This window comes from Mustela putorius, unplaced genomic scaffold (genome assembly GCF_011764305.1).
Source record: "Mustela putorius furo isolate JIRA1106 unplaced genomic scaffold, ASM1176430v1.1 tig00003853_pilon_pilon_pilon, whole genome shotgun sequence".
Taxonomy (NCBI): domain Eukaryota; kingdom Metazoa; phylum Chordata; class Mammalia; order Carnivora; family Mustelidae; genus Mustela; species Mustela putorius.
This window is the reverse complement of record NW_025422005.1, coordinates 34,719,438-35,202,393: the sequence shown is the minus strand read 5'-3', so window position 1 is coordinate 35,202,393 and position 482,956 is coordinate 34,719,438. Positions and strand designations below refer to the sequence as shown.

The window sequence follows — 482,956 nt, the reverse complement described above, 5'->3', positions numbered from 1 at the left end:
TGATATTGGGCCAATGGAGTATCAATATACAAAGTAATTAATTTGGACCCCTAGCTCACCATATAAAAAGATTAATTCAAAGTGAATCAAAGATCTAAACGTAAGAACCAAAACTATAAAACTCTTAGAAGAAAACATAAGTCATCTTGATGTTAGATGAGACAATGATTTATTGGATAGGACACCAAGAGCCCAAGCAACAAAAGAAAGAAAGATACATTGGACTTTATTAAAAGTAAAAACTCCTGTGATTCAAATCACTTTACCAAAAAAGTGAAAAGATAACGCACTGAATGGAGAAAATACTTTTGAATAATATATCTAATAAGTATATAATATCTAGAATAAACAAGAACTCTTTTAAGTCAACAATAGAAAGACAAATAACTCATTTTTTTTTACATGGACAAAAAATGTGAATAGATATTTCTCCAAAGATACATAATATCATTTGTCATTAGGGCACTGCAAATCAAAATCACAGAAGGATCCCTCTTTGTACCAACAAAATGGCTATAATAATATTTTTAAGTGGAAAATAACAACTATAGGTGAGGGTATGGAGAAATTAGAATCTTCATACATTGCTGGTGAGAACATAAAATGGTGCAGCTGCTGTGGAAGACAGTTTGGAAGTACATAAAAAAAAATAAATAGAGTTACCATATGACCCAGCAATGCTACTCACAGGTATGTGCTCAAGAGAAATGAAAACTTAATATTTACACCAAAACTTGTACATGTATGTTCATAGCAGTATTACTCATAGTAATACTATGAGTATTACTTCCAAAAAGTGGAAGCAACCCAAATATCCATGAACTAATGAGTGAATAAACAAAATTTTACATTATTAATACAATAGAATATTATTCAGCCATTAAAACAAATGAAGTATTGGGGCTCCAGAGTGGCTCAGTTAAGTGTCTGACTCTTAGTTTTGACTCATGTCATGATCTCATGGGTTTTGTGAGATCAAGCCCTGTGATGGGCTCTATGTCCAGTGGGAAGTAAGATTATCTCCCTCTGCTCCTCACCCTACTCACACACTCTCCCTCTTTCTCTAAAATAAATAAATAAATCTTAAAAACGAACTACCGTTACATGTTACAGCTTGGATGAACCTTGAGAACATTATGCTCACTGAAAAAAGCCAGACATGAAGGTCATATATTATATGATTCCATTTATAAGAAATTTTCAGATTAGGCAAATCCATAGAGACAGAAAGTAGCTTTTTGTTTGCTTCTTGATTGAAGGAGAGGCTGGGTCTCTTTGCAGAAGAATCATACAGTGTTTTCACAAGCACATAATATAAATCTTCCTCTTGAGCCTTTTCTAAAGATAACCTGATGTCATTTACTAGAGTGACAGCACAGGAGAAAAGGAAATACTCAGAACTTTGGCAGATGATTAGACAATGCCTTTGAATTGATGTTAATTCCTAGGAGCCCAAAATGCCATTGTAGCCCACTAAAGTATGGGACCAGTGGGTCAATGGTTCTACCCTGTAGTTATTTCTCTAGTTCCTGAAGAAATGATTGTGATAGACATGCTTGGCCACAGTAGAAATAGCTAGGTGGAAGGTCCTGGAACATCTTCCTACCAAGATAGTAAACCAGAACCAATGGTGCATTTCTGGGGGGAAATGCAGAGATTAGTGCAACATTAAATACTATAATATCTAGCATATATAATATCTAGCATATCTCATGTAATTCACTTATTTGGTCTGGGCAAAAGTAGAATGATTGGAGAATGATTGTAGATTTCAATAAACTTATTTCGGATGTGACTTCAATTGTAGCTCCTTTTATAAAAGAGTTTTTTTTTTTTTAAAGATTTTTATTTATTTATTTGACAGAGAGAGAGAGATCACAAGCAGGCAGAAAGGCAGGCAGAGAGAGGGGGGGAAGCAGGCTCCCTGCTGACCAGAGAGCCTGAGGTGGGGCTTGATCCCAGGACCCTGAGATCACAAACTGAGCCGAAGGCAGAGGCTTTAATCCACTGAGCCACCCAGGCACTCTATAAAAGAATTTCTTTACTGGAACAAATCAAGAACCCCTAGCACTTGTTATGTGACTAATATTTTCTTCTCCATACCAAGTTGTAAGAACAACCATAAGCGGTTTACTTTTTTAAATTTTTATTTTTTATTAACATATCAAGTATTATTTGTTTCAGGGGTACAGGCCGGTGAATTATCAGTCTTACACAATTCACAGCACTCACCATAGCACATACTCTTCCCAATGTCCATAACCCAGCCACCCTATCCCTACCCCCCACCCCCCAGCAACCAGTCTGTTTCATGAGATTAAGAGTCTCCTGTGGTTTGTCTCCCTCCCAATCCCATCTTGTTTCATTTTTTCCTTCCCTACCCCCCACAACCCCTGCCCTGCCTCTCAAATTCCTCATATCAGAGAGATCATATGATAATTGTCTTTCTCTGATTGACTTATTTTGCTCAGCATAACACCCTCTAGTTCCATCCATGTTGTTGCAAATGGCAAGATTTTGTTTCTTTTGAAGGCTGCAGAGTATTCCATTGTGTGTGTGTGTTTGTGTGTGTATGTATATATATATACATATACATATACCACATCTTCTTTATTCATTCATCTGTTGATGGACATCTAGGCTCTTTCCATAATTTGGCTATTGTGGACATTGCTGCCATAAACATTTGGGCATATGCGCCCCTTTGGATCACTACATTTGTATCTTCAGGGTAAATACCCAGTATTTAATAGTGCAATTGCTGTATTGTAGGGTAACTCTATTTTCAACTTTTTGGGGAACCTCCATACTGTTTTCTAGAGTGTTTGCATCAGTTTGCATTCCCACCAAAAGTGTAGGAGGGTTCCCCTTTCTCCATATACTCACCAACATCTGTTGTTTCCTGACTTGTTAATTTTAGCCATTCTGACTGGTGTGAGGTGCTATCTCACTGTGGTTTTGATTTGTATTTCCCTGATGCTGAATGATGTTGAGCCCTTTTTCATGTGTCTATTGGTCATTTGGATGTTTTCTTTGGAGAAAGTTCTGTTCATGTCTTCTGCCCATTTCTTAATTGGATTATTTGCTCTTTGGGTGTTGAGTTTGGTAAGTTTTTATTTTTTTTTAACTTTTAAAAATATTTTATTTATTTATTTGACAGAGAAAGAGAGATCACAAGCAGGCAGAGAGGCAGGCAGAGAGAGCGGGGGAAGCAGGCTCCCCACCAAGCAGAAAGCCCGATGTGGGACTTGATCCCAGGACCCTGAGATCATGACCCGAGCTGAAGGCAGAGGCTCAACCCACGGAGCCACCCAGGTACCCCGATAAGTTTTTATTTTTAAGCGATCTCTACATTCAGCAAGGGGTTTGAACTCATGACCCTGAGATCAAGAGTCACATGCTCCACTGACTGAGCCATCCAGATGTCCCTAAGTGGTTTACTTTTACTTGACAATGTCAACAGTACACATTTACTGTCTCAGTGCTATGGCAGCTCTCAATCTCTGCCATATTTTAGTCAACAGAGATCTTGATTGTCTTAATATTCCATAAACCATCACACTGTCCATTACATTGATGATATTATGTTGATTAGATCTGATGATCAGAAACTAGCAGTTAATTTAGAAGCTTTATAAGATATATATAAACATGAAGTGTGGGAAAAACCATGTGGCCTGCCACCTCAGTGAACTTTCTGGGAATCCAGTAGACTGAAACGTGTTGAGGTATCAACATGTCACCTTTCCATGACAGAAGAAAAACAGTGATCTGTAGGCCTTTTGGATTTTGGAGGTAATATACAACATATTTTGAACTGGAATCATCTAAGGAGTCACCCATAAGGCTGCCATTTTATTTTATTTTATTTTATTTTAAAGATTTTATTTATTTATTTGAGAGAGAGACAGTGAAAGAGAGCATGAGAGGGGAGAAGGTCAGAGGGAGAAGCAGACTCCCCGTGGAGCTGGGAGCCTGATGCCAGACTTGATCCTGGGATTCTGGGATCATGACCTGAGCCAAAGGCAGTTGCTTAACCAACTGGGCCACCCAGGAAGGCTGCCATTTTAAAATGGGGAACAGTGGGCGCCTGGGTGGCTCAGTGGGTTAAACCTCTGCCTTCGGCTCAGGTCATGATCTCAGGGTCCTGGGATTGAGTCCCGTATCAGGCTCTCTGCTCAGCAGGGATCCTGCTTCCCTCTCTCTCTCTCTCTGCCTGTCTCTCCATCTGCTTGTGATATCTCTCTGTCAAATAAATAAATAAAATCTTTAAATTAAAAAAATAAATAAATAAAATGGGGAACAGAGCAAGAAAAGGCTCTGCAACATGTCCAGACCATAGAATAAGATGCTTTTCTATTTGGCCCATGATCCAGCAGATCCAATGATCCTGGGAGGTGAATAGAATATTAGGTAAGCACCAGTAGGAGAATCATAGTATGGACCTCTAGGATTTTGGAACAAATGTATGATTTTTCTTCATTTACTCCAGCACTTGTTTAATGAACTCATAGCTAACGTGGCTATGATGTTAGAGATGAAATATCTTCATGGGTTCAAAAACATGAACTTCTCCTTAAGGAAGTTGACTTGACTATTGCTACTTTTGAGTACATAATTGGCTAACGTGATGTCAGCACTGAATCCCCAAGGTGGCAGCCTTCCCTAGGGGGAAAAGTCAGCCCTCTGATGACAGGCTGAATATGTGATACCTCTTCCATCATGGAGAGGTTATAAATTCATCCTCAGGAGAATAAACACAGTATGGATTTTCCAACCCTACCAGAAATATTCTGTCTGCTCCACCATCTGTTAGCTTCTTCAAGAATGCTTTACTCACTGTCATGGTATTCTGTCCATGAACAGTGGACTCATGCCCAAGAAATTAACTGGCCTTACTACATATGCCATTACCTAGAAGTAGATAGTCTAATAAAAACGTAGAATGGATTACTAAAGATTTGGTTTTGTTACCAGTTGGGAGACAACACTCTGAAACAATGGGTTCTGTCTTACAGGATGCGGTATATGTTCTAAATCAGAGATAATTATATGGTACTTTCTCCCCCATAGCCAGAATACATGGGTCTAGCAATCAACGTATGCAAGTAGAATGGTCCCTTTCACTCTTATACCCCAAAACCCACTTACAGCACTTTTGTTTGCCATGTCGTTGACTTTTAGCTTTAAGAGTTCAGAGGTATTATTCTCAAGTGAAAAATGCTTCTGCATGGGGTTCCTGGGTGCCTCAGTGGGTTAAGCCTCTGCCTTCAGCTTGGGTCATGGTCTCAGGGTCCTGGGATTGAGCCCTGCATTGGGCTCTCTGCTCAGCAGGGAGCCTGCTTCCCCTCCACCCCCTCCTGCCTACTTGTGATCTCTCTCTTTCTCTGTCAAATAAATAAATAAAAACTTTTAAAAAAATGCTTCTGCACAGGAGGGTTCTAGTTCTTCTGTGTGCTAGTACCGGTCATGATGCCTCATGGAGCAGTGGTGATGACTTGAGCATATTTGAGACTCCCTCAAAGCTAGAAGTGCTTATTGTTGGGACATGATATTCTGTGCCAGAAGTTGTGTGTGGGAAGTCTCCCAGCCAGCAATGGGCACCACACTGTTGTAGGTTGTTTCTGGGTTGTTTAAAGTTGATGCTGGTTATGGTTTGGGTTTATGACTTGGTATTTTCCTTATTATGTTCCTTAATATGTAACTTGGTATTATTGGGGAGAACTGGGTGAGTAGGGAGAAGAGGAGATGGTACATACTGGGGAAGAGTTTGTGGTGCCTTGTTGCAATTGGTTAGGCTGAACATTTGTTAAAGTTGGGTTGTCTGAACCATCAGGATCTGGGTATCACAAAAGAGGAACTGCAGGAAATTGTCTTTCTGCATTGTTCCAACATAACCTTAAGCTTAAACTTCCCCTAACCCCTCATGTGGCAATGTCCATGCTTCTGCCATCATACTCAGTTTTCTGTTGCCACTTTTGTTCCCATTGTAACCATTTAATAAACCAGCAAGTTCAAAGGTAACCCAGTCTTCCAGGTTATCTGTCAGTCTAGCTGCTCATGGACTTATATGTGGGCCTGAGCCATACAATGTGGGTTATATTTGTTAATGTAACCTAATTTGTACCTACAGGTTGGTGAGGTTTAGGGAAATTCTGGTATAAAAACATTTCCAAACTAAAAGTTTTTCTGAGAAAGAGAAAAACAAAAACAAAACAAAAACAACAACACCCAACCCAATCAAAACAAGGATTTGCAAATACTGGCACATGAAATATATATCCAATTTACATTTGAACGGTTATAGGCCTCATGTATTAGTGCTGACTGCACACATCAAGAATCCTTCATGGTGGGGCACCTGGGCACCTCAGTTGGTCACGTAACTGCCTTGAGCTAGGGTCGTGATCTCGGGGTCCTGGGATTGAGTCCCATCAGGTTCCCTGCTCTGTGGAGAGTCTGCTTCTCCCACTCCCTCTGCTTGTGCTATCTCTCTATCAACTAATTGAATAAAATCTTAAAGGAAACAAAAAAGAATGCTTCATGTCTATGAACATGATGTTCTTGCTCTTGCTAGCATTTTCTGCCCAGAAGTCTCCTCTGCTCCTTTCCACCACCATCATTAAAAAGCATTGCCCATTGGGACACCTGGGTGGCTCAGTTGGTTAAGCAGCTGCCTTCAGCTCAGGTCATGATCCCAGCATCCTGGGATCGAGTCCCACATCGGGCTCCTTGCTCAGCAGGGAGCCTGCTTCTCCCTCTGCCTCTGCCTGCCATTCTGTCTGCCTGTGCTCACTCTCTCTCCCTCTGATAAATAAATAAAAATCTTTAAAAAAATAAATAAAAAGCGTTGCCCATTAACATCCTAAGATGAATAATTGTTTCAAAAACTATTAGTGGCATTAACTTTAGAAAAATTGCCAAAAGAGCAGAAGGGTAGTTCTTGACTTACCTGCAGGCTGTACTTTTGTATATTACACTGATATCACTAAATAATACATTTTGAATGTTTGCACATCTGCAGATAAGTGAACATTTTTGCTCTATTACATGCATCAAGCAACAGTTTGATTTTACCATCTTTGTGGGTATAGCACTATGAGTCCAACTTTGAATTTTTGTGCATTGTACTGATATTTTACATAAGTAAATGAAAACGGAAAGGTGAAATTGCTGACAGTGGTGGTCAAATGTATATGTCTTATAAACATATTGCAGCTACCATTTGGTTAACCTGAAAGTGCTGACTTTTTATTTTCATTTGGATAGTATTAACTCAGTTCATTTTGTGTTGATTTTAAAGGGAAAAAAATTAAAGAATAGTTTTCTTTAAAGATTATTTATTTATTTATTTGAGAGAGAGAGAGAGAGAGAGAGAGGGAGAGAGAGGGCATGAGAGGGGGCAGGTCAGAGGGGGAAACAGACTCCCTGCCAGGAGGGATCCTGATGTGGGACTCAGTCCCAGGACTCCAGGATCATGACCTGAGCCGAAGGCAGTTGCTTAACCAACTGAGCCACCCAGGTGCCCAAAAGAATAGTTTTAAAATACTGGAAATATATAATCAGAGATATAATTAGAGATTATATATATTTATACATATATATGTATATTTACATATACATATAAACATATGTGTCTACATATGTATTTGATTATTGAGAATAGATCTCTTTCCCTGCTTGATAAATGTAGTTAAATTTTCATATGTTTGACTTTCATGCAAGATTTTATGAACAAGTCATGTATGAAAGTAGGCTATTTACTGCTTACACATTTTTCTGGGACACCACTGATCAAAACTGACAAAGAACCTTAAGGGGAATAGGAGAATTTTTCAGATTCTAACAGTACCACAATAATATGAGAAGATAGAAGTTAGCTGAACCTACTGTGGTAATCATTTCATAATATACATAAATCAAACCATCTTGCTGTATGCCCTAAACGTACACAGTGATGTAGGTCAATTATTTCTCAATAAAACTGGAAAAAATAGGGCACCTGGGTGGCTCAGTGGGTTAAGCCGCTGCCTTCTGCTCAGGTCATGATCTCAGGGTCCTGGGATCGAGTCCCGCATCAGGCTCTCTGCTCAGCAGGGGCCTGCTTCCTTCCCTTACCTTCTCTCTGCCTGCCTCTCTGCCTACTGTGATCTCTCTCTGTCAAATAAGTAAATAAAATCTTTAAAAAAAAAAAACTGGAAAAAATATCATACAGTTAATAAAATTGCCTGACAGGGCTCAACATTGACAACAACAATGATGACAACAACAATGATGATGACAACGATGACAATAGCAGCAGACGTAGTAGTAAATCCTGTACTTATTGTGTTTGCTGTATTTCAGGTTCTCTCCTTGCTATGTCACAAATTCAATCCCATTTGATTCTTAGTCATTCACTGACGTCGCTAATATGCTGTCCCTCCGTCTCATGATATAGCATCCTAGAGTTCAGGGAATTAAAATGACTCATCCAGGGACACCTGGGTGGCTCAGTTGGTTAAGCAGCTGCCTTTGGCTCAGGTCATGATCCCAGCGTCTTGGGATCGAGTCCTGCATCGGGCTCCTTGCTCGGCGGGGAGCCTGCTTCTCCCTCTGCTTCTGCCTGCCATTCTGTCTGCTTGTGCTTGCTCACTCTCTCTCTCTCTCTCTGATAAATAAATACAATCTTAAAAAAAATAATAATAAAATGACTCATCCAAAATCACACAGCGGGTATGCAGAGGCATTGGCTGATTCCAAAGCCCATGCACTAATCATACCTTGTATTATTCTCCTGTGTGCTCAACAGTCCAGTTTGAATAAGCCTCTTTTAGAGTCAGATTATGACTAGATAATAAAATATGTGTAAGAAAAAAGGCAAGAATCTCTGTGTCTTGTGGGACAGATAGAGAGAATATTTTCAGGAACAAGAAATAATGAACTTATTGAAAATAGACATCTTTTCCATTTATACCATATTGAAAGGAGAACAACAGAACACCCAATACATTACAGCTTATTGATAGGACATTCTGTAGGAGACTGAGCCTGATGAAACATTGGTTTTGCTGTATCACTGCCATATTGTATTATCTGTCCCACCTTAAGAATGAATCTGAATGAATGTGTGCATTCCTTTCTCTAATCTGCTTCTTACTTACATTGTAAAAGCAGCTCTTTTCTAAACAATCTAGACAAGGATGTTTAAGAAACTGAAAGCGTTGTGTTAGCCAATAGCCCCTGTTGGAGCTATTCCACTTGCAGAAGCAGAAATGTAAACCTACAAATGTTAACCAAATGACAATATGCCAGAAGGTCTTAAAAAAATGTCACGCAGACCACAGGGCAGCAGCTGGATTTCTGACAAGCAGCATACTCCATTCTGGAAACACACCAATTAAAGGAGTAAATGAATGTGAAGAAGGAGGAAGGAAAGAAAGAAAAGCATGTTCCAGTCTTGGCTAATCTTCAACTTGGAGCAACCCATAAAATTTTTAGAGACAAAGCAGAAAAAGCAGAAACTGGTAGCAATGATTGCTTAGAATATAAGTCCCATTAGATTAAATCTGAGTAAATTTTGCTCTATTTTTCCTGAAGATCTTTTCCAGAAATGAATGCCCTTTGTATTTGAGAGTTGAGAAGACATAATTAATGTATTTATTCAGTCAGCAATCACATACCAGCTGCAGGACATATGATGCTTGAGTGAGATTCGAAGTTGCATAGGATGTGTGGGCCATGAGGAGGATTGGGGAGGATTGGGGAGGGAATGAAGTATACTGAGGTACACAGGAGAGGCAAATGTCGATGTTAAAAGAACAATATTCTCTGTGTATGGGAAAAATTGCTCTTAAAAAAAAAATCATGGTTCATTTTCACTTTCAGGACAGGAATAGTATCCATAGTACAGGTTCTTATTTGTTGAGGAAAACAATCTGTGAGATTTGGGAGGGCCCAGAAATGCCTGGAGGAGAGGAGAACTGGAGAGAGCAGAACTGCTCTGCCAAAGAAAGCAAGAAGGGAGAAGAATTTGGAGTTTGGGGGCATCTGGGCGAATAGGCCTGGGCAGTTTGGAGAGAGTAGAGCAGTGAAGAGAAGAAATGAAAAGATGGGAAGGCTAGGTCCAAGGAAGAACCTTGGGCAAAGGAAGTCTTCGTGAGCTGGAGAACAGGAGAATCAGTGAGAAGGAAAACATGAGTCATTCCCTAAGGGTATACAAAACACTGGGAGGGCACAAATTTCTACAATCTGTGGGACAGTGGTTTGAGTAATTTGTATTTGGATATTACAGAGTAACTCCAGTAGAATGGGGGGACTCAGTGTGATAGTTGAATTACATTTATTTTGCTAAGTTGACATCATCTTTTATTTGTGAGTTTTTTTTTTTTTTTAAAGATTTTATTTATTTATTTATTTATTTGAGAGAGAGCAAGCATGAGCAGGGGAGGAGCAGAGGGAGAGGGAGAAGCAGACTCCCTGCTGAGCAGGGAGCCCAATGTGAGGCTCAATCCCAGGACTCCGGGATCATGGCCTGACTGAAAGGCAGACACTTAACTGACTAAACCACCCTGGGGCCCCTTTTATTTGTGAGTTTTGCCTGGTTTTACTAACTGGCAAACAATACTTTGTTCTTAAGGTTCTGCGGCTTATTGGCTCCGTTTTTAGATATTTTATTTTATTTTTAAAGATTTTGTTTATTTATTTAACAGAGAGAGAGCGAGATAGGGAACACAGGCAGGAGGAGTGGGGGAGGGAGAAGCAGGCTTCCTGGCGAGCAGGGAGCCCAAGGCAGGGCTCGATCCCAGGACCCTGAGATTATGACCTGTGCTAAAGGTAGGCGCTTAACAACTGAGCCACCCAGGCGTCCCCTAACAGGTGTCTGAAACTTTGTTTTGACTTTTCTCTGTATTTGACTTTATAGAGTTTTCCATCCATATGCAAAAATAATAAACAATATAAATATAAAAATATAAACAAGTAAAAAATATAAACAAGCCAGCATAAATATTTGACCCTTGAAAGATGGTGTTTAACTGAGTGATGTTAGTACAAGGAAAGATTAATTATATTTGCATTTCCACAGCATACTACCAAAGATTGGTTGGCATAAAAGCAAAGCAGACAAGGGAGACAAACCATAAGAGACTCTTAATCTCCGTAAACAAACTGAGGGCTGCTGGAGGGGTGATGGATGGGAGGTATAGGGTGGCTGGGTGATGGACACTGGGAGGGTGTGTGCTATGGTGAGTGTTGTGAAGTGTGTAAGCCTGATGAATCACAGACCTGTACCCCTGAAAAAAAAAAACATTATATGTTAAAAAAAAAAAAAGCAAAGAAGACAAGACAAAATTATTAAGGATCATCAAATAATGGTGAAATTTAGGTCAAATGAAGGGTTGTTTTTTTTTTTTTAATCTTAAATCTGGATTTTTACCCAGTTTTTAAGGCAATAAAGTTGGCCTACCTGTTATTGCATTCTTTGACCAAATGTTTGTACCTATTGGGTTTAAAAGGCTAAATATTGAAGGGCCATCCACCAATGCAATTGTTTTGTCTTTGCCTCTGTCAACAGAACCTCCTGAATCCTTCCAGTCTCACAGAGGATGGAGGAAATTTTCACAGGGAATCTTGACCTGGTAAGATGTAATCTCCTTTGTTCCCTGTTGTGGCTGCAGCACAGAAGAATGGCTGGCACTTAGCAGCATTCAAAACATATTTGTTGCATAAATGAATGAATGAATAAATCTCTTTACTCATCATAATCATTCAGATGTTAAAAGCTTCTCCAGATGCCTAAGTAGGAATAAATGCATAACTAACACTATCTGGCAAAAATAGGGAAAGTCTGAATTATGCTAGCATCAGCCTGACAAATGCAATGAACTACTGTGTTATTGTTTGTTTGCTCATGTTTAAATTTTCCCCACAAAAATATAATTTTTGTTTTACAACTATGTGGTCAATTAGGGGTGTGGCTGAATCTGGGGACTGGCTTACTCAACATCTGTTCCAGTCTTATTATATTGTGTGTCTTCTGGGAATGCTGAAAACTGAGAAACTTAAAACTACATTTTCGAGACTCTTTTGCTGCTAGGGTTTTGAATGAGAACAGGGCTCCTTCAATCAAATGTGTTCACCTGGGATCTGAAAAAGGAACTGAGTTAAGAAGGGAAAAAAAGGGAACGTTTGAGGTGTCTATCTTGCTGGTCCTGATGTTTAAAGGGAAGCAGTTTGGTCTAGACCTGGAAGCAGAGGTGATGGCTCCTTCATTTGGCAGGTAGCTTCCTGATGGGAAAGTGGCATGATTCTAGAGCTTGTAGCTACTAGGTGAGTCCTGGCTTCAGCGGGTGGTCTCCTGTTCTTGCCAGGAGCAGCAGCCGCTCCCATAGCTCAGTTCTGCAGTGTGGCTTAGAAACTGTGCCTGGAAGATCAGCCTAGAGTCTGTTTCTTCAGTCCGTATAACAATATTGTAAGCCATTCGATACCTTGCAATAAACCCTTTCTTCTCCAAGGTTGTTATTTATTTATTTAGTTAGTTAGTCCCCTCTCTGTCACTGAACTTTAACCGAAGAGTAAGGGGCTGAGAATTACTATACAACTGACAAAAAAATTTTTTTTTTAAAGATTTGATTTGTTCATTTGACAGAGAGAGATCACAAGCAGGTTGAGAGGCAGGCAGAGAGAGTGGGGGAAGCAAGCTCCCTGCTGAGCAGAGAGCCAGATGTGGGGCTCGATCCCAGGACCAGATCACGACCCGAGCCGAAAGCAGAGGCTTTAACCCACTGAGCCACCCAGGCATCCCGACAAAATTATTAAAAAAAAAATTTTTTTTTTTTTTTTTTTGGGATGCCTGGGTGGCTCAGTTGGTTAAGCGGCTGCCTTCGGCTCGGGTCATGATCCCAGCGTCCTGGGATTGAGTCCCACATCGGGCTCCTTGCTCGGCAGGGAGCCTGCTTCTCCCTCTGCCTCTGCCTGCCTGTCTGTCTGCCTGTGCTCACTCGCTCTCTCTCCCTCTTTCCCTGACAAATAAATAAATAAAATCTTAAAAACAAACAAACAAACAAACAGCTTTTTTTTTTTTTTTTTTTTTTTTTTTTTTCATTAGAGACAGAACACATGTGAGCAGGGTGGGAGCTAGAAGCCAACACAGTGCTCAGTTTCACGACCTGAGATAGTGACCTGAGTCAAAACCAAGAGTGGGATACTTAACCAACTGAGCCACCCAGGCATCTCCACCCAATTATTTATTACTATGTAGATCATTAGAGTATAGAGGTATTTCAGTATTTATGAAATTTCACATACTCTATCGTCAGGGAGATCCAATTTGAAACAAAATTATGTCTCCTGAAATAATCTGTATTTTGATTTAAAAAAAAAAAAAGCAAACCCTACCAAACTTGAATTCTATTGAAGTACTCCTTTGTTGTTTGCTAATGGTATTAGGACTGCTGTTTGCATGTAACAGAATTATTTTGGTTTTAAGCAAAAGAAAAATGAATTTATATAAGGGTATGGGTCCTTTCATAGAGCCCAAGGGCAAGGATGCGCCTGGAGCTCAGAAAGGGCCTAGAGCCAAAGACTGCAGTGCTACAGAGAACCCGAGAAACCCTCTCACCAGCTCTCACCATTGTTTCTCTCTGAATATCTGCTTCATTCCTTTTCAGTACTAACTTTCTGTGCATCCCAATCAACAGGGTTAATCAAGGGGTTCCATCTCCACTTACATACCTTCTCTTTCAGAGGACAGAATCTCCTAGACTCGATTCCAGAATCTTGAGGAAAGACTATGAGCAGCCCACTTCAGTCAGGTGCGCAGTTCAGCTAAGTTGCACAGCACTAGAGGTTGCCAGTCACCTTGTCTTCTATGCAAAAGGCATCTGCAGAGTGCATTTTCTAGACTAGGGTGTGAATGGTGCCTCTTTGAGTTGTGCCACTACCTACCTTGAACCAATCAGCTAGAGTCTGGAGTCAGAGAGTCCTGCTGTGTGAACCTGGCAGTGGGTGCTCTGCTCCTGAAATCATGTAGATTGTGGGGAGGGGGAAGGTGGTCTGTAGGAAGGGCAAGTTATCATGTATGGGGGAATTATTGGGAGCTCAGGAGACAAGCTCACCGAGGTTCATTATAAGAATGATACACTGATTTGGGGCACCTGGGTGGCTCAGTGGGTTAAGCTTCTGCCTTTGGCTCAGGTCATGATCTCAGGGTCCTGGGATCAAGCCCTGCATCGGGCTCTCTGCTCAGTGGGGAGCCCGCTTCCCCTCTCTCTCTGCCTGCCTCTCTGCCTACTTGGTGATTTCTCTCTCTGTCAAATAAATAAAATCTTTAAAAAAAAAAAAAGAATGATACACGGATTTTAACTATATTAGATCAGCAATAGCAAACTACAGCCCATAGGCCAAATCCAGTCTGCCCCTGGCTTTGTAAAAACAGTTTTATTGGAACACAACCAGACTCATTTTTTCCATGTTGTCTATGGCTGCGCTTGTGCTACACTGGTAAAGTGTAGGGGCAGCTGAGAACATACATTTCACAAAGCTACCATATTTACCACCTGGCCCTTTATAGAAAAAGTCTGTTGACCTCTGTGTTGACCTCTGTGTTAGACCCTTGCTGCTCAAATGAAGCCAGACATCTCAGCTGGGAGCTTTTCTGACCTCCACTTAGAACTATTGAGTCAAAGCCTGCTTTGTTTTCTCCCCCATCGAAGCATTCATTTGCATGTATATATTACATCCCTAGGTAAAGAACCCCAGGATTTTCCCTCCTGTGTGTTTTCATCTTGCATTTTTATGGTCCATGATACCAACTATCAGTATAATGAAACCAAGACGAGGGGATGGGAGCAGTATATTTTGCCATTTTTCTAGATCTCTGAGCCGTATATCGTATTCTAGATCACTGCACATTTGTTTAACCTCATGAAGTCCACAACAACTTTCCCAGTTCTGTGATCATCAATGAATTCAAATTCACCAAACGTAACCACGCTTTAGCATTACAGCTAGACATCGGACAATGACTTTGGAGCATGCCCTAATAAGAACCTCGTGTTTGCCTCTCTTCAGCATTGTTGATATTCTTGAAAGCATCAGTCAGGACATTGATATGCACCATTATGACAGCATGGAAAGATGGCATAGACAGAGTCTGCTTTTTAACAAGATCTCAGGGTGATTTGGAGGCACATTAAGGTTTGAGAAGCACTATATTAAACTCCTTGATGGGCACAATCAATACTATTGAAACTTTTGTTTCACACAAGCCTCTTTTAGCCCATGGGACATGATGCAATCCCCCATGTACATTAGACTAGTGTGCTACTATCTCTGGATTTGATGTAGCGATTTTTTTTTTTTTTAGGCTGTGTCAGAGAAGAGTATCTTACTATCAGCCAGAATCAGCCTGGACAAAGGGATAACCAGGTACCACTTATTAAGTGCCTACTCACTCACTCAGTTCTGACAAATATTTATTGAGGACATACTCTGCGCCAGCCATTGGACTACAAATGGGGAAAAAATTGGCACAGTCTCAGCCCTCATAGTGTTGTGAAGCCTTCATACATCATCTCATTTAATTCCTTCTATAGCCTATAGTGCAGGTACTTTAGTTTTCATGAGAAAACTGAGGTGTGGGGAAACTAACCAACTTGCTCCAAGTCATGCGGCTGCTGAGTGGCAGAACTGAAAATTGAACCCATGTCTATCTGATACCATGGTTTATGCTTTTGTCTATGTAGCATTGCTAAACACGATTCTAGGAAATTATAATCTAAATTAGATCTATAGCCAGAGAGCCAGTGTTTTGTAGATAAGAAACAGTATTCTTATCTCCTACTTCGCAGATACAGCCAAGATGATGCCACAAGATTAGGGCCGGCTAGAAACGAGAGGAGCTGAGCTCTTCTCCCGAGACCTTCTCTCCAGAAGTGACAGACCTGCCAGCTTTGTATGTGAGAAAGACAGATGACTCTGGTTCAGTCTCTCCTTCCAGACATTTGAAGTGAGAAATTTACCTGAGGTTCTAGGGTAGGATACAAACAAGCACTGCTTGGAGGAGAATAAGAACCAGGGTTAATGCTGCTTCCTCCATGGTACTCTCAGAATGTATCCCATTTACTGGGATCAACTTACCTTTCTGAATTTCCCTTCTACCTGTTTTATACATCTCCTCAACGGACCCTGCCTTCCCTCCTTGCCTTGCTCCTCAATCATTCCATCGTACCCTCTTAAACTTCCATTCTATGACCTACAAATATACTTCCCCCACATATCTCTATCTTCAACTGGAAGAGACAGATGAAGCAGGGAGAGGTGTGAGAATGTGTGGTGACCAGGACACAAGTGCATGATGAAGAGAGAAATATGCAGGTGAAAATGGAGTGAAAATGGCTAAATCTGTAATGTGAGCATCACTGGATAAAAAATTTTATTTTTTTTATTTTTTCAAGATAATTTATTTAGTAGAGAGTGAGAGAGAGAGCACACAAGCAAGGAGAAGGGCAGAGGGAGAGGAAGAAACAGACTCCCTGCTGAGCAAGGAGCCTGATGCCTCGATGCAGAGATCAATCCCAGGACCCCGGATTCATGCCCTGAGCAGAAGGCAGATGCTTAACTGACAGAGCCACCCTGACACTCCCTGGGTAAAAAAAAAATTTTTTTTTAAAGATTTTATTTATTTATTTGACAGAGAGAGATTACATGTAGGCAGAGAGACAGGCAGAGAGAGAGAGGAGGAAGCAGGCTCCCTGCTGAGCAGAGAGCCCGATGTGGGACTCAATCCCAGGACTCTGGGATCATGACCTGAGCCGAAGGCAGTGGCTTAACCCACTGAGCCACCCAGGCACCCCCCTGGGTAAAAAAATTTTAAAGCTAGATCAATTCTCATGAATGTAACATTACAAAATGGGCATCAATTTCCCTTTGCCAGCTGCAGTGACATATAATTAGATATTTCAATCCTATGCCTAAAGCATTACTGTTCAGAAAACATAAGGCAGGTAATGGAAAAGTTGCAAAATCCAGCGGCTAGAATCAGAAGTGCTCTTGTTTCAAGAACTGGATCTAAAGGAGACGAAGAGTCGAGCACGGGCGAAAGGAGAGGCGAGGCACAAAAGGGAGGAGAGGAGGGTAGAGATGATGTAAGACTAAGTAGAAGAAAGTCTGGCAATTAGGAGAGAAAGGAAGTCATTTGACATTGGAAAGTGCCTGGCATGGAAGATGAGAACCTGGCAAGGGATGGACAGGTGACGAATCAATTACAACAAATCTTGCCTGCCATTATCTGGGCTTTGGAAATAAGTTGATGAGGCTTGGATTTAATAAATATTAAAATTCTAAAAACACTTAACTGCTGAGGGAGGCTATGTAGCAATCACCATATGAATAGATTTCTAAGGCTAGACTAGACACCCATCTATTATGGATGGTTTGAGACTAACACATCCATCCTGCTACCACAGAGAGAATTTAATGACCCCGCAGGCCTTCCTTCCAAACTCCTAAAGCGCTGGGGTGGGTGGAGGGAGGTAGGTTAAATGGTGCTAACGTTCATTCTGCCGTTTTATCACAGATTCCCTGCCATTAATTCAGATAGAATTGACGAGCATTTTCTCTAAACAAAGAAAAGATTTAGTTGTTGATCTTTTCATGAACATCGCTGTCCAATCTTTATACACCTTTTTATACAGTTATTGCCCTACTTTTATAGACTCCTAAACACAGTGACGTTCTACTAGGTAAGTTTATTTGGAATTTACAATAACTTGAACAGGGGCTGGGTTAAGATTGAACTTTGCCTAACAATCTCTCCATCATAGATTAAAATTCATATTTTTAAAAAAAATTTGGGATTGAGAATGACAAATTTCCTTGAAGACCTTATTTGTTTATTTATTTACTTATTTATTTAAAATATTTTATTTGTTTATTTGACGGTGAGAGACACAGCAAGGGAGGGAACACAAGCAGGGGGAGTGGGAGAGGGAGAAGCAGCTTCCCGAGGAGCAGGGAGCCTGTTGTGGGGCTGGATCCCAGAACCCTGGGACCATGACCTGTCCAGAAGGCAGATGCTTAACAACTGAGCCACGCAGTCCCTATTTATTTATTTTTAAAAAGATTTTTATTTATTCATTTGTCAGAGAAAGAGAGCACAAACAGGGAGGCAGCAGGCAGAGCAGGCAGAGGGAGAAGCAGGCTCCCTGCTGAGCCAGGAGCCAGATGTGGGACTCCATCCTAGGACCCTGGACTCAATCCCAGGACTCTGGGATCATGACCTGAGCTGAAGGCAGACTCTTAACTGACTGAGCCACCCAGTGTCCCTCTTTAAAGACTTTAAAGCAGTGTCTTGTGACAGGAAATTAAAGTGATGATTACTCTCTGCAAAAGCATTTTTAGGAGAGATTGTTCCCAAGTTTATCTCCCCACTAGACTATGAACTTCATAAGGGCAGGGGTTTTTTTGGCTTGTTTACTATGTGTTCCCACCATTTAGCCCAAGCTGGCACAGAAAGGATATACAATGAATTTTCTTACAAAATCAGTCAATGGAAAACTTGGGATTTGGAAGCCCTGTCTTGGGACATGATGAGAACTATCTTATATTAGAAAGTTTTACTAAAGTTTTTATCTAGGTTCTGTCAATTACTGATAAATGTGTGATCTAGGACAAGTCACTCAAAGTTGGAGCCTCAGTTTTCTCATTGTAAAGTAAGGATAGTGATAGTACCTATCACTATCCTTACAATAACTAGAGTTATTGTAAGGATTCAGTGAGATAATGTACTGTCCTATTAGATCCCAAGTCTTCTATAAAGCAGGGCTCTCTATTATTTATAATAGCCAAGGAATGCTAGGAACCCAAGTGTCTAGCCTTAGATGAATGGATAAAGAAGATATATATATATGGAATATATATGGCATATATATGGAATATATGAATATATATATGGAATATTAGAATATTACTCAGGCACTCAGCCATGAAAAAGAATGAGATCTATTGTTCCATGTGGAACAATATGGGTGGACCTAGAGGGTATAATGCTAGGCAGAATAAATTAGTCAGAGAAAGACAAATTCCAGTGATTTCACTCATAAGTGGAATTTAAGAAACAAAACAAATGAGCACACAAAAAAGAGATATACAAAAAGACTCTTAAAATACAGAGAACAGGGGTGCCTGGGTGGCTCAGTGGGTTAAAGCTCCTGCCTTCGGGTCATGATCCCAGGGTCCTGGCATCGAGCCCCCCATCGGGCTCTCTGCTCAGCAGGGAGGCTGCTTCCCCTCTCTCTCTCTCTGCCTGCCTCTCTGCCTACTTGTGATCTCTCTCTGTCAAATAAATAAATAAAATCTTAAAAAAATACAGAGAACAAACTGGTCATTGCCAAAAGGGAGGTGGGTGAGGGGGTGGATGAAATAGATAAAGGGGATTAAGAGTACACTGACTGAGATGGGTACTGAGTAATGTACAGAGTTGAATCATACTGTACACCTGAAACTAATATAACACTGTATGCTAATTATACTTTAAAAAACCAACCTCAGTGCTATTTACATTTGGGGTAGGGTAGTTCTTTGCTGTGGGGGTATTGTGTACTGTATATTATAGGATGTTTAGCAGCATCACTAGCTTATACCCTCTAGATGCCAGTAGTACATTGCTACACTCAGTATATAACAACCAAAAATGTCTCCAGATATTGCCAAATGTCCCCTTAGAGGTAAAAATCACCCCTGGTTGAGAACCAGTGCTATAAAATTATAGTAGTTAATGTGTTATAGGTACAAAGATAGACAAATAGATCTAATGGAACAGCAGAAAGAGACCAAAAATGGACTTCTTCCAATATGGAATGTGATAAATGATGAAGATGAAATTGCATGTCAAGGAATAAGCAGTTTATTAAATGGTGCTGGAACATTTGATTAAAACATTACAATCTTATACTATTCCTAAAAACCTTTATTTTTTTTTAAAAGATTTTATTTACTTATTTGAGAGAGTGAGAGAGAGACAGAGAATGACGGGGGGAGGGTCAGAGAGAGAAGCAGAATCCCTGCTGAGCAGGGAGACAGATTTGGGGCTCCATCCCAGGACACCAGGATCTTGACCTGAGCCAAAGGCAGATGCTTAACTGACTAAGCTGGCCAGGAGCCCCCATAAAAACTTTTAGGAGAAAATATGGCTGAATATCCTCATCATTTCAGGGTATAAAGGATTTCTTAATTTTATTTTATATATTTTTAAAAAAGATTTATTTATTTGAGAGAAGGAGCAAGCAGGGGGAGGGGCAGAAGGATCTCACGACTCTGTAATCATGACCAGAGCTGAAACCAAGAGTTGGACGTTTAACTGACTGAGCCACCCATGTGCCCCAAGTATGAAGGATTTCTTTCTTTCTTTCTTTTTTTTTTTTTTAAAGATTGTATTTATTTATTTGACAGACAGATCACAAGTAGGCAGAGAGGCAGGCAGAGAGAGAGAGAGAGAGAGAGGAGGAAGCAGGCTCCCTGCTGAGGAGAGAGCCCGATGCGGGGCTCGATCCCAGGACCCTGGGATCATGACCTGAGCTGAAGGCAGAGGCTTTCACCCACTGCGACCCAGGTGCCTCTGAAGGATTTCTTAAACAAGACACAAGAAGAAAAGCACAAAACACGAAGAAAAAAGTTTATCTCATTTTGTGTTAAAAATCATGTACATCAATGACTTCATAAAGTGAAAAACTAAGTGGCAATTTGGAGGAAATTACTTGTGACTCAAATATCCAACAAAAGATATACATTTAGATAATGAAGAATTACCAATCAACACCTAAATGCTGACTGTGTTAGTTTCCTAGAACAGATTGCCATAAACCGAATAGCTTAAAAAACAGAAATTTAGTTTCTCACAGTCCTGGAGGCTAGAAGTTCAAAATCAAGGTGTCAGCAAGACTAATTCCTTTTAATGTCTCTAAGGGAGAATCCTTCCATGCCGCTCTCCTACCTTCTGGTGGTGGCCATCAATCCTTGGCATTTCTTGGCTTGTAGTTGCATCACTCCAATCTCTGCCTCTGTCTTCACCTGGTCTTATTCCCTGCGTCTCTGTCTGTATCTTAACATGAGCTTCTTAGGACACCAGTCATAATATTTGGGGCCCATCCTAATCTAGTATGATGTCATCTTAAATTGATTACATTCTGCAGTCTGTACTTCCAAGTAAGGTCTCATTTTGAGGTCCTGGTGGGACAATAGTCAACCTCCTACAGTCTGCCATCTGAACCCTCAAATTCACATCCGTTCCATATGCAAAAAAAATTTATCCCATCTTAACATCCCCCAAAGTCTTAACGTATTCTTGTATCAACACTAAACCTCAAATTTCATAATATAAATAATCTAAATCAGATTTTAGTGAGACTCTGGGTATGGTCTACTCTGGAACAGAATTCCTCTCCATCTATGGACCTGTGTACTTAGAAAATAAGTTGTCTGATTCCAAAATACAATGGTGAGCCAGACATAGGATAGATATTCCCATTCTGAAAGGGAGAAAATAGAAGGAATAAGAGAAACTAGTTGTCTCAAGCAAGTTCAAAACCTAGCAAGGAAATTCCATTTGGTTTCAAGACCTGAGAATCATTGTTTGTGGCTTGACCTTCCCTCTGGGCTGCAGGAGGCCTTTTTAGCCTGTGCCTCTGGGTCCATCTCTTTGTCCTCTGCCTCTGTGTCTACAGGACTGCACTTGGAGTCATTCTTCCTTTTACTTAAAGCATAGCACATATTTGCAGTTAAGTACAGCACATTTCCTGCTGGTGAAATCTTTGATGTCTGACAGCCTTTCTTCATTTAGTTCTGTCTCTGGCCCCTTCAGTCCAAACTGACAGCATTTCTGCTGATATACTATTCTCAAAAAACTGTGTTGATCTTCCATATATGTCAACGGGATCCACACCGTTACATAAGAGGGTTCTCCAAAGATTCTTCTCAGAGAATTCATTTCTATTCCTGGATTCTGCTGAGATGGTTGATTATATTCATAAGTCACAAATTTAATCTCCTCAGCAAAAGTTTATCCAGCTACACTCTTGGTTCTGTTTCCAGGACACACTATCTGGATAGGCTGAGAAATCTCCAAATCATCAAGTGCTTGTTCCTTTTTGTTTAATATTGCCTTCCTCAATTTATCTGTTTCCTCTCACATTTTACTATATAAGCAATAAGGAGAGCTCTGGCCACACCTTCCATACTTTTTTGGAGATTGTTTGAATTAATATCTAAGTTCATTGCTTACAATTTCTACTTTCCACCCAACAGTAAAACATAATCTAGCCAAGTTATTTGCCATCTTATAACAAGGCTTGCTTTTCTTCCAGTGTCCAGTAACAGGTTCCTCATTTCCTCTGAGATCTCACCAGAAGCACCTTAGTCTCTAGATTTCCAAAACAGTCTCTTCAAGGCAATTTACCTTTTTTACCATGTGCCTCAAAATTCTTCTAGCCTCTACCCATTACCCAATTCCAAAACTACTTCTGCAATCTTAGGTATTTGCTATAGCAGCGCTCTGCTTCCTAATACCAAAATCTGTATCAATCTGTATTAGTTAAGGTTCTCCAGAAGTATAGAACCAATATGGGAGATAGGGGAGAGGGGAGAGAGAGAAGCAGGCTGGAAACATAGGCAGGAGTTGATGCTGCAGTTTTGCATTCTTGAGACAGAATTTCTTCTCTGGGAAGCCTCAGATTTTGCTCTTAAAGACTTTCAGCTGATTAGATGATACTCACTACATTAATGGGGGTAATTGACTTAAAAAAACTGATAGTTAGTGTCAACCACATCTACAAAATATCTTCAGAACAATACCTAGATTAGTGTTTGATTAAAAATGTAGTACAGTACTCAAGTTGACATATAAAACTAGTCATTACAGCAACCACAGAATAATGGACAAATAATAACAATAGCTAATTCATAAAAGAAGAAACCCAAATAGTGAATAGCACAGTAAAGTTTTACAATCACTTAGAAATTTAGATATCTGGGGCTCCTGGGCAGCTCAGTCAGTTAAGCAACTGCCTTTGGCTCAGGTCATGATCCCAGGGTTCTGGGATTGAGCCCCACATTGGGCTCCCTGTTCAGAGGAGAGCCTGATTCTCTTCCACTCCCCCACCACTTGTGGTCCCCCCCATTCCATCAAATAAATAAATAAAATCTTAAAAAAAAAAGAAATTTAGATTTCTGTATAAGTAGGTGATGGATCAGAAAACAGGAACCATTTTATGTTTTCTAGTTATGAAAGGTTTAATATATGAATTAGGGCCTTATACAACCATTGGAAGAGCAGGAGAGTAAAGGTTGGAGAAACCACCATCAAAGATCAGGTCCTACCAAGAAATTAGTAGTTCTTAAGGGCTTGGTGAGAAGGTGCCATAATTCTCAAGAACCTGAGAGCCAATTGTCCTAGTCTGCAGAAGTGAAGCAGAAACAGGTAGCATTCAAGAGCTTTCTGGGAAGCTACTATGCTTTCATGCCTTCCCACATATCTGGCTGTAACTGACTTCAGAGAAGAATGGTATCTTCTTTGCTACTCTCCATTTCATCTTGGAGAATATATCTTTACATGCCTCAGATTACTAGACCCCTGGAAAATTCATCAATGCAACAGTTTCCTTAATTTTTATAATGTTTATTTTCTGCCCTCTGGCATGCATGTGTCTTACAAGGGCTTCTAAGGTAATTGCAAAACAATTTCCTGTTCATTAGGTATAGTCAGCAAGATGTTATCAAGGTAGTGAAACAACTACGTATGGAAGTTGGTTATATAATACAGAAAGATGATATGTTCAAAGTCTTTATACAGTCTAGATTATGACGGAATTGGAGAGTTGACACAGACTTGAGACAAGATAATGAAGGTGTATTGTTTCTGCCAAGTAAAAGTGCCCTGCTCTGGTTATCTTTGCCCATGTGCACCCCCCAACCCCCATGCACACCAGAACAAAAGAGATGCCTGCCTTATCTCTTAACAGTGAAGAGCTCCATTTGGCCTCTAGCACTCTTATCACACATTGAATTCAGGAAGTGCATTGCAATGACAGCATTTCCCACTGTCTTGCAGAGAATGGCAATACCGTGCCTTTCAGGGATGCTAGTGCTTCCTTCTCAGTGCATTTTTCAGTCTGGTGAAAGGAGTGTATTTTTTTTTAAAGATTTTATTTATTTATTTGAGAGAGAGACAGGGAGAGAGAGCATGGGAGGGTGGTAGAAGGTCAGAGGGAGAAGCAGACTCCCCATGGAGCAGGGAGCCCAATGCAGGACCTGATCTTAGGACTCTGAGACCATGACTTGAGCGGAAGGCAGATGCCCAACCAACTGACCCACCCAGGCACCCAAAGGAGTGTATTTTTAAGACTGCTGTAACTGATCATTTTGCCATCTTCAAACCAGAAGTCCTATCCCTTGCCCTTTTCAAACCACTTAATCTGGCTTTCATTGCTATCATTCCAGTGCTCTTATTAGGATTACTAATAATCTCATGTTGCTAAATCCAAGGGACACTATAACCTTTAGCAGCGATAGCAGCGCTATAACCTTTAACAACTTCTTTTCTTGTCTTTAATATTGCCATTCTTTTTTGGAGTTCCCCGTACATCTCTGCTTCTCTGTCTTAAGCTTGGCTCTTCCGCCACCATTCATTCTTTAATGTTAGGGTGCTCTAGGACTATTTCCTCAGCTCTTTTCTTTTCTTGTCACATAAACTATTTTCCTTGGGTCGTCTAATGCATCTCAGATTTTTTTTTCAAGTTTTATTCATTCGAGAGAGAGCGCACGCACAAGCAGGAAGAATGGCAGGCAGAGAGAGAGAAAGAAGCAGGCTTCCTGCCAAGCAAGGAGCCTGATGTGGGACTTGATCTCAGGACCTGGGATCATGACCTGAGCCAAAGGCAGCTGTTCAACCGACTGAGCCACCCAGGCGTCCCCACATCTCAGGTCTTTACTTGGGTTGTACCCTCCTCCTAGAATACTCTTCATCCCCTTGCTGTCTAATTAATTTTTGCTAGTCTTTAGATGTCGACTTAAATGTCACCTCCTGACTCTAAGACTTCCTTGATGCCTTGTACAAGGTTAGGAACCCTTTTGAATACTCAGAATTTTCTCTTTACAATAACTACATTTCTAATGACTTATTCATGTCTTATTTCCCATTAAATTGTAAGCACCTTGAGAGCAGGAGCAGTGTTAATACCTAACACAATGCCTGACATGTAGGTGGTGCTCAATAAATATTTATAGATTGTTCATAGATGTATATGTAGCAGTAAGGGTCAAGTTGGATTTCTTTTTCTTTTTTTTTTTTTAAAGATTTTATTTATTTATTTGACAGAGAGAGATCACAAGTAGGCAGAGAGAGAGGAAGGAAAGCAGTCTCCCCGCTTAGAAGAGAGCCTGATATGGGACTCGATCCCAGGATCCTGAGATCATGACCTGAGCCGAAGGCAGTGGCCAAAACCACTGAGCCACCCAGGCGCCCCGTCAAGTTGGATTTCATCTCAAATTGCTGAACAGCTGTGGTCCAACCTTATTTGTTGAATAATATATATATTACCCATAATTTATAATACCTTCTTTTTCTTATATTCTTATATACTAAGTCTATTTCTAGGCAATATCTTCAATCTCATTGCTCTATTTACATGTAAATATGCCAACATCATGCTATTTTTTAAAATAAACTTTTATAGGTTGCCTGGGTGGCTCAGTGGGTTAAATCCTCTGCCTTCAGCTCAGGTCGTGATCTCGGGGTCCTGGGATCGAGCCCCGCGTCGGGCTCTCTGCTCGGTGGGGAGCCTGCTTCCTCCTCTCTCTCTCTGCCTCTCTGCCTACTTGTGATCTCTGTCAAACAAATAAATAAAATATTAAAAAAAATAAACTTTTATTTTAGAATAATTTTAGATTTTCAGAAAAATTATAAAGAGAGTACAGAGAGCTCCGATATAACCCTCACTCAGTTTCCCCCATTGTTAACATCTTATGTTAATTACCATGGTACATTTGTCAAAACTAAGAAACAAACATTGGTACATTATAATTAGCCAAATGCAAGACTTTGTGTTTCACCCATTTTCCTATTAATGTCCTCTTTCTGTTTCAATCTAGGGGATTTAGTTGCTATGACTTTTTAAAAATTTTATTTTTTATATATATTTTTTGACTTTTTAAAAAGATTTTATTTGGGGTGCCTGGGTGGCTCAGTGGGTTAAAGCCTCTGCTTTCGGCTCAGGTCATGATCTCAGGGTCCTGAGATTGAGCCCCACATCAGGCTCCCTGCTCAGCAGGGAGCCTATTTCCCCCCCTCTCTCTGCCTGCTGCTCTGCCTGCTTGTGATCTCTCTCTCTCTCTGTCAAATAAATAGACAAAATCTTTAAAAAATATATTTAAAAAAAAGATTTTATTTATTTGACAGAGTGAGACACAGCAAGAGAGAGAACACAAGCATGGGGAGTGTGAGAGAGAGAATCAGGCTTCTGGCTGAACAGGGAACCCATGCGGGGCTTGATCCCAGGACCCTGGGATAAGGACTTGAGCCAAAGGCAGAGACTTAACTACTGAGTCACCCAGGAGACCCTATTTTTTTTTTAACTTTTTAAAAAAGATTTTTGTTTATCAGAGAGAGCGCATGAACATACACAAGCAGGGGGAACAGCAGGCAGAGGGAGAAGCAGGCTCCTTGCTCAGCAGGGAGACTGATGCGAGACTCTGTCCTAGGATCCTGGGATCCTGACCTGAGCCAAAGGCAGCTGCTTAACTGACTGAACCACCCAGGAGTCCCTAACTTCTATTAGTCTCTCTGGTCTATTGTAGTTTCTTAGTCTTTCCTTGTTTCTCATGACTTTGATAGTCTTGAGATGTACTGGCTAAATATTATGTAAAATGTCCCCAAATCTGAGTTTAATGTTTTTCTCATGATTAGACTGGGCTTATGAACTGTTGGAAAAAATATCACAGAGGTGAAATGCTCTTCTGCATATCCCATTGGGGTAAATGATAGACAATATCACTGATGATGTAAACTTTCATCACTTGGTTAAGGTCATGTTTGCCAAGTTTCTTCACTGCAAAGTTACTATTTTTTCCCTTTCCTTGCCCTACCCTTTCATAGAGAGTTAGTAAGTATAGCTGACACTTGGAAGGGAGAAGGCAGAAATTAAGTTATGCATCCTTGAGGTGGAATCTCTACATATATTATTTGGAATTCTTCCTGTTTTATAGTTTTTAAAACACTTAAAGTCTCTGTGAAGAGAGAATCATCACTCATTTTTTATTTTATATTCTTCCAGAAGATGCTCAAATTATCTTTAAATCATGTTATAATTAAAAACTTAATTTGATGATGATTAGAATTGCACTTAGAAATACATTAATTGGGAAAGGATTGACATCCAGGAATATGGTAATATCTCTGTTTAGTCAAATCTTCTTTTATATCTCTAGGAATTATTATATGCTGATAATAAGTTCTGGAAGCACATAAATAGATATGCAAGAATCTGCTTTGTAGTTAGACACTGCAATCCTGTGGCTTCAGAGTCTGTCTGAAGACCGAAATAATGTCCAGGTTGCCCCAGGGAAGAAACTTATCAGAGATAGAAACTTGAGGTTGTTACTCAATTTTGCTACATCAAAGTAAATTATACAGGGGTGCCTGGGTGGCTCAGTGGGTTAAAGCCTCTGCCTTCGGCTCAGGTCATGATCTCAGGTCCTGGGATAGAGCCCCGAGTTGGGCTCTCTGCTCAGCGGGGAGCCTGCTTCCTCCTCTCTCTGCCTGCCTTTCTGTCTACCTGTGATCTCTGTCTGTCAAATAAATAAATAAAATCTTAAAAAAAAAAAAGTAAATTATACAGAAAACACAATTATAAAACCTGAATGAGGTTTGGGGAAAAGACTGATAAAACCCATAACCCATATAGTCCTGAGGTCAGGGACAAGTTTTGATTAATCTTTTTATTCCCCACTGCTAGGACACACTGGCACACAAAAGTTCTTGTTGAATGTCTGTTGAATAAGCAAATAAATCAGTGAATAAGTATTCACTTAAAGTCTTGGCCTTGGGATGCCCGGGTGGCTGAGATGGTTTAGTACCTGCCTTTGGCTCAGGTCATGATCCCAGGGTCCTGGGATTGAGTCCTGCATCAGACTCCTTGCTCACCGGGGAGCCCGCTTCTCCCACTGCATGCTGCTCCCCTTGCCTGTGCTCTCTCTCTCTCTGACAAATAAATACATAAAATCTTTAAAAAAAAAAAGTCTTTGGGGTGCCTGGGTAGTTCAGTGTGTTAAGCCTCTGCCTTTGGCACGGGTCATGATCTCAGGGTCCTGGGATAGAGTCCTGTATCGGGCTCTCTGCAAAGCAGGGAGCTTGCTTCCCCCGCCTCCCCGCCCCCCCGGCCTGCTGCTCTGCCTACTTGTGATTTCTGTCTCTCTGTCAAATGAATAAATAAAATCTTAAAAAAAAAAAAGTCTTACTCTTAAACTCTTGACCACAAAAGATGTGGTTTTTCTTTTTTTCAGCCTTAGCGATAACTGTTTTTTTTTTTAACTTGTTTCTTTTAAAATTTCAGTATAGTTAACATTTAGTGTAATATTAGTTTCAGGTGTACAATATAGTGATTCAACATTTCTATACATTACTCAGGACTCATCATGGTAAGTGCACTCCTTAATCCCCACCAGCTATTTTACCCATCCCCCACTCACCTCCCCTCTGGTAAACATTATTTTGTTCTCTATAGTTAAGAGTCTGTTTTCTGGTTTATCTCTTTCTTTCTTTCTTTGTTCATTTGGTTTGTTTCTTAAATTCCACCTATGAGTGAAATAATATGTGTTTATCTTTCTCTGACTGACTTATTTTGGTAAGCATAATACTCTTTAGCTCCATCCATGTGGTGGCAAATGGCAAGACTTCATTCTTTTTTTATGGCTGAATAATAGTCTATTGTATATATACCACATCTTCCTTATCCATTCATCTATCCATGGATTCTTGGGTTGCTTCCATAATTTGGCTATTGTAAATAATGCTGCAATAAACACAAAGATGCATATATATTTTCAAATTGTTTTCTTTCTTTTTTCTTTTTTTAAGATTTTATCTATTTATTTGACACACAGAGAGATAAAAAGCAGGGGGAGCAGCAGACAGAGGGAGAGGGAGAAGCAGGCTCCCTAAGCAGGGAGCCTGATGCAGGGCTCAATCCCAGAACCATGGGATCATGACCTAAGCCAAAGGTAGAGTGAGCCACCCAGGCATCCCCAAAGATGTATTTTGATCATTGTATGTATCATTTTGATCATTGTATGTATCATGATCACTGATTATTGATACAACAGCTTCCATGGATGATTAATTTTACATGCTTATATTATTCGAATGATCTGTCACTAGCTTTTTCATTAATGTCAACAATATTTACATTCAAGTTGAAATGATGACAGAGTCACTAGAAATGGCATAAGTCTAACAGCATTGAAAGTATGCTTACTGGGGCTCCTGGGTGGCTCGGTGGGTTAAAGCCTCTGCCTTTGGCTCAGGACATGATACCAGGGTCCTGGGATCGAGCCCCAAGTTGGAGTTGGGCTCTCTGCTCAGCGGGGAGCCTGCTTCTCCCTCTCTCTCTGCCTGCTGCTCTGCCTGCTTGTGATCTCCATCTGTCAAATAAATAAATAAAAATATTTAAAAAAAAAGAAATATAGGGGCACCTGGGTGGCTCAGGGGGTTAAAGCCTCTGCTTTCGGCTCAGGTCATGATCACAGGGTCCTGGGATGGAGCCCCGCATCGGGCTCTCTGCTCAGTGGGGAGCCTGCTTCCTCCTCTTTCTCTCTCTGCCTGCCTCTCTGACCACTTGTCATCTCTGTCTGTCGAATAAATAAATAAAATCTTAAAATATATATATATATATAATTCTGTAGAAGATTACATTTAGAAGGCAGAATATAAAATCACATTCAGGCTGTGATTATAACGATAAAACAAATTAAGCTTGCCCATGGTAACAGGCATATATTGTTTAGTAGCATCCTTTCTCTATTTTTCCTAAGAGCACTTTTTTTTTTTTTTAAAGAATTAGGTATTTATTTGAGAGAGAGTGCAAAAGCACATGCAGGGGTGGGGTGGAGGGAGGGACAGAGGGAGAGGGAGAAAGAGTGTCAAGCAGGGTCCATGTTGAGTGCAGAGCTCTACATGGGGCTCTATCTCACATTCCTGAGATCAGGACCTGAGCAAAACCAAGAGTTGGACACCTAACCAACTGTACCACCCAGGTGCCCCTCCTCTGTTTTGTTTTTAAAGAAAGCAGTTCTTACCAGTTCTCAGCCATGTAGTGGGTCCTGATAATTCAGGTCAACTGAACTTCATCTCCCTGGCCATAGTGGTTGGTTCATGGATGAGGAGGTAACCCAATCACAGCCTACTTGCTAGGGCTTGATGAGGTGTCAGGATGTAGGATCTAGACCTTTGCAGCTATTTTGCTATACTGGGAGGTACTAGAACTCCCTTACCATGTGGGACCTGAGGATAAAGCAACACAGTGGTAAGCACAACAGAGTAGATGAAAGAAACTTGGTACTTACTTGGTGATTTAGTTTGAGCTGCTAGGTCAAGCCTCATCTGAAGCAATACTTTTAATCAATTCTTTTATCATTTAGTTATTTGCAAGTGAAATATCTAATAGATATAGAGACAGGACAGGAAATGTGGGAAATAAAAAGGGTTTTGGTTTGTTGCATTGGTGGAATTGAGAGTAATTTTTTCCTTTTTTTTGATTTCTGCTAATATTGTTTTTTTTTTTCCCCCTGCTAATATTGTTTTTATGACTCATACCTGACAAAGGTTCCTGGATGTTGGTAAAAACTCTCAGAAGACAAAAGTCTCAATAGGCATAGTATTAAATATTTACAACATAGCTATATATTTTCAAAGATTTTATTTATTTGACAGAGAGAGATATCACAAGTAGGCAGAGAGGCAGGAAGGTGGGGGGCGGAGATCCCGAGGTGGGGCTCAATACGGGTCTTGATCCCAGGACCCTGAGATCATGACCTGAGCAGAAGGCAGAGGCTTAACACACTGAGCCACCCAGGTGCCCCAATTCTCTTCTGTATTAAGCATGAATAAGTAGAGGGCTCAGTGTTGGACTACATGCCTTCAGAATGGAAGCAAGGCCACTTCACAAGTGCATTTGGTAAATACACAACTTACTGGTGGTCTAGTTTGTGGCACTTTTCAAATCTTTTTTTTTTTTTTAAGATTTTATTTATTTATTTGACAGAGAGAGAGAGATCACAAGTAGGCAGAGAGGCAGGCAGAGAGAGGGAGGTAAAGCAGGCTCCCCGCTGAGCAGAGAGCCCGATGTGGGGGGCTCAATCCCAGGACCCTGAGATCATGACCTGAGCTGAAGGCAGGGGCTTAACCCACTGAGCCACCCAGGAGCCCCTTTTCAAATCTTAACAGAAAAAAAATGGAGACTATAAAAATTAAATCTAGGTTGATTGATTTTACATAGTGTTGGTACACTAGGAGAACAGAATGAGACTGCACAATAGACATTTCATAAGGAATCGTACTTCTTCATTTTCCTCTCAGATCCCTGCATTGCTGCCAGCTCTGTGGAACACCAACCCTACCTCTTAGGAGTCAAGGCTGAGCCTCACTCTGTGGCATCCTCCTTTATAAAGTATGATGAAAGGTAGTACCTTACCTCCTTCAACTGTCAAAAAGCTGCATCTCAAAGATCCTTTGGTTTTTGATTACTCAGAGAAGAGGGGGAATACAAGACAGAAGAAAGACTCTAGGGACAGAGAGAGGAGTGATAGTGTCAAGAGCCACTTCAAGTAGAAATGCTTAAAGTGAAGGGAACTAAGAAATGACAAAAATGCGTTAAGCCTTCATAAAGACTGTTTACAGTTTGTAAAGGAAACACAAACATCTTTAAAACGTTATTGGAGGGGTGCCTGGGTGGCTCAGTGGGTTAAAGCCTCTGCCTTTGGCTCAAGTCATGATCCCAGGGTCCTGGGATCGAGCCCCACATCGGGCTCTCTGTTCAGCGGGGAGCCTGCTTCCCTCCTCTCACTCTGTCTGCCTGCCTCTCTGCCTACTTGTGATCTCTGTCTGTCAAATAAATAAATAAAATGTTTAAAAAAATAATAAAAAAAATAAAATGTTATTGGGGTATGTTTCCTAACTGAAATTTAAATAAAAGCTTGAAAAATGTTATTGCGTTTTGTTAATACTGTCCCCAAAATACAGTACAAATACATTCAACTAACAGAGTAACTATATGGGTGATGACAAGATAAGACCTTGTAATTTCAATTCCTCACTTTGTATGCGGACATTAATCAAGGTGCCTTTTGGGTGTGCTGAGGAGCAGAGCCACTCTACCCCCTCTAAGGGCTCTGTGTTCATCTCGTTTATAACCTTCATACTGGGCACTTTGAGGTTGTATCTTTGATTCAATCAGTTGATTCCATCACCAAAGCCTTTATCACTTCTCAGTGAATCACTATCTCTATTAATATTCACGTTTAAAACACTTAAATATGTAGGCTCTATATAGAGACCACAGAGCAAAAACCTGCATCTGCTTGAACTAAAACCCAATAAATAGTTTTAGTGAGTCACAGAATTTGTAGGTTCTGAAAATGTGAGGTTTCTCTTGGTTTGTTTACAGAACTTTCATGTTTTTAACAACATAAATTATGTCATTTATCTCATGCCTCCCTACTGCCCCTCCAGCACCCAGATTTTCCCTCTCAAAATAACATATAACAGCACTTTGATTTTATTTAGGTATGTGAAAAACATTTTTTGAGTGCTCCTTTTATTCAATCCCTGACTTCTAAGTCTTGAGCCTGCTGAAGGGTATGGATAGTAAACAGACAATTTCCATACAAAGTGACAGTGATAAAAACACTATGCTGTTTTAGCCCAGGAGAGGGAAAGGTTTCCAGGCCATAGGACAGGACAGAATACACGGGAATTACTCAAGAAAGGAAAGGGCGGAGGGCCTTTTGAGGAAGCAGCTGTACAGACTTGAGAATTAAGTTCACAGAACTAGGTACTTGTTGTTAATTTAGCAAGGCTGTATCATAGCTGGGGAATGGAGACGGGGTCAAGGAGTAGTGGAAAAAACATCCCTTTACTCATTGTTTTTTAAACTGGACAAGACTCATGAACGAGTCATTAAGACAATGTATTTTCTGAAAAAGGAGAGAATAGAATAGAAAATACCAGAATGCTTCATAGGTAATAAGGCTAACTATTAGCATGTCAATCTGTTGTTTTATAGTTGCGTATATAGTATATAGTGTGTGTGCACCAAGTTACAATGTAAAATGCATTTCTTAGTGCAGGACACCGTGAAAAAATTGAAAGTCACTGTTAACAGTACAGAACATATTATTTATATCTGACAAGGTAGTTTTAGGCATTCTATGCTTATTACATGGTCCTGCCTCCATTTTTTTATTTGTCATTTATTCATTCATCAAATATTTATCAAATACCTATTTTATACTCAGTGCTAGTAAATTCCCTGAGAGAAACTCACAGTCGATGGTAGACAAACAGCTACTGTTTTTTTTTTTTAATTTTTAAATTTTTTTTTTTAAAGATTTTATTTATTTGACAGAGATCACAAGTAGGCAGAGAGGCAGAGAGAGAGAGAGAGAGGAAAGCACGCTCCCCGCTGAGCAGAGAGCCCGATGCGGGGCTTGATCCCAGGACCCTGAGATCATGACCTGAGCTGAAAGCAGAGGCTTTAACCCACTGAACCACCCAGGCGCCCCAACAGCTACTGTTTATCACAATCCTTAAGGTGTGTGTTGTAAACCACCTACTTTGAAATCCTCAGGGGAAGTACTTATCAAAACACAGGTTAAGGGGCGCCTGGGTGGCTCAGTGGGTTGGGCCTCTGCCTTTGGCTCAGGTCATAGTCTTGCCGTCCTGGGATCGAGCCCCGTGTTGGGCTCTCTGCTCAGTGGTGAGCCTGCTTCCCCCTTCTTTGCCTGCCTCTGCCTACTTGTGATCTCTCTCTCTCTGTCAAATAAATAAATAAAATTAAAAACAAAAACAAAAAACCCCACACCGGTTAGGACTCTGCACCAGACCAACTGCATCAGAATCTCTGTGTAGGACCCAGGGCCTACACAGGGCCTGCAATTTTAAAGGCCTGCAATTGTAAAGGTCCTGCAATTTTATTTTATTTTATTTATTTTTATTTTTTTATTTTATTATTTTTTAAAGATTTTATTTATTTATTTGTCAGAGAGAGAGAGAGAGCAAGAGCAAGCACAGGCAGAGTGGCAGGCAGAGTCAGAGGGAGAAGCAGGCTCCCTGCGGAGCAAGGAGCCCGACGTGGGACTCGATCCCAGGACGCTGGGATCATGACCTGAGCCGAAGGCAGCTGCTTAGCCAACTGAGCCACCCAGGCGTCCCTATTTTTTTATTTTTTTAAAGATTTTATTTATTCATTTGACAGAGAGAGATCACAGTAGACAGAGAGGCAGGCAGAGAGAGAGAGAGGGAAGCAGGCTCCCCGCTGAGCAGAGAGCCCGATGCAGGACTTGATCCCAGGACCCTGAGATCGTGACCTGAGCCGAAGGCAGCGGCTTAATCCACTGAGCCACCCAGGCACCCAGGTCCTGCAATTTTAATTAGAAATCCCCCCAAAATCTTATATACATTCAGTTTGAAAAAGATGCATTTCTTGAGTGAATGATGGAACCAACATTGTGCTCAACACATTGTTCTCAGCCACATGGGTCCTTTTTCAGTTCCTTCAAGAATCCAACACCTTTGTTCCCACATATCGTTGTTCCTAGGACTGAAATACTCTCACTCTTCCCTGGTCTATTTTAATTTACCAAATAGGCCTCAGTTTAGGCGTTACTTCCTTAGGAAGTCTTCCCCAAAATCCTAGGCTTCAGAAGGGGCTATTGTTACATGCACCCTTGTGGGAGACAATGAAAATGGCTATTCCCCCTTCAAAAATAAGGGGCTATTAAGGGTCCCTTCCATGGACCTCCAGCTGTTAATGCCTTCAGTTCCACCTCAGCTTTTGAGAGGAGGTTATGCTCTTCTATAGCCTCAGCCAGTGACTAAGATTGTGGTTTAAGAGCCTGGCTATTTCTGTCTAATATGAAAGTCCTGTAATTCGCAGTCTTTGTTCTAGAGCTCCCCATTGGACTGGCAAAGAATTTGACAGATCTGTATTGCGATCTTCATGGCTCCTCTTGCCCAATCCTTATTTCTGCCTTTTCCTTTTGTAGGTCTTACTCCCAATAAGTGTTTTGCCTTTCTGACTCCATCGCAGCATCCCTTCTCAGGGGATTCAACTGCCATTCTTGTCTTGGTATTGTTGGAAGAAAGAGACTGAAGGAGAGAGGCATAAAACTAGGTTGTAGAGCTAGACAAAGCCACAATACACAGGACTTGATAGGCCATACTGAGCATTTTTCACTTTGTCATTAGGGCAGTTGGAAGTCAAAGCATATTTTTAAGCAGACTAGGGAAAAGTGGGGAAAGTGATCAAAAGTAAATGTAGGAAGACCGCTCTGGCTATTGTTAGTTAAAAAGGCTAGAGGCCTGTGGGACTGAAGACAAGAAGATCAATAGTCATGCTGTAACTGGAGTCTAAGAAGAGGGAATAGTGTCTTGGACAAGGATGAACCAGAGACAATGAAGATTTGGAAGATATTTAAAAGTAGAATTTCCAAAATTTGGTGATTTATTGGATATGGGTGGTGAGGGAAATGTAAAAGTCAAGGATCTCTGGTTTGAGTTATTGTGCGGAAAGTAGTGCCAGACACTCATACAGGGAGTCTTGTGGAAAGCAAGTATGGGAGTTCAATGTTGGACATGAAGAGTCTGAGATGCCCCTGGGATGTGAAAGCACCACAGAGAGTTAAATATATTGTTCTGGAGTATGAAGTGAAATTTAGCTGGAGAAATCCATTTGGGAGCCCTTAGCACATAGATGAGAGCGAATGAGATCACTCAGGAGAGGTACGATGTGTTGAGAGAGGTCCAAGACATTGACCTAGGAAAACTCCAGCATATGGGGTTCTGGTAGAAGATAAAAGGTTAGCAAATGAGATTTAGGCCAGGGAATATGGAGTCATAGAAACTTTGAGAAGCTTTTTGATAAGAAGGGGATATTAAATGCTACTTAGTGTCCAGGGAAGATAAGGACTGAAAACTATTCTTTTGTTTGTGATATGGAGGTCATTGGTGATCTTAGTTAAGAGCCGTTTCAAATGAAGTGGTGGAGGTGGAAGCCAGACTGGAGTGGCCAAAGAGTGAGGGAAATGGGAAGAAGGTGACAAAATTAGTGTCTTTTTTTTTTTTTTTTAAGATTTTATTTATTTATTTGGCAAAGAGAGATCACAAGTATGCAGAGAGGCAGGCAGGGGTGGGGAAAGCAGACTTACCGCTGAGCAGAGAGCCGGATGTGGGGCTCTATCCCAGGACCCTGAGATCATGACCTCAGCAGGAGGCAGAGGCCTTGAATCACTGAGCCACCCAGGCACCCCTGGTGTCATAATTCTTCTAAGAAATTTGTTTCTGAAGGGGAGGGCAATAAGGCAGAGTTAGGGAAAATGTGTAATAAAGATTTTATATTTTTTTGTTTTTAGGACAAGAGATTTTAGTGCGGTGAGTTGATGTAAAGGAGCCAGCAGAGAAGATAGAAAAGAAAATGATAATCAAAGGCAAGGTGGGACCGTGGGGGTAGAGGGCAGGACTCTAGGACTCAGGCAGAGGGACTGACACTGGAGAGAAGAAATGCCACTTCTTTCTTTGGAACAGGAGGGAAGAGAAAGATGTGGATGTGGATAATAGCAGACCTGCAGGTTTAGTGGTGGGAGGAACTCTTTGTGATTAGGAGACAGGGAAGGTGGAAGGTTAGAGAGAGTGGAGAAGGAGGTTTTAAATAGTCTTTTAGGTAGTGGGGAAAATGAGTTTTTTGACAACAGAAAATGTGGTGGGCCCAGCTAATTTTTTAAACTTTAAAAACATGTTCTTTAGGGCACCTGGGTGGCTGAGTTGGTTAAGCGACTGCCTTCAGCTCAGGTCATGAACATGGAGTCTCAAGATCGAGTTCCGCACGGGCTCTCAGCTCCATGGGGAGTCTGCTTCTCCCTCTGACCTTCTCCCCTCTCATGTTCTTTCTCACGGTCTCTCTCTCAAATAAATAAATAAAATCTTTTTAAAAATGTTATTTATTTATTTATTCTTGAGAGAGGGAGAGAGAGTAAGAGAACACATGTTTGGGAGAGCAACTGGGAGAAGGCGCAGGGAGAAAAGGAGAAAGAGAATCTTAAGCAGGATCCATGCCCAATGAAGGGCTCCATCTCACAACACTGAGATCATGACCTGAGCCCAGATCAAGAGTTGGACACTTAACTGACTGAGCCACCCAGGTGCCCCACCTGTTCTAGAACGTTTTATAAATGTAATCATACAACATGTAGTCTTTTGTGTATGGCTTCTTTTGCTTAGCAGTATAATCATGACATTTATCCATGTTGGTTTATGTATCAGGAGTTTGTTTCTTCATACTTCTTTCTTTTTTAAAAAAGATTTTATTTATTTATTTATTTGAGAGAGAAAGAGAGAAAGAGACCTGGGGGAGCAACAGAGGGAGAAGGACAAGCTTGGCCTTTGTGCTGAGTGCAGAGCCCAATGTGGGGCTCGATCCCATGATCCCGAGATCACTACCTGAGCTGAAATCAAGAGTCAGACACTTAACTGAGCCAGGCATCCCTGTTTCTTCATATTTCTGAGTAATTATAGGAATATTCTATAATTTGTTGATTCATTCAATTGTTGAAGGCTATTTAGGTTGTTTGCTGCTTGATGCTATTATAAATAAAGACTCTATGAACATTTTGTACGGTCTTTTTGTTGCTATGTATTTTTCGTTCTTTTGGTTAAACACTTAGGAGTGAAACTTCTAAATAAAGAATAGGTTTATGTTTGAAATTGCCTAGCCTTTTCCCAAATTGTTCCATTTTTTATTCCCACCAACAATGAGAATTCTGTTTGCCCCACACTTTTCAATATTAAATGATGACAGTTTTAAAATTTTTAACCATTGTACTAGGTGTTAGTGGTATTTCATGGTGGTTTAGGTTTGCATTTTCTTGGTGAGAATGGTGTTGAATACTTTTTCTTGTGCATATTGGCCTTTCATATATCTTTCTGAATGGTCTGTGTCAAAAATTTTGCCTATTTATTAACTTTAGGAATCCTTTATATATTTTGAATATAAATCCTTTGTCAAATATATGTTGTATGAATATACTCTTCCATTATGCAGCTTGCCTATGATTGACTTAATGATATTTTTTGAAGAACAGAAGTTTTATATTTTGATGAAGTCCAATTTATCACTTGTTTTCTCTTCTGATTACTTCTTTCTGTGTCATGTCTAAGAAAATTTGTCTGCTCCCATGTCTCCTATCTTTTTCTAAAAGTTTTATAGTTTTATGGGGTGCCTAGGTGGCTCACTTGTTAAGCATCTGGCTTCGGCTCAGGTCATGATCCCGGGGTCCTGGGATGGAGCCCTGTGTTGGGCTCCCTGCTCCTCCGCGGGAAGCCTGCTTATCCCTCTCCCACTCCCCCTGCTTGTATTCCCTCTCTCGCTGTGTCTCTGTCAAGTAAATAAATACAGAAAATCTTTAAAAAAATAAAAGTTTTATAGTTTTAGATTTTCCATTTAGTCTGTCATGAATAAATTTTTGTATATGGTATGAAATAGGGGTTGAGGTTTAGTTCCTTTATATGGATAATCACCTTTTTTGAGGACTATTTATTGAAGGGATTTCCTTTTCTTAATGGATTCTTTGGTACATTTGACTCATCATGTTCATGTGAGTCTATTTATGGGTTTGCTATTCACTTCCATTGATTTATATGTCTTTATGTCAGCAACACACTGTCTTAGTACTCAAGTTTTTTTTTCTTTTAAAGATTTTATTTAAATGAGAGAGAGAGAGTGAGCAAGAGAGAATAGGAGTGAGAGACAGAGGGAGAAGCAGACTCTCCGCTGAGCGGGAGCCCAACATGGGGCTCCATCCTGGGACTCCAGGATCATGACCTAAACTGAAGGCAGGTGCTTAGCTAACTAAGTCACCCTGGTGCCCCAATACTGAAGTTTTATAGCAGGTATTGAAGTCAGGTAGTATAAGTCCTCCAGCTTGTTTCCTTTCCCAGGATTGTTTGGCTCCTTCTAGGTCCTTTGCCTTTCCATAAACATTTATGAAACTGCTTGTCAGTTTCTAAAACCACCACCATCAACAACAAAAGACACCCTGTGTGAATTATTTGAACTAATTTGGGGAGAATTGTCATCTTAACAATATTAAGTCTTCTGATCCACAAATATGATGTATCCATTTATTTAAGTTTTCTTTAATTTTTCTAGTTTTTGTAGCTTCCAGTGTACAGGTTTTTCATACTTTGTTAAACTTATACTTAAATATCTGATGTTTTTTGATGTTACTGAAAAGTAAATTATTTCACATCTTATTTTTGACTTGTACATCATGCATGGCATTGATCAGACATTCTGAGTAACTATGGGACTCATACTATGGGGCTGTTCTAAGGTCCCATGGCTAAGTCCCAGTTTCAGGAAGGTGGCCTGGAGATTGGATACTCCCTAGTAATCAAGGTATTCTTTTTTTTTAGGATTTTATTTATTTATTTGAGAGAGAGAGAGAGCAGGAGCAGAGGGAAGGGCAGAGGGACAAGCAGACTCCCTGCTGAGTCTAGAGTACAAGGCAGTCTGATCCCAGGACCCCGAGATCATGACCTGAGCTGAAGGCAGATACTTAACTGACTGAGCCACCCAGGCGTCCCCCCAGTTTTTTTCTATACCTGAATTCTATAGGGGCAGCCCTGACTAGGACCGGGTTGTCCTTCTTCTTCTTCTTCTTTTTTTTTTTTAAGATTTTATTTATTTCTTTGACAGGGACAGATCAGAAGTAGGCAGAGAGGAAGGCAGAGAGAGGAGGAAGCAGGCTCCCTGCCGAGCAGAGAGCCCGATGCGGGACTCGATCCCAGGACCCTGAGATCATGACCTGAGCCTAAGGCAGAGGCTTTAACCCACTGAGCCACCCAGGCGCCCCATGGGTTGTCCTTCTTAAAGGAGGAGAAAAATAGCATGTCAGAGGAGTTCTCTTCTCTCCTATGTGATATCATTCATTGGCAAGAACCACTACTCTGTATCTTTCTGAGACCCAAGACAAGGGTAGTTACTACCCTTTGTTCTCCACCACTATTTTCAGGGAAGCCTCTGAAACAGGTCATCATAGTAAAAGAATTTATTCCAATGTTACACTGCATCCTTGGTCAAAAATGTATCCCTTTTTTCTATTTAAGTACACATGATTATATGGCCAATATACATTTCAAGGAAGCTGATTCCTTACCCCCCGCAGCCTGCCGTCTGTTGCACTCATATATCTAAAGTGTGGTTAAGCCCTGTTGAGCTTTATTCTGACTGTGTCACATTAAACTTTGGAGATGTTTTAAGTCTGTGAAGTTGAGATGGGAACCATTATGAAAAGCTAATGTGAATGTTCTGTTTACTCATGGCTTTTATATAATTTATTCATGCTCTCTTAGGCTAGCAAAATAATTCCCATGTTATTTTAGTATTTCTAATTAACCAAAGTGAACATCACTGATGAATGACAGGGTCTCTCAACTGAAGGATGCCATTATGCTGAAATCAGCACCACTCTGGCAGCAAAGGAAAGACTCTAAGCCTCTTCTTGTACCCTGATGAGTAACTTTCCAGATTCTTAATCTGCTCGTAGTTTTTGTTCCTGGGAGAAAAAAAGATAGCAATTTTTTTTCTAATATGTCTTCAACCTATATTTTAAAATGTTTACTCTCAAAAAAACTGTTTACTCTTGTAAGAACTTGTGGCCTAAAAGGCAATTGCATTTGGTGTAACTACAAAGTGATTAGCTAGCTAGATAGTTTCCATAAGGAATCCTGAGGTCATCATGGACAACACTCTACTCACCATTTGAATAATTTGTAAAAAGGGGATCTGCATGGGCATCAATGGAAGAGTTATGGTTTGAACTTAAAAAAAGATAACTAATTAATAATTTAGTTATAAATAGATGCGGAAAGCTGAATAGCATGGTTTAGGGGCCCCCAAAAGATTCACCTTCTAAAGTGTAAATCATAAAGTGTAACATTAGCCAACACAAAGGTATGAACTTACTCAGTTCATTGATTCTAGGTGTACCTTTTATGCCAAAAGTTTTTTTTTTTTTAAGATTTTATTTATTTATTTGACAGAGTCGGAGAGACAGAGCGAGAGAGGGAATACAAGCAGGGGGAGTGGGAGAGGAAGAAGCAGGCTCCCTGCCAAGCAGGGAGCCCGATGGGGGGCTCAATCCAAGGACCCTGGGATCATGACCTGAACAAAAGGCTGAGCCACCCAGGTGTCCCATAAAAGTTTTTGATATATTCTTTGATGAATATATTACTTGTCTATTTCTCTTTCTTCAGATCTTCCACTTTAAACCAAGAAGAATAAGCTTACTGTAAAAACCTGATTTTTTCGAGAAGCTCCCCATGATTTATGTGACTCAATCATGTTTCTAATGCTGCTTTTCTCATAGCACTATTTCTCCCTTTCTCTTTGGACCTAAAGTATCTATTATCACTAATAATGACTGCTAGTGAATTTTAATAGTTGTTATTTCATTAAAAATAGTTGTTTGTTCTTTAAACCCTCTCCTCAACATTTTAGCTTAGTCCAACATCAGTGTTTTTCCTAAATGGTTGGTAACTGAAACAAATTAAAACCTACTAGGTTCCCTCTTCTCAAATAAACTCCATGTCCCCTTATATTTTCAGCATTTAAAAGTCATATTGGCTTGAGAAAGTGTAACCTGACACTCGTGGAGACAACTGGTGAGTGAGGGTAGCATGTTTAAGTGACAGTGAGAGACTACTTTGTGCTGCCTACCTGGTTTAGGTGGTGGCAGCAACCCAGAAGGAAGGAGTAGAGGGGAGAATTTCCCGAGCAGTGGTAAACCTCTTACCATCCCTTTTTACCCTCTAGTAGAGGGATGGGCAAAACCTAAGACAATATAGTTCCTTTTTTTTCATTTAAAATTATATTTATTTTTAAAGAAGATTTTATTTATTTATTTGATAGAATGAGAGTGAGAGAAAGAGAGAGAGAGGACAAGCAGGGGGCAGAGGCAGAGGGAGAAGCAGGCTCTCCACTGAGCAGGGAGCCCAATGCGAAGCAAAACTTGATCTCAGGACCCTAGGATCATAACCCGAGTTGAAGGTAGCTGCTTATTGACTGAGCCACCTAGGTGCCCTAAAATTTCTTTTTTTGAAGCTACATTATGGATTTCAAAAAGTGACTGACATACAAAAAGCTGTACATATTTAATGTATACAGCTTGATGAGTTTGGAGATAAGTATACATCAATGAAACAGTCATTATAGTTTATGCCATAAACCTATCCATCATGTCCAAAAGGCAGGACTTTGAGGAAACTAGCCTTGTTTTGCTTGAAAACCTGACAATAACCTGACTAATGATAGAGGCCTTGCAAGGGGTGTGCATCTTCTGTAAGAAACACCACAATCATACTTGGTTCCCACTAGAACCATAGGTAGGGTCAAATTTCAGTCTACTCTAGGGGATCTGATATACAATATGGCCTAGAAAGGAGTAGATAGCATATTAAATGAATTACCACAAGATTTATCTAATATATACATTGTTAGCAGAAACCTGGAAATGTATTGTAGTAGATTCTAAGGGTATCAGACCAAAGAAGATATAACATAACTAGATTAGGAAGAATTCATTGATATGGGGCTACTTACTAGAGAGTCCAGATTTAATGTATTAATTTATGCAAATAGAGTGGCTCTAACAGCTTAATGGGCTGGTTAACTAAAATTTTCGCTCACTGGCAGCCTGTTGAATGAGGTGGGTACCACAGCTTCACTGGCCTGGAGTAAAGATGGGTATCCAAGACTTAAGGTGACAGGAAGGTTAGAGTGGATTTATCTTATACAAATGAAATGCTCATCCTCCATATGTAACTCCTGGGGAGGCCTGGATGGCACTTCTGCCACTAGGAGATTGAAAAATACATTAGTGAGAAGAGAAATACTAAGTATTGAGACATACATTAGAGAGATTTGTGGTTGCTCTCCTTTGTGGGAAAGGTATGACCATGCAAGATGCTGCCATTGTGATGAACTCCCTGATTTCACTAGAAATGGTAGAATTCCAAGTAGCAGAGTTCGAGTGGCAGCACTTAGCCATAAAAGACAAGGTGGGTATGTTTACTTTAAAGGACAGGAGAGATGTGGTAGGAATAAGAATGCTCTGGCCCATAGTGACCTTTGGTTGTGGCTAATTGATCATGATATCCCTTGAAGTAAAATGAACAGCCTGGTCTTTACTGGGTGGCCAAAAATCTGACTTGAGTTACCACAATGGAGAGTCATGGCCTCTCACTCAGTTTCCAGACTTAAGTCAGTTCACAAATGTAGAATCCTTTGATTGAATGGGAGGTTTCCTTCCTATGAGGATTGATCTTACAGCATTGCTGCATGAACACATCATAAATCTTCCTCCAGGCCTTCTCCAAAGGGATATTTACCCACTTGCTAGAGTGTCTATGCACTGGAAAAAAAGGAATATCTAGATCTTTCAGGTATTATTAATGTTAACCACAGGGGATCCAAAATGACACTGTGGCTCATAGTGGGGACTATGATTGGGAGGTGATGGATGAGAATCTTAGCATAAGTTAAGGTTGGACCAGTTTGTCCATAAACATATCCAATAGTTATTTCCCCAGTTCCTGAAAGTATAATTGGAATAAACCTGCTTATGAGAGCCATTGTGGTAGAAAGGCTAACGCTCTCTATCAAAACAACAAACCAGGTGTAATGCTGCATCCCTGTAGGAACTATAGACATTGGTATCACTGTCAAAGACTTGACATGTGCTGGGATGCTGATACCTATCACATCTACATTTTACATACCCGTTTGGCCTCTGCAGAGGTTGGATGAATCTTAAAGACTAGACTATCTGGTTAGGAGAGGACACCATGAGAGGATAGGATTTTGACTTACAGTATGCAGTGTATTGTTGAATCAGAGACCTTTATATGGTGCTGTCTCCTCCATATCCAGAATCTACAACCCAAGGGGAGGAAGGAGGGATGGTTCCTCTCACAATTAATACCTAGTAACAAACTCAGGATTTTTGCTTCCTCTTTCAGCTACTTTGAGTTCTGCTGGTTTGGAGATCTTTGTTTCTAACAGGAAATTCACACAATAATGTTTCCATTGAATTAGAAGATGAAACTCCATTTGGCTATTCAGACCTTTTATGACACTCAACCAGCAGGCAGATAAAAGAATTACTCTACTGAATGGTTATCCCTGATTACCCTGGGTAAATCAAGTTGTTGCCACATGCAGTAAAAGAGTGATTCTGGAACCCAGGGATCTCCTGGGGCTACTTTTAATACTCCCAAACACAAAGTAAAGGTTATAGGAAACTTTAGCAATCAAAGGCAGGACTATTGGAGGGTAATTCCAAAATGAAGGATCAGATCACCCTAATGTATAAAAGACCAGAATGGTTACCATGGTTAACAGAAGAAGGAAGTCACAGATATTAACTATGGCCTCAGGACCAATTGCCAAATTGAGGATTTGTGGTAGCTTTGCCTGTTTTCTCTTCACTGATTATGTGTAGTATATTTATTTGTATATTTAACTATTTTCTCTTTCCTTTTTCTCTTTAAATTTTCTATACAAACTGATGTTGGCTAACTTGTTAGGTAGAAAGAGTTATTTTATTGTTTTATGGAAGTTTGAATGTATGAAGAAGGGTGTATATGGAAATTAAAGGGATGAACTGGGTAGTTATTAATTTATTGTTTCTTAGTTCCAAATGCGCTCTTTGTTGTCACATTTTTGATAACAGAGCCTGTAAACTTTGTCAGTTAGCTTGATATTAGACTTTGTCAATAGAGTTCTGGAGGGACACTGTAATTCATAGGAGAAAGGTACTTGATTTCCCGATTCGAGTGAGCTGTTTTTTGACAACACGAAGGAAGCCTAGTAGTACTCACCTAGCAATCATCATGGACTAGCTGTGACCTGCACCCCCTCAGCATATTTCTTGTTCACCCAACAGATCTGTATCTGATTTGAAACTGATTTGTATCTGATTGATACAAAGGGAGTTAAATTCTTGTGCCCAAATTATCAGCTTGACATGAATTCCTCAGTCTTAGTTTAATGTAAGTTTTTGGGTTTTTTTTAAAGATTTTTAATTTATTTATTTGACAGACAGAGATCACAAGTAGGCAGAGAGGCAGGTAGAGAGAGAGGAAGGGAAGCAGGCTCCCCGCTGAGCAGAGAGCACGATGCGGGCCTCGATCCCAGGACCCTGGCATCATGACCTGAGCCGGAGGCAGAGGCTTTAGCCCACTGAGCCACCCAGGCGCCCTGTAAGTTTTTTTTTTAATGTAAGATTTAAAATTGCTTGCCTCTATCATCATAACTGATGTTTGATTCTCTTTTTATAACTTGTTTTATGTATTTGGCTCTTATGCTTCCCTGACATTTCCTTTATTTACTTTTTTGTCCTTTTATTAAACCAGACTTCCAATTAAAAATGGATAATTGGGGGCAGACACAATGTACTTGTGTTGTTTTTATTCAGTTTAATTCTTTGCCCTTAATCTAGCAAGAACTCTGGACTAATACTGCATAGGTTCAAATAGTATCTCTGCTATTTAACAACTACATTAGTTTGTTACTTTCTGAATCAGTTTCCTTACCTGTAAATATATATGAAGAATTTAGTTTAGTGTCTGATGCATAGTAAATGCTCAATTTATGTTAGTTATGAATATTTTTCTCCTTATCTCTTACCTATCTCCAGCCTTTTATTTGCCATGGGACTTTTGAAGATATTGAAAAATATTTCCAGTGAAATTCTGTGGTTTGCTTCAAGTCCAGGAATCTGAGAAAGAACCTGAACTCGGCTCATGTTTGAATTCTGGCATATACATATTTGTTTGCAGGACAGGATTTGAGGGAGAGTTCATAGAGCACCTGAGAGAAAAACATCACGAATGAAGAAATCTGGTGCAGGGGCTAGACGACATGACAAGTCCCGGAGAATGGTGGCTGTAGGGTGCCCTGGGTGGCTCAGCTAATTAGTTGACTGCTTTCTGCTCAGGTTATGATCCTGGAGTCTCAGGATTGAGTCCGCATCAGGCTCCCTGATCAGCAGGGAGTCTGCTTCTCCATGTGACCCTCCCCCCTCTCCTGCTCTCTCTCTCTATCTCTCTCAAATAAATAAATAAAATCTTAAAAAAGAAAAGAAAAGAAAAAAAAACTCAAAAGAGAGAAAGAGAATGGTGGCTGTAGAAGTTGCAGGTGTGGGGAAATTGTACTGACCATAATTTCATCTAGCCCTTTCCACCCCCTTCTGGAGTGCCTGTGTGTTCTAGAAAGAAGAGAGCTGAATGGAAGAAAATCTTGAGTAGTAGGGGCCCATCAGTTCTGCTGAGCTGCTGGTTCTAGGAAGTGGAATGTGCTCTCCTGTTGGATCGGCAAGGGGAGGAGTATTAGAGGTTGGGGTAAGGCAGCATTGTCTGTGTAGTATGGAATCCAGCAGTCTGAAGGAAGGCAGCTACCATGTAGACAACAGACCATGGGCAGCAGACTACTACTAACAGAGTAGAAGAATATATGCTTATGTTCTTTTTTTTTTTTTTAATTTTAGTTATTTTAGAGATGGGCAGGGAGTAGAGGGAGAGGGACAAGCAAACTCCCCACTGAGTGCAGAGCCTAGTGTGGGGCTTGATCCCACGACCCCGAGATCATGACCTGAGATGAAATCAAGAGGGGGACACTTAACCAACTGAGCCAGGCATCCTTATATGTTTCCCTTCTAACATAATACACATACTGCCTTGTATTACGGTTTCTTGTGTTTACATGTCCTCATTTCTTTCTCTCCTATTCAATCCTTAAGAAAAATCTGGTGTATGAACCACTACAATGTTAAAACTTAATCTCTTAATGGTCAAACACAATTTTTTCCCTATCTTCATTTTATTTTGCCTCTTCAATGTTTTTTTTTGTTTGTTTGTTTGTTTTTTAGATTTTATTTATTTATTTGATAGAGAGAGAGATCCCAAGTAGACAGAGAGGCAGGCAGAGAGAGAGGGGGAAGCAGGCTTCCCGCTGAGCGGAGAGCCCGATGTGGGGCTTGATCCTAGGACCCTGAGATCATGACCTGAGCGGAAGGCAGAGGCTTAACCCACTGGGCCACCCAGGCACCTTGTTTGTTTTGCCTTTCCTTTTTTTTTTTTTTTTTTTTTTAAGATTTTATTTATTTATTTAATAGACAGAGATCACAGATAGGCAGAGAGGCAGGCAGAGAGAGAGAGACAGGAGGAAGCATACTCCCTGCCAAGCAGAGAGCCTGATGTGTGGCTCGATCCCAGGACTCCAGGATCATGACCTGAGCCTAAGGCAGAGGCTTCAACCCACTGAGCCACTCAGGCGCCCCTTGCCTTTCCTTCTTAACTTTCATTCTTCATTTGGCTTATATGATTTCATTCTCTGCTTCTTTTTCTCCACTCTCCTTTGTTCATTTCTTCCTGTGCGTCCACCTCTTAAATGTTCGTGATCATTTGATTTTTCTAGGTCTTTCCCGTCTGCCCCACTCCCTAACTATACATTTGCTCAGGGTGATCCCATTTCTTCCATAAGATTCCAACTCCCACCCTAAGCCGGACCAAATTCTCCCTTGTCCTAAGTTACTCTCTTGAGCTTCAGTCCATTTATACCTAGATGTTTCACAAGCACTTCAAGCCTAATATGTCCCAAAGTGAACTTGTAATCCTTTCCTTTAAATCTCTTAATCCTGAATCTTCTATTTTGGTTATAATTTTTACTATACCATACAAATTAGAAACCTGGAAAACATCTACTTTAATGTCTTTCAAATTTTCTTAATTGCTCCAAGTCTGCCTAGTCCACTTCCTAAATAGCACTTAAATCTGCTTCAACATTTCTTTCCTAACCATTTTAAATCGCTTTGGAACATTCTCTTTGCAATTATTTTCTCTCTTCTCCACACCATTGTTCATCCTATTGCTCTCCCACCAACCCCACCCAGCTCCTTAATATACAATCTAATCTGGTCATTCCCTGCTTAAAAATCTCTGCTGTGTCTACTGGATAAAATTTAAGCCCCTAGGAATGGCTTAAAAGGTCCTTTACCAAGTGGTCCTAACTTCCTCATGTTCTAGTCAGTTCAAACTTTTTGCCTTTTGGCTCTTTCAAATCTAGAAACCTCAATTCTGGGAAATTTTCTTGAAGTATTTCATTAATGATTCCCTCCCCTCTGCTTTTCCTAATTCTGATGTTGTAACATTTGGAGTGGTCATCTAATTTTTCATCTTTTCTCTCTTCTTTTCCACCTTTAACTCATTTTGCAGTACTTTTAAGGGATTTCTTCAAATTTATCTATTAACATTTGGATTTCTGCTATCCTGTATTTAATTTCCAAGAGTTTTTTAAAGTTGTTTTTTTATTGAGGTATAATTGACATAATACATTATATTAGTTTTAGGTATACATGATTCATATTGCAAAATGATCACAATAAGTCTAGTTAGCATCTATCACCATACACAGTTACAGAGTTTTCCCGTATGTGATTGTTAAGATTTTGTTAAGAATTGTTAAGATTTACTCTCTTAGCAACTTCCAAGTGTGTAACAAAGTAGTAACTACAGTCAACAGGCTGTACATTACATCACTATGACTTATTTACTTTACAACCATAAGTTTATACCCTTTGATACCCTCAAACCCAAGAGGATTTTTTTTTCTTTCTGAATGCTCCTTTTATTGATTTATTTATTAATGACATCCTATTCTTTTTTTATAGATGTGTTCTCTCTTTCTCTGAAGAATTCTCTTTTTTCTTTTTCTTTCTTTTTTAAGATTTTATTTATTTATTTGTCAGAGAGAGAGAGCATAAGCAGGGGGAGGAGGAGGCAGAGGGAAAAGCAGGCTCCCTGCTGAGCAAGGAGCCCACTGCAGAACTTGATCCCAGAACCCTGGGATCATGACCCGAGCTGTAGGCAGAAACTTAACTGACTGAGCCACCCAGGCATCCCGCCCTTGAGGAATTTTCTTCTCCATAAAGAGGCTTTATTTCCTCAGAATATTTTTCTTTTTTAAAAATTTAAATTCAAATAATTAACATATAATGGATTATTAGTTTCAGAGGTAGAGTTCAGTGATTCATCAGTCTTATATAATACCCAGCCCTCAATATAATATGTGCCGCCTTAACATCCATCACCTTGTGATCCTATCCCGCCACCCTCCTCCATGCCAGAGATTTTTGTTGTTGTTGTTTATTGTTTGGTTGTTTTGATCTATGTCTTTCATATCAGAGGCTTTCTTCAGAGAGATGATAATTTTTAGTTGTCTGTTCATGATTACATGTTAAAGAGCTCATTGGAAGCTTTAGCATGAGGTGGGGTTTATTGACTTTGAGTCTCCCTGTGGACAGACCTGGACAAGCTGTTTGTTAGGAAACCCCTGATGTTGTGTCTTTTGGTTCTTCTCTTAAAATAGTAGACTCCTCAGAAAGGAGTCTTGCATTTCCTGCCTGAGGAGTAGCGGTTAAGCTGCTTCCATTGCTCTGGAAGCAGTGTTGGGAATGAGTTAGAGACACCTCAGCGTTTCATATACATGGTCATTTGATCTCCCTGTTTTTGCAAGGCACCCCAAACCTTAACTTTACCTGGAATCCCCTAATCCAGAGGGCCTCATCACATCTCCAGAAAACCAGTTCCAGACTTCTGCGGTGATAACAGAAGGACAGTTATACAGCCGCATGGAATTTGGGAGAAGACCTAGGGAAGGAGTCACTTCTCAAACAGGTTTTTACACAATCTTTACTTCAGCCACTGTCCTTTATCCCTAGTTACAAAGGTACTTGGTGCTGCGGGTTTTCCTTAATAAATGGACTTCAGGGCATTAAGGATATAGTGGTGAGGAATGTATCACATTTTTCAAGAAGTGTGATAATGAAGAATGTGAAATAGAACAGAATTCAGGGATAACTGAGGAGTCAACTGGATGGATGCTCCTTTCCCCTCAGTGTGAGAGATTTTGTACATACTGGAAAGCAGAGTGCAAAGACCCAGTGGAGAGAGAGAAATTGAGAACACTTGAAAAACTGGGGATAATTGTGGCAGGAAGATCCTAAAGGACCTAGAGAGGTTAAGATTGAGGATATAGGCAAAGAGTTAATTTTGGTAGGAAGCAAGATGAAAAGAAGGCGGAAAGGAAGGTTGTGATTTTTAGAGATGGAAAGGAGGACAGATGAAGACTGGCCAATGGCTTATTGTTTTGTAGAACAGGCAGACAGCTTATCTAATGAGGACAGGTTGAGAGCTTTAAGTAGTCTTTTTTTTTTAAGATTTTATTCATTTATTTGACAGCGAGAGACACAGCGAGAGAGGGAACACAGGCAGGGGGAGTGGGAGAGGAAGACGCAGGCTTCCTGCCTAGCAGAGAGCCCCGTATGGGGCTTGTGCTCAACCCCAGAACCCTGGCACCACGACCAGAGCTCACGCCCAACGACTGAGCCGCCTAGGTGCCTCTTTAAGTAGAGTCCTGATGAAGGTATGGAATACATACTGTGGGAAGTAGGTCAGAGAATTAACCAAGTTAAAAAATACTTTAAAGCAGAAATTAGGGATAAGAGGTTTTGCTTAACATATCCGTGCAAACTTCCTTAACATATGGAGTATAAAAGAAATGCCACAAATTCCCAAGATTCCACAACAATTGCCATCTTTCAAGAAGACTCACTGTGATAACTATAGTGACAGTTCTTCCTGTTATCTCCTTGCGAGAAAGATTCTATTTGAGAAGTAACCAATTTAAAGACAAGATGGTTAGTTTAGCAGCAGCTACACTATAGTCCAAAGCAGAAACACAACCTATCTACTCCACAGGTATATATATTTTGGCTGAATGATTAGAAGAAAGAAGAAAGAAATTTGAGATCAAGTTCTTTGGCTCCTAATTATACCCTGTAGAATGGAAGAGGCAAGAAATGGCAAGAAGAAGCTGGCATCCTTGGCTTTATCCTGGATAAAGGACTAGTTCTGGGTTCTTTGCCTTTGATATGATTGCTCTTCCCTTGGATCCCTCCTTGACCTGCTTTCTATTCTTAATCTGCTGAACAGTATTCTCGGGCTGCCCTCTAGGCAGAGTCCTCACTATAATGTGATTTCTAAGGAAGCAATGCTGTGAAAAGCTGAACTTTTTCACAAAGCCTGTGGAAACTGAACTTGTAATGAATAGGTGAAAATTTGGCATAGTACTTCTTTTTTAAATTGTTTTGTTTGAGTATAGGTGACACATAATGTTACCTTAGTTTCAGGTGTACAACATAGTTATTCAATGTCTCCATACATTATGCTATGCTCACCACAAGTGTAGCTACCATCTTTCACCATTCAACACTATTACAATATCATTGACTACATTTCCTAGACTGTATCTTTTATTTGCACAACTTCCACATTCCCTAACTGGAAGCCTGTATCTCCCACTCCCCCTCTCCCATTCTGTCCCAGGACAGTATTTCTTTAATGATGTTGATTCTCATTTGGCTTCTAAAAAAGTCAGTGACCCATCACAGGCAAACTCTCAGTGGAATTTAAAATCACAGTGTGGTTGAAGTGATGTAAGTGCTGTTGCAAAGCAGAGGGAATTGAGTAAAAGTCTTTCAGATGCTCATCACAACAGTTTTTCACAGCATATTTTAGAGGGTGATTAAGAGCAAAGGCTTGAAGTGAGACGTGGTTTTGAATTTTAATGTACCTTAACTGTGTGTGATCTTGGGCAGGTCAACCTCTTCAAACCTGTTTCCTCATCTGTAATAGCTGAAATGTTGTGGAACCTGCAAGGTCAATAAGGTTAATAAGTGAGATAATATAGTGATTGCATAGTATATTGTGTGGCACATAAAAAGAACTCAACAAAAGCTAGTTAATATTATTATTTTAACCCTGTAGTAGAGTCTTAACTAAACTAGCTAACCTGACTTTAACAAGGTGACTTTCTGCTTGGTTCACTTCTTACACATCTACATGACAGGGGGCTCCTTTAATCCACCTGTAAGTTCACTTATGTTCCAGATCTTAAGACCTATCCAGTTCCTAGACATGGTCAGATCAGGAGCCCCAGGGCTAGGAGCTCAGTGACTCAGGTCTAGAAGTCTTGTTCTTGATCTCTTTTTGTATATGGTTCTGGTGATTATTCTCTTTACTTTTCAGAAATAGGGGCAGATCTAAGTTTTGTGTGGCTAGGAATCTACAATCTTGGGGGTTCTTTTTATGAAAAAGCATACAGGGTGGCGCAGTCAATTAAGCGTCTGACTCTTGGTTTTGGCTCAGGTCCTGATCTAAGGGTTATAAGATTGAGCCTCACACTTGGCTCTGTGTTCAGCACACAGTCTATTTGAAACTCTCTCTCCCTCTCCCTCTGCCCCTCCCTTCTGTGCACATGCTCTCTCTCTCAAATAAATAAATCTTAAAAAAAAAAAAAGAAAAAGAACATAAAATTACAAATAATAAAATTAAGTATAAAAACAAACTGAAGTCACTTCAATTAAAAGTAATGCACTTTAAAAAAAAGATAAATAATGATCTTTTGCCTTGTTTCTAGAGCTGAGCCAGTTTCCAGACCTGGAACCTATTGAATGAAAGATGACTGAATTCCCAGGGAGAAGGGCCCTACCACACCACAGCAAATCCATGTCATAACGATTTGCCCAAAAACCTCTGGCCATTTATTTGAATAGCTACATATTGAGGAAAGGGGACTATCCAGACATTTTGAGAACTTTTGGAGACAGGATTTGAATTGATATTGATTGATACCCAGAGATCTGAGATGTCACATGATCCCCATGGTAGAGAGTAGGGGCACACGGAGGCCGGGTAATAAATGGAATCCTGGACAAGTTCTGAAGTACAGTGGGTCCACAAGAGACCATCTGGTCATTTCTAGTTACCTCCCTGGTCCTTAACATGCAGTTGGGTTAACTCCCACATTGAGTTCTTAGCCTGTGGGATAAATTTTCGTAGTGGGAAAGGCCAAGTGTAAGCCTCTGAAAATGCCCCACCTCTGTGCATCCTTAGAGTGGGAGTGCTGGGGGATAGAGATTAGGGTCACATTTAAAGATCAAAAGGATCAAAAGACGCACAGGATGGTGATCCCTAGTATAACTCCATGTAATTTGCCAGTGTGACCCTTCCAGAAACTAGAGGGATTTTACAGGATGCCTGTAGATTGCCACAAACCTAGGCTGGTTGTTAGATTACTCAACCAAGTAGCAGCCCCAATTGCAACTACTATACTCGACATGGTATCATCGCTAAATTGGATTAATAGAGGCTTAGGTTCATAGTATGTAGCCACTGAGTTGAGAAATGTATTCTTTTCTATTTTAATCAAGAAAAAGGATCAGAATATGGAACATAGTTCATGTATTAGGGTTCTTCAGAGAAGGAGAACCATTAGGATATACATATATACACATTAGGAGACATATATACACACTCTGGTATTCCTTTTCCCCTGTAACTGTGAACAGACACATGAAAAAATTCTGGGATTACTAATTGCTCAGAACTCTAAGGGTTTGGGTCACACTATTTTTTTTTTTATATTTCTTTTCTTTTTTTTTTTTTAAGTTAGGTTATTTACTTAAGGCCTTTTTTTTTCCTTAAAGATTTTATTTATTTATTTGACAGAGAGAGATTACAAGTAGGCAGAGAGGCAGGCAGAGAGAGAGAGGAGGAAGCAGGCTCCCTGCTGAGCAGAGAGCCCGATGTGGTACTCGATCCCAGGACCCTGAGATCATGACCTGAGCCGAAGGCAGCGGCTTAACCCACTGAGCCACCCAGGCGCCCCATTGGGTCACACTATTAATCAAGTTCAAAGACCTCCTGAGGTGAGAGCTAAGAGTGAAGGGAATTCAAAATAGGTAAGTTGAGGATGAAAATGAGTATACTTTTGGCCCCAACACCAACTTCAGCAATGACGGTTGTAGTTCACTCCACCAACCTTCCTCTTCTGAGTTTCCCCTCAATTACAGAACCACAGAGGGTCTGTTTCCTGATCCTGCATGGAGAAGTAAATCTGTGAGGTACAAGGATGGACTGTGGTAGTCATGAAAGTGTTCTTAGATCTCTGGCTATGGGTGTGTGAGTGTGTGAGTGTGTGAGTCTGTGATACTTTATTGGCCATCTTAGCTGCTATGCTCTAAAATCCATCCCTGTATTCACCCAGAGGCCATGGTTTCCACAGGTTGCTCCACTGACAAAATGTAGAAGGAGTACTAAGGCAGGCCTGTTCCTGAGAGATGCAAGACTCTTCTGATGGGTGACTTTGCTCTTGCCTAAGTTTCTTAGAACTGCACTGCGACCTAAGACCCTTTCACTCAACCTTCCTTCCTTTTCTTTCTCCTCCACCTGCAATGAGGCCTGATGGCTCTTATAGGATTCCCTAGTTCCTAACTACCTCTCCATGTTCCCCATCAAGCATAACCTCTAATAAATGCACATCTAATCTTAACTAACACACACACCAAATGTCCATCACAGAGAGAAGGGATAAGCAATGTGTGCTACATTTATGTAATGAAATACTACTGAGAATTAGAACAAACTGCTGATACACAGGAATAACAAAGATGATTTTCAAAGACATGCTTAGTGAAAAAAGCCATATATAAAAGAATTCATACTTTATGATTCCATTGAACAATGGTTCTCACTGGGGGAATGGATATTGACTAAGGAAGGCATATGAGGGAAACTTTGGAAATGATAGAAATGTTCTTTAAAAAAAAATGTTTTATTTATGAGAGAGAGAGAGTGAGTGAGCATGAGTTAGCAGGGGGAGGGGCAGAGGGAAGAGGCCGACTCGATGCTAAGCCGGGAGCCTGATGTGGGGCTTGATCCCAGGACCCTGAGATCATGACCTGAGCCTAAGGTGGACTCTTAGTGGACTGAGCGACCGAGGCGTCCCTGATAGAAATGTTCTATATCTTGATCTGTTTGTTGGCCCCATGAGTGTGTACATATGTAAAAAGTCATCAAGCTGTATGCTTAAGATTGGTTCATTTTAACACATATAAATTATATCTTAATAAAGTACTGAAAAAATAATAACGTGATTTATTAGCTCATATAACTGGATGTCAACAGGCATGGGGGCTTCAAGTAGGTTTGATTCAGCTGTTCAGCAGCGCCATCAGAAATCTAATTATTTTCTGTCTTTTCCATATGCCTTCTGGTATGTCAGCTCCAACCCATTTCTAGCTTTCTCTCTGTATACATGACATGCCACCAACGATCTCCTTTCCTATGGCAAGACACAAGAGAATTGCTTCTACAGGCTCTCATAAAAGAGTGAGAACAATTTTTTCTGGAAGTTGCTTGCAAGCCACATGTCTCATTGGCCCCAAAGAGTTACGCTCATTCCTGAACCAATTTCTATGACCATGAAAATGCCATTCACTGATTAACTTGTATCTGCTTATCTCGGAGTGAATCCCTTTAAAGTGGGGTACGGGATTATTCCAATCATTTAGACAAGTTGGAGCTAACCCTTGGAGCTAAATTCCTCTAATTTTATGGCTGCTCCACAACTGAAGAGGGGTGTAATGGGTGAGGAGGACAACCACAACGTCTACTGTTGTGAAGAAGAAATATGGCAGAGTTGGGTAATAAGTCCAATCGGTTCAATATTGTTTTAATCATGGGTTTCCTTTCCATTTCCCAAATACCTTTCCCTAACCCCAGTCCATCCAGTATTGAATATATACCCTATCAAAGTTAACATTATTAGCAAGCACAGGTGTTTACTTCTACTTCTTAAATGGAAACTAGAATAAATTCCATTATTAAACAAATGACTCTGGATTGCTTATGGTTTGCTTGCTGGATGCCCCTCACCCTCATCTTAGCACTGATTTTTGTTCCATTCCTGAGGGGCTGAGGACGTTTCATAAATGCAACTTTAAAAGATTTGTTTTAAAGGTTGGCTCAAAATTTTCCTCACATCAAAAGAGCTGTTTTAAGATGTCATATATTCTTCTTGGTCATTGATTTTAATATTTTTGTTTTTACCCTGGACATTGCAATGCTGTAAAAGAAGTATTTTAGACTCTCACAGTCTCTTTGAAATGGGTCAATTCTCTCACTAGAGGAGAGATCAAACAGAGTAATACAGGCCTGGAGCCACTGCTTTATATGGCCCCTTGGTGAGAAATAGAAAAAGGCACCCAGATGCAACACTTTAGGTGCAGAGCTGGGCAAACGGACTGCAGGCTAGATTTCAGTCCCTAGGTCTAGATGCCCTATGCCCTCTACAGGACTGTATCATCTTCATCTCACATATTACCATAGCCTCCTAACTTATCTTCTGCCTGCAGACTGTTAATTCTCTTCCCCATTCATCCTGCACACTTCTGTCTGATTAATTTTCCTCAAATACTGCTTTTATCATGTTACTCTCCTGCTTAAAACATCTTTTTTAATATCCTTCAGCCAACCTAAGAGAATTCAGATCCTTTTTTTTGGTCTTTACCTTTTTTTAAAAAAGTTTTTACTTTTTTATTAAAATATAATGTATTATTAGCCCCAGGGGTACAGGTCTGTGAATCATCAGGTTTACACACTTCACAGCACTCACCATAGCATACACCCTCCCCAATGTCCATAACCCAACCACCCTCTCCCTGCCCCCCACCCCCCAGCAACCCTCAGTTTGTTTTGTGAGATTAAGAGTCTCTTATGGTTTTTCTCCCCCATGATCCCATCTTGTGTCATTTATTCCTTTCGTATCTCCCAAAGCCCCCATGTTACCTCTCAACTTCCTCATATCAGGGAGATCATTTGATAATTGACTTATTTCACTCAGCATAATACCCTCTAGTTCCATCCACATCATTGCAAATGGCAAGATTTTATTTCTTTTGATGGCTGGATAGTATTCCATTGTATATATATACCACATCTTCTTTATCCATTCATCTGTTGATGGACATCTAGGTTCTTTCCATAGTTTGGCTATTGTGGACATTGCTGCTATAAACATTCGGGGGCACATGCCCCTTCAGATTACTACATTTGTATCTTTAGGGTAAGTACCCAGGAGTGCGATTGCTGGGTTTTAGGGTAGCTCCATTTTCAACTTTTTGAGGAACCTCCATGCTGTTTTCCAGAGTGGTTGCACCAGCTTGCATTCCTACCAACAGTGTAGGAGGGTTCCTCTTTCTCTGCATCCTCGCCAGCATCTGTCATTTCCTGACTTGTTACTTTTAGCCAATCTGACTGGTATGAGGTGATATCTCGTTGTGGTTTTGATTTGTATTTTCCTGATGCCAAGTGATGAGGAGCACTTTTTCATGTGTCTGTTGGCCATCTAGATGTCTTCTTTGCAGAAATGTCTGTTTATGTCCTCTCCCCATTTCTTGATTAGATTATTTGTTCTTTGGGTCTTGAGTGTGGTAAATTCTTTACAGATTTTGGATACTAGCCTTTTATCTTATATGTCATTTGCAAATATTTTCTCCTATTCTGTCAGTTGTCTTTTGGTTTTGTTGACTGTTTCCTTTGCTGTGCAAAAGCTTTTGATCTTGATGAAGTCCCAATAGTTCATTTTTGCCCTTGCTTCCCTTGCCTTCGGCGATGTTCCTAGGAAGAAGTTGCTGCGGCTAAGGTCGAAGAGGTTGCTGCCTGTGTTCTTCTCAAGTATTTTGATGGATTCCTGTCTCACATTTAGGTCCTTTATCCATTTGGAGTCTATTTTCATGTATGGTGTAAGGAAATGGTCCAGTTTCATTTCTCTGAATGTGGCTGTCCAATTTTCCCAACACCATTTGTTGAAGAGACTCTTTTTTCCCATTGGACATTCTTTCCTGCTTTGTTGAAGATCAGTTGACCATAGAGTCAAGAGTCTATTTCTGGGCATTCTATTCTGTTCCATTGATCTATGTGTCTGTTTTTGTGCCAGTACCATACTCTCTTGATGATGACGGCTTTGTAATAGAGCTTTAAGTCTGGAATTGTGATGCCACTAACTTTGGCTTTCTTTTTCAACATTCCTCTGGCTATTCGAGGTCTTTTCTGGTTCCATATAAATTTTAGGATTATTTGTTCCATTTCTTTGAAAAAAAAAATGGATGGGATTTTGATAGGGATTGCATTAAACTTGTAGATTGCTTTAGGTAGCCTAGACATTTTTACAATATTTGTTCTTCCAATTCATGAGCATGGAACATTTTCCCATTTCTTTGTGTCTTCCTCAATGAGAATTCAGATTCTTTAATTAGCATTTTAAAGTTTTGTGTGATCTCTCTCAAGTCTCCTTTGCAGTCTTTTTCTGCTACTTCTCCCCACAGTCTTGGTGTTTCAATCAATATAGAGTACTTGCTGTTCCAAAACACATTTTACATATTCACAAATGTCTTATACACCTCATTATTACCACCTGCATTTATATATTTATGTGTTTGTTTAATGTCTGTTTCCCAAACTGGACTATAAACTCTACATTGACTTTTGTATTTAAGGCAAGAAAACAATAACGTTAACATACACAAACAAATATTGTTTTAATCTGAACCAGTGTTTAGACTGATCTTGAAAAGAACGGGCGGGTGTCAACAATGGCCTCATATAGCTCTCAAAAACACTACTGACCTCTCTTTACTCCACACAAGCCAAGTATCAACAAGGTCTTACTTTAGGTCTCACTATTATTCCACCTGCTGGTATTTCCAGTGTATTATCGTCTAAGTCACCGCTGTTTTCCCTTTTCCTTCTCACCTTCCCCATCTCCTTCATCTTATTCTTGGCCTCTTTTCCTTTCTTCCCCTTAAGTTTCACTATTTGACTATAGCCAATGGAATGGTTCTCATGCTTCACTGAGAAATCTGATTGCTTATTCCCTTTTAAGTAAATCAGTCTGAGAGCTCCTTTCTGACCAAATTTGAGTCCCTGTCCAGGAAACAGAATATATGTTCACTTTGATGCTATCCTTACAAAATCCTTTGGCTCTTGGTAAAGACAAGAATGTGTGGAAATGAAATTTTACTGGGCTCAGAATTCAACAACATGGATTTGAGTTCCATCACTCACTTGCTATAAAATTGATTAACATACAACTTTTTGAGCCTTTCTTCATAGGTAAAATGTGGATAAAGGTCCTAATGGGTTAGGGATGAATAATAGAGTTTACTAACCAGCATTTAGGGCTTTAATTTTGATTTGAAATAAGTATTAAATTAGTATTTTTGGTTAACACAACTCTGTGAATTTTCTTCAACACTGCTTTATTTCTCAGCTGAAAGTGTAAAGCACTGTATCCATTTTAAATATCATTATTATTAGATGTCCTTGCTTCCTTATCTTTTGGCAGCTTGCTCTGTCAATTTCCAGTCCCAAATCAGGGCCAGACTATCTTAACTAACTTAGTATGCTTTGTTACATTTAACTTCTAATGCCTCACAAATAATGGCTTATTCATTTTATTTGTTTCAAAATGGCAAAAATGTAAACAAAGATGTATCTTCATAGTTTGTCAAAAAGAAAATAATCTTGCTACTCTAAGGTATAGCGTTGATATTAATAAATATTCATTGTATCAATTTTCAGGAACAATATACAGGAAGAACTTTATTTATTTAGAAGCATTTTATTCAGCAAAATTTTTCTTTTCCTACTGTCATGTGAATTGAGGTCACTAACAACTAACTCATGATGAGATTATTGGAATAGGTTCCTGAGAATTTTCGATGTTTTCCATTTTCCCCCTTCAAATAGATTCTCTACATTATAGCCAGGTCATTCACTCATTCATTCATGGAATGTTTACTGACAATCTATTATGTACTAAGTACAAAGCACAGACTAATGGGAGGAAAGATGTGAAAAAACAGAAAATAAGTTATATTCAGTTTTATAATGTTATATAGATTATTTAAAAACCTTGGTTTCCCATTCCTCATTCTGTATACTCAACTTCAAACTCCTTACTTGGCATTTAAGATTATCCAAATTTGGCTTTCAAAGACCCTCTAATCTTTATTTTCCATTTTTATAGTCAAACATATTTTAAAAAACTTCTAAAAGCAAAACAAAACAAAACAAAAAAACCTGTTCCATTAGAATGTTTTGTATTGGGATGCCTGGGTGGCTCAGTGGGATAAAGCCTCTACCTTCAGCTCAGGTTGTGATCCCAGGGTCCTGGGATGGAGCCCCACATCAGGCTCTCTGCTAGGCAGGGAGCCTGCTTCCCTTCCTCTCTCTCTGCCTACTTGTGATCTCTCTCTTTCTGTCAAATAAATAAATAAAATCTTTAAAAAAAAAGAATACTATCACTTTCTAAAAAAAAGGAAGAAATGTTTTGTACTTTTCAAAGCTTTTGGGTTTCCGTTGAAGTAGTTCAACCCAATTTCAATTCCTTCTGTAAGTCTTTGGGCCTATTTGAATCCTACTTATTCTCCAAGATCAAGATGAAAGAAGACTCCAAGTGATCTCCTCAAAGTGATCCTTCTTCTGGTTCTCAAAATAATCACTCTTTCTTCAAGTCACCTGACAATCCTCTGAGGCTTATTGTACCTATTGCTTTTTTATAATCTTTTAGTCTTTACTGTTATTTGACTTTTCCTGTGTTTCACCTTATCTCACTAACTGGATGTTAAGGTACCAGAGTGAAATTATTTCTTGTTTAATGATATCTTGGAAAAGATCTAGCAATCACTAAGTCCATAAAATAAATATGAGTAATAGTAAAATATTTAGTTTTTAAAAAAAGATTGGCAAAGAAGACCCATATTAAATGAAGAGATTAGTACATTTATGAAGACTGAATTATAAAGACATTAGCTGTCCCCAAGTTAATCTAGAAATTCAATGTAATTCCAAGAAAAAAATCCCTTTAGGATTTTTTTTGGAACATAGTAAAATTGATTATAACGTTCACAGGAAAGGATAAGAATGTGCATGGACAGCTAAGACAAATTTGAAAAATAAGGACAAAGAAGGGAGAGTCATCCTACCAGTTTTCTAAACATTTCCAAATTTATAAAGTTACATATTACCAAATTAAATTATTAATTAAAAATGTACTGTTGTAATAGGAAGGGGTAAAAAGGTAGTGAAACAGAAAAAAAAGGCCCAGAAACAAACCTATAAATATAAGATAATTTGGCACATCACAAATCAATTCAGGAAAGCCTGAACTATTTTGACAAATGGCTTTAGAGAAATTACCAACTCTCCCCATAGGAAAAAGAATTAACATTATATCCATAGTAAGAAAAAAAATTCTACATGGGAAAAAAGGCCAAAAAGTGAAAAAAATTTTAAAACTAGAAGAAAATATAGACTAGGTAAGGCTTTCTCAAATAATACAAAATACATGCAAAACTTAAAAGAAAAGTTAGGTAATTTGATGTGATCAAAATTTAAAACATCAGTATAGCAAAATATAATAAACATAATAAATTTAAAAGACAAAACACATACTGGAAGAAGATACTTGCCATACATATAATAAGGAATTTCTATCCAGAACATATAGAGTACTACAAATCAAAAAAGTATTAAACAATCTAATAGAAGAAAATGATCTAATTAGGCAATATACAGAAGGGGATGTATTATGGCCAAAAATACATAAAACGATGCTCAACCTCACCAGTAACCACAAAAAATAGAGCAAAAACACTTTTTGTTAATGAAGCTGTTAAAAATTACGTCTGACAATATTGTGTGCTGCATATCGGTGAGAATATAGGGAAATAGTATTCTTACTCAGTGCTGGTGGGAGTTGGTTGTGGTAGCTAATACACAACACGCCTTTCAGTGATCCTTTCCTCTTCTTTGGTGTTCATGCTTTTGTAGAGTCTTCTCCCACACTGAGTCAGAAGTGTTCTGAGAGAATAGAATATGGTAGAAATGATGGTGTGTGACTTCTGAGATTAGGTCATAAAAAGCATTGCAGCTTCTAGCTTGCTCTCTTGCTTAATTGCTTTGGAGAAAACCAACCCTGTCAAAAGGATATTCAAGTAGCCCATTGCAGAGGCTCCCATGGAGAGGACCAAGGCTTTCTGCCAAGGGCCAGCACCAATTGCATACATCAAATGCATAAGAATCAAACTTAACTCTTTAAAAAATATTTATTTATTTATTTGAGATAGCGAGAGAGCACGAGAGTAGGGTGGGGCAGAAGGAAAGGGAGATGGAAACTTTACCAGATTCCATGCTCAGCAGAGCCCCATGCATCACCCTGCGATCATGACCTGAGCCGAAACCAAGAGTCAGACACTTAACCAACTGCTCCTTCCAGGTGCCCCTCAAACTTAACTTTGTTTAAGTAAGTGTTTAAGTAATATTTCTTCCTATGTTCCAACTTCTATTAACCATCTTTATCAGCAGTTGATTAAATCAGAGTAACATATTCATTGATTCAAAAAGCAAGTACTTTTTGAGATCTTCTATGTATAAAGCATTATGGCAAGTGATAGAGATAGAGACAGAGATAGGCCCTTCCTTACAAAGAAATGGTTTCTGCCATTGCATGTCTCACACATGTACTCTAGTCAGGCATTTAAGATATACTCAGTGCTGTCCTCCCCCCCAAAAAACTGTAAGTTCTAGGAAGGAAAAGAATAAGTGCCATAGAAGTCTATAATTGTGGTACCAGATTTAAGGAGTAGAGATTATGCTATTTCACAGCAACCAAATAAGGTATCTCTAGATGTAAATCCATTTACACATATAAATAGATAAGAGTACTACATATATACTCAATTTGGAATATTTGTAATTCTTACAAAAGTTAATATGGGCATTATTACTAGCTCCCTTTACAAATCATTTAAGTGAGTCATGACTAGGATCACACAAGTAGGAAGTGTAGGAAGTGCAGGAAGTGCAGGAAGTGACTGACAGCCAATTCTGCCTCTCTAGCCTGTGCTCTTTCATTCTGAGGTTATAGCAAAACCAAACTACTTTGGCTCCTTTGTCTCCAATCATTTACTCTCTTCTTATTCTTACTTTATACCCTAGAACTCGTTCATTTTAAAGGGAGGTAGCAATTACAGGAACTCTTTTTTTTTTTTTTAAAGATTTTATTTATTTATTTATTTGACGGAGAGAGAGATCACAAGTAGGCAGAGAGGCAGGCAGAGAGAGAGAGAGGAGGAAGCCGACTCCCAGCCGAGCAGAGAGCCCGATGCGGGACTCGATCCCAGGACCCTGAGATCATGACCCGAGCCGAAGGCAGCGGCTTAACCCACTGAGCCACCCAGGCGCCCCAGGAACTCTTAATATAGTTCTTGGAACATTTTAAAGTTGTAGAGATTAGTCTGTCAGCAAATCTGAAATGAGTTTTTCTTGCTGCTTACAACTCACCGTTGTTCATGGAGAAGTTAGCGATGAAGGTGCCATTCTTGAGCACCCACTTGAGGATACATTATAGTGAAGAAAATAGAAATGATCCTGGCTCTCATGGAGTTTACTCTCAGTTGGGCAGTCAGACATTACACAAATATATAAAAATATGTGTACAATTTGTTATAAGTAATATAAAGGTGTAAACAAAACAAAACAAAACAAAAACCGAGTCAGTGAGGGAACCATGCAAGACCTAATTTAGACTGGAGGCAGAGGACCAGAGAATTCTACCAAAGCCACGCAAAAAATTGTTTTGTTTCCTAGGACGCAAGGTGCTAAACCCGCCAAAACCTGGGAGGGAGCAGCCGCCTAGGCGGTGAGATCTTGGCGCCCCACTGTCCAGTCACCGGCTGGTGCAACTTTGCCCGGCTCTGGAGGGGACCGCCAACTTTATTCTACATTATTGTGGCATGAGGAAAGTTTCCATCATTCGAACACTTGCTAGTGTTTTCCTAGCATCTTTCTGCCGGCTCCTCGGCTCGGCCGTGACAGTCTCCTGTCTTGTTAATTCTACCATAGCAGCCTGATTTTGAACTTTCCCTCTGCCTGTGCCCGGTAAGCCTAGAACTTCACGGAGGCGGCTCCTCCGAGGGCTCGCGGCCTGGCCATTTCACTTGACCACACAGTGTACTCCTCTTTGGCCAGGCAGGTGGGTTAGAGGCGCGCGGGCCGGCGACTGTGCCCGGTGCTCCTCGCCCCTAGGTGGCCGTCGGCCCCGCGCAAGCGCTCCGCGCGCGTTCTGGGCTGTCGGCGCCTGGCGCGCGCCGCCGGCCGGCGCTCGCTCCCGCCCCTTCTCGCGCCCGTGGCGGCCCGGACAGCGCGCGCCACCTTACGCTCGTTCTCAGGACGCCCTCGCCGGTCCTTGCGGCGCGCGCACGGGGCCGGCCCAGGCTCCCCACTCGGGCCGGCCGGCTCGCGGGTTTGCTCGCCCCGCCCCTCCCCCGGCGCCGCAGTTGGGCGCTTGCGCGGGGCGCGTGGCCGTGGCCGGGGTCTCCGCCGCAGCCGGTGCCGCCGCCGCTGCCGCCGCCGCCGCCTCAGTCAGTCAGTTCCCAGCAATGGCGGAAGGAGGTGAGCGAGAGGAGCTGCTCTCTCCGTCGCCGGTCTCTCCGGCTAAGCGCCTATGCTCGTGGCCCAGCCCGCAGGCTCACCACCCTCGCGGTTCGCCCGGGGCGGCCAGCGGTGGGGTGGGGGGCGTCGGCGGCAGCTGCCTGGCCCCCGGGGCCCGCCCCCACCTGCAGCCCGAGTCCTTGCTGGACTGCGCCGCCAAGACGGTGGCGGAAAAGTGGGCGTACGAGAGGGTGGAGGAGCGCTTCGAGCGGATCCCGGAGCCCGTGCAGCGCCGCATCGTCTACTGGTCTTTCCCGCGGAATGAGCGGGAGATCTGCATGTACTCCAGTTTCCAGTACCGTGGCGGCCCCGGCGCCGGAGCGGCTGGCGGCGCCGCGGGGGCTTCGCCGGCCGAGGAGGGGCCGCCGCCGCCCCCCGGGGCCGCCGCTCCGACCGGCTCCGCCCCCGGGGCCGCCGCGGCGGGGGCGTCCGCCGGGCTGGGCACAGCGGCGGGAGCGGCGGGCGGCGGCGGCGAGGGGCTGCCGTTCCGCCGGGGCATCCGTCTGCTGGACAGCGGCTCGGTGGAGAACGTGCTGCAAGTCGGTAGGTAGTAGCCCGGCTCCTCTCTGGTGCCTGGCCTTCTTTTCCGCAGGTGCCTTCTCTCTGCAAGGAGCCCGGGGCCAAGATTCCAGCTTTCTGCCCAACTCTTGTTCCCCTGCTGAAGGACACACTAGTCACATAAAAAACTTTTCTCAGCATTTCATTCAGGTCCACTGCTGCTCTTTCCCCCACTCGCCCTCTACCCCATTTCTTTTTGTTCGAAGAGCGAATAGATCTCTTTTTTACTCTCACTTCTACACCCCACACCAAAGCAAAGGGATGGGGGAGGAATGCCTTTTTGGATGTAATGATTTCAGAAATGCGTTTTTCTAATTTAAGTTTAGAGAGAAGAGAATTCTTAGTGAATCTGGAGCAAGCAGTCTTACAGGCTGTTTGAGGGACAGGCTGTCAAAGGCAATCTGTAGTCTTTACAGATTGAAGCTGGGTATAATTAACTTTAAAATCGGAAAAACATCAACAAAATATTGTGCATTTCAAACAAGTAGAATTATACGCTTTAATTTTTTTCCCCCTTAGACCAGTGGTACTTGGGAATCTAGGCTGCGGACTTAACAATAACCGAAGATGGAAATGTGACAGCTCTCTTCTCCACACCCCCACCCAAGGAAAAAAAAAAAAAAGCCACACAATCTGGAGTGGGGGTGGGGTCTGTCTTCCTTGTCAGACTAGGGTAAATCAAAAGCTGGTCACGTTGGGTTTTTCAAATGCTTCTCATTTAACAAGTCTTCGGATTTGCTTTTGTTTTATCTTTTTGTTGGTGGGAAAGTGAAAAATTATTTTTTTTCTTTTACTCCTCCAGATCTTCTAGTCAATTTGTTAATCTTACTAAATACATAAATACAGTAGTAGACCTGTTATGTGGAATGGTTAGGGAGAAAGGGGGAAAAATGACATTGTTTAACATTGAATTGCTGTGTGGAAAATTAAAACACTGATTTTTTTTTTCTATTCGGGTTATTGTAGCTTTCTGGACATGCACATTATGCATTTTATTGTACAGTATATGCTTATATTTATTGAAAAAATACTGATTTTTGAAAGGAGTTGGAGAAAGGTTGTTTTTAGAATTAAATAAGTACTGAACACATACACAGGCATGCCAAACATCTAGCTCTCTTTTCCCCAGGTAAAACTAATATATTTGAGATTTTTTTCTTTTAAAGAGTGGTGCATTGTGGTGTTTCATATAAAGTAATCTACTTATGGTTATTGAGAATCATTGAATCTTCTGTTTCTTTTTAAAACAACAGTGTACCACAATTTGTTTTGCAAATGTGAAATGTAAATTTATCTAAATTTATCTTGTGTCCGAATACAGTGACAATGGATTGAGAAAGTTTTATTTGGAAAGGCTAGCTAGTGCTTTGTGCATTCGTATTTTTGAAAGAATGAGTTGAATAATCAGATAATTAAAGTGTACAACTTGAGTACTGAAATACTGAAAACATGAAAGTGAATGTAGACATTATTAATCTGCAAACTTTATTTTTATGAGTTTAGATAAGTTAACTTTTAAGATTCTTGTTTAAGATATCTTAAATTGAGAAGTGTCAATTTAAGTGGTTGTTTTATAGTAAGGGATGGATTTGAAAGAATTTTTAAACTTGAGGGGGCAAATGAGGGACAGGAAGAGTTTTAAAGAGATATATATTTTGTAAATGACTATAATTGTCAAATTCCATATAAAATCAGATTTTGTGGGTGATGCAGGTCATGTTTAAATCAGATATTTTTCTTTCATGGTATGATAGTTGGCATGCTTATTGGGGTAATGAGCTCTTGTATGAGAGTTTTGGGGTCTGGAGAAAAGACACATAAGCACGTTTTCTGATTCTTACTGTGGATTTCATAGATGAAGATAGGAGAATTAATTACTTACTTTAGTAATGCTATTTGAGAACCATGAGCTGTGTAATCTTTATTTTTCTTACTTTAATTTATGCTAATGAGTGTGAAAAAGGATATTCCATTCCTCACATTTTGAGTTCTGTATCTTAGCATGAATCACCATTTATTATGTGAAATTAAGACTCATCCCTCATTCTTAAACTTAAAATATGAGTATGTGACTTAATGTACATGATAGGTTTTATAAAAGTATTGCCAAGAGACTGGTGAGGAAATGATTTAGATATAGGAAGATAGTAATAGTGTTTTTCAGTTTATAACTTCAAACTCAGTTTAATTACTCAGTGGTCCTAATTTTAAAATGCTACATATTTCCTTGATGTTGGTAAGGCAGAGTTATAACCTCAGAATTGGGAAGTTACTGAAGTCTGATGGTTTAGAAAGGAAAGGAGTTTAGGGTATTTTTATAACAATACTCTTTTTAAAGGAAACGATTCATAAGGAGATTTAAATGGAAAACAAAAAGACCTTAAAATTAAAAAATGTAAATATTTAACAATGAAGAAAACAGCACAACACAAAACAAATTTTGAAGGAAAATAGACAATAACAAAAAGACCTGTGCAAAGAGTAGGTATACTACGTTCGGTAACTTCTGATTACTTTCTACATGGAATCCGGTAATGGGAAGTCATGGGCTTGTTGAAAAGCAAGTACTCTGTAGAAAACGTCAGATTTTGAATCAGAACTGAAACTTTCCCAGCTTGATGTAAACAAATTGGAGAACTATAGGCTATTATGCTCAAAGGATGCATTTCTTCTACATAACAGTACTGAATCAGAAGTATTGTTCCTTTTAAAAAGGGAAAATTGTAAATTAGTCTTTTCATGTACATCTGTAAATTTACGGCTGTGTGAAAGACAGTCTGATCTCTCAGTTATTATGAAGGTAATAGAGTTCAGATGTTTTAGGTATTTGCATTTTTAACCTGTTTAAGAAGTCCATGGAAATTATCAGTAGTATAGACTTTGGAAAAAAAATACTTATTCAGGAGTCTGTAGATGGTATAAGAATGGGATGATTATAATTTACTAATAGTTTTAAGAAGTTGACCTTTTTTTTGCAATTCATCATATCTTAAGTAATTTATCTGCTTGGTAAAACTTAAGTAGGTTTGTGACTTCTCAGGGAAATCTGGATTGATTCAGGGGAAAAAATCATTAACATGACTAAGAGGAAGTATCCAGGGGTCTTTGGATGGTCTGACAATGCTCTATCACTGAACCTAGGTTGTAGCTGTTGGATATTCACCTTATACTAATTCTTTTTGCTGTTCCATTCCTTTTGTTCAGTACATTTTCTTATGTCTGTTATATCTCACAAATGCTGTTAAAAATAAATGCAACTGTGTTTTTTTTTAAAGCTTTTTTTAAAGCACTAACAGTTTTTCTCTCTTAAATGCAGAAATATTTATTTGGATGTTTAGATTTTAAAAAATTAGGTAAGAGCATTCAGTGACCTTCTGTGCTGGTATATCTTAATGATATAAATTCTTATATATTGTTATGTATATTCTTATGTTATATCTATTATATATTATAATTTACATATGTATCCAAAAATTTTCATAGATTATGACTGTTGATGTCAACAAAACCCCATATTTTTAGTCCCTACATTTTCTATAAGTATAATTTGCCCTTGGATAGTCTTCAAGACAAGAGCCACAATGCTATGTACTACCTTACATGGAAGAAGTATAATTACAAAGACAATAATAATTAGAAGATCCATTTCATAGCTTAGATATCAAATAATAAGTTTATAATTATGAGAACTTGTACATTATCAATAAACTATGAAATTTTTCTGTAGTACAGCTTTTGTGAAGTACATTGTGACAAGTATTACAGTTGTTGATTTTTTTTAAAATTTATTTATTTGATAGACAGAGATCACAAGTAGGCGGAGAGAGAAGAAGGGAAGCAGGCTCCCCGCTGAGCAGAGAGCTTGATGCGGGACTCGATCCCAGGACCCCGGGATCATGACCTGAGCCAAAGGCAGAGGCTTTAACCCACTGAGCCACCCAGGCACCCCTAGTTGTTGATTTTCGTATATGATTTGTTTTGATCTGTATTTTTTGGGGGAACAAAAGATATTCTCATCTAAAAAGCTTTATAGCATTGTATGTAAGTTAAAGTAGTTGTAAAATCATAATAAAATTCATGAGGAAAAATGAATTTATGTTTAAGCTGTTTGAGCACAGAAGGTAGCTGCATACTTTAAGGGATATGTGGAAAAATTTTTTAGAGTAGAAACTTACCAAATTTTAAAATCACATTACTTTTTTTAAGCAATGAGTTCTCTCCTTTTACCTCCCCCTAACACATCACACAAACATCTTAATATTTAATAAATATTTGTTGAATAGGGAAGGTTAAGAACAGAGGTCTCAGTGTTATAAGACTTAAAAAAAAGAGCGAAGCTTAAATTTTTAGTATTTGTGTGTTATTAGAGGATATGGGGAAACTTCATACCTGTGCATATTAATAAACTGATAGCATTAAGTAGTATCAATGTTACATTTGTGTGTCTTCTATGTTTACTGTTTTGTGTGAAGGCTATGACTTAGCATTTTCTTTAGTTGAAAGCTTTAGATGAATTATTATTGAAGGTAATTTTCTCAAAGAGCTTTAGATTTTCAAAATTTTTAAATTCTAGTTAATTAATATATAGTGCAGTATTGATTTCAGGAGTAGAATTCAGTGCTTAGAGCTTTTAGATTTAAAAGATAATGAGTAAACTAAAAGATAGTGGATTTTATTTTAGAGGTTATCTATTTTAGAAATTAAAAAAATATATATTATTGAAGTATGAATACAAACTCTAAATTTTGAAGTGAAAATGCTAGAAATTTATTTATGCCTATGTGAAACAATTTCATTTCTCTTGTTTCAACAGTGGCTGTTAAAAATTAAGATGTTAACTGTCAGTGTTCTACTATGGTGATGGTTGTATGAATATAAGTAAATGTTAAAATATATAGAACTATTCCCAAAAAGTCAAGTTTACTATATTATACCTTAGAAAATCAAGGCATTAATGTATCTATAAATTAATGAATATACAAGAAAGATACTGAAAACGCTGTATTAGTATCCTATGGCTGCTGTAACAAAGTGCCACAAACTGGGTGACTTAAAACAGCACAAATTTATTGGCTCACAATTCTGGAGGCCAGAAGTCTGAATCAACATATGGAAAGGCCATGCTCCCTCTGAAACCTATAGGGGAGTCCTTCCTTGCTTTTTCTGGCTTCTGGGGGTTTGGAACTCTAATCTTTGCCTTTGTTGTCATATGGCATTCTTCCTATGTGTCTCTGTCTTCACGTGGCCATTTTATAAGGATAGCAGTCATACTGGATTAGGGGCCCACCCTGCTGCAGTGTGACCGCATTTTAACTAATTACATGTGCAATGACCCTGTTTCCAACTAAGGTTACATTCTGAGGTACTGGGGGTTAGGAATTCAAACATACCATTCTTAGAGGGACACAATTCAACTCATAACAGCTTCTCACACTTACTTCTTGTTGCATAATAGTTTCATGTGAATTTTAAACTTTTTTATATTGGCTATGGTTTTATATTGGTTATGGTTTAAATTAGAAATTACCACATTCATTTTATTAGGTAAGCATTATTTCAATTTAATTGATTCAGTTTGCATGATTGATATTATTTAATATTTTTAGTACACGTGAAACTTTTTTGTTGAGTAGGTGGTTATTTAAAGGTTAAACCTGTCATTTTTAAATAAAAAATGATGATTGTGCAGTACAGCAGTCAGGAAATACATGCAAGGATGAACAGATTACTGTGAGGGTTTTTTTTTTTTTTTTTTTATGTGTATCCTTTATAACTTGTCTTTGGAAATAGGTAACCCTCAAAGCATATGAACCTTTTCTTTTCTTTTTTTAAAGATTTTATTTATTTATAAGAAGCAGGCAGAGAGAGAGGGAAGCAGGCTCCCTGCTGAGCAGAGAGTCCAAAGTGGGGCTGATGGGGGCTTGATCCCAGGACCCTGAGGTCATGACCTGAGCTGAAGGCAGAAGCTTAACCCACTGAGCCACCCAGGTGCCCTGCCTATGAACCTTTACTTAACCTGTTTCCAGACCTCAAGTTAATATGGTTTAGAATTAGTGTTTGTTATTAGAAATAGACTACAATCCATTCCAGACCACTTTTTTTTTTAATTTTTATTTTTTAAAGATTTTATTTATTCATTTGACAGAGATAGATCACGAGTAGGCAGAGAGGCAGGCAGAGAGAGAGAGAGAGAGATAGAGAGAAGCAGGCTCCCTGCTGAGCAGAGAGCCCGATGTGGGAATCGATCCCAGGACCCTGAGATCATGACCTGAGCCGAAGGCAGTGGCTTAACCCACTGAGCCACCCAGGTGCCCCTCCAGACCACTTTTTAAAAAAAAGATTTTATTTATTTATTTGACAGAGAAAGAGAGACGGAGAACACAAGCAGTCAGAGTAGAAGGCAGAGGGAGGAGGAGCAGGCTCCCAGCTGAGCAGGGAGCCTGACACACAACTTGATCCCAGGACACTGGGATCATGACCTGAACTGAAGGCAGTTGCTTAACCAACTGAGCCACCCAGGCACCCCAGATCACTTAAAAAAAAAAAAAAAGGTTTTATTTAATTCATTTGTCAGAGAGAGAGCGAGCAAGCGCGCGCACAAACAAGGGTAGCGGCAGGCAGAGGGAGAAGCAGTCTCCACACTGATCAAGGAGCTCGATGCAGGACTTGATTCCAGGATCCTGGGATCATTACCTGAGCTGAAGGCAGACACTTAACTGACTGAGCCACCTGGGTGTCCCTTTCCATTCCAGATCACTTTTATGTGAATTTTCTACCTTGTAGTTTATTCATAGGCTTATTTCTTTCCTGATAGAGGCAGCATGCTTCTTGGCCACTTTTAACGTATCATTGAACTAGTATGCCAGGGAAATTATACTCATTTTAATACTAACTTTAGTATTGTATTATAGTATGCTAAATTACTCTGGTATTTTTCATGATCATACATAGCCAACTGATTAATTTTTGGTTTTCAGTATTGAAAAAATTGTTTGTCCCCTTAATGTATAATGGGATATGCTGTAAGTTTGTGTTCGATAAATGTTTATTGAATAAATGAGTAAATTGCTATATGACTTTTTTATATTTATATTTTTTATATTTTTATATTTTATATTTTTAATGTATTTTATATTTTATACTTTTTTATATTTATGTAGTATGGACATCTCTCTTCATTGATTTGTATGTAATAGGAGCCTAGGCGATACATTGACAATTTGTAATTTCTGATTTCTGAAACATTACATAGATTTTAAAAATGCCACTTATTAACTAATTCTTGATTCATTCATTGAATTTTTTGGTAACGATTATATTTAGTTTAGAGAGAGTATGTGTGTGAGAATAGGGGGAGGAATACAAGGAGAGAGAGAGAATTCCAAGCAGTCTCTGTGCTGAGGGTGGATCTTGATGTGGGGCTGAATCCCACAACCCCAAGATCACGACCTGAGCCAAATCAGAATCCCACACTTAACTGACTGAACCACCCAGGCATCCCTCATTCATTGACTATTTAGTTACTTGTTTTGTGTAAGGCTCAATAAATAACCATTTTCCTGATTTTAGTGGACCTCATTCCAAAGTATTTTGTATTTTCCTGCCTTAGAATATAAACCCAAGTTGGACACTAAAGCCTAAGGGTCTAGGGACTACATTATGTTGACATTTATGTAGGTGGGGAATAATAAACTGAGTGGGTACTTGACTCTAAGAGATTCTCTGAAACCTATTTTGAGGGTTTTTTTTTTAAAGATTTTATTTATTTGACACATAGAGATCACAAGTAGGCAGAGAGGTAGTCAGAGAGAGAGCAAGGGAAGCAGGCTCCCTGCTGAGCACGGGACTCGATCCCAGGATGCTGAGATCATGACTTGAGCCGAAGGCAGAGGCTTTAACCCACTGAGCCACCCAGGCGCCCTATTTTTGAAGTTTTATGTGTGTGGTTTTCTTGGTCATTTGCTTGTTTCCCATTGTAATGGAGTGACAAATGTGGTATGCAAGGCAGTATAACATTGTTACCCTCTTTGAAAATAGTTGAATCAAAAAATGAAATACCTGTTGGGGCACCTGGGTGGCTCAGTTGGTTAAGCGACTGCCTTCAGCTCAGGTCATGGTCCCAGAGTCCTGGGATCAAGTCCCATATTGGGCTCCCAGCTCCATGGGGAGTCTGCTTCACCCTCTGACCTCCCCTCTCATGCTCTCTCTCACTTTGTCTCTCTCTCTCAAAATAAATAAATAAAAATCTTAAAAAAAAAAAAAAAGAAATACCTTTAACCCTTGTGCTTTTCTTGCTTTAGAACAGTTATTTGTGTACTTATTTTCATTTAGTCCTCAGGGAAATGCAAATTATAACATAAGGAGATACTACTACTACCACTACTACTACTACTATTACTACACACACACACCCAGTAGTATGGCTAAAAATAAAAGACTGCCAATATCAGTGCTGGCAAGGATGTGGAGCAATTAAGAACTGTCTTACCGTATTTGTAAGTATGCAAAATGATACAGTCACTTTGAAAAACAAGTTCTTATAAAGTTAATCATACACTTAATCGTAAGATTCAGGAACCCTATTCCCTTTTATTTTTTTTTTAAAGATTTTTATTTATTTATTTGACAGACATAGATCACAAGTAGGCAGAGAGGCAGGCAGAGAGAGAACGGGAATCAGGCTCCTTGCCAAGCAGAGAGCCCAACGTGGGGCTCAATCCCAGGACCCTGGGATTATGACCCGAGCCGAAGGCAGAGGCTTCAACCCACTGAGCCACCCAGGCGCCCAAAGGAACCCTATTCCTAGATATTACTTAGAGAATTGAAAACATCTGTTCATAAAAAGACTTGTACTTGAATATTCAGAGCAGCTTTATTCAGAATAGCCTTAAGCTGGAAACATCCCAAGTGCCTATCAGATGGGTAAATAAATAAATTGTACATCCATACAATAGAATACTATTCAGCAATAAAAAAGAATAGACTATTGATAGCCTAGAAGCATGGATGATTCTAAAAAGCATTAAGCTAGGAGCACCTGGGTGGCTCAGTCAGTTAAGTGTCTGCCTTCGGTCAGGTCATGTTTAGTCCCGTGTTGGGCTCCTTGCTCACAGGGAGCCTGCTTCTCTCTCTTCTTCCAGCTCAGTGTGTGTGTGCTCTCTCTCTCAAATAGTAAAATCTTTAAAAAAATAAAAAATAAAATAAAAAACATTATGCTAAATAGAAGAAGCTAGACCAAAAAGAGTACATGTGACACAGTTTCATGTATATGAAATTTTAGAAACCGCAAAGCTATAGTGACAGAAAGTAAGTCAGGGGTTGCTAGGGTACAGGGGAATGGGGTATGAGGAAACCTTTTTGGGTGATGGAAATGTTCCATATCACGATCATAGTAGTGGTTACATGACTGTACTTGCTTGTTGAAATGGTGAATTTCATACACTTAAAATTGGTAAATTTTATGGAATGTAAATTATACTTAAAAAATTTTTATTTTAAAGGAAAGAATAGTGGGTTTCAACCACAGTTTCACACTAAAATCACTGTGGCAGATTTTTTTTTTTTTAAAGATTTTATTTATTTATTTGTCAGAGAGAGAGTGAGTGAGAGCGAGCACAGGCAGACAGAGTGGAAGGAAGAGTCAGAGGGAGAAGCAGGCTCCCTGCGGAGCAAGGAGCCCGATGTGGGACTCGATCCCAGGACGCTGGGATCATGACCTGAGCCGAAGGCAGCTGCTTAACCAACTGAGCCACCCAGGCGTCCCTGTGGCAGATATTTTTTAAAGACAGTGTCCATCCAGGACTCACCCTAAATTAATTAAATGAGAATGAGGATTCAACTTCAGAGTTTTAAAAAAAGTTTTTAAACTTACTGTACGCAATCAAAACATTATGTCATATTTATTACACAAATGTTACGGACCATGTCATCTTTCTTTTCTACTTCAATCTATTCTGTTTTACCAATTTTTAGGTTTATTTATGGACTTCAAGGAAAATTATTCTCTTACCACTTAAAGAATTTGTGCCTGTATTTTGGAAAGGTCTCATGCAAAATTATATAAATTCTTTGTCATTATCACCATCAGAAGACACTTGTCTAAATGTAATGCCAATGTATAATTTTCTTCATGTTTGTTCACTTATTCATTTGTGAAACATATTTAACATTTTATTAGAAAGATTATTTATTTATTTATTTATTTGACAGAGAGAGATCACAAGTAGGCAGAGAGGCAGGCAGAGGGAGAGGGGGAAGCAGTCTCCCCGCTGAGCAGAGAGCCCGATGTGGGGCTCAATCCCAGGACCCTGAGACCATGACTGGAGCAGAAGGCAGAGGTCCAACCCACTGAGCCACCCAGGCGCCCCATATTTAACATTTTTTAATGTTCTGTGCCACATAGAACATAATTTCTAGATTTAAGGAGAACATTGTTTAATGTAGGATATACATGTGAAATGACATTTAACACATTTCATAATAATAGAGGTAGTTAATATGGAGGCAAAGAGTAGGAAGTGATTAACTGAAGAAGTGGGGACAGCTGGATGTATTGCTCTATTTTTTTTTTTTTAAGATTTTATTTATTTATTCAACAGGCAGAGATCACAAGTAGGCAGAGAGTCAGGCAGAGAGAGAGGAGGAAGCAGGCTTCCCACTGAGCAGAGCGCCTGATGCAGGGCTCAATTCTGGGACCCTGGGATCACGACCTGAGCCGAAGGCAGAGGCTTTAACCCACTCAGCCACCCAGGCACCACTATTGCTCTATTTTAATAGAATTCCAGTTATAAGAAACATTGAAATTATATCTTATATTACAAAAAAGTTTGAAAGCAGCATTTATTGCTTATAAGTTAGATTAACCCTTCACGAAATTTCCTCGGTATTGACATTTCTATGCCCTGTAATACTCTAGTCCATAGTGATTCAAAAGAGTAACATCGGCAGGAAGGAAGATGACAGAAAAATACCAGCTGTTAATCCTTTTTTCTCAGAATAATTTTACAGATTTCTGTCTTTAGAATAGCTTTGTTATCTTCATATAATCCCCCCTTTTCCTTTGTTTTTTAAAAAAAGTATTGCTTCCTTTAAGTATAACTATACGATAGAGCCAATCAGCAAAATGGATTTTGGTCTATCCATTCGTTATCGGTAGTCTGTAAGCAACAGAGAATGTATAATATCTTTGAAAGCCTTGGAGATAATTATGTTTTTTTCCCTATTCATTCATGGTTTTATTGAATGGAAGCCCTCAGCATTAATACATTCAGGAAAAGCCAGCCTGTCAACACCTGATAAACTGACATGACTGGCAAGCATCATGTACACAGTTGATGTTAGCAATATAAAATTCTTTCTCACACTATTGTTCCCTATTGCAAAAAAAAAAATTTTGCTGATTTTTTCTCTCACTCAATATTATGTTATTATATTCTTTGCTACCATATATATCTATCATATATATTATTATATATATTACCTAATATGATACAGGGTATATATTATATAACATGATAATATTATATATTATCACATATATGCAGGGTCTATGCAGTAGGTAGCCTCAGAATTCTGGCTTCTTGCTCTATCTGTTTCATTACCTGTAGATGGACAGAATGATGATACCAACCATTGTTTTGAGGATAAATTATCTTCTTTTTTTAAAGAGAATGCCGTGTGTGCACCTTAATCAAGGAAGAAGGTGAGGGGAGGTGGGTGGGGGAGAGGTAGAGAGAGAATCTTAAGCAGGCTCCATGCCCAGGGCTGAGCCTGAGGTGAGGCTCCATCTCACAACCCTGAGATCATGACCTGAGCCGAAATCAAGAGTCAGACATTGACCGACTAAGCTACCCAAGTGACCCTCAGGATAAATTAATAGGTAAAATAATTAGAACAGGGCCTCGCACTTATTAGGTGCTATGTAAATATTTGGTATTATTAATATACTACAATTACTGAAAATATTCTGTATTTGTTACCTTTCCTTCTTCAACATTCCCCCGGCTTCTGAAGCCTTTTCAGTCTGACTTGTGCTTTCATTCAGTGTATTAAAATTGATCTCTTAAAGGTCACCAGTGACCTCATGATTGCCAAACACAGTATCCTTTTTCCAGTCTTCATCCTTCACTACCTCTGTGTAGAGTTTTCTGTAGTCTACTGGATCTTCTTCTTCTTCTTCTTCTTCTTTTTTTTAAAGATTTTATTTATTTATTTGACAGAAATCACAAGTAGACGGAGAGGCAGGCAGAGAGAGAGAGGGAACAGGCTCCCTGCTGAGCAGAGAGCCCAATGTGGGACTCGATCCCAGGACCCTGAGATCATGACCTGAGCCGAAGACAGCGGCTTAACCCACTGAGCCACCCAGGTGCCCCATGCATCTTCTTCTTGAAATACTTAGACTTCACTATTTTGGCTTTCTTTTCACCTTCCTTCTTTTTTCTCTTATCACACAAAATTGAGATGTATGTTGGGGTGCCTGGGTGGCTCAGTGGGTTAAAGCCTCTGCCTTGGGCTCAGGTCATGATCTCAGGGTCCTGGGATCAACCCACCATCACATTGGGCTCCTCTGCTCAGCAGGTTGCCTGCTTCCCCCCTTTCTCTCTGTCTGCCTCTCTGCCTACTTGTGATCTCTGTCAAATAAACAAACAAATGAAGAAACCAACAAACAAAAATCTTAAAAAAAATTGGGATGTATGTTTTGCCCTAAGCTTGCTTGCTTGCTTGCTTTTTTAATTTTTTTTTTTTAAGATTTTATTTATTATTTGGGAGACAGAGAGTACGAGTGGGGGTTGGGGGAAGCAGGCTTCCCGCTGAGCAGGGAGCTCAATGCCGAGCTCAATCCCAGGATCCTGGGATCATGACCTGAGCTGAAAGCAGCCATGTAACCTCCTGAGCCACCCAGGTGCCCTGCCCCAAACTTTCTAATTTAGCAATTTATTTATTTCTATAGCTTTAATTACTGTTTTATGAATGCAAGATAGCATCATATAATGTAGTGGTTTAAATTTTGTTTAAAGTAACTCTACTACTCATTTTCAAAATTAAATCTTAGATGGTATTTCAGGTTTTGCAGCAGAAAATTTGAGCAGTTGGAGGATTGGGAAGGGACCCCCAACTCAGTCAGCGAGGCCAGCTTCTTTTTGCCCCTGTGAAGCACTTCTAAATAATAGTGTTGGGATTTGAAGTCAGGAGATCTGCCTTGGTTTTCTTTTCTTTTCTTTTTTTTAAAAAAGATTTTATTTATTTACTTGAGAGAGAGAGACACAGCAAGAGAGGAACACAAGCACACAAGCAGGGAGGTGGGGTGGGAGAGGGAGAAGCAGGCTTCCCATCAAGCAGGGAGTCCGATGTGGGCTGATCCCAGGACCCTGAGATCATGACCTGAGCTGAAGGCAGACACTTAACGACTGAGCCACCCAGGTGCCCCTCTGCCTTGGTTTTCTCAGATATAAATGTGTCAGGATTTTTGTGAGATTTTAAATAAAGTAATATATGCGGAAGCACTTTATAAATGTCATTGTGCAAATAATATAACTTTTAAATCTATGGTGTTTCTCCCTCTGGAATTCAAGATCAGCATATATATTTGCCTGTTAGATATTTCTAAATGATTACTCTACTAGCCACTGAAAATCAACATGTCTGGTAAAGGATTAACATCCAGAATATGTATATATATATATACACACATTTATACATATGTATGTATACACACACACACACGCGTATATATGTATATATCTATACACACACAATATACATATATATATTTTAAGACTTTATTTATTTGAGAGAGAAAATGAGAGACAGCATGAGACGGGGGAAGGTCAGAGGGAGAAGGAGACTCCATGCGGAGCAGGGAGTCCAGTGCGGGACTTGTCACCACATTGAGTCACCCAAGCATCCCAAATGTTCAGAATATATTAAGAACTCCTACAACTCAACGACAAAAACAATGGGCAAAGGAGTTGAATAAATATTTCTCCAAAGAAAGTAAGCAAATGATCCATAAGCACATGCAAAGATACTTAACATCACTAGTCATTAGGGAAATGCAAATGAGAACCATAAGGGACATCCCTTCATATCCATTAGGATAGCATATATAAAGAAAACCAAAACACAGAAAATAACAAGTGTTAGTGAGCATATAGAGAAATGGAAATCTTGTGCATCACTATTAGGACTATAAAGGAGTGCAGCTGCTGTGGAAAGTGGTATGACTGTTTCTCAAAAAATTAAACATAAAATTATCATGTGATCCAACATTCCACTTCTGGGTATATACCAAAAGAACTGAATGCAAGAACTTGAATAGATGTTTGTACATTCATTTTTTTTTTTAAAGATTTTATTTATTTATTTGACAGAGAGAGATCACAAGTAGGCAGAGAGGCAGGCAGAGAGAGAGGAAGGGATGCAGGCCCCCTGCTGAGCAGAGAGCCGGATGCGGGACTCGATCCCAGGACCCTCAGATCACGACCTGAGCTGAAGGCAGCGGCTTAACCCACTGAGTCACCCAGGCGCTCCTGTACACTCATGTTTGACAAAAGCATTAGTCTCAATAGCCAAAGGTGGAAGCAACCCAAGTGTCCATCAACAGATTAATGAATAAACAAAATGTGGTATAGACATAGTATGAATATTATGTAGCCTTAAAAAAGAAGAATCCTGATAGATACAACATGGGTGAACCTTGAAGACATTATGCTGCTTTTCAGATGTATAAACTTGGATGACAAGTTACTTAACCTCTTTGTGCTTCAGTTTCTTCATCTATAAAATGGAGATGCAATACTATCTCAGAAAATTTATATCACAGTTAAATGTGTTAGTGTATTCAAAGTCAGCTTGGAATTTCTTACACATTTTAGGGGTATTGTGAATCTTAGTTCTCTATCTTTTCTCCTTTCCTGCTTCCTAATAGTCTATACCTCTATTTTTTGTTTTAAAGATTTTATTTATTTGATAGAACAGAGAGACAGAGCATGAGCGGGGGTGAGGGAGAGAGGGAGAGGGAGAAACAGACTCTGTACCTCTGTTCTAAAAAGTGCCATTTCCGTATCTACTTAGTTGAAATTAAACATTCCTTCCACTTTAGTCCTATGCATTGATCAGCAATTGTTTGAGTTCCTATTATATTCTAGGCTCTGGTGTAGCCATTGGAGACATGGCAGTGAATAAAACAAAGTTCCTGCTTTCATGGAGCATACATGTTAGTGAGGCGACAGACAACACTTTCCATTTTCAGTTTGTGTTTTAATTGTTACAAGGTGTTATCTTTCCTTCCAGTCTGCAGGTGTTTCCAGGTAAAGGACTATATCCTGCAATATATTTAGCATCTAGCACCACACCTAGTAGGTTTCAAAATGACCTTTTAAGAGGTCTTTGTGGAAATGAATTGCAAACATTATCTTGTTCATTTCTATGACTTCCTTTTTTTTCCCCTCAAGATTTTATCTATTCTTTTACTGAGAGAACGTGCATTTACATGCATTAGTCAGGGGAGGGGTAGAGGAAGAAGGAAAGGGAGAATCTCAAGCAGACTCCATACTGAGTGCAGAGCCCATTGTGGGGCTCAGTTGCACAACCCTGAGATCATGACCTGAATCAAATCAGGTTTGTTTCCTTTCTTTTTTTTTCTTTTCTTTTCTTTCTTTCTTTTTTATTTATTTGACAGAGAGAGAGAACACAAGCAGGAGTAGTGGGAGAGAGAGAAGCAGGATTCCTGCTAGCAGGGAGCCTGAGGTGGGCCTCGATCCTAGGACCCTGGGATCATGACCTGAGCTGAAGGCAAACACTTAATGACTGAACCACCCAGGAGCCCCAAGAGTGGGTCGCTTAACTGACTGAGCCACCCAGGCACCCCCTATGGCTTTCATAATAGTGATTTCCAGCACTGGCTGCTTTACACTTTACTCAAGTCACTTGAGGAGCTTTGGTAAAATACAGATTTTGTGCTTCCACCCTTGGAAATTCTAGTTAAGTAAGATTGGAATGGGATCCAGGAATTTCTATTTTTGATAAGCTGTCCAGGTTTAAATGTTTGGGAACCATTGCTCCATAGCATTTAGTACAGTGATTTACATAGAATGTGCTTAGTAGTGTTGTTTGAATTGATATATTGATTGACTTATACAGTAGCTTGTTTCAAATTATGTTTGAAACTTGTGGGTCAAATCGATTTAAACAGACTGGATTCAGGAAAGAGTTACATGAAAAGTCATTAAGCTCAGTAATACTACAATTTGCTGTTAGGAAAATCACCAGTATCTATCCTTTTGTTGTTTTATTTTTTTAAATTATTTTTTATTTTTTTAAAAGCTTTATTCATTTATTTGAGAGTGGGCACAGGGCAAAGAGAGAGGGAGAGAGAAAATCTCAAGCAGCCTCCCCAACTGAGTGTGGAGCCAGTACAGGGCTGGATCCCATGACTCTGAGATCTTGATCTAAGTCAAAATTAAGAGGACACTTAAGGGATTGAGCCACCTAGGCACCCCCTTTGTTGTTTTTAAATGCTAGTTCTCAACGTATTTACCCAAAATAATTCTCTACATTTTAATAGATATGTAAGTTTCTGAAAAGCATTGACAAATATAAAAGGATTTGAACAGTTGTCTTTCTCCGATTGACTTATTTCGTTAAGTATAAGTCAATTGGAGAAAGACAACTATCATATGATCTCCCTGATATGAGGAAGTGGAGATGCAACATGGGGGGTTAAGGGGGTAGGAGAAGAATAAATGAAACAATATGGGATTGGGAGGGAGACAAACCATAATTGACTCTTAATCTCACAAAACAAACTGAGGGTTGCTGGGGGGAGGGGGGTGGGAAGAAGGGGGGTGGGGTTATGGACATTGGGGAGGGTATGTACTATGGTGAGTGCTGTGAAGTGTGTAAACCTGGCGATTCACAGACTTGTACCCCTGGGGATAAAAATACATTATGTTTATAAAAAATTAAAAGAAAAAAAAGGATTTGAACAGAACTGTTAAGTTATCTCTGTGAAGAGGAAGGGGAATGAGTGGTGACCAAGAGGAAACTTAGTTAATCTATATTGCTTGAATCATTTTATGATGACAACCTATTTGTATATTTCTTATATAATAATATAATTAAAATAAGTAATAGATAATATGATTTTTTCAGTTGCTTTTTTTTTTGTTAACCATTTTTAGACTTTTAAGTTTAATGATTTAGAGAAATGTTATCTTTTATAAACGTCATTTAGGTCAGGGGGTTCTTAACTGGGCATCTATAAATAGCTTTCAGAGATCCATAAATTTTTAAAATTCTTTTTAGATTTTACAAATGGTTATGAAAAATCCCCCCGCTTTTTAAAGTTTATTTATTTGGGACACCTGGGTGACTCAGTCAATTAAGTGTCTGTCTGCCTTCGGCTCAAGTCATATTCCCAGGGTCCTGGGATTGAGTCCCACATTGGGATCCTTGCTCAGAGGGGAGCCTGCTTCTTCCTTTGCCTGTTGCTCCTCCTGCTTGTGCCCCCTGCACCCTTGTCTCTCTGATAAATAAAATCTTAAAAAAAAAAAAAGGTTGGGGCACCTGGGTGGCTCAGTTGGTTGGACGACTGCCTTCGGCTCAGGTCATGATCCTGGAGTCCCAGGATCAAGTCCCACATCGGGCTCCCAGCTCCATGGGGAGTCTGCTTCTCCCTCTGACTTTCTCCTCGCTCATGTTCTCTCTCACTGTCTCTCTCTCAAATAAATAAAATCTTAAAAAAAAAAAGTTTATTTTTTTAGAGAGAGTGTGGGGATGGAAGGGCAGATGGAGAGGGAGAGAGAGAGACTATCAAGCAGACTCCCCATTGAGCATGGAGCCCAAAGCAAGGCTGGCTCCCATGACCCTGAGATCACAACCTGAGCCAAAATCAAGTCAGATGCTTAACCGACTGAGCCACCCAGGTGCCCCTAGATATGAACATTTTTCGAAGAAGACAGTTCGTAACTTTCATTGTTCATAATATCCCTCAAGGGGATCCATGACTCAAGTAAGTTCAAGTGGTTCCAAAGTAAGGAACCACTAATTGTTTATGTAGAAGAATCTGCTTTATTTGATAAAAATTCTGTGATTAATTCTTCAGTTGCCTTTGAGTCCCGATGTATATAATATGGGTGAATGTGAGTTAATAACTTTTTTTTATTCTACCCATTTTCAGATTATGAATAGAATAGTTTATTTTCTTAAAAGATTAACATGGCTCTGCTGTTGCTACTTCTACTAGTTAAATATTTCAGTTTCCATATCTCTGACATTTCATCTTTTTCTACTCCTTTCTAATGCTGCTGTATTAAGTTACTTTTTTGTTTGTTCGTTTGTTTCAATAGGATGATGACTGGGCATTATTATACCACAGACAGCTGAAGTTTAGTGATTTGCGCTTGCTGAAATGAAGTAATATCCTATGAGGTTACTGAACAGAGAGGCTATAGCTACTTTATGGAATTGGTTTTTTTAGATTATATTTCCTGGGAAGCAGACTCTGAGATGGAGATTGGCTTGCAGGAGGTTTACTGAGGAGCAACACTTGTAATGGAGTAAGGGATGCAAGATTTGGAGGGCAGAGAGACTGAACTAATGGAATTGCCTCAGAGACTTTAGTCAATCCTTTGGGGAACTCTGGAGCTAGTATGATATTTAAGAGTTATTTGGAATTAGATGTAGGCTGACCTGAGGGGAGAGGGCATAACCTTCGGTGGGGCAGTTTCTGTGGTAAAGATGAGATGAAACTACAGTTTCCTTTCCAGCTTCGGGAAGTGCTTTCAGCAGATGGTTTCCAACTGTCACCTGGTTCAGATCTGTCTACAGCTACAGAGAGCTGCTTTACCTAAGATCACAGTTTTCTAGGGGCAGCTTGCAAATGCCAAACAAGGTTGGATAAAAAGGTCCAGTTAATTTAGTCTAAAATGAAGGGGTGCCTGGGTGGCTCAGTGGGTTAAAGCCTCTGCCTTCGGCTCAGGTCATGGTCTCGGGGTCCTGGGATCGAGCCCTGTGTCGGGGCTCTCTGTTCAGCAGGGAGCCTGCTTCCCTTCCTCTCTCTCTGACTGCCTCTCTGCCTACTTGTGATCTCTGTCTGTCAAATGAATAAATAAAATCTTTAAAAATAAATAAATAAAATGGAGCTCCCTGAGAAGCAGTACTTGCTGTAAGAGCTGTACCGGATGGTCAGGCCTGCATTGTAGTTTGACTTCTTCTTAGTCCTGCTTCTGCTGCCTTTCCTTCATAGGTAATTGATTTCTGTTAAGTGTCTTGCATCGTAAACTCCATCTCAGTGCCTGCTTTCAGAGAACTTAATCCCTGATGCTTTGGTTGAGGGCAGTTTATTGAGCAGGATTTAGTTGTGAGCTGCTAGGATCCTGGAGTTGGAGGAACACTCCAGGCAGTTAGAGGAATGAATGTCTTGGTCTTGAAGGGGGTGTCTGGTCACTGCACTCCTTGTACCTCTTGTATTCGTTTCATATAGCAAATTCACACCATGTGGAAACAGCTTCTTGGCATTCTGTTTGGCTTCTTTTTCTGAGAACTCACAATAGTAAGGTTAGTGGCTTAATGAATTACAACTGCTGCCACTACAGCTTGTCCCTAGATCACACTGATACTTACTGTCTCCCTCTAATCTCCATTCTGGATTCTTGGCCAATATCTCCACTTGTCTAGACGGCATACCAGATGGGTGACTATCATAATTGAAGAGTCTGAGCCTCGTTACCATGCCTCTTTAAGGCCTTGACCACTGTACTTGTTCATTTACTGTCACAGTTGGACAGGGAAATACCAAGAGATACCCCGGTGACAATCCAGGTGCTAAATGTCATCTGTTCCTTTATGCTACTTTTCTTTGTGTTGGTGACTCTATTTTATTTCACAAATACCATATGTTGCTAAGGTAGCATATTATGTGATTAAAATCAGGTCTGTTATTTTGGTTTTACAGATCAAATATTATGTTGAATTTACTTTATTAATGTTTCTTTGATATATTATCAGGGTGCTAATTGCAGAGGTTTATAGATTGTCACCTCTTGTGTTGCCCCTTGCACATATTACTAATATATTGTCAGAATAATGAGCAACAAAAGAACTCACACAACCAAAATCTTAAGTTTTTATTTCTAGTATTTTAGCATAGTTTCATTTAGAACTTTATTTAGTAGTGAGTGGTTTTCTAGCACCTACTCCCCATTACCACTTAGAAGTTAGAATTGAAAAACTATGGAGGAGTTGGAGTATAATTTACTGCAGTTTTATAGCCTTATGATAAACATGCCATTTTTAGTGAACCATCAATACAAGATCATGTTGCTAACTTGTGATAGGGAAGGCAACTAGTAAGTAACAAGTAGCACTGCTAACCTTTTTTAGGAAGCTTTAAGCCCCATGGGTGCCTGATGAGGGCTTGAAGACAAGAGTGTCGGCAGTGTCCTTGAGAAGACTCAGTATGTTGGAACTGGGGGCTCTCACAGCAGGCTTTCTGTCTTTTTTTCCTTCACACTTTTAGTAAGATATAATTCACATAACCACATGACTAACCATTTATTTTATTTTAAAGCCTAAAAAAAATTATTTATTTATTTATTTTTAAAGATTTTATTTATTTATTTGACAGACAGAGATCACAAGTAGGCAGAGAGGCAGGTAGAGAGAGAGGAAGGGAAGCTGGCTCCCCACTGAGCAGAGAGCCAGATGCGGGGCTCGATCCCAGAACCCTGGGATCATGACCTGAGCTGAAGGCAGAGGCTTTAACCCACTGAGCCACCCAGGTGCCCCAAGAGATTTTATTTATTTATTTGGCGGAGAAATAGAGACCACAAGTAGGCAGAGAAGCAGGCAGAGGGAAACGGAGAAGCAGACTCTCTGCTGAGCAGGGAGCCTGATGCAGGGCTTGATCCCAGGACACTGGGATCATGACTTGAACCAAAGGCAGATGCTTAACTGACTGAGCCACCCATATGCCCCAAGACTCACCTATTTTTAAGTGTAAAATTAAATTAAATTAAATGGTTTTTAGTATATTTTGCAATGTGGGCTGCCATCGCCAATTTTAGAATATTTTTATCATCTCAGAAAAAACCCTGTACCCTTCAATATCACTTTCCAATCCCCACCCCATCTGCAGCCCTAAGCAAATACTACTTTCTATCCCTATGCCTGTTGTGGAGATATCATATAAATAGAATTATATAATGTATTGTTTTTTATGACTGGCTTCTTTAACTCAGCATAAGGTTTTCAAGGTTCATGGATCAGTATTTCATTTCTTTTTATGGCCAAATAATACTCCATCATATGGATATAGGTTATCTATTCACTAGTTGTTATACTTTTTAAAAAAAAAAGATTTAATTTTTAAGTAATCTCCACATCCAGCTCAGGGCTCAAACTTACAACCCCGAGATCAAGAGCCACATGCCGCCCTGAGTTAGCCAAGTGCCCCAGTTGTTATATTTTTGAGTTTCCCTTTTTGTTATGAATAATGGTGCCATGTACATTCATGTATAAACTTTTGTGTGGACATGTTTTAATTTTTCTTGGGAATAGAATTGTTGGGTCATATGATAACTGTATGTTTAACTTTTTGAGGGACTGCCAAAGTGTTTTCCTAAGTGGACTACCATTTTACAATTCCACCAGCAATGTATGAGGGTTCTAGCTTCTCTTCATCTTTGCAACACTTGTTATTATCATATCTTTTTTTATTATTGCTATTCAAGTGGAGGTGGAGCAGTATTCCATTGTGGCTGGTTTAAATTTGCTCTTCATTTCCCTGATGACAAACGATACTCAGTATCCTTTCATGTGCTTAATGATCATTTGTATATCTTCTATGGGAAATGACTATTCAGATTCTTTGCCTATTTTTATTTTATTTTATTTTTTAAAGATTTTATTTATTTGAGAGTGAGAGAGAGAGAACATGAGTAGGGGGAGGAGAAGAGGAGGAGGGATAAGCAGCCTCCCTGCTGAGCAGGGAGCCTGACACTGGGGCTTGATTCCAGGATTCTGAGATCATAACCTGGGCCAAAGTCAGATGCTTAACCAACTGAGCCACTCTGGCACCTTGCCCAGTTTTACATTGGATTATTTGTCTTTTTATTGTTGAGTTGTAAGAGTTTATTACTTATTTTATAGATACTAGTCCCTTTTCAGATACGCAAACGTACTTTCCTGTTTTTTTTTTCCCTTTTTTTTAAAAAAAGATTTATGCCTGAGAGAGGGAGAGAGAGAGAGAGGATGGGGGAAAGAAGAGGGAGGGAGATCTTCAAGGAGACTCCTTGCTGAGTGCAGAGCCCCACGCCCATCTCAGTCTCACGACCCTGAGATCACGACCTGAGCTGAAACCAAGAGTCTGATGCTTAACCAACTGTACCACCCAAGTGCCCCTCCCTATTTTTTGAGTTACCTTTTCAGTTTATACTTTTTGAACCACAAAAATTTTTAATTTTGATGATATATAGTTTACCTTTTTTTTTCTTTTGTTGCTTATTTTTTGATAACATGTCTAAGAAACTGTTGCTTAACACAACGGTTTACTCCTATGTTTTCCTTGAAGAGTTTTACAGTTTTAGCTCCACTTTGAGTTGATTTTTATATATGGTGTTGGAAAGGTTTTGAACTTCATTCTTTTTGTGTGTGGCTATCCAGTTGTCCCAGCTTCATTTGTATAAAAGACTGTTCTTTCTCCACTGAATAGCTTTGGCTCTCCTGTTGAAAATTAGTTGACTGTAGGATGGGTTTATTTCTGGACTCTTAGTTCTATTCCATTAATCTGTGTGCCTGTCTTTATGCCAGTACTACACTGTCTTGATTACTGTTGTTCCATAGTAAGTTTTCAAATTGAGAAGTTTGAGTTTCCTACTTTGTTCTTTTTCTTTTTGCAGTTTTACTGAGATAATTGACATACATTACAGTGCAAATTTAAGGTGTACAATGTGCTGATTTGTTACACATGTATATTGCAAAGCATTTACCACAGTAGAGTTAGTTAACACATACTTCACCTCATCCAATTAACATTTTGTTATTGTGATGGTGAGAACATTAAGGCTGTACTATCATAACAACTTCCAAATATACTGTACAATATTGTTTAACTATGATCATCATGATGTACATTAGATTCCTGGAACTTATTCATCTTATAACTGAAGGTTTGTAGCCTTTGAGTGATTTCCCCATGTCCCCACCTGAGCCCTTGGGAAGTACCATTCTGTTCTCTATTTCTACGGTTTGGTATTTTTATTTTTTATTTATCTTACTTAAAGATTTTATTTTTAAGTAATCTCTACACCCAATGTGGGGCTCAAACACACAACTCTGAGACCAAAAGCTGCATGCATGCTCTACTGACTGAGACAGTAAGACACCCCTCTATGAGTTTGCTGTTTTTAGATTCCATATAAAAGTGAGATCACACAGGTGTGCCTGGATGGCTCAGTCAGAAGAGTATGTGACTCTTGATCTCAGGGTCATAAGTTTGAGCCCCACATTGGGTGTAGAGGTTACTTTAAAAAAAGAAATAAACTATGGTGAGTGCTGTGAAGTGTGTAAACCTGGTGATTCACAGACCTGTACCCCTGGGGATAAAAATATAATGTTTATAAAAAATAAAAAATTAAAAAAAAAAGAATTTTGGTAAAAGTAATCTAAAATTTGATTATGTTTCAATAAAATAAAAATATCCTTTAAAAAAAGAAATAAACTTAAAAAAAATAGTGAGATCATACAGTATTTGTCTTTTTCTGTCTGACTTATTTTACCTAAAATAATGCCCTCATGGCCCATGTTGTCACACATGGTAGGATTTCCTTTATTTATGACTGAACGATACTCTTTTGTATATATGTACACAGACCATATTTTCTTTATCCATTCATACCTTGATGGACACTTAGGTTGTTTCTACATCTTGGCTACTGTAAAATGCTGCAGTGAACATGGGAGGGCAGACATTTCTTTCAGATAGTGATTTCATTCCTTTGAGTTCCAGAAGTAGGATTGCTGGGTCAGATGGTAGGTAGTTCAGTTTCTAATTTTTTGGTGAATCTTCATACTGTTCTCCTAGAAGCTGTACCAATTTACATTCTTACCAGTGGTGCACCAGAGTTTCCTTTTTCCATATTCTTGATAACATTTGTTATCTCTCTCTTTCTCTCTTTTAAATAATAGCCATTCTTTTATTTATTTATTTACTTATTTATAAAGATTTTATTTATTTGTTTGACAGAGAGAGAACACAAGTAGTCAGAGAAGTAGGCAGAGGGAGAGGGAGAAGCAGTCTCTCCACAGAGCTGGGAAGCCTGATGAGGGGCTTGATCCCCAAATCCTGAGACGATGACCTGAGCTGAAGGCAGCCACTTAACTGACTGAGCCACCCAGGCACTCCTTGATAATAGTGATTCTAACAGATGTGAGATGATATCTCATGGTGATTTTGATTTACATTTCCCTGATGAAGTTGAGCTCCTTTTCATGTACTTGCTGGTCATTTGTATGTCTTCATTGGAAAAATGTCTGTTCATTTCCTCTCTCCATTTTTTAAAAACTGGATTGTTTGTTTTTCTGCTATTCAGTTGTATGAGTTCCTTATATATTTTGGATATTAATAGCTTATCTGATATATAGTTTGCAAATATTTTGTGCTATTCTATAGGTTGTCTTTTCATTTTGTTGATTTTCTTTTGCTGTGCAAAGCATTTTAGTTTACTTATTTTTGCTTTTGTGTTTGTATTTTTGGTATCCAAAAGATCATGCCAAGAACTATGTCAAAGAGCTTTTTCCATAAATAAATAAATATAATTTTTCTTTTTAAAAGTAGGCTCTATGCCCAGTGTGGAGCCCATTGTGGGGCTTGAACTCACGACCCAAGCCGAGATCAAGAGTCAGATGCTTAACTGACTGAACCACCCAGGTGACCCTCCCTGTATTTTCCTCTAGGAGTTTTATGGTTTTGGGTCTTATGTGTAATTTCTTTAATTCATTTTGAGTTAATTTTTGTAAGTGGTATAAGATAGGCGTCCAGATTTTCTTTTGCATGTGTATATCCAGTTTTCCTAACACCATTATTAAAGAGACTGTCCTTTCCCCATTGAATATGTTTGGCTCCCTTGTCAAATATTAGTTGACCATATATGCGTGGGTTTATTTCTGGCTTATCGATTCAGTTCCATTGGTCTATTTTTATGTAATACCGTACTGTTTTGGTTACTGTTGTTCTTGTTTTTCAAGATTGTTTCGATGTTCTGGTTCCCTTAAGTTTTCTTATGAATATTAGGATTAACTTGCCAATTTTTGCAAAAAAAAAAAACAAAAAACCAGTCAGCTGGGATTTTGCTAGGGATTGCGTTGAATCTGTAGATATATTTGTGTAAGTGTTATTGTCATTTGTATTAGTTGTTTGTTGCTGCTTAACAAATACCACAAACTTAGTGGCTTAAGGCAACACAGTTTTAATATTTTATAGTTCTGGAGGTTAGAAATATGAAATTTGTCTTGTTGGGCAAAAATCAAGTTGTTGATCAAGTGTCCATTGATAGATAAATGGATAAAAAAATGTAGTAAATATATAAAATAGAATATTATTCATCCATAAAAAATGCAATCTTTCCTTTTGCAACATGGACGGACCGAGAGGATGTTATGTTACGTGAAATAAGTCAAAGAAAAATACCAAATGGGGGTGCCTGGGTGGCTCAATGGGTTAAAGCCTCCACCTTCAGCTCAGGTCATGATCCCAGGGTCCTGGGATCGAGCCCCATGTCGGGCTGTCTGCTCAGCAGGAAGCCTGCTTCTTCCTCTCTCTCTGCCTGCCTCTCTGCCTACTTGTGATCTCTGTCTGTCAAATAAATAAATAAATAAATCTTAAAAAATAAGAAAAATACTAAATGATTTCACTTATATTTGGAATCTAAAAAACAAAGCAAACGACATACCGAACAGATTCTTAAATACAGAGAACAAATTGGTAGTTGCCAGAGGGGAGGTTTATTGGGGGGGGGGTGAGTAGGCAAAATAGATAAAGGGATTAAGAGTTACAAACTTCCAGTTATAAAATAAATAAATCATGGAGATGAAAATTATAGCATAGGGAACATAGTAATACTGTAATAATATTATACGGTGACAGACGGTGACTATACTTAATGTAGTGAACTTTGAGTAATGTATAGAATTGTTGAATCAATATGTTGTGTACCTGAAACTAATATAACATTGTATGTTAATTATACTTCAATTAGAAGAAAAAAGATGTTAGCAGAGTTGTGTCCCATCTGGAGGCTCTAGGGGGAAATCACTTTCCATGGCTTTTTCCAGCTTCTAAAAGCCACCTACATTCCTTGGCTCATGGCTCTTTCCTCCATTTTCATAGCATATCACTGCAACCTCTGCTTCCATTGTCACACTTGGCCTCTGACTTTAAGCCTCTTGCCTCCCTATTATAAGGACTCTGTGATTACATTGGGCCCACTCAGATAATCTGCACATAAAAAAAAAAAAAACCAAAGGGAGGGAGCGGGGAAGAGAGAGAGAGAGCGAGCAAGTGTCTGCACACACAAGAGCAAGGAGAGGGAGAGAAGCAGGCTCTCCGCTGAGCAAGGAGCCTGATGCAGGGCTTGATCCCGGGACACTGGGATCATGACCTTAGCTGAAGGCAGACACTTAACCAACTGAGCCACCCAGACACCTGGATAATCTGCACATTTTAAGAACCTTAGTTTAATCATATCTGCATAGTCCCTTTTACCAGATTCTGGGGATTAGGACGTGGACATGGATATATTTGAGTGGAGGGCATTATTCTGTCTACCATACTATTTTAACAGTGTCTGGTCTCTGATTCATGAACATTGGATCTTTTCCCATTTACTTGGGTCCTCTAACTTCTTTCAAAAATGTTTTATACTCAGAACAATACAAGTCCCATACTTTCTTGGTTGAATTTATTCCTCAGTGTTTTATTCTTTTTAATGCTATTATAAATGGAATTATTTTTTAAAAATATTTTTTATTTATTTGAGAAAGAGAGCACATGGGCTGGGGTAGGGGGAGGCAGAGGGAGAAGGACAAGCGGGCTCCCCACTGGGCAGGGAAGTCCCATGCGGGGCTCAATTCCAGGATCCCAGGATCATGACTTGAGCCAAAGGCAGATGCTTAACTGACTGAACTACCTAGGCGCCCCAGTGGAATTGTTTTCTTGATTTCATTTCTAGGTTATTCATTGCTAGTGTGTTTAAATGTAATTGATTTTTATATAAATAGATCTTGTACCAACCTTGTTGAACTCATTTATTAGTTCTGTCAGTAGAGATCATTTTTTTTCTTTCCAATCTGGAACGTGTGGTCCTTATTTTTGCAGGTCACAAAACTCAGTGTTGTTAGTTCCATAGAATGCATTGGACTAAGGGAGATTTCTTGCTTTTCAGTGAACTTGGAAATGCTTCTTTTTTTAAAAAATTAACATATAATGTGTTATTTGCCCCAGGGGTACAGGTCTGTGAATCATTAGGCTTCCACATTTCACAGCACTCACCATAGCATAATCCCTCCCCAATGTCCATCACCCAGCCACCCTATCCCTACCCCTCACCCCCCAGCAACCCTCAGTCTGTTTCATGAGATTAGGAGACTCTTATGGTTTGTCTCCCTCCCAATCTCATCTTGTTTCATTTTTTCCCTCCCTACCCCCCAGACCCCCCACCTTGCCTCTCAAGTTCCTCATATCAGAGAGATCGTATGATAATTGTCTTTCTCTGATTGACTTATTTTGCTGAGCATAACACCCTCTAGTTCTATCCACATTGTTGCAAATGGCAAGATTTCATTTCTTTTGATGGCCGCATAGTATTCTATTGTATATATATATACCACATCTTCTTTATCCATTCATCTGTTGATTGGCATCTAAGTTCTTTGGCTAGTTTGGCTAGTGTGGACGTTACTGCTATAAACTTTCGGGCGCACGGCCCCCTTTGGATCACTACATTTTTATCTTTAGGGTAAATATCCAGTAGTGCGATTGCTGGGTTGTAGGGTAGCTGTATTTTCAACATTTTGAGGAACATCCATACTGTTTTCCAGAGTGGCTGCACTAGCTTGCATTCCCACCAACAGTGTTGAAAGGATCCCCTTTCTCCACATCCTCGCCAGGATCTGTCATTCCCTGACTTGTTAATTTTAGCCAATCTGACTGGGTGAGGTGGTATCTCATTGTGGTTTTGATTTGTATTTCCCTGAGGCGGAGTGATGTGGAGCACTTTTTCATGTGCCTGTTGGTCATCTGAATGTCTTCTTTGCAGAAATGTCTGTTCATGTCTTCTGCCCATTTCTGGATTGGAGTATTTGTTCTTTGGGTGTTGAGTGTGGTAAGTTGTTTATAGATTTTGGATACTAGCCCTTTCTCTGATGTGTCATTTGCAAATATCTTCTCCCATTCTGTCAATTGCCTTTTGGTTTTGTTGACTGTTTCCTTTGCTGTGCAGAAGCTTTTGATCTTGATGAAGTCCCAGTAGTTCCTTTTTGCCCTTGCTTCCCTTGCCTTTGGTGATGTTCCTAGGAAAAAGTTGCTGCAGCTGAGGTTGAAGAGGTTGCTGCCTGTGTTATCCTCAGAGAGTTTGATGGATTCCTGTCTCACATTGAGGTCCTTTATCCCTTTCGAATCTAATTTTCATGTGTGGTGTAAGGAAATGGTCCAGTTTCGTTTTTCTGCATGTGGCTGTCTAATTTTCCCAGTGCCATTTGTTGAAGAGACTTGTCTTTTTTCCATTGGACATTCTTTCCTGCTTTGTCGAAGATTAGTTGACCATAGAGTTGAGGGTCTATTTCTGGGCTTTCTATTCTGTTCCATTGATGTATGTGTCTGTTTTTGTGCTAGTACCATACTGTCTTGATGATGACAGCTTTGTAATAGAGCTTGAAGTCTGGAATGGTCTTAAGTGTTCTTACCCCTCATATACATGTATACAAATGGTAATTATATGATGTGATGAATATATTAATTAACTTGATAATGGCAAGCATTTCACAATGTATATATATATAAAATCATACTGTACATCTTAAAAAATCACATTTTATGCAGCTTAAATATATAGAATTTTTATTTGTCAATCATATTTTAATAAAGCTGGGGAAAAAGTGTTCCTCCCTTCAAAGAATTATTTGAAATGTACTTGCAACTTTTATGCAAGTGTGATATTGTTTCAAAATAAAAAGAAATATGATAATTAATCTTGTATGAATTTTATTTAATAGTAAGTGCTTCCCCATTATCTATTTACTTTGAGCTGCTCACGAGAATATTTTTTGTAGTCATGGAGATAAAAAATACAGCATGAGGAACATAGTCAGAGGTATTGCAGTAATGTTGTATGGGGACAGATGGCAGATATGCTTGTGCTAAGCATAGCATGATGTATAGACTTAATCAAATTACTGTGTTATACACCTGAAATGAATGTAACATTGTGTGTCAACTATAGTTGATTCAATTTTTAAAAAAAGAATATTTTTTTTTGTTTCTTAGCTTATAATTCAAATTTCCAAAGTTATTTGAAGAAGAATTACTCTTTAATGTTTTAGTTTCATTTCATGTTCATTTTATTTTTATTTTTATTTATTTATTTATTACATAAATTAACCCATTTATTATAGGCTAGCAATGTTTCAAATGGTGGCGCTTCTACTGGTTTTTAAACTCCTTCAGTCTTCTGATGGCAGACTTTACTGTGACAGCAGAAGTGGTGTTAAAGGTCCAGTGATGGTTTTCATGCAGGAGCCACAATGCCATATCCCCACAGTTTGTCTTTTCATCTTGGTTTTGCCACAGAAGGAGCAAGCGTACTTGACATGCTGACTTATCTCAATCTTCTTCACCATCTTTCTGAGGGAGGCACCATAATGGGTCCCATATTTGCCCACGATTCCGACCTTCTTGGTGCGTTTAGCCGTGTCGCTGAAAACTAGGTCTGAGAGCTCATGTTCATTTTAAAGGTTAAATTATCAACAGTATGAACTTATCATTCATTTTAAGTAATAGTTGGTTATTTCTTATTCAAATTATAATCTAAATTTTTAAAAGATTTTGTTTATTTGGCAGAGAGAGAGCATACAAGCATAAGCAGGGGCAATGACAGAGGGAGAGGGAGAAGCAGGCTCCCCACTGAGTAGAGAGCACGATGTGGGGCTTGATCTCAGGACTCTGGGATCATGATCTGAGCCAAAGGCAGGCACTTAACTGACTGAGCCACCCAGGCGTCCCTAAATTTTAAGTTTTTGTGTCTTTCCTGAATGTATGAATTTATAGTCTTCTAACTTACATATGTATCTATTTTCCCCTCCCTCTCTAGAGAGAGAGCACAAGAGTGTGTGAGCCGGAAGGAGGGGCTGAGGGAGGGGGATAGAGAGAATCCTAAGCAGGCTCCACACCCAGCATGGAGCCCAACACGGGGCTCAATCTCATGACCCTGAGATTATGACCTGAGACAAAATAAAGAGTCAGGCAGATGACTGAGCCACCCAGGCACCCCAGTCTTCTAATTTTTTAGTTTTGTGAATATTGGCATTTAATGTAATCTCACTTTTTTGCATAACAGTGGCAATAACAAGAATATTAATAGCTAATACACAGTAAACATTTACTGTGTACTAGCACTGTGCTAGGTCTTTAAGATGTTTTGCGTTAACTTAACTTTTTTTTTTTTTGAGAGAGAGAATGCATGCAGGGACCACATGGAGGGTTGGGGGGCAGAGAGAGAATCTTAAGTAGGCTCCAGGACCAGTGTGTAGAGCCCATGTGGTGCTTGATCATGACTTGAGCCAAAATCAAGAGTCAGATGCTTGACCAACTGTGCCAGCCAGGTGCCCCTTAATTTAACTCTTAAAACAATCTTCTGAGGTATGTACTGGTATGATCCCAATTTTACAGATGAGGATATAATGCCAGCATAAGCAGCTCATGAAAGTTCCCATAACTGGTTAAGTGGTGGAACTGAGGTTAGAATTCAGGCATTCTGATGCCTGGGTTTAAGATCTTAATCATTATGTTATATTCAATTATATATATAGTGAAAAGTAAAACAACCAGTTTAAATCCAAAGAGTGATTGCGAAGGGGGAAAAAGTCAGTCAAATGAAGACAGTATATATTGAACTTGTTTTCTTTGCTGTCCATAAAGAAGAAAATTCAGGCATAGATTTTATATAGTGCATTGCAAATCTTTATTACCTTTAATAACACACAATCTTGCCTTTTGTATTATATCACATATTTAATGTGCAGACCTTTTAAAAAAAACTAGGTGGTGTTGTACTAGAACCGTAACTCTACTGTTGAGCCCAATATATTAAATTCGTATAATCACAGACCTATTATGTATTCATTTAAATTGGATGTTTATAATTTTAATACAAGGAAATAATTCACTTTGTAGTATAGATAGAACAATCAAACAGGTAACTTCATAAATGGAGAATATGTTATTGATTTTATTCACTTTATCTTTATTTGGCTTTATGATTTACCCATAGCAATTTAAATATTCTCAGTCTTTCTTGTGTTACAGAATTTGTTAGAAAGCAGTAGGTTTTTACAGAGAACAAGAAGAGGCAGAACATTTGGAAGTTTTACTGAAGAGTGGTTTATAAAACTAACTTTAAAAAAAAGATTTTATTTATTTGACACAGAGAGAGAGACAGACAGACAGTGAGAGAGGGAACACAAGCAGGGTGAGTGGGAGAGGGAGAAGCAGGCTTCCTGTAGAACAGGGAGCCTGATGGGGGGGCTTGATCCCAGGATCATGACCTGAGCCGAAGGCAGGTGCTTAACCAACTGAGTCAAACAGGCGCCCCTATAAAACTAACTTTAAGAATGATTTGGATGGCGGTTGTAATCTAAATATGTGGCTCATTTGCTAATGGCTCCAAACCCTGTGATTCTAGGAAGATTATAAGGTCACATTGTGGGAGAAAAAATGTAAACCAGTTTTTGTAGCTCCTTTTGTGGGAGGATAGTTTCCCCCAGAGTTCAGCTGTAGGAGATAATGTACCTGAAGGTGGTTGTTAAAATATACAGTTCTGTACTGATATAAATAGTGAATTTTCTAAGATCATATGTGGTGAATTTGCTGCAGAACTGTACATTGGCATTTTTTTTCAGTTTTCTGAATAGTAAAATATTTCATTTTTTAATAATATATTTTGGTTTTAGCTCACTGCTCTAAGAGTGTATTTGGAGTACTAATTTGGCACTCACTTCTTCAGATATATTCTGTTCCCTTTAGCCAACATATATGCTATTTATTTTCAACTGGATTTTATCTTCTTTTTTTGAACAGATTAATTTTGGGGGAGGGAAAATACAACTATTAATATCTGTCAACAAATATGGTCAAAATAAAATATATGAGCACAACCTGAACAGGATCCTGTTGATCCAGCGTCACAACCATTGAGCTACATTTTGGCTCAGTCATTGAATGGATCATCTTTTCTTTCTTTCTTTTTTTTTTTTTTTTTTTGATCATTATATCTAAGTCCACACCTATGAGCATTCTTACAATATGATTTGGTTTCCTTCTGAATTTTGGATATTATGGATTGGGAGGATTTTAGAAGAATCTTTAGGCTGAAAAACTGGTATAGTAAAATTTTTGATTCTTTAAAGCAGCATGTGAGTGGAAAAGGTGAACTGTTACTTGAATACCTTCATTTATTTATTTTTTTAAATAGCTCCATTTAAATCTCTAATATCTTTTGCCTTTATAAAAAGGTTATAGATACCATTGGATTTCCAAATAATTGTGTAAGATTTTGCTAAAATAATTGCTAGCCAGTAGGTTAAATAACTTTTGAAGTGTATTTGTTGAATTACTCTTAATAACTGAAAAGTGGTTACAGGGATGTAATGCTCCATGCAGTATTCCCTCAGCTTTTTCTAGATAGAGTATAGGTTAATGTTCATTCTCACAAAGCCCCTTAGATCATGCTTTATATCTTTTTAATTATACGTTTGTGCGTTTGTGATTCTTTTGGGGTTATGGAATATAATAATATGAAATATCCTTTCATCATATGAGAACAGACTGAACTATTTCTGTAAGAAGTGTAGCAGTCAGCAGAGCTGCAGCCAGAGAGGCTTTCACACTTCTGATAGGCTGTGAAACTGCTCAGTGGATTTTGGTTTGAGAGACAATATCCGTTTTAAGTTAATCTTTGTGAGATACATGTTATTGTAGACAATTCAAATTCAATTGACTTTCTACCCTTAGAACAAAGAAATACCACACATTAATTTTTTCAACATAAAATTAAATGTTTTTTTAAAGGGATTTTTATAAGCCAGGAGGAGAGGCAGAGGGAGAGCAGACTCCTCACTAAGCAGGGATCCCGATGCGGGGCATGATCCCAGGACCCAGGGATCATGACCTGAGCTGAAGGCAGATGCTTAACCGACTGAGCCACCCAGGCGCCCAAACATAAAATTAATTTTTGAGTCTTAGCTGCTGTGGTATAATCCTGAAGCTTGTTGAAAAAGCAACAGAGGAGGGTATTTGGTATTTTATTAAAAAAAATTTTTTTTAACAAAGCTTGATTATAGGGAATTGAAAATGTATATGCAGGAACATGGGACATTCTAGAAGCCAACATGAAGTAGTTGTGTTCCATTGGCAGAATTTTTCAGTAAATGATATAACGGTTAATTGAATAAATCCTTGTGTTGTAATTTCTTAGTTCTACACTACACTGTTAAGTGATTTCCCCCCCCAAAATTACATTTAGAGTAGATATGACAAATGAGTGATTTCTAAATAAAACCCAGATTGCTATGTTGTAAGTTAAATTAAATACTTTTTAATAATCATGTGAAATAGGGGCGCCTGGGTGGCTCAGTGGGTTAAGCCGATGCCTTCGGCTCAGGTCATGATCTCAGGGTCCTGGGATCGAGTCCCGCATCGGGCTCTCTGCTCAGCAGGGAGCCTGCTTCCCTCTCTCTCTCTGCCTGCCTCTCCGTCTACTTGTGATTTCTCTCTGTCAAATAAATAAATAAAATCTTTAAAAAAAAATCATGTGAAATAATGTAAATTTGATACTGTGCTAAATATTGGTAGTTCTCCAATCATTTTTTTAATAATTTTTTATTTTTTATAAACATATAATATATTTTTATCCCCCGGGGTACAGGTCTGTGAATCACCAGGTTTACACACTTCACAGCACTCACCATAGCACATACCCTCCCCAATGTCCATAACCCCACCCCCCTTCCCTCAAACCCCCTCCCCCCAGCAACCCTCAGTTTGTTTTGTGAGATTAAGAGTCACTTATGGTTTGTCTCCCTCCCAATCCCATCTTGTTTTATTTATTCTTCTCCTACCCCCTTAACCCCCCCTGTTGCAACTCCACTTCCTCATATCAGGGAGATCATGCTTAGCGAAATAAGTCAAGTGGAGAAAGACAACTATCCAATCACTTTTTAAAAAAAATATTTATTTATTTGACAGAGATCACAAGTAGGCAGAGAGGCAGGCAGAGAGAGAGGGGGAGGCAGGCTCCTTGCTGAGCAGAGAGCCCAATGCAGGGCTCCATCCCAGGACCCTGAGATCATGACCTGAGCCAAAGGCAGAGGCTTAACCCACTGAGCCCCCCAGGCACCCCTCTCCAATCATTTTTAATTTAATAAGTTATTTCATGTCCTTTGTTTGAGTGTATAAGATGCATTTCTTTCTTTCTTTAAGATTTTATTTATTTATTTGACAGGCAGAGATTACAAGTAGGCAGAGAAGCAGGCAGAGAGAGAGAGAGAGGAGGAAGCAGGCTCCCTGCTGAGCAGAGATCCCTCGATCCCAGGACCCTGGGATCATGACCCGAGCCGAAGGCAGAGGCTTTAACCCACTGAGCCATAATTTATGTATACATAATTTATGTATCTGCCTATTCTTACTTAGGACTTCAATATTTACTTCCCAAATGTGATTCACTGTGTTTCTGAATGAGGTGGGAGGGATTATGATTAATTCCATTACTGCTGAGGATGCAAAAAGAGTTATTTTTCAAAGTAGTTTAAACAGCTTGGTTTCATTTTAAAAATTACATACTAATTAATTACAACAATATATCAAAGTTCAGAGGAAAAGGTAAAAATCATCTGAACATTTATCCAGACAGCCTTATCAGTAAACAGGCGCAGAAATATATGCATATAATTTTATCTAAATAGGCTCATAATAGTATGTACAACCTTTGTGTTGTTTTAGATCATTTGTTTAAAATGAAATAAATAGTTTACATACACATACACATAGATATTGCTGAGTTTTAGTATTTCATCATTTTAGAGGAATAATGTTATCTTTAGGAAGATTTAAAAATTTCTAGTGCTTATATGTATTACAGGTTTTAAGTTTTTTTTATTCACTACATACCGTGCATTAAGATTTGTGTTGTGGGGGCACCTGGGTGGCTCAGTGGGTGAAGCCTCTGCCTTTGGCTCAGGTCATGATCCTAGGGTCCTGGGATCCAGCCCCACGTCAGGCTCTCTGCTCAGCGGGAAGCCTGCTTCCTCCTCTCTCACTGCCTGCCTTTCTGCCTACTTGTGATCTCTGTCAAATAAATAAATAAAATCTTAAAAAAAAAAAGATTTGTGTTGTGGGAAATGCTTAAAGTATTCAGTTCCTATCATTTAATATGGATTATCAGTACAGTAGAACTTTTCTCATTCATTTATTCATTCAGTAATAGGAGTTGAATTAGTTGAAACTATATATTAAGCTTGTAATGTGGGCTGAACTGTGATAGGCAATAGGGATATAAAAAGAGAATGTCTTGGATTTGTTGATGGTAGGGAACAATTGGAGGTACCTGATGAGAAAAGTTACACAAAATATATGAGGAAAGAATCCGGGAGTTCTGTGTCATTACAGTCAAATAAAAGAAGACAGTGTAGCCTGGTGATAAGATTAGGGCTCACATTCCAACTGTTTGTGTCACTTACTAGTTCCTTGGTTTTGAGTAACTAACTCCTTTAGGTGACAACATTCTTTTCTCTAGTATGAGGCTATAATATCAACTTTTTCCAGTTGTTAGGACATTGAAAGTTATTATATGCTAGGCTCTGTGCTAACTGCTCTCATTTATATGTTTTCCTACTTACTTGTATGGTTGGATTTGAAGGAGATGTAGAGAAATTCTTCAGATGCTGGTGGGGTGGGGAAGTGAATGTAAGAAGAACATTCCAACCAAAAGGAACTAGATGTTCAGCTTGCAAGTGTAAAAGGATGTGTAAAAGAACATCATGTTTGAGAAATGATGAGCATGTGTGTGAAGGCAAAGCATAGAGAGAGGAGAGTTGAAAGTGGAAATTTAACTTGTGATGATCGAGGGTCTGTCTTTCTAAGCAGTTTGGGCCTTCTCCTGTAAGGCAGTTTGTGCAAATTCAGTTGTTCATGGGGAACCAAGCAGCTAAGGTAAATGAGTCAATTGGACTGGGTAAGGACTCCAGTAAACTCTGGGAAATCTCAGATCATATATGCGCTGTCCTACCTAGGTGTCCTCTCTCCTGCTCCAGCTGAGTTTTGCTATGTGCAGATTTGGGCCCAGTGTTGCTAAATTTTCTAATTTTTTGAAGTGAAACCAGATATCTATGTTTTTAGCGTGAAATCTTCCTGTGTTCAAAACACCTGTGTATGGGGGAAAACCCTACAATTTATGGGTTCTGCTATAGAAAGCTGGGAAGCCATACTAGCTTTTTAAAATAAAAAGGGTAATTGGGGGGCACCTGGGTGGCTTAGTCTTTAAGCATCTACCTTTGGCTTAGGTCATGATTTCAGGGTCCTGGGATCGAGCCCCGCATTAGGCTCCGTGCTCAGCGGGAAGCCTTACTTCTCCCTCTCCTAGTGTTCCCTCTCTCACTGTGTCTCCCTCTGTCAAAGAAATAAATAAAAATCTTTTAAAAAGGGGAGGGGGTAATTGCCATGGCCAGATCTGATTTTGAAATAGATTATTCTCATCTCAGTGTGGAGGGAGATTGGGTTATAATGAATGAACACAGAATGGCACAGAATGTAACAGAAAATGTGAGAGAAAAGAAGGGGCTAACCTAAGGCAGTGGCATTAGGGCTAGAAGAAGAGATGAATCAAAGTCAGAATTTCAGTGCAGTGCTTCCCTGTATTTTCCCTTTCATGGACTATTGTGGATTTACCATTTGGAAAGGTTTATGTCTTACAAGCAAACTGTATTTATTAGCAATCATATTACCATAAAATTTAATTGTCACTTACAGGTTCCTATAGGCACAAGATGACTAGTGCATACAACATTGAGTTGTGCAATCCTAGTTCATAGTAAAAAAACAAAATGAAACAAAAACAAAACAAAACCCCGAAATGTAAAAAATCCAAACCCTGAAATTGTAATTAGCTTTTGTAGCCTTACTGTAAGTATGAGCACAATAGGGAAAAGTGAATGTGTACAATTCCTAATTACTACTCAAATTAAATCTAGCTAAAAAGGAAATATAAATGAGTTTGACAGGCGGTGTTACACTCTGAATGAGAATACACATCTTCTAAACAATTCATTGTATCAGTCTCAAACATTTTGGTCTCATGAGCCCTTTACACTGTTAAAAATTACTGAGGACTCCCACAGAACATTTGCTCATGTGGGTCATTACTATCAATATTTGCCATATTAGAAATGAAAATTTAAATAAGGGGTCTGCTTTGGAGTTAGATCTCTCCAAGAAAGTGTCATTTATTTATTTGAGAATTTACTTATTTATTTGACGGACAGAACACAAGTAGGGAGAGAGGCAGACAGAGGGAGAGGGAGAAACAGGCTCACCGCTGAGCAGAGAGCCCGATGTGGGGCTTGATCCCAGGACCCTGGGATCATGACCTGAGCTGAAAACAGCCGCTTAACTGACTGAGCCACTCAGGTGCCCCAGAAGGTGTCATTTAAGCTGAGATCTGAACTTGATTAGCATACTTTAGCAACAACAGTAATAACTAATATTTACTGATGACTTACTATATTTAAAACTGGCAATGATAGCAGTGATATAAGCTACATAATATGATTATTATTTTACAAATGAAGGAAGTGATATTTGAAAAGTTAACTAACTTGACTATTAAATTATGGGAACAGAACTTGGATCCACAACCTGAAATTTTATAACAATAAATAAAATAGGAATGGCAAACAATAAAGCAAGTTCTGCACTATATAATAAGTCTTATTTTTAGTAAATAAGTAAATAGGTAAATAAGTAAATAGTAAATAAGTGAATAATAATAATAAATAATAAATGCACTAACTTATTTATACTAAGTTATTAGTATAACTCAGAGTTTTATTGACATGTTGAAATTATTCCTAAAAATGCTTTTGTGTTAAACCTTTTTTTTTTTTTTTTAAGATTTTATTCATTTGAGAGATGGGGAAAGAGAATACACGCACAGTGGGAGAGGGCAGAGAGGAGCAGAGGGAGGTGGGAAATAGAGAGAGGGAGATAATTTCCGGCGTACTCCATGCTGAGCACCCGAGCCCAATGTGTGGCTTGATCCCACAACCTGAGATCGTGACCTGAGCCCAAACCAAGAGTCCAATGTTTTTTTTTTTTTTTTTAAAGATTTTATTCATTTATTTGACACAGAGAGATCACAAGTAGGCAGAGAGGCAGGCAGAGAGAGAGAGGAGGAAGCAGGCTCCCCGCTGAGCAGAGAGCCCGATGCGGGACTCGATCCCAGGACCCTGAGATCACGACCCGAGCCAAAGGCAGAGGCCCAACCCACTGAGCCACCCAGGCACCCAAGAGTCCAATGTTTAATGGACTAAGTCACCCAGGTGCCCCTGGGTTAAATCTGTTTTTATGTGAATTTTTATAAGAGATGAAATACTACTAACTGGCATAGATAGGAGTCAGTACAATTGTATTTGCAATGCCATGTCATTTAAATATTCCATGTAGTACAGCAGATACTGTTAGCACAACACAATTTGGATTTTTCACCTTTTTCTTTACAGTTTCACTTCCAGATGAATTTCATTTGATTCTACTACTTTTAGATTAAGTTTTATTTTGAATATGTTACTGAACTCAAATAAAAGAAAAATACATTATTCTTTTCGCAGGAGCCCTTATTCTCTATGTCTTCCACTATTACCATGATTTTTACTGATGTGAAAATTCAAATTTTAACAGTTTTGCAGTGTAAAAATTGCCACTCAGCTCTTTAAGGCAGCAACTGCCATATTATCATAGAACTTAAATCAGAAAAGGATTTTAATTTTTTTGAAGGATTTATTTATTTATTTGTCAGAGAGACACAGCACGAGAGGGAACGCAAGCAGGGGGAATAGGAGAGGGAGAAGCAGTCTCCTTGCTGAGTAGAGAGCCCGATGCAGGGCTGGATCCCAGGGCCCTGGAATCATGACCTAAGCCAAAGGCAGATGCTTAAGGACTGAGCCACCCAGGCACCCTGAAAACCTTTTATATGACAGATACAACATTAAAGCCCATTGTCTAAATCACCATAACAACCCTGTAAAGGTATTTTATAGATGGGAAAAAATGCCCCCCTAAATTAAATACCTCATTCACATTCCAACAACTAGTTTTAGATAGAGCCAGGATTTAAACCCAAGCGTATTTGATTTCAAAGTTCTGTCACATTAGTTAAAAACTGTAAGCAGTTTGGTCAATAAATACTTGTCACTTGGGAGATAACATTTGCCAAATATGTTTGACAAAAGATTGGTTTTAAGATATATAAAGAACTTTTGCAGCTCTATAATAACAAGACCCAACATGATACGGGCAAAAGGTGTAAATAAACACATCCTGAAAGTTTATATACAAATGGCTAATGAACCGGGTTACCTGGGTGGCACAGTGAGTTAAGTGTCCGACTCTTGGTTTCAGCTCAGGCTGTGATCTCAGCCTTGTGAGATCATGTTGGCTCCATGTTCAGTGCCTAGTTTGCTTGAGATTCTCTCCCTTTCCCTCTGCCCCTGCCCCTGCTCGTGCTCCTCTCTTTTTCTCACTCTTTCTTGCAAATAAAATAAATAAAATCTTTTTAAAAAACCCAAATGACTAATGAAGACATTAAAAAACACTCAACATCATTAATCGTCAATGAAATGTAAGCTAAAACCACAGTGAGACGTTACCGAATTCTTGTCAGCATGGCTAAAATTAAAAAGCCAAATATTGGCAAGGATGTGGAACAATCCCAAGTCTTATACATTGTTTTTGGGAATATAAAATGTTATACCTGTTTTGGGAAAAGGTCTACACATTCATCTATGCAATCATCCAGAAATTCTACTCACGTATTTACTTAAGATAAATGAAAGCACATTTCAACAGTATCAACAAAAAACCTTGTACAAGGATGTTTATAGCAACTTCAGTCATAATAACCCCCAAATGGAAACAGCCTAGTTGTACATGAACAGAAGAATGGCTAAATAAACTTGATATTTATATATGGACTACTACTCAGCGGTACAAAGGAGCAAACACCTGGGACATCTGCGTGGCTCAGTTGGTTAAATGTCTGCCTTCGGCTCAGTTCATGGTCCCAGGGTCCTGGGATTCTGTTTTGCATCTATCTCTTGATCGGTAGGGAGGCTGCTTCTCCCTCTGCCTGCCCTGTACTTCCTGTTTGTACTCTCTCTCTCATTCTCCCCCTCTCTCTGTGACTAATAAATAAAATCTTAGAAAACAAAACAAAATACATGATACATGCAGAAGCATGAATACACTTTAAAAATATTAAGCTGAGTAAAAAAAGCCTCACTTAAAAGAGTATATGTTTGTTTGATTTTATTATAGGAAGTTCTGTAACAGGCAAAACTAATCAGTAGTTTAATAAAATTAGGACACTGGTTGCCTAGAGGGGATTGGCTGGTAGGAGGCATGAGAACATTTTCTAGGGTAATGGTAAGGTTCTGTGTCTTGATTTTTTTTTTTTAATTAGTTTTTGGATTACTCATTGCAAATGCATGTAAGTACAATTAATTTTGGGATGTTGATCTTATAACCTTATTTTTTTTTAAGATTATTTATTTATTTATTTGACAGAGAGAAATCACAATTAATTGGAGAGGCAGGCAGAGAGAGAGAGAGGGAAGCAGGCTCCCTGCTGAGCAGAGAGCCCAATGCGGGACTCGATCCCAGGACCCTGAGATCATGACCTGAGCCGAAGGCAGCGGCTTAACCTACTGAGCCACCCAGGCGCCCCGATCTTATAACCTTATTGACCTTGGTTATTACCTCTCAGTAGTTTCTGTGTAGATTCCATAGGGTTTTCCCTGCATAAGCTCATGCCACCTATGAATAGTCTCAGATCTTCTTTTGCTCTTCTTTGCTCACCTAACTCCTACCTATTCTTCAGTCTTGACTTAAATAGAATTCCTCAGAATCTAACTTGGAATCCCTCTTCCCATTTCTCTAGGTGAGGTCTCCCTATTATATACCCTGTACTTCAGAGCATTTCTCATAATTATGTAAAAGTATGTAATAATACTTGTTTAATGTCATCTTTTCCCCTAGACTGTAGGCTTCATGAGGATAGGGACCATGCCTTTCTTGTTCACAAATATATGCTAGGGATATATTATAGGCACATATCATATTAACAAAAAAATATGTATCCATCTTGGACAGCCACATGCAGAAAAATGAAACTGGACCATTTCCTTACACCACACACAAAAATAGACTCGACATGGATGAAAGACCTCAGTGTGAGATAGGAATCCATCAGACTCTTTGAGGAGAACATAGGCAGCAACCTCTTCAATCTGAGCCGCAGCAACTTCTTCCTAGGAACATCACCAAAGGCAAGGGAAGCAAGGGAAAAAATGAACTATTGGGACTTCATCAAGATCAAAAGCTTCTGCACAGCAAAGGAAACAGTCAACAAAACCAAAAGACAACTGACAGAATGGGAGAAGATATTTGCAAATGACATATCAGATAAAGGGCTAGTATCCAAAAGCTATAAAGAACTTACCACACTCAACACCAAAGAACAAATACTCCAATCCAGAAATGGGCAGAAGACATGAACAGACATTTCTGCAAAGAAGACATCCAGATGGCCAAAAGACATGAAAAAGAGCTCAACATCACTTAAGCTCAGGGAAATACAAATCAAAACCACAGCGAGATACCACCCATACCAGTCAGAATGGTTAAAAATAACAAGACAGGAAATGACAGATGCTGGCGAGGATGCGGAGAAAGGGGATCCTTTCAACACTGTTGGTGGGAATGCAAGCTAGTGCAGCCACTCTGGAAAACAGCATGGAGGTTCCTCAAAAGGTTGAAAATACAGCTACCCTATGACCCAGCAATTGCACAACTGGGTATTTACCCTAAAGATACCAATGTAGTGATCTGAAGGGGCACATGCACCCAAATGTTTATAGCAGCAATGTCCACAATAGCCAAACTATGGAAAGAGCCTAGATGTCCATCAACAGATGAATGGATAAAGAAGATGTGGTGTGTGTGTGTGTGTGTGTGTGTGTGTGTGTGTGATGGAATACTATGCAGCCATCAAAAGAAATGAAAACTGGCCATTTGCAACGAATGCAAATCTTCTAGTTTGTGGATGGAACTAGAGGGTATTATACTGAGCGAAGTAAGTCAATCAGAGAAAGACAATCATCATATGATCTCTCAGATATGAGGAATTTGAGAGACAGGGCAGGGGGTTTGTGGGGGATAGGGAAGGAAAAAATGAAACAAGATGGGATTGGGAGGGAGAGAAACCATAAGGGACTCTTAATCTCATGAAACAGACTGAGGGTTGCTGGGGGTTGGGGGTAGGGATAGGGTGGCTGGGTGATGGACATTGGGGAGGGATTGTGCTATGGTGAGTGCTGTGAAATGTGTAAGCCTGATGATTCACAGTCCTGTACCCCTGGGACAAATAATACATTATATGTTAATAGAAATAATTAAAAAATATGTATCCATTTATTCTGTAGATATCCATTGAGCTTTGCCATGAACCAGGTACTCTTTTTAGTTATGGAGTTACAGTAGTGAACAAAACAGGAATAAAAAAATCTCTGCACTCGTGGAATTTATATTTAAGAGCTGAGACACAGACAATTAAATAGTCAAGTGGTGGTAAATGCAATGGAGAAAAATGAAGTGGGGGAAAGGAAGATGAATAAGTAGTGCTGAGGCATATAGTGAATTTGTCTCTTTGCCCATAGAGACATAACAGGGATTTAGAGTCTGGGCATTGAGGGATAGCCTAGGAGCTCTAGACTCCTTGGACAGGTGGGGCATAAAGGATATTACGAGATTAGTCCTGAAAGTTTCAAGGCAATTAGTGAAGCTATATGAGTGTTGAGCAAGGGAAGGATGGGGAATCTTGCTAGGATCACACAGAATCCTGGGTTCCTTCTGTTTCTCTTGCAGATGGTGGTATGGAAGTTTTTTTTTTTTTTTTTTTCCTGCTGTTGTTGTTGTTGAAGATTATATTTACTTACTTGATAGACAGCCAGAAAGGGAACACAAACAGGGGGAGTGGGAGAGGGAGAAGCAGGCTTCCCGCTTAGCAGGGAGCCCTTTTTGGGGCTCAATCCCCATGACCTGAGCCAAAGGCAGACACTTAAGGACTGAACCACTTTGGCAACTGGGTGGTATGAAAGTTAAACTGATTTTTAGATAGAGCACATAGAGCTCTGGGTGTTTTCCTTGATTGCTGCTGATAGATTTAAAGTACGAACCGTCAGCAAAATCCTATGGGACAGTCTGCTTAGCTTTAATCTCTCTCTGCTCTTGAGAAACTCACAATCTGGTTGACAAGACATATATGGGAAAAATAATTGTGATATAAAACAATGTAATAAAAGTGATAGAAATGTCAATTGCTACAGGATGGAAGAAAGTCAGAATAATTGCAAGAAGGTGTGGGGGCAGAAAGGAAGCTGGAAGGTGAAACAGGGTAGAGGAAGGTAAGATTTCAACTAGCAAAAGTGGTAGAAAGTACATTTTTTTTAAAGATTTTATTTATTTATTTGACAGGCAGAGATTACAAGCAGGCTGAGAGGCAGGCAGAAAGAGAGGAGGAAGTAGGCTCTCCGCTGAGCAGAGAGCCCAATGCCGGGCTCGATCCCAGGACCCTGGGATCATGACCTGAGCCGAAGGCAGAGGCTTTAACCCACTGAGCCACTCAGGCGCCCCTAGAAAGTGCATTTTTTTAAAAAAAGATTTTATTTATTTATTTGACAGAGATCACAAGCAGGCAGAGGCAGGCAGAGAGGAGGAAGCAGGCTCCCCGCTGAGCAGAGAGCCAGATGTGGGGCTCGATCCCAGGACCCTGAGATCATGACCTGAGCTGAAGGCAGAGGCTTAACCCACTGAGCCACCCAGTCGCCCCTAGAAAGTGCATTTTTAAGCAAATGAACATTTCTATTTGAATGCCTTTCTTCTACCTCAAACTTAGCATGTGTAAAGCAGATGTTTTCCACAAACTCAGATCTCCCACCCATTTCCTTACTTGTAATTATTCTCTCCAGAGAATAATTTAAACTGTGAGCCTTGTGACAGCTCTCTCCTTCTAAAATAATAAAAGACTACCATTTATTTATTCATTGCCATATCCAGACTTCGTACTAAATGGTTTACATTATGCAATTTGTATGGTCTGCTTTACAAAACTCTAAGTGAAAATGCAGTTCATCTCTTGTTTCCCTAATTTAAATTATGACCAGCCCAAGTCCCTATATACTGTACTTAATAGAAAGATCAATAGCATCCTTTCCCATAATGTCTGAAATACAGACACTTCCCTTTCCTCTGTATTGTCTGAAAGCATCAAAGTGTTTTTTCACTCCAAACAGAAGGTATAACTGATTTCCACTTCTAAATAGGGAGGAATCTTTGTGACTCTCATTTGGCTATTACAGATGGTACAGATGTCAGGTACCTCCATAGTCTGGTGCTGCCTATCCCCACACAGCAAAATTTCTTTGGGACAGCTTTTGGTGAAGTCCTTTCAAATGAGGATGATTTCATGGACAAGTTTACTCTCTTAGTTTTCCAGTTGACTCAGGGTGTTCCTTTCTATACACTTTTAATTCCTAGTCTATTCGGGCATAAAACACAAACTCTTCTTTTATAAGGCCCTGTTGTAACAGAGAGGTTGTACTCAGGTAAGTTCAGGTATCCTCTCCCTGTAGAGCCCGCAACCAATGTCTCTTGATGAGAATCCCCCAAGAACAAGGCAGTTTTTTTTCTACTACCAAAATGCAAAATGTGTCATATTGTGTCGCTCCCAGAGTCTTTGTTTGTTTGACAATTAATCCTCCCTGGTAACCAGGAATGGAGGGATCTATAGTGTCGTATCTATTCTTTTCTTTTTTCTTTTTTTGAAAGAGAGAGTGTGAGCATGCATGTGCAGTTGGGGAGGGGGTAGGGAGAGAGAGAATCTTTTTTTTTTTTTTTTTTAAGAGATTTTATTCATTCATTTGAGAGAGAGCACAAGCAGTGGGAGCTGCAGGCAGAGTGAAAGGGAGAAGCAGGCTCCCCACTGAGCAGGGAGCCTGGGATCATGACCTGAGCTAAAGGCAGACACTTAACTTCTTAAATGCCTGAGCCACCCATGCGCCCCCAGGGAGAGAGAGAGAATCCTAACCAGGTTCCATTCCCAGTGTGGAGACTGTTGCATCAGGCTCCATCTCATTACCCTGAGATCATGACCTGAGCTAAAATCAAGATTAGGCACTTAACTGACTGAGCTGCCCAGGCAGCTCAAGACTGTGGGATCTATTCTTTCTTTCTTTCTTTTTTTTTTAAAAGATTATTTACTTATTTATTTGAGAGCGAGCAGAGCAAGCAAGAGAGAACACAAGTGTGGGGGGTGGTGCAGAGGGAATGGGAGGAGCAGGGAGTCTGATGCTGGGCTCTATCCCAGGACCCTGGGATCATGACCTAAGCCAAAAGCAGACGATTAACCGATTGAGCCACCCAGCATTCCATATGGTATCTATTATTGACACATAATGTTGTGAGCCCAAATAAAATTGGTGAACCTAAACTTTTAGTAGTACCAGTCAGCCTGATTATGTGATATTTAACAGTGTCTTGTCTGGTCTGTATAGCAAGATGGATGAATCTCAAAAACACTATGCTTAGTAAAAGAAATTTTAACCAGAAGAATATACACAGTATGGTTCCATTCAAATGAAGTTCTAGAATGGGCAAGGCTAACCTATGGCAAATAAATAAATAATAAATAAAATTAGTATAGTTATTGTCACTGAAGCAGTTAGGGTGGTAGAGATTGACTAGGAAGTGGCCTGAGGGAACTTTCTGAGATGTGTTTACGGTACCCCTTTGAAATACTGTTAGGGTCATTTGTTCCTGTTTGCATTCAATTTTATAGAATCTACCCCCCCATCTTTGTTGATTCAATTTTATTTTATTTTATTTTTTAAAAGATTTTTTAAATTTATTTGACAGAGAGAGAGAGAGAAATCACAGGTAGGCAGAGAGGCAGGCAGAGAGAGGAGGAAGCAGGCTCCCTGCTGAGCAGAGAACCTGATTCGAGGCTCAATCCCATGACCCTGGGATCCTGACCTGAGCCGAAGGCAGAGGCTTTAACCTCCTGAGCCACCCAGGCACCCCAATTCAATTTTATTTTTTGAGGTTGTAGAACATTATGAACATGTTTGTGTAGTCAAAACTATGCAAACATGCTCAAGGGTTGTTACTTTCCATCATATCTCTCTACCATTGTAGTTAATTTCACTGTTCTTTTTTTTTTAAGATTTTATTTTTTATTTTTTTATTTGACAGACAGAGATCACAAATAGGCAGAAAGACAGGCAGAGAGAGAGGGGGAAGCAGGCTCCCTGCTGAGCAGAGAGCCTGATGGGGGCTTGATCCCAGGACCCTGGGATCATGACCTGAGCCGAAGGCAGAGGCTTTAACCCACTGAGCCACCCAGGCGCCCCTAATTTCACTGGTTTCTGGTTTGGTCTTCCTCTATTTCTTTTATCAAAAATAAGTAGCTACATTTATGTAGTTTTATTTCCCAATTCTTTATCACATTTTTATGTGATTTTTATTTTATTTTTCTGAGTAGCATGCTTTATTTTCATTAAAAAATTTTTGCTATAGAAATATGGTGGACATACAATGTTAGTTTCGGGTGTATGGTATATCATTTGGACAATTCTGTACATTATTTAGTGCTCACCATAAGGGTAGTTACCATCTGTCAACATGCAATGTAATTACAATAATATTGACTATAATCTTTATGTTGTATTTTCATCTCTGTGACTTACTTATTTTATAACTGGAAGTTTGTACCTCTTAATCCCCTTCACCTATTTTGCTCACCTTCCTCACACTCCTGTTTGGCAACTATCATTGTTCTGTGTTTATGACTCCGTTTCGATTTGTTTATTTATTTTGTTTTTTAGATTCCACATGTAAGCGAAATCCTATGGTAGTTGTTTTTCTTTACCTGACTTATTTCACTTAGCGTATACCTTCTGGGTCCATTCATGTTGCCACAAGTAAAAAAATAACATAGTTTATGTACTCTTTGGAAATTTGCTTGCCCCCCCCCCCTTAATATATGCTGGAAATCATGCCCTATCAGTTAATAGAGATTTAAAAAAAAAATAACTGCACAGTTCCTTAAGGAATGTACACATTATAGTGCTGTGGTTTATTCAGTCAACCTCCTATGTTTGGGTATTTTTTGCTGCAGTGCGTAACCTTGCACATGATTATGTAGGTATTGTTGTAGAATACATTCTTACTAGTAGAATTGCTGGGTCAAAGGATAAAACTGCATATGTAGCTTTGTAGTTATTGCCAAATTTTCCTTCAAAAGGGTTATACCAGTTTCCATTTATATTGACTAAATACTCAGGACTAAATACTCGGAATAATAGCAGCAGTTAATGAGTGCCTATTTCCACATGGACTCACCAAGAGAATGAGTTGTCTTACTTCTAAATTTTCGCTCATCTAATGGGTGAGAAATGGTAGTCAGTATTTTTTTAATTTGTATTTTTTAAATGAGTAGAGTTGAACATCTTTTCATATATTTAAAGATCATTTAAAAATTGAACACATTTTTATATCTTTCTTTGTAAATTTTCTGTTCATGTCTTTTCCCATTTTTTCCTCAGTATTTCAAAGGGCTTGTGAGGGACATTTGCTTCAAATTTTAGAAGGGTTTTTGTTTTTTTTTTTCTCTCAGTTTTAATTTTTTTTAATTTTTAAAAATTTTTAAAAAGATGTTTATTTATTTATTTGACAGAGATCACAAGTAGACAGAGAGGCAGGCAGAGAGAGGAAGAAGCAGACTCCCTGCTGAGCACATTGGTCCTCCCAATGTGGGGCTCGATCCCAGGACCCTGGGATCATGACCTGAGCCAAAGGCAGAGGCTTTAACCCACTGAGCCACCCAGGTGCCCCTCCATATGAATTTTAATACAACTTGTCTAGCTCCAGAAAAAAAAAGTTCATTGGTATTCATTAATTTAGGGCAATTGTGGGATTGGGCATACTAATTTAGGGCATACTAAAATTTTGATGATGTTGAAACATCCTAACCAAGAGGGAGAAGCAGACTTCCCACTGAACAGGGAGCCTGATGTGGGGTTCTATCCCAGGACCCTGGGATCATGACCTAAGCTGAAGGCAGGCTCTTAACCAACTGAGCCACCCAGGCGTCTCTGTTTAATGGGTTCCTTTATATAGACTCGAACATTTCTTAAGTTTATTCTGAGTATTTAGTCCTTTTTGCTGCTGTTGTAAAGGGAGTTTTATATTGTCTTATTTTGTTGACTTTTTTCAGAGAGCCAGAATTTTAATTTATTAATTTCATCAACTAATTTCTGTTCTCTTCCTCATTAATTTCTGCTTTCATCATTATCTGTTTACTTTTTGTTCTTTTTCTAGATTTTTGATATAGAAATTTAATTAATTTTCATTATTTTCTTTTTATTGGTATAGATATTTAATGCTCTGAATTTTTTCTTTTGATCACTGCTTTAAGGGGATGCCATAGATTCTGCTATATAGTGTTTTTGTTGTTATTTTTCAGAAATCCCATCATTTCTGTTTGTATTTCTTTCCCATGTCACTCAAGAGTTATTTAATAGAAGACTTTTTCCATTTTTAGGTCAAAGGGTCTTTTTGTTTCTTTAATTTTGTTGCTTTATAATCATAGCATGCTGTTTTAACACTCCTGCTTTCTGGAATTTACTGGTGTTTTCTGATCAGTTTTTGTGAACATTCTATGTGCACTTGAGAAAAAGGTATTATTTCTATTACAAGAGTGTTTTATTTATACTGATATATCTGTATCTATCTTTGTGGGCTCTCATTGATAGATCTTCCTATATGCTCCTTCTTTTTTTAAGAATTTTCATTTTTTATTTTTTCATTTGCTAGTGGGAGAGAGCACAAGCACCTAGGAGGGTGTGAGTCAGAGGGAGAAGGAGAAGCAGACTCGCCGCTGAGTAGGGAGCCAGACACGGGGCTCAATCCCAAGACCCTGGGACCATGACCAGAGCTAAAGGCAGATGCTTAACTGACTGAATCACCCAGATGCCCCTCTATATGCATTCTTTTTTTAAATTAATTAAAAATTTTTTTCTATTAATATATATTATTTGTTTCAGGGGTACAGGTCTGTGATTCATCATTCTTACACAATTCACAGCACTCACCATAGCACATACCCTCCCCAGTGTCCATCACCCAGCCACTCCATCCCTCCCAACCCCTTTCCCTCCAGCAACCCTCAGTTTGTTTCCCGAGATTAAGAGTCTCTTATGGTTTGTCTCCCTCTCTGGTTTCGTCTTGTTTCATTTTTCCTTCCCTTCCCCTATAATGCTCTGTCTTGTTTCTCCAATTCCTCATATCAGTGAGATCATATGATAATCGTATTTCTCTGATTGACTTATTTCACTTAGCATCATACCCTCTAGTTCCATCTATGTCATTGCAAATGGTAAATTTCATTTTTTGATGGATTCATCATATTCCATTGTATATATGTACCACATCTTCTTTATCCATTCATCTGTTGATGGACATCTAAGTTCTTTGGCTAGTTTGGCTAGTGTGGACATTGCTGCTATAAACATTCGGGTGCATGTGCTTCTTCAGATCACTACATTGGTATCTTTAGGGTAAATACCCAGTCATGTGATTGCTGAGTCATAAGGTAGCTGTATTTTCAACTTTTTGAGGAACCTCCATGCTGTCTTCCAGAGTGGCTGCACCAGCTTGCATTCCCACCAGCAGTGTAGGAGGGTTCCCCTTTCTCTGCATCCTTGCCAGCATCTGTCATTTCCTGTCTTGTTAATTTTAGCCATTCTGACTGGTGTGAGATGGTATCTCATTGTGGTTTTGATTTGTATTTCCCTGAGGCCAAGTGATGTTGAGCACTTTTTCATGTGTCTTTTGGCCATCTGGATGTCTTCTTTGCAGAAATGTCTGTTCATGTCTTCTGCCCATTTCTGGATTGGAGTATTTGTTCTTTCGGTGTTGAGTGTGGTAAGTTCTTTATAGCTTTTGGATACTAGCCCTTTATCTGATATGTCATTTGCAAACATCTTCTCCCATTCTGTCAGTTGTCTTTTGGTTTTGTTGACTGTTTCCTTTGCTGTGCAAAAGCTTTTGATCTTGATGAAGTCCCAATAGTTCATTTTTACCCTTGCTTCCCTTGCCTTCGGCAATGTTTCTAGGAAGAAGTTGCTGCGACTGAGGTTGAAGAGGTTGCTGCCTGTGTTCTCAAGGATTTTGATGGATTCCTGTCTCACATTGAGGTCTTTCATCCATTTTGAGTGTATATGTATTCTGTTGTTGGTCGGCTTCACCTTTTATTCTTATTATTGGTCTCCTTCACCTATCTTTTATTAAGAGTGGTATGTTAAAGCATTCTACTACTAGTGTTTCTATCGATTTCTTATTTTTTTCTTTTGGTGTTTTGCTTTATATGGATGGGTTTTGTCTTCATTTTAATTTTGGCTTTTAACATTGTAAAATATCTTCCTTTGTTATATTTAATAATTTTGGCCTAATTCTGCTTTGATAACAGAATTGCTTTCTTATTGTTTCCATTTCCTCATTAGTTCTTTGCTTCTTCTTCTTTTTTTTTTTTAAGTATTTCTAAATCTTGTTTTAGATGTATACTTATATGCAACATAGATTTAGATTTTCTTATGAGGCCGTTGAAAATCTCTTTCAATAAGCAAATTAAGCCCGTTTTCAAAAAAATTTTTATTTAAATTCAATTAACATATAAGGTATTGTTGGTCTCAGAAGTAGAGGTCAGTGATCATCAGTCTTAAATAATACCCAGTGCTCATTACATCATATCCCTCCTTAATGTCCATCACCCAGTTACCCCATTCCACCACCCCTCTCCCCCGAGCAACCTTCAGTTTGTTTCCTATGCTTAAGAGTCTCTTATGATTTGTCTCTCACTCTGCTTTTGGCTTGTTTTATTTTTTTTCTCTCTTCCCTTATGACACTCTGTTTTGTTTCTTAAATTCCACATATCAGCAAGATCATATGATAATTATCTTTCTCTGACTGGCTTATTTTGTTTAACATAACACCCTCTAGTTCCATCCACATTGTTGTAAATGGCAAAATTTCAATTTTTAATGGCTACATAATATTTCAGTGTGTGTATAAATACCACATTTTCTGTATCCATTTATCTGTCGATGGACATCTGGGCTCTTTCTATACTTTGGCTATTGTGGATGTTGCTGCTATAATCATTGGGGTGCACATGGTCCTCTGGATCACTACATTTGTATCTTTGGGGTAAATACTCAGCAGTGCAATTGCTGGGTCATAGGGTAGCTCCATTTTCAACCCTTTGAGGACCCTCCATACTGTTTCCAGAGTGCCTTCACTAGCTTGCAGCTTCTCCTTTCTCTGTATCCATACCAATATCAGTCATTTCTGGAGTGGTAATTTTATTTATTCTGAGGTACCACCATGTGAGGTGGTACCTCATTATGGTTTTTTGGGTTTTTTTATTAACATATAATGTATTATTTGTTTCAGGGGTACAGGTTTGTGGTTCATGAGTCTTACATAATTCACAGCACTCACCATAGCACATACCCTCCCCAGTATCCATCACCCAGCCACCCCATCCTTCCTAACCCCCACTCCTCCAGCAACCCTCAGTTTGTTTCCTGAGATTAAGAATCTCTTACGGTTTTTCTCTCTCTCATTGAGGTTTTGGTTTATATTTCCCTGATGCTGAGAGATGAGGAGCACTTTTTCATATGTCTGTTAACCATTTGTTTGTCTTTGGAGAAATGTCTGTTTATGTCTTCTGCCCATCTCTGGTTTATTTGTTCCTTGGGTGTTGAGTTTGGTAAGTTCTTTATAGATTTTGGATACTAGGCCTTTATCTGGTATGTCATTTGCAAATATCTTCTCCCATTCTGTCAGTTATCTTTTGGTTTTTGTTGACTGTTTCTTTTGCTGTGCAAAAGCTTTTGATCTTGATGAAGTCCCAGTAGTTCATTTTTGCCTTTGTTTTGTTTGCCTTTGGAGATGTGTCTAGCAAGAAGTTGCTGTGGCCTATGTTCTCCTCTAGGATTTTGATGGATTCCCGTCTCACATTTAGATCTTTAATCCATTTTGAGTCTATTTTTGTGCCTGCCATAAGAAAATGGTCCAGTTTCATTCTTTTGCATGTGGCTGTCCAATTTACCCAACGCTATTTGTGAAGAGACTTTCTTTTTTCCATTGGCTATTCTTTCCTGTTTTGTCAAAGATTAGTTGACCTAATTGCTGAGGTCCATTTCTCGGTTCTTTATTCTGTTCCATTGATCTATATGTCTGTTTTTGTGATAGTACCATATTGTCTTGGTGATTATAGCTTTAACCCACTGAGCCACCCAGGCACCCCGGTGATTATAGCTTTGTAAGAGAGCCTTGAAGTCTAGGATTGTAATGCCACCAGCTTTGGTTTTCTTTTTCAACATTCCTTTGGGTGTCCGGGGTCGTTTCTTGTTCCATACAAATTTTAGGATTATTTGTTCCAGCTCTGTGAAAAAAGTTGATGGTATTTTCATAGGGATTTCTTTGAATATGTAGATTGCTCTAGGTAGCATAGATATTTTAACAATATTTGTTCTTCCAATCCACGAGCATGGAACATTTTTCCATTTCTCTATGTCTTCCTCAGTTTCTTTTCTGAGTATTCTGTAGTTTTCTAAATACATATCCTTTGCCTCTTTCCTTAGGTTTATTCCTGCATATCTTATGGTTTTGGGTACAGTTGTAAATGAGATCAACTCCTTAATTTCTCTTTCTTCTGTCTCATTGTTAGTGTATAGAAATGTAGCTGATTTCTGTGCATCAATTTTATATCCTGCCACTTTGCTAAATTCCTGTTTGAGTTCCAGCAATTTGGGGAGTCTTTTGGGTTTTCCACATAGAGTATCCTGTCATCTGCAAAAAGTGAGAGTTTGACTTCTTTGTTGATTCACATGCCTTTTACTTCTTTTTGTTGTGTGATTTCTGAGGCTCAGACTTCAGGTACTGTGTCGAACAGCACTGGTGATAGTGGACATCCCTGCCATGTTCCTGACCTTAGGGGAAAAGTTTTCAGTTTTTCCCCACTGAGAATGATATTTGCTGTGGATTTTTCATATATATTGAGCCCATTTCCACTTACTGATGTTACTGACACATTTGATCTCAAAGCTATTGTATTATTATTTATGTTTTAATTTGCTGTATTATATACTGGGAGCTTTTCTTTTTTCTATGCCTTTGTTCTGTTAAGATTTCTGGCATGTGAAAATGTCTGTTTTTTTATATTCTAGTGGTTATCGTTATATTTATACTTTTTTTTAAAAAGATTTTTGTTTATTTAACAGAGAGAGAGATCACAAGTAAGCAGAGAGAGAGGCAGGAGAAGCAGGCTCCCTGCTGAGCAGAGAGCCTGATGCGGGACTCAATCCCAGGACCCTGAGACCATGACCTGAGCCAAAGGCAGAGGCTTTAACCCACTGAGCCACCCAGGAGCCCCTGTATATTTATACTTTTTATCATGCCTACAATGTTGTTTTAACTTAGTCTTCTACTTTTTGGTTTGTCAGTTTTTTAATTTTTTAAAAGACTTTATTGTTTTTAGTTTATTTTTTAGTTTTTATATTTATTATGTTATGTTAGTAACCATACAGTACATCATTAATTTTTGATATAATGTCCCATGATTTATTGTTTGCATATAACACCTAGTGCTCCATGTAATATGTGCCCTCCTTAATACTGACCACCAGGACTACCCAAATCCCCATCCCCCTTCCCTGTGAAACCTTTAGTTTGCTTCCCAGAGTTCATAGTCTCTCATGGTTTGTCTTCCCCTCTGATTCCCCCACTCTTCATTTTTCCCTTCCTTCTCCTAATGTACTCCATACTATCCCTATGTTCCACAGAGGAGTAAAACCATATGATAATTATCTTTCTCTGCTTGAGTTAGTTTACTTAGCATAATGTTCTGCAGTTTGATCCATGTTGATGCAAATGTTGGGTATTCATCCTTTCTGATGGCTGAGTAAAATATTCCATTGTATGTATGGACCACATCTTCTTTATCCATTTGTATGTTGAAGGGCATCTCCGCTCGTCCACAGTTTGACTGTTGTGGACATTATTGCTATGAGCATTGGGGTGCATGTGGCCCTTCTTTTCATTACATCTCTATCTTTGGGGTAAACACCCAGTAATGCAATTGCTAGGTCATAAGGTAGCTCTATTTTAATTTTTTGAGGAACCTCCACACTGTTTTCCAAAGTGGCTGGACCAACTTGCATTCCCACCGACAGTATAGGAGGATTCCCTTTTCTCTACAACCTCTCCAACATTTGTTGTTTCTTGCTTGTCAATTTTTGTCATTCTGACTGGTGTAAGGTAGTATCTCAATGTGGTTTTGATTTGAATTTCCCTGATGCTGAACATTTTTTTCATGTGTTTGTTAGCCATTTGTTTGTCTTCTTAAAGACTTTATTTGAAATAATCTCTACAACCAATGTGGGGCTTGAACCCCCCACAACCCTGAGATCTAGAGTCACATGCTCCACTGACTGAGCCAACCAGGCACCCCTGTGGTTTGTCGGTTTTAAATACCCTTTGAATTTCAGTGTTACCTTTACCATAGTTAATGATCTTATTTTACTTTCCACTTTCTCTCTTTTTCCTCCTAGAGCATAAAGTGTATTACATTTTTATACCATTTTGTCCTAACTTTTAAAAATATAAAAAACTTTTACTTATTTTTATTAAGATGAAATTCATACAGCACAATCATTTTATTACTTATTTATTTATTTTTAAAGATTTTATTTATTTATTTGACAGATCACAAGTAGGCAGAAGCAGGCAGAGGAGGGTGGAGGGAAGCAGGCTCCCTGCCGAGTGGAGAGCCCAATGCAGAGCTTGATTCCAGGACTGTGAGATCATGACCTGAGTCGAAGGCAGAGGCTTAACCCACTGAGCCACTCAGGCACCTCAACACAATTGTTTGAAAGTATACAACTTAACGGGAATTTGATACATTCACAGACTTGTGCACCACTGCCTTTCTCATATTATAATACTTCTTTATCACCAAAGGAGAATACCGTGTATTTATTAAATTATCATTCCTATTCTCTGGAACCCTCTAATCTGCTTTGTATCTGTGGATTTGCTTATTCTGGGTATTTCATGTAAATGAATCATCCCATATGTGACCTTTTGTGTCTGGCTTCTTTCTCTTAATATTTTCAAGTTTACCCAAGTTGTAGCATCATACCTTTTATTTTATGATTGAATAATATTCCATTGTATGGACATACCACAATTTTATTATCCATTCATCAGCTGCTGAATATTAGGTTATTTCTACCCTTTGGCTGTTATGAATAACGCTTCTATAAATATTTGTATACAAATTTCTGGGTGGTCATATATTTTTATTTTTATTGGACATATACCTAGGAGTGTAGTTACTGGGTCATATGGTAATTTTGTGTTCAACTTTTAAAGGAGCTGCCAAATTGTTTTCTACACTGGCTGCACCATTTTATATTCTAACCAGCAATGTAAAAATGTTTCTCTTTCTTTACATTGTTTTCAACACTCCTTATTTTCTGTTGTTTTGATTATGGCCATTATAGGGGGTGTGAACACTGTGGTTTTGATTTACATCTTCTTAATTATCAATGATGTTAAATGTCTTTTAATGAGGGGCACCTGGGTGGCATAGTCAGTTAAGTGTCCAACTCTCGGTTTCAGTTTGGGTCGTGGGATCGAGCCCTGCATTGGGGTCTGCACTCAAGTGTGGAGTCTGCTTTGGACTCTCTCCCCCTACCCCTCTGCTCCCCCATCCCCCCCCACTAGCTCGTGTATGTGCTCTCTCTCTCTCTCTGTGGAATAAAGAAATAAATCTTTAAAAAAATATTCCAGTTTTTTAAGATTTTATTTACTTATGTGACAGAGAGATAGAGCCCAAGAGCACAACTGGGGGGAATGACAGAAGGAAAGGGAGAAGCAGGCAGGGAGCCCCAGGCAGGGCTTGATCCCAGGGCCCTGGGATCATGACCTGAGCAAAAAAGCAGATGCTTAATGGACTGAGCCACCCAGGTGCCCCAACCCAAACATTTTTTAATGAGTTTCTTTATAGCCGCTTTTTTTTTTTTTTTTATCGTAGTCTAAAAATATCATTAATTTGTGTTTTTACATGATTATTTTTTACAGATTTTATTCATTTATTTGACAGAGAGAGACACACAGTGAGAAAGGGAACATAAGCAGGGGGAGGGGGAGTGGAAGAAGCAGGCCTCCTCCCAGATGCGGGGCTCGATCCCAGGACCCTGGGATCATGACCTGAGCCTAAGGCAGATGCTTAACAACTGAGCCATCCAGGTGCCCCTTTCACATGATTTTAAGGGGGGAAATGGACAGAATATTGTTTTGTAAAAAAATGTAATAAACTTTAAATAGATTTATTACAATAATACATGTGATTTTTGGGGGCACCTGGGTGTCTCAGTTGGTTAGGCGGCTGCTTTTGGCTTGGGTCATAATCCTGGAGTCCTGGGATCGAACCCCACATCAGGCTCCCAGGTTAGCAGTCAGCCTGCTTCTCTCCCCTCTCTGCCTGCCACTCCCCTGCTTGTGTGCTTTCTTTCTCTCAAATAAATAAAACCTTTAAAAAAAAAACATGCAATTTTTCAAGATAATTTGTGTTCTGTACTCCCATGTGGGTGTCCTGGGTGATGCACCTGTCACTGATAAATGAAAGGAAGATTGAACTCATGTAATATTATTAATGTATGTTCTTTCGGCTTACATCTTTGATTTAAGTTGGTTACCTTAGTGAATTTTGTTGTAAAGATCTTAAAAGTTTATATGTTCAGTCTTATACTTACGTAGATAATACTATATAATGTGTACCAATATGTAACATTACTTTCACCTATAAATCATAAATTTAATGGTGTGGTATAGGGTTTATATATACTGTATGTTGGCATAGTAACCCCATAAAGATCTATGCTAAATTGTATATTCAGTTGATGGCATTTATCATTAAGTCTGATAAGGTAGTATTATTATCTTTCAGTTAGTACTTCTTTTTTTTTTTTTAAAGTTTTTATTTATTTGTCAGAGAGAGTGAGTGAGAGCGAGCACAGGCAGACAGAGTGGAAGGCAGAGTCAGACGGAGAAGCAGGCTCCCTGCGGAGCAAGGAGCCCGATATGGGACTCGATCCCAGGATGCTGGGATCATGACCTGAGCCGAAGGCAGCTGCTTAACCAACTGAGCCACCCAGGCGTCCCTCAGTTAGTACTTCTAGATTACTGCGTTTTTAACGCTTAGGTATTTTGAAGAGTTGGTTTGCTTTTGTCACTCTCCTAAGCAGCTATGATCTTGTGGTATGCTGGTACAAAGTGACAGGAGAAAAAGCTAATATAAATATTATAGAACAAGTATTGTAAGTATTAAAAGTGTCTATTTGGTGTATCATAAAAGGTTTCAGTGTCTACCTTTGAGAAAGGAGGGGCCACTGAACATTAGCTGTCCAAGGGAGGCTATCACTGTATATAGCTTTGTCTGCTCCTTTTAGAGAAACTTCATATGCTCTAGAATATGCAGTTATCAAAGCTTTGGATCTCACAAAAGGCTGAATACATCTTTGATTGGTTATATATTAAAGGAAATAGCCCACAGCATGGTGCCAGACAAGTGTAGAGCCCAACCAATTTGATCCTTAAGCAGGGAGAAGAATTCTATTCATCATTAAGAGGTTGGATTGTAAAATGTTGTAATTATTTCAGCCAAATTGGTTTAAAGCTGTTTTTTTTTTTTTCAATAAAACTTCTCTTCAAATTGCAAGGCAAGAAGACAGTTTTCATTTTGACGACCTTTCCTGCATTGTGTTTTTCTTCAAGTCTTCCCACCCTACCCTGTGGCCTACTCTGTTTACTGTTCAAAGCTGAATCATAATGTGCATCTGGAGGGATCCTGAATCATGTGACTGACTGAAGTGTCTCTTGTCATTTATTAACATTCTTTGAATATCTAATTTTGACATACTATTTGGTCATATCATGAAGAAACTTGCTCCTGCTCTTGACTGTTTCAGAGGTGGGTGCATATGTAAAATCATTTTTTCTCTTTTTTATTTATATACCTTTTTTTTTGGTTTTTGTTTTTAAATTATAAAATGGAACAAAGAGTGACATCACATTAGGCCTTGACAGAGATCTTTTTACTTGAAGGACTACTCCTATAATGAATGATTTTTTATTCAAGTGAATATTCATATATTTCTCTGACTCTAATTTGTATGAAATGACAGCCTGCAGACCATTTTGTTTGATTACAGTCCCTTCACCTTCATTATCTTTTATGTCTATTTAAACTCTGGACTTGCCATATCCATCTTGACCCTCCCCCACATTTCTCTGTTTGTATTTTCTTTCATTGCAATTTTCCTCTTTTCTCTTCTGTGGGCATTCACAGATTGTTTTTGGAGTTCATTAAAAAGGGAGTGTGTTGTCTGGGTAGAAAATTACATTTGCATGCCTGAGAGAGGCCTAAGGGTTTTTGTGGGGTTTGGCAAGGGTCCTGGTCCCCCCCCCCCTCCCTTTAGGGAGGGAGGAATGAGAAAAGGGTAATAATAAGAAGGGATTTTTGGAAAGGAGAAAAGTAAGAGTTGTTAAGGTGATTTTTTTCTGTCCCCATTTTTTTCTTTCCGTATTATATACATCTAACTGATTTTCCTTTCTCTTTTTCTGCATGTATAAACCACTTGACTAACAATGGAACAGATTAGAGGCCTTTCTTGGAACTATTTTGAATGCACATAGAGTTCTGCAAAGCAGAGACCTTTCCTATGATGGTAATTGTACATTTAGTAGTGAAGCTGGCAAGTTGCTATATATATATATATATATTTTTTTTTTATCCTCTTTTCTTTGTAGTAATTGGAGTGGGCTTTATATAGGAAGATTATTTCTTCAATGTGACATTTCATCTAAACTGGCCGGTATTTACATAAAAAGTTTAGCCATTTTTTAAATTTTTATTTTTTAAAAGATTTTATTTATTTATTTGACAGACAGAGGTCTCAAGTAGGCAGAGAGGCAGGCAGAGAGAGAGGAAGGGAAGCAGGCTCCCTGCTGAGCAGAAAGCCTGATGGAGGACTTGATCCCAGACCCTGAGATCATGACCTGAGCCCAAGGCAGAGGCTTTAACCCACTGAGACATCCAGGCGCCCCTGGCCACGTTTTAAATTAGGATTTCTCACAGAATTTAGGGTTTTAGGTATATTTAACTCTTTCTGAAGTTGGTAATGTTCATCTTTTTAAATTAAAGGTAATAAAACCTTTATTAATTAAAAAAAGACATCGTCTTATCCAAAACTTTTCATTTATGCCCAAGGACTCTATATTACAGCAGTGGAAACTCAGAACAAACAATTCAGCAAGGTTGATCGTTAATACCAGAAATTGGGTGGTGTAAGACCAAAGATGATCATATTGTGGGTCAGGAGTGGGCAGAGAAATCAGGGAATTAATTTGGGCTATATCAGATATTCAAGGGAAAGTAAGTTGATTTATAATAGGGCTGGCCAGTAGAGCTAATTCCCTTTTTTTTTTTTTAAGTCTGACTGACTGACTACATACTTTATCCATTTAGCAAATATTTTTAATTGAATTCTGACTGTTCCATATACTCCCCTAGCTACAAGGACTACGGAGATAAGTAAGACATAATAGCTGTCCTTAGGGAGCTTATAGTCAGTATGAGTATGTAAGTATGAGTATGTAAGAGTATGTAATGCCCATGAAGTCTGGAAATAGATATTTTTATGTATATTTAAAATCGAAGAAGTCCTTGGGGCGCTTGGGTGGCTCAGTGGGTTAAAGCTTCTGCCTTCGGCTCAGGTCATGATCTCAAGGTCCTGGGATCGATCCCCACATTGAGCTCTCTGCTCAGCAGGAAGCCTGCTCCACCCCCACCCCCACCCCGCCTCTCTGCCTACTTGTGATTTCTCTCTCTCTGTCAAATAAATTAATAAAATCTTAAAAAAAAAAATTGAAGAAGTCCTTGATGACAGGTATATTTGCCTGTGTTTCCAGACTTTTTGGTTACCATATGGTATGTGGGTGTGTGTACAAAATTAATAGTGTAAGTGCTTATTAGAAAAGCTGTATGCCAATGGACTACCATGCAGCCATCAAGAGAAATGAAATATTGCCATTTTCAGTGACTTGGATGGAACTAGAGGGTATTATGCTGAGCGAAATAAGTCAATCAGAGAAAGACAATTATCATGATTTCTCTGATAGGAGGAATTTGAGAGGCAGGGTGGGAGGGTTGTGGGGGATAGGGAAGGAAAAAATGAAACAAGATGGGATTGGGAGGGAGACAAACCATAAGAGACTCGTTATTTCGTGAAACAGACTGAGGGCTGCTGGGGGTTGAAGGGTAGAGATAGGGTGGCTAGGTTATGGACATTGGGGAGGGATTGTGCTATGGTGAGTGCTGTGAAATGCGTAAGCCTGATGATTCACAGTCCTGTACCCCTGGGGCGAATAATACATTATATGTTAACTAAAATAAGAAAAGCGGTATGCAGAATAATTTGGACTGCATCATCGACTTCATTCTTTGTTGGATGTTCACATTATCGGTTAAACATACTTTTATTTTTGCCTCTTAAAAATATCTTTTTTAAACTCTGTTAACTTCTGTCAGCTATTGTTCTATTTCTTTATTAACTATAGCAAAGCTTTAAGAGCTTTCTCTACTTGTTAATTCCTAGTTTCTCTCCTCCAATTTTCTCTTAAACCCATTTCCGCCAGTGTTAACTATACTATTCCTGATCTGTCCTCATTGAAGTCACCAATGACCTCCACATTGCTAATTGGCATTTCTTAGTCCTTGTCTAATTGCACTGTCAGTGGTACTGATAACTGCTATCAGTAGTAGTGTTTGATCACTCCCTCATCCTTGATTTATTTGCTTCACAAGGTTTCCAGGATATGATGTTCTTTTACTTTTTTTCTTACCTCACTGGCACCTACTTCTTAGTCTCTTTCACTTACTTTACTCTTCTCTTTTTCCTCTTAACTTTTACTGACTTTACTTTACTCTTCTCTTTTTCCCCTTAACTTAAAACTTTTTTTAGAAAATATCACAGTAAAAAAGGTGGCTGTTTTTCTTTTGATGCACAGTTCTGTGAATTTTAACATGTAAATAGATTTGTGTAACTGGTACCATAATCAAGATATAGAACAATTCCATCACCTCCAAAGCATCCTTCGTGTTATCCCTTGTATAATCACAACTTAGAAGTCACCTGGAACTACTGTTCTCCATCATTATAATTTTGTCTTTTTGAGAACATTATGCGGTGTGTAACCTTTCTAGACTGGCTTCTTTTATTCAACATAATGTATTTTCTCTGAAATGTTACATGTATCTATTGTTTGTTTCTTCTTATTGCTGACTAGTATCGTTTGTGTGGATGTACCACAATTTGTTTATCCATTTGCCTGTTAAAGGACATTTAGGTTGTTTCCAGTTTGCGTTGTTTTTGGCAATTATGAGCAGAACTGTTATATATGTTGATAACCAGGTTTTCATTTCCCTAGGGAGAAATCCCAGGAGGAGGACTGCTCAGTAATACATTAAGTATGTATTTAGCTTTGTAAGAAACTGCAAAATACTTTTCCAGAGTGCCTGTACCATTTGGCATTCCCACCATCAACACATGAAAGTCCCACTTGTTATATATCCTCACCAGCACTTAGTATTGTTAATATTTTAAAATTTTATCCATTCTCATTAGTATGTGGTAATATCTCATCATAGTTTTAATTTATATTTCCCTAAGGGCTAATAAAGTCAGCATCTTTACTTGTGGTTACTTGCTATTTGCATATTTTCTTAGAGAGGTATCCAAATCTTTTGCCTATTTTTGAATTGAGTTGTTTTTTCATTGTGGTTTTGAGAGTTCATTATGTATTCTGCATGTAGGTCCTTTGTTGGATATGTGTTTTGCAAATATTTTCTCCCTCTCTGTGTCTTGTTTTTGCATCTTTTTAGTGACATCTTTGGTAGACCAAAGATTTTTTTTTTTTAAAGATTTTTATTTATTTGACAGACAGAGATCACAATTAGGCAGAGAGGCAGGCAGAGAGAGAGGAAGGGAAGCAGGCTCCCTGCTGAGCAGAGAACCCGATGCAGGGCTCAATCCCAGGACCCTGGGATCCTGACCTGAGCCGAAGGCAGAGGCTTTAACCCATTGAGCCACCCAGGCCCCCACAACAGAGAATTTTTTTTTAACATTAATGAAATCCAACTTATTGGTTTCTTTTTATGTATTGTGCTTTTGGTGACATGTCTAAAAACTCTCTGTGTAACTCCAGGTCACAAAGATTTTTAATATTTCATTCTAAAAATTTTATACTTCCACATTTTACATTTAGTCTATAATCCATTTTGAATTATTTTTTGTACAAAAAGTGAAGTTTAGGTCAATATTCTTTTTTTTTTCTTTCATATAGATGTTCAGTATCTAACCCTGTATGTTGAAAATACTATTCTTTTTTTTTTAAGATTTTATTTATTTATTTGACAGACAGAGATCACAAGTAGGCTGAGAGGCAGGCAGAGAGAGAGAGAGGGAAGCAGGGTCCCTGCTGAGCAGAGAGCCCAATGTGGGGCTCGATTCCAGGACCCTGGGATCATGACCTGAGCTGAAGGCAGAGGCTTTGACCCACTGAGCCACCCAGATGCCCCGAAAATACTATTCTTATTTCATTGAATTCCTTTCGCATATTTGTCAAAATTCAATTGACTGTATTTGCGTGGATCTATTTCCAGATTCTCTGTTCTGTTTCATTGATTTATAGGTTTATCCCATTACCTTGCTGTCTTGATTACTGTATTTATAGGAAGTCTTTTTTTTTTTTTTAAGGTTTTATCTATTAGAGAGGGGGAGAGAGAGAGCATGCCCACGCATGAGCAGAGGGGAGGGGCAAAGGGAGAGGGAGAAGTAGATTCCCCACTGAGCAAGGAACCTGATGTGGAACTCAGTCCCAAGACTCTGGGATAAGGACCTGAGCTGAAGCAGACACTTAACTGACTGAGCCACCCAGGCACTCTATTTATAGTAAGTCTTCAAATCAGTTAGTTTGATTTTTCTAACTTTATTATCTTTCAGAATTATTTTGGCTTTTCTGGTTCCTTTTAGAATTGGATTGTCTAAATTAAAAAAAATTTCTGCTGAATTTGACTGGTATTATATTAAACCTATATATCAATTTTGGGAAAATTGAAGTCTTTTCTATGTTGAGTCTTCTGTCTATGAATAGAATAGGTATGTCTATTTAGGTCTTTTTGAATTTCTTCATCACTCTTTTGTAATTTCCAGCATATAGATCCTGTATATGTTTTGTTAGACTCATATTTATATATTTTTCCTTTTTTGAAGTTTTTATAATTGGTTATTTTTAAAAATTTCAGTTTCCATTTATACATTGCTAGTATAAGGAAATATTTAATTATGTATGTTCACCTGTAACCAACTCCTTGCTATATGCAGTTATTAGTTCTAGGAGATTTTTGTATATTCCTTGGGACTTTCTATATAGACAGTCGTGTAATCTTTGAGAAGTGATAATTGTATTTCCTCCTTTTCAATATGTAGGCCTTATATTACTTTTTCTTGCCATGTGGCACCAGCTAAGATTTCCAGGATGATACTGAGTAGCAGTGGTGAAAGTGTATACTTGCTTTATTCTGGGTCTTAGGGAAGGCATTGAATCCTTGATCAGCTAGGATGATATTGGCTGGAGAGTTTCTGTAGATAATACCTTTTATCAGGTTGAGGAAATTTCCTTCTATTCCTAGTTTGCTAAGAGTATTTTTTGTAACTTTTCTTTCCCATTTTTAAAAAAGATTTTATTTATTTGTCAGAGAGAGCACAAGCAGGGGCAGTGGCAGGCAGAGAGAGAAGCAGGCTACTCACTGAGCAAGGAGCCTGAGTGGGATTCAATTTCAGGACCTGGGGATCATGACCTGAGCTGAAGGCAGACTTCTTCTTCTTTTCTTTTCTTTTTTTTTTAAAAATTTTTATTTATCTATTTGACAGAGAGAGAGAGAGACAGCAAGAGAGGGAATACAAGCAGAGGGAGTGGGAAAGGGAGAAGCAGGGTTCCTGCCAAACATGGAGCCCGATGACATGCGGGGCTCCATCCCAGGACCCTGGGATCATGACCCTAAGCTGAAGGCAGATGCTTAACAACTGAGCCACCCAGGCGCTCCTAAAGGCAGACTCTTAACCAGCTGAGCCACTCAAACTCTTGAGTCCTAAGAGTTTCTTTTTAACTTATTTTTTAAAATCACAAATGGATGTTAATATTTTGTCAAGATGTTTTTTCTGTATCTGTTCATAGGATCATATTTTAATATATAGATCATTAATATGGTAGATTACATAGATTGATTTTCAAATATTGAGCCAGCTTCACATTTGTAGGACAAAGCCAACTTTGTCGTCGTGTGTTATTCTGGATTCAGTATGCAGACACTTTGATGAGAATTCTTGTGTTTGTGATCATGAGGAATATTAGCCTCTTGTTTTCTTCTCTCCTTCTTTTCCTTCTCTTTCCTTATTTTGTTTATCTGTTTTTGTCTGGTTTTAGTACCAGGGGAGTGCTGGCCTCATAACAAGAACTTGGAATTGTTTCTTCTACTTCTCTTTTCTGGAAGAAATTATATAAAACTGGCATTATTTTTTTCTTTAAATGTTTGGAAGATTTTGTCTGTGAAACCATCTGTTCTTGGGAGATTCATTTTTCAGAAGAATTTTATTTATTTATTTTTTGGGTGGGGGTGAGGAATAGGGGGCAGAGGGAGAGAGAGGGAGAATCTTAGGCAGTCTCCATGCTCAGCACAGGGCCCGTGTTGGGGCTTGTTCTCAGAATTGTGAGATCATCACCTGAGCTGAAATCTAGGCAGCTGCTTAACTGACTGATCCACCCAGGTGCCCCCAGAAGAATTTTTAACTGCACATTTAATTTCTTTAATAAATATGGAACTATTTAGATTACCTATTTTAATGTCTGGTGAGTTTTGGTAGTTTGAGTTTTTGAGAGATTCATTTAATCCAGTTTATTGGATTTGTGTGTGTAGTTTTATCTCTATTCTTCATAATCCTTTTAATGTCTACATGGTCTGTAGTGGTATTACCCCTTTCATTCCTAAAATTGGTAATTTGTGTCTTCTCTTTTTTTCTGCCAGTCTTGGTAGAGATTTATCTTTTTTATTAATTTTCTAGAGAGCCAGCTTTTGGCTTGAATGATTTTTCTCTATTCTGTTTTCAAATTCTTAAAAAGTTTGGAGATTTTCCCATTATGTGTTTTTTTTTCATATTTAGTTGAAGTATAGTTGCCATATAATAGTATATTATTAGTTTCAGGTATACAACATAGTGATTTGACAATTACAGTTGATCTTTCAACAACCTGAGGGTTAGGGGTACCACCAACCTCTGCACAAATATCCACTTAAAGCTTTTGACTTTTCTAAAACTTGACTACTAATAGCCTACTGTTGACTGCAGGCCTTACTGATAATATAAATAGCTGATTAACATATATTTTATATATGTATTATATCCTATATTAGGACTGAGCCACCCAGGTGCCCCATTGTTACATTTTTTAAAAAACCAGTTACCAGGGTCGCCTGAGTGACTCAGTGGGTTAAGCCTCTTCCTTCCACTCAGGTCATGGTCTCAGGGTCCCGGGATCGAGCTCCGCATTGGACTTTCTGCTCAGCAGGGAGCCTGCTTCCCCCCTCTCTCTGCCTGCTGCTCTGCCTACTTGTGATCTTTCTGTCAAATAAATAAATAAAATCTTAAAAAAAAAAACAGTTACTGTGATGATAGGTGATACAGTTTCCCCAATTTGGAGGGGGTGGAGGGAGATGTTTTATACTGTATGTTAATCTTGAAAGTAGTTTTAAAACAGTAAGAAAACCAACACATTATTAATTTTTTATTAAATATCACTCACCTTATGCCTGTGTAAGTATAGGCTATTTCCATACAAGTCTTACCCAGGACGATTGTTCCATGTAATGACTACTTAGGCATTGCTGCTAACACAAAACCATCTCATACAGTTCCTTCTTTTTTTTTTTTTTTTTAAGAGTTTATTTATTCATTTGACAGAGAGAGACACAGTGAGAGAAGGAACACAAGCAGGGGAAGTGAGAGAGGGAGAAACAGGCTTCCCGAGGCACAGGGAGCCTGACGCAGGGCTCGATCCCAGGACCCTGGGATCCTGACCTGAGTGAAGGCAGATGCCTAACGACTGAGGCACCCAGGTACTCCTCATATAGTTCTTTCTGTACAGTTATTAGATGTTCACACAAAGAAACACACATACACAACAAATAAGTTTATTAATTGTACGGCATGATGATTATTTACTATTCATTAACTGGAATAGTGGATCATCATAAAGGCCTTTATTTTCATCTTCATGTTGAGTAGGCTGAGGAGAAAGAGGAGGAAGTGTTGGTCTTGCTGTCTCAGGGGTGGCAGAAGAGGTGGAGGAGGTGGAGGAGGTCGGGGAGGGGGCAGGAGAGGTATGACACTTGGTATAACTTTATAGAAATACATCGTAATTTCTGACTTTTTTGCTTTTTCATTTTTCTAAAAATGTTTCTATATAGTACCACTCCTTTTTCCACCATTTGCTTTATTTCAATGCTTGTATCCTACAAGGGTCCGTGACATAAATGAAATCAAAGCTGGCCCTTCAGCCAAATTGTCTAACTTTAGTTTGTTTTCTGGAACTGCTTCTTCTACATCTTCTTCCTCATTGTCTGGCACCGGTTCAGTAGCAGTCATCTCCATTAAGTTACCTTTTGTTAATTCCTCTTGTGTGGTGTCACATAGCTCTTGAATTTCTCCAAGAAACATATTTTGAAACTCTTCACACGCCGCCACCCCCCAACCTTTTCTTTTTTGCCATATCCATGATTTCGTTGATTGGCCCTGTCGTAAATTCTGTGAAGTCATGCACAAGATCTAGACATAGTTTTCTCCAGCAAGAATTTTTGGGCTTGATGCCTTTCATGGCTTTTTCTGTAACAACAATGGCATTTTCAGTGGTGTAATCCTTCCACACTTTCATGATGTTCTTTCTATTGGGGTTCTCTTCCTTCGTGTTGACAATCTTTTCCATAGGATACTATGCATAACAAGTCTTAAAGGTCCTTATGACCCCTAATCCAGAGGCTGTATTAGAGACGTTGTATTTGGGGACAAGTAGACTACTTGGATGCCTTTGGTGTTGAACTCATGGGGTTTTTGTTGACCATGGGCATTGTCCAATATCAGAAGAACTTTAAAAGGCAGTCCCTTACTAGTAAGGGACTTCTTGACTTAAGGGATAAAATATTGATGCAGCCAGTCCAGAAAAAGGGTTTTCTTGTCCAGCCTTCTTGTTGAATAACCAAAAGACTGGCAGCTGGTGTTTATCTTTTCCAACTTCAAGGCCCAGGGGTTAGCGATTTTATAGGTAAGGACAGTTCTGATCATAAACCCAACTGCATTTGTGCAAAATTGTGGAGTTAGCCTATCTCTTCCTGCCTTAAATCCTGGTGCTTGCTTCTCTTTCTAACTTATAAATGTCCTTTGTGGCATTTTTTTCCCCCAGAAAAGGCATGTTGTCTGCATTAAAAACCTTTTCAGGCAGATATCTTTTCTCCTTTGTGATTATTTTAGTGGTGTCTGGGAACTTGTTGCTGCTTCTGTTATCTTGACATTTTTTAGGTAAAACCTCTTTCTAAAATCAAACCATCCTTTGCTGACAATAAATTCTCCGGGTTTAGATCCTTCACTTTCCTTTTGCTTTAGGTTGTCCTATAACGACTTCACTTTTCTGGAATCATGTTAGAGACAGTAGGTATGCCTTTCTTATAGCAGTCCTGCACTCACATAAAAGCTGCATTTTCAGTAGGAGATAAAAAGGTATTTTGCAAGAAGTGCAATGTTTTCGTCCCTGCTGGTATAGCTGCAGCTACAGCTTCATGAATTTCCTTTTCTTTTTTCTACCATGGTCCTTACACTGGATTCATTTACCTTGAAGTGAAAGATAATTGCAGCTGCTGGCCTCATTCTATGTACATATTAAGCAATTCAACTTTTTCTTAAAACGTCATGACTTTTCTCTGCTTCTTGGTAGCACTTCCAGCATCACTAGTGTTAACTCAAGTTTTATGATACTGCACTAAACACAATGAAAAATATGTTGAGAACCACAAGAAATCACTTTTTACTGCAATACATGCAATTTACTAGAGAAACTGTCACATGTTGTTTTAAGTAGGTGCTTGCAACACCTGAGCTCACCACAAAAGCAACAGGAGGTGGCTATGAAATTATTACAGTAGCACATATGCACTATAGTTAATTTTATGCAGTTATGATGTAATACTATATCTTTACAGTTGCTTACATTTCTCTAGACTGCAAATGGCACCATGTATAGTCTGTAAGTGTGTGCTTAAGGTTTGATAAGTTTTAACTTTCTTTCCTTTTAAAAGGTTTTTATTTATTTATTTGGGAGAGAGAGAGTGTACAAGTTTGGAGGGAGGGGCGGAGGGAGAAGGAGGAACAGACTTCCCACTGAGCAGGGAGCCCAACCCAGGGCTCCATCCTAGGACCCCAGGATCTGTAAGCAGATCTGAGCTGAAAGCAGACACTTATTACTTGACTGAGCCACCAAGGTGCCCCAGCTTTGATGATTCTTATCACCACTGCTTATTACCACTTACTGCTGCTGTTCCCTTCAGTACTGCCACTGTAGGATTGCCTGGGGGTCTGGGTATGAGAGAATGGAGGAAAGAAAGAAAACATGGGGGATTTTCACACTTCTTGAGTATTAGGAGTTACTGTTCCTGCTCTGAGCCAGAAAAGGGGCTTCTCTTCGAGCTGTCTCTAGGTGTACCCCATTTTTCACATCGGGATTTTTTTGATGTATTAAATTCAGGCTTTAGGATCCTCGAGGGAGGGAAAACCCAGATATGATGGAATTCGGGTCTTCCCCTGTCCACCTGCTAACAAGGACTTTTCAGAGTCCTCAAATACTACTCCTAGCATTCTGTCCAAGGTTTTGTAGTTGCATTCAATAGGAGTGATAGAATGAACTATGCTTACAGCTCCAGAATCCCTATCATTTTGTTTTAACCTATTTCTGTCTATATTTTTTGTGGATTTCTTAAAGGTAGCATATGGTTGGGTCTTACTTTCTTTTTTTTTTTAATTTTTTATTTTTTATAAACATATATTTTTATCCCCAGGGGTACAGGTCTGTGAATCACCAGATTTACACACTTCACAGCACTCACCAAAGCACATACCCTCCCCAGTGTCCATAACCCCACCCTCCTTCTCCCAATCCCCCTCCCCCCAGCAACCCTCAGTTTGTTTTGTGAGATTAAGAGTCACTTATGGTTTGTCTCCCTCCCAATTCCATCTTGTTTCATTGATTCTTCTTCTACCCACTTAAGCCCCCATGTTGCATCACCACTTCCTCATATCAGGAAGATCATATGATAGTTGTCTTTCTCTGCTTGACTTATTTCGCTAAGCATGATACGCTCTAGTTCCATCCATGTTGTCGCAAATGGCAAGATTTCATTTCTTTTGATGGCTGCATAGTATTCCATTGTGTATATATACCACATCTTCTTGATCCATTCATCTGTTGATGGACATCTAGGTTCTTTCCATAGTTTGGCTATTGTGGACATTGCTGCTATAAACATTCGGGTGCACGTGCCCCTTTGGATCACTACGTTTGTATCTTTAGGGTAAATACCCAGTAGTGCAATTGCTGGGTCATAGGGCAGTGGGTCTTACTTTCTTATCCAACCTGATAATCTTTGCCTATTTAGTAGGATATTTAGACCACTTATTCAAGATTATTGATATAGTTGTGATCAAATCTACCAAGTACTATTTGTCCCATCTATTATTTGTTCTCTTTTTCTTATTTTCCTGCCTTCTTTTTGGATTAAATATCTTTTATGTTTCCATTTTATCTCCTTTTTTGGTTTATGAGCTATAATTTCTTGTGTGCCTGTCTGAGGGTTTATAGTATACATGAGAGACCAGCAAACTTTTTCCATAAGACCCATGTAGTAAATATTTTAGATTTGTTGCACTATACTATCTTTCTCATAACTATTTGACTCTGCCATTGTCATACAAAAGCAGCTAGACACAATATATAAATGAATGACTCTGGCTTTGTTCCAATAAAACTTTATTTTAAAGATTTTATTTATTTATTTGACAGAGATCACAAGTAGACAGAGGGGCAGGCAGAGAGAGAGAGAGGGAAGCAGGCTTCCTGCTGAGAGAAAGCCTGATGAGGAGCTCGATCCCAGGACCCTGAGATGATGACCTGAGCTGAAGGAAGGGGCTTAACCCACTGAACCACCCAAGCACCCCATAACTTTATTTATTTATTTTTTAAGATTGTATTTATTTGTTTGTCAGAGAGAGAGAGAGCACAAGCAGGGGGAGTGGCAGGCAGAGCAGGCAAATGCTCAGGCAGTCTGAGCAAGAAGCCCAATAGGGACTTGATCCCAGGACCCTGGGATCATGACCTGAGCTGAAGGCAGACAACTTAACCAACTGAGCTACCCAGGTGTCCCTCCAATAAAACTTTATTTTTGAAAATGAGGAGTTGGCCATATTTGGCCTGCAAATTATAGTTTGCCAACATCTGGTCATATCTTTAATTTTAACACAATCTACTTTCAAGGGATATTATGCTACTTTGCTTGTATAACCTTTCCACAATACACTTCCATTTCTGGGGCGCCTGGGTGTTTTGGTCTATTAAGTTTATGCCTTTGGCTCAGGTCAGTCTCTGGGTGCTGGAATCAAAACCCATGTCCTTAGGCTCTCTGCTTAGCAGGGAATCTGCTTCTTCCTCTCCCTCTATCCCGCCCCCCCCTGCCATGCTTGCTCTCTCTCTCAAATAAATAAATTAAATCTTTAAAAGAAATACACTTCCATTTCTTCCCTACCAGCCTTTGCAGTATTGTTTTCTTGCTTTTTATATGTGATATAAATTTTATAGAATATGTATAAGTAATATTGCTATTGTTTTTACTTTGAGTAGTCAGTTATATTTTCTGGGATCATGGGATCCCTGGGATCATGACCTGAGCCAAAGGCAGATGCTTAACTGACTGAACCACCCAGGTGCCCCTATTTTCAGGAGATTAAAATAAAAAATGAAGGAAGAGATTATGCTGAGTGAAATAAGTCAAGTGGAGAAAGTCAATTATCATATGGTTTTACTTACTTGTGGAGCTTAAGAAATAACATGGGGGGCATTAGGAGAAGGAAATAATAGTGAGATTGGGGGAAATAGGAGGGGGAGACGAACCATGAGAGACTGTGGACTCTGAGAAACAAACTGAGGGTTTTGGAAGGGAAGGGGCTGGGGGGATAGGTGAGCCTGGTGGTGGGTATTAAGAAGGGCACATATTGCATGGAGCACCGGGTAAAAATAAAAAAAAAATGTAAACTATCTTATCACCCTAAAAATAAATAAATAAATTTATCTACATTGTTACAGTTTCCAGTGCACTTCTGTTTTTGTGTGTGTGTAAATGCAGATTTCCATCTGCTATAATTTTCCTTCTGCCTGAAGGAGTTCATTTAAAACTTTTGCTGCTGCTGAATTCTTTCAGTATTTTTAAGTGTGTGTGAAAGTATTGCACTTTTATTTATTTATTTTTAAAGATTTCATTTAGTCTTTAGAGAGAGAATGCATGAGTGGGGAGAAGGAGAGGGAGAAAGAGAGAATCCCAAGCAGGCTCCATGCTCAGTGTGGAGCCTGATGCAGAACTTAATCCCATAATCTGAGATCATGACTTGAGCCAAAATTAAGAATTGGATGCTCAACCAACTGAGCCACCAGGCACTCCTCACTCTTATTTGTGAAAGATATATTTTTTTTGGGTGTGGAATCCAAGTTGACAGGCCCACCCAATTTCAGTACTCTAAAGATGTTTCTCCATTCTTTTCTGGCATGCATAGTTTCTGTCAAGAAAGCTGCTGTCATTTTTCTCTTTATTTTTCTGTATATAATATTTCTTTATTTCTCTGACTCATGTTAAGATTCTCTCAGTTAAAGTAACAGCTTTTTTGAGATGTAATTGAAATACCATAAAATTCACCTTTTTACTTTTATTTTTTAAAAAATTTTGTTTATTTATTTGACAGACAGAGATCACAAGTAGGCAGAGAGGCAGACAGAGAGAGAGAGGGGGAGGCAGGCTCCCTGCTGACCAGAGAGCCCAGTGTGGGGCTTGATCCCAGGACCTTGGGATCATGACCTGAGCTGAAGGCAGAGCCTTTAACCTACTGAGCCACCCAGGTGCCCCAAATTCACCTTTTTAAAATGTATACTGCCTGCCTCTCTGCCTACTTATGATCTCTGTCTGTCAAATAAATAAATAAAATCTTTTAAAAAATAAATAAAATGTATAATTTATTGGGTTTAAGTGTATTCACAAAGGTATACAACTGTCATCACTAATTTTAGAATTTCGTCTCTCAAAAATGAAACCCAGTGCCTATTAGCAGTTACTCTCAGTATTCCCCCACTGGCAACCACTAATCTAATTTCTGTCTCTGTGCATTTTCTTTTCTAGACATGTGATGTTTACGGAGTGATACAGTCTGTGTAGTCTTCTGTGATGGACTTTTTCTTGGCACAGTGTTTTTAAGGCTCATTCATATTATAGCAGTACTTTATTCCTTTTTTGTGTCAAATAATATTCCATTGTATGAATAGATCACATTTGTTTATTCATTCATCAGTTGATGGACATTTAGCTTGTAGCCATTTCTTGGCTTTTATGAATGATTATGCTGTGAACACTTGTATGTAAGTTTTCTTATGGACATGTGTTTTCATTTCTCTTGGGTAGATACCTAGGAGTAGAATTGCTGGGTGAATATGGTAATTCTGTGCTTAACATTTTCAGAAGTTGCCTATATTTAGAAGCAACTACAGCATTTTAGATTTCCATCAGCATTGTATGAAGTTCCAGTTTCTCCCCATCCTTGTCGATACTCATTATTGTCTGTCTTTTAGTATTTGTCATCCTAGAAAAAAATTAGTCATCCTACTGGGTGTGAAGTGACTGTGATTTTGATTTCTAATGACTAATGATGTTCAGCATCTTCCCATGTACTTATTTCTCCAAAGATACACAAATATCTGATGTCTATTCAAATCTTATGCTCATTTTTAACATTGACTTGTCTTTTTTTTTTTTTTTTTTAAGATTTTACTTATTTTAGAGAGAGAGAGAAAGCACAAGCAGGGGGAGGGCCAAGGAAGAGGAGAGATAGAATCTCAAGCAGTCTACACCCAGCATGGAGCCCAAGCAGGGTCTGAGATCATGACCTGAGACAAAAATCAAAAGTAGGACATTAACTGACTGAGTTGCCCAGCTCTTGCCTTTTTACTGTTGAGCTGTAAAAGTTCTTTACATATTCTTGGTACATTTTCCTATCAGATATATGATTTACAAAAAATTCTTCCATTCTGAGCCTTGTCTTTTCACTTTCTCAGTGGTACCCTTTGAAGCCAAAAGGGTTTTGATTTTGATGAAGTCCATTTACTTTTTTTTTTCTTTGTTTTTGCTCTTGGTGTTATATCTAAAATATTATTGCCTAACCCAAGGTCACAGAGACTCTTTTGTTTTCCTTTAAGAGTGGTATAGTTTTAGTTCTTGCATTTAAGTCTATGGTCCATTTTGAGTTAATTTTTGTGTATGGCATGAGGATGTAGTTTATAACTTTTTTTTCTTTTGCATGTGACTATCCCATATTCCCAGTATCATTTGTAGAAAAAGATGCTTTTTTCCCCACATTGAATGGTCTTGGCATCCTTGTTGGAGATCAGTTTAGCATAAATATAGAGACTTGATTTCTATGTTCTCAATTCTGTGCCATTTATATATATGCCTTTATATATTTATATATTCTGTCTTCATGTCAGTATTATACTGTCTTGATTACTATAGCTATATAGTAAATTTTGAAATTGAGAAGTGTGAGTTTTCTAATTTTGTTAGTTTTCAAGATTGTTTTGGCTATTGGGGTGCTTTGCATTTCTGTATGAATTTTAGGATCAGCTTGTTAGTTTCTCCAAAAATGATAGCCAGGATTTTGACAAGTATTACAATGAATATATAGATCAATTTAGGTAGTATTGCCATCTTAACAATACAGGATATAAGCAAAAATCTATTTATACTGCCTTTTGTATTTATCTATATAGTTACCTTTATCACTGCTCTTTTTCTTTGGTTCATTTGAATTAATATCTAGTGTTCTTTCATTTTAGTTCGAAGGACTCCCTCTGCTAGTCTTAACAGATTTGCTAGCAGTGAGTTCTGTTTTTTTTGTTTTTTTGTTTGTTTGTTTTTTATCCATGACTGTCTTAATTTCTCCTTCCTTTTTTTGTTTTAAAAATTTTTGTTGTGGTAAAATACACATAACATGAAATTTACCAAGGAATTATTTTTAAGTATACAGTTCATTGGTATTAAATACATCCATAATGTTGTATAACTGCCACTACCATACATGTCCATAAATTTTTTCAACTTGTAAAACTGAAACCCTATAATATAATTATGTATTATATATTTATAACATAAACAAAGTTTATATATTATATAATTATAATATAAACAAAGTCCACCATTTCCACCCATCTTTCTAGCTCCTAGCCACTAGTTTTCTTTTCTTTTTTTTTATTTTTATTTTTAAGATTTTATTTATTTATTTAATAGATAGAGAGCACAAGTAGGCAGAGTGGCAGGTAGAGGGAGAGAGAGAAGCAGGCTTTCCATTGAGCAGGGAGCCCAACGTGGGTCTTAATTCCAGGACTCTGGGATCATGGCCCAAGCTGAAGGCAGCTGCTTAATTGACTGAGCCACCCTTTTTTCTTTCTTTAAAGATTTTATTTATTTATTTGAGAGACAGAGAGAGAGAGAGAATGGGGAGGAGCAGAGGGAAAGGGGGGAAGGGGACTCTGCTGAGTTGGGAGCCCAATTTGCATCTTAATCCTGGGACTCTGAGAACACAATCTCAGCTGAAGGCAGAACTTAACTGACTGAACCACCTAGGAAACCCCCCACAGTTTTATTTTCTGTCTCTGATTTTGAGTACTTTTAGTATTCCTATTAGTGAAATCATACAGTATTTGTCTTTTTGTCACTGGTTTACTTTGTTTAGCACAATGTCTTCAAGCTTCATCTATTTTGTAGCATATCGCAGACTTTAATTCCTTCTTAAGACTGGTTAATATCCCATTGTATGTATATCTACGTTTTGCTTGGTGATTTTTTGCTTGATGGACTCATGGATCATTTCCATATTTTAGTTATCATGAATAATACTGCTATGAACATGAGTATACAGATACCCTTTGAGAAGTGCTGGATCATGTGGTATTTTTTTTTTTGCTCTCTATAAAAGACTCTCTATTTGAGACAGAACTGTTATATAATATGCTAGTTTTGTTTTTAATTTCTTAATTTTTATTTTTTATGTTCCAGGTTTTTATTTAAATTCTAGTTAGGTTAAATACAGTGCAATGTTTTTCAGTAGTAGACCTCAGTTGATTCATCACTTACATATAACACCAGTGTTCATTACAAGTGCCCTCCTTAATACCCATTACCCATTCCCCATCCACCACTCCTCCAGCAACCCTCAGTTTATTCTCCATAGTTAAGAGTCTTGGGAGAAAGACTTTCCTTTCCATCCATTGTCAGCCATCAGCTCAAAGGTAAGCCAAGATGGACACTTACAAGTACATCCAGGAGCAGTGGAGGAAGAGGCCATCTGATGTAATTTGCTTTCCTCTCAGGGTGTGCTGCTGATAGTACCCCAGTTTTCTGTGCTCCACAGGGCCCCCTGCCCAACCAAGCCTGATAGAGCACGCAGACTGGGTTACAAGGCCAAGCAAGGTTATGTCATACGTCGGATTCATGTGCGACATGATGACCACAAATGCTGAGTTTTAAGGGTGCTACCTATGGCAATCCTGTCCATCATGGTGTTAACCAGCTGAAGTTTGCCCCAAGCCTTCATCTGTTGTAGAGGAGTGAGCTGGACACCACTGTGGGACTATGAGAGTCTTGAATTTTTACTGCATTGGTGTAGATTGCATGTACAAATTCTTTGAGGTTATCCTTATTGCTCCATTCCATAAAGCTATCAGAAAAATCCTGACACCCAGTGGATCACCAGACCAGTCCACAAGCACAGGGAGATATGAGGGCTGACATCTGTAGGCTGCAAGAGCCATGGCCTTGGAAAGGGTCACAAGTTCCACCACACTACTGGTGGTTCTCACTGTGAGATATAAGAGAAGACACAATACTTTCCAGCTCTACCGTTACCACTAATATAAGTAATGTTTGTAAAATCCTTACCTAATAAACAATTTAGGATAGTTATGGCTGCTTAAAACTGTTCTTTAATTTGTCTCTTAAAATTTGTCTCTTAAAAGTTATTTGCAGGGGGCGCCTGGGTGCCTCAGTGGGTTAAGCCTCTGCCTTCAGCTCAGGTCATGATCTCAGAGTCCTGGGACCGAGCCCCACATCAGGTTCTCTGCTCAGCTTGGAGCCTGCTTCCCTCTCTCTCTCTGCCTGCCTCTCTACCTACTTGTGATCTCTGTCTGTCAAATAAATAAATAAAATCTTTATAAAAAATTAGTTATCAGCAGATTGTTCCATGAATGCATTGTCAAATTATTAAAGTTAAAGTAAAATAATGTTTAAAGACTATAATTGAGGGGTACCTGTGTGGCTCAGTGGGTTAAAGCCTCTGCCTTCAGCCTGGGGCATGATCCCAGGGTCCTGGGATTGAGCCCCACATTGGGCTCTCTGCTCAGCAGGGAGCCTGCTTTCCTCACTCTCTCTGCCTACTTGTGATCTCTGTCTGTCAAATAAATAAATAAAATCTTTAAAAAAAAAATACTAAGCGATAGTGTATCTTGTTTCTAATAAGATAAATGCTTTTGTCTTTGCTTTATCTTATTAAGGAGTTTATATGTCAGTGTTTAAAATGCCTTTTGGTACAGGAGATATAAAATAAATTCTGTAAAAGTAGAATGCAGAAACTGGCCATGTAGATTTGTTGGTACGTATAATAAAAACTATAACTTTTGGGGGGGTGATGCAATGCCCCAGTTTACTCCCAAATCGTTCTTTTTAGGAGTTTGGTAAGAACAGGCTTTTAAAATTGGATTTTCTTGCAAATGTGAAGACCATCCTAATCTTTTATCATTATGGTATACAGAATAATGTTACCTTGGAACCACATTTTTAGGTTGAATCCAGTATTTTTCAGTATTTTTTAAGCTCAGTTAAATGATTTTCAGAAAACAGTATACTGAAAGCCTCTTGAGACCTAAGTTTCCTTCCACTCAAAAAGATCCTAAACCATATATATTTTGTGTGTATAGGTTGTTCAACTAAAGGAGTAAGTGTTTATTAAATTAAAAAAAAAAAAGAGTCCTTTATGGTTTCCCTCCCTCCCTTTTTAAATTTTTTCTTAAAGATTTGTTTATTTGGGAGAGAGAGCGCACATGTAAGCATGGGGAGGGGCAGAGGGCGAGGGAGAGAGAGAATCTCAAGCAGACTCCCTGCCCATCACGGAACCCAACACAGGGTTCAATTTCAGAACCCTAAGATCATGACCTGAGTCAAAATCAGGAATCAGATGCTTAACCAGCTGAGCCACCAGGGTGCCCCAACCTCTTCTTTCTCTTTTTTTCCCCTTCCCATATGTTTATCTGTTTTGTTTATTTTATTTTATTTTAGTCTGTTTCAATTTTTTTAAGATTTTATTTATTTGGGAGAGTGAGAGCACGAGAGGGGGGTGGGTCAGAGGGAGAAGCAGACTCCTTATTGAGCAGGGAGCCCAATGCAGGGCTCGATCCCCCAACTCTGGGATCATGACCTGAGCTGAAGGCAAACACCAACTGACTGAGCCACCTAAGTGCCCCTCAAGTTTTTATTTAAATTCTAGTTAGTTAAAATGCAGTGAAATCTGATTTCAGGAGTAGGACTCAATGATTCATCACTTACAACACCCAGTGCTTATCCCAACAAGTGCCCTCCATAATACCCAACACCCATTTAGGTCATTTCCTTCCCTCCTCCCTTCCATTATCTCTCAGTTTGTTCTCTGTAGTTAAGAGTCCCTTATGGTTTGCCTCCCTCTATTTTCTTTTTTCCCCTATGTTCATCTGTTTTGTTTCTTAAATTCCACATGAGTGAAATCATATGGTATTTATCTTTCAGACTAACTTATTTTACTGAGCATAATACACTCTAGCTCCATCCATGTAGTTGCAAATGAAGTTTCATTCTTTTTGATGTCTGAGTAATATTCAATTGTGTATATATACCACAGCTTCTTTATCTATTCATCAGTTGATGGACTTTTGGGCTCTTTCCATAATTTGGCTGTTGTTGATAATGGTGCTATAAGCATTAGGGTGCATATGTGCCTTCAAATCAGTACTTTTGTATCCTCTGGATAAATACCTAGTAGTGTAATTGCTAGGTTATAGGGTAGTTCTGGTTTTAACTTTTTGAGGAACCTCCATACCGTTTTCTAGAGTGGCTGCACCAGTTTGGACTTCCACCAACAGTTCCCATTCTCTGCATTCTCACCAATATCTGTTGTTTCCTGTGTGTGTGTGTGTGTGTGTTTTGTTTTGTTTTTTTAAAGATTTTATTTATTTGAGAGAGAGTGAACAGTGGGAAGGAGTAGAGGGAGAAAAGCAGACTCCCTGCTGAGCCAGAAGCCTGATTTGGGGCTTAGTCCCTAGACCCCGAGATCATGACCTGAGCCGAAGGCTTAACCTACTGAGCTACACAGGCACCCCTCCTGTGTTGTTGATTTTAGCCATCCTGACAGGTGTGAGGTGGTTTCTTATTGTAGTTTTGATTTGTATTTCCCTAATGATGAGTGATGTTAAGCATCTTTTCATGTGTCTGTTGGCCATTTGTATGCCTTCTTTGGAAAAATGTCTGTTCAGGTCCTCTGTCCATTTCTTAACTGGATTGTTTATTATTTGGGTATTGGGTTTGATAAGTTCTTTATAGATTTTGAATTCTAACCCTTTATCAGATATGTTATTTGTAGATATCTTCTCCCATTATGAAGGCTGCCTTTTAGGCTTTTTTTTTTTTATTGTTTCCTTTGTTGAACAGAAATTTTTAGTTTTATATAGTCCCATTTATTTAGTTTTGCTTTTGTTACCTTTACTTTTGGTGTCATATCTGATAAACCTTTGCTGAAACTGGTATCTACCGACAACTAGGGACTCACCTTCATGTTTTCTTGTAGGATTTTTATGATTTCAAGTCATACATTCAAGTCTTCATTTCATTTGAGTTAGTATTTGTGCATGGGATATGATAGTGGTCCAGTTTCCTTTTTTTCCATGTGGCTGTTCAGTTTTCCCAGCACAGGTTTTCACCTTCCTCTCTTATATGAATGCCTTTTATTCCTTTTTCTTGACTGTTTACTGTGGCTCTGACTACCAGTGCTAGAACAATAGGAGTAGCAAGAGTTGGGTATACTTAGGTTTTTCCTGATCTTAGAGGAAAATCTTTTAGTTTTTCGCTTTTGAGGATGATGTTAGCTGTGGACTTACCATAGATAGCCTTTATTTTCTTGAGATACAGTCTTTCTAAATCGATTCTGCTGAGAGTTTTTATCAGGGATGGTTGTTGAATTTTGTCAAATGCTTTTGCTGCATCCATTGCAATGAAGTTGGTTAAGCAACTGCCTTCAGCTTAGGCCATGATCCCAGAGTCCCAGGATTCAGTCCCACCCACATCAGGCTCCCTGCTCAGCGGGGAGTCTACTTCTCCCCCTGCCCCCCACCCTGCTCTTGTGCTTTCTCTCCTTTCTCTCTCATCTCAAATAAATAAATAAATAAATCACAAGCAACTCTTAATCTCACAAAACAAACTGAAGGTTGCTGGGGGGAGGGGGGTTGGGAGAAGGGGGGTGGGGTTATGGATGTTGGGGAGGGTATGTGCTATAGTGAGTGCTGTGAAGTGTGTAAACCTGGCGATTCACAGACCTGTACCCCTGGGGATAAAAATACATTATATGTTTATAAAAAAATAAAAAATAAATAAATAAATAAAAGTAAATGTTTGGTAGAATTCACTTTTGAAGCCATCTGGACTTTTGTTTGTTGGGAGTTTTTTTTGGTTCAGCTTTGTTTCAGTTTTATTACCAGTAATTTGTTTGTTTAGGTTTTCCATTTCTTCCTGATTTATTCTTGGAAGATACTATGTTTGTTGGAAGTTTTCATTCTTCTATTTTGTCTAATTTGTTGGCATATTGTTTTTTATAGTAGGCTTTTTTTTTGAAGATTTTATTTATTTATTTGACAGAGAGAGAAATCACAAGTAGGCAGAGAGGCAGGCAGAGAGAGAGGAGGAAGCAGGCTCGCTACTGAGCAGAGCGCCCGATGTGAGATCCCAGGACCCTGGGATCATGACCTGAGCCGAAGGCAGAGGCTTTAACCAACACTGAGCCACCCAGGTGCCCCTTATAGTAGGCTCTTATAATCCTTTGTATTCTGTGGTATTGGCTCTTTTTGTGGAAGAAAGCTGTGCTAGGAGTCGTGGTAAGAGAAGGCAGAGGTTGAGATCAGTAGTACAGATAAGTTTAGTATGGTACGAGACATCTAAGTGGAAACAATCTAGTAGGCAGTTGAATCTAAGAATTTCAAATAAAAAAAACAATTTCAACTGTAAAAACTAAGTCCTAAACTATAAATTAAACCACAAATTTGGTATAGTCTGTATACAACCTTCAGTTTAGATTTTGGGTAGTAACCCTTTTTCCAATATGTCATTTACAAATATCCTCTCCCATTCCATCAGCTGCCTTTTAGTTTTGTTGATTGTTTCCTTTTCTGTGCCCAGGCTTTTTATCTTGATGAACCCCAGTAGTTCATTTTTGCTTTTGTTTCCCTTGCCTCAGGAGATGTGTCTAGTAAGAAGTTCCTGCGGCCAACATCAAAGAGGTTGCTGCCTATTTTCTCCTCCAGGATTTTGATGGTTTCCTATCTTACATTTAGGTCTTTCATCCATTTTCAGTTTATTTTTGTGTATGGTCTAAGAAAGTGGTCCAGTTTCATTCTTCCTGCATGTCCAGTTTTCCCAACACCATTTGTCAAAGAGACTCTTTTTATATTTTTTCCTGCTTTGTGGAAGGTTAGTTAGCCATACATTTGTGGGTCCAGTTCTCTATTCTGTTACATTTATCTGTGTGTCTGTTTTTGCTTGCAGCTTCAGTATAAAACACATAATGGAGAGCACAATTGAATAAGATACTCCAACATAGTTGTGTACTTCATCATAAGAAAACTTCCACTGTTGTGATTCGACCTTGGGTTTACTTGGGCAGAACAAGAATTCTAACTTTTCTTCTCACTGGTAGGGATGAAAAGCTAAGAGAAAGCACTGCTCTTAGTTGTTGTTATACTACTGAGTCCCACTAGAAGCTGTATCTGTTCCACCATCGTTGCTCAGGTTTTGCTTCCTTCCTAGCATCTTTCAACTCCTGCTTTTTTTCCAATCTAAACCAGAAAGAAAGGAAATGATTCTGTTTACATATGCACAATTTTCCTAGGATTATCCTCAACTGCTTTTTTCCAGTCTGGATGGAAATTCTTTCTTGAATTCTTCTCTGCCGCTTCCTGTTCTTTGAGCCTGGAACTGTTATAAAAGCTAATTGGCATCAGACACAAAAGATTATTCATTAACTTTTCTCTAAGACCCACAGCTCCTTCCAAGCCTGATTCTAATTTTTTAAAGAACTATCTCTTTCTTTTCTTCTGAGCTGACATATTAGAATACATTTGAACAGACTGCACAGTTTTCAAACAATTGCTTTATATGCCATATTTAGTTTGAAAGTTATTTTCCCATAGAAACAATAATATAAATGATGGTTTTGTTTCCCCAGCTAACTCCCAACGCCTTTTAAACTCGTGTTAAGTGGTATTTCATTTATAATTGACAACAGCTATACTCTTGTTTTTGGACACACAGACACATTGCCCGTAAGTTATTCTAGTACAGCATGGAGACAAGAGACAAGGACCGTACTTACAGTGTCCCAGTAATTTAACTTTCTACATTAATAGCATAAAATCACAGACTCTAGGAGTTAGGAGGGACATTAGAGATAGCATCATCCAAGCTACTTATCTTATGAGGGAGAAGACTGAGAGCCAGGGAACTTAAATGACTTTTCCTTAGTGGCATTTTCTTACCTCACATCACTGAAATTTGTATATATTGATTCACCTGTTTAAATGTCCAGATAAACTCCTTAATATCTATCAAGATTCAGTTCTTCTGTAAAACTTTTTATATTCACCCTTGACTTTGGATATAGTTGGGCACTCCAGGTACAGGTTGTGTGACCTTGTACAAGTCACTGAACATCTCAGTACTTCAATTCTTTTCCATCCATAAAATAATAATAATAATAATGCCTACTTCATAGGTGTGTGGTGAAAATGAAATGAGTTAATGTAAGTAAAGAGCTTATGACAGTGTCTAGTACATAGTAAACTATATAATTATGAGATATTATCATAATGAATTATGATTTTTGACTTGAATACTTGTTTTCCCTACAAGTCTGTGAGCTTATTAGCTCACCAAGGCCAAAAACATTATATACCACTCATCTTTGGGACCATTATGTAAGTTTTTAATGAAAATTTTTCTTTTGAGTTGTGCCTGGGTGGCTCAGTTCAGCATCTGCCTTCAGCACAGGTCGTGATCTCAGGGTCCTGGGATCGAGCCCCACTTTGGGGTCCTTGCTCAGTGGGGAACCTGCTTTTTCCTCTCTCTCTGCTCCTTCCCCCACTCTTGCTCTCTCTCAAATAAATAAAATCTTTAAAAAAAAGAAAATTTTTACTTTTAAAATCATTATAAATTTACATGCAGTTGAAATAATACAGAGATCCCCTGTATGAGATACCTCATTTCCCCCAGTAATAACACCTTGCAAAACTAGAGTACAGTATCACAACCAGGATATTGATATTGATACAGGCAAGATTCAAACCAGTTCCATTACCACAGGGATTCTACATATTGACCTTTTACAGCCACACTGATTTCTTTCTCATATTCTTCCTCCATCCAGCATGTTTAATTCCTGGCAACCATGAATCTAGTCTATAGATTATTTTATATATATATCTTTATATAATATCTATATACAATATAAAGAATATTATATAAATGGGGTAACATAATATATAACTTTTGCTGATTGTCTCTTTTCAGTCAGCATAATTCTCTGGAGATTTATTTCAAGTTGTGTGTATCATTTTTTAAAATATTTTATTTATTTATTTGAGAGTGAGAGAGAACATGAGAGGAAAGAAGGTCAGAGAGAGAAGCAAACTTCCCATGGAGCTGGGAGCCTGATTTGGGACTTGATCCCAGGACTCTGTGATCATGACCTGAGCCAAAGGCAGTCACTTAACAAACTAAGCCACCAAGGTGCCCTGTTCGTATCATTTTAAAAAATTATTGTTGAATAGCATTCATGGTATGAGTGTACATACTAAAGTTTAAGTGTTCACCCATTGAAAGACATCTGAATTGTTTCCAGTTTTTAGCGATTATGAGTACAGCTGCTTTGAACATTCATGTACAGGTTTTTGCGTAAATATATGTTTTCATTTCCCTGGGATAAATGCCTAGGAGAGCAGTTGCTGGATCATATGGTAGTTCCATGTTCAGTTTTTGAAGAAATTGCCAAACTGTTTTCTATAGTGCTATACCATTTTACAAAATGTAAAATTTTACATTTTACAACTACTTACAAGTGATCCAGTTTCTCCCCATCCTCACCAGTATTTGGTGTTATTGCTAATTAAAAAAAAATTGTATCTGCTCTGATAGGTGGATAGTGAGATCTCATTATGGTTTTAATTTGCATATACAGTATTGAACATCTTTTCATGTGCTTATTTGCTGTTTTTGTATCCTTTCTGATAAAATATCTTTCCATGTTCTTTGCCCATTTGCTGATATATTGTTTTTGAACTGGTGAGGTTTTTTTTTGGTTTTGTTTTGTTTTCTCTTTTCTTTTTAAAAAAATTAATTAATTATTTTTTTAAATAAACATATAATGTATTTTTATCCCCAGGGGTACAGGTCTGTGAATCGCCAGGTTTACACATTTCATAGCACTCATCATAGCACATACCCTCCCCAATGTCCATATCCCCACCACCCTCTCTAAACTGGTGAGTTTTAAGAATTCTTTATATATTCTAAAAACTAGTGCTCATTGGCAGTGTCGTTTGCATATATTTTCTCCTAGTCTAGATTGTCTTTTCATTTTATTAACAAGTTCTTCCACAGAGCAAGAGTTTTTAATTTTCATTAAGAACTCTATGCCTAATTCTCAATCCTGAAGATTTTAATATATTTTTTCTAAAAGTTGTATAGTTTTACATTTTGCATTTAAGTCCATGACCCATTTTAAGTTAATATTTATCTAAGACATGAGGTTTAACTCGAAGTTTATCATTATTACTATCTTTTGCCTATGGATGTTCACTTGTATCATTTGTTAAAAAGATGTGCTTTCTGATGAGGAGGGGAAGATGATGGTGAGTAGGACTCTAGGTTTGCCTTGTCCCATGAATACAGCTACATAACTATCAGATCATCCTAAATACTGCAAAAATCTATCTGAAGAGTGGAAGAAGAAACTCTACAACTAAAAGTAGAGAAGAGGCCACATTGAGGAAGGTAGGAGGTGCAGAGAGGTGGCTTTGGAGAGAAGCAGATCCTGGGTGCTGTGTTGAGGAGGAAGCCACAATCATGGAGAAGGGTGAAAGACAGATTGGCATGCAGGGGAGCACACAGGGAAAACAAATCCCCATAATAACTGGCTTGGAAAGTGAAAGGTCCAAATTTCATGAGTTCTTGCAACCAGCAGGGCTTAGAGTTTTATAGGTCAGTGTGCTTGGCACTGGGGCTACTCTTGGAGAAAAGGTGGCACAAATAGCTTGCAGACATACATGGAAATAGCAATATGAAGAGCCACTGGGGCCCACAGTGGGGAGGTTAGTGGTTCATCTTAGAATTTGTCCCAGAGAAGCAATGTTCACAGAGAGAAACCTCTGGGAACAAAAGGAAGTGGCCATTTCCTTCTCCTACCCTTTAGTATAAACACAGAGCCACCTGTAGAAACCAGTGCAGCACCAGCACTCCCTACTTAACTTATTTACACCAAGTCCTACCTCCCTATTCTCTGGAAGAACTGCCCTTTCCAGTCACTCTTGCTTCAGTCCCAGTGCAGTGTACCCCCCCACCCCCGCCAAAAGACTGGCTCAAACCCCTGCCAACATGGCGTCTCCCAACCCTGGAGTTTGTAAGGCCTCCATTCAAGTCATAGCAGAGATAGGTCTCAACAAGCAGACCAGAGCACACCTAGTTAAAATGTGCCAAATCCAGGCCAGGAACCAAACACAGCCCACAACAGGCAAAGAGAGCCTCTGCAGATAACTGGACTAAAGGATAAAGTGACCAGGACACCATAGCAGAGCACATGTAACACACTCTGGAGACACTCCCAGAAGCATCAGGCCCAGGGCACCTCTGTTTGGTCACTACACTGCAGGGCACTACAGGACCTCTCCTTCATAAGGCTGTTACCCTTGAGATCAGAAGATGTAGCTGACTTTTCTAACACAGAGAAACAAGCACAGCAACTTAGATAAAATGAAAAGACAGAGAAATTTATCCCAAATGAAGGAACAGGACAAGGCTCTGGACAGGGATCTAAGTAAAACAGATATAAGTAACATACCTGATGGACAGTTTAAAGCAATGATCATAATGATACTCACTGGACTTGAGAACAGAGTGGGGGACATCAATGACACCCTTAACAGAGAGATAAGGAATAACAGCAGAAACAAAGGACTCAATAACCACGATGAGCAGAATGCTTGATAGAATGAACAGCAGGCTGGAAGAAACAGAGGAATGAATTAGTGACCTAGAAGACAGAGTAGGGAAAGTAATCAAGCTGAACAAAGGAGAAAAAGAAAAAGAATTATGCAAAACAAGAATATACTTAGGGAACTCAGTGAATCCATCAAACATAAACAAATTCATATTTTGGAGTCCCAGAAGTAGAAGAGAGAGAAAAGGAGGTAGCAAATTTATCTGAAGAAATGATAGCTGAAAACTTGACTAACATGGGGAGGAAACAGATATCCAGATACAGGAAGCATAGAGAACTCCCATCAAAACCAACAAAAGAACATCCACATTAAGACATATTATAATTAAATTGGAAGAATATAGTGATAAAAAATTTAAAGAGCAACAAGATAAAAGAAGACAGTTACATACAAAGGAAATCCCATAAAGCTGTTAGCAGCTTTTTTAGCAGAAACTTCACAAGCTAGAAAGGAGGCATGATACCCTCAAAGTGTTGAATGGGAAAAACCTCCAGCCAAGAATACCCTATCCAGCAAGGCTCTCATTCAGAATAGAAGGAGAGATAAAGAGTTTCCCAGACAAAACTAAAGGAGTTCATGACCTCTAAAGCAGCCCTGCAAGAAATATTAAAGGGAAGTCTTTGACTGGGAAGGAAATACCACAAATGACAGTATGAAGGCAGGAAACACAAAAGACGTAAAAATGAGTATTTCTGTAAAAAAGAATCAGTCAAGGAACTCACAAAAGAAAAGGAAAATATATACCTAAAACATGGGGAGGAGAGAGAAGTAAAGAATGGGTTCAAACTTAAATGACTCAATTTAGTATATACTGCTATATGCAGAAGAGGTTATATACAAACTGTATGGTAACCATTTATCAAAAACCACTAAGAAATATGGAAAGAATAAAGAGAAAGAAATTCAAATATGTCACTGAAGAAAACCCAACAAACCATGAAAGAGAGACAGAAAGGATTGGAGAAAATCTTCAGACCAACCGCAAAGAAAATAACAAAATAGCAATAAATACCTATCTATTAATACCTATCAGTACCTATCCTTATTTTTTTAAGTAGGCTCCAAGTCTGGCATGGAGCCTAATAGAGGACCCAAACTCAAACCCCAAGATCAAGATCTGAGCTGAGATCAAGAGTCAGATGCTTAACCTACTGGGCCACCCAGGCACCCCAATCAGTAATTACTCTGAGTGTAAATGGACTAAACGCTCCAGTCAAAAGATATAGGGTGACAGAATGGATAAAAAAACCCAACCCCCCCCCCCCAAAAAAAACCCAAGACCCATCTATACACTGGCTACAAGAGGCTCATTTTAGACCTTAAAACAGCTGCAGATTGAGAGTGAGGAATGGAGAAACATCTGTCATGCAAATGGATGTCAAAAGAAAGCCAGAGTGGCAATACTTCTATTGGACAAAATAGACTTTAAAGCAGAAACTGTAACAAGAGTCAAGAAGGACACTATCATAATAAAGGGGACAATCCAACAAAACTATATAACAGTTATAAATATTTATGGGCCCCACATGGGAGCACCCATATATGCAAAACAGTTAAGAACAAACATAAAGGAGCTAATTGATAATAATACCATAGCAGTGGCAGACTTTAACACCCTACTTACACCAATGGACAGGTCATTTAAACAGAAAATCAACATGGAAACAATGACTTTGAATGACACCGTGAACCAGATGGATTTAACAGAATACTTAGAACGTTCTAGCCCCAAACAGCAGAATACACATTCTTTTCAAGTATACCTGGAACTTCCTCCACAATAGATCACCTATTAGGCCACAAAACATTATTTATTTATTTGACAGAGAGAGACCACAAGTAGGCAGAGAGGCAGGCAGAGAGAGAGGAAGGGAAGCAGGCTCCCTGCCAAGCAGAGAGCCCGATGCGGGACTCGATCCCAGTACCCCGAGACCATGACCTGAGCCGAAGGCAGCGGCCCAACCCACTGAGCCACCCAGGCGCCCCGTGAAAGACAGTTTTAAGAGAATGAAAAGACAAGTCACATACTTGAAGAAAATATTTACAAAACGTATATATGATAAAGGACCAACACCCCCCAAATACAAAGAAGTCTTAAAAGTCAAAATTAAGAAAACAGTAACCCAATTAAAAAATGGGCAGAAGAAAAAAAATGGGCAAAAGACTTAATTTACTCCAAAACGAATCATGTACTGTATGTTGGCTAATTGAATTTAAATTTTAGGACAAAAGATCTGGACACTGTGTTAAGAAGATATACAGATGGCAGATAATCATATGAAAGCATGTTCAACATCCTTTGCTATTACGGAATTGCAAATTTTAATAACAATTAGATTCCACTACACACCTGTTAGAATGGCTAAAATCCAGAACTCTGACAACACCAAATGCTGACAAGTTTGTGAAACAAGAACTCTTATTCATACTTACTGGGAATGCACTTCCAACCACTTTGGAAGATAGTCTGGAAAGTATTTTTTTGTTTTGTTTTTTGTTTTTGTCTACAATGCAAAACACAATTTTACTCTACAATCCAGCAATTGTGCTTCTAGGTATTTAATGAGTTGAAAACTTACTTCCACATAAAAACTAGCATGGGGATGTTTATAGCAGGTTTTTTTCCCCCCATAGTTGCCAAATTTTGGAAGCAAACAAAATGTACTTCAGAAGGCGAGTGGTTAAATAAACTGTGGTACATCCATACCACAGAATACTATTTACTATAAAAATGAAATGAAGTTTTGAAGGTTGGAAAGACCTGGAGGAACCTTAAAATGGTCATCATTAAGTAAAAAGCCAGTCTGGAAAAGCTTAAACTATATGGTTCCAAGTATATGACATTTTGGAAAAGGCAACTCTGATAGAGACAGTAAAAGATATTAGTGGTTGCTAGGGGATTGGGAATGGTGGTGCTGGGAAGGGGGAATTACTAGAGAACAGGGGATATTTATAGCAGTGAAATGACTCTTTATGATGCTATGATAGTAGCTACATGACATTATGTGTTTGTCAAATTTAGAGTGAATCCTAAACTATGAACTTTAAAACAAATATCATCTGGGCATATTTGCATAGGTCTATGTTTGGGTTCTCTATTCTTTTCCAATGATTTTTGTGTCTATCCCCTAGTAACACATAGTCTTGATTACTACAGCTATATAATTCCTAACAGTGGGCAGACTGTTTCCTCCCAATTTATCCTTTTTTAAAGAACATTTATTTGACAGAGGGACTGTACACTTGTGCACATTGTTGAGGGGAGCAGAGGGCAAGAGAAACTGAAGCAGATTCCTCACTCAGCATGGAGCCAGACGTGGGGCTTGATCTCACAATCCTGAGATCATGACCTGAGCCAAAACCAAGAGTTGGACGCTTAACTGACGGTGCTGCCCAGGTACCCCTCCCAGTTTATCCTTCTTTAAAAAAAAATGTTTTAGCCCTCCAGTTCCTTTTCTTTACATATAAAGTTTAGAATAATCTTGTCAGTAACCATAAAACATCTTGCTGGGATTTTAATTTTAGTTCCAGTATAGTTAATATACAGTGTTAAATTAGTTTCAAGTGTTTCAACAATTCTATATATGACTTGGTGCACATCATGATATATGTACTCTACCTTCACCTATTTCACTAAACCCTTCCCCACCTAACTGCCCCCTCCAATAGTCTGGTAACCATCAGTTTGTTCTCCGTAGATAAGAGTCTGGTTTTTGGGGGGCGCCTGGGTGGCTCAGTGGGTTAAAGCCTCTGCCTTCGGCTCAGGTCATGATCCCAGGGTCCTGGGATCGAGCCCCACGTCAGGCTCTCTGCTCAGCAGGAAGCCTGCTTCCTCCTCTCTCTCTCTGCCTGCCTCTCTGCCTGCTTGTGATCTCTCTCTCTGTCAAATAAATAAATAAAATAAAATAAAATAAAGAGTCTGTTTTTTTTTTGTTTGTTTGGGGTATTTTTGTTTTGTTTATTTGATCTCTCTCTCTCTCTCTTTAGAAAATCTTGCTGGGATTTTGATAGGAGTTGCATTAATTGCATTTGGGGAGAATTGACATCTTTACTCTGCTATATTTTCCAATCTATGAATAATGGGATCTCCATTTATTTAGATCTTCTATGTTTTCTTTCATTAGTGTTTTGTAGTGTTCAGCATACAAGTCCTGCATATATTTTATTAGATTTACACCTAAATGGGTTTTTTTGTGTGTGTGATTATAAGTAATATTGTGTTTTAAGTTTTAGCTTCTAATTGTTCATTGCTAGTATATAGAAATACAGTTGATTTTGTATGCTCACCAGGTGTAGTATGTGAACTTACTTAGTACCATTATTTTATTGAATTCAAGTTATGAAAGCTGACATCTTGCATTGTTTCCTGTCATAGGGGAAAGCATTCAGTCTGTCCCCTTTAAGTGTAATGCTAGCTGTAGGTTTTCAGTTGATTATTACATTGAAGATGTTCTCCTTTATTCCTACCTTTTTTTCTAAGAGTTTTATCATGAATGTATGTTGAATTTTGCCAAATGCATTTTCTATATCAATTGAGGATTGTCATTGTTTTTTAGCCTGTTATATGGTGGATTATACTGATTGATTTTCAAATACTGAATTGTTTTCAAATACTGAATCAGTTTGCATTGCTGAAATGAGCTCTACTTGTTCATGGTGTATAACTCTTATCATATATTGCCAAAATCTGTGTGCTCATGTTTTGTTAAGCATTTTTGTGTCATATTTATAAGGGATAATGGTCTTTAGTTTCCTTTTTTGTTACGGTCTTTGGTATAATGATATTATTAGTTTAGTAAAATTTTTTGAAAATTGTTTCCTTTACATTTTCTGTAAGAGATTATATAGAATTTATGTTAATTCATTTTTAAACATTCAGTAGAATTCTCCAGAAAAACTGTCTGGGCATAAGTATTGCTCCTTTGGAGCTTTAAAATTATGAACTCATTTTCATTAACAGGTTATGGATATTTCAGTTATCTATTTCATATTGGATGAGTTGGGTTAGTTCGTGCTTTTTGAGGAATTAGTTTATGTCATCCATCTTGTCAATATTATGTGTAGAGTTTTTCTTTCCTTTTTTTTTTTTTAAGATTTTTAAATTTTATTTATTTGCCAGAGAAAGAAAGAGACAGCAAGAGAGGGAACATGAGCAGGGGGAGTGGGAGAGGGAGAACCAGGTTTCCCACTGAGGAGAGAGCGCATTGTGGGGTTCAATCCCAGGACTCGGGGATCATGACCTGAGCTGAAGGTAGAGTCTTAACGACTGAGCCACACAAGTGCCCCATGTGTAGAGTTTTTTCATAGTATTCCCTTATTATCCTTTTGTTGTTTGCAGGTTTTGTGTAATATCCTGTTTCCATTTTCATATTGATATTGTGTCTTCTCTGTTTTTTTGTTGTCAGTCTTGCTGGAGAGTTGTCAATTTTATTGAACTTTTCATGAATCACATTTTTATTTCATTGATTTTTCTTTATTGTTTTTCTGTTTTCAGTTTCATTGATTCCTGTTTTTATTTCCTTCCTTCTGCTTCTTTTGGTTTTATTTTGCTCTGTGTTTCTTAGATTCTTGAGATTGAAGCTTAGGTTATTAATTTGAGATTTTTCCTCTTTTAAAAAAATGTAAACACTTCATGCTATAAATTTCCTTCTCAGCATTGTTTTCACTGCATACCACAAATTTCTGGATGTCATACTTTCATTTTTTAAAGTATTTTATTTATTTATTTATTTTAGAGAGATAGATAGTGAGAGAGCAGTTGGGGCAGAGGAAGAGAGTCTTAAGCACACCCCATACCCAGCACAGAGCCCAACTTGGGGCTTGATCTCACAACTCTGAAATCACGACCTGAGTCAAAACCAAGAGTCAGATGCTCAACTGACTGAGGCCCTCAGGCATCCCTGTTATATTTTTATTTTTTTTAAGTTTGGTATATTTATAATTTTCCCTTGAGACTTCCTTTTTTACTCACAGATTGTTTAGAAATATGTTGTTTAGTGATTTTCCTATTATCTTTCTATTTGCTTTCCAGCTATTTATTTCATTGCAGTGATAGAGTACACTGTTGCAATCATTTTAAATTTGCTTTATGGCCTAGATAGGGTCTATTTTGGCATATGTTTCATGGGCATTTGAAACAAAAGTTTATTCTGCTTTCTTTGGGTATTTTACATTGATTATATTCTGTTGATTGATGATGTTACTATTTTTCTAGATTCTTGTTTATTTTCTTACTCGTTCTATCAGTTCCTGGGATAGGGGTGTTGACTGTAATTGTGGATTTCTCTGTTTGTTCTTTCTATTCAGTCAGGGATTGCTTTACATATTTTGCATTAGTTTGTTTGGTTCATTCAAATTAAGGATTGCTATGTGTTATGGATGGATTTACCCCTTTATCATTAGGGGTATCATTGCTCTTTGGTTCTGATAATTTTCTTGGTTATGAAGTCTATCTGATACTAATATAGCTACTCCTGCTTTATTTTGATTAGAATTTGCATGGTATATCTTTTTCCATCCTTTTATAGTCAACTTACTTGTTGTAAGTGAGTTCCTTTTACAGGACTTTTCCAGGGGCGCCTGGGTGCCTCTGTTGGTTGAGCATCTGACTCTTGGTTTTGGCTCAGGTCATGATTTCAGGGTTGTGAGATCAAGACCCAAGGGTATACTTGGGTCCTGTTTTTTAAAAAATACACTACCTATTTCTGTCTTTTAATTAACTTATTTAGATAATTTATATTTAATGTAATTATTGGTATGTTATGACTTCATCCTTTCATTTTATTTTTGTCTTTTGTTTTTTTCTTACTGTTTTTTATTTCTGTTTTTCTGAACATTGAACATTTTTTAGAATTCAGTTTTTATAGTGTCTTTGAGTTTCTCTCTTTGTGTAGTTTAATAGTAATTGCTCTAGGTTTTGTATTATAACTAATAACTTGTTATAGTTTACTGATGTTGACATTTTATCACTTCAAGTGAAATGTGGAAACTGGGGCACCTGGGTGGCTCAGTTGGTTGGGCGTCTGCCTTCAGCTCAGGTTATGATCCCAGTGTCCTGGGATAGAGCCTCACATCGGGCTCCCCACTCAGTGGAGAGCCTGCTTCTCCCTCTCGCTCTGCCTGCTGCTCTGTCTACTTGTGTTCTCTCCTTGTCTCTCACTTAAATAAATAAATAAATAAATAAATAAAATCTTAAAGAAATAAAGAAAGAAAGAAATGGGGAAACCTTATTCTTCTTTACATTTCTTACTTTTCCTCATTTATATTACAAATTGTCTTAAATATTCCCCCTATACATGTAGAAGCACATCAGTGTTATAATTTCTTTCTTTCTTTTTAAAGATTTTGCTTATTTATTTAAGAGATAGAGACAGAGCACAGAGGAAGGGTGAGAGGGAGAAGTAACTCCCTGCTGAGCAGAAAGCCTGTTGTGGGGCTTGATCCCAGGATGTTGAGATCATGACCTGAGCCAAAGGCAGACACTTAATGAACTGAATCACCCAGGTACCCAATAATTTTTTTTCTTTAAGCAGCAGACATAATTTAGAAAATTCAACAGAAGAAGGAAAGTCTTTTGCTTACCCATATTTTTGCTTACTGCCTTCTTCATAGTGTTCCAAGATTTCTCCTGTTGTCATTTTCTTTCTATTTAGAGAACTTCCTTTAGGTATTCTTTATAAGTAAATATGCAGGCAATAGATTTCTTTTGGTTTTGCTTCATCAGACAGTATCCTGATTTCTCCTTCATTATTGAAGGATATTTTTACTGAATATAGAAGTCTAGGTTTAACAATAGAACAAACAGAAAAAAAATAGAACAAGTTTTCTCAACAATGGAAAAATGTGCCACTTTCTGCTGACCTTCATGATTTCTGATGATAAATCTGCTATTATTTGAATTGTTTTCCCCTATAAATAATGTGTTGTTTTTCTTGCTTCTTTTGTTTTTGTTTTTGTTTTAAGAACTTTGAAGTATCTTGTGGATTTTGGGGGGCATATTGTTGTTTGGAGTTTGTTCAGCTTCTTGAATATAGGTTTATGTCTTTTGCCAAATTTAAGACATTTTCAGACATTATTTTTTCAGGCCTTATCTTCTTATCTCTCCCTATGGGGCCCCAATGATGTAAGACTTTTTGTTACAGTTCAACAGTTCCCTGAGGCTGTTTGGTGTGTTGGGGTTTGTTTTGTTTTGATTTGTCTTTGATAGGTTGGGTGATTTCTATTATTCTGTCTTCGAGTTTACTGGTTGTTTGCTCTGTCCCCTTTATTCTGCTGTTAAGTCCGTCAGTTGATTTCATTTCAATTTTGTATTTTCTAGTTCAAAAATTTCTGCTCAATTCTACTCTATGTCTTCTATTTCTTTCCTGAGAGTTTTTATTTTATAAATTTGCTTCAAGGGTGTTTGTTATGGCTCACTGAAGCATTTTTATGTTGGTTTGTTTAAGATTGTCAAATAAGTTTAATATTTCTTATTTTGGTGTTGGTGTGTAATGGTTGACATTTTTCATTCAAATTGAAGTTTTCTTGGTTCTTGGTATGAGTAATTTTCAGTTGAAACCTGGACGTTTGAAATGTTGTTTTATGACATTACATTTTTTTGAAGTCTTGTAGCAGGTTTCTTCTGACACTGCTGTGGCAGTGGTAGGAAGGAAGCTGCCTCATTACTGCCAGGTGTGAATATGATTAATAAATAAGACAGAATGTAATTTATCTATTGTATAATATAGATAATAAATGTCAGACAAGTTAGCAGAGGGAGGAATCAATATAATTTGATATCATCAAAAAAGATACCTTAGAATTAGTGGAATTTGAACTTGTCAAAATGGATAGAGAGGAAGACAGTGATTATTTTAGTATGATCAAGGGCACAAAAATAGCAATGAGCTAGTCTGTGTTTAAGGGGAGCAGAAGGATACTAAAAAGATAATAACCATATTTTCCTAACTTGACCACTTAGACCACTATCTGACAAAAAATTAAAAATTACAAAAAATTAACTCAAAGTATATTAAAGACATGAACATAAGACCTGAAATTGTAAAACTCCTTGAAGAAAACATAGGTGTTAAGATTTTGACATCAGTCTTGGTGATAATTTTTTGGATTTGACACCAAAAGCAGAGGCAACAAAAGCAAATAAAAGTAAGTGGGACTACTAACAGACCAAAAAGTCTCTGGATAGCAAAAGAAACCATCAACAAAATGAAAAAGCAGCTTACTAAATGGGAGAAAATATTTGCAAATCATATATCAGATAATTGTTAATATCCACAATATATAAAGAATTCATACAACTCAATAGCAAAAACAAACAAAAACTCAATTTGATTTAAAAATGGACAAAGGATCTGAATATACATTTTTCCAGAGAAGACATACAGATAGCCAACAGACACATGGAAAGATGTTCAGCATCCCTTATCATCAGGGAATTGCAAATCAAAACCACAATGTGATACCACCGTATGCCTGCTAGAATGGTTGTTATCAAAAGTACAAGAAATAACAAGGTTGGCAAGGATGTGGAGAAAGGGGAACTCTTGTGCTCTGTTGGTGGTAATGTAAATTAATATAGCCACTGTAGAAAACAATATGGAAGTTTCTCAAAAAATTAAAAATTGAAATACAGTACAATTCAGTAATTCTATTACTAGCTATTTACCCAAAGAAAACAAAACATTAATACACTAATTCAAAAAAGTTTATGCACTCTTATGTTTATTGTAACATTATTTTTAATAGCCAAGTTATGGAAATTAAGAAAGTTAAGGAAGACCTAAGTATCCACAGATAGATGAATGGATAAAGAAAATATGTGTGTATCTATATCTATCTATCTATATATTTATATATATATAAATAATTAAAATGGACCATTACTCAACCATAAAAAAGAATGAAATCTTGCCATTTACAACAACATGGCTGGACCTGGAAGATATTATGCAAAAAGAAATAAGTCAGATGGAGAAAGACAAATACCTTAAGATTTCACTTATATGTAGAATCTAAAAAACAAAACAAATGAACAAACAAAAAATAGAAACAGACTTATAGCTACAGAGAACAAACTGGTAGTTGCAGAGGGGAACAGGTGGGAGCAAAGGCAAAAATAAGGTGAATGGGATTAAAAGGTACAAAATTCCAGTTATGAAATAAATAAGTCACGGAGATGAAAAGTATAGCATAGGAAATATAGTTAATAATATTGTAATAACATATAGTGACAGATAGCAACTATACTTATCATGATGTACATAGTATAATATATATAATTGTTGAATCATTATGTTTTACACTTAAAATTAATATCACATTGTATGTCAACAATACACGAATTTAAAGAAAAATCTGATTACCATAAAAATAGCTCAAGTGCCAGGTGCTAATTATATCTTCTTTGTGCTCTTGGAGAAAAATCTGAGCAATTGAAACTAGTTCCTTATTTTTAATTTTCTATGTCATGAAAGAAATAAAACTCATTGCTATCGTATGGAGAAGTTCATTGAACACAGTGATATAGGATTAATATGTTTGGCTACAAAAAAGAAAGCATGGAATACAAACTGTCAGTTCAAAAGAGCAGAACTTTATATACATTCTTGTTCTATCAGTTATTGATAAAAGAGCATAGAAATCTCTAACTCTTAACTCTAAATTAATTATTAATTTACCTTTATCTTTTCACTTCATTCAGCTCCGGCTTCATATACTTTGGAGTACTGTTAATAGGTGCATCTACAGTTCTAACTTTTTTATCGTCCTATTGTATTGATTCTTTATATCATTATAAAATTTCCTTCTTCTGATCCTCTGAACTTTCTTGATTCTGGGCTTTCTCCTCATTGCAACCAAGATAGCATAGAGAAACAGGCTTTCCTACACTCCCCCGAGGGAGTGTAGTTGATGTCAGTCAGGGGAAATCCCAGTCCTGGAGTGCCAACACTCCATTTGTATCCTTACTTTTAAGGATGTATAGTGGCTTTTGAATATTTCTTCACTGTTGATGTGAAATTTTTCCATAATTAATACCACCCTTGACTTGACTGACCTCCCGAAAACAAGGTTTGAATTCTTTTGGATACCCTATAACATATCTTTAAGGTACTGATGGTCGTTATTACTTCTTCCTCTCAACTTTTCCTGTCCTAGAATACCTGAAGATATTTGTAGATGGATATTTTTAGAATTCCAGGAACAGCAACTCTTTCAGAGGACTTCCAGAGCAATGACCTACTGCCCCTTGTATACTCCTCTCACTGATATGACTGAAGTCATTTATTCTCAATCTATCAGATATAATATTCTCCTTTTAAACAAGTTTTTATAAGGTTCCCTTTACTCTCCTATAATGAAATTCATAGAAACTCATAACCTGCTCAACATATAATGTCTAAAAAAATAAATATATCCTAATAATGTGTAAAACAAAAAGGAATAATTTATGAGATGACATTTTATATGCGAATGCATGAGCATTTGAAATGCATTAGAAAACATGATAATGTGTCACATATTTGTACCTATTTATAATTTAATTCATCAGTATATTAAGCACTGTGTGCCATGCTGCCAAGCACTAAGTGCTAACAATACAGCCGAGAACAAAACAGATTTTCTTAAAAAAAAGAAAGAAAGAAAGAAAGAAAAAGACAAAACAACTTTATACTCATGGATCACATGTTCTACTGGGGGTAGATAAAATAAGCAAGAAATAGGAGGTGGTAAGTGCTAAAGAAGCCATAATAAAGAAATTGAATTTGTAGTTAAAAATCATTCTACTAAAAAATGCCAGGCTCAGATGGCTTCACTGGTGAATTTCAGAAAACATTTAAGGAAGAAAGAATACTAACTCTACACAACAATTCCAAAAATTTGAAAAGGAAGGAATACATTCCAGTGCATTCTGTGAAGCCAGCATTACACTGCTATCAAAACCAAAGCATCATAAGAAAACTATAGATCAATATCCCCCATAACTAAAGATGCAAAAATTATAAACAGTATTTTAACAAACCCAGCAATATATGAGGATAATGATTCTCTACCAAGTGAGATTTTTCTCACTCAAGAATGCAAGTTTAACATTCAAAAATTAATAAAGTTAATTCATAGTAACAAAATTTAATGATGCAAATAAAGCACTTAACAAAATCCAACATCTTTTCTTGATAAAAAATAAAGAGGCACCTGGGTGGCTCAGTTAGGTGTCTGAGTCCTGGTTTTGAGTCAGGTCACCGCCTCAGGGTCATGAGACTATGGAGCCTATTTAAGATTCTCTCTTTCTCTCTCTCTCTTTCTCCCTCTCCCTCTGGCCCCCCAACCCCTGATGGGGCATGCTGTCTGTCTCTCTCAGGGGAAAAAAAAGGCTATTAACAAAAGACAAGAAAAAAGTGTTGTAAAGATGTGGAGAAAAGGAGCTCTTGTGCACTGTTGGTGGGGATGTAAATTGGTACAGGCACTGTGGAAAACAGTATGGAGGCTTGATCCTCAAAGAATTAAAAATAGAACTACCATAAGACTGAGTTCTAGGGAGGTTAGTAGAGTAAGAGGACCCTAAGCTCACTTCATTTCAGAGATATAACTAAATAACAGTTTCATCAGTGTAAATAACCCAGAAAATGACCCCAAGGACTGAAGAACAAACTCTCCACAGCTAAATGTAGAGAAGAGGCCACATCAAAGAGGGTAGGAAGGGTGGAAGCAGGGTAGGGAACTATACGGACCTGTGGGACTGTAGCAGGAAGTAGGGCCACTGAAGGCACAGAGAGGGGAGAAAAACAGACTCTCACACAAGGCAGTCTGCATGGGGAAGATGAATCTCTGTAAACATTTGGTTTTAAAAACAAGAGGGGTTGAATTTCAAAAGTTCTTATACTCAGTGGAGGTTAAGATCTAGAACTTTAAAAATAGGCTCATGGGAGAGCAGGGAAAACCAGAAGAAACAGAGTCCCTGCCCTTAAAGAGTCAGCTCAGCAGCCCATGGCAATATAGCATAGAAACAGGAGTTTGAAAAAAGCTTTGGGTATACATAAGGGGGATTTGTTTACTAATTGCAGAGCGTGCTCTGGAGGGGCAGGAATTTTGGGGCAAGTTCTCCAGGAACAGAAGAGCTGGAACTCAGCACTTCCTTCTCCAGCCCCAGCCTCGACACATAGGCACCTGCAGGAACCAGCCCAACTTACTAACAGCGTGCCCACCCCTGAGTTCTCCTGTGGACACACCCCCTCCCACCAGGCCTGAGCTCCAAATCCCCTCCTAGTGACAACATCAAGCATAATAACATTCACATTATAGAGATCTCAGAAGGAGAAGAAAGAGAAAAGAAAATGTATTTGAAGAAATAATAGCTGAAAACTTCCCAAATCTGGGGAAGGAAACAGAAATCCAGATCCAGAACTCAGAGAGAACCCCTAACAAAATCAACTGAAGGAGGTCTACACCAAGAAATATAGTAATTAAAATGTAAAAAGCACTGATAGAATTTTATGAGACTGAAGGAGCCAAGTTGTCCTTTTATAAAGAAGAATGGATAAAGAAGATGTCATTCATATATATGGTGAAATATTACTCAGCCATCAGAAAGAATGCATACCCACCATTTGCATCAACATGGATGGAGCTGGAAGGGATTATTCTAAGTGAAATAAGTCAAGCAGAGAAAGACAGTTATCCTGTGGTTTCACTCATGTGGAACATAAGTAGTAGTGTGGAGGACCACAGGGGAAGGGAGGGAATGGGAAGAAATGGGAAGAAATCAGAAAGGGAGACAAACCATGAGAGAGACTCTGGACTCTAGAAACCAAATTGAAGGCTACAGAAGGGTAAGGGGTGGGCAGACAGGGTAATGGGGTGATGAGCACTGGATGTAATACACAACTAATGAATCAATGATCCCTACATCAAAAACTAATGAGGGTACTATATGCTAGCTAATTGAACATAAGAATAATAATAAAAAATCACACAGAGGTCTCATTGGCTAAAATCAATACATCAACAGGGCTGCACTAGAGGAGAATTCCTTTCTGGAAGCACTAGAGGAGAATCTCTTTTCTTACCTTGTTCAGCTCATAGAGGCTGCTGATATTCCTTGCCTCACAGCTTACCTGCTCCACCGTTGGAACCAGCAACATTGCACGGCTATGACCTTTCTTCCATAGTCAGGTGCTCTCTTTATTCTCTTCTGATACAGTCTTCAACTTTTTTTTTTTTTAAGATTTTTATTTATTTATTTGACACAGAGAGAGAGAGATCACAAGTAGGCAGAGAGGCAGAGAGAGAGGAGGAAGCAGGTTCCCTGCTGAGCAGAGAGCCGGATGGAGGACTCGATCCCAGGACCTTGAGATCATGACCTGAGCCGAAGGCAGAGGCTTTAACCCACTTAGCCACTCAGGCGCCCCTACACTCTTTAACTTTGAAGGACCTTTGTGATTACATTGTGCCCACCTGGATAATCTCCCCATTTCCAAGAGAGTCCCTTGTGTACCATGTAAGGCATATTCACAGGTTTCAGGGATTAAGAGATAGACATTATGGGAGGGGAGCATTGTTTTTCCTACTATAACATTTGTCACTATCCTTTCTCTTATTAATGTCTTAGACACCACCTACTTTCACCTCTAATTCATTCCATTTCAGCCACCCACTTCCATATCCATATCTCAACTTTTCCTCTGAAATCTTAAAATTTTAATAATTGTGCTTTCTAGGGGCATCTGGGTGGCTCAGTGGGTTAAAGCCTCTGCCTTTGGCTCAGGTAATGATCCCAGGATCCTGGGATCTCTGCTGAGCAGGGAACCTGCTTCCCCCTCTCTATCTGCCTCTCTGCCTACTTGTGATCTCTGTCTATCAAATAAATAAACAGAATCTTTAAAAAAAAATTGTGCTTTCTAGCTATTACCCCTTTTGTCTTTTCTATTGTTCCTTCCCACTATATATGTTGTGTATTTGGTTAGAGGCACAGAGTTGTGGGGAAATCACAGGGTTATGGTTTCCAGGGCTCTGAAAGAAGAGATTCCTTTGCAGAATTTTGAAAAGTTGCTTCAGGTTTGATCCAAGCTCTACTACTAATGAATTATGTAGGAAAGTCACTTCCTAAGTGAAATTAAGGAGTTAACTTCTCAGGGCACCTGGGTGGCTCAGTCAGTTGGGCATCTGCCTTTGGCTCAGGTTGTGATCCCAGGGTCCTGGGAACAAGCCCCACATTGGGCTCCCTGCACAGTGGGAAGCCTGCTTCTTCCTCTGCTACTCCCTCTGCTTGTGTGCACTCTCTCTGTGTCAAATAAATAAATAGCATTTTTAAAAAAGAGTTAACTTCTCTGAGCCTCAAGTTATTAATGTGAAAAATGACATTAATTATCATGAAGTTGTTGTAAAAAAATATATAAAAGGTGTCCTCTTGAAGGGCACTCAATATAAGGGAGCTCTTACTATTTTTTTTACCTTATCAAGTGCTCCATTTTATCTCTATTGTAAGGATGTGCTGTCCCATTAAGATATGTGGTTTTCTGAGAAAATACTGGATCAATCAGATGATAACATGGTTTTATAATCATTCCTTTAGAGTCCCAATATTTGGTATATTTTACTTTGTATTAGAACCACCTGATAGGCTTATTTAAAATGCAGATTATAGGCCATTGTAGCCAATGAGACTGTATGTGGAATGGAGCTTAGAAATATGCATTTTGACAAGCACCACATTCTTGAAACTCTTAGTAATGGTTTTCAGCAAAACAGCCTATTTGGGGGGGGCGCCTGCGTGGCACAGTGGGTTAAGCCTCTGCCTTCAGCTCAGGTCATGGTGTCAGGATCCTGGGATCGAGCCCCCCATCTGGCTCTCTGCTCAGCAGGGAGCCTGCTTCCCTTCCTCTCTCTCTGCCTGCCTCTCTGCCTACTTGTGATCTCTATCTGTCAAATAAATAATTAAAATCTTAAAAAAAAAAAAAGCCTATTTGGGGAACTTGGATGTGGTCATTGATTTTCTTAAATGAAGTATTCTGATTTTTTTTTTATCCTAATCAAATAAATTGTTAGCTAAGGTGGGGAAAGATTAGTAAATTTTGGTCACAGATAGGAGGAAGCTAAATTGAGACTGGTCTTAAGTTGGAGTAAATCTGGCTGAACAAGAATAAAGCTGCCTTAATTGAGACCCAGAGTAGAATCTATTTGATGGGCAGCATGCCAGTTCTTTAACAAGAGCTTGAGTTTCATTCTACTTCTGAATGGCCATTTATCATCCAGAGCTCCCTCTAGCCTGCTTTCCCTAATGTCCTTCTTTCCTCCTTTAGTATTTTTTTTTTTTTTTTGTATTTGCAAGATGAAGAAGAAACAGTGCTAACCTGCTAAGTTCACATTCTGGCTCTGCTTTTTACTAACTGTAAAGTTAGTAAAGTTAGTAAGGACCCCAGGAAAGTTCTTTAATCTCTATAAACTTCAAATATTTTATTTATAAGATGAAAAGAAAAATAACTTTGCAAGTGTTTATTATATTAGTCCCCTTCTTTTATTTCTGCCTTGCCTCCCCCCCCCCTTTCCTTTTCTATATACTTCCTAACCTCTTCCCAATGGCTGTGGGTCACAGCCATCAGTTTAGTCTCCAGCTTGACATGTCATATATCACATCTTGATTTGTGGAGAAACAAAAGAACCCCATATTTAGAAGAAATCTTGGAGGTTGTCTCTACCAACTCCATCGGCATCACTGCTACTACTAATTTTTATGCTCCATAAGAGTAGAAGTTGTTTCTGTCTTCTTTACAGTTATATTCCCATGGTGCCTGGCACAGATTAGGCAGTCAATAATGTAATTTAAATGAATGAATGAATGAATGAATGAATGAATGAAAAAATGAACCTTATCATGTGATTCAATAATCTTTATAGGTGTACCCCCTTCAACTATTAGATACTGAGATCAATGTTAGGGATTATACCTTACTCATTACTATATTTTTAATACTTTCCATGGGATCTTGCATGCAAATGGATGATTAAAATGAATAAAATAGGTGGTCGTATTTTCTTTATTATTTCCAATGACAGAGAACTTTTTAAATGTAATCAGATAAAAGGCAACCAACTATTTCATTCATTTAGTCTGGCATTTCAAACGGTGATATAGTGATGCATGAGTGTCTGAGTGAAATATTATGAGGTTTATCCATCATCATACAATTTCAAGAGCCCTAGTCCTCTCCTTTTACCTCAGAGTTGATCCTGGTGCGTTCCACAGGTTATGCAGAAAACAAGTTAAAGTAAATAAAAAGTCAGTGTAGCAATTGATCATAGGCCAAAAATGGAATTGGCCAACTAGTCATCTGCTGCCGCAGAAATGAGGTGCTTCATTAAGGCTCTTGGTCAAGAGCTGCCACTAGGCCTAGAATTATGATGATTATTAAAAATTTAGAGAATGCTTGGGGTGCCTGGCTGGCTTAGTCAGTCATGAGGTTTGGGGGTCATGAGTTCAAGCCCCACATTGGGTATAGAGGCTACTTAAATGTTTTAGAAAATGCTTAATAATGATATAAAGTAGAAGACATCTCTGACTTTTAAGGGCTTAGTATTAAATTGGGTTTTAGAATAGAAAGATGAGAAATTGTAGGAAGAATGGAACTAAAATAGCACCTATAACTCTTGATTGCTTTTATTTCCCCACAGTAGACTGTGCCCTCCTTAAAGGCTGAACTGGCTGGCCAAGTGCCAGGCACAGCATAAGCACTTAGTGGATGTATAGATGATTAAGCAAAGCACCTTGATAAGATGACGAATTTAAGGGGCGCCTGGGTGGTTCAGTGGGTTAAGCCTCTGCCTTCAGCTCAGGTCATGATCCCCAGGGTCCTGGAATCAAGCCTCAGATCACATCGGGCTCTCTGCTCAGGTTGTGATCCCAGGTTCCTGGGATCGAGCCCCACTTCGGGCTCTTTACTGAGCAGGGAGCCTGCTTCCCCCTCTCTCTCTGCCTACTTGTGATCTCTCTCTCTGTCAAATAAATAACTAAATTCTTAAAAAAAAAAAGATGAGTGAAGCAAGCCACCCTGCAGTTCTTATTCTTTGTTGTGTCTCACCAAGTGTTAAGTGCTGTGATACAATTGCAATAATGAGGAATACTTTGCCTCAATTAATAATAATAACAGAAACAACAACAATAGCTAACATTTCTGTAATGCTTACTATAAGCTAGGCCCTCCTCTAAGTGTTTTTATATGCATTAAAACTGTTTTAATACGTATTACAACTCTGTGAGATAATTATTACTTATCCCTGTTTTACAAGTGAAGAAACTGAAGCAACAGAAGCATAAATAATTTGCTTAGGGTCTCACAGCTAGCAAGTAGCATGGAATAAATACAATTTAGCCTTCCTTATTCCAGAGTCTGTCCCTTAATCACCCTTAACTACTACTTTATACTTCCCTCCAGTTGTGCTCTTTGCCTGTCCAGCATACTTTCCCTTACCTCTTTTGGAAATGCTGTCCTTTGTTCTTGTGAGGAAATCATTTCATGTGATTCAGGTAGGTTTGACCACTCTCTTAGCTCCACATGAAGGTACATGAGAGGCCTCGCTGACTCAATACACGACCTCTTCACTAGGATGATTGATTCAGGATTCAATCAGATGCATGTGCTTTTGGCTGATGATATTAATGATAAGGGTGCCATGAGCTTAACATAAACAGTAATAATCATTTTACATTTCATAAGTACTAACTGAATGCGAAACATTCTAGGCACATGAGATACATCAATGAGCAAAGCAAAGATCACTGAGCTTTTACTGTAGCAAAAGAAAGCAATGATAAACATAATAAGCAAATACATTACATAATGTGTTAGTAAGTGTTATTGAAAAGGGGAATGAGAGAATAGGGTTTGAAGGAATTTAGAATGCAGGAATGGCAGTAGGGAGATAGAACAGTTTCAGTATTTAATGGGGTGATCTGGGTAGACCTTAGGGAGATCTACTGAGACTTACTTAAAGGCGGGAAGAAACAGCTAGACCAGAAGCTCTAAGGTTGGACTCTGCCTGGTATATCTGAAGAGCAGCAAAAACTGTAAGGGACAGAGTAATAAGAAAAAGAAGGCAGGGAAGTAAGTGGGAGCCAATGCATAGCCTATTTAGGCCATTCTAAGACTCTCAGCTTTGAATGAAATGGGAAACCACTGGAAGTATTGAGTAGAGGAGTGTCAAGATCCGACAGATTTTTAAAAGCTCACTCTGACTGCTGTGTGGAGAATAGATAGAAGAAGGAGTAGAAAGAGAGCAGGTATATCTGTTAGTGAAATAATTCACGCTTGGACCAGAGTTGAAATAGTGGAAATGTTGAGAAATTGTTTTGGAAGTATTTTATAAGTAGGGCAAGTACAATTTCCTGATGGATTGGATATAGGATATGGAATCAAGGATGATTGCATGGTTTGGGGTCTGAGCAACTGAAAGGATGAGATGGGGAAGGCTACAGGTGAAACAGGTTTGGGGTTTGTTAAGTTTGAGATATTTATCAAGACCTCCAAGTGTTTTTATAAACACTTGGGGGGAGTTGGATGTGTGAGTCTGGTTTTTGGAAGAGAGATCTTTATCTGAGATCTAAATTTGAGGTTCATTGGCATAAAGATGTTATTTAAAGCAAAGGCACCTGGACATTGGGGAGGGTATGTGCTTTGGTGAGTGCTGTGAAGTGTGTAAACCTGGTGATTCACAGACCTGTACCCCTGGGGATAAAAATATATGTTTATAAAAAATAAAAAATAAATAAAAAAAAATAAAGCAAAGGCACCAGTTGAAATAACAAAGGGAGTTAAGTAGTATAGAAAAGGATCAAGGACTGAGCCCTGGGGTATTCTGAGCTTGAGAAATGGCAATAGGAAGAGGAGCCAACAAAGAAAACTAAAAAAGGGGAGTCCAGTAAGATAAAATGAAAACCAAGACAGTGTGTTGTCCTGGAAGCCAATGAAGATAGTATCAAAGATGTAGGAGTTGTTAACTGTGTGAAATGTAAGATAAGGACTGAGAAATGGTGATTGAATTTAGCAATACTAGACTTCTTGTAAAAAAATAATAATTTGCAGTTTTACAAATTGAAAATAAAATTGTAATAGAGAAACCTGGAAAATTAGCTTCTATCCACTTTTTAGTTAAAACGTGCTATTTTTACCATGGCTTTATTTTGTATAACTCAGTGTTTTATTACAAAGCAAACCACTCACTTAACCACCTCCAGAACAAGAAATAGACCAATGCCAACACCCTTTAACACTTATTCATGCTGCATCACAATCACTGTGTGTGTCCTCCTTGCAAATATAACTACTGCCCGAACTTGATGGTAATCTAATTCTTGCTTTTCTTTCTTGTTCCTCTTAAGTATATATCTCTAAATACTATACCTTAAAGTTGCATGTTTCTTAACTTCATATAATCATGAATTAAGTATATTTTTATCTGATATATTTTATTCAACATTACATTTATGATGTTCATCTATGTTGCTAAGTATTGTAATACTGTAATACTGTAGCGTAATCCACAATTACATGATATAGAGCATTTTCTCCAAAAATTTATTTCAGGCAGCTTCTTGTGGCAATCCCCAACCTGCAAGAGGTAACCACACTTTTAATATTTTCCACCTTAGAGTGGTTTTCCTGTTGGAGAATATCATATAAGTGAGATTATTTTTAGTATATATCTATGCTGGGCATTATGGTTATGAGAGTCATTGTATTATTAGGTGTATCAGTAGTTCATTCCTTTTTATTTTTTGGACTATTATAAAAGTTTGTTTAACAAAAAAGTTCAATATGAAAATGCACACGACCTGATTTTTATATTTGTAGTGAAACAGGCACTATGGAGAAGGGGACATGTGGAAGCAGTTGCTTTCTTCTGATGAACACGCCCATTGTTTATACTCATTCCAGGGCTTCTAACATGATACTATTTCCTCATATTACCACCATTCCAATATTGTTCTATTGCCCACTAGTTGCTCTCTCCACACATTCATCTATCACAAGATTCATAAACAGATCGAACCCCCACAATATTCCTTGGACATGTCTGCCACCATTTCATTTCAATGATAATTTCTTGTCCATAAATTTTTTCAACTTGGGAGGTTGAGCTTTGCTCTTGGTGTCTACTCAGTGAGCTCAAAGATGCCTCCAAATGGAATTCGTCCAGTAGTTCATTACTTTTTAATGCATACAGTAGTATTTCATTGTATGAATATACCACTTTGTCCACTCTTCTTTGAATAATATTTGAGTTTTTCCAATTTTTTGCTATTGTGACTACATCTGTTATAAATATTCTTTGTAAGACTTTGTGTGGGCTTTTTTTTTTTCCATTTCTCTCAGCTAAATACATAGGGGTGGCATTTTTTTTAAATATTTTTTTTAGTTTTTTAAAGATTTTTATTTATTTGGCAGACAGAGATTACAAGTAGGCAGAGAGGCAAGCAGAGAGAGGAGGAGGCAGGCAGGCTCCCTGCTGAGAAAGCCCAATGTGGGGGGCTCGATCCTAGGACCCTGGGATCATGACCTGAGCCGAAGGCAGAGGCTTTAACTCACTGAGCCACCCAGGTGCCCCAGGGATGGCATTTTTGTGTCAAAGTGTACCTATATGTAAATGATTGTGTGATTTTGGAATTCATCACCTGATTTATGGGATTCTCACTAGCAGTATATGAAAGTTCTGGTTGCTCCACTTTTTGGCCAACATTTGGTGGTATCGTTCTTTTAAATTTTAGCCATTTCAGTACATATGTAATGGTATCTCATTTTGGTTTTAACTTACATTTCTATAGTGATTAAAGTTGTTGAACACTTTTAATCAGTTCATTAATCAGTTGTATATCTTCCTTTGTGAAGTATGTTCAGTTTTCCCCCCCTCATTTAAAAAATTGGCCTGGGTGGGTTTTTAAATTTTTTTATTATTTAAAAAAAATTTTTTTTTAAAGATTTTATTTATTTATTTGACACAGAAAGACAGAGCACAAGCAGGGGGAGCAGCAGGCAGAGGGAGAAGCAGGCTCCCTGATGAGCAAGGAGCCTGATACTGGACTTGATCCCAGGACTCTGGGATCATGACCTGAGCCAAAGGCAGATGCTTAACCGACTGAGCCACCCAGGTTCCCAAATTTTTTTTAGTTTTATTTAAATTCAAGTTAGCATACTATTAATAGCATACAATTAATTTTGGGGTCAAATGTAGTGTTTCATCAGTTGCTTTTTTTTTTTTTTTAAGATTTTATTTATTTGACACAGAGAGACAGCAAGAGCGGGAATACAAGCAGGGGGAATAGGAGAGGGAGAAGCAGGTTTTCTGTGCCCTCATCAGTTGCGTTTAACATCCAATGCTCATTACATCAAGTGCCCTTCTTATTGCCCATCACTCTATTACCACATCCCCCTACTAACTTCCCCTCCAGCAGCCCTCAGTTTGTGGTCTATAGTTAAGAGTCTCTTATGGTTTGTCTTCTTCTCTGTTTTTATCCAATTAATTTTTCCTTCCCTTCCCATATGTTCATCAGTTTTGTTTCTGAAATTCCACATAAGAGTGAAATCATATGGTATTTCTTTCTCTGACTTACTTCACTTAGCCTGATACCCTCCAGTTCCATCCACATAGTTGCAAATGGCAAGATTTGGGGCTTTTGATGGCTGTATAGTATTCCATTACACAGATAAATATATATCTATATATTGATATTGATATATATCTCTATCTATCTATCTATCTATATATATATATATCATAGATATCAATATCGATATACAGATATCACATCTTCTTTACCCATTCATTCATCCGTTGATAGATATTTGGGCTCTTTCCATAGGTCGACTATTGTGGACATTGCTGCTATAAACATAGGGGTGTATGTGCCCATTTGAATCAGTATTTTTGTATCCTTTCTATAAATACCTAGTTGTGCCATTTCCTGGGTCATAAGGTAGTCTCTTTTTAACATTCTGAAGAACCTCCATACTGTTTTCCAGAGTGGCTGCACTGCTTGCATTCCCACCAACAACCCCATTTCTCTGCATCCTCACCAACATCTGTTATTTTGTGTTGTTAATTCTATTTATGTATTCATTTATTCTGTGTTGTTAATTTTAGCCATTCTGACAGGTGTGAAGTGGTATCATTGTAGTTTTGATTTGTATTTCCCTGATGATGAGTGATGTTGAGCATTTTTTCATGTGGCTCTTAGCCATTTGTATGTCTTCTTTGGAGAAATGTCTGCTCATGTCTTCTGCCAATTTCTTAACTGGGTTATTTATTTTTTGGATCTTGAGTTTGATAAGTTCTTTATAGATTTTGGATACTAGCCCTTTATCTGATATGTCATTTGCAAATACCTTCTCCCATTCTGTCAGTCTCCCATTTTAGTTTTGTTGATTGCTTACTTTGCTATGCAGAAGCTTTTTATCTTGATTAAGCTTTTTATCTAGCTTTTTATCCCAATAGTTCATTTTTGCTTTTGTTTCCCTTGCCTCTGGAGACAAGTCTAGTAAAAAGTTGCTGTGGCTGAGGTAAAAGAGGCTGCTGCCTGTGTTCTAGTCTAGGATTTTGATGTTTTCCTGTCTGACATTTAGGTTTTTCATCCATTTTGAATTTACTTTTGTATATAGAGTAAGAAGGTGGTCCAGCTTCAGTCTTCTGCATGTTGCTGTCCAGTTTTCCTGACACTATTTGTTGAAAGAGACTGTCTTTTTTTCTATTGGATATTCTTTCCGCTTTGTCAAAGATTAGTTGACCACAGGGTTGAGGGTCCATTTCTGGGTTATCTGTTCTGTTCCATTGATGTATATGTCTGTTCTTATGCCAGTACCATACTGTCTTGATGATTACAGCTTCATAATACAGCTAGAAGTCTGGAATTGTGATGCTTCCAGCTTTAGTTTTCTTTTGCAACACTACTTTGGCTATTTGGAGTCTTTTCTGGTTCCATACAAATTTTAGAATTGTTTGTATCAGCTCTGTGAAAAATGCTGGTGTTACTTTGATAGGGATTCTGTTAAATCTGTAAAATGCTTTGGGTAGTATAGTATTAACAGTATTTGGGTACTATAGTATTGACAATATTTGTTCTTCTAATCCATGAACATGGAATGTTCTCCCATTTCTTTGGGTCTTCCTGAATTTCTTTCATAAGCATTTTATAGTTTTCAGAGTACAGATCTTTTACCTCTTTGGTTGGGTTTTCTCCCCAACAGAAAGGTCAGGAAGATATTACACTTTCACTCTATTTAAGCCTCATTGTAATCCAGTAAATAGATACAAAATATAGAATACAAGTAAACAGATTAATATCCTTAAAGAGGATGATGATGTGATGTAAAGACCAGCTCTCTGATTTGAGCTCGCCTAAGATAACCCAGCTAATGAGTGTCAGGACCCAGATTTATATATTTTTATTTAAAGTGTAATGTATTCTTCATTATACCCTAGCTACTTCTACTTGTGCCTGAGTGTTGGTTAGTTTGGTGAAAAGAGACTAGCTTATAGACCATTGTAGGAATGAGATCCTGAACTAAAAAGCAGGGGTAAGAATGAAATAGGACATAGCATGCAAATTGTATTTGCCATTCTCTTTGTTATTTTTCTTCTTTTAATATTTTACTTGATTTTTATATTATTATTTTTTAAAGATGTTATTTATTTAAAAGAGAGAGACAGCATGAGCTGCCAGGGCCGGGGCAGGATGGGGTGAGAGAAAGGAGAGGGAGAAGCAGGCGTCCTGCTGAGCAAGGAGCCTGATGGGGGTTGGAGCCCAATACCCAGGACTCTGGGATCATGACCTGAGCTGAAGGCAGATGCTTAACCAGCTGAGCCACCCAGGCTTTTTGCTATTTTTCTATAAGTCTGATATTTTTCTATAAGTTTTACTCAGTTCTATCACAGGAGTTCTTTGCCCATCACGTATCATAACTACCTATTTACATGTCTCTCTTTCTCTTCAGATTATAAAATAGTCAGGGGCTGTGTCTTTATAATAATCTTCAATATTAGCACTTAATTCAAAGATGTTATTTGATTGCTTGCTTTGCTGAGTGAATAAATGATTATAGAACCATTTTTAGAGAAGGTTCAACATTGAATGACCAGGATGTTTTCCTTAATAGGGTCTGGGAAATCAGGAGGAGCATAATTTTTAGGGGAAGATTGATGAGTTCAGTTTGGAACATGTTAAGTTTAAGTGACTTCCTTAGGAGATGTCCAGCATGTAGTTGGAAATGTAGATCTGGAACCTAGAAGACTTTTAGAGGTGTGTGTGTGTGTGTGTTGTGGTGTGTATTGCCAGCAAAAAGTAGTCTTTGAAATTACTTGAAACTATCCTACTTGTCACCGTCATTTCTCTCCTATGAATAACTTTAACAGCCTCCTAGCTAATCTCTGTGCTTCTGTTCCAGCCTCTCTCATTCAATCCATTCTCCACATTCCTATCAGAATGATCTTTCTAAGATATAGAATCTAATCATGATATTACCTTATTTAAAATAATGTTAATGATTTTTTCTTGTTTTAAAAAAAGAATTAGAGCTCTTTATCTGTTTCCTTATAATCTCAAGCCTTCCTACATCTTCAGGCACATATCTACCATTATCTTCTTTATACTGTACCTTTCAGCCATACAGGATTACTTGCAGTGCTCTCTATAGGCCGCCATCATAGTGGTAGTGGAGGTGGAGGTGGTGGTGATACTGATACTAATACCAGTATTTTTCCAATAAATGTTAGGATTGTGCCAGCCCTTCTTGTATGCAATTTATATGTAATAGGAATAGCTAACAGTTAATATAGCACATACTGTGTAACAACACCTTCCTAAGAGCTTAACACTTTGCCACACCCGGCAGGGAAAGGTGTCTTCTTAGGTTCAATTAAACATTCAGGCTCACAAGACTATGTAGTAGGCCACACTTGACAGTAGTCTACTCAAAATTAAATAGGACATTTTAAAATCTGCTGTAAAACTACAGTAATCAAAACCATGTGGGGGCGCCTGGGTGGCTCAGTGGGTTAAAGCCTCTGCCTTCAACTCAGGTGATGATCTCAGAGTCCTGGGATCGAGCCCCACATCGGGCTCTCTGCTCAGCGGGGAGCCTGCTTCCTCCTCTCTCTCTCTGCCTGCCTCTCTGCCTACTTGTGATCTCTGTCTGTCAAATAAATAAATAAAATCTTTAAAAAAAAAAACAAACCATGTGGTACTAGCATAAAGACAGACATATAGATTAGTTGGAGTGGAACAGAAAGCCCTGAAATAGGCCCTTGCATGCATATATATATATATATTCATCCCCCCCACCACCACCACCAAGTGATTTTGGACAAAAGTACCAAGACCACACAATGGGGAAGGGATAGTCTTTTTAACAGGTGGTTCTGGGAAAACTGGATATTCCCATGCAAAAAAATGAAGTTATTAGACTCTTACCTGACACCATATGCAAAAATTATCTCAAAAGAATCAAGAACCTAAATGTAAGATTTAAAACAATAAAACTCTTAGAAGACAGCACAGGACGAATCTTTATAACATTGGATTTGACATGATTTCTTAGATATGATGCCAAAGGCAGAGGTAACAAAAGAAATTGGATGTCATGAAAACTAAAAATTTTTGTACATCAAAGATACTGTCTACAGAGTAAGAAGTTAACCCATAGAATGGCTGAAAATATTTGCAAATCATAAATCTAGTAAGATATTAATATGCAAAATATGTAAAGAACTCTTGCATGTCAACTACAAAACCAAAGAATTTGATTCAAAAATGGTCTTAGGACTTTAATAGACATTTCTCCCAAAAAGATAAATAAATGTCCAATAAGTACATAAAAGATACTCAACCTTACTAATCACTAAGGAAATGCATGTCAAAATGATAATGAGAAACCAACTCATATTTATTAGAATGCCTATAATCAAAAAACCAGAAAACAAGTGTTGAGAAGGATGTGGAGAAATTGGAAGCCTGTGCACTGTTTGTAGGAATGTAAAATGGTATAGTCACTATGAAAAACAGTGAGGAGTTTCCTCAAAAAATTAAAAATAAAATGACCATATGACCCAGATATTCCACTTGTGGTTATGTGCCTTAAAGAACTAAAAGCCTTCAAAGAAATTGTACCCATGTTCATAGCAGCATTATTCACAAAGCTAAAACATGGAAGTAACCCACGTGTCCACTGATAAATGAATGGGTAAGCAGCATCTGATATGTATATATAATAGAATATTATTCAGCCTTTAAAAGGAAAGAATTTCTGTAATAAACTACAACATGCATAAACCTTGAGGACATTACACTAAGTGAAGTAAGCCAATGACAAAAAGACAAACATTGTATGATCCCACTTATATGAGGTAATTAGAGTAGTTAAAATTACAGAAACAGGAAGTTAGGATGTGGTTGCCAGGGAGTAGAGGAGGAAAGAATGGGGAGTTATTGTTTAATATGCATATTCTTTCAGTTTTACAAGATGAAATGAGTTATGGGGATGGCTCGTGGTGTTGGCTGCACAACAATATGAATGTGTTTAATACCACCGGATTGCACACTTAAAAATTACTGTGATGGGGCGCCTGGGTGGCTCAGTGGGTTAAGCCACTGCCTTCGGCTTGGGTCGTGATCTCGGGATCCTGGGATTGAGTCCCGCGTTGGGCTCTCTGCTCAGCGGGGAGCCTGCTTCCTCCTCTCTCTCTCTCTGTCTGCCTCTCTGCCTACTTGTGATCTCTCTCTGTCAAATAAATAAATAAAATCTTTAAAAAAAAATTACTGTGATGGTCAGACCTGTATCTCTGGGGCAAATAATATATGCTAATTTTAAAATTAATTTTAAAAGTTAATGTGATGGTAAATTTTATGTTATGTGTATTTTAACACAATAAAAAAAGAAAAGGAAATAGACAGAACAGGAACCAAAGATTGTTAGCAAGACATCAGGCATTCTTCTTCAGTGAGAGCTTGTAGCAGTTCATAGAGTCATCTGTGCAACTGCTCAGGAACTACTCTTTGCCTCCATTTCCCCTAGGTGATTCTCAGGTATAAAGAAATGAGATCCACATTGGACATGTGTAGGAGTTGCCCTGACTTAATGGGCTTATGTCTCACAGGAGTCAATATCTCTTATAGCAATTATATAGGCATAGTATCCAGAGTCCCCAAAAGGGTCGTGCCAAGTTACATGAGTCATCAACACTCAGGGCAGCCTGAAGATTTGGCTTACAACTGGTATTTACACTTCTTCCCATTATTACCAGTCAGGTGTTATTTTTAACATAACACTGCTTAAGAATATAGTTGACAGGGATGCCTGGGTGGCTCTGTTGGTTAAGCAGCTGCCTTCGGTTTGGGTCATGATCCCGGCGTCCTGGGATCGAGTCCCACATCGGGCTCCTTGCTCGGCAGGGAGCCTGCTTCTCCCTCTGTCTCTGCCTGCCATTCTGTCTGCCTGTGCTTGCTCTCTCTCCCTCTCTCTCTGACAAATAAATAAATAAAATCTTTAAAAAAAAAAAAGAATATAGTTGACATTTTACCTTTATCAGGTTTTCAGGGAAACATAGTTAAAAATTTAATCAAAAAATAAAATTAAATTAAAAAAATAAAAATTTAATCAAAGGCCAAAGTCAAAGAAACAAAAACAAAAAAAACCACAAAAGGCCAGAGTCTCATGAAGAAAGGGAAAGAATTTTGTTAACCCTTTACCCACTCACACACATATTAAATTATTTATTCCTCACTGCAACAGAATGAGGTAGTTATTATTATTCCATTTTACAGATAAGGAAACTGAGGTACAGAGAAGTTATGTTACTTCTTCAAGGTCACACAACTATTAAATAAGATGGTAAATATGAATCCAAGCAGTGTGATACCAGCATGTGCACTCTAAATCACTATGTTAGCCAGAGATGTCCACATACTGATCCCTGGAACCTGTGACAAAGTTATGTTAACAGTGGCAAGGAGGAGGGATGCTTGGGTGGCTCATTCAATTAAGCATCTGCCTTCGGCTCAGGTCATGATTCCAGGGTTCTGGGATTGAGTGCCAACCAGTCTCCTAGCTCGTCATAGAGCCTTCTTCTCTGTCTGCCTGCCGCTCCCCCACTGCTTGTGTGCACAAGTAAGTAAGTAAATAAGTAATAAATAAATAAATTCATCTTTAAAGGAAAAAAAAAAACAATGGCAAGGAAGAATTAATGTAGCAGCGGGAATTTACTAATCAGCTGACCTTGACATAGCAAGATTATCCTGGATTATTCAGATGGTCCCAATGCAACTGCAAGGGTCTTTATAAGTGAAAGAGAGATAAATGAGTTTCAGTGTCAGATTGATACAGTGGAGATTTAGCCATTATTAGTGCTAAATGGGAAAGGGCCACAAGCCAAGGAATACAGGTGAGCACTTAAAGTTGGATAGGGGTGCCTGGGTGGCCTTGTTCGTTAAGTGTCTGCCTTTGGCTCAGGTCATAGGGTCCTGGGATCGAACCCCGTGTCTAGCCCCTTGTTCGGCTCCCTGCTCAGTGGGGAATCTGCTTCTCTCTCCCCCTTTGCCCCTCCCCGCTGCTTGTGCTCTCTCTCTCTCTCTTGCGCTCTCTCTCAAATAAATAAATAAAATCTTTGGGAAAAAATATAATAACTGCTGAATAAAGCAAGGAAATGGATTGTCCCTTAGAATCTCTTGAAGGAGTGCAGACTTGCCAGCACTTTAATTTTAGCCCAAAGCCATTTTGGACTTCCAACTTTTGGAACTGTCATTCCTGTTGTTTTAAACCACCAAATTTGTAGTAATTTGTTACAGTGTTGTTTTAAACCACCAAATTTGTAGTAATTTGTTACAGTAGCAATAGGAAACTAATACAATCACTATACTCTATTGCATGTCATATTGTACTACATGCTGCAAGGCCTTGCTTTTGCTTGTGACATTCTGCCTCCTTTCCCTACTTCTGGCTCCTTCTTCGGCTTAGATTGGTTGTTTCACCTGTGTTTTCATCTCCCTGTATCGCACCTCTCATATTACATGTCTCATAATGTAGATTTTTTGTTCACCTCCTACTCACCTTTCAAAATTTAACTCAAATATCGCTACTTGCCAGAAGTCTTTCCTGACCTGCAGACCCTCAGCCTGAACTAGGTGTTCTTGGCTCTGTCCTCCTATAATACCACTTGCTAATCTTTGTTATAACATTTATTTCCTCAACTATCAGTGTTTACTTATCTGTCTCTCCCAGTAGACACTGCTCCTTCTCCATTTAGTATCCTTGATATTTAGCTTAGTATCTAATACACAGTAAAGGCTTAAATTATGTATGATAAATGAATTAGTCAGTGATTCTATCACTTAGAATTGCGGTTGGGATATTATATTCATTCTGAAGTTGAAAATCACTTTTTGTTCTCCAGCACAGTACAAAAAATGAGAGAAAGGATTCACTGTGGTGTATCCATTTCAGTGTTCATTTTCTCAATTGATCATTAAATTTTAACACCATTTCCTTAGATAATAGCCTGATTATTGTTCTTTTTCCCTCTAATTTTGCATCAGAAAAAAAAATATTTTACCTGACATAATGTTTTGGTGCAGAGACTGGGATTCCACTGTGTGGTCCTAGATTTGTTTGTTTTTTAAGATTTTATTTATTTATTTGAGAGAGCGAGCACAAGCACAGGAGCAGCAGGCAGAGGGAGAGGGAAAAGTCGGCTCCCTGCTTAGACGACAGCCTGGTGTAGGGTTTGATTCTAGGACCCCGGGATCATGACCTGAGCCAAAGGCAGACGCTTAACTGACTGAGCCACCCAGGTGCCCCATGTCTTAGATCTTTGAGACAAAGAAAGCAACATCTTTGGCTCTCAACTATATGGACTTTGTAGATTTTTATCTTTAAGCAACCTCTCCAGTAAGAGTATTTCTGTTCCCCCTTCAGGACACTGCACTTTTTTACCTATAAAAACAGCCTTCTTCACCAGCATTCTTGATCTTGAGAATCCCTACATGACCACAGAAGAACTCCTCAATCTAGATCTGGATTATATGGGAGAAAGCGTCATAGCTGTTTTTTCCTACAGGCTACTCAAAAAGCAAGTTTGCTTTTTAGGACTGACAGAAGGAAGCTTGTCTTTCATATATATATATATATATATATATATATATATATTTTTTTTTTTTTTTTTTTCCTGAGTTCTAGTCTGCTGTAATTCTGAGACCAGGCCAGGATAAATTGAGCTTTGGTTCAGTTGATGACTATTTTTTTTTAATATTTTCTTTATTTATCAGAGAGAGAATGCACACACACACAAGCAGGCAGAGTGGCAGGCAGAAGTGGAGAAAGAAGCAGGCTCCCTGGTGAGCAAAGTGCCTGATGGGGGACTCGATCCCAGGACCCTGGGATCATGACCTGAGCTGAAGGCAGCAGCTTAACCGACTGAGCCACCCAAGCTTCCCATGACTTTTGTTTTATACACAAATTTTAAGTCAATTTAAAGAAGAGAAAAATAATTATATCACACAGCATGAGAACCTATAAATATATAATTCAGTTTAGATAATCTAAAGATTTTCAGGGAGTCTTTCTAAACAGGATGTATACAAGGTGAGAAATATTCTGTTTAGCATATTTATCCCCTGCCTTTGGGGTTAGAGGAGCAAAGAAGTTAAAAGCCATATAAGAACAGTGTGCACAAGGAGTTGCTGGCCAATTAATGGAATGGTACAGTAAGAATGTAATTTTGATTCAGAAGAGTTGCTGACCCTAGAAATTTTTCCTCTGAAGAACTACTCAGATCCAGGGGATGATGTGGATACATTTAGAACCCTGACTGAAGATATAATGAGAATGTCTTCTATTTGATTGGTGTTTGTATGGAATCAGGTTACTCTAGAATGTGGAAAAATGGTTTTGCTCCAGTTTCTAAACAAAATGAAAAGCATTGTCCTAATTGAATTTGTTTTGACATTCTTGCTGCCCCACACAGGTCAAGTTGCCAGACAGAACAAAAGAATAAAGCTAGAGGGTAATATGAGGCCTTGTCCAAAATGCTGTAAATGTTAGGAATGGCGTTCTTACTAGTGTATGAAACCTTTAAATAAAGAATATTATGTGGAATATGCATTTATCTCCATATTAAAAAGGCCATGTTGGAAATAAAATGTCATGGAGTTAAGAAAAGATGAGGATTAAGATTGCCTGAAAATGAGTCTTTTGATTGCTATAAGAATTTGATTACAGTTCATTTGATATTTATGCAGAAGCATAAATATAGCATTTTTCTTTAGCCCATTTGAGGTTAGACTTTGCTTTAAATGAGGGTTCTTTAGATATTGGAATGAGAGAGCTAGCCACAGTTGTAGTCAGAATCCTAATAACATGGTACACAGACACTAATATATATATTAACTCATTGAAGTATAATTTCAAATAGTCTGCTGACTCAAGTCAGTATACACAGTCTTGGAGAAGTAGCCAGGAAATCTTTTTCTTCTAGGAAAAAGGTTATCTGGGTAATATTTTAATGTTTTAAAATGAATGCTATTTTGAGGACTCTTAAAAATTAACATTGGATCACACAATACCATGGTTAATCAAAAATAGCTATGTGTGTCCTTTTCCTCTGAAAAACAGTTTATTATTTAGTTTTTATTTCCTCCCATTGATGTAGTCTACTAACTGGAATAGGGTATTTTCTGAAGTCATTTTACAATTACGTGGTTTTTTTTTTTTTAAGATTTTATTTATTTATTTGACACAGAGACAGTGAGAGAGGGAACACAAGCAGGGGGCAGTGAGAGAGGGAGAAGCAGACTCCCCATTGAGCAGGCAGCCTGGTGTGGGGCTCGATCCCAGGACCCTGGGATGCTGACCTGAGCCAAAGGCAGATGCTTAATGACAAGCCACCCAGGTGCCCCTGTTGTTAGGCTGTAACATCCATTTTGGCAACATGTGTACCTTGTATGTATGCACATTGTTTCTGCTGACTAGTGCTTAAGGAGTGTGGTATTTTTTTTCTCAGTCTGTGTTCAAATCTCTGAACTGAGGAGCAGGCATCAGATCTGTAGTTCTGTATAGATTGGTTATCCATCAATGTACAAGACAACTTGTGCTCTAAGTCTTAAACTCCAGAGAATGGTTCAGGGAGAAATGAAATTACTATTTTTAAATTGATTATATTTTATGCATATTAGATTTTTAAGTGAATTTTCCAGAGAGATTCTTGCCATTTTATTTTTTCTACATAAATTTTTTCTAAAATAACAGAAGAAAAATAACTCAGTCATCTAAACTATATACCTAATCCCCTTATAAAGATCCAAGTAAAAGAATACTGGAAAATAGGTAATAGAAGAGTTATATCTGTAAGTGAATGAATACTTGGGTTTGGGAAGCCTCATTGTTCTTTAACTTTGGTTGCTGGCACAGATGGAGAGCAGAGGCCATTGCCTGCTGAAGCTGGTGCTGAGAAGGCCTGTGGCTGCTCTTCAGAGGTTAATATAAGAAAAACCTCTTGATTTGCGGGAGGAGTCTGGGAGGGGAGCAGATGGCCACAAGAAGGGCCCCCCAGCTTACTCAGCTGCTCCAAGAAGCTTAGACTGACCTCTCTAATACAAACAAACCAAGTAGCTCTCAGAGTAACTGGGCGTCATCATTTGTATTCCTGAATAACAATACTGCTCCTCACTTTGCAGTCTCTCGCACCCTCACCCAGTGTGCAGGTGCCATCTGCTTCTTGTGAACTTATGTAGGCCCTGGTCCTGGCCAGTTGGGATTGCTATTGAATGATATCTCTGGGAAATGTGTTCTTTACAAGTTACTTTCACATGAGTCTGACAGGCATGTAAGTATTACTATGTCCATTTGCGTCATTAAGAAACTGAGGCAGAGGAATTGAATACTGGAATTAGAACTCAAGTACCCAGATTCCTGAGCTCCTTATATCCTAATATGTGTCCACAAAGCCATCCCAGTGCTCTTGGTTTGGCAGTAGTTATCCAGCTTTTGAATAAGACTTTCTGGAAAGGAAAGTAGTTATTTTGAGGATGTCACTTTCACTGTTTTAAGCCTTCTTGTGGCTACCGTTTTGTTAGATCACAGAAAGGAGAAAGAGTGGCTGCTGATACATTGTTATGGGCATCCAGGAGACAGGAATTAAGTGAGAAGGTCTAATTTACACTATACAGTTTCAACAAAACCACATTTATTCAAGAGGAAAGTATTGTCATTCAAAGGAGCTTCGTAGTTTATATATACATACTCAAAATGACTATAAGAAAATTTATTCTTTTTATAAACCACAGCTCTCCTTTTCTCTGCCATTGGCTGAAACTACATTCATTTTCATGCATTAGCACCTGCTCACGGATCTTGTGAATCAAAAGAGCAATGAGCAAAGTGGTTTTAATTGCCCAGGCTTTACTAGAGCCTTTCTTGCACTCAAAAACACAAAGACTTTGAGTGGTGTCAGAGGGCTGTACTGAGAAGTGTTTTCCTTTAGAACTCTCAGCAGATAATTCACTCACTGTGCAGAAACATTGTCTTGTATAGATGAGTTCACGAGTCCATCTTCATTCCAACTGTGAAAGCATTGCAGACCACTTGTCAGTTTTAGTTGCCTTGAACAATTGCCCAGGAAACAGGGAAACAGAGTTTACTGACTTATCATCAGTGTATCTTTGTAGAATTGTACTTGCTGATAACTTTTATAAAGTTTTGTATATATAATTTAAACTGCATAGTCATATTGATGTATGTAGTAGTTAAAAGCACATGTATTATAGTAGTTAAAAGCTTTAAAGCCAGACTACCTGTGTTCAAATCCCGACCCTACCTCTTAGAGGCTGTGTGATTTTAGACAAGTTTCCTTGTCTGAGCCTCAGTTTCTTCATCTGCAAAGAGGATAATAAATGAACCTATCTTTTAGGGTTGTTTTGAGGATTTAGTTAATACATGGAAAGTAACTAGAACACTGATACACAGTAAGTATCCAGTAATTGTTAGCTAATAAAACTGCTCATATTTTATATTTTGGGTTAAGAATTGGCAGAAGCATAAAAGCTATCCATTTGGACTATAAATATGAATTATGGAAAATAATATTGGAGCTTTACTATTTTTAGCATTATGTAAAAATTATTGTTACTATGCTCAGCATCCCAGTAAAATTGTTTAATTCTTCACTGATTTCACTTTAATCATAAAATCAGGAATTTTATCATTTTATAATTTATAATTTTATAAGCATGCTTTTTATGATTTTTATAAATTTTATAAATTTACAAATATAATTTTATAAATTATAATTATAATAAATTATATATTTTTATATAAATATATATTTATAAATTTATAAATGCAATTTTATAATAAATTATATATAATTTATAATTGTAATAAATTATAAAATTTATGAATTTATCAATATAATTTTATAAACATGCTTAATTCTCTATTAATCATGGATATGGATATGTAAATCAAAGATTCAATTTAGTGTTCATTTATTCATTCACATATCAACAAACACTTACTAAGCCTTAGTAGTATGCCGTGTGTATGCCCTTAGTGGGCCTGAGATGAAAATATAAAGATGAAAAAGACATAACCCCTGCTTTCAAGGAGTTTACAATCTAAAAAGAAAAGACAAATATACAATCTGTTAATTACACTGATGTCAAGGGCTATAAGAGAGATAGCACTGATTTAAAAATGAGAGCTAATGAAATAACACTTAATTCTCCAAAGAGATCAGGGATCAGCAAAGACTTCCTGAAATAGGTATCATTTGAGTGGAGAATTACGGATGAGAAAGTGAGAATGTGCTAGTCTTCTCTTCTGTTTTTTTAATATTCCATCTTCCTCTCATCCTTAGTACTACTAGCCTTAGCATAGCCTTTTTCTTCCTCCTGCCTCAGCACCTCTGTGTATATGCTTTTTTGCCATCTGGAGTACTCTTTACCACTATTCTTTCATCTAATTAATTCTTATTTATTCTATAAAACTTTGCTCAAATTCCATTTTCTATCAGTTTGATAATTATCATAGTAGCTGACTATATGTAAACAAAAGATGAAAATTGAATTAGGATGATTTTGCAGTGTCTTAGTTAAAAAAAAAAAATTAAGAGGCAATACCAAACATTACTCTGATTTTCCTGAACTAGGAATATAAGGTTGATGTTTGGGCAACATTCTAAAATAAGTAAAATATAGTTCTTAGGAGCTTAGACTCAGAAGCCAGACTACCTAGGTTCAGTTCTTAACTCTGCCACTTACTGGTTCTGTAAACCTAGGCAAATGAACTACCCTAAGCCTCAGTTTTTTTGCCTAAAAAAAATGGAGGTAATAATAGTGCTAAACACATAACATTGTGGTTAGAATTAAATGAAATAGTGCTTACAAGAGGTCTTAGTGTCTAGCATACGGTAAGTGCCAAAAAATATAATTAAAATTATTTTCTTTTTTGATAAAAGAAGCAATTTGGCTGTATTTAGGAAGTATATTAACTTAAAGGAGACTTTTACCAATTTATTTTTTATAGTTTTTAAAGCCCAAGATGTTTCAGAATGTGAATTTATGGTCATTTTAAATTCTGTTTTCGTGACTGTAATCACTCAATGAATTAGGGTCAAATTGTGTAACTTTTCTGGCCCCGTTCTTCATCTGTGAAATGAGTCTCTCTTATTATCTAATTCTGGGTAAAATCTCTCTCTTGTGAACAAGATTATAAGCTAGCTCCATAAGCATAAATGTTAAAGCATCTTCATTTAATATGACTGAATCAGGATAAGGGCAGCAGGTAGAATTTCATATGAAGGTGATATTTGAGCTAAGCCATGAAGAACATAGGATTTTCTTACTTGGGGAAGGAAAATTTTATTTATATTTCCCACAAGTGCAAAACTGATCTTTGGTACTTTCTGATTAGTCCAAGTTGGGGTCCAGCCCATGCCCTGAATTCTCCCACCTTGATTCTGGGCAAAGAAAATTACTAAGTAAACAATTTCAGACATTTCCATTTCCTCTGGGTCATTATTTAGTTTATAAGGCAGGAGAATAAGAACTCTTAATCCATGAGCCATTCATGGGTTATTCCTGGCGAATCATGAGGTTCTTAGAGCTCTTGCTGCACATTTAAGCATGGCAGGCTCTAGCAAGGACCACGTGCAAATTATTTGGTTGTTAGGAGCCTATGAGGCCATTTCTGCACAGTGTTTGAGTCTTGCCCCATTCCTCAGTAGTAATTGGAGCATGTTGGAGGCAAGGAAAACATGGCATACTATTAGGATAACATGCTGGTAGGGGCTTACTTCATAGGAGGTGTTCATAGAAGGCCAGAGGTTTTCCTGGAAACAGATGTCAGAGCCATTGTGATATGTAATGGAGAAGGGACTGTGATTCAATTTTATTGTTAAATTTCTAAACAATGTGAAGACTATGTGTGGAGGCTATCTCAGGCCTAGAACAGAAAGTTGAAATGAAGTCTCTCTTTTCTCAAGGCAAAGCTCACTTTATGATTTAGGGATGGGTCGAGGTGGGGATGTAATGTTTGCAAAACGAAACAGAACTCCTTAAAAGTATTTGGTACATTTTCAGGGCTTGCTTGTGTTAAAGCACTTGAGGTTTCTTTGTTTTTGTTTTTGTTTCTCCTGTATGAAGTGATAGGGCCATCAGGGGAACACCTGCCTGATGGCCTCTTTCCTTCAAAAAGCTAGGTCTCCACCATACCCACTGTCCCTGATGGCTTTGCATCAAAAAGATATGCTGTATGAAGGAAGGAAGTACTGGGACTTGGATCATTATGGCCTGCTGGAGCCACTATTGAAGCAAACATACATTGATTGCTTTCCTGTGTGTCTGCCTATGCCTTTTCCCACCAGCCCATCCATTATCTTAATCATTTCAAGACTTATAATTGACAAAAGAGACTGTTTTTAAAAGCCAGTAGTTCGGGGCGCCTGGGTGGCTCAGTGGGTTAAGCCGCTGCCTTCGGCTCAGGTCATGATCTCAGGGTCCTGGGATCGAGTCCCGCATCGGGCTCTCTGCTCAGCGGGGAGCCTGCTTCTTCCTCTCTCTCTCTCTCTGCCTGCCTCTCCATCTACTTGTGATTTCTCTCTGTCAAATAAATAAATAAAATCTTTAAAAAAAAAAAAAAAAAAAAAAAAAAAAAAAAAAAGCCAGTAGTTCTTGCACATTTGAATATTGATAAGCTGGATGGTTTCATAATATATGCATTTTCTTTTTGCATTTTAGGAAAATGTGATTGATGGATCATCACAAAGATGATGTTCTATAAAGTAGTTGTTTTTCCCATGAATTTTAAGCAGTTTTTGTGTTTGTCATTTCTGTCACTTTTTTTGTTAAAAGCCTACCGTGTTCTAAATGCTGAATTGGGCACTTTACACGATTCTTTCCTCATTTTACAAATGAGGGTGTTAGGAGCCAGAGAAGGTAAGAGAGTCAAAATTGAAATAAAAAAATAGAGCCATTCTAAATGAAATAATTGATTGAGGCAGTGATCATCAATGACTGTAAAACTATTTTAGGTAGAAAGTTTATAGGGAACTTAAAAATGAATGAATCAATTGTGAGTGCTGTGAAGTGTGTAAACCTGGAGATTCACAGACCTGTACCCCTGGGGATAAAAATACATTATATGTTTATAAAAAAATTAAAATGGACGAATCAGGCTAACAACACTTGAACACACTGACCAATCCTAAAAGCACAAAAAGAAAAACCATCAGGCATTATGTATCTCCTGATGTGATGTATTAGAAAATATGCAATACAGCCTGTGAAGTAATTTTACCAGAAAACCTGAATCTGGTCAAGTGCATTTAGAGCTACCTTACTATTTTTCAGTAAATAATAGGGGGTGGAGGCAGGAGAGGAACTTAGAGCTTAAGAGACAAATCAACCAAATGTAATGGCTGGACTTTGTATCCTGATTTGAATAAACCTCCTGTTTTTGTTTGTTTGTTGTTTTGGGGGCTTTTTAAAATATTACTAATGGCAATCTGAACACTGGATTTTTGATTTTGAGGAATTATTATTAATTTTAAATTCTTATCTTTAGATAGGTATACAGAGGTATACAGCAATGAAATTTTATTTCTGGGATTTACTTCAAAATAATCTATTGGAGAGGCTAGAGAAGGAGTTGGGAAAGGGTGAAGATTAACCAGTGTATGTCTCTTGAAAATTATTGAAGCTGAGTGAAGGAAACATGGGGTCTCATTATACTAAGCTCTGTCTAATTATTTGTTTGAAAATGTCCGAATAAAAGAGTTAAAAAGTAAAAACTCAGCATACAGTGGCTATTCCATAAATACATGTTGGATTCAGTAGAGATTTTGAGGCTTCTACAAATCAATGGACATGTTTATGGCAGTTAGGTTTGCAAGGTGAAAGAAATTGATGGACAGGTTTATGGCAGTTAGGTTTGCAAGGTGAAAGAAACACTATATTGAACCTATTCTACATAGTTTTATTCTCAGGAGTAATTAAAGGTTGAAAAATGTTACTATATTACAATAAGGCAAGAGGAACAAACATGTGAAACTGGCTTTCAATTTACATTCTAAGATACATGAAAGGAAAAAGGAACTCACAGCAAGGAAACTTCCAGAGAGCCACGGACAGACTTCTGCCTTTCAGATGGGCCTAGGTCTGGAGCATGAACTATACCAGTGGAGACAAAAGATTTACCAAGTTCAAATAAACATGTTCTCGAGAGCATCATGGGTCTTAGCTAAAGCCTCTAGAGAGTCATGCTTGACTAGCTTTAAAAAAATATTTTGTAGAAAGTTTCTCAGTTATTCAGCTTGACCTATTGTGGAATCTAAATTGATCGTCAACATTTGTCTCTAATTCCAGATTAACAAAGAGGGTTCAAACCATTACTAGTGCTATAAAAACTGAAATTTTAGAATTTTTTTTAAAGATTTTTATTTTTTTTTATTTTTTTTTATTTGACAGAGATCAGAGGCAGGCAGAGAGAGAGGAGGAAGCAGGCTCCCCATGGAGCTGAGAGCTGATGCAGGGCTCGATCCCAGGACCCCGGGATCATGACCTGAGCCAAAGGTAGAGGCTTTAATCCACTGAGCCACCCAGGCACCCTGAAATTTTAGAATTTTGATAACCTGAGTAAGGGTTTTTGAGCCATACTGCCTGGGTGTAAATCTTGGCTTTGCCACTTACTAACAGAACGAACTTGAACAAGTTACTTAACCTTTCTGTGCTTCTTTCCTCATACATAAAATGGGGATAATAATAGTAATCAGGGTTTTCCAGAACAGAATCAGTAGGATATATGTATATACACACCCATAATGTTTATATGTATCTATGTGTATATATTATTTCTTTCAAGGTAAGGGTCTACACAGTTATGGGAGCTGGCAAGTCTGAAATCTGTAGGGCAGGCCAGCAGGCTGGAAATTCTGGGGCAGAATCTGATTCTACAGTTCTGGGGCAGAATTTCTTCTTTCTAAGAGAAACCTTAGTTTTGCTCATAAGGCCTTTTAACTGATTGGATGAGATCTACCCACATTATTGAGGATAATTCCCTTTAGTTAGAGCCAGATGACTCTATATGTTAACCACATATATAAACTACCTCTGCAGCAACATCTAGATTAGTGTTTGAATGATGGGGTTCTATAGCCTAATCGAATTGATACATAAAACTTAGATCACACCTATATCAGATTCATAAGAACTGTGAAAATGTAATGAGTTAATGGCATATAAAGCACTTAGAACAGAGCCCAACACATGGGAGGCACTCATAAAGGTTATCTATTACTACACATTCTTTAAATCCCAAAAGTAACCTGGTTTAAGAAAAAGAATAATAAATTCTGTGATAGTCACCATATAGTCAATTAATATTCTTGCTAGAATGAACTTTGGAGGTCTTTTAGACCAGCCTCTCATTTTAAAAACCTGGAAGCTGAGGTCCAATCTCTTATTCATATAGCCAGAGTGATTATGGTTTTTATAGTGATAAACACACACAAATAAAGCACTGCCCTACTGGGGCTTACATCTTAATAAGATACCCATTGCTTCTGCCCCAAATCTCACCAATATTCTTACTCATTTTCATGCAGGAAAGGAATTAGAGATTTGGGTTCAGAGACTGTGCTGTAGGCCAGGTATCCCAAAGCATTCAACTGATGAAGTAAAAATGTTTATATTCAGCTTCCAGATTCAGAACCTAAGCTCTTCCTACATTGACATTACTATCATATTTGAAATTTTAAAGTTACCCTTCCATGGGGTCTCTTTTCATTAGGACTTAAGTCATTTGTCACGATTGTTCTAAATGCTTCTGAGTAGCCTAAGTGAAATTAAGAGTGTACTTTCTTAACACCTGTCTTTTAAATTTTTTTTTCTTTTCTTTTCTTTTTTTTTTTTTTTTTGAAGATTTTTATTTATTTATTTGTCAGGAGAAAATATGCAGGAAATGATCCCAATCTTTTGATACCGGTTGAGTCCTGATTTAGGACCGAGGATGTGATCTATTCTGGAGAATGTTCCATGTGCTCTAGAGAAGAATGTGTATTCTGTTGCTTTGGGATGAAATGTTCTGAATATATCTGTGATGTCCATCTGGTCCAGTGTGTCCTTTAAGGCCTTTATTTCCCTACTGATCTTTTGCTTGGATGATCTGTCCATTTCAGTGAGGGGAGTGTTAAAGTCCCCTACTATTATTGTATTATTGTTGATGTGTTTCTTTGATTTTTGTTATTAATTGGTTTATATAGTTGGCTGCTCCCACATTGGGGGCATAGATATTTAAAATTGTTAAATCTTCTTGTTGGACAGACTCTTTGAGTATGATATAGTGTTCTTCCTCATCTCTTATTATAGTCTTTGGCTTAAAATCTAATTGATCTGATATAAGGATTGTCATTCCTGCTTTCTTCTGATGTCCATTAGCATGGTAAATACTTTTCCACCCCCTCACTTTAAATCTGGAGGTGTTTTCAGGCTTAAAATGAGTTTCTTGGAGGCAACATATAGATGGGTTTTGTTTTTTTATCCATTCTGATACCCTGTGTCTTTTGATTGGGGCATTTAGCCCATTAACATTCAGGGTAACTATTGAGAGATATGAATTTAGTGCCATTGTATTGCCTGTAAGGTGACTGTTACTGTGTATTGTCTCTGTTCCTTACTGATCTACCACTTGTAGGCTCTCTCTTTGCTTAGAGGACCCCTTTCAATATTTCCTATAGAGCTGGTTTGGTGTTTGCAAATTCTTTCAGTTTTTGTTTGTCCTGGAAGCTTTTAATCTCTCCTTCTATTTTCAATGATAGCCTAGCTGAATATAGTATTCTTGGCTGCATGTTTTTCTTGTTTAGTGCTCTGAAAATATTATGCCATCTCTTTCTGGCCTGCCAGGTCTCTGTGGATAAGTCAGCTGCCAATCTAATATTTTTACCATTGTATGTTACAGACTTCTTTTCCCGGGCTGCTTTCAGGATTTTCTCTTTGTAACTGAGACTTGTAAATTTTACTATTAGGTGATGGGGTGTGGGCCTATTCTTATTGATTTTGAGGGGCTTTCTCTGAACCTCATGAATTTTGATGTTTGTTCCCTTTGCCATATTGAGGAAATTTTTCCCAATAATTCTCTCCAGTATACCTTCTGCTCCCCTCTCTCTTTCTTCTTCTTCTGGAATCCCAATTATTCTAATATTGTTTCGTCTTATGGTGTAATTTATCTCTCGAATTCTCCCCTCGTGGTCCAGTAGCTGTTTGTCCCTCTTTTGCTCAGCTTCTTTATTCTCTGTCATACGGTCTTCTATATCGCTAATTCTTTCTTCTGCCTCATTTATCCAAGCAGTGAGGGCCTCCATTTTTTATTGCATCTCATTAATAGCTTTTTTTATTTCAACTTGGTTAGATTTTAGTTCTTTTATTTCTCCAGAAAGGGCTTTTATATCTCCTGAGAGGGTTTCTCTAATGTCTTCCATGCTAGAACCTTGAGAATTGTCATTCTGAACTCTATATATGACATGTTACCAATGTCTGTATTGATTAGGTCCCTAGCCTTCAGTACTGCCTCTTGTTCTTTTTTTTGTGGTGAATTTTTCCGCCTTGTCATTTTGTCCAGATAAGAGTATATGAAGGAGCAAGTAAAATACTAAAAGGGTGGCAATAACCCCAGGAAAATATGCTTTAACCAAATCAGAAGAGATCCCAAATCGTGAGGGGGGAGAAAGGGGGTAAAAAGAGGTTCAAAAAGAAAGAAAGAAAAAAAAGAAAAGAAAAGAATTTAAAAAAAGAAAACGAATATAGAAAAATATAAAAAAGAAAATATATATATATTAGATAAACTAGTTAAAAAACGTTAAAAAAGAAAAGGGTAAAAGTTAAAAAATTTTAGCGGAAGAAGAGAAAAAAAATGAAAAAGAAAAAAATTATATTAACTGCAAGACTAAAAAAAATCACAGGGAGAAAGCCCTGAGTTCCGTACTTTGCTTTCTCCTTCTCTGGAATTCTGCTGCTCTCCTTGGTATTGAAACTGCACTCCTTGGTAGGTGAACTTGGTCTTGCCTGGATTTCTTGTTGATCTTCTGGGGGAGGGGCCTGTTGTAGTGATTCTCAAGTGTCTTTGCTCCAGGCGGAATTGCACCGCCCTTACCAGGGGCTGGGCTTAGTAATCCGCTCGGGTTTGCTTTCAGGGGCTTTTGTTCCCTGAGTGCTTTCCGTAGAGTTCCGGAGGACGGGAATACAAATGGCGGCCTCCTGGTCTCCGGCCTGGAGGAGCCGAGAGCCCGAGGCCCCACTCCTCAGTGCGCCCTCAGAGAACAGCGCCCAGTTACTCCCATCTGCCTGACCTCCGGTCACGCTCTGAGCTCACCGAGCCTGAGACGGGTTCAAGGTAACACCGACCTGTGAGCTTACTGTCGGCTCTGTCTTTGTAGCCAGCTTTCCCGTTCCAATACCCGCAAGCTCTGCGACACTCAGACACCCCCATCCTTCTGTGACCCTGCGGGACCTGAGGCCACGCTGACCCTGCGTGGGCTTCACTCCGGTTTAGCTTCTGGAGCGATGTCCCTCAGCAGAACAGACTTTTAAATGTCCTGATTTTGTGCTCCGTTGCTCTTCCGCTTGCCGTGAGCCGGCCCCTCCCCCCGGGGTCTATCTTCCCGTTGCTTTGGATTCACGTCTCCGCCAGTCCTACCTTTCAGAAAGTGGTTGTTTTTCTGTTTCCAGAATTTGTTCTTCTTCTCTTCGATCTGCCGATGGATTTTCAGGTGTTTGCAATCTTTAGATAAGCTATCTAGCTGATCTCCTGCTAGCTGAAGTAGTCTCAGCCTGCTACTTCTCCGCCATCTTGACTCCTCCCCCCTATTTATTTGTCAGGAGAGCAAGAGAGTGAGCACAAGCAGAAAGAACAACAGACAGAGGAAGAAGCAGGCTCCCTACTGGACAGGGAGCCCAATGTGGCACTTGATCCCAGGACCCTAATATCATGACCTGAGCAAAGGCAAACTCTTAATCAGCTGAGCCACCCAGGCATCCCATTAGCACCTGGTTTTCAACCACTCTTAAACTTGGCCATTGGAGAAGTTCTCTCTGATGCCCTTGACATGGAAACTCATTTGAAAAATAGCATAAAAGTATGACATTTTACAGTTTTATAAACCACTTTTGAGAGAAGGGCAAGTATTATTATCCCCACTTTACTGGGGAGGAACCTGAAGCTCAAAGTTCTAAAGTGAATCTCCCAAGACTACATAGTTAATAACAGATCCTCATTGCTTAATCCCAGTATAATATATGCTCTTCTGTATAACCCTGCTGTCTATATCCTATGGATGTAGATTGGAAAATAGCTGCTTTTCAACTCTGCAGTTCTTTTCCTTAGTTCTAAAGTGAAGGCTATCTTGGAGACACTCCCAGAAGAGTCAGGTCCTGGCAATAGGAGACACTAATTGGCAGGGCTCTACAAGGCCTCTTCTGTGTACAGCCATTACCTTCAAGAACAGGAGACCTAGCTGACTTTACTAACACATAGAAACAGGCACAGAGACTAAGACAAAATGAAAAGACAGAGAAATTTATTCTAAGTGAAAGAACAAGACAAGGTCATGGACAGGGGTCTAAGGAAAAAAGATAAAAATAACATTCCTGATAGAGAATTTACAATAATGATCATAAAGATACTCATTAACCTTGAGAAAACAGTGGAAGACATCAGTGAAAACCTTAACACAGAGATAAGGAATAACATAGCAGAGAGAAACACACTTAATGGCATAAACAGGAGGCTAGAAGAAGCAGAGAAATAAATTAATGGTCTAGAAGGCAGAGTAAAGGAAAATAATCAAGCTGAATGAAGAAGAGAAAAAAGAATTATGCAAAACAAGAACTTGGTTACTCCTTCAAACATAAACACATTCCTGTTATAAGAGTCCTAGAAGAAGAAGAGAGAGGAAAGGTGGCAGAAAATTTACTTGAAGAAATAAGAGGTGAACTTTCCTAACATGGGGAAGGAAACAGATATTCAGATGCAGGAATAACAGAACTCTCATCAAAATCAATAAAAGTAGATCTACACCAAGACATATTACAATTAAATTGGCAAAATATAATGATAAAACAATATTAAAAAGTAGCAAGATAGGGGCACCTGGGTAGCTCAGTCAGTTAAACATCTTATTCTTGATTTCATCTAAGTCATGATCTCAGGGTCATGGGATCAAGCCCCATGTCAGACTCCATGCTCAGGATGCAGTGTGTTTATCTGTCTCCCTCTGCTCCTCCTTGCTCCCTACCATGTTCCCTTGTTCTCACTCTCTCTCTAAAATAAGTAAAATATTTAAAAACAATAAGTAAATAAATAGCAAGATAAAAGAAGACTGTTACATACAAAGAAACCCCAGAAAGCTAGCAGTAGATTTTTTAGCAAAAAAACTTTCCAAACCAGAAAGGAGTGGCATAATGTATTCAAAGTGCTGAATGGGAAGAACTTGAAGCCAAGAATACCCTATCCAGAAAGGCTGTCATTCAGAATGCAAGGAGACATAAAGAGTTTCTCAGACAAAAACTAAAGGAGTTCATGACCTCTAAACCACCCCTGCAAGAAATACTAAAGGGAACTCTTTGAGTGGAAAGGAAAGACCACAAACAACAGTATTAAAGTAAGAAACACAAAAGAAGTAAAAAGTGAATATTTCTGTAAAAAGAATCAGTCAAAGAATTCACAAAAGAAAAGGAAGTATATACCTAATACATAGGGAGGAGAGGAGTAAAGAATGGGTTCAAACTTAAATGACCATCAATTTAGCATAGACTGCTGTATGCAAAAGAGGTTATACACAAACATTATGGTAACCATTTATCAAAAACCACTAAGAAATATGGAAAGAATAAAGAGAAAGAAATTGAAATATGTCACTGAAGAAACCAAACCATGAAAGAGAGAAAGACAAGAAAGGATTAGAGAAAATCTTCAGAACAACAAAAAAACAAATAACAAAATGGGATGGAGCCTAATGGAGGACCTGAACTCATACCCCAAGATCAAGATCTGAGCTGAGATTAAGAGTCAGATGCTTAACCTACTGAGCCACCCAGGCACCCCAGTCTGTAATTACTCTGAATGTAAATGAACTAAACGCTCCAATCAAAAGATATAAGGTGACAGAATGAATGAAAATAACAACAACAAAAAAAAACAAGACCCATCTATACACTGGCTACAGGAGGCTCATTTTAGACCTAAAAACAGCTGCAGATTGAGAGTGAGGAGTGGAGAAACATCTGTCATGCAAATGGATGTCAAAAGAAAGCCAGAGTAGCAATACTTCTATCAGACAAAATAGACTTTAAAGCAGAGACTGTAACAAGAGTCAAGAAGGACACTATCATAATAAAGGGGACAATCCAACAAGAATATATATATAACAGTTGTAAATAGTTATGGGCCCCACATGGGAGCACCCAAATACCCAAAACAGTTAAGAACAAACATGAAGGAACTAATCGATAATAATACCATACCAGTGGCGACTTTAACATCCTACTTACACCAATGGACAGATCATTTAAACAGAAAATCAACATGGAAACAATGACTTTGAATGACACCATGAACCAGATGGATTTAACAGAATACTCAGAACATTCCAGCCCCAAACAGCAGAATACACATTCTTTTCAAGTACACCTGGAACTTCCTCCACAATAGATCACCTATTAGGCCACAAAACTAGCTTCAGCAAATTCAAAAGGATAGAAGTCATACCATGCATCTTTTCTCACCACAGGGTTATGAAACTACAAGTCAACCACAAGCAAAAATTTGGAAAGACCATAAGTAACATGCTGCTGAACGATGAATAGGTCAACCAGGAAGTAAAAGAAGAAATTAAAAAGTACACGGAAACAAATGAAAATGAAAACCTTTGGGATGCAGCAAAAGCGGTTCTCAGAGGGAAGTTAATAACAATACAGGCCTGCCTCAAGAAGCAAGAAAAAACTCAAATAAAGAACCTAGCCTTGCATCAAAAGGAGCTAAAAAGAGAGTAACAAATGAAACTTAAAAGGTTTCATTTGAAGGGACGCCTGGGTGACTCAGTTGGTTAAGCAGCTGCCTGGTGAGCAAGGAGCCCTTTGGGAAGCTAATAAGCTTAAAAATGCTTCCCATTGGGATGCCTGGGTGGCTCAGTTGGTTAAGCAGCTGCCTTCGGCTTAGGTCATGATCCCAGCGTCCTGGGATCAAGTCCCACATCGGGCTCCTTGCTCAGCAGGGAGCCTGCTTCTCCCTCCAGAAACTTCCAAAAAACCAAAGTCCAGGACCAGATGGTTCCGCGGGCAAATCCTATCAAATATTTAAGGAGCACCTGGGTGGCTCAGTTGGTTAAGCCTCTGCCTTCATTCAGCTCAGTTCATGATCCCAAGGTCCTAGGATCAAGCCCCACATTGGGCTTCCTACTCAGTGGGAAGTCTGCTTCTCCCTCTGCCCCTCCCCCTCATTCATGAGCGCACTCTCTTTTTCTCTCTCTTTCTCAAAATAAACAAAATCTTTTTAAAGAACAACAAAAAAATATTTAAAGAAGAGCTAATGTCTTTTCTTCTCAAACTATTCCAAAAAATAGAAAAGGAAGGAAAACTTCCAAGTTTATTCTGTGAAGCCAGCATTATCCTGGTATCAAAGCCTGTTAAAGACACCTTGAGATGGCGGGATGCCTAGATTGGGCTCTGTGGGTTAAGTCTCTGCCTTTAGCTCAGGTCCTGGAATTGAGCCCCACATTGGGCTCTCTGCTCAACAGGGAGCCTGCTTCCCCCCCACCCCCCGCCTGCTTCTCTGCCTACTTGTGATATCTCTCTCTCTCGCTCTCTCTCTCTCTCTCTGTGTCAAATAAATAAATAAATAAAATCTTAAAAAAAAAAAAACTACAGGAAAAGAACTACAGGGCAATATCCTTGATGAACATAGATGCAAAAATCCTCAACAAAATACTAGCAGACAAAATCCAACGATGCGTTAAAAACCTCATTCCCCACAATCCAGTGGGATTTCCTTCAGGGTTGCAAAGGTGGTTCAGTATTCACAAATCAATCAACGTGATACATCACATCAACAAGAGAAAGGATAGAAACCATGTGATCCTTTCAGTAGATGCAGAAAAAGCATATGACAGAGTACATCCATTCATGATGATGCTCTCAACAGAGTAAGTTTAGAGGGAACATACCTCAACATAATAAATAGCCCACTATATGGAAAACCCATAGCTAATGTCACCCTCAGTGGGGAAAACTGAGAGCCTTTCCTCTAGGGTCAGGAACAAGACAGGGATGTTCACTCTCACCATTTCTATTCAACATCATACTGGAAGTCCTAGCCATAACGATCAGACAATAAAAAGAAATAAGAGGCTTCCAAATCAGTAAGGGGGAGGTGAAATATTCACCATTTGCAGATGACATGATACTCTTCTACACAGGAAATCTGGAAGAATCGCACCCCCACCACAGCCCAAACTTCTGGAACTGATAAACAGATTCAGTAGAGTTGCAGGATACCAAATCAGTGTACAGAAATCTGTTGCATTTGTGTATGCCAATAAGGAAGCAGCAGAAAGAGAAACTAAAAACACAATCCCATTTACAATTGCACCAAAAATAATAAGATACCAAGGAACAAACCTAACCAAAGAGGTGAAAGACCTGTACTCTGAAAACTGTAGAGCACTTATGAAAGAAAGTAAAGATGACACAAAGAAATGGAAGGACATTCCATGCTCATGGATTAGAACAAATGTTGTTAAAATGTCTATACTGCCCAAAGCAATCACACATTTAATGCAATTCCTATCAAAATACCACCAGCATTTTACACAGGACTGGAACAAATAGTCCTAAAACTTGTATAGAACCACAAAAGACCCTGAATAGCTAAACAGTCCTGAAAAAGAAAAGGAAATCTGGAAGCATGATTTAAGACTTCAAGTGATATTACAAAGCTATAGTCATCAATACAGTGTGGTGCTCACACAAAAACAGACAGATAAATGGAACAAAAAAGAAATCCAGAAATGGGCCCACAACTATATGGTAACTAATCTTCAACATATTAGGAAAGAATATTCAATGGAAAAAAAAAACAGTTTCTTCAAATTGTGTTGGGAAAACAGGACAGCAATATGTAGAATGAAACTGGACTACTTTCCTACACCATACACAAAAATAAATTCAAAATTGATGAAAGACCCAAATGGGAGACAGGAAACCATCATAATCCTAGAGGAGAACATAGACAGCAACCTCTTCTACCATGGCCATACCAATTTCTTACTTCACACATCTTTAGAGGCAAGGGGAACTAAAGCAAATACGAACTGTTGGTATTTCATCAAGATTGAAAGCTTCTGCACAGCAAAGAAAGCAATCAACAAAAACTTAAAGGCAGCCTACAGAATGGGAGAAGATATTTGCAAATGATGTATACGATAAAGGATTAGTATCCAAAATCTATAAAGAACTTATCAAACTCAACACCCAAAGAACAAATCATCTAATCAAGAAATGGGCAAAAGATATGAATAGACATTTTCCCAAAGATGACGAACAGATGGCTAACAGACACATGAATAAACGTCCAACACCACTCATTATCAGGGAGATACAAATGAAAACCATGATAAGACACCACCTCACACCAGTCAGAATGGTTCAAATTAATGCCAGAAATAACAGGTGTTGGTGAAGTTGGGGAGAAAGGGGAACCCTCTTGCACTGTTGGTAGAAATGCAAACTGGTGCAGCCACTCTGGAAAACAGTATAGAGTTAAAAGGAAAACTACCCTATAGCTCAGCTATTGTGCACTACTAGGTATTTATCCAAAGGGTACAAAAATACAGATTCAAAGTGGTACATGAACCCCAGTGTTTATTGCAGCATTATTAACAATAGCCAAAAAAAAAAAATATATATATATATATATATACACAAAACATATGATGGGATATTAGCTATCAGAAAGAATGAAATCTTCTCATTTGTAACTGCATGGATGGAGCCAGAATGTATAATGCTAAGCAAAATAAGTCAGCCAGAGAAAGACAAATACCATATGATGTCATTCATATGTGGAATTTAAGAAACACAACAGGGCGCCTGGGTGGCTCAGTGGGTTAAGCCACTGCCTTCGGCTCGGGTCATGATCTCAGGGTCCTGGGATCGAGTCCCGCATCGGGCTCTCTGCTCAGCAGGGAGCCTGCTTCCCTCTCTGCCTGCCTCTCCGACTACTTGTGATTTCTCTCTGTCAAATAAATAAATAAAATCTTTAAAAAAAAAAAAAAAAAAAAAAAAGAAACACAACAGATGAGCATATGGGAAGGGGAGGAAAAAAAGATAGAGAGAGAAGGAAACAAACCATAAGAGACTTTTAATGATAGAGAACAAAGCGAGGGTTGATGGGGGGAGGTGGGTGGGCAATGGGCTAGATAGATGATGGGTATTAAGGAGGGCACTTGTTGTGATGAGCACTGGGCATTGTTTATAAATTCTACGCCTGAAACCTGTATTGTACAGTATGTTAACGAAATAGAATTTAAATAAAAACTTGAAAAGTCAGTCAGAGAAAGATAATTATCATATAATCTCACTGATACGAGGAATTTAGAAACAAGACAGAGGATCATAGGGGACGAGACTGAAAAATGAAACAAGATGAAACCAGAGAGGGAGACAAACCATAAGAGACTCTTAATCTCAGGAAACAAACGGAGGGTTGCTGGAGGGGAGGGGGTTGCGAGGGAAGGGGTGACTGGGTGATGGACATTGGGGAGGGTATGTGCTATGGTGAGTGTTGTGAATTGTGTAAGACTGATGAATCACAGACATGTACCCCTGGAACAAATTATACATTGTATGTTAATTAAAAAAAAAAAAGGAAAATAATACCAACTTCATCATGTTGTGATAAATTATTAAAAGCACCAATTACAATCCTGCTACATGATAGATGCCTTACAGATATTTGATATTCTTCTCCTGTTTCTTTTAATAATATTCCTAGGCCTAGCAGAGTGATATTTAAGGTCTCATTAAACTTTGGTTTGAATGACTGAATTATTCTCCTTACATTTCAAAATTATCAGTGCTATGTGCTAGTAAATAGATGCGTAACACTGCTAATCTCACTACAGCAAGCTGTGCTTTCCATATTTTATGAAGTTTCTTGCCTTTTATGTGTTCCACATGGCCACCATTTTGGAATTGTATGCTTTGAGGAATAAATGTTGTCATAGTCTCCTTGTTCTTACTCCTGTCCTTTTTCATGGCATTCTTTTGGTTTCTCTTGCGTTTATAGCACTCACCTTAATCTAGATTGTACTGATGTTATTTGTAGACTTGTCTTTGCCCCCAAAGAGCTTAAAATCTGCCTGAGTTTCTTAACTTATTTGGGATTCTTTGATAACCTTTTGAGACTATAATGAAAGCTTTGAACCATCTCCATCCTCAGCAAAAGTACACATATAGAAACAAAAGTTTTCAGAATTAGTTCAGGTTTGTGGACTCCAGAGTAAGGACTTTTTTTCTAGATATTGTGTTCCTTATGAGCTATATCTGAGTTTCATTGACCTGTGTATTATGGCAGAGCCTACTACAAAGATAGAGATACTCAGCAAAAAGTTTCTGAATTGATTAATTGAAATGCAAAATGAAAATATTCAAGATTCTTACTACAGAATCTCTAAACACACTTTCTTTGTTTCCTTAGGCTTCCATCTCAGTGGCACAGTAACTGAGGCAGCTACTCCTTCTGAACCAGCAGTGACTTACAAAGTTGCAATCAGTTTTGATCGATGTAAAATCACTTCAGTGACATGTGGCTGTGGGAACAAAGACATATTCTACTGTGCTCATGTGGTAGCGCTCTCACTCTACAGGATCCGTAAACCAGACCAAGTCAAATTGCGTCTTCCTATCTCAGAAACCCTTTTCCAGATGAATAGGGACCAGCTACAAAAGTTTATTCAATATTTAATCACGGCCCACCACACTGAAGTTCTTCCTACTGCACAGAAACTGGCAGATGAGATTCTATCCTCCAACTCCGAAATCAACCAAGTGCATGGTAATTATACAGATTTTTACAAAAGCCTACTTTGTTGCTTCATTGCATATTTGGAGGTTCAAATTTGGGGGGGGATATTTTTGCAGTTGTAATCACTTATACCTTAATGAGTTCATTCTATCTAAACAACTATTTAACTCTTAGTTTCTTAAAGCAGTCCAATTGTCTACCTTATAAAGGTTTTGGCAAAAGGACAGAGAATGTTAGTTATATACTGATCTAGTTTATGGACTTTATTTGTCTATATAATCCCTGTGCCCAGGAGCCTGGAATATTCAGGAGTGTGTGAATGCCTGAAATAGTTTGTGTCATTCAGTGAAATTAGATGGATATGAGAATTTTCTTAATATTTTAGGATCCCACGTAACATCAGGGTTATTCTAAAGAGCATCTATTAGCCTTGTGCTTATGAGCTATATATAATGGGAGGGTGCATGGATGAAGAAAGATACAATGTTCACTTTTTCTTTGGTTATATATTGAATACCTGCTGTGTGCAAGAAATAGTGCTGATTATTGAAGGCATAAAACAGACATGATTCCTGCCTTCAAGTAGCTTAAAATCTAGTAGAAAAGATAGCTAAGTTGAAACAGATGCTAACGAAGCCAGATTGTAAGGACTTTATCATAGGAAAGAATTTTGAGAAGGCATTTTGTTTGTTAGATTCTACTATGTTCCAGGCACTACCCAAGGGACTCTATATATGTCAATTCATTTAGCTTTCAAAACTGTGAAATAGGTGTTTTAACCACTTCCATTTCATAAAATAGGAAATTATTTATAACCCAGGCTCACCTGACTTCAGAACTCAAGGTTTTTATGCTTCTTTATAGTACTTCTTTATTTTTAGAAGATAATTGTGGTGCCAGCATAAAAGAGGCAAGGAGACCAGGTGGATGGCCTGTATAATACTGTAGTCTGTGTGCTAGAGGGTCTGCCTTTCCCATTTGTCCAATAGAACTAATCAAGTCCTACACACAACCTCCGCACTCCTCAGAAACAAAGATACTCAGACGAGCTTCCAGGAACTCTTGCTACCTAGCAGAAATAATCTTCTGTTGCTTTATACAGAAAGTTGTGGTGTATATGTAGTAACTGAGCTCTCTCTATTTATAAAGAGTAGCTTCACCTATCTCTTATCCCACACAGGGAGGCTGTTCTACTTATGTGGCCTCCTTAAATCCAGAGCTCTTAGAGACCTGAGTTCTGCCTCATCACAATGTCTATAGCATTAAAGGGAAGTACTGCTCTGTACCCCAATAACTAGGTTATGATCTCTTATGCTTTATTCCCATTAGCTCTTTCTCAGAATTGTTGCTTATTTCCAAACTCTCTTGCCTTTTTTCTTTTAATGACCACCTTGGTTAAGGAGGTATATTATACCTGTCTTGTTTATACCACTGCTGTCACCAAAACAGCCCTCTTCTCTTTACCACTGGGCTAAAGCAATTTTTATCTTTCCTTGACCCTCCCATCTCAGTATCCTATTATGTATTTGTCTGAAATTGGGCTTACATTACCACATTGACCTTGAGATATGATTCTTAACCTTCCCCAGGAACTACTACTTCCATACTTGTGTTTATTCCATACTAATATTACTTTTCTACACCCAGCTTCCTAGTATTCCACAAGGCCTTTCCTAATCTGTTTCTAATAAGCAATGTTGATAATCAACAATGATACTGAAAAAAGGGGGACAGAGAATAAAAATATCTTAGAGGTAACCTGGACTCGTCAGCATTCAGGTGTATAGGTTGTATCAGGAGTAAAGAAAAGAATAGAAAGATGGGAGAAAACTGAATTCTAGAATGTTTAGCTAGGATGGTATTGATGAATTTGATGATAATGTTGCTGTTCACTGAGGGAACATAGGAGGAGGAATAAATTTGGGAAGATGATAAATTAGAGGGGCTTATAGAACATTTAGGAAAAGATCTGTGATGGATAGTTGGATATGTGGATCTGGAACTGAGGACAAAATTCAGAATTTTGGAGTTATTAGCATAGTCACATTTCTTTTCCCTGCTAAATCTTTAAACACTTAGACCATCTTCCTAATTCCCTTTCCCAAACCCTCTTCCCCACCAAAACAGACTTAAAAAGCAGAAATAAGATTTCTAAAACTGGTAGCTGCCTGCTTTTAATCCCAAGAATGGATCCAGGCATTGCTGGGCTCTTCACTTCCTTGAAACCCCTTTATTTCTCTTCTGTGTTTTTCTCCTAGGAAGTAGAAGCTAGGTTTTGCCTTGTCGCCTTTGGTAGACTGTTTTTCTACCTCGATCACTGCTCAATGCTCTGTGATTTGTTTTTCATTTTGTTTTATTTTGTTTAAGATTTTATTTATTTATTTGCCAGAGAGACAGTGAGAGAGGGTACATAAGCAGGGAGAGTGGGAGAGGGAGAAGCAGGCTTCCCGTAGAGCAGGGAGCCTGATGCAGGGCTCCATCCAGGGATGCTGGGATCATAACCCAAGCTGAAGGCAGACGCCCAACGACTAAACCACCCAGGCGCCATCCCCCCTTTCCCCGCCAATGCTCAGTGATTTGATTTGGTAACTCTATACCCTGAGATTCTCTGGTATAGAATCTAATCAGGGATTCAGTTGCTACTTACCCATGAAGAGAGATTGGATACCTTGAGAAAAGCGAGGTAATTGAGGAGTAGGGTCAGGAACCATGTTTTACTAATTTCTGAGTCTCTGTCACCCAGCATGGTACCTGGAAATTAATAAGGGTTTATTGAATGAATACAGCCATGCATATACAGTGATGAAAACAGAAGTCATTGTAGGAATGAGAAAGGTAGAATGAGAAGTGAGAAAAAGATAGCTAGAAATTGTCAAAGTCATTATAGAACTGAGGGAACAACTGAGTTGTTTCAACAAGGGAATGGTCAACAACATTGAATATTGTGGAAGATACACACCAAAGTTAACAAACATAGAAAGGCAATTTGGGGGAAATAGAAACTATCCAGAGAGAAGAAAACCTTGAGAAATTATTAATAACATTATCATTAGATTAGAAGAAGATATTGCAACCATGAAATGAGAACGGGATGCTGTAAAAACAAATTCACACAACAGGAAGAACTAATGAAAATTACAAATATAATGGCAATTTTTTTAAAAACTAAGTGATGGAAAATAAGGGTAAGGAAATTTCCTGTAGAACAGAGCAAAGTATATTTCATCCAAAGTATGTATTTCATCATTTTCTCCTTCTTTCTATTGATACTACAATCACCCTAAATCAAACTACTATAATCTCCCACCTCGAGGTCTAATTTATCTTTCTTTTTCCATTATTGCTCCCTTCTATTCCAGTCTCCACACAGTTATCCAGAGTTACTTTTCTATAACTACAGATTTTGTCATGGGTAAAGTCCAGATTTCATATGGCCTATAAAACCTGTATCATCTGGCTTTTGCTTACATTTTCATGAGATTTTCCCTCTGGAAATACTCTTCTTACTCTTCTTATGCTTCCCACCTTATTATGACTGTACTTAATTACCACCATAATTTATGACTTCCTGCTTCTTTGAGCAAAAAATACACACAGTATTTCCTCCACTCTTTGCTAGACTAACTCCTAATTCATTCCTTGGGTGTTCACTTAAATGCCACTTTCTCAGGGAAAACTTTGACCTATCTTTCTGCCCACACAAATATGTCCATATGTAATTATTTGTTTAACGTCTCTTTCCTCAACTGGTCTACCGGCTCCATGAGGATAAGAACTATATCTGCTTTGTTTACCACTGTACATTAAATATTTGGCACATATCCTGACACATAGTAGCCTCTCAATTAATATTGGTTGAGTAAATGAAAATATCTTAGAAAATCCTCCTTGGGGCCTCATGCTCTCCCAGGTGACTTTAATTCCTTCAACAGTCACACCAACTCCTTATAGTAGTGTTACCTGGATGCCTCAAATATTGACTCTCCCCTTTTTTTTTGCTGCAACCAGCCATTTTGGCAGCCCTCTTTCTCATCTCCTACATTCATTATAGATCAGCAAACATTTACATGGTTTACCTTCCTTTTTTGCCTATCAAATAAGTGAACCCTTCTAAAGTTCTAGTTGAAATTTTAATGTTAGTAACTTCCAAGGCTTTGCCTTATCCAAACCCTTCCCAGCAGTTTTCTATGGTTCGTATACTGTGCATTTATAAACTGTGCCTTATATAAACTGCCACTACCACCACCTAGGCCCAAAAGATTCTCCAGTTTTCTCCATACCCCTTTGAACTTTTTTTTTTTTTTAAGATTTTATTTATTTATTTGGCAGAGAGAAATCACAAGTAGATGGAGAGGCAGGCAGAGAGAGAGAGAGGAGGAAGCAGGCTCCCTGCCAAGCAGAGAGCCCGATGCGGGACTCGATCCCAGGACCCTGAGATCATGACCTGAGCCAAGGCAGCGGCTTAACCCACTGAGCCACCCAGGCACCCCCCGCTTTGAACCTTTATGGGGGTTTATCACTCCCACTTCCAGCCAGTTAATTAAGGCCATTTCCCCTGGGAGATTGGGTCCTGTTCCTGCTTTTTTACATCCTAATCAAACCACCCAAGAGTCAGAATTGGTATTCAAACCATCTCTGCTTGTTTTTGGAGCACCATTTCTGTTCTTCCCTCATCCCCATCCTTGGCAACAAGGTACTCAAAGGTCCAGTCCTTGGTTTATACCTAATATACCTCATTTTATCTCTGTTATGTCTTTATTGAACTACTGACAACTAGAATCATTAGAGGTGAGACTATAATCTGCATTTTTAACACAAATCCCAGATGATTATTCTATGTATTAACATTTGAGAATCACTGTACTGGTGAGAACTCTATCATCTTCACTAAGTGGAAAATGCCTAATCCTATATTCTATATAATGGAATAGGCCAAGAAAGGATTTGACTATCTTCATAGACACAATCCAACTTTATGTTCCAGGGCCTGAAACCAGCTTGTGGCTCTCCATGCTCAGGCCTATGAGGCTAGAGGCTGAAGTTCAGTGTTGTAGTGAAAAAACAGACTTTGAGGGGTGCCTGGGTGGCTCAGTGGGTTAAGCCTCTGCCTTCGGCTCAGGTCATGGTCTCAGGGTCCTGGGATCGAGCCCCGCATCGGGCTTTCTGCTCAGCAGGGAGCCTGCTTCCCTTCCTCTCTCTCCCTGCCTGCCTCTCTGCCTACTTGTGATCTCTGTCAAATAAATAAAATCTTTAAAAAAAAAAAAAACAAAAAACAGACTTTGAAGAGAGGCCAGCATATAGATACTGGCTGATATTATATATGTTATATTACTTATATTACATATGTTATATGTATGTATATGTATATCATATATGTTATACTTATAGTACATATTATTATATATGTTATATTACTTACCTGTATAAGCTTTAGGTTTTTTTCATTTTAAAATTAGAATAATAATACTACCTTATGGAGTTATAAAATTTCATTGGAATTTACTTACCAAATAATCATTGAGCACCTACTGTGTGCCAAGTATTGTTCTACAGGTTGCAAATATACCAACAAATAAAACCAGTTATGCCCTCAAGGAGAGTATGTTCTAGTGAGGATATATGTAAAAAGTTCTTAGACTCTGGTATACAGGAAGCACTAAAAATATGGCTCTTATTAACCAATATTTAAGAATAAGTAGTATACTTGTTCTGCTTTGCCCCTTTAGGGATACAAAAGAAGTATAAGATATATTATTTGCCCACCTGGAGCTTAAATCTGGACGGTCAGTGAGACATGTATTTGTTTATTCTATAAATGCTAACTCAGTGCTGTAATAAGCCAGGCACTGCGAGGTACAAAACTGAACACTTACTCTTTAAAAACTTCAATTTGGGGAATATATGAGAAATTCACAATTCTGATGCAGAATAAAATGCAACAGGTCTTTAAGAAAACTAATAATAAAGTGCTAAGAGTATTACTCCTTTTATATGTATTTTGAGCATAAAATGGACATACTTTTGACAGGTGGCAATGGGTTATATAGCTAATTTAGTGAGGGGGTAAAAAGAGCCTCTCCTGCCAAGTGAACTAAGCAGTGCATGAAGCATGCCAGTGTTGGCCTTTCTCTATACTTATTTCATGGTTTCCATTGCTCATTGCAGCCCTGACTCTAGAGCCCAGGCAATGCTGTCAATAAGAAGTATCATTTGTTTGGCTGAAGAATGGGTTGCAGGAGAGGGAGGGAAAAAAAGGAAAAAGCAGAGGTGAAGTCATAAGGAAATGTGGTTGATTTCTGAGAACACTAAGTTCCTAGCTGAAACATAGCATAAATACAGGGTAGACAAGACTATAAAAAAAAGATAAGGCCTGAGCTTGGAGAACCTTGAATACTAAGCTAAGGCATATGGACTTAATTTAATAAAAATGGTGCATCACTGAAGACTTCTAATCAGAACTATCTAGAACAATACATTCGAAGAAAAGTAGTATATGGTAGATAAGCATAAACTGGACAGTCATATGTATTAATTAGTACTTATAGAATAACAGAATGTGTGAACCCTCCTGATTTCTTGGAGAAAAAGATAGATGCACTACAAAAGCTTAACTAAAGAGCATCTTCTGGGTAGACCTGAATTTCATTTAATCAGGGCTTTGATACAGGAAGACAAGAGAAAAAGTAGACTGACAGATGAAACATGACATGAATTTCTTATTTTTTTCCTCCTTCCGAGAAACTTTATTTATTTATTTTTATTTTATTAACATATCATATATTATTTGCTTCAGGGGTATAGGTCTGTGAATCATCTTTCTTACACAATTCACAGCGCTCACCATAGCACATACCCTCCCCAATGTCCATCACCCAGCCACCCCATCCTTACCCCCCACTAGAAACCTTCGGTTTATTTTCTGAGATTAAGAGTCTCTTACGGTTTCATGACATGAATTTCTGATCTATTGCATGGCCACACCTGGAGAGCGTTTGATTTTTAGCCTTTTAACACTTGGAGGCGGGTTTCTAAAAACTTAACACAGGACTCTGTCTTTGAGAAAGTGAGAGAAGATTCAGTTTTCATTCCATAAATATTCCCTAGGTGCCTGTCACATTACCAGCACAGTGCTGTGGCTGATTCAGCTGTGAGCAAGCAGCTAACAGGGCATGAGGGGAGAGAGGTGTGTGAATAACCAAAACTGTTTGAAGGTGGTGTGGTGAGTCCAGATATGAAAGATATTTTGAGTATAAGTTTATAAAATTTTTCACCTTGCATGCAACTCTGACTTTGCCTTAAGGGGCAAGTTTCTAGAGATTTAGAAGTGTTGACTCTGCTGAGAAGCTACAATTGCATAATGACACAGAATTTTGTGACCTGTACTTTAAGGTTTATTTGAATGTCATAGGATGGCAAATTGAAGGGAAAAAAAAAAAGTCACCCTCCTAGGGAAAAAATAAATCACTTTTTCATGTTTGTGCATTTCTTCTGGGATTTTTTGCTCCCCCCCCGGAATGGTATTTATAGACCTTGGAAGGAGATAAGACTGAGACATAAGTGAGTATGAAACTAGCATTAGCCCTCTTACATTTATTTAGGACCACACAGTTGACAAAGCTCCCAAATAAGGCAGAATAAGCCATCCATTTTTGAATATACTCACAAAGTACCCCTTCTGCCAAATGTGTAGCATATGAATTCAGGGGACTCATTTCACCATTGCCATCCTTCACAGGTGCCCCTGACCCCACAGCTGGGGCCAGCATTGATGATGAGAACTGCTGGCATTTGGATGAGGAACAGGTGAAAGAACAAGTGAAACTCTTCCTCTCCCAGGGTGGTTACTATGGCTCTGGGAAGCAACTCAATTCAATGTTTGCCAAGGTAAGATATGAAGGGTATTTTTTTTTTCTTTAAGTAAACTGGGCTCACCATACTTCTGGCTTCATGCATTGGATCTAGCTCACTTGACCTATCTGTACTGAATCCTCGGAAACTAATGGGAAGGCTGATCAGAGCAGATCTGGTAAGAGCAGGTGGCATCCAGGGATCCTTACTGCCTCACCCTGGTAGTCCTCTTCCTTCTGCTCCATTCTAAATCAATTAACATTGCTGGGGTTTTCGTCAGGAAGACACCATCCCTCTGCTTGGAACCCAAAGCTGCCAGATAAAGCCTGAAGAGATGTAGTACTTTAGAACTCTGGGCTCTCACAGCAGGTTTTCTTTCTTTCTTTTTTTCTTAACGCCTTTAGTGTCAGATGATTCACCCATTTAAAGTGTGCATTTCAGTGGTTTTTAATTTTTCACAGATATATGTACCCGTCACCATAGTCAATTTTAGACCAATTTCATCACCCTAAAAAGAAACCCCATACCCTTTACCTGTCACTTCCCTTATTCCTCACTCCCCCTCCTCCAGCCCTAAGCAATCACTAATCTACTTTCTGTCTCTATAGATTTCCCTATTCTGGGCTTTCCTAGGAGTAGAATAATATCATATATAATCTTTTGTGACTGGCTTCTTTCATTTAACATAGTATTTTCAAGGATCACCCATGTTGTGCATGTATCCATACTTAATTCCTTTTTATGGTTGACTAATACTCTGTTGTATGGCTAGACCACTTTTGTTTATCCATTCTCTGTTAGTGGATATTTGGATTATTTCCACCTTTTGGTTATTATGCATAATGCTTTTATAAACATTCTCATACAAGTTTCTGTGTGGACATGTGTTTTCATTCTCTCTACGATAGGAACTGATAGGTCATGTAATTCTACATTGAATCATTTGAGGAACTACTATACTGATTTCTAAAGTAGCTGCATCATTTTACATTCCCACGTCAGTGTGTCAGAGATCTGATTTCTCTATATCCTCGCCAACACCTGTTGTTATCTGACTTTTGATTCTAGCCATCCTAGTGGATGTGAAGTGGTATCTCATTGTGCACAGCATGCTTTCTTGATATATGCAGAGAACTTGCTTATAGAACAAGAAACCTTCTTTTTGGCTCTTTGGGTGTGTTATGTTTAGATACTTCATCTTCTCCTCCCCTTCCTTCTCCTGCTTTTTTATGATGTGCAGTCACCAACCCCTGGCCCCTCCTTATGTGTCAGGTTCGAGAGATGCTGCGGATGAGGGATTCCAATGGAGCCAGGATGCTGACGCTGATAACTGAGCAGTTTATGGCTGACCCACGACTCACACTCTGGAGGCAGCAAGGAACAAGCATGACAGATAAATGCAGGCAACTCTGGGATGAGTTAGGTAAGTCCCCATATCTCAGAGAAGTGCTCTGTCTGTCCTTCCAGTCTGCCCCCACCCCCCGCAGAAGTGTTAGCGAACGCTTGCTGTCAGTCATTATGAGGGTCTTGCTAAATGAACTTTAGCCTAGCTGTGAAAGATGTAGGCTCTAGGCAGGCCACCCAGAGTATTCTGAGCTCATTTGTGTTGCTTCTTCAACATTGTACATTGCTACTGACATCAGTATTCTGTTCCAGATATTACCTCATAGAAGCCTTTGCTGAGGGAAAATGTCTTCCCTTGGCTTCTTCTGCCTGGCACTAACCTGGCTTTCCAGATACTTATCAACCTTACTTTTCTTGCTTTCCCTGGGTTTGCTCTTCTGTATCACTACTAGACATACCTCTTAGACATAGGGCAGTTTCCAAGACGTGGGCCTTGGACTTCTTCTTCCTCTATAGCCCCCCCACTGAGAACTTTTTTTTTTTTAATGTCATGACTCCAGAGCTTACCTTTCTGTTGATCTCAGCCTCATCTTCTTTCCATTAATCTGAGTTCCAGTCCTGTATCAACATTGCGCTATAACCACTTCCACTGAAAAATCCCCTGATCACCTCAAGTTTGAGAAATCCAAAAATGAATTCGGACCTTCAACCGAAACATGTTCCCGTAACTCTGGCAGTGGCACCACCATTCCTCACTCTACCGAACTGTCAGGCACTCATTTTTCTTTCATTCCCAACATTCAGTCACCAACTTTATTTGATGCCTTGACCTTTAAAATGCAATTCAGTGTCCACTCACACTTTTTAATTTCCTATCACCACTGCTCTGGTTGAGGGCATTGGGAACTTCTAGATTAAATTAGACCTGTGGCCTTCCAAATGGCCTCTCTGTTCTAGATTCTCCTTATCAAGGCCATCATCTTTGGTCATCATTTCTCTGTATCATTCCAGTGCTCCAAGGCCAGTTTTGCAGTGCTAATACTCAGCTTCTCTTCTTATTTTCAGAATCTTCCATACCCTGAATCCAATCATAGCCCCACTTTCAGTTATACCGGAAAAGTTCTGTGTAACATATTCTAAAATTTCTAATATAGCTCCTCCATAGTCCCTCCATGCCAGAAAGCAACAACAAACTTTCCACTCATACAGAGTAATACAAGAGAAAGCTGCAGGTTAGGAGTTCAGTGAGTTCTTCTAGACTAAAGCCCCAGGAGCATATATTTCATAGCCTCAGAGCTAAAAGCCTTGCAGAGTGAGGCTTCATGACTCTGCAACTATACTCATTTACTTTGGGGTTTTGTTTTGGATGCTGAGACTTTTTGATCTCACCTGTGACACTAATGGCTTTGGAGCTCTCATTACTATGAAGAACTACATTTTTTAGTTTTATGTGCCAGACTCTGTGTTATAGATTATACTCACATTTTTTCACTTAATTCTCAAAACAACCCTATAAAGTTATTGTGTGTTTACTGCAAAGAAACAGACAGCTCTGGTTACTTCTGGATACAAAATAAAATTATAGAAAACTGTCTCTGCCATGACATAACCACATTTTCTGAAGTATAGGAATGTTACACTATTGGTCTAAATCTACTGGTCCAAACTGTTGTGACCAGGGTCACATGATACAATACATGGAAACTTGGGCACTACTTCTAGACTCTTTACTCAGACAGGATTGTAGTGACGGACTCCCTTCCAAGGTAAGATATTGGCACCTTCATATTTTTTAGATGAGAAAACTGAGCTCAGAGAAGTTAAGTGTTTTATTCAGGTTCACACATGGTGGTTCTACCCATGGAACAGCAATATGTTTGACTCCAAATCAAGCATCCCTCTGCGACACCTCCCTCAATTCTATCTTGTTACGTACTTTTTTCCTCTACAGTGCATGTTTTTAAATTTAAAATCAGCCTTCCTCAGTGAGTCAGTTTCATCTGAGGCCTGAATCTCATGGAGTAATTTCTATCATACTCATGGGATTATGCTGTGGACCTGGGCTTGGCCTTTGAGGCAAAGGTATGTGTAAAGAAGTTAACACAGCTGACTGCCAGTACTTTTAAAGCGTTTGTCATATACTTAGTTTCATTATGAAAAGCTCTTGCTGCTGACATTTTTGTATCTGAGAAATTGCTATTTCAGTCTTCCAAGAAACCCTCCGCATTCTGCAAAGACAGTGGTTCTCAAACTTCTCAAAATCACCGAGAGTACTTATTTAAACTTGTTGCTGGGCCCTGTCCCCAGAGTTTCTAATCCAGTAGGTTGGATTAGGGCCTGATAATTTGCATTCCTAACAAATGTCTAAAGAATGATGTTACATCTGTTCCAGAGACCACAATTTGAGAACCACTATACTAAGAGAAGCCTTATTAGGTCGAACACTAGACTATGGTGCATGCTTCCCCTTACTGCTGTGAGGGCTCCTTACTGTTCACCAGGCCTGCTCACTTGGAAGGGCCTGGGGAGGGTTTATAGGAATTCAGAGGAGTGGACTTACTGCTTTCAGATCCTGAACCAGAGAAAACAGAAGTGGTCAGACGAAGTTTGCTCATCTCCCCGTATCTGCACACATATGCTTTGCTTTATATTATGTTAATATCTATAAGTATCTCTGTTCCTGTAACAGGGCAGTTCTTACATATTTGTTCTGGGCCTATACTATCTCCTTTTCTCAAGAACTTTGCTTCTGCAGTTACCTCCTTTCTCTGGCCTTTTAGTTTCTCCCTCTCTACTGGACCAATCCCATCAGCTACAATGGACTAATACTGTCCATCTCAAAAAAAAAAGTGCCTTTGATATTCCCATCCCCCTCCAATTATTACTGCATTTCTCTTCTCTTCAAAACAATATTTCTTTATTTTTAGGTTTTTTAATTTAAATTTTATTTATATTTATTTATATTTATATTTATAGATATTAAAATTATAATTTATTTAAAATTATTACATTTTATTAAAATTTTTTAAATTTATTGAAATTTAAACCTGTTGGTTAATATTAGTGTAATATTAGTTTCAGATGTGCAATATAGTGATTCAGCGCTTCCATATAGCTCCTGGCGCACATCACAAGTGCACTCCTTAAACCCTATCACCTATTTAATCCTTCCCCCCACCCACCTCCATTCTGTTAACCATCAGTTTGTTCTCTATAGTAAAGTGTCTGTTACTTGGTTTGCCTCTGTCTCTTTTTCTCCCCTTGCTTGTTTGTTTTGTTTCTTAAATTCCGCATCTGAGTGAACTCATATGGTATTTGTCTTTCTTGACTTCTTTCACTAAACATTACACTCTCTAGCTCCATCCATGTCATTGCAAATGGCAAGGTTTCATTCTTTTTTGTGGCTGAGTACTATTCTGTTGTATATATATGCCACATCTTCTTTGTTCCTTTCATCAGTCAGTGGACATTTGGGCTCTTTCCGTAGTTTGGCTATTGTTGCTAATCCTGCTGTAAACATTGGGGCGCATGGTTCCCATTGAATTAGTATTCTTGTATTCTTTGGCTTGTAGTACAATTACTGGATTGTAGGGTAGTTCTATTTTACTTTTTTAATATTCTTTTTTTAAAAGATTTTTTTATTTATTTATGTGACAGAGAGATCACAAGTAGGCAGAGAGGAAGGCAGAGAGAGGGGGGAGGCAGGCTCCCTGCTGAGCGGAGAGCCTGATGCAGGGCTTGATCCCAGGACCCTGGGATCATGACCTAAGCCGAAGGCAGAGGCTTAACCCACTGAGCCACCCAGGCGCCCCAGGTAGCTCTACTTTTAACTTTTTGAGGAATCTCCATACTGTTTCCCATAGTGGCTACACCAGTTTGCATTCCTACCAACAGTGTAAGAGGGTTCTCTTTTCTCTGCATTCTCACCGTGTCTTGTTTCTTGGATTTTTTATTTAAGCCATTCTGACAGGTGTGAGATATCTCATTTTAGTTTTGATTTGCATTTCCCTGATAATGAGTAATGTGGAACAGCTTTTCATATGTTTTTTGGCCCTCTGTATGTCTGTTTTAGAAAATGTCTGTGTCTTCTGCCCATTTTTTAACTGGATTATTCAGATGTTGGGTGTTGAGTTTTATAAGTTCTTTATATATTTTGGATACTAATACTTTATCAGATATGTCATTTGCAAATATCTTCTCCCATTCTGTAGGTTGCTTTTTAATTTTGTTGATTGTTTGCTTCACTATGCAGAAGTCAGAGCAATATTTCTTTGAAAAATTTGTCTGTAGTCACCTTTTCCCCTGTGTTCACCTCCACTATGTCTTGAGTCCACTATAATTGAGCTTCCATTGCTCATTTCTGCCACTTTATTGAAGTTGCTCTTGTCAAAATCACCAGTGATTTCAGTATTGTTAAATACAATGGTTACTTCTCTGTTGTTATCTCATTTGACCTCTTAGCAATTTTCAATAAAATTGACTATGCCCTTCTTGACACTTATTCTCTTGGCCCCTATAACCCCATCTTCCTGTTTTTCCTCCTGTATTCCTGGCTGCTTTCTCTCAGTCTGTTTTGCAGGCCCTTCTGCCTTTCTGCAACCCTTTTGAATATTGAGTACTCCATAGCACCCACTGCCCTGTCTACATTCTCTACCTAAGTGATCGCATTCAGTCCCATGGTTTTGTTTTGTTTTTAAGATTTACTTATTTGAGCGGGGGGGAGGGGCAGAGGGAATCTTCAAGCAGACTCCCCACTGAGCACAGAGTCCAGTGAGAGTCCAGTGATCCAGTCCACAACCCATGAGGTCATGACCTGAGCCGAAACCAAGAGTCAGACACCCAACTTACTGAGCCACCCAGGTGCCCCTAAGTGCCATGGTTTTAAATAGCATCTAGATATAGGTAAGTCACAAATTTATATCTCTAGCCCTGACCTTCCTTCTGAGCTCTAGGCTCAGTGCCCACCTACCTACCACTTCTAAGAAACATCTCAAATTTAATAAGACCGTTATTGAACTCTTAATTTTCCTGCCAGAGTCTGATTTTTCCCTTGTTGTCCCCATCTCGGTATCAACACCAAGATGTATCTAATGGCTCAAGAAGAAAATCTGAGTCATACTTGGTTCCATTTTCTACCATCTATAGCCAACCCAAGACCTGCTGATGCCCAAAGTTGGAAGACTAAATGAGATAATGTATATAAAATGTTGAACATAATGCCTGGCCCATTAAAAAATAAATTGTAGCTATTATTTTACTATTGTATTTACTATATAATAATTATATGTGATTTTTAATTTTCCATGCTAGCTAACCTTGGGTTAGAGTTTGTGACACTTTTTTTAAGTTGCTGGAAAATATGCTTTTGGATACTGGTTACACAGTCCCATGAATGCTATTATATGCAAACATCTGCAGAATTTTTTGCTTTGGCTCTTTCTTAGAGATGTGATCGTCTCTGAATGTTTTTGAAACAACTTCATAAGGACTTAATTAGACCAAAAACTTCTTTTTAACTTTCCAGGGAAGATACATGTACTCACTTTCTAGGGATCCCCTTTTTAATATCTAAATGCCTAGGAAACAGGAACTCTTTGATGACTTGAATGAGCACCCTGTTTCTTTACCTCTTGAGCCTCTCTCAACTCACCTGATCCATTTTCCATTCCTATTACTTATTGATCTTTGCCATTCATAATGTCCTTAGAGTCCCTTAGTTGCTAAGTTTAATGGCTTTTTTGGGTTTCTTACTTTACTTGTAAAGGTTAAATGTGAAAAATCTTTGACTTCACTATAAATGAAAAAACACTTTGTAAACTGTAAAGTAGATGTGTGTTACTAATATTGACATTCTACTGCATTAGACATTGCTAATTGGCTTGTGTGTCACAGATTTCTCCTGGTTTTTTCTCTTTTCTCTTTCTCTTTCACTTATTCCTCCTTCTCCTCTGCTCATGACTTAAATGTTTCCTCAATTCTGTTTTGAGCACTCCTCTCATCCTAAATGATCACATCTTCATCTTTATTCCTTGGTAGGTGGGCCATATCACTCCCTACATCAGTTTTAGAAGAACCAGCAAATAGTGTAACACAGATACCATTGGGGAGCTACAGTGTAAAGAAAAAATTCTTTCTTGTTATATTTATACAGGCCTTTAGGATTCTTAAATCCTAAAAGTAGAGAGGGGCATGTGGGTGGCTCAGTCGGTTAAGCATCTGCCTTAGCTCACGTCATGATCCTGGGGTCCTAGGATTGAGCCACACATCTGGCTCCCTGTTCATTGGGGAACCTTCTTCTCCCTCTACTGCTCCCCCTGCTTGTACTCTCTCTCTTTCAAATAAATAAATAAAATCTATGGGAAAAAATGTAGGGATAGTAACTTTTTTATGACTTGAATATTTGTGCATCTTTTTTTTTTTCATTTATTTCTTTTTTTTTTTAATTTTTTTATTTTTTATAAACATATATTTTTATCCCCAGGGGTACAGGTCTGTGAATCACCAGGTTTACACACTTCACAGCACTCACCAAAGCACATACCCTCCCCAATGTCCATAATCCCACCCCCTTCTCCCAACCCCCCTCCCCCCAGCACCATCAGTTTATTTTGTGAGATTAAGAGTCACTTATGGTTTGTCTCCCTCCCAATCCCATCTTGTTTCATTGATTCTTCTTCTACCCACTTAAGCCCCCATATTGCATCACCACTTCCTCATATCAGGGAGATCATATGATAGTTGTCTTTCTCTGCTTGACTTATTTCGCTAAGCATGATACGCTCTAGTTCCATCCATGTTGTCGCAAATGGCAAGATTTCATTTCTTTTGATGGCTGCATAGTATTCCATTGTGTATATATACCACATCTTCTTGATCCATTCATCTGTTGATGGACATCTAGGTTCTTTCCATAGTTTGGCTATTGTGGACATTGCTGCTATAAACATTCGGGTGCACGTGCCCCTTTGGATCACTACGTTTGTATCTTTAGGGTAAATACCCAGTAGTGCAATTGCTGGGTCATAAGGCAGTTCTATTTTAAACATTTTGAGGAACCTCCATGCTGTTTTCCAGAGTGGCTGCATCTTTCTTAATGCACACTGTTCCAAATTTTTTACCTGCTGCACTTACATATTAAGGATTTCCTATCACCTGGTGTTCATAAAGGACTCTGTAATTGGTAGGAGCTCACAGTCCCTGGAGAAGGAAAAAACATCCAATAGACTAAATATCCAAAGGGACTAAAATGACTCCAGAGAGCATCTTTGCCTTAGCTTATATCCTTCCCCTTGTTTGGGATACACCTTTCTTCCATCTCTGTGCCCAAAGAACTCCTATTTATCACTTATTCTCCTTAAAAATTAAATAATACGGAAGGAGGAGTCAAGATGGCGGAGAAGTAGCAAGCTGAGACTGCTTCAGCTAGCCGGAGATCAGCTAGATAGCTTATCTAAAGATTGCAAACACCTGAAAATCCATCGGCAGATCGAAGAGAAGAAGAACAGCAATTCTGGAAACAGAAAAACAACCACTTTCTGAAAGGTAGGACCGGCGGAGAAGTGAATCCAAAGCGACGGGAAGATAGACCCCAGGGGGAGGAGCCGGCTCCTGGCAAGCGGCGGAGCAACCGTGCACAAAATCAGGACTTTTAAAAGTCTGTTCCGCTGAGGGACATCGCTCCAGAGGCTAAACCGGGGCAAAGCCCACGCGGGGTCAGCGTGGCCTCAGGTCCCGCAGGGTCACAGAAGGATCGGGGGGTGTCTGAGTGTCGCAGAGCTTGCGGGTATTGGAATGGGAAAGCCGGCTACAGAGACAGAGCCGACAGTAAGCTCACAGCTCCGTGTTACCTTGAACCGGTCGCAGGCTCGGTGAGCTCGGAGCGTGGCCGGAGGTCAGGTAGACGGGAGTAACTGGGCGCGGTTCTCTGAGCGCGCACTGAGGAGTGCGGCCCTGGGCTCTCGGCTCCTCCAGGCCGGAGACCAGGAGGCCGCCATTTGTATTCCCGTCCTCTGGAACTCTACGGAAAGCGCTCAGGGAACAAAAGCTCCTGAAAGCAAACCCGAGCGGATTACTCACCCCGGCCCCGGGTAAGGGCGGTGTAATTCCGCCTGGGGCAAAGACACTTGAGAATCACTACAACAGGCCCCTCCCCCAGAAGATCAACAAGAAATCCAGCCAAGACCAAGTTCACCTACCAAGGAGTGCGGTTTCAATACCAAGGAGAGCAGCAGAATTCCAGAGGAGGAGAAAGCCAAGCACGGAACTCATGGCTTTTTTCCTGTGATTTTTTTTAGTCTTGCAGTGAATTTAATTTTTTCTTTTTCATTTTTTTTTTTTCTCGCCTTCGGGTAAAATTTTTTTTTAACTGTTACCTTTTTCTTTTTTAACGATTTTATACTAGTTTATCTAATATATATATTTTTTCTTTTTTACATTTTTCTTAGGTGTATTCTTTTTTTAAAAATTCTTTTCTTTTCTTTTTTTTCTTTTCTTTTTGTTTTTTTTTTTTTCTTTCTTCCTTTTTGAACCTCCTTTTATCCCCTTTCTCCCCACTCACGATTTTGGATCTCTTCTAATTTGGTTAAAGCATATTTTCCTGGGGTTGTTGCCACCCTTTTAGTATTTTACTTGCCCCTTCATTTAGTCTTATCTGGACAAAATGACAAGACGTAAAAATTCAACACAAAAAAAAGAACAAGAGGCAGTACTGAAGGCTAGGGACCTAATCAATACAGACATCGGTAATATGTCAGATCTAGAGTTCAGAATGACAATTCTCAAGGTTCTAGCCGGGCTCGAAAAAGGCATGGAAGATATTAGAGAAACCCTCTCAAGAGATATAAAAGCCCTTTCTGGAGAAATAAAAGAACTAAAATCGAACCAAGGTGAAATCAAAAAAGCTATTAATGAGGTGCAATCAAAAATGGAGGCTCTAACTGCTAGGATAAATGAGGCAGAAGAAAGAATTAGTGATATAGAAGACCAAATGACAGAGAATAAAGAAGCTGAGCAAAAGAGGGAAAAACAGCTACTGGACCACGAGGGGAGAATTCGAGAGATAAGTGACACCATAAGACGAAACAACATTAGAATAATTGGGATTCCAGAAGAAGAAGAAAGTGAGAGGGGAGCAGAAGGTATACTGGAGAGAATTATTGGGGAGAATTTCCCCAATATGGCAAAGGGAACGAGCATCAAAATTCAGGAGGTTCAGAGAACGCCCCTCAATATCAATAAGAATAGGCCCACACCCCGTCACCTAATAGTAAAATTTACAACTCTCAATGACAAAGAGAAAATCCTGAGAGCAGCCCGGGAAAAGAAGTCTGTAACATACAATGGTAAAAATATTAGATTGGCAGCTGACTTATCCACAGAGACCTGGCAGGCCAGAAAGAGCTGGCATGATATTTTCAGAGCACTAAACGAGAAAAACATGCAGCCAAGAATACTATATCCAGCTAGGCTATCATTGAAAATAGAAGGAGAGATTAAAAGCTTCCAGGACAAACAACAACTGAAAGAATTTGCAAATACCAAACCAGCTCTACAGGAAATATTGAAAGGGGTCCTCTAAGCAAAGAGAGAGCCTACAAGTGGTAGATCAGAAAGGAACAGAGACCATATACAGTAACAATCACCTTACAGGCAATACAATGGCACTAAATTCATATCTCTCAATAGTTACCCTGAATGTGAATGGGCTAAATGCCCCAATCAAAAGACACAGGGTATCAGAATGGATAAAAAAAAAACAAACCCATCTATATGTTGCCTCCAAGAAACACATTTTAAGCCCGAAGACACCTCCAGATTTAAAGTGAGGGGGTGGAAAAGAATTTACCATGCTAATGGACATCAGAAGAAAGCAGGAGTGGCAATCCTTATATCAGATCAATTAGATTTTAAGCCAAAGACTATAATAAGAGATGAGGAAGGACACTATATCATACTCAAAGGGTCTGTCCAACAAGAAGATTTAACAATTTTAAATATCTATGCCCCCAATGTGGGAGCAGCCAACTATATAAACCAATTAATAACAAAATCAAAGAAAAGACACATCAACAATAATACAATAATAGTAGGGGACTTTAACACTCCCCTCACTGAAATGGACAGGTCATCCAAGCAAAAGATCAGCAAGGAAATAAAGGCCTTAAACGACACACTGGACCAGATGGACATCACAGATATATTCAGAACATTTCATCCCAAAGCAACAGAATACACATTCTTCTCTAGTGCACATGGAACATTCTCCAGAATAGATCACATCCTCGGTCCTAAATCAGGACTCAAACGGTATCAAAAGATTGGGATCATTCCCTGCATATTTTCAGACCACAATGCTCTAAAGCTAGAACTCAACCACAAAAGGAAGTTTGGAAAGAACCCAAAATACATGGAGACTAAACAGTATCCTTCTAAAGAATGAATGGGTCAACCGGGAAATTAAAGAAGAATTGAAAAAAAATCATGGAAACAAATGATAATGAAAAATACAACGGTTCAAAATCTGTGGGACACAACAAAGGCAGTCCTGAGAGGAAAATATATAGCGGTACAAGCCTTTCTCAAGAAACAAGAAAGGGTCTCAGGTACACAACCTAACCCTACACCTAAAGGAGCTGGAGAAAAGAACAAGAAAGAAACCCTAAGCCCAGCAGGAGAAGAGAAATCATAAAGATCAGAGCAGAAATCAATGAAATAGAAACCAAAAAAAACAATAGAACAAATCAACGAAACTAGGAGCTGGTTCTTTGAAAGAATTAATAAAATTGATAAACCCCTGGCCCGACTTATCAAAAAGAAAAGAGAAAGGACCCAAATAAATAAAATCATGAATGAAAAGAGGAGAGATCACAACTAACACCAAAGAAAATACAAACTATTATAAGAACATACTATGAGCAACTCTACGGCAATAAATTTGACAATCTGGAAGAAATGGGATGCATTCCTAGAAACATATAAACTACCACAACTGAGCCAGGAAGAAATAGAAAGCCTGAACAGACCCATAACCAGTAAGGAGATTGAAACGGTCATTAAAAATCTCCAAACAAACAAAAGCCCAGGGCCAGACGGCTTCCCGGGGGGAATTCTACCAAACATTTAAAGAAGAACTAATTCCTATTCTCCTGAAACTGTTCCAAAAAATAGAAATGGAAGGAAAACTTCCAAACTCATTTTATGAGGCCAGCATCACCTTGATCCCAAAACCAGACAAGGATCCCACCAAAAAAGAGAGCTATAGACCGATATCCTTGATGAACACAGATGCGAAAATACTCAACAAAATACTAGCCAATAGGATTCAACAGTACATTAAAAAGATTATTCACCACGACCAAGTGGGATTTATTCCAGGGCTGCAAGGTTGGTTCAACATCCGCAAATCAGTCAATGTGATACAACACATCAATAAAAGAAAGAACAAGAACCATATGATACTCTCAATAGATGCTGAAAAAGCATTTGACAAAGTACAACATCCCTTCCTGATCAAAACTCTTCAAAGTGTAGGGATAGAGGGCACATACCTCAATATCATCAAAGCCATCTATGAAAAACCCACCGCAAATATCATTCTCAATGGAGAAAAAACTGAAAGCTTTTCCGCTAAGGTCAGGAACACGGCAGGGATGTCCATTATCACCACTGCTATTCAACATCGTACTAGAGGTCCTAGCCTCAGCAATCAGACAACAAAAGGAAATTAAAGGCATCCAAATCGGCAAAGAAGAAGTCAAATTATCACTCTTCGCAGATGATATGATACTATATGTGGAAAACCCAAAAGACTCCACTCCAAAACTGCTAGAACTTATACAGGAATTCAGTAAAGTGTCAGGATATAAAATCAATGCACAGAAATCAGTTGCATTTCTCTACACCAACAGCAAGACAGAAGAAAGAGATATTAAGGAGTCAATCCCATTTACAATTGCATCCAAAACCATAAGATACCTAGGAATAAACCTAACCAAAGAGACACAGAATCTATACTCAGAAAACTATAAAGTACTCATGAAAGAAATTGAGGAAGACACAAAGAAATGGAAAAATGTTCCATGCTCCTGGATTGGAAGAATAAATATTGTGAAAATGTCTATGCTACCTAAAGCAATCTACACATTTAATGCAATTCCTATCAAAGTACCATCCATCTTTTTCAAAGAAATGGAACAAATAATGCTAAAATTTATATGGAACCAGAAAAGACCTCGAATAGCCAAAGGGATATTGAAAAAGAAAGCCAACGTTGGTGGCATCACAATTCCGGACTTCAGGCTCTATTACAAAGCTGTCATCATCAAGACAGCATGGTACTGGCACAAAAACAGACACATAGATCAATGGAACAGAATAGAGAGCCCAGAAATAGAACCTCAAATCTATGGTCAACTAATCTTCGACAAAGCAGGAAAGAATGTCCAATGGAAAAAAGACAGCCTCTTCAATAAATGGTGCTGGGAAAATTGGACAGCCACATGCAGAAAAATGAAATTGGACCATTCCCTTACACCACACACAAAAATAGACTCAAAATGGATGAAGGACCTCAATGTACCAAAGGAATCCATCAAAATCCTTGAGGAGAACACGGGCAGCAACCTCTTCGACCTCTGCCGCAGCAACATCTTCCTAGGAACAACGCAAAAGGCAAGGGAAGCAAGGGAAAAAATGAACTACTGGGATTTCATCAAGATCAAAAGCTTTTGCACAGCAAAGGAAACAGTTAACAAAATCAAAAGACAACTGACAGAATGGGAGAAGATATTTGCAAACGACATATCAGATAAAGGACTAGTGTCCAGAATCTATAAAGAACTTAGCAAACTCAACACCCAAAGAACAAATAATCCAATCAAGAAATGGGCAGAGGACATGAACAGACATTTCTGCAAAGAAGACATCCAGATGGCGAACAGACACATGAAAAAGTGCTCCATATCACTCGGCATCAGGGAAATACAAATCAAAACCACAATGAGATATCACCTCACACCAGTCAGAATGGCTAAAATCAACAAGTCAGGAAATGACAGATGCTGGCGAGGATGCGGAGAAAGGGGAACCCTCCTACACTGTTGGTGGGAATGCAAGCTGGTGCAGCCACTCTGGAAAAACAGCATGGAGGTTCCTCAAAATGTTGAAAATAGAACTGCCCTATGACCCAGCAATTGCACTATTGGGTATTTACCCTAAAGATACAAATGTAGTGATCCAAAGGGGCACATGCACCCGAATGTTTATAGCAGCAATGTCCACAATAGCCAAACTATGGAAAGAACCTAGATGTCCATCAACAGATGAATGGATCAAGAAGATGTGGTATATATACACAATGGAATACTATGCAGCCATCAAAAGAAATGAAATCTTGCCATTTGCAACAACATGGATGGAACTAGAGCGTATCATGCTTAGCGAAATAAGTCAAGCAGAGAAAGACAACTATCATATGATCTCCCTGATATGAGGAAGTGGTGATACAACATGGAGGCTTAAGTGGGTAGAAGAAGAATAAATGAAACAAGATGGGATTGGGAGGGAGACAAACCATAAGTGACTCTTAATCTCACAAAACAAACTGAGGGTTGCCGGGGGGAGGGGGTTTGGGAGAAGGAGGTGGGATTATGGACATTGGGGAGGGTATGTGATTTGGTGAGTGCTGTGAAGTGTGTAAACCTGGTGATTCACAGACCTGTACCCCTGGGGATAAAAATATATGTTTATAAAAAATAAAAAATTTAAAAAAATTAAATAATACATGTATACAGATTAAAATGTCAAATACTGCTACAAACTTTAAAATAAAAAACAGTATTCCCTTGCCCCATTCCTTCACATTGCCAATTACCACTTCATACAGTTTTAAATGCAATTTTAAATCCTTTAGGTGTTTTTTCTAATATGCCTTCATATTTCAGAATGACTATTCTTTCTTGATTTTTACATTCTAGATATTATCTTTTATCTTCCTACAGTAAAATCTCTCTAAGGATCAAACCCTTAGTATTCTTTCCCAGATAGGGCTTCTTTTTCTTTTCAATATGTATAGGCTGAGAATGTTGCAAATATTTAAGTTCTGCTTCATTTTAAACAATCCCATCTTTAAATTATTTCTCTCTTCTCACATTTAAGTAGCCAAGAAGAACCAAGCTACTCTTTCAATACTTCACTTTCATATTTCCTCAGCTAATTTAATCACTCAAAAGTTCTACCTTCCACAAAATGCTAGGGCATAAACACAATTTAGCGAAGTGCTTTGCCCCTATATAACAAGGGGCACCTTTCCTACAGTTTCCACTAACATGTTCCACATTTCCATCTGAGACCTCATCAGAATGGTCTTTACCTTCCATATTCCTACCAAAACTCTGTTCAGGATTACTAAGGAGATTAAAACTTTACAAGTCTCCTCTTCTTTCTGAGCCCTCACCAAAATCATCTTTAAAGATCTGTTCACAGCAGCATAGGCTTTTTTAGCATGCAACTCAAAATTCTTCCAGCCTTTAGCCAGTTCCAAAACTGCTCTCACACTTCCACATATTTGTTATAGTAGCACCCCACTTCTTGTACTAGTTTCTGTCTTGGTCTGTTTGGGGTGCTACAACAGAATACCCACCAGGTGACTTAAAAGCAAAAGAAATTTCTCAGGGTTCTAGAGGCTGAAAAGTCCAAGACAAGTGACCGGTAGATTTGGTATCAAGCGAGGACCCACTTCCAGGTTTATGGGGAGCCATCTTTTCACTATATCTTCCCACAGCAGAAAGAACAAGGGTTCTCATGAGAGATCTTATTCTCGTTGAGTCTATAACTCCCAATTCATACACACACACATACATACATACATACATACCATGAACCTTTCCCTCATTCTCTCAAATAATGATATTATGAGGTTAGATCAAAATTAAATGTTTACATTATTATCACTAAATAAATATTTGTAGCACAGTCATGTAGTATACTAATTCTGCATTTACTTTCTTATACAACTTTTCTTCCCCTTCAGGAATTAATACTTTCATTTGTTTTCTGTTTGATTTTTAGGGAGGTTGCAGATTTTTCTGTTGTGATCATTAATTTACACCCAAATTGTCTAGCAGTAATTTAAAATCTTCATATAATATATTTGGTCACAACAAATAATCTGTCAATTTTATTATCTTGTTAGAGACATTTCTTCTGGAACCATCTATTTTTCTATCCCTGTTTTAGATTGTTTCCTTTCTTTTTTTTTTTAATTTTTTATTTTTTATAAACATATATTTTTATCCCCAGGGGTACAGGTATGTGAATCGCCAGGTTTACAGACTTCACAGCACTCACCAAAGCACATACCCTCCCCAATGTCCATAACCTCACCCCCCTTCTCCCCACCCCCCTCAGTTTGTTTTGTGAGATTAAGAGTCACTTATGGTTTGTCTCCCTCCCAATCCCATCTTGTTTCATTTATTCTTCTCCTACCCACGTAAGCCCCCATGTTGCATCACCACTTCCTCATATCAGGGAGATCATATGATAGTTGTCTTTCTAGATTGTTTCCTTTCTAAACCTGTTGCAGAGTAGTAAACCTGCTGCCCTTCACTATCATTCTAGGACTTCTCTTTTTCTTTCTCCAGTGTGTATTCCCTGTTTTCTGAATGCAACACCTTCCTCTCTGTGAATTTACTTTCTTGCCTTGGTGGAGTACACTTTCCAGTAGCTTCCTCAGATAGGAATTTTCCATAGTTGATAAACTTTGTATTGCTGAATGTCTGGATTTTACCCTCATTTTGATTGATACTTTGATTGGTGTATATTCTAGGTTGGAAATCATGTCCTTTTCCCTTAGAACTTTGAAGACATTTCTCCAATGTCCTGCAGCTTCCACTTGCCATTGTGAAGTACCAGGTCATTCTGGCTCAGAAGAATGTCTTATCTTTTCTTGGCGGAACCATATGTTTTATCTTTGTCATCATTAATCTGAAGTTTCACACTGATATCACTTACTGTTCTAAATTTTTTTCCAATCTAAGCTGCTTGAAGGAATTAAGATGGAAGAGTGGTAGGGGGACCTTTTTGAACAACTGGGAAATTTATCAGAGGATTAAGAAGACAGTCTGGGGCGCCTGGGTGGCTCAGTGGGTTAAGCCGCTGCCTTCGGCTCAGGTCATGATCTCGGGGTCCTGGGATCGAGTCCCGCATCAGGCTCTCTGCTCGGCAGGGAGACTGCTTCTCTCTGTCTCTGCCTGCCTCTCCATCTACTTGTGATTTCTCTCTGTCAAATAAATAAATAAAATCTTTAAAAAAAAAAAAAAAAGACAGTCTGCACAATTGCAAGGTTTGGAAACTTGAATTGAGGGAGAGAAAAGCCACAGTGCTGTGGTGGGGAGGGAGACTTTTCAGGGAGAGAGGCTGTGAGCGGGAAAGAGACCAATGAGTTGGGTTACTGCAAGACAACAAGATGCCGTGGTGTGGGGATCTCCGGGGTTTCACTGGGAGATAATGTTCCCCTTCCTGAAGTACATTTGGAAAAGGGTATATTGCCTCTCTAAAGACAAAAGACCTGCCGGGCACGTTGGAACAGCCATTCAACAGCAGGGGACAGAGATGGGTGCGGAGGGCAGGTGACCTGGTTGTAGCTTTTGGCGGTGCTTCACAGTAGACTCCAGGCACCTGCACAGCTGTGGGACTGCTTTTCTGGGAGAGAACAGTGTTGGCCACAGCTCTGTGAGGCTCTCCTCTGAGGGAGGGGAGTGCTCTGCACTTTGCCGAGTCCTTTAAGGTCTGAAGTTTTGAATGCCAGCCTCCAGTGAGAAATGAAACACAAGAGAACTCTAGTGCTGGGAGTTCCTTTTCTTTTCTTTCTTTCTTTCTTTTTTAATTTATTTTTTAAATTTCTTTTCAGTGTTCTAGAATTCATTGTTTATGCACCATACCCAGTGCTCCATGCAATACATGCCCTCCATAATACCCACCACCAGACTCATCCAACCTCCCACTCCCTGCCCCTCCAAAACCCTCAGATTGTTTTTCAGAGTCCATAGTCTCTCATGGTTCGTCTCCCCCTCCAATTTCCCCCAACCCCCTTCTCCTTTCCATCTCCCCACGTCCTCTGTATTATTTCTTATGCTCCACAAATAAATGAAACCATTTGATGATTGACTCTCTCTGCTTGACTTATTTCACTCAGCATAATCTCTTCCAGACCTATCCATGTTGATACAAAAGTTGTATATTCATCCTTTCTGACGGAGGCATAAAGAAAAACAAAACTGGGGGCATCACGTTGCCAGATTTCAAGCTTTACTACAAAGCTGTGATCACTAAGCATGGTACTGGCATAAAAACAGACACATAGGGGCACCTGGGTGGCTCAGTGAGTTAAAGCCTTCAGCTCAGGTCATGATCCCAGGGTCCTGGGATTGAGTCCCGTATCCCACTCTTTGCTCAGCAGGGAGCCTGCTTCCCCCCTCCCCGCCTGCCTCTCTGCCTACTTGTGATCTCTGTCTGTCAAATAAATAAATAAAATCTTTAAAAAAAAAAAAAAAAAGACATAGACCAGACAAAGCAGGTGCTGGGAGTTCTAATAGCCCCAGGCACAAACAAGTTGAGGGGAGGGATCTGACAAAAGCCTGGAATACAGGAGAGGAGATTGTTAGCTTTTCTTTGAGGGCCTCCTCAACTGTGGTGGCCTCAAGTTCACTCCCTGGGGAATAAGAGGGCAGGGTGACACCATCTCCCATCCTCACTGCCAGCCCTCTCTCACGAGCTCCATTAGACTTCAGAGAGAAACACAGGGCCCCCAGGGGAAGCTGGAGTTTCTGACACCAAACTCCTCCACCCTCTGCCTGGCAGGGGCATCTTTACTAGGACAGGTCTGACTGTGAGCCAGCACAGTGGGCCTCTCCCCCAGGGGACCAACACAGGTATACCAAGTCTATTGAACATAGAGTGCTCCAGAGTGTCAGCTTCAGTTCTGATAGAAATAGGACAAGGCCATTTATTCATTTATTTATCATTTGTTGGTTGGTTGGTTTCTTTTTCTCATTTTTTGGATCAGGCTTCTTTTTCTTTTCTCTTTCTTCTTCTTCTTCTTCTTCTTCTTTTCCTTTTCATTTCTTTTTCTTTTTTTTTTTTTAGAGAGGGGGAGGGAGGAAGTATAGAGGGGGAAGTAGAGAGAGAATCCTAAGCAGGTCCCATGCACAGCCCAACACTGAGGCTTGATCTCATGACCCTGAGAGCATAACTTGAACTGAAATCAAGAACCCAATATTCAACCGACTGAGCCATTCAGGTACCCCTCCTTCTTTCTTTCTTTATCTTTGGAATCAGGGTTATAGTTTTTTGTTTGTCTCTTTGTTTGCTTTTTTGTTCCTTTTCCTTTTCTCTTTTCTTGGATCAGGCTTTTTTTCTTTCTTTCTTTTTTCAGGCTTTTCTTAAGAAACAAATCAAAGCATATCTAATTAAAGGTCCAGACACTCTCCACTGCAAGCAGGGAAGAACTCTGTAGAGGACTGATCTATGCAAAAGAGAACAAAACACAACAGCAGAGTGCATATAGCATACACCAGAAACACTTCCTGAAGTGTCAGGCCCCGGACAATGTGTGACCCCTTAATACTTTTACTCTTAATAAAGTATTACTCTCAGGAGCAAGAAACTTAACATGCTTTCATAATATACAAAAGACAGACACCTAGACATAATGACAAGCGGGAAGAATTCTCCCCAAAAGAAAGATCAAGAAGAAATCACAGCCAGGGATTTGCTCAAAACAGATATAAGCAATGTACCTGAATAAGAATTTAGAAAAACAGTCATGGGAATACTAGCTGGGCTTGAGAGAACCATAGAAAACACCAGAGAAACCCTTGCTTCAGAGATAAAAGACTTAAAAACTAATCAGGCCAAAATAAAAATTGGTATAACTGAGATGCAAAACCAACAAGATATAAAAGACAAAATTATGAAAAATAATGAAGCTGAAAAGAGGAGGGAAAGGAAACTATTAGAGCACAAATATAAATGTAGGGAATTCAGTGATTCCACAAAGCACAGTAATATCCATACCATAGGAGTCCCAGAAGACAAAGAGCCGGAAAGGGAGCAGAAGGTTTATTTGAACAAGTTAGAGCTGAGAACACCCCTAATCTGGAAAGGAAACAGGCATTCAAGTCAAGAGGCACAGAGAACTTCCCTGAAAATCAACACAAATAGGTCAACACCAAGCCATATCAGAGTGAAACTTGCAAAATGCAAAGATACAGAGAGAATTCTGAAAGCAGCTAGGGACAAAAGGTCCTTAACTTACAAGGTAGATGCATAAGGCTGGCAGCAGACCTGCCTGCATAAACTTGGCAGGCAGGAAGAGAATGGCATGATATATTCAACATGCAAGGTGGGAAAAATATGCAGCCAAGAATACTTTATCCAGGAAGGCTGTCATTGAGTTTAGGAGAGAAAGAGTTTCCAAGTCAAGGAAAAACTAAAGGAGCTTATGAACACTAAATCAGTTCTGCAAGAAATATTAAAGTGGGTTCCCTTTGAGCAGGAAAGAGAGACCAAAAGCAAAAAAGACTAAAAAGCACCAATCTACAGGAACAGTGCCCTTACAGGAAATATAATGGCACCAAATTCAGAATTTGGTGAATAATTACTATAATAATTACTGTCAATGTAATGGACTATATGCTCTAAACAAAAAAAAAATAGTATCAGAATGGATTAAAAAAATTTTTAATTAAAAAAGAAGACCCATCGATTTGCTGCTTATAAGAGACTCATTTTATTCTATTATTTATTTATTTATTATGTTCAGTTAGCAAGAGTCTCATTTTAGACCCAAAGACACCTCTAAGTTGAAAGTGAATTGGTGGAGAACAATCTATCATGCTAATGGATGTGAAAAGAAATCTGGAGTAGCCATCCTTATATCAGACAAATAAGATGTTATAACAAAGAGATAGAGAGGGGCACTATAATAATAAAGGGTCTGACATCCAACAAGAAGATGGAACAATTTTAAATATTTATGCCCCCAATTTGGAAGCATATGTATAAATCAATTAATAACAAACTTAAACTCATTGATAATAATACAATAATTGGGATTCCTGGGTGGTTCAGTCAGTTCAGTATCTGCCTTCAGCTCAGGTCATGATCCCAGGGTCTTGGGATCGAGTCCTGCATCAGACTCCTTGCTTGGGAGGGAGTCTACTCCCTCTGCCTGCTGCTGCCCCTGCTTGTGCTCTCTCTCTCTCTTTCAGACAAATAAATAAAACCTTTTTTTAAAAAAAATTTTTTTTAAAGATAATGATACAATAATAGTGGGAACTTTAATACCCCACTCACAGCAGAATGCACATTCTTTTCAAGTGCACATGGAACATTCTCCAGAATAAATCACATACTGGGTCACAAATCAGGCCTGAACTGGTACAAAAAGACTGAAATCACACCATGCATATTTTCAGACCACAACAATGTGAAACTTGAAGTCAATCACAAGAAAAAATTTGGGAGGACCACAGAATACATGGAGATTAAAGAATACCCCACTAAAGAATGAATGGATTAACCAGGAAATTAAAGAAATTTAAAAATACATGGAAGCAAATGAAAATAAAAATATGACAGTCCAAAACAGTTAGGATGCAGCAAAGGCTGTCCTAAGAGGGAAATATATAGCAATAGAGGCCTTCCTCAAAAAGCAAGAAAAGTCTCAAATACACAACTTAACCTTAAACCTACTACAGGAACTGGAAAAAGAACAACAAATAAAGCCTAAAACCAGCAGAAGAAGGGAAATAAGAGAGAAGAATTAAACAATATAGAAAATTAAAAAACAACAACAACAACAGATCAACAAGAGCTGGTTCTTTGAAAGAATTAACAAGATTAATAAACCCCTAACCAGACTTATCAAAAGGAAAAGCAAAAGGACCCACATAATCATGAATGAAAGAGATTACAGCCAACACTGCAGAAATACCAACAACTGTAAGAGAATATTATGAACAATTACATGCCAACAAATTAGGCAATCTGGAAGAAATGGATAAATTCCTAGAAACATAAACTACAAAACTGAAACAGGAAGAAAGAAAAAATATGAACAGACCCATAACCAGCAAAGAAATTGAATCAGTAATCAAAAACCTCCCAACAAACAAACAGTCCAGGACTGGCTGGCTTCCCAGGAGAGTTTTACCAAACATTTAAAGAAGTCATATTTATTCTTCTGAAACTATTCCCAAAAATAGAGGAAGGAAAACTTCCAAATGCATTCTATGAGGCCAGGATTACCTTAATTCCAAAACCAGACAAAGACCCTAGTAAAAGGGAGAATTATCAACCAATATCCTTGATGAACATGGATGCAAAAATTCTCAACAAGATACTAGCTAGTCGAATCCAAAATTACATTAAAAGGATTATTCACCAAGATCAAGTGGGATTTATTCCGGGGCTATGGGGTGGTTCAACACCTGCAAATCAAGCAATGTGATATACCACATTGATCAAAGAAAGGATAAGAACCATATGGTCCTCTTAAGAGATGCAGAAAAAGCATTTGACAAAATATAGCATCCTTTCTTGATTAAAAAAAAAAAAATCCTCAAGAAAGTAGGGATAGAGGGAACGTACCTCAACATCATAGAGGCCATATATGAAGAGCCACAGCTAATACCATCCGCAATAGGGAAAAACTGAGAACTTTTCCCCTAAGGTCAGAAACACAACAGGGATGTCCACTCTCACCACTGTTGTTCAACATAGTACTGGAAGTCCTAGCCTCAGCAATAAAACAACAAAAAGCAATAAAAGGCATTGAGATCAGCAAGGAAGAAGTCAGACTTTGGTTATTTGGAGACAACATGAAGCTCTATGTAGAAAACCCAAAAGACTCCACCAAAAAATTGCTAGAACTGATACAGGAATTCAGCAGAGTTGCAGAATATAAAATCAATGTTCAGAAATCTGTTGTGTTTCTGTACATGCATAATAAAGCAGCAGAAGGAGAAATCAGGGAATCAATCCCATTATAGTTGCACCAAAACCCATAAGATACCTAGGAATAAACTTTACCAAAGGGGCAAAAGATCTGTACTCTGAAAACTATAGAACACTTATGAAAGCAGTTCAAGAACATGGAATAACAAGGATGTCTGGGTGGCTCAATCATTTAAAAGTCTCCTTTCAGCTCAGGTCATGATTCCAGGGTCCTGGGAGTGAGTCCCTCATTGGACTCCTTGCTCAGCGGGGAAACTGCTTCTCCCTCTCTGCCTTCCAGTTCCCTTTCTTGTGTGCTCTCTCTCTAACAAATAAATAAATAAAATATTTTTTTAAAAATGGTAAAACATTCCATGCTCATGGATTGGAAGAACAAACATTGTTAAAATGTCTATACTACCCAAAGCAATCTACACATTCAGTGCAATCCCTATGAAAATACTGCCCACATTTTTCACAGAGCTGATACAAACAATTCTAAAATTTGTATGGAACCAGAAAAGACCCCAAATAGCCAAAACAGTGTTGAAAAGAAAACCAAAGCTGGAGGTATCACAATTCTAGACTTCAAGCTGTATTACAAAGCTGTAATCATCAAGACAGTATGGTAATGGAACAAAAACAGAAACATAAATCAGAGGAACAGAATAGAGAACCCAGAAATGGACGCTCAACTCCGTGGTCAACTTATATTTGACAAAGCAAGAAAGAATATCCAATGGGAAAAAAGTCTCTTCAACAAATTGTGTCGAGAAAACTGAACAGCAATATGCAGAATAATGAAACTGACCACATTCTTACTCCGTGTGCAAAAGTGAGTTCAGAATGGATGAAAGACCTAAATGTGAGACAGGAAAACATCGAATTCCTAGAGGAGAACACAGGCAACAGTCTCTTTGACCTCAGCCACAGCAACTTCTTACTAGACTCGTCTCCAGAGGCAAGGGAAACAAAAGCAAAAATGAACTACTGGGACTTCAAGATGAAAAGCTTCTGCACAGCAAAGCAAGCAGTCAACAAAACTAAAAGGCAATTCATGGAATGGGAGAAGATATTTGCAAATGGCATATCTGTCATGGATACTAGGTAAAGGGCTAGTATCCAAAATCTATAAAAAACTTAACAAACTCAAAACCCAAAAAATAAGTAACCCAGTTAAGAAATTGGCAGAAGACATGAGCAGACATTTCTCCAAAGAAGACATACAAATGGCTAAGAGACACATGAAAAAATGCTCAACATCACTCATCACCAGGGAAATACAAATCAAAACTTCAATGAGATACCACTTCACACCTGTCAGAAAGGCTAAAATTAACAACACAGGAAACAACAGATATTGGTGAGGATGCAGAGAAGGGGGACTGTTGGTAGGAATGCAAGCTGGTGTAGACACTCTGGAAAATGTATGGAGGTTCCTCAAAAAGTTAAAAATAGAATATGCTATGATCCAGCAATTGACACTACTAGGTATTTATCCAAAGGATAAAAAAATACTGATTCAAAGGGGCACATATACCTCAGTGTTTATAGCAGCATTATCTGGAAGGAACCCAAATATCCATTGACTGATAAATGGAAAAAGAAGATATGGTGTGTATACACACACACACACACACACACACAGGAATATTATTACTCAGCCACCAAAAAGAATGAAATCTTGCCATTGACAATGGCATGGGTGGAGCTAGAGTGTGTTATGCTAAATGAAATAAGTCTCTCAGGGGGTGCCTGGGTGGCTCAGTTGGTTAAGCGTCTACCTTTGACTCAGGTCATGATCCCAGGGTCCTCAGCAGGGACCATGCTTCTCCCTCTCTCTCTCCCTCTGTGCTCTCTCTCTCTCTCTCTGTCAAAGAAATGAATAAAAGTCTTAAAATTTAAAAAAAAAAAAGTCTGAGAAAGACAAATGCCATATGATTTGACTCATATGTGGAATTTAAGAAAACAGATGAACACAGGGGAGGAGGAAAAATAAAATAAGACGAAAACAGAGGGGGGCAATCCATAAGAAATTCTTAACTATAGAAAACAAACTGAGGATTGCTGGAGGGGGGGATGGATGGGTGATGGGCTAAATGGGTGATGGGCAATAAGGAGGGCATGTGTAGTGATGAGCACTGGGTATTACATGTATGTGATGAATACAAAAATTTCTACTCCTAAAACCAAAAAATAATACTAATAATAATCTACTTGGACATCTGGCTGGCTCAGTCAGTAGAGCATGTGACTCTTGGTCTCAGGGTTGCATGTTTGAACCTCACATTAGGTGTATAGATTACTAAAAATAAGTAAATAAATAAATTTTTAAAAATCTAATTTGCTTAACACTCAGTAGGCCTTCTCAAATGGGAAACTTATATCTTTTAATTTGAGACATTTTCTTGAACTTCTTTTTCTTTTTCATTTCCTCACCTTTATTTTCTCTTTTTGTCTGTAACTACTTCTGTTATTTGGATATTAGTTTCTAGGTTACTATGCTGCAGGCTTAGAGGAGGGTCTGTAACAGGAATAAGAAAATAGAGGGTTCCAGAGGGATGTCTCTAACAACATAGTAAAATTGTTAGATTATTTTATGTGACTGAACATACTAAATGGAGATTGAGTCTCTAATTTTACTATTTTTTCTCTCATTGTTTTGTTGTTTTTGTTTTTTGTCTTTTATCTTCCAGGTTTCTCAGTTTTATCTTTTAACCATCTTATTAATCTTTTAATAAAGATTTTATTTATTTAAGAGAGAATGAGATGGGGCATCTGAGTTGCTCATTTGGTTAGGCCACTGCCTTCAGCTCAGGTCATGACCCAGGAGTCTCAGGATCGAGTACTGCATCAGGCTCCCAGCTCCAAAGGGAATCTGCTTCTCCCTCTGAACTTTTCCCCTCTCATGCTCTCTCTCTCTCTCTCTCTCTCTCTCTCTCAAATAAATAAATAAAATCTTTAAAAATATATAGAGAGAGAGAATGAGGTGGATAGAGCAGGAGCAGGAAGGACAGAAGGAGAGGGAGAAGCAGATTCCTTATTGATCAGGGACCCCGACGTGGGGCTAAATCCCAGAACCCCAGGATCACAACCTGAACCAAAGCAGACACTTAACCCACTGAGCCATCCAGGCGCCCCATCCACCATTTTGTTAATTTTCAATAAATTTTCTTGTCATCATGTTTTTAATTTCCAAGAGCCCATTTTTGTTGTTGTTGCATCCTGCTCTTCATAGATGCAGGATTTTCTCACTTTGAGAATATCAATTGGAAATGTTTTTCTCTTTAAGTTTTTTTTGTGACCTGTGCCTTTTTGGTATTCCCTTAAGGTTTTCCTTCTGTTTGCTTTGTTCTTTGCCCTTTATGTAAGATGCTTTTCTTATATATCTAATGTTTCTTAGCTACCCAATCCTATTTAAGAATAATACTTAAGAGCTAGATGGAAGCTCTGTGTGTATGTGTGGAAAGCCCAAACTACAGTATGTGCTATATGTTTTTCCCCCCAGCGTGATTTCCAGAGATGAATCCTCCAGTCTCTTGTCTCTGAGTTATAAACTTGTCACAGTCTTCTTAGAATCAAATGGAGAAAGAGGGTTGGGTTGGGAGGTATCCATTTGTTCAATATATATATCTTCCCTAATCCCTCAGTTTTTAGGAAGGACACCCCACTCTTGACTGTGCATACATAATATTTCCAATCCAGAGCCTGTCTGAATCAACCTTCCCAGTGAGTAAAACTCTGGTCTTCATCCAGGCAAGGAAAGGAGCAGGCACTCTGATACTCTGAACAGAGAAGGAATTCTGCAAACCTGAGCACTTTGACAAATTTCTAACCAATTTTACTAAATTCATCTCCACTTTCAGCAGGGTTCTGCAGCCTGAATCAGTTGTGCTTCTGGGTTTTCCTAACTGCTGGTGGAGGTTTCAACTTTGTTTTTCTAAGTCAGCTACAAATTCTAAAATTCTGTGGCTGTTCTGTTTTATCTCTGCCATTCCCTGTAACTGTGTGAGTTTATGCCTATTTTTATCCCTTTATTTTCATTTTAGTGAGGTTTCAGAAGGAAGTAGTGGTTAGGTATCTTTTTTTTTTTAATAAATAATTGTGTTCCTTTTATTTTCATTTTACAAACATTCATTGAGTACCAAGTTGTGCCAGACACTGGGAACACAAAAATAAGTACAATGTCCCTGTCCTCAAAGAGTGAACACTCTAGAGAAGGATATAAACATGTAAACACATTTTTAAAAACCCCTTATGCTAGTTAAGTGCTAGTAATATGTGTACATGTCTTTTTTTAATAATTTTTTATATTTTATAAACATATAATGTATTATTAGCCCCAGGGGTACAGGTATGTGAATCGCCAGGTTTACACACTTCACAGCACTCACCATAGCACATACCCTCCCCAATGTCCATAACCCCACCACCCTCTCCCTCTCCCACTCCCCCCAACCCCCCTCAGTTTCTTTTGTGACATTAAGAGTCTCTTTTGGTTTGTCTCCCTCCTGATCCCATCTTGTTTCATTTATTCTTTTACTACCTCCCTAACCTGCACCCCCCCCCCGTTGCATCTCCACTTCCTCATATCAGGGAGATCATATGATAGTTGTCTTTCTCTGATTGACTTATTTCGCTAAACATAATACCCTCTAGTTCCATCCACGTCATCGCAAATGGCAAGATTTCATTTCTTTTGATGCTGCATAGTATTCCATTGTGTATGTGTGTGTGTATAGATAGATAGATATAGATATAGATATAGATATAGATATAGATATACCATATCTTCTTTATCCATTCATCTGTTGATGGACATCTAGGTTCTTTCCGTAGTTTGGCTATTGTGGCCATTGCTGCTATAAGTCGTTAGGTATCTTTAACCAGAATTAATTCATGTTTATTCTTCAGGCTCATATGTCATATCCTTTCTATAGCTTCTTCTGACCCCATATGCAGAATTCATTGCTCCAACATATATTGTCATAGGATTTTATGTATGTCTGTGATAGCATTTGCCATGCTTTAATTATTATTTGGGTGACTCCTAACTATAATTCTCTTGAGAGTCATCATAATATAATATATTTTATTATATAGTATAGTTTATATTTCATGGTAGATTTTTAAAACTGAGTCAATAGAAATGAATCTTCACCATTTTCAAGTAGTATCTGATATTTCAAGTAGTATCTGATACTGAGGCTAAAAATATCCTTTAAAACATTCCTATTTGAGCTTAACAGGCTTGAAATAGTTTTTGAAAGTACCTCTGTCCAAAGATGTAGCTTCTTCCCAAAGGATTTTAAACTTAAGATATTCTGCAGCCAGGCTTTTTGCAGATTTGAGATTGAGAATACATCTGGCGCAGTCACATAGCCAACCTTGAAAAGAGGCAGCTTTGCTTTAAAAGAAAGGTGAGATGGTAAGAGAAACAGTAGCTATTGGTTACATGGAATATGTGATATTCAGCTATAGTGACAGAGAAGATGGAAGAATGTGATAGTTTTAAGGCATCATGGTTGATCAGCAATATCAAAATCCAAGTTGAAATAAGTTTTCTTGGAAAAAGGAAATACTAAAATTCTGCTATGTGCCAAGTAATATGCTAGGCCTTTTACAAATGTTATTTCATTTAATTGTCACACTAATGCTACAGAGTAGTTTTTCTATGCTGTCAGTTTTACAGTTGAGGGATTTGAAGTTCAAAAAATCCAAGGTCAACTAATCAAAAATTGATGTTTTCTGAGCACCTCCTTTATGACCTTTGTCCTTCTGCTAAGTGTCCTTCGTATATGCTGCTATTATACCCTGAACATGCCTTCTTTTTTTTAAGATTTTATTTATTTATTTGATGGAGAGAGAGTAAGCAAGAAAGAGAGCACAAGCAGGGTAGGAGAGGCAGAGGGAGAAGCAGACTCCCCTGCTGAGCAAGGAGCCCAAAGCGGGACTCAATCCTGGGACTCCAGGATCATGACCTGAGCCAAAGGCAGACACTTAACCCACTGAGCCACCCAGGCACTCCACCATGAATATATCTTTATCTTTTGTTTTTTTAAGATTTTATTTACTTGACAGAGAAAGATCACAAGTAGGCAGAGAGGCAGGCAGAGAGAGACAGGGAAGCAGGCTCCCTGCTGAGCAGAGAGCCCGATGCGGGGCTCAATCCCAGGACTCTGAGATCATTACCTGAGCTGAAGGCAGAGGCTTTAACCCACTGAGCCACCCAGGCACCCCAACATATCTTTATCTTAACACTCATTTTATTCAATTGACTTTATATTTATTAATCTATCTCCCTCATTGGGCAGCTTCTCAGGGGTTGGAACAGTGTCTTATTCTCCAGTAGGAGAATAGGCCTTTAACATAGAAAGCTCTTAATAAATAGTATGTTGGACTACAAATCTGAGATCAGAATTCAAGTCCAAATCTGTCTTATTCATTATTACAGGCACACATCCAGATATCCAGATAATCACTGCTTTAAGAAAGCTTTAGGGAGGAAAAATAAGCCATTTCTGAAAACTTTAGCTGATTTTATTTTTTTATATTGAGAAAAGCTGATGTTTTGGAGACTCTTCCTACCAACCAGAAATGGAAGAAAAGAGTAGCCTGAAAAATTAAAGCTGACATAGATCAGAGGAAAGATATCAAGATTGTTGGTTGTTTTATTTCCAGGGGCCTTATGGGTATGCATCATTTTAAATCCACATTGCAAACTGGAGGAAAAGTCCTGTTGGCTACAGCAGCTGCAGAAGTGGAGTGACCTGGATGTCTGTCCCCTGGAGGATGGGAACTATGGGCATGAGCTGCCCAACATCACCAATGCACTTCCCCAGAATGCCAGTCACAGCCCAGGTGAGCCATATATCCTTCTGGGGTCTCTGTGCCAGAACTCCAAAAGGTGGGAGGGTAAAGCTCTAGAACAAAGGTGGCCAGACAGTTGGCTGTCAGTATTGCCATTCTCAGTAAGAAAAGCCTGTCCTTTTATTTATCTTGAATAAGGGTAAGCTTTTTACCTTTGACATTTTGGAGGTGCTGTGTCTTTTTCCATATCTGAGTGTTCTTATAGTGCCCACTGTAAATTCCTAGAGCCTTCTGCATGAATCCTCTTTACCTTTCAAGTTCTGCATGACTAATGGATCCTCAGTTGGGGTTGGTTTTAGCTTAGAAGGCCTACCTCAAGGGAAGGATGGAAGGCCTGCAAAAAACAGTATTTATTTACTTACTTATTTATTTATTTTTAAAAACAGCTTTTAAAAATGTCCTGACAATTGCTTTTCTTCCTTTTCTCTGTTTTCCTCAAATTTTTTTATACAGCAGATACCTAGGTTGGATTATCTTCCCAAATTACTGCTAGGACCCTTGGCCCATTTTAAGACAAATCTAGTACAGTGATACTATACACTCTGCCTTTTGAGCCTCTGCCTTTTGAGCCCCTGGCCTGCAGGTAACACTGAGCATCACTATTCACGTCAGTTTTAATTCATCTAACTCAGGCTGTTTGCTATTGGCAACTGATTGCTCTTTAGCCCATTGGGAACCTTTACTGGTAGGAGATTTTTTGTCAGATATTGATTTTACATGTGGTCCTTCTAGTTTAAGTGATAAATCTGGGATTTTTAATCTCAAGGAGAAAATCACTTAAATTATTGTTCCGGCCAGGTCTTCATCTACTGTACCATAACTGATTGTCAGTATACCTAAAGCAACAAAAGTAACAGTAGTTTGAAAAGTTATAGTTTTGCCACTTCTTTAAGCTACACTTTACGGGCATTCCTCTAATCTCCACAACACATCATCCCTTTAGTATTGGTTTGGGATTGGCATAGAGAGTCAAAAGCATATAAAGACATGCCTCTAGTTTGGTAGTTTCTTCCTTATCATACTGGTTGCTTGTGTTACTGGTTCTCATTTGAGGATGTTGTTTCTTCTGCAACATCTTGCTTCAAGTTGTGGCTGATTTAGCTCTCAGGTCTCTATACCTAATGGAGCAATGGGGGTCCCACTTATTCTTCATTGCCATTTCTATATCATTATCCTTTCCTCCTTCCTAAAACACCCCCCAGCTTTAAAGTTCATGCTGTCAAAATATACTATCTGCTACTCTTCTGGTTGTGATATTTGTAGATCTCTGTATCAACCCCGCTCTTTCCTTGAAGATTTTGGCTATTGGCTGAGTGATACTGCTTTCTGTTACTGCTTCTATCATAATTCTTGATAATTTCAGTAGCCACACAGATGATCATTCCAAAACCTAGCCTCTCAGTTCTTTGACTTCCTCTCTTTTAATAGTCTCATCTTCCCACATAATTGAGCCATACAATCCCAAGACCATACCCTAAACCTTATCATTGCCAATAACTATACCTTCTTCATAATCTCAATTTCAGGCAGCTGTCAATACCATCATCAGTCTTGCTAACCTATTTTCTCTAGTATCCTGGTTCCAATAATCCTTTGATCCACTAGGACTTTTGATCCTACCACTTTTTCATTCTCCTGGTAGCCTTGTTTTCCTCCTGATTTCTTGGTGAATCATTATAATCATTTCCTCACATACATGCTCAAACTTCTCTTTCCCTTCATTTCACACAGATAGCAAAACACTAAACTTAATAGTTCATTGTCATTCTCTGATTCCTCAGTGCATGCCCACACTGCTGAACATGAAGAAAAGAAACATAAGCATGGTAACTGGTCTTATTTTAAGTTAATGACCACTGATTTTAAATGGGTCCATAGTGTTGTCCAGACATTTCCTTAATCTGTGCATTCTTTTACTCTTCTAAATTACTGTTTCATGAATCTTTCTCTGAAAACTTTATTCCTCCCCTTCCTCACTTCCAGCTGATAACCTTGCTTCCTATTCACTGAGAATATAGAAGCAATCACAAGAGAATTTCCATGACTCTCTCACTACATCTTCTTCTGTCTGTATCCATCCAGTCTTCCTCTCCCCGTTATTGTTTTTTTTTTTTAAGATTTATTTATTTATTTATTTGACAGACAGAGATCACAAGTAGGCAGAGAGGCAGGCAGAGAGAGAGAGAGAAGCAGGCTTACCGTCAAGCAGAGAGCCCGATGTGGAGCTTGACCCCAGAACCCTGGGATCATGACCCGAGCCAAAGGCAGAGGCTTTAACCCACTGAACCACCCAGGCACCCCTTCCTCTCCCCGTTTCTACTTGTGCTTCTAAGCCCAAGCCCTCTACCTATTCTCAAGATCCTATTCCTTCTCTTTTATCCAGGATAGAACTCCGGGAATTATCTTTTCTCTCCCCTGTTTTACAAATTTGTTTGTAAAACAAATTCCTATGAGTATATAAGTACATTGCTTTCTCTCTCATCACAAAACAAAACACAGTCATGTTGTTCCCATATGCCTCTCTGGCTACTACCCTATTTCCCTGAGGTAGTACAAATAAGTGGTAGAATTAAGAAAAATAATTTAAAAGAATAGTACGTATTTATCATCTCTACTTCTGCTCATATTCTCCACTCTAGTCAGCTTTCATCCCTCTGCTATTGAAATTGCTCTTATATGGGTCACTGATGCTAAACATGGTCAAATGTAGTGGCTCATTAGCACTATTTGTTAGAATTATTTACTTTCTTCTTGAAACACATTTTTCATCTTATTTCCAAGACACTGCTCTCTTGGTTCTGTTCTTACTTTCTTCATTGGTTCCTCCTCCTCAGCCCCCTTCCTTCTTCCTAACCAAAAATGTTAGAGTGCCTAGGGCTCTGTCATCAAACACTTCTCTCTATATAGAAACTCCCTTGGTGATTGCATTGTTTTGATAATCATCTGTATACTAACTACTCCCAAATTTATATTGTCTTAAATCCCAACTCCAGACTTATATGCTCAACTCCCTTTTCAATATTTCCATTTAGATTTCTTATCTGTCAAGCCCCACCTAAACCTGCTCCTCCTACAGTATTCCTATGTCCACATATGGCAAGTGTGTCTTAAAAACCATGGAGTCTGGGGCACCTGGGTGGCTCAGTGGTTAAGTCTCTGCCTTTGGCTCAGGTCATCATCTCAGGGTCTTGGGTTGGAGCCCGCATCAGGCTCTCTGCTCAGCGGGGAGCCTGCTTCCTCCTCTCTCTCTGCCTGCCTCTCTGACTACTTGTGATCTCTCTCTCTGACAAATAAATAAATAAATAAAATATTTAAAACAACAAAAAAGCAAAAACCATGGGGTCATTCTTGATTCTTTTTCTCCCTCACTTGAGATCCAAACCATGAGCAAATCCTATTGGCTTTACCTTCAGAATATATCCAGAATCCATATATTTTTTCTTTTTTTTGGATTTTTATTTAAATCTACTTAGCTAACATACAGTGCAATATTGGTTTCAGGAATAGAATTCAGTGATTTATCACTTACATACAATATCCAGTGCTCATCCTAACAAGTGCCCTCCTTAATACCCATCACCCTTCTGGCCCATCCCCTACCCACATCTCTCGATTACCCCTCAGTTTGTTCTCTATATTTAAAAGTCTGTTATGGTTTGTTTCCCTCTCTCTTTTTTTGTTTTCCCCCTCCTCCCATATGTTCATTTGTTTTGTTTCTTTTTTTTTTTATAATTTTTTCAATTTATTTATTTTCAGAAAAACAATATTCATTATTTTTTCACCACACCCAATGCTCCATGCAATCCATGCCCTCTATAATACCCACCACCTGGTACCCAACCTCCCACCCCCCCACCACTTCAAACCCCTCAGATTGTTTTTCAGAGTCCATAGTCTCTCGTGATTCATCTCCCCTTCCAATTTACCCCAAGTCCCTTCTCCTCTCTAACACCCCTTGTCCTCCATGATATTTGTTATGCTCCACAAATAAGTGAAACCATATGATAATTGACTCACTCTACTTGACTGATTTCACTCAGCATAATCTCTTCCAGTCCCGTCCATGTTGCTACAAAAGTTGGGTATTCATCCTTTCTGATGGAGGCATAATACTCCATAGTGTATATGGACCACATCTTCCTTATCCATTCGTCCGTTGAAGGGCATCTTGGTTCTTTCCACAGTTTGGCGACCGTGGTCATTGCTGCTATAAACATTGGGGTACAGATGGCCCTTCTTTTCACGACATCTGTATCCTTGGGGGTAAATACCCAGGAGTGCAATTGCAAGGTCATAGGGAAGCTCTATTTTTAATTTCTTGAGGAATCTCCACACTGTTCTCCAAAGAGGCTGCACCAACTTGCGTTCCCACCAACAGTGTAAGAGGGTTCCCCTTTCTCCACATCCTCTCCAACACATGTTGTTTCCTGTTTTGTTTCTTAAATTCCATATATAACTGAAATCATATGGTATCTGTCTTTCTCTAACTGACTTATTTCACTTAGCATAATACCCTCTAGTTCCATCCATATCATTGCCAACAGCAACATTTCATTCTTTTTGATGGCTGTTTGTGTGTGTGTGTGTGTGTGTGTGTGTGTGTGTACAGATCTTTATCCATTCATCAGTCAATGGACATTTGTGCTCTCTCCATAGTTTGGCTGTTGTTGATAGTGCTGCTATATATAAGCATCAGGGTGCATGTACCCCTTTGTTATCTGTATTTTTGTATCCTTTGGGTAAATACCTAGTAGTGCAATTGCTGAGACATAGAGTAGCTCTATTTTTAACTTTTTGAGGAACCTCCAAACTGTTCTCCAGAGTGGCTGTACCAACTTGCATTCCCACCAACAGTGCAAGAGGATTCCCCTTTCCCTGCATCCTCGCCAACACCTTCTGTTTCTTGTATTATTACTTTTAGCTATTTTGACAAGTGTGAGATGGTATCTCATTGTGGTTTTGATTTGTATTTCTCTGATGATGAGTGACATTGAGCATTTTTTCATGTGCCTATTAGCCATCTAGATATTTTCTTTGGAAAATTATCCTTTCATGTCTTCTGTCCATCAGAATCCATATATTCTTATGACCTCTACTGCTTATTACTCTGGCCAAATTGCCATCATTTTCACAAATTATTGCAGTGACCTCCTAACTGCCCATCCTGCTTTTGCCCTTCAACCTCATGGTCTAGTCTTAATACTGTTGCCAGTTAACCTTTTAAAAAGCAGGTCGCATCATACACCTTTAACAGCTAAAAGCCCTCCAGTGGCTTCTCATCTTTTACTCATGGCCTGTAAGGTCCTCAATGATCTGGCTTTCTAGAATCTCTCTGACCTCATCTCCTATAATTTTCCTGCTTGCTCATTCCACTCTCAGTACACTGACCTCCTTGCTACGTTCCAATACTCCAAATATGTACCCACCTTAGGATTTTAGCATTTGCTATTCCTTTTTGCCTAGAATGCTCTTCCCTTAGTTATCTTAGTTATCAGGCTCAAAGTCTCTGTTCAAATGTTACCTTATTAGATACCATTCTATATAAAACAATAACCCCCACCCAACACCAGCTTGCCTTTCTCCCTAATTTTGCTTTAGTCTTTTCTAAAGCACTCAAAACCATCTCATATACCTGGTATACTGTAGATTTATTGAACTATCTCTGCCCATTTACATGTAAAGTTCCATGAGGCAGTGACTTTATATATCCTCAGCACCTAGAACAAGTACCTGCCATGTGTAGGTGCTCGTTATTTACGGACTTGTTGAATATTGGGAGCCTAATCCCTACTGTGGGTTGAGAAGACCCAAGGTAGAGTCTCAGTTCAGCAAGAGAGGGGTTTAGACTGCAGCCAGTAGGAGGTACATTGTGCTTCTACTGAGGGACAACTTGAAGAAGACATTTCAGTAAATATTGTCATGCTGTTCTTTTTTTTTTTTTTTTAAGATTTAATTTATTTATTTGACAGATGGAGATCACAAGTAGGCAGAGAAGCAGGCAGAGAGAGAGGGAAAAGCAGGCTCCCTGTTGAGCAGAGAGCCCAACGCAGGGCTCGATCCCAGGACCCTGGAATCATGACCTGAGCCGAAGGCAGAGGCTTTAACCCACTGAGCCACCCAGGCGCCCCTGTCATGCTATTCTTATTTAACCCTCTAAACCCACACTCTATGGAATATATGAAATTCTGAAGAGATGAACATATTCTAAGGACTTTTGCCTAATGAATGAATATGTTCATTTCTTCATTTCTTTCATGTTCATTTTGAATCCTCTGGCTTTCCCTCCCAGTTTTTTTTGCACAGACTCAGTGGATGTATAGCTCATTTGGGCATCTCTGGAAACATCTGTGTAGTATTTTAGTACTTGATCCCAGACCACTTGTCCTTAATCTGGCAGAGAGTCAATTAAATAATCCTTTATGGTTGATTGGTTGGTTTGTTTGTTAGTTTTTAATTTCCTTAAATGTAGTTTCCATGAGGCCTTCTGTCTCCAGAGTTTTTGATGACATATCTTTCATTTGATCTTCCTCCATACCGCCCTTAAAAGTTGAGGCTATTTTGTCTAAACTGTTTTGGTTTCCTTGCAGACTTTTTCCTGAAGAGAGATGGCATGGTAAGAGTCTATGTTAATTAAATTAGTCTTTGTCAGTATCAGTTTTTCATATTCAAGAACAAGACTGTAAGCCTGTAGATATCTGTGTGATAAAGGGACCAGAATACATAGGACTTGCACCCTTTTTCAGCTTTTAATATAAATTACATGAAGTCTTTAGTCTGATAAGAGTCAGGCTGTAAATGAGACAGGTTATGGATTGTCCAGGGGACTTATCTAGCTACTTCTCTCTTCCTCTGACTTCTATAGAAGCGGTTGGTGTCCTCATAATTGAGCAGCTGAGCACCACTGTCTCTCTTCTTTTTCATGTGGCTCTCAATCCTAGGAGAAATTGGTCTTCTGTAGACTGGAAAGGCAGCCATAGGTCTCTGTAGAAAGGATCTTGCCATAGAGGGCACAACCACATTAAGGGCTAGCCGATAAAGAGGCAGCACAACAAGCACCCAGACAGATGGCAGAGTGGCTGCTCTCACGAAGCCACATACTACTCTTCTCATCCTCCCACTCTGAAGAAGACATAAGCGTTAGAGCTTCAGATTACCTGTCACTGAACTGCTGCATGTCTTTCTTTCCCCAGACTCCTTATCCAGACCAAGACGAACAGTGTTCACTAGAGCCATCGAGGGCCGTGAATTACATTGGCAGGACAGCCACTTACAGCGAATAATAAGCAGCGATATATATACAGCTCCTGCCTGCCAGCAGGAAAGTGAGAGACTACTGTTTAATTCCCAAGGCCAGCCGCTGTGGCTTGGTAAGTGTACCTCTCCTCTCCTCTAAGAATTTCAGAGCTCAGTCTTACCTTGTGCCAGGCCAGAACTACATAGGGGCTGGCAACACAATTCCAATTTGGACAGATCTTTTGGGGCCTTAACTAGGGACTCGGCGTATTTATGTGAAGCTTCAGCTACTTCCATGTGTATTTAGCTGAAGTATAATGACCTCAAACAGAGGAATTTGTGTTGTTTCCTGAGTTTTAGAAGGGGAAAGGAGTTAGTAAATCTCAAAGAGTAGTCATAAAACCATTAAACATCAGTTCATAGTTAGTCAGCAGTTGCAGAGCAATGTTATAATCCACTCTGAAATTAATATATTTTACAAAAAGGCACTAACTCCGAAACTTAAATTACCCTGTGCTAGTAGCTAGAGCACTATCTGCATTTGTCACCAAACTGTCTTCTTTCCTCCTCTCCACCTTTCCTTCCTTCCTTCATTATAAAGGAACAGAGCTCTTCCATTGTGGGTTTAAATATTCCTCTGGCTGTATGTCAATCTCTTCTTTGCTTTATCACAGGATGCTCATTCCAAAACAGACACTTTTAAAAAATACTCATTTTCTGAGTCTTACAACAATGTATGTATGTCAACAATGACATTTATTTTTATATCTTCTCCCAATTCCTTACCTTCATCCTTCACTACATTTCTTTGTCTTTCTCAAGATCTTGCTGAATATGCAGGGACACCCACATGACTCAGTTGGTTAAGCGTCAGTCTTCGGTTCAGGTCATGATCCCAGGGTCCTGGGATTGAACCCCGCATCAGGCTCCCTGCTCAGTAAGGAGACTGCGTCTCCCTCTCCTGCACCCCCTGCTTGTGTTCTTGTGGCCTCTCTCTCTCTGTGTCAAATAAATATAACAGAATCTTTAAAAAAAAAAAAAAAAAACTTGCTGACTATGCATATGTCCCTGTCTCTCTTAAAAGCCTTGCCCAAACTCACTGTGGGCCACTACCCGAAGTCTCCTTTCGTCACCTTGCCTCTTCCCATATCTAACACGTCCAAAACATAAATCTAACAAGTGTATGAAATCATATGCATCTCGTCAGCAATCAAAGGTGAAAATGTGAAAATCAAAACAACACTGAATTGGGGCACCTGGGTGGGTCAGTGGGTTAAAGCCTCTGCCTTTAGCTCAGGTCATGATCTCAGAGCCCTGGGATTGAGCCGCACATCAGGCTGTCTGCTCAGCAGGGAGCCTACCTCCCTCTCTGCCTGCCTGCCTCTCTGCCTACTTGTGATCTCTCTTTCTGTGTCAAATAAATAAATAAAATCTTTAAAAAAACAACAACACTGAATTACCATTTTTTGATTGTCAAATGGTCAGAGATTTTTGAAGTAAAGATAATTAGTTTATGGTGTGGGAAAAGTTACATGGAGATAGTTATTCTCATTTACTACTAGTAGGAATGTAAGTGCTTATACCCTGTCAATAATGCTTATCAAAAGCTGTTAAAATACATTCATACCATTTGACCCAGGAATTCTACATCTAGGAATTTATCCTGTGCTATAATTAACTAAGAATATATATAAAGCTAGGGGCTTTATTAGAGCATGGATGTAAGTAATGTACAGATGAGAAAGATTGGAAATAGTCTTAATGTCCAACAGTAGGGGATTGATTGACTCAGTGGATTATATCCATATTTTCAGAGGAATGGTGTATCAGCATTTTTAATGTTGTAGAAGTATATTTAATGATATAAAAAAAAACTTTATAATACATTATTCAGAGAAAAAACCCAGTTACAAAACAATTATAGTATTATCCCATGGGGGCACCTGGTGGCTCAGTTTGTTAAGAGTCTCAAGGTCGTAAGATAGGGCCCCACGTTGGGCTCTCTCCAACATGGAGGGGAGTCTGCTTCTCTCCATCTCTCCCTTTCTCTCTCTCTCCTCCTTCTGCCTGCCCCTCCCCCTGCTCATGCTCTCTCTCTAAAATAAATAAGTCTTTAAAAAATAATAATAAGGGGGGGCGCCTGGGTGGCTCAGTGGGTTAAGCCGCTGCCTTCGGCTCAGGCCATGATCTCAAGGTCGTGGGATCGAGCCCCGCATCGGGCTCTCTGCTCAGCAGGGAGCCTGCTTCCTCCTCTCTCTCTGCCTGCTTGTCATCTCTCTCTGTCAAATAAATAAATAAAATCTTAAAAAAATAATAATAATAAGGGATGCATGGGTGGCTCAGTCGGTTAAGCAGCTGCCTTTGGCTCAGGTCATGATCCCAGGGTCCTGGGATCGAGCCCCACATCAGGCTCTCTGTTCAGCGGGGAGCCTGCTTCTCTCTCTGCCTTTGCTCGCTTGTGCTCCCTCTCCCTGACAAATAAGTAAATAACATCTTAAAAAAATAATGATCATATCATTCCATGTATATATATACATAATCAGAATATATATACACACACATACTTAATGCATACATACACACAATACTGGAAATAATGGTTATCTCTGATTTTTATTTTATATTTTGCTTATCTGTATTTTCAAATTTTCTGCAGTTATTTCTGACTTTTAATGTTATCTTTATTTTTATTTTTTTTTAAGATTTTATTTATTTATTTGACAGACAGAGATCACAAGTAGGCAGAGAGGCAGGCAGAGAGAGAGAGAGGGAAGCAGGCTCCCTGCTGAGCAGAGAGCCCGATGCGGGACTCGATCCCAGGACCCTGAGATCATGACCTGAGCTGAAGGCAGCGGCTTAACCCACTGAGCCACCCAGGCGCCCTTAATGTTATCTTTAAAATAAATCACAAAATGGTGGCACCTGCTCTGCTCACTTGGTTGTGTCCAACTCTTGATCTCAGCTCAGGTCTTGATCTCAGGGTCATGAGTTTGAGCTCTGCATTGAGCTCTACACTGGGCATGGAACCTATTTAAATTTTTTAAAAATCGCCCAATGAACCATTAATCTCATTATAATCACTTGCCCATTTTTAAGCTTTTGAGGCCCTCCATTATCCTTAAGTTAAATCCAGTCTCCTTAGTATGGCATATCATACTCTACATTTCTAGGCAGTCTCTGGTGACATAACTTACTCTGCACAGAACTATTTGTTATACTCAAAAGATGCTTTATAGAATACTTCTTATGTTTTATTTATATGCCGTTGCTTATATGTTCTTTTTTGCTGGCAATGCCTTTTCCTGTTTGTCTACCTAATTAAAATCTTGCTAGTTCTACAAAGTGCTGCTCAAATATTATTTTTGCTCTGTATATATTACTATCATGTTGTTTACTTTTAACTGTTTTATAATGATCTATTTATGTATCATTTGTGAGGTCTTTGAGCAAGTGGTCATTTCTTATTTACGTTTGTATTTCCCTTGCCTGTCAAGCAAACTGGCATAAAATAGGTTCTCAGGAATGTAGGATTAATAAATGAGGCCTTTCTCTGTAGGCAGTTAGCTGCTACCTCCACTGAGTTCTCATAGTCCAAGGTCACAAAGAGGTACTACATTTTATTATCCTAGTTGTGTGTTCCTTTCTACACCATTCCACTCTACAGAGGCCACATGGTGGCTCCTTGAAGGTAGTGCCTGTGACTTATTCAACTCTGTATTCTTTTTTTTTTATTTTTTTTTAATAAACATATATTTTTATCCCCACGGGTACAGGTCTGTGAATCACCAGGTTTACACACTTCACAGCACTCACCAAAGCACATACCTTCCCCAATGCCCATAATCCCTCAACTCTGTATTCTTAAAAGATAAAACATGGGTCTTGGTACACAGTAGATATCAGCTGAATTTTAGGAACTGAGCAAAACACAAACCCCCTTTGTCAAACATGAATTTTCCTCATTGGAAAATCTAACCCAACCAAAATACTTTCTTCTCATCTGGTAGAGCATGTGCCTACAGCCTGCGCTCGGGTCGATGCTCTGCGCTCCCATGGTTATCCAAAAGAGGCCCTCAGACTCACGGTGGCCATTATCAATACTCTGAGGTTGCAGCAGCAACGGCAGCTGGAAATCTACAAGCACCAGAAGAAAGGTATAGTGATAAGGAGCCATCTTAACTTCTCAGGCTGGGGCTGATGAGGATCTTCAGAGGCTATAAGTTTCATGGATGGCAGGAGGGAAGGAATTTCAGGGTTTTCTACCTGATGTGTGGAATACCTCACTTTACCTCTATAAATCTCAGGGTTTTTTTAATCTACAAAATGGGAATAATAATGCTGGTCTGCATCCCTCACAGGCAGTTGGAAGACCCAGAAAGATCTGGTATAAGACCCTCTTTAAACTGTAAAACTGTATTTACGTTATGTGTGCTGCGAGCAAGAAGTCTAAATGCAGACTTCAAGACCTTATAGCTAATAAACTTGTGACCACCCAAGGCGAGACAATGGGGGAAGATTTTTTTTTAAGTTGCTAATGAGAAGACTCAGACAGGGACAGAGAGCAATGTGTCCCTATCAATTTCTAAAATTTGGATCTGTTCTTTCCAGAACTGTTACAGAGAGGAACCACAACCATCACAAACCTGGAAGGCTGGGTGGGCCACCCCCTGGATCCCATTGGCTGCCTGTTTCTCACTCTGACTGAGGCCTGTCGTCTGAATGATGATGGCTATCTGGAAGTGTCAGGTACAGGGGTCAGCCTGAGAAGAACCAGAACTGTCCTTAGTAGCTCTCCCTTCCCTGTCTGACTCTGTCTACATTTCCTGCAGCCTTTGTCCTCTTATCCAAATTGGACCTACCCTGAGGGGTTTCCTTGGGCTTCATCTCTTTCTCACCTTCCTTTCCCACCCCGTAGACTGGCCCCATCCTATTCTCCTATTTCCCCTTGCCAGCTTTCCTTTGCTCCTCTCACTTCCATACCATGAATACCTAACGAGTGTGATCCAAAGTGAGTATGAAGAGCGATAGTGTTCAGGAGGCAGAGGCCAAGTCTTGGAGCAGTCTTGAAGTGGAAAAGAACTTCCGAAAAAAAGAGTGTGTGTAACCCTTACAATTGCATAATACTCTCATATTTTCTTTGAACCTTCTTCTTCATGATGGTTATATTCTGATTTTACCAGTGATAATAGAACTAGAAAGGAAGAATCTTAGTAGTCTCAGTGTAGTAAGGACTAGAGACAGAATTTTATGCCATCACCATATTTTATACATACATCTATTATGGTATTTAGCCCACTGCAGCACAATTTGTTTACAAGTGATTATCTTACTAGACTTCAGTTCCTTGAAAGTAGAAATTATGACTTACTTATCTTTGTGATCCCAGCACTTAGTGCAATACCGCTCATTTAATAGTTTTCCATAAATATTTAACCAGATAAGTGAAGAAGAAAGAAAAGAAACAAGACTCTAAACCCCTGTAAGACTTTAAACCTGTGCTCGTTTTCTAAAACTTTGAACCCAAGAGGTAGAACATAGAAAGTAATAATTACAAAGAAGTTGCAAGTGTTACAAAGTAATAGTTTAAATGGATGGATTTGGATCTCTCTGGGTAGAGATACAGTGGGTGTCCCCAATCTGAGCTAGAGCTGCCCTTATCTTCCCTCTAATCACCTGAAAAGAAATCATCATCTTTGGTCTGTCTCCTCTGCACAGTGACACTTACGTCTCAAAAACCTGAGACTGTACTTGAAATATATTCATCAAGGACGTACACTTAGCTCTTTTCACATACCAGACCCTGGAGATGCACAGGGCAATAAGATAATGTCTCTTCCCTTTACATGCTCATACTCTAGTGAAATAGACAAAAAACAAAACAAACAAAACAAAAAAAAAAAACCCAACAGATAATCATGTATTACATAATGTGTTAGCAAAAGTTTAATATAAGATCCACTTCTTCCCCAACTGGTCTAGCCAGTTCACATATTGGGAAGGAGTTGGGAATCTCTGTGGCTCTGTGTAATCTTTTTTCAGTATATTTTCCTTACTTCTCTGGGGTTTTGACTCAGCTTCCCTGTGGCATCTCCTGACCTAACTGTTTTCCAAAGTGGGAGGGAGAGAGGAGCAAAAGAATCCACAGAACTGACCTAAAGAATCTGGTCCCATGTTGCCCTCAGATATGAATGAAAGCAGGCCCCCTGTATACCAGCATGTACCTGTGGCTACAGGCTGCCCAAACAGCCATGAGTCCTACCTGTCACTGGCCCTGGAAGTTGCTCTGATGGGGATGGGTCAGCAGAGAGTGATGCCTGAAGGCCTCTACACACAGGACAAGGTGTGCCGTAACGAGGAACAGCTCCTGAGTCGACTTCAGGAGCTGCAGCTGGACGATGAGCTAGTGCGAACACTGCAGAAACAGTGCATCTTACTCCTGGAGGGTAAGTAGAGAAGGGTTTTGTCATAGTACCTTAGGCTTATAACTCTGAGTTCCTCTCTGTAACAGAGTACTGTACAGAATCATTTTTTACATTAAAGTATAGTTCAAGTTCCCAGGGCTAGCAAACATGTGAAGGATCCTATAGCTCAAGTCTAGATTGGCAAATAGAAGCATGTAGATAAATAACTGGCTGTCCTATCTTCTTCCTGCAGGAGGCCCCTTCAGTGGTCTAGGAGAAGTCATTCACCGAGAGAGTGTTCCCATGCATACCTTTGCCAAGTATTTGTTCTCAGCTCTGCTGCCTCATGATCCAGACCTGTCCTATAAATTAGCCTTACGTGCCATGAGGTGGGTAGCCCTTTCCCAGCCTAGCTGCTTCCATCAAAGTAGAAATCTCCACTGCTCTTTTTCTTTATCTCACTTTCTTCTCTTTCCCTCTTTGTCTCTTCTATTAGACCTGAAAATACTGGACCAAGCACACCCTAAAATTACTCAGTCATATTCCTATTATCTAGGATTCCTGTCTGGAATGACTTGCTGGTGACTCACTTGGCTCCCTGGTTGTACTCCTGGTGGGTCACCTGAAAAAGCCCCTAAGTTTTTAGTAGATATGGAGCACCCAAGACCTGAGTATCTTTGTCTCTGGGGCCCATTAGGCAGCATGAGAATGGGTTTGAGCCCTTCTGTAGCTCAAATGAGTCATGGCTCCTAGGCAGAGGTCACCAAATGCATCTAGAAGAAATAAAAATAAGTCTTTCTATACCAGAACTTGAGAACAATAAGCTATGAGGATCTTGTTTTCAAACTAGAATAGGATCCTTAGGCAGGTGGACTTCTAGGATGCAGTAGACCATACAGAAGAATTTTAGTTAGATCAGAAGGCTGAGAGAGCTCTTCACTTCAACCAGAAAAAGACTGCAGAGGATTCCTTAGCATATGTTTCTTATACTTTAAAAAATAATTGTAGGGCTTTTGAACTGCCTTTCAAATCTATTTGCAGTAAAAAGTATTCAGCTTGAGTTCTACAAGTACCCAGACATTCACCTCACATACAGTATAGTATTCTAAGTTTTAAAACCTTTAAGGCTCAGGGTGCCTAGGTTCCTCAGTCAGTTAGGTGTCCAATTCTTGATCTCAGCTCAGATCTTGATCTCAGGGTCATGAGTCCAAGCCCTGCATTAGGCTCCATCCTGAGCATGGAGCCTACATTAAAAAACAGAGAAACAATCTTTAAAGCTCTTAGTTAACCCTTTCTTGCACAGTTCTTCCCCAGCAAAGAACAAACTTCTCTAAGGTGGCTCAGAATGTAAAGGGTCTGGATGGTGGCTGATGACTCTCCCTGGGTCTTCTAGGTTACCTGTTCTAGAAAACTCAACTTCTACAGGCGACACTTCTCACCCTCACCATGTGGTGTCTGTGGTGCCCAGCCGTTATCCTCGCTGGTTCACGCTTGGACACTTGGAATCACAGCAATGTGAACTGGCCTCCACCATGTTGACCGCTGCCAAAGGTGAGCATAGATAGAACTTAGGCTCCAGCACCCCCACTATGCTGGCCCATTCATGGTCTATCAAGCACTTGGTCTGTGGTCTCCTAAAGAAGAAAAGCTATTCTTGACTTCTTAGAGTGATAGGGATCCCCACTTTGATTGCTGTCATTAGAATGAGCACCCAGGTCCAAGACAGAGTTTTGCCTTTGTTACTAATTGTGGGATGCCGAGTATGTAGAATGAAATCATCTTTAAGATAACTTCTAAATTTAACCTTCCATATGATGTAGTCACTTCGTCTTTGCAAGCCTCAGGTTCAAAATCTATAAAATGGGATTCATTGTCAGTGAACCTATCAGCCTCTCCAGGGCCGTTGGAAGATCCAGTGAAGTCATGACTAAGAATTATAAATCTCTATAGATATGAGAGTCTGTGATATTTCCAGGGCTCCTTGTCCGAAGATAGGCAGCTAAGATGGACTCTCACATTTTCAAACTCACATACTACCTCCCTGTTAGCTAGGTAGGTTTCACCACAAAAAGAAATGAAAACAAGCCCCTGAGAAGCTATAATGAAATACTAGCTTGTGTGGGTTGCAAATATTTTTCTGATACTAGGAAACTATGGATATTTTAAGGTACTTTTTATTAAAAAATAATTTCAGGTTGTGTCTTATTGCCCAAAAAATATATGTTCATTATGGAAAAGGTAAAAGATACAGATAAATAAATATGAAAATGATCAATACACCAACACAAAACTTGAACAAAGGATATGATCAGACAGTCAAAGGATATGATTGGACAGTTCACAGAAAAGAAGATATGAATAACTTTTGAACAATTAAATACCTGGACTTCCTTGAGAAATGCAAATTAAAATTACCCTGAGATAACATTATTCACCAATCTTATAGGCAAAAATCAATAAACTTATTAATAGGCATCCATGTGGGGGTGATGTTGGCAGTGGTGTGGCATGGAGTATCAGATTCCAAGCAGGATCAGATGACTACAGATCTAGGACGTTCAATTAACCTCAAGCACTAGAAACCCAAAGAAAACTTTATCAAGGGGCATCATAATCAAATTGTTTAAAACCAGTATTAAAAGAGAAAATCTTACTTAAAAGTAATTAGAGAAAAAAGACATATTATATACAAAAGATTAAATGTGAGAGCAAGTTTCTCACTTGAAACAGTATAAACCAGAAAAAAAGTGGAGGAAATTCTATAAAATACTTTTAAAAAACCGTCAACCTAGAATTCTACACCATTGAAAATATCTTTCAAAAACAAAGGTGAAATAAACGTTTTCAGACAACCTTAATTGAATTAGAAGTCAACAATAAAAAGATATCTGGAAGATCCACCAAATCGGGGGGAATTATACCACATACTTTCATATAACTCACTGGACCAAGGGAAAAAACCCAAGATTAGAAAATGTTTAAACTGAAGGAAAATGAAAGAAAAGCATATTATAGTTTTTGGAATATAGCTAAAGCTTTACTTAGAAGGAAATTTTTAGCATTAAATGCTGTATCTGAAAAGAAGAAATGTTTCGAATCAATGATTTCTGTTTCCACCTTAACCGGAAACCAGAAAAAGAAGATGAAATGAAATTCAAAGCAAAGGAAAGGAAATAATAAAGATAAGAGCATAAATCAATAAACAGAATATAGGAAAAAAAAACCAGTAGATAAAAATCAATGAAACAAAACACTGTTTGAAAAGAAGAGTAGGGCGCCTGGGTGGCTCAGTGGGTTAGGCCGCTGCCTTCGGCTCAGGTCATGATCTCAGGGTCCTGGGATCGAGTCCCGCATCGGGCTCTCTGCTCAGCAGGGAGCCGGTTTCCTCCTCTCTCTCTCTCTGCCTGCCTCTCTGCCTACTTGTGATCTCTCTCTGTCAAATAAATAAATAAAATCTTTAAAAAAAAAATTGAAAAGAAGAGTAAAATTGAAATCTCTATTCAGACTGATCAAGAAAAAAAGAAGACAAAAAAATCACCAATCCCAAGAATGAGAAAGGTGACATCACAACAAATTCTAAAGACATAAAAATGATAATAAAGGAATTTGTGAACAATTTTATGTCAATAAATTAAACAACAGAAATGAAGTGGACTAATTTCTTGAAATATACAAACTACCAAAGCTCACTCAAGAATAAAGATGATCGGGGCACCTGGGTGGCTCAGTGGTTAAAGCCTCTGCCTTCGGCTCAGGTCATGATCCCAGGGTCCTGGGATGGAGCCTCACATCGGGCTCTCTGCTCAGCAGGGAGCCTGCCTCCTTCTCCTCTCTCTCTCTCTGCCTGCCTCTCTGCCTACTTGTGATCTGTCTGTCAAATAAATTTAAAAAAAAAAAATCTTAAAAAAAAAAAAAAAGAATAAAGATGATCTAGGTATATACCCAAAAGAAACAAAAACTTGGACTCGGATACTTGTACATCAGTGTTCATGGCAGCATTATTCACAGTAGCAAAAAGTTGGAAATGCATCTATAAACAGATGGAGAGATAAACAAAATGTGATCTATGCATTCAATGGAATATTAATTTGGCAATAAAAAAGAATAGAATTCTGATACATACTACAACATGGATGGGCCTTGAAAACATGCTAAGTGAAATAAAACAGACACAAAAGGAGAAATATTATATGATTCTGCTTATATGAGGTACCTAGAACTGCCACAGCAGGGAAACATCAGTGGTTGCTAAACTAGAGGGCATTTTATTAGGAAGGGGATATCTATGTAGTCCCAAAGTATCTCTCTACAAAGCACTTAATCAATCACAAAGGAAAAAAAGTACAAGTCTACTATAGAGCAACCTGGTAGACATCACTTGAGTAAAGTGGCCACAGTTAATATCATAAATTCAAAGGGACAGAAAGCAAAACAGAGGAGAAATTCATAGAGACAGAAAGTAGGACACAGAGCCTGGGGAAGTTAGTTATTATTTAATGAGTACAGAGTTTCTATTTGGGATGATCAAAGTTCTGGAAATGCATAGTGGCCATAATGTACAACATTGTGAATGGATTTAATGTCATTGAATTGTACCCTTAAATGGTTAGAATGGTGAATTTTATGTTATATATATTTTATCACAAAAATAATAAATAGAATTGAACATCAAAAAGAACTGAATTGTAGTTAAAAACCTTTCTACAAAAAAAAAATCCAGGCCTATATGGTTTCACTGGTAACTTCTACCAACTATTTAAGGAAAACATAACAATTCCATACAAACTTTTCCAGAAAATTGAAGAGGAGGAAATATTTCCCAGCTAAATCTATGAAGCCAACATTACTCTGATACCAAAACCAGTCAAAAATCCTAAGAAGACTACAAACTAATAATATCCTTATGGTCATAGGTATAAAAATTCTTTTTTTTTTTTTTGAGATTTTATTTATTTATTTGATAGAGATTACAAGTAGTCAGAGAGGCAGGCAGGGAGAGAGGAGGAAGCAGGCTCCCGCTGAGCAGAGAGCCAGATGTGGGGCTCGATCCCAGGACCCTGAGACCATGACCTGAGCCAAAGGTAGAGGCTTTAGCCCACTGAGCTACTCAGGCACCCCAGGTATAAAAATTCTTTTTTTTTTTTTTTTAAGATTTTATTTATTTATTTGACAAACAGATAACAAGTAGGCAGAGAGGCAGGTAAAGAGAGAGAGAGAGGGAAGCAGGCTCCCCGCTGAGCAGAGAGCCTGATGCGGTACTCCATCCCAGGACCCTGGGAACATGACCTGAGCTGAAGGCAGAGGCTTAACCCACTGAGCCACCCAGGCGACCCCAGGTATAAAAATTCTTAATAAAAATGTTACAGCTTGATCCAATAATATATTTTAAAAAGATAAAACATCACAACAAAGTAGGATTTATCTCAAGAATGTAAGGTTAGTTTAACATTCAAAAATCAATCATTGTGATTCACCGTACTAATAGAGTAAAAACGAAAACCCATGGGTTATTTTATCATTTTAATAATACAGAAAAAGGATTTTAAAAAATCTAACATTAATCCCTAATAAGAACATTAAAAACTCTTAAACTAGGAAAAGAAATAAACTTCCTCAACATGATAAAGGATATCTAAGATACAACTACTCTTATACTTAATGGTAAATGATTGAATCCTTTCTTCCTAACATCAGGAACAAGGCAAAGATATTGTTCATTCAATATCAAACTGGTGGTTCTATCCAGTACAATAAGACAATAAAAGATAATAATAAAAGATACCCAGATTAGAAAGGAAGAAGTAGGGGTGCCTGGCTGGCTCAGTTGATGGAGCATGCTATTCTTGATCTCTGGGTTGTGGGTTCAAGCCCCACATTGGGTGTAGATATTACTTTAAAATAAAATATTTTGTAAAAAGAAAAGGAAGAAGTAAAACTGTCTTTATTCTCAGATGACATGCTCATCTATGTAGAAAAATCCTATGAAATCTCTAAGAAGCTATTAGAATTAATAATGAATTTAGCAAGGTTGCAGGATACAAGATCAATATATAGAAATCAATATGCCAGCAATGAACAATCAGAAATTGAAATTTTAAAAATTACTATTAAAATAGTGTAAAGAAAATATGAAATACTTGAAAATAAACTTGACAAAAGATGTCTAAAACCTATACAATGAAAATCATAAAATACTGCTGAGAGAAATGAAAGAAGACCTAAGTAAATGGAAAGACATACTACATTTAATGGATTAGAAGACTCAACATTATTAAATGTTGATTTTTTACAAATTGATGTATAGATTCAATGCAATTCCAGTCAAAATCCCAACAGCCTTTGGGATAGATACTGGCTATCCGATTGTAAAATTTGTATGAAAATGCAGAGGACCTAGAATAGCCAAAAACAACTTCTCAGGGGCGCCTGGGTGGCTCAGTGGGTTAAAGCCTCTGCCTTCGGCTCAGGTCATGATCCCAGGGTCCTGGGATCGAGCCCCGCATCGGGCTCTCTGCTCAGCGGGGAGACTGCTTCCTCCTCTCTCTCTCTCTGCCTGTCTCTCTGCCTACTTGTGATCTCTCTCTCTGAAATAAATTAAAAAATCTAAAAAAAATTTAAAAAATAAAAAAATAAAAACAACTTCTCAAAAGAAAAATAAAAGTATTAAGACTAACACTACCTGATTTCAAGACTTATTATAAAGCTGTAGTATTCAAAATAGGATTATTGGTGTTAAGCTAGACAACAAATCAATGAAAAAGGATTGTCCCAAAGTAGACTCATATATATGTGGTCAGGTTTTTTCAATAAAGGGCAAAGCCAATTCTGTTGAGAAAAATGATGGTCTTTTCAACAAATATTACAACATATACAAAAATTAACTTATGATGGATCAAGGATCTAAATGTAAAAAACTAAAACTATAAAACTTTTAGAAGAAAATATTAGGAAAATCATTTTCCTTTTTTGGTAAGCAAAGATTTTGGAGATAAAACATTAAAAGTACAATCCATAAAAGAAAAAATTGATAAATTGGACTTAACCAAAATTAAGAACTTTTGCTTTATGAAGTCTCTATTGAGAAAGAAAAGATAAGCCACAGATGGGAGAAATATTTACAAATCATATATCTCATAAAAGACTTGCCTCCAGGGGCGCCTGGGTGGCTCAGTGGGTTAAGCCTCGCCTTCGGCTCAGGTCATGGTTTCAAGGTCCTGGGATCGAGCCCCGCATCAGGCTCTCTGCTCAGCAGGGAGCCTGCTTCATCCTCTCTCTCTGCTTGCCTCTCTGCCTACTTGTGATCTCTGTCTGTCAAATAAATAAACAAAATCTTTAAAAAAAAAAAAAAAAAAAAGACTTGCCTCCAGAATATGTAAAGAATTCTCAAAACTCCGTAATAAGAAAATGAATAACCCACTTTTTAAATGAGCAAAGATATGAAGAGATACTCTGCCAAAGAAGATACTCTGATGGAAAATAAACACATGAAAAAATGTTCAATATTGTTAGTTCTTAGGGAAATGCAATAGAATCACAATAAGAAAATGGCTAAATAAAAACAAAAAACAAGAACCTATAGCAAGGACTAGCAAGGATGGGGAGCAAGTGGAGCCTTCATATACTAACTTGCAGGAACTTAAGTGGCAAAACCACTTTGAGAAACCATTTCATAATTTCCTAAAAGTTAAATGAACTCTTATACATACAGTCCAGCCATTGCATTCCTAGATATTATGCAAAGAAAGGAAAGTACATATCTGTACAAATTATTTAATATGAATGTTCATGGCAGCTTTCCTTTTAATAACCAGTAACTGGAAACAATCCAAATACACATCCATAGGTGAACAGATAAACAAACTGTGATATAACCATACGGTGGAATACTACAAATATTCAAATGAAAAGGAATAAAAGTTGATACACACTACAACATGGGTGAATCTCAAAATAATTATTGCTAAGTGAAAGGAGCTAGACCAAAGTAAAAACTACATATTGTTTTATTCCATTTATATAAAATTCTAGAAAATGCACACAATAGTGACAGAAAGAAGATCAGGAGTCTCACAGGAATGGGAGCTGGGGCAAGCTATGTTGGAAGGGAAAAAGGGATCACCAAAGGTGACAAGGAAACTTTGGGGGTGATGTGTATGTTCATTATCTTGACTGTAGTGATAGTTTCTTGGGGGTATACATATGTCAAAATTTATCAAGTTTTACATTTTAAAATATGTGATGATTATATGTCAGTTATACCTCAATAAAGCTATAAATAAATGCATAGTTAAGTAATGATGACAACTTATTATAACTCATTGAATAAAATAGTTTTATCCATGAGTTTTATACTGGTTTGAGCAAATAAGAATAGAGTAGAATGCCAGCTGATGATTGTGGAAAGAATGATGAAATGAGAATATAGCATTTAGAGGGGGAGAGAGAGAGAGACTGTATTTATATATAATACTTAGTTCAGCCTAGAAACATCAATGGATGCTAAAACTAGTGGGTGAACATTTGATTAAGGATATTTACATTATCTCAAAGTATGTTTCCACAAAATACTTGTCAATCACAAAGGGATAATGTGTAACTTTACAGTAGAGAAAGTTGGCAGACATCACTTTAATCAAATGATCACAGTTAAGACCATCAGAAATGGGTCAAGTCAAAATTATATATCACCAGTTAGGAAGCTATAAGAACTTCAGGAAACATCAGACATACCCAGATTGAAGGGCATACTTACAAAATAACTAATTTAATCTGCAGAGTGTCAAGGTCATGAATGTCAAGGGAAGACTGAAGAATTTTTCCAAAATGACAAAGACTAAAGAGATAGGAAAAATTAAATACAACATATGATCTTGTTTGAAATCTCTTTGCTATAAAGTACATTATTGGAACAATTGGTGAAACTTGAATAGGATCTGTGGTAGATGGTAGTAATATATCAATATTAATTTCCTTATTTTGATGGTTGTATTATGGGTATGTAGAAGAGTTTCCTTGCTTGCCAGAAGTGTAGACTATTCAGGAGTGATAGGGTATCATTACTTTTGAATTCTTCAGGGGTAAGAAAAGATCTCTCTGTACTATTCTTGAAACATTTCTGTAAGCTTGAAGTTATTTCAAAATAAAAGAAAACATTTTGATAAAACATTGTGTTTGCAAAGGTGTGGACTGGGAATATAGATTGGTAATCCTTTGTGGAGGGCAATTTGGCATATATATGAAAATTACAGTGCACATATCCTTTGTGCAATTCATTTCCAGGATTTTATCTTACAAATGTATTTATGCCCAAACGTGAAATGATGTTTGCACTAGGTTATTTGGTCCAGTGTTGTTTTTAATTGTGAAATATTTGAAATATTCTAAGTATTCATCAATAGGAGGCTGATTAAGTATATTATGTCCAAAATCTCTAACATGGAATTCCAAAATCTGAAAAACTTTGAAAATCCAAACTTTTTTTAAGATTCACAGCAAAACCTCACCTCCACTGACATTAGGCATTAGTTGTTCCTCAGCACTCTTAGTCACATATATCTTTGCTGTTCACCAGTAATGTGTTGCCTTCTCTGTTTGTGTTGTTGTCATTTTGTCCATTTGAGTTTAATTGTCCTGTAAAAATGTCCAGAAAATTGAAGATAAGAATAAGAAGAAATGGAAGCATCCATCATTTTCAGTAGCACAGAACATAGAGTTAGTGTAGAAGCTTAACCAGGTATGTCTGTGAGGCATCTTACTAAAGAATAGGGTGTGAGAATTAACACAACATATGACTTGAAAAATATAGTGTTGAAGTTTCACCAATTTGACCAGAACTAATGAAGAACAGATTTCAGAGGGGGAAAAATGAAGATGCTGAAATGACCGTGATTGTATAGATTCAACAATGAAGTAGTGTGACTATGCCCCTGATTGGGTTTTGGTCATGAAAAAAGCTAGACTATGTCATGAAGGACTGAACATATTTAAGGTGAGTATAAAATATCAGAATTGGCTGTGGAAATTTAAGAAGCATCATAGTATAAAATATCTGAATATCTATGATGAAGAAGCTTCTACCTACCATGAAGTCAACAAAAAAGTAGACACTAGAATTTTATTGACTAGAAATCTAAATAAGTCAGAACTTTGCTACTGAAAGTGTAGTCAGTGGACAAACAACATTGATAACAACTGGAAGCTTGTTAGAAATGTGAATTCCCAGAATTCCCAGAATTCCAGAATCTCTGTGGGTGAAGCCCAAAAATCTATATTTAAACAAATTCTCAAGATGACTTTTATGTTCACTAAGGTTGTAGAATCACTGAGATAGAGCAATCAGATATCAAAAAAATACTGAATAAAGTATGTGCCTATTGTACATTTCTTGCAAGATAGAAAAATTGCTAAAATGGTGTTAACCCAAAGAAGCATGAGACTAGTAGTGAGATATAACAGATGGAAAAAATCTCCATAGGTAATACGGGGGAAATGTATGAGCATTTACTTGGCCTTGAATAATATGCATTTAGCAGTGAAGATCTTAAATCTGCTTACTTAATTAAGCAGACTGCTTATCTCGAAAACCATATTAGATACATTACCCTAGAACTACACATTTTTAAAGGACATCTATTATAGTGTAGTATTGCTTTATCATTAAAGAACCCCATTCCTGGCCCATCATTAAATACCTAATTCTAATCTTTGGTGACAATAATAACAAACCTGATGAAACCTTTTGTCCAAGATCCTCGAGAAACCAAATGTAGCAAATATTTAGGCATGTGTATATAGAAATATTTAGTTTGGTTTTAGGTTTTAGGTTTTATTGAATGTTTTCTTAGAAATAAAGAATACCAAGTATTTATGGTCTATATCACACCATTTCATTTCTCAGTTTAAAGCTGTTATTGATAAATAGCAATACTTATTTTGCTCTTCATCCCAACTAGTGTGAATATTTATTCATTCACAGTGTGTTTAATTATGGGATCTTGCCCCAAGCCCACTGCAAAGATTATGTATAATGCATACATAAATTATCTTTCTGTAAAAAAAATTCTGAATTCCAAAACACATTCAAAGGGTTTTGAATAAGGAGTTGTGGATCTGTACATCCATAAATGGAATATTATGCAGCCATTTAATAGGAAAGAAGAGCTTTATATACTGATGTGGAAGAATCTCCAAGATATGTTGATATGTGGAGGGTGGGGGGAAACACGCAAATCTTTGTATACTAGGCTACCATTTGTGGGGTTTTTTGTTTGTTTGTTTTTAAGGAGAGGAACTAGATAATGTATTTTCTTATTATCCGTAGAGTATTCTGGAAGGTAATTCAAGAACTCATAATATTGACTGCATATAGGGTTAGAAGTGGGTGAATGAGCATCAGAGGTGAGGGGAAGAAAGAACTTTTAATTATTTACCTTTTGTGTCATTTTAACATTGAACCATGTGAATATTTCCAAATTCTTAAATTATAAATGTCAATAGAAACTGCTTAAATCAAAATGCAAAGATTTTTTAAAATGATGGGATGGGGTACCTAAGAATAGAATATCTGAGAACTGTAGGACAATTAGAAAAGATACCCGGGGCGCCTGGGTGGCTCAGTGGGTTAAGCTGCTGCCTTCGGCTCGGTCATGATCTCAGGGTCCCGCATCAGGCTCTCTGCTCAGCAGGGAACCTGCTTCCTCCTCTCTCTCTGCCTGCCTCTCTGCCTACTTGTGATCTCTCTCTGTCAAATAAATAAATAAAACCTTTAAAAAAAAAAAAAAAAAAAAAGGGACGCCTGGGTGGCTCAGTTGGTTAAGCAGCTGCCTTTGGCTCAGGTCATGATCCCAACGTCCTGGGATCGAGTCCCGCATCGGGCTCCTTGCTCGACCGGGAGCCTGCTTCTCCCTCTGCCTCTGCCTGCCATTATGTCTGCCTGTGCTTGCTCTCTCGCCCACTCTCTCTGATAAATAAATAAAATCTAAAAAAAAAAGAAAGAAAGAAAAAAGAAAAGATACCCAACATATACATGATGGGAATACTAGGAGAAGAACTAAAGGAGCAAAAGAAATATTTGAAGTAATAATGGCTCAGAATTTTCCAGTTAGTGACAGACACCAGAACACAGATCCAGGAAGCTCAGAGAAAACCAAGTATGAACACCAAACAATTTTCTCCTAAACATCATACTCAAACTGCAGAAAACCAAAGACCAAGAAATCTTGAAAGAAGCCAGAGAACAAAACTACCTTACCTATAGAGAAACAAGGATAAGAATTACATCACTTCACAAACCCACGTAAGCAAGAAGAGAATGAAGTGAAATATGTAAGGTGTTGAAAAAAAAAAAAAAAACAGAATTTTGTATCCAAATAAACTATCCTCCAGAAATAAAAGAGAAATACTTTCTCAGACAAAAACTGAGAAATTTATTGCTGATAGACCTTCTTTGCAAGAAGTCCTTCAGAGAGGGGCGCCTGGGTGGCTCAGTGGGTTAAAGCCTCTGCCTTTGGCTCAGGTCATGGTCTCAGGGTCCTGGGATCAAGCCCCGCATTGGGGGTCTCTGCTCAGCAGGGAACCTGCTTCCTCCTCTCTCTCTCTGCCTGCCTCTCTGACTACTGGTGATCTCTGTCTATCAAATAAATAAATAAAATCTTTAAAGAAAAAAAAAAACTTATAAACAAAAAAGAAGTCCTTCAGAGAAAAGGAAAATAATAGAGATGTAAAACTCAGATCTACATAAAGAAAGGAAGAATGTTAGAAAAGAGACAAATAAAGGTAAAATAAAACCTTTGGGCTTTTTTTTTTTAAATTCTTACTTAAACTAATAGAAAACTGCTTGTTTAAAGTAAAATAATAATAGCAGGGGCACCTGGCTGGCTCAGTTGATACATGTGACTCTTGATCTCGGGTTTGTAAGTTTGAGCCCTATGTTGGGTGTAGAGATTACATAAAAATAAAATTTTAGGGGCACATGGTTAGCTCAGTTAAGCATCCAACTCTTGATTTCAGCTTGGGTCATGATCTCAAGGTTGTGAGGTCGAGTGCTGCTTCTGGCTCCATGATGGACGTGGAACCTGCTTAAGATATTCTCTCTCTCTTCCTCCCTATAAAAAACAAACAAACAAACTTTTAAGAAATTTTAAATAATAGTAGCAATATATTGAGTAATTATAGCCTAAAGATAAGTGAAATGAATGACAGCAATGATGTTACAGAAGGAAAGGAAAAAATTGAGAATACTATTATAAGGCATCTTATGAACTTATAGTTATTTAAAACTGAACTTAGATTCATTGTAAATGTATACTGCAACTCTAGGGCAAATGCTAAAAGAATTTTTGAGAGAAGTATAATTGATAAGAGAGAAAATTAAATAAAAAGAGATCAGTGTAAGCCAGAGATGGCCAAAAAGGGAGCAGATTTTTTTAAAAAGGGGGTACCTGGGTGGCTCAGTTGGTTAAAGTGGCTGCCTTGGCTCAGGTCATGATCTCAGAGTCCTGGGATAGAGCCCTGCATGGGGCTCCCCACTCAGTGGGAAGCCTGCTTCTCCCCTCCACCTTCCTCTCTGCCTACTTGTGCTCTCTCTCTATCTCTCTGTCGAGTAAATAAATAAAATCTTAAAAAAAGACAAAAATGAAAAAAAAACGAACAAGTATGAATAGAAAATAGTTAATAAATATGGTAGATATTATTCCAACTATATCAGTAATCACTTTAAATGTTATGGTCTAAATATGCCAATTAAAAGATAGAGACTGGAGTGGTGCCTAGGCCTCTGCCTTCGATTCAGGTCATGATCCCTCCCAGGGTCCTGGGATCAAGCCCTGCATTGGGCTCTCTGCTCGGTGGGGCCTGCTCCCCCCCACCCCACCCCCCCGCTGCTTCTCTGCCCACTTGTGCACTCTCTCTCTGTCAAATAAATAAATAAAATCTTTTTATAAATAAATAAAAGATAGAGACTGGTGCTCCTGGGTGGCTCAGTCAGTTGAGCATCCAACTCTTGATTTCCACTTGGGTCATGATCTCAGTGTGCTAGGATCCAGCCCTGGATCAGGCTCCATGCTCAGCAGGGAGCCTGCTTGAGAGTTCTCTCCCTTTCTCTCTGTCCCTACCTTTCCCCATGGATAAATCTTATTTATTTATTTATTTATTTATTATATTTGACAGACAGAGATCACAAGTAGGCAGAGAAGTAGACAGAGAGAGGGGAGGAAGAAGGCTCCCTGCTGAGCAGAGAGCCCGATGCGGGGTTCAATCCCAAGATCCTGGGATCATGATCTGAGCTGAAGACAGAGGCTTTAAGCCACTGAGCCACCCAGGCTCCCCATTTTTTTCCCCATGGATAAATCTTAAAAAATATATAAAAATCTTTAATAGAAACTGTTGTCTGCAAGAAACCGGTTTAAATATAAAGACACAGGATCAGAGTCACGCATTGGGCTCTCTGCTCAGCGGGGAGCCTGCTTCCCCCTCTCTCTCTGACTGCCTCTCTGCCTACTTGTGATCTGTCTCTTTGTCAAATAAATAAAAAACTTTAAAAATATATATATATATATATATATAGACACAGAGGGAGGAGTCAAGATGGCGGAGAAGTAGCAGGCTGAGACTACATCGGCTAGCAGGAGATCAGCTAGATAGCTTATCTAAAGATTGCAAACACCTGAAAATCCATCGGCAGATCGAAGAGAAGAAGAACAGCAATTCTGGAAACAGAAAAACAACCACTTTCTGAAAGGTAGGACCGGCGGAGAAGTGAATCCAAAGCAACGGGAAGATAGACCCCGGGGGGAGGGGCCGGCTCCCGGCAAGCGGCGGAGCAACGGAGCACAAAATCAGGACAAGTCTGTTCCGCTGAGGGACATCGCTCCAGAGGCTAAACCGGGGCGAAGCCCACGCGGGGTTAGCGTGGCCTCAGGTCCCACAGGGTCACAGAAGGATCGGGAGTGTCTGAGTGTCGCAGAGCTTGAGGGTATTGGAACGAGAAAGCCGGCTACAGAGACAGAGCTGACAGTAAGATCACAGCTCGGTGTTACCTTGAACCAGTCGCAGTCTTGGTGAGCTCAGAGCGCAGCCGGAGGTCAGGCAGACAGGAGTAACTGGGCGCTGTTCTCTGAGGGCGCACTGAGGAGTGGGGCTCCAGGCTCTCGGGTCCTCCGGGCCGGAGACAAGGAGGCCGCCATTTGTATTCCCGTCCTCCAGAACTCTACGGAAAGCGCTCAGGGAACAAAAGCTCCTGAGAGCAAACCCAAGCGGCCCCTGGTAAGGGCGGTGCAATTCCGCCCGGGGCAAAGACACTTGAGAATCACTACACCAGAAGATCAACAAGAAATCCAGCCAAGACCAAGTTCACCTACCAAAGAGTGCGGTTTCAATACCAAGGAGAACAGCAGAATTCCAGAGGAGGAGAAAGCAAAGCACGGAACTCATGGCTTTCTCCCTGTGATTTTTTCAGTCTTGCAGTTAATTTAATTTTTTTCTTTTTCATTTTTTTTCTCTCTTCTTCTGCTAAAATTTTTTTAAACTTTTACCCTTTTCTTTTTTAACGTTTTTTAACTAGTTTATCTAATATATGTATTTTTTCTTTTTTATATATTTTTTATTCGTTTTCTTTTTTTTAATTCTTTTTTTTTCTTTTTTTCTTTCTTTCTTTTTGAACCTCTTTTTACCCCCTTTCTCCCCCCCTCACGATTTGGGATCTCTTCTGATTTGGTTAAAGCATATTTTCCTGGGGTTGTTACCACCCTTTTAGTATTTTACTTGCTCCTTCATATACTCTTATCTGGACAAAATGACAAGGTGGAAAAATTCACCACAAAAAAAAGAACAAGAGGCAGTACCGAAGGCTAGGGACCTAATCAATACAGACATTGGTAATATGTCAGATCTAGAGTTCAGAATGACAATTCTCAAGGTTCTAGCCAGGCTCGAAAAAGGCATGGGAGATATTAGAGAAAACCTCTTGGGAGATATAAAAGCCCTTTCTGGAGAAATAAAAGAACTAAAATCGAACCAAGTTGAAATTTTTAAAAAGCTATTAATGAGGTGCAATAAAAAATGGAGGCTCTCACTGCTAGGATAAATGAGGCAGAAGAAAGAATTAGTGATATAGAAGACCAAATGACAGAGAATAAAGAAGCTGAGCAAAAGAGGGGCAAACAGCTACTGGACCACGAGGGGAGAATTTGAGAGATAAGTAACACCATAAGACGAAACAACATTAGAATAATTGGGATTCCAGAAGAAGAAGAAAGAGAGAGGGGAGCAGAAGGTATACTGGAGAGAATTATTGGGAAAAATTTCCTCAATATGGCAAAGGGAACGAACATAAAAATTCATGAGGTTCAGAGAAAGCCCCTCAAAATCAATAAGAATAGGCCCACACCCCGTCACCTAATAGTAAAATTTACAAGTCTCAGTGACAAAGAGAAAATCCTGAAAGCAGCCCGGGAAAAGAAGTCTGTAACATACAATGGTAAAAATATTAGATTGGCAGCTGACTTATCCACAGAGACCTGGCAGGCCAGAAAGAGCTGGCATGATATTTTCAGAGCACTAAACGAGAAAAACATGCAGCCAAGAATACTATATCCAGCTAGGCTATCATTGAAAATAGAAGGAAAGATTAAAAGCTTCCAGGACAAACAACAACTGAAAGAATTTGCAAACACCAAACCAGCTCTACAGGAAATATTGAAAGGGGTCCTCTAAGCAAAGAGAGAGCCTACAAGTGGTAGATCAGTAAGGAGCAGAGACAATATACAGTAACAGTCACCTTACAGGCAATAAAGTGGCACTAAATTCCTATCTCTCAATAGTTACCCTGAATGTTAATGGGCTAAATGCCACAATCAAAAGACATAGGGTATCAGAATGGATAAAAAAACAAAACCCATCTATATGTTGCCTCCAAGAAACTCATTTTAAGCCCGAAGACACCTCCAGATTTAAAGTGAGGGGGTGGAAAAGAATTTACCATGCTAATGGACATCATAAGAAAGCAGGAGTGGCAATCCTTATATCAGATCAATTAGATTTTAAGCCAAAGACTATAATAAGAGATGAGGAAGGACACTATATCATACTCAAAGGGTCTGTCCAACAAGAAGATCTAACAATTTTAAATATCTATGCCCCCAGCGTGGGAGCAGCCAACTATATAAACCAATTAATAACAAAATCAAAGAAACACATCAACAATAATACAATAATAGTAGGGGACTTTAACACTCCCCTCACTGAAATGGACAGATCATCCAAGCAAAAGATCAGCAAGGAAATAAAAGCCTTAAATGACACACTGGACCAGATGGACATCACAGATATATTCAGAACATTTCATCCCAAAGCAACAGAATACACATTCTTCTCTAGTGCACATGGAACATTCTCCAGAATAGATCACATCCTCGGTCCTAAATCAGGACTCAACCGGTATCAAAAGATTGGGATCATTCCCTGCATATTTTTAGACCACAATGCTCTGAAGCTAGAACTCAACCACAAGAGGAAGTTTGGAAAGAACCCAAATACATGGAGACTAAACAGCATCCTTCTAAAGAATGAATGGGTCAACTGGGAAATTAAAGAAGAATTGAAAAAAATCATGGAAACAAATGATAATGAAAGTATATATATAGACACAGACTAAAAGTAAAGGGAAGGACCTAAGTAAAAGAGCTAAAGCCATAAACTTCATAGAAGAAAATATAGGGATAAATCTTTATGACCTCAGACTTGTCAGTGAATTCTTAAATATGACACCAAAGGATGAACAGCAAAGGAAAAAAATAAGTTCTACCTCACCAAAATTAAAAGCTTTTGGGGGTGTCTGACTGCCTTGATTGGTGGAGCATGTGACTCGATCTCAGGGTTATAAGTTCGAGCCCCACCTTGTATGTCGAGGTGACTTAAAAGTAAAGTGTTGAAAAAAATTAAAAGCTTTTAATGAATATTGTCAGGAAACTAAAAAGACAACCTACAGGATGGAAGAAAATATATGTAAATCATATACCTGATAAGGGCTTAATATACAAATCTATAAAGAACTACAGCTCAACAACAGAAAGACAACCCATTTTTAAATGGGCAAAAGATTTGAAAAAACATTTCTCCAAAGGAGATATATAAGTAATAAGCAAATGAAAAGGTACTCAACATCATTAGTCATTAAGGAAATGCAAATCAATACCACAGTGAGATACTACTTCATGCCCACTAGGATGGCTTTTATAAAAAAAAAAATAATAATAAAGTGTTGGCAAGGATGTGGAGAAATTGAATTGTACATTGCCAGTGAGAATGTAAAGTGGTACAGCTGTTGTGGAAAATAGTTTGTTCCTGGAAATTTTACCTTTTTTTTTTTTTAAGATTTTATTTATTTATTTGAGAGAGCAAGAGAGCATTGAATGGGGGGGGGCGGTTGGGAGGGAGAGAGGGAAAACAGGCTTCCCGCAAACAGGGAGCCCAATGCAGGGATCAATCCCAGAACCCTGAGATCACGACCTGTGTCGGAGGCAGATGCTTAACCAACTGAGTCACCCAGGCGCCTCTAATTTTTTTTTCTTTAATGTAAGCTCTTCACCCAGTGTGGGGCCTGAACTCATGACCCCAAGAGCAGGAGTCACAGGCTCCAGTGACCAAGTCAGCCAGGTACACATGTTCCTGAAAATTTTAGATAGAATTACCATATAACCCAGTTATTCCATTTCTAGGTATATACCCGAAGGAATGAAAAAGAGGGACTCAAACAGATATTTACACATCAGTGTTAATTGCAACATTATTCGTAACAGCCAAAAAATTGGAAACAACCCAAGTGTCTGTCAGCTTACAAATAGATAAATAAAATGTGGTATATACACACAATGGAATATTAAATCATGAAAAGAAATGACATTCTGATAATATGCTACAACCTGGGGGATGTCTGAAGACATGCTAAGTCAAATAATACAGATACAAAATTTTAAATATATGATTACATGAAAATAGCTAAAACAGGCAAATTAATAAAGACAGAAAGTAGATTAGAGTTTTACAGGGGCTTCTGTTTGGGGTGATTAAAAAATTTTACAGGGGTGCCTGGGTGGCTCAGTGGGTTGAGCCTCTGCCTTCAGCTCAAGTCATGATCTCAGGGTCTTGGGATCGAATCCCGCATCAGGCTCTCTGCTTGGTGGAGAGCCTGCTTCCCCCTTTCTCTCTGCCTGCCTCTCTGCCTACTTGCGTGATATCTCTCTCTCTGTCAAAAAGAAAAAATTAAAAATTTTACAAATAGTGGTAATATTTACACAACATTTTGAATATGATGAGCACCATTCAGTTGTACACTTAAAAATGGTTAAAATGGCAATTTGACTATATATGTTAACCACAAATTAGATAGCTAGATAGATAGTTAAATGAATTAGCACTCCCTAAGAAAGAGTGCTAGAACAAGCAAAAAGACTCAAAAGTACAAACAGTGAACATCACTGGGCTTCATTTTTATCTCAGTACCTTTAGGAAGATATTTCTCTATGACTGAGCCTATATGCTTTACTTTTCAAATATTTCTCACTAAAAACAAAGGCCACAGGTGCCTGGATGCCTCAGTCAGTTAAGCGTCTGTCTCTTGATTTTGGCTCCAGTCAGGATCTCATCGTCATGGGATCAAGACCTACATCAGGCTCTGTGCTGAGCATAGAACTTACTGGAGATTTTCTTCCTCTCCCCCTCCGCCTACTTCTGTGCTGTCTCTCTTTAAAAAAAAAAAAAAAAATAGAGGCCAGGGCTTTAAACCAACAGAATATCAACACTCTGGCCCTCACTTTCCACACCCTATAGTCTCACTGCCAGACTAGCCACACTGAAAGCAGGAAGAGTCTGGAAAAGATACTCTCCCAGGAAAGCATGCCAGTTTGTTATTTTCACCTTTAAAAATATTTCTTAAATATTTCTTAAACACAATTTCTTCAACAACAACAAAATGTGGAGAAAGGTATACCATGCTAACACAAATCAAAAGAAAGCTGGAGTATATGCATATGTATAAATTTCAAAACATGGAAAATTACAGGGATGAAGAGGGTTATTCCAAGAAGACAAAATAATCCTTAATGAATATGCATTTAACAACAGAACACCAAAATATGTGAAACAAAAACTGATATAGTCAAGAGAAATAGACAAATCCACTATTATAGTTGGAGAATTCAACATTCTTCTATTAGTAATTGATAAATCTAGCAGGCAGAAAATCAGGATATACTTGAACTAAATTGCAATATTAATGAACTGGGTCCAATTAACATTTATAGTATACTTCATCAAAGAACAGAATATACATTCTTCTCAAACTCACATGGAACACTCACCAAGACAGACCACATTCTGGACCATAAAACACACCTAAGTAATTTAAAAGAAATCATACAAAGTATGCTCTCAGCCCACAGTGGAATTAAACTAGAAATCAATAACAGGAAGAATACTGGATTGTTTCCAGGAAACAGTCTGAGGGTCTTAGAGGGGAGGGAGGTGGGGGAATAGGTTAGCCCGTGAGGGCACGTATTGCATGGAGCACTGGGTGTTTTATGCAAACAATGACTCATGAAACACTAATTACATCAAGAACTAATGATGTACTGTATTGTGACTAACATAATAATAATAAAAAGAAATAACTGGAAAATTCCTAAGTACATGGAGCTCAAACAGCATACTTCTAAACTGCACATAGGTCAAAGAAGAAATCTTGGGAAATTTTTTAATATTTTGAACTAAATGAAAATTAAAATAACAAATGATCAGAATGTAGGGGATGGGGCTCCTGGGTGGCTCAGTTGGTTAAGCGACTGCCTTCAGCTCAGGTCATGATCCTGGAGTCCCGGAATTGAGTCCCGCATCAGGCTCCCAGCTCCATGGGAAGTCTGCTTCTCCAACTGTTCTCCTCCCTCATGCTCTCTCTCATTGTCTCTCTCAAATAAATAAATATATATATATATTTTTTTTTAATGTAGGGGATAGGGGCGCCTGGGTGGCTCAGTGGATTAGGCCGCTGCCTTCGGCTCAGGTCATGATCTCAGGGTCCTGGGATCGAGTCCCGCATCGGGTTCTCTGCTCAGCAGGGGGCCTGCTTCATGTTGCACATAATTTTAATCTGCTTCCATAAAACATCCTAATTTGTGGCCCATACATTATTCACCTTAAGAATTAAAGATTCTATGCAAAATTTAAAATCTGTACAAACAAAAATCTACCATATGATTTCACTTATATATGGAGTCTAAACAACAAATGAATAAACAAAAAGCAGAAACAGACCTATAAATACAGAAAACAAACTGGTGATTGCCAGAGGGGAGGGAAGTAAGGGGATGAGCAAAATGGGTAGAGGGAAATGGGAGGTACATGCCTCCAGTTACAGAATGAACATAACACAGGGATGAAAGGTACAGCATAAGGAGCTGCAGTGAGAGGCAGACAGTGGAATTAGCATATTTCTTGATAATAATGTGGCTTCCTGTGTCCTGTATAAGTAACTCTCAAAAGTCAGGTGTTCATAAAAATTATTTCTGGCACTTAAGGAGTTAAGGGGAAGAAGGTGAAGGGTAGAGGCAGATGAACAGGTGGTGAGAAGTGAATTCATGTGGGTGCCTGGTGAAGCAGTCTTCATTGGGTTTAGTGGAGACAGAGATTGTCTACCCAAAAGGGATGGTAGCATTCAGAATTATTCAGTAAATTGATAGCAGCCAGTTCAGCCAGTATCTATGTGATCAGTAGACTATTCAGGGAGACTTTAAAGAAGACCTGTCACTGCCCCTTCTCTCTGCACCTATAGGGGATACTCTGAGGCTCCGAACAATTCTGGAAGCAATACAGAAGCACATCCATTCTTCCTCTCTCATCTTCAAACTGGCCCAAGATGCATTCAAGATTGCCACTCCCACAGATAGTAGTACCGACAGCACCCTGCTCAACGTGGCCCTGGAGCTGGGGTTACAGGTATGGAGGAGGAATAGGTTATCCCTGCTTTAGGCTTCTGGCGTAGTGATCATCGGTAGAAGATAAGAGGCACTGGGCATGAACCAGCTAAGCCCGGTTCTTTCTGTGTCCCCAGAACACAACTTTTCGACTAGGCTTCTAGGTAAGGATCTCCAAATTGAGCTCCATTTTGAAGTGAAGGCCAGAAGCAATGTAGCTTTAGGTTCCATCGGGTCCCCATTTTCTCTCCACCCCTCCCCATTCCTCCCAAGTCAAGTCAATAATAAGGTATGACAGTCAGGACTTCGTTACAGGTCATCAGAGAAGTCTTCTATCTGATTGGTGGGAGGGGTGGGCAGAAATTAAACAAACCTGTCTGTACTTATCAGAGATGGCTGTTTAAAGCACCAATAGACACTTGTTGCATAAATGGATGGTAAGGGAATGTGGGGATGTAGAAGTCCAACAGTTACGCTTAGCCAAGTGGAAATGCCTCTTTTTTGCTCAGGTGATGAGGATGACCTTATCAACTCTTAACTGGAGGCGCCGGGAGATGGTGCGGTGGTTGGTGACATGTGCTACAGAAGTGGGTGAGTCTCCCACTTCCCTCTAATCCCCAGGGAAAGGAGTTCTTAGGCCCTACTCTTGGAACAAGACAGTGAATCCTTAGAGCTCTCATATTCCATTTACTGATGGCCTGGGAAAGCATGGCGCTGCTGACAGGAAAGATGGCCTTTATTTACCTAGCCCAAGCTCTGCCCTTACTGCTTGGACCATACCCTGATGTCAGCAGCACTTTGACCCTCCAATCAGAGACACATTTGAGAGATTGAGTTTTCGGCCACCAGTATACAAGTGCACCCTTGGGAGGTAGTTGGCCCAGTGGTTTGGTCCCAGTCCCTGCCTGTGCTTCTAAAAAAAACCCCAAACGACTTGGAGTCTCAGGACCCCAACTAAAACCCAAAGTCCCAGCATGAGACTCTACCCTAAGAGGTCCCACTTCAGTTAGAACCCCCAGGCAGATCTATGACTACCATAGGCTCTGCTGCTCCATCCTTGTGAGGGGCTAAGAGCACCTGCAGAAATCTTTGACCCTCTGACTTGGGGAAGGAAGGGGAAGGAAGAGACCCCAAACAAGGTCTGGCCATCCGGGATGCTCCTTGGTTTGCCTCAGATCATCTCAAAGCTGCTGAGGAGGAGGGATAACTCATCTCTGCAGGCCAAGTTCTGACCCCCAAAGGGTCAGTCATCTGGGCAGACCTGGATCGGGACCCGGATGGCCACAGCTGAGCTCAGGCTCTCCCTGACAGGTGTGCGGGCCCTGGTGAGCATTTTGCAGAGCTGGTACACACTCTTCACCCCCACCGAAGCTACTAGCATTGTGGCTGCCACAGCTGTATCCCACACCACTATCCTGCGCCTCAGTCTTGACTATCCACAGCGGGAGGAGCTGGCTAGCTGTGCTCGCACGCTGGCCCTACAGTGTGCCATGAAGGATCCCCAGAGCTGTGCCCTGTCAGCCCTTACACTCTGTGAGAAAGACCACATCGCCTTTGAGGCAGCCTACCAGATCGCCATTGATGCTGCCACCGGCGGCATGACACATTCACAACTGTTCACCATTGCCCGCTACATGGAGCTCCGTGGCTACCCGCTACGTGCCTTCAAGTTGGCCTCCCTGGCCATGAGCCATCTCAACCTGGCCTACAACCAGGATACCCATCCAGCCATCAATGATGTGCTCTGGGCGTGTGCCCTGAGCCACTCTCTGGGCAAGAACGAGCTGGCAGCCCTCATCCCCCTGGTGGTGAAGAGTGTGCACTGCGCCACAGTGCTTTCAGACATCTTGCGGCGCTGTACAGTGACGGCCCCCGGCCTGGCGGGCATCCCAGGCCGCCGCAGCTCTGGAAAGCTCATGTCAACTGACAAAGCTCCACTGCGCCAGTTGCTGGATGCCACCATCAATGCCTATATCAACACTACACACTCACGCCTGACACACATCAGCCCTCGCCACTACGGAGAGTTCATCGAGTTTCTGAGCAAGGCTCGGGAGACCTTCCTGCTGCCCCAGGACGGTCACCTGCAGTTTGCCCAGTTCATCGACAACCTCAAACAAATCTACAAGGGCAAGAAGAAGCTGATGCTGCTGGTTCGAGAGCGCTTTGGCTGAGAAAGCAAACAACTCATTGCCAGGGCAACCTGGGCTCCCAGGTACCACAGGTCAGGCCAAGGACACTGAAACATTTGACCACCCTGAGAGGACTCTGAGCGCCTGTGGCTGAAGCCAAAGCACCACAGGGCTAAGCATGGGAGAGTCCAACTCTAGCCAATATGCCTTCCTTGGCAGAGTTCTCACTACAGCCCACTCTTCCTGAAGGAGCTGGGCCCTGCAGATCGATCAGAAACCCCACAACATGCCACCTCACGCCCCTATATCCTGCGTGTCCTGGGCATTGGCCCGCTCTCCCTTGGCAAACACAGAACACTGTTCCGTCTCAGGGATCGCTTAACCAGAGAAACAGAAGCATTTATGGTACTGTAAATACTATAGTATATGTGTTGCCAATTACACTGTAAAGTTGTAACTATTTATAATTCTGGTTCTAATTTGATGGGTACTTGAAGTAGCTGTGGGTGGGAAGATAGGCTTGTTTTCTGAGGAGACACAACCATTTCTCAGGTTTCCCTTGCAGAATATATACAGTTTGCAGTGGAAGAGTGGGGGTGGTGGGGAATACAATGACCGGTTAGCATAAATCCCAGGTCTAGTCTATGCAGAAACCCCAGCCTGCAGACACAGGGCATCTATATAGCCCAGTGGTGGGAGAGGGCCAGGGCCAGGACTGGACTTAGACTCTTGCCTCATGAAGCCTCAAGGACAGTGAAGCTCTCACTCCTGCCACACACAGCCTCTCTAAGAACCTGTTGAGCTCCTGAGAAGTAAGTGCAGGGGGAGGTAAAGGTCTGGGAGGCCACTGAGCTCATTAACGTTAATCTACTCTGGTCACCTTTGTGTTAGAGAGTGTCTGGTTTTATCTCAAACTATGTATGTGTGTATACATATCTGTATGGCTAAGTACGTGTGTCTCTGTGCATAGATCTGTGCATACCTGTCTTGCACATGTACTTATGTGTGTCTGTCGGGTTTGTGTGTCAGTACATTGTCTGTGTGCTGGACTGTGAGTTGTGTGTGAGGGTATACACATTTGTGAACATGTACACATACATACCTGTGTGTGTACGCCTGTCTGTCAATGCATGTTCAGTGGGGGGGGCGCACACAGATGCATGTGTATGAACGTGTGTGTGTGTGTGTGTATGCTTGCTCTCCTTTGGTCTGTCTTTATATGTGTAACTGGATATTTTGACATATAAGTATGTGTGAATTTATGTTTCAGAATCTGCATGAATGTGTCCCTTTCTTTTTTTGCCAGATCTCTCTTCCCCATTCCTCATCTCACTCACTCGCTGGACACGTTCCCCATCTCTTTGCCTCCCTTACTCACCGCTTTCTCAGCAAGCTCTTAAGCACTAGTCTCCGTCTGCCCTAAGAGTGACTCTTCAGCTCCAGTTCTCTTCTTGCCCTGTACTTGCTTTCTTCCCTTGCCTTTCTACCTCAAGCTTCCTCTGCCTGCCCACTGGTCACTGTTTTGGAGGCTGGGGCTGGAATGCATTTGGCCTTTCCCTTTCTGAGTAGTTTCTACCCCTAGTAGGCAATGCCTGTCTTAGCCCTAGCTGACCTCCACAGTGTATCCTATTCCTGCTACCTTCCTGACCCCTGTGCTCAGCCTGGAATTGTTATAGCAGGTAGCATGGGCTTTCAGAAGAGTCATCTGGATGCCAGTGTGTCTTGGTGTTTACTGTTTCATGTTTTAGTTCCCAAGTGGGGGGTGGGGTGTGATAGGGAAGGGGTGGTATAGCTAGAGTGTGAACTAAGGACCTCTCTGCTTTATGTTCCTTTCTTTGACAAAATGTCACTTTTTTCGCCCCTTCACACTAACCAGTAAGTCGTTTTTGCTGTCTGTGGCTACTTAAATCTTACTATCCAGCCATGGGCCCCTACAACCTCTCAGCCCAATAGGTTGGTTAGAAAGAAAGAAAAAAGAAGCCACTCCCATTTCTGTATCACGATTGCCGTTTTTTAGCAAGTATGTGAACTCACAGTGCTTTTCTATGAATAAATCATGGATCACAGAAAATACCATTTTTCTAAAATCAGAATTGTGTTCTCTCAATAAATGGGGCTCTTCTTTCTCTTCTGCATTGCCCTAGGCTGGAACAAGGAATTGGTTGCGCCTCTAGTACAGTGGGTCCCTAGTGGTCTAAGGAGATGTGGAATGACAAATGAAGAATTTCCTGACACACCACTCCCCTCTCCAGAGCTCACAGGCACTTCAGACCTTGTCCCAGGAAGTAGGTACCACTACGATGGGCAGAAACACCAAGGTCCTGAGAAAATTGGAGGGTATACTCAGAAAAGAATGCAGAGCAACCCTGAGTGCAATAAGGCCTTTTTGCTTCAAAGGCCTTCTCCCCTCAAAGATGCAAGTCTGTCTCTACTCCTAAGCACCCTAACCCTGAGTCTTTATGTCCACACCCTCTTCCCCCACCATCTTTTGGTGTCAAAGCTGAAGTCCTCTCAAGCTTCTCCCTGCTCACCTAGATTCCATCTTCCTCAAGGGGACTCTCTAAAATATTCTAGCAATTTCTGTGTCCCTCTCTGACCTACACCCCCTTCCATCCCCAGACACAAAGCTCTGTCAATTTGGCCTCGTATGCTGTGGGGACCCCATTACTCTGCAAATGTCACAGCTTCAGCTGCTAAGAAGCTTTACCCAATCCTACCTAGCCCTCAGGCTCGGAGAGGTGAGAGCAAAATGGTAGTGAGGGCCCTGACATTGGGTCCTACAGTACATATTCACTGATATCTGAGCTCTTAAGACTTGGAGAAGATGCAGAAAGGGGCCCCAGGGAAGAAGCAGAAGCTAAGAAGGAACTGAAGATAAGAGCAAAGATCTTCCACAGATGAAACCGTATGTCAGACTCCACCTCTGGAACTTTTATTCTCCTGGAAACAATCAATCATCTTTGTTAGTGGTAGCTGAGAGAAAGGGTGTGTGCTCAGTTCTGTCGAAGAAGACGTGAGTGTCTATGCACAGCATCCACAAAGGCCCCCACGTGTTCTGGGTCCATGTCAGGGTAAAGTCCATGTCCCAGGTTGGCAATGTAGCGCTGCGGCCCAAAGTCATCCAGCATCTGCTGCACCAGCCGTCCGATCTCCTCCTGGAGGACCAACAGGGCACTGGCTACAGGGGGGCCAGCACTCCCCTGTACTCCCTATGCATAACCATGACAGCACGTAGGCATGCTTCTACTCCATGTTATTCATTCAGTCATTAATTCAAAACAGTTTACTGGATGCTTAGTATGGGCCAGACAACTATAAAAAGAAATTCCTGCTTTCCTAGAGCTCACACGAAACGAACAGTGGGACAAACATGCAATAAAGACACACACAGTAATACAACCATGTTCACAGCCATGGGAGTATATACACACACATGTAGGGACCCTGGTTACCTTAGATGCATACAGAGCACAGGGGTCCAGGTTGCCCTGCAAGGTCACCGTCTTCCCCACGCGTTCCCTGAAAGCAAAGTCAGTACCATGTCCTGGTGACTGCTCTTGTGGCAGCTGCTCCCTCTCCACCTCATCCTCTGTCACTCACCGGGCTTTCTTTGGGGCCACTGTCCAGTCAAGCCCAACCACCTCGTAGCCAGCATGGGCCAGCTCTTCCAGGGCAAAATGTCCATCTTTAGCAAAGATGATCTGAGGGAAAGGACAGATTTCTGAGGCAACAAAAGGCCTGCCTTTGCCCACTAACTTATCTTGGCTGCACCTCTGCTGCCCTCCAGTGGTCACTTCAGTCCCTGACCATTCCCCAGGCCCACCTTCACTTACTCCATCCCCATCCTTACCATGGGCACTGGTGCCAGGCCTGCCTCCTGCAGCCTGGCCTTCACCTGCTTGGCCACATCACGGATGTAGGGCAGTGCAAACTTACTGAAGAGCTGTGGGCCAAGATGCCCTGCATGGGACTCAAAGAGCTGCAGTGCCTACAGTTGGAGGGGAGGAGGGGATGGTAAAGACAAATACATAACACACAAAGTATCTCACACCCCACACACACGACGTGTCTCAATTTCTCCCGAGTAACTTCAGACCCTCATACTGCCTAAGCCTATAAATCCAGTTCCATTCAAAAAGTTCTGCTTTCTCCAAATACCAGTGCGAGCTTTGGTCTTTGAATGCATATTAGCACTGCCAATGTCAATGACAAGTTTGGACCTAGGTACTCCAGTCAGATCGTCGTAGGCCAAGCTTCTTTCCTGCTGGGCATTATGCTGCCGGTAGGACCCCCGACAACCTCTCAGGTGTAGGGAACCATACTGCTTCTCATTCTTCTAGACCCCAAGTCTATTCCTCTCCCTCAGGACCCACCTGGGCACCAGCAGCCACTTGTCCCACAAGATATGGGACCAGAGCATCAGTGAGGATGCGAAGCAGCTGGTGACTAGCCTGTGGTTTCTGGTAAAGCCAACGCTTGGCCTGAGCCATGGTGCTTGAGCCGCCACCCTCAATCATGTATGTCATCAGAGTCCACTGCAAAAAGGATACAAAGAGAATGTCGTAGGTGTAGAAGCCAGACTGATACCTACTTCCCTTGTCTACACCAGACCCACCAGAATGATCTCCCCATGCCCAAGTCCCTGCCTTGTTCCACATTACCGGGGCACCAGCAAAGCCAATCAGCGGCACACGCCCAGCCAGCTGTTGTCGGGTAAGGGTGATGGCCTGGAACACATAGCTCAGTTCGGAGGTCACTGTTGCTGGATCCCGGAGACGTTCTAGGTCCCGTTCTTCTCTTAATGGCTCTGGGAAGCTGGGCCCTTTGCCAGGTACCATAGTCACCTCCATGCCCAGTGCCTGGCAAGGAAGAAAATACCTGGATTTCCTACCTATAACTCTAGGAGAAAAGGCTCTGTTCAGCCCATGTCAAGAAGGAAGAAAAGGAAAATGAAACTTGGTCAAACTCCCATCTCTTTCAGCCCAGTTTTTCCATCTGTCCAGTGTAGATAAGTGCTTATCTTGAGCCTTGGCTACCTTTACTCTTTCTTACCCATCAGGTTTGAATGGGTACCTGGGGTACAACAAGGATGTCAGAGAAGATGATGGCAGCATCCAGAGGGAAGCGACGCAGTGGCTGTAGGGAATAGAAGACAGGTTACTAGAAGGCAAACTGAGGGCATAAATACCTCCCTTTTTCATAGAGGCCTCACCTGCAAAGTCAGTTCACAGCAGGCCTCTGGGGAGCGACAGGTGCTGAAAAAGTCCTGGGCAGCCCGAGTTTCCCTAAACTCTGCAGACAGAATAGGGAAAGCTGGGCCCAACTCTGAGGAACCTCTGGATCCCTCCCCTGCCCCTCAAAAATCTTTTCACTCTCCAGAGTTTCACTTGGATTCCTGGGCGCGACCCTCACCTGGTAAATAGCGGCCTGCCTGCCGCATGCACCAAACGGGAGTATAGTCTGTGTCTTCTCCCCAGGCTGCTCGCAGGAACGTGTCATTCTTCAGCTCTGGAAAACCCTGGGATCTGGAGATCAGGAGGGGGAAGGGGTAGGTGTCAGTAAGCTTGGACAAGAGTTGGGAAAGGCCCGGGTTCTTAAGGCGGATTCATTCTGACACCACTATCTGCCTTCTCCAGCCAGTTCCTAAGCTGTGGCTCCCCGCCCATTCCATTTCTTCTTTGCCTATCAGATGGTGCACAAGACTAGAAGGGCCCGCGCTGGGGCCTCTATCTTCCACACAGCCCCAACTCCCCCAAGTTCAAAGCCACTGGAGAAACTGGGGGAAGGGCGTAATGAAAGCCCAGTAGGAACTGATCAGGGTCTTTGGACCAGAAAATCTCAGGAACAGGGCTACCAGTTGGCTGGTTCGGAAGCTGGTGGATCCCAGGCTAGGGTACACTGAGAAATCAGAGAAGACGGTCCCAAAATACGGATCCTAACTGAGGATTAGAAAATCCTGGAGGCATCCCCTAAACGAGTCTCAGGAATCCATGTGTAGAGGATTAGGGATTCCAGAGACAGGAATCGGGTTGGGAACTCCAAGGTCGGGAAAGAGGGGTATAGGGACAGATTCCTGAGTTGGAAGAGTCAGGTCAGAAACCACGCCGGCCATACCAAGTGGTGCAGAGAACTCACCCCGACCCGTTCGCCTCCATGATAAGCCTTGGGTAACTGCGAGCAGTCTCCACCGTAACGTCAACCAGAGTCTGTGAGATCAGGCTCCACCCCTTCCTGGAGGGAGCCAGGGTCGGCGCCATGTTGAAAGTCACATGATCAGACACTGGCATTAGCTCCGGGGCTGCCCTGGGTGCTGCCGGTAGGACCCCCGACAACCTTTCTCCACCGTAAAATCCGCTGTAGCGTCGCAGCAACAAACGCCCCCACGCTTCTCCTACCCTCCCCACCGCCAAGAACTCCGCAAATAACTACATCTTACCGTGGCATCAGGAATCTCCTCTCCTCTGATGGTCTGGAAATCCGAGAGTTTCAGCCGAGACTCACTTTTACTCCCATGCTCCATGATTCTAACAATCTTAGGCCTGGCGACCAGGCAGGCACACAGTGGATTAAAGAACCAAGCTCTACAGGGAAATGAAATAATTAAATATTTACGTTACCGGGGCACCTGGGTGGCTCAGTTGGTTAAGTGTGCGGCTTGGGATTTCGGCTCAGGTCATGATATCATGGGTCCTGAGACTGAGACCTCAGTGGGACCCCACACTCCTCTGGGAGTCGGCTTGGGATTCCCTCCCTCTGCCGCTACCCGGAACTCAAGTGTGCGCAGGCACAGTCCGGTATCTCTCTCTCACTCTCCTTAGAATAAGTCTTTTTAAAATATATATTTATATTACCTACTAAGAGGCGGGCACTATATATAGTAGATGCAGAAGTTAACAGTGGTCACCAAGACAGCCCTTTCCTTTAAGGAGCTACAGACTGGTGGATCAGCGATCATAATAGTAAATGTTTCAAGAGGAAAAAACTAGAAGTAGCTAGCAAGGGCTCTTCCTGGAACTAGGGAAAGCAGTAGGGGTGTTCCAAATAGAGGGAACAGCAGGTGCAAAAAGAAGAGGCAAAAGAACAAATGGCTATTGTGGGAACCAGAAGACCCATCTGCTGGAATTAAAGAGGCTAGAGGTGTCTTCAGAGTCCAGGTCATGCATGCCCTTATGAGATTCACTTATCCACTTTATTCTGTAGTAGCACCGTAGCATACAAACAGCTTGGAGAAAAGGGAAGAGGGGCACTATGTTCCCAGCTTTCTAAGGAGAAAATAAAAGGAAAATCGTCAGAATTACACGGGATCAAAAATGATTTCTTTCTTGATAACTTTGATTATTTGAAAACTAAATCAAAACAAAGTTTCCATCCAAATGTCCATCAACGGATGAATGGATAAACGATATGTAGTGTATACATAAAACACAGTATTAGTCGACCCATAAAAAGAAATTAAGTTCTATTCATGCTATGATATTGTTGCAATATTATTATAAGTGAAATAAGACAGACCCAAAAGGAAAATATTATATGGTTCCATTTATGAAATATCTAGAATAGGCTAATTCATAGAGACAGAAAGTAGATTAGAGTTTATCGAGTAGGCCATGAGGAGTTATTGCTTAAAGAGAAAGCCCTGCTGTTTGGAATGATGAAAAAGTTTTGGAAATAGGTAATTGTACTCGTAAAGTGGTTAACTCAGCAAATTTACACTTATTTTACTATTTTAAAAATATATAAAAAACCATCATACATTTTAAATGGGTGATTTATATGGAATATGAATTATATCTCAAAAAAACTTTTTAAAAAACTGTTTGCCAGGGAGGGTGGGAGACAAAGTTTCCTTATACTTCACCAACAGCTCCTTTTTTTTTTTTTTTTTTTTTGCCTCCATCCTATCTACCCACCTTGGACCTATCTTCCCGCATTGGACCTTTCCTCTCATCTGGTTCAGAATTACTGGGAGAAACTGGATAATGATCACCATTGTCCTAGGATTAGGAGTAACAACCAGGATGAGCGCTGAACAACTCAAGGCTCCTATCAGTGGCAGGGCTAAGGAGGGGATTATTCTCCCAAATATTTTAGCAATACTGCCCCTAGGATGAGGAGCTAAGAGGATGTCTGTTAGATTTTTAGAGTCTTCTGGTTGTGTGTGACTCGTCAGGGTGGGAATGCAAAAACGGGCCAGAGAACCAGAAAAATGTCTGTTCCCATGATCCAGCCTAGATAGGATAGCGGTTCAATGAGGGTATAAAATGGTGGAAGCAAAGAGGACAGACAGGGAGAGATGGATCAGGTAAAGACAACTGAACTTGGGTCTGGTTGGCTCAGCACGAGGTACATTGGTTTGTAGTAAGTTTAAGTATCTGAGTACACAGGGAAATACGGCAGGCGCTCTGGGTGCCCTTAGTCCAGAACTTACGGCGAAGGCTGGCCGAAGGCGGGGCCGAGCGTGGTGGGAAGCTTGGTCAGCCTTCGCGGCTGCGGCTCCGGGAGCCGAACCGCCGCTCCTGGGCTCTCCTTTGCCACTTAACCATGGCAGGCCCAGGACCGGGCGCGGCTCTAGAGTCCCCGCGGCAGTTGCTGGGCCGCGTGCGCTTCCTGGCAGAGGCAGCGCAGAGCCTCCGCGCTGGACGGCCGCTGCCGGCGGCGCTGGCCTTCGTGCCACGCGAGGTGCTCTACAAGCTTTACAAGGACCCAGCGGGTCCGTCGCGCGTGTTGCTGCCCGTGTGGGAGGCGGAGGGCCTGGGGCTGCGTGTGGGAGCGGCGGGCTCCGCCCCTGGTACCGGCTCCGGGCCCCTCCGTGCGGCCCGAGACAGCATTGAGCTCCGGCGCGGCGCCTGCGTGCGAACTACCGGCGAGGAACTGTGCAACGGCCAGGGGCTCTGGGTGAAGCTGACCAAGGTACTCCCTGGCCTGCCCTGGGCCCCGCAGAAGACCCCTGGCGCCAGGGCAGCTCCAGGCCGTTCCCTTCCCATCCCCCACCTTGAGGGAGCACTGCGTTCCGTGTCCTTTGCCTTGGGCTGGGCTGGGCAGGGCGCTGGGCAGTTCCCAGACGGCTGTCCCCGTCTTGCGCGTCCCGGCAGGAGCAGCTGGCAGAACACCTGGGTGACTGCGGGCTGAACGAAGGCTGGCTGCTGGTGTGCCGACCGGCGGAGGGCGGGGCCCGCCTCGTACCTATCGACACTCCAGACCACCTCCAACGGCAGCAGCAGCTTTTCGGCGTGGACTACCGACCCGTGCTCAGGTCCTGCACTTGAAAGGGCGGGGCTTGCTGCGGGATTGCTCGGCCCCGAAGGGTTGGGAACTAAGCTGACACAGGCGGGGAGGTGGGATAGGGAGTGAAGGCAGGGTTAAAGGCAGGAAGGGGCGGGACCTGAGTGGAAATGGGGTGGAGCTTCTGGAAGCCCAGTAGGGTGAGATGGAGCTCCGGAGAAAGCTCCCTGGGGTTACCCCGCTGCCCACTGATGTCTCCCCGTCCCCCACTCCGTGCCCACAGATGGGAACAGGTGGTGGACCTGGCATACTCTCATCGCCTTGGATCAAAGCCCCAGCCAGCGGAGGCATATACGGAAGCTGTACAGAGATTACTGTGAGTGAGCTGGGGTGGGATAGGGAGGAAGAATCTCCAGGTCTGGGCCTGGCCTAATTAGGGACTTGGGGTTGCTTAGCTATGTGCCCCCGACGTGGACCTACGAGTGCGACGAGGACCTGATCCACTTCTTGTACGACCACCTGGGCAAGGAGGATGAGAACCTGGGTAGCGTGAAGCAGTATGTGGAGAGCATAGACGTTTCCTCCTACACGGTGGGTTCTGGGACTCCTCCCACCCCAAGCAAGAGGTCATTTCTTGCTAGATCCAGAACCCTCACCTTTAGGCCAGGGCCAAACCTGAATTCCCACAGGCCAGACTCATTCCAGCACCCCATTTTGGAAGTCTTGTGGGAATGCCTAGACACTTCTACCCATACCAGCTGTGCTTTTAAGCCTCCATGTTCAGGGAGTGGGGTAAACACTGTCTCCACTTCTCTGCCCCTCCCCAGGAAGAGTTCAATGTGTCCTGCCTGACAGACAGCAATGCAGACACCTACTGGGAGAGTGATGGGTCCCAGTGCCAGCACTGGGTACGGCTTACCATGAAAAAGGGCACCATTGTCAAGTGAGTGGGCTCTGAGGTAGGACAGAGTGGGCGGGCCCCATGCCTGTAAGTGTACAGACACCCATGTGCATCCTCTGACCACTCAGGAAGCTACTGCTCACAGTGGATACCACAGATGACAACTTTATGCCTAAGCGAGTAGTGATCTATGGGGGCGAAGGGGACAACCTGAAGAAGCTGAGTGACGTGAGCATTGACGAGTGAGTGAACAGGCTGGTCTGGGAGGGAGAATGGGGCATGATCCTAGCAATGGGGCCTGGCCCCATTTGGAAGCAGAAAGTCAAGTGAGAGCCCAGCAATCCCTGAAGGCAAGGGGTACTCAGAGTGCCTCTCATCCATCTCGTCAGGACCCTGATCGGGGATGTGTGTGTCCTGGAGGACATGACCGTTCACCTCCCAGTCATCGAGATCCGCATCGTCGAGTGCCGAGGTGGGGCTTCAGGCTCTAAGGAGGGAAAGGGAGCCCCAGTGTATAGACAGTGGCTAGTTGGCAGCAAGTGTGGAGAAGCAATGGGCTTGGAGTTGGGATGGGGGGAATAGCTGAACTCTCTCTGGGAGATGAAGCTTTGGGTCTGAGCCATGTGGGAGGCGCCAGGTGTAGGCCTGCCTTAAAGCTGCCAGGTGGTTGGGCTTACCTGGAAGAGGAACTGAGTTGGGATCCTCAGGCCTTGCAATATAGTGAGGGATGGAGAAACCCACAAAGAATATAATAATCAAAGTCAGATAAGTAGAAAGGCGTCTCAAAGGCTCCAAGTTTCTGAAAGCCTGAGCATTCAGGGGCCACTCTCAGGTCTAAGGGCCGAGGAGGCAGCAGGTGCCCTAAATAACTTCTTCCCCCAGATGATGGGATTGATGTGCGTCTTCGAGGGATCAAGATCAAGTCGTCTAGACAGCGGGAACTAGGGCTGAATGCAGACCTGTTCCAGCCAACCAGTCTGGTGCGATACCCACGTCTGGAAGGCACGGACCCTGAAATTCTGTACCGCAGAGCTGTTCTCCTGCAGAGGTGGCTGTGGTCCTGTGCCTGCCCAGCCCTTCCTTTCCCCTAGTCCTGAGCCTCATTCGTCAGTAGGAAGGAGGTTCCCCAGGCCCTATACTGTAAGCTCTTCCACTTTGAGCAGCCCCTGGGCCCCACCTTCTCCTGTCCTTGTGTGTTGGAGAGTGAGGGAGTCTTAAATCCATGCCATCCTCTTTAGTTGCACCATCTTTATTTACCCACTCACCCCAGATTCATAAAGATCCTGGACAGTGTCCTGCACCACCTGGTACCTGCCTGGGACCACACGCTGGGCACCTTCAGTGAGATTAAGGTAAGCCTGGCCCGCCTAGTAGTGGTGTCAGCAGTGGGCTCCTCCCTTCTGCTCATGTAAGTGCTCTCTCTTCTACAGGGCTCTTAAAAGCTACTCTAGGCCTGGACCTTTGTTGGGCTCTAGGATTGTAGGAAGAAAGCCAGACAGAGATCATTAAAATGTAGTGTTTGGGATGCCGTTCTCCCAGACAGTGTGTGAAATGTACAAGAACTGGGGGAGGAGAAGTAACAGCATAGACAGGGAAGCTGCATGGAAGGTGAACACTGGGAGTTATTAGCTGCCAAAGATGACGAGAGAAGCGCCCCAGGTAGATGTGTGTATAACTTGGGGATGAGGCTGTGTAGGCAAATAGGAGGCCCTGATCGCAGAGGGCAGTTTGGGCCAGGCTGTGAAGGAGGGACTATGTCCTAGGTCCCTGGAGCCATTGGAAGGGTTTTAAGTAGGTGATGACCAGGTTTGATTGGGGGGGCATTTAAAAAGCTCCCCCGGGTGGCTGGACTAAGGAGGGATTGAAAACAAGGAAGGAGAGGGTGTTGGGGATGGACTAGGCATGGACTAGAGTTAGGAATCAGGTCCAGGCATGGAGGAAGGTTCCAGAGCCTGGACAGACACTGACTGCCTGCCAGTCTTGCTCTGGCCACATCTCCTCATCAGCAAGTGAAGCAATTCCTGCTGCTGTCACGCCAGAGGCCAGGCCTGGTGGCCCAGTGCCTGCGGGACTCAGAAAGCAGCAAGCCCAGCTTTATGCCACGCCTATACATCAACCGGCGCCTCGCCATGGAGCACCGTGCCTGCCCCTTAAGGGACCCTGCCTGCAAGAATGCGGTCTTCACCCAGGTCTGGACCACATGGGGTCGATCTAAGGGAGGGTCAGTAAAGGGTCTGGGGTGGGGGCTGGGCCTAAGTAAGGCCTTTGGGCCAGAGTAGGACAAGATCTTGACAGAGACTTTCCTACAGCTCCCTTCCCTTTCCCTGCCCCCAGGTTTATGAAGGCCTTAAGCCCTCTGACAAGTACGAAAAGCCCTTGGACTACAGGTATGGCATGAGGGTTGAGGGACTTGGACTGGGCACACATAAACTATACATCTCTGCACACTGCCTCTAAAACCCCTTCTCATTACTTCTGTGGCCCCTGTCCCTCGCTGGTGAAATATCCTGAGCCCCGACCCAGTATGGAAACAAAGATCCACCCCTTCTTACAGGTGGCCCATGCGCTACGACCAGTGGTGGGAGTGTAAATTCATTGCAGAAGGCATCATTGACCAAGGTGAGGCCCTGGGGAAGGATAATGATGATCCTGCCCTATGTAGAGTGGTAGAGGCTTCTGGGGTCACAGCTAATCAGGATAGAGAACCAGTTTATTACCTCTTTATGGGGGCTGGAGCTCTTGAATGCTCCAGCTGAGAGCATCTGTGTGTCATTTCAGGGGGTGGTTTTCGGGATAGCCTGGCAGACATGTCAGAAGAGTTGTGCCCTAGCTCAGCAGACACCCCTGTGCCTCTGCCCTTCTTTGTGCGCACAGCCAACCAGGTAATCTCCTATCCCTACTTCTCCAGTTGTTTTTGCTGTTCATCTCTTCAAACCTCCCAGGTTCTGAACTAGAGAGGGGGCAGAGGAGGGACCAGGTTGCCTAGGGCGGCCTCTGGACATACAGGGAAGGAGTAGCCATTGTACAATCAGAGGGACCACTCAGGGCTTCCGGTGGAAGGTGTGCAGGCAAGTCTTTGGAGCATCTGGGGCAATAAAGTAGGGTCCATTCCATGCCATGCTAATAGCTCTTGTCTTGGGAGCAGGGCAATGGCACTGGGGAGGCCCGGGACATGTACGTGCCCAACCCCTCCTGCCGAGACTTTGCCAAATACGAGTGGATCGGACAGCTGATGGGGGCTGCCCTGCGGGGTAAGGAGTTCCTGGTGAGTAGCCAAATCTGTGCCTCCATTGGATCAGCCCGGCCCCTAGAAGGAAGAAGGGCTAGCTAAACCTGGGCAGCCCAAGATGAGGATACGATGGTATTTGTCCCATAGGTCCTGGCTCTGCCCGGTTTTGTGTGGAAGCAGCTGTCTGGGGAGGAGGTGAGCTGGAGCAAGGATTTCCCAGCTGTGGACTCCGTGCTGGTAAGTAGGGCCTGGACTCAGTGTTTCCTCTGCACAGCCCCTAAATGTCGCTGTTCCCCAAGGGTGTCCTGAACCTTCTCTACTCTCACACATGCTCCTTTACTGATTCCTTCTATTCCCATGGCTTCAACCACTGTCTTTATTCTGTCGGCCCCCAAATCCTTATCTCCAACTCCAGCTTCTTTCCTAAGCTTGGACCCTTATGTGCACCTGCCTGCTGGACATCTGCCCCAAGATGGCACTTCCGCCTCAGCCCAGTCCTCCTCACCTCCCCGCTCTTCTGCCCTCCAGGGCTCCTGTCTCCAAATAGCACCACTATCCACCCCTTTTCCATGCCAGGGCCCTCAGTGCCACCCGCTACTTCTCCTCCCTTACCTCCTACTTTCTATCACATCTCCCTCTGGCATCTGTCCACTTCTTCCATCTCACTACTATCCTCCTGCTTCAGGCCACCTTCCCTTGTGACACAACCACTGACTGCAAACCTAGCGTTCCTGTCTCCATTCTTAACCCATCTGATTCTTGCAGCCAGAGTAATTCATTTCCTTCCCCTTGTTTAAACCCTTCAGTGGCTCTGCCCCAGGCTTAGGGTAAAATGCAGAACCTGACAAGCCTTATGTGACCTCTGTGTCTCTGGCCACTTGGCTCCAGCCAAACAGTTTCCACAGGCCTTTTGCTCTTTCTACCTTTTTTCATGTTGTTCTCTTTCCTGACTTCCTTGTGGCCAGGCAAATTCCCAACCATCATTTAGGTCTCAGCTTAGATGCCATTTCTTCCAGGACACCTTCTCTGGCAGCCAAGACTGGCAAGGTGTTGTCTTGATGCTTTCATAGTCCTTGTTCCAACCCCCCTCACTGCCCTCATTGGCTGCATGGGGACTTCCTTGTCTAGCTGCCTCTCCTGTTTCCCTGTGAGCATCTTGAGAGAAAACAAGGACTGTCTCCACAATGAAAGGCCGACCTCGTTCCCTCTCTCCAACTGCCAGGTGAAGCTCTTAGAAGTGATGGAAGGAATGGACAAAGAGACATTTGAGTTCAAATTTGGAAAGGAGCTAACATTCACCACCGTTTTGAGTGACCAGCAAGTAGTAGAGTTGATCCCCGGGGGTGCAGGCATCGTGGTGGGATATGAGGACCGTTCCCGCTTCATCCAGCTGGTGCAGAAGACCCGGCTAGAAGAGAGCAAGGAGCAGGTACCACCCAGAGGCCAGCAGAACAAGAGTTTTGTGCAGCTCCTAACAGGCAGAGCCTAGCCTGATAGGCCCCCAGTACCCAGTCGCAAGAACTCTGGGCCCCACCATTCCCCTGCCCCATGTTCCTGCTTATCAGTGGGGTTCAGAGATGGCCCCCAATGCTGAACAGAGATCATGCCCCCACGATCTCTGTGAGTGGAGGCCAAGTACCCCACCACACACTGACTTGGGAGTTGGACCCTCTTCCCTAGCCAGGCCTCTCCCTCCTTCCCCAGGTGGCAGCCATGCAGGCAGGGCTGCTGAAGGTGGTGCCGCAGGCCGTGCTGGACTTGCTGACCTGGCAGGAACTGGAGAAGAAAGTGTGCGGGGACCCAGAGGTCACCGTGGATGCTCTGCGCAAGCTCAGTGAGTATGGGGGTCCAGCAGTGTGGGGGCGGGGGCCTTACGGACGAGGCAGGTTGGGACCTAAGCTCGATTTCCGACCTGGTCCCCAGCCCGGTTTGAGGACTTCGAGCCATCTGACACTCGGGTGCAGTACTTCTGGGAAGCGCTGAACAATTTCACCAACGGTGAGTGGCAAAGGAGAGCGTGGTGCCTGGGTTCGGATTCCACCTGTGGGATACCGAGGCAGGGGAGGAGTTGTAGAGCCTTCCCCGCCATCAGTGCGGATGCTGACCTTCTCCATGCAGAGGATCGGAGCCGCTTCCTGCGCTTTGTCACTGGCCGCAGCCGGCTGCCTGCGCGGATCTACATCTACCCGGACAAACTGGGGTGAGTGTGGCTGGAGCGGGTCGGGGCTTGCTTTCCGAAGGTACTGGGGCTGTGTCCCTACCCTGTGTCCCTACAGTTCTTCCTAATCTGTGGCCCGTCCGCACCCACAGCTACGAAACCACAGACGCACTGCCGGAATCTTCCACGTGTTCCAGCACCCTCTTCCTACCACACTATGCCAGGTGGGTCTGCTGGCCGCCGGGGAGCCTACAGAGTGGGGAGCAGGGTAGGGGCGTCACCCTAGGATGGAGGAGGATGGCCAGTCATGAAGAGCACTAACTGGGGCCCCGGCGCCCATAGGCCCCCCTGCACTGGCCCTTGCGGTGCCCCTGGCGCCAACCGCGTTCCTCTCTCCCTCAGTGCCAAGGTGTGCGAGGAGAAGCTCCGCTATGCCGCGTACAACTGCGTGGCTATTGACACCGACATGAGCCCTTGGGAAGAGTGAGGCGGCGCCAGGGGGCAGCCTCGGGCCAGCAGGACTGCGCCTGCGCGGGTCCCACCAGGCGGCGCGTGGGGTGAAGACGCAGCCCCTGGCCAGGTTGGCGTCTATGCTCCTCACCTGAGCCCACAAGCTCGGAAAGACAGCACGCCCCTGTGTCTGGTTGCAGTGGGGGCGGTTGATTGACCCTGGTGGCCCAGCCCCTCACACCCACAAGCCCTCCGCGAGCTCGGGCTTGCTTCCCGAGTTAGTTCGCCTCTGTGGGAGGGAGTCTTCCCGCAAGCCCAGCACAAGCTGCCAGGCCTGAGCTACTTGAAGGGGGCCTTCAAGCTCCCCACACCATGGACTTTACTTCAGGGTTTTTATGGTTGTTGGGGTTTTTTTGGGTTTTGTTTTGGCTTTTTTCTCCTTTTTTCTCCTTATTTTTCTCTGGCTTCAGCCGGGACCCAAAGCTAAAACCTCTGGGGAGAGTGGAGGCTCCTCCCCAGACAAGGCATCAGGTAGATAGAGAGTAATGGCCCTCCTTTTTGGACACCTGACCCAAGAAAGAAGCAGCAGCTGTGTTTTCCTCCTCTCCCTCTGTACCCAAAGTGTGAGCTCTGCCCTTCAACGCAATCTTAACTGAAGGTTCTACCACCTTCCCTGGCTCAGAGCCTCCATCTACTCCACATTACATCTTTACTACCCCCACCATCACACCATTTCCAATACTTATGCATCACTTGATTTCCCATCTGCTGTGTTAGCCCCAAGATGGTGCAAGATTAAGGCCAGTTATGTCCTCTCTGAAATCTGCAATAGCTCCCTTTCACCCAACTCAAAGCCTAGACTTTAAACCTGCCCTTAAGTCTTAACCGCAAGTCCCTGCCCCAGTCCTCCCTCAAGGGCCTCCATGACACTCCATCAAAGAAGGTCTTGCACACGGGAAAGTTAAATAAATGGATGTATTCATTCCTTCAGAATGTGTTTATTGGGCTACTGAGGGTTGGAGGGAAGGTTCTTCTAAGACTTCAGGGACCTGGGCTGGAAGGCAGGGAGATTGTGTGTCACATGGGAGTGGTGGGTCTACAAATTGACAAGCATTATATCTGAAGCTGAGCAGGGAACTACAATGGTGCTACTATGGGCAGGAGCGGGGGTGGGCTGCATAGATCCTGGCCCGGCATCTTCTGGGATGGGTGTGGTGATTTGGAGGATGGGAGCCCACCTTCAGGAACCAGGTGGGCAGAAGAACTTGACATCGTAAAAGGCAAAGCCTGAGATGGCTGATAAACCAGACAAGTCAAATTTTTGACAAAAGAGGCAGCAGCATAGCTACCCATCCACATCTAACACTGCCTCCAGTTACCACACAGCTAAAAGGCATCTTTAAGAACAAAGAACAAGTACCCAATGAGAAATTTCCTGACCATAGAGACCAGCCCCATCCCCCAGCCAAAGGAGTCAACATCAGTTTCAAGTGAAGTGGCACTCCTCTCCCAAGGCTTCTCCACGCTGCCCTCTAGGGCGAGTCCTGACGCTACCCTGCCTTGGCCTTGAGCCCTGCCACCTGGGGCTGTGTGCAACCCAAGGCCTATCACCCCATAACTCTGAGTCTGACACCCGAGCTGAGCCTTCCAGGCAGCCCTCATCTTATGGCTCCCCAGTGCCTGTGCGTTGGGTGGTCCACGGAAGACATAGTTTCCTCTTCCAGCAGCCTCTTCTTGCCTGGGGAGCTGGAAGAATAGGAGCCCCAGAGGCCACCACTCCCATCAGCTCTGCTCTTCCCAGCAAGCTCCCGCCCTCTTGTGCAGCCTACCCTGCAGAGAGGACATTCCCCTTCTGTTCTCAGGGAAGAGCCTGGCCAGCATGCATCTGCTGGAGGTAGTCTGTTTCTGTGTCTAGTACTGGCCACTTAAGTCTTTGGTCCCTCTTATACCAAACTGGGCTCATACTGTATTTTGTAGCTTGTTCTTCATCCATTCATTCAGTAAACACATCAAACACCTATGTCAGGCACTGTACTAAGTACAATGGGGAAAATATTGGTTAAACAGATAATTTTTGCTTTCTTGGAATTTAAACTCTAATGCAAGAGGAAACAGTATATTAAACAAATAATTGCATAAACATTTAATAGCCTTTATGTAAGAGCTCCAAAGAAGTAGTGCAAGGTATTGTTAGAAGACAGAGCAGGGTGATACTAACCCAATGGGGCTCAATGGAATGCTGAATCAGGGAGAATGACTGGGCACAGAGTCCAGCAAAGAAGCACGTTGAGTCCTGTGTTACCGGACTATAACGGGAAGAGAGAGAAGAGATTAGAGCTTTTGAGGCTTGTTTTAGGATTTTGTATTGACCAGCCATGAGGGGGTCAAGCAAGGGATTGACATGATTAGATTTGCCTTTGGCATCTGTGTAGAGAATGAGTTGAGGAGAGCTTGGAAGCAGGAAATAATCCAAGTAGGAAATGATGGTCACTGGAACAAGGGGAATACTCACTGTAACTATTATTTATATTGGCTGCATTTTGTTACATTTTGAGTTTTCATAACTTGTATTCCTCTAAAACCCTCCACTGGGGCGCCTGGCTGGCTCAGAGTCATGAGTTCAAGCCCCACGTTGGACACAGAGCTTAGTTAAAAAAAAAAAAAAAAGCCACCTCTATAGATGAACATTAAGGTTGTTAAATTTTTTTATATTGAAAACTATATTATAATAAACATCCTCATGTTTTATAGCCTTTTATACCTATTTCATTATTTCCTTAGAATAACATCCTAAACTCACCATCAAACTGTCAAATTGCCAGGATATATCAGTTTTGTTCCCATTAGTGTCTATTTCCTAAATTCTGACCACCCTTTGGCATTAACACTTAAAAATATTTTTGATAATTTAATATGCTGAAGAATGGTAATTGTTACATTAATTTGTACTGCTTTTATTATGTACTGAGCAATTGTTTTTCTTCTTTACGAACTGCTCTTTTTGTGTTTTTGTCTATTGGTGTTATACTTTTCATACTGATTTATAACAATCTCTGCACAGTACTAAAGTAATAAGCACAGCAAGGCACTGTGCTAACAGCTGTACATCTATTATCTTTGTTTTATCTTCTTAGCTCTATGAAGTAAATACTCTTATTGTCCCCATTTCCAGATGAGAAATTTAGAACAAAAATGAATTAAATAACTTGCCCGGTGTCATGCAGGTAGTCAATAAATAATGAAGCTAGGATTTGGATGGTGGTCTGCCAGCGCCAAAGCCTGCTGTCTTGGTAGCTAAAGTATTAAGTCCTGTAAATTAATGACTTTGTCATGTCAAATGTTATAATACCTTGGTTTTCCCTGTGTGTCCTTTGCCATTAAATTCATGTATGTTCTTTCCTAATGTACAAAATTTTTAATTCTTTATGAATTCAAAATCCTTATGAAAGAAACCATATATTGGATGTATACCACGAGAAGGCACTATAGTATACTTGTTAAGAGCACATTCTGGGAGTGTCTGGGTGCCTCAGCGGGTTAAGCCTCTGCCTTTGGCTCAGGTCATGATCTCAGGGTCCTGGCATCGAGCCCCGTATTGGGCTCTCTGCTCAGCGGGGAGCCTACTTCCCCCTCTGTCTGCCTGCCTCTGTCTACTTGTGATCTCTCTCTCCGTCAAATAAGTAAATAAAATCTTAAAAAAATAAAAGAGCCCGGGGCGCCTGGGTGGCTCAATGGGTGGAAGCCTCTGCCTTCAGCTCAGGTCATGACCCCAGGGTCCTGGAATCGAGCCCCGCATCCGGCTCTCTGCTCAGCGGGGAGCCTGCTTCCCTTCCTCTCTCTCTCTGCCTGCTTATGATCTCTGTCTGTCAAATAAATAAATAAAATCTCTTTAAAAATAAAAAAAATAAAAGAGCCCACTCTGTAGAGCTAGCTGCCCATATTCATATCCAGGTTTTTCCACATACTAGCTGTTGGCCATAGCCAACATAGCCAACATGGCTTCCTTTTCAGAAGCATCTACCCTTTTACTGTTGATTTGAAATGTTATCGAGGTGCCTCAGTGGCATAGTCAGTTAAATCTGCCTTTGGCTCAGGTCATGATCCGCAGGTCCTGGGATCACGCCCCATGTTGGTGGGGTGGGGGGTGGAGAATCTCTGCTCAGCGGGGAGTCTGCTTCTCCCTCTCCCTCTGCCCAGCCCTCCACTTGTGCTCTCTCTCAAATAAATAAAATCTTAAAAAAAAAGAATTCTCCCAAAAAATTAAATTAAAAAAAAATCTTCATTTTTCACCATACTACAAGAATGTGACACTGCAAGTTGAAACCAAACAAAAATCTTAATCATTAATGGGAGGAATTACCCTTGTTCTGTGACCTTTAAAAGTTTTTGTCAAAGCATCAAAAAATTTCTTAGCATCAGTTATAAATGTGTAGGGAAATGAAAACATAGTAAAACTAATATTTATTTAGTACTTTGTAATCTCAAGCATTTAGAGAAATTGAGAATTAAATTGTTTTCTTTGCAAAAAAAAAAAAATCTTACCAAAATAGTTTAAACAATGCTTGCCTCTTTTTTCTCTTTTTCCTTTTTTTAAGATTTTACATATGTATGTATGTACATACGTATGTATGTATATATGTATTCAGAGCTCAAGCAAGGTGAGGAGAGGGGAAAAGGAGCAAGAATCTCAAGCAGACTCCATGCTCAATGCAGAGCCAGACGTGGGGCTTGACCCGGGGCTCGATGGGGGCTTGATCCCTCAATGCTAAGATGATGACCTGAACCAAAATCAAGCATTAGACGCTTAAGCAACTGACCTAGCCAGGCACTGGCCTCTAATTTCTTATAATACAGAACAAGTATCTTCACTATGCCTTGAAGAATTGTCATACTCCTCTTTACTTCCGACATTATATCCTTTTTACGTACAATCTCATGAAGTATCTCTAAGAATGCCGTGAAGGCAAAGTGGTTTTTTGCTGGCATCAGTTTTTGTGAGACATCTTCATCCCTTTTGTCACAGCCACTTTCCTCCTTTTGGAAATGAAGTAGCCTTCACTCGATTCATACGGATCTACACTTTGTCTTGGTGACAGTGTTAACATTCCCATGATCACCTATTTCTTCTCTAACTCCATTTATGTTCAATTTGAATTTCACTTCCAGCCCTATCATTTTTCATTTCTTTGCTGCACTTTCATCTTTTGGCCAATTCTGTAATATTTTTTTTTAATATTTTATTTATTTTTTCAACAGAGAGAGATCACAAGTAGGCAGAGAGGCAGGCAGAGAGAGAGAGGAGGAAGCAGGCTCCCCGCCAAGGGGAGAGCTCAATGTGGGGCTCGATCCCAGGACCCTGGCAGAGGCTTTAACCGTCTGAGCCACCCAGGGGCCCCTGTAATCTTTTTTTTTTTTTTTTAATATCACACAGGCTTATCACTGGGGAGACAAGGAATTGACACAACGACATTCTTGCTGTGTGTCTGTGAACCAAATACACAGAATATTAATTACCAACATACTGAAAGAAGCGATGTGATTGTTTCACTGCTCATGGTATACATTCAAAAAAGTTGATTCTGACAGTTTTTTTTTTTTACAGTATTCTCATTTCTTTTATGGAGGAAAGAATTTTTGGAGGAACTTTCCTCACCATTTTTACTGATTTCACCACTTCATTTTGTATTTGCTTATAAATGTATTATATAGAAAGAGATTTAAATGAGACACAAGTCCCAAATTTCAATTACCTCCATAAAACTGTAAGACTTTGTAGCTGCCAATGTGGTATTCTCCTTCTCTCTGTCCCTCCTCCCTACCTACTTTTTTCTTACTCCCAAAGTACTTAATCACCCTTTAATATTCTGTACAGTTTACTCATTTATTATTTAATAGAGTATATTTATTTATTTGACAGAGAGCACAAGTAGGCAGAGCAGCAGGGAGAGGGAGAGGGAGAAGCAGGCTCCTCAATGAGCAGGGAGCCTGATGCAGGACTCAAACCCAGGACTCCAGGATCTTGACCTGAGCTGAAGGCAGAGGCTCAACCGACTGAGCGACCCAGGTGCCCCTACTCATTTATTATTTAAATTGATTTAAAATGTATGCTGCCTCTGCCTATTAGGATGAGGGTTGGATCCTTTTTTTTTTTTTTTTTTTTTTTTTTTGGTTCACTAATATACCTTAAGGGTCTAAAACTCCCCTTGGTACATAGTAGTCACTCAGTAAATAGCTGTTCAATAAATAAATAAACTGTGGCTCATCAACCATACTTTCCAATTCAAAAATGAGGAAAATCAGCCATTTGCAAAGTTTTGTTTTCAGTAAAGGAGGAAAAGAATTACCAAAGTGACTAAGTCACGTATTGTTTTTTTAAGATTTTATTTATTTATGGGGCTCCTGGGTGGCTCAGTGGTGTGGGCTGCTGCCTTCGGCTCCGGTCATGATCTCAGGGTCCTGGGATCGAGCCCCGCATCGGGCTCTCTGCTCTGCAGGGAGCCTGCTTCCCTCTCTCTCTCTCTCTCTCTCTGCCTGCCTCTCTGCCTACTTGTGATCTCTGTCTGTCAAATAAATAAATAAAATCTTTAAAAAAAAAAGATTTTATTTATTTATTTGACAAAGATCACAAGTCTGCAGAGAGACAGGCAGGGGGCGGGGGAAGGGAAGCAGACTCTCTGCAGAGCAGAGAGCCTGATGTGGGGCTCCATCCCAGAACCCTGAGATCATGACCTGAGCCGAAGGCAGAGGCTTTAACCCCCTGAGCCACCCACGCGCCCCATAAATCACATATTTTTTTAATTGACCCATCCATTTGTATGCTTGTTTGTTTAAAGCAGGCTCCACCATGGAGCCCAACACGGAGCTTGAACTCACGACCCTGAGATCAAAACCTGAGCTGAGATCGGGAGTCAGACACTTAACCGATGGAGTCACCCAGATGCTCCCTGACCCATCAGTTTAAAGCATAAATGTCCAGATTCATACTTTTAAAACCACCAACAATGAAAATTCTGTGTGCTTGAAAGGAAATAGTTGAAGTCCCAATTAATGAAGTTATTTTCCAAGCTCTTTATAGAAACACTATAGCATCATTTGCTCTCTAAGTTATCACGAATCTATTAGGTAACTGGTGGGCTCATGTACAAAAATAAAACACAAATATTTTGGGACCTGCAACTGGTTGCCAAAGTAGAGTTTCTCTTTTCATTTTTATCTTTCACTCAGTACTCTAAAAATAATAATTTCCTGCCCCACTGACAAGTCCACAGCCAAATGGAGTAGATGAATATTATGATGTGGCCAGCAAATTCCCAAAGAGAGAGCTCTTGCAGACCGTGGGAAGAGTATTTCTGAGCCAAGGCCCAACTTTTGAAAGGTTTCTTTTGTCTCCCACAGTTCAAAGAGAACTTTGGAGCTTGACCTTCTTAAACTAGTCCCCACCACATATAAAAACATAAATATAAATATCCCTTGGGGAAGAAATGTGAACAGGAAACATTATAAGGAACAGCCCGTATTAATATGCCTTTATTAAATACTTCCCACATAATTAGTAAATAAAAAGTAAATAATAAGCATGAGGCTAGGCATAAGAGATAGTAATATAGATTGACTTAGTGAGAAGGAACGTTCAGGAAAAGAGATGTTGTCAGTGACCTAGGCCCTCAGCTCAGTTTTTCCACCACCAAATGGGAGGTCAAGGGAAAATTTATGAGAAATTTTAATTTATTCATATTACTTACTTAGCATGTCTCAGGTCCTATGCTAGGACCTGAGGAGAGAGAAGCAAATAACATATAGCCTTTGTCCTCCAAGGGCTCCCATTGTGATAGAGAAAACATGAAAAAGGGGATGAAAATCCTTTGTGATGAGTACCATAACGTAAATACTAGAAGCAATGAGAACCAGAAAGAAGGAATCCATGAGGCAGCAGTTCTTCAAGTATGCTCCGTGGACCTCTGGGAGTCCTCAGGACCCTTTCAAGGTATCTCTCAAGTTAAAAACCATTTTTATAATAATATTAAAATATTATCTGCCTTTCATTATATTGATATTTGCACTAATGGCACAAAAGCCCTGGTGGCTAAGTTGGCTAGTGCTTTGGCGTGAATCAAAGCAGTGATACCAAACTGTATAATATGCATTGTATTCTTCACTGCCACACACTTGCAATAAAAATAAAAAATAATAAGACAAAGTAAGGTTCACTTAAGAATGTCTTTGGGGGTTCCTGTATGGCTCAGTTGGTTAGGAGGTCAGCTCTTGGTTTCGGCTCAGGTCATGATCTCAGGGTCCTGGGATGGAGCCCTGTGTTGGGCTCCATGTAGAGTGGGGAATCTGTTAGGGAATCTCTCCCACTCCCTCCATCCCTCCCCCAGCTCGCACTCTCTCTCTCTCTAAAATAAATAAATAAATCTTTAAAAAAAAAAAAAAGAATGTCTTTGATGAAGCAGTAACGTAATTTTATTAACTCTTGGTCCTTGAGAACACACAAACTGTCAAAATTAATGAAGTAAGCCCGTCTCTTCAAGGAAAATCACTGAAAGTGTTGTTGCCTATGATAATATTTGAGCTTTCAAGAGAAAATCAGAAGTTTGGAAAACTTGTATTTGTCATCATAAGGTTGCCAGCTTTCCAATATTTAAAGGATTTTTCTGATAAGATTGGTGGTGATATGAACAAATGCAATTTAAAAAATATAATGAGTCAATATTTGGGAGGATATTTTACAAGTGATCAATGCATCAAATTGTCCATTCGAAATGCAAGTATTAGAGTACAAATGCTCATTGATATAATAATTCTACATTACAACTAATCTTTAAAAAACTGCCACTTACTGAGTTTTTGTGTAGTACCACAGTCTTACCTACAACTATCTGACAAGGCTATTAAAATATCTCTCCCTTTTCCTACCATATCTATGTGAGGTCAGGTTTTATCATAGAATTCACCCAAAACAATATATTGCAACTGATGAGAGAATCCAGCTGTTTTCTATTAAGCCAGACATTAAAGAGATATGCAAAAAGGTGAAAATATGGCATTCTTCTGCTTTTTTTGGTTATCATACAAATGGTATTTATGTTACCATGCAATAATTTTATTATTTTTATTTTGAAAATGAATTAATGTTTAATTTCTTAGATTGGAGTTCTTAATAAGGTAAATATCAACAGATAAAATCCATATAAACAAAAGTCCTTTGGGGCCCCCAATAATTTTCTTTTTAAAGATTTTATTATTTTATTTTTTTTTAAGATTTTATTTATTTATTGGACAGAGATCACAAGTAGGCAGAGAGGCAGGCAGAGAGAGAGGGGGAGGCAGGCTCCCCACTGAGCAGAGAGCCTGACTCGGGGCTCAATCCCAGGACCCTGAGATCATGACCTGAGCTGAAGGCAGAGGCTCAACCCACTGAGCCACCCAGATGCCCCTAAAGATTTTATTTTTAAGTAACCTCTGCACCCAACATGGGGCTGGACCTCACAACGTTGGGATCAAGAGTCACATGCTCCACAGACTGAGCCAACCAGGTACCTCAAGAGTCCCCAATAATTTTTAATAGTGAAAAGGATTCTCGGGGCACTTGGGTAGCTCAGTTGGTTGGGCGTCCACCTCTTGATTTCAACTTAAGTCATGATCTCGGGTTCCTGAGATCCAGCTGGGTAGGGCTGGTAGGGCTCTGAGCTGGGTGTGGAGCCTGCTTGAGATTCTCTCTCTCCTTTTCCTTCTGCTCCTTCTCCCCTCCCACTCCTGGTGCACACACACACACACACACACACACACACACACATTCTCTCTCTCTCTTAAAAAAAAACAAAACTATAAAGGGGCCACAAACCAAAAAGTTTGTGAACCACTGTTCTAGGGAATAAAAGCCATTTAAACTGAAGCAATTACTCAACTACTCAGCTACAGGAATAAGTTACCTGAAAATATTTGCTCGTTTAAACATGAGCATTTAAAATGGATGACAGAGGGGCACCTGGGTGGCTCAGTGGGTTAAGCCGCTGCCTTCAGCTCAGGTCATGATCTCAGGATCCTGGGATCTAGTCCCGCATCAGGCTCTCTGCTCAGCAGGGAGCCTGCTTCCTCCTCTCTCTCTCTCTCTCTGCCTGCCTCTCTGCCTACTTGTAATCTCTGTCTGTCAAATAAAATCTTTTAAAAAAAAAAATGGATGACAGATGGGGCGCCTGGGTGGCTCAGTGGGTTGAGCCTCTGTCTTCGGCTGGGGTCATGGTCCCGGGGTCCTGGGATCGGGCCCCGCATCAGGCTTTCTGCTCAGCAGGGAGCCTGCTTCCCCTCTCTCTCTCTCTCTCTGCCTGCCTCTCTGCCTACTTGTGATCTCTCTCTCTGTATCAAATAAATGAATAAAATCTTTTAAAAAAATAGAATGGATGACAGATATGGGGCTGAATGCTGTTCTTACTTCATAACTAGTTCTTGCCTCAAAACCATGCCATAATTCTCAAGGCTTCTCTTTGCTTCAGCTAATAACCAGGAGAAAGAATCTTGCTTCAGAAGGAAACAGTAAAGTTTCAGGCCTCCTGTGGCCAATCACTCCACACTCCCTTTTACCAACATACTTGGTATTACATTTTAGGTAAAATAACTAATTATTCAGTAAGTCATCTCCAGCATCCTAAAGTGAAGGAAAGAAGGGGCAAAAATAGGCTGGTTTTGTGGATAAAAAGGTCTCAGGTCTTACCCCCAACTCTCCCCCACAACCAGTGGCATCTAACCTGAGGTCTTATTCTTCTGGTTGAAAAATCTGGGGAAAATTTCAAGTCCTGACTGCTGTTTCCCCAGCACCTAAGACATTGCTTGGCACATATTAGGCACTCAATAAATATTGTTGAATAAAGTCAAACTCCTTTATTTTTTGTTGCAAAAACTAAACTCTCTTAACTTGGAAGGAGCTAAAGCAACTCAAGGTTTAAGAGAGGGACAGAAAAAGAGGAAGCTTCTAAAAGGTTAGGAAATTGTAGGAATGTGTGGGAAAGAGAAAATGGATCTTGTTCCTGTTACCTACGGTAGCTTTTTAAGCCACCCCATAACTAACTGCTTAAAACAACTATTTTATTATTATTTCTCACAATTGTTGTATTTATCTAGATGTAGACATTTGGGGTCTCTCATGGAGTTGCAGCCTCTTAAGTGGACTCCCTGATTCCAGGGAATCTATTAACACAGCAACCCCAGAGTGATCCTTTAAAAATCTGTCATATCATGTCCCTCCTCTGCTTAATTCAAGGGGTCTTCACAATGGCCTACAAGACCCCTGCAATCTGAATTCTCCAATCTCTCTCCCACTGCCTATTTGACCTTTATCATCATTCACTTTCCATCTGGCTTACTTCCCTTCCTCTCTACTGCCCTTGTACTGTTCTCTCTCTCTCTTTTTTTAAGATCTTATTTATTTATTTGACAGAGATCACAAGTAGTCAGAGAGGCAGGCAGAGAGAGAGAGAGAGAGAGGAGGAAGCAGGCTCCCTGCCACGCAGAGAGCCCAACTCAGGACTCCATCCCAGGACCCTGAGATCATGAGCCCAAGGAAGAGGCCTAACCCACTGAACCACCCAGGCGCCCCCCTCCCACAGTTTTGATGGCTAAAGGTTTTCAATACCATTAGAGTCTGGTTCACATAGCCGATGTGAGTCTCTGCCTTAGACATCGCAGACCTAGAAAGCCTTGGCAATCCCTGGCCTGCAAGGGCATTTAGACATTTCTCCACTGGCTAGCCCAGTAGTAGTAGTAGGGGCCAGGTGGTAGAAAGAGATCTTGAAGCAAGAGACCGTGACTTGTTCCAGGATTCCAGGAGCGCAGCATTAGGAAGGACACTCAATGGGCGTTGATGACTTGTGAATGAACGAAAGGGTACAGACCACTGTGCCTCCTCTCCTCCTCTAAGAATGCAAACGCTCGCTACGTAATCTATTGCTCGGCGCTCCTCTCTGCTCTGCGGGCCTGCGGTCCCATCGATATGCTTGGCCATCGCGCGCCTGCGCCTTTAGGCTCTCAGTCGCAGGCGGCGTGGGGAGCGTGGGGAGCGCTGGGAGCTGTTGTGGCGCGCCGGGAGTTGAGAGGTAAAGCTGCGGCTTTTGCGCTGTCAGGCCCCTTACGAGCTGGCTGTTGGGAATGAACACGGCGGTGAGGGCCACGGGGTCCCGCTTCATGTGGGGGAAGCAGGCTTCTTGATCCCGGCCGAGGAAGGTCTGATGGGGTGGGCGAGGGTGCAGAGCTCCAGGGTCTCCAGCTCGAGTCCCTGCCAGGACCGGGCAGGCAGCTAAGTGGCCGAACTAGAAGGGAGCCAACCACTTTGTGCAACAGATGGAGAGGAGTTTCAGGAGGGTAGCATCTGCTTGAAGTCACAGCGAGGACCAGATCGGGGACCACACACTCCGCAGAGTACCTGAACTCTTTCCACTTCAGCCCTTCATTTATTTATTCTGCCTGTTTTTCGTTGTTTGGGGCAAAGCAATCAAATCGGAATACAACAAGCTCCAGATGAAAGACCCATTATGGTAGTGTTTTATCTCACCAGTTGACAAAGAGAGAGGCAATAACTGCAATAATGGAAGCATGTCTGAGATGCCATGAACACCTCCCCACCCCCCGCCAAAGCTTGGGAGACTCCCATTACCCAGAGTTGTGACACTGCGGCATTTGACATTCTGCTTCAGGGTTTGTGAGCTTAAGTACCAGGTTCCCTTCTAGGAATTGAGGAGGCTTAGAGTTTTAAATGTCAGGCCTTAAATGTCAGGCCTTGCCTGTAAGTGGTAGAACCAGAACTCAAACTCAGGTCTTCTGACTGCGAAAGCGCCAATGTTCTCTTCATAATAACATCAGATGTGAAACGAATTATATAGTGCCAGCCAAATTGAATTTAAATTCTAATCTGAGGCAATGCTTGCTGGAATTGAAATTATGGTACCTTTTTTCTTTTATTTTTAAGATTTTATTTATTTAGTTGAGAGAGAGCAGCAGAAGGAGAGGGAAAAACAGGCAGGCTCCCGGCTGAGCAGGGAGCCCGCAGAGGGGTCCCAGGCTCCTGGGACCCTGGGATCATGACCTGAGCTAAAGGCAGACGGTTAATGGACTGAGCCACCCCGGTGCCCCGAAATTACTGTATCTTTAAGTTGTAGATGTTGTGCAGGAGCTTTCACTTTGTGCCTCGGGTGTACTGGGTTTAAGTGCTGCAGTTTAAATATTGATGAGGGGCCTAGAGATGATCATAATTATGAATAAAGGTGCAATATTATTTGTCAACTTACTGTCAAATAATTTTTTTTCTGAACATTGCATTTCACACTTGTATTTAAAAAGTTATATCAGGGGTGCCTGGGTGGCTCAGTGGGTTAAAGCCTCTACCGTGTGCTCAGGTCATGATCCCAGAGCCCCACATGGCATCTGGCTCTGCTCAGCAAGAAGCCTGCTTCCCCTCTTTCTCTGCCTGCCTCTCTGCCTACTTGTGATCTCTGTCAAATAAATAAATAAAATCTTAAAAAAAGAAGTTATATCATTTGTTGTAAATCAAGAAGTACTTTTATTTTAAATCAGTAAAGTTTATGACCTTTTACTATGCATCTTTTCTGTGGTAGCACCTGTAAAGAGATTATTTTGAAGGTCAAACAGGTTTGTTTATTACCTTGAGTTTAGAAAAGGGAATTAATCTGATTTGTTTCTGCCACTGGGCTCTGCAAATCTAGGTTCAGATGCAAGCCTGCATTTGTGTTTATAGCAGTATCTTTCATCATTGGGGATAATGAAAAGATGGGAGCAGATGGCTGAGTTATTGGAGACGTTTTAAGTCATTTTATACTTTTCAGAGACCTAATATGCTTGTATTTATTTTTTATTTATATATTTATACATTATATTTATTTATATATTTTGTATTTATTGCTGTTAACTCTTTTTTCAAGAAATAACTCATTAGAAGCCCACTTGGTAAACTCCTTTTTAAAGTTTTCTTTTTATTTAAATTCAGTTTAGGTAACATATACTGTATTATTAGTTTCAGGGGTAGAAATTAGTGGTTTACCAGTTGCATATAACACCCTGTGCTCATAACTTTAAGTGCCCTCCTCAATGCCCATCACCCAGTTACCCCATTCCCCCACATACCTCCACTCCAGCAATGCTCAATTTATTTCCTAGAGTTGAGTGTCTCTTATGGTTTGTCGTCTTCTCTGTTTTCATCTTTACTTATTTTTCCTTCCATTCCCCTATGTTCATGTTTTGTTTCTCAAATTCCACATATGCATGAAATCATATGATATTTGTATTTCTCTGACTGACTTATTTTGCTTTGAATAAATCCCTCCAGTTCTATACATGTCATTGTAAATGGCAAGATTTCATTCTTTTTGATGGCTGAGTTTTATTCCATTACACACACACACACCCACCCCACTTGGTAAACTCTTAATCCTTGAAGAGTCAGCTCAGATCTTACCTTCCTATAAAACTTTTCTGGACTTTTCTAGGAAGACTGAGACTATATGCCTACTGCATCTTGAATATATCTCTGCTATGACACTAACCATAGTATATTGTAATTTACCAAATTTGTCTTCTCCACTTAATTGTGAGCACCTCAAGGCAAAGGGCCAAGTTTCTTTAATTCACATGCCTCCTTCAGCCCATCTCCCTTGGCTGGAGCTGAGAGTATGTATTGGTGAGTCAAAAAAATATAATAAAGGTGATGCTTATACTATAGCTAAGGAAACTTTCTTACTGTGGTTTTTGGAGTTGCAAGTGGCACATTTGACATAGTATCAATAACCTAAGTAGAAGTAGGGTTAGTACTGTGTGTGCTTTGAATTTTATAATTTTTTTTTCCTGTTAATTTTTTTTTTTTTTTTCTGTGACAGCAGTTTGTGAAAATGGAATTTCAAGCAGTAGTAATGGCAGTTGGAGGGGGATCTCGGATGACAGACCTGACTTCCAGCATTCCCAAACCTCTGCTTCCAGTTGGGAACAAACCTTTAATTTGGTACCCATTGAACCTGCTTGAGCGTGTTGGATTTGAAGGTGAGCTATGACAATTAAATATACTCATAAAACTTGAGGGATGTTTGATCCCAGTGATTTTTCAGCTTTATGAGGGTGAGAGAGGATGAATGAGATTGACTCACCACTGACTGTTGGCCTCTATAAATTAAGAACATAGCAGTACTCTATTGCTATGTTAAAAGGTTCTTGAGAAGACAGCACTATTACTGTGTTAGAGTTGCTCCCCACAATGATCCAATGCACTCGGAAGGAGTGCAATAGGAATCCAAGTTAGTACCTCATAGTCAGTACTTAACTGTGAATCTATATGTATGTGGTAATGTATTAATATATTAAGGGGTACAGTGTTGAAAAGATAATTCAGGCCCTGATTTCTAGGACCTTGTAGTCTAAATACATATATAAATAGAGGGGACATCACTACAGATCCTTCAGACATTAAAAAGATAGTAAGTAAATATTTTGAACAACTTTATGGTAACAAATTTGACAACTTAGATGCACATTTTAGAAATATTGCTTTGGAAATTATATGAAGAATGGATTTGAGGGAGTTAGGACTACATGCAGGGAGATGAACTGGGGAATTGATACAGAAGTCCATAGCAACAGTGAACTAAAGAAATAGGACCTGAACTAAAGAAGTAGCACTAAGGATGGAGAAGAGAGAACATTTGAGAAAGTTGATGATTTATGGGGAGGGAGTGTAGAAAAAGAGAGAGAAGTTCCCTCTACTTTTTGCTTGGGTGACTAGGTGACTAGGTGGTGATATGGATAACCAGGAAAGGCATTATGAATCAAGGAACAAATTTGAATGAATATAATGAATTCAGCTTTGGCTGCAATGAGTTTGAGGTGTCCTGTAGTTAGATGTAGCAAATCTGAGTACTAGATGGAAGTGGTGTCTGGTCCTGGGGCACAGTTTTGTGTTCCGGTGTTCATTGTGCTATGATAATTGCCTTCCTGAAAGAGACCCATGAATGTTTCTGTGCAGTGGTCTGCATGACATTGATGTTAAGAGATGTTTAAGAAAAGATTTTCTATTTTCTTTTCTTTTCGAGATTTTATTTAAGTAATCTATACCCAGCGTAGAGCTTAAACTCACAACTCTGAAATCAAGAGTCCCATGCTCTACCAAATGAGCCAGCCAGGTGCCCCAAAAGATTTTCTTTTTAATACACTTTAAAATATCATACTATACTTTAATAACTCCTTGTGGATTTGCCATCAGTAACTTTTTTTTCCTTTTTACTCTTGCTATATCTTCAGTTGTGGTTAGGGGTTTCTTTTATGGTGTGTTTAACACCCATTACATAGGAAATTTTATCTCACTAAGTCTCACTTAGAAATTGATGAATGCCTCCTAAACACAGGATTCCGGAATTTAATAACAAAGTCTGTGTTCACTTTCTTCATATTGTTCATGAGTTTAGAGAAGTTAATGTAGTCCTGCTTAGTTTTTTTCTTTCTATCCACACATAAGAGTCTTAGTCCAGTTATTAGACTGTCCCATATTTCCAGTTACTTCCTTGACTATGCACTCTCCCTAAAATGTTCTCTCCAAAAAAAAAAAAAAAAAGAAATAGTAAAATAAAATGTCTTCTCCAAAATGTTATCTTCTCTTTGAAGTTCCAAACAGCCTCAATCACCCTGTCCTCGATGGTTCCATCACACTTTGTTTTTCTATCTCAGTACCCACCAAGGCCTGTTTTATGCTGTAATTAGTGGAATGGAAGACTGATCTGAGAGCAGCTACTGTACTTCATTCATCTTTGTAACATCAGTATTTATAGAGTGTATACTAAAGAAGTTTTCAGTGGTCTTGAATTTATCTTGACCTATCTCAAAGGCCATCACTTCCACTTTCTTAGTCATTTCTCCATGTTAAGTTTCTTAAGAATAGGAACCATGTTGAATTCATCTCTGACTTCTCAGTGCCTATTTTTTCTTTACATATGAAGTGTATTTGTATTTATTGGTTGAATGAGTTGGTACTAAAAGCAAAGCAGGGAATGGAAGAAAGGTGAGAGAAGGAAGGAAGGAAAATTAAATGATTTGGAAAAGAAAGAGGGAGGAAGAAAGAGAAGGGAAGAAAATAGAAAAGTATGATTATGGTGAAAGGGAGAGAAAATTGTTACCTGGAACACTATCATGGAACAAGTGGAAATTGAGATGCTAAAATCTGATCTTCAGGGGCACCTGGATGGCTCAGTGGGTTAAAGCCTCTGCCTTCGGCTCATGTCATGATCCCAGGGTTCTGGGATCGAGTCCTGCATCAGGCTCTCTGCTCAGCAGGGAGCCTGCTTCTCTCCCTCTTCTGCCTGCCTCTCTGCCTACTTGTATCTGTCTCTCTGTCAAATAAGTAAACAAGATCTTTAAAAATAAATAAAATCTGATCTTCAGACATTAGCAATACAAGTTATGTTGCAGTGAATTACATTACCCTACCAAAGATCATTAACAAAGATTTCCAGTTTTCTGTCATTCATTACCAGATATGTGGATAAAATGAAGACATCTGTTAAGTGGGGATTGTCTCTTGGTAGCGTTCATTGTGGTCCTCAGTGAAGTACTCATGGCTACCTGGTAGGAAGTGGTGATAGCTCTTCCTTTGTAGTGAATGAAGATTTCAAATGTGATCCCATTTGTATCTGCTTTGATGCATGCTCTTCTGAGCTCTTTGCATCAAGTAATGATATGTAATTTTTTAAAAGATTTTATTTATTTATTTGACAGACAGAGATCACAAGTAGGCAGAGAAGCAGGCAGAGAGAGAGAAAGAAGCAGGCTCCCTGCTGAGCAGAAAGCCCAATGTGGGGCTCCATCCCAGGACCCTGGGATCATGACCTGAACCGAAAGCAGAGGCTTTAACCCACTGAGCCACCCAGGTGCCCCATATATAATATATTAAAGTGTGGGCTCTAATCATCAGACGAGTTTTATCTTGAGTCCATTGCTTACTAGTTGTGTAACCCTGAACAAAGTGACTTAATATCTTTTAGTCCAAGTTTTCTCATTTGTAAAATGAGATTGTTGTAAGAATTGAGAGAATGCCTGTAAATACATTGAAAAGGTTCAGTAATATCAACTGTTATTATTAAATCTAGAAACAGACCAAATTTAATTGAACTGGTGAAACCACTGTCTAAATAAATGTGTTTTTGTGTTTTTCCTTCTTTTTCCCTTTTGTTCTGTAGAAGTCATCATCATCACAACCAGGGATGTCCAAAAGGCTCTATCTGCAGAATTCAAGATGAAAATGAAGCTAGATATTGTGTGTATTCCTGATGAAGCTGACAGGGGAACTGCAGATTCTCTGCGCCAAATATACCCAAAACTTAAGGTGAGAAACAATTTCTTGATTTGTATTACTTATTGAAGATAAATATCACCTTATGTTTTCCTACAACAGTTTATAATGCTTTTTCGAAAATGTATTCTAGCATCACATATTTTGTTGCCCATGTACTCTTCAACCACTTTTTTTTTTTTAGATGTATGTATTTATTTAAGTCATTTTTGTACCTAACATGGGGCTCAAATTCATGACCCCAAGATCAAAAGTCACATACTCCTCTGACTGAGACATTTAGTTATTACAGTCACTGGTTTCCAGTATTTTTGAGTAATTGTACATCTTTATAAAAAAGATATGCCTTTTTTTTTTTTTTAAGATTTTATTTTCTATTTGACAGAGAGAGACACAGTGACAGAGGGAACACAAGCCGAGGGAGTGGGAGAGGGAGAAGCAGGCTTCCTGTGATGGTGGGGCTCAATCCCAGGACCCTGGGATCATGACCTGAGCTGAACGCAGACACTTAATGACTGAGCCACCCAGAGGCCCCAAAATAGGCTTTTTTTTTTTTTAAAGATTTTTTATATCATTTGAGAGAGAGATCATGAGTGAGAGCACAAGCAGGGAGGTGAGTCAGAGGGAGAGGGAAAGCAGAGTCCCCACTGAGCAGGGAGCCTGACACAGGGCTCGATCCCAGGACCCTAGGATCATGACCTGAGCCGAAGGCAAATGCTTAACTGACTGAACCACTCAATCACCCCAAAAAAGATAAATTCCAAATGTGCTTTTAAAGATTCCATTTAGGGATGCCTGTGTGGCTCAGTTGGTTGGGCAGCTGCCTTCGGCTCAGGTCATGATCCTAGCATCCTGGGATCAAGTCCCACATCAGGCTCCTTGCTCAGCAGGGAGCCTGCTTCTCCCTCTGCCTCTGCCTGCCACTCTGTCTGCCTGTTCTCATTCTCTCTGACAAATAAATAAATAAAATCTTTTAAAATAAAAAAGATTCTATTTAAATGAAGTTCATGAACAAGCAAACTTTATTTATTCATTTCTCTATTTATTAATTTTTAGAGAGAATGCGTGTGTGTGGAGGGGTGCAGGGGGTGGGAGTGGGGGGAGGACAGAGGAGAGAGAGAGAGAATCCCAGGCAGGATCCATGCTCAGTGTGCAGCGTGACTCAGGGCTCAGTCCCACAACCCAGAGATAATGACCTGAGCCAAAAGCAAGAACTGGATGCTCAACTGACTGAGCCACCCGGGTCCCCCCATGAATAAGCAAAACTTAATCTATAGTGATAAAAATCAGAGCCGGAGTTCACTCCGCAGATGACAGATTGACCAGAAAAAAGTACAAAGGAATTTTCAAAAATTCCTGACTCTCATCCTTACAATATAACATTTGACCTTTTGATCTACTTTGATTAGATACTAACAAGGGCATATGAATATGAGGGCACAGTCTCCCTACTGGCCTGTGGCCAATGAACTGAGAAATATCCACTGTATACTATTTTTATTTTATTTTATTTTATTTTTTTTTAAGATTTTATTTATTTATCAGATAGAGATCACAAGTAGGCAAAGAGGCAGTCAGAGAGAGAGGGGGAAGCAGGCTCGCTGCTGAGCAGAGAGCCCAATGCGGGGCTCGATCCCAGGACCCTGAGATCATGACCTGAGCCGAAGGCAGAGTCTTTAACCCACTGAGCCACCCAGGCGCCCCCATTATATACTATTTTTAAATTGATATCCTCTGGAGAAAATTCAATCTGTATGATAATGTTGCCATCTTGTTTGAATTGAGGAGCAGTCTCTCCTGGTATTTCTGGTAACTGTAAACAGATGTATTAATATATTCAACCTGCCTATGCACTAAAGAACAAAAAATTAATGCAGAAATGTATATGGCCGGGGTACCTGGGTGGGTCAGAGGGTTAAGCCTTTGCCTTCAGCTCAGGTCATGGTCTCAGGGTCCTGGGATCAGGGCTCTCTTTTTAGCAGGAAGCCTGCTTCCCCGCTCTCTCTGCCTGCTTGTGATCTCTCTCTCTATCAAATAAATAAAAATCTTTTTAAAAAAATGAAATATATATGGTCTTACTCTCCATCCTACCATTATAGGGGAATAATTTACACACAGTAAAATACAAAGATATTAAGTATACAGTTCAGTGAGTTTTGACAGATACATACACCCTAAACACCACTACCCAAATGAAGAACATTTTCATATGAACAATTTCATAAGAATAATTCATATGTTAACTTTGCTTGTTCATGAACTAGATATAAATGGAATCATACCATTTTATTCTAGTTTCTTTGGTTCAATGTAATATTTTTCAGACTCATATTGTTGCAGATATAACTAGTTTTTTTTTTTATTCCATTGAATAAATATACCACTATTTACTCATTTCTCTGTTGGGTCATTTGGGTTGTTTCTGATTTTGAGATATCATTAATAAAGCTGTTACGAATATTGTTCTGCAAATCTTTTTGTGAAAATATTCTAGTTTGTAGGGCTTACTGTATTAGAAACTGCCATATAGGTTTCCAAGTGGTTATACCATTTTATACTTCCATCAACAATGTGTAAGGATTACATTTGCTTCATGTCTTCATCAACACCTAATATTGTCAATTGTACTTTTACATTTTAACTATTCTAGTGGATATAAATGTAGTAGTATCTTGTGGTTTTAATTTGCATTTCTCTGATAATAGTGATGCTAACTACCTGTCCATGTGGTTACTGGCCATTTGTTTATATTTATGGAGGGTTCGAAGCATTTGCCTATTTTTAAATTGAGTTGTTTACCTTTTTTTATTGATTATAGAAATTCCGTATGTATTCTAGGTGCAAGCCTTTTGCCAAATGTGTTGTAACTATCTTCTGCCAGTCTCTGGCTTGCCTTTTTACTTTTTTAATGGTGTCTTTTCATGACCAGAATTTTTTGATGTTGATGAAATTCAGATTATTGCTTTTTTTTCCTTTGTGGTTAATATACTTTTTGTGTCCTCTCTAAGAAATCTTTGCCTATCCCAAGCTTGTGAATATATTCCTTTTTTTTCTTTTTTAAGATTTATTTATTTGAGGGGTACTTGGGTGGCTCAGTCGTTAAGTGTCTGCCTTCGGCTCAGGTCATGATCCCAGAGTCCTGGGATCGAGCCCCGCCTCAGGTTCCTTGCTTGGTAGGAAACTTGCTTCTCCCTCTCCCACTTCCCCTGCTTGTGTTCCCTCTCTCACTGTGTCTCTCTCTGTCAAATAAATAAATGAAAACCTTACAAAAAAGAGATTTATTTATTTGAGAGAGAAAAAGGGAGCACATGAGTGGGGGAAGGGTCAGAGAGAGAGGGAGAGAATCCCAAACAGGCTTCCCACTGAGTGTGGAGCCCCACATGGAACTCAGTCTCATGCCCCTGAGATCATGACCTGAGCCAAAACCAAGAGCTGGACACTTAATCAACTGAGCCATTCAGGTACCCCAATAAAGATACTCTTTAATGTTTACCCCATCTTGATTTAATTTTGTATGCGGCGTGAGGTAGGGATAAAATTTTCTTTTTTTCTATATGGATATTTATTCCAGCACCATTTTTTAAAAAAAGATTTTATTTATTTATTTGACAGACCAAGATCACAAGTAGGCAGAGAAGCAGGCAGAGAGAGAAAGGGAAGCAGGCTCCCTGCTGAGCAGAGAGTTCCATGCGGGTCTCTATCACAGGACCCTGGGATCATGACCTGAGCCGAAGCCAGGGGCTTTAACCCAGGCACCCCTCCAGCACGATTTGTTAGAAAGATTTTACTTTCCCCATTGAATTGGACTGGTGCCTTCATTGAAAATCAACTGACTGTATATGTGTGGTCTTTCGGTTTTCTCTATTTTGTTTCATTGGTCTATTTGTCGAGTCTTCAAAGCACATTGAATAATGTCTTGATTATTTTAGCTTTGTAGTAGGAATTGAACTGGACCTAGAGATTAGTTAACTAATTAGTTAATAACAACTAATTAGTTATAATTAGTTAATATTGATTCTTCCAGTCTTGAACATCTATTTATTTAGGTTTCTTTTAATTTCTCTCATAGTGTTTTATAATTTTCAATGTAGAAGTTTTGAACATCTCTTGGTAAATTATTCCTAGGTAGATGTTTTTAATGGTATTGTAACTGGTGCTTTTTACTCTATTTTTCAATTGTTTGTTGCTTGTGTATAGACATAAAATTGCTTTTTGAAGATTGGCCTTATCAAATTGTAGACTCCTTTTTAATCTTTATGCTTTTTTTTGTTTTTGTTTTTGTTTTTAATCTTGCCCTGGCTAGGACTGCCAGTGCAATGTATTATAGGCATTTCCATTCACTTTTGGCCTTTTCGTTTTCCTGTGCTTCCATCCAAGTAGATTTTGGTGTTTCTGACTAGAGAGATTTCCAATACCATAACGTTGGATGTGTTACTTTCTGGATGGCAGCTGCTTATTTCCTTAGGGAAGATACTGGGAATTTCACTAAGAAAATGAAATGATAGTTCTGGTCTCTCATAGGAACAGATACCAGGTTTACTAAGAAGCTTAGGGTGCTTGGTGGACTTCCCAGGGGCTGTTTTAGCTACAGTCTAATCATTTAGGATGGAGGTGTAATCTCTTCGCTCCCTAGTTTCTAACTCCTAGAAATGTTACTTTTACTTGAACCTGGAACTGGCAGTTCTAGAAGTCTCATGTGAGGCTTGTAACAATTAGGGGCCTGAGAAATAGTAGTAACAACTATAAATAGGAATAGGCATGTGAAGCAAGTAAAGTAAATGCCAGTAGGACACTGTACTTCCAAGTTCCTGCTGCTGCTTATGGTTTTAACCATTGAATCCTTATTTTAGAACCTAAAGGTAAGAGTCCTCATTAAGTCATTCTTACAGTCTCATTTCTTTTCCTCCTTTCATCCCACTTTGTTTTTACATAATTGACATCACAGCACCTTTTACATATAATCCTGCCTCTGTGCCTTTTCTTGAGCTGAGACTAGGGCTAGCAGGTCTCTGCTGTCTTTGCTGTTTCTGCTTGATTCCTCCTCCACCAATGGCTCCTGATACTTGGCTTCATGTCAACTTGCATTCCAGCCTGGAGCAGAGGCAACTAAGCTAACCTGTGGAGGAACTTAGCAGACTCCTAAATCGCCGAAGTTTGAGCTAAGCCAAAATTCAGAACCATCTGGGTGGGATCAACACACTTGTAGGAAAGGTAATGGAAATACACGTAAACAGTTGAGGAAAGTGAAACAGCCTGAGAAGGGCAGTTTGTTGGTGTTTGCTAAGAGATGTCATGTACCTCTCTGAAGTAGAAAGTTGTAGCCCCAGGCTGTGCCAGGGTTTAAAAGCAGTGCCCCCTTTGAGCCAATGTATTTCTCTTACCTTGATCCCACAAAGCAGCTTCCTAAACGTTTGGCGACTATTTTAGTCTTTTTTTAAGTAAGATTTTAGGTAAGATTATTGCCTTTGAGATTTGGGGGTTTATGAGCTTTTGATTCTTTTATCTTTACCCACTTCCTTTGGATTGAGTTCCCCAAATATTACTTTGAGGTTATCCCATGTGACTTCTGCTTTTCTAGAGAAAGACCACAACAGTATATTAGCTTTATTTGGCTTTTTTGTTTAAAATATGTTTCACCATTTTAGTTTATAATGTTTCTCATTTGCATTGCATTTGCTAAATATATTGCAGTTCTCTTTATATTTGGAAACTTCCATGCTTATAGGATATTGAAGTTGGACATCATACTTGCTGTGTGTTTTTTCAGCTGACATACATATTTTATTTGGTTTTATTCTCCTGGCACTGTTTTCTACTTCATTTTACCTTATCTCATGCCACAATTTTTGCCGACTTACTGGCTTCTCACTTTTTATTTCAGCTGCCTACCCTCTTTCCCTGACTTTTCAAGAAAGGTTACTGGCTCATTCATTCTCCCACGCCCTGGGTGAGTGAGCTCCATTCTTATAACTAGTGTTGATAACATGGAAGTTCTTAGATTTTCAGTCTTCTCCACAATAGTGTTTCATATTTGTTGATGAATGATTCATTCTTATCTATGTCCGAACTCATTCATTTACCAAATATGTATTGAGGCTATAATAATGATTATAATTGCTTAATTTATTAAATAACCAATTATGGACCATACATAGTTTGTTTGTTCTTTTTAACTATTTATCAGGGAAAACTTCAAACGTACAAAAATGGAACATTGCTCGAGTATCTGTCACCCAACTTTAGTAGTTATCAACCCAGATAATCTTTTTTTTATTTTTTAATTTTTTTGTAAGCATATAATGTATTATTAGGGGTACAGGTCTGTGAATCGCCAGGCTTACACTCTTCACAGCACTCATCATAGCATATACCCTCCCCAATGTCCATAACCCCACCCCCCCTCCCTCCCCTCCTCCCCCCAGCAACCCTCAGTTTGTTTTGTGAGATTAAGAGTCTCTTATGGTTTGTCTTCCTCCCAACTACCCCCAAACCCCCAACGTTGCATCTCCACTTCCATCATATCAGGGAGATCATATGATAGTTGTCTTTTTCCGATTGACTTATTTTGCTAAGCATAATACCCTCTAGTTCCATCCACGTCATCACAGATCAACCTAGATAATCTTATTTCATCTATATCCCCACCCGTCTTGCTCCCTCTCATATTCTTTTGAAATAAATCTCAGAAATCCTATTACTTCATCTGTAAGTATATATTACTAAGATAAGAGCTCTTTAAAAAATAAAAATAAAACTGTAAGACCATTATAACACCTAAAAAAATTAATAATTCTTTATTATCAAATATCCAAACAGTGAATAAGTTTCCAGTTGCCTCATAAATATAATTTTAAAATGTTTTAGTGTGTTTATTTAAATCAGGAGGCAAATAAAGACTATACAATTGGTTGAAATGTCTCTTTTAATATATAGATTTTCCCTCTGTCTCTTCTTTTTCTTGTAATTTATTTGTTGGAGAAACTGGGCCATTCATTTTCTCATACATTTTCCCTCACAGTCTGCATTTTGTTGATTGCGACCCTGTGGTGTTGTCTAATAAGTATCCCTCTCTTTATATTGGTATTGGTAGTTGGACCTAGAAGCTCCATTAAATTCAGGTTTTGAATTTAGGGACAAGACTTTCATAGGTGATAGTGCGTTCTTCTGTCTGGAGGCACATAAGCTTTTGGTTGTCTCTTTGGGATGTAGTAGCTGCAAGTGAATCACTGCCACAAGGCCCTGGTCCTTTTTTCTCTAGTCTTTGGCTACCTGAAGCTTACTTCTAATAGCGTCTTTAAAAAGTCTTCATGATATCGATGCTAGGTGGATTAGCTGCAGCCTTCATATTTGAAAGACAATTTATATGGATATAAAATCCTTGACTCACATTTTTTCCTTGAATATCTTAAATTCCCTCATTGATTCTCTTATAAAGTGTTGCTGTCCAAACAGTGAAAATCTTTCTTTGCCTTATGAGTGAGTTGGTCTTATTTCTGGATTCCCAAAGGTGTTTTTTAATTATTTATTTAAAGATTTTTTTTTTTAAGATTTTATTTATTTATTTGACAGAGATCACAAGTAGGCAGAGACACAGGCAGAGAGAGAGGGGAAAGCAGGCTCCCTGCTGAGCAGAGAGCCTGATGTGGGGTTCGATCCCAGGACCCTGGAACCATGACCAGAGCCAAAAGGCTTTAACCAGACACTGAAAAAAAAAGATTTTATTTTTAAATAATCTCTACACCCAATTTGGGGCTCAAACTTACAACCCCAAGATCAAGAGTTGCATGCTCCACTGACTGAGCCAGCCAGGTACCCCTATTTTATTTTTTTAAAGATTGATTTATTTATTTTAGAGGGAGAGAGAACACAAGTGAGAGGTGCAGAGGGAGAGGAAAGAGAATCTCAAGCAGACTGCGTGCTAAGCATGGAGCCTGAGGTAGGGCTCGATCCCATGACCCCAAAATCACGACCTGAGCTGAGACCAAGAGTCAGATGCTTAACCGAGTGTGCCACCCAGATGCCCCCCCATTTTAATTTTTTTTTTTTAAGTTCTGTGTACAACATAAGCCTTGAACACATGACCCCAGGATCAAGAGTCACATGCTGTACCAACTGAGCCAGCTAGTCACCCCAAGTTTTTATCTTTCTTTAAACTTTTCTGGTTTTACCATGTAATATATCCTATTGATCTGAATCATATTTTCTAGATATGTAGTATGTCCTTTTCATGTGAAGTTTTGGTCTTTTTTATTGTTTCAGATAAGTCTTCTGGAATTATAAATTTAGGTTTTTGTTCTATTTCATTACCTAGGTTTTAGTCCTTGGGATTGTTTTTTTTTTTTTAAGATTTTGTTTGAGAGAGAGTGGGTGCATGAGCCGGGGGTCGGGGTGGGCAAAGGGTGAGGGAGCAGCAGGCTCCTCACTGAGCAGAGAGCCCATAGGGGTGATCTCCAGGACTTTGAGATCATAATTGAAGTGGAAGGTAGACACTTAACCTACTAAGCCCCTAGTCTTTGGAATTCTTACACAGATGTTGGATTTTTGTTGCTTTTCTTCACTTTCAGTTATTTTGCCTCAACTTTTTATCTGTTTCTTCTTAGATTGTAGGATTTTTGTCTTTTTTTATGCTTGTTTCCCTCGAGGTATTATGCATTGCGTTGTGTTTTATTCACTTTTGTGTCCTTTCTAGTTTAGCTGTTGTTTCTGAAATGATCTTTTTTCTTTGATTTCTAACTCTTTCTTAAGTTTTGTCATCTAATTTCTAATTTTTCTAATTCAGATTTATTTTGACCTCATCTATTATTTTCTTATATTAGGTTATTTTTAAATAATTCGCCTACAGGTTTAACCTTTTTCTTTTTTTTTTTTTTTAGAGATTTTATTTATTTATTTGACAGAGAGAGATGACAAGCAGGCAGAGAGGCAGGCAGAGAGATAGGAAGAAGCAGGCTCTCTGCCGAGCAGAGAGCCTGATGTGGGGCTCGATCCCAGGACCCCGAGATCATGACCTGAGCCGAAGGCAGCGGCTTAACCCACTGAGCCACCCAGGCGCCCCAGGTTTAACCTTTTTCATGAGCATGTCTTTCTGACATGTGGTTCATTGTAGAGATGTTACTCTAACCCTTACTATGATCTTTTTCTATAATAACTTTGTACGGGATTTAACTATAATCCTTTCCTTTTAAAAAATTTTTTAAAAAATTAACATATAATGTATTATTTGTTTCAGGGGTACAGGTCTGTGATTCATCAGTCTTACACAATTCATAATGCTCACCATAGCACATAACCCTCCCATTGTCCTTCACCTAGCCACCCATCTCTCACAGCCCCCTCTACTCCAGCAGCCCTCAGTTTGTTTCCTGAGATTAAGAGTCTCTTATGGTTTGTCTCCCTCTCTGGTTTTGTCTTGTTTCATTTTTCCCTCCCCTCCCTATGATCCTCTGTCTTGTTTCTCAAATTCTTTATATCAGTGAGATCATATGATAATTGTCTTTCTCTGATTGACTTATTTTGCTTAGCATAATAGCCTCTAGTTTCATCTATGTCATTGCAAATGGCAAGATTTCAGTTTTTGATGGCTGCATAATATTCCGTTGTATATATATACACCACATATTCTTTATCCATTCATCTGTTGATGGACATCTAGGCTCTTTCCATAGTTTAGCTATTATGGACATTGCTGCTATAAATATTGGGGTGACTATAATTCTTTGTATTGCTGATTTTACCCAAATTTAATTTTCCTAAAATTTTAGAAGGGAAGGATAACTCAGGATAGCTATAGAGTCCCCTCCTTTGAGATCTTTCTCCTCTGCTCCATTATCTCCATTTTATCTGGCCTTTCTCTTTGCTTTGCACTGATTATCCTTATCCTGCTCAATTTGGATTCCAGCATATTCTCAGGGCTTCATTTTTAAAATGAGTATTAGTTTGCTAGTTTCAAGAGTTCAAAGGACTGCTCCAGCCCCTTCAGACCTTACTGAGAATAGATAAGGAGATTGAATCTTGGGTAAGTTTAATGAAAGAGTTAGTGATTAAACTTAGGTCCTTCACTTCAAAGCCTATGCTCTTAACTCCTGTACTATGCTGTCTATACAGTCTGAGATAGAGGTGAAAATCAAATATATGCTTTATCCAGTAGGGATACTTTGAAGGCTCATTAACAGATTAATATTTTAGAAATATGACCTCATGAATGAGATCCAGAGAGACCACTGGGAGGCTGTTGTAGTAATCCTAGTAAGAAATGATGAAGAACCAAACCAAGACAGTGACAGTGGTAAAAAGAGATGGGGATAAGTTGGAGAATATTTAGAACTTGGTGGTTAATTAACTGAATGTGGGAGGATAAAGAGAAGGAGAGATCAAGCATGACTCGAAGGTTTCTAGCAAGAACAACTGTGTGGATGGTGATGGCATTCACAAATTTAGAGGCTACGGGATAAGGAACGGGTTTATAGGAGAAATAAGATGTGTAAGTACATTTAGCTCACTAAATAGATTTTGCTATGAATGTGAACCATCTTTCCCACAAGAATATTAGAGTAAATAAAGAAAAGGACAGGATACAGGGGGCCTAAGGAAACACCAGTACTTAACAGACATGTAGAAAGAGAGGACCTTCTGAAAGAGGAAGAGAGATGCAACCATGGATATTTTAAAGTAATTATAACTAATACATACACAGGGTTCAAAAAGTATAAAAATGTTTATGGTAAAATGTTTCCCTTCCTTCCTTATCCACCTGGTTTCCCTGTTAGCAACCACTGTTACTAGTTTCTTCTACTTTGAGGGTGTTTTTTTTAATAATTTTTTTTTTATTTTTTAATAAACATATACTGTATTATTAGCCCCAGGGGTACAGGTCTGTGAATTGCCAGGTTTACACACTTCACAGCACTCACCATAGCACACACCCTCCCCAGTGTCCATAACCCCACCACCCTCCCCACCCTCCAGCAACCCTCAGTTTGTTTTGTGAGATTAAAATTTGAGGGTGTTTTTTGGGGCGCCTGGGTGGCTCAGTGGGTAAGCCACTGCCTTCGGCTCAGGTCATGATCTCAGGGTCCTGGGATCGAGTCCCGCATCCGGCTCTCTGCTCAGCAGGGAGCCTGCTTCCCTCTCTCTCTCTGCCTGCCTCTCCATCTACTTGTGATTTCCCTCTGTCAAATAAATACATAAAATCTTAAAAAAAAAAGATTTGAGGGTGTTTTTTGTTTTGTTTTGTTTTGTTTTGTTTTTTCTTGAGGGTGTTTTTAAGATGGAAGCAACTTGAACATTTTTATATGAGAGCTGAAGAGCCAGTGGAGAGGTGTAGAAGAAAGGAGACAAATGATGGATGAGGTCCCCAAGGAGAAAAGAAGGAATGAAGGAGCAGCTTTGGGCAGGAGGAAGGCTATATCTTCCACTAAAATGAGAAAACAGGAGGAAAGGGAAAGCTCAAATGCAGATCAGAAAGGAGAGACAGGAATTTAAAAAGTTCACTCCTGAGGCCTCTATATTCTTGAAGAAGTAGAAAGTAGGGTTGTCTGTGAGAATGTGGAGAGAGAAAGGTAATGGGATTGGGACCTGTGAGTAGTGAAAGTGCAGAACTGTCACTAGAAAATAGGAGAGCTGAGTAGGGATACTGAGAAGGAGACCTGAGCAACATGAGGGGTGCAGCTAGGGTAGAAGAATGTAAATTATAGAGCCCCTAGGTGGCTTAGTTGGTTAAGTGACTGCCTTCAGCTCAGGTCGTGATCCTGGAGTCCCAGGATCGAGTCCCACATCCCAGCTCAGTGGGGAGTTTGCTTCTCCCTCTGGCCCTCTCCTCTCTCATGCTCTCACTCTCGCTCTTGCTTAAATAAATAAAATATTTTTTAAAGGAATGTAAATGATAATTACTGCAGTTAGCACTCTTGTAGGGTTGGATATTTTTTTTCTTATTTTTCTATCTTTCACCATTGCTCAGATGTCTAGATACAGAGGCGAAGATATGTTTCAATTGATCAGAGTTATGAGCAAGGTTAATATTTGCACCCACTGAACAGGGGAAAACTGAGACCAGGAAGAATAAGATTTGACTAAGGACTCGATGGGCAAAGGGCTTCCCTCTCATCTTTCTGGCATGAGCTTGGCAAAAACTTTCCTCCCAGACCCAGTCTCTCCAGATTGGATCTGGGTGCTGGGTAAGAGTTTATCCATTCCTCTTCTGTGGGGAAGTTAGTTGGCTTCATTTCTTTCACTGAGTGTCATGCTACAACATACATCCTTGTACAAATTTCTTTGTGCTCTTGTTTTGAAGTTAGACACCTAGGAGTGATGTGTGTATCATAAGGTATGTGCATCTCCAGCTTTATTTAGATAAAGGCAAATTGCCCTTATCTAAATAAAAATAAAAAATAAAAACAAAAACATAGCCTTTTAGACAATTTTGCTTTTTATATTTGGATCTTTAAACCAGTATTTATATTTATATATGATATGACGTAAATATCTAAATTTATCTTTTTTCCAAATGAGTAGCTGGTTATTCCCACTATTTATTGAATAATCTTTTATTCTCTGATTTATACCAAGCTCCACATATGCCTGGGACTATTTCTAAGCTTTCTCTTCTCTTTCATTGGCCTCATTGTCTTTTCCTTCATCAATATCCTATTGTTTTAATTACTGTAGCTTTTTAGAAATTCTGTGTAGTAGGATGATTCCACTCTACCTCTCATTATTATTATTTATCTTTAAAGTCATCTTAACTATTTCTTTCCATTTGACATATGAATCTCTGTATTAACCATAAAAAATCTTTCTTGGTATTTGACTGGAATTACAGTGATTTTCAGTTTAATTTGAGAGAGTTGGCATTTTATAATACTGAGTCTTTTTATTCCTTAAATATACTATATCTCTATTAAGGTTATTTTGTTGTTGTTGTTTTCAAATAAGATTTGAAGTTTTTCTATAAAAAAGAAGTTTTATACATCCTGTATTGAACTTATTAGTAGATACTTTCTAATTTTGTTATGAAACATGGTATTTTTTAAGGCCCACACATTATATTTGATTATGTCTCTTTAGTCTTTTACTCTAGAACAGTCTCCCTTTCACCCACTTTTTTTCTTTATGCCATTGACTTAATCAAAGAAAACAGGTTATTTATAATCTCCCTTGTCTCTGGTGTGTCTCTTTGCTCTCTGTTGATGTCATTTAACTTGTTTCTCTTTTCCAGTATTTTCATAAAAACTGTAATTTGGATCTGAATGTGCATTAGATTCAATTTCAAATTTTTTTGTGATAATATTTTCTATATGTACTCCATATTACATTGTATCCAGATCTGAAGTCAGATATTTTTAAAAAGTCCTAGAGCTGCATGGGTGGCCCAGTGAGTTAAGTGTCTGCTTTTGGCTCAGGTCATGATGCCAGGGTCCTGGGATCGAACCCCACATTGAGCTCCCTGCTCAGCAAGGAGGCTTGTGATCTCTCTCTCTCTGTCAAATTAAAAAAAAAAAAAAATCTTAAAAAAAAAATAAGAATTCTAGATTAGAAATAATAGTCCTTCAGAATTTTTTGTTCCAAAACCAAGCAGAGAGAGGAAAACTTCCTTAATAGTTCCTTGTGCTATAGATTTTTTTTTCTTTTAAGTTTATACTTTCGCTGGATTTTCATTTATGCAGGGTCTCAGTTCAAACTCCTTGCTTCATATCGTTGTCAAGCCATATCTTTTGGCCCAGGGTAGCTCTTTAAAACCCCAGCTAAGGTAGCCAAGGTTTCTGTTCAGTTTTCACTTCCTTCTTCACTTCTGGCACTTGGTATTTTCCCTTTTTTTCTTGTAAGTTTGAATACATTTGGAATAATTTTTTTGTTAGGTCTTGTCCAAAAGTTTTAGGGTTTGTAACAGAATTTGGGGGTTCTTTCCAATGCCAGAAGCCTCCATGCTGAATACTTAATGTGCTTTATTTCATTTAATCATCTAACACCTTCTACAGTAGTCACTGTCTTTATCCCCATCTTACAAATGAGAAAAGTAGGGCTGAGGGAGCTTGAGTAACTTGCCTAAAGTTCAAGTGGAAGGAAAGACTATGCATTGGGTACCATAAGTAATTACCATTAAGTAATAAGGGATTAATAGTATAATGTCTGCTAGGTGTGACCAAATGGCACATGTCTCAGTGGAAATTGAACTATTATTTGAGAATGCAGTAGTGGAGTGGGTTAGGGATACAATAAAGAACTGAGTTAGGAGAATACTCTGTGCCGTCTAGAGAAGAACCTGCAAACACTGTTTGGATCTACTTACTGAAGGACCACTTCATGAATGTCTGTTTCTAATTGAGTCTCATAGGAAGAGAATAGGAATATGTAACAGTGGGGCAATGTGTAGGGGTAGATGTTCCTAATGTGAAGAGGATAAAATAGCTCCAGAAAAGCATGAAAATGTTGGTAGATCCTATGCTTTTAGCAGTTGAAGAATTACTACAAAGCTGAGATGCAAGGGCATATTTTTAGTTTCAAATTGTGTGAGCTGATGTCCTCACTTAGTATAAGCGTATACCTTTAAAACTTTACCCAGGTCTGTATTTCTTTGAAATATACTAAAAAGAAAACATACCAATTAAATAACTTAATTGGTAGTCTTTTTTTCTTTCTGGGTGATAAGCCTGAATTATATACATATAAGGTTTTGTTTTTTTTTAAGATTTTATTTATTTATTTGACAGAGAGAGATCACAAGTAGGCAGAGAGGCAGGCAGAGAGAGAGAGAGTGGGGGAAGTGGGCTCCCTGCTGAGCAGAGAGCCCAATGTGGGGCTCGATTCCAGGACCCTGAGATCATAACCTGAGCTCAAGGCAGAGGCTTAACCCACTGAGCCACCCAGGCACCCCTACATTTAAGGTTTAATTTGATTTTTTTTTTTTTTTTAGAAGTTGAACAATTGAGAGGGAAGGAGAATAGAAGGGCAGATGAAAAATGAGATTGAGAAGCAACAGAGACCTGCTTTGCAGTAACAGCTGATTATTCACACGAAATTAATTTACTTTAGAACCTTAGTTTATGGTCTTAGATACTACCCTAAAGTAGAGAGTTAATTTATTAGCTGATTATTGAGGGTGTAAATTTATTTTCTTTGGAGTTACCCAGAATGTTTGCTGTGAAGATCACAAGGGAGATATTTCATATTCACTGTGGATTGCTAATCCCCACAACCAGCTTGAATGGCAGACTTATACCATGTGGATATCCACCTTGAAAGGTAGATGGTATTCTGAGTAATCAGTACTCAGTTTAAATAATAATCTCCCCCAAGTCCCACACCTGGTTAGGTGCTGAGCCAGACTAGAACCCAGCCCTGGATTTGAGATACATTTGTGCATCTCAAATATACATGATTTTTCACTCATACTGCATCTGAAAGACAAGCATCAGTTGTCCTTATAATGTGCTGTAACTCTAGACCCTGGGCTTCAGAATGGGTTTAGTTAGTCTGGAATTTTCAAATTTACTTTTTTCTTCTCTTTTTAAGTCTGTGGGATCCATGTGTTTAGAATTTTTTGTATACATTAGGTAATTATATGTAAATATAGAAATCTTTTAAAGTATGCAATTCAGCGGTTCTTAGTACTATAAAACTCCGAATTAATTATTTTTGTGTGAAACATACTTAAAAATCAGCAAATCTCCTCGAGGACTCAAGGAGCTATGTAGTATCCTTGTGTCATGGGTTTGAGGATATCCTTCTCTAAGTAGAGGAAGATGCAATGTTGTGGGAAGCTTTCGATCCTGTCTAGAGCCATATGAGCAAGAATTCTGGCTCTTCTGGAGCAAAAAGAGCTCTTCTTCATGGGCCATAAGTAAGGATGTGTGTGATCAGCCCATGAAGCAAAACTTGCTGACTCCTTGGGCATTGAGCCTGACCCCCATTAGGTGCTCCTCTGATTGTCTGAGGTGATCAGTCATTCATGGCATTTTTGTGCTTCAGAAAACAATGTGATTATTCCTTAGATAAGTGTTTTGAGAACAGGGTAGTGAGGTGTCTTTAGGAGACCTCAGCGGACAAAATCTATAATAGAGTTCTGTAGCCTGTGTTTAAAACACTTACCTTATATTGCAGGTCTCAATGGCTTCTCTTAATTTAGAGATTGCAGAGTTGATCATTTTCTCTTTAATCTAGACAGGAATCTTGAGCCTCAGGCAAGCCTCATTTTCCCTTTGCCTCAGTTTCACAACCCAGAAAATAGGGGTAATGATACCAACACACTAGTTAGAGGTTTAGTTCTTTAAATTCTTTGATGTAGCAAAAGAACTATTGTTATATGTCTTATGAAACAGCTAACATGTTACAACAAAGAGCAAACTATACCCATGAAATCCCCATCCTAGGGACAGCTTGTTAGAAAGATTAAGCCTATGTGCTATTTTTAAATGTTCAAAAAGCTAAGTACAAGTTATTTTCAGTTGACTGTTTGATGTCTTTATCATATTACAAATCTCTGTCATTCTTTCCTGGAACTTTTCATTTTGCCCAAGGATTTGTTTCTGGCAGATTTCTATCTGCTTGAAAAGAATGAGTACGCTTTGGGTAAGGGAAAATCTGAGAACATGGTCCCAACTTGCCTAAAGACTTTTTTAAGTGGCACCTTTTCTTCTTATGATTGCTTGGTGGGCTGTGGTTGCCCAGGAAGGCCTCAGGATATCCCCAACGATGCCTTTTTTTGAGCTGGCTGGTGGAATAATAAAAAGTCCAGGAGTTATGGTAGAAACAAGTTAGCAAGTTGAAGGAGGGAATTTTTTAACATTTTCCCCCAACCCAGGAAATCTCAGTGAAGCTTTTCTCTTGACTTTAATAACCTAGTATGTATATCCACAGCTTGATGGAATGAGGGGCTATAGAATAGGATAGAAACATGATAGCTAGGAATTATGATAGAATACCCAGGCTGTCATCACACACTCTCTTTATCCTGGGGTGATAAGCAGCCATATGGCTTCGATTTTTGGAAGCTCTTGGAAGGGCCACCTGTCCTGCTCTGACTAGGAGAATGGACCTACGCTATATGTGGGAAGTCAGTAAACATTCTGTCATCATGACCTGGGAGTTCATTTCAAGCAGTCTATAAGCTACCCAACCTTTTTTCAGCTCTTAATTTAGACATCATCTGCTCCAGTTAGCCTTTGCTGGCTTTCTAAGACTGGATTAGGTTTCATTTTTCTGTACTTGCACAGAGGATTAAAGTGATTTGTTACATCAGTATCTCCCTGCACTAGACTGTGGGACAGGAACTATTTCTGGGTGCTCAATATGTATGTATTGAATGAATGACAGATGGCGGCAGGCTCTTTGTAAACATTTGGAACATGCTCCTTACTCCTTTTATGTAGACACAGGTGCCTACATTTGAGTTTCAGTGATTGTAGACCAGAGGGATCATGGCATTGGCTGCTTGGTGTTCATTTTATTTGTCTCTATAAGTTTCCATCAAGCCTTAAGTCTACTGACATGGGGGCACATGGGTGGCTCAGTGGGTTAAGCCTCTGCCTTCGACTCACGTCATGATCTCAGGGTCCTGGGATCGAGCCCCGCATCAGGCTCTCTACTCACTGGGGAGCCTTCTTCCCACTCTCTCTCTGCCTGCCTCTCTGCCTGCTTGTGATCTCTGTCAAATAAACAAATAAAATCTTTAAAAAAAAAAAAAAAGTTTTACTGACGTGGCTGGCCCTCTTCCCCAAGCAGGTTTTCCCAGAGGGAGGATTGTTTTATCAAAGAGGTGGAGTGGCATACTGAAAAGAATGCAGGATTTCAGGAAAATGGGTAAACCTGGATTCTAATTCTTGTTCCATCACTCACTAGCCTGTGACCTTAAAGAGGTTAGAAGTCCCTTCCAAGCTTGCATTTAATTTATCTACAAAATAGTCATATTTTTCATTTATGCACTTGCTTATGCTGGAAATAGAGGGGTAAACCAGATAAGCAAGATCCCTCTTAGAGCTACTCCATAAGAAGAGACAGATAATATAATAAACAAGAAAGCAATTTCAGATGATAACAGGTGCTAAGAAGAAAAATAAAGCAATATAAGGAGATAATGAGTGGCAGAGGAAGGAGAGCTCTTTCAAATGGGAAATAACATTTGAGAAAAAAATCTCTAGTAAAAGGGGTGCCTGGGTGGGCTCAGTGGGTTGAGCCTATGCCTTCATCTCAGGTCATGATCTCGGGGTCCTGGGATCGAGCCCCGCATCAGGCTCTCTGCTTGGTGGGGAGCCTGCTTCCTCCTCTCTCTCTCTGCCTGCCACTGCGTACTTGTGCTATCTCTCTGTCAAACAAATAAATAAAATCTTAAAAAAATTTTATGAAGACGTCTATTCTTTTTTTTTTTTTTAAAGATTTTATTTATTCATTTGAGAGAGAGACAGTGAGAGAGAACATGAGCGAGGAGAAGGTCAGAGGGAGAAGCAGACTCCCCATGGAGCTGGGAGCCCGATATGGGACTCGATCCCGGGACTCCCGGATCATGACCTGAGCCGAAGGCAGTTGTCCAACCAACTGAGCCACCCAGGCGCCCCGAAGACGTCTATTCTTAACTTCCACAAGAATCTCTTCTTAAGTATTTCCCATGAAGATCGTATTAGGCTGTGTTTTGAGAATCTCCAGTGGGGATTTCTCATGACGTTTTAGATATTACAAAGTTTTTTGTAATGTTAAACTCATCAATGTTCTTCTTAAATTTCTACTTTTAAATCATATTCTGCCCTTGAGCAATCAGAACATATTATCTTCCTCTTCCTGTGGCAGCCTTTCCATTATCAGGTACCCAAGTTCTCTTCTCCTGTCTAAAGATCCCTAGTTCCCTTGTTTTCAGGCTCCTCAGCATCCTTGTGACTTCTCTGATATCTCTAATGCGTCATTTTCCCTTTCAAATTGTGATATACAGAAATATGATTTGGAGAGTGCAATTCACAGTGGCATTATTACATTCTATGACCTAGAGGGTATTATTAGAAGAGATTTATTAATTTGAATAAAAGCACAGTCTGTATAGTTAAATAGTACTTTATAATTTTCAAGTATCATTTCAAAATATAACTTATTTTGAAATACAACCTAGTTTTTCATAAACCATGATTTGGTTTTCATTTTTAATTATTTATTTATTTAAATTCAATTAATTAACATATACTGTATTATTAGTTTCAGAGGTAGAGTTCAGTGACTCATCAGTTTAATATAACACCCAGGTCACCGTAATTATTAATCACCTCGGAACCCAGAGCATAGCTCTAGATAAAGAAGTAAGAATAGCTTGACCCTTGTAGTCGTAGAATTTTATGCCATAAAGGACTTCAGAGATGGTACAGCCCTCTCATTTTATAGATGACACTGAGGCCCCAAAAGGGAGTGGCCCTTTCAAAGTCACATGTAAAATTAAATGCAAAACACTGGACATCATTTAATGTTGACAATTAATAAGAAAAGAAGACATACCTAATCTTAAGAGTTGCTTTTTGAGGATGATTTTAGTTTCATTTTTCTTTTTTTTTTTTAAACTCATTACTTGTCTTTTCTTCGTAATAAACTCCCCTTTGTCACAGTCCCTAACTACCCTCTCCTGTCCCTCTCTCAAGCTTTCTGGCTTCCAAGTAAACTGGACAATATTTCTACGTATTTCATACTTCAGGACCAAATTTAAATTCAAGTTACAGGCAGAAAATATGTAGTGTAATTGTTAAGAACATGTTTCATGGTCTTGAAATGGAGCAATAATATTTTTATCCTGTGGAGTAATTGTGTCTAACTGAAGAAAAAGAATGAAATTATTTAAAATAGATTCAAAATAGTAAATTCTTTCAAAGTGAAGGTTTGGTTTGAGAAAACAAAACAAAACAAAAAACCACCTTTGTATTTCTCTATTAATGTCCATGCATTTGGATTTTAAAATTAAATTGCAGATATTTAAATCCTGGAAGAAAGACCAACAACTTACGTATTTTTGTAAACAACCTCTATGTCTTAAATGTTACAAGATGAGTCACATAAATAAATATATTACCTCCCCCCCCCCAAAAAAAAAATTCTGGGAAGAGATGTGATTAGCATATAATGCATTTAACAGTGTTAGAAATTAATTAGCTTTATGTAGGAAACATGAGTAGAATTCCTCTATTCTTTTTTTTTTTTTTTAAGATTTTATTTATTTATTTGACAGATAGAGATCACAAGTAGGCAGAGAAGCAGGCAAGCAGGCAGAGGGAGGGGAGGAAGCAGGCTCCCTGCTGAGCAGAGAGCCTGATTCAGGGCTCAATCCCAGGACCCTGGGATCATGACCTGAGCTGAAGGCAGAGGCTTTAACCCACTGAGCCACCCAGGTGCCCCTAGAATTCCTCTATTCTTAACCTGAAGAGAACTTCTGTAGGAAGGTAAATGAACTATAAATATTAAAACTATAAATGTTGAGTCCCCATCTCAAAATTATAAATCTAGCATACAGCTACACCCTCCAGGACAGCTGCATCTGGTTTCTTGACTTTCAGACATTCCTGCCCTTTTCCTTGTTGGAAGCAGCACATTTATTCCCTACCTCATTGCTTTAGGACGCTGCGGAGTTACCATTTTGGCCCCTGTCCTAACTCTGAACAGTCACATTCTCTACAAAGGGGGCTCTCAGCTCTGTCAGAAAGCATGCTGTTTCTAAACATCTGAAATTGTATGTTTCCATTTGAGTCCATTTAAACACGGAGAAGGAGGTAACAGGAAGAGTGCTAACATTTACTGATGCTTGTTTGCCAGCACTAGGTTGAACACCGGGGATACAAAGATAAAAGAGCTCCTTATGACGTTCAAAGTCTAGAAGAGAAAAAAACCTATGTAATTCACGATAGTGATTTAAGGTCTGCAATGGATCAGAAAAGACTTCATCTCTAGAGGAGATAATATGCTGGCTCTGCCCTTTATAATAACTGCGACAGGACCTGAAACTTGATGGATGACTGTGTGGTAGGGTGGGAGGAGAGAATGGGGAATACATTATTGGCAGTTTACTCCAGCAAGTTTACATTAGCTATGTGGAAGGGGAATTGGGGCAGAGAAGGCTGAATTGGGTAGGTGGAGTCATATTTTAAAGATTTTTAATATCATGCTAAAGAATGCTAATCATGCTAATATCATCCTACAAAGAATTTAAACTCAGTCCTACAAAGCAGATATTTAGGATGGAGAACTCAAGGAAGATACTAGAATCTCTAGTTTTTTTTTAAATTTTACCTCTTCTTTTAAAAATATCATTTTTTAAAAGATTTTATTTATTTATTGGAGAGAGAGAGAGATCACAAGTAGGCAAAGCAGCAGGCAGAGAGAGAGGGGGAAGCAGGCTCCCTGCTGAGCAGAGAGTCTGATACAGGGCTTGATTCCAGGATATTGGGATGGAGTCCCACATCGGGCTCCCTGCCCAGTGGGGAGTCTGTCCCTCTCCCTCTTCCCATCCTCCCCACTCATGTTCTCGTTCTCTCTCTCTCTCAAATATATAAATAAAATCTTTTTTTTAAAAAGATTTTTTAAAAAAGATTTTATTTATTTATTTGACAGAGCGATCACAAGCAGGCAGAGAGGCAGGCTGAGAAAGAGGAAGAAGCAGGCTCCCTGCTAAGCAGAGAGCCTCATGTGGGGCTCAATCCCAGGACTGTGGGATCACAACCTGAGCCAAAGGCAGAGGTTTAACCCACTGAGCCACCCAGGTGCCCCTAAATAAAATCTTAAAATAAATAAGTAAATAAATAAATAAATAAATATATATATATATGTATATATATATATATACATATATATATCAGTTTTTGTATGTTATCTGAAGAGCATATTATATCACTTATCATAATTCATGTATTTTTAAATAAATTTTAAAATTAAAGTGGGAATAAGTGAATAAGTGTTCAACTTTTTCTTAAGTTTGGAGAACACTATTTTAGGCTGCCTTTAAGCAGGGAAGTGAAATAAGTAATGGAAATTGGAGTATAGATTAGAATAGGGGAAAACTGGAGTGAGTGAGACTAGCTAAGAGACTAGAAACATATTTTGAGGCCTGAACTAAGGTAGAGCAATGGAGATAAAATAGAAGGACTTGGGGACACCTGGGTGGCTCAGTTGGTTGGGCATCTGACTCTTGGTTTTGGCTCAGGTCGTGATCTTACGGGTCTCAGGATCAAGCCCCGCATCTTTGGGCTCCCCACTTAGCAGGGAGTCTGCTTGAAAGATTCTCTCCCTCTGCCCCTCCCCTCATGTGTGCTCTCTCTCTCTCTCATTTAAAATAAGTAAATAAATCCTTAAAAAAAAAAAAAAGATAAAAAAGAGGAGGACTTGGTAGCCAGTAAGATATTGGGGTAGTGGACTGGGCAAGAGAGGGAGGACTTCAGCCCTAGACTATGGCCAGATTTCTGACTTCAGATCCTTGTGGTGGTGACATTATGATTAAGCTAAGAAACATAGGAAGGATGTTTAGCTCTAAGCCTAAGGATTACCACATTTCTTGTGGTTGGTCACAAAAGATTGAGTTGGTCATTCTTTCCTGCACCTAATGCCCCAGCCTCATTAAAAACAAAATGGCAGTTGGCCCTTTGCCATGCACTTTGGGAACTGTAGACTGGGAGTCTTTTCCAAACATTTGCAATGGAAATCAAGCATGGTGAGGTCTCCACTGCAGTTAGACATTGGCATTTTTTACAGCACCAAACTACTCTTGAGGGTTGGATTGGGATTGGACCACATAGGAAATGTAAATTGTGACCATTCATAGTTGCACCAAGTAGCTGAATTCATTAGTTCCATACGGCAGGGCTGGGGTGCAGGGTGGTAACTTGGATCATAGCCATTGTTTATGAAAGTGCTGGGTGGGTGAAAGCGTGGTACCTTGCCCTGACTGTTTTTTTATTTTTCCAGGGGAGTGTTTTTCTTTCTCTGTGCCATAGGAAATTTTTTGCCAGATTGTGTTATTTATAACAATCTGTCATGGAGCAGCTGCCAGGAAAAGAAGAGAGGCTGTTCCCAGTAGCTCTTACCACCTCCCACCATAGCACCACCACCACACACACATAACATCCAGTTTTCTGATTTAACTTTTGGTTTTTTCTTCTAGTTTTACTCAGTGGTTTTGGCTTGATTGAAAATGTTCTTGTAATGAGGGATTTCTGGGCTTTGCCCTAGCTTTGTAATTGGGTTTTCTGAGCTTAATTTGTTTGCTTTAGCCAAAACTAACTGGCAGCAATTCGAATTTTAAATTCCTGGGTATCTCGATTTTTTCCCAAACACTAATGTGCTGTCTTCATCTTCTCTTAAAGATCTTGTATGTTTCCACTTTGTCAAAACTGCACACATTTGCTGTCCTTCTGAGCCATGCTTTTTGCCCTTGATGTTGCCCTGGCTCCTCAAAAGGAACAGGCTTGGGATAAGGGATCCTGAGGATATTAGAATAGTGAGTTGGGCCGTCTGTGGAGATTCCATTTGGTCTCTGCAAAAGAAGAGGCATTATTGCTGGTTTTAGGAAAGAACCAGTGCCCTGAAACACAAGGCAGCTGAGGATTGGTGTGTCCAGGGAGCTTTCAAGTTAATTGCACTTCATATATACAGTTGCTTCACAGTCCACACAGGCTGTGTTTGTTCATGGCTGTGGTCACACGTGATCAGAAATACCTCCTTTCCACTTTTTCTCTCCGGGCTCCAGTTAGTGCAAGAACATTTGCATTTCTAGTTAGAATACAAATCAAAACAGTAGTCATTTAATAGTGTTTATAAAAATGTAAAGAGAAACAGTTAGTAATGTGAAGATGTAAGATGTTAGACTTTTGTTTCTTATTCCAGGATTCCCAGTTTTGGAAACAAAGTACATTGAGAAACAGCAAAGACTTTCCTTTGGTGGGGTTGCAAGGAGGATGGGAATGTGTTCGGCATCAGCGAGCCTTCCATGGTGCGTTTTCTGGAAGGGAGGCAGGAGAGGGCCTAAGGAATAGCACCTCCATCTGTATCTCAGGCCCTGCCCTTTCCGACTGACGCCTTTCGTTTCACGCTGAGAACAGATGGTAACCAGACATGGGGATGGGGCAGGGGTTTGGGGGGTCGGGGGAGGCCCTGTTTCTTGGGCTCCTTGGGGATTTTGCATTCAGCTTAGCAAAAAGTCATCTAAGAGCAAAGACAAAAATGAGGCTGCGACTGTTCCCAATTACACAGGACTTGTTTGGCAATCACTATACTGACAGATTTATTTTTTGCAGATACTGAATGATAACAGCCTCTATTTTCCAAGACAACATTGTTGCCACTTCAGAGGCATCTGCATTGGGGTCATTTTCTTCACTTTGGAGTACACTTGATAATTGAAATTTACTGTAGAACAGTAGGTTGGCAAAAATCAGCCAGTGTATTAGAGAAAGGAGGTTTTTTTTTCCCCCTCAGCAAACTGTCATTTTTATTACAATGAAATGGGGCAGCTTCTGTACTGCTACAGTGACATGTCTTTAATAATAGCCCGTGTCCCCAGCCTTTCTAAGCATTGTTTTTTTTTTTTTTAAAGATTTTATTTATTTATTTGACAGAGATTACAAGTAGGCAGAGAGGCGGACAGAGAGAGAGGAGGAAGCAGGCTCCCTGCTGAGCAGAAAGCCCGATGTGGGGCTCGATCCCAGGACTCTGAGATCATGATCTGAGCTGAAGGCAAAGGCTTTAACCCACTGAGCCACCCAGGTGCCCCTCTAAGCATTGTTTTAAGAGGGAGGATTCAATGTGCTATCTCTTCCTTAGCTTTCAGGTACATGGGCTGATTTGCTAATGTTTGGTGGTTCCTAGATGGTGAATTTAGGAATTTTTTTTTTTTTAACTCAGTTAAAATCCGGAAGGAACTAAGATAGCCTTAAGCAGAAAAGTAGGGGGGAAAAATCCAAATTTGAAATTTAAAAAATATATTTTATTTATTTATTTGACAGAGCACAAGCAGGGGGAGCTGCAGGCAGAGGGAGAGGGAGAAGCAGGGGCTCCCCACTGAGCAAGGATCCCTTTGCAGGGCTTGATTCTAGGGTCTTGGGACCTGAGCTGAAGACAGACACTTAACGGACTGAGCCACCCAGGCGCCCATCAAGTTTGAACTTCTTAACTTGAAGAGGCTGTCAGAAGGAATTGTTTAGGCTGTTAAGTGATGAGTTACATGTAGAAAAAGGAATGATGGTTCTGGTACTGATTCTTTATTCAAAATAAGAAATTTCAAGCAGTAAGCCAAGGCATTCTTATGGTTGAGACTCACTTTCTTAGCAAACATGACTTTTTACTATAGTAGAATGTGAGTTGAAATCATCTATTTTTCCCACCCAAAGCAGGAATCTTGATTTTATTTTTTTTTTTTTTAGATTTTATTTGAGAGAGAGAGAAAGACAGAGGGATCGAGCCGGGGGAGGGGTAGAGAGAAGCAGACTCCCTGTTGAGTGACAGCCTGATGCAGGGCTCTCTCCTAGGACCCTGAGATCAGGACATGAGCTGAAGTCAGTCACTTAGCTGACTGAGCCCCCCAGCTGCCACAGGAATCTTGATTTTAAATTAAGATCTTAGAAAGGTAGGAACCACTTAGAAAAATTTCCATGTAGATACTCATTTTATTCTTAAACCTGGAATAATTTAAATGTTAAATGTTTTTCAGACTTTTTAAAGTAGCAAAACCTGTTTTCCAAACCAAAGCTTACACAGAAAATAAAATTAATAAAAGAGAAGTTGCCCTGGCCGACTCAAAAAGGGCAATAGGAACCAGGTTTTACCCGAGGCACCTCTGGGAAACTGCAGGTGTGCTATTGAGAAACTGTGTAGTCAGTTTAAATTGCAATGTAAGGGATTTGTTTTTCAATACATTGTTTTGGCAAACCTGTTTTCTGCATTTATGATGAAATTCTGTAATAGCAGAATGTATAGGTAGACATTTGTTTAAAAAAATATTAAGTAGCCTTTCTTAGCCACTCCCATTTTATTAACACTTTCTAGTCTAAGTTCCCTCTATATTTCAGAATAGGGCCTGGCTGAGCATAGAGTTAATGCTCAGTAAATGTTAGGTAAATAAATTGTTGCAAGTGGTAATCCAGTTTCTGCCTGAGCACTTCTTATAATGGGAAACTCATTGCCTTACAGAATTCTTCTCTTTGACTAGCTCTGATTGACGGATATAAGTTAATATGAAAACCAAAAACCTTTCATGTTCTACCTATTTGTTAATAGTTTTGTCTTGGGCTATTCAGGCAAAATTTTTTTCTTCCTTAAGACTGCCAAGTATTTAAAGAGTGCTGGTATCTCTTTCTTAATCCCACCCCATAATCCCTGTCCTGCCCAGTTTCCCCCACACAATCTTTTCCCTACTAAACAACTTCTCTTCTTTAAGCTATCATGTTTCTAGCCCTTTCTCATTCATCTTCTTATTGATACTTTCTTAGTTTATCAAGGTTACTCTTAAACTATGATATTCCAGGGGCACCTGGGTTGCTCAGTGGGTTATGCCTCTGCCTTCGGCTCAGGACATGGTCTCAGGGTCCTGGGATCGAGCCCCGAATCGGGCTCTCTGCTCAGCAGGGAGCCTGCTTCCCTTCCTCTCTCTCTCTGCCTGCCTTTCTGCCTACTTGTGATCTCTGTCAAATAAATAAAAAAACTATGATATTCCAAAGTTGATAGCTAGTGCCCATAGTACTGGGTACTAGACAGACCAAAATTTAGAAGTATCTAAGATATACATTCAGGCGTTTTTGGTACCTAATGCTATATGCTAGAAACTCCCTTATATGGGTCTCCAAACTAGCAAAGCTGTATTTCTTTAAACACTATTCATTAGTAAAGATTATTTATTTATATGAATAGTCTTATAGAATGTTAGATCTTGGTTAGTTACCTAACTACTTGTTTCTGTGTCTGTAAAGTACAAATAATAATAGTGCTTATGGCATAACTTTGTAAAGATTGGGAATGCATGCAAAGTGTTATCACTGTTCCTGGCCAACAGTACACATTTGATAAACATTAATTACTATTATTAGTTATTATTGTAATTAATCTGAATTAGTAGAAATGCAACATTTTTTTTACTTCCTTGATATACTCATTCATTCATCAAATAGTTACTAAATGCATGTTACTTGCCAGACACATAGTAGTTAAGTCTTACATTTCTTTTTTTTTTTTTAAAGATTTTATTTATTTATTTGAGAGAGATCACAAGTAGGCAGAGAGGCAGGCAGAGAGAGAGAGAGGAGTTAGCAGGCTCCCTGCAGAGCAGAGAGCCTGATGTGGGGCTCTATCCCAGGACCCTGGGATCATGACCTGAGCCGAAGGCAGAGGCTTTAACCCACTGAGCCACCCAGGCGCCCCAAGTCTTATATTTCTTATCCATAAAAATGGGAACAAATAACAGTAACAATCCCACCCCATGGTGTTGGTATTCAAATTACATGAGTGCTTTTATACATACTTGAGGTTTTATAGTAATTGTTTACGAATTAGATTGGTCTCCTGAGAGATGGGCATTATATTATATTCATCCTTTTATTTTCTAGTACTGTAGCAAAGTGACTGCTTTATAGGACTTCATAACCAAATGGAATCATCATATTATGTGAAAATACTTTTCAAATTGTAAAGAGATGTATAAATTTAAGATCATTAATTCCACAGTCATGGAAATAGACAATGTGGTAGTTTCCAGACTCTTTTCCTTAGAGCCCAGAATTCCAGTGATGCCTCAGATTGGGCAGCAATAAGACACACACACACAGGGAGGTAGATATTCCAGACCTCCCCTGGAATAGTTTACTTAGAGCAACCCTATTTATTTTACTTATTCTGCTGCTATAAAAAATGTTTGAAAACAAGTGTCCAGTCTGTGAGTGCTACCAAGCCATCGTAAGTTTATCCTGTGGTGATGTGTGCGATCCGTTGTCTTTTGTGATACTGACTTTCCCCTTCTCCATTTGACAGACAGATGTACTAGTCCTGAGCTGTGACCTGATCACAGATGTTGCCTTACATGAAGTTGTGGACCTGTTCAGAGCTCATGATGCCTCACTCGCCATGTTAATGAGAAAAGGCCAAGATGGCTTAGAACAAGTTCCTGGTCAAAAGAGGGGGAAAAAACCAGGTAAGGAGTTTGATTTATTTGTATGTGGGTTTTTATAATAATAACAACTATTCTTATTATCTTTCATGCTTTCACTTAGGAAACATTTACTGAGAAGTGACTGTACTATAGGCACTGTGCTAAGAGTTGATGGTATAAAGTCAAATAAGACACATTCCCTGACTTGATTGAAGAGGCTTAGAGCTCTTGATTAGATTCTGGAAAATCCAAGAGGCTTTTGTATGCAAAGAGGAGCACTCAGAACTATTTACAATTTAAGATCAAATTTCAGATAACCTTTAAGCGATTAAAATTACTATTACAAGGGTAGAATGGTTGATTTTTTTTGAATGCTTCAATCACCCTAAATAGTCAATAAACAAGACAGTTGTTAACCATGCTTTTTCTTCTTAGGATTACAACATTCTTATCTTGGTATTTCCCTGGGATTCTAGTAGCAGGTTATTACTTGTTTTACTCTTCAGAGTGATATTAATCTTGTCAGACCAAAAAGAAAGGGAATAATGCTGTAGTCCACCCAAGATTGTAGAGCTTTGCTTAGGGATCTGTTGTTCATTTTTGGTTAAGACATGGTTCTTGGTTGCTTTTCCCAGAGTATTTCAAAGCTGAGGCACCGATCCTATGACTGTGCTGCATTTAATGGCTGAACTAATGACCAGAAAGCTTTGTAAGATCACCCTTTTTATATAGATTTTAGTATTTCCTGGAATGATGTATTTTTTTTCCCTTGGAGTTTTCCCCTGGAATGATAGAGATTTTAATATTTCCTAGAACGATGTATTTTTTTCCCCTGGAGTTTTTCCCTGGAATTATGTGTTTTTTAGGTTTTGCTTAGCCAGCATTATGTAACCCATTGTCCTGTCATTATTATTTATTGATGTAATCTGTTACACTTATTAGAAGCTACATATGGTTTACTAGCATCTCACTGGTTTTGGTAGAGATACCTAGAGCTTTCATTCCTAGGATTTGAGAGATCTAGATAATATTTTTAGTTTTATTCCTTAGGCATTTAATTAATTTATAATTTTGGATTATAGCATTAAAACTTTCTAAATTGCTTTTTATGTTCAAGTGATCACCAGTGTGGACTAATTATTGGGTCCTCTTTCCACCTTATCACTATCTGTGATCCTTATGTTGAGTAATCCTTTTGTTCTTGATGTAGTTTCTACTTTTGTGAGGTCTGGTTCGCTTATTCACAGTTCCCTGTATTCAGCCTTTTCTACCTTATAAACAGGTGTTTATTTTACAAATAAGCATTTCTTGTTTCTTTTTTTATACTCTTCTCCTTAAAACAAATTAAAAAATCAAATACCTTATTAGAGTTACTCTTCTTGATATTTGAGTATTTTGATACATTTCATATTAGCTGTTATCTCTTAAGTATCATTATAAGTGCATAGCTTTTCATAATTTTAAATTAGCTATAAGTATTATCTGTCTACCCATCCATTTAAAACTGTTTTGATGCTTGGCCAGTGAAAGTTCATATAAGCTGGCTTTTCTCTCTTCTTTGAAAAGGTATGATGTATATAGGTAACCTACTCTTGAGCTGGAGTGTGAGTATGGAGGCCAGGGAGCAGGGAATGGGACTGGAGAGGATACAGGGATCAAACTAAAGCATTTGAACTTTATCCTCAAAACAGTGGGGAGTTGTTGAGGAATTTTAAACAAGAGAATGTCCTAATCAGATTTGTGTTATTGAAATATTTTCATACTTAACATGAAATTTTGAATTTCTCAATATCTGTATTTTGTTATGTTTGAAGGTTAAGTTTCACCTTGATAATTGAGGGAGGCTTTTTTGCTTTTATTTTCTTAAGAGAGACATCTGGATGCATGGGGTTGGGGGGATGTGGTTGGGGGACAGAAGAGGGAGAAAGAGAGAATCTTAAGCAGGCGCTGGGCCCAGCCTGGAGCCTGATGTGGGGCTTGATCTCACAATCCTGAGATCATGACCTGAGCCAAAATCAAGACTTAAGACACTTAACCGACTGAGCTACCCAGGCACCACTAGATAACTGAGTTTTAAATTCCTCCTATGGGGACGCCTGGATGACCCAATTGGTTAAGCGTCTGCCTTTGGCTTGGGTCATGATCCCAGCATCCTGGAATCAAGCCCTGCATGGGGCTCCCTGCTCAGCTGGGAGGCTGCTTCTCCCTCTTCCACTCCCCCGGCTTGTATTCCCTCTCTCGATATCTGTCTGTCAAATAAATAAATAAAATCTTTTAAAAATAATAATAATAAATAAATTCCTCCCATGGAATGCTATGCATTTCAATGTTAAGCATTTTTTTTTGTTGTTAAGGAATCCTAAATTTCTCAGATTGTATATTGGTCTGCTGTTGGCTGCTATTATATGCCAGAAAAACTAGCAGTCCACACTTTCCCAGATATTGTTTAATAGAGCAGATCTGTGTCCAAGTTTTGCAGTGGTGTTCTTAAAGACTTACAGGAGAATGGCTATTGGCTACACGTTTCAGGAGCCATCTTTCACCGTCTTGCTACTTCTGTTTCAGATTTGTAGATGTCTGTTCTGAGGAGGGCAGGAAAAAATTCATGTTTGGATTTTTTGTACTGCTTTCCCCCCTCCCCACCCCCTCCAGGCTTTTAATGCTCTCCATCCCTTCTCCCTATGACACATGTGCTCTAAATTTAACTTACCCTTCAAGTTCTTTTCTGAGAAGAGCCTTCCTTGACCCTCTCATATGCAGTTAATACCCCCTTATTTGCCTACATATGGTGGCACTGCTCTCTGATTTACTCTCTCCTCTACTTGGCTATCAGCTCTTTGAGAGCTGGGATCGTCATATCCTGTTTTGTTCATTTTATCCCCAGCATTTGGCTCAGTTATGGCCCATGTTAAGAAGTCAGTACATATTACTGAATGGTTGAGGAGCCTGCCTATAAAGGCGACTCTTACTATCCCCTGCCCAGGTAAGATAAAGTAGATTCAGTTTTTATTTAGCCCATCCAGTTCACTGTAGTATTTCTCAAACTCCTCTCCAGTTCTCAGAGTTAGATAGCCTTGGTCTAGGCTAGATTCGGTAAATATCAGTGTGGTTCAGAATCACACTCAACACTCAATCCGCGTGGCTCCCTGCGCACTAACAAATGTTGGCAGGCATTCTGAACCTGTATTTCTTTTGGTTCAGCTTTCTTTATTTCTCAGAGCTGTATTGCAAGAAAACTTCTTCTGCTTGGGTTTCTGTTTTATCTCTTTTGAAAAATCCCAACCACCACCACCACCCCTTTTATACTAATTATATTTAACAGAAGTGACTTGAAATCCCGGCATACTCAAAACTGAAATTCTTGTGATTGAGGAAATAGCTTATAGAAGTAGATTCAAATATGCTAGAATTTATAAGTCACAGTGTGAGAAGTACAGTAATAGCATATGCAAAATACAGAGAACAGTTTAATGTCCTAGTTACAGGGAAATATATTTAAAAGCACAATGTTTAAAAAGAAGGAGGTGAACAATATACTGATATGCAGACAGGGTAGTTGGTATGAGATAAGATCCCTGACTTACAAATGCATTGAATTTTGATGTAGTCATTGAACTTAGAACATAATATATATAAAGTTTATGCTAAAGCTTATATGGGAAGCAAAAATAATCAAGATTTGCTCTCAAAATAAAACCTGGTGAATGGACTAAAACTAATTAATATTACACTATATATTAACTAACTGGAATTTTTTTTTTCCTTAAAGATTTTATTTAATTGAGAGAGAGGCAGAGAGCATGAACAGGGGAGAGGGGGCAGAGGGAGAGGGAGAAGCAGAATCCCTGCTGAGCAGGGAGCCCAACACAGCCAATCCCAGGACCCAGAGATCATGACCGAGCCACCCTGGCACCCCACTAACTGGAATGTAAATAAAAACATGAAACTAAAAAAAAATAATAATAATAATTATGAAATAAAATAAAATCCAGTGAATGGGGCTATGTAGTTTTATTATTTACCAAGTTTTATATCCACTTATGGCATACTAGCATTTTGTAGATAGTTGCTCAATATCAAATCATTAATAAGTGGTAGAATCAGAACTTGAACCTGCGCTTTCTGACTCCATAGCCGGAGCTTTTTTTTTCTTTCCTTTTTGAATTTAGTTTTTATTTTCGTCAAAGTTTTATATGTTCGTAATTTAAAGAGTGATGGAATTATCCAGGGTATATTATAAGAAATAGCCATCCTTCTGTGTCTATCCTCCTTTTACCCAAAGGCAGCCACTTTCAACATATTTAGCTAATTTTTTTTCACATTTAACTCCATATCTTCAAAGGACATGCTTTTGTTTGCTATGTCTTGGTATTTTTAGTTTTAGGAATTATTTACTTACTACCTACTACAGAAATTTAAAGATTTAGTTCTGTTTTACCACATCCTCTAGCCCCACCACACACATGCAGACTCCCAGTTTCCCCATTTATTGCCGTGTTTATTAACATATATTTAATGTTTACACCACTATAACTGTTTAAATGTTATTCATAAGGGGCAGCTGAGTGGCTCAGTCGGTTAAGTGTCTGCCTTTGGCTCAAGTCATGATCCCTGGGTCCTGGGATCGGGCATGGTACTGGATTCCCTGTTCAGTGGAGAGCCTCCTTTTCCCTCTTCCTCTCTTCCTCCCCACCATTCATGTTCCCTTTCTCTTTCTCTCTCAAATACATAAAATTTTTTTTTTAAAGATTTTATTTATTTATTTGTCAGAGAGAGAGCGAGCACAGGCAGACAGAGTGGAAGGCAGAGTCAGAGGGAGAAGCAGACTCCCTGCCGAGCAAGGAGCCCGATGTGGGACTCGATCCCAGGACGCTGGGATCATGACCTGAGCCGAAGGCAGCTGCTTAACCAACTGAGCCACCCAGGCGTCCCATAAAATTTTTTTAAAAATTAAAATACTTAGTTAAGTCTCTCCTTCGGCTCAGCTAAGTATTCACAGCTGAACCTTATATGAGATTACTTTTCTCTTTCCTCCTTTTATTTTCCTAAAAATTGTCTTGTTTTTTCATTTGCTTAATTTTCTATGTATTTATTACTAATTCAGCCTTAGCCCCACCGGTATGAATTTCTTCTCATTATTTCCTAACACTTTAAGTGTTCTCTCAGTTTCAAACTCCTGAAGATATCTCTCTTAGAACTTTTCTGGATTAGTAGCTCTTCTGTAGAACTGCCATTTTAGGTTCACACTTCAATCTCATAATTTTCCTCTTAGTTTATACTCACTTTTTTGTGGAACATATCCTCTGGTAGCCTTCTCAGATGGGTTCGTGAAAAATAAATTTTTATAGCTTTTGCATGTCTTCATTCTGTCTCAGTGGTTGTTTGATATTTTGGCTAGGTATAATCTTCTCTTGGAAATTATGTCCCTTTGCGGTACCTGGGTGGCTCAGTCAGTTAAGTATCTGCCTTTGGCTCACATCGTGATCCTGAAGTCCAGGGATTGAGCCCTGCATTGGGCTCCCTGGTCAGCAGGGAGTTTACTGCTCCCTCTACCTCTCCCCCAACTCATGTTTTTTCTCTTACTCACTCTTTCCTTCTCTCTCTCTCTCAAATAAATAAATAAAATCTTTAAAAAAAGAGAGAGAGAGAGATCAAGTCCCCTCAAAATGAAGGTATTATCTCACTGTCTTCTAGCTTTTCTGTTAAATCTAACACAATTCTGATTCTTCATTCTCTTCATGAAAACTTTTTCTCCCCTTTTGGGAAGCTTCTAAGATCTTTCTATTTACAAAGTTACTAAGTTTCACTTTGATTGTTTTCAGTACAGTCTGATACCATCCCTTGTGTTGGATGTTAATGGGCCTTTTGATCTGAAAAGTCAAGTCTTCAATTCGGTAAAATTTTCTCAAATTAATATCTTTTTTCTTTTTAACCCACCAGCAAACTCAGACTTTAAAATAACTTTTACTAGCGTGATTTCCAGTCCCCTTCCCCAAATTGTTGTTATCCCTCTTTGTTTGTTTTAAGATTTTATTTACTTATTTGAGAGGGTGAGAGAGAAAATGCAACAGAGGGATGTGTCAGAAGGAAAAGCAGACCCCGCCACTGACCAGGGTGCCTGACGCAGGGCTCGATCCCAGGACCCTGGAATCATGACCTGAGCAAAAGACAGATACTTAAGGGACTGATCCACCCAGGCGCCCCAGTGTCTTACTCTTGATCTCAGCTCAAGTCTCAAATCTCGGGGTCATGAGTTCAAGCCCTATATTGGGCTCCACACTGAGCATGGAGCCTACTTTAAAAAAAAAAAAAAAGGACTGTTATCAAAAAGATTAGAAATAACAAGTGTTGGTGAGGATGCATGGAAAGGGGAACCCTCACATACTGTTGGTGGGAATGTAAATTGGTGCAGCCACTTTGGAAAAGGGTATGGAAATTCCTTTAAAAATTAAAAAAAGAATTACCGGGACGCCTGGGTGGCTCAGTGGGTTAAAGCCTCTGCCTTCGGCTCAGGTCATGATCCCAGGGTCCTGGGATCGAGTCCCGCATTGGGCTCTCTGCTCAGCAGGGAGCCTGCTTCCTCCTCTCTCTGCCTGCCTCTCTGCCTCCTTATGATTTCTGTCTATCAAATAAATAAATAAATCTTTAAAAAAAAAAAAAAAAAAAAAGAATTACCATATGATCCAATAATTCCACTACCAAGTATTTTTCCAAAGAAAATGAGAACACTAATTCAAAAAGATATATGCAACCCCTTGTTCCTTGCAGCTTTATTTATAGTGACCAAAATATGGAAACAACCTAAGTGAATGGATAAAGAAATTGTGGTGTCTATACACAGCGGAAGATTATTCAGCCACAAAAAAAGAATGAAATCTTGCCATTTGCAACAACGTGGTTGGACCTCAAGGATATTATGTTAAGTGAAATAAATCAGACAGAAAGACAGATACGATATGATCTCTCTTACATGTGGAATAAAAAAAAAATAATAAAATTTAAACTGAGCTCATAGAGGGACACCTAGATGGCTCAGTCGGTTAAGCGTCTGCCTTCAGCTCAGGTCATGATCCCGGGGTCCTGGGATCAAGTCCTGCACTGGGCTCCTTGCTCAGCGGGGAGCCTGCTTCTCCCTCTGCCTGCTGCTCCCCTTCTTGTGCACTGGCTCTCTCTCTCTCTCTGACAAATAAATAAATAAAATCTAAAAATTAAAAAAAAAAAAAAACCCTTTAAAGAAAACAAACTAAGCTCGTAGATACAGAGAATAGATTGGTGGTTTTCAGAGATGGGGAGTAGGAGATAGGAGAAGGTAAACTGCTTTTGTTTTATTTTGCATTAGTTTAAATAAATTGAATTTTTTAGGGGCGCCTAGGTGGCTTAGTTAAGTGTCTCCTTCGGCTCAGATCATGATTCAGGGTCCCAGAATCAAGCCCCACATCAGGCTCCCTGCTCTGTGGGGAGCCTGTTTCTCCCCTTGCCCCTCCCCCACTTATGCATGCTCTCTCTCTCTCTAATAAATAAATAAAATTTTAAAAAGTAATAGAATAAATTGAAATTTTAGAAATGTAAAGTTAAAACCTGCAAAAAAAAGTAGCATGATTTGCTTTTCATTATTCTGCTTCTTCATTATTCTTTGGCAGTTTGGCCTGTTGTAACTGAGTTGGCTCACTTCTATTCAAGTGATTATCAGCTAGTGTATATTTTCTGTTGTATAAATTATCTATTGTTGCATAACAAATTACCACAAACTTAACATCTTAAAACAATACTGTGGGTCAGGAATCCAGGCATTACTTACTTGGGCCCTCTGACTCAGAGTCTTTTACAAGCCTGAAATCAATGTGTCATTTAGGGTTGAGGTTTCATCTGAAGGTTCAGCTAGGAAAGGATTAGCTTCTGAGCTCACTTGTTTATTGGCAAAAATTCAGTTCCCTGAGGACTGTTGGATTAAGAGCCTCAATTTCTAACTGGATGTTGGCCAGAGGCTGCCCTCATTTCCTTATTACTTGGGCCTCTTCAGCAGAACAACTTGCTTCACCAGAGCCAGCAAGGGAGAGAACAGAAGTTATAAAGTTATGTGACTAAATCACAAAAATAGTATCTCATCACCTTTGCCACATTCTGTTGGTTAGAAGCAAGCTGCTGGGCCAGCCCATATTCATGTGTGTGTGGGGGGGATACAGAAGATTGTGACTACCAAGAGGCAATTATCATTCTTAGAGACGACCTACCACAGTTGGGCTCACTGATATGTCGAGGCCCTCAGCTGTGATAGTTGGATTTCTCTTTGCATCTACTCTGTTACCATACTGGAAGCCCAAGCTTGTTCACATGGCAGCAGCAGGTTCTTAAAGAGTAAGAGAAGAACTACAAAAAAGGTCTCTTGGATCTAAGCTTGGAACTCACACTGTATCACTTTCATTGCATTCTTTAAAGCTAGTGGCTAGGCCAGCCTGGATATAAGGGATGGGGAAGTAGACCTTAACCTCTTTTTTCCCCTCCCGTGAGCACTTTTTTTTCCTTCAGTTTTTTTTTTTTTGTTTTTTTTTTTTGTTTGTTTTTTTGTTTTTTTATGGTGATAAAATACATGTAAAATTTACCATCTTTTTTTAAGTGTACAGTTCATTGGTGTTAAATACAGTTATAACGCTGTGCAACCATCACCACCATCTCCATCACTCTTTTCATCTTTTGAAACTGGAACTTAGTAACTCCTCATTTCCTCCTCCCTCGAGCCCCCCCGCCCCCAAAGCCAGTATGATACTTTCTGTCTCTATGATTTTGACTACTTTAAGTACCATATGTAAGTGGAATCATACAGTATTTGTCTTTCTGCCACTGGCTTATTTCATAGTGTAATGCCTCTGAGGTTGATCTGTACTTAGCATATTGCAGAATTTCCTTCATTTTTAAAGCTGAATTATATTTTCTTGTATGTATATATTATGTTTTGCTTATCCATTACTTTATCAGTGGACACTTGGGTTGCTTTCACATTTCAGCTATTCTGAATAATGCTGTTATGAACAGGGGTGTACACATGTCTCTGTGAAACCCTGCCTCTCATTTTTTGGGGTGGTATATCCAGAAATAGAATTGCTGAATCATGCGGTAATTCTGTTTGTTTCGGGTTGTTTTTTTTTTTAAGATTTTATTTATTTATTTGACAGAGAGAGAGCAGGCAAGCATAAGCAGGGGGAGTGGGAGAGGGAGAAGCAACTCCCCGCTGAGCTGGGAGCCCAGTGCGGGTCTTGATATGAGGACCTTGGGATCATGACCTGAGCCAAGAGCATATGCAACCAACTGAGCACCCAGGCACCCCTCTATTTTTAATTTTTTGAGGAACTATTTTATATTGTAGCTATACCATTTTACATTCTAGACCTTACCTCTTTAAGGGAAGAACAACAAATTTGTAACCCTTTTAAATCTACTATATAGGGGTGCCTGGGTGGCTCAGTGGGTTAAAGCCTCTGCCTTCAGCTGAGGTCATGATTCCAGGGTCCTGGCATCGAGCCCTGCATTGGGCTCTCTGTTCAGCAGGGAGTCTACTTTCCCCTCTCTCTCTGCCTGCCTCTCTGCCTACTTGTGATCTCTCTCTCTGTAAAATAAATAAATAAAATCTTTAAAAAAAAAATCTACTATATACATTTTTTTCCATAATTGAAGTATGTTTTTTTTATTTTATTTATTTATTTATTAAAGATTTTATTTATTTATTTGACAGAGAGAGATCATAAGTAGGCAGAGAGGCAGGCAGAGAGAGAGAGAGGAGGAAGCAGGCTCCCTGCTAAGCAGAGAGCCTGATGCGGGACTCGATCCCAAGACCCTGAGATCATGACCGGAGCCAAAGGCAGCGGCTTAACCCACTGAGCCAGCCAGGTGCCCCTGAAGTATGTTTTTTTTATGTACCGTGAGTTGGCATTAAGGGAGATATCTAGGAGATCCACAGTTAAGGTTGGTATCTTGGAGGACCCATTCAAGGAAGTTCACTAAATCCAACTTAATGAAGCCTATATCCTTCACGTACTTACAGAAACACTGGCAGCATATTGAGGTCAGATTTCAGGATGAGACCATGCTGGTTTGAACAGCCATGGCAAGAACAAGAACCCTGACCAAATTTTCTCAGATGGCTCCCATAGAGCTGCTGGTAACCCATCCTGCTCTCTCAGCTGCAATGAGGCAAAAGGGCTACTATATACATTTGTAGTTTTGATTTGCTGTATTTTGTTTAGGATCCCTCTACTTACGTAATAAATTAATATGCCTCATATTTTTATCTGGTATTGGCATCAAGATCCTGCTAGCCTTATAAAATGAGGAAATGAAATTCCCTACTATAATGGCCAATATAATGTCTGTCATAGGGGAGGTGCACAAGTACATTTATTAGTTGAATGAATGAATGGATAAGTAAATGACTATAGAAGAAACAAAAGGGTCAGGCAGACTAGTAAAAATCAACTAGAAAAAAATTATGAGTAGTTGACAGAATTTTTTTTTTAATGGAAATTCATAGTTTTAACTGTTTTCTTAATCTCATTTTTGTAATCTTCTTAGGATAGACATTCTGATATTACTTGCTCTGCTCCCAAAGTGGAATTTACATTGTTAGAACAGGAAGAAATCTTTCCCAGGTTTCTATAATTTGTAGCATATTCGTAGGTCCCAGTTACTATGGTAGCTACAAGGAAGCAAATATAGGGAGGGGACCCTGAGAGTGAGGAATGTGAATAAAGAGCACAGAGCACTTGGACATCACTGCTCCCAGGACATTAAGTAATTCAAGGTTTTGTGGGCTGAAGGACTTGGATAGAGGAAGCACTCCAAATGATATCCAAAAATAACATCTCTGTGTTTCTTTTTAAAATATTGGCTCATAATCAGACTGTTGCAGACTGTTATATTCTCAAGTTTCCTTGTAACGGATGAATTAATATATGTCATATCTACTGTGTGACATTTGAAATTCTCTGCAAAATTCACTTCAACTAAAATTTCCTGTAAAACTTACCTTCAAATTGGTAATTGGTATTATTTACCCTTCCTTCTTGGGAGTTCACTAATTTTGGTTATTGGGGGGGGGGGAAACCCCCAACATATAGCTTGTTGGGGTTTTTTTAGTTTGTTTATTTATTTATTTAAGTAATCTCTACACCTAGTGCGGGGCTCAAATTCATGGGCGTGAGATCAAGAGTCACCTACTCGGGTGCCTGGGTGGCTCAGTGGGTTAGGCCGCTGCCTTCGGCTCGGGTCATGATCTCGGGGTCCTGGGATCGAGTCCCGCGTCGGGCTCTCTGCTCGGCGGGGGGCCTGCTTCCTCCTCTCTCTCTCTGTCTGCCTCTCTGCCTGCTTGTGAGCTCTCTCTGTCAAATAAATAAATAAAATCTTAAAAAAAAAAAAAGTCACATACTCTTCTGATGAGCCAGCCATGTGCCCCAACATACAACTTTTTTTTTTTTAAGATTTTATTTATTTATTTATTTGACAGAGAGAGAGAGATCATACAGGTGGAGAGGCAGGCAGAGAGAGGAGGAAGCAGGCTTCCCGCCGAGCAGAGAGCCCGATGCGGGGCTCCATCCCAGGACCCTGGGATCATGACCTGAGCCAAAGGCAGAGGCTTTAACGCACTGAGCCACCCAGGTGCTCCCAACATATAACTTTTTATGATAGTTTTTCCCTATTTAGATTCAGATGCTACAGATGAATAGATGACCAGAAATCATCTGAAGGAGAGAATGCTTTCAAGCACCTGGGCTAAACACATTATACACTTGAGTAATACATTTGGTTCTAGGTATACAGGCAGTTGCAGCCAACAATGAAGCATGTTCAGTTATGTAGTACCTGTTGTCTGTCAGTAGGAGGCAGACAAATTCATCTTTAGAAATACTAGAGGTTCTAGAGGCTCCTGAGTGGCCTGGTTGATTAAGCGTCGGGCTCTTGATCTCAGGGTCATGAGTTCAATCCCACATTGGGATCCACACTGTGCGTGGAGCCTGCTTTAAAAAAGAAAGGAAGAAAAAAGCAATATTATTTTCCTAGAGCTCAACTATTTTTTTCTTTTTCAAAGAGGCATTAAATCCTTCTTCCTTTATTTGATTGCTGTGAGGACCAAATGAGAATATGCATTTTGCTTAGTTTTTTTAAACATGAACGTTTTATTTAATGTTTGAGTTAAGCTCTTATACAGGTTATAAGAGCTTTGCAAATATTAACTGATTTAGTCCTCATAATAAGCCTGTGTGAGATAGACACTATTATGATAACACATTTTGCAGATGAAACTGAGGGATAAAAAAGTATCTTGCTCAAAGACATACAGCTAGTAAGTGGGATTTATACCCAGGTGGTTAGGCCTCAGAGGCACTCTTCTTTATCATGATGTTATGCTTCCTCTATGTGAAAATGCTTTTGTAAGCTATAGATAGATACTGTTAGTAGTTTTTATTAAGTGCCTGACACTATACTAGATGTTACAGGAGATATAAAGGAATCATAAGCCTGCCTTTGAAGAATTTATAATCTGGTTAGGGAAAGAAATAAAACAGAGAAAACAGCAATAATACAACAGCCTGTAACATCACCATCTACCAGAGAACTCTCCACATTATTAAATAGGTACCTTGTTTTCTTTCAGTGCTCTCTTACACAGCATAAAATCTAATGCATAATAGATATATGGTTAATGTTGATTAATGTACATGTCCTTAAATAATGTTATGCCCACTTCCATAGTGAGGAGACTTCAGGTGTTACTTGCAGAGAAAGAATTCCTTTTATACTATTCTTCTGTGCCATGTAATGAGTTCATGGACCCTCCACTTATTTGGCTTATTTTTTTTTTCATTAACATAAAATATATTATTTGCCCCAGGGGTACAGGTCTGTGAATCATCAGGCTTACACACTTCACAACACTCACCGCAGCACATACCTCCCCAGTGTCCATAACCCAACCACCCTCTCCATAACCCCCTTGGCTTTTTATTTTTTATTTTTATTTTTGACAAAAATTCTGCATATTTAAAATGTGCAGTGATGTTTTGATATATGTAGACATGATTATGAAATGATTGCCACAGTCGAACGAACATACCTACCACCTCCTTAACTCTTCGTTTTGGGGGTAATTTCACATTTACAGAATGATTATAAGACTAGTAGAGAACTTATATATCCTTTACCCAGATTCCCCAAATGTTAAGATTTGTTCTATCATTTGCTCTCCTTGTGATATACTTTCAATATATAATATGTATAAACAAAATATTACATATACTATTATTATTTTTCTCAGCTATTTGAGAATAAGTTGCAGGTATGATTCCCTTTGCCTTTAAATACATTGGTGTATATCCTGTCCCCCACGCCTCACTGCCACCCAGAAAGGACAGTCTGTTAAAACAGAAAATTACACTGCTACAATACTTTAATCTACAGATCTTTTTTTTTTTTTTTAACAGACGGAGATCACAAGTAGGAAGAGAGGCAGGTAGAGAGAGAGAGGGAAGCAGGCTCCCTGCCGAGCAGAGAGCCCGATGCAGGGCTCGATCCCAGGACTCTGGGATCATGACCTGAGCCAAAGGCAGAGGCTTTAACCCACTGAGCCCCCAGGTGCCCCATAATCTACAGATCTTATTCAGACTTCACCAGTTAACCTAACACTATCCTTTAGAACAATACAAAAACATTTTGACTAGTCATGTTTTAAACATTATGGTATGTGCTGTATGACAATCCTGTATTTAGTACCAAGAGCATTGTGAGCAGGTGCCCTGTCCCCCTGACTTCGTCATGCAGGCCGGGGCAAGTGGCTTTGTTTGATTTCCCTTCTTTTGTATGATCCAGTGGAGCAGCGTGACTTCATCGGAGTGGACAGCACAGGAAAGAGGCTGCTCTTCATGGCTAATGAAGCAGACTTGGATGAAGAGCTGGTCATTAAGGGATCCATCCTGCACAAGTAAGCCCTAGGGTTTTCTTTCTGGCAGTTCTCCTTGTCTTAAAACAAAATAAAACCACCCAGTGGATGGGAAAGGGGGAATGAACGCTAGATTATACTGTGTGAAATTGACAAAAGTATGTGACTGTTTTCCCATGAGACAGGATGAAGGCTTTTCTTCACTGCACAAAAGCTTAGCTTTTCCCTGTGTCTTTTTTGCCAAGGTAGAGTCAAATCCTGCATAGCAGTAGGGCAAAGCAGCTGTGGGGAGAAGAGGGAACAGGACTGTCTTTCTAACAGTGTTCTGGAGCTTCCTTTTCTTTAATTGTGGTAAGCACAAAACATAAAATTTACCATCTTATCCACTTTTAAGTGTACAGTTCACTAGTGTTAAACATATTCACATTGTTGTGAAACAGATCTCCAGAACTTTTTCATCTTGCAGAACCAAAATTCTGCATCTGTTGAACAATAGCTCTTCCCTTTTTCCTGTCCCCAGCTCCTGGTAACTGCCATTCGACTCTCTGTTTCTATGAATTTGATTACATTAGATGCTTCAGATAAGTAGAATTATGCAGTATTTGTCCTTTGTCGACTGGTTTATTTCACTGAGTATAAAATCCTCAGGGTTCATCCATGTTGTAGCATGTGTCAGAATGCCTTCCTTTGTAAGGCTACATAATATTCCATTGTGTGGAAATGCCACATTTTTTTTTTTAATGTATTCATCTGTTAGCAGACACTTGAGTCACTTCCACCTCTTGGCTATTGTGAATAATGCTGCAGTGAACATGGGTGTGCACATATCCCTTTGAGATCCTGCTTTGGATTCTTCTGGATATACACCCAGAAGTGGGATGCTACATTCTATGACAGTTCTAGTTCTAATGTTTGGAGAATCCTCTCTGCTATTTTCTATAGTGACTGTGCTGTTTTACAATCACACCAACAGTGTACAAACATTCTAGTTTCTCTACATCCTTGTCAACACTTGTTATTTTCTGTTTTTTGATAGTAGCCATCATAATGGCTACAAATAGGCAACCCAGTTACACATCTTCTTTAATCAGCATTTATTGAGTGCTTGCCCAATATGGACTTTTTTATCAGAAGCCACCATACTCAGAGCTGTACTGTCTGATACCAGTACACAGGAAAGTTTGAAAACTGTTTAGAGCCTGGGTTTGACTTGTCTGTGGTTTTGTCCCAGATTGCAGTTCTCTGTTATCCTTTTTTTTTTTAAAGATTTTATTTATTTATTTGACAGAGAGAGATAACAAGTAGGCAGAGAGGCAGGCAGATAGAGGGGAAGGAGGCTCCATGCCAAGCAGAGAGCTCGATGCAGGGCTCGATTCCAGAACCCTGGGATCATGACCTGAGCCAAAGGCAGGTCATTATATATATATATCTTATATAATATATATATAATATATAAAAAATATGTACTAAAGCTTAAAAACTGTTGGTCAAGGAAAGAAACAAGATTCTGACAAGAAACAGAAAGGAATAGGGGCACCTGGGTGACTCAGTCTGTTAAACGTCTGCCTTTGGCTCAGGTTATGATCCCAGGGTCCTAGATCAGACCCCCTGCTCATCAGGGAGCCTGCTTTTCCCTCTGTACCTCTCCCTGCTCATGCTCTCTCCCTCTCTCTCTTATATAAACAAATAAAATCTTTAAAAAAAAAAGAGGGGCACCCACTGGGTGGCTCAGTGGGTTAAGGCCTCTGCCGAAGGGCTTGGGTCATAATCCCAGAGTCCTGGGATCAAGCCCCGTAATAAATAAATTAAATAAATAAATAAAATCTTTTTTTAAAAAAAGGAAGAAGAAGAGAGAAACAGAAAGGAATGAAGGTAGGCTCCCAACTCCACCGTATCACAGCTTACCAGAAGCCATACTGATATATTAATGAAATCCTGCAAATTCTCACTAATAGCTCCAAAGCTGGAAAGAAGCAAACTGAACACATATCTGTACTTCTGTCTTCTTCTGACTGAGGAGCAGTGGGAATAACTACTTGCAAATAAATGATAAAGCAGAGAAAATGAACAATGAGGCTGACTTTTAACAGAAACAAAAGATCAAGCCTACAAATGAATAGGTGAAGTAATATAAAGCTGAAAGCTATTCCTCCATAGGAATAGAATATACCCCTTAATTATGTGGAATGAAAGAAGAATATAGAACAGAATCTCGGGAAAGAAAAATATTTTAATAGAGATTCTGCAGTTCCTTAGCCATGTTCCCTATGTTCCTTCCACATTCCCTGAAGCCATAGAAAAATACACAGAATGTAAAATAAGTAGCACTACTGGGCATTTGTCTGAAGAAAACAAAAACAGAAATTTGAAAAGATATGTGCATTTATGTTTATTGCAGCATTATTTAAAGTGGATATAGAAGCAACCTATGTCCACTGATAGATGAATGGATAAAGAAGATATGGTGGGGCACCTGGGTGGCTCAGTTGGTTGGGCATCTGTCATCAGCTGAGGTCATGATCCCCAGGGCCTGGGATCGAGCTCTACATGGGGCTCCCTACTTAGTGGGAAGTCTACTTCTCCCTGTCCCTCTGCTTCTCCTCCTTGCTCATTCTCTCTCTCTCTCTAGTAAATAAAATAAAATCATTTTTTAAAAGAAAATTAAAAAAAAAAAAAACAGAAACAGACCCATAAATAAAGAGAACAAACTGGTGGTAGCCAGAGGGGAGGAAGGTGGGGACGGGCAAAAAGAGGCAAAGGAGGGTAGAAGGTACAGACCTCAAGTTAATGCGATGAGTGAGTCACAGGTATGAAAGATTCAACACAGGGAGTTTAGTCAATAGTATTATAATAGCACTGTATGGTGACAGATAGTAGCTACACTTCTGGTGAGCATAGCATAAGGTGTCAAATCACAGTGTTGTACACATGAAACTAATGTAACATTGTGTATCAACTATACTTCAGTATAAACAGAAAGGAAAAAAATCACCACCACACATAGTAGTTGGTCTCAGATACAGGTGGATGAGAGGGAAGAACTCATCCATATCATATCAAAATAAATAAAACAGGGCGCCTGGGTGGCTCAGTGGGTTAAGCCGCTGCCTTCGGCTCAGGTCATGATCTCAGGGTCCTGGGATCAAGTCCCGCATCGGGCTCTCTGCTCAGCAGGGAGCCTGCTTCTTCCTCTCTCTCTCTGCCTGCCTCTCTGCCTACTTGTAATCTCTCTCTGTCAAATAAATAAATAAAATCTTTAAAAAAAAAAATAAAATAAATAAATAAATAAATAAAACAAGCACGAACAAGACCAAAAGAATCAGTATTTCAACTACGGAAACATACAGCAAACAAATGAAAGCAAGAAAAATACTTTGAAAAGACAATGTATCCTGAAAAAAACATAATTCAATGACTAGAATTTTCTGTACTATACAGCTATAAAACAACTCATCAAAATGTGAATTTAATAAATAAATAAAATTTCAGTGATGGGCTGATAAAACAACGTGAGATAAAAGAAGATATTATAGAACTAAGAAAATAAATTGAAAACTAATTAAAATAGCAAAGAACACAACAGATACCGCTGAAAATCAAATTATTGACATAGAGGAAAGGCTTGAGATATTTAGAGATTTTGATGAAAAAAAAATGATTAAAAATTATAGCGAATCTAATAGGAAAAAAAAAAGACAAAGATGACTCAATAAATTAATATCTCTGAAAAAGAGAACTAAACATGTGGCCAAAGGCTGTATTCAAAGATATAAGGCCTTCTTGGCAAACTAGTTTAAGGCTTTTAATATAAAGATAGAAGGGCTAAGTAAATATGATGACTTCTGAAATTCCACTAAAATAGCAAGATGGAGATTTTAGAGAGGGATAAATCCAGAAGACTAAAGAAGATTAAAAATGAAAAAACAACAACCACAGTTTAGAAACAGAAAAGCAGGACAGTTGAACATACCTGAGAAAGCTGAATGCTAAGCCAGCAGTGGGCGAAGTTGAACTGTAGACTGATTCACCCTACAAAACTCTAAGTAGTCAAGATTCAGCAGTACCACGTATATCCAAAAGTGAAGCTAAAAACTGGATTACTTGAGAATTTGTCCAAACTGTAGATAGATGCTCAGATTTCTTCCCCATCAAACCTCATAAGATTTATTCTTGGAAGAGGGTAAAGTAGATCTCTGGATTGGGGCACTAGGCATGAATGAGGTTAGAGGTACCATACAAAAAATGGGGGGTACAATACAAAAAAAAAGTGAACGTATGTCCTGAGGTTTTTAGCTTCTGTCTCCCACTTAGCTTCTATATACCAGCAGCCAAGCTTGTATCTGTTAAGCAAGGACATTAGAAGATTCTTCTCTGTGGTAAAAGACAGTCCAAGAGGAGACCTAAAGACATAGACATCAGAGAATCCCCACCGGAAAACCCAGTTCTTGGTTCATCCTACCTTGAATTTCGAAGTTGACAAAGCTCACCACATGTTGGGTGTTCACAGTGAAATATTTATTGTGTCATTCTTAAATTTAGATAAAAAAGAAACAGGGATTACAAGATGTAGGGGCTGGAACAAACAGAAAAAAAAAAAACCCAAGTTAGCAGAAAGCCCAATAGAAATTGTTCAGAGAGAAGAAAACTTCAAAAGTAACATTACTCAGAAAGATTCACTAATATTTGAACATCTGAATATCAGTATCCTAGGAGATACTGATACAAAGTGCACCAAAATCCTTGCCCTCATTGAGAGATGAGAGAATACTGCATTCATGAACCCAAAAGCAGAATGCTATATTAAAAAGGGAGCATTTAGTGGCACAGAAATAGACATGGAGATCAGTGGAACAAAATAGAGAGCCCAGAAATAAACCCATGATTTATATGGACAATTAACTTATGACAAAGGAGCCAAGAATATATAATATAGAAAAGATGGTCTCTTTGATAAATGGTGCTGAGAAAACTGGATAGCTGCATACAAAAGAATGAAACTGGACCACTTTCTAACATCATACACAAAAATAAGCTCAAAGTGGATTAAAGACTAAATGTGAGACCTGAAAATATGAAAGTCCTAGAAGAGAACGCAGGCAATAATTTCTCTGACATTGATCATAACAACATTTTTCTATATGTCTCCTAAGGCAAGGAAAACAAGAACAAAAATAAACTGTTTGGACTACATTGCAGTAAAAAGCTTTTGCCCAGAAAAGAAAACCATCAACAAAACAAAAAGGCAGCCCACTGAATGGGAGAAGATATTTGTAAACGATATATCCAATAAGAGGTTAATATCCAAAATATATATATAAAGAACTTACCCGGGGTGCCTGGGTGGCTCAGTCAGTTAAGCGTCCAACTCTTGGTTTCTGCTCAGGTCGTGATCTCATGTTTCGTGTGATCAAGCCCCATGTTGGGCTCCATGCTTAGGAGGGAATCTGCTTGAGATTCTCTCCCTCTACCCCTGACCCAACATGTGTACATGCTTGCTCTCACTCTCTCTTAAATAAACAAATCTTTAAAAAGAACTAGACAACTCAACACAAAAAAAGAAAAAAAAAATCTGACTTAAAAGTGAACAGAAGACCTGAATAGACATATTTCCAAAGAAGACAGACAGCCAACAGACACATAAAGAGATGTTCAACATCACTCATCATCAGGGAAATGCAAATCAAAACTACAGTGAGCAGGCACCTTGGGTGGCTCAGTCGGTTAAGTGACTGACTTCACCTCAGGTCTTGATCTCAGAGTCCTGAGATCAAGCCTATGTCGGGCTCCCCATTTAGTAGGGAGTCTGTTTGTCCCTCTCCCTTTCCATCTGTCGCTCCTCCTGCTCATGCTCTCTCTTTCTCTCTCCCAAATAAATAAATAAGGGTTTTTTTTTAATTTTATTTATTTATCAGAGAGAGGGAGAGAGCGAGCACAGGCACGCAGGGAAGCAGCAGAGGCAGAGGGAGAAGCAGGCTCCCCGCTAAGCAAGGAGCCCGATGTGGGACTCGATCCCAGGATGCCGGGATCATGACCTGAGCCGAAGGCAGCTGCTTAACCAACTGAGCCACCCAGGCGTCCCTCTCCCAAATAAATAAATAAAATCTTTTTTAAAAATAGCAAACCCACAATGAGCTATCATCTTACACAGAATGGCTAAAATAAAAAAGAAACAACAAGTTTTGGTGAGGATGTGGAGAAAAAGAAACCCTCCTGTACTTTTGGTAGGGATATAAATTGGTACAGCCACTGTGAAAAACAGGGTGGAGGTTCCTCAAAAACTTAAAAATAGAAATACCATGTGATCTAGTAATTGTACTATATTGCTATTTATCCAAAGAAAATGAAAACACTAATTTGAAAAGACATATGCACCCCTATGTTTATTGCAGCATTATTTACAATAGCCAGAAGATGGAAGAAACCTAGGTGTCCATCAATAGATGAATGTATAAAGAAGTTGTGGTATGTATGTGTGTACACACACACACACACGAATATTATGCAGCCATTAAAAAGATGAGAGCTTGCTATTTGCAACACCATGAATGGACCTAGAGGGTTTATGCTAAGTGAAGTAAGTCAGACTGAGAAAGACAAATGCCATATATTTTGCTTACATATGGAATCTAAAAAATTAAATAAAAAACAAAAAAGCAGAATCAGAGCTATAAATACAGAGAACAAACTGATGGTTGCCAGAGGGAAGGAGAGTGAAGGGTTGAGCAAAATAGGTAAAGGGGAGTGGGAGATACAGGCTTCCAGTTATGGAATGAATAAATCATGGAAATGAAGGGTATAGCTTAGGGAATATACAGTCAATGATACTGTAATAGCATTCTTTGGTAGCTGCGCTGGTGGTGAAGCTAGCATAAAGGTATAGAGATGTTGAATTACTACATTGTGGTCAAGTATACTAAAAAAAAATTTTTTTAAGGGGAGCATTTGGTAAAAATGAAAAACTCAATAGAAGGGTTGAAAATTTTGGGAAAATTTTTGAAAAATGTCTCACAAAGCAAAATAAAACAACAGATTAATGAAAAATAATAAGAAAACCAAAGGAGCAACCTAGGAGGTCCAACATTTAATATTAGGAATTCCAGAAAAAGAGAACAGAGAAAATGGAGAGGGGAGATAGCATCAATGAAGAAATATAAAAAACATTTCTCAGAACGAAAGGAGCTGGGTTTCTAAACTGAAAGGAAACAGTGCCCAGCAGAATGCATGAAAAGAAACTTACCAAGGTTGTCATTGTGAAATGTGAAAACATTTTACTGTTATAACACTGATGTCAAAGAGAAGATCCAAGACACTTCTAGATGGGAGAGGAGATATCATACATAAAGGAACTAAAACAGCTTTGAACTTTTAACAGCAGCACTAGAAACTATAAAACAATGGAGGACAGCTTTCAAAATTCTTAAATCTATATGTAGTCAAACAATCAACTATGAGAGTAGAGTAAGCATTTTACAGACAATTGCTTTCCAAACATCTGTTTTCAGAAAGCTGCTAGAGAATTTATAACACCAAAACCCTGGCATAATCTAAGAAAGAAAGAAATGGAATTATAGGATTATAGGAAAAAGAAACCCTAGGATTCCAGGAAAACACCTTCACTCCAGGTGTAGATGGCAATCGGACCAGATTGGAATAGGTCAGAAAGCTTTGGGAATAATTTCCTCAGGATACTCTTATTTCTTCTGACAAAAATGACAAAATACTTGATGTGTCTCAACATTTTGAGAGGAGTTTTGAGCACTTTGTAGTTAGTTTGGGGTTGAATTATTGATAAGTATCTGGAAAACTAAGAAATGGGAGAAAACAGTAATACCAAGGAAAACAAAAATATGCAGGAAAAAAATTAACCATTAGTTACTGAATGTTTCAGCTGTAACTTATGTTTATATATGCATCTTAATGTAATCACTGACTTGATCTAACCAAAATCATGATAATTACTTTGGAATGATGACAGGGAGGGTTTGTGTATTGGAGACACAAGGGAAGATGAGAGATAAACTTCCTCTTTGATAGTTAATAGCCATAATAACAAACTTCAATATTGAACTAACCAAAACAGTAAAATTAGGGAGGTAAAAGGTAAGGAAGTATGGGTATATGTCATAGGGGCAGGGCCAGTCATGAAAAAAAGCTAAATCCTTATCTGCCATAGTGGGAAATCAACAGATAATGTCTGAAATGGAAAAACTAAGGAATATCAATATTAGAATGTTACTAGAAATACAGATATAAATACTAAATGGATCCACTAAAATAATTGAAAATGGGTGTTTCTGGGGAACAGAAAATGGGGAGGGGAGGAAATAGAGGACTGAAATTTTTCATTGTAAGCCTATTTAGCTATTTAACCTTACTTACCTAAAGTATGTGCATATGTAATTTTAATTAAATTAAAAACAAGATAAAATACAATAAAAATTCCTGAATCAAGTAAAAATCTGCAGATCTTAAGACTCTGCAAATTTTATGGGGCACCTGGGTGCTCCATCACTTAAACATCTGCCTTCAGCTCAGGTCATGATCCCAGGGTCCTGGGATCCAGCCTTGCATCGGGCTCTCTGCTCAGCAGAGAGCCTGCTTCTCCCTCTGCCTCTCCCCCCTCATGCTCTCTCTAACTCTCTCTCTCTCAGTAAATAAAATATTTTTAAAAGAATCTCCAACAAATTTTAAGAGTATTGTGTGTTCTAAGAAAATTTGACCAGAAGCACACGTGCATGCTCTCTCTCTGAAATAAACGAAATCTTTTTTAAAAGATAAATAAATATAAAGGCGTCAGGAAGACATTCTCAAACATGAAGAGGCTCACAAATATGGCATCTATGAGCCCTCCTTGGGGGGAAAAAATAACTTCTTGACAGCTAGCTGCCATATCATGAGAACATTCAGGCAGGTTATGAAGAAACCCATGTGGTGAGGAACTGCCAGCAACCACATTAGTGAGCTTGGAAGCAGATAATCTGAGACTTGTCAGCAGCCATGTTGAAAGCGGCTTCTCCTCCAGTCAGCCTCGAGTTGACTGCAGCCCTTGGCCAGCAGCTTGACTGTAGCCTCTTAAGAGAACCTGAGTCAGAACCTTGAAACCACTCCCTGATTCCAAACACTGAGATAATAATTTGATATTTTAAGCCTCTGAGTTTGAAGTAATTTGTTATATAACTATAGATGACCAGTAAAATTCTCAATCTCTAGGCATTGGATCAGGAGTCTTTCAGAAACAATGAAGTTGAAAGACATCTTGGAGGGAAAAAAATAATGTACTTATATGGCACAGTTCCTTTCCTTTCTGCCTTAATTTGTTCCCTGCGTATCTTGGAAGTAGGGAAAGTCATGTGGCTGTATATGTGGGATACATCCTGTCTTAGCTGGATGCCTTTGCTAAGATCTTGGACAAACTGTCAGCTCAGTTAGAAACGAAGGAAATAGGTGGTCATCCTATGGTCTTACTAAACTTGTAAGGTTTTTGTTGTTTAAACATTGGTAACAAACAGTCTCATAATTTTCTTTCTTGTGTTTCACAGGAGAGAGGCCTGGGTTAGAATGAATTATTGAGAAAAGGAACTGCCCCTTGACCCATAGTATTCATTGTTACAGTGTATGTGATAGACATAGAGGTAAAATGCCCAGGTACCCCTACAAAGAAGGATTTGCTGCTCATCTGCAAGGAGTGTAGTTAGCACACAGCCTCTAGTTGTTATCTTCAGGATCTCCCTCATCTTTAAGAGCCACATTGCCCAAGGTCATACCCTTGCTGGGGGCAGCCTGCATCCCAAGACTAAATGAAGGATGGGCGTAAAGGCCCAGTCATTCTGATAGGCAGTACTTGCTCCTGAACTCCCTGCCCCGTTGGCCTGGGGCTTTGTAGAACCTGCATCTCAGTTCAGTTTGCCTCTGCCCAGTCTTGCTTCCTCCTCTTCCTTTCATAGGAATTGATCCCTAATAAACATCTTACCCCCCAAATACTGTCTCAGCTCACTTCTTGAGAATCCAACCTTCAACACACAATAATGGTTTTTTATGTTTGTTTGTTTGTTTTTAAGATTTTATTTATTTTGACAGACAGAAATCACAGAGAGGCAGAGAGAGGAAAGGAAGCAGGCTCCCCGCCGAGCAGAGAGCCCGATGCGGGGCTCAATTCCCAGACCCTGGGATCATGACCTGAGCCGAAGGCAGAGGCTTTAAACCACTGAGCCACCCAGGCGCCCCCTAATAATGGTTTTCCCTGTGATTTGCTACCACCTGGTAAAGCAAATTTTCTCACCCTTGCGATGATCGTTTTGCAATTGTAAAATTAAACTGCCTGGATTATTAAATTGTTTTCTTTCTCAGGAAGGAAACCTGATGCAGTGGCCTCTGCATGTATAAAAACTGTGATGAATATTATCTAATAATATGCATGCCTCTTATAACTTCTGACTGAGGATGTACCAAAAAATATATATCCTTTCAATCAGTCTTTCCAACTTCACTATAGTAAGCACTGATTTTTTTGTCTGCTCTTCTCACAAGACCAATCTTTCTCAACCGAGGAGCATTTTTTAAAATGTTAATGGCTGAGACCCACCTCTAGAGAGTCTTACTTAATTGGTCTGGCAGAGGACAGGCATTTTTATTTTTATTTTTTTAAAGATTTTACTTATTTATTTGACAGAGAGAGATAACAAGTAGGCAGAGAGGCAGGCAGAGAGAGGGGGAAGCAGGCTCCTTGCGGAGCAGAGAGCCTGATGCGGGGCTCGATCCTAGGACCCTGAGATGATGAGCTGAGCTGAAGGCAGAGGCTTTTTTTTTTTTTTTTAAAGATTTTATTTATTTATTTGACAGAGAGAGATTACAAGTAGGCAGAGAGGCAGGCAGAGAGAGAGAGGAGGAAGCAGACTCCCTGCTGAGCAGAGAGCCCGATGCGGGACTCGATCCCAGGACCCTGAGATCATGACCTGAGCCGAAGGAAGCGGCTTAACCCACTGAGCCACCCAGGCGCCCCAGGACGAGCATTTTTTTTTAAAGATTTTATTTATTTATTTGACAGACAGAAATCACAAGTAGGCAGAGAGGCAGGCAGAGAAAGAGGAGGAAACAGGCTCCCCGCTGAGCAGAGAGCCTGATACGGGGCTTGGTCTCAGGACCCCAAGATCATGACCTGAGTCGAAGGGAGAGCTTAACCCATTGCGCCACCCGGCACCCCCAGGACAAGCATTTTTAAAAAGCTTCTTGGATGATGGTAGTGTACCAGCGTTCAAAACCCACTCCTGTTCAACTTACCAGTCTGTGGTCCAATAGCGCTGCTCTCCTTTCCATAAATATTTGATAAAGGGATAGGCATTCCGTCAGCGTCTAAAGGAATTTTCCAGCACCCCAGAAATAAATAGGAGAATTATGAAAGTGAATCAGACCCCTGAAACTTCTGCTTAGAGCTGATTCTCATTCTTTAGGGGCTGCAGGCCATAGCCATACCTCAAGGAGAAGGCTCCGGCTCGTGTAGGCAGCATCTGTCCAACACTGTAGACATGTTTGCAGAACCAAATAAACCCTAGAATAGTCAAATGGTAGCCCACTAGATTGGTGGTGTTGCAGTCAGACCCAGTGATGTGGCTGGCATTTGAGCACTCAGGGCTAGATGATTCTGGACATAATAGTTCAAAGGAACTTAGTCAGTGGGGTACCTGGGTGGCTCAGTTGGTTATGGACCATGATCTCATGGTCCTGGGATTAAGCCCTGCATTGGGCTCCCTGCTGGGGGAAAGGGAGGGATGTTGTTTGCTTCTTGCTTCCCCTCTTCTCCTCCCCCATACCCATATGTGCACTCTCTCAAATAAATAAATAAAATCTTAAAAAAATAAAGTAGTCAACTATTTTTCTTCCTCTCATAAATACCCTGGTAATTATATTGGGCCTACCAGGATTATCTAGGCTAACCTATCCATCTCAAGAACTTTGAACTTAATTGTGCCTGCAAAGTCTCTTTTGCCATATGAGGTAATACATTCACAGGTTCCAAAGTGGACATCTTTGAGGGGCCATTATCTTATCACAATCCTCTTAGTTTTTTAACATGGTTCTCAATAGCTTTATAATTATCTGTCATATGAATAGTATATACATATACCATCATTTATCTAAACATACCCAGTGCTAGATATTTAGATTGTTTCTAATGATCTAGAACCTAATTTAAGTTCAGTTCATTGAGGTGTCATTTATATACAGTAAAATTTACTCTTTGTGGTATGCAGTTCTGTGTGAGAAAAATAGGTGCAAAGTGGTTCCTGGATGGTATCCTCCCTTGCCAGCTCACATTCAACCTTTAGAATTTATTAAGAGTTCTAGGGGCGCTTGGGTGGCTCCATCCTTAAGCTTCTGCCTTCAGCTCGGGTCATGGTCCCAGGGTCCTGGAATCGAGCCCCACATCAGGCTCCCTGTTCCACAGGAAGACTGCTTGTCCCTCTGTCACTCCCCCTGCTTGTGTTTGCTCTCTCGCTGTCTCTCTCTCTCTCTCTCTCTCTGTCAAATAAATAAATAAATAAAATCTTAAAAAAAAAAAAAGAAATTGAAAATTCCAATTAATATTTGTTGAACAAATGAGCGAGAAATCACCTAGTAACCAATTGTGATTAAGGGTCTGTAATCTAGGGCTTTGGCACTTTGTGATGAATGTTGAGTATAAAACAAGGATTGGCAGACTTTTTCTGTAAGGGCAAATTGTAAATATTTTAGACTTTGCAGACCATATGGTGTTAACATTTCTTCAGCTCTGCTGTTGTAACACAAAAGCATCCTAAGATATGTAACAAATGAGCGTGGCTGTGTTCCATCTGCAAAAACAGACATCAGTGCCATCCAACTGGCAGGCTGTAATCTGCCAGGCCCACTGGAGGTCTTTTTTTCTCTATAAAGAATAGCTATGATGGTACCTTGTTAAGACAGCTTATTTCTTAGTCAAGATATAGCTGACTGAATCTGAAATTCTTTCTTTAAAAAAAAGAAGGGGTTTGTTATGGATTGTTTTTTCTAAGTTCATTTTTCAAAATTAAGTTTTGAGGAAACAGGGGGTTCTTTGTATTTTAGAAAAGATCACCATAAGATACAATTAAACAATATCTCTTAATGCATTGAAAATATGATCTTGGTTGTAAGATCACATTGTAGCCTGCCACAGCTAAAATGTCATTTAGTCCAGTCACCTATATTTCAGATAACGATGCTGAAAGCCAGAAGAAGAAGGCTTTGTTTCATATCCTTTATCTAATTAGGGACAGAGCTGGGCCTTTTCCATTAGCTCATCCTTTCTATTTTTCACGAACACATTTTTCAACTGATGAATGTTTATCGAGTTTCCTCCTCTGGTCAAATCACTGTTTTAGTATTTAAGGGAATCCTGGAGACAGGAGACAATCTCAAAGAATTCATTCACCTTGGTGGAAGGTAAGATTATGCATATAAAAGGCTAATAAACAGGGGTGTCCGGGTGGCTCAATTGAGCAGTTGAGCATCGGGTTCTTGGTTTCAGCTCAGGTCATGATCATGGGTGATGAGATCAGGCTCTGTGTCAGTGAGCTCCACGCTCAGCCGGATTCTCTCTCTGCACCTCACCCCCATTCAGGAGCACATGCGCATTCTTTCTCTAAAAATCTTTTTTAAAAAAAGGTTAGCAAACAATAACAAACTAGATCAGATACTGGACAGTTATGGCACCAGGGTTCTAAGAACTTAGAGGAGGTAGCAATCCCTAGGGGCTAAAGTGGTCAGAAAAATCTAAGAGAATGATTTGGACCTGAAAGATGGATATAGGTCAGGTACGGAAAGGGACATAGGAAGCTGGATCCTGTGTTAGGAGAATCCTATGAAACAGGGTGTGCAGGATTTCTTTAAGTACAGTCTGACCCAAATTGAGGACCCTGGTTGGGGAATACCAGGAGATAAGGCTGAGAAGTTACATCGGTATGATAACAGAGGGCTTTGAACACTGGGGAATTATTAAAGACTTTTTGTGAAGGGAAATGATACAAATTCAGGATTCTGGAAAGATAATCTGACAGCAGTATGCAGGGTAGATTTAAGGTATAAGACCTAAAAAGTTATCACAGTCTTGCATTGCTAAATTCTCAAGGCTCCAAAGAGTCAAGGGATTGTATCCTTTGGAATGCAGAAAGAACTGTGATTATCTATTATGATGTGAAACTAGGGACCTGACTCATCTACGCATCCATCAAGCACTAAAGTTTATGCTTTGCTCTATATTAGAGTTGGCAGGCTAAGACGTTAAGTTCTTAGAAGCTAGTCATATGTTTTTGTAATTACAACTAGAAGGCGGAGACTGTCCCCTGCTTTCTCTTCACCTCCCTGAGAATTAGCTGATGGCTCCATATGGTGGACTGTTAGTAAATGCCTCATCCTAGTGGTCTCAGCCAACGGAGAGCAAGGTTTGGGCATAATAGGAGCAAAGAAGGAAGTAGCCAGAGGTAAGGTGAAAATGAAGAGCAGATGGCAATCTATTTTTCCCTCATAGCTGCTAAGTTGGGGACCTTGGGTAAGCACTGGGGTCATTAACACTAGTTTTCAAGAACACTTTTGGTTGGTTTTGGGGGGTGGGTTGGCAGATTTGGTGGGGTGGTTTGGTTTTTGATTTTTTTTTTTTTTTTTTTTTTTTTTTTTTGGTTGTTGGCAGATTTTTTCCCTCCGTTCTTCTAACTTCTAACTTGTAATCAACACTCCAGTGATTCAGGATCTTTAGTTTGTAGTTATAATAGGGCAGCTGGCTAGATAAATGAGCAGTAAAAATGTTCTTGCCCCCATTCCTATGACCCTCTAGGGTATTGTGCTCTTCCTGGCCTCAGAGATGGTGGGTAAAAACTAATTAAATTCAGATTTTCAAGCACTTTTGAATACGAGAATATGATACTTCCTTTTTTTTTTTTTTTTCTTTTAACTGAATTTCCAAAGGCAGGGGTGGTTCCTATTGGGCAGACCCCAAACTTATCTTGGAAAAGACTTTTGTGTATATAAGAGAGCCTGAAACCTCTTATTTTAAAGTTTTCTAACTTTTCATACTGCTCTTGGGAGAAAGAAACAATGATAATGGAATGGAATGTACATCTCTTGTTTTCTCCCTTTCTGAGAGAGGAGGAAGTGTTTCCCTGATTGCAAAGAGAGTGTTCTGTTTTGAGAACCTAGGGCATATTTGGTACTGAAAAGGGAAATATTATAAGAAATATGCTGAAGTAGGACTCCTGGCTATCCCTGTAGTCAGGTACATGACAGTCTCCCAGCAAGCTGTTTGGTCATCAGACAATACTGGTAACTTCGCTCCAGTGGCCCCAGATTCTGCAGCCTCAGTGGATTTGAAGACAGCGCAACACCTTTCCGACATGTCAGATTGATGCATTCGTGATTTAGGCATTAGTTGATGCCTAACTAATCTACAGCACAACACTCTCTTAGTTGAAGAGAATGTTGCTGGTAGAAAGAACATACACTGAAAATTAAAAGTCTCGAGGTTTTGGAATTTAGTTTTGAGACAAACCAACTATATAATATTGAGCAAGTAACTTTGCTTCTCTAAACCTCAGTTTCTCTAACTGAAATTGGCTTAGTTTTTCTTTAAAGACACCCCCCCAAGCTCTAAAATTCCTGTTTTATTTCTGAAAGACATGTGTTTTTAATAATTCATAAGTAAAAGGTGTTTGTGCCAAATATTTAATAAGAAAGTCATGTAGCTTTTCTCCAGTGTTATGTTGTTTTGAGTACTAGTCAAGGTTTTTTACTGGAAGGGTAATGATAATATTAAAGCAAGCTTCTAAAGGATATCTTTTAAATGGAATAAAATGTTTACACATTCATCTTGTTTAAGTTTAGACATTTATATCTGGGAAGAAAAGGACTTACTTCAAAATCTCAACGATCATGCATGGCCAGATCTGTATTTCTGGGACTCCAGATAATGAGAAATAGGTTTATGCTCTTGATTATTTTCCCAAAGGTATGGAACGTCTTGAAATACTATGTATCCAAATTGGTATCCCCAACACTACTAGCCAGTCATAATTCCTAAAGTACTTCTCTAATTTGGAGCTTTTTGTGGGGAGGGTTGCAGAGGGACTTGTAGACATCAGAATCAAGAAACTTTCCCAAGGTATCTTGACCAGCCTAGGCACTGCGACTCTTTGTCTTACTCCTTTGTACTGTTTTTTGGTTTTGGGGTTTTTTAAAGTTTTTATTTATTTATTTGGCAGAGAGAAAGAGAGATCACAAGTAGGCAGAGAAGCAGGCAGAGAAAGGGGGAGAAGCAGGCTTCCCGCTGAGCAGGGAGCCAGACCAGGACTCTGAGATCATGACCTGAGCCGAAAGCAGGGGCTTAACCCACTGAGCCACTCAGGTACCCCCTCCTTTGTACTTTTAACTTTCACTTCTATAAAGTGATATAGATAGGTTATTTGTAAAAGAACCCTCATGTCTGCAACCTTAAGCCTTTTCTTTTGGATTGACTACGGGCTTCAGAGAAAAATATTCCAGGCTCCTTTCTCCGTGGGTAAAAGCAGTGCTGTCAGTTCCTGACCATTTCAGGGCTTCTGCAGTACAAATCAGCTTTCTCCGCAGCTTTCCTTATGGCTAGCTTGGGATTCAGCTTTCCTTAGATGTGCTGAATCTGCCACCGCCATCCTTCTGCTTTCCAGCTTCCAGAGTGTTTCACTATATTCACGTCTCCTAATCTTTGTCCTTGGAGTTTATTCCTTTCAAAAAACAATGAGGACAACAACAGAAACCCTTTACAGTCACTTTAATGCGCTTTCGAAAGGAGTAAAGCTTGAGTCCCTGTGTAGTTCAGTTGGTGAAGCATCTGCCTTCAGCTCAGGTCATGATCCTGAGATCTTGGGATTCTGGGAGTAAGCCCCAAGCCCTATGCCCTATATCCCACATCCCACATTGGCTGTCTCCCGGATCAGTGGGGAGTCTCCTTTCTGCCTCTCCCTCTGCCCCTCCCTGCCACTCATGCTCTCTCTCTCTAAGTAAACAAATTTTTAAAATCCTTAAAAAAAAAAAAAAAAAAAAGACTAGGACTCAAGGCCTGTGTTTATTCTGCCGTCTTCACCTGGAAATCTGTTTCCTTCATTTCAGTCTCTATATCTTTCAGTTCCTCTATTCCCTCCCTCCCTCTCTTTTTCCTCCTTCTCTCCCTCATTTCCTCCTTTATCTAGTCTAGATCCTGTGGTGTGCAACTTTAGGCATTTCCCTCCATATGCTCACTCACTGTCCTTTTGCTATATCTGCCCTCATAGCTCTCTGTTTTGTCTGTTCCTACATCTGTTTCATTCAGGTCTTCAGGAAAAATACTATGCAGTGTTGTAAATTGGCCTCACTGTAAATTCGTGGTTCCAATCTTAGCTGAACCCTTAAAAACCACTCTGCATTTTTACACTTCTCCTGGACCAACCCTTCCACTTCTCACCACCTTTCTGTCTTAGAAAAGTACTTGCCACCTCCTCCTCCTCCTGAGAGAAAATCCTGGCTAACAGATACTGATTTCCCGAGCCTACTACCTACCCCTACCCATAATTTTATCTTTACTTAGACCCACGTTCACTTTCTTTTCTCCAGCCTTAGAGGAAGAAGTTTCCTGGTTCAGTCACTTATGCCTTTCACCCCATTCTACTCTGTTTCCCTTGGAACCTTGCTCTATGAGTTTTTCTAGCACTCTCCCAAATTTTCGACTTTGCTTTCTACTACTACTTTCCCTCTACACCTGTAAACACAGAGCTTATAAAATAAGGCACAAATTCCTAAAGGGCCTTTGTCATCCAACCATGTATACTCCTTTTAGCCATTACAACCCCTACCCAACACTCTGCCCTATAATGGAGAGTTGCTTGTAGTTCCCTGAATTCTACATTCTTATTCACACCTCTGTTCCTTTGTTTTCATCATTCCTAGCATTCCTTCAGCCAGTTACCCTTCTCTACCTGGTGAAATACCCGCTCTTTCAAGACTAAGTTCTATATTACTTCTCTATGAAGCTTCTCCTGACCCTCTTTGCACTAGGCCAAACTGACTCTTTTTCCTTTGTGGTCTCCTATATACTGTAGAGATTTTTAAGTAATGTCTATAACCCTTTATTACTTTGGACTATGAGTTATATGAAGACAATGATTGTATTTTGTCTTTGTAACCCTAGTATCTAATACATAGCCTAACATACAGTAAGAACCAATGAATTTGTTGGAAGAGGACATTAATAGATCCAGAGTGTCAAGTTGTGTTTGAAGGTGTTTTTTTTTTTTTAAGATTTTATTTATTTATTTGACAGAGAGAGATCACAAGTAGGCAGAGAGAGAGAGAGGAGAAAACGGGCTCCCTGCTGAGCAGAGAGCCCGACGCGGCACTTGATCCCAGGACCCTGAGATCATGACCTGAGCCGAAGGCAGCGGCTTAACCCACTGAGCCACCCAGGCGCCCTGAAGGTGTTTTGACATGGAATTTTTATGAGCAGAATTGAGTGAGACCCTTTAATTTTGTGTATGGGAGAAAGGGCTGAAACAGCATCATTCCTAACACATTGTTTTGACCAAAGCAGTCACAAGTCCAGCCCGGATTCATGGCATGGGAAAATAAACTCTCTCTCTCTCTCTTTTTTTTTAAAGATTTTATTTATTTATTTGACAGAGATCACAAGTAGACAGAGAGAGAGAGAGAGGGAAGCAGGCTCCCTGCTGAGCAGAGAGCCCGATGCGGGACTCGATCCCAGGACCCTGAGATCATGACCTGAGCCGAAGGCAGCGGCTTAACCCACTGAACCACCCAGGCGCCCTAAACTCTCTCTCTTGATGGGAGTTGCTGCAGTCACTTTGCAAAGGGATGTGAGTATGGAAGGGAATAATTATGACCATTTTTGAAAATGATCTACTATAGTCCTAACTACCAAAAGGTTTTAAGTAGGACAATGGCATGATCAGATTTGCCTTTTGAAAAGATAACTTTGGATGTAGTGTGAAAAATGAATTGGCATTTGGTAAGAGAATATAGAGAGACCAGATAAGGGAGGGTATTGTAGTAATCCAGGTGAGAAATAATGGTAGTTTGAACTAGGGTATTGATGGTAGAAATGGAGAAAAGTGGATAAATTAAAGAAGGACTTAGCAGATAAAAACTGAGAACTTGGTGTTTGTGCGTGATTGAACCTTGGGGCCAAGATGCAGAAAAGTGTCAGGAATGACACATTTCTGGTTTGAGCCACAGAATAGATAATGAGATGGAGCACTCAGTTTGTAGAGGTGAGATCCAAAGTTCAGTTTGGGTTATGCTGAATTCGAGGTGCTTTTATGATATTCAGGAAAATGTTTCAGTAAGAAGTTTTTATATATTCAAAGGATAGGATGACGCCTAACATAAAAAGTTTTAGTCGTTGATGTATAGGTGGTGACTGATGACAGAGACAAAGATGAAATCACTTAGGAAGAGAAAAGAGAATTAGGAACAAGCTTAGGCTAGCTAGAGAGAAGATCATGAGCTTCCAAAGGAAACTTAGAGCAGAGAGAGGAAAAAAAAAAAAAAGGAAAACCCAAGAGAATATAACATTACAGGAGCCAGAGGGAAAAAGTAACAGTAATGTTGATACATAGAATAAGAACTTATTATTTAATTGTGGAAACTGGTAGAGCAGTGAATGCGTGCTATTGCTTCTGTGTCTAGTGTTCAGAGTGAGATAATAACTTTGAGGTAATAACTTAAGAGAGATCACTGGGTTTTGCTAAAATGGAAGCCATTAGTAACCTTATTGAAGTGGGTAGAGTGGAAGATGATGAAATGGTAATAGCACATTGAACAATGCTTTTGAGAAATTTGACTGTGATGGGGCGCCTGGGTGGCCCAGTGGGTTGAAGCCTCTGCCTTCAGCCCAGGTCATGGTCTCAAGGTCCTGGGATCAAGCCCCGCATCGGGCTCTCTGCTCAGCGGGCAGCCTGCTTCCTCCTCTGTCTCTCTGCCTTCCTCTCTGACTACTTGTGATCTCTGTCAAATAAATAAATTTCAAAACAAAAATTTGGCTGTGAAAGATAAGAGAGAGAAAGGACTGAAGGGAGGAGAAGGGAGGTTTGGAAAAAGGATATTTTAATTTTGGAAAAACTGAGATGCTTTAAAGTTATACAAGCAATTTTTCATGTAAGGCAGCCTTTAAGGGTCCATCCAGTCTGTCTCTGTAGCTGCTCTGTGAGAGCTAGGTTAAGAGAAGGAGATCCTCAGCTGCTACCCTGTCAGAGACCTACCCTGTCAGCTAGTGGAACTAGCTGTCTTACTCAGTAGTCCATCCCATTTTTGCCTATCTTCCCATTCCCTGTTAGGCACCTAAGCTCACCAGCTCCCCTGGACCTATTGGGTATATTCTGAAGTACACCCAAACTCATCAGGACTTTTTCCTGAAGTCTCCCAACATTCTTTTGAGTCAGTAGACTCATCAGAATGTATACTCTTTTAGGACATTCAATAAGTATTATTTCATGACTGCCTTTTAAGGCACTGTTCTGGACATTATGCTCATATGATCTAGTCTCACATCCTCCTCCCTGAAAGAGGTGATAGTTACACACCATATAGAAACATTAGTATTGTCAGAGATTTTTCTGATGAAATTTTGTATTTAGAAAGAAAAAAAAAAACCTCTCTAGATTAGGAGAATCAGGAAAAGTTTTAAGAAAAAAATGACATTTGAGGCTGGAGCTTTAAGGATTTATATATTTTAGGAGTAATAGGTATACATAGGTAAAGGCAGTCACTCCAGAAGGAACTACGTGAGCAAAGGCGCAGAGAAAGGAAAGCAAAATAACTAGGTCACTTAGTGTCTCTGAAGCATAGAATATGATGTGAAAGCATTTAAAGAGGCAAAGGGAAGTCTTTAAAAGTTTACAAAGAGTAGTGATTACTAGATTATTAATTTTTTTTAAGATTTTACTTACTTAACTTAACAGAAAAAACAAGCAGGGGTAGTGGCAGGCTGAGGGAGAAGCAGACTCCCACCAAGCAGAGAACCCGCTTTGGGGCTCGATCCCAGGACCCTGGGATCATGACCCCATCCAAAGGTAGATGCCCAACTGACTGAACCACCCAGGCGCCCCTGCCTATCTGTCACTCCAGAGAAATTTTTTTACTTAACTATTGAACCTCAAAGGGTGGGGAAGTGCCTGAGCAGGCTGGCTTGTAATTACTTTTAAATTTGTTATAACTCTAGTCATGCAAAAGCTGGAACCAAGCTTTGAGAAATGAACCCCCGAGTGATCCTTAACTGGTCTCTTGCCTCTGGCCATGTACATAACCAGCTTGAGATTGGATCTGAAGCCAGTAGGAATTCCGCTTTGTGTCCTGGAAGAACTGAGGACTGCAAGACAGACCTGTCAAAAGGTCATATTAGCCAGGTCAGGGGGACTGAGTGGAGTGCAAATTAGTATGTCAGCTTTCACCCAGTTTCTATAGAGGGTTTAAATCTTTGTTTATTAAATTCTTCAGACGTAATGGATCAGGCAGCTTAGAAGAATAACTGGAGAGACAACTCTCTTTCCTGGGCTTGTCTTTAAGTAGGAGCCCTTTGTCAGCGGGGCTATGCAGTTTGCTGTCTAGAGCACATCTTGGGAAGGGTCACACTCCAGACCTCACCAGGTTCCAGCATTCTGGGCTGGGACGATAGGGAGGGTGGGTGGCCTTGTGATCCTGTCTAGGAAGGCTTTGATGACTCATATGTTAACATTAGACATTGGTCTATGTGATAGTTATTTTTATAAGTGGTAAGTTAAAATCTCTTGATTTTAAGTGAGGGAGACTATTCTGGTTAACCTGGGTAGGAGTCATCCAATCAGTTGAAAAACCTTTAACCCTAATCAGTGTGCCTGTTTGGCTCATTCGGTAGAGCATGTGACTACTCCTGATCTCAGAGTCATGAGTTTGAGCCCCATGTTGGGAGTTGAGACTACTTAATAAATAAAAAATAAGTTAAAATGAGATGCCTGGGTGGCTCAGTTGATTAAGTATCTGCCTTCAGCTCAGGTCATGACCCCAGGGTCCTGGGATCAAGTCCCACATGGGGCTCCTTGCTCATCAGAGCGCCCGCTTCTCCTTCAGCCTGCAGCTCCCCCCTGCTTGTGCTCACACATGCTCTCTCCCCCATCTCTCTCTCATACACAAATGAATAAATAAAATATTTTTCAAAAATAACTAACTAAATAAATAAACCTAACCAAATTAGAGAACTAATTGTAGGTAATACAGAATCAATTCACAAACCCATCCTTAATATTCTGTTCTTCCAGGACCACTTCTTTTTGATATTTATTTTTTTAACTAGGGTCCGTGCCTAGTATGGGGCTCAAACTCTCAACCCTGAGATCAAGAATCGCCTGCTCTACCACCTGAGCCAGCCAGGCACCCCTCTCCAGGACCAGTTCAGATAGCAATTTTTATATCAGTCAGAGAATCAGAACTCCCATGAGAGATCTAGAATGAGGATTTATTATTTAATTGTGGAAACTGGTAGAGCAGTGTATGCATGCTATTGCTTCTGTGTCTAGTGTTCAGAGTTAAGATTGCTGTGAGTCAGCCAGACGCAGTCAGAAAGGAGAGCTGGTTGTGCGCAAGAGCAAGAGCAAACAGGGACCCACAAGGACAGACTGGAACCCGCATCTATTTCTCACCACCTTCAGTCTTGTTGCTGTGGGTGACCTGCGGGGAAAACTGGCTTCCTTCACCACACAACTACACAGTCCTTGGCTCAGGACTCAAGAGAAGCTGAAGGAAGATATCTGATAGGTTCTGGAGGATCTGTAAGTCTGGATATTGTTCCGTACCTACTAGGTGTCTAGCATATCCGTGATGTCACAAACAAGTTGCCACAGTATGTGGCACCATCCGTTGACCTTTAGAACATTACAAATGTGCCTGTAGCTTTCCTTCTGCCTTTGAAAGGTCACATAAAATATCTCTGTGGCATTCACTACTGAGAATCATTCAGAGAAGAGAATTTTACATAATCTGATTCCAGCCCAGCTTAGGTAATACAGACAAAGCCAATATGCTGCGTGTATGTATTTCCATAAAACCATAACTTTCCATAGTTTTCTATCACCTAAGAAATAAAACCAGGACGTCTGGGTGGCTCAGTTGGTTAAGCGATTGCTTTCGGCTCAGGTCATGGTCCCAGAGTCCCAGGATCAAGTCCTGCATCAGGCTCCCTGCTCAGCAAGGAGTCTGCTTCTCCCTCTGACCTCCTCCCACCTCATGCTCTCTCTGTCTGTCAAATAAATAAATAAAATCTTTTTTAAGAAAAAGAAAGAAAATCCAAATCCTTTTTCTTTTTTAAACATGGGGCTTGAACTCACAGTTCAGTTCAGGACCTGAACTGAAATCAAGAGTCAGATGCTTACCCGACTGAGCTTCCCAGGTACCCCAATCCACATGCTTTCATATGACACAAAAGTATCATAGAAGGCTTTCAGGATCAGACCTCTGGCTGTCTCTCCAGCCTGAACCTTTATCATTGGTCCTGGAATTTTTTTTCATACCTCTTTGCATTTGTTGTCACTAGCCCTTCAATTAAAATATCTTTTTCCTACTTTGCCTGCCCAATAAGTTTCTCCTCATCTTTCAGAGCCAATCTCCAGCTTTCTCCATTTCTGTGAAACCTTATCATGTTCCATTTTCTTAGCTCATTGCATCCTCTGCTATACCAGCTCCCTACGTTATTACAGAGACCACATTATACTAGGAAATGTTTTTTAACATATAGTCTTCCCGGGGCGCCTGGGTGGCTCAGTGGGTTAAACCACTGCCTTCGGCTCAGGTCATGATCTCAGGGTCCTGGGATCGAGTCCTGCATCGGGCTCTCTGCTCAGCGGGGAGCCTGCTTCCCTCTCTCTCTCTCTGCCTGCCTCTCCATCTACTTGTGATTTCTCTCTGTCAAATAAAAAAAATTTTTAAAAACAAACAAACAAAAAAAACATATAGTCTTCCCTACTAGATTGTGATCTCCTAAGGGCGACATCTGTTTGTTTCAACTCTGTCCCTGTTTACCAAGCACAGTACTTGGCCCATGATATTAACAACAATAGTTGTCAATTAACGAGTGCCTAATGTCTGACAAGGACTATGCAATGTACTTTGAGTAATTTCTAGTCATTCTAATAATTCTGTAGTGGGTAGGTAATAATGATCGATCTCCATGTTTGTTGAATAAAATTCGTGAATATATTATCTAAGATTAAAAATTGCAGTTGTTCTCCAACGTTCTCTTGAGGCAGTGAAACTTTGTCTTTAAGTGAAATCCTGTGTAGAACCCTAAGACATAAAATGTAGAACATGGGGTTATTCTGACTCAGGTTTCCATAGTTTCCTGACACACCTCTACAAAACTTTGGAACAATGAAGTCCAATGCTTTGTTTCCTAACAAGGAGATTGGCATGAAGAAGGATTGTGCCCTTTTTAGTGGCAAAAAGAAAGTTGGAACCCTTTCAGCCCAGCGCTCCACCAAACTACCTTTTAACTTTGATTAAGTTCACTATTAAGTCAGTGGTATGATTACAGAATATAAATTGTCCGTAGTCTCAAGATACTGCATATGCTAGACACATAGGAGATGATTCTGTGTTATATACCTCTGCCTTTATCTGTACATGTAACCTGAAACCTGCTTCCTTTATTTATTTATTTTTAAGTAAGTTCTGTGCCCAATGGGGGCCTTGAGCTGAAAACTGCAAAATCAGTATTCACATGCTCTACCGACTGAGCCAGCCAGACATCTGAGACTCCTTCCTTTAGAATAAAGATCAAAATCCTTAATGTGGCTCACACCTCCATAGCCGCTTCTTGTGCCTCTCCCCATCCTGTTTTGTGTGCTTTATTAGTACAGAGCACCTTTAGTTCCTCACACTCACCAGTCTGCCTCAAGTCTTGGTACCTACTGTTTTCTCTGCCAGAGTTCCCATCTCAGTTTCTCCACCCCTTTCACCTGGCTAACTCCTGTTCGTCCTTCACATACATCTGAGCTTAAAGGTAAGTTTACATCATTTCCCAGCCTGGGCAAGGTCCCTTATTACACACTTCTGTCGCATTCTGTGCTTGCCATTCATTTGTTGTACACTTAGCCTAATTACACTGTACACTTCATGCAGCTTTCATGTCCATTTTATTCAGTGCTGTATCCCAAATGTTTCGCACACGGTAGGTATTCAGTGAATGTAGGCTAGAGACTGTCACCTAGAGGAGTGAATGGATTGCTTTTAACATAGACAAAAATAATTTCCTTTTGTTTTTCTATCCGTACAATGAGGAGCAGTCCTTAGAACTCCAAAGAACTCTTCCAGCTCTGGAAGTCCCTGTCTGCTGCTACTTTGAGTCTAGGGCTTTAACATCAACACAACTGCTTTTCCTAGTTGGGGCCTGAGCCCCAACGGTGTCATAGCCACTCTGCTACAGGCAGACCTTTGGTTTGGAACTCCCTGTGCATACATGATGACCACTTACAGTGCCACCAAGATCAGGCATTTGGGGTGGTCTGGCAAGTGAGTGCCTTCCTATAAAATAGCTACCAGGTACCCATCCAACAGGTGCTTGCCCCAAAATCTGTCTTATTAGAATTATAGGTAGAATTATAGATAGCTACTTCTGAGCAACCTTGGTCTCTGGTTTCTTTTAAACTGTAATGATTAGGGAGCCTGGGTGGCTCAGTTGGTTAAGCAGCTGCCTTCGGCTCAGGTCATGATCCCAGCGTCCTGGGATCGAGTCCCACATCGGGCTCCTTGCTCCGCAGGGAGCCTGCTTCTCCCTCTGACTCTGCCTTCCACTCTGTCTGCCTGTGCTCACTCTCGCTCGCTCTCTCTCTGACAAATAAATAAATAAAATCCTTAAAAAAAAAATTTTAAAAAATAAACTGTAATGATTAGGGACGCCTGGGTGGCTCAGTTTAGGTTAAGTGGCTGCCTTCGGCTCAGGTCATGATCCCAGCGTCCTGGGATCGAGTCCCACATCGGGCTCCTTACTCGGCGGGTAGCCTGCTTCTCCCTCTGCCTCTGCCTGCCTATTGGCCTACTTGTGATCTTTCTCTCTCTTTCTCTCTCTCTCTGACAAATAAATAAATAAAATCTTTAAAAAAAAATTTTTTTTAAATAAACTGTAATGATGAGGCACATAGCTGCTGTGGAGTGGGCACCAGGTCTGCTCCCACTGTCTCCCTTCCTTGCTTTCTTCCTGCCCTTCCCACTCCTTCCCCTTCCCACCCTGAAGAACTGCCCAGAGCTCCCCAGAGGACCAGGTGGTGAATACTTACTCTGCCAGGAAACAGAAGAATACTCATCGAGTAGAAAGTATGCCTCCCAAGTTCAAGCATCACCTAAATGATGATGATGTCACTGGTTCTGTGCAAAGTGAAAAGAGAAATCTTTTGGAAGATGATTCAGATGAAGAAGAGGACTTTTTTCTCAGGGGATCATCTGGACCAAGATTTGCACCTAGAAATGATGAAATTAAGCATTTTCAGAATCAAGCAAATAAAATTATTGATAGCATGCAAGAAAATATTACAAAGTTAAAAGAATCCCGTTAGGATTTTCCTTTAGGATTTAAATCCCGTTAGGATTTAATTCTTCTCTCCATCCTTCTGCTAGTGATTATCATCCTTATAGTCATGAAATACCATACTTGATTTGGTGACAGAGATTTTCATTATACAAAATCTGGGATAATAAGAAAAGACTGCTGCAGGAGCACCTGGTAGTTCAGTCGGTTAAGCCTCTGCCTTTGAAGCCAAAGGATCATGACCTGAGCCAAAGGCAGAGGCTTAACCGACTGAGCCACCTAGGCTTCCCAAAAAGGAACTTTAAAAAATAATTATGTTTAAAGCAAAGATAACCAGTCTAGGGGCAAATGGGTGGCCCAGTCGGTTAAGCTTCTGACTCTTGATTTTGGCTCAGGTTGTGATTTCAGGATCATGCGATCTGGCCCCATATCAGGCTTGTGCTTGCCATGGAGCCAGCTTAAGATTTTCTCTCTTCCTCACCTGACCCTCACCCCCCACCCCTGCTGCTGATGAATGTTAAGTGAGCTTGTGCTCTAAAATCAGTCAATCAATCAATCTTTTTAAAACAAGATGTACAGGGTGGCTTAGTCAAGTCAAGTGTCTTCATACTGCTCAGGTCATGATCCTGGGGTCCTGGGATTGAGTCCTTGTTGGGTAGGAGAGTCTGCTTCTCCTTCTGCCTGCTCTGCCTGCGGCTCTCCCTGCTTGTGCTTTCTCTCTCTCTCTGACAAATAAATAAAATATTTTTATAAATAAATACATATGTACAAATGGCTAATAAGCACATGAAACAGTTCTCAATGCCATTAATCACTAGAGAAATGCAGATTTAAACTGTAGTGAAAGGCGCCTGGGTGGCTCAGTGGGTTAAAGCCTCTGCCTTCGGCTCAGGTCATGATCCCAGGGTCCTGGGATGGAGCCCCCACATCAGGCTCTCTGCTCTGCAGGGAGCCTGCTTCCTCTCCTCTCTCTCTCTGCCTACTTGTGATTTCTGTCTCCCAAATAAATAAGTAAAAAATCTTTTAAAAAAATAATAAACTGGGGGCGCCTGTGTGGCTCAGTGGGTTAAGCCGCTGCCTTCTGCTCAGGTCATGATCTCAGGGTCCTGGGATCGAGTCCCGCATCGGGCTCTCTGCTCAGCAGGGAGCCTGCTTCCTCCTTTCTCTCTGCCTCTCTGCCTACTTGTGATCTCTCTCTGTCAAATAAATAAATAAAATCTTTAAAAAAAACATAATAATAATAAACTGTAGTGAAATACCACTTCACACCCACTAGAATGGCTATAATCAAAAAGAGAAAAGGCGGATCTGTAGAAACAAAAGGCAGATCGGTGATTGTCTGAAACTGAGGGTGAGAAAGGGGAATTGATTGGTTGTATTGTCGTGTTAAGATTTTATTTGAATGATAGAAATGTTCTGTAACTGGATTGTGGTGGTAGTTGTATCGCTGTACAGATTTTCTAAAAACAATTCAATTGTACACCTAAAACACGTGAATTTTTTTTTTTTTAAGATTTTATTTATTTGTCAGAGAGAGAGGAGCGAGAGTGAGCACAGGCATACAGAGTGGCAGGCAGAGGCAGAGGGAAAAGCAGGCTCCCTGCCAAGCAAGGAGCCCGATGTGGGACTCGATCCCAGGACGCTGGGATCATGACCTGAGCTGAAGGCAGCTGCTTAACCAACTGAGCCACCCAGGCGTCCCAAAACACGTGAATTTTATGGTATATAAATTACACTTCAGTAAACAAACTGATGGTTACCAGAGGGGAGCTGGGGGGCGGGGGATGGGTGAAATGGGTGGTGGGGATTAAAGAGCACACTTGTGAGGAGCACTAAGTAATGGATAGAATTGTTGAATCACTGTATTGTACACCTGAAAATGATATAACACTGTATGTTAACTATACTGGAATTAAAATTAAAAACTTCAAAAAATTGTGCTTCTGGGGGGCACGTGGGGGTTGAGTTGGTTAAGTGTCAACTCTTCTTTCTTTTTTTTTTTTTTTTTTTTAATATTTTGTCACAGAGAAAGAGAGCACAAGCAGGGGAAGTGGCAGGCAGAGGGAGAAACAGGCTCCCCACTGAGCAAGGAGCCCCATGCTGAGCCACCCAGGCGTCCCAGGTGTCAATTCTTGATTTTGGCTCAAGTCATGGTTTCAGGGTCCTGAGATCTAGCCCCTGTGTCTGACTCCACACTCAGCGGGGAATCTGCTTTAGATTCACTCTCTCCCTCTGCCTCTCCCCTCACTTGCATGCTCTCTCTCTCTCTAAATAAATAAGTAAATCGAAAAATAAAAAATAAAGTAAATTTTTGGGATGCCTGGGTGGCTCAGTGGGTTAAAGCCTCGGCCTTCGGCTCAGGTAATGATCTCAGGGTCCTGGGATCGAGCCCCACATCGGGTTCTCTGCTCAGTGGGGAGCCTGCTTCCTCCTCTCTCTCTCTCTCTCTCTCTGCCTGCCTCTCTGCTTACTTGTGATTTCTCTCTGTCAAATAAAATCTTTAAAACTAAATAAATAAAATAAAATTTAATTTTAAAAACTCAGTCCTTATTTCTGTTGTCATTCAAGACTATAAAATAAAGTAAGGAAACCACCTTCTTGACAATTTAAATGCCATTAGTCTCCAGTCCCAAGGTTTACATTCACTATAAATTTAATCTGAAAGAAAAGAAAAAAATCTCTGAATCTGCCATCTCTGTTCCTTCATTATATTCCACATTTGTAGTTAAATCTCTAGTATGAATATACAAGCTAAATTTTTGGAATGTTTCTTTGAAATGGGAGAATTTTTTGTTGTTGTTTTACCTCCTTTAAGGGATGAGAGTAAAAAGCTAAAAAACATTTGTAAATTATAAGGTGCTGTATGAATGTTACTACCATATATGCTAGAGATTGATAACAGTTTAGAAGATGATTATTCAAACTTTTGTTTAAAAGATTTTATTTATTTGGGGCACCTGTGTGGCTCAGTGGGTTAAAGCCTCTGCCTTCGGGTCATGGTCCCAGGGTCCTGGGATCGAGCCCTGCATGGGGCTCTCTGCTCAGCAGGGAGCCTGCTTCCTCCTCTCTCTATGCCTGCCTCTCTGCCTACTTGTGATCTCTGTCTGTGATTTCTGACTCCCTGAGGAGCAAGGAGCCCCAGTGCAGGACTTAATCCCAAGACCCTGGGATCATGACCGGAGCCGAAGGCAGCCGCTTAACTGACTGAGCCACCCAGACGTCCGTAATCAAACTTATTTTCTTTTTTTAAAATTTTTTCTTTTTTAAAATTTCGTTTGTTTGAGAGGGAGAGAGGTCAGAGCAGGGAGAGGGGTAAAGGGCGTGCAGACTCCCTGCTGAGCAGGCCCCAGCCTGAGGCCAAGATCGTTACCTCAGCCAGGAGGCACACGCTTAACCAACTGAGCCACCCTATTTATTAAAACTCTGAAGTTACTCCTTTCCTATGTGTATAATAAAAGTTGATCTCAGCTATAAAAATAAGATAAAATATCTACCTTGTGACATAGTTATGAGGATTAAATAATATAGGTAGAGTGTGTTGAATGATTCAAGGACTTCATAAACCAAGGGACAGACAGGAGAGTTTAACTTTCTAAATTGGCTAGATAAGGGGCACCTGGGTGGCTCAGTGGGTTAAGCCTCTGCTTTTGACTCGGTCATGATCTTAGGATGATCTAAGGGTCCTAAAATCGAGCTCCACATCGGGCTTTCTGCTCAGCAGGGAGCCTGCTTCCCTTCCTCTCTCTCTGCCTGCCTCTCTGCCTACTTGTGATCTCTGTCTGTCAAATAAATAAACAAAATCTTTAGAACAAATAAAAATAAAAAATAAATTGGCTAGATCAAGTGGGAAAGGATTATCAGGTGTGGACTTCATTTTTTTTTTTAATTTTATTTATTTATTTGAGAGAGAGAAAGAGCTTGCACAGAGGAGGGGGCAAGAGAGAGAAGCAGACTTCTCACTGAGCAAGGAGCCCAGTGGAGGGCTCAATCCCAGGACTCTGGGATCATGACAGGGAGCCCAAAATAGACAATTTAACCAACTGAGCCACCCAGGCACCCCTAGGATGTGGACTTCAGGTGAAACCCTGGCAACACAAAGTAACCACATTCACATTTGTAAAATTCTGTTTCCTCAAGAACTTCTTGGTACTCAAGAACCTAAAAATGGGGGGGGGGGTGCTCTCCTGGGTGGCTCGGTCATTAAGCATCTGCCTTTGGCTGGTCCAGTTCTGTGTCCCAGGGTCCTGGGATTGAGCCTCACATCGGGGTAGGCCTGCTTCTCCCTGTCCCATTTCTCCTGTTTGTGTTCCCTCTCTCGCTGTATCTCTCTCTGTCAAATAAATAAATAAAATCTTTTTAAAAAAAGATCTAGGAGGGTGCCTGGGTGGCTCAGTGGATTAAGCCAGTGCCTTCGGCTCAGGTCATGATCTCAGGGTCCTGGGATCGAGTACCACATCGGGCTCTCTGCTCGGCACGGAGCCTGCTTCCCTCTCTTTCTGCCTGCCTCTCTGCCTACTTGTGATCTCTGTCTGTCAAATAAATAAATAAAATCTTAAAAAAAAAAAAAAAGATCTAGGAGCTCCTGGGTGCCTCAATGGGTTAAAGCCTCTGCCTTCAGCTCAGGTCACGATCCCAGTGTGTTGGAATCGATCCCTGCATGGGGCTCTCTTGCTCGGCAGGGAGCCTGCTTCCTCCTCTCTCTTTCTCTTTCTGCCTGCCTCTCTGCCTACTTGTGATCTCTGTCAAATAAATAAATAAAATCTTGAAATAAAATAGATAGCAACTAAGCAGGAGGCCTTAATTTGGCCAGATTCATTCATGTGTTTGTTTATTCAATAGCTATTTATTAAATACATTCTCTGTGTCAGGTATAATGCTAAGTGCTAAGGCTATAAAGATAGCCTTAGATAGCTAAGGCTATCTTTATAGCTATCTAATGCTATCTCCCTCAGAGAACTCCCAATCTAGCGGGGAGAACCAAGAAGTAGGCTGTTACTTACTGGATGATAACTTATCTGATAGAGGTGGGCACCAAGCACTATGGGGGTGTAAACTTGGATTGTCAGGGAAGGTTTCCTGGAGGAGCTATATCTGGGACAAATCCTGATGAATATGTAAGAGTAGGGAGTTAAGTGTTCACAGAATTTTACCTCATCTTCTGTGAAAATGGAGTGATACATGCCAAATCCTGGAGGAAAGCATGACTGAAGTATATGGCCTGCAGGAAGTAGGGCAGTTAGAGTAAAAGCAGGAAAATGTTAGTTGTAAGAATTGTGAGGATTAAGTAGCCTACTCTTGATTTGGGCTCAGGTTATAATCTTAGGGTCCTCGGATCAAGTCCTGTGTTACGCTCTGTACTCAGAATCTGCTTCAGGATTCTCCTGTTCCACCCTTCCCCCCAGCTTGGGCTCTCACACCCGCTTTTTCTCTAAAATAAATCTTTTAAAAAAAAAAAGGAATTGTGAGTAGAAGTTTGTGATGGAAGAAGATGACTTCTCAGTGATTTGATGGTTCACCTAAAGGCCTGATAAAGTATGAGGTAGGGTTTCTATAAAAAGAAAACCTTTTCTGTGGTAGAATCAGTACTGGTATCCACCATCTTGGTCTCCCCAGAGGAGGAGATCAGTGGGGGATCATGGCTTTGACTCTTATAAACCTTTTAATGCCTACTACCTAAAAATAGGATAGAACCCATGTTACTTGATTGTGAGCCCCTTCTCTCTGATTGTTTTTGCAGGCACCCTAGAATACATTTCCACACAGGCCTTGTGGACGCCCATCTCTACTGCTTGAAAAAATACGTTGTGGACTTCCTAATGGAAAATAAGTAAGAAAGAGGGGGTGGATTCAAACTCACAGTTTTAACTACTTTGGTTCTTATTTAATAGTTCTAAACCTTAATCATGTTCTTATTTAATAGTTCTAAACCTTGATCATGTTAGATAGCTGGTTTATATTAAATAATAGCCGGTCCTCACCTTCGTTTAAAAATGAAATCGTGTTACCAACATACTGTTGCTTTGTCTGTATCACAGAGTCCCCTGCTTGTATTTTTGGGGCTTGAGTAATAACCCAACAAAATATTTTTGTAAAACTAATAGTAACTATGATGCCTCTTTCATAGGCTCTTCCAGGCTCTTCTTCCTTCCACAGGGTTGAGCTCCCTAATAACTCTAGTGCTGTTTTGTCTCCAAGCAGGCATCCTCCCCTTAGCAATTATCTTATATGTGGGCCCTCTTAGCAAAGGTTCAGAGACTTACCCAAGAGGAGGGGAAAAAAGTTTCCTTCCAATTTTGGCAAAGGCCACCTCACCAAATGGACTTTAATGAATGCAGAGAAACAAAATTTGGTACTTTCTCTGATTTTGCTTTGAGAACAGAATTGTGGGCCTTAAATACTTTACAGAGATTGTGTCTGACAGATCACAGGACTTGGGTTTCCAGAGGAAAAAAACCTCCTCTGAGGCTGATCTCAAGGATTTTTTTATAGTAAACACAACAAGAGTCCTCAGAAGAACAGGTAAGAAAAGATTCAGTAACTATATGGTTAAGAAGAGGAGCAGCCAGTCTCCCTCGATGATGGATAAGTTTCTACCTTGAATAGCACTGGTAGACTGAAAAGCAAGTGGGCTGGTGTCACAGCAGCAAGTTCCTCAGATCAGCTGAGGAAGATAGTCTGAGAACCGGAGTTTAAATGCTAGCATGGCCTCAGCTGATAGACTTAGATATATACAGGAATATTACGATAGGGGAAGGGGAAGTGTTCCTCTGTGCCCCAGTCTATTTCTTACAGCATCCTAACCCTTAGCTCCTGACTACACCTGCTAACATCCCCGCCCACCAAAGACCCGTGTAGAACCAATGGCAAAAGAAGTTATTTGGACTCCTGGAAAACTTTTCTAGCGATTGTTATTTCTCTATTTCCCCACCCTAGGACACCCTTTTGCCTTGATCCCCTCTGACTTATAATTCTGTTTTATTGTTTGATCAATAAATATTTATTAAGCATCTGTGATGAGGCAGGCATTGTTCTAGATGGGCTGCGGGCTCAATGGTAAATAAGCAGACATGGGCCCTGCCCTCAGGAAATTTGCAGCCTAAGCTCCAGGGTAAATTACTGGACTTTGCTTTTTTTTTTTTTTTTAAGATTTTATTTATTTATCAAAGAGAGGGGGGAGAGAGCGAGCACAGGCAGACAGAATGGCAGGCTGAGGCAGAGGGAGAAGCAGGCCTCCCTGCTGAGCAAGGAGCCTGATGTGGGACTCGATCCCAGGACGCCGGGATCATGACCTGAGCCAAAGGCAGCTGCTCAACCAACTGAGCCACCCAGGCGTCCCGGGACTTTGCTTTTTATTTTATTTTTTATTTTTTTATTTTTTTTTAAGATTTTATTTATTTATTTGACAGAGAGAGATCACAAGTAGGCAGAGAGGCAGGCAGAGAGAGAGAGAGGAGGAAGCAGGCTCCCCGCTTAGCAGAGAGCCCGATGTGGGACTCGATCCCAGGACCCTGAGATCATGACCTGAGCCGAAGGCAGTGGCTTAACCCACTGAGCCACCCAGGCGCCCGGGACTTTGCTTTTTAAATAGCAAGGAAACTTGCACCAAGATTAGACATTAATTCCGGGACCTGTTTTCGAGTCACCAGTCTGGGCTATCTGTATTCCAAAAATGAAGTTCACTCTTGGCCTTTAAGGGCATGTTTTTTCTCAAGTGAAAACAAAGCCCTGTGAAGTAGGCCCTGTGGTGTGTTGGGAGAGAATGCAGTGGTGGTAGAAAAAGTAGAGAAAGTCATGAAGTCCCCTGTATCCACCACACAGCTTTGACAAGTATCAGTTCATGGCCAGTCTTGTTTTGTATGTGCTACCACCCATCTCTTCACTGTCATGCCAGATTATTTTAAAGCAGGTCATTATGATGTAATTTCATATGTAATTATTTCAATTGTTATTATCTATAAATATCTGTGTATGTATCTGTAGAATATAAAGTCTTTTTATCTTTTAATCAAATACCTCAATGCCATTATCACACCTTAAAAAGAAACAACTAACAGTGCTCCTTAATACTACCTAATGGGATTTTAGCTTTTGATGCTGGGATATGTAGACAATTTTGCACCAGAGCTAGCTTCATCCTCGCTGCTGTAGCTCCTTTGTAACTCATCTGGCCACCAGGTAGCTGTTCCCACACCTGGCAAGTGTAGTGCAGTGCTCTGTGCCTTAAGGACAAGCCTTAATTTGGTGAGTCTGTGGCTCATAGCCAGAAGCTCTTTCGAATGGGACTTTCCCAGAGCCTGCTGCAACAGAGAATGGTACAGAGCCTCTGCTCAGACAACCTCCCCATCTCAGGATCTGTTAAAGAGACCCTTATCTCTTCATTACCCCCATCTACCCTACACCTGTCAGAATCATTGGGATTAAAGGCATTGTATTGAAAAGTGATAAAGTTCAATGTATTAGGAAAAAAACAGGACAAATGAGAATAGTACTCAAGATATTCTTTATTCCTTCCTAGCTGGAATAGTGGAGGTCTTGTCTCAAAGTTGTGGGACATGGGATTGAATAGTTTGGTGGGAGCAGCATGTAGAATGCTTTGAAAGCTTAACAGGGAGATACAGATCTTCAAACAGAATAGTCCTTTTTGGAATGAGCAGTGGTACTACCTGGCAGGAGAACATAGACCATGCTGGATGAGAAGGAGACTCCTTCAAGGTAACTAGGAAGCTTATAATTATCTGGTTATAAAATGATGACTCCTTTAGGGATGGAAGGGAAGAGTAAACCTGGCAGGCACTACTTCAAGAAAGGACACTTTAGCAATCCCCCACTGTCTTTAACTTGTAGACGACAACGTATTTGCCCTGTGGTTTTTTGGGGCAGGGGATCATTTTTATTTTTCAGATGTTTACATGTTAATGTCTTCTACCCAAATTCTTTTGAGATTAGATACCTACCTGGATTGCTGCTAACTCACTTAATATATGCTTGGTGAATGGTGTGAGAAGAGATGTGATGATAGTTCAGACAGCCAAAGAAATGTGATAAATACATCAGTAATACCAGTAGTGGAAGAAGAGATGAGGTTTTCTGTAGTTGACCAAGTAGAAAAGCTATAGGGAAAGCTATGGAGAAAAGAAAACCTGCACTGCCTTTGACAAGAGAAGTTTAGTAACTGAGCTGTGTGACCTTGGATGGGTGTCTGATTTTCTAAACCTCACTTTTCTCATCTGAAAATTGGGAATAATAGTACCTGACCCATATGGTTGTTGTTGAAAATACTTGTAAAGAGCTGAGAGCAGGGGCACCTCCGTGGGTCAGTTGGTTAAGCGTCCAGCTCTTGATCTCAGCTTAGGTCTTGATCTCGGGGTCATAAGTTCAAGTCCCATGTTGGGCTCTACCCTGGGTGTGGAGGCTACTTAAAAAAATAAAATTGAGGGGCACTTGGGTGACTCAGTCGTTAATCGTCTGCCTTCAGCTCAGGTCATGATCCCAGGGTCCTGGGATCGAGTCCCATATGGGGCTCCCTGCTCAGCGGGTAGCCTGCTTCTTCCTCTGCCACTCCCCCTGCTTGTGTTCCCTCTCTTGGTGTGTCTGTCTCTGTCAAATAAATAAATAAAATCTCTTTTTAAAAAATTAATTAAATTAAAAAATAAAATTGAAATTAGAAAAAGAGCTGAGAGCAGTAGTTGGTGCACACTAAGAACTCAAATTAACTTTTAATTGATCACCCACGGTGTTTCAGGCACTGCGTTGCTAGGTAGTAAAGATAAAAACATGAAGTTTCTGCTTCAGGTTCCTCACAGTTTAGGGTGAGGGGGGATAGGTTAAACAAATTATTACAATAAAATGTGGTAAGTAGTATTAGAGTATAGTAGAGTAGTATAATGGTATAAGCATAAGGGAACTGGGGTGGTTGATATCTTCCTTTGGGGTAACAGTTATAGTAGTATACATTTGACAAAATTCATCAAACTGTACATTTAAAATTAATGTATTTTATTAAATATACATTTCAAAAATAGTTTTTACATTTTTACATTTTTAAAAAGCGAGTTGGACTTACCATAAATTTTTAAAAACTCAAAGCAACAAACATCAATAAGTACCCAAGTATATTCTTTGAGTACTTATTCGATTGATATAACCCTAAACAATCTCTCCATCCTATAGGATGTGAACATGTTTTTCTTTCTCAAGCCATTAGCACCACACTGAAAATTTATTCTCATAGCCATTTTCATTGTTTTTGTTAAAAAGGAAAATGGTATCACAGAATACTGTATGCCAAATACCTAGCTTTAAAGTCAGTACCTTTGGGATGCCTGGGTGGCACAGTAGGTTAAAGCCTCTGCCTTCCCCTCGAATCATGGTCCCAGGGTCCTGGGATCCTGGGAGAGCCCCGTGTCGGGCTCTCTGCTCTACGGGGAACCTGCTTCCCTTCCTCTCTCTCTGCCTGCCTCTCTGCTTACTTGTGATCTCTGCCTGTCAAATAAATTAATAAAATCTTTAAAAAATAATAATAAAGTCAGTACCTTTTAATCTAAAATAATTTCCTGTTTACTATTTCACATTGTATCTATTTACTTTGTGGGGTTGGGGGGAGCCTGAAAACAAAGCACAGAGTTAACTTAGCAATCACCATATCCTCCCAATTAGAGCTCTGCTTCAAGAGCTGAAAGAAGAGGCAAGAAAACCCAAGCCCTTAATACTGTGTTCTGTAGACTTGAGTTCCAGGCCCTATAAAAGTAGGTTTCCTCTTCTACCTCTTTCCTAACTAATATTTCAAAGGACTGACTTGAAGTAAAAGATATTTAGAGGATTTGTTCTTGTGATTTGCTTACAGAGACAGAAAAGCCAGAATGAAAAATAGCCAAATGTTTTCCTTTGCCATGGACATAATTTTTAGTCCTTCCCTGCAAGCTTGAAGCCACAGGGAAGACTTGATCAGAGACCAAGGCAAAATGCTAAAATATCAGATTTCAGCAGAACTAATAATCATATGTTTTTTCAAATGTTGGATTTTTAATGGTAGTAATATTAATAATAGAAAAACATATTTAGAGTTTATTACAGTTCCAGATAAGGAAAGCTCTACTTTCAGTGTCCAAAAATCAGAAGAATAAAGTATTGGCAGCTGTCTGGCCTAGAGGGATGACAGTCATTTACACATTTACTAATTCACTCATTCAAATAAATATTTATTTAGCACTTCCTACATGTCTATCTGTATAAACAATAAGCAAAAAATTATAAATCCTATGGAAAGTGCTACGGTTGCAATAAACAGGGTACTAATTACTATGGCATAGTGGAAAGAGTCATGGTCTTTGGGATAGATACGAAGTATGTCTCAGCTCTGCCAATTATAAAGCTGTAGTAACCTTAAGAAAGATACTTAGGTATGCCTGGATGGCTCAGTCGGTTAAGCGACTGCCTTCGGCTCAGGTCATGATCCCAGCGTCTTGGTATTGAGACCCATATCAGTCTCCTTGCTCGGTGGGGAGCCTGCTTCCCCTCTGCCTCTGCCTGCCACTCTGCCTGCCTGTATGCTCGCTCGCTCACTCTCTCTCTCTGACAAGTAAATAAATAAAATATTTCTCAAAAAAGAAAGGAAATTAATCTTTCTAAGCTCTAATTACCTCTCTTATAAAATAAGGACAGTAATACCTACCATGAGGATTGCTGTAAGAATTTGAGATGATGTCTATTAATTTCCTAACATTACACTCAAAAATGATATGGATTTAGGGGCGCCTGGGTGGCTCAGTGGGTTAAGCCGCTGCCTTCGGCTCAGGTCATATCTCAGGGTCCTGGGATCGAGTCCCGCATCAGGCTCTCTGCTCAGCAGGGAGCCTGCTTCTTCCTTCTCTCTCTCTCTGCCTGCCTCTCAGTGTACTTGTAATTTCTCTCTGTCAAATAAATAAATAAAATCTTTTAAAAAAATGATATGGATTTGAAAATAGTATATAATTCTCTTTGCTGTGAGAGTTCAGAAGCTAGAAGTGTTATGAAAGACTTCTAAGGCGAAATGATATTTGAGAGCAGTGAACCCATCCTTATAACTACTACTCTAGTCAAGAAACAACATTACCAGATTTCCAGGAGCTCTCCTGATGCTACCTACCAGACAGTAACTATCCCCTACAACACACAGAAGTAACCACTATCCTAAACATTCAATTTAAGGAGGTAAGATCAGATTTGTACATTAGGAAAACCACAATATGGAGGGTTAGATAGAAGAAATAAGACACATGATTAGATTATACTTTAGAGAGAGTATTCTGTCTACAATATGAAGGACAGATTTTAAGAGGTAAGACTGGAGGGAGGAAGACCAATTCAAAGCAGTTGAAGCAATCCAAACAAATGATGACAGCGGCTTAGACTAAGCTGTGGCAATAGAGATAGAAAGAAATTGACAGTTTTTGAAAAGAGATTTAGGGCATAAAAGTCAGCAGTGTTTGGTGAACGGTTATGTGAAGCGTGCAGGAAGAAGGAAGAGTCAGGTGGTTACTAGATTTCTTGCTTGTGTGACTAAATGAATCTTCATATCACTAAGCAAGATAACAAATGTTGGTGAGGAGAGATTTGGGGAAATGATGATGCATTCGGTTTTAGACATTGAAATTACGGTATCTGGGTCATCCAAATGGCAGGGTCCATCCAACAGTTGGAATTGTGAGACTAAAGTAAAGGAGAAGAGGTCTTGGCTATGGGTCCACATTTGGGAATAAGCAGCAAAGTGATGATCAGTCTCAGGGAGATAAATAGCATGAGAAAAATGGTAGACAAAAAGAAAAATACTGGGCGCCTGGGTGGCTCAGTGGGTTAAGCCTCTGCCTTCAGCTCGGGTCGTGGTCTCAGAGTCCCGCATCGGGCTCTCTACTCAGCAGGGGGCCTGCTTCCCCCTCCCTCTCTGCTTGTCTCTCTGCCTACTCATGATCTCTCTCTCTCTCTCTGTCAAAAAAATAAATAAAATCTTAAAAAAAAAAAAAAGAAAAATACTAAGAAACACCCACTATTTTAGGGGAAGGAATTATCAGAAATAGGAGCAGATCAAGAGAGTGATGCCACAGAAGGTAAGGGAAGAAGAAATAAGGAATGGCTTATGACTATGGATTTGGAAAATTCAAAAAATATCAAAACAAAATATTACCCATAATTCTACTGTGTGATAACTAAGAGCATTTTAGTGTATTTCTTCCCATTATTTTATTTTTATATATACATATACATACTTGAAATCATTCTATAAAAATAATTTGTTTTTTTCTTTATTCAGTATTATTACATGAGCATTTCATTTTCTTTATTCAGTACTATTTCATGAGCATTTTCCTGTGTCATTAAAATGTTCTTTACAATCAGAGTTTTGCTTGTATGATATTCTGTTACATAGATGTATTATTCTTCTTCCATTGTTGAATATTTGGTTGTTCCCTATTTTTATAAATAACATTAAGAGGAATGACTTTTTTCCCCAAAGGTTTTTTTTAAGATTTATTTCTTTATTTATTTTAGAGAGAGAGAGAACAAGGAAGAGGGAGACTAGGGAGAGGGAGAAAGACTCCCACACCCAGCGCAGAGCCCAACATGGGGCTCAGTCTCACAACCCTGAGATCATAACCTGAGCCAAAACCAAGAGTGGGGCACTCAACCAACCGTGCCACCCAGGCGCCCCTCAAAGATCCTTTTTATAATCTGAAATTTTCATTCATGTATTCAGCAAATATTTATTGAGCATAATGTGTTTTCCTTGGATAGCTTTATAGAAATAGAATTACAGAGTCAAATAATATGAATATCTTGAACACTTTTTCTATGTATTGCTAGTTTCTTTTCAGAAAAGATTTTACTAGTTTATACTCTGTAACTCCCATAGTTTGAGAGTAACTGTCTCAAAACATCCTTATCGGTAATGAGAATTATTTTAAATCTGTTCATTTGAGGGGCACCTGGGTGACTTAGTCATTTGAGTATCTGACTCTTGGTTTCAGCTCAAGGTAGTGATCTTGTTGTGATCTCAGGGTCCTGGAATTGAGCACCAGGTTGGGCTCCTGGGCTCAGTGCAGAGTCTGCTCTTCCCTCCCCCAACATAGACTCACCCCCACAGCCTTCACTCACTCTTTCAAATAAATACATAAAGTCTTTTAAAAAAATTTTTTTTTTTTTTTAAGATTTTACTTATTTGGGGACACCTGAGTGGCTCAGTCAGTTAAGTGGCTGCCAGGGTTCTGGGATCAAGTCCTGAATCAGGCTCCCTGCTCAGCAGGGAGTTTGCTTCTCCCTGTCCCTCTGCCTGCTGCTCTGCCTACTTGTGCTCTCTCTCTCTCTGTCTGTCTATTTATTCATTTTTAAATAAATAAAATCTTTAAAAAAAAAAAGTTTATTTGTGGTTCCATTGGCTAAGCATCTGCCTTGGGTTCAGGTCATGAACCAGGAGGATGCCCGATGGAAGGGGTGGTGGGGCTGATCCCAGGACCCTGAGAACATGACTTGAGCAGTTGCTTAACTGACTGAACCACCCAGGCACCCCTAAAAAAAAAATTGTTTTTAATCTGCTAGTTTGATTGGGGGAGAGATCGCATCTTGTTTTAATTTTTACTTCTTTTTTTTTTTTAAAGATTTTATTTATTTATTTGACAGACAGAGATCAGAAGTAGGCAGAGAGGCAGGCAGAGAGAGAGAGGGGGAAGCAGGCTCCACGCTCAGCAGAGAGCCCGATGTAAGGCTCGATCCCAGGACCCTGGGATCATGACCTGAGCAGAAGGCAGAGGCTTTAACCCACTGAGCCATCCAGGCACCCAATTTTTACTTATTTAAAAGTATTTTTTAACATGTATCTATTTAGGGTATTAATCTTTTATCCTATTGATAGCAATTATTTTGTCTTTAATTTGGTGGAGTTGTTCATAACTAATAACCAAAATCTATTGTTCTCTTTTGTGATTTCTTATTTCATGGAAGCTTATAATTCATGAGATGTGGCAGGTGTATCTAGAAGGATGTGTATATCCTTCATGAGACATGGCAGGTGTATCTAGAAGGAAAGGGGAAAAGTGTGGTTGCCCAGGCCCAGGGCAGTAGATCCAGCTGCTTATCTTGGGCCCCAAGGTCAGGACGTTCACAAAGGTTCACAGTGGCCTATCCCACTTCTTGGGATAGCATTGAGCTGCCTCTACTTTGAGTAGGAAGCAGGAAGAGTAATTTTGTCCTCTGTAATGCTGCTGAGCTAACTGCATTATGTGAATGGACCTGACGCTGAGTGCCAGCAGAGAGGCAGGTGGGCCTGGCAGGACTGTTTCAAGTCCTCTCTTTAAATTACCGTCTGATCTTCAAGAGCTCTGCCCTAAGGGGCTGTGTGCCAAGGCTTGTTTATTTGCTTCTGCAGTGACAGTTCTCTTTGCCCCATAATGTGAATATCATGGCTCTGAAATCCCCCAGCTGCCCATGCTTTGTCATTTTTTCAAAGGGAATTGACTTGTTTTCCACCAGAGGGGGCCAAGGAACATTTGCTACCCAATTGGTTTTGTGCCTTAAAAGGGGAGAAAAAGAGCTAAGAGTAAGCGTTGTTTCATTCTTTGTATTCATATGGAAATTTTTAATCTCCATCAAAGGATTAGGAGAAAAATCACATTGAAATTCAGTACAAGAGCTTCCAGTTTACACAGAATTTTTCAAAGATGTCTGACTTGATCCTTTAAAAATGACAAAAACCATGAACTGTGTAGCTCCAGGGTTCATAATTTTGCTTACCCTCCTCGGCCTCTGCCTCTGTCTTGCTTTCCTGTGGCACTCCATCTGTGTGGTCCCTTGTCAGCCTAAAGAGCTTCTCTGAATGGGGGTAGGGGTGGGGGTGTGAAGTAGGTTGTGGCAGTCGGGTTTATAGGGCGGCTTGTACTTTAACCACCACCACCACCACCACCCCGTGTCTCGGGCCGTATTATCTCATCTTTAAGAGTCTTGTAACTCATCTCCCTGTCTTCATTCTCCTTATATCAGGCCTGTTTCCACCGCTAACAGAATTAATTATCTTACAAATAAATAAAACTGGTGAGTACATTTTCCTGCTTAAAAATCCCCACTAGCGTCTCAGTCCTGACTAGAGACTGCTGCAGAAGGCTTCTATGACTTGGCTTCCTTGCCTACCTGATCAGAATCATCTCCTTCTCCCCTCTTCCTTAAATCCTGGATCAGGCTTCTGTCCACTGGATTATGAATTCTTTGAAGTTGGAAAGTAGATTTCCAAGGCCTAGCACAGTAATTGGCATATTAACTGTTGCTTGTTAAATCCTAAATAAATTAATTAATGATTTAAAATTCTGACAAGGTCACAGCGTGAAAGAGAAAACTGAAAATCTTGCGCTTGTCTCTGTGCTTATATTTCAAAAGCGTACTCACTGTATTAAGGATTGAGTCCCTTCTTCCCTGTTACAGGGATTAGAAAGGAAGAAAAAAAAGTCTTGTTTTCATAGTTGGTATGATTGTCGGAATGTACAGATAAATTATTAGAACTAGCAAAGTTGTTTAGTGAGATATTGGCCACGAGATTAAAATACAGAGTAAATTAAATTTCTGCAAACCAACAAGAAGGAAATAATTGTTTAAAAGGCACTGTTTAGCGCGCCTGGATTGCTCAGTGTGTTATGCCTCTGCCTTCAGCTCGATTCATGACCTCAGGGTCCTAGAATCGAGCCCCATGCAGGGGCTCTCTGCTCAGCAGGGAGCCCGCTTCCCTCTCTCTCTCTGCCTGCCTACTTGTGATGGATCGATCTCTCTCTCTGTCAAATAAATAAAATATTTAAAACAAACAAAAAAAGTTGTTTTTTTTTTTTTTAAGATTTTATTTATTTATTTGACAGAGAGAGAGATCACGAGTAGGCAGAGAGGCAGGCAGAGAGAGAGGAGGAAGCAGGCTTCCCGCTGAGCAGAGAGCCCGATGCGGGGCTCGATCCCAGGACCCTGGGATCATGACCTGAGCCAAAGGCAGAGGCTTAACCCACTGAGCCACCCAGGCGCCCCAAAACAAACATAAAAAGATTTTAAAAGGCATTGTTTAAGGGGTGCCTGAGTGGCTCTGTCAGGTAAGTGTCTGCCTTCAGCTCAGGTCATAATCCCAGGGTCCTGGGATAGAGTCCTGCATCAGGCTCCTTGCTCAGCGGAGAGCCCACTTCTCCCTCTCCCTGCCCCCCCCCCGTTTGTGTGCTCACTAACTTTATCTCTGTGTCAAATAAATAAAAATAGAATCTTAAAAATAAATAAATAAAAGACACTATAATATAAACAAACAATGTAAGATACTTAAGATTAATCTAACAAGATATGCAAGTCCTTTATAGAGACAATTTTTTAATGTTTTTAAACAACTTTTCTCAGGGCACCTGGGTGGCTCAGTCAGTTGAGCATTGACTCTTGGTTTCAGTTCAGGTCATGATCCCAAGGTCGGGGGATCAAGGCCCAAGTGGGGAGTCTGCTTGAGTGGCTCTCCCTCTCTCTGCCCTTCCTCTCTAAAATAAATAGATAACCCCTTGAAAAAAAATAAACAACATTTTTCAAGACTGGAGCATTCTTCCTTCAAATAGGTTATTGCTGGTTAAGAGTCAAGGCAGCATGTTAAAATATACTCACACACAGAAACACATGTGCATATATACCATGTAAATTGGTTGTTGTAAGAGACTATTTTCTGTGGGTGCCTGGGTGGCTCTGTGGGTTAAGTGTCTGCTTTTTGCTCAGGTCATCATCCCAGGGTATTAGGATCAAGCCCCAAGTTGGGCTCCCTGCTCAGTTGGGGAGCCTGCTTCTCTCTCTCTCTCCCTCTGTCTCTCCCCTGGCTTGTGCTTGCTCTCTCTCTCAAATAAACAAGTGCTTACTTCAGCAGCACATATACTAAAATCAAATACATAAATAAAATATTAAAATATACATTCAAGGGGCGCATGGGTGGCTCAGACAGTTAAGCATCTGCCTTCAGCTCAGGTCATGATCCTGGAGTCCTGGGATCAAGTCCCACATCCGGCTCCCTGCTCGGCAGGGAGTCTGCTTCTCCCTCTGACCTCTCCCCATCATGCTCTCTCTCTCTCATTCTCTCTCTCAAATAAATAAAATCTTTAAATATATATATATATATATATATATATATATATATATATATATATATATTTTAAAACTGTGTGTGTAGGGCGCCTGGGTGGCTCAGTGGGTTAAAGCCTCTGCCTTTGGCTCCGGTCATGATCCCTACACTACACTCCTACCTCCAGCTTGAAGTGATAGAGAACTTAGATCCTCCACTTCTCCAGAACTACCAAATCAGGCCACTTTTGATCTCTGTTAGTCCCAAGGTGGCATGACAGGAGGGAATTTGGCTTTTCCTTGGATGTAGAGTTTTTGACCCCATAGCATCCAGACAGATTTCTCATATTTGACCACTCTTTCTTCCTAGGTCAATCACTTCCATCCGGAGTGAACTAATTCCATACCTAATAAGAAAACAGTTCTCCTCAGCTTCCTCACAACAAGGACAAGAAGACAAAGAGGAGGATCTAAAGAAAAAGGAGCTCAAGTCCTTAGGTCAGTGCTTGGATTGCTGCAGTAATAGGGGTTAGCAGCACATTTGGAAAGAGTAGCTAGCCAACAAGACAACAGCTTCTTGTCTAACCACCAGACAAAACAGGGTAGCTGACACTATTCCCTGAGCTCTGCGTAGGCTTGCTCAAGCAGATTCTGTCATTGTGCTCTTCAAGGATTAGCTAATCATGCCTCAAGTCCATTCTCCAATTCATAGCCATGGTTTGGCTGTATTTCTCACCAGACTGATTTGAGTAAACTCTATTTCCTACTTCTCAGTTACCCTGTTCTCTAGGCTCTGGGCAGCCCCATTCCTGACTAAATTCAGCCTCTTCTATCAAGGGAAGAAGGGTGAAGGAGTATACTATTACAGTTCAAGCAGAGGCCAATCAGACTATCTCCTTTCTGGGATGTAGGGGAGAGGTCTGTCTTATTTGCTGTCATACCCCTGCCTAGTCCTTGGCCAGTCTTGGGTTCATAGTAGGTGTTCCAAAAAAGTAATTATCAAGTGAATAAATGGAGGCAGTATAACATGATGGTTAAGATACCAGGTCTTGGCATCAGACAGACCTCAGTTTGAAATCTTACTCTGCCACTTACTAGCTCTGTGACCTGAGGCAGGTTACTCAGTCTCCTGGGCCCCAGTTTTCTTATCATACAATAAAAGATCTCACATGTTTGTTTTAAGAATTGAAAAACTGGAGTCCAGATAACTCTGGCTTCAAGTCCTATACTATTTCTGTCATAACACAACTACTAGATATGGTCATAGAAGCTAGCAACACAAAGCCAATATGGCTGGTCGCTGAAGCCTGGACCCTTGCTTAATTTATGTAATGATTTACAAGAGTCCTCTATTTAATTGTCCTCAGTAGTATTTCATTATTGGTCAAACTTGGCTTTTAAGACCTCTTTTTAAAGCATTTTTTTTTTATCATACAGTATTTCCAAAGTTCAGGAAAGCATGTTGCCTCTTTGAATTTAACTTCGTCTTTAAGGTTTTAACGGGATTTCCTTCAGGGTTCATGTTGTATGGGTAAGTTCCAAGGAGGGAGGTGTGAGCTATATCCTCTTTTGAAATGTGACTGAGTCTCTGTTTGCTCTGTTTATTCTGAAGACATTTTCAGTTTTATAAAAGAAGGCAATGCGCTGACCTTTGCTCCCTATGATGCCTGCTGGAATATCTGTCGAGGAGACAGGTGTGAAGACTTATCCAAATCACAGGTGCGCTGCTATGTCCATATCATGAAAGAGGGGCTCTGCTCTCGAGTAAGCACCCTGGGACTCTACATGGAAGCAAACAGGCAGGTAAGAGGAAGGGCTTAGAAGAGGAATCATGGGAGCTCCTGCCCTAAACAGACTGAGCCTTTGTCTTATTTCTTCATTAAGTACACAGTGACTTGTTCAGAATCCCTCTCATTCCCAAGGTTGAGCAAGACCTGGCATGTCAAGGGTACCATTGGGTTAGGCACTCAGGTGCAGCAAAAAGGAAAGTGGTGGGCCTAGTCCATATGGCTCCAAAGAAGGGCTCAGATCCCTAATAAGGCTAACTTTTGGCCTCTGGATTCAGCACCTTTCTCCTGTTCTGGTCATGAGGAGATCTGTATTATTTCATAAACAAGCAGATAAATACTGTGTAATCATTACTGTGATGAAGCAAACATAGGCACAGAGAGGAGGCTTTCCTAAGAAGGTAAAGGAACAAAGTATAGGCAGATGGTAGAGCCTCGAAGAAGGAATGTCTATGAGAGGGAAGTGTCTGGAAATAGCATCAGAGAGCTAACCCCTCCTTTTAACCCTGAGGTTTGTGAGATACGGAGAATAAGCAGCTTCTATTGAAGGGGAAGCAGTGCTCTAAAAGATAAGTCACGTTTAGCTAAAGGGGGTTGGAGTGAGGAGACAGTGAAGATACTGAGGATGTAGGGGAGCTCTTTACGATGTAGTGGGCACAGGAGGAAGGCCTGAGGAGGGAGGGGTGAGGAGACCGTGAAATGGAAACCGGGCAGTAAAGGGTGGAGATGAGAAGAGGGCAAGTTAGGTGACTGAGGGAACTATCCTAGAGTGGCATGCGGGACAATGGAGATGAGAGGATGAAAAGATTAGCTCTGGACATGGTTTCCGGTAGAACTCTGTGAAAACGCTCAGTGAAAATGCTCAGTGCAGGTGTAAGCTGAGAAGTGAAGGGGGAAGGTGAAGTAGAATGATAATGGTTGAAAATCGGGATTGGAATGTAGTCCCTGAAGAAGACCTGGCTCAGAAATCTTGAGGACCCACACTGTATGATAGGTGTAGCCCCAGCCCCAGACCTCAAGCTGGCTTTGCCCTGGATTGGGCAAAGATCCAAGAGAATCCAAGCCAGAGACTTTATGAAAAATCATAACCAGTCCCACGTTTACCAAGGACAGTCCTCAATAAAGTTAGCCCGAGTTTAGGGTCAGAGTTGTTAGAAACCATCCTTAATTTGACTTTCAGGTCTCATTTCTCACTTCTGTGACAAGAGTTTGTCAGGCTCGTCTGCAAGCAAGACTAGGGATGAGTGCTCTGAAGTACCAGCCGGGCACTGTGTGGCAGAGAGGCCTGGAGAGGCTATGGTTGAAATGTTATGAAGGGAGGAGATCCCGGGGATAAGGGCTGAGCGATTAGCCTTCACTCTGCCAGTGCAGCCAGTCCTGGCACGGCGCCCCTCGGCCAGTGTGGCCACCACACATAGCGCCCTGACCAGCACTCTGGCCATGCTGGAGAATGAAATAGGCACACTGCCTGTGCCTTCCTAATGGGTCCAGAGCTAAAAGTCTCCACATCTATACCTTTGCAGTTTTCTCGTACTGGAGAGAGTATAGTGTGAACACCTTCAACCTTTTATTTTGGCTAGTGAAGAACATGGATGACTTCTCAGGAACTGTCCTGATTGTAGAATTTGTCTGACATTGTTCCTACCTTCACTTTAGGCATGGCCACACTGTCTAGGAGGGGAGCAGGCTCCTGGAATGAGTATGGTCAGGACTCAGAATGCTTCTTGCCCTCAGTAGGCCTCTTGAGGAATGTGGCATTACTTTAAATATTTAAATTTATTTAAATGTATTTATAATAAATTATCTAAGTTTATTTGAATAGATAAATAAATCTAAATTTATTTAAATGTTTTTATTTTAATTTTAATTTATTAAATCAGGGAGGAGATGCTCAGCTAGGAAACTAAGGATAAGACCACTTAGAATTTACCACATATATAATCCTTGTGCTAGGGGCACCTGGGTGGCTCAGTCAGTTAAGTGGCTGCCTTTGGCTCAGGTCATGATCCCCAGGTCCTGGGATCAAGCCCCATGCTGGGCTCCCTTTTCAGCAGAAAGCCTGTTTCTCGCTCTTTCCTCTGACTGCCGCTCTGCTTACTTGTGCTCATTCTCTCTGTGTCAAATAAATAAATAAAATCTTCAAAAAATAAAAAATAATAATCCTTGTCCTAGGGGAAATAACAGCAGCCTCCTGCCCTGCCTCACCCAAACAGGAAAGCTGTGGCTGAAAACTCCCTGCTTCTCTAACTGGGCATTGAGTTCTTTTTTTTTTTTTTTTTTTAAGATTTTATTTATTTGACACAGAGATCACAAGTAGACAGAGAGGCAGGCAGAGATCGAGGGGGAAGCAGGCTCTGTGCTGAGCAGAGAGCCCGATGTGGGGCTCGATCCCAGGACCCTAAGATCATGTCCTGAGCCAAAGGCAGAAGCTTAACCCTCTGAGCCACCCAGGCGCCCCATGGGCATTGAGTTCTACCTAAGATGCTTTGGGGTATTTTCTGGTCTTAACTTTGGTGACCAAACCTCTCTCCTTAAGGTGCCCAAATTGCTGTCTGTTCTTTGTCCAGAAGAATCACTGATTCATTCATCAGCCCAGATTGTCAGCAAACACCTGGTAAGTGCTAGCTTGGGCAGGGCGGGCATGGGACAGTCTCTGGGTGCACTGAGGTATATCCTTGAGAAGATGGATTGGGGTTCTTAAGCCTGAAACTCATTAGTCCTAGGGAAATCCCGACTGGACTCTAGTTAATAAAATACTACCTTCTAGCCCAGACACTCATGAAGCTGGACAGGTGCTGACCCCAGGCACACAAATTCTATAAGGAAGATCCATGATAGTCTTGGGACTCAGACACAGGAGCTTTCCATCTCTGTCCCTCTTCTCAACCTGATTTGAGCACTGTCTTCCAGAGAGCACATCTATGCACAAATGCATGAGTGTGTAAGTTTGAGTTGATCTCAGAGGTATTATATGACCTGTGGCCCTGAGAAATATGGTCACATGCTGGTGACCATGATGGGGTAGAGCAGAAGGATGATGGTCCTCTGCTGACGTGTCTCTGGGGGAAGGTTGCATTGGACCCTAACTCAAAGGATCTGAGGGATTTGTTTGCAGTCGGTTGAGATGGATGGACAAGGTTTTATATTTGCCTTTTGCAGGTTGGAGTTGAGAGCCTCATTGGGCCAGATACGCAGGTTGGAGAGAAGTCATCCATTAAGCACTCAGTCATTGGTTCATCCTGTGTTATAGGAAATAGAGTGACTATCACCAGTTGCCTTCTCATGAACTCAGTCACCGTGGAGGAAGGGTATGTTTCCCCCCGTACCCACTTGAGGCTAGGGGCCTGGCATCTCTGGGAGGTTTGGGGAGCCAGCCCACCCTTGGAAAGGGCTCACCTTGAGGAAGGGAAGAAAAGGAAAGGTGAAGAAAAGAACAGTGCCTAGGCCCTTCGAGGCCTTGGGTTTCGGCTCCACAAAGACATGGTCTCAGAAAGCATTTCCAGCAACTTTCTCACACTTACGGTCCTGAGAGAGGCTGCCTCCTCTTGCTTTGGTATGCTGCTTGATGGGATGGCCACCACAGTGCACCACTGACAGTGCTGGAATGACACTTAACCAACGTCTAAGGGTCATCTTGCTTCTCTCGGTGTCCCAGAGCAGCCCTGAAGAAAGAAGGCAGAGGACCAAGAGGTGCAGTCATTTAAGCCACATACTATTTTTAAGGGAGAGCTTCTGTGTTACAAGTTGTGGAGAGTCTTCCCCCATTTTGAGACACTTTAGAGTATCTTAAAATCTTGGTTTATAAACAGCCTAAACTTGGAGTAAGACTTGAATGATGTTTAGTAAGATTGTTCCTCGGTATGGACCTCAGGTTTTTCCTGTATAAAATGCAAGCATAGGCAGTAAAAGAGAGGAAGGACCAAGGTAGTGGTCTTCGGACTTTTTAGAAAGTGAACTTTACTTTTTGTTAAGATAAATCTTATGCAGAAACTCAGTATTTAAAACTGATAAAAGCACAGCTGTTTGCAATACAGTGGGGAAGGGACACTTGTCCTTCTTAGAGGACGTGAAGCAGATCTATAAACAAATTTTGAAAAACACTAGACTCGATAAAGAACTGATTCTAAAGCCTTGATTCTAGCTCCGGAACCTGTCGATGTCTCTGTGCAGGAACGGACAGGAGAGAAGGTTAGAGAAGACTGCAAGTTCAGTGAAAGCCGAACTACCTCTCCTAGCTGCCAGTGAAGGGTTGAGGGAAAGGTTAAGCCTTTGCCCTTTAGGAAGAGTGACTCATGGAAGATAACAGACAGTATTGAGGGAGGAAGTACCGTAATTAAAAACCAAGAAAGTTGGAAACCACAGGGATATTGGCCACTAAGTTCTGTCCTCCCCCAAGCCCACTTCCCAACTTGATTCCCAAGCCCTGACAACCAGGCATAAAGCCATTAGTCAGGAAGTCTGGAAGAATCTTCTCTGGAGATTCTGACCAGCCCAAACAGAAAAATTTATTTACGTCAGAGATTTCTAACAGCCCACTCAAATCACCCTGCAGTGAAAATTAGGGATGACGAATTCCATTCATGTGCTTAGAGCTTCCAAGTAGCTTTTTTAGAATCCTCCCCTAAAGATGAAGAGATAAGCAAAGATTACCAGAGATCTAAAGAGAGCTTATCATGGAAGATCCACAAATCAAACAGAAAAAAGCTACTTAGAAGAAACAGACTCTGTAGGGAGAGAGAAATACTTTCAAACAACCTCTTATTTCAAAGAACAAAAAAAGAACTCTAGGAAATTAAAACTTTGATAACAAAAGGAAAACCCCAGTAAAAGAATTGGAAGATAAATGTCATATTTCCCAGAAAGTAGAGCAAAAAGATAAAGAGATGGAGCAGGGAAGAGAAAAGTTAAGGAAATGAGAGGACCGGTTCAGGATATTTAACATCCGAATAGGAGTTCTGTAAAAAAAGAAAGCTCAGATTTCAGAGGAGGAAATTATTTAAGAAATAATATAGGGGGGCACCTGGGTGGCTCAGTGGGTTAAGCCTCTGCCTTCAGCTTAGGTCATGTTCTCAGGGTCCTGGGATCAAGCCCCCCATCAGGCTCTCTGCTCAGCAGGGAGCCTGCCCCCCCACCATGCCTGACTCTCTGCCTACTTGTGATCTCTCTATCTCTGTCAAATAAATAAATAAATCTTAAAAAAAAAAAAAAAAAGAAAGAAAAAAGAATACAGGAAAATGTCTCACAAGTGAGAGATATGAATTTACAGAATGAAAAGGCCTACTAAGTGCCCAGTACAATGGGTAAAAACAAACCTCCATCATTTTGAAATTTCAGAACGCTGGAAAATAAAATGTGCTACGAACTTACAAAGAAAAAATAGTAAGTCCTATACAACCAATCAGGAACCAGAATGGCTTTGTTTTAGACTTACCAGTAGCAACAATGGAAACTGGAAAATACTAGAACAATACCTTCAAAATTCTGAAGGAAAACTAATTTCGACCTAGAATTCTATACCCCAGCAAAATGTTAAGTGTGACCATGGAAAAGGTCTCAAAAACTTTTCTAGATGTTTTCCACCAAAATGAGCAGTAGATGAAAGAGATAAGATACATGAGGTCCAACTCTTAAGAAAGGAGAAATTATCGTTGGACGATACTGAAGGCAGATCCAAGGATGGACAACTTTATAAACTGCCTGAAACATAAAGGGAGCAGTTAGCCCAGAGTGGAATCCACAGAGCACTTACCCAGGAAGATGAATGTGATAAAATACCAGATGCATATAAACATCTTGAAAGATTTAGACAACTGGCTGAAAGTTCGGTTTGAATTAGTAATAGCATAGAATACTATCTAACAAAAACAAAACAATTATGAACTGTTTAAAAAGTACACGAAAGGAAAAGGCATCATAGTTCACTATGTAACTCAACTGTGAAATAGAATTTATGTAGTCATAATAAACACTACAGACCAAAATTTTGCTGTAACAGTATTGAAAGGATGAGGGATAAGAAGGGAAAGGTGGAGCAGGGGCAGGAAAGGGAAGCTAAATCCTCATCTTCCATTGTGGGAAGTCTATTGATAATGCCTAAAACTAAAACATCAAGAACGATATTACGTAGCATGTTATTAGTGATACCTCTCTATCCCTCCCTAGAGATAGGGAGGTAAATACTGAAATACTCAGCATAACTAAGTCTAAAAGTTGTCTCTAGGGGGACGCCTGGGTGGCTCAGTCAGTTAAACATCTGTCTTTGGCTCCAGTCATGATCCCGGGGTCCTGGGATTGAGCCCAAATCAGGCTCCTTGCTCAGTGGGGAGCCTTGCTTCTTCCTCTGCTTCTTCCCCTGCTCATGCTTTCTCTCTTTCTCAAAGAAATAAAATCCATAAAAAATAAAAATAAAGCAAAAATTATTTCTGGGAAGAAGGAAATGAGTAAGGGAAAGAGAAGACTGCTGTATTTCATAATAAAACCTTCAGGGGCGCCTGGGTGGCTCAGTGTGTTAAAGCCTCTGCCTTTGGCTCAGGTCATGATCCCAGAGTGCCGGGATAGAGCCCCACATCGGGCTCTCTTCTCAGCGGGGAGCCTGCTTCCCTTCCTCTCTCTGCCTGCCTCTCTGCCTACCTATGATCTCTGTCTGTCAAATAAATAAATAAAATCTTAAAAAAAAAAAAAAAAACTTCAGAAAGATTTGTTTTGATATATACATGCATTGGGGCACCTGGGTGGCTCAGTTGGTTAAGCATCTTACCAACTCAGGTCATGATCTCAGAGTCCTAGAATTGAGCCCCACATCCAGCTCCCCACTCAGCAGGGAGTCTGCTTCTTCCTTTCTCTCTCCCTTTCTCTGTCTCTCTCAAATAATTAAAGTAAGAAAAGAGACATGCATGCACATATCAATTTAATTGCCAAAAACAGGCCAGAATTTGATGGTACACTGCTCCCCGTGGCATGCTGATAAATTGTTAACAACCAGTTCTTTGAGGGAAAAATAAGTGGTCTGATCTATAACATTTGCCAGTTTCCGTGGTGTAAATTCTCCCACTTTGACCAGTGGTGTCAGCAGACTCTGAGCTGGGGAAAGATGCTAGCAGTCAGCAATCCCGAGCAGAGCAGTCGGGCTCCAGCGCATCACTGATGATAGAGAGCTGTCTCAAGTATTTCACTCTCTTGTCAAACACAGAGACCCACGGCAGGCTGAAGACTCTACATGAGTGCAGTGGTAGAAGTCTGTGCAGTCACAGAGGGAAAAGGATCAGGAAAAAATTAAGGAAATGATCCTTGATCTGAATCTTGAAAAATGATTAGACCCACCGGGTTGGAGAAAGGAATGTTCTAGATACATCGAGAGTGTAAAGTGTGAGACAGCATATCTTATTCCAGAAACATCTCTTCATTTTGATCTTAGCTTGAATTTCATCACTTAAGAGTCTTCTCTGACTACCCTATCAGATATCCTCTGTCCCAGGATGCCTGAGTGGCTCAGTCAGTTAAATGTCTCATTCTTGGTTTCAGCTCAGGTCATGAGATCAAGCCCCATGTTGGGTGCTGTGCTCCACTGCGGAGTCTGCTTGAAATCCTCCCTCCCGGGGGTGCCTGGGTGATTCAATGGGCTAAAGCCTCTGCCTTCGGCTCAGGTCATGGTCCCAGGGTCCTGGGATCGAGCCCCACATCAGGTTCTCTGCTCAGCGGGGACCCTGCTTCCTCCTCTCTCTCTGCCTGCCTCTCTGCCTGCTTGTGATCTCTGTCTGTCAAATAAATAAATTTAAAAAAAAAAAAAGAAAAGAAATCCTTCCTCCTTCTCCCTCTTCTTCCCTGGACATATGCACACACACTCTCTCTCTAAAATAAATAAATAAATCTTTAAAAAGAAGAAGAAGCAGCAGGAGCAGTCTATCCCAGTACTCTCTGTTACATCACCCTGTTTTATTTCCTTCTTAGCATTATCACGGTCTGGCCTTATCTTGTTTACCTGGCTCTAACAAGTAAATGTTAGTTTGAAAATTCACGTTTCACTGTTACATCTTGAGAGCCTATAGGAGCTCAATAAAGATTTGTTACATGAAAGAATGGTAAATAATTCATAATCAAAATACAGAATTCAAAGAGGAATGGATAGATAGGAGACAAGGCTATACCAATGGCCAAGGACCAAATCATGGACTATCCACTACGACATTTAATAGGTAACAGTAACTTAAAAGTTTAAAGGAATAACATAATTAAATCCACATTTTATGAAGATCATCTTGGCTACACTGTGGAGGGTGGTGTGAGAAGGATAAGCATGAAGGCCAGAAGACTACTGAAAGAAATAGAAGTCCTAAATTAAGGCAGTAGCAGTGGCAATAGGGAAGAGAAATAATGAGTTGATTAAAAACTATAAAGCATGGTGATTGGCTGGATATGTGAGGTGAAAGAGAAATTAAGGGAAAACTCCAGATTTCTTGCCCAAGCAATACAGTTTCTGGTGTGCTATTCACTCAGATAGAAATCAGCAGAGGATTTGCAGGGTGGGAAGCAGGGAAATGATGAGTTCCATTTGGGATAAGTTGAGTTCCTGGCAGGCGGCCTTGACATGCAGGACTTAATGTGCAGGAATGGAGCTTGGGAAAGAAGTCTGTGTTTGAAGTACAGGTTTGGGAGAGCGGTGGGCACAGAGATGGTAACCGAAGCTGTGGGAGTAGAGATCACCCAGGGAGATTGCGTGGCCTTAAAAGAAACCAAGACCTTGGGGAACATCAACAATTTCAGGCACAAGAAAAGGAATCTAAGGAGACTGACGAGGAAGGAATCTAAGGGGTAAGGGAGAGGACAGTTGGGGTAGGTGAAGCCCAGGTTGGGGAAACGAGATAGATAGTGGTGTACTCACTGAGATGAGAAAGGGCGAGGGAGGAGCAGATTTGTGGGAATGAAAGGCCGGTGTGGGACACATGAAGTTGGAAGTACCTGTAGGACATCTAAGTATGTGGAAGTATTCAGTAGCCAGCTTATGACTGGAGGTTAGAAGAAGAGGTCAGACCCACAGACCTCTTCCTGAACCATTGTGATGTTCTCTAACTTCTTTTGCTGTCTCTATTTCTCTTATTCTTCCAAATCTGCCCTTCCGCCATTCCTCTTACGGATTAGAACTTGAACTTTGGAGTCAGACTGCCAGACCGAATCCTGGATCTGTCATTTACTGGTCACTTAGGGAATTGACTTTACGTCTTTGTGCCTGATTTTCTCACTGTAAAATGGAGTGAAAACTGAACTACCTCACAGGTTTATTAGGAGTACTAAATTAATAGACATACAGCACTTTGAACAGTGCTTGGACATAGAATGTTAGCTGTCATTAGTTTATCATCCCCATCATCGTTTATCATTAATCTCATTTCACAGAGGTGACATTTACTCTCTGAAGGATAGCTCTGATCATGTCCTTGTTTTATTCAACAACTTTTTTTTGAAGACTTCCCCCTACTTTTATTTATTTACTTATTTATTTATTTAAAGATTTTATTTATTTATTTGACAGACAGAAATCACAAGTAGGCAGAGAGGCAGGTAGAGAGAGAGGAAGGGAAGCAGGCTTCCCGACGAGCAGAGAGCCCGACGCGAGGCTCGATCCCAGGACCTGGGATCATGACCTGGGCCGAAGGCAGAGGCTTAACCCACTGAGCAACCCAGGTGCCCCCTTCCCCCTACTTTTAGAATAAAGTTTGAACTTCCAGGTTCCTCATGATCTAGTTCCAGCACTGAGTCCTGGAATGTTAGTGAGATGGGGCCTCAGAAGCCACCCCACTCAACTGCTGCATTTTTATACATGAGCAGAGTATGGAATTCCAGACTTTCTTCTCATTGCACCCTTGCTTTTCTATGTCCCATTCTGGATTCATGCACGAGACCGACAGCATCACCATTCTTTCAAAACCAGAACCACATTTGCCTTTACACATTTGATCGCCTCCTTCCAGAGTAGTTCATGAGGCTCTGTAACTTCCACTCTGTCTCATCTTACCTCAGACCTTCCAGGGAAGACAATGCCATGACTTTCCCATTTGCTCTAATTAGCTACGTCTCCTTCCCCTCCTGTGGGCGGGCTGATAAAGGAACAGCTCTCTGGCACCTCTTTAAAGGCCAGTATTGTGTCCTGAATTGAAGTGAAGAGACTTGGTGAGGAACCAAGGCTTGGTAAGAAACTTCGGGTTGCTCATGTGAGAGAAGTTCATAGAGAATGCCTAGCATAATATCCTAGAGTCAGTTGCTGTTTTGGAGGTGGTACAGTCTTGGATGGCCTCTTAAGCTAAGGAAACAAAGGTTTAGATGGTGGTGGCTGCTATTTTTTCAACTAAAAAAAGTTGAGGGAGAGCTATAGGCAGCCCGCATGGGGCTAATGACTAGGGAGGGTGGATTACCCAATCTGGGAAATTAGCTCCTGGTGATAAAATCAGACATCCTGCATCCCATATGAACCTTTTCCCATTATCTTCAGGTCATTTAGTTTTTTTTTTTTTTTTTTTTTTTTTTTTTTAAGATTTTATTTATTTATTTGACAGAGAGAAATCACAAGTAGATGGAGAGGCAGGCAGAGAGAGAGAGGGAGGGAAGCAGGCTCCCTGCCGAGCAGAGAGCCCGATGCGGGACTCGATCCCAGGACCCTGAGATCATGACCTGAGCCGAAGGCAGCGGCTTAACCCACTGAGCCACCCAGGCGCCCAAGGTCATTTAGTTTTAATTACTTATGGTAAATTTGGGAAAAGTCATTAAATTGCGGTCACATGAGACTTTATTACCCTGCTGCTGTTACATCTGACCTGAGTAGCAGAGTAGAAACATGAATTTGTCCAGAAGGGAGTTTCTCATATTCCAGGCTTGCTTGTCTCTGTCAGCAGTGGTGAGCTGCCAAGACTTTCTGGACAGTCACTTGGACATCTGCCCAAGGTCCTTAGGTCATGAGGGATGCTAACAGGACCACCTTGGGGAAGGTATAGGCCAGACTGCAGAGAAGACTCCTGCCTGACTTTCTCATTTTCAGTTTCTGGTGGAAGTTCCATGTTCTATGACAGCTGAAGCCCAAGAATTCAAAGTCTGGAGAAAACTTCATTGTCAAGGCTTCATTGTCAGTTCTGTGCTCTGCATCTTTGGCTTTCTGGTCCTGAACAACATCTCCTGCATCTCCTCCTTCACATGTGGGCAGGCAGGCCAGGGAGCCAAGTTTTCACCTAGATTTTCTGTGTTTTCTGTAGGCAGCAAGTGCCCACTGTCAAAGCCCAACAATATATTATTGCATCTCATTGTTACCCTGAGTGTCCTCTTTACCTGCACTCAGCTGACTGCCCAGCTCACTGGGTCCCTTACTTTTCTACTCCCCTTTATTCCTGACATTCAGTCTGCCTGCATTGCCTCTTTCTAGAGATCTTTACCTATAGAAATCCTCCTACTCATCCTTCAAAGTCCAGTACATATTCCAGCTACTCCATGCTGCCGTCTTTCCCCCACCTCTGTGCACACATAACACTTGATGTATGTTCATGTGCCATTTAGTGCATCTTTTTTTTTCCTCAATAGACTACAGCTTCCTTGAATACAGAAATAGTTCTCCTATATCTCTGTATCTCTTAATGCCTAGTACTGTACTTTTTATATACTAGGCATCTTAGGAAGTATTTACTGAACAAAAAAGAGAAAAAGAGAGAAAGATCACAAGTAGGAAGAGAGGCAGGCAGAGGGAGAAGGGGAAGCAGGCTCCCCGCTCAGCAGAGAGCCCCATGTGGGGCTCAATCCCAGGACCCTGAGATCACAACCTGAGCCGAAGGCAGTGGCTTAACCCACTGAGCCCCCCAGGTGCCCCACTTTTGCAAAATCTTAAGGCACACAGAACTGACAGAAAAAACCACCGAGGCACATAGGAGGGCTGGCCTCAGACTTTTCTGTGAGAACATTTAAGACAAACATTTAGGAGTGAGACAACATTTAGAAAATTTAGAGGGAAAATGATTGTGACCTAAGAGTCCCATAGCTAATCCAAGTTATGGTTGAAATATAAAATCATCAGAAATACTCCAGGGGTTCAGGAGATGTGTCACCCAAGAACCCTCTGGAAAACTGTCCTTGAAAACATAATAGAGGGGCATCTGGGTGGCTCAGTCGGTAAGCCACTGTCTTCGGCTCAGGTCATGATCCCAGGGTCCTGGGATTGGGGCCCATGCCAGGCAGGCTCCATGCTCAGCAGGAGGCCTGCTTCTCCCTCTCCCACTCCCCCTGCGTGTATTCCCTCTCTCACTGTCTCTCTCTCTGTGTCAAATAAATAAGTAAAATCTTAAAAAATAATAATAATAATAGAGCCAAGTAAGAAATGAAACAAAATACTGATTAATGGGTTGGTTGTGTATAAAAGTGAACTCCCTTAAACATAAAATTAAGTATGTGGTAATTAGCGTTGCAAAAGGACCATGATTATTGGAAGAATTTTGTCCATGTTTCTTCAGTAACACTCTTGAAAATACCAAATTATGAAATTTTGGAAAGATCCCCTGGACTTAAAGGAGCTCCTTAGGACTTTTGACTCATTTTTTGCCTCTACACTAAACCCATCTTCTTAGGTGGAGAATACTACTGCTGAATTCTTTGAGGTGGTTACTTCATTACTTTGATTCCCTCCAAGGCCTTCTTTTTCTTAGCCTCTCTTTAGGGAATAGAAGGACTTGGATTTCTTAGGAGGGAGACATTTCTCACCACTAAACCTTTATATAGTGAACCAAAGTGAACCAAAGGGAGGAAATTTTCAGCTTGTTCACTGAAGCCAATGCATTTTCATCTGGAGGACCAAGAGCAAGAGTGGCCAGACAGAAAAGTAAAATATTTCTTCAAGCATTATGTCTCATTACCTGAATCAACCTGGACGAATACCATAAATAATAATGTTGAAGGAGAAAAAAACAAGTTGCAGAGGGAAACATAGAGAATTATAGCATTTATATAAAATTTTGAAACATGGAAAACAATACTACATGTTGTCTACTAATATATACTTTTTTCTGTGCCTGACATATTTCTTTTTAAAAAAAAAATACTTTATCTATTTACTTGACAGAGTGAGAGATCACAAGTAGGCAGAGAGGCAAGCAGAGGGAGAAGGGGAAGCAGGTTCCCCACTGTGCAGAGAGCCCGATGCGGGGCTCAATCCCAGGACCCTGGGAACATGACCTGAGCCGAAGGCAGAGTCTTAACCCACTGAGCCGCCAGGCGCCTCTGTGCCTGAAATATTTCATTAAAATTAATACATGGAGGATACCTGGGTGGATCAGTTGGTTAAGCCTCTGTCTTCGGCTCAGGTCATGATCCCAGGGTCCTGGATCGAGTCCTGCAATGGGCTCCTTATTCAGTGGAGAGCCTACTTCTCCCTCTGCCTGCTGCTACCCCTGCTTTTGTGCTCATTCTCTCTCTTTCTCTCTCATTCTTTGACAAATAAATATAGAAAATCTTTAATAATAATAAATAATAATAATAATAATACATGGTTCTTCATCTAGAGGGACTCCTGGACAAGGATCCCTTGGGCTAAGCTCAGGAGACTCTTGCCTCTGAGGAGATCTGGGTGAATCAACCATAATCTTGGGGCTGAAGTAGTGAGCTGACCTAAAGTAGGCCTTTAGTCATAAACCTAGAAAAACTATGTGTATCTCCAGCTCCATACTCTTTCCTTACCCAAGGTTATGAGTAAGTTTAGAAAACCTACCAGCTCCTTCCAGAGAAGAACCTACCTGTCCTCAGGGTTACCGAACAGATTGATGGCTCTTTGCCAAATACTGCCCAGTCACCGGCTGAGTCCAAGTCCCTCACACAAAGGAGAGTCACTTACCACTATGTATGCTTGGGCACATTGCTTAACCACTGCAAGCCTCAAATTTCTCTGTAAAAATTAGAATAAATACCACCATCCCTGCAGGCTTGCCAAAAGGATTAAGTTACATAATGAACTTAAAATGCTTTGTGTAATGACTAAGAAATATTCGACATCAGAGTTATGTGAGTTCCCTTTTCTTCTGTAATAAACTGAAGAAAGTTCTAACCAAAGCCAGAGGAGCAACTAAAATTTGGAGGCCCTTTTGCTTCCCTGGCCAGGGGTTCTTCATTTTTTTTTTAAGATTTTATTTATTGGGGGCGCCTGGGTGGCTCAGTGGGTTAAGCCGCTGCCTTTGGCTCAGGTCATGATCTCAGGGTCCTGGGATCGAGTCCCGCATCGGGCTCTCTGCTCGGCAGGGAGCCTGCTTCCCTCCCTCTCTCTCTCTGCCTGCCTCTCCATCTACTTGTGATTTCTCTCTGTCAAATAAATAAATAAAATCTTTTAAAAAAAAAAAAAAAAAAAAAGATTTTATTTATTGGGGTGCCTGAATGGCTCAGTCATTAAGCATCTGCCTTTGGCTCAGGTCGTGATCCTGGGATCGAGCCCCACATCTGGCTCCCTGCTCAGCAGGAAGTCTGCTTCTCCCTCTCCCACTCCCCTGCTTATGTCCCCTCTCTTGCTATATGTCTCTCTCTGTCAAAAAAAAATGAATAAAACCTTGCAAAAAAAGATTTATTTATTTGAGAGAGAGTGGTAGGGAGGGACAGAAGGAGAGAGAAGAGAAAAGGGCTCCCCAGGATTATGCCCTTTCCTGGAAGCAGAGGCTTAACCAACTGAGCCACCCAGGTGCCCCCAGGGCTTCTTCCTTGTATCCTAGGCCTGGGAACATCATGTGGTATAGTATGCCTGGCCAAGCAGTGGATCTCCAGATCTTGCTGCAGACCTCTGTGGTCTTTCTCATAGTCTCTTCTCCACTGAAGCATTAGGATTTTCAGGGTAGTTTCCCAAAGCCTGCAGTTTTGCTTAAAATTTAACCACACCAAGGAGCACCTGGGTGGCTCAGTCAGTTAAACATCCGATTCTTGATTTTGGCTCAGGGCATGATCTCAGGGTTGTGAAGGAGCCCAGCCTTCTGCTTAGCTCTGAGCTGAGCGTGATGGTTGGTTAAGATTCTCTCTCCCTCTTCCCTTGCCCCCCAAAAATAATTTAACCCCACCAAGTAGAAATGATGACTGAAACCCATTAATCTTAGCCATCTCTCAGCAGCTTCTTAGAAAAACAACCAGGTATTAGCACAGCAGAGTCCTTAGTACTGAGCTAAGAGTTAAAACTACATGGCAAAAAACATAGTTTTGGCATTGGGTCAGTTCTTTGTTTGAGCTGTAGAGAAGTCACCTCCCCTCAGCTTTATGCACTAACCAGAAAACGCAAAGCAGGGGCACCTGGGTGGCTATTGGATTAAGCCTCTGCCTTTGGCTCAGGTCATGATCTCAGGGTCCTGGGACTGAGCCCCACATTGAGCTCTCTGCTCAGCAAGGAGCTTGCTCCCCCCCCCCCACACACACACACCGCCTCTCTCTGCCTACCTCTCTGCCTTCTTGTGACCTCTCTCTCTGTGTCAAATAAATAAAATCTTAAAAAAAAAAAAAAAAAAGAAAGAAAAAGCAAAGCCATTATTACAGATTGGCAACCTGGAAAGAGCTTACTTGATACTGTAGTGTCATCCTTCCTCTCCAGTGTGAGCACACACAAACACATCCAGTAAAATCCTTAATCTTGGAATTTCTTTCTGGAGAGACGGAAAGCTCTATATTGGCTTGACATTTTTCCAGAATACCTCGGCCTTGCTCATGGAGGTGACTTGTGACCATAGCAGTGGTTATAGGGAACAATGAAGAACCAAATGGCAGAAAAGAGATTCACACTCACTAAGCATTTTGTCAGGTGTTCATCTCAAAGCCTTCCGCAGATCCACTGACCAAGAGCTTCAGGAGAGCCCCAGTTTCTTTTCAGTCAACCTACTTTTTCCCCATCATATCTGCAGATTCTGCATTGCTAGTTTATGGGTCTCAGAGGAAATTACACAGAAACTAAATGAGACAAGGTTCCTGAACACCTCAATCAGACTGGCTAGACAGAAGGAGAACCCAGGCTATCCATTCCTATGGAATTCTGACCTCAATCAGTCTAGCCTCTTCCTTCCAGAAATGGTTCGCACTTATATCCCAAATCCCAAAATAGCCATGTAGTAGTCTCTAATTATGGCCTCTTGAGTTCCTCTTGGCTGTTTTGATCTATGCCGACTATGTTTACCCCTTTCCTAGCTCCAGAGCCTGTGTTCTCAGGCTCTTAAACTACTGAGCAGGAGGTATCCTCCTACTCCCACTCTGGAAAAAGAAAGAAGACTTTTCAGTGAGAACCTAGTAGCCAATTGTAAGCCTGCTTTGTCCCAGGAATCTATTTCTGAGGCTTTCTATATACTTCCTTACTACTCTTCTTGGGGGAATTTTCATCAAGAAGCAGGAGCCACTCTAGCTGCTAACTGAACTGCTTTGCCTAAAGCAGAAGACAAGTTGGAAAGTTCTGGAAGGTCCCTTAATTCCCACCCACTGTGTATCCCGATTTTTTGTGTGTATATTCTGAGCCAAAAAACAAACTAATTCTCCAGCCCACACCACAGAGGTGCTGTGGCTTTTGCCTTTTGCTGCTTTCCGACTGGCTTAACCTTCCAGAAGAATAGAGATAAAGACGACTCTGGAATGCTATAGCAGGCTAGAATTCCTTTTCTGCATTTACTAAAAAGTCTTGGTGTTTGGGAAGAATCTTTTTTAATAGCCTCTGCACAAATAGTTTCAGGCTTTGGAATGTCCTCCTCGCCATCCCCCATGCCTCCTGGGTTGCCTGAGGATTTTTCCTTAATTGGTGTTTTGTTTTGTTTTGTTTTGTTTAAATGGATGCTCACACCCTTCCTACTCACCTTCCTTCTCCGCTTTAGCTGCCCACTTCTGACTCTTAAAGGTAGCGAATATTTCCCTGTTAGGGCCGAACCCTTCCCTCCACAGAGCCACTCGGCTCTCAAGAGCAGCTTGGCAATTCCAAGCAAGCTTCCTCCAGTCTTTCCTTCTCTTGATTTCTTTATATGGCGTTATGATTAAATGTATGGATTCTGGAGTCAGGCAGACCTAGATTTGAATCTGCTGCTTGGCAATTATGTGGTTTGGGGCAAATGGTTTAACTTCCCTAAATCTGTTTGTTACCTCATCTGTGGTTGTTATTTTTTACTGTATCAGAGGCAAAAATGATACTCCAGAATCATCTAGGAAGCTCTTTTTTTCTAAATATATGAGGCCCCCATCTCAGACCTACCACAAGGATTGATGGAAGCCAAGACAATGAGGGTGTTTTTGTTTATTTTTTTGCACTGCCCAAGTGATTTTTCTGATTAAATGGCTGGATTTGTAAGTCACTCCTGTAACGTACCTAGAGTATTTATTTGCACGACATCTAGCATAGAGTAGGTAGGCAGTGGGTGCTAGTGAAGGTTTTCAAAAGGACCTGTCTTCTCACCTACCAGTCTTCAAGAGCCAGAAATGTGCTCTTTAAACACATTAAAATGCCAAGAGCAAGAGGTGCTATTCTTGAGAATGTAGGATCTAGGGTAGTCTTTTTTTTTTTAAGATTTTTATTTATTGGGATGCCTGCATGGCTTAGTTAGTTAAACAGCTGCCTTTGGCTCAGGTCATGATCCCAGGGTTCTGGAATCAAGTCCCACATCGGGCTCCTTGCTTGGTGGGGAGTCTGCTTCTCTCTCTCCCTCTGCCTGCCACTCTGCCTGCTTGTGATCTCTCTCTGTCAAATAAATAAACAAAACCTTTTAAAAATATTTATTTATTTATTTATTTATTTATTTATTGAGCCCCACATCGGGCTCTTTGCCCAATGGGGAGCCTGCTTCCCCCTCTCTGTCTTGTGATCTCTCTCTCTCTCTGTCAAATAAATAAATAAATAAATATTTTTAAAAGGTTTTGTTTATTTATTTGACAGAGAGAGATCACAAGCAGGCAGAGTGGCAGGCAGAGGGAGAGAGAGAAGCAGACTCCCCACCCTTGGGCTGGCTGAGCCATTCTGTCTCCCAGTGATAATTTGAGGCATGTAGCCATTAACTGGATGGAGTAGCTATTCCTAGCCTGTGGAGGAGCCAGAACCCCCAACCCATAGCAGTGAGGATGCGGATGGGAGCCACGGGCATTCTGTAACCTGGCTGTTTATTGTGTTCCAGATGCAACATCCAAGACAGCGTTATCTGCAACAATGCTGTGATAGAGAAAGGAGCGGACATCAAGAACTGCCTAATTGGAAGTGGCCAGAGGATTGAAGCCAAAGGTAAACCAAATTACAATCACAGATGCCATTTTTTTCCTAGCACGGTAGTACAGTTGGTGCTCAGTGCTGGTGACGATTAGGGGACCAGCACATGCATTCTCTGTGGGTGAGACCATGAATTGATAAAGCCGTCTTTGGAGGAGAATTGACAACATTGTCAAACCTGTTAATTTTGACTTAGCAGTTCCATTTTTAGGAATGTATCTTACAGATAAGCTCATAAATATATACAGCCTTATTATCAAAAATTTTAAAACATAACCAAAAAGATCTAATGGCCCAGATTAACAACTTTACAGTGGCTCTTGGACCTATGTGAGAAGGGCCAATAATCCAGCAAAAGTGTTGAAACCTGCTTTTGACCTCCTAGACTCCGTGAGCACCTTGTCTCACCTGCTGTTGAAGAGAGGTAGTCTCGTAGGTTCCTGGCCTGGGGGAGGTTTAGCAGTTTCTTCGGAAACCATTCACTCCGAGCTCCTGTCTTGGAGGTGCAGTGTTAGCTCACTCTGCTCTGCCACTGGAGAAGAACTGTACAGGCATGCCTCGTTTTACTGCGCTGCACAGATACTGCATTTCTTTTACAAACTGAGCGTTTGTTGCGACCCTGTGTTGAGCAAGTCTCTGCGTACCATTTTTCCAACAATATTTGCTCACTTCATGTATCTGTGTCACATTTTGGTAATTTTTGCAAAATATTTCAGACTTTTTCATTGTTATCATATTTGTTCTGGTGATCTGTGGTCAGTGATTTTTGATGTTACTATTGTAATGGGCAGGGGCTCCACAGACTGCATCTTCATTTATCTTTTTATAAAGTTTTGTGGGGTTTTTTAAGATTTTATTTATTTATTTGACAGACAGAGATCACAAGTAGACAGAGAGGCAGGCAGAGAGAGAGGAGGAAGCAGGCTCCCAGCTGAGCAGAAAGCCCAATTTGGGGCTTGATCCCAGGACCCTGGGATCATGACCTGAGCCGAAGGCAGAAACTTTAACCCACTGAGCCACCCAGGTGCCCCTTAATTTATCTTAATTGATAAACTTTGTGTGTGTTCTAGCTGCTCGACCAACCAGTCATTCCCATCTCTTTCCTATCCTCTGGTCTCCCTATTCCTTGAGAGGCAATATTGAAATTAGGCCAGTTGGGGCACCTGGGTGGCTCAGTCAGTTAAGCCTCTACCTTTGGCTCTGGTCATGATCCCAGATCCTGGGATCAAGACCACATTGGGCTCCATTCTCAGTGGGGAGTCTGCTTATTCCTCTCCCTCTGCCCCTCCCACAGCTTGTGCACTCGCTCTCTCTCTCAAATAAATAAAATCTTTTAAAATTTATTTTAAAAATGAAATTAGACCAGTTAATAACCCTGCAATGGCCTCTAAGTGTTCAAGTGAAAGGAAGAATTGCACATCTCTCACTTTTTTTTTTTTTAACGCCTTACTTTAAATCAAAAGCTAGAAATGAGTAAACTTTTAAGTGAGGGAGACATGTTAAAAGCCGAGATAGGCTGAAAGCTGGGCCTTCTGCACCAAATAGACAAGTTGTGAATTCAAAGGAAAAGTTCTTTTTTTTTTTTTTTTTTAAAGATTTTATTTATTTATTTATTTGACAGAGAGAGAGATCACAAGTAGGCAGAGAGGCAGGCAGAGAGAGAGAGAGGAGGAAGCAGGCTCCCTGCTGAGCAGAGAGCCCGATGCGGGACTCGATCCCAGGACCCTGAGATCATGACCTGAGCCGAAGGCAGCGGCTTAACCCACTGAGCCACCCAGGCGCCCTCAAAGGAAAAGTTCTTGAAGGAAATTAAAAGTGCCACTGTAGTGAGCACACAGATGATAAGCAAAACAAACTTATTGCTGATATGGAGAAAGTTTTAGTGGTCAGAATAGAAGATCAAGCCTGCCACGATATTCCCTTAAACCAAAGCCTCACCAGAGCAGGCCCTCGCTCTCTTCAATTCTGCAAAGGTTGAGAGAGGGGAGGAAGCTGTAGAAGAAAAGTCAGAAGCTAGCAGAGGTGGGTTCCTGAGGTTTGAGGAAAGAGGCCCATATTCGTAACATAGAAGTACAAGGTCCCCCTCTCCCTCTGCCCCTTCCCTACAGACCTACCCCCTACCCCACTTGCTTGTGTTCTCTCTCTCTCTAATAAAAGAAATATATTTATTAAGGCTGTAGCTGCCATAGTTATTCCTCTGATGGAATAACTGAAAACCTTCTAGAGGGGCACCTGGGATGCTCCGTCTGTTTCAGCTGGTTTCAGCTCAGGTCATAATCTCAGGATTGGGAGACTGAGCCAGTGTAGGGCTCTGTGCTCAATGGGGAGTCTGCTTGAGATCCTCTCTCTCCCCTTCCATGTACCCCTTCCCCACATGCTTATGCTCTCCGCCTCTCTAAAATATAAAAAAAAGAAAGAAAGAAAGAAAAGAAGGAAGGAAGGAAGGAAGGAAGGGCATTTGTGATCCACAGGAAGAGGTCAAAATACTATCATGAGCAGGACTTCGGAAGAAGGTTGCGCCAGCCCTCACGGGTGACTGTGACCGGCTGAGCACTTGAGCGGAGGAAGTGACCGCAGATGGGGTGGAAAGAGCAAGAGAACGAGAGTCAGAAGAGGCGCCTGAAGGAGCGGCTGAAGTGCAGTCATCTCTTGAGAAAACCTGAACAGGTGAGGAGTTACAGCTTACGGAGGAACAAAGACAGTGGTTCCTGGAACCTGCTCCCAGTGAAGACGCCGTGAAGATCGTGGAGATGACAGTAAAGGATTTAGGACATTCTGTAAACTCAGTTGCTGAAGCGGCTTTAGGGTCGAGAGGACTAAGTTCCCATTTTGAAAGAAGTTCTGCTCTGGGTAAAATGCTATCAAACAGCATCACGTGCTACAGGGAAATAGTTTCCGAAAGGAAGAGCCAATCAGTGCAGCAGACTTCCTTGTTGTCTTATTTTAAGAAACCACCACCGCCGCCCCAGCCTTCAGCACCCACCAACCTGACCGGTGAGCAGCCATCAACAGCGATGCCAGACCCTCCACCAGCGAAAAGATTAGGACTCGCTGAAAACTCAGATGATAGCCTTTTTTAGCAATAAATTATATTTATTTATTTAGACATAATGCTGTTGCATAATTCATGGACTACTGTATAGTGTAAACATAACTTTTATATGCACTGGGAAACCAAAATATTCATTTAACTTGCTTTAGAGTAATATTCACTTTATTGCAGTGGAACCAAACATGCACCATCTCTGAGGTTTGCCTCTGTGTAGTGCATGAGAGACACACAAGTATCAGGGCTTCTCTGATGGGCTGAGAATCTGAATGGTTCCATACTTTGGCTGCTGAGTGTTTTTATTTTATTTTTTTTTTTAAGATTTTATTTATTTATTTATTTGACAGAGAGAGACACAGCAGAGAGGGATCACAAGCATGGGGAGTGGGAGAGGGAGAAGCAGGCTTCCTGGCGAGTGGGGAGCCCAATGCAGGCTCAATCCCAGGACCCTGGGATCATGACCTGAGCTGAAGGCAGACGCTTAAGACTGAGCCACCCAGGCACCCCTGGCTAGGTGTTTTTAAACAGAAAATAGACAAAAAGCTCAAGATCAATAAGAATGGCTATTCTTTTTGAGATTATTTCTACATCTAGAATATAATAGAGTAAGAGAGCTGCTGAAGGAGTTAACTGGTAGAAACCACATCATTTTCCTTCTCCCCAAGCAAACAGAGAACTTCTTCAGTTTTTTTCTTTTCCTTTTTATTTTTTTTTTTAAGATTTTATTTATTTATTTATCTACCTATCTTCCTATCAGTCAGTCAACCCAAGAGAGAACGAGCACAGGCAGGAGGAGCAGCAGGCTGCCTGCTGAGCAGGGAGCCCCACACGGGACTCAATCCCAGGACCCTGGGATCATGCCGAAGGCAGCGGCTCAACCCACTGAGCCACTCAAGCGTCCCTTTCCTTCCCTTTTTTTAAAAGCTACATACCTCCCTTCAGAGTTTAGAATGAAACAGACCTGGATTCACGTCTCAGCTGTGCAGCTCACTGGTTAGATTTTTCCTCCCTAGACCTTAGATTTTCGAAACTAGAAAAATTGAGACAATAATAATCATCTTGGAGAACTGTTGTGAAAATTAAATGTCATTAAATGTTGTGAGGTGCACACGCAGCTCCGGGAGCACACAAGGGCCCTAGGGTGTCCTGTTCACACAGTCCTGCTGTGCCACTCCACGCCCTGTACATGCCCTCTCTGTCTGGAATCCCTCTTTTGAAGACTCTGCCCAAGTGTTTTCTCCTCTGCAGAACCTTCCCTGACTCTTCCCATGACTCCCTACAGCCAACCTAAGCATTCCTTCTTCCTCTGCACCCTAGAACTTTGTTAGCACCTTTATTAAAATACAGTCACAGGTTATGGGGGTTACCTATGACTGTGCCTTCTCTACTGACTGAGATCCTTAAGGCCAGGGATTGACCTAGTATGCATCCCTAGCTCTCAGAACAGGTTTAGGGGCACCTGGGTGTCTCGGTAGTTAAGTGTCTGCCTTCAGCTCAAGTCATGATTCCGGGCTTATGGGATCGAGTCCCGCATTGGGCTCCCCATTCAGCAGGAAGCCTGCTTTTCCCACTCCCCCTGCTTGTGTTCCCTCTCTCTCTGTGTCTCTCTCTGTCAAATAAATAAATGAAATCTTAAAAAAAAAAAAAAAACTGGTTTATAGTTTATAGTGGCGGGCGGGAATGAGTGAGGGAAGGAATGAGTGAATGAATTTTGGATCCATAGAACCTACTTTCTGAAATTTCAGTGCAGAAACAGGGTTCCAAGAAAGCCATATGTGAGATGGTTGCTATTACCATGAGATCTCTCCTGACTTTTTTTTTAAACTTACACTTCCACAAGAACCACATGTAATATTGGTAAATGAATTGGGGAGGTGTGGCCTTGGCCTGAAACCATCCTTCACCTTAATTTCTCTACCTGAGACAGATGCAGCCTTCCTCTGCAATTCCTTTCTTCTCACATTTTAACCACTTTCTTCCTCTATGTGAGAAATGGTCATTTCTGAGAAGCCTTTCCCAAGTGTCACTAGTTTACCAGTAAGGTAAGCATTATAACGAAGCATCATAACAAACTCTGGCTGATTTAAGCCAATAAAAAAAATCCAAGCCCACAGTTCTACGATGGCTGCAGAATCAAGCTTAAAAACTGGGTTATAGCCAAGATGTATGCGCCAAACCATTGTGCCGAGGACCCCACTGCCATCCTCACTGACCACAGGATACCCCGGCTTGCACTGCTGCTTCCGCCACCCAGCAAGCCCAAAGTGGGTTCTCTCTGGTTCCTGCTTCTTTGTATCACTAGTTCTCAGCCCAGAGTCTGGGGTGGCTGCATCTGGAGGTGAAGCCTGGTCAGACATCCATGCCTTTGTTACAAGGAAGGCTGGCATTTTTTAAAAATTTATTATTTATTTGACAGAGATCACAAGTAGGCAGAGAGAGAGGAAGGGAAGCAGGCTGGCTGCAGAGCAGAGAGCCCGATGTGGGGCTGGATCCCAGGACCCTGGGATCATGACCTGAGCTGAAGGCAGAGGCTTTAACCCACTGAGCCACCCAGGTGCCCTAAGGCTGGCATTTTTTTTTTTTTTTAAGATTTTTATTTATTTGACAGACCACAAGCAGGCAGAGAGGCAGGCAGAGAGAGAGGAGGAAGCAGGCTCCCTGCGGAGCAGAGAGCCCGATGCGAGGCTCGATCCCAGGACCCTGGGATCATGACCTGAGCCGAAGGCAGAGGCTTTAACCACTGAGCCACCCAGGCGCCCAAGGCTGGCATTTTTAATGAGTGGCAGACACATTCCACCCAGTGCCTCAACAGAGAACTTTCAAGCAGGAGCGTTGGTCAACAGCAGCATTGCAGCCTTTGGTGTTTTCTTCGGTGATGGTGCCCGCATGCAAGGGCCGGCACACCAACTGAAACTCCCAGCACTGGCCACGTGGACAGCACTCCCCCTCCTGGAATGCCATTGGCTTCCAGTTGTTTGTAGCTTTGAAAATTCATTTCTTTTTAGAGAGCAAGAGAGTATGCGCACAAGCACACACATACACACACACACAGACACACACACACGAGAGGTGGGAGGGACAGTGGGAGAGGGACAAGCCGACTCACCATCCTGAGATTACAACCTAAGCCGAAACCAAGAGTCAGATGCTTAACCAACTGTGCCACCCAGGTGCCCCTATTGTTTATAACTTTAAAATGTTCTCGGGGGCACCTGGGTGGCTCAGTGGGTTAAAGCCCCTGCCTTCAGCTCAGGTCATGATCCCAGAGTCCTGGGCTGGAGCCCTGCATCAGGCTCTCTGCTCAGCGGGGAGCCTGCTTCCTCCACTCTCTCTGTCTGCCTCTCTGCCTACTTGTGATCTCTATCTGTCAAATAAATAAATAAATTAAATCTTTTTTTAAAAAACAATAAAATAAAATGTTCTCAAATATACTATCTTATTGGATTCTCATAAAAACCCTCTGAGGTAGATAGGGATCCATTACTGACCTATCTGGTGAAGTCGAAACTGAGACTTTAAAAAGTTGAAATTTGGGGGCACCTGGATGGCTCAGTGGGTTAAAGCCTCTGCTTTTGGCTCAGGTCATGATCTCAGAGTCCTGGGATCAAGCCCCACATCGGGCTTTCTGCTCAGCAGGGAGTCTGCTTCCTCCTCTCTCTGCCTACTTGTGATCTCCGTATGTCAAATAAATAAATAAAATCTTAAAAAAAAAAGTTGAAATTTACCCAAGGTACATAGCTAGGAAATAACAAAACTGAGTCTTCAGCCTGAATTACTGCAAGACAGCCTCCTGAAAGACCAGAGGAAGAAACCACTCCTGGCTTGGCCAGCAGAATTTGATCAGTGATAGACCTTTTCTCCATTTAGTCCATCTTCCCCAGACCAGTTGGGAAAATATATTTGGCCTCTATATCCCAGCTCTCGCTGATCTTCAGGAACCCCAGGTCTTGGTTGTCTCTCTCCTACTGAATATCCAGCTTACCCAGGCCTACCCTTGGGTTACAGAGAAACTTTTTTCTTGGGCACCCGGAGCCTGTTGGTAATTTCTTTAAAATGGGATTCAGGGGTACCTGAGTGGCTCAGTTGGTTGAGCATCTTCCTTCAGCTCAGATCATGAGCCTAGCAGGGTGCTGGGATTGAGTGCCGCACAGTGGGCAGCCTGCTTCTCCCCCTTCTACTCCCCCTGCTTTTGCTGCTCTCTCTCTCTCCATCAAATAGATAGATAAACAAACAAACAAATAAAATGGGGTTCAGTTAGAGTGCCTAGCTGGCTTAGTCTATAAAACATACAACTCTTGATCTTGGGGTTGTGAGTTCAAGACCCATGCTGGGTCTAGAGCTTACTTTAAAAAAATTAAAAAATAGGGGTGGCTCAGTGGGTTAAAGCCTCTGCTTTCAGCTCAGGTCATGATCCCAGGGTCCTGGGATCGAGCCTGGCACCGGGCTCTCTGCTCCACGGGGAGCCTGCTTCCCCTTCTCTCTCTCTGCCTGCCTCTCTGCCTACTTGTGCTCTCTGTCTGTCAAATAAATAAATAAAATCTTCTTTAAAAATTAAAAAAAATTTTAAATTTTTAAAGGCTAAAAAATTTAAATTTTTTTAAAGGTTAAAAAATTTAAAATTTTTTTAAAATTAAAAAATAAAACTCTTAATTTTAAAAAAGTTTTTTTTTTTTTTTTAAAGAGGATTCAGAACACCCAGCCTTTTCTCTAACCCCATGGAAGGCCTTGGAAAGAGTCCCCAGAGTTTCAAAAGCAGCTGCTCAGCTGGTCTGTGAAGCTGCTTTCTTATCCTGTCCCCTCCCTGTCACCTCATGGCAGTCCTTCTTTGTTCTCTTCTTTTTTTTTTTTTTTTTTTTTTAAGATTTTATTTATTTATTTGACAGACAGAGATCACAAGTAGGCAGAGAGGCAGGCAGAGAGAGAGAGGAGGAAGCAGGCTAAGCAGAGAGCCCGATGCAGGGCTCCATCCCAGGACCCCGAGATTGTGACCTGAGCTGAATGCAGAAGCTTAACCTACTGAGCCACCCAGGCACCCCCCCTTTATTCTCTACTTTTTGGGTTTGTGACCCCAAACAGTGTTTCTTCCACCTCCTTCCTACCTCTTTGTCTCTGTACATTCTCTCCTGCTCAGGAGCAAGTAGAAGCATCCTCCAGTGCTTTCTCCTTTTAGTCCCTCCTGGAGCCAGGAGCTGCTTCCTTTTGTGGTTTTTAAGAGTTTAGACTCCACAGGCATATTTGAATGCATGAACTCCTTTTGCCACTGCCCTAGAGGATCTCTCCTTTCTTGTGTGCTGGGACCCAGAACCTCACAGCTTCTGCTGCTTCTCCTCCCCATTTCCAATAAAGTCATGGTGCTCCTTCCTTTTACTTTGCGAGGACCCTTTCCATTCTGTGTGCAAAATGCATACACGACAATGGAATGCCAGATATTGGGGCTTTGAGTCATGGCATCTCCCATCAGGGAGCACAAGACTGGGCTAGCCAAACCCCTAAGATGTCATAGGCTTTAGCATTTCATGGACTTCTGGCTCTAACACCATGTGTCCCTATTTTAGAAGGAGACCCTTTAATGGTCCTCCTAAAAGAGAGGTTGCCAGGGAAGTATCATCTGGACTGTAAACTGGAAAATCCCAACACTTCCTGTTCCCACTGTCACTTGTCTTTGCAGCTGAGCATTATGCAAAAGCAAATTCCCAGCCATTAGTGCAGCCCTTCAGAGCTGTACCATGGATGAGCCACGCAAGCACCAACACCTCAGATCCTCCGCAGCGAACAGCTCAGTAGATGGCCAAGTCTCCCAGTCAGTCTTCCTCACCTGGAGAGATTTCAGGAAAAAATATTCATCCTCAGAAGCAGTGCCGTTCCCTCTCCAGATTTCAGTCATTTGCATATCAGAGAGTCACTCTGTCCATATGAGTCTTATACCCCCAAAATGTGATTCTTACAAGCCAGTGTAGCCCTCTATGCCCTCTTCTAACACCAGCAGCAGTATGAGCCATTTTCTAACAGAACTCTCTAGGTCTTCTCACCCGCACCCCAGCATACTCAGTTAATAAGATTATCTCTGGCAAAAATCCTGGTGGTCAAGTTTGACCTCCCGCTCAAACCAGTGGAAGAGCCACAGCTGGCAATGTAAAAACCTGGAGACTCCGGTTGGAGACTTCATGTGAGTCTCTTCTCATGGTCAGTGAGATGACTTGGATCTCTTCCCTGTGACCCCAGTGATCAATCCTGTGCCCCTGAAAGTAGACGGGTCGGGCATGAAGGTCAAGTCCTGGCTGGCAGGAATCCTTCCCAGCTTCCCAGCAGGGCATGCTTTTCATACGCAGCTTGTCCTTCCCTTCCTCCCACTGGTTTCTCCTCAACTTACCAGCCTCTGTTTGTACTCTCAGGGAAGGGATCCTTAGGATCTGTTTCCAGCCCAGAACTTTTTGAGTGTTCATTGGAACCTGCTTCCAACCCTGGCCAAGCAAAACGAATACTGCTTGTTGCTACCCTCGAGGTTTCCTCCACCGTACAGAATCCCCAGGGAAAATAGATCCATCCCCCAAACACCAGATCTAGTCTGTCTTCCCTGAATCAAAAGAGCAAGTCTTCTCCCACCCCCAGGCCCAGAGCAGACCAGAGGGTAGGTGGGGGTGGGGGGGTGGGAATGGGTAGGGCCGGCCAAAGAAGGTTTAAGTGTTTCTTTGGAACCTGGCAGAAAGAAAGCCTTGTCTTCCCCACCCAGACTCATTTGCCCTTCTGGTCTGGAGCACTGAGGGCCACAGAGAATGTTAATAAGAACTAAGACTGTCTGCAGTACAGTCCAGTATCTCTGGAAACGAGGGAGAGACTAGTGAAGGAAGAATAAATGTTGGGCTCTAGAAAGGAGATGAGGAGGCTGACTCATGGCTGTAGAGAGACAAAGGGTAACAAGGAGCTTTGGGACAAACCCTGAGAGTCTAGCCAAAGTAGTATTTCCTTTACTCTTTCCCGGTCATTCTTATCTCAAGGGTGTATCCTAATTGACGGTCACACTCCAGGACCATCCCCAGCCCTAGGGAATGTAGCAGCCTGAGCAGTATCTGGGCCTCCTTCCCATTCCTTTCACTGAAGAAAACAGATGGTTATGAAGCAGAAAAACGAGCAGTTCCGAGGGCGGGACTCCAGGCCAGCCCCAGCCCCGTTCTATAACTTAACGTTTAATACTTATAAAAGCCCGGTGCTGGGCACTTTCTGTCCATTCATCTCATAGAATCCCCACTTGACGAGGGAACTAAAGCCTAAAGACAGGAAAGAATCTGCTCAGAGTCCAATTACAACTCTTTTTGGACACCTGGGTGGCTCTGTTGGTTAAGTGTGTGCCTCTGGCTCAGGTCACAATCTCAGGGTCCTGGTGCGGAGTCCCGCATCTCCCTCTGCCTGCCACTCCCCCTCCCCTGCTTATACTCTCACTCTGTCAAATAAATAAAATCTTTAAAAAAAAAAAAAAAATGGGTCGCCTGGGTGGCTCAGTGGGTTAAAGCCTCTGCCTTCGGCTCAGGTCATGATCTCAGGGTCCTGGGATCGAGCCCCACATCGGGCTCTGCTTGGCAGGGAGCCTACTTCCTCCTCTCTCTGCCTGCCTCTCTGCCTACTTGTGATCTCTGTCAAATAAATAAATAAAGTCTTAACAAAATAAAAAATAAAAAAAACAAAACACAACTCAAGTCCTTTTGACTCAGAAGGTCTTTCCTTTCCGGCATTGTCATCTTTTCTTCCTAGCTCTCCTATCCTTTTCTTCTCTGCGTTTGCCGCTGTGCAGCATGATGCTGTAATAGCAGACTTCATGAAAAGCCGAGACCCAGCTTTCTCTTCCTATGGGGAAAGTTAGAGAAGTGGGCCTGAGGGTGCTCTTCTCTAAGCACCCTTGCCCTAAAGCTCCAAAAGTGTCAATTATACTCCCGACGGAGGTTGGGCCTTCTCTTCTGTATATGCTTCGTTTCCTACCTCTGTCATGTACCTGTACTGTCACGTAACCCCCAAACACACACACATTCAACAAACTATTACTTCCTCCTATATTCTAGGCTAAAGGTGTAAAGATGATTAAGATTTGCCTCTTCCTATCCATTTGCCCCCAGTACAGAAACAGGCAAGTAAAGAAATAATTACAGAAAAGTTTCTCAGGTGTGATGGCAGGAGATGGTCAGGGTTAATTAAGGACATAAAAGAGAAATCGGTCAGTTCTGGCCCAAGGAAGGAATTAACGCTAAATCTTGAACTTTGGGGCTATTTATCATATAAACAAAGGGAAGACCCTCTCAAGCAAAGGGGAACCGTGTAAGCAAGTACTTGAAGGCAAAAACAATGTGTTGGAAACTGCAGATCATTTGCAAAATCTTGAATATGGGGTACAAGGGAGATATAGCAAGAAACAAAGTGGAAAAGTTGGGTAGAACAGAAGACATGTCTGAATTCTTTTTTTTTTTTAAGAACTGTGTTTTGTTTTGTTTTGTTTTTAAATTTTATTTATTTATTCGATAGGCAGAGATCACAAGTAGGCAGAGAGGCAGGCAGAGAGAGAGGTGGAAGAAGGCCCCCTGCTGAGCAGAGAGCCCAATGCGGGGCGTGCTCTCGCTCTCTTGAGGTCATGACCTGAGCCTAAGGCAGAGGCTTTAACCCACTGAGCCACCCAGGCACCCAAGACATGTCTGAATTCTTAAGATCTCTAAAGCTGCAGTCAGAAACCCCCTTAGAAGTTCCAGCCTATGGAAAATAAGAACAAACCCAAACATGTTTCTGTCAATCTCAGTCCCATCATCAAGGATCTTCATCTTGCTGCACCAGCCCCTTCGAAGACTGAAGGAGAGCGTCAGGAAAGCCAAAATTTCTGCCTTCCCTATCAGGGTCACATTCAGCCTCCCAAATTATGACAAGAAACATTGGATCCCTAGAAGCCACGGGAAGCTTGCCCAGAAAGAACCAATTTTCAGCCAGCTGGTCAGCTTTTTCTGTCTGAGCCAATAGAGGGCAGGAAAACTCTCCTATCTCCTGCTTGTGCCTCATAACTCCAGGAAAGAAGTAGATAACATGCCCCTGGTTCCCCCTACCCCTTCCAAACTATTGGTTCACTGCCTCCATTCTCCAACTCTTGTTCCCTCCACCTTCCAACTAACTCTTACCTTCCACCCCATCACTGGTCATCTTCCAGGGTGCGCCCTTAAATGTATTGAAGGCTAATAGTCTTCCTCTTCGCTCCTTCTCTTCTAAACATCTTAGACTACTTATACTCAGCTTTACAATTCTCTGAGATTCTCTATACTCTAACCAGCCCTCATCTCCTTTCAACTTTTGCTCTCCACTTGATAATCATACCCTATCTTCATCACTACCCAGGACCTCTAAAATCTTTCCTGTGCCAGTAGCTGTGGTAGACACTAGGGTAGGAACATAAATACACCGGCCCTACCCTTGAGAGTCTTATAGGTAAGTGTAGGAGAATGAGATAATGATGTAGAGACAGAGATATGTATCAGGTAGTGTTTTCACAGAGCAGGAAATGGACAGTTTGGAAGGGAAGGTGCCACTAATAGTGAAGCTGCAGGATTAGGGCATTTAGGGCAAAAGTGTGATGAGATGAGGGCCAAGAAAGGCATTCTAGACTGAGGGAACAGCCTGTGCAAAGGTCTAGAGCTACAAAATAGTATGGCTGGTAGGTATACTTGCACAATGATGGAATGTGAAGCTGTAGCGGCAGGCAAGGATCAGGTCAGGGAGGGCCATATTTTGGATTTGGCAAAACAATGGCCACTGCTTATCCGGCACTTCAGGATTCCTTAAGTCACTGAAATCTCACAACAGCTCTATGCAGTAGGTAGTATTATTTCCATGTGAGCATCCTCCCTCTCCTTTTTATATCTCCATTTAACTGTTGGGTGTCACTGCTTCTCACCCTTTCCCCTTCATCCCCTACCATTTGGCCACACCACAGTATTTCATGCTCCCCTTCCTTGTATCTTTATACCTTTGCTCATGTTGTTCCAGCAACCTAGAATGCCTTCCCTTTGATTCACTGCCTGAAAAAACTATATTCATCCTTTAAGACCCATCCAGGGGAGCCTGGATGGCTTAGTGGGTTAAAGCCTCTGCCTTTGGCTCAGGTCATGATCCCAGGGTCCTGGGATCAAGCCCCGCATTGGGCTCTCTGCTCCTCGGAGAGCCTGCTTCCTCCTTTCTCTCTCTGCCTGCCTCTCTGCCTACTTGTGATCTCTCTCTCTGTGAAATAGATAAATAAAATCTTAAAAAAAAAAAGATCCATCCAGTTTCCCTCCTGTGTGAAGTGTCCTGGAAGCTAGGTTTAGAAAGAATGAGTCCACAGGCGCCTGGTGGCTCAGTTGGTTAAGCAGCTGCCTTCCGCTCTGGTCATGATCCCCAGGGTCCTGGGATCAAGCCCTGTGTCAGGTTCCCTGCTCAGTGGAGAGCCTGCTTCTCCCTCTTCCTGTGCCTTCCGCTCTGCCCATTTATGCTCTCTCTATCTCTCTGTCAAATAAATAAATAAAAATCTTTTTGAAAGAAAGAGTGAGTCTTTCCCTCCTGTGTTGGAAAATGCTGCCTCTCCTGTAATCCCTTTGGCAAGGTGTATTCCCAAGACCGTCTCAAGGGCAGAGCCACATAGGAGACAAATAAATGTTTACGAGCACAGAAGTTAGAAATATTTTGGTTTGAAAGGACACCTTTATTGCCAGTTCTCAAACAACTTTTTTCTTTTCTTTTGTAGCCAAACGAGTGAACGAGGTGATCGTGGGGAGTGACCAGCTCATGGAGATCTGAGCTCTGAGCAAGTCAGACTCCTTTCTCTTGGCCCTCAGAACTACAGATGTTGGCTGGCCCACCTGTTTGACTGTGTATTTATTTCCCAATAAAGAGGGGCTCCCATGGGGCACCTGGCTGGCTCAGTCAGTAGAGCATGAGGCTCTTGATCTTGTGAGTTTGAGCCCCACATTGGGTGTAAAATTTGTTTAAATAAACTTTAAAAGGGGGGGGGCGGGGAGGAGCACTCCCAAAGGTATGCCAGAGACTTGTGGAGTAGTCCCAGGCTCCACCGATGTGGTGGGCTCCAAGGATACACAGTGTGGGCTTGAGTCACATGGTAAAAACCGTCTAGAGCCAGTGTGTAGAACAGGATAAGACACAATGGCCTGGCTCTTGCGTACAGGCATAGGCAGCAGGGTAAAGCTCTTCAGAAGACCGCTTTCTGACTGCCTGGCCAAGCCTAGTCCAGAAAAGCATCTTCCACCCAAAAGGACCCGGAGGTACTTCAATTCCTGCCCCTGATCAGGCTTTCTAAACCCACAAGCCTAGCTGCTGGCAGCTGCTGCCTACAGCTACCAGTTTGGGCAGCCTGGCCCCCAGTCCTTAGTCCAGGACTTATACTGTGTTCCCCATACCTGCCACACGGATTCCGAGCCCCTGCCACCACCCCACCCGCTCATCTCCCTCACCCGCCATTCACTCCCTACTTCCCAGTCACTAGTCAGCTTTTCCAGGTCAGCTGCTGTCTTTTGGAGACTTAAAACATGCAGGAGGCTGCCTTGGCCTGGGCATCAAGCCTAATTCCACTGATCTCGGTGGAGGCAAGAACAATAAGAGAAAGCCATGGGGCCCCTGGGTGGCTTAGTCGGTTAGGCGTCTGCCTTCAGTTCACGTCATGATCCCGGGGTCCTGGGAGTGAGCCCTGCTGAGCAGGGAGCCTGTTTCCCCCTCTCCATCTGCCTGCTGCTCTGCCTGCCTATGCGTGTGCTCTTTCTCTCTGATAGGTAAATAAAATCTTTTTTTAAATAAATAAATAAAAATAAAAGAGAGCCGTGATCTATGAAGCCAGACAGACTCCTTCTCACCTCCCTTAATGAGGAGTCTAAGGTCTATTCAACCTGGTAAGTAAGAGCCAGGAGCCCATATCATGATTTGAAATTCTTTCTGACTCTTCTCCAGCTGCACTCCTTTATGTCCTAATTATACTGCCTCTCCTGCTTGAGATAATTAAGAAGTGAGACTTCCATACTCACAGCCCTTCTGGAATCCTGTCCATCTTCCCTCTACCACCCCCACTCCCAAACACACGTACCCTCGGCTCTTGCCTGTCCCTGCACTACTTTACAACCTGCAGGTGTCTGGTGGAAGATAAAAGTGGTTCCTGGGGTGAAATTTCACCTCCTAGAATTATCAAAGTAAAGGTTTCCCTTGATGTGTTCACTGTGGGTGGCAGTAATTATAAAGAATGATTTGAAATACTGGTTTCCACGTTGCTTTAAAAATCCAAAGTCTCTAAAGTTCATTGGAGTAATCTTGCCTGAATCTTAGCGCTGCTCTCATTGAACTTGAGAGAGACTGGGTGAGCATTCCTACCCTGGGGGATCTCCACCTCCACCAGCCTTCTTGGGAGCTCTCAAGCTCCACATTCCTACCACTGGTGGGGACAAGGTTCTCAAAGGTTTGCTCTCATCAGACAGGAGCTGAAATGGGCCAGCAGAAGTGCTTGAAAGAGACAGGACTTCGGAGAAGGAGGGAGTAAAGAGATGGGGCAGTGCCCGGGCGGGGTCGGGGGGGTCCCCCTTTGGCAATGCAGTGAAATCTGTGGAGATTCCAGACGACTCCAGGTGGAAGAAGACCTGCCCTCCCCAGTGTTGCTTGGCTTTGGCCGATTCACTGCCTCACTTCTGTCCCTGTGTTTCCACATCTGCAAAATGGGAAAGTCGCACTGGATAACTTTTAAAGCCCCTTCCTATTCTCAAATTCTGTCCCACTCTCAGTGCTTTCTGACCCTTGGGGTCTCGGTGGCCCAAGAGGCCAGAAGACTACTCCTTGTCAACAGAAAGGGGATGGAGCTGGATAGGTTTGGAAGGAAGTAGGCAAGGAACAAGAAAGGATTGATTAAGCTGTTCCAGAACCTTCCTATACCCCTTCCTGATCTTTCCCACGGAGCCCTTGGAATCACTGACAGTCAGGTAGAAGAAAGACGTCTCCTCTAACTTTACTTGCACAAGCCCGTGAGCAGCCCTGCTCCAAGAAAAAGAGGGAGCTGGAGAAAAGAGGACAAGGTAGGGGTTTCCCAGGGGAAGGCCTTGCTAAGTGTAAGTCCCAGCCCGGAACAGCCCCTGGCCCAGGACACTGCTGCGATTGTCTCCAGCAGCACCGGGATTGACTGGGTGCCCAAGATGCTTTAATTTCTTTTCTCTTTGCTCTATTTGTTTGCCAGAAGGCAGGGACCGTTTTTGTTTCCTTTTGGCAACAGCTACAGAGAGTGTGAATATACCAAAGATAGAGTGAGCAACTGAATGTCCACTGGCTAGCCGCCTGTCCGTGGGGAAAGAAGCCAGAAGAACCAGGCAGGTAAAGGAGTCCCCTGGCCCCCTTTCCCAGGGATGCTCCATGAGGGAACTGAAGGAGAGAAGGAAGGGGACTTTCGGTGGATCACGGAGGACTCTGGGGAGGTGTTGAGCAACTACGCCTGGAGTTCTGGGAGCTCGCCAGGTCACACAAAATGTGGTGTCTACTACTCCGGGAACCCCTCCCCGACTAACACCTCACCCCCACCTGCCACCAGGAGCTCCTGAGCCAGTAGGGGGACTGACTGCCAAGGCTGCCCTCCAAGCGTTTTCCCAAGGCCAGAGGCCGAACTTCTTCCCAGTCCCTCACCACATTACTCTTCTTACCCTGCCCCCATCCATGGAGGTGGCGGGGAGGGGGATCGTGGGGAATTGTCTTTAGCTGGAGCCCCAAAAGCAATCTAGGGGCCTACAGGGTCCATTTTATAAGCTGTTTCTATTTCTAGAGAACAGCAGAGAGCATACTTTCCTTATCCACAGCCATCCCTACCCCTAAGGAGTACAGAAGCCAGGCCTTTGTATGCTGCTTTCTAAGTAGTTAAATGTGTCTGAGGAAGGGGAAGTGGGTGTGGGAAGGACCACCCAGACATAAGGTCTAGAAGGCTTCGCTCTGATGGAGCTCACAGGGAAAGAAAGGAGCTGGGCAGGAGAACACATTCTACTTGAAGCCAGGATGATTTGTCCTTGACCTGAACCATCTGCCACCCCCCAGAAGGACTACATCAGGGGCTTTTCTGCTAGAGATAAATAGCGAGGCTCTGCTTTGATTCTCAGCTGCTCTTTTTACTCCACCTTCAAGGTAAAAGGCCATCTTCTGATCTCTGGTTGCTGCCTCTGACACTAGAAACCTGACAGTTGCTATTGGCCTAAAGCTGCCCGCAGGGAAGTGGGTATATAGTCCCAGGCTTGGCCATTAAACATATTGGATAGTAGGGGGTCTGGGGGGTGTTGGTGGTGCCAGGGCTCCCTGCTTCCCTCTTCTACATCTCAGGGTTACTGACTTGACTGGGCCCAGATAACAGAAGCCAGCCCAAAACATGAGTGAGAAGCCTAGGAAAATGCCAAGGAAAGAGGGTCTGCCCTCCTAGTTGCTTCCACATGGACCCTACCCTGAAGCCAGGCTGGTCACTTTCCAACACTCTGTGTGTGTGTGTGTGTGTGTGTGTGTTTCACCTCACTTTTCCTGACACCGTTCCTCAGCCACATATATTATCTCATTTAATCCTTATGTCAATGCCAAAGATCATGTGACTTGCCCACGCTCTCATAAGCAGACCTTGAACCAAGTCTTCTCCTTTTGGATTTGGTCATCCTCCCACCGCTCCCATCCAATCCCTCTAACTCCCCCGAGTATCCCAGCTCACAGTGGTTTCCCCTGTGGTCTCTGTGCTCTCCCTTAGGCTATGAACTTCTTAAAAGCAGGTACCCTGCAAATCTCAGAGCTTAGCAAAGGAGTAGACACATAACAGACCTTAAGGGCTATTTGTCTCAATCAGTAATTAGATTTACTCCTTGGTGATAATGAATTAATTAGATTGCTTTTCTCTTTTCTCTTATTCTTTGGAGAACTTCTCTGGTTTGAGTCCAAAACACATTTCCAGATCCAGTGGAAGTGACACTGAAGCAGGCTGTTCCACAGTGAAGCAGTCTACTCCCCTTCCTGTTCCCTGGGGTCTGTGGCTTCAGCTTGCCCTAGCTGAGCTCAGCTACACTCAGGAAATCACTTTGCTGGGGAAAAGAAAGGTCATCGTGGAGCTTGGAGAAGCCAGAGGGCACTAGGCCCTGGGTTGGAATGGTTAGAACTGCAGACCAGTTTCTCCCACACTGGGCCTTTGGACTTTGGCATGAAATTTTCCCAGCAGGCAAGCCCTACCCTGGAAGCATCCACAGAAATGCTGGACCTGACCACAGTTATTAGCAATGGTGGGCCTGTGGTAGAAGCAGAGTCCCAAGGCCCGGATGATTAGGAATCCTTCTGCATGGACTTTGTCTTGCAGAGTCTGGTGAGAGGGAAGGAGGTCTCGAGCTACTGAGAGCAAAGTCTGTCTGCTTGGATAGCCAGCCATACTCCGCTATGGCCCCAAGAGCAATCCAGGGGCCCTTACAGCTAGTTTAGAGGCAATTTCTATAACCAGAGAATTGCTGAGGGTACACTTTCTTTTTTTTTTCCCCTAAAGATTGTATTTATTTATTCAATAGAGAGCAGGAGAGACAGGGAAAGAAAGCATAAGCAAGGGGAGCAGCAGAGGGAGAGGGAGAAGCAGGCTCCCCACTGAGCAGGGAACCCCATGGTGGGGTACGGCGTTCAATCCCAGGACCCCGGGATCATGGCCTGAGCCAAAGGCAGACACTTAACCAACTGAGCCACCCAGGCGCCCCTGAGGGTGCACTTTCTTGAATCCTCCTATTCCTCCATCTTCCTCAGAGGCCGAGGTACACTTTCTTTATCCACAACAGGTTAACAAGGAAGAAGAAAGTGCTATGCACATATGCTGCTTTTAATGTTTTAATGTGTAGTTACTAGGCCAAAAGCATCATGCATGAATTAATTCTTCCATGGACATTTTGCTGTATGAATGGACCAAGGGATGAGACAAACCTGTTAGGTGTTCAACCCCGCAGCCTAAAGTTTCCCTTTCCACAGCACGGAGACTCTGGAAATACTGTTAATTGACACGTTCTCAAAAAGCAATTCGGGAATGTGTAGCAAGAGCCATAAAAATGTTCATACTTTTTGACCCAACACCCTCACTTCTGGGAATCTGTCCTAAGGACATTTTCCAAATAATTGATACAAAGACTATGTGGTAACATGAAATGTTAATGATGTAATGGTAAACAAGTCTGGAGGAACTGACCGAGAAATTGGCCAGAGATAGTAGTAGTTGTGTTAGAGTAATGAATTTATTGGAGATTTTTTTTCTCTTTCCCAAACCTTATATGTTAGAGTATTGATTTTACCCTCCTCTGACACTCAGGGTTAATCATTCAGAAACCTGGCAGAAAGAACACTCAGAACAATTTAATAAATTGAATAAAGGAATTATTCCCTGTTTCCAGTCCTTTCCACCCTGGTTTCTGCAACTCTCAGTGACTCATTCAACCATTACTGAGCACCAACTAACTGTCAGTGAGAGAGACAGACTTTCAAATCCATAAATAGTGTGTTACAAGGAGCACAATGAAGGAAGGAAGCGCTTATCAGGAGGGAGGTGTGAATCAAGGAAGGCTTCAAGGAAGTGTGATTGGCTCGGGTTCGTTTTGAGGGTTGTCTTCCAAGACAACAAGGCCACAACACGTCCAAAGGCAGAAACGACGGGAATAGCATGGTGCTTTTAAGAAATTACATCTAACTCCCCAGTTGCTGGAAGGAACATTGAGTGGATGTGAAGGAATTATGGGAGAGAAGGCTTTAGTTAGATTGTGCAGGGCTCCGTGCTCCAGATGGGCTTTGTGTTTTGGAGCGATCATTAGATTTGCATTTTAGAGAGATGACTCTGGCCTCGGTGGAGAGTGGACTGAAAGGGGCAAGAATGGAGGCAGCAAAGAGTGAGGTCTTTGGGTCGTGGCTGGGCCGGCCAGCAGATACCCTTTCTCAGCATTGGCGTCTCCTGGCTTACGCTTGGCCAGCGCGGTGCCTCCCCGGGATCTCCCTCCCTGCTCCTCCCCCAGGGCCCCGCGGGCGGCGGGGGAAGCGAGGCGTGGGGTGGCCCTGCCTGGGTGGTCTCCTGCCCCGCCCCCACCCGCGGCGCCGTCGCCTAGCAGCGGATCCGGCTGCGCGGCTCCGGGTAATTTGCGGACCCCTCAGCCAATGGGAGGGCGTCGTCCCGGCCCGCTCCCTTTTTCTGGAGCTAAGGACGCCTCCTCCTCACTGCGCTCTCCACCTCTAGCCGCGCGGGGCGTCGCGGGCGGGTCGCTCTGCCTGCACGCGGGACCGACTCCCGCACCCGCGCTGCGCTCGCCCCCGATCGCAGCCGCCGCGGCACCCCAGCACCCCACCTTCACGCACGCCGCGCCTAAGCTGCCCCACTGAGTCCCGACGCGGGGCTCCGCGGTACCTGGGTACCAGGCCAGCTTATGGAGAATCCCAGATAACGCGGGTTGGGGGCGCCCACGCCCCCCATCCCCGCCGGCATGGCTCGGCCGCCGCCACTCCAAGAGCTGCCCCCTGGCTATACACCCCCAGCTCGAGTCGCATCACCCCAGGTGAGTGGAGGAAGCCGGAGGGAGAAAGATTGGGAGCAGATCTAGAGATTCCCCAGGTTTGCCACTCTGCAAGGTGTAATGTCGCTATAGCGAAGGGTTATAGCGTGTGTGTGTGTGTGTGTGTGTGTGTGTGTGTGTGTTTCTGCATCTTCTCATCTGGCCGGTGAGAGTGTGTCTGGTTTTCCCCTCTGACCACCTGAGAACAGATGTGTGCATATATGTCCTACTCTCAGAAAAGAATCGGGTATATATTGGGGTGGGAAGATGGGGGAACAAGAAACAGTTCTATCTTTTCCACCTTTGGGCCTTGTGTCTGTGTAGGTTCTACCTGTCCTGCATCCCAGAAACCAAGAACCTGGGGCTTGGCAGGGGGTGCACATAAGGAGGAGAGGGGAGGAATTCTTGCACTGTTGCAGTAATGTCTGGCTGACCCTTCTCTTTTCCATCCCAGATCCTAGCTGGGAGCCTGAAGTCTCCACTCTGGCTTCGTGCTTACTTCCAGGGCCTCCTTTTCTCACTGGGCTGCGGGATCCAGAGACACTGTGGCAAAGTGCTCTTCCTGGGCCTGCTGGCCTTTGGAGCCCTGGCACTGGGTCTCCGTGTGGCCATCATTGAGACAGACCTGGAACAGCTCTGGGTGGAAGGTGAGTTGTGGACACTAGTCAGAGCTGCTTGGGTATGGTGACCCCAAGATAAGAACAGGGTGAGGAGCTAGCTACTGAGTTCTCGTGGGTTCCACCCTGGGTCTGGAGAGGGTACCTGCCTGCCAGAGCCTGGGCGGCTAGGAGCAGTAAATGGACATCTGCAGATGATGGGCCCCTGTGAATAGGTATGCAGAATAGTTATCTGTGAGTTTGTGTGTGTCTGTGTGTGTAGCAATTACTACCTACTTTTTATGGGTATTTTTTACTGCATAGCAGGGTTAGCAAAGGCAACCAAAATCTTTCAGTAGCAAGGAGAATAAAATATATGCTGGGATATAATATACAACAGAATATATAGTATGATGATTGGAATAAGAGAAGGCAGGGAGAGATCACACCTGACCAGGAGAATCAAGAAAATTAACACCTGGGCTCGGGAAACCGAGTAAATCATCTAGCAGGCCTCCACGCAGAGGTCCCATCCCTGGAGTCCCATGCACTGAGACCTCCTGCAACCACTCAGTAGAAAAAAAGTGGCGCAGGGTCTACACTTTGAGGCAACAGCGAGGTCAGACACAACCACATCCTCACTTCCTGGTGGAAGCATTAGCTAAAAATGATTTCTTATTAATAATTTTGGCATAACTCTCCTTTCCTGGGGCCTTTCCTATACTAGACTTCAGTAGAGTCAAACTCTCCTCTGTTCTTTCCTGGGAAATTTGCATTGGTGGGTCCCCCTCAAACCTCCCCCAGACCTGGCCGACACCCAAAGGCAGGCCCAGGTTAGAGTCTCACACCCTTGAGTTATTTCAAATGCTGGCAAGCCTGAGGATGCAGAGCAGATGTTTCTTGGAGCCTGCACGCCTGCCTGTTGGGCTCCCACACCCCATCCCCACCCTGCCCCAGTGCTCTGCAGCCTCACAGATACATACGCACTCTAGGCCAGCCCTGGGGTCCAGAGCAGATGTTTCTCTGTGCCTGCCTGCTGCCTACTCCCAGCCCCGGGACACACATGTGCATACATGCACATACACATACCCCACCCACACCACGGCTGCCTGGGTGGTCCCAGATGACTGTTGGATTTCCTGCCACAATAGAAGCTGTTTCCCCACCACCACCTTCCTCCTCCTTCATTTCCCAGATCTTTCCCATCTAAACACTGCTTGAACCTCCATGTTCCTCATCCTCTCTCCTACACCCTAGCACAGGACAGGCTAGATCCCACCAGATCTTTGCTGCTGTTTGTGGAGGGGTGATGTAAAAGGCTGGTGGCCAATTCCTAGGGCTGCTTCCTTTATTTCAGAACACTGCTGTGTCCCATATCAGCCAGAACTGGGGTGAGATAAAAGTGATCCTGACCTGATCTCTGTACATCTCTGTACATCCGTAGCTAAGGCTTCTCCCAGCAGTGCCCTGGGCAATGAGGGGCTGATCAAGGCGAAGACCAAAGAGTTATTCTCTATTCCTTTCCTGTTTTGCGAATATAGAAAGCAAAGAAAGGAGCAGGACACTGGCTATCAGAGTTAGGGTCCCCTCCAGCTTTGCCATGGTGAGAGACAGGCTGTGACTCACCCTTGCTGATCAATTTTAAAGCTAAAAGGCTCAGAGATAGATTGATCTCTAAAATAAAAATATATATAACATTAGATATAAAATATATACAACATTAGACCCTAGTTGGTACTTAGAGGAACAATGATAGAGTTGGCTTGAAATGGGAGCTGTCCCTGTAAACAAGAGACATGTATCTAGAAGGCAGGATGAAACATACAAGTTGGTGGACCCACTATCCACGCAAAACTGCAAGGCTGAAACCTTGGAGTCAGGCTCAGTTCTTCTTGCTTACCTAACTGGTTACTAAACCAGCAAATTCTTCTCTCTTAACTTCTTTCATAACAGACCCCTCCTTTCCACCCTTGTGGCTGTTGTTCTAGTTGAGGCCTTTCTCCAGTCTCTGGTAGTACTCAACTGATTGTATCATTTAATATGCTTTTGGCCACATGAAAGAGAAAAAAGGAAAGGGGGCAGAAGGAAAGAAAGAAGAACAGGAAATCCAGTAGTAGACAGTAGAGCCGTTCCTGGATGGTTAATTCAGCCACCTAAGGACATCAGCAAAGACCCAGGTTCTTTCTATCTTTCTCCTAACCCTTCTTCAGCATGTTGGGCTTTTGTCCTGTGGCTTATCACCTCCTTGTCCCAAGTGGCTACTGCAATGGTCCCTTTTTGGAAGTGAGGGAGAATTTACCAGAAGCCCTCCCCCTCCCCCCAGCTGACTTCCCATTTGGTCACTTGGGCAAGAACTGTGGAGCGGCAGATGCCTAAACCCTTCACTTGGCAAAGGCAGTGGAATTACTGTGATTGACTAATCAGATCTCACCCCCTGAGGCTGGGGAGGGATCTAGCTTCCCTGAGTCACTGGGCCTTTCAGAGAGGATGGCCAACAAAATCAAGTCTATTAGAAAAGTGACCAATCTTCTGCAGGACTTGCCTTCTAATCTGCCTCCACACTGCCCTCCTGTGGTGTGTCTAGTTCTGTCCAAGTCGGTCCCCTGCTTAGAGCCCTTCCACGACTTTCTGCGAGGTTCTGGGGAGTCTCCAGAATCAAGTTCAGCCTCCTTAGCACACATGTTAGGCCCTCCGAAACCTAACTCTTGATTTCTGCTCCAGAATTGTCTCTGCCTCACTCGGCAATGTTGAGCCTTTGGCAGTTCCCTAGACCTACTTGGGCCAGAACATCTTTTCGCAACTTCTTCCCTTGGCCAAACCCTGTTCACTCACAGCTGAGCTCCAGAATGTGTTGTTAGGTGATGAAAAAGTCGGGTCATCTCATTCCTCTGCTCAAAACCTACCATGGCTCCCAATTCACTCAGAGAAAGTCTGCATCACTACAGTAGCTTACAGGCCCTAATATGTGAAATTTCTGGACCAAAGATTATGGACATTTCTCAGGGTCTGATATATATTCCAATATTGCTTCCCTCCAAATATCATACCAGCCTACACTCTGATGGTAGGTTAGAGTGCACTCCTGTAAGCCAACAGTGAGGGCTATCATTATTTTTATTTTTGTTAAATTGATAGATGGTGATTTATTGCTGTTTTAAATCATATTGCCTATAATATAGGATTATATGTATTACCATTGTAGGATTATCTATAAGGTGGGTTCATTTTCCATGCTGGCTAACAACTCAGAGTCTCCCTTTTGTATAGGTACAGAAGTTTTTAACAGACTTGTTGGTATTGATGTCTCCTTCCCCTGTTCTCCTCCTCCCCCCTCGCCGTTCAATCATTTTAACTCCAGTTCTTTCTCATTTTTCTGTCCCACAGTCTCTTTCTCAGCAACCATTAAATAATAATTCCTTATCCCTACTTTGTGCTGGGCAGTTTCCTAAGTACTTTGCCTGCATTGATTCTAATTCTGCCAAGATAGGCACATTCCCCATTTGACAGATGAGGAAATTGAGGGCAGAGAGACTGGGTCATTTGCCCCAAGCACAGACCAAGTGTTAGAGCCCAGGCTAAAGCCAGATGTGTCCAGAGCCTTCAGGCTCTCCCTTACACCCACTGTCTCTCCCTGGCCACACAGCACATCCCAGTTCATCTGTCCTCACATCTGTCACCATCATTGTTGTCAGCCAAGGTTTACTTTTTTCTTTGCCTCATTTTTTCTGAGTATTCTCTATTTTCTTTGACATTATACTTTATATTTTCAGTGTTCCTTTCTTTTGCTTTTTTGTTTTGTTTTAAAGATTTTACTTAATTTTTTTTAAAGATTTTATTTATTTATTTGACAGAGATCACAAGTAGGCAGAGAGGCAGGCAGAGAGAGAGGAGGAAGCAGGCTCCCTGCTGAGCAGAAAGCCTGATGCGGGGCTCGATCCCAGGACCCTGAGATCATGACCTGAGCAGAAGGCAGCTGCTTAACCCACTGAGCCACCCAGGCGCCCCCAAGATTTTACTTAATTTTTTGACAGAGAGAGACACAGCGAGAAAGGGAACACAAGCAGGAGGACAGATAGAGAGGGGGAAGCAGGCTTCCTGCTGAGCAGGGAGCCCAATGCACAGGTCGATCCTAGGACCCCAGCATCATGACCTGAGCCGAAAGCAGACGCTTAACCAACTGAGCCAACCAGGCTCCCCTTTCTTGCTTTCTTGATAGCTCTTTCTGGTTCCTTCCTTCTCCTGTGCACCTCTCTCCTCAGCAAGGTCATTTACTATGAGGAACTTATTTCTGTCCCCTCCGGTCCCTCCTTGAGGCAGCTCTGGCCTAAGCCTTGTGAAATAAACACTGTAGTCCAGGCCTGGGGGAGGAGTGGGGAGTCAGAGAAGGAAGAAAATGGGGCATGTGCGCAGCATGGCTTTGGGAGACCGTGTCTGTGAGGGAGGGCCAGGAAAGTGGTTCGAGTGGGGGAGGTGTGAGCATATGGGTAAGTCTGTGTGCAGGGTGTGCGGCTCTCATGAGTGAGGTGATTATATGGGTTTGAAAAAGAGACTGGGGAGCACGACGATCGCAGGTGGGCTGGAGTCTCACAGAAGGTGAACGTATGGGCCCCAGAGGTGACAGGGACCCAACAGGAAGAGGCCCCGGACAGGTGGCAGCAGAACTGAGCCTGAGACCACCCAAGGCTGTAAAGCCTCAGCAGTGGTTTGGCCCTTGCCCTCCTCCAAACCCCAGTCAGGCCATATCCCCTGGCAGCACCGCTGCCCACCCACGCCCCAGGCCCCAGTTACAGAGCGTGACTCTGTGGTCAGCACAATGCAGGATTGGAGGGGTGCCGAGATCAAGGAGACTGAGGCAGGCCTGGCTCTGGGCCTCCTGCTGCCTGGACAGTGAGATCTGGGATCTGGAACTTTTCTTCCCCTTGGCCCATGTTGGTCCCCATGTCACCTCTGCCAGGTGATCCTGGGTACTTCCTACATGAGGAGAAGCAGTGTGCTGGACCCCACCCATCACACTGAAGGCGGTCTGATCGTCTCCCTCATCTGTGCCACCACAGGCCCATTATGACCAGCTGCTCCTATCCCTGCCCTCTTTAGCATAACAATCTGCAAAAAGACGTATTTCTAGAAAGCACTGCCTGAGACCAGCTGACCTGGGAACCAGCCACAGCGCTAGGCCTGTTCTTCGAAGAGACCCTCCCGGTGGCAGTCTCCCTATTGATTCCTTTTGTCCCTCCTTGTCTTCCTCACCAGAGCACAAAAGGGCTAAGTGAGGGCTCCCATACCGGGATACCTCCCTAACCCCAGCCCTGCCCCAACTCATACTGACCTCTCATTCTGAAGTAGTTTGCCCCACACTGAGCCATCCTGATTCATGGGGAAATCTTAGACCACACAAGAATTCCACAAGGCCATCCAACTGAGGTCTTTCACTTCCACACCAAGCTCCAGATTTAAGCAGAGCGCCAGGAGATTGGGGAGTCAGCATGACCATCGAGGAAAAAAACAGGGGCTCCTCTCAGAGCACTCCTCCTCCCTGTCCTGGGAAGCCTCAGCCGACTAGGGTCCCACACCCCCAGAGCTCTGATACACCGAGGCTCTCTTCCCCCCACTTTCTCTCTATGCTCTGGCAGTGGGCAGCCGGGTGAGCCAAGAGTTGCATTACACCAAGGAGAAGCTGGGAGAGGAGGCTGCCTACACCTCCCAGATGCTGATACAGACCCCACGCCAGGAAGGGGAGAATGTCCTCACACCTGAGGCTCTGGACCTCCACCTCCAGGCAGCCCTCACCGCCAGTAAAGTGCAAGTATCACTCTATGGAAAGTGAGTCTGGCTGAGTCCCTGAGCAGCTGGGAGCGAGGCCTGTGCGGCCGGGCTGGCGTGGGAATTCCCCTCTTCTGCTGATCTCTTGTGCCCCGGCCATTTCAGGTCCTGGGACTTGAACAAAATCTGCTACAAGTCAGGAATTCCCCTAATTGAAAATGGAATGATTGAGCGGGTGAGTGTCTAGAGCTGTTCTTTGAGCCTGGGTCTGGGGGAACCTTTTCTGCAAGTAGGGGAGGGCTGTGAGAGACGGGGAGGTTAAGAGTTGGGAGGTGGGGGTTACAGAGGGCATCCTGCAGAGACTGTGGAGAAAGGAGCCCAGGGATGGGACTGATGTGGCCTGGGGTGTCCGTGGCAGATGATTGAGAAGCTGTTTCCGTGCGTGATCCTCACCCCCCTCGACTGCTTCTGGGAAGGAGCCAAACTCCAAGGGGGCTCTGCCTACTTGCCGTGAGTGCCCTGCTTCAGCGAGCTCGGGGACTTCCCCTGCAGAAGAGAGGCGGGGAGGACAGAGGATGCTCGAAACCGTACCAAGGGCCCAAAGCACCTGTGAGGCTCGGACCTGAGCACAGGCTGCCCCATGGGTCTCTCCACATCCCCCATCTCCTGGCCTCTGAAGGAAAGGAAGACTTGTCTAATTTAGACAAAACAGAACAAAGAGGAAAAAAGATCCCCAGAAAGCGACCTTGCCCAGGAGAGTTAGCTAGGTAGGGGCTAAGCTGTTGCCGCAGGCCGGAAAGAAAACCTGTTAGAGGCAGGTGTCCACCGGTGATGTGTTAGAGTCAAAGGTAGCCGGCTTGGGAAGGGACTCTGTGGGGCTTTTCTGGGCCTTTTCCTTGTGTTAAGTTCTGTCCATCCTCCTGTCCATATCAGGGCAGCCACCTGGTGGGCTGGTGTAGCCTGGGAGTTCTGGGAAGCTGAGCACTGGAGACCTTTCCTATGGTCGGGCAGATGCATGAGCTGCTAGGAGGAGAATGAGAGACAGCAGGGGGTCCCCAGCAGCCTTTTGGAGGGTGGGAATTGATTCTTTACCCTCACCAACTACGGGCTCTCCCCTCAGCGGCCGCCCTGACATCCAGTGGACCAACCTAGACCCAGAGCAGCTGCTGGAGGAACTGGGCCCCTTTGCCTCCCTCGAGGGCTTCCGGGAGCTGCTAGACAAGGCACAGGTGGGCCAGGCCTATGTGGGGCGTCCCTGCCTGCACCCTGATGACCTCCACTGCCCACCTAGTGCCCCTAACCATCACAGCAAGCAGGTGGGTGCCAGCCGGGTCTGCCAGCTGGAGAAAGGCTATTTTCCTTCCCTTTCCCCTCCTCAGATGTTCCTCTCTTCTGGGAGAGAGCAAACTGTGCTCTGTGCTCTGCCTTCCGTTCCCTAGACATTGTCACCCTGCCCCTACTGCGCCAAATACCTAGGCTCTCCCTTTCCCATTCAGTTCTTCTAAGGAACCCTCACGCGGGGCGCCTGGGTGGCTCAGTGGGTTAAGCCTCTGCCTTCAGCTCAGCTCATTCATCTCAGGGTCCTGGGATCCAGCCCCGTATCAGCAGGGAGCCTGCTTGCCCTCTCTCTCTCTGCCTGCCTCTCTGCCTGCTTGTGATCTCTGTCAAATAAATAAATAAAATCTTAAATTTTAAAAAAAGGAACCCTCAGGTGATATATGAACCCCTTTGTGCTTTTCTAAGGCCAGAGACACCAGACTTTATCCAAACAGACTTGTACAGAGAAACTGAGGGCACACCAGCTAAGCACAAGTGCCATACCTAGTTTCCTGAGTGTCTCTGTAGCCCTGTGAATGTTAACCTTTTCCCAAAACCCACCAGAGTTACTCCAGCTCTTCCCAGAAGCCTATTTCCAGGCCTCTGCTTCCTCTAGTAGGCTCCTCTCTGCAGGACAATAGCTGTTCACTTTCAGGGTGGGCTAGAGGCTCTGGAGAATAGCTGTCTCCACTGCTGGCAACGGAGCCCCATGGCGGGCATGGTTCCTGGAGGTATGAGCCCAGGGGCCCTCAGTTACCCGCCACCAAGGCCTCTCCTGTTCCCCTCTAGGCTCCCAAGGTGGCTCAGGAGCTGAGTGGGGGCTGCCATGGCTTTTCCCACAAATTCATGCACTGGCAGGAGGAATTGCTGCTGGGGGGCATCGCCAAAGACCCCCAAGGACAGCTGCTGAGGTAAGGCCCCCCTGGGGCTGGCAAGGGGAATCCCAGGCGTGGGAATCCATACTCTGATTCCCAGCAGCTCCAGCAGAAACCCGCCCCCATTCAGCCCCCCACTGGGTGCTCCAGCCCACTCTGACCCCTGACTCTCCTCCACTCCTACCCCCCCACCCCCGCCAGGGCAGAGGCCCTGCAGAGCACCTTCCTGCTCATGAGTCCCCGCCAGCTGTACGAGCACTTCCGAGGCGACTACCAGACGCACGACATCGGCTGGAGCGAGGAGCAGGCCGGCACGGTGCTGCAGGCCTGGCAGCGGCGCTTCGTGCAGGTGCGTGTGGAGCGGGGCGGGGGGCGGAGCCCTGAGGCTCCGCCCTCCTCCCCTCCCCCTCACCTCCGCCCTGTCCTCCCAGCTGGCTCAGGAGGCCCTGCCTCAGAATTCATCCCAGCAGATCCACGCCTTCTCCTCCACCACCCTGGATGACATCCTGCACGCTTTCTCTGAAGTCAGTGCTGCCCGCGTGGTGGGAGGCTATCTGCTCATGGTGGGTCCCGCTCCTGGCTCCTCGCCCCAACCTCCACCCGGTGCTCCTCCCGGGGAGCTGCCATCCAAGCCTGTGTCTTTTCTCCCCACAGCTAGCCTATGCCTGTGTGACAATGCTGCGCTGGGACTGTGCCCAGTCCCAGGGTGCAGTGGGCCTTGCAGGGGTGCTGCTGGTAGCCCTGGCAGTGGCCTCGGGCCTTGGGCTCTGTGCCCTGCTCGGCATCACCTTCAATGCTGCCACTACCCAGGTATACCAGGACTCCCACGCAGGCGTCAGGGGCAGTGGTTGTCTCTGTCCAGGCTACTCAGTTCCTCCAGCTACCCACCCTTGTGCCACTCCAGGTACTGCCCTTCTTGGCGCTGGGCATCGGTGTGGATGACATATTCCTGCTGGCACATGCCTTCACAGAGGCTCCCCCTGGCACCCCTCTCCAGGTGAGGCCTCATCCACCAGTCCCGGCTGGTCTGAAGCAGCTCAGCATAGGGTAAGAGCCTCCTGGCTGGGACGCCTGGGTGGCTCAGTTGGCTAAGCATCCGACTCGATTTCGGCTCAGGTCATGATCTCAGGGCCCTGGGATGCAGCCCTGTATTGGGCTCTGCGCTCTGTGGGGTCCCTGCTTGAGACTCTCTCCTTCTCCCTCTCTCTGCCCCTCCCCCTGCTCATGTTCGTTCATACTCTCATTCTCTCAAATGAATCTTTTTTTTTAAAGATTTTATTTATTTATTTGACAGAGACAGAGAGATCACAAGTAGGCAGAGAGGCAGGCACAGAGAGAGAGGGAGAGGCAGGCTCCCCACTGAGCAGAGAGCCTGATGTGGGGCTCGATCCCAGCACCCTGGGATCATGACCTGACCCAAAGGCAGAGGCTTAACCCACTGATCCACCCAGGTGCCCCTCAAATAAATCTTAAAAAAAAAAAAAAAAAAGGCTCTTGGTTTAGGCAAACTTAGGCTGGTAATCAACCTGTGCCTCAGTTTCCACATCTGTAAACAGGGGTGACAATAGTGCTTGTGCTGTGAGGGTGTTGTGAGGACTGGTGAGAACTCTGGCTGAATTGTTAGAACAGTGTGTGTGACGCGTGTGTGGTATGAGCGGGTATGTGACGTGTGTGTGGCGCTCTGTAAGTGTGAGCTCCATGTGGTTACGGTCCCCCCTCCTCCATCCCAAGCTCCCAAGCCTCCCCTCCGCTCTGCCTGGAGGACCCATGACTCCTCCCCTGTCCTGGCAGGAGCGCACAGGCGAGTGTCTGCAGCGCACCGGGACCAGCGTCGCGCTCACATCCATCAGCCACATGGTTGCCTTCTTCATGGCCGCCCTCGTTCCCATCCCTGCACTGCGGGCCTTCTCCTTGCAGGTGAGGCCTCAGGAAAGGGCCCAGGTTCCAGGTGAGCATGAATCCAGGGGCCTGCTTCATCCAGCCTTTGTGTCCCTCCTGTCTGTCCCCCAGGTGGCCATAGTGGTCGGCTGCAACTTTGCAGCTGTGATGCTTGTTTTCCCGGCGGTCCTCAGCCTGGACCTGCACCGGCGCCACTGCCAGCGCCTTGATGTGCTCTGCTGCTTCTCTAGGTACTGTCCCCACGTCTCCCGCCCCATCAGCCCTCACCTCTGTGGTCCCATCCGTCCCGTCTCGCCAGCATTCCCACAGACCTGTCATCCCCATTCTCTGCCTCCTGCAGCCCCTGCTCAGCTCGGGTGATCCAGATCCTGCCCCAGGAACTCGGGGACAGGACGGTCCCTGTGGGCATTGCCCACCTGACGGCCACAGTTCAAGCCTTCACCCACTGTGAAGCCAGCAGCCAGCATGTGGTCACCATCCTGCCACCCCGCGCCCACTTGGTGCCCCCACCTTCTGACCCGCTGGGCTCTGAGCTCTTCAGCCCGGGAGGGTCCACGCGGGACCTCCTAGGCCAAGAGGAGGGGCCCAGGCAAAAGGCAGCCTGCAGCTCCCTGCCCTGTGCCCGCTGGAACCTTGCCCATTTCGCCCGCTATCGGTTCGCACCCTTGCTGCTCCAGTCACACAGCAAGGTGAGACCCTAGGCCTGGAGAAGGCGGGGTGAGCCAGGGCCGGGGCTTCAGTGCGTCTGAGCCCCAAGAAGGGCCAAGGGCCAAGGCCCCTGCCTGAGCCTCCGTGGGCCTCCAGCTTAGCTGCCGTTCCCCACAGGCCATGGTGCTGGCACTCTTTGGTGGTCTCCTGGGCCTGAGCCTCTACGGAGCCACGCTGGTGCAGGACGGGCTGGCCCTGACGGATGTGGTGCCTCGAGGCACCAAGGAGCATGCCTTCCTGAGCGCCCAGCTCAGGTACTTCTCCCTCTACGAGGTGGCCCTGGTGACACAGGGTGGCTTTGACTACGCCCACTCCCAACGCGCCCTCTTTGATCTGCACCAGCGCTTCAGCTCTCTCAAGGCTGTGCTGCCCCCCCCAGCCGCCCGGGCGCCCCGCACCTGGCTGCACTATTACAGGAACTGGCTGCAGGGTGAGAGGCAAGACGGCTGGCCGGGAGGGCTGCTGCAGGCTGGAGCCCCTGCGGCCACAGTCTGATGCCCCTCCCTCGTCTGCCCCCAGGAATCCAGGCTGCCTTTGACCAGGACTGGGCTTCCGGGCGCATTAGCCGCCACTCGTGCCGCAACGGCTCTGAGGATGGAGCGCTGGCCTACAAGCTGCTCATCCAGACGGGGGATGCCCGGGAGCCCCTGGATTTCAGCCAGGTTGGAAGGGGGGCCGGAAGGGTCGGGACGCAAAGAGGGGCCCTAGGCCTCGTGGGCCCAGACTGTCAGCCCTCTCCGCCTCTGCAGCTGACCACGAGGAAGCTAGTGGATAAGGACGGGCTGATTCCACCTGAGCTCTTCTATGTGGGGCTGACCATGTGGGTAAGCAGTGACCCGCTGGGCCTGGCGGCCTCGCAGGCCAACTTCTACCCCCCACCTCCCGAGTGGCTGCACGACAAGTATGACACCACCGGGGAGAACCTTCGCAGTGAGTCCGGGGGATATTGGGGGGGAGGTCGGGAGCCCAGCAGGAGCCTCAGCCTGGGTCCACACAGGCCCTACCCACTGCTCCCCCTGCTCACAGCACCCCCCCTTCCCTGCCACCCCCTACCGTCTGCAGTCCCGGCAGCCCAGCCCCTGGAATTTGCCCAGTTCCCCTTCCTACTGCGTGGCCTCCAGAAGACCGCGGACTTCGTGGAGGCCATCGAGGGGGCCCGGGCAGCGTGCGCCGAGGCAGGCCGGGCCGGGGTGCGCGCCTACCCCAGCGGCTCCCCCTTCCTCTTCTGGGAGCAGTATCTGGGCCTGCGGCGCTCCTTCCTGCTGGCTGTCTGCATCCTGCTGGTATGCACCTTCCTCGTCTGCGCCCTGCTGCTGCTCAACCCCTGGACGGCGGGCCTCATAGTGAGTCCTCGTGGGGCTGAGGCCACAGACACCCCTGGCTCCCCACCCCTGCCCCGCCCTGCCCATCATCCCTTCACCCCGGAGCCCTGGGTGAGCCCTGCCTTCCCCAGGTACTGGTCCTGGCGATGATGACTGTGGAGCTCTTTGGCATCATGGGTTTCCTGGGCATCAAACTGAGTGCCATCCCCGTGGTGATCCTTGTGGCCTCTGTAGGCATTGGTGTTGAGTTCACGGTCCACGTGGCTCTGGTGAGCACAGGCACTGGGGGAGGGGTGGACCCGCTGCTTCAGTGGTCAACAAATATTTATCAAGCTCCCACAATGTGCTAGTCACTACCTAAGAATTGGTTTCAAGTTCCTGTTTGTGCACCCCCCCTCAAAAAAGAATTGGGGATATAGGGGCACCTGGCTGGCTCAGTTGGTAGAGCATGTGACTCTTGATCTCGGGGACATGAGTTTGAGCCCCACATTGGGTATAGATATTGCACAAATAAAAAAACTTAACAAAAAGAATTGGGGATATAATAACAATCCAGGCAGGCTGGGGAGTTTTTTTGTTTTGTTTTTTACGATTTTATTTATTTATTTGACAGAGAATGCATAAGCAGGGGGAATGGCAGGCAAAGGGAGAGGGAGAAGCAGGCTCCTCACGGAGCAGGGAGCCCCATATGGGGCTTGATCCCAGGACCCTGGGATCGTGACCCAAGCGAAGGCAGTGGCCCAGCAGACTGAGCCACCGGGTGCCCACAGACAGGCTTTGCCTTCAAGGAGCTTATATCCTTTAGTGTAGACATAAACAATAAACATGTGAACAAATAAATAAGCAGCCCAGCCATTTCAGCAGAGAGGAGGGGACAAGGCCTTGACCAAAATGGGGACAGAATAGAAGTTGAGAAAATGGGAACCAGTAATTTTTGGGATGGTTTTACTGTGAAGGGATCAGAGAAATGGGACGGTAGCTGGATGGCAGCACGGGTACAGAGGCTGAGACGGAGAGGCTCGGCCCCTCCCACAGCTTGGTGTTCTCTGGCTCAGGAGGAGTGGGAGGGGGGCGGGGGCCGCAGACCCGCAGGCAGCACTGACACAAACCTGGCTGGACCCCGCAGACAGCTCCCTTCCTTTTCCAAGAGCCCTGTGCTTCTCCTTACAAGAACGATAGGTACTCCGTGGAGGTGGGGAAAGCCAGCGTGCAGAGAAGTACAAAGGAAGAATTAGAAATCCTCTGAAATCCCATCCCGACAAGTCACTGTGAGCACTTTGATGTCCATCCTGCTGGACTTCTGGACCTGCATCAGCAGACTTTTTGTGTAAAGAGCCAGACAGTAAATATCTTACTGTCACAGAGTGTCCCTTGGGATCCTACCATTGTACTGTAGCCCCGAAGCAGCCACAGACCATAATATGTACGTGGATGGGTGTGGCTGCATTTCAGCTAAGCTTTATGTACAAAAACAGGTGACAGGCTTTGTTTGCCAACTCTTCTAGACTTCTTGCGGTGTCTCCCCGTCGACGTGTATAGTGTTCCCTAAATAGACTCAGGCATACTTCCTGGACAGTTCAAAGCTCAGTTTACCTGACCTGCGAGCCCTGGGGACAGATGAGAAGTTGGGGACATGGCTGGACAAGGAGCAGCTACAGGGCCTGTCTGTCCCCACAGGGCTTCCTGACCACCCAGGGGAGCCGGAACCTGCGGGCTGCCTGTGCCCTGGAGCACACCTTGGCTCCAGTGACCGATGGGGCTGTCTCCACATTGCTGGGTCTGCTCATGCTTGCTGGTTCCAACTTTGACTTCATCATAAGGTAGGGGAGGGCTGGGGTGGGGAGGTGCAGCCTGCCTGCGTTGGCCACAGGGGCTACCCAGGCTGACCACCTGCCCCACGCAGGTACTTTTTCGTGGTGCTAACAGTGCTCACACTCCTGGGCCTCCTCCATGGGCTCGTGCTGCTGCCCGTGCTGCTCTCCATCCTGGGCCCCCCACCAGAGGTGACCATACCCTCCCCCTGCTCCCAGCCCAGGGCTTGGGGTGGGACAAGCAAGGGAAGAGTCAGAGCCAGGAAGAAAATCTCAGTTGCCCAAAGACAGGACTCAATTCCCAGGGACCCTCCCCATGAGGTCAGCTGAGGCTGGCAGCCTCTCCCTTTGCCCAAACACCATGTCCCTGCCCCTCAGCTTTCCTGGCTTCTTCATGGGACCCACCTTAGCGTTTAGGGTCCAGAGCAAGGTGCAGGGTTTGTCCTAGACCTTCACATCTTGTCCCTTGTCGGCTCTTTTATCCTTCTAGAAGCCAACAAGGGCCACAGCTTCCCAACAATCCTGGTGATGCACCAGGGAGCTGCTGTAGGGGACTGACATCCTGGGAGCCTTGGGCTCACTGGGACCGTTGTCTCCTCCAGGTGGTACAGATGTACAAGGAGAGCCCAGAGGTCCTCAGCCCCCCAGCTCCACGAGAAGGAGGGCTCAGCTGGGGGTTGTCCCCTACCCTTCCCCAGAGCTTTGCCAGAGTGACTACCTCCATGACAGTGGCCCTCCACCCACCCCCACTGCCTGGTGCCTACATCCATCCAGCTTCTGATGAGCCCACTTGGTCCCCTGTTGCCACACCAGCTGCCAGCGGCTCCAGCAACCTCAGTTCTAGGGGACCATGTCCAGCCACTGGATGAAAGAGTGCCTGAAGCAAGGAGACCCTGCTTTGGCCACATGAGGTCACCGGGAAGCAATGCGGGGGGTGCGGGGGTGGTTACTAAATGTAGGACAGCTGCCTGGAGAACCCCGCTGCTGCGGTCTCTCTCATCCCCTCCCCTGCCCCAGTGGTCACGGATCTCCCTGCTGTCCTACGAAACCAGCAGCCTCTGGGCTCAGAGCAGCCTCGACACCAGGCTGTGTGTGTGGGCGCCTGTCCGGATGGGGGAGAGGCCAGCAATTGAGGCTGCCGCCAGGCCCTCTTCTCTCCCCACCCCCACACCCCTGTGCTACTGGCCCCTAGCAGACCAAGACGGAGGGGTCCTCTAGCACCCTTTGCGAAGCCTGGGCCCCCCATGCTTGGCAGCTGCCCACATCCTACCACATAAATTATTTATATGAAGATGTTTATTTTTGTAGTTTGTATAGATGTTAGCTACGCTGAAAGTTTTATTTTTAAAGAGTGAAATATATTCTATATGAACTCCTCTCAAACGACTTCGGCGCTTTTCTTTTGAACAAACGGGAGTTTGCAAGTATAGGGGTGTCATAGTCTGAGTTCCTGGGGCTACTCTAATCCTGGGAGGGAAGGGCCGCAGGTGCTAAATTTTTGTAACATAATTTGGGTCCATTTATTCACCTGGCAAGTAATGATGATCAGCAAACGTATGCTGGTCGTATAGTTGGCAACAGGACCTGAGTCAAGTGCTCAGTGTGCGAAAAGATACAAAGGTTTTTGATGTCAAATTCTACGCAGTGTGGCTTTCAGGCCAGGCGGGTCCAGCCCCACACACACCTCTCCGGCGCAGTGCCCACCCGGCTGGTTCAGCAGCCTGCGGGGCGCAGGCGGAGGTGGAAGGTGAAGAGGAAGCCGATAGGGAGAGGAGTCGGCTGATGCAGAGGTGGAACAGCAGGGGCTCGGGAGAAGTTTCAGGAGTTTTATGCCTAAACCTAAGGCAAGAGGCCTCTGCAAGTCAGCAGTCTGGTGCCCCAGAGGCATCTCTGGCCAGACAGCCAGGAGACAGAGTGGAAGAACTGTCCAGAAACAGATTCTGCTATCCGCCGATGAAGTGCTGTATTTAAGCTGTTGGTGCTGTGATGTCACATAGCCCCATCATACAGAGGCCTAGAAGATTCTGGCCACACCACAGGGCTAAAATCGAGGACCTCACCCTAGGAGATGGGGGAGGCCTTTTATGGCCCTTCCCCAACTATTCCAGGGCTCATTCTCCAGAGACAAAAGATCCAGCCTGGGTTCCAGCCAACCACTCACCAGGAACAACCCCACCTTAAGAGCACTGCCTTCTCATATCCCACCACCAGGCTAAAGGCCAGAAAATCACATTCCAACTAAATGCAAAATTAATTAGTTAAATGCATAAACAAAATTACAGCAGTTGAATCAACACTAAAATGCCCAGGGGTGCCTGGGTGGCTCAGTGGGTTAAGCGTCTGCCTTCAGCTCAGGTCACAGACCTTGAGTCCTGGGATCTAGTTCCTGCATCGGCCTCCCTGCTCAGTGGGGAGCATGCTTCTGCCACTCCCCCTGCTTGTGCGTGTGCTCTCCCTCTCTCTGTGTCAAATAAAACCTTTTTTAAAAAGGTTTTAAAAAAACACTAAAGTGCAGGAAGCACAGGTGGTTCAGTCCATTGAGCCGCGGCCTTCCACTCAGGTCATGATCCCAGGATCCAGTTCCTCATCAGGCTCCCCGCTCAGCGAAGAGCCTGCTTCTCTCTCTGCCTCAGCCTGCCACTCTGCCTGCCCATGCTCTCTCTTTCTCTCTCTCTGACAAACAAATAAAATCTTTTTTAAAAAACCCAAATACTAAAATGCCTAAAAAGATCTAAAAGGAGGGGCGCCTGGGTGGCTCAGTGGGTTAAAGCCTCTGCCTTCGGCTCAGGTTGTGATCCCAGGGTTCTCGGATCGAGCCCCACCTCAGGTTCTCTGCTCAGCGAGGAGCCTGCTTCCTCCTCTTTCTCTGCCTGTCTCCCTGCCTACTTGTGATCTCTGTCTGTCAAATAAATAAATAAAATCTTTAAAAAAAAATTGTAAAAAAAAAAAAAGAAAAGATTTAAAAGGAGTGAATAGTTGGCTTTGAACCTAAAGTGGTGCAAGGGATGGAGGCTGGATTTCAGTCTGGTCGTGTTTGGGTCACTATGGAGGGGCCTTTGGGGGGAGCAGGAGAGCTCACTGAGCTCGAATAATATAAAATATGTCAGCCTACCATGCTACTTACAAGCAGAGCGGCCTAGAAAAGCTAGCTACCATTGTTAGGGTCCGTGATTAGTGGTCAGCGGTCCTGAGACACCAGCGGTCCAGTGGTCAGCGGTCCCCACGCCTGCAGCCCCTAGACATCAGCAGTGTCTGAGACACCAGCGGTCCAGCAGTCCAGCGGCCCAGCGGTCAGCGGTCCTGACGCCTGCAGCCCCTGGATGCCAGCGGTCCCAAGACGCCAGTGGCCCTGAGATGCCAACGGCCCCTAGCCGCCAGCAACCTCGCCGCAAAATGCCTCGCCACCCCGAGCCACGAGCGGCCTTGTCCGCAGTGGTGGCTTCCTCTGGGTGGCAACCTTGTCAGAGTGACATCGTGGGGAGCAGAGTCTGTGTCATCCGGGTTGTCCTCCTTGTCATCGTCGCTGTCATCGTTGCCTCTTTGTCATCGGGAGCAGCCTCGTCCGGGAAGCGGTCTTGTCCAGAATGGCCTCTTCTTGGGAGCGGCCCTGTCTGGGGAGCAACCTCATGGAGCAGAGGCCTCATCTTGGGAGTGGCCTCTTCTTGGGAGCGGCTCCGATCATGGAGCGGCCTCATCTGCGGAGCAGCCTCATCTAGAGCAGCCTCGTCCGGAGCGGCCTTCTTGGGAGTGACCTTCTCGGGATCATCATCGCCTTTTCGTAAGAGATAGCCCTGACCGGTCAGTTTGATTCTTGATGCTTGGCGCGAAATAAAGTTTTGTTTGACCTTCGCTTTGTATCAGTCTCGTTCCTTTGATCACGGATCCTAACACCATCACTGTGTTTCTGTGTCTTCATCTATGAAATGGGAAATTAGAGCCCATCCTGTAGGGTGCGATTTCTCCCCCCTCAGGATTTTCAGTGAAATCACTTGTGTAAGAAATAACCTGGTATCTCATTAGTCCTCTCTAGTTTTGTAGTTTGTATAGATATTAGCAGTGCTGAAAGTTTTTGCTCTGGAAAGTTATGCTCAGGGCAGCCCACCCGCGTGGCACCTCCAAGGACTCAGTCCTCTGACTTCAATACTCTTCCATGGCTCCCCATCACAGACAAGATGAAATCCAAGCCCCTTCCAGGGGCAGCTTGCTCTGCCATCACTCCAGCTCTCTCCCAGACAGTGCCTAGTCAGAATCCCACCCTCATTCAGACACACTACACACTGAATTACTTTCGGTGTGCATCTCCTATAATTTCACATAGGCGGTTCCTTCCGCTAAGAACACTTTTCCTCCTTGGTGGAACCATCTTTTAATAAATAAATTGGATGCCATCTCTTGCAGGAGGGGTAGTGATGTGCGAATGTCGTTGCTTTACTGTTTCCAGTTCTGCCCCATCACGGGGGGCGGGGGGGGGGTTGCAGGAGGAGCGGGAGTGGGGGGAGGTGTAGGGTGTCCCTGTGGGTATGCAATGATAAGCATCTAAACAATTGGGGCAAACGGACCCAGCCTCGGTATAAGGCTCCACACCGGCCGGCACCAGCGGGAAACACCCTTATCTCTCTGGGCAAACGGGGCGCGAGTTCCCTTGCAGACCACAGAGAAAAGAGGAAGAGCTACCGCCAGGGGGTCCCCCTGGCGCCTCCCCGCCGCGACAGCTGGTGTCTCCCACCAGCCCGGAGCCGCCTTGATTTGCATACCCATGGTGCACCACGAAAAGACAGTTCCACGATGCTTGAGTTCCAGCCCCACGGAGATTTGTGCACCGTTTCAGGACATACCGCCTGTTAGAAATACACGATGCGTACAAATTCCAGGCAGGGAGCACGAACCGTGCAACCACTGAACCACCATAACTGTGCTAAGAGCTGTCTTGTTCTAGGAAGTTTCAATAGAGAGGTAAATGTATACTCTGGTTTCTCTTCAGATCGCATAAATCTTTCGCCTTTTACTAAAGATTTCCGTGGAGAGGAACAATTCTGAGTTTTCATTCAATTTTTTGAGGCCTCACCTGGTGAGGCTTATTTTTCGGTGTCCAAAAATAGAACCGTTTGTCTATGCTTTTCGGTGGCTGAGTTGTAGTTATTTTTTGGCGCAGAAGATAAGTTGTTTTTGTGGTGTTTACTTGTTGCTATTCATGTGATTAATGTCTTGCTTTCCATTGGTGTAGGTTTTCTTACTATTTTTTTTTTTTTTTACAGTTCTATCTGCTATTACTCTAGTTTATTCCCATTTTTTACAGTTCTATTTGCTATTACTCGAGTTTAGGAGGGTTAGGACCAGAAAAGAGTAAAAAGTCATGCACGTTTTTCCTAATATCTTTCTTTTAAATTAATTCATTTCTTACTGTTTTTGTTTTTGTTTTTTTTAAGATTTTATTGAGAGAGAGAGAAAGAGAAGCAGACTTCCCACAGAGCAGGGAGTCCAATATGGTGACGGTGAGATCCGGACCCCAGCCAAAGGCAGATGCTTAACAACTGAGCCACCCAGGCGCCCCTCCTCCCAATATTTTTGAGATACAACAGCAAGGGGAAAGCACAGTCCTGTCTCCCATCAGACTCCATAGTTGTTTCGGCCTCAGTCTGGTACGACTTTTTTCAGGCTGAACTTTCACATCCAACTCACTCTAGGACGGTTTTTCATGCTGAAGATAGCAGATTCCTTACTATAAGGAAGGGGCTTAATTTACTTAATTTTTCCAGTGCACCAAGCTCTGGGGGGGGGAAATGGGCAAGTAATATAATTGGGATAAGTAACTTACAATCTTAGTGATAAGTGCCTTACAGAAGCATTATGAGAGGATGGATAGGGCTCGGCACCAAGTGTGTCCTCAGATTTTAGACCCTCGTCCGCCCACCTATCTGCATCTTCTTGCCCAAGCTCATTTGATTTTCTGGCTTTAAGTGGACACCATCTCATAGCTGGTGACTGTCCACAAATTTACAGCCATCAGTAGGTCCCATTGATAACTATATTGAAATGCTTCATGCAGCTACATTTTAACTACTTCACCCTGATCCTAGAAGAGCTCTTGAGGGATTCATGAAAAAAACCCTCCCCAACTGTTCTCCTTGGACTACACCCCACCCCTCCTATCCCTTTGTCCTAAACTTCCACACAACACTCAGAGAAACTGGGGGTTTTTAAGTGTTACTTTTTAAAAAGATTTATTTGAGAGAGTGCACCCTCCAAGTAGGGGGACAGGTGGGGGGAGAGAGAGAGAATCCCGAGCAGACCCCCTGCTGAGCCCCACACTGCCTCATCTCTGGACCCATGAGATCATGACCTTAGCTAAAATTACCAGTTGGATGCTTAAACCTACTGAGCCACCCAGAAACACCCACACAGAAATTGTTTTAATGTAAAGCTGATCACACACTCCACTCTCCTGCATAAACCCCTCCAAAGTCTTCCCCAGGACACGTGCTTTACACCTTTCCTCTTTAAGGTCTCCAGTCCAGTGTTATCTCAGAAGTCCCCCCTCACCACCGCCTATAAAACAGGCCCAGTTCTACTACATCGCTATTTATCCTTTTAGCCTGTTTTATTTTTCTTCAGAGTACAAACTACTCGCTGAAATTATATCATACTTTAAGTTGCTTGTCTGCATATGTTTCTCCTACAATGAAAGCTCTGTGGGGCAGGGATTTTTTTTTTTTTTTTTTTTTAGATTTTATTTATTTATTTGACAGAGAGAAATCACAAGTAGTCGGAGAGGCAGGCAGAGAGAGAGAGAGGGAAGCAGACTTCCTGTTGAGCAGAGAGCCCGATGCCGGACTTGATCCCAGGACCCCGAGATCATGACCTGAGCCAAAGGCAGCAGCTTAACCCACTGAGCCACCCAGGCACCCCTGTGGGGCAGGGATTTTACCTGCCTTGTTCTCTAATGGATTCGATGACCCTAAATCAGGGCCTCTCACATAAGCACTCAATATTTGTAGGACAAATGAATGTATTTCTTTTCTAAGCATATATACAATACATAAACTTTTCCACTACAGTTCTCAGCACTTAACAAAATCAAGCTTCCTAAGAACCCTACTAAATAGATTCTGTTATTAGCTCCATTTTATAAATAAGGAAACTGAGGCATAGAAAGGTTACATACCCTCATTCAAGTTGCAAAGCCCCAAAGTGGTGGAATTAGGATTCAAACCCAGGCAGCCGAGCTCCAGAAGAGACATACTCTTAATCACTGTGCTACTGATGGGGTTCAGGACAAAATACAGTATCTTACCATACTGGATATTTTAAGCAATTTGAGAAACCACGAAAGTCACTCTCACCTCCCCATCCTACCCTACCTACACCCTCCCTTCTCTCTAGAAATGGGTCATTAAACCCTCAAGTGAGCCCTACCTTCCTATACTGGAGGCAAGGCATCATCCTTATCTCCAAACTCAAAGGGGCTCCAAGAAGAATCCAAACAAACAGGCCTTGCTAAGTTTCCCCCAGTTTACTACACTTGCCTTATACTCTTTTTTTTTTTTTTTTAAGATTTTATTTGAGAGAGCCGCGTGCACATGCGACCTGGGGAGGGGCAGAGGGAGAGGCAGAAGCAGGCTTCCCCCTAAACAAAGAGCCCAAGGGAGGGCTCCATCCCAGGATCATGACCTGAGCCCGAGGCAGATGCTTAACCCACTGAGCCACTCAGGCGCCTCACCGCATACTCTTTAAACCATCATATTCCTGGGGCACCTGGGTGGCTCAGTGGGTTAAAGCCTCCGCCTTCGGCTCAAGTCATGATCTCAGGGTCCTGGAATGGAGACCCGCATCTGGCTCTCTGCTCAGCAGGGAGCCTGCTTCCTCCTCTCTCTGCCTGCCTCTCTGCCTGCTTGTGATCTGTCAAAAAAAAAAAACAAAAAAAAAACAAAAAAAAACACCTCAACTTTAAGCCATCATATTCCTTCATGACTATCCACTCTTCATCAAACCTCGCATAAAAATACTGAGGTTTAAGCATTTCTTCTGGTCTTCATTTCCTTTTTTTTTTTTTTTTTTAAGATTTTATTTACTTATTTGTTAGAGAGAGAGCGCAAGCACAAGCCGAGGGGAGCCTGAGGTGAGGCTGGATCCCAGGACCCCGGGATCCTGACCTGAGCCACTTAACCTAACAGACTGAGCTATCCAGGAGCCGCTGGTCTTCATTTCCTTATGAAGACTTCCATATTACTAAAATTTATATTGGGGTACCCAGCTAGCTCAGTCGCAGAGGAGTATGGAACTCTTTTTTTTTTTTTTTAAAGATATTATTTATTTATTTGACGGAGACAAGGAGAGGGAACACAAACAGGGAAGTGGGAGAGGGAGAAGCAGGCCTCCCACCTAGCAGGGAGCCTCATGTGGCAGGGAGCCCGATTCGGGGCTTGATCCCAGGACCCTGGGATCATGACCTGAGTCAAAGGCAGACTGAGCCACCCAGGCACCCCAGTATGTGACTCTTAATTGATCTTGGAGTTGTATAAGTCCCACGTTGGGGATAGAGATTATGTAAATAATTAATTAATTAATTTTAAAAAGGAACCATCTTAAATAAATTTTTATGCTTTTCTCCTATTAATCTATCTTTGTCAAATTGATTTCCAGACCCAACCAGGGACCCTAAGAGGGGCAAGGAAAACTTCTTCCTCCCCTGCACTATCTTTTTTTTGGCAAAACGAATCCTGCTCTACCTGGTAAGCACTGAGCTTTTTTTTTCAAAGATCACAGATACCTTTCTACATCACAGTAAGAATATACCATAGTTAATCAGGGTTCTAGGTTAAACCAAGACATCTAGTTTGTTTTCAATTCTCATTACCCAAACAATGCTGTCGTGAAGTGGTACTATGAGTAACCACATTTTCAGTCTTGAGAGAGAATGCCAAATAACTATCTTTAATTCATATATATATATTTTTTTGTATAAAATCTTGGAGACAGAAGTTTAACCATATTTTCTTCTTCTTTTTTTTTTTTTAAGGACTTTATTTATTTATTTGACAGAGAGAGAGATCACAAGTAGGCAAAGAGGCAGGCAGAGAGAGGAGGAAGCAGGCTCCCTGCTGAGCAGAGAGCCCGAAGCGGGGCTCCATCCCAGGACCCTGAGATCATGACCTGAACTGAAGGCAAGGCAGAGGCTTAACCCACTGAGCCACCCAGGCGTCCCCTAACCATATTTTCTTCTAATTAACTGTCCCTTATTTTAGATTGATAGTGTTTTTTTTTAAGATTTTTTTTTAAAAATTAAAGATTTTACGTATTTATTTGTCAGAGAGAGAGCGAGCACAGGCAGACAGAGTGGAAGGCAGAGTCAGAGGGAGAAGCAGGCTCCCTGCGGAACAAGGAGCCCAATGTGGGACTCGATCCCAGGACGCTGGGATCATGACCTCAGCCGAAGGCAGCCGAAGGCAGCTGCTTAACCAACTGAGCCACCCAGGCGTCCTTTTTTTTTTTTTTTTTTTTTTTAAGATTTTACTTATTTATTTGACAGACAGCCATCACAAGTAGGTGGAGAGGTAGGCAGAGAGAGAGGAGGAAGCAGGCTCCCTGCTGAGCAAAGAGCTAGATATGGGGCTCCATCCCAGGACCTGAGTCAAAGGCAGAGGCTTTAACCTACTGAGCCACCCAGGTGCCCCAGATTGATAGTGTCTTGTTTTACAGCTCTTTTAAACTCTTCATGCACTAAAATAGCATTTAAATAAGGAAATAAAGTCATCACTGAGCATTTACAGAGCACTGATTATGTGACTGTGACAGGGACTGTGGAACAAGAAATGAATAAAGCATCACTCCAGGCCAGGGGATCTTTCTTCAGAAAGATTCAGATCTTCAGGAAGACAAAATGTGTAATGAATGAGAGGAAGCATGGGGCGTCTTCAGTAACTAAGAGAGTGAGTTCACAGCCAGAGGACTAGGCCTTCCCGAACCAGTGATTTAATGCAAAGATGGTAGTTGAGAGAAGAATTACCACTAGAAATTCTGAGTGTCCCGAGAATGAAATAGACTGTATTTTGTCCTCAGAGCAATAGGGATGTTGAGTGGCTTAAAAAGGGAAGTAGGGCTGATAATCTTAAGTAAATTCTGACTGCAGCGTGGGAAATGGTTGGCAGAGAAAGGAGCCTGGCAGGCACAGAGGCAGTGGAGCTGGAATGAGGCAGGAAGACTTTCAGAGCTTGTTGCATTCATTCTGACATAGATAGGACGAGTGAACTAAAGCAAGAGAACCAAACCAACTGGAAAGATCTAGCAGAGGAAAAACAACTTTCCTTTTACTCTCTGAGCTCTTGGCTGAGACTCTTGTAATAAGAGACAGATTAACAAGAGAAAAATATGTTTATTAACATGTATACCTCATGTGTACATGGAAGATACCCAGGGAAAAATGAGTTACTCCCTGAGGCGGCCTAAAAACCTGCTGAAAAACCATCTTAAGCTAAGGAGGAAAGAAAAGTGTGTAGGGAGGACAGTTCTGGGGAAGCCACCTGGAAAAGCACAGTAAACAAGATAAGCTTTGTTGGGGCGCCTGGGTGGCTGAATGGGTTAAGCCTTTGGCTCAGGTCATGATCTCAGGGTCCTCAGCGGGGAGCCTGCTTCCCCCCCATCTCTCTGCCTGCCTCTGCCTACTTGTGATCTCTGTCAAATAAATAAATTCTTAAAAAAAAAAAAAAAAAAAAAGAGAAGTTTTGTTCAGCTGATTCTAGTGGGTGCCTTATCTACCAAAATCTTCCTGTGAGTTCACCGTCCTTCTTTTTCTGGTACAGAGAATGAGACACCCTTACAAATGGAGATTTCCTTTTTAAATATAAATTTCTCTTACAAAAGGGCAATGTGTACTGTTTCCGGAGCTTCAGCTGTTTCTCAAAATAGTTTAAAATAATCCTTACACCAAAGAGGCATATTTTGGATTAGCACATTCTGCTACCATTCAGTCTCTGAGAAGGTGGAAACCACGGGAGGCAGATGTGAGGAGGAATAAGGCAAGGCAGGTTTCTGGTTTAGACACTGACGTAGATGAGAAACACGACGGGGGCAGAACTTGGGAAAGATGAGAAGGCGGCTCAGTTTCAAACTGAGTCTGAAGTGTCTGGGCGTTCGGGGAGAGATCGCCAAGAGCTAGGTCTGGAATAAAGAGGGAGCTGAGCTGAAAACATGTGGGCGATATAAAAGTAAGGCGCCAGGCGCACGTGGCCAGAGGCGCTGAAGAGACCGGGAAAGAGCGCAAAGGAAATCGCTTTGGGGCCACGCCACGCCACGCCCCAGCCCCGCCCCTCCCCTTCTTTCCCTCCCCCTTAATCCCACCCACAGGGCGCGGCGCGGGATGGATCGCGGTTCCTCCAGCTTCCGGCTCGCAGGGCATGCTGGGGGCGGAAGCCCCTTCTGAGAGCCAGGCATATCGGGAGCTGTAGTTTGGGACAGGCCCAGAAGTCCTCGCAAATCGCGGCCTTGGTTACTTAAAGGGCAGGTCCAGAAAGCAATGATGCTCCCGTGGCAGGGTTCCCCTCCGGCGGCGGCACGGGGTGCCCCGGGCCGCATCCCCTCTCCTCAGAGCGTGGCACTTCCAGGCCTCCACGATCTGCTCCACCTGCAGGGAAGGCAGGTCACTGCGGAGTCCGGCAGTACCCTTTCGCCCCGCAGACCCTGGGCGGCTACAACCCCCCCCCCCCCCACCCCCGCTCTTCTCTTCCCACTCCCCCCCCACCCCGCCCCGGCTGCTGAGTGGATCTGCGTTTGGTTCCCAGCGTCCGCACCGGGATGAGCGGCTCCCGCTGGTTCTGCTCTTCCAGGGCGCTCAGCTCCGCCGGGGCCAATAAGGCCAGTCTCAGCTCCCGCACCACCGGGGCCGCCACCTCGGCCACAGGCCGCTCCAGCACGGCCTGCGAACGCCAGTTCTAAGCCCGGACAGGCGGGGGCCCCGCGCCGCCACCCGCCTTCCAGGTTCCTGCGCCCCAAGCTTGCTTCCGCATCCCCACCGCGGGGTCCCGGTAGGCCCGGCTCACCGCGCCCACGCGCGCCCAGCTCCGGGCAGCCAGGACGAGCTCAGCTTCGTCTACACGGAGCTTGTCGCTGCGCAGCAGGGGCAGCAACGCGGGCGCCGACAGCTCCAAGAAGCCGCGGGTCCGGAGCGCCTCCTGGGGGTCCACAAATGGGTCAGGGAGGAACAGAAAGACGTGTGAGGGTTTGGGAGTATGCAGATGGGGAGAGGTACCTGGGTGTGGGTCTCTATGAAGGCTATGCAGCGCTCCTGCAGCGGTCCCAGGCCAAAAGTTACGGCAACCTGGCAACAGAATGAAGGGTGTCGGGTTAGTAGTGCAGCCCTCCACGCTGACGCCCACCTACAAGCCGGTCCAGCAACACCCACCTGCAAGGCCTCACAAACCAGCTCCACATCCAGCACCTTCACCACAAACTCCAGGCACAGCTGGGAATAGAAATGAAAGTGGATTGTGCCAAGGTGTCTCTGCTCCAAGACTGGAGCCCCATCCCAGAAGCAGTGAGCCACCCAGACAACTAAGCAGCCTCAAGCCCATCCTGACCTCCCAGACTAGGGGAGGCAAGGAATCACCTTGCTGAGACTTGGCAAACCTGAAGGATCTGGAGACTAGCTGTCTACCTTGTGTCCTGCAGTCTACCTTCTAGCTCATTCCACAATAATCGGACTAGATGAAAGCCATGTGAAAATCCACTCTCCTTTTCTCTGAGGACACTTATTGTCTTCCACTTGTACCCCTCCTGACTCAGACTCTTTTGTTTTAACCAGAAATCTGAATTTTGTCCATGACCTGTCCCTTTCATCCTTGCATCCAGAAAAGTGCTGGGTCATGCCAGTTCCACTTCTCTCAAAGTCATGAACCTCTCTCCTGGGCTTCCACAGCTACTTCTCCCCTTAGCTCCAAATCTTCACTCCCTTACCCGAAACCTCCAATGAATCTCCATGTCCTCTGGGTAAAAAAAAAAAAAAAAAAAAAGTCCAAATTCTTGAAGGTCCTGCAGTGATCTAGTTCATAGTACCCTTTCCAATCTCATCTGTCTCTCTCCTCCTCTCCCACTCTTGGTCCAGCCGCAACTAAATGGCTCACTAGCTCCATTTGTGCCTTGGTGACAAGAATGCCACCTTTCCACTTCACCTCTGAGCAAACTCTATCTGTTCTACCTGATCTAACACAAATGTTTCATCCCCCAAGAAGTCTTCCCTTCTTTTCTCCCTGATGGCAAGACCAGAAATACCCTCTGTAGAGTCTCGACACCATATACCCTCATCTATCACCCTTCTTATACCCCTGGGTTTAGGGTTTTCATGTGTCTCTCTCTCTCTCTGAAGAACAAGGATCAAGGCTGACTTATCCTGGCATCTATGGCATCAGCCATAAACACCCCATAAGTCCCCACAGCACACACACAACACACACGTATCCTTTTGCACACAGGCACACATAAATGCCTGTTTACACAGAGAGCCGTCCATACTCTGTGTCAGTACACATGCCTCTCCAGGCCAGAGTGTTCATGAGGCATGGTGTGAACGGAGCCCATAAAAGAAAAGAGAAATGAGACAGGGGCCCGTCATATAAACCCACCTCTCGTAGTTCCTCCAGCCCATATTCCACAGCTGCTGTCAGCACCTCCAGCACCTGCAGAGTGGGTGGTTGGAGGAGTGGAAGAGAGTTTCTGCTGCCCCTCCCCCACGGCACCCCCCTCCCTCTCTCACCCAGACCTCCGCCCAGTGGGCTCACAGAGTGGCGGTGCAGCCTGACACTGTTGGCATACAGGAACTCCAGCACTGCCAGGAACGCATCCGCCGGCACGGAGCTTAGTACCACGGGGCCAGGCATCCCAGGGCCCAGCTTTGGGCCCAGAAGTCGTTGGAAGAAGTTGCATCTACAGGCCAGCAAGCACCGGTGGGCGAACACCTCCTGCCGTTCTTGACCGACCACAAAGCATACATCACTGTGGGAAAGGGGAGGAGAGGACCGGGGAAAAAGAGGCCTGAGCCTTGGGTGCAACTCTAGGGCTTTGCCTTTGCCCACTCTGGGCCTTCACTTCCTTTTTTGTCCTATAAGGGACAGGTCTTAGTCCTTCCAGCCAAAGGTCTGGGATACATATTCCTGGATTCTAGTCCCAGTTCCACCCTCAGGCAGGTGACTTTATACCTCGGAATCTCAGGTTTCTCATCTGTGAAATGGGATAGTAATCCCAGACCCTCAGGTCTTGGAGAAGGTGGCGATGCCTGATCACTGAGGAGGCACCAAGGCTGATGCAAGATTGATCCTACCTGCCCCTCTCCTCCCCAGCCTGAGTCTTGAGGTAAAGGAAACTCTTCTTGGCTCCTCCTCCACAGACTGCAAACTCAGCTTTTTTCAGCCTCCTCTAGGCAGGAGGGGGTTGGGAACGGGGCTGCAGAGTGCACTGGCTGCTGACAGATATGGCAGCGATACACTATCATGAGACCAGACCACATTTTCCATCTTCACAATCACTTCCGGCCCCAGCCTCTGGGCCTCCCAACAGCATGGGGGTAGGAGGCAGGAAATGAAGCTTGAGCTTCTGGAGCCTCCTAGTCCCAGGTCCAAGGCCAGGGGTTCCCACTACTCAGATCAGACTGCAATCCCCAAAGTAGTGGGGTTATGGGAGTCACCAACCCTTAAGGAGGAGCCCAGCTCTCAGGCAGTGGGGACAGAAAGCTACATTCTAGCCCTGCCCCCATATTTTATCCCTGGTTTCAGACACCACCAGCATCCTGGGCAGTGAGCCGTAGGCAGCACCCTTGAACTACTTCCTGTCTGAGACTCTGGCTCACTCAGTCCCTTAAGTTTTGTTTCCCTTGTGAATCCCCAGTTCCCAGAACAGGGTCATCTGCACCTCTGTCTCCCAGGGAGGACCTCAAGTTACATCCCATCTCTCAGGATCCAGGGGGCAAAGGGCTTTTCTCTGCCAGGAGCTCAAGAGCCAAAAAAGGAAGGCCTTTGCCTGAAGTCACACAGCTGCTCTGGGCTCCAGCTCCCACTGTCCGCCCCCCACCCCCACCTCTGGCTCTCAGGACATCATGGACTCTGAGTGACCTGTAGTCGTTCTCCACAGTTGACTTCCCCAGACTGAGTTCACCAGGGAGGAGGGTCGTCTTCCCCACCTCTTTATACCCAAGGCTTCCTCAGGTTCATGGGGCCCAGCAAAGCCAGTTAGGGAAAACCCATAGACAGGGCCCACCCCCTCACCTGTATTGGGGATTGTTGAGAAGGCTTCGGAGTGCTGTGGAGAAGGGTGCAGCCTCCCCATGCACAACCAGTCCTGGGGTCTCCATGGGGGTGGGGGGCAGGGGGGTAAGTGGGTAGAATAGGAGACCTGTTGTCTCTTGGTCTGTGGGAGGTGGTAGGTGGGAAGGAGCAGGAGTCCTGGCCAGGCCTGGAAGCTGGTGTGGAGACTAGAAAGGGAGGGGCAGGAGCTTGGGAAGCCTGTTTGCTGAGAAGCTAAAGTTTAGGGATGGGGCAGGAGAGGCCCAGGTTCCTTAAGAAGGCATCAGAGGCCAGTGGAAGAGGCTGGAGGCTGAGCTAGGGGATGGGGACTCAGAGAGGGGAACAAGAGAGGCTGAGGTGGAGCAGACTGGACTGGGGAGAGGCTGGCAGCGGATGAGGCCCCAGCTGGGAGCCTGCCCAGGCAGCAGTGGGTGGGAAGCCTGTGGGTTTCCACGGAAACTGGAGCCTGGCTTGAGAGGCCCCGCCCATCTCCCACAGGGCCAGGGAAAAATTTTAGCCCTCAGAAGGGGGCCAGAAGCTGAGTGGAGGGTCTCAGCACCCAGGCCCCAGCCTGTCTTGGGTTCAGAGTTCAAACTCCCTGTCCCTCCTACCCCTGCCCCCCACAGGCACACAGGGTCAGGATTTGGTTAGTCAGGCCTGGGGAACCCCCCTGAACAGGGAAATTCCTCACCCCCATGGAGTTTTTAGGGCCCAGACTGGCTTGTCTGAGAGGAGACAGTCCTATCCCTTCCAGAGGGAGGTCAGGTGAGGTGGCGTCAGCTCTGACAGAGGCGTCATGGCCTCAGGCATCCCTAAAATGCAACCCCGGTGAGGGGGGTGGCTCTCTGGGCACCCAAGAGGTGTGGACAGCCAGGGACAAGCCCCAGGGCACTTGGGTCAGCAGGGGTCAGGAGGCTGGGCGCTGGTTCCTGGCCAAGTCCAGTCACCACTGTTGCACCACTATTGCGTCAGGTCAGCTCCCACCAGCGGGGCTGATGGCCTCCCCTCCCCCTGCACACAGCCCTGAGCTGAGTAAGTCATCCAAGCCCCACCCCAGCTCTGCACAGGGAGCGGAAATATTTGTCCTTGTTGAGGCTGACGGGGAGACGAAAGAGCCATGACGTTCTCCTTCCTGTGGGCCCAGATCCTGATTCCTCAGCAGCCACCCGTGCAGGCTCAAGATCTCCCCACATCCCAGGCTTCTGCAACTTGCTCACAACTGAAGAGCCAGCCTTCACGAGGGGAGAACTGGACAGCGGCTCAAGAGCCCTGGAGCCCATCTCTACATCTGTCCCCTCAGTCGTCCTTGTGGTAGTAGTATGCCCTGAGGTCTAGACCCCCATTATCCCCTCTCCCCTGATGACTCAGGGACCCCACACTCAGCACCTGCTCACAGTAGTAACACTTCCAGGTTAAGCCAGAGCCAGGACTGGTAGGTGGAAACCAGACAGGAGTGCCTGTAACCCAGGGCAACTCCACAACACAAGGGGCCATTACCTTCCTGCTTGCCAGTCAGGCCAGCGGGGAGGGCAAGCCTGTGGAGCTGGGAGAGAGTTTGGAAGCCAAAAGCTGCAGGTGACTCAGGTGCCTGCGGGAGTTTCGGGAGAAGGAGGCATTCATCCCAGAACTAAATCTAGAGGTAGGACCAGAGGCCAAATTCAGAGGGTGGAACGAGCTTCCTGAGTCACCTGCCCCCAGTCTCAGCCAATTATAGGGGCGATCTTTGTGCCAGGCACCCTAGAAGCAGGTAGGGGTAGAAGGCATCTGGATTCAGTACCCACAGGGCTAGAATGATCTGTGGAACTGAAGGAGTTGGGTCTGTGTCTCCTTCTGGTTGGGGGTTTGAAGCACCACAGGCTAGGCTGAGGCAAACCAAGGGCAGACTCCCCCTTCTGCTGGCAAAGTCAGGTGGGAGAATAGTCAGGCGGAAGAGAGACTAGGAGGTGCTCACTTAGCTAACCTCCACAGCGCCCAGGGGCAAGTGAAGCTTGGGGACAGGGGCCATCCTAAGGTGATAGTCTGAGCAGCACCACTTATGTCCTTAACAGCCCTTAACCCTCTAAGAACCTAGGAATCCACGCAGCCCGGACTATTTCATTCAACTGTCCCCGGAACACAGGTAAGAAGGGGTTAGGGAGTAAAAACCCTTATCACAGAGTGAAAGACTGGATGGGGTACAAAGATGGCCAGTTTCTGGCATCCTGTCCCAGTTCGGGTCTTCCAGTCGGCAGGTCCATGGCTGGCAGGCCTGTGCCCCCCGGACGCCAGGAGGAGGAAACTACCAAAGACCCTGGGCTGAAACTATCACCGGTGAGGCCTCCAGGCCACCTGCCCAGTATTGATGAGGCCCGACTAGCAGGTCTGGGCCCATCCTCCCGCCGTGGCTCGGTGCTGGGCCCAGCCTCCTCCTTCTCACGTCGCAACTCGCTGGCAGGACCCCTAGCAGGTCCTGGAGGTCGGCGACCATCTCTGGGCCCAGTGCCTCCTCTGGGCTCAAGGGTTAGCTTCTCGGGGTTGCCCCTGGCCCCCCTCCGTCGGCTGGCGCCCTCCTACCGCATGGAGCCCGCGCCCGGGGAGCGCTGGGAGGCCAGCCGCATGCAGCACTCGATGGAAGTTACGCTGGCCGCCCGGCTGGGCAACGCGCACTACGTGGGTGCTGAGGCGGGGCCTCTGGCTCGTGAGCTATGCGAGCTGGTGCGTGTGCGCCTGCGTGAACTCTGCCCCCCACGCTACAAGCTCGTGTGCAACGTGGTGCTAGGGCCCCGCGCCGGCCAGGGTGTGCACGTCGTCAGCCGTGCGCTCTGGGACACCGAGCACGACGGGCTGGCCTCCGCCGCCTTCACCAATGCCTCCCTCTTCGCCGTGGCTATAGTGCACGGGCTCTACTGTGAGTGAGGAGGCCTCCCAGTTCTGCAAAAACGATTTATTCTCCCAGGAGGAGGCCCTCCCTGGGGCTCGATCCCAATAAATAAATGTCTGTTAATAAATAAAAGTGGTCCATAAATAACGCCCCCGAGCTGGGGACTAAGGCTCAGGCTTTTCTTGGAGAAGGGGTAGGAGGCTGCTGGGACAGGCAGACTCCAACCCCAGTAAAGCTGGTCCCTGATTCCCTGGGGGATTCGGCCCAGAGCCCCCAGTGAGGCACCAAAGGGACAGGTAGGCCCGCAAAGGCCAGGGCCAGAGCCTTACAGGCAAAGGCCTCAGACCTGACACTTTGGGTCATGGCCTGCCCTGAGGGTTAGGGCCTAGGCTGGGCAGCGGTCCCGGAGCAGCTGCAGAGCATAGCGGAGCCGCTGCCGCAGGTCTGGGGAGCAGCCCAGCTGCCGGAGGTGGGAAGCGAGGTAAGTACAAGCACTGCGATTACGCGCCACAAAAGTCACAAGCAGGGGTTCCCAGCCACTGAGGATCAGCTTGGTGTGGTCTCCATAGAAGTTTACCTGTGCGCAGAAGGGTCACCCTGGTCAGAGCCTAGGCCCCAGGTCCAGTTTCCTCCCCACTGTACCAGGGGTCTCCCTGACCTTCCCCCCAGCTCCAGGAGGGGTTCTCACCTGGACAGTGCCGTCACTGAACAGCATAAGGAGGGCCTGATCCGTCTTGACCCACTGCAGCAGGAGTGGGGGCGCCGGCACCTCCAGCTCTTCCACACTGGGCAGATCTCCACCCTGGGAGCAGGAGCAGGTCACTTGCCTGACAGGAGTCATGCTGCCCCCCCTTGAAGTCTCCCACAGAGGTTTAGCCTCCAGCTCTGAGCCCTCCACCCCTCCCGCCAAGGGGACCAGGAAGGGGTTAGGATGCGTTACTCATCAATGTGCACTACTCCAATCACACACCTTCATGAGACGCTGCTCCATGTAGGAGGCAAAATACCGGAGGACACCCAGCTGAGGCTGCAGGGCCCGAGGCACAGCACCCACAGAGAAGGAGAAGTGCTTTGTGCTGGTGGGGTTGTAGTGCACGGTCCTGGAAGAGAGGAGACACGAGGTCAGAGAGAGCCCGTCGCCAGTGCCCACCCCCGGAGACCCCAGGACACCCCAGTGCAGGAGCACACACCTGCTAGGCACAGTGGCCCAGATACCAGGCAAACCAGAAGAACACTTACTTTCTGTTGGCTGAGAGGGCCATGTGTGTGCCATTGTTGAAAAGCACAGCCACACGGCGGCTGGACAGCTGATACCCAAAGCCAAATTTGTTGGAGTAGTCCACCCACTTGCTGACCCATACCAGAGGCTCTGGCTGTGCAAGCGGAGCTGGGTTCTGTTCCGCTGTCATGGAAGAGGAAGGAGTGAGGACCTGTTTCCCACCTTTAGGCCAAAGAACTCCCGACACCATCCATCCCTACTGGACTCCACCCTTACCTGGCGGCATGAAGGCCAAGCAGTTTCTCAGAGCACAGAGGGCTGACTCCACGACTGTGGCCACAGTCAGACCTTCTTCAAACCCTGAAGGGAACAGGGAACCTGGAATGAGGCATCACCAGGACACAGGCCATGTTTCTCTGACACTCTGACACTCTTTTCCTGAGTTTAGCCCCTGGGTTTAGCCCCACCAACCTCTATAGCCCCTCTCTTCCTCCTAGCTTCTCACCATCTCCACTGCTCGCCAGGGTCCCATGGGGTGAGCTGTCTTCAGGTGCTGTCTCTACCAAGCTGAGGGGGGCAGGGCCGGAAGCTGCTGGAGCCTGGAGAGTTGGAGAAGGGAAAGGAGTAAGATAGGCCTCAAGGTCCGAATCCTTGAGAGTCCATGGCCTAGCCTTGCCCTGGCAGCCGGGGCACCCCAGGTCAGCCCCGCTTGGCTAATGAGACGCAGCCAATTAGGACAGCACGAGGTTAAATGCTTCACTAGCTTCTTTTATCCCAGGCTTCCTGCAGCTGCTAGGGTGAGAGTGAGTCAGGGCACACTACCCATGTGAGCACCTCACCTCTGGCCTGGCACCTTGATGGCCAATGGACGTCCGCATGAGGCCGTTCACCAAACAGGAGACCTCGTCCCGCTCCTCAGGATGGTTTTTACCTGGGTGGGGGAAGATATAACCTTCATATCTTGCCCATCCCCAGGGCTCCTGCGGGGATACAGATGGGCACATGCTCTCCCCAGCGGTTCAAAGGCATTCACATTCATGCCCCCACAATGAATGTGCCAAGCCCGCCCCGCCATGCTATATCCTCCACACCACTGACATTCCAGACTTACTCTTCTTCTTCCTGCCAAAGAGGCTCTTGGTAACTTTGACAAATAGGATCCTAGCTGGGTTAAGGGGTGTCAGGTCTGGGACTGTCACACAGCTGCTGACAGGGAGCCGGTCGGGGGTGTAGCCCTGAGGAGGGAAGTCATGTGAGCAAAGAAGAGAAGCCTCAGGAGTTTGGTCATCTACCCCCACTGAATACCCTTGGAATATGCAGACTTGACTTAGATGTCTAGGGAGCCACAGACCTTGGTAAAGAAGTCATGGCGCAGGATCTGATCGATTGAGGGGCGGTCTTGGGGTGAGGCTCGAAGGATGGCAGACAGAAGCTGCCGGGCAGGCAGTGAGAGGCTGGCGGGCAGTGTGTAGTGAACCTGTTTGATGCAGCGATACGTCTCCTTCAAGTCAACTGTCTCAAAGGGGGGAGTCCCACACAGCAGTGTGTACCTGAAGGGCAGAGGCAAGGCGGTCAGGAGTGCAGCGGAAGGGACACCTCACCTGGGCCCCCACCAGGGTACAGATGACCCTGGGACTCACATGACACAGCCCAGGGACCACACGTCTGCCTCCGGGCCATGGCCCTGTCTCTGCAGCACTTCTGGAGCCACATAGTTGGGGGTGCCACAGATGGTTCTGGAAAGGGATAGGGAGGAAGAGAGAAGAAGGTTCAGACCCGGCCTGGCTAGCCCCCCCTTCCCTGCCCCCACTTTGAGTCCAGACAAAGCAGCTGCCTGTCACCAAAGGCAAGAGAACTCCTGCTTGTCCTGGGACAATGGATGCTGGGGATGGCAGCTGAGTCCCCGCCCACCCGCCTGGCCCAGCTGCTCAGCTGCTCTGCAGGACAGGGGAGGCCTTGACCCCCACCCCCACCCCCTCCCCCTCCTCCGAGGTTAGCATCCTAACCTCAGTCCCCCACTCCCGTCTGTCAGACACCCACACAGGCTGTCACCTCCTCTGGTCTGTGCACACACAAACCAACACCAGCTGTCATATTCCCCAAAACATTCATCAGCCACACATGCTGTCTGTTGTCACTCACACCCAGCCACCATGGCCACAGCAGGGTCTTCTTACACAGGATATCATGTCCTGCCATTCCCACACTCAGTCTGTCTCACACACACATCGCTTATGTCACCTTCCCCCACCCATACAGAGGATCTAGTCAAACATCTCCGAGAATCCTTATACCCCTCATCTGTCTCAGGGACTCAAACAGCCTTCTCACCAGTCCCAGTAACTCCAGCTGCCACCTCCACATTCCCCCGCAACACACACAAACAACCCATCATCCTTTTCCCATCTATCACACACACACATCAGGCAGTCATCATGCCTCCCACATACATACTCACTGTCACACACGTCATCTGTGTCACAGACTGTGGCCACCCCTCTCCTCAAACACTCACTTCTTCCTATGTTCCGGGGGTTCCAACCGGGTTGCCAGCCCAAAGTCCCCCATCTTCAGTTCCATGTTCTCGGTGATAAAAAAATTCCCTGAATGGGGTATGAAAGGTGTGTCAGAGTCCTTTCTCTCCGCCTCCCCAAACCCCAATCCTGCCGGCATGGGAGGCTCACCCAGCTTGAGGTCCCGATGCAGGATACCCCGCTGGTGCAAGTACTTGAGTCCGGAAAGGATCTGGCGCAGGTAATAGCGCACCTCTGGTTCCAAGAGAGTGTGCCGGGCCTTCCAGATGTGGGCCAGGGACTGCAGAGAGCCACCTGAGCTTTAGCCCCTGATCCGCCCTCTCTGACCCTCCCTCCGTTCGCGCTCACTGAAGAGGAGAAAGGGCTCCAGCTTTGGGTCTTAAGCCGCCGCCGCCACCCCCGCCCCCGCCACCGCCCTTTCCCTCTCCCACTCCTCACCTTTCGGCTGCAGAGCTCCAGAAAAATGTATATGTTGTCCGCATCCTCAAAGTGGTGCGAGAAACGCACGATGTGGCGGTGCTGCAGGCCGCGGTGCAGCTCAATCTCGTTTAGGATCTGCAAAGCGGGCGCGGGGTGGTCATCCTTCAAGGGCTCCCTCACCACTGTCCCCACCCCACCCCTGGTCCGCTGGGCCCGGGCCCACCTTCTCGCGCTGATGCGGCTTGGTGATGCGGCTCTGCGAGATGACTTTGACCGCGTAGGCGTTGCCCGTCTCTGTGTCAGTGGCCTCATAGCAGCGGGCAAAGCCCCCCTATGGTGAGGGAGCATCAAGCAGAGAGCTCCAGGACAGCCAAGTCCAGCCCGCAGACGTCCCCGCGCCTAGGAAGAGCGTCCCCGCGCCGAGGGCAAGCGTCCCTGCGTCCCCGCGCCGAGGGCAAGCGCCCCCGCCCCACCCGGCGCGGTCAAGGAGGTCAGCGGGACCCCCCCACTCCCCTCGCTAGCACACCACCCCACCAGTTCACCTTGCCCAACAGGCGGCCTTTGAAGTAGGTGCGACCGCTGCTCGGGTCTGTGATAAGGCGCCCTGGTTCCGTCGCGGGTGGCCCAGCCACCATCTCCACTTCAGGTCCCGGCACTGCACTTCCAGGCGGCCCGGGCCCGGCAGGGGGCGCGGGCGGAGCGGCCGCACGCGGGAAGGGGCGCGGGGATAGGAGGCCGGCGGCTGGCTCCATGCAGGCGGTGCGTCGCAGCGCGGGCCCGGCTTGTTTCGGTTCCGCCCGGCCCGGGCCGCGCGTGGCGCTGCCGGGATTTGCTACGCTGCGCTAGCGCCCGAGGGAGCTCGGCGTTTTTATCAATGAACGCCTGTCTCCTCCCCGGCGGCTCGTCACCAAGAGCCCGCCCCCTTCCAGGCGGTGACTCACCTAGAAGCCACGCCCCTCCCCAAGCCCTGCGTCACCGATAAGCTCCTCCTCCCACCCAACGCAAATCCAGGCCCAGCCTCCTCCCCACGCCTTAACGCCGCAACCGTTCTGGTAGTCACCATGCGGCTGAGACAAGAATGTCGGGGTCAACCGTTTCTCCGTGCCCCTCTCCCTACGTCCTGGTGAACGAGAGTCCGTTCATGGGGGGGGAGGTGTCTCTTTCTTTCCCCATCTTTCGGGTCTTTTTCTGAAGTCTGAGTGGGGCTGGGTATCTGGGGAGTCTCCCCCGGCAACTAGATAGACCGGCGAGCCTGGCGGGAAGGGAGAGGCAGGGGCGGCGCTCACTTTTGCCAGAGGGCGTCTCCCACACGCCCTTTTAAGTGCGCTAGACCTTCCGCGGTCCCACGGCCTAGGCCAGAGCCCCCGGGCCCGGGCCGGTACTACCCCCTTTAGGGTTTAGGAAGAATTGCACCCTCCTGAGCCTGGTTTGGGACTGGCCGGAGCCGGTGGAGGAGGGGGAGGCTGCCACGCTGAATTTTTGGGGTCAAACACCCCAACTTTCAAGATTTTTGCCATGTGCCTCGTCGCATCCTCTGTTTCCCTCCTCCACAACCTTGAGAGTTAGATCTCGGGTTCTGGCGGGGTCCCTTATTCCCTTTCCTTGAAAACACCTAGTGCCTTGATTCGGCGGTCAGAAGGCCAGAAAGTGAAGAATGGGAATTAGGATTTTTGTCAAATCTAGTGATGGACAGTTGGGCAGGTGGTCCTGGGGCCATGTGGACCGCTAGACTCCTAGTTCGAGCCTACCCTTCCCAGGGCCAAAAACACAGAGAGAGGTGGGGTCTTAAGCCTTCCGGGGTGTTTGTCCCAGTTATCACAGGCCTCCCCCTGGCTTTGTCCTTCTCACCTCTCTGCCCTCACTCTGTCCCACTCAATCAATTATTAAGCCATTCAGGCCTCAAAGACCCATTAAGAGTACCCGCCAAGTGCCAAGCACTGGCTGAACAAAGCCGCTCAAGGTTGCAGCCCTCATTTAGTCCACACTCTGCTCTTTGGAAACAGACAAGAGGCAAATTTAAGAACAAAGTCATTGCAGGTTTAGGCGCCTGGGTGGCTCAGTGGATTAAGCCTCTGCCTTTGGCTCAGGTCATGATCTCAGGGACCTGCCTGGGATTCTCTGCTCAGCGGGGAGCCTGCTTCCCCCTGTGTGTGTGTGTCTGTCTGTCTGTCTCTCTCTCTCTGCCTCTCCGCCTACTTGTGATCTGTTTGTGATCTCTCTCTCTGTCAAAGAAATAAATAAAATCTTTAAAAAAAAAAAAAAAGTCTTTGCGGGTTTTGAAAAATGCTATGAAGGAAGTCAACAGAAGACTAACTAACCAAAGAGCTTGCTTTAGAAAGAGTAGCCAGGTGAGTCAACAGATACTGAGTAGAACCTAATTTCTGTCAGTTGTATCCCCCAAAAGCTAAAAATCTCTGCACAGTACCCACTTCCCTCCATCTTCCCCTCCCAGCTTAATCTGAGTTGTAGTCCCTCCTGTTGGGATTACTGAGATTACAGGTCATTGCCCCAGCAACTTGCTGCTCTCCCTGCCTTTCCTGTCGTCTCTGTTGTAACCTTCCATTCCATATTTCCCACCCACCCAACCCCTCATCAAGCCCTCTAACCTTGCCCTTCAGGGCCACTGATGGGAGAAACCTGAAATGGGGATAATGACTAATAGCTCAGATGGGGGAGGGAGACTGGGAGGTGAGGAGGGGGTGGCCTTAAGCGCCTTAGTCAGGAGTTTGGTCTTTATCCTACCAGTCAACAGTTTTCCAGTGGAGAGATGGTAGTGGTGGGACCAGAAAGGACAGATCTACAGAGAAAATGAAGCTGAAGCATGTGTAGTTTGAAAAGTCATATTCGAGGTTGCAATTTTACATTTGGAAAATAAAGCAAAATGTCTTTGTATTAGTTCAGCAGGGCTGCCATAACAAAATACTGTGCACTACGTGGCTTAGACAACAGAAATGTATTTTCTCATAGTTCTGAAGGCTGGAAGTCCAAGCTCAAGGTATTGACAAGGTTGATTCTGTTAAAAAGAAAACCGTAGGCCTCAAATGGCGTTACTTGGGTGGGCGACATCAGGGCTTAATACCTGATGTAATTGCAGTTTCCACCTCCCCCAGAAAATATAAATCTCAACCTGTCAGGAATTTTCTGGTAGGTGCTAGTAAGTCTTTCACAGGACACTTTCGCCCCCGGAAGAAAGAGGAGGTGATCAGCATGATAAGACCCCCTATTCTTCTTCCTAAGGGAAAATGACCTCGCCTGAAACAATCCTTTCTTTTACTTTGCTTCTAACTTTCCTGCCCCAAGTTCCTTCCTATAAAAAAAAAACTTTCCATTTTGTACTCAGATTTTGTTTATTTATTTGACAGAGATCACAAGTAGGCAGAGAGTGAGAAAAGGAAGCAGGTTCCACGCTGAGCAGAGAGCCCGATGCGGGACTCCATCCCAGGACCCCGAGATCATGACCCGAGCCGAAGGCAGAGGCTTAACCCACTGAGCCACCCAGGCACCCCAAGATTTTATTTATTTTAGGGACATCTGGGTGGCTCAGTCAGTTAAGTGTCAGGCTTCAGGCCCCTCAGGATCCCAGGATGAGATTGAGCCCTTCTCAGGCTCCCTGCTCAACAGGGAGCCTGCTTCTCCCTCTCCCTCTGATACTCCCCCTGCTTATGCGCTCATTCTCTCTCTCTCTCTCTCTCTCTCTCTCTCAAATATATAAAATCTTAAAGGTTTATTTTAGAGAGAGAGAAAGAGAGTGCTTCAGTATGAGCAGGGGAAGGGGCAAGGGGAAGGAAGGGGACTCAATCCCATGACCTTGAAACAAGGACCAGAGCCAAAATCAGGAGTGAGAGGCTCAACAGACTGAACAACCCAGGTGCCCCTGAATTTAGTTTTTTAACAGTTTCTTCTGAGGGCTCTCTCTTTTTTTTTTTTTTTTAAGATTTTTATTTATTTGACAGAGATCACAAGTAGGCAGAGAGAGGGGGAAGCAGGCTCCCTGCAGAGCAGAGATCCCGACGTGGGGCTCCATCCCAGGACCCTGAGATCATGACCTGAGCCGAAGGCAGAGGCTTAACTCACTGAACCACCCACCCATGTGCCCCTCTCTTTTGGTTTATAGGTGGTCTTCTCCCTTTGAGTTCACATGATCTTTCTTTTTTTTTTTAACTTAAGTAAATTGGAATCTATTTTATTTTAGTTTCAGATATACAACACAGATTCGACAATTTTACACATTACTCAGTGTTCACCACCCGAAGTGTAGTCATCATGTGTCACCATACACCATTATTGTAATATTGACTGCGTGCCTTATGGTACAATTTTATTCTCCATCTGTGTGACTTACTTATTTTATAGCTGGAAACTTGTAACTTTTTTTTTTTTTAGATTTTATTTATTTATTTGTCAGAGAGGGGGAGAGAGCACAAGCAGGGGGAG

General features: G+C 41.4%; 8 protein-coding genes, 1 non-coding gene and 4 pseudogenes across 26 annotated transcripts; 7 read left to right on the top strand and 6 right to left on the bottom strand.

Annotated features, from left to right (window-relative positions):
- Positions 1 to 64,523: 64,523 nt before the first annotated feature.
- ZSWIM5 (zinc finger SWIM-type containing 5) lies at positions 64,524 to 282,499 on the top strand. The gene is made up of 14 exons (XM_004741536.3): positions 64,524 to 65,293; positions 204,317 to 204,673; positions 212,379 to 212,527; positions 213,764 to 213,914; positions 242,510 to 242,689; positions 249,889 to 250,065; positions 253,939 to 254,085; positions 254,540 to 254,677; positions 256,114 to 256,374; positions 256,586 to 256,721; positions 257,726 to 257,883; positions 278,153 to 278,316; positions 278,804 to 278,885; positions 279,606 to 282,499. The coding sequence occupies exons 1-14, from the start codon at positions 64,699 to 64,701 to the stop codon at positions 280,466 to 280,468; spliced, it is 3,558 nt and encodes a 1,185-aa protein (XP_004741593.3). The 5' UTR covers positions 64,524 to 64,698; the 3' UTR covers positions 280,469 to 282,499.
- On the bottom strand, positions 95,004 to 132,862 carry LOC123387374 (annotated as a pseudogene).
- LOC106007351 lies at positions 141,793 to 142,404 on the top strand (annotated as a pseudogene).
- On the bottom strand, positions 172,967 to 173,179 carry LOC123387331 (annotated as a pseudogene).
- An 837-nt stretch (positions 282,500 to 283,336) lies between the features above and the next one.
- On the bottom strand, positions 283,337 to 287,100 carry UROD (uroporphyrinogen decarboxylase). 3 transcript variants are annotated; one of them, XM_013044482.2, is made up of 11 exons: positions 286,863 to 287,087; positions 286,562 to 286,657; positions 285,839 to 285,951; positions 285,639 to 285,718; positions 285,500 to 285,562; positions 285,088 to 285,285; positions 284,800 to 284,961; positions 284,277 to 284,414; positions 284,027 to 284,127; positions 283,879 to 283,945; positions 283,337 to 283,581 (listed from the first exon to the last, which is right to left on the bottom strand). In XM_013044482.2, exons 1-11 carry the CDS (start codon positions 286,868 to 286,870, stop codon positions 283,420 to 283,422), a joined length of 1,188 nt encoding a protein of 395 aa, XP_012899936.1. In that variant the 5' UTR covers positions 286,871 to 287,087; the 3' UTR covers positions 283,337 to 283,419. The 3 variants fall into 3 exon arrangements, with proteins under 3 accessions (XP_012899936.1, XP_004740514.1, XP_044920364.1); XM_004740457.3 differs by having other exon boundaries at positions 286,562 to 287,087; XM_045064429.1 differs by lacking the exon at positions 285,500 to 285,562 and having other exon boundaries at positions 286,562 to 287,100.
- Positions 287,101 to 288,857: 1,757 nt separating this feature from the next.
- On the top strand, positions 288,858 to 297,371 carry HECTD3 (HECT domain E3 ubiquitin protein ligase 3). Its single transcript, XM_004740452.3, has 21 exons — positions 288,858 to 289,336; positions 289,519 to 289,679; positions 289,932 to 290,024; positions 290,104 to 290,239; positions 290,476 to 290,591; positions 290,678 to 290,791; positions 290,939 to 291,021; positions 291,432 to 291,597; positions 291,820 to 291,901; positions 292,556 to 292,738; positions 292,884 to 292,936; positions 293,104 to 293,168; positions 293,328 to 293,431; positions 293,695 to 293,814; positions 293,926 to 294,015; positions 295,001 to 295,207; positions 295,483 to 295,612; positions 295,702 to 295,776; positions 295,897 to 295,978; positions 296,089 to 296,160; positions 296,339 to 297,371. Exons 1-21 carry the CDS (start codon positions 288,968 to 288,970, stop codon positions 296,421 to 296,423), a joined length of 2,586 nt encoding a protein of 861 aa, XP_004740509.1. The 5' UTR covers positions 288,858 to 288,967; the 3' UTR covers positions 296,424 to 297,371.
- Positions 297,372 to 308,393: 11,022 nt separating this feature from the next.
- On the top strand, positions 308,394 to 435,314 carry EIF2B3 (eukaryotic translation initiation factor 2B subunit gamma). 4 transcript variants are annotated; one of them, XM_004740461.3, is made up of 12 exons: positions 308,394 to 308,475; positions 311,269 to 311,425; positions 314,605 to 314,750; positions 342,675 to 342,834; positions 356,647 to 356,758; positions 389,008 to 389,097; positions 401,716 to 401,843; positions 402,958 to 403,148; positions 405,669 to 405,746; positions 406,292 to 406,440; positions 421,249 to 421,352; positions 435,128 to 435,314. In XM_004740461.3, exons 2-12 carry the CDS (start codon positions 311,278 to 311,280, stop codon positions 435,178 to 435,180), a joined length of 1,359 nt encoding a protein of 452 aa, XP_004740518.1. In that variant the 5' UTR covers positions 308,394 to 308,475; positions 311,269 to 311,277; the 3' UTR covers positions 435,181 to 435,314. The 4 variants fall into 4 exon arrangements, with proteins under 4 accessions (XP_004740518.1, XP_004740517.1, XP_044920362.1 ...); XM_004740460.3 differs by having other exon boundaries at positions 308,397 to 308,475; positions 311,266 to 311,425; XM_045064427.1 differs by lacking the exon at positions 308,394 to 308,475 and adding an exon at positions 310,320 to 310,339.
- LOC123387330 lies at positions 352,717 to 352,963 on the bottom strand (annotated as a pseudogene).
- Positions 435,315 to 441,047: 5,733 nt separating the features above from the next.
- PTCH2 (patched 2) lies at positions 441,048 to 457,609 on the top strand. Of its 7 annotated transcripts, XM_004740463.3 has the most exons (22): positions 441,060 to 441,941; positions 442,393 to 442,585; positions 448,165 to 448,354; positions 448,460 to 448,529; positions 448,713 to 448,804; positions 449,415 to 449,610; positions 450,401 to 450,522; positions 450,688 to 450,835; positions 450,918 to 451,049; positions 451,141 to 451,296; positions 451,391 to 451,483; positions 452,278 to 452,403; positions 452,497 to 452,615; positions 452,726 to 453,074; positions 453,211 to 453,523; positions 453,613 to 453,755; positions 453,843 to 454,023; positions 454,156 to 454,436; positions 454,547 to 454,684; positions 456,093 to 456,235; positions 456,319 to 456,418; positions 456,829 to 457,609. In XM_004740463.3, the coding sequence occupies exons 1-22, from the start codon at positions 441,870 to 441,872 to the stop codon at positions 457,093 to 457,095; spliced, it is 3,624 nt and encodes a 1,207-aa protein (XP_004740520.1). In that variant the 5' UTR covers positions 441,060 to 441,869; the 3' UTR covers positions 457,096 to 457,609. The 7 variants fall into 7 exon arrangements, 6 of the variants coding, with proteins under 6 accessions (XP_012899958.2, XP_004740525.1, XP_044920360.1 ...); XM_004740462.3 differs by having other exon boundaries at positions 441,057 to 441,941; positions 453,843 to 454,436; XM_013044504.2 differs by lacking the exons at positions 454,547 to 454,684; positions 456,829 to 457,609 and having other exon boundaries at positions 441,048 to 441,941; positions 454,329 to 454,436; positions 456,319 to 456,423.
- Positions 457,610 to 461,187: 3,578 nt separating this feature from the next.
- On the top strand, positions 461,188 to 461,302 carry LOC123387490. The gene has a single exon (XR_006601927.1). It is a non-coding gene; the product is annotated as a U5 spliceosomal RNA (small nuclear RNA).
- Positions 461,303 to 466,575: 5,273 nt separating this feature from the next.
- Positions 466,576 to 472,468, bottom strand: BTBD19 (BTB domain containing 19). 7 transcript variants are annotated; one of them, XM_004740475.3, is made up of 8 exons: positions 471,472 to 472,468; positions 469,993 to 470,206; positions 469,837 to 469,890; positions 468,621 to 468,680; positions 468,468 to 468,536; positions 468,259 to 468,390; positions 468,010 to 468,135; positions 466,576 to 467,843 (listed from the first exon to the last, which is right to left on the bottom strand). In XM_004740475.3, the coding sequence occupies exons 1-8, from the start codon at positions 471,555 to 471,557 to the stop codon at positions 467,709 to 467,711; spliced, it is 876 nt and encodes a 291-aa protein (XP_004740532.1). In that variant the 5' UTR covers positions 471,558 to 472,468; the 3' UTR covers positions 466,576 to 467,708. The 7 variants fall into 7 exon arrangements, with proteins under 7 accessions (XP_004740532.1, XP_044920351.1, XP_044920356.1 ...); XM_045064416.1 differs by having other exon boundaries at positions 468,468 to 468,680; XM_045064421.1 differs by lacking the exon at positions 468,259 to 468,390.
- Positions 472,469 to 473,658: 1,190 nt separating this feature from the next.
- Positions 473,659 to 474,496, top strand: DYNLT4 (dynein light chain Tctex-type 4). The gene has a single exon (XM_013044537.2). It carries the CDS (start codon positions 473,659 to 473,661, stop codon positions 474,382 to 474,384), a length of 726 nt encoding a protein of 241 aa, XP_012899991.2. The 3' UTR covers positions 474,385 to 474,496.
- On the bottom strand, positions 474,398 to 479,411 carry PLK3 (polo like kinase 3). The gene is made up of 15 exons (XM_004740469.3): positions 479,065 to 479,411; positions 478,746 to 478,853; positions 478,541 to 478,657; positions 478,253 to 478,382; positions 478,084 to 478,171; positions 477,209 to 477,304; positions 476,920 to 477,118; positions 476,680 to 476,803; positions 476,408 to 476,499; positions 476,074 to 476,167; positions 475,845 to 475,928; positions 475,589 to 475,751; positions 475,320 to 475,449; positions 475,038 to 475,151; positions 474,398 to 474,926 (listed from the first exon to the last, which is right to left on the bottom strand). The coding sequence occupies exons 1-15, from the start codon at positions 479,272 to 479,274 to the stop codon at positions 474,735 to 474,737; spliced, it is 1,941 nt and encodes a 646-aa protein (XP_004740526.1). The 5' UTR covers positions 479,275 to 479,411; the 3' UTR covers positions 474,398 to 474,734.
- Between the last annotated feature and the right edge of the window lie 3,545 nt (positions 479,412 to 482,956).

Coding starts and splice junctions, on each gene's coding strand:
- ZSWIM5 (XM_004741536.3), top strand. CDS start 64,699: ATGGCGGAAGGAGGTGAGCGAGAGGAGCTGCTCTCTCCGTCGCCGGTC. Junction 65,294..204,316: donor GGAGAACGTGCTGCAAGTCG/GTAGGTAGTAGC, acceptor TTGTTTCCTTAG/GCTTCCATCTCAGTGGCACA. Junction 256,375..256,585: donor GTGCATCTTACTCCTGGAGG/GTAAGTAGAGAA, acceptor TTCTTCCTGCAG/GAGGCCCCTTCAGTGGTCTA.
- UROD (XM_004740457.3), bottom strand. CDS start 286,713: ATGCCAGTGTCTGATCATGTGACTTTCAACATGGCGCCGACCCTGGCT. Junction 285,563..285,638: donor GCTGTGAACTGACTTTGCAG/GTGAGGCCTCTA, acceptor TATTCCCTACAG/CCACTGCGTCGCTTCCCTCT. Junction 284,128..284,276: donor GCCTGGCACCAGTGCCCATG/GTAAGGATGGGG, acceptor CCTTTCCCTCAG/ATCATCTTTGCTAAAGATGG.
- HECTD3 (XM_004740452.3), top strand. CDS start 288,968: ATGGCAGGCCCAGGACCGGGCGCGGCTCTAGAGTCCCCGCGGCAGTTG. Junction 290,592..290,677: donor AAAAAGGGCACCATTGTCAA/GTGAGTGGGCTC, acceptor CTGACCACTCAG/GAAGCTACTGCTCACAGTGG. Junction 293,432..293,694: donor TTGTGCGCACAGCCAACCAG/GTAATCTCCTAT, acceptor TCTTGGGAGCAG/GGCAATGGCACTGGGGAGGC.
- EIF2B3 (XM_004740461.3), top strand. CDS start 311,278: ATGGAATTTCAAGCAGTAGTAATGGCAGTTGGAGGGGGATCTCGGATG. Junction 356,759..389,007: donor AAGGGATCCATCCTGCACAA/GTAAGCCCTAGG, acceptor TTGTTTTTGCAG/GCACCCTAGAATACATTTCC. Junction 405,747..406,291: donor AGATTGTCAGCAAACACCTG/GTAAGTGCTAGC, acceptor TGCCTTTTGCAG/GTTGGAGTTGAGAGCCTCAT.
- PTCH2 (XM_004740462.3), top strand. CDS start 441,870: ATGGCTCGGCCGCCGCCACTCCAAGAGCTGCCCCCTGGCTATACACCC. Junction 448,355..448,459: donor CAAGTATCACTCTATGGAAA/GTGAGTCTGGCT, acceptor CGGCCATTTCAG/GTCCTGGGACTTGAACAAAA. Junction 451,050..451,140: donor TGGGAGGCTATCTGCTCATG/GTGGGTCCCGCT, acceptor TTCTCCCCACAG/CTAGCCTATGCCTGTGTGAC.
- BTBD19 (XM_045064416.1), bottom strand. CDS start 471,557: ATGGAGACCCCAGGACTGGTTGTGCATGGGGAGGCTGCACCCTTCTCC. Junction 468,391..468,467: donor TCATAGAGACCCACACCCAG/GTACCTCTCCCC, acceptor GTGGACCCCCAG/GAGGCGCTCCGGACCCGCGG. Junction 467,844..468,009: donor AGCGGGAGCCGCTCATCCCG/GTGCGGACGCTG, acceptor CCTTCCCTGCAG/GTGGAGCAGATCGTGGAGGC.
- DYNLT4 (XM_013044537.2), top strand. CDS start 473,659: ATGGGGTACAAAGATGGCCAGTTTCTGGCATCCTGTCCCAGTTCGGGT.
- PLK3 (XM_004740469.3), bottom strand. CDS start 479,274: ATGGAGCCAGCCGCCGGCCTCCTATCCCCGCGCCCCTTCCCGCGTGCG. Junction 478,658..478,745: donor AGCCGCATCAGCGCGAGAAG/GTGGGCCCGGGC, acceptor CCCGCTTTGCAG/ATCCTAAACGAGATTGAGCT. Junction 478,172..478,252: donor GCATCGGGACCTCAAGCTGG/GTGAGCCTCCCA, acceptor TACCCCATTCAG/GGAATTTTTTTATCACCGAG.